Genomic DNA, 576,716 nt, shown 5'->3' on the forward strand with positions numbered 1-576,716 from the left:
GCTGATGGGCATAGTGAGTTCATAGAACTTTTTATTTTTTGTCACAAGTTAGTGGAAAATGATGATTTTTTTTTTTTCTTACAAAGTCTCATATTCCACTAACTTGTGACAAAAAATAAAAAATTCTAGTAACTCGCCATGCCCCTCATAGAATACCTTGGGGTGTCTTCTTTCCAAAATGGGGTCACTTGTGGGGTAGTTATACTGCCCTGGCATTTTAGGGGCCCAAATGTGTGGGAAGTAGTTTGAAATCAAAATCTGTAAAAAATGGCCTGTGAAATCCAAAAGGTGCTCTTTGGAATGTGGGCCACTTTGCCCACCTACGCTGCAAAAAAGTGTCACACATCTGGTATCGCTGTACTCAGAAGAAGTAGGGCAATGTGTTTTGGAGTGTATTTTTACATATACCCATGCTGGGTGAGATAAATATTTCGGCAAAAGACAACTTTTCCCATTTTTTTATACAAAGTTGGCATTTGACCAAGATATTTATCTCACCCAGCATGGGTATATGTAAAATGACACCCCAAAACACATTGCCCAACTTCTCCTGAGTACGGCGATACCAGATGTGTGACACTTTTTTGCAGCCTAGGTGGGCAAAGGGGCACACATTCCAAAGAGCACCTTTAGGATTTCACCGGCCATTTTTTACAGATTTTGATTTCAAACTACTTCGCACACATTAGGGCCCCTAAATTGCCAGGGCAGTATAACTACCCCACAAGTGACCCCATTTTGGAAAGAAGACACCCCAAGGTATTCTATGAGGGGCATGGCGAGTTACTAGAATTTTTTATTTTTTGTCACAAGTTAGTGGAATATGAGACTTTGTAAGAAAAAAAAAAAAATCATCATTTTCCGCTAACTTGTGACAAAAATAAATAAATTCTAGGAACTCGCCATGCCCCTAACGGAATACCTTGGGGTGTCTTCTTTCCAAAATGGGTCACTTGTGGGGTAGTTATACTGCCCTGGCATTCTAGGGGCCCTAATGTGTGGTAAGTAGTTTGAAATCAAAATGTGTAAAAAATGACCTTTGAAATCCTAAAGGTGCTCTTTGGAATGTGGGCCCCTTTGCCCACCTAGGCGGCAAAAAAGTGTCACACATGTGGTATCGCCGTACTCAGGAGAAGTTGGGGAATGTGTTTTGGGGTGTCATTTTACATATACCCATGCTGGGTGAGAGAAATATCTTGGCAAAATACAACTTTTCCCATTTTTTTTATACAAAGTTGGCATTTGACCAAAATTTTACGCATTTGGATTCCGTCAGGTTTTCTTTTTTGACACAAGTTAGTGGAATATGAGACTTTGTAAGAAAAATAAAATAAATGTAAAATATCTATTTCTGCTAACTTGTGCCAAAAAAATGTCTAAATGGAGCCTTACAGGGGGTGATCAATGACAGGGGGGTGATCAGGGAATCTGTATGGGGTAATCACCACCCTGTCATTGATCACCCCCCTGTAAGGCTCCATTCCGACGTCCATATGTGTTTTGCGGATCCGCGGTGTCCGTGTTTTGCGGATCCACAGATCCGCAAAACACATACGGAAGTCTGAATGGAGCCTTACAGGGGGGTGATCAATGACAGGGGGGTGATCACCCCATATAGACTCCCTGATCACCCCCCTGTCATTGATCACCCCCCTGTAAGGCTCCATTCAGACGTCCGTATGTGTTTTGCGGATCCACGCATCCATGGATCGGATCCGCAAAACACATACGGACGTCTGAATGGAGCCTTACAGGGGGGTGTTCAATTACAGGGTGGTGATCACCCCATATAGACTCACTGATCACCCCCCTGTCATTGATCACCCCCCTATAAGGCTCCATTCAGAAATTTTTTGGGCACAAGTTAGCGGAAATTGATATTTTTTTTTGTTTTTTGTTTTTTCTTACAAAGTCTCATATACCACTAACTTGTGTCAAAAAATAAAATCTCACATGAACTCACCATACCCCTCACAGAATCCAAATGCGTAAAAGTTTTTAGACATTTATATTCCAGACTTCTTCTCAAGCATTTGGGCCCCTAAAATGCCAGGGCAGTATAAATACCCAACATGTGACCCCATTTCGGAAAGAAGACACCCCAAGGTATTCCGTGAGGGGCATATTGAGTCCATGAAAGATTTAAATTTTTGTCCCAAGTTAGCGGAAAGGGAGACTTTGTGAGAAAAAAAAAAATATCTATTTCCGCTAACTTGTGCCAAAAAAAAAAAATATTCTATGAACTCGCCATGCGCCTCATTGAATACCTTGGGGTGTCTTCTTTCCAAAATGGGGTTACATGTGGGGTATTTATACTGCCCTGGCTTTTTAGGGGCCCTAAAGCGTGAGAAGAAGTCTGGGATCCAAATGTCTAAAAATGCCCTCCTAAAAGGAATTTGGGTCCCTTTGCGCATCTAGGCTGCAAAAAAGTGTCACACGTGGTATCACCGTACTCAGGAGAAGTTGGGGAATGTGTTTTAGGGTGTCATTTTACATATACCCATGCTGGGTGAGATCTTAGTCAAATGCCAACTTTGTATAAAAAAATGGGAAAAGTTGTCTTTTGCCGAGATATTTATCTCACCCAACATGGGTATATGTAAAATGACACCCCAAAACACATTCCCCAACTTCTCCTGAGTACGGAGATACCACATGTGTGATACTTTTTTGCAGCCTAGGTGGGCAAAGGGGCCCACATTCCAAAAGAGCACCTTTCGGATTTCACAGGGCATTTTTTACAGATTTTGATTTCAAACTACTTCGCACGCATTTGGGTCCCTAAAATGCCAGGGCAGTATAACTACCCCACAATTGACCCCATTTTGGAAAGAAGACACCCCAAGGTATTCCATGAGGGGCTTGGCGAGTTCCTAGAATTTTTTATTTTTTGTCACAAGTTAGCGGAAAATTATGTTTTTTTTTTTTTTCTTACAAAGTCTCATATTCCACTATCTTGTGACAAAAAATAAAAACTTCCATGAACTCACTATGCCCATCATGAAATACTTTGGGGTGTCTTCTTTCCAAAATGGGGTCACTTGTGGGGTAGTTATACTGCCCTGGCATTTTAGGGGCCCAAATGCGTGCAAAGTAGTTTGAAAACTTTTTTTTTATCAAAGACATATAGAACAATAAATTTAGTGAAAAATTTATATATGGATGTCGTTTTTTTTCCAAAATTTTACATCTGAAAGTGAAAAATTTCATTTTTTTTGCAAAAATTTAGTTAAATTTCGATTAATAACAGAAGTAAATATGGCAGCAGCAATGAAATACCACCAAATGAAAGCTCTATTAGTGAGAAGAAAAGGAGGTAAAATTCATTTGGGTGGTAAGTTGCATGACCGAGCAATAAACGGTGAAAGTAGTGTAGTGCAGAATTGTAAAAAGTGGTCTGGTCATTAAGGGTGTTTCAGCTAGGGGGGGTTGAAATGGTTAAAGAGGGATATGAGGAGGTATTGTGCCCTGATTCCCAAACTCTTGAGCATCCACAGTCACAAGAAGATGATGGTGGGGAAAGGCAATTTGTTTTTCACGAGGTGGATAATGATGATGAGACACAGTTGCCAATAGGTCAAACACAATTAGTGTCTCAAGAGGTTTATGATGAGGATGAGGCACAGTTGTCAATAACTGAGGTTGTTTGTAGGTCAACAAGTCAGGAGGATAACCAGAGTGAGGAAGTGGAAGAGGAGGTGGTGGACGATGAAGTCACTGACCTATAAACAAAAGAGTTGAACTGTGACTGTGGATCCTCTTGGAGATAGGCGGTGCTCAGTATTAAAGGACACTAACAGTAATGATAAAACCACGGCACTCTGAAGAGATTTTTTTAAAATAATTTCTTATTTATTTTATTGTATTATTTCAATGTTTTAATCCATCCGCATAATTAATTAATTACTGGTCAACGTTTCGGTCCTACACAGACCTTGTTCATGGCCTTAGTGTCTTGGGCATCATGGATGGCACTGAAGTCACTGACCCAACCTGGGAAGGTCACAAGCAGAGCGACGACAGCAGTACAGAGGGAGAGGGATCCACAGCACTGCAACATGCTGGAAGAGGCAGTGGGGTGGCAAAAGGGAGAAGGCGGGCCACACCAAACAGGCCAGCAACTGTTCCCCGGAGCACCCCCTTCGAGCAGGGGCGTAAACACTAGCAACCTCACCCCCACCAGCATTATCCGCCACATGGCATCAAAGCACCCTAATAGGTGGGCCGAACACCTGGGTCCACAATTAGTAGAGTTGAGCGAACACCTGGATGTTCGGGTTCGAGAAGTTCGGCCAAACTTCCCGGAAATGTTCGGGTTCGGGATTCGAACCCGACCCGAACTTCGTCCCGAACCCGAACCCCATTGAAGTCAATGGGGACCCGAACTTTTTGGCACTAAAAAGACTGTAAAACAGCCCAGGAAAGGGCTAGAGGGCTGCAAAAGGCAGCAACATGTAGGTAAATCCCCTGCAAACAAATGTGGATAGGGAAATGAATAAAAATAAAAATTAAAAAAATAAAAATAAAATAAATAAAAATTAACCAATATCAATTGGAGAGAAGTCCCATAGCAGAGAATCTGGCTTCACATCACCCACCACTGTAACAGTCCATTGTCATATATTTAGGCCCCGGCACCCAGGCAGAGGAGAGAGGTCCCATAAAAGAGAATCTGGCTTCATGTCAGCAGAGAATCAGTCTTCATGTCATAGCAGAGAATCATGCTTCACGTCACCCAACACTGGAACAGTCCATTGTCAGATATTTAGGCCCAGGCACCCAGGCAGAGGAGAGAGGTCCCGGAACAGAGAATCTGGCTTCATGTCAGCAGAGAATCAGTCTGCATGTCATAGCAGAGAATCAGGCTTCACGTCACCCAACACTGGAACAGTCCATTGTCAGATATTTAGGCCCAGGCACCCAGGCAGAGGAGAGAGGTCCCGGAACAGAGAATCTGGCTTTATGTCAGCAGAGAATCAGTCTGCATGTCATAGCAGAGAATGAGGCTTCACGTCAGCCACCACTGCAACAGTCCATTGGCATATATTTAGGTCCCGGCACCCAGGCAGAGGAGAGAGGTCCCATAACAGAGAATCTGGCTTCATGTCAGCAGAGAATCAGTCTGCATGTCATAGCAGAGAATCATGCTTCACGTCACCCAACACTGGAACAGTCCATTGTCAGATATTTAGGCCCAGGCACCCAGGCAGAGGAGAGTGGTCCCGTAACAGAGAATCTGGCTTCATGTCAGCAGAGAATCAGTCTGCATGTCATAGCAGAGAATCAGTGTTGAGTTTTGGAGTACCGCACACCTGTATGGTTCACTGGTGCCTGCAAGGACTTATTCAGTCGCATATAATAGTAAGGAAGTTGCAGCACACAGTTTTACTTGTTGCTATTAAGTTTTAATTTCACATTTTTTTCTTTTCACATTTTTTACACATGATTAAGGTTTCGGTGCTATATTTCACAGCAATGAGAAGAAAAACGACCAGACGTTTCGGCCTTTCACGGCCTTCCTCAGTGGTCTAAATCTATAAAGATAATGCATATTTGTATAAGTTATATAATATATGCGTTGGTACCTTCGTTACATGAAAAATAATGTTTAGGAAAAGTTTTCTAGTACACATATATAGACACCCACATATGCAATTAAACATAACAAAAATTGTAGAAAAAATTATAGAGAAAAATTATTATATACAAAGGATATAGTATAAAAACAATAGATAGCTCATTGTCCTCTGTGAGTAAATAAGATTTATTAGCGATTATAGTCAATGAGGTTTGGTATGCTAATATTGGTAAGTGGGTTATAGAATGTGGTGCCTCGCAGTGTCAAAGTTGCACTCCTGGCGGTTTTGCCCAATGTAAAACACATTTGCACTATTGAACCGGTATATCATATAGAGGATCCACTAAGAAGGCAGAGGATCTTGCGGAATATTTGTATATAACTACAGAGAGGTATACATAAGGTTAGTGCGCTGTGTCTATCACTGGGCAGCCCCATGAGTGCACATCATTTAATCCATAATCTAGAGATTATTAGCCAGTTGTGATTACTGGCGGTAGTCCCCTCATCCTACTGATTAAGCATATACAGATCTCTTGAGAATATATAGGCAGCCGGTATGTCGGCTTCTAAGTAGCATATGAGCAGGCATCAGTATATAGAGTAACACGCCAGTGGATACGCAGTAATTACCTTGTATGCTGTATGTCAGGGGTGAAGCGCCGGATGCTCTGAATGCGCGCCAGTCTAGTGTCTTTTAAACACGAGGGGAACGCTGTTGAGCTCTGAATTCTGGGGCATGTCCGGTCATGTGATTCGATAGGGGCGTGTGTGCGTTCCACTTGCGTGTCAAGCAAGTGGATTTGGCCGTTCACCGGGCTGTGCTGCGCATGCGCGAGCAGAGCGGAAATGTCCTGCGTTCCACCTGCGTGTCACTCGTGCGGCTCTATGCTGGTCAGAAGGAAGGAAATTTATGTGATGTGACATAATGATATATTATGCATTGGCGTTGCACTAGACACCATTGTGTGTCTAGATAGTGGGGCCATATATAGTTAAATGTAAATCCTAGGCAAAATTCATAATAGAGGCTGAGTTGGCACGTGGGAATAACTGGTACAGCATCACATATAATATCAAACTATATGACAGGGGATTGATTGACACACTGGAATAAACGGCACAGCACCACATATTATATCCGAGCATACTTTTGTTGAACTTGATTTAAGATAGAGAACTACTGGTATATAGTAAACTATAATGTCCCTAATGTAATGGATAGTTGACACGCAAGTGGAACGCACACACGCCCCTATCGAATCACATGACCGGACATGCCCCAGAATTCAGAGCGCAGCAGCGTTCCCCTCGTGTTTAAAAGACACTAGACTGGCGCGCATTCAGTGCATCCGGCGCTTCACCCCTGACATACAGCATACAAGGTAATTACTGCGTATCCACTGGCGTGTTACTCTATATACTGATGCCTGCTCATATGCTACTAAGAAGCCGACATACCGGCTGCCTATATATTCTCAAGAGATCTGTATATGCTTAATCAGTAGGATGAGGGGACTACCGCCAGGAATCACAACTGGCTAATAATCTCTAGATTATGGATTAAATGATGTGCACTCATGGGGCTGCCCAGTGATAGACACAGCGCACTAACCTTATGTATACCTCTCTGTAGTTATATACAAATATTCCGCAAGATCCTCTGCCTTCTTAGTGGATCCTCTATATGATATATCGGTTCAATAGTGCAAATGTGTTTTACATTGGGCAAAACCGCCAGGAGTGCAACTTTGACACTGCGAGGCACCACATTCTATAACCCACTTACCAATATTAGCATACCAAACCTCATTGACTATAATCGCTAATAAATCTTATTTACTCACAGAGGACAATGAGCTATCTATTGTTTTTATACTATATCCTTTGTATATAATAATTTTTCTCTATAATTTTTTCTACAATTTTTGTTATGTTTAATTGCATATGTGGGTGTCTATATATGTGTACTAGAAAACTTTTCCTAAACATTATTTTTCATGTAACGAAGGTACCAACGCATATATTATATAACTCATACAAATATGCATTATCTTTATAGATTTAGACCACTGAGGAAGGCCGTGAAAGGCCGAAACGTCTGGTCGTTTTTCTTCTCATTGCTGTGAAATATAGCACCGAAACCTTAATCATGTGTAAAAAATGTGAAAAGAAAAAAAATTGAAATTAAAACTTAATAGAAACAAGTAAAACTGTGTGCTGCAACTTCCTTACTATTATAGCAGAGAATCAGGCTTCACGTCACCCACCACTGTAACAGTCCATTGTCATATATTTAGGCCCCGGCACCCAGGCAGAGGAGAGAAGTCCCATAACAGAGAATCTGGAATCATGTCAGCAGAGAATCAGTCTGCATGTCATAGCAGAGAATCAGGCTTCATGTCACCCAACACTGGAACAGTCCATTGTCAGATATTTAAGCCCAGGCACCCAGGCAGAGGAGAGAGGTCCCGTAACAGAGAATCTGGCTTCATGTCAGCAGAGAATCAGTCTGCATGTCATAGCAGAGAATCATGCTTCACGTCACCCAACATTGGAACAGTTCATTGTCATATATTTAGGCCCCGGCACCCAGACAGAGGAGAGGTTCATTCAACTTTGGGTTGCCCCGCAATATAATGGTAAAATGAAAATAAAAATAGGATTGAATGAGGAAGTGCCCTGGAGTACAATAATATATAGTTAAGGGGAGGTAGTTAATGTCTAATCTGCACAAGGGATGGACAGGTCCTGTGGGATCCATGCCTGGTTCATTTTTATGAACGTCAGCTTGTCCACATTGGCTGTAGACAGGCGGCTGCGTTTGTCTGTAATGACGCCCCCTGCCGTGCTGAATACACGTTCAGACAAAATGCTGGCCGCCGGGCAGGCCAGCACCTCCAAGGCTCCTCCTCTGCCTTGGGCTTCCACTTGTTCCCCTGTGACATTTGGGAATGCTCTCAGTAGCGCGTCTACCAACGTGTGCTTGTACTCGCGCATCTTCCTATCACGCTCCAGTGCAGGAAGTAAGATGGGCACATTGTCTTTGGACCGTGGATACAGCAGGGTGGCAACCTAGTAGTCCACACACGTTAAAATGTGGGCAACTCTGCTGTCGTTGCGCAGGCACTGCAGCATGTAGTCGCTCATGTGTGCCAGGCTGCCCAGGGGTAAGGACAAGCTGTCCTCTGTGGGAGGCGTATCATCATCGTCCTGCGTTTACCCCCAGCCACGCACCAGTGATGGGCCCGAGTTGCGTTGGGTGCCACCCCGCTGTGACCATGCTTCATCCTCATCCTCCTCCACCTCCTCCTCATCCTCGTCCTCCTCGTCCTCCAGTAGTGGGCCCTGGATGGCCACATTTGTACCTGGCCTCTGCTGTTGCAAAAAACATCCCTCTGAGTCACTTTAAAGAGACTGGCCTGAAATTGCTAAAAAATGACCCCTCTTCCTCCTCCTCCTCCTCCTCCTGGGCCACCTCCTCTTCCATCATCGCCCTAAGTGTTTTCTCAAGGAGACATAGAAGTAGTATTGTAACGCTGATAACGGAGTCATCGCCACTGGACATGTTGGTGGAGTACTCGAAACAGCACAACAGGGCACACAGGTCTCGCATGGAGGCCCAGTCATTGGTGGTGAAGTGGTGCTGTTCCGCAGTGCGACTGACCCATGAGTGCTGCAGCTGAAACTCCACTATGGCCTGCTGCTGCTCGCACAGTCTGTCCAGCATGTGCAAGGTGGAGTTCCACCTGGTGGGCACGTCGCATATGAGGCGGTGAGCGGGAAGGCCCAAGTTACGCTGTAGCGCAGACAGGTGAGCAGCGGCAGGATGTGAACGCCGGAAGTGCGAACAGACTTTATGCAGCAGCTCTGACATGTCAGGGTAGTTGTGAATGAACTTCTGCACCACCAAATTCAGCACATGCGCCAGGCAAGGGATGTGCGTCAAACCAGCTAGTCCCAGAGCTGGAACGAGATTTCGCACATTATCGCACACCACCAGGCCGGGCTTGAGGCTCACCGGCAGCAACCACTCGTCGTTGTTCTATACCCCGCCACAACTCCTGTGCGGTGTGGGGCCTGTCCCCCAAACATATGAGTTTCAGAATGGCCTGCTGACGTTTACCCCGGGCTGTGCTGAAGTTGGTGGTGAAGGCCGCCACTACATTTACCCAGTGCGCAGTTAGGGAGATATAGCGTCCCTGGTCGTGCTTACTGGTCCACGTATCTGTGGTTAGGTGGACCTTGCCACAGATGGCGTTGCGCAGTGCACACTTGATTTTATCGGATACTTGGTTGTGCAGGGAAGGCACGGCTCTCTTGGAGAAGTAGTGCCGGCTGGGAACAACATACTGTGGGACAGCAAGCGACATGAGCTGTTTGAAGCTGTCTGTGTCCACCAGCCTAAATGACAGCATTTCATAGGCCAGTAGTTTAGAAATGCTGGCATTCAGGGCCAGGAATGGAGGGTGGCTAGGTGGGAATTTACGCTTTCTCTCAAATGTTTGTGAGATGGAGAGCTGAACGCTGGCGTGTGACATGGTTGAGATGCTTGGTGAAGGAGGTGGTGGTGTTGGTGGTACATCCTCTGTTTGCTGGGCGGCAGGTGCCAACGTTCCTCCAGAGGCGGAGGAAGAGGCCGAGGTGGCAGCAGCAGAAGAGGCCGAGGCGGCAGCAGCAGAAGAGGTAGCAGGGGGAGCCTGAGTGACTTCCTTGTTTTTAAGGTGTTTACTTCACTGCAGTTCATGCTTTGCATGCAGGTGCCTGGTCATGCAGGTTGTGCTAAGGTTCAGAACGTTAATGCTTCGCTTCAGGCTCTGATGGCACAGCGTGCAAACCACTCGGGTCTTGTCGTCAGCACATTGTTTGAAGAAGTGCCATGCCAGGGAACTCCTTGAAGCTGCCTTTGGGGTGCTCGGTCCCAGATGGCGGCGGTCAGTAGCAGGCGGAGTCTCTTGGCAGCGGGTGTTCTGCTTTTGCCCACTGCTCCCTCTTTTGCTACGCTGTTGGCTCGGTCTCACCACTGCCTCTTCCTCCGAACTGTGAAAGTCAGTGGCACGACCTTCATTCCATGTGGGGTCTAGGACCTCATCGTCCCCTGCATCGTCTTCCACCCAGTCTTGATCCCTGACCTCCTGTTCAGTCTGCACACTGCAGAAAGACGCAGCAGTTGGCACCTGTGTTTCATCATCATCAGAGACGTGCTGAGGTGGTATTCCCATGTCCTCATCATCAGGAAACATAAGTGGTTGTGCGTCAGTGCATTCTATATCTTCCACCGCTGGGGAAGGGCTAGGTGGATGCCCTTGGGAAACCCTGCTAGCGGAGTCTTCAAACAGCATAAGAGACTGCTGCATAACTTGAGGCTCAGACAGTTTCCCTGGTATGCATGGGGGTGATGTGACAGACTGATGGGCTTGGTTTTCAGGAGCCATCTGTGCGCTTTCTGCAGAAGACTGGGTGGGAGATAATGTGAACGTGCTGGATCCACTGTCGGCCACCCAATTTACTAATGCCTGTACCTGCTCAGGCCTTACCATCCTTAGAACGGCATTGGGCCCCACCAAATATCGCTGTAAATTATGGCGGCTACTGGGACCTGAGGTAGTTGGTACACTAGGACTTGTGGCTGTGGCAGAACGGCCACGTCCTCTCCCAGCACCAGAGGGTCCACCAACACCACCACGACCATGTCCGCGTCCCTTACTAGATGTTTTCCTCATTGTTACCGTTCACCACAATAAGAAAAATATTATTTGGCCCAATGTATTGAATTCAAATTCAGGCCTTTTTTTACAGACAGACACCTAACACTATCTGGCTATCTATTTAGGTACCGTATTACACTAATAAAGGCACAGCAGTAACGACAGATTTAGCTAAATATAAATTTGAGGCCTAGTATTTAGGCGCTGGATGACAGGTATACGTTTACGGACAGAATTAGACTTGGAAATGCACGGTAGCGTGTGAAGTTATTGTGGATGACCCTATCAGCACCTTGAATCTAATATACCCTTTTATGGATAGATTTAAAGTAGGTCTGATACAGCAGAAACCACTAATTTAGGAAATTGCTAAGTTGGGAATTGTATTTCAACCCAGAACAAAAACTGTGCTTTGACGGACACTAAATAACTTGACCAGCCATAGCAATAAACATAGATTTAGATGAATGTAAATTTGAGGCCTAGTATTTAGGCGCTGGGTGACAGGTATACGTTTACAGACAGAATTAGACTTGGAATTGCACAGTAGCGTGTGTGTGAAGTTATTGAGAATGACCCTATCAGCACCTTGAATCTAATATACCCGTTTAATGAATAGATTTAAAGTAGGTCTGATACAGCAGAAACCACTAATTTAGGAAATTGCTAAGTTGGGAATTGTATTTCAACCCAGAACAAAAACTGTGCTTTCACGGACACAAAATAACTTGACCAGCTACAGCAATAACCACAGATTTAGCTGAATATAAATTTGAGGCCTATTATTTAGGCGCTGGGTGACAGGTATACGTTTACAGACAGAATTAGACTTGGAATTGCACAGTAGCGTGTGTGTGAAGTTATTGAGAATGACCCTATCAGCACCTTGAATCTAATATACCCTTTTAATGAATAGATTTAAAGTAGCCCTGATACAGCAGAAACCACTAATTTAGGAAATTGCTAAGTTGGGAATTGTATTTCAACCCTGAATTAAAATATATCCTTTGCCAGACAGCAGACAGTATTACAATTGGCTGGCCACAGCTGAAACACCAGATTTAGGGTACTGCTATTTTGGCAATTGTATTTCACCCCTCAATAAAATAGCAAGCACAGCCAAGCCCCTGATGTAGGATATAGCCAAAAAATAACCACACTATTGATGGTTAAATGCACTTGGTGACAGCTTGCCCCTGATGTAGCATATAGCCAAAAAATAACCACACTATTGATGGTTAAATGCACTTGGTGACAGCTTGCCCCTGATGTAGGATATAGCCAAAAAATAACCACACTATTGATGGTTAAATGCACTTGGTGACAGCTTGCCCCTGATGTAGGATATAGCCAAAAAATAACCACACTATTGATGGTTAAATGCACTTGGTGACAGCTTGACCCTGATGTAGGATATAGCCAAAAAATAACCACACTATTGATGGTTAAATGCACTTGGTGACAGCTTGACCCTGATGTAGGATATAGCCAAAAAATAACCACACTATTGATGGTTAAATGCACTTGGTGACAGCTACACCCTGATGTAGGATATAGCCAAAAAATAACCACACTATTGATGGTTAAATGCACTTGGTGACAGCTTCCCCCTGATGTAGCATATAGCCCAAAAATAACCACACTATTAATGGTTAAATGTACTTGGTGGCAGCTTGTGCTGGCGCACCACAAGACACAAAATGTCCGCCGATCACCCCAGAAAAAAGTGACTGAAAAACGCTCTGGGCAGCCTAAAAACAGTGAGCAATTGAATAACAGCAGTTCAATGATCCACAGCTGTAGATCGATCACTGACTTAAGTCTTTTGGAGGAGTTAATCACTGCCTAATCTCGCCCTAACAGTCGCAGCTGCAACCTCTCCCTACACTGTTCAGAGCAGAGTGACGTGCGGCGCTACGTGACTCCAGCTTAAATAGAGGCTGGGTCACATGCTGCACTGGCCAATCACAGCCATGCCAATAGTAGGCATGGCTGTGATGGCCTCCTGGGGCAAGTAGTATGACGCTTGTTGATTGGCTGCTTTGCAGCCTTTCAAAAAGCGCCAAGAAAGCGACGAACACCGAACCCGAACCCAGACTTTTACGAAAATGTTCTGGTTCGGGTCCGTGTCACGGACACCCCAAAATTCGGTATGAACCCGAACTATACAGTTCGGGTTCGCTCATCCCTAACAATTAGTGTCTGCAGGTCACACCACTACCTCCTCTTCCTCTGTGTTAAATGCTGGCCAATCCCCTGTCTGAGACGCAGGCCCAGATGCCTCCCACCATGCACCTAAACCTTCGCAAGCACCAGCACTTAGCACATCCACTTCTTTTTCCCAGCGCAGCATACAGATGTCTATACCCCAGGCCTTTGAACGAAAGCGCAAATACCTAGCCACCCACCCACAGACCATAGCACTAAATACGGACCTTTCCAAATTGCTGGCTCTGGAAATGTTGCCATTTAGGCTTGTGGACACTAAGGCTTTCCGCAGCCTAATGGCCCTAGCCGCCAATATTTTTCACGGTGTGCAGTCCCAGCCTTACACCAGCATGTGTCCCATAACATCATCTATGCCCTGACCAACGCAGTTATTAAGAAAGTCCACTTAATGACTGACACGTGGACAAGTACTTTTGGCCAGGGACGCTACATTTCCCTGACGGCACACTGGGTGAACATTGTGGAGGCCGGGAGTGAGTTGTAGCCTGGGATGGCACAGGTTCTACCAACGCCAAGGATTCCATCAGGGTTTCCACCACCACCTATATTAGTGGCTGCAACCCCCCTTCTCCTCCTTGGTCTCCTTCCATCTCTGAATTATCATCTTGCAGCACCAGTCAGACATCAGTCAGTAGCTGGAAGCAGTGTAGCACTGCAGTGGGGAAGCAGCAACAGGCCGTGCTTAAACTGATCTGCATAGGTGACAAACAGCACACCGCCGCAGAGCTGTTGCAGGGGATAAGAGACCAGACTGAGCTGTGGCTCTTGCCACTTAACCTAGAACCAGGCATGGTTGTGTCTGATAATGGCCGTAACTTGGTGGCAGCTTTGGAGTTCGGAAAGCTCACACGCATACCATGCCTAGCCCTCGTGTTGGTTGAGCGGCTTCTCAAAACCTACCCCAATTTGCCTGAGCTACTGGTAAAGGTGTGCTGTGTGTGCCCATTTCCGCAAGTCATCAACAGCTTCCGCCGGTTTGGCAACGCTGCAGCAGCGCTTGCAATTGCCAGCTCACCGACTGTTGTGTGATGTGAGCACGCGCTGGAACTCACCGTTCCACATGTTGGCCAGACTTTGTGAGCAGCAGAGGGAAGTTGTGGAATGCCAGCTGCAACATGGTCGTCGCCTTTCCAGTCAGTTTCCGCTCTTCAGAAGTGATGAGTGGGCATGGATGTCTGACCTCTGTGAGGTTTTGTGCAACTTTGAGGAATCAACATAGATGGTGAGCGGCGATAACACTGTTATCAGCGTAACCATCCCACTTCTGTGACTACTCAAACGCTCGGTGCTCACAATGAAGGACGACGCTTTGCATGTAGAAGAGGTGGAAATGGGGGAAGACATTACACAGGGTGATAGCCAGACCATCCTCAGTTCGTTTTCTCAGCGCAAATTTAATGATGATGAGGAGCAGGAGACGGTTGCCTCCACTACAGAGGGTAGTACCCATGGAAGTTTTATTCCATCTGTTCAGCGTGGATGGGTACAAGAGGAGGAAGAGGATGAGTAGATTGAGAGTCATCCTCCTGATGAGGACAGTGATGTCTTGTCTGTTGGCACACTTGGCTGACTTTATGTTAGGCTGTCTTTCCCATGACTCTCGCGTTGTATGTATTTTGGCCATGTGTGCCACCAGTTACTGGTTGTTCACCCTTCCCTACCCCCACTACAAAGAGAACTTCTCATCTCTCATTCCTGTGGTGGAGAGGACGAGCAAAATAGTGCAATACCAGAAGGTCCTTGTGGAAAAATTGCTCCAAAAATTTCCAGTTGACAACACTGGCAGCAGAGTACGTAGTTCCTTGGCCAACTGAGGAGAGGATACGAGTGGAGCACACCACAGTTCCAACATAGGCAGGGCAACACTCTCCAAGGCCTGGGACAGTTTTATGACAACCCACCAGCACCCTAAACCTGATGCGCGGCCGAGTGTCACAAGGAGGGAAAATTTTGTAAGATGGTGAAGGAGTACGTAGCAGACTGTGCCAGGCTCCTCAGTGATCGATCTGTGCCTTACAACTTTTGGGTGTCCAAGCTGAACACGTGGCATGAACTGGTGCTTTATGCTTTGGAGGTGCTGGCCTGCCCTGCCGCCAGCATTTTTTCAGAGCGTGCATTTAGTGCTGCTGGGGGCATAATAACTGAAGCGCATCCTATTGTCAACTGAAAATGCTGACTGGTTGACTCTTATAAAAGTGAACAAGGCCTGGATTTCCCCTGACTTCTCTACTCCACCAGAGGAAACCGGCTGAACATAAAGACACTCTAAATGTGGCTTTTATGGTGTATTGAATACGCTATATTCCCATGCACCCATTCCACCACTAAAAAGGGTAAATGGTTAAATCTCCCTTTTCTCGTCCTCCTCCTCCATCATATCAACATGCTTATTAGGCTGCCCTCGCTCCTAATGTTTTAGAGGGTCAGCTTAGCAGCAGGCCCTCACCCATAATGTTTTTGAGGGTCACGAGCAGGCCCTCACCCATAATGTATTAGAGGGTCACCAGCTAGAGGGTCACCAGCAGGCCCTCGCCCATAATCTTTTTGAGGGTCACCAGCAAGCCCTCGTCCATAATGTTTTAGAGGATCACCAGCAGGCCCTCACCCATAATGTTTTAGGTGGTCACCAGCAGGCCCTCGCCCATAATGTTTATGAGGGTCACCATCAGGCTCTCGCCCATAATGTTTTAGAGGGTCACCATCAGGCCCTTGTTCATAATGTTTTTGAGGGTCACCAGCAGGTCCTCGCCCCCAATGTTTTAGATGGTCAGATTAGCAGCAGACAGTCGCCCCTAATGTTTTAGAGGGTCAACTCAGAAGCAGACCCTCACCCCTAATGTTTTAGATGGTCAGCTCAGCAGCAGACCCTCACCCCTAATGTTTTAGATAGTCCGATCAGCAGCAGGAACTCTCCCCTAATGTTTTAGAGGTTCATCTCAGCAGCAGGCCCTCGCCCCTAATGTTTTAGATAATCAGATCAGCAGCAGGGACTCGCCCATAATGTTTTAGATGGTCAGATCAGCAGGCCCTTGCTCCAATAGTTTTTGAGGGTCACCAGCAGGCCATCAATAATTATTTTTCAAGGGTGTGTAGGCTGCCCTCCTTTATGTGTAATAAAGGGTGTATTGGAGTGCCAGTTCCTTGTAATTTTTGGGAACAAGAAGAAAGGACGCTTGACTGTTTTGGTTAGACGTATGTAAAGTAGGAGGCGCACTATCACAACTGGATGATTTGTATTTTTCAGGTTTATTTGTAGACAACGCGTTTCGGGGTACTCAAGTCAGAGGTTTTTAGGTTGTTGGTCAAAAACTTTATGTCAGCGGTGCCTGCAGCACGTCTGGTGTATCGGCAGCACGAGGTGAACGCCAGCCGTGCTGCAGGCACCGCTGACATAAGGGTTTTGACCAACAACCTAAAAACCTCCGAAACTGATAAAGGGGTCAGAAGTACCCCGAAACGCGTTGTCTACCAATAAACCTGAAAAATACAAATCATCCAGTTGTGATAGTGCGCCTCCTACTTTTTTTATATACGGTACAGACCAAAAGTTTGGACACACCTTCTCATTCAAAGAGTTTTCTTTATTTTCATGACTATGTAAATTGTAGATTCACACTGAAGGCATCAAAACTATGAATTAACACATGTGGAATTATATACATAACAAAAAAGTGTGAAACAACTGAAAATATGTCATATTCTAGGTTCTTCAAAGTAGCCACATTTTGCTTTGATTACTGCTTTGCACATTCTTGGCATTCTCTTGATGAGCTTCAAGAGGTAGTCACCTGAAATGGTCTTCCAACAGTCTTGAAGAAGTTCCCAGAGATGCTTAGCACTTGTTGGCCCTTTTGCCTTCACTCTGCGGTCCAGCTCACCCCAAACCATCTCGATTGGGTTCAGGTCCGGTGACTGTGGAGGCCAGGTCATCTGGCGCAGCACCCCATCACTCTCCTTCATGGTCAAATAGCCCTTACACAGCCTGGAGGTGTGTTTGGGGTCATTGTCCTGTTGAAAAATAAATGATGGTCCAACTAAACACAAACCGGATGGAATAGCATGCCGCTGCAAGATCCTGTGGTAGCCATGCTGGTTCAGTATGCCTTCAATTTTGAATAAATCCCCAACAGTGTCACCAGCAAAGCACCCCCACACCATCACACCTCCTCCTCCATGCTTCACGGTGGGAACCAGGCATGTAGAGTCCATCCGTTCACCTTTTCTGCGTCGCACAAATACACGGTGGTTGGAACCAAAGATCTCAAATTTGGACTCATCAGACCAAAGCACAGATTTCCACTGGTCTAATGTCCATTCCTTGTGTTCTTTAGCAATGTTGCCTGTCCTTAGCAATGGTTTCCTAGCAGATATTCTACCATGAAGACCTGATTCACACAGTCTCCGCTTAACAGTTGTTCTAGAGATGTGTCTGCTGCTAGAACTCTGTGTGGCATTGACCTGGTCTCTAATCTGAGCTGCTGTTAACCTGCGATTTCTGAGGCTAGTGACTCGGATGAACTTATCCTTCGCAGCAGAGGTGACGCTTGGTCTTCCTTTCCTGGGGCGGTCCGCATGTGAGCCAGTTTCTTTGTAGCGCTTGATTGGTTTTTGTGACTGCACTTGGGGACACTTTCAAAGTTTTCCCAATTTTTCGGACTGACTGACCTTCATTTCTTAAAGTAATGATGGCCACTAGTTTTTCTTTACTTAGCTGCTTTTTTCTTGCCATAATACAAATTCTAACAGTCTATTCAGTAGGACTATCAGCTGTGTATCCACCTGACTTCTCCACAATGCAACTGATGGTCCCAACCCCATTTATAAGGCAAGAAATCCCACTTATTAAACCTGACAGGGCACACCTGTGAAGTGAAAACCATTTCAGGTGACTACCTTTTGAAGCTCATCAAGAGAATGCCAAGAGTAATCAAAGCAAAAGGTGGCTACTTTGAAGAACCTAAAAACCGGATTCCAAGAAAGTTGGGACACTATACAAATCGTGAATAAAAACTGAATGCAATGATGTGGAGGTGCCAACTTCTAATATTTTATTCAGAATAGAACATAAATCACGGAACAAAAGTTTAAACTGAGAAAATGTTCCATTTTAAGGGAAAAATATGTTGAATCAGAATTTCATGGTGTCAACAAATCCCCAAAAAGTTGGGACAAGGCCATTTTCACCACTGTGTGGCATCTCCCCTTCTTCTTACAACACTCAACAGACGTCTGGGGACCGAGGAGACCAGTTTCTCAAGTTTAGAAATAGGAATGCTCTCCCATTCTTGTCTAATACAGGCCTCTAACTGTTCAATCGTCTTGAGCCTTCTTTGTTGCACCTACCTCTTTATGATGCGCCAAATGTTCTCTATAGGTAAAAGATCTGGACTGCAGACTGGCCATTTCAGTACCCGGATCCTTCACTGTGTTCACTGACAATGGTTTCTGGAAGTATTCCTGAGCCCATTCTGTGATTTCCTTTACAGTAGCATTCCTGTTTGTGGTGCAGTGTCGTTTAATGGCCCGGAGATCATGGGCATCCAGTATGGTTTTTCGGCCTTGACCCTTACGCACAGAGATTGTTCCAGATTCTCTGAATCTTCGGATGATGTTATGCACAGTCGATGATGATAGATGCAAAGTCTTTGCAATTTTTCGCTGGGTAACACCTTTCGGATATTGCTCCACTATCTTTCTGCGCAACATTGTGGGAATTGGTGATCCTCTACCCTTCTTGGCTTCTGAGAGACTCTGCCACTCTGAGAAGCTCTTTTTGTACCCAATCGTGTTGCCAATTGACCTAATTAGTGTTAATTGGTCTTCCAGCTCTTCGTTATGCTCAAATTTACATTTTCCAGCCTCTTATTGCTACTTGTCCCAACTTTTTGGGGATTTGTTGACACCGTGAAAATTTGAATCAACGTATTTTTCCTTTAAAATGATACATTTACTCGGATTAAACATTTGATCTGTCATCTACGTTCTATTACAAATAAAATATTGACATTTGCCATCTCCACATCATTGCATTCAGTTTTTATTCACAATTTGTTTGGTGTCCCAACTTTTTGGGAATCCGGTTTGTAGAATATGACATATTTTCAGTTGTTTCACATTTTTTTGTTATGTATATAATTCTACATGTGTTAATTCATAGTTTTGATGCCTTCAGTGTGAATCTACAATTTTCATAGTCATGAAAATAAAGAAAACTCTTTGAATGAGAAGGTGTGTTCAAACTTTTGGTCTGTACTGTACGTTTGACCGAAACAGTCAAGCATCCTTTCTTCTTGTTCCCACTGTCTAACCCTTTTTTTAGTGGATTTTCCACTTATTGAACATACTCACTCTATGAGCGCCTTTCTCTACCCTTTGGCCATCATTTCCTTGTAATTTTTGGCAGCCCTTTAATTTAGTGCATAGGCTTTATGAGTGTAGGAGTCCCACTACCTGAACAATTGTACCACAATGTGAATGAGGCCCTCCTTTTTGTGATATACAGGTTGTATCGGAGTGCCTTTTCCTTGTAATTTTTGGCAGCACTTGCACTTTATATCAAAGTAAATATACAGGAAAGAGTGTTTCCTAACAATTTTTTCCTCTAAAATCGATTTTATCTTTGGTTTTGTGCATATAATTGTCAGTCTGTAAAAGTGGCGTACTACTCGGACAACATCGTTCCAAGCAATGACCTGGGAGTCCAAGATGCATCCAGTCATCCTCCCCATGCTGTTCCCGAACCATATCAGTGGTGTTTCCATGAAATTTTGACCTTTTCCTGGGAAACAGACACCCTCCCCTCTATAGAGCAGGAGGTGCCTGGTTTAATGCTCTGGTTCATTGACTTCCTGTAGAGCACCTGAGCATCCCGATGTGTTCTACTCGAGCACCTGAGCACTTTGGTGCTCGACCAACATTACTCAGTTGTCATCGCATATCATCGTGTGATGGTCTTACGAGAGTTTTCCTCTACCCTATCACAGTGTGAGGTGCGCATGAGAGGCTTTATAGATAGTGATGAGCGGCAGGGGCAATATTCGAATTTGCAATATTTCACAAATATTTTGTAGAATTCGAGATTATATTCTTGATTGTGAAAATCATCAATGTAATATTCGCTTAGTATGCACAAAATACAGGCGTGGGTCACTTATGCTAAATTTTTCAAGCTGGTATAAGTTTCCTGAGACTGGAGAAAATTGTTGGCACGGCAGAACATTAAAATAGCTTTATATGCAGATAGAGTGCTCCAATATACTTGTGCTTGCAAATTTTCTGCAAGTAATGATGCGCATAGTTTTTCGCAATACTTGTAGTGCTGTGATGTCACCATTTGCATCTGTAAGCATGTATGTACAGTATGGACAGCAGAACCTATCAGCTACACTATAGATCAATCTAACCTACACTGACTATCTCCCCCTATTTGAATGATATATATAAGTTAACACTACATACGAATATTTGATTTTACAGATATATAGTGCTATATTCTAAATATTTGCAAATTCTCCAATTGTCGATATTCGTGAATAAAATTCTCTATTTGAATATTCGCATTCAACACTATTTATAGATTGTCTTTATTTTTTGTCCAGAGAGAAAATTAGCAAATCTTGTAATGGTGCTGGGGGGATAATAGTGCTGCTCATAACACTAGCAAATAAAACTGAAGTTGCAATTTAATGCTTTAGACAGTGAAGATGTGTTAACATGTTTCTGTTACAAGGTAATAGACCAACTAAAACTATTAATGGTGATTGTCACAAGGTGCATTTTCCTACAAGAATAAACAGATGTCCTTCCTCATTCTACTTTTGTTGGGGCAGAGGAGCAAATCTTAGCTTGTTATGCAATTAGGCAGCAGGAGGGAGCAGTGACCTGTAATCACTGAAGGCTGCTTCCTCATTCACATTAATTAAATGTAGCAGATGATTAATGGTTTAGTTTCTATGAATTAATTCAATATATTTAAATGCAAATGACACATCTATGAGAATGATTTTGAGCATTTTGAGTGGCAGTACCTGAGCAAGTGAGATTGTCTGAGTATGTCAATAAATCTGCTATGGAATAAAGGACAATAACATATTTCATGCAAAGGTCAGACCATCATGAAGCTGAGATCTATGGTGTTGTAAGAAGGGTTCTTGAACCTGCTTTTACTTTCTCAATAACGGTTGTAACAAACAGGAGAAGAATCAGTTTCACAACTGCAAGCATACTTTTCAGCTTCCAAAGGTTGGCTTCCGGGAAGTGTGAGGTTGTGGTGCACACAGTGCCATCGAAATTTCTTCTTTTATTCCCACACCATTTTGCAGGGTCTTCCCCCTATTAAGCAGCACCTTTTCCCCATTTGTGCTTTGCTCCTACCTCTTTTGAGTGGTGCCTCTTCACCTCATGATACTTTTGACAGCAGGGCTGCATCTAATGTTGTTGAATCCCAACACCACATAAAGTTAAAGTAAATGGCGGGCTGCTTTCTGAGGAAAGTAGTCTTCCATATCATGCCTGGAAAATGTTGCACTCTTTTGGGAAACCACAGGTCTCTCCTACTGCTAGGAGCTTTCCAAACAATCTGGGAGGGCTGGCAAGTATGACTGTAAGTGCCTCAGTGGATACAGTTTAGACTGGGCTCCATATTTTAGTAGCCTACAGACACCTTTGCCACATCTAGCCCTGCATATCCGTGCCTGACATTGGCATGCATCAAGATGCAGTGTTCCAAAGCACTTACAAAATACAAAGCCAAAACAGTAAGAAACATCAGAACATTGTGTGTAGTGTCACATACAACATACTGAGGCTTGTTAGCTTTAGAACCTTGTATGTGCCACAGTACACAGCCTGTGGACCTCACTTTTTCTAGCATGCTTGTGTGAGCCGGTATTAAAATACGAGATTCAAGTACAGATAAGCTTTAATATCAATAGTCAAATTTATGTAAGTCAAACTTGGAAAACAGGATTTATTTTAAAATGGATAATTTCTGCTACAACATTAAATACTAATACACTATTTCATGAAAATATTGCACTAATCCACATATAAAAAGTTTCTAGAGGAAACCAAAATTCATCAGCTGAGCAGCCAAATATCAAGAAGACAAATAAAAAAGGATGAACACTGCACAGAGACAACATTTCTCAATATCTCTGGTATATGGCCAGATATCAGGCAACACAATATAAAAAAAGGTTAGAATAATAATAATGCTACTTGGCCAGGAGGAAAACAAATGCGCAGTTCTTGGTTTATAATCAATCATATCATCCTCTTGCCCATGTTGTGTATATAGCTCTGCAGATATACAGGCTGTGGGTAGCAACACTTCAATGTTAGTAAAAAAAAAATCCAGGAACTCTATTTAGGTGGATCAGTGCAACTTTTTCATTTATTCATTTATTAATAATGGCATGTTCTGCATCAGTGAAATTGGAGAAGGTGAGTAGAAAGAATTGTGGTTGTGCCTAATTTCTTAAAAGGCACACAACTCAACATATACAATACCAGTCAAAGGTTTGGACGCACCTTTTCATTCAAAGTTTTTTTGTTTTATTTTCTACATTGTAGATTCATACTGAAGACAATAGATGAAGGGACAAATAAGGAATTAAGTAGTTAAGACAAAAGGGTTAAACAAGCCAGAATATGTTTTATATTTTAAATTATTAAAAGTGGCCACTTTTGCTTTAATTTCAGCTTTGCACACTCTTGGAATTCTTTCAGTCTGCTTCATGAGGTAGTCTTGCTGTTGTGCTAAGCAATTATTGGTTGCTTCTCTTTCACTCTACTGTCTCACTTTGATTAAGGTTGAATGATTGTGGAGGCCATATCATCTGACACAGCGCTCCATCACTCTTTTTCTTGGTCAATAGGTACAAAGACTCCAGCTAAGTCGTATTTGATGCAACTTGTTTATTTTGCGTACGGTGCGTCGGTTGCTGCGGCGAGGTGACGTTTCGGCAACTCTGTGCCTTCATCAGACTAATGCTGCTGGTAGGAGAAGAAGCCACGAGGGTGTAGACGCAGTAATGAATAGAATATGCGGTAATACCGCTAGAAGATAAAGGGGTCAAATAGCTCTTATATAGCCTGGTGGTGTGTTTGGGTTCAGTTTTGAAAAACAAACGATGGTCTCACTTAGAGCAAACCAAATGGGATGGCATTTCTTGCAAAATTCTGTGGTAGCCATGCTGGTTAAGTATGCCTTGAATTTTTTATAAATCACCAAGTGTCACCTGCCAAGCATCCCCAAACCATCAAACCTCCTTTTCCATTCTTCATGGTAGGAACAAGACATGGAGAAACTATCCACTTAACTTTTCTGTATCTCACAAAGACATGGTGTTTGGAACCAAAAATCTAAAATTTTGACTCATCAGACCAAAGTACAGATTTACACCATTCTATTATCCATTCCTTGTGTTTCTTGGCCCAAGCAATTCTCTACTTGTTGTTGTTCCTCAGTAGTGGCTTCTTTGCAAAATGTTACCATAAAGGCCCGATTCTTGCATTTTCCTCTGAACTGTCGATGTTGAAATGTGTCTGGTACTTGATCGCTGTAAATCATTTATGTAGGATTTAATTTAAGGTGCTGTTAATTTTCGAGTTCTGAGGCTGGTAGCTCTAATATTTTCATGGGGCGTCCTCATGAAAGCCAGTTCCACCAAAGCGTTTGATGGTTTTCATGACTGCATTTGAGGATACCCTCAAACTTCTAGAAATTTTCTGGACTGACAACCTTCATGTGGACTATTGTTCCTCTTTATTTAGTTGAGTGGTTATTGATATGCTTTGGATTAGAACTGTAGTAGAATAGGGCTAAACACTGCATTGAACTGTGTACCAATCCTAGCCCTGCAGAACACAACTGATGGACCTAATCACAACGTTATCTTGACTGGTTTAACAGTAAATTGCAGTAAAGGGGCCATCCTGATGTGCCTGGGGTCAAGATAACACTGGCTACATCTGTATATGGCTAATTATAAGTAAACTACAATGGTTATGGATCAATATTGTATGGTGTTAAGAAAGTACCCTGACTACTTACATGCCTAGCCAACTAAAGCCTGATGAAGGACCTTTCTTTTCAAAACCTTACCACACAAGCTATAAAATTTCCCACTAAAGTCTATGATATTTGAATAAAAAATTCATAATTTTCACAGATAAATCCTGTTCTATTTTGAAGACTCATCAGCACTGCACTTGACATATGCCAAAATGTGTGACCTTCTGTTATTGGTCAGTATGCATCTGCCTTAATGTATTTGTTTATGTATTAAATAGTGTATATATATATATATATATATATATATATATATATATATATATATATATATAAAACATTTAGCAGTGGATGGTGGATCAGTGGACAATTTATAGAAATATATTGCATACCTTTGGGCTATGTGTTTGAGGTACACATCAGAATATTTTGCCAGCATGTGTACTAAATATGCTTCATACATGGAAATAGAGCCTTACCTGAATGCAAGTTGCAAAAATAAACATAGAAACACAGAAACATAGATTGTGTCGGCAGATAAGAACCATTTGGCCCATCTAGTCTGCCCAATATACTGAATACTAGGAATAGCCCCTGGCCCTGTCTTATATGAGGGATGGCCTTATGCCTATCCCATGCATGCTTAAACTCCTGCACTGTATTTGCAGCTACCACTTCTGCAGGAAAGCTATTCCATGCATCCACTACTCTCTCAGTAAAGTATTACTTCATGATATTACTTTTAAACCTTTGCCCCTCTAATTTAAAACTATGTCCTCTTGTAGCAGTTTTTCTTCTTTTAAATATTCTCTCCTCTTTTACCTGGTTGATTCCCTTTATGTCTTTAAAAGTTTCTATCATATCCCCTCTGTCTCGTCTTTCTTCCAAGCTATACATGTTAAGGTCCTTTAATCTTTCCTGGTAAGTTTTATCCTGCAATCCATGTACCAGTTTAGTAGCTCTTCTCTGAACTCTCTCCAAAGTATCAATATCCTTCTGGAGATATGGTCTCAAGTACTGCGCACAATACTCCAAATGAGGTCTCACTAGTGCTCTGTAGAACGGCATGAGCACCTCCCTCTTTCTACTGGTAATTCCTCTCCCTATACGCCCAAGCATTCTGCTTGCATTACCTGCTGCTCTATGACATTGTCTGCCTACCTTTAAGTCTTCTTAAATAATGACCCCTAAATCCCTTTCCTCAGATACTGATGTTAGGACTGTATCACTGATTTTATATTCTGCTCTTGGATTTTTACACCCCAGGTGCATTATCTTGCATTTGACAACATTACATTTTAGTTACCAGATTTTTAACCATTCCTCTAGTTTTCCTAAATCCTTTTCCATTTGGTGTATCCCTCCAGGAACATCAACCCTGTTACAAATCTTTGTGTCATCAGCAAAAAGACACACCTTACTATCGAGGCCTTCTGCAATTTTGCTGTTAATGATATTAAACAATATGGGTCCCAGAACAGATCCCTGAGGTACCCCACTGGTAACAAGACCATGGTCTGAATATACTCCATTGACTACAACCCTCTGTTGTCTGTTCCTCAGCCACTGCCTAATCCATTCAACAATATGGGAGTCCAAGCCCAAAGACTGCAATTTATTGATAAGCCTTCTATGTGGGACAGTATCAAAAGCCTTACTAAAGTCTAGATAAGCGATGTCTACTGCACCTCCGCCATCTATTATTTTAGTCACGTGACAATTGATCAAATGTGGTAGATAATGATAAAAAAAAAAAAAGAAAACACAGTATCAATCATTGGTTCATAAATGGCTTGTTATTCTCAGCTAGCTGTGCAAACACATCTTAAGGGGTTTGCAAACATAGTCAAGAGGCAAAGATGGAAATAATTGGATGGGGACATCATAGGATCATACTGTAGGTCAAAATATGCTGCTTTCTTTGTAATTTACCAAAGGCCAGGTTCACATGACAAACCATATACAGGTCATTCTCAAAAAATTTGCATATTGTGATAAAGTTCATTATTTTCTGTAATGTACTGATAAACATTAGACTTTCATATATTTTAGATTCATTACACACAACTGAAGTAGTTCAAGCCTTTTATTGTTTTAATATTGATGATTTTGGCATACAGCTCATGAAAACCCAAATTTCCTATCTCAAAAAATTAGCATATTTCATCCGACCAATAAAAGAAAAGTGTTTTTAATACAATAAAAGTCAACCTTCAAATAATTATGTTCCGTTATGCACGCAATACTTGGTCGGGAATCCTTTTGCAGAAATGACTGCTTCAATGCGGCGTGGCATGGAGGCAATCAGCCTGTGGCACTGCTGAGGTGTTATGGAGGCCCAGGATGCTTCGATAGCGGCCGTAAGCTCATCCAGAGTGTTGGGTCTTGCGTCTCTCAACTTTCTCTTCCTAATATCCCACAGATTCTCTATGGGGTTCAGGTCAGGAGAGTTGGCAGGCCAATTGAGCACAGTAATTCCATGGTCAGTAAACCATTTACCAGTGGTTTTGGCACTGTGAGCAGGTGACAGGTTGTGCTGAAAAATGAAATCTTCATCTCCATAAAGCTTTTCAGCAGATGGAAGCATGAAGTGCTCCAAAATCTCCTGATAGCTAGCTGCATTGACCCTGCCCTTGATAAAACACAGTGGACCAACACCAGCAGCTGACATGGCACCCCAGACCATAACTGACTGTGGGTACTTGACACTGGACTTCAGGCATTTTGGCATTTCCCTCTCCCCAGTCTTCCTCCAGACTCTGGCACCTTGATTTCCGAATGACATGCAAAATTTGCTTTCATCCGAAAAAAGTACTTTGGACCACTGAGCAACAGTCCAGTGCTGCTTCTCTGTAGCCCAGGTCAGCCGCTTCTGCCGCTGTTTCTGGTTCAAAAGTGGCTTGACCTGGGGAATGCGGCACCTGTAGCCCATTGCCTGCACACGCCTGTACACAGTGGCTCTGGATGTTTCTACTCCAGACTCAGTCCACTGCTTCCGCAGCTCCCCCAAGGTCTGGAATCGGTCCTTCTCCACAATCTTCCTCAGGGTCTGGTCACCTCTTCTCGTTGTGCAGCGTTTTCTGCCACACTTTTTCCTTCCCACAGACTTCCCACTGAGGTGCCTTGATACAGCACTCTGGGAACAGCCTATTCGTTCAGAAATTTCTTTCTGTGTCTTACCCTCTTGCTTGAGGGTGTCAATGATGGCCTTCTGGACAGCAGTCAGGTCGGCAGTCTTACCCATGATTGCGGTTTTGAGTAATGAACCAGGCTGGGAGTTTTTAAAAGCCTCAGGAATCTTTTGCAGGTGTTTAGAGTTAATTAGTTGATTCAGATGATTAGGTTAATAGCTCGTTTAGAGAACCTTTTCATGATATGCTAATTTTTTTAGATAGGAATTTGGGGTTTTCATGAGCTGTATGCCAAAATCATCAATATTAAAACAATAAAAGGCTTGAACTACTTCAGTTGGTGTGTAATGAATCTAAAATATATGAAAGTCTAATGTTTATCAGTACATTACAGAAAATAATGAACTTTATCACAATATGCTAATTTTTTTAGAAGGACCTGTACATGCAAGCTTATCATATTCAAACGCCATAGCCAGTATTTGGACAAACCTACCAAGGGTTACCTTTAGATAGACTGAATCTATTTTCAATTTAAAAATATAAAAAATAATAATATATATATATATAAAAAATTATACTGACAAACACTGACAATAGTACTTAAAAAAAATGGAATGTGAAAGTAATGTTCCAATGTTATGTCTCATTTTATCATTGCTGGTAAGAGCTTGATGAAAAAATATTGTCATGGCTAAATTCCCAAAAGGTTATATAATGCCAATTTGAGTTACCATTCACATTTGTTAAAATAAGAAATTGGCTGTTCTCTACATGACACTAGCCAACTACAAGTGTCCTGACTAATAATACTTTACAAAATATTGGGATAACTATTTTATACAGACTGAAAACCAAAGTGAATAAATCGACCTCAGGTTCCTAATTTATGACAACACTTTTACAGCTAGAATCACAAGTGGTAAAATGGTCTTGGCAACATTTGAGTTTTTCATCTGAAATCCACAGTAATTCCTCTCAGATTTTATGATATTATAGCATTCTTCAAAACAGCATGAAAGTAAAAAGTAAAATATTTGATATATTGTAAATATGGCGCTAATAACAAAAAACTGAAATGACTGAGCACTAATGTAGTATTTTAGTAATTCAGAATACCAGAAAAATCTGATTTTACTACTTTTATATATATATTAAGGATGGTTTAATACACAGCCTTTTTACACTTTTTGTGTAAGTCAGAAGTGGATACCAAAGGAATAAGAAATATAAAGGAAGGACTGACCAGTACTGACGTTGACACAGAAAAACAATAGTAATACAGGCATAGCTCTTGATCATAAAGGTTTTAAACTCATGTTTTTCTATTTCAAAAAGTGCTTTTTGGTGCTTTTTTTTTGTTAAACAGATGTTTCATTAAAGAGAATCTGTTACCAGTTGTATGCTGTCCTATGTGTGGTTGGCACAAATTGTAACAGAGACCACGGTGAAAGATTTCTTAAGATTTCTTAAAAATAGTGCTCAAGTCAGAGCTAATATTGGCAGCCTCAATACTCATGAGCTCCAGGCTCCTGCTGATTGGCAGTTTTCTTCCTATGCGCAGTATAGGAAGAGAGATGCCAGTCATCTGTGAGGAGCGAATGATGATCCAGGAGCTCATGAAAATGAAGATTCCTGAACTCATGAAGTGCATAGAGCAGATTCAATTGCTGCTGGAGCTGCTCAATATTGAGTTTAAGACAGTGAGTAGGTCAATCAAGGATCAAGCGATCCCATGTCTTCATCAGTGTCTCTATCACCTGTTTATGCCACCTTCAGGGCTTGAAAGAACATATAAGCATCAAATATCAACTGAAAAACTCTACCATAAACAATTAAAAATACAGTGAAAAAATGGTTGGCATTCATGGTGTTTTGTTCAAGAAAAAAATTAAATGCTGACAAAATGTTTGTGATGAAAGCCTACAAGAGATTTTTAAGGAAATTGAAAGAGTGTATCGAGCCTTACAGGGGTTGTCTAGCCTGTTAGCCTTTTGTAAATAGAACCAGCAGCATGGTGTACCTAGAAAAAATAAATCATTCTCTGCAACTCACTGCCATTTAATTCTAGCTCCAAGGCTCCATTCTGCTATCCATGTGGCCTGTAAACTTCTGGATGGGCTTGCGTGCACTTCTACAGCCACAGAGGTGACTCATTCTCAACGGCATGTCACTGCTAAGTGATGTGCCACTTGGGGACATGTCACTGCTGAGACCAGTCATTAGCTGTAGTGATACATGTAACCCCATCTAAAAGTTTATAGGCCAGGACCCAGAAGATCAAGGAACAGAGCCAGAGAGAAAATATAGAGTGGTGGGGAGCAAGTGGATATAATTTCACTAGATACAATGTGTTGCTGGGGCTATTTAAAGAGGGTCAAAAATCCAAGCAAAGTCTTTAAGTAGAAAAATAAAAAATGGGCACTTCAGCAAATTTCAACCCCTTAAGGACCCATGACATAAATGTACGTTATTTCTTAGCAGGACTTAAAGACCCATGACGTACATGTACTTCATGGGGTTTGGGCAGGTGCAGGAGCTGTGCCCACCCGATCAGTGGCAGTCACTGATAACTGGACCCCTGCTGCATGTGCCGGCATCTGTGAAATCACTGATGCCGGCGCATTAACCTTTCATGTACCGCGGTCAGCGATGACCGCAACACGTGCAATGTCGTGCGGGGATCGGAGCTGCCATTGGGTCCCCGTGCTGCTGTGACGGGGACCTGATGGCATGGAAGGCAGCCTGATGCCTTTCTTAGTCATCGGGGCTGCCTTCCGGTCGAGAGCCTGTGAGATCTAGCCCCCTGGATCTCACAGGCAGGAAGCTGTATGAGTAATACACACTGTATTACACATACAGCCAATGCATTCCAATACAGAAGTATTGGAATGCATTGTAAAGGGGATCAGACCCCCAAAAGTTGAAGTCCCAAAGTGAAAAAAAGTTTAAAAAATAAAGTTTTCCCCCCAAAAGTTTCAAATAAAAAAAACATGTCATTTTCCCCAAATAAAGTTAAAACATTTTGTAAAAAATAGGGAAAAAAAGAAAAGTAGACATATTAGGTACCGGCGCGTCCGTATCAACTGGCTATATAAAGATATCACATGACCTAACCCCTCAGATGAACACCGTAAAAAATAAAATAAAAATTTGTGCTAAATAAACCTTTTTCTGTCACCCTACATCACAAAAAGTATAATAGCAAGCAATCAAAAAGTCATACGCACCCTATAATAGTACCAATCAAACCATCATCTCATTCCGAAAAAAATTTACCCCTACACAAGATAGTCGCCCAAAAAATAAATAAAACTACGGCTTTTCAGAATGTGGAGACTAAAAAAGTAGTCATATTTAGTATTGTCGCATCCGTAACACCTGCTATATAAAACTACCACATGATCTAACCTGTCAGATGAAGTTTGTAAATAACAAAAAATAAAAACAATGCCAAAATAGCTATTTCTTGTTACCTTGCCTCACAAAATGCAAAGTAACCAAAAATCATATGTACCCTAAAATAGTACCAACAAAACTGCCACCTTATACTGTAGTTTCCAAAATTAGGTCACTTTTTGGGAGTTTATACTCTAGGGGTGCATCAAGTGAGCTTCAAATGGGACATGGTGTCAAAAAACCAGTCCAGGAAAATCTGACTTCCAAAAACCGTATGACGTTGCTTTCTGTGCAATGCCGTGTGCTCGTACAGCAGTTTACTACCACATATGGGGTGTTTCTGTAAACTATAGAATCAGGGCCATAAATATTTTGAAATTTTCCATAAATTCTTGTGGAACACCTAAAGGGTAAACAAAGTTTGTAAAAATCAGTTTTGAATACCTTGAGGGATGTAGTTTGCAAAATGTGGTTTCTATTATGTAAGCCTCACAAAGTGACTTCAGACCTGAACTGGTCCTAAAAAAAGGGTTTTTAGAAATTTTCTGAAAAATTTCAAGATTTGCTTCTAATCTTCTAGAGAAATAGAAATTTGGAAATTTGCTAGTTTTTCCGAATTTTGGGTAAATTTGGAATTTTTTTACAAATAAAAATTAATTTTTTTTACTCAATTTTACCACTGTCATGAAGTGCAATACATGACGAGAAAACAATCTCAGAATGGCCTGGATAAGTAAAAGCGTTTTAAAGTTATCACCACATAAAATGACACATATCAGATTTGCAAAAAATGGCCTGGTCCTTAAGGTGAAAAATGGCAGTGTCCTGAAGGGGTTAATGAATGTATGAAAACTTAATAAAATTATGTCTTTTATCAGTAAGTTTTGATGTTTCTGTAATTCTTTGGATATCAATATGAGACGTTTCACAGTCCTATTCCATCAATGACATCTCCCCATCGGTCACGTAGCAGCATGACAAGAGCACATAGTCGTGCCACGTCTCCTTCCTCTCCTCCCTCCTCAACGATGCACGCTCCATGCTTCCTGTGACTCACCTGCAGCCTAATGCCGTACTGAGAGAAAGCACATTATACCGGGAAAGAACAAGAGTAGGACTCCTGTCCAGTAGAGGCCGGCTTTACTGGACATCCTACCCTTGTACAAGGGGGTAAGCAAGTCAAACCTGACCGTCAGAGAGGAGTGCGGGATGCTCAGTGACTCCTGCGGATTCGACCTGTAGTACCTTCAATTGGATGTGTGTAGGTTACTTGCTGGCCTTTACCTGTTGTTCCTACAGCGCTCGGTCCAAAAAGCCCTGGAGGTGACTACCCGCCTGGTTCACTAAGGAGCCCATGACAAGACTTCTCTGAAAAGTCATGAGTAACGCGATGTAACGGTGGACAAGCACTCAGACACACAGAAAAACCAACAACCAGGCTCTGAGCGAGAAGCAGGGGAAGGGTCACCTCCTAGCTAATCCCTGACCTCTCTCCCTGCACTGCTCAGCCCACAGACAGACCTTGGTGGTAGGAATGCTGTGTCCCCGTGCCTGGGCTAATACACCCTAAATTCCCTGAGATGGTGAAAAGGGGAAATAGGAGCAGCCTGCTTGCACAGAACCTGGAAGGGAGAGATGACACCAACACAACTAAAACAGCAAACAACAAAAACAGAAACCACACTTATCTTATCAGAGCAGGGACAGAGAACCTTCCTTCCTTGCTTGCTTCCTAGGCCAGACTGATTTCTATAACCTGCTCAGAGCACTGCAATTGAGAGCCATTTAAACTAATGACCCCACCCAGTGCACCTGATGGGAGGCGGATCCAGCACGACTCCAAAACAAACACTAAACAAGTGCTGCTATTCTGGCCGACCTCCGCACATAGTCAGAGCCGGGCATGACAGTAACCTCCCTTCTATGGGTGACCTCCGGACACCCCGGACCAGGGTGGATAAAAATCTATGATTTAAAAAAAAAAAAAAAACGAAAAAATTGATTTTTTTTAATTTAAATCGGATTTTTTTTATTTAAATCGGATTTTATAATATAAAATGCTTTTTGAGGAAAATATATTACCATCCAAAGGTTATATTATTATGAATTAATATATTATATTATATATTATTATGAAATAAAGATTACTTTTTTAATTATGTAGAATAAGGCTTTATATGTTTAATTTTTTGTTAAATTCCATTAATCTATTCACAATGTCATGCTCTTCCAGAGGTTTTTGTAAGATTATTGGGTAGTTTCTCTGCCTACAAGATATTATCACAGATGCTTGGTTTAAATTTGGAGTTCTCAAAACTGAATTTATAAGATAAATTTTTATAAGAAAAAGATCTTAATCCTCACTTCTACAAGCCTATAAATACAGAATCAACCCCTTCAATGCTAAGTTTAAAGTTCAGTGAATAGAATATAAACAATATTTCTTCATCACTTTCACTTCAAAATATCACTGTCTTGTGTAGGCTGGGCTGACAGTCTAAGTTTCTTAAAATATATATTTTTTCTTTAGCCAAATTAGTTAACAAACATGGATGTTTAATCAAATAACATGCTGTAATGTTATTGTTTCAGTTGAATAAATCATATTTAAATTGTTATTATTAAGGTAATGATTATTTTTCTCCTTCCTAAGTACAACAGAATAATTGTCCAAATATGAATCTTTATGTAAAAAACTATGATTTAAATCAATATATGAATGAGTAGTAGGGCACACCTACACTTGGACACACATAGGAGATTTAGTAAATACAATTTATTCAAACAAACACTGTGTGCAATAACACATATGTATAATAACACATAAAATGTAATTAAACAAATATTTGCATGCTATAAATTCTCATAAAAATAAATAAAATCTATAAAAATGTTCACTGAATCACACACTTGAATGTAGTCCTGAAAAAAGGGAGCCTGATGTAGACAGAGAAGGATGGATCCTTCCAACTATGTTTGTCTGTGAAATGATGCTTGTATAGCAAGTCAGAAATATTCAGCTCTTTAAAATAGTTCGTAGTATTCAGGAAATACAAGGCAAAGTTCACAGGAGTAAGTGGTCTTGTCACTTATATTCCTTTTGTTTGGTTTTGGTGTCCCAAAGCTCACTTTATATATGCACTAGTTCAGCAATAGTTTTTGGCTCACGGTTGTGCCGGCTGTATTGCGGTTAGCGTGGCGTCCCACGTATGTTCTGCTTGCAGGCAGTGATGTAGCTTCCAGGGTATGGATCCAGGGATCTTCGGTCATCAATTGCAGGAGTGCTGCAGTTAGGAATTTGTAGGTGGGGATTCCTACCAGGTGCTCTAATTAAGCAGCAGACTGGTTTTTACTGCAGCCATCAGTCTTAGATTTTCTCCTGCCAATTTTGTTAGATACCGATCCCTTTCCTTATAGTTGGTATAAAGCGCTTCAATACTCCGGTTATATATTCAGTTTCATGGGATCCTCTTTTACCAAACGCGTTTCGGAGTTGGCTACGACTCCTTCCTCAGTGGCTTACTGACTAGTGATTTAAATCGTGATTTAAATCAGTTTGATTTAAATCAAATCCACCCTGCCCCGGACCAACCTTATCCGGATGGGATCTTTGAAAAGCCCTCACCAGTCGGCTGGCACTGACATCCCGTGCAGGAACCCACATCCTCTGCTCAGGGCCATATCCCCTCCAGTGTACCAGATACTAAAGGGAACCCCAAAGAACTCTAGAGTCGAGAACCATGGAGATCTCGAACTTCAAATTTCCATCGACCAGAACAGGAGGAGGAGGCAATGGCGATGGTTCCACCGGTTTCATGTATTTTTTCAGTAAAGACCTGTGGAACACATCATGAATCCTCCAAGTATGCGGAAGATCCAGCCGAAACGCTACTGGGTTGATCACTGCAGATATTTTGTACGGACCGATAAATTTTGGACCCAGTTTCCAAGATGGCACTCTCAACTTAATATTTTTAGTGGACAACCATACCAGATCACCCACACATAGGTCCGGACCAGTCACACGTCTCTTGTCAGCCATTCGCTTATACCTCTCACCCATCTTCTCCAAATTCCCTTGGATCTTCCGCCAGATGGAAGACAAGGCAGAAGAAAATCTCTCCTGCTTTGGCATTCCAGAGGAACCAGTCCCAGAAAAGGTACCAAACTGAGGATGAAAGCCGTATGCGCCGAAAAACGGTGACTTACCCGTGGACTCCTGCCTACGGTTATTCAAAGCTAATTCTGCTAGAGATAAGAATGAGGACCAGTCCTCCTGATTCTCAGCCACAAAGCACCTCAAGTAGGTCTCCAGGTTTTGATTAGTACACTCTATTTGTCCATTCGACTGCGGATGAAAAGCCGAAGAGAACGAAAGTTGAATGCCAAGCCGAGAGCAGAACGCCCTCCAAAACCTGGAGACAAACTGCGTGCCCCTATTGGAGACCACATGCGAATGAATACCATGCAATTTTTGCTATATTATCCACAAAAATCTGCACAAGGGTCTTGGCATTAGGCAGACTAGATAAAGATATAAAGTGAGCCATTTTACTGAAACGGTCAACTACCACCAAAATCACTGTTCTCCCGGAGGAACTCGGTAGATCCGTAATAAAGTCCATAGACAAGTGCGTCCAGGGACGAGACGGAATAGACAGTGGAAGAAGTGAACCAGCCGGTCGAGTATGAGCAACCTTTGACCGAGCACAGGTTTCACAAGCTGCCACGTACGCCTCAATGCTCTTACGTAACCTGGGCCACCAGAACCTCCGGGACACAAGATCAAAGGTCAACTTACCACCAGGATGCCCAGCAAGGACACTATCGTGATGTTCCTTAAATACCTTGTATCGCAGGCCCTCAGGAACAAACAACCTCCCTGGGGGACAAGAACCAGGAGCCCCCTCCTGGGTTCCCAACACCTCCATCTCCAATTCGGGGTACAGAGCGGAGACCACCACCCCATCAGCCAAAATCGGAGCTGGATCCTCTGAATCACCTCCCTCAGGAAAGCTGCGAGACAAGGCATCTGCCTTGACGTTCTTAACCCCTGCGCGAAAGGTAACCACAAAATTGAACCTGGTAAAAAACAGTGACCATCTGGCCTGTCTAGGGTTCAGACACTTGGCAGATTGCAAGTAAGCCAAATTCTTATGGTCTGTATATACCGTAACGGGGTGAGACGCCCCCTCCAACCAGTGACGCCATTCCTCAAAGGCCAACTTGATAGCCAGCAACTCTCTATCTCCAACATCATAATTCCTCTCGGCGACCGAGAGCTTCTTGGAGAAAAAAGCACACGGGACCCATTTGAAAGGAGATGAACCCTGCAACAGTACCTCTCCAACCCCTACTTCAGATGCATCAACCTCCACAATGAATGGCTGAGACACATTGGGCTGCACCAGAATGGGAGCAGACGCAAAACGCTCCTTAATAGCCGAAAAGGCCTGCAATGCCTTATCCGACCAGACAGAGACGTCAGCGCCCTTCTTAGTCATATCAGTGAGAGGTCTTACAATGGTTGAATAGTTTGAAATACATTTCCTATAATAATTAATAAACCCCAAGAACCGCATCAAAGCTTTCTGATTCTCTGGTCGGTCCCATTCCAGAACTGCCCGGACCTTTTCGGGGTCCATACGAAAACCAGAGTCAGAAAGCAGATATCCCAAGAACGGAAGCTCCTGCGCCAAAAATAAACATTTCTCCAATTTAGCATATAATTTATTCTCCCGAAGGATCGTCAAAACCTGTCTCACATGATCCTGATGGGTCTTCAGATCAGGAGAATAAATTAAAATGTCATCCAAATAAACCACCACGAACCTCCCCACCAGGTGATGAAAAATGTCATTGACGAATCGCTGAAATACTGCTGGCGCATTCGTCAACCCAAAAGGCATAACCAGATTCTCAAAATGACCCTCGTGCGTATTGAAGGCCGTTTTCCTCTCACCCCCCTCCTTGATTCAGATCAAGTTGTAGGCCCCTCTCAAATCCAACTTGGAGAACACCTTGGCTCCCACAATCTGATCAAAAAGTTCAGAACTCAAAGGCAGGGGATATGGATCCTGGACCGTAATACAGTTCAATTCCCGGAAATCCAAACACGATCTCAGCGATCCATCCTTTTTCTTTACAAAGAACAAGCCTACTGCCACCGGAGACTTAGATGGCCTAATATGACCTTTTGCCAAACTTTCGGCGATATACTTTCGCATGACCTCTCTTTCGGGTTGAGAAAGGTTGTAAAGCCGAGATTTTGGCAATTTAGCCCCAGGGATGAGATTAACTGGACAATCATAGTCTCAAAGAGGGGGTAATTCCTGAGCCCCACCCTTCGAAAAGACATCTGCAAAATCTGAGAGATACTGAGGTAAAATCGTAGTGGACACCCCAGTGATAGATGTGCCAAGACAATTACCCGAACAAAACTCACTCCAACCAATGATTTGTCTCGCTTGCCAATCTATATGTTTAGTCAACCATGGCAACCCCAAAACTATAGGAGCTGGCAAATCCTTCATGACAAAACAAGAAATAATTTCAACATGTGCATCACCCACCCTTAAGTGAATACCATGAACAATGTGAGTAAGACTCCTTTGAGAAAGAGGGGAAGAATCAATTGCAAAAACTCGAATCTCATTCTCTAAAGTGCAAGTACTTAGTCCTAGATTTTGAAGAAAAAGAGAGTCAATTAGGTTTACCCAGCACCACAATCAAGGAATACATCAACAACAAAAAATTCTTGACTCTAGCACCACTACAGCTGGAAGGAGAAAACGGGAACTGCAGGGAGCTTGCATACCTGCATGCTCCACCACACCATTCACGCTACCAAGTGACAGGGACGGTTTTTCTTTCTTTCTTTTTCACTTCCACCTGCGGTTTAACATAAGGACAAGCAAAAATAAAATGACCACTCTTTCCACAATAGTAACACAATTTGTGCAATCTCCTAAATTCTCTACTATTAGAATGGCAAGAAACCTGACCCAGCTGCATGGGTTCCTCCGCTATCCCAGAGTTACCTGCAACATCACCCAGGGAGGCAGCAGAGACTAAATCACTCACAGAAGGGATCCCTTGCGCGGAGGGAGCCCTACACCTTTCTCTGACACGTCTATCCAACCGCACTGCTAAAGACATGGCATTCTCCAATGAGTCTGGGTATTCATGAAAAGCAAGGGCATCCTTCAATCTCTCAGATAACACTTGACAAAACTGACTACGTAACGCGGGATCATTCCACCCTGATTCCGTAGCCCATCTCCTAAACTCAACACAGTAAGCCTTTGCAGTATGTTCACCCTGAAATAAATTACGTAACCTCGAATCCGCCATCGAGACCCGATCTGGGTCATCGTAGATTAATCCCAGAGCCTTAAAAAATTCCTCCACCAACCGGAGGGCCCGAGAACCAGGTGGCAGAGAAAAGGCCCAGGATTGTGCGTCCCCTTTAAGCAGAGAAATGATTAGTCCTATCCTCTGACTCTCATCACCTGACGATGATGGACGCAGCCGAAAATACAATTTCAGGATTCTCTAAAACGGATAAAGTCATCCGTACCCCCTGAAAATCGATCAGGAAGAGCCACTTTAGGCTCCACACAAATTTGACCTGCACCTGATGCCAGAGCATTCTGACACCGTGTGACCGAACCACGTAGCCCCGCAACCTCTAGGGATAGCCCCTGCATGCGGTCAACTAACGCTTCAATTGACGCCATCACAAAACCGCTGAGCAATGACAGTTAAAGTTTGGTGGGTTATAGTGTCACGGCGGACAAGCACTCAGACACACAGAAAAACCAACAACCAGGCTCTGAGCGAGAAGCAGGGGAAGGGTCACCTCCTAGCTAATCCCTGACCTCTCTCCCTGCACTGCTCAGCCCACAGACAGACCTTGGTGGTAGGAATGCTGTATCCTCGTGCCTGGGCTAATACACCCTAAATTCCCTGAGATGGTGAAAAGGGGAAATAGGAGCAGCCTGCTTGCACAGAACCTGGAAGGGAGAGATGACACCAACACAACTAAAACAGCAAACAACAAAAACAGAAACCACACTTATCTTATCAGAGCAGGGACAGAAAACCTTCCTTCCTTGCTTGCTTCCTAGGCCAGACTGATTTCTATAACCCGCTCAGAGCACTGGAATTGAGAGCCATTTAAACTAATGACCCCACCCAGTGCACCTGATGGGAGGCGGATCCAGCACGACTCCAAAACAAACACTAAACACGTGCTGCTATTCTGGCCAACCTCCGCACATAGTCAGAGCCGGGCATGACACGCGATTACTATTAACTGCATACTAACCATGTACTAATTGGATGCTGCCCACGTTGCCCCCTCTAGGCGCATTGTTTAGGTGTGGTTGCGGTGATGGGGGACCTGGCGGGCGAGTGAGCTTGAGTGCCGCGGGAGGAGGTGCACGGACTTGAATCAGTCGTCAGTCCATCTTGCTGTGTGAAATTGCCTACACACTAATTTAACAGGGCGAGAAGCTCTATATTAACTCATTGGTACTTGGTAAGCGAGAGCTTCACACCATTGTGTGGGAGCCCTCCCTGGCCGTGAATTGCAGGCATTGGAACTCCCTCTTCGTTGCCCACTTTTTATGCTTCCCTTGATGGTGCGGATCAGTGCGTCTTGATTTCTGCAGCAAAAGTCCTTGTGGAACTACATTTGTACTGCTGTTGCACAATCTCAAATGCCCTATGTGCTGGGTCAGATATTCAGAGACATTAAAATCAACAGCGGCGAATCTGGGACTGTAAACGGACAATCTTGAGTGGAATCCCCACCCCTCTAAGTACTTATAAATCAGCTCCTTCTCCATTTATTTGAAGGACTTTATTCATGATGTTGTAGACTGCTTGAGTAAACATAAAACAAATTTGGGGTAAAAGGCTTCAAATTAAGGCTGCACACTGTATAAAATTGTCATCTAGCTTGAATACCGGGAATAGCTTTCCTGTTTGCTAATAATTTTTGCAGATCAACATCAAATACAGATAACTCCTTAAAAAAAACAAAAAAAAACTTATAATGCCGGCAAAGGCGCAGAATAGGAAATCAGTAGGGACGGTTTAACCTAAAGGTGTGTGTGGGGGGGGGGGGGGGGCTAATAGCCCCTTAACAAAGCCTGATACATTTTTAAAATCTCCCCAGCCAAAGACTAGAATGGCCCAGAAGTCCCAGGAGAATACGGAAGTAAGAGAAAATGGTGGAGACCAAGAGAACTTAGGGGGCTCCCGGGAAAGGGCTGAGGTCTCAAAACATTTTAATAAATATTTTTATTATTTCAATACAAAATTTTAAATCCTTATTACATACTCCATGAGTCCACCATTTCCAATCTGTAAGCATAATTAACAATAATTTCATACAATTATCCCTAACAGTGTTAGCATTAAAAGGAAAAACAAAAAACAAAGGGAGGTCTCCTAGAGGGGAGGGTACAAGGACCGCCCAGCATCCATGGCTTAATAAAATAAATAAACTCTCAGCCCAAGTTCTATGTGGCTATAGGGATAGAGGTCCGAAGTCCAGACATCCACCAAGCAATGAGCGCCGCTCGCGCACGCCCTCACCCAGACACAGAAAAATACAAGCCCAGAGGTTGGCACCAGAATGACCAATCGCTTGATATTCCCATACTACCTGTAGGCGAACTTGCAGTGATCTTTGATCGCAGGCCTTTAATAAAGCAGAAACCAAGAAGAGAGGGTCCAGCAGGCTCACCACAGTGGTCAGAAACCCACTCACATATTTCACTGCCTCATCCCCGTATAATTAATCATATCAGAGCCATAGTTCGCCGTACCTTGCGTACATTAACATAGATTTTTCATGCAGCAGGGAACTCAACTCAAATGTCAGATACTGGCAGCTGAAAAAAGGAAATATAGACAGAGAACAGAGCCTAAAATCAGCTCTGTCTCCTTAAAAGAGCACACAATAGCGTGCTCGTCACGTATGATCCATCCCTGCCTGCGCTCGAACTCTGTATCCAACGGGAAGAGCCGTACCTTGAGCCGCGCCCGGCACCCGAGGACCCCCGGACTCCAAGCCGCGATCCCCCACTCACATATCGCTCGGTATTTTAAATAGCTGAGAGCTCCCAACATCATATAATGCCAGGAAGTCCCCCCTCCGCCATCCTGGAGACCCGTGCTCGGATATACCTTCACATTCTTCCTCAATAAAGTACATAAGGAAACACCGGACAGATAGAATTTTCCCCAACTCACCCCTCCCACCCATCCCCCACCTTGCAGGAAACAACGAAACAAACAAAACAAAAGAAAAAAAAAAAAAGGGAAAAAGTCCTAATTAGTTAGCCATGTCCCAATCTTACCATAAGCTATTCCACTTTGAATAAGATCCTCTTTGTCTGTATAGGATCCTCTCATAACTTTTCACTTTTTCCACCAGGCTCAGCCAATTATTACAGTCTGGGGCGGGAGAGCAGAACCACGATCTTGAAATCAGGAGCCTAGCCAAGAACATCACCTTAACCAACAAGTGACTTTTTATAGGTTGATGGTTAACCTCAGATAAGTCTCCCAGGACCCAGATCCTGGGGGACAGGGGAACAACAATTTTAAGTTTGCGCGCCAAATTCTTTTGGACCAAACTCCAGTACCTGCTCACCATTGGGCAGTCCCAGAACAGATGTAAATGATCTGCCTCGGGATCGCCACAGCGTGGGCAGTCAGAGGAAGCCCGGAATCCTCTTCTATATAACCATAAAGGTGTCACATACATTTTGTGCAAAATATTAAATTGTACCATGATGTGGTTAAAATTATGTGAAACCAATTTTAAACTTCCCCCTATATTCTCCCAGTTTGGAGAGCCCCCCTCTAAAGAAAGAGAGGACCTCTTTCCTGGAGAAAGAACACCAAAAAAGAAATTATGCATTAAATGTCTATAACAGTGCGATAATTTAATTCTCGTGACAATTTTCTTACGAATTAAATCCTGTAAAAAAGCAGAAGTATCTATAATAAAAGAATGACTATTCAAGGTGCTAGAGAGTGCTAACCTCAATTGAAAATATGCAAACCAAGCCACCTCACCTAAATTTGCCCTTAGTTCCATCAGAGATAAAATTTGTCCACCACTGACTACTTGGTGTAAGTACTGCACGTTTTTGGTCCTCCAATACTGGCGGCAGCTTGAGTCATTTAAATTAAGAAGTTTTGGGTTATGCCATAATGGAGTGCAAATAAGCGAAGCCTTAACTCCACACCAACTCCTTATGAGAGACCAAGTCTTCATAGCCATTCTGCAGAAAAACGTGTATCCGCTCAGTGTGTTTAGTAAATAATCTGATTCCAGTACGGTGAAAAAATCGGAGAAACTTGCATCTTTCACCACTTTACTGCAGAAGGGACTATTTTGCCAATCATTAAAAAGGCATAGTTGGGAGGCCACAAAATAGCCCCTAAAGTAAGGGAGGTTAAGACCTCCCTGACTATAGGGCATAGAAAAGTAAAGTGCCTTCAGTCTCACGCGCTTCCTTCCCCATAATAAATCATTGAGTATACGCTCTATCAGTCTAAAGTACTTGTCTGGAATCCATATAGGCGAGTTGCGTAGGACATAAAGAACCTGGGGAAGCACTACCATTTTTATCAATGAGATTCTGTCCGCTCTTGCTAGCAGAATTTTTTGCCATATCTTAATTTTCGCTCTTATCTTCATCAACAAAGGAATCAAATTAAGTTGTAAATATTCCTGAGGTTTAGCGGAGACTGTTATCCCCAGGTACTTTATTGAATCAGAGATCATTAATCGATTATTAAATTCGCCTCGCATTTCGTCTATAGGGAGGAGGACGGTCTTATCCCAGTTGATCTCAAGTCCGGATAAATCGGAGAAGTGATCAACCAGGTCCATTATACGAGGGAGAGTAGTATCTCTTTGATGAATAAAAACCAGAATATCATCTGCATAGAGGGACACTCGGTCATGCTTCCCCATTATGCCAAAACCGGCCACCTCCGGATCTTGTCTTATCATAACCGCTAGAGGTTCAATATAAATATTGAATAAAAGGGGGGAAAGGGGACAACCTTGGTGAGTGCCTCTTCCCAAAGTAAAGCTCTCTGTCATTGAATCATTGATCCTGATCCTGGCAGCTGGGGAATTGTAAAGTAACTGAACCATCGCAATAAATCTTGGGCCAAAGCCCATTTTTTTCATTATCTCCCAGAGAAAAATCCACTCCACCCTATCGAAGGCTTTCGTGGCATCCAGCGACAGGATGGAGCGGGCACCACGCTCTGGGGATTGAATATTAGTAAATAACCTATGCAAATTGTGATGGGTGCCCCTATTTGGCATAAAGCCATTTTGATCTGGGTGAATAATCGTGGGCATAACCCGCGAGAGCCTCCTAGCCAGAACTTTTGATAATAGCTTAGCGTCAGTATTTAATAAGGATATTGGTCTGTAGGAGCTCAGTTCTACCGGATCTTTATCCTTTTTTAAAATTAAAACAATAAGAGCCTCCATCATAGAATGTGGGAGTTTCCCTCCCTGAGCCGCTTGGGAGAAAACCTCCGACAGGAGAAGAGGTCTCAAAACATAAAGACGGCATGGATGGCAGTATAGAACTGATTGATAAGAAACTGGCAGATATTCTGGGTGCAGTGTCTCAATCTAATCAATCTCTGGGAGACCTGTCGGTCAAAATTGCATCTGTCCAATCGGACCTCTCTTTAATCAGAGATGAACTGAGCAAAATGCATGAAAAAGTAAAAGACCTACAGGCCTAATATAGAGAGACGAAAGAGGAGATGGCCAGGATTAGCAAAAGAGTGGAATTAATTCTGAGAGGAGATCAATGAAGGATAAGCTTACTGAGCTAATCTCTGTTTTCTCGGATTCCAAGAGGGAGTTGAGAAAGAAGACACAGTGGGTTTTATCCAAAAATGGTTGACAGAGGTTATTGGCTCTGAACATCTATCTTCATGGTTTGTAGTGGAGTGGGCTCATAGGATCCCTAGGAAAAAGCCCCCCCCCCCCCAACCACGGGAGCCCATCCAGAGCACTATTGGTTAAGATGCTATGTTCGAAAGATAGAGATCTAGTGTTAATTAGTGTTGAGCGCGAATATTCGATTCACAAATTTTAATTGCGAATATTGAGAATTTGAGAATTCGCTAAGATTTAGAATATAGTGCTATATATTCGTATTCACAAATATTCTAGATTTTATTTTCATCAGTAACCTCCCTTCTTGCTTGTGGGCCAATGAGAAGGCTGCAATGTCTTTGTCTGAGCTTAGCAACATCCCTAGCAACCAATAGAAAAGTTGCCTACCCCTTACTATATAGGAACCTCCCCAGCAGCCATTTTCTGTAGTTTTATGGAGTTCTGAGAGAGACAGTAGTGTCATTGCTATGCTCTGTGCTTTACTGTTTAATTACATTAGATAGTTAGTTAGCTTATATATATAATACAGATAGTTAGTTGGAGATGGTCAGTGTAGGTTAGATCGTCATATAGCATAGCTGATAGGTTCTGCTGTCCATTCATATATGCTACAAACATAGTGCTGTGATGTCACAAGTTCACAACAATACTTAGTGCACCAATCAGTAATATGTAGTCAGACCTGCTAAAATGTGAAGTTGCGCGTATTGTGAAAAAATCTGCGCATCATTAATTGCCAATTTGCACAATCGCGAATATATTGTAGCACTCTATCTGCATATAAAGCTATTGTAATGTTCTGCAATGCCAACCATTTTCTCTAGTCTCAGGAAATTCTAGCAGCTTGAAAAATGTTGTATAATCGTGAATTCTCAAATTCGCAAATGATGAATATTTCCCCAAATATTCACCCAAATATTTCTCAAAAGAAACGCAGAATAAGCAAAGAGAATTCTGCGATATAAAAAAAAAAACAGCTCTCCCAAACAAAGATCAAATATTCAATGTTATATCCCGCTAAGCTCAGAATAATATTTCATGATCAAGTGTTGTTTTTCCTGAGGCCTTAAGAGGCGATTAAATGGATGGATCTCAAGGGGATAGGAGCCTAATTAAACAGCATGACATACATACTATAGGGTATGCGGAGGGGCGCGGAGGGGTGGCCCAGGGGGAAGGGTAGATTGAAAGAGGTTTATGAGATTTGTTATCTTTGTGAACCAGGGTGATGGGTATGGATTGGGTGGGTTGGTTGGTTGGGTTTTCGCTCATTGCCTCGGGAGACAGTGGGCATCCAACAGTTTGGAAGTACGGGTCCACTCGGCTATGCATCATGTCACAATATAAGCAGATGGTATGCCACACCGGGTTTTAGTCTGAAATGTGCATTGGCTGGCTGATAGAATAAAAAGGAGCATAGTATTTTATTTAGTTTCTAGACATTTGCCAGCAATTGTGGCTCTTCTGGAGATTAATTTGACCCTAGAGAAACGGGATACTATGAAAAAGAAGTGGGCCCAGTATGAATACCACTCTTGTCTCTCAGCCAACTCACACAGCATAAGTGTATACGTACAAAGGAAAGTAGATTATGTACCACTTGATCATAAGATAGATGGGGAGGGTATATTTAGTTTTTCTACATGCACGGTGGAATGGGGTTACATGTGTTTTGAGCTTTTTTTACATTCCTTCTCTTTATACGTAATGTCACATCAAGCTGAATTTGTAAGCTGTAAGAACAAGTGCCGGATTCTAGTCCTGGGTGATTTTAACAATGTTATGGATGTAGAGAAGGATAGATTTTCCGCCTTGTCTGGGTGTAGGGTTAAAACAGGAGGACACACTCTATTATATAGAGTCTGCCAGGAAATGGCTTTAAATGATATTTGGCGTCACCTATATGGGGACAAGATAGTGTTCTCCTGTTATAGTCGCTCATATGAAGCAATATCACAGATTGATATCGCTTTGACATGCCAAGATTTGGTATTTCGAATGAAGTATGAACTGTGTAGTATATCTGATCATTCCCCTATCCTACTCGTGGTCAAAGACTGGGACTCAGCGCAGAAGATTAGGAGATTTAGGCTTAATCCACATTTGATAGGCCTGAATAAAGAGCAAGAAAAGATTAGCAACGAGATTAGAGAGTTCTGGAACTACAATATTAATTCAACACATATCCACTTCATATGGGATGCATTAAAAATAGTGTTGATCGAGCACCAAAGTTCTCGGGTGCTCGGGCCGTACACCTCGAGATGCTTGGGTGCTCTACCGAGCACCCGAGCACAATGGAAGTCAGTGGGAGAAACCAGAGCATTAAACCAGGCACCCCCTTCTCTGAAGAGGGGAGGGTGTCTGGTTCATAGGAAAAGGTCAGAAATTGATGGAAACACCACTGAAATGGTTCGGGAACAGCATATGGAGGATGTCTGGATGCATATTGGACTCCCGGGTCGCTGCTGGGAATGATGTAGTCCGAGTAGTACGCCACTTTTACAGACTGACAATAATACGCACAAAACCAAAGATAAAATCTATTTTAGAGGTAAAATTGTTAGGAAACATTCTTTCCTTTATATTTACTTGTATATAAAGTGCAAGTGCTGCCAAAAATTACAAGGAAGAGGCACTCCAATACAACCTGTATATCACATAAAGGAGGGCCTCATTCACATTGTGGTGCAATTGTTCAGGTTGTGGGACTCCTACACTCATAAAGCCTATGCACTAAGTGAAAGGGCTGCCAAAAATTACAAGGAACCGGCACTCCAATGCACCCTTTATTACACATAAAGCAGGGCATCATACACCCTTGAAAAATTATGATTGATGTCCTGCAGGTGAGCTGACCCTCTAAAAAATTATATGCGAGGGCCTGCAGGTGAGCTGACCCTGTAAAAGATTGTAGGTGAGGGCCTGCTGGTGAGCTGACCCTGTAAAATATATGCGAAGGCCTGTAGGTGAGCTGACCCTCTAAAAAATTATATGTGAGGGTCTGCAGGTAAGCTGACCCTGTAAAAGATTGTAGGTGAGGGCCTGCAGGTCAGCTAACCCTGTAAAAGATTGTAGGGGAGGGCGTTCAGGTGAGCTGACCCTGTAAAAGATTGTAGGTGAAGGCCTGCAGGTGAGCTGACCCTCTAAAAAATAATATGGGAGGGCCTGCAGGTTAGCTGACCCTGTAAAACATTATATGCGAGGGCCTGCAGGTGAGCTGACCCTGTAAAAGATTGTAGGTGAGGGCCTGCAGGTCAGCTAACCCTGTAAAAGATTGTAGGGGAGGGTGTTCAGGTGAGCTGACCCTGTAAAAGATTGTAGGTGAAGGCCTGCAGGTGAGCTGACCCTCTAAAAAAATAATATGGGAGGGCCTGCAGGTTGGTGACCCTGTAAAACATTATATGCAAGGGCCTGCAGGTGAGCTGACCCTGTAAAAGATTGTAGGTGAGGGCCTGCTGGCGAGCTGACCCTCTAAAAAATTATATGCGAGGGCCTGCAGGTGAGCTGACACTGTAAAACATTATATGAGAGGGCATATATGCAAGGGTATTATATGTGAAGAATAAGCATGTTGATATGATGGAGGAGGAGAATGAGAAACGGACAATTCAACAGTTTGTGGTGAAAGGGGTGCATGGGAATACAGTGTATTCAGTACATTATAAACAACACATTTAAAGTGCCTTTATGTTAATCAGCTTTCCTCTGGTGGAGTTGAGAAGTCATGGTCAATCCAGGCCTTGTTTATTTTTATAAGAGTCAACCTATAAGTAGAGATGGCCTTGCGGTTTGCCCGGCGGTCGGTTCGCGGCGAACTTTGCGATTCGCCGAACATGCGAACATATGGCGATATTTGCTCCCGCCATATTCTTTTACACTGTGAAAAACTTTGACCCATGGTGGTACAGGATAGCCAATTGAAAAGTTTCAGCACATGGACATACCCCCTACCTTATAAATAGACCTGATCTGGCTGCCATTTTACATTCTGTCTTTTGTTAGTGTAGGGAGAGGTTGCTGTGTGGAACAGGGACAGACTGTTAGGGACACAAATCGCTAGCTAATAGGTCCACAAAAGTCCTTTTAAGGGGGGCGGAGCTAGCCGCGTCAGGAGATGGCTGATTGATCTGGTGGTGCTAGACAGGATCTGGTATCACCAATTGATGTTGGGGGTCTTGTCTGACGACACCACCTACAGAATTTTGCAACATGATCCCTTATCAGAATACAAAAAAGAGCTAGGGGAGATTTCAGACAAAGGGAAAGATAGAGGTTTCATTAACCACAAATTACACACATTCCTTAATGTTGAATCACCGATCACCCCGATCATACATGCCCTCCCCAAGGTCCATAAGGGTATTAATCCCCCACCATTACGACCCATAGTTTAAGGTATTTGCTCCCTGCCAGAGAAGGTGGGTGAATGGCTGGATACAATGCTGCAACCATTAGTCAAACGAATCCCTGGATACATCAAAGACACTTCAGATGTCCTCAGGTGTATGTACAACCGAAGGTGGCTTGAAAATCATACATAGCTGACCAAGGATGTTGTATCATTGTATCCATCCATTCCCTATTCAATTGCCCTTTTAGCCCTTGAGTATCATCTACATAAATACAGCAAACATTCCGATATGTTTATTGGCTCTATTTTGGAAATAACATCATACTTACTGAAACATAATTATTTTTCGTTTGATGGGGTTTTTTATGTCCAAATTGCAGGAGTGTCTATGGGGGCCATATTCTCCCCTTCTCTAGCCAACCTCACCATGGCCTATTGGGAGGAAAGGTTTATATTCTCGGTGAACAATCCTTTTTTTGGGTGTGTGGTCTGGTATGGCAGATACATCGATGACCTGCTCATCATATGGGGCGGCGATGTATCTTCCATACCGGACTTTCTGACATATGTGAACATGAATCCTTACAATTAGAGTTGAGCGAACACCTGGATGTTCGGGTTCGAGAAGTTCGGCCGAACATCCCGGAAATGTTCGGGTTCGGGATCCGAACCCGATCCGAACTTCGTCCCGAACCCGAACCCCATTGAAGTCAATGGGGACCCGAACTTTTCGGCACTAAAAAGGCTGTAAAACAGCCCAGGAAAGAGCTAGAGGGCTGCAAAAGGCAGCAACATGTAGGTAAATCCCCTGCAAACAAATGTGGATAGGGAAATGAATTAAAATAAAAATTAAATAAATAAAAATTAACCAAAATCAATTGGAGAGAGGTTCCATAGCAGAGAATCTGGCTTCCCGTCACCCACCACTGGAACAGTCCATTCTCAGATATTTAGGCCCCGGCACCCAGGCAGAGGAGAGAGGTCCCGTAACAGAGAATCTGTCTTCATGTCAGCAGAGAATTAGTCTGCATGTCATAGCAGAGAATGAGGCTTCACGTCAGCCACCACTGCAACAGTCCATTGGCATATATTTAGGCCCAGCACCCAGGCAGAGGAGGGAGGTCCCGTAACAGAGAATCTGTCTTCATGTCAGCAGAGAATTAGTCTGCATGTCATAGCAGAGAATGAGGCTTCACGTCAGCCACCACTGCAACAGTCCATTGGCATATATTTAGGCCCAGCACACACACAGGCAGAGGAGAGAGGTCCCGTAACAGAGAATCTGGCTTCATGTCAGCAGAGAATCAGTCTGCATGTCATAGCAGAGAATGAGGCTTCACGTCAGCCACCACTGCAACAGTCCATTGGCATATATTTAGGCCCAGCACACACACAGGCAGAGGAGAGAGGTCCCGTAACAGAGAATCTGGCTTCATGTCAGCAGAGAATCAGTCTGCATGTCATAGCAGAGAATGAGGCTTCACGTCAGCCACCACTGCAACAGTCCATTGGCATATATTTAGGCCCAGCACCCAGGCAGAGGAGGGAGGTCCCGTAACAGAGAATCTGTCTTCATGTCAGCAGAGAATTAGTCTGCATGTCATAGCAGAGAATGAGGCTTCACGTCAGCCACCACTGCAACAGTCCATTGGCATATATTTAGGCCCAGCACACACACAGGCAGAGGAGAGAGGTCCCGTAACAGAGAATCTGGCTTCATGTCAGCAGAGAATCAGTCTGCATGTCATAGCAGAGAATGAGGCTTCACGTCACCCACCACTGCAACAGTCCATTGGCATATATTTAGGCCTAGCACACAGGCAGAGCAGAGAGGTCCCGTAACAGACAATCTGGCTTCATGTCAGCAGAGAATCAGTCTGCATGTCATAGCAGAGAATGAGGCTTCACGTCACCCACCACTGCAACAGTCCATTGGCATATATTTAGGCCTAGCACACAGGCAGAGCAGAGAGGTCCCGTAACAGACAATCTGGCTTCATGACAGCAGAGAATTAGTCTGCATGTCATAGCAGAGAATGAGGCTTCACGTCAGCCACCACTGCAACAGTCCATTGGCATATATTTAGGCCCAGCACCCAGGCAGAGGAGAGAGGTCCCGTAACAGACAATCTGGCTTCATGTCAGCAGAGAATTAGTCTGCATGTCATAGCAGAGAATCAGGCTTCACGTCAGCCACCACTGCAACAGTCCATTGTCATAAATTTAGGCCCAGCACCCAGGCAGAGGAGAGAGGTCCCGTAACAGACAATCTGGCTTCATGTCAGCAGAGAATTAGTCTGCATGTCATAGCAGAGAATGAGGCTTCACGTCAGCCACCACTGCAACAGTCCATTGGCATATATTTAGGCCTAGCACACAGGCAGAGCAGAGAGGTCCCGTAACAGACAATCTGGCTTCATGACAGCAGAGAATCAGTCTGCATGTCATAGCAGAGAATCAGGCTTCACGTCAGCCACCACTGCAACAGTCCATTGTCATAAATTTAGGCCCAGCACCCAGGCAGAGGAGAGAGGTCCCGTAACAGAGAATCTGGCTTCATGTCAGCAGAGAATCAGTCTTCATATCATAGCAGAGAATCAGGCTTCACGTCACCCACCACTGTAAGAGTCAATTTTCATAAATTTAGGCCCAGAACCCAGGCAGAGGAGAAAGGTCCCGTAACAGACAATCTGGCTTCATGTCAGCAGAGAATCAGTCTTCATATCATAGCCTAGAATCAGGCTTCACGTCACCCACCACTGTAAGAGTCAATTTTCATAAATTTAGGCCCAGAACCCAGGCAGAGGAGAAAGGTCCCGTAACAGACAATCTGGCTTCATGTCAGCAGAGAATCAGTCTTCATATCATAGCAGAGAATCAGGCTTCACGTCACCCACCACTGCAACAGTCAATTGTCATAAATTTAGGCCCAGCACCCAGGCAGAGGAGAGAGCTCCCGTAACAGAGGATCTGGCTTCATGTCAGCAGAGAATCAGTCTGCATGTCATAGCAGAGAATGAGGCTTCACGTCACCCACCACTGCAACAGTCCATTGGCATATATTTAGGCCTAGCACACAGGCAGAGCAGAGAGGTCCCGTAACAGACAATCTGGCTTCATGTCAGCAGAGAATCAGTCTGCATGTCATAGCAGAGAATGAGGCTTCACGTCACCCACCACTGCAACAGTCCATTGGCATATATTTAGGCCTAGCACACAGGCAGAGCAGAGAGGTCCCGTAACAGACGATCTGGCTTCATGTCAGCAGAGAATCAGTCTGCATGTCATAGCAGAGAATCAGGCTTCACGTCAGCCACCACTGCAACAGTCCATGGTCATAAATTTAGGCCCAGCACCCAGGCAGAGGAGAGAGGTCCCGTAACAGACAATCTGGCTTCATGTCAGCAGAGAATTAGTCTGCATGTCATAGCAGAGAATCAGGCTTCATGTCAGCCACCACTGCAACAGTCCATTGGCATATATTTAGGCCTAGCACACAGGCAGAGGAGAGGTTCATTCAACTTTGGGTAGCATCGCAATATAATGGTAAAATGAAAATAAAAATAGGATTGAATGAGGAAGTGCCCTGGAGTCCAATAATATATGGTTATGGGGAGGTAGTTAATGTCTAATCTGGACAAGGGACGGACAGGTCCTGTGGGATCCATGCCTGGTTCATTTTTATGAACGTCAGCTTGTCAACATTGGCTGTAGACAGGCGGCTGCGTTTGTCTGTAATGACGCCCCCTGCCGTGCTGAATACACGTTCAGACAAAACGCTGGCTGCCGGGCAGGCCAGCACCTCCAAGGCATAAAAGGCTAGCTCTGGCCACGTGGACAATTTAGAGACCCAGAAGTTGAATGGGGCCGAACCATCAGTCAGTACGTGGAGGGGTGTGCACACGTACTGTTCCACCATGTTAGTGAAATGTTGCCTCCTGCTAACACGTTGCGTATCAGGTGGTGGTGCAGTTAGCTGTGGCGTGTTGACAAAAGTTTTCCACATCTCTGCCATGCTAACCCTGCCCTCAGAGGAGCTGGCCGTGACACAGCTGCCTTGGCGACCTCTTGCTCCTCCTCTGCCTTGGCCTTGGGCTTCCACTTGTTCCCCTGTGACATTTGGGAATGCTCTCAGTAGCGCGTCTACCAACGTGCGCTTGTACTCGCGCATCTTCCTATCACGCTCCAGTGCAGGAAGTAAGGTGGGCACATTGTCTTTGTAGCGTGGATCCAGCAGGGTGGCAACCCAGTAGTCCGCACAGGTTAAAATGTGGGCAACTCTGCTGTCGTTGCGCAGGCACTGCAGCATGTAGTCGCTCATGTGTGCCAGGCTGCCCAGGGGTAAGGACAAGCTGTCCTCTGTGGGAGGCGTATCGTCATCGTCCTGCCTTTCCCCCCAGCCACGCACCAGTGATGGACCCGAGCTGCGTTGGGTGCCACCCCGCTGTGACCATGCTTCATCCTCATCCTCCTCCACCTCCTCCTCATCCTCGTCCTCCTCGTCCTCCAGTAGTGGGCCCTGGCTGGCCACATTTGTACCTGGCCTCTGCTGTTGCAAAAAACCTCCCTCTGAGTCACTTCGAAGAGACTGGCCTGAAAGTGCTAAAAATGACCCCTCTTCCTCATCCTCCTCCTCCTCCTCCTGGGCCACCTCCTGTTCCATCATCGCCCTAAGTGTTTTCTCAAGGAGACATAGAAGTGGTATTGTAACGCTGATAACGGTGTCATCGCCACTGGCCATGTTGGTGGAGTACTCGAAACAGCGCAACAGGGCACACAGGTCTCGCATGGAGGCCCAGTCATTGGTGGTGAAGTGGTGCTGTTCTGTAGTGCGACTGACCCGTGCGTGCTGCAGCTGAAACTCCACTATGGCCTGCTGCTGCTCGCACAGTCTGTCCAGCATGTGCAAGGTGGAGTTCCACCTGGTGGGCACGTCGCATATGAGGCGGTGAGCGGGAAGGCCGAAGTTACGCTGTAGCGCAGACAGGCGAGCAGCGGCAGGATGTGAACGCCGGAAGCGCGAACAGACGGCCCGCACTTTATGCAGCAGCTCTGACATGTCGGGGTAGTTGTGAATGAACTTCTGCACCACCAAATTCAGCACATGCGCCAAGCAAGGGATGTGCGTCAAATTGGCTAGTCCCAGAGCTGCAACGAGATTTCGCCCATTATCACACACCACCAGGCCGGGCTTGAGGCTCACCGGCAGCAACCACTCGTCGGTCTGTTGTTCAATACCCCGCCACAACTCCTGTGCGGTGTGGGGCCTGTCCCCCAAACATATGAGTTTCAGAATGGCCTGCTGACGTTTACCCCGGGCTGTGCTGAAGTTGGTGGTGAAGGTGTGTGGCTGACTGGATGAGCAGGTGGAAGAAGAGGAGGAGGAAGCCGAGAAGGAGGAGGTGGCAACAGGAGGCAAAGAATGTTGCCCTGCGATCCTTGGCGGCGGCAGGACGTGCGCCAAACAGCTCTCCGCCTGGGGCCCAGCTGCCACTACATTTACCCAGTGTGCAGTTAGGGAGATATAGCGTCCCTGGCCGTGCTTACTGGTCCACGTATCTGTGGTTAGGTGGACCTTGCTACAGATGGCGTTGCGCAGTGCACACTTGATTTTATGGGATACTTGGTTGTGCAGGGAAGGCACGGCTCTCTTGGAGAAGTAGTGCCGGCTGGGAACAACATACTGTGGGACAGCAAGCGACATGAGCTGTTTGAAGCTGTCTGTGTCCACCAGCCTAAATGACAGCATTTCATAGGCCAGTAGTTTAGAAATGCTGGCATTCAGGGCCAGGGATCGAGGGTGGCTAGGTGGGAATTTACGCTTTCTATCAAATGTTTGTGAGATGGAGAGCTGAACGCTGGCGTGTGACATGGTTGAGACGCTTGGTGACGGAGGTGGTGGTGGTGGTGTTGGTGGTACATCCCCTGTTTGCTGGGCGGCAGGTGCCAACGTTCCTCCAGAGGCGGAGGAAGAGGCCGAGGCGGCAGCAGCAGAATAGGCCGAGGCGGCAGCAGCAGAAGAGGTAGCAGGGGGAGCCTGAGTGACTTCCTTGGTTTTAAGGTGTTTACTCCACTGCAGTTCATGCTTTGCATGCAGGTGCCTGGTCATGCAGGTTGTGCTCAGGTTCAGAACGTTAATGCCTCGCTTCAGGCTCTGATGGCACAGCGTGCAAACCACTCGGGTCTTGTCGTCAGCACATTGTTTGAAGAAGTGCCATGCCAGGGAACTCCTTGAAGCTGCCTTTGGGGTGCTCGGTCCCAGATGGCGGCGGTCAGTAGCAGGCGGAGTCTCTTGGCGGCGGGTGTTCTGCTTTTGCCCACTGCTCCCTCTTTTGCTACGCTGTTGGCTCGGTCTCACCACTGCCTCTTCCTCCGAACTGTGAAAGTCAGTGGCACGACCTTCATTCCATGTGGGGTCTAGGACCTCATCGTCCCCTGCATCGTCTTCCACCCAGTCTTGATCCCTGACCTCCTGTTCAGTCTGCACACTGCAGAAAGACGCAGCAGTTGGCACCTGTGTTTCGTCATCATCAGAGACATGCTGAGGTGGTATTCCCATGTCCTCATCATCAGGAAACATAAGTGGTTGTGCGTCAGTGCATTCTATGTCTTTCACCGCTGGGGAAGGGCTAGGTGGATGCCCTTGGGAAACCCTGCCAGCGGAGTCTTCAAACAGCATAAGAGACTGCTGCATAACTTGAGGCTGAGACAGTTTCCCTGGTATGCATGGGGGTGATGTGACAGACTGATGGGGTTGGTTTTCAGGCGCCATCTGTGCGCTTTCTGCAGAAGACTGGGTGGGAGATAATGTGAACGTGCTGGATCCACTGTCGGCCACCCAATTGACTAATGCCTGTACCTGCTCAGGCCTTACCATCCTTAGAACGGCATTGGGCCCCACCATATATCGCTGTAAATTCTGGCGGCTACTGGGACCTGAGGTAGTTGGTACACTAGGACGTGTGGATGTGGCAGAACGGCCACGTCCTCTCCCAGCACCAGAGGGTCCACTAACACCACCACGACCATGTCCACGTCCGCGTCCCTTACTAGATGTTTTTCTCATTGTTATGGTTCACCACAACAACAAATATATTATTTGGCCCAATGTATTGTATTCAAATTCAGCGGGATATAAATTTGAGGCCTAGTATTTAGGCGCTGGGTGACCGGTATGGATTTAGTGACAGAATTAGACTTGGAAATGCACAGAAGCGTGTGTGTGAAGTTATTCTGAATGACCCTATGTGCACCTTCAATATTATATACCCTTTTAGGGATAGATTTCAAATAGCTCTGATATAGCAGAAACCACTAAATTATGAAATTGCTAAATTGGGAATTGTACTTCAACCCAGAACAAAAAATGTGCTTTGACGGACACTAAATATCTTGCCCAGCAACAACAGTACAGCGGTGGGTAACGAGAGATTTAGAGGGATTTAAATTTGAGGCCTAGTATTTAGGCGCTGGGTGACAGGTATGGGTTTAGTGACAGAATTAGACTTGAAAATACACAGTAGCGGGTGTGTGTGAAGTTATTCTGAATGACCCAATGTGCACCTTCAATATTATATACCCTTTTTGGGATAGATTTCAAATAGCTCTGATATAGCAGGAACCACTAAATTATGAAATTGCTAAATTGGGAATTGTACTTCAACCCAGAACAAAAAATGTGCTTTGACGGACACTAAATATCTTGCCCAGCAACAACAGTACAGCGGTGGGTAACGAGAGATTTAGAGGGATTTAAATTTGAGGCCTAGTATTTAGGCGCTGGGTCACCGGTATGGATTTAGTGACAGAATTAGACTTGGAAATGCACAGAAGCGTGTGTGTGAAGTTATTCTGAATGACCCTATGTGCACCTTCAATATTATATACCCTTTTAGGGATAGATTTCAAATAGCTCTGATATAGCAGAAACCACTAAATTATGAAATTGCTAAATTGGGAATTGTACTTCAACCCAGAACAAAAAATGTGCTTTGACGGACACTAAATATCTTGCCCAGCAACAACAGTACAGTGGTGGGTAACGAGAGATTTAGAGGGATTTAAATTTGAGGCCTAGTATTTAGGCGCTGGGTCACCGGTATGGATTTAGTGACAGAATTAGACTTGGAAATGCACAGAAGCGTGTGTGTGAAGTTATTCTGAATGACCCTATGTGCACCTTCAATATTATATACCCTTTTAGGGATAGATTTCAAATAGCTCTGATATAGCAGAAACCACTAAATTATGAAATTGCTAAATTGGGAATTGTACTTCAACCCAGAACAAAAAATGTGCTTTGACGGACACTAAATATCTTGCCCAGCAACAACAGTACACCGGTGGGTAACGAGAGATTTAGAGGGAATTAAATTTGAGGCCTAGTATTTAGGCGCTGGGTGACAGGTATGGGTTTAGTGACAGAATTAGACTTGGAAATACACAGTAGCGGGTGTGTGTGAAGTTATTCTGAATGACCCTATGTGCACCTTCAATATTATATACCCTTTTAGGGATAGATTTCAAATAGCTCTGATATAGCAGAAACCACTAAATTATGAAATTGCTAAATTGGGAATTGTACTTCAACCCAGAACAAAAAATGTGCTTTGACGGACACTAAATATCTTGCCCAGCAACAACAGTACACCGGTGGGTAACGAGAGATTTAGAGGGAATTAAATTTGAGGCCTAGTATTTAGGCGCTGGGTCACCGGTATGGATTTAGTGACAGAATTAGACTTGGAAATGCACAGAAGCGTGTGTGTGAAGTTATTCTGAATGACCCTATGTGCACCTTCAATATTATATACCCTTTTAGGGATAGATTTCAAATAGCTCTGATATAGCAGAAACCACTAAATTATGAAATTGCTAAATTGGGAATTGTACTTCAACCCAGAACAAAAAATGTGCTTTGACGGACACTAAATATCTTGCCCAGCAACAACAGTACAGCGGTGGGTAACGAGAGATTTAGAGGGATTTAAATTTGAGGCCTAGTATTTAGGCGCTGGGTCACCGGTATGGATTTAGTGACAGAATTAGACTTGGAAATGCACAGAAGCGTGTGTGTGAAGTTATTCTGAATGACCCTATGTGCACCTTCAATATTATATACCCTTTTAGGGATAGATTTCAAATAGCTCTGATATAGCAGAAACCACTAAATTATGAAATTGCTAAATTGGGAATTGTACTTCAACCCAGAACAAAAAATGTGCTTTGACGGACACTAAATATCTTGCCCAGCAACAACAGTACAGTGGTGGGTAACGAGAGATTTAGAGGGATTTAAATTTGAGGCCTAGTATTTAGGCGCTGGGTGACAGGTATGGGTTTAGTGACAGAATTAGACTTGGAAATACACAGTAGCGGGTGTGTGTGAAGTTATTCTGAATGACCCTATGTGCACCTTCAATATTATATACCCTTTTAGGGATAGATTTCAAATAGCTCTGATATAGCAGAAACCACTAAATTATGAAATTGCTAAATTGGGAATTGTACTTCAACCCAGAACAAAAAATGTGCTTTGACGGACACTAAATATCTTGCCCAGCAACAACAGTACACCGGTGGGTAACGAGAGATTTAGAGGGAATTAAATTTGAGGCCTAGTATTTAGGCGCTGGGTCACCGGTATGGATTTAGTGACAGAATTAGACTTGGAAATACACAGTAGCGGGTGTGTGTGAAGTTATTCTGAATGACCCTATGTGCACCTTCAATATTATATACCCTTTTTGGGATAGATTTCAAATAGCTCTGATATAGCAGGAACCACTAAATTATGAAATTGCTAAATTGGGAATTGTACTTCAACCCAGAACAAAAAATGTGCTTTGACGGGCACTAAATAACTTTCCCAGCTACAACAGGACAACGGTAACGAGAGATTTAGAGGGATTTAAATTTGAGGCCTAGTATTTAGGCGCTGGGTGACAGGTATGGGTTTAGTGACAGAATTAGACTTGGAAATACACAGTAGCGGGTGTGTGTGAAGTTATTCTGAATGACCCTATGTGCACCTTCAATATTATATACCCTTTTTGGGATAGATTTCAAATAGCTCTGATATAGCAGAAACCACTAAATTATGAAATTGCTAAATTGGGAATTGTACTTCAACCCAGAACAAAAAATGTGCTTTGACGGACACTAAATATCTTGCCCAGCAACAACAGTACAGTGGTGGGTAACGAGAGATTTAGAGGGATTTAAATTTGAGGCCTAGTATTTAGGCGCTGGGTGACAGGTATGGGTTTAGTGACAGAATTAGACTTGGAAATACACAGTAGCGGGTGTGTGTGAAGTTATTCTGAATGACCCTATGTGCACCTTCAATATTATATACCCTTTTAGGGATAGATTTCAAATAGCTCTGATATAGCAGAAACCACTAAATTATGAAATTGCTAAATTGGGAATTGTACTTCAACCCAGAACAAAAAATGTGCTTTGACGGACACTAAATATCTTGCCCAGCAACAACAGTACACCGGTGGGTAACGAGAGATTTAGAGGGAATTAAATTTGAGGCCTAGTATTTAGGCGCTGGGTCACCGGTATGGATTTAGTGACAGAATTAGACTTGGAAATACACAGTAGCGGGTGTGTGTGAAGTTATTCTGAATGACCCTATGTGCACCTTCAATATTATATACCCTTTTTGGGATAGATTTCAAATAGCTCTGATATAGCAGGAACCACTAAATTATGAAATTGCTAAATTGGGAATTGTACTTCAACCCAGAACAAAAAATGTGCTTTGACGGGCACTAAATAACTTTCCCAGCTACAACAGGACAACGGTAACGAGAGATTTAGAGGGATTTAAATTTGAGGCCTAGTATTTAGGCGCTGGGTGACAGGTATGGGTTTAGTGACAGAATTAGACTTGGAAATACACAGTAGCGGGTGTGTGTGAAGTTATTCTGAATGACCCTATGTGCACCTTCAATATTATATACCCTTTTTGGGATAGATTTCAAATAGCTCTGATATAGCAGAAACCACTAAATTATGAAATTGCTAAATTGGGAATTGTACTTCAACCCAGAACAAAAAATGTGCTTTGACGGACACTAAATAACTTTCCCAGCTACAACAGGACAACGGTAACGAGAGATTTAGAGGGATTTAAATTTGAGGCCTAGTATTTAGGCGCTGGGTGACAGGTATGGGTTTAGTGACAGAATTAGACTTGGAAATACACAGTAGCGGGTGTGTGTGAAGTTATTCTGAATGACCCTATGTGCACCTTCAATATTATATACCCTTTTTGGGATAGATTTCAAATAGCTCTGATATAGCAGAAACCACTAAATTATGAAATTGCTAAATTGGGAATTGTACTTCAACCCAGAACAAAAAATGTGCTTTGACGGACACTAAATATCTTGCCCAGCAACAACAGTACAGCGGTGGGTAACGAGAGATTTAGAGGGAATTAAATTTGAGGCCTAGTATTTAGGCGCTGGGTCACCGGTATGGATTTAGTGACAGAATTAGACTTGGAAATACACAGTAGCGGGTGTGTGTGAAGTTACTCTGAATGACCCTATGTGCACCTTCAATATTATATACCCTTTTTGGGATAGATTTCAAAGAGCTCTGATATAGCAGGAACCACTAAATTATGAAATTGCTAAATTGAGAATTGTATTTCAACCCAGAACAAGAAATGTGCTTGAACGGACACTAAATAACTCGCCCAGCTACAGCACTAGGGACAGATTTAGCTGGATATAAATTTGAGGCCTAGTATTTAGGCGCTGGGTGACCGGTATGGATTTAGTGACAGAATTAGACTGGGATATGGCCAAAAAATGAACAGACTATTGCTGGTTAAATGCACTTGGTGTGACAGCTTCACCCTGATGTAGGCTTTAGCCAAAAAACAACCACACCATTGAGGGTTAAATGCACTTGGTGACAGGCGCAGCTTGCCCCTGATTTTGTATATGGCCAAAAAATGAACAGACTATTGCTGGTTAAATGCACTTGGTGTGACAGCTTCACCCTGATGTAGGCTTTAGCCAAAAAACAACCACACCATTGAGGGTTAAATGCACTTGGTGACAGGCGCAGCTTGCCCCTGATTTTGTATATGGCCAAAAAATGAACAGACTATTGCTGGTTAAATGCACTTGGTGTGACAGCTTCACCCTGATGTAGGCTTTAGCCAAAAAACAACCACACCATTGAGGGTTAAATGCACTTGGTGACAGGCGCAGCTTGCCCCTGATTTTGTATATGGCCAAAAAATGAACAGACTATTGCTGGTTAAATGCACTTGGTGTGACAGCTTCACCCTGATGTAGGCTTTAGCCAAAAAACAACCACACCATTGAGGGTTAAATGCACTTGGTCGCAGCTTGTGCTGGCGCACCACAAGACACAAAATGGCCGCCGATCACCCCAGAAAAATGAGACTGACAAACGGTCTGTGCAGCCTAAAAACAGTGAGCAATTGAGGATCAGCAGCTCAATGATCCACAGCTGCAGATCGATCAGTTAATCAAGTCCTTTGGAGGAGTTAATCTGCCTAATCTCGCCCTACTGTCGCAGCCGCAACCTCTCCCTACGCTAATCAGAGCAGAGTGACGGGCGGCGCTATGTGACTCCAGCTTAAATAGAGGCTGGGTCACATGGTGCTCTGGCCAATCACAGCCATGCCAATAGTAGGCATGGCTGTGATGGCCTCTTGGGGCAAGTAGTATGACGCTTGTTGATTGGCTGCTTTGCAGCCTTTCAAAAAGCGCCAAGAAAGCGTCACAAAAGCGCGAAGAAAGCGACGAACACCGAACCCGAACCCGGACTTTTACGAAAATGTCCGGGTTCGGGTCCGTGTCACGGACACCCCAAAATTCGGTACGAACCCGAACTATACAGTTCGAGTTCGCTCATCCCTACTTACAATTTAAGATTTGCTCATGTCCAGCATGTTAAGAAGATTAACTTCTTGGACCTAAAACTGACAGGGATCGCGAACCATATAATCAACACAGCAACATATAGGAAAGAGATATCAGGAAACACAATCCTAAAAGCTAACAGCCACCACCCTGCCCACACAATTAAAGGAATACCGGTGGGGGAGTTTATACGCGCTCGCAGGAATTGTAGTAATGATATTACGTTCGATAAGGAATGTAAGATCATCTGGAAACGATTAGAAACAAGAGGTTATCCACAGTGGATGCTGTCCAGAGGGCTTAATATTGCAAAAAATAAAATAAGATCGACCCTATTTGGTGTAACATCGGATTATCCCACCATGCGATTTATCATGAATCCGCAAGGCAATGATATCGCATTGAAGTGGGAGTACTAATGAAGTCATGCTGGCACGGGTTAATTCCTAGAATTGTATTCTCATAATATAACTTGTGGTACACCTGTAAGAAAAGTGGCTGAACATGGTATCACACAACATGATTATGGAAACTCTTATATGCGGATATATACCAACAGTTTTTTATTAAATCCTATTTTTATTTCCATTTTATCTTATCTTATGTTGTGTCATACTATTTTCAGCCATGATGGTAACTCTCTCACACATTACCATATGAACTTATTTTAATAGAATTTTAAATTACTCACTGAACACTGGTGTAGTTTGCACTATGTTTGAACAGGTGTTTGACATGCAGTTGATGATGAGGTCTGTGCTCTCCTCCTCCCCCTTTTCCCGGGGGTGGATGGGAGCACAGCCTACATAAACTCATGGGGGAACAGACACATTGGATTATGACTAAGAACTGAAGAGTTCGAAAAGCGTAAATCTGGGGGAGTGGGTAGGAGTGCCACTGTGTTTGTACATTACCAGTTTGGTGCAATAAAGACCGGGACCAGAAAACTTTTACCACGAGTGCTGGAGCCTTCTTTTTCTACTCAATATGATGCTTGATCTGAGTGCTCCTGATCTGAGCGCTTACTAAAGCTTGAATTTGTGTTTGCACACAGCCTAGTTATGGGAAAGCCTACCAAGGATAAATCCAGGGAGACTCAGGGAACTCCCAGACACAACAGAGGGCAGTCGGACTTGGATAAATATCTAACAAAGAAGATGTCCTCTCCAGCATGCAGATCCAAGATGGCGCAGGAGTCCGCCGCTACACAGATCTATACAGGGGACTCTGACGACAAAGGTTCCTGTGCCTTGTCCGAAACACAGAGTGACCGTGACGCGATGCCTATCACTAGGGCCTTTCTCAAAGAATCACTAGCTCTTGCCTTTGAGCCAGTTATGAAAGGACTGTCTGCAATAAAATTGGACATTAAGCAAACAGGACACCGAGTTGCGGCTCTAGAAGAAGTGCAAGCCGCAATAACTAAGCCCAGCGGAGCCCTGCAAACCAATATCGAAGAGATGCAATAGCAGTTAAACACAGCTTTCTTACACCCCGAAGACCAAGAGAATAGGAGTTGGAGGATGAATATTCGCATCAGAGAGGTCCCTGAGAACATTCAGATGGAGGCGATACTCACCACGGTCAGTCAAATTTTCTCCTCTATCCTGGGTCAGGAGAGAGCCTCCAAAGTGGTTATTGAGAGGGCCCACAGAGCTCTAAGGCCCAAGCCTGCCCCAGAGGCCCCACTGCGTGATATTATATGCGGGCTACTCAGTTATATTGATACAGCTGCCATACTGTCTGCCGCCAGAGACAAAGGGGACATACTCCTAGATAATAGTAAAATACTGATCTTCCAGGACCTAGTGGCAAGCACACTAGCCAAGCGCAGAGCACTGAAACCGCTAACAGACCTACTTAGAGCGAAAAAGCACCCTCTGTGCTGGCTTTATCCATTCGGACTGTGCACTTCTGTAAACAGCAAACAAGTCATAATTCGGCACCCGTCTGATCTTACCAAGGTGTGGAACAGCCTGCAAATAGAGCCTCTGGACATATCCTCTTGGCTACCTTTAGCTGGCGGTGCGAAAATGCCGCCTATACCCACAATTGAAGATTGGCAAGTTCTCCGAAAATTCAAGTCGCCTCAAGCGAAAAAGCACCAAGCTGAGTTAAAGGACACCTGAATTTGAACATACACCTTGTTATACTACAGTATGAGCTGTTGCTAAAATTCATGATCCATTGCCTTTAAACCACATCCCTAGCTAAATTTATCCAGCCTATATGGGCTATTTATAGAGCTTATTAAGGAGTTGTGATGTGTTGCTGGCACTTTGTGGCAAGCGAACATCGAGTTGTGACCCGAGCTAAACACATCAATACCCAGAAATAAGAGACACACACACAACCCTTCTCCCACTGCAACCTTAGGCAACTGTACTCATGAGTTAAGTTGTCACCTTTAAGGGAACCAACCAGGAGGTGCTGTCTGGGAAGAGCGAGATAAAATAAATTTACAAGAGAGATGGCTACTCGCTCTCCCCGCCCAGCACGCTCACATTCAAAAAGCGCTGTGTGAATGCACATAGGCTTTGTGTACCACACAATTTCTCCTCCCTCCCCGCCTCTTTTTTCCTGCCTCTTATATACCTCTCTCACCTCCTGTCTACATTTGTCCCCCCCTTTTCTATATCCTATACCCTTCATTCCTGACTAAACCATTATTTTACTATAAGCTCTTGATCACGAGGTAATACTATTAAGTGGTACTGTCTGTTCATGTTACCATAAGTTTGATTCTTTGGCTGTTTATATTGTATATCAGTTCTTTATTTACATTGTCATATACATTGTTCCACTCGGTAGTACGAGGTATGGTTCATCCAATTCCCATTCATCCCATTATCCACAATGGGCTCTCTAAAAGTAGTTTTATTTAATGTCAATGGACTTAACGTCCCCCAAAAAAGAAGCCAGATTTTCCACTTGCTCAAAAAAGAAAAAGCAAATTTGCTGTTTCTACAAGAAACCCACTTTAGACATAATCATGTTCCCACGTTATTTCCTAAACAATATAATAAATGGTTCCATAGCACGCACCTTCTCAGCATCTAGAGGAGTTTCTATAGGAGTAGGAGCCAATGTTCCCTTTCAAGTGCAAGCTCAATTCATAAACCCTGAGGGAAGATACCTATTTTTAAAGGGAACACTATTCGACAACAAAGTGACCCTATATGTATATGCCCAAATACCTAGCAAATTTCTTGGCTTATAGGGTTGCTACAGTCTTTACAAGACTTCAGAGAGGGAATATTATTGCTGGGAGGTGACCTAAACTTTGTGTTAGACCATCCTATGGATTCCACATCTATCTCCCCTAAATACACTGTTAAACAGATTCGCAAACTAAGGAGAGCACTCTCTATCCGTCAAGTCTCGGATGTATGGAGGTTGATACACCCAAGTAAAAGGGACTTCACCTTCCATTCAGCTGTACACGGTACCTATCAACGCCTAGACTACTTGTTGATCTCCAATCATATTCTTGAGAGAGTCAAGTCCTCCACTTTAGGCCAAATCACGGTCTCTGACCTTCCTCTTGTCTCTCTAGTAATTCAGCTGAAAGGCATACCCCCCAAAGAATGGTCCTGGAGACTGAATGAAACCCTATTGGAGAATGAACAAGATAGAAGTAAATTAGAGGAGAAATTAAAAATCTTCTTTGAACTTAATGACACCCCCCACATAGATAACACTATCATATGGGAATCACACAATGCTTATATAAGAGAAGAACTTATTGCCGTGGGGGCTTAGGTACGTAAACTAAGAACAGCGAAAATAGATTCCATAATTGCCCAAATTTCCGCTCTGGAAAATTTTAACAAACACACCCCTACGGGTACTAACTACACTGACATCATCAAACTTAGAAGTCAGCTAAAAGACTTATTAACCGCCTCCGGACCGCCTAAGGCAGATTCGTGGTCCGGAGGCGGCAGCTGTAGGCAGAGTGACGCATATACGCGTCATCTCGCGAGACGCGAGATGACGCGCTTAGCCAGCCCGCACATGCGCATCGCGGGCTGGCATTTCTTCCAGGGGGGTCGCGTCATCAGCTTGCCAGCCAATGATCGTGGCTGGCAAGCTGATGATTTTTAAAAAATCCAATGAGAAGCCAGATAACACATCATATTAGTAAATATGATGTGTTAAATGGCTTCCCTGCTCCTCTGCTGGTCCTTTTGGTCGGTTGGTTCCAGCAGAGGAGCAGGCTTCACAGTGAGTACACCAAACACCACACACTTTAGCCCCAGATCACCCCCTGCACCCCAATTAACCCTTTGATCACCCCTTTGATCGCCCCTGTCAATCACTAGTGAAAGGAAAAAAGTGATCAGTGTAAACTGTCACTTTTTTTTTTTCACTGGTATTGACCGTTAGGTATTAGGATAGTTTAGGCCCCTTGGTTAGGTAGTTTAGCGATCGGTTAGCGCCCAGCCCACCGCACCGCGTATCGCTAATCAGCTTTTGTACTTTTATAGTATCTGTAAGTGATCAAAACTGATCACAGTCAGATCTATAATAGTATTAGTGTCACCTTAGTTCGCCCTCCACCCAAAACGCAGTGTTTGCCTGATCAGGCCTGATCGGTCGCCCACACGTGCGTTCACCCACGCCCGCCCCGCCGCAGTGACAAAAAATCACTGCATCATTCACTTTACACTCGCTGCGGCGATAAAAAAAATCTGTTTTGATATTTTTTATCAACCGCAGCGGCCACCGGTACTTCGCTAGCCTCCCATTTGTAAGACAGGCTTGCTTTTTTTCTTGGGTAGTTTAGGGAATACCCCAAAATTTAGTTGCCCAAATGTCAATCAGGGGGTATTCTTCTGAAGAGGCCGACAGGCTTCTGACCCAGTCGGATGAGGAATGGGAACCCTCATCTGACGAATCTAGCGGGTCAGAATATGAACCTGTAGAAAGCAGTGGCAGTCTGACTCAAAGTTCGGACGAGGAGGTTGAGGTCCCTGATAGCACCAGGCGTACCCGGCCCCGTGTCGCTAGACCACAGGTTGCGCAGGATCCGCTTCAAGGGCAGCAGAGTGGGGCTGGCGCTGTCGGATTACGTGGTGAGGCATACACCAGCAGCGCAGCCCTCCCTGGACCTAGTACCAGCACTGCCGTACAACATGGTGAAGTGGCGAGCACCAGAAGGGCAGTTGAAGGTGGTACGGTGGCACGTGCAGTAGTTACCCCGTCACAGCCACCGCACAGACAGGCCCGTAGACCCCCTAGAATCCCTGAGGTGCTGGCAAATCCTGATTGGCAGTCCCCAACTTCAGCCGCACCTGTAGTTCCCCCTTTCACCGCCCAGTCTGGAGTTCGGGTTGAGACAGCTCAGATCGGTTCGGCCCTGGGATTTTATGAGCTGTTCTTGACTGCGGAGCTCTTGGACATAGTCGTGGCAGAAACAAACCGGTATGCAACACAATTTATAACCGCCAACACGGGAAGCTATTAAGCCCAGCCTTTCCGGTGGAAACCAGTCCAAGTTTCTGAAATTAAAACTTTTCTGGGCCTTCTCCTCAACATGGGTCTAACCAAAAAGCGTGAATTGCGGTCATGTTGGTCCACAAACCCAATTCATCACATGCCCATGTTCTCTGCTGCCATGTCCAGGGCACGATTTGAGGCCATCCTGCGTTTCCTGCACTTTAGCGACAACACCACCTCCCGTCCCAGAGGCCACCCAGCTTTTGACCGGCTCCACAAAATTCGGCCCCTCATAGACCACTTCAACCTGAAATTTGCAGATTTGTATACCCCAGAGCAAAACATCTGCGTAGACAAGTCCCTAATACATTTTACCGGGCGCCTTGGCTTCAAACAATACATCCCAAGCAAGCGCGCCCGGTATGGGGTCAAATTGTATAAGCTCTGTGAAAGGGCCACAGGCTATACCCACAAATTTCGGATCTATGAGGGAAAAGATCAGACCCTGGAGCCGGTCAGTTGCCCTGACTACCTGGGGAGCAGTGGGAAGACAGTCTGGGACTTGGTGTCACCCTTATTCGGCAAGGGGTACCATCTTTATGTGGACAATTTCTGCACAAGTGTGGCCCTCTTCAGGCATTTGTTTCTAGAACAGATTGGCTGCTGCGGCACCGCGCGAACTAGTCACGCGGGCTTCCCCCAACGGCTCGTTACCACCCGTCTTGCAAGGGGGGAGAGGGCTGCCTTGTGTAATGAAGAACTGCTCGCGGTGAAATGGAGAGACAAGCGTGACGTTTACATGCTCTCCTCCATTCACGCAGACACGACAATCCAAATTGAGCTAGCAACCCGTGTCATTGAAAAGCCCCTCTCAGTCCACGACTATAACCTTCACATGGGAGGGGTGGACTTCAATGACCAGATGTTGTCTCCGTATTTAGTTTCCCGCAGAACCAGACACTGGTTTAAGAAGGTGTCTGTATATTTGATTCAATTGGCTCTGTATAATAGTTTTGTTCTCTACAGTAAGGCTGGGAGAACAGGATCCTTCCTCAAATTTCAGGAAGAGATCATCGAGAACCTCCTGTATCCAGGAGGTTCCGTGGCCCCATCCACCAGTGTAGTTAGCCGTCTACACGAGCGACATTTCCCCAATGTCGTTGCCGGTACCTCAACCCAACCGTCACCCCGATAAAAATGTCGTGTCTGTAGCAGGAGTGGAATAAGGCATGACACCCGCTATTTCTGTCCTGACTGCCCTGACCACCCTGCCCTATGCTTAGGGGAGTGTTTCCAGAAGTACCACACACAGGTACACCTAGCATAGGGATCACATCTCACCAGGACAGGCACACAGGGCTATTAGGGCCCATTCACACAGAGCTGCTGCAAACCTCTCCTTTCACCTGGGACAAAGGCCCGGTTTTTTCTTTTTTGTTTTGTTTTTTTTACCTTCCAGGTGGACCAACCGATCGACTAGCTGCAGCACTGATGTGCATTCGGACAGAAACATTGCGCTGCTGTCAGATTACACACAAGTCCGTGTATGCGGCGCTGCAAGACGAGATTTCTCCTCTGCAGTAAAAGATACGTTTGCCGAGGCATATGAGCTGAAGAGGAGGCGGTGTTCCTATGCTTTGGCAAACACTTTGTATATAAAAAAAATTAAAAAAATCCCGGCAATGATTTATTCATCCACATCGATTGATGTGAATGAAGAAATCTGAAATCTGGTTTGCCAGGGCATACGAGCTAAGTGGGTATGGATGTTGGGCGGAGCTCCTATGTCCTGGCAGACGCCTTTCCCCTCCTTCATTTTTTGGGCAGAGATTTATTCATCCACATTGATCGATGCGAATGAAGAAATCTGTGCTGTTCATTTTTTTCTTTCAGCCCAGAGGCTGAACGGAAAAAAAAAAATCTCATTACCTGTATGCTCAATATAAGGAGAATAGCAGAAACTCCTAATGCTGGCCATACATGTAATGATTGCGGAGACCCTCAAATGCCAGGGCAGTACAAACACCCCACAAATGACCCCATTTTGGAAAGAAGACACCCCAAGGTATTCGCTGAGGGGCATATTGAGTCCATGAAAGATTGAAATTTTTGTCCCAAGTTAGCGGAAAGTGAGACTTTGTGAGAAAAAACAACAAAAAAAAAATTTCTGATAACTTATGCCCCAAAAAATAAATTTCTATGAACTCGCCAGGCCCCTCATTGAATACCTTGGGGTGTCTTCTTTCCAAAGAGAGGTCACATGTGGGGTATTTATACTGCCCTGGCTTTTTAGGGGCCCTAAAGCGTGAGAAGAAGTCTGGGATCCAAATGTCTAAAAATGCTCTCCTAAAAGGAATTTGGGCACCTTTGCGCATCTAGGCTGCAAAAAAAGTGTCACACATGTGGTATCGCCGTACTCAGGAGAAGTTGGGGAATGTGTTTTGGGGTGTCATTTTACATATGCCCATGCTGGGTGAGATAAATAGTATGGTCAAATGCCAACTTTGTATAAAAAAATGGGAAAAGTTGTCTTTTGCCAAGATATTTCTCTCACCCAGCATGGGTATATGTAAAATGACACCCCAAAACACATTCCCCAACTTTTCCTGAGTACGGCGATACCAGATTTGTGACACTTTTTTGCAGCCTAGGTGGGCAAAGGGACCCACATTCCAAAGTGCACCTTTTGGATTTCACTAGTAATTTTTTACAGATTTTGATTGCAAACTACTTCTCACGCATATGGGCCCCTAAAATGCCAGGGCATTATAACTACCCCACAAGTGACCCCATTTTGGAAAGAAGACACCCCCAAGGTATTTTGTGATGGGCATAGTGAGTTCATGGAAGTTTTTTTTTTTGTCACAAGTTAGTGGAATTTGAGACTTTGTAAGAAAAAAATAAAATAAAAATAAATTATCATTTTCCGCTAACTTGTGACAAAAATTAAAAAGTTCTATGAAGTCACTATGCCCATCAGCGAATACCTTAGAGTGTCTACTTTCCGAAATGGGGTTATTTGTGGGGGTTTTCTAGTGTCTGTGCATTGTAGAACCTCAGGAAACATGACAGGTGCTCAGAAAGTCAGAGCTGCTTCAAAAAGCGGAAATTCACATTTTTGTACCATAGTTTGTAAACGCTATAACTTTTACCCAAACCATTTTTTTATCAAAGACATGTAGAACAATAAATTTAGCGAAAAATTTATATATGGATGTCGTTTTTTTTTTTGCTAAATTTTACAACTGAAAGTGAAAAATGTCATTTTTTTGCAAAAAAATCGTTAAATTTCGATTAATAACAAAAAAAGTAAAAATGTCAGCAGCAATGAAATACCACCAAATGAAAGCTCTATTAGTGAGAAGAAAAGGAGGTAAAATTCATTTGGGTGGTAAGTTGCATGACCGAGCAATAAATGGTGAAAGTAGTGTAGTGCAGAAGTGTAAAAAGTGGCCTGGTCATTATGGGGGTTTCAGCTAGGGGGGTTGAAGTGGTTAAATATTAAATCAGCTGAGGCCCTTAGAACGGTAAAATACAAGTACTATTTACATGGTGACAGAGGCTCAAAACTCCTCTTGCAAATGATAAAAAGACAAAGAGAAAAGGCATTTATCTCCAACATAAAATCAGAAAATGGAAGTAGCATTACTAATACCCGACTATAGCCCAAAAATTTGCTAGCTTCTATTCTTCTCTGTACAATATCCAACCGAGCGACCCCTCCCAAATGATTAAGAAAATAGAACTATTTTTGGCCTCGACCCAGGTCCCGAAGGTAACTGAGATAGACAAAAACACACTATTATCTCTGGTGACTGAAGAAGAAGCACAGGAGGTATTAGCAAGTGTTCCGCCAGAGAAATGCCCAGGACCAGACGGACTCCCTGTCATATACTACAAGAGATTTCAGAAAACCCTCATACCACATTTTGTAAATCTATGCAACTTTACTAAAAGGGAGCTCACTCCCTCCACAATCACTAATGTCCCACATAACCATCATCCCAAAGGATGGGAAAGACCCTACCAGGTGTAGCAGCTATAGGCCAATTGTGGACATTAAGCTTTGGGCTAAACTTTTAAGTCATCGTATTGCGAAACTCCTTCCTAGATTAATAGGTGAGGAACAAGTAGGATTTGTCAAAGGCCGTGAGGGGAAACACAATGTTAGTAGAGTTCTACATGCTATATACTATGGGAAAAAAACACAAAATCCTCCTAGCACTCCTGGGAACTGATGCAGAAAAGGCCTTTGATAGGGTCAACTGGGCCTTTATGGAGAGCACATTACGACACTTTGGCTTTCCACCCATGCTCATCTTGGCTATCTTTTCACTTTATAAACACCCCTCCGCCAGAGTACTCGTTAATGGCACCCTGTTGCCTCCATTCAGTATCACGAATGGAACGAGGCAGGGTTGCCCTCTTTTCCCGACATTATTAATTTTAACCCTGGAGATACTCTTGAGTAAAATAAGATCCTCCAGTTCAATTAGGGGTCTAAAGGTAAATGGAAAGACTCACTCGTTGGCAGCTTTTGCCAATGACCTGCTACTCTTTATAACAAATCCCCAGGAGGCAATACCAGAAATAATGAAAATAATAGCAGAATATGGAGAGATCTCCAATTTTAAGGTTAATTACAACAAATCAGAAATATTGAATATCACTGCTAATAAAAGTCATATGACAGATATTAGATCTTCAACTTCATTCTAGTGACCAACAGAAGCTATTAAACATTTTGGAATTATGATCCCAGCTGACCCCAAACATTTCTTTAGACTTAACGACACTCCTTTATTTACCAAAATAAAATGCTTCCTGACCTCAATTAAAATCCCATTTCTCTCGTGGATGGGTAGGAAAAATGTGCTAACTGCGTATGTACTCTCGCAAATACTATACACATTAAGATGTATTCCTATCCCACTTTCCAACAAATATTTATCAGACTTCCATAGCCTTTTCAATACCTTCTTATAGCGCAACAAAGCCCACGTCTGGCGTACTCTCTTATCTTAAGGAAATCTAAAAAAGGAGGCCTTTCCTTACCTGATATACGATCATATCTACATGCTATACAACTAGAGGGGTGGATAGATCTGGCTGAGTCCGACAACAACAGTTTGCATGCCGACTTAGAGAAAGATTTACTGGGTGAAGAGGCCTTACACTATCTATGGGTTAAACCGATCTCACTCAACAAAAAAAGCCTGCTCAGTGACCTTACCCGATGCATGTTGCAATATTGTGGGAAAACTAAAGACCTACATTTGTCTTCTAATAAATTATCCCCTATAGCACCCTTGTCAGTTCTCCCGTACTTCCTTAATCCAGAGGGCAGGGGTTTCCATAGATCATGGTTATACCTGTCAAACTTTAAGATCTCTGATTTAGCAAGTACCACAGATCTATTGAAATTCTTACAAAGTTCTTTTTTATGTATCCCAAAGCCCTTACTAACAAATCTGGTAGAAATGGACATTAAACTCACATGCAGAAAATATTAAAAACTATGTACAAGCCCCCTCCTAGATCCAACTTGGTTGGAAAATTACACCCTACTCCCATCTCCCCCACCCAAGATTCTCTCCCACCTATCTTCTCAACTATTGCTTGACCTCTCCAAGACCTTACTACATTAAGGTATGGGAGAGGGAACTACAAATAAACTTGACAGAGGAAGAGGCTAACTTTATACTTAAACCCTCACACGGTTTCTCCAGGTGCGTTTGCCTCCAAGAAAACTCTTTTAAAACCATTTCATTACGGTATAGAACCCCTAGCTTTTTACATGCCATACACTTATCTCCCTCAGATAAATGCTGGGATTACCTAAGAGAGACAGGTACCATATCCCACATCTGGTGGTCCTGTACTAAAGTTGCCCCCTTCTGGAAGGAGGTTGAACAAATTATTAACAGACTCTGTAAAGGTTCTGTGACACTCACACCAGAACTCATTCTGTTGTGGATGCCCCAGAAATAATTCGAACCAAACGCTAACAACCTAATTGCACACCTGATTACAGTAGCAAAGTACATCTTCCCCACTAAATGGCGAAATACAGAACCACCGACTATTAAAGAATGGTTGGACAAAGTCCAACTAATTTGCCTTATGGAGGAGATGGTGGAATGGGACAGAGGGAGAAGGGGTGCTTTTAAAAAAATCTGGCAACCTTGGTTGGACTACCGCAGGGCAGCCATTCAGACTTAATGTCAGATTCAGGGTGAGAGGGGAGCGGATCTCCCCCCACCCTCCTCTGATACCTGATACATATTTCAATTCCCTATACTACCTAGACACAAAGCCATTGACATTGCTAAGAATTGTTTGGGCATTCAGTGGCATCTACATCTCCCAAGTAAATCACTGAGAATAACTCATACACCAAATCAAGCAAATAGTCTTCGCTATTTGTTAACAACACCTAGTGGTGGCATCCGAGAGGGTGTCCCATAGAACCTAGTAAAGACCCTTGTTCTTTCCTATTATGTTACTCACCAGTTCTATTTTTAACATGTTCTTTTACGTACATGTTGTCTATTCTTGTCTCTAGACATATACCATTTACAAGTCTTAATACCTTCTGATGTACTTGTCATTTGCTCACAACTGTCAAGATATCCTAGCATTTGGATATGTATCATTTGCTATTCTACCAACATATCTCACACAAATTGCAAATATGTAATTGTCTCTTACTGGAAAAAGCTCTCATTTGTATGGTAAATGCATTTTTCAATATCCACCTATCAGACAGTTTGTAAACAGTCTTATTTGTGAATCAGTACATGTAACTGATTATGTATTCTTGTGTTGAGAAATTCTTTTAAAATAAAGAATATACAAAAAAAAAGTCCTTTTAAGGACTGGTATAGGTGTACTATTGATAAGTGTGCAGTACATAGGGGTGTAATACACTTATAATATACTTTCTAACATAGAAAGCATATTATAGTGGATTTGTATTGTGCAGCATTGTGACTGGTGAGCGGTTCTGCAGCAATACTACAACTACAAAGAGTGACAAACGCAATTAGAAAAAATTATTATAACTGGTGTGATATACCAGTCGCCCCCCAAAATGACAGATTGAAGCGGGTGTTATATACCAATATACTTTCATAATAGTGTATTTGGGTACTGCAGCATTTGTTTGCTGTTTTGCTGCGTTCCCTCTGCTACACACAGTGACAAACGGTCCATGAAAAATTAATTTAAAAGTTGTGATATATCAGTCGCCCCCCAAAACGACAGATTGAAGCGGGGTGTTATATACCAATATACGTTCATAATAGTTTATTTGTGTATTGCAGCATTTGTTTTCTGTTTTGCTGTGCTCCCTCTGCTACACACAATGACAAACGGTACTGGAAAAAAATTATTATAACTGGTGTGAACAGGTGAACGCTAATTTTTGGAGCCTGTACTGGCTAATGTACCTCCATCCACAGGATACAAAGTTCTTTGCTGTCAGGTGCATGCCTGTTGGCTAATTTTTGGGGCCTGTACTGGCCGACATTTAATTATTTATCCTGTGAATGCCTAATTTTGCTGACTGGAATTGAAAATCAATGGGTCTGTAACCATTCCACTAAATTGCAGAACGGATGCGGACCCATTTTACAGACGTGTGAACATGTATTTACCGGCTGCTGTCAGTTCTGGCTGATTTAGGCCGAGCTATTACACTAAAACAGAGCAATATTACAAAAACCAAAATACACGTTATAACTGTATAAACTATTTATATAACTTATTAGAAAAAATAATAATTTTTAAGGCAACTTTTCCAATAGCAGGAGCATCTCCTGCACCTCCTTCATGGCCTGGCAGTGCCTCTCCTCCATGGCCTTCATTCGCTCCTGAATGACCCGCATATCCTGGCGGTGCTCCTTCTGCATTTTTGCACTTCGGCCTTTAATGTCTTCAGTACTGTTGGGGAAAAAAAATGAACATTATTTGCAATTCTTACTAAACCTTTAATTTGTGGTGCATATGACTTTTTGATCCCTTGCTATTACACCTTTTTGTGATAAAAGTTGTCCAAAAAAGGCTTTTTAGAGAGTTTTTATTTTTTGTCTTGAAAGGTGTCCACCTGAGGGTTTTTTACAGCTGGTTGTTACAGATGCGGCAAGACCTAATATGTTTCCTTATTTTTTTGTTATTTGTGTTTTACACAATAAAAGCATTGTTGAACCAAAAACAATTCATGTTTTAATGTCTCCATAGTTTGAGAGCCGTATTATTATTTTTATTCGACAATTGTCTAATGGTCGGGTCTCATTTTTGGCCGATTGACAGATTGGTACTATTTTGGGGGGCATATGCCTTTTTTGATAGCTTGGTGTTGCACTTTTAGTGATGTTAGGTGACAAAATTATAATTTAATGGTTTTAATGTAGATTAAAGAGTTATTGTCCAGTGGTCTTTTTTTGTATTACTATAGTGTATGTTGTCCCCTCATTGTTGGCCCTTATAATGTTTATGTACATGTTATAGATACATAATCATATTGCTATGTGCACATATTTACTTGCCTAGCGGGGGCTGGTGATCGCCTCCTCTTCCCCTGAGTCCTTAGATGGGGCGGTGCTGGAGTGTCCAGCACTTTCCACCTCCACCTCTTTCACTTCTCCTAAATCTGGTGGGGGTGTCTCAACCGGCCTCCTCCTCCTCTTCCTCCTCTTTCTCCTCAACCTCCACCACCTCCATGGCCTCCGCCGATCGCCTTCTTCAAATGGAGGAGATAGGAACTTCTGTAATCACAGAATGTTCAGATTTTAGAGAAACAACTCAGAAATCTTAACAACATTAGATATAAAGAAATTCCAATATAGAAGGATCTATATATAATTCTAGTGGCTGCCAGCTTTATGCCGCATAACTCAATAATAAATTAACAATATGCAAACAGACATCCCCTCCACAGTGTCTTGATGAAACAATAGGGAGAAGGAGACGCATGGGATGGGATTATCTCCTAAGTGTATCATTGGATGATCTACTTCTCTACACCAGAGTCGGCTAATTCCATCACTAACACAATAGAACAAAGGGACAAATAAACTAACACATTCATTGGGAGTCTCAGAGCAGAGTTAATCCTTATTGAGTTTATGGATTCACACCATGCAACTTTAATGGAGAATAGGAAAGATGTGGCCTATAAACTCAACCAATAAATCATGGTTTATAGTTCACTCTAACCCAAATAGGTCAGAGTGGGGGTCTCCATAATCTTGGGTCCATTTCCCGTAGGAAGGAGGCTAGCCCTGACGCCTCCACTGCAGACCCAGTCAGTCACTTGTATGAAATCAGCTGGTTACATCCGAAATCTCTATCGCGCTGTGTGTTTAAATATATATCTACAATACAACCACAGCTAGGTTGAGATGTTGGATGTAATTTGGTTAATTTGGGGCATGTCCCACCAGGTACTACTTAATCAGTTGTAAAGGAATGAAATATGTATTTGCACACATTACAGCCTTCTGTTACAGGTTTTGTTAATCTGAATTTTATGTGATGGATCCGAACACAATAGTCTAAGTCGGTGAAGTGAAATGAGAAAAATATCTAAATAAAATTATTGTTTAGAAATAGAAAACCAAAAATTGACATGTGCGTATGTTTTCAACCCCTTTGTTTAGAAGCCCATAAAAAGCTCTGGTGTTACCTATTACTTTTAGAAGTCACATAATTAGTAAAATGATGTCAACCTGTGTGCAATATAAGTGTCACATGATCTGTCATTATATATACACACCTATTTTGAAAGAACCCAAAAGCTGCAAAATGTAAGCAAGAGGCATCACTAACCAAACACTGGCATGAAGACCAAGGAACTCTCCAAGCAAGTAAGGGACAATGTTGTTGAGAAGTACAACTCAGGGTTAGGTTATAAAAAATACCCAAATCTTTGATGATCCTCAGGAGCACCATCAAATCTATCATAACCAAATGGAAAGAACATGGCACAACAGCAAACCTGCCAAGAGACGGCTGCCCACCAAGACAGGGCAAGGAGGGCATTAATCAGAGAGGTAGCACAGGTAACCCTGCAGAGTTCCACAGCAGAGACTGGAGTATCTGTACATAGGACGACAATAAACCGTACGCTCCATAGAGTTGGGCTTTATGGCAGAGTGGCCAGAAGAAAGCAATTACTTTCAGCTAAAAACAAAAAGGCACGTTGTGAGTTTGTGAAAAGGCGTAAAGGGAGACTCCAAAAATGTATGGAGGAAGGTGCTCTGGTGCATGAGGCCTTATTGTTATGGTTAGAAGATGGGATTGGATTACGATTGTATGTGGGTGGGGTCTGAGCTATCAGATATTGTCCAGCTAAGCAGAGATGTACCTGTCTAGTGAAGTGACGGTACGGTATGGGGTGTACAGCTGGTTTGCCTCCCCGTGGTGCACCCTGGGTAACTCTAAATGAACCAGCAAATACTGGCGTTGACAAAGCAAGCTTCTCCTGAGTCCTGACCAACAGGATACAAACTATAATCTATAGACTATGTGAGTGTGTGTGGTATATAGTGTGCGGCATGACAATGGATGTGCAATATGCATGTGAATTATAGACCAGACTCCATTAGCCTAGTACAGTCAGTGTGGCTTACAAAATATAGTTCTCTCAGACAATAGCCAACTATTGCATATCCGCAGTTGTCAGAGTGGATTACAGAGGAGAGCTTATATCACACCCTAGTCCATAATTGTATTGGACCTTGTCCGTTTTCTCCTTGCTTGCATATCATTAGCAGCACTTTGCTAGCAAGCAATAGAACCAGTCCAGATTTAACAAGTGTAGTGGGTCATACATTATCCCCGTCTACACTCTTTAAGTCTGGTTACCTGATGGTCACAATTTGTGACATATAGGATTTGCCCTATTTTAAATGGATGACATTAAAGTTTTTTTTTTTTTATTTTAATACGTTCATCAGACTGTGATAATATATAAGTCACGAACGTTTACCAGCTTTACTTGATTAGCGTGAGATAACAAACGGTGTAACAAATAGTACATGGGTGTCAAATGTTGCCTAGCTTAGCTTAACCATTCTGACTCCTCAGCACCTGGTGAGGCGTATGCCGTTGAGGTGTAACTCCTTTATGGCCAAGCTGACTAGACCCCACTGCACAATTTGTTACCTGGCTAATTCTACTGTTGAACACATTGCAATTACTTGCACAAGGGCAATTCCTTGCAATGTGTCCTTAGATTTTCTGCGGTAGAAATTGCCTTGTGTTTGGTTCTGATTGAGAAAACTGCTTTACCTGTCTCAACTATCAGGCACTGGACGCTCAGAATCCACTGACCGCATCCCTCCCGCCTGACTAGTTCATGGTGTAGTAGCCCAGAGGGGAGAATCGTGGATGGTCAGTACGTCTCACTGAGAATGTATGCCTCAGTGATATAATTCCCAGAAATAAGTATACCAGTAACATTAGGTTGCTGGGAGGTTTTCATTAAAGTGGATTTTGGGTCCGGGGTTTAGGAGTGACCAGAGAGCTTGGGTGGGACAGGTCACTCCCATACTCCATACAGGGTTTTCCTACTGTGTGGTTAACAAGGATGTGGGAATCTCAGCTGAGGAGATCAAGTGTGCACAGGCTAACTAAAGCTGAACAAGCTAAGAGGGAGGATTTGGTCTCTGAAAGACCCCAGAGAGTGGTGAGATCATATTGTTGTTACCTAATTTGGACTGAACACAAAATGTAGGACTTTATGTTATGCAATATTTGTGGGCTAAAGAAAGCTTAAAGCTAAAGTTGGGACATGTTTACTTTTGTTTGCTGAAATAAACTCTGCCTGTGGTGAAGAGTGAACTGACACGTGTGTATGTGTGCACAGTGACGGAGTTAAACCCCCCACAATTGGTGTCGGATGCGGGCACAACACTCCTAGAAATCGCAGCCACCGGCAGTTGTAGGGGGTAAATGTCCTGGATAAAAACTGCAGTGAAATTACAGTCTGAACATCCAACCATGGAGGATTTAGTAAAGCAATTGGTGCAGGCTAACTTGCTGCAGCAACAGGCTACTGCTCAACAGCAGAAAGCCCATATGGAGGCTATGCAAGCCCAGCAAGAGACAAATCAGCTACTGATACGACAGATGTCTGTATTGACTGAGGCCGTCAAATCTCAGGAGGGGGTGAGCCTTCCCAGTCAAAATGGCAGTGTTAAAGCCCGAAAAAATGTGAGGGAAACTTTGCAAAAAATTACACCTGAGGACGACGTTGAGGCGTACCTGTCCGTATTTGAAAGGGTGGCAGAAAGGGAGAGTCTCCCACCCGAGCAGTGGGCAGAAGTGTTGGCGCCATATTTAACAGGAGAACCTCAGAAAGCCTATTATGATTTAACCTTGCAAGATACTAAAGAGTACGGCAAGCTAAAAGCAGAAATTCTTGCTCGGCAGGGAGTGACTGAAGCAGTCCGAGCGCAGCGTGTTCACAGCTGGGAGTTTTGCCAAGATAAGCCTCCCAGGTCCCAAATGTTCGATCTGTTCCACCTGGTACAAAAATGGTTAGAGCCAGAATCATCCTCCCCAGCTCAAGTGGTGGAAAAAGTGGTGATGGACCGGTTCCTCCATACGCTGCCAAAACCCATACAATGTTGGGTTGCCCAGGGAAACCCTCAGACTGCGGAAAAATTGGTGGGCCTCGTAGAAAGGTATATCAGCGTGGAGGACTCCCTGAAAAATAAGGGGAGGTTGAGACGGCCATAGCGCGGCTCTAAGAATGGGACTGGGTTCCCCAAGAAAGGACTACAACCCGGATCCAACTGGAAAACCCAGGTTAAGGAAAAGTTGGAGACTGGAACCCGAGTCCAGACCGGCCCCATTATCTGTTGGAGATGTCAGGCTCCTGGACATATAGCAGCGCACTGCCCTTTGTCTACCGAGCCCATGGAGTGCGGTGTCGGCCAACCATATTCTCTTTTTGCACATCCTGTGTGCAGTGCAATTACCCAAGCCCAGGAAGGACCCCAGGTGTGCCAAGTGACCGTGAACAGTGTTATAGTGATTTTATTGGCCAGGGTGTTATAAGGAAATAGCTGACTATTGCTAGTCATGTCCCACCTGCCAAGTATCAGCCCCTGTCCCTTATTTCAAAAGTTCTTTGGTCCTTCTGCCAATCATTAAAGTTCCATTTGAACGGATTGCAATGGACTTCGTAGGACCCCTAGTAAAGTCAGCTAGAGGTCATCAGTATATTTTGGTGGTAGTAGACTATGCCACCAGATACCCGGAAGCAGTCCCTTTAAGAAATACCTCGTCAAAAAACATAGCGAGAGAGTTGTTCCAGATGTTTGCCAGAACTGGTATACCAAAAGAGATATTAACTGATCAGGGAACACTGGTCATGTCTAAAGTCATGAAAGAGTTATGTCGGATGTTAAAAACTAAACAACCGCGAATATCAGTATATCATCCACAGACAGACGGTCTAGTAGAACGTTTCAATAAAACACTTAAGAGTATGTTAAAAAAGGTGGTAGAGAAGGATGGTCGTGATTGGGACTGTCTGCTACCGTACCTACTGTTCTCTATTAGAGAGGTTCTTCAAACCTCCACTGGGTTTTCACCTTTTGAATTATTATATACTCGGCACCCTCAGGGGTTAATAGATGTGTCAAAGGAAACCTGGGAAAATGAGACTACCCCATATAAAAGTGTAGTGGAACACATTGCACAAATGCAAGAGAGGATATCTAAGGTCATGCCCATAGTAAAAGAACATCTTCTGAGGGCTCAAGATAACCAAGCTCGAGTGTATAACAGGGCAGCCAAGGTTAGCCAGTTCAGTCCAGGGGACCGAGTGCTAGTTTTGGTATCCACGGTGGAAAGCAAATTCCTAGCTAAGTGGCAGGGGCCTTATGAGGTGGTTGAGAAAGTTGGGGAAGTTAACTACAAAGTTCACCAGCCTGGGAAAAGAAAACCTATCCAGTTGCATCATGTAAACTTGTTAAAACCGTGGAAAGATCGAAACTCTCTGGAAATGGCCTGTTTGGTGGTAGAGGCTAAAAGTAACAGTCAGGATGTCACAATTGTGGAGACCCTCTCCAAATCCCAAAAACAGCAATGCAAGGAACTGCTACAACAGAATAGAGATTTGTTCTCAGATTTGCCAGGTCTCACTAATTGTATTGAGCATGGAATTCGAACAAAACCACATGTTCGGGTAAACATAAAACCCTATAGAATCCCTGAGGCTCGTAAGGAAGTAATATCACAAGAGATCAAAAGGATTTTAGAGCTAGGAGTGATTAAGGAGTCCCGAAGTGGGTGGTCCAGTCCAATAGTTTTGGTACCAAAATCATCTGGGGAATGGCGGTTCTGTAATGATTACAGAAAACTCAATGAGGCTTCGGAGTTCGATGCCTACCTTATGCCAAGAGTAGACAAAGTCATTGAGAGGTTAGGTCCAGCGCGGTATATTACTACGTTAGACCTAACAAAAGGGTATTGGCAGACCCCTCTATCAAAGGATGCTAAAGAAAAGACTTCCTTTTCCACACCTGAAGGGTGTTACCAATATGTAAGGATGCCATTCGGTTTACAAGGTGCCCCAGCTACGTTTCAAAGGGCTATGGACAGGATCTTAGGCCCTCACAAAAAGTATGCAGCTGCATACCTGGACGATATCGTCATCTTTAGCTCAGATTGGGAGAGTCACCTGGGTAAAGTTCAAGCCATACTAGATTCCCTAAGAACAGCCGGATTCACCATAAACCCCAAAAATTGTGCCATGGGTATGGAAGAGGCCAGATATCTCGGATATGTAGTAGGGAGAGGTCTGATTAAACCCCAGATTAACAAAGTGGAAGCAATTCAAACCTGGCCACGTCCACTTACAAAAAAAAACAGATAAAAGCTTTCTTGGGAATAGTGGGCTATTACAGACGATTTGTACCGAATTTTGCTACAATAGCTGCCCCACTAACGGAGCTTACAAAAGGTACAAAGTCAGTAATGGCTAGATGGACCCCGGAAGCAGAACAGGCATTTAACGAGCTTAAGCTACAGCTGTGCCAGCAGCCAGTATTATTGGCCCGAGATTTTAGTAAGGAATTCATAGTGCAGACAGATGCCTCAGAGATAGGTCTAGGCGCTGTGATGTCCCAAGAGGTTAAGGGGGAAGAACACCCAGTGTTATACCTGAGCCGAAAACTTACCCCCTGCGAAAAAACTTATTCTATTGTGGAAAAAGAATGTTTGGTGATAAAGTGGGCACTGGACTCCCTTAGATATTATCTACTGGGTAGGAGGTTCAGATTATGCACCACTAAAGTGGATGTCTGAGAAAAAGGGGAGTAATGCCAGAGTAACGAGATGGTTTCTGACGTTACAGGATTTCAATTTTTATATAGAACACAGGCCCAGGAAGTTGCATGCTAATGCTGACGCCTTATCAAGGGTACATTGTTTGATTGTAACAGGTGCCCAGCCCCTCGGCTTTAGGCAGAGTAGTAGCCCAGAGGGGAGAATCGTGGATCGTCAGTACGTCTCACTGAGAATGTATGCCTCAGTGATATAATTCCCAGAAATAAGTATACCAGTAACATTAGGTTGCTGGGAGGTTTTCATTAAAGTGGATTTGGGGTCTGGTTTTAGGAGTGACCAGAGAGCTTGGGTGGGACAGGTCACTCCCGTACTCCATCCAGGGTTTTCCTACTGTGTGGTTAAAAAGGATGTGGGAATCTCAGCTGAGGAGATCAAGTGTGCACAGGCTAACTAAAGCTGAATAAGCTAAGAGGGAGGATTTGGTCTCTGAAAGACCCCAGACAGTGGTGAGATCATATTGTTGTTACCAGATTTGGAATGAACACAAAATGTGGGATTTTATGTTATGCAATATTTGTGGGCTGAGGAAAGCTTAAAGCTAAAGTTTGGACATGTTTACTTTTGTTTGCTGAAATAAACACTGCCTGTGGTGAAGATTGAACTCACACGCGTGTATGTGTGCACAGTGACGGAGTTAAAACCCCCACAATGCCATAAGCAATTTTCCTCACCAAAACCAAACACAGATACAAATTCCTAGCAGTGGGCCTGGCTCGCCAATGTTAAGGGAAATATTAATTATTGAAATTTAGGGTAATCTCAATAATTAATATTCATAAATAAGCGTGAGTCATCTAGTGATGACTCCGCCTATTTATACCTAAAATAGAAACTAACTATGTTAACTAGCTAATTGATTGACTAATTGACTAACTAACTCGCTACCTCTGTTGCCTATACACTCCACTGAACTAAATTACATGTGCGATTTACTACTACTATACTACGGTGGCGACTACTAAAAACACTATACGCTGTATGAACAATAAAGAATATTTATTACACAATACAATTATACAAGTCTAATAATGCGCTATATCTATATATATTTATATATCAATGGTTATAAATATATATATACATATAGACGACACACATCGCAGTAAAGTAACAGTACTACAATAAACACAATACAATCCTAACTACACTACACAGTAAACAATTCCTCCAACAATCTACCTAAAAATACAGATACACACACATATACTTTAATAGCAGCCCACCCTTCCTAGATCTATACTATCCCTACTGAAAATGAGTTAATACACTGCTGCAGGGGTACAGAAGGGGGTCAATGCAGTTGTGCAGCAGTGAAGGGGTTAATTACTTTGCCAGCAGAGGTACAGAGCAGCAGGGGTTACACTGCTGCGGCTGGTAGAAATGTGGGGAAGGAAGTGGTTAATGGTTTGGCTGGGCAGATATGGCAGGGGTATAGGTTGGTGGTTCAGGGGTGTATAATAAGAGGTTAATGCAGGGGAGGTATTGCAGGGGGTTTATAGCGTTGGTGGTATAGAGGTGTCAGGGGTTAAATATACTCAGCCAATATAATGCTCATTGTCCAGGGGTGTTCGTTGTCCTAGGGGATGATTCTCTTGATTCGGCTGCACAGCTCAACCCCTCAAGAACGCAGTGCCGCTGGACTATTTAAGTCTGGCGGCGCTTGCTCCCGAGCAGCCTCGCGCCACAGGCAAGGACACGTGGGCCGGCGCAGTGGTATGAGGTACACAGCCTCGCGCCACAGGCAAGCCCATGCGTCCCTGCATGCGCCTCTCCGGACCGCGCCGCTCGCTTCCAGGCAAAGGAATGCTTTGATCATCCGCCTGTAGTGCATCTGCATACCCTGCGGAGCGATAATTATCGTGCCGGAGGTATGCAGATAACAGAGGGAGGGACCTTTGTTTCCCTCTCTCTGTTATGTTAACTATTTCCAGCAGAGCTGGAGATAGTTAACCAAAAGGCATTGGATCTTTATTGATCCTATGCCTTTTGAAGTCACCAGAAGCTGAACATAATTGTCCAGCCATCTTGTGACATCTTCACTTCCTCCTGGAATGCAGGAAGAGGCTAGGGGGAGGGCACCCTGACAGGGGGACAAGATTTTGACCACATTTTTATAGGATATATGTGTATAGATGCTAGGGGCACATATATATATATATATATATATATATATATATATATATGTGTGAATCTTCTGGGGGACATAATTGGGCAGCAATGAGCCCATACATATATATATATATATACAGTACAGACCAAAAGTTTGGACACACCTTCTCATTCAAAGAGTTTTCTTTATTTTCATGACTATGAAAATTGTAGATTCACACTGAAGGCATCAAAACTATGAATTAACGTATGTGAAATTATATACATAACAAAAAAGTGTGAAACAACTGAAAACATGTCATATTCTAGGTTCTTCAAAGTAGCCACCTTTTGCTTTGATTACTGCTTTGCACACTCTTGGCATTCTCTTGATGAGCTTCAAGAGGTAGTCACCTGAAATGGTCTTCCAATAGTCTTGAAGGAGTTCCCAGAGATGCTTAGCACTTGTTGGCCATTTTGCCTTCACTCTGCGGTCCAGCTCACCCCAAACCATCTCGATTGGGTTCAGGTCTGGTGACTGTAGAGGCCAGGTCATCTGGCGCAGCACCCCATCACTCTCCTTCATGGTCAAATAGCCCTTACACAGCCTGGAGGTGTGTTTGGGGTCATTGTCCTGTTGAAAAATAAATGGGGACATAATTGGGCAGCAATGAGCCCATATATATATATATATACAGTACAGACCAAAAGTTTGGACACACCTTCTCATTCAAAGAGTTTTCTTTATTTTCATGCACTATGAAAATTGTAGATTCACACTGAAGGCATCAAAACTATGAATTAACGTATGTGAAATTATATACATAACAAAAAAGTGTGAAACAACTGAAAATATGTCATATTCTTGGTTCTTCAAAGTAGCCACCTTTTGCTTTGATTAATGCTTTGCACACTCTTGGCATTCTCTTGATGAGCTTCAAGAGGTAGTCACCTGAAATGGTCTTCCAATAGTCTTGAAGGAGTTCCCAGAGATGCTTAGCACTTGTTGGCCATTTTGCCTTCACTCTGCGGTCCAGCTCACCCCAAACCATCTCGATTGGGTTCAGGTCTGGTGACCTGTGGTGGCCAGGTCATCTGGCGCAGCACCCCATCACTCTCCTTCATGGTCAAATAGCCCTTACACAGCCTGGAGGTGTGTTTGGGGTCATTGTCCTGTTGAAAAATAAATGATGGTCCAACTAAACGCAAACCGGATGGAATAGCATGCCGCTGCAAGATGCTGTGGTAGCCATGCTGGTTCAGTATGCCTTCAATTTTGAATAAATCCCCAACAGTGTCACCAGCAAAGCACCCCCACATCATCACACCTCCTCCTCCATGCTTCACGGTGGGAACAAGGCATGTAGAGTCCATGCGTTCACCTTTTCTGCGTCGCACAAAGACACGGTGGTTGGAACCAAAGATCTCAAATTTGGACTCATCAGACCAAAGCACAGATTTCCACTGGTCTAATGTCCATTCCTTGTGTTCTTTAGCCCAAACAAGTCTCTTCTGCTTGTTGCCTGTCCTTAGCAGTGGTTTCCTAGCAGATATTCTACCATGAAGGCCTGATTCACACAGTCTCCTCTTAACAGTTGTTCTAGAGAAATGTCTGCTGCTAGAACTCTGTGTGGCATTGACCTGGTCTCTAATCTGAGCTGCTGTTAACCTGCGATTTCTGAGGCTGGTGACTCGGATGAACTTATCCTCCGCAGCAGAGGTGACTCTTGGTCTTCCTTTCCTGGGGCAGTCCGCATGTGAGCCAGTTTATTTGTAGCGCTTGATGGTTTTTGTGACTGCACTTGGGGACACTTTCAAAGTTTTCCCAATTTTTCGGACTGACTGACCTTCATTTCTTAAAGTAATGATGGCCACTAGTTTTTCTTTACTTAGCTGCTTTTTTCTTGCCATAATACAAATTCTAACAGTCTATTCAGTAGGACTATCAGCTGTGTATCCACCTGACTTCTCCACAACGCAACTGATGGTCCCAACCCCATTTATAAGGCAAGAAATCCCACTTAATAAACCTAACAGGGCACACCTGTGAAGTGAAAACCATTTCAGGTCACTACATCTTGAAGCTCATCAAGAGAATGCCAAGAGTGTGCAAAGCAGTAATCAAAGCAAAAGGTGGCTACTTTGAAGAACCTAGAATATGACATATTTTCAGTTGTTTCACACTTTTTTGTTAGGTATATAATTCCACATGTGTTAATTCATAGTTTTGATGCCTTCAGTGTGAATCTACAATTTTCATAGTCATGAAAATAAAGAAAACTCTTTGAATGAGAAGGTGTGTCCAAACTTTTGGTCTGTACTGTGTGTATATATATATATATATATATATATATATATATCATAGCCCAAACACATTTATGGTATATACATAGACATGTATGATGACCAGGGGCATGCATACATCTCTATGTATACACCTATCACCTGAACAGGCCCAAACACTCTGCCCACATTATGTAAAACACAGCTGAATCCAATTATGAGAAAGAGTATTTAAGGGGGTCAATTGTAAGTTTCCCTCCTCTTTTAATTTTTTCTGAAGAGTAGCAACATGGGGGTCTCAAAACAACTCTCAAATGACCTGAAGACGAAGATTGTTCACCATCATGGTTTAGGGGAAGGATACAGAAAGCTGTCTCAGACATTTCAGCTGTCTGTTTCCACAGTTAGGAACATATTGAGGAAATGGAAGACCACAGGCTCAGTTCAAGTAAAGGCTCGAAGTGGCAGACCAAGAAAAATCTCGGATAGACAGAAGCGACGAATGGTAAGAACAGAGTCAACCCACAGACCAGCACCCAAGACCTACAACATCATCTTGCTGTGCATCGTTCAACCATTCGGCGCACTTTACACAAGGAGATGCTTTATGCGAGAGTGATGCAGAGGAAGCCTTTTCTCCGCCCACAGCACAAAAAGTGCCGCTTGAGGTGGGCTAAAGCACACTTGGACAAGCCAGCTTCATTTTGGAATAAGGTGCTGTGGACTCATGAAACTAAAATTTAGTTATTTGGCATTATGCATGGAGGAAAACACCTGCTACCTACAGTAAAATATGGTGGTGGTTCCATCATGCTGTGGGGCTGTGTGGTCAGTGTAGGGACTGGGAATCTTGTCAAAGTTGAGGGACGCATGGATTCCACTCAGTATCAGCAGATTCTGGAGACCAATGTCCAGGAACTAGTGACAAAGCTTTTTTTTTTGTGGTGCCCAAATTTATGCACCTGCCTAATTTTGTTTAAACAATTATAGCACGCTTTCTGTAAATCCAATAAACTTAATCTCACTTCTCAAATATCACTGTGTGTGTCTCCTATATGATATATTTAACTGACATTTTTTATTGTAACAACCAACGATTTATACAGGAAAATCATGGCGATTAACAAGGATGCCCAAACTTTCGCATCCCACTGTATATACCAATTATATACTTTCTATATAGTACATTTGGGTATTGCAGCATTTGTTTGCGGTTTTGCTGCGTTACCTCAGCTCACAGAGTGACAAACGCTATTGGAACAAATAAAATTGTAAAACTGATATCCATTGACCATGTAATATACCTTCAGCCACATAATCACTTGATCTTTTCTGTCATGTGAATGCCTAAAGTTTGGGGCCTGTAATCCAGTGGCATACAGTAAAATCTTTATCCATTGACCGCATAATGTACCTCGAGCCACATAATCAGAATTTCTTTTATGTCAGGTAAATGCCTAATTTTTAAGGCCCGTACTCCTCTGGCCTAAAATAAAAAAATTCTAGGCTCCAACAGGGCACATTTCAGAGAATTTCCCTTTAAGACGCATAAAAATGTCCCCTGATTAAGATACATATTTTTTGTCTGAATTTTTGTCATTGATCCCCCTCTAGTATGTCACTGTCCATGTTGTGGGACTATTTGTACATTTCTTATAAATATTTGGTGGCTGCAAATATGAGCTTAAGGTTTTTCAGGTTTGCCTGCCATTAAAGTGAATGAGGTCCGCCACGAACTTGCGGTTCGCGAACATCTGATCGCGTTTGAGTGCAGTGTAGTTGGACACCTGTCGGTCTAGGCGTTCTCTGAAGCTGGATCCAGAGGGCGCCTGTCGATGGGTTGGCTGCAAGAATGAACTAAAATAATACCAATACATCTTTAAACCACCCTCTTTTTGCAGACGCGGTAGGATTGGTACCCGCACCTGTTTCACTGTGGGTGAACAGCAGAATGCAGCATCACTCACAGCAAGGCCTGGAAATGCTATATTATGCCAGCCCACTGTGATGCTGGTGACATGTCCGGCATTTTGTGTTTGTACCGGGGGTCTAAGTATGTTGCCACCCAGTACTGGTCCTTGCCTTTTAGGCTTTTTATACAGGGGTCCCTCTTCAAACACTGGAGCATGAAGGCCCCCATTTGCACTAAATTGGAAGTGGTGGAGCACCCTAGCTCCTGTTCATCGCCCAGGAGAATGTCATCCTCGGTCTCCTCCCCCCCAGCCACGGACAACACCAGGGATCGCCGAAAAGTTTAAAGTCCCCCTCAAAGCCTGCTCTTCTTGCTCCTTCTCCTCTTCCCCCCAGCCACCATCCTCCTCTGACTCCTCTTCACACTCCTGCTGACTTGTCTCAGATGGAGTAGCCCCCCTGGGAATTCAATCAGCATGGCGACTTTCTCATCTTTCACCTCCTGCTCCTCAACGGCTTGATCAATGGCATGATGCAATGCACACTCCAGAAAGAAGGCATAAGGTACGATGTCACTGATGGCGCCCTGGCTACGACTGACCAGTTTGGTGATCTCATCAAATGGTCGCAGAAGTCTGCATCCGTTGCGCATGATCAGCCACTGGCGTGGTGAAAAGAAACCAAGTTCCCCAGAACCTGTCCTGCGGCAGAGTTCGTACAGGTAGTTGTTAACAGCACATGGCTGCTGGAGCAGCCTATCAAGTATATACAAGGTGGAGTTCCAGCATGTGTGGCTGTTACAAATAAGACGTCTGACGGGCAGGTGGTGTCACCGTTGAACGTCAGCAAGGCAAGCCATGGCCGTGTAAGATCTTCTAAAATAGCCAGAGATTTTCCTGGCCTACCGCAAGACGTCCTGGACCCCGGGGTATTTGGCAACAAATCGGTGCATGACTAAGTTCAGGACATGTGCCATGTACACATGTGTAATTTTGCCCTGTTTCAGTGCGCTCAGCAGATTGGCACCGTTGTTTGCACGCCACTATACCAACTGTCAAATTGAGAGGGATCAGCCACTGATCAGCCTGTGACTGCAGAGCTGAAAGAAGTGCAGGATCGGTGTGGATCTTGGCTTCCAGGCACAACAGCCGCAGCACAGTATGGCAACATCTCACCTGGCACATCAATTAGGTTTTGGGGAGCTTGTGGGGTGCAGCGGAAAAGACGGTAGCAGTGGAAAAGGAAGAGTCAGACGAGGAGGATATGGAGGATGCAGTAGGAGGAGAAGAAGAGGCAGGCCTGCATGCAATCCGTGGCAGTAACGCCAAATCCACATGGGTGCCACAGGTTACATGCTTGACTGCCGTCAGAAGGTTCACCCAGTGGGAAGTAAAAGTTATGTACCTTCCCTGACAGTGTTTGCTAGACCACGTGTCTGTGGTCATATGTATCTTGGCACCGACACTGTGTGCCAGAGATATATTCACTTGCTGCTGAACGTGGCAATATAGCTCTGGGATGCCCTTCTGGGATAAATATTTCCTTCCGGGGACTTTCCATTGCGGTGTTCCAATGGCCACACATTTTCTAAAGACCTCCGAGTCCACTAGTTTATATGGCAGTAGTTGGCGTGCTAGCAGTTCCGACAAGCCAGCGGTCAGCCTTTAGGCAAGAGAGTTATCCGGCGTCATCAACTTTTTACGCTCGAACATTTGGGCCATGGAAGCTTGCCTTCTGCCAGATGAACGCCACTCTGCCACGGTGGAAGGTGGAGGAGAGAGATGAAGGAGAAAGAGGCAGGACGTGGAGAGCCGGGAGTGTGGCTTTGTGGGTTCTGACAGCATTGCTCCCACTGGACTCGATGACAGGAGGCCAGGTGCCATATTAAGGGGGTCGTCCCTAAGTGAGTGTTGGGCTTACCGTGACTTATGCGTTCACAGCACAGGCTGCATATGGCAACACTATTGTCAGCAGCTGACACATTAAAAAAAGCCCACACTGCAGAGCCATGTGCCAGCGTCCTGGGAGCACAAGATGTGACCGTGCATGCTGGATGGCTCGCTCCAGATACATGTGCAGTCTTCTTTTTGCCTCTGCTACACTCCGAATTCTGCCTGCTTCTCCTCCCTATCTGCTGCTCCATCTTTCCCTCTGAACTTCCCTCCTCTTCCTCTCTTGTGGGCACCCACGTGACATCCATCGACAAATCATCATCATCACCTTTACCACCACTGACATTAGAGATCTCGGAGCAGGCAGCAACAGCGGGTACCACCCTCCTTGGGCTGATCTGGGTAATGTTATCAGACTGCTGGATGACGGCTGTTGCTACCTCCTCTTCCTCATCCCATGCCAACAATGGCTGCGCATCAGTAAGGTCTGGGAATGGATGGGAAGATAATTCCTCTGACTCTAGTGGAAGGGCTATGGTGGTGGTGGTGGTGTCTTTGGGTGTGCACACAGCAGAGAGTGAGGAGGGTGCAGATACCGAGGATGAGGAGGGCGCAGAAGCGAAAAGCTGAGTGAGCCACTCAACCAACTCTGGTGCGTTTTTTTACATAATCGCACGCACCTTCTGCAACTTCTCACTTAGGCTCCGGCCTGGTGCACCTGCCCGACCCCTACCACCCCTGCAGAAGGGTCTTTCTCTTCCTCTGCCTGTCATTTTTCAAAATGACCCTGTGTCAAAGTCCCTAGAGAAGAGCAGTATTTGTGGAAGCAGGTATATCGCAGGCCTCAATCAGTATTTGGTGGAAGCCGGTATATCCAACACCTTAATCAGTATTTTGTGGAAGCAGTTGTATCGTAGGCCTCAATCAATATTTGATGGAAGCAGGTATTTCAATCCCCTTAATCAGTATTTTGTGTAAGAAGGTGTGTCACAGGCCTAAATCAATATTTGGTGGAAGCAGGTATATCAATCCCTTTAATCAGTATTGTTTGGAAGCAGGTATATAGAACCCCTTAATCAATATTTGGTGGAAGCAGGTATATCGCACCCCTCAATCTGTATTTTGTGGAAGCAGGTATATCAAACCCCTTAATCAGTATTTTGCGGAAGCAGGTATATTGAACCCCTCAATCAGCATTTTGTGGAAGCAGGTGTATCACAGACCTTAATCAGTATTTGGTGGAAGCAGGTATATTAGATAAGATAAGATGCCTTTATTGTCACTGTACAATACAATGTAATACAATGTACAATACAATGAAATGTTGTTTGGAGCAATCCTAGATGCCATGGACAGAGGAACAAGAACTGACATTAAAACTAAAGTATTACGGGGGCGGAGCCTGCGCCTGATCCGAATGGCCGCTTCTGTCTGAGCTCCGTACACAGACCTGCTGAGAACGCAGCTATCGCAAGCATCTAAGACCTCCTAACATGGTCAAGATCGGAGGACAGAGACCCCTCGACCCAGGTGCCATCCCCAAAGCGCCTAATCCCAACTCAGGTATGGCCAAATACCTTAAAAAGCAAGCTGCTGCTCCAGGGACTAAAGATTCCAAGATGGCGCCGCCGAGTGAACGCATCTCCGATGGCGTCGAGGAAGGTCAGTCAGAGGTGGAAAGTGAAGCATGGGAAATAGGATCCCCTCGGGCACTACCTGTGTCCAGAAAATTTATAAAGCAAGCGCTGGCCGAAGCTTTACTGCGTCTGCGGCAGGAAATATCTGGTCTCACACAGGAGATCCAACATGTAGGCCACAGGGTAGAAACCCTGGAAACAACACAGGCTGCTATAATTGAGCACAGTACTGCGATCGCCCAATCTCTCACCATGTGCCAATCGCATATCAATGCCCTCTATAACAACCTGGAAGACCAGGAAAATCGTGGACGCAGGAACAATCTGCGTTTTAGAGGGCTCCCAGAGTATGTCTCTAATGACGAAATCATACCAGCGATTCTGTCCATCGCAGCTTCACTTCTGGGAGGTGATGGTCCTTCATCCATATTGATTGAAAGAGCGCATAGAGCTCTTAGGCCCAAACCAAAAGGTAACGAGCCTCCAAGAGACGTAATTTGTCGCTTCCTGAATTTCGCCGACAAAGAACGAATTCTCACTGCCGCAAGACTGGCGAAAACCGTCACCTATAGCAACATTCCTATCTCAATCTTTCAGGACTTAGCCCCTGTCATACTCCAGAAGAGGAAAACTCTCAAACCCCTCACTGACTTGCTGCGTGAGAAACGGATCCTTTATAGATGGACTTTTCCATTTGGGCTATCGTTCAGCTATGCGGAGAAATTCATCAGAATCTCGTCATATGCAGACCTGTAAGATTTTCTCTCAACCTCAGATGTCCCTCCTCTTGATATAGCCTGCTGGGACTCTGTTTCTGATATTACCTCTCTTCCGGAATTACCGAAGATTGCTCCCTGGGAAAGAGCAGGCACCCCTAAACAGCAGAGAGCAAAGAGAAGAAGCAGTCCCCTGACGCCTAAGAGAATTGCATGGTCCACCTCTTAATGTCTGAAGGACAATTAATGCCATTATCTTCATGTCTCTTCTGTCCGTGACTTCTCCTGTCCTCCTCCTTTCCTTTCTCTCCTCTCTCTCTCTTTATCCTCCTGTATCACCACTTATTCTCTCCATCTCCCTCCCTTCTCCCCTTTTTCCCATCCTTTTCCCTTTCCCCCTTTTTCCCCCTTTTTCCCCCTCACTCACCCCTCCTTTTTCGCTTAACACCAATGGTCTCATCATCACACACTATGTTGTCCTTTAGCAGGTCGCTATATATGGGGTTATAACTAGGGATGAGCGAACTCGAACTGTATAGTTCGGGTTCGTACCGAATTTTGGGGTGTCCGTGACACGGACCCGAACCCGGACATTTTCGTAAAAGTCCGGGTTCGGGTTCGGTGTTCGTCGCTTTCTTCGCGCTTTTGTGACGCTTTCTTGGCGCTTTTTGAAAGGCTGCAAAGCAGCCAATCAACAAGCGTCATACTACTTGCCCCAAGAGGCCATCACAGCCATGCCTACTATTGGCATGGCTGTGATTGGCCAGAGCACCATGTGACCCAGCCTCTATTTAAGCTGGAGTCACATAGCGCCGCCCGTCACTCTGCTCTGATTAGCGTAGGGAGAGGTTGCGGCTGCGACAGTAGGGCGAGATTAGGCAGATTAACTCCTCCAAAGGACTTGATTAACTGATCGATCTGCAGCTGTGGATCATTGAGCTGCTGATCCTCAATTGCTCACTGTTTTTAGGCTGCCCAGACCGTTTGTCAGTCACATTTTTCTGGGGTGATCGGCGGCCATTTTGTGTCTTGTGGTGCGCCAGCACAAGCTGCGACCAAGTGCATTTAACCCTCAATGGTGTGGTTGTTTTTGGGCTAAAGCCTACATCAGGGTGAAGCTGTCACACCAAGTGCATTTAACCAGCAATAGTCTGTTTATTTTTTGGCCATATACTACATCAGGGGCAAGCTGCGCCTGTCACCAAGTGCATTTAACCCTCAATGGTGCGTTTGTTTTTTGGCTAAAGCCTACATCAGGGTGAAGCTGTCACACCAAGTGCATTTAACCAGCAATAGTCTGTTTATTTTTTGGCCATATACTACATCAGGGGCAAGCTGCGCCCGTCACCAAGTGCATTTAACCCTCAGTAGTGTGGTTGGTCAAGCTATCACACCAAGTGCATTTAACCAGCAATAGTCTGTTCATTTTTTGGCCATATACTAAATCAGGGGCAAGCTGCGCCCGTCACCAAGTGCATTTAACCAGCAATAGTCTGTTCATTTTTTGGCCATATACTACATCAGGGGCAAGCTGCGCCTGTCACCAAGTGCATTTAACCCTCAGTAGTGTGGTTGGTCAAGCTGTGACACCAAGTGCATTTAACCAGCAATAGTCTGTTCATTTTTTGGCCATATACTACATCAGGGGCAAGCTGCGCCCATCACCAAGTGCATTTAACCAGCAATAGTGTGGTTATTTTTTGGCCATATCCCAGTCTAATTCTGTCACTAAATCCATACCGGTCACCCAGCGCCTAAATACTAGGCCTCAAATTTATATCCCGCTAAATCTCTCGTTACCGCTGTCCTGTTGTGGCTGGGAAAGTTATTTAGTGTCCGTCAAAGCACATTTTTTGTTCTGGGTTGAAATACAATTCCCAATTTAGCAATTTAAAAATTTAGTGGTTTCTGCTGTATCAGAGCTATTTGAAATCTATCCCTAAAAGGGTATATAATATTCAAGGTGCACATAGGGTCATTCAGAATAACTTCACACACCCGCTACTGTGCATTTCCAAGTCTAATTCTGTCACTAAACCCATACCTGTCACCCAGCGCCTAAATACTAGGCCTCAAATTCATATCCAGCTAAATCTGTCGTTAGTGCTGTAGCTGGGCGAGTTATTTAGTGTCCGTTCAAGCACATTTCTTGTTCTGGGTTGAAATACAATTCCCAATTTAGCAATTTCATAATTTAGTGGTTTCTGCTATATCAGAGCTATTTGAAATCTATCCCTAAAAGGGTAGATCATATTGAAGGTGCACATAGGGACATTCAGAATAACTTCACACACCCGCTACTGTGCATTTCCAAGTCTAATTCTGTCACTAAACCCATACCTGTCACCCAGCGCCTAAATACTAGGCCTCAAATTTATATCCAGCTAAATCTGTCCTTAGTGCTGTAGCTGGGCGAGTTATTTAGTGTCCGTTCAAGCACATTTCTTGTTCTGGGTTGAAATACAATTCCCAATTTAGCAATTTCATAATTTAGTGGTTTCTGCTATATCAGAGCTATTTGAAATCTATCCCTAAAAGGGTAGATCATATTGAAGGTGCACATAGGGACATTCAGAATAACTTCACACACCCGCTACTGTGCATTTCCAAGTCTAATTCTGTCACTAAACCCATACCTGTCACCCAGCGCCTAAATACTAGGCCTCAAATTTATATCCAGCTAAATCTGTCCTTAGTGCTGTAGCTGGGCGAGTTATTTAGTGTCCGTTCAAGCACATTTCTTGTTCTGGGTTGAAATACAATTCCCAATTTAGCAATTTCATAATTTAGTGGTTTCTGCTATATCAGAGCTATTTGAAATCTATCCCTAAAAGGGTATATAATATTCAAGGTGCACATTGGGTCATTCAGAATAACTTCACACACACCCGCTACTGTGTATTTCCAAGTCTAATTCTGTCACTAAACCCATACCTGTCACCCAGCGCCTAAATACTAGGCCTCAAATTTATATCCTGCTAAATCTCTCGTTAACGCTGTCCTGTTGTGGCTGGGAAAGTTATTTAGTGTCCGTCAAAGCACATTTTTTGTTCTGGGTTGAAATACAATTCCCAATTTAGCAATTTCATAATTTAGTGGTTTCTGCTATATCAGAGCTATTTGAAATCTATCCCTAAAAGGGTATATAATATTCAAGGTGCACATTGGGTCATTCAGAATAACTTCACACACACACGCTTCTGTGCATTTCCAAGTCTAATTCTGTCACTAAATCCATACCGGTCACCCAGCGCCTAAATACTAGGCCTCAAATTTATATCCCGCTGAATTTGAATACAATACATTGGGCCAAATAATATATTTGTTGTTGTGGTGAACCATAACAATGAGAAAAACATCTAGTAAGGGACGCGGACGTTGACATGGTCGTGGTGGTGTTAGTGGACCCTCTGGTGCTGGGAGAGGACGTGGCCGTTCTGCCACATCCACACGTCCTAGTGTACCAACTACCTCAGGTCCCAGTAGCCGCCAGAATTTACAGCGATATATGGTGGGGCCCAATGCCGTTCTAAGGATGGTAAGGCCTGAGCAGGTACAGGCATTAGTCAATTGGGTGGCCGACAGTGGATCCAGCACGTTCACATTATCTCCCACCCAGTCTTCTGCAGAAAGCGCACAGATGGCGCCTGAAAACCAACCCCATCAGTCTGTCACATCACCCCCATGCATACCAGGGAAACTGTCTCAGCCTCAAGTTATGCAGCAGTCTCTTATGCTGTTTGAAGACTCCGCTGGCAGGGTTTCCCAAGGGCATCCACCTAGCCCTTCCCCAGCGGTGAAAGACATAGAATGCACTGACGCACAACCACTTATGTTTCCTGATGATGAGGACATGGGAATACCACCTCAGCATGTCTCTGATGATGACGAAACACAGGTGCCAACTGCTGCGTCTTTCTGCAGTGTGCAGACTGAACAGGAGGTCAGGGATCAAGACTGGGTGGAAGACGATGCAGGGGACGATGAGGTCCTAGACCCCACATGGAATGAAGGTCGTGCCACTGACTTTCACAGTTCGGAGGAAGAGGCAGTGGTGAGACCGAGCCAACAGCGTAGCAAAAGAGGGAGCAGTGGGCAAAAGCAGAACACCCGCCGCCAAGAGACTCCGCCTGCTACTGACCGCCGCCATCTGGGACCGAGCACCCCAAAGGCAGCTTCAAGGAGTTCCCTGGCATGGCACTTCTTCAAACAATGTGCTGACGACAAGACCCGAGTGGTTTGCACGCTGTGCCATCAGAGCCTGAAGCGAGGCATTAACGTTCTGAACCTGAGCACAACCTGCATGACCAGGCACCTGCATGCAAAGCATGAACTGCAGTGGAGTAAACACCTTAAAACCAAGGAAGTCACTCAGGCTTCCCCCTGCTACCTCTTCTGCTGCTGCCGCCTCGGCCTATTCTGCTGCTGCCGCCTCGGCCTCTTCCTCCGCCTCTGGAGGAACGTTGGCACCTGCCGCCCAGCAAACAGGGGATGTACCACCAACACCACCACCACCACCTCCGTCACCAAGCGTCTCAACCATGTCACACGCCAGCGTTCAGCTCTCCATCTCACAAACATTTGATAGAAAGCGTAAATTCCCACCTAGCCACCCTCGATCCCTGGCCCTGAATGCCAGCATTTCTAAACTACTGGCCTATGAAATGCTGTCATTTAGGCTGGTGGACACAGACAGCTTCAAACAGCTCATGTCGCTTGCTGTCCCACAGTATGTTGTTCCCAGCCGGCACTACTTCTCCAAGAGAGCCGTGCCTTCCCTGCACAACCAAGTATCCGATAAAATCAAGTGTGCACTGCGCAACGCCATCTGTAGCAAGGTCCACCTAACCACAGATACGTGGACCAGTAAGCACGGCCAGGGACGCTATATCTCCCTAACTGCACACTGGGTAAATGTAGTGGCAGCTGGGCCCCAGGCGGAGAGCTGTTTGGCGCACGTCCTTCCGCCGCCAAGGATCGCAGGGCAACATTCTTTGCCTCCTGTTGCCACCTCCTCCTTCTCGGCTTCCTCCTCCTCTTCTTCCACCTGCTCATCCAGTCAGCCACACACCTTCACCACCAACTTCAGCACAGCCCGGGGTAAACGTCAGCAGGCCATTCTGAAACTCATATGTTTGGGGGACAGGCCCCACACCGCACAGGAGTTGTGGCGGGGTATTGAACAACAGACCGACGAGTGGTTGCTGCCGGTGAGCCTCAAGCCCGGCCTGGTGGTGTGTGATAATGGGCGAAATCTCGTTGCAGCTCTGGGACTAGCCAATTTGACGCACATCCCTTGCTTGGCGCATGTGCTGAATTTGGTGGTGCAGAAGTTCATTCACAACTACCCCGACATGTCAGAGCTGCTGCATAAAGTGCGGGCCGTCTGTTCGCGCTTCCGGCGTTCACATCCTGCTGCTGCTCGCCTGTCTGCGCTACAGCGTAACTTCGGCCTTCCCGCTCACCGCCTCATATGCGACGTGCCCACCAGGTGGAACTCCACCTTGCACATGCTGGACAGACTGTGCGAGCAGCAGCAGGCCATAGTGGAGTTTCAGCTGCAGCACGCACGGGTCAGTCGCACTACAGAACAGCACCACTTCACCACCAATGACTGGGCCTCCATGCGAGACCTGTGTGCCCTGTTGCGCTGTTTCGAGTACTCCACCAACATGGCCAGTGGCGATGACACCGTTATCAGCGTTACAATACCACTTCTATGTCTCCTTGAGAAAACACTTAGGGCGATGATGGAAGAGGAGGTGGCCCAGGAGGAGGAGGAGGAGGAGGAAGAGGGGTCATTTTTAGCACTTTCAGGCCAGTCTCTTCGAAGTGACTCAGAGGGAGGTTTTTGGCAACAGCAGAGGCCAGGTACAAATGTGGCCAGCCAGGGCCCACTACTGGAGGACGAGGAGGACGAGGATGAGGAGGAGGTGGAGGAGGATGAGGATGAAGCATGGTCACAGCGGGGTGGCACCCAACGCAGCTCGGGTCCATCACTGGTGCGTGGCTGGGGGGAAAGGCAGGACGATGACGATACGCCTCCCACAGAGGACAGCTTGTCCTTACCCCTGGGCAGCCTGGCACACATGAGCGACTACATGCTGCAGTGCCTGCGCAACGACAGCAGAGTTGCCCACATTTTAACCTGTGCGGACTACTGGGTTGCCACCCTGCTGGATCCACGCTACAAAGACAATGTGCCCACCTTACTTCCTGCACTGGAGCGTGATAGGAAGATGCGCGAGTACAAGCGCACGTTGGTAGACGCGCTACTGAGAGCATTCCCAAATGTCACAGGGGAACAAGTGGAAGCCCAAGGCCAAGGCAGAGGAGGAGCAAGAGGTCGCCAAGGCAGCTGTGTCACGGCCAGCTCCTCTGAGGGCAGGGTTAGCATGGCAGAGATGTGGAAAACTTTTGTCAACACGCCACAGCTAACTGCACCACCACCTGATACGCAACGTGTTAGCAGGAGGCAACATTTCACTAACATGGTGGAACAGTACGTGTGCACACCCCTCCACGTACTGACTGATGGTTCGGCCCCATTCAACTTCTGGGTCTCTAAATTGTCCACGTGGCCAGAGCTAGCCTTTTATGCCTTGGAGGTGCTGGCCTGCCCGGCAGCCAGCGTTTTGTCTGAACGTGTATTCAGCACGGCAGGGGGCGTCATTACAGACAAACGCAGCCGCCTGTCTACAGCCAATGTGGACAAGCTGACGTTCATAAAAATGAACCAGGCATGGATCCCACAGGACCTGTCCGTCCCTTGTCCAGATTAGACATTAACTACCTCCCCATAACCATATATTATTGGACTCCAGGGCACTTCCTCATTCAATCCTATTTTTATTTTCATTTTACCATTATATTGCGAGGCTACCCAAAGTTGAATGAACCTCTCCTCTGCCTGTGTGCTAGGCCTAAATATATGCCAATGGACTGTTGCATTGGTGGCTGACATGAAGCCTGATTCTCTGCTATGACATGCAGACTAATTCTCTGCTGACATGAAGCCAGATTGTCTGTTACGGGACCTCTCTCCTCTGCCTGGGTGCTGGGCCTAAATTTATGACAATGGACTGTTGCAGTGGTGGCTGACGTGAAGCCTGATTCTCTGCTATGACATGCAGACTGATTCTCTGCTGACATGAAGCCAGATCCTCTGTTACGGGACCTCTCTCCTCTGCCTGGGTGCTGGGCCTAAATTTATGACAATGGACTGTTGCAGTGGTGGCTGACGTGAAGCCTGATTCTCTGCTATGACATGCAGACTGATTCTCTGCTGTCATGAAGCCAGATTGTCTGTTACGGGACCTCTCTGCTCTGCCTGTGTGCTAGGCCTAAATATATGCCAATGGACTGTTGCAGTGGTGGGTGACGTGAAGCCTCATTCTCTGCTATGACATGCAGACTGATTCTCTGCTGACATGAAGCCAGATTGTCTGTTACGGGACCTCTCTCCTCTGCCTGTGTGTGTGCTGGGCCTAAATATATGCCAATGGACTGTTGCAGTGGTGGCTGACGTGAAGCCTCATTCTCTGCTATGACATGCAGACTAATTCTCTGCTGACATGAAGACAGATTCTCTGTTACGGGACCTCCCTCCTCTGCCTGGGTGCTGGGCCTAAATATATGCCAATGGACTGTTGCAGTGGTGGCTAACGTGAAGCCTCATTCTCTGCTATGACATGCAGACTAATTCTCTGCTGACATGAAGACAGATTCTCTGTTACGGGACCTCCCTCCTCTGCCTGGGTGCTGGGCCTAAATATATGCCAATGGACTGTTGCAGTGGTGGCTGACGTGAAGCCTCATTCTCTGCTATGACATGCAGACTGATTCTCTGCTGACATGAAGACAGATTCTCTGTTACGGGACCTCTCTCCTCTGCCTGTGTGTGTGCTGGGCCTAAATATATGCCAATGGACTGTTGCAGTGGTGGCTGACGTGAAGCCTCATTCTCTGCTATGACATGCAGACTGATTCTCTGCTGACATGAAGCCAGATTCTCTGTTACGGGACCTCTCTCCTCTGCCTGTGTGTGTGCTGGGCCTAAATATATGCCAATGGACTGTTGCAGTGGTGGCTGACGTGAAGCCTCATTCTCTGCTATGACATGCAGACTGATTCTCTGCTGACATGAAGCCAGATTCTCTGTTACGGGACCTCTCTCCTCTGCCTGTGTGTGTGCTGGGCCTAAATATATGCCAATGGACTGTTGCAGTGGTGGCTGACGTGAAGCCTCATTCTCTGCTATGACATGCAGACTAATTCTCTGCTGACATGAAGACAGATTCTCTGTTACGGGACCTCTCTCCTCTGCCTGTGTGTGTGCTGGGCCTAAATATATGCCAATGGACTGTTGCAGTGGTGGCTGACGTGAAGCCTCATTCTCTGCTATGACATGCAGACTGATTCTCTGCTGACATGAAGCCAGATTCTCTGTTACGGGACCTCTCTCCTCTGCCTGTGTGTGTGCTGGGCCTAAATATATGCCAATGGACTGTTGCAGTGGTGGCTGACGTGAAGCCTCATTCTCTGCTATGACATGCAGACTGATTCTCTGCTGACATGAAGCCAGATTCTCTGTTACGGGACCTCTCTCCTCTGCCTGTGTGTGTGCTGGGCCTAAATATATGCCAATGGACTGTTGCAGTGGTGGCTGACGTGAAGCCTCATTCTCTGCTATGACATGCAGACTAATTCTCTGCTGACATGAAGACAGATTCTCTGTTACGGGACCTCCCTCCTCTGCCTGGGTGCTGGGCCTAAATATATGCCAATGGACTGTTGCAGTGGTGGCTGACGTGAAGCCTCATTCTCTGCTATGACATGCAGACTAATTCTCTGCTGACATGAAGACAGATTCTCTGTTACGGGACCTCTCTCCTCTGCCTGGGTGCCGGGGCCTAAATATCTGAGAATGGACTGTTCCAGTGGTGGGTGACGGGAAGCCAGATTCTCTGCTATGGAACCTCTCTCCAATTGATTTTGGTTAATTTTTATTTATTTAATTTTTATTTTAATTCATTTCCCTATCCACGTTTGTTTGCAGGGGATTTACCTACATGTTGCTGCCTTTTGCAGCCCTCTAGCTCTTTCCTGGGCTGTTTTACAGCCTTTTTAGTGCCGAAAAGTTCGGGTCCCCATTGACTTCAATGGGGTTCGGGTTCGGGACGAAGTTCGGATCGGGTTCGGATCCCGAACCCGAACATTTCCGGGATGTTCGGCCGAACTTCTCGAACCCGAACATCCAGGTGTTCGCTCAACTCTAGTTATAACCTCTCCCCCCCCCCCTCTCTTCTAATAGTTAAATATCTAATTGACAAGTGTCAATTATATTTCACATTAATGTTGGTTGCCCAAACGCGACCCTGTTTTAGTTTTAGTTTTGGTTTTTGTTTTATGTTTGAAATTCTCTTTTTACTGCTATTCCACAGTCAAGGGGTATTGATGCAATGTACAGATGTTCTTGGTGTTGTGTTGTTCTGGGTCCTGACTCCTCTTGAGGCTGCCAATCACACCTGCTTCTCCCTCTCTGATGCCAAAAATCATAGCGTAACTCCTTTTGCCTATACCTCCACACTTAATCCAATATGACGGATTTTAAACTCGCATCCTTCAATGTGAAAGGATTGAGATCACCCTCTAAACGATCACAGATCTTTTCCCTTCTCTGGAAGGAGAGGTGCTCCAATATCTTTCTCCAGGAAACCCACTATAAACAAGGAAAATACCCTGATCTCTCCTATTCTAGATTCCCTGATTGGTATCATTCCGGTTCTGATGGAGCGGCCTCCAGGGGAGTCAGCATTGGCATAAAAAAGAACTTCCCTTTCCAATACTCCTCCCATACTGCGGACACCGAGGGAAGATATATTATCTTAAAAGGTCTTATTGGACATAAAATGTTCACTTTAGTTAATGTATATACCCCAAACTATGACCAAGTCCCTTGGCTCTTAAAGGTACTTTCAATCGTAGAAAATATTAGAGAAGGAACACTTATCCTAGCTGGGGACCTGAACTTAGCCTTACACCCGATCTCAGACACTTCATCCAAGAGGTCATCTACTTCGGGTAAACTACAAAAAAAAGTAAAGAGTAGAGTTGAGCGAACACCTGGATGTTCGGGTTCGAGAAGTTCGGCCGAACTTCCCGGAAATGTTCGGGTTCGGGATCCGAACCCGATCCGAACTTCGTCCCGAACCCGAACCCCATTGAAGTCAATGGGGACCCGAACTTTTCGGCACTTAAACGGCTGTAAAACAGCCCAGGAAAGGGCTAGAGGGCTGCAAAAGGCAGCAAAATGTAGGTAAATCCCCTGCAAACAAATGTGGATAGGGAAATGAATAAAAATAAAAATTTAATAAATAAAAATTAACCAAAATCAATTGGAGAGAGGTCCCATAGCAGAGAATCTGGCTTCCCGTCACCCACCACTGGAACAGTCCATTCTCAGATGTTTAGGCCCCGGCACCCAGGCAGAGGAGAGAGGTCCCGTAACAGACAATCTGGCTTCATGTCAGCAGAGAATTAGTCTGCATGTCATAGCAGAGAATGAGGCTTCACGTCAGCCACCACTGCAACAGTCCATTGGCATATATTTAGGCCCAGCACCCAGGCAGAGGAGAGAGGTCCCGTAACAGAGACTCTGGCTTCATGTCAGCAGAGAATCAGTCTGCATGTCATAGCAGAGAATGAGGCTTCACGTCAGCCACCACTGCAACAGTCCATTGGCATATATTTAGGCCCAGCACCCAGGCAGAGGAGAGAGGTCCCGTAACAGACAATCTGGCTTCACGTCAGCAGAGAATTAGTCTGCATGTCATAGCAGAGAATGAGGCTTCACGTCAGCCACCACTGCAACAGTCCATTGGCATATATTTAGGCCCAGCACACAGGCAGAGCAGAGAGGGGTCCCGTAACAGAGGATCTGGCTTCATGTCAGCAGAGAATCAGTCTGCATGTCATAGCAGAAAATCAGGCTTCACGCCAGCCACCACTGCAACAGTCCATTGTCAGATATTTAGGCCCAGCACCCAGGCAGAGGAGAGAGGTCCCGTAACAGAGAATCTGTCTTCATGTCAGCAGAGAATTAGTCTGCATGTCATAGCAGAGAATCAGGCTTCACGTCACCCAACATTGGAACAGTCCATTGGCATATATTTAGGCCCCGGCACCCAGACAGAGGAGAGGTTCATTCAACTTTGGGTAGCCTCGCAATATAATGGTAAAATGAAAATAAAAATAGGATTGAATGAGGAAGTGCCCTGGAGTCCAATAATATATGGTTAAGGGGAGGTAGTTAATGTCTAATCTGGACAAGGGACGGACAGGTCCTGTGGGATCCATGCCTGGTTCATTTTTATGAACGTCAGCTTGTCCACATTGGCTGTAGACAGGCGGCTGCGTTTGTCTGTAATGACGCCCCCTGCCGTGCTGAATACACGTTCAGACAAAACGCTGGCCGCCGGGCAGGCCAGCACCTCCAAGGCATAAAAGGCTAGCTCTGGCCACGTGGACAATTTAGAGACCCAGAAGTTGAATGGGGCCGAACCATCAGTCAGTACGTGGAGGGGTGTGCACACGTACTGTTCCACCATGTTAGTGAAATGTTGCCTCCTGCTAACACGTTGCGTATCAGGTGGTGGTGCAGTTAGCTGTGGCGTGTTGACAAAACTTTTCCACATCTCTGCCATGCTAACCCTGCCCTCAGAGGAGCTGGCCGTGACCCAGCTGCCTTGGCGACCTCTTGCTCCTCCTCTGCCTTGGCCTTGGGCTTCCACTTGTTCCCCTGTGACATTTGGGAATGCTCTCAGTGGCGCGTCTACCAACGTGCGCTTGTACTCATCTGCGCATCTTCCTATCACGCTCCAGTGCAGGAAGTAAGGTGGGCACATTGTCTTTGTAGCGTGGATCCAGCAGGGTGGCAACCCAGTAGTCCGCACACGTTAAAATGTGGGCAACTCTGCTGTCGTTGCGCAGGCACTGCAGCATTTAGTCGCTCATGTGTGCCAGGCTGCCCAGGGGTAAGGACAAGCTGTCCTCTGTGGGAGGCGTATCGTCATTGTCCTGCCTTTCCCCCCAGCCACGCACCAGTGATGGACCCGAGCTGCGTTGGGTGCCACCCCGCTGTGACCATGCTTCATCCTCATCCTCCTCCTCCTCATCCTCGTCCTCCTCGTCCTCCAGTAGTGGGCCCTGGCTGGCCACATTTGTACCTGGCCTCTGCTGTTGCCAAAAACCTCCCTCTGAGTCACTTCGAAGAGACTGGCCTGAAAGTGCTAAAAATGACCCCTCTTCCTCCTCCTCCTCCTCCTGGGCCACCTCCTCTTCCATCATCGCCCTAAGTGTTTTCTCAAGGAGACATAGAAGTGGTATTGTAACGCTGATAACGGCGTCATCGCCACTGGCCATGTTGGTGGAGTACTCGAAACAGCGCAACAGGGCACACAGGTCTCGCATGGAGGCCCAGTCATTGGTGGTGAAGTGGTGCTGTTCTGTAGTGCGACTGACCCGTGCGTGCTGCAGCTGAAACTCCACTATGGCCTGCTGCTGCTCGCACAGTCTGTCCAGCATGTGCAAGGTGGAGTTCCACCTGGTGGGCACGTCGCATATGAGGCGGTGAGCGGGAAGGCCGAAGTTACGCTGTAGCGCAGACAGGCGAGCAGCAGCAGGATGTGAACGCCGGAAGCGCGAACAGACGGCCCGCACTTTATGCAGCAGCTCTGACATGTCGGGGTAGTTGTGAATGAACTTCTGCACCACCAAATTCAGCACATGCGCCAAGCAAGGGATGTGCGTCAAATTGGCTAGTCCCAGAGCTGCAACGAGATTTCGCCCATTATCACACACCACCAGGCCGGGCTTGAGGCTCACCGGCAGCAACCACTCGTCGGTCTGTTGTTCTATACCCCGCCACAACTCCTGTGCGGTGTGGGGCCTGTCCCCCAAACATATGAGTTTCAGAATGGCCTGCTGACGTTTACCCCGGGCTGTGCTGAAGTTGGTGGTGAAGGTGTGTGGCTGACTGGATGAGCAGGTGGAAGAAGAGGAGGAGGAAGCCGAGAAGGAGGAGGTGGCAACAGGAGGCAAAGAATGTTGCCCTGCGATCCTTGGCGGCGGAAGGACGTGCGCCTAAACAGCTCTCCGCCTGGGGCCCAGCTGCCACTACATTTACCCAGTGTGCAGTTAGGGAGATATAGCGTCCCTGGCCGTGCTTACTGGTCCACGTATCTGTGGTTAGGTGGACCTTGCTACAGATGGCGTTGCGCAGTGCACACTTGATTTTATCGGATACTTGGTTGTGCAGGGAAGGCACGGCTCTCTTGGAGAAGTAGTGACGGCTGGGAACAACATACTGTGGGACAGCAAGCGACATGAGCTGTTTGAAGCTGTCTGTGTCCACCAGCCTAAATGACAGCATTTCATAGGCCAGTAGTTTAGAAATGCTGGCATTCAGGGCCAGGGATCGAGGGTGGCTAGGTGGGAATTTACGCTTTCTCTCAAATGTTTGTGAGATGGAGAGCTGAACGCTGCCGTGTGACATGGTTGAGACGCTTGGTGACGGAGGTGGTGGTGGTGTTGGTGGTACATCCCCTGTTTGCTGGGCGGCAGGTGCCAACGTTCCTCCAGAGGCGGAGGAAGAGGCCGAGGCGGCAGCAGCAGAAGAGGCCGAGGCGGCAGCAGCAGAAGAGGTAGCAGGGGGAGCCTGAGTGACTTCCTTGGTTTTAAGGTGTTTACTCCACTGCAGTTCATGCTTTGCATGCAGGTGCCTGGTCATGCAGGTTGTGCTCAGGTTCAGAACGTTAATGCCTCGCTTCAGGCTCTGATGGCACAGCGTGCAAACCACTCGGGTCTTGTCGTCAGCACATTGTTTGAAGAAGTGCCATGCCAGGGAACTCCTTGAAGCTGCCTTTGGGGTGCTCGGTCCCAGATGGCGGCGGTCAGTAGCAGGCGGAGTCTCTTGGCGGCGGGTGTTCTGCTTTTGCCCACTGCTCCCTCTTTTGCTACGCTGTTGGCTCGGTCTCACCACTGCCTCTTCCTCCGAACTGTGAAAGTCAGTGGCACGACCTTCATTCCATGTGGGGTCTAGGACCTCATCGTCCCCTGCATCGTCTTCCACCCAGTCTTGATCCCTGACCTCCTGTTCAGTCTGCACACTGCAGAAAGACGCAGCAGTTGGCACCTGTGTTTCGTCATCATCAGAGACATGCTGAGGTGGTATTCCCATGTCCTCATCATCAGGAAACATAAGTGGTTGTGCGTCAGTGCAGTCTATGTCTTCCACCGCTGGGGAAGGGCTAGGTGGATGCCCTTGGGAAACCCTGCCAGCGGAGTCTTCAAACAGCATAAGAGACTGCTGCATAACTTGAGGCTGAGACAGTTTCCCTGGTATGCATGGGGGTGATGTGACAGACTGATGGGGTTGGTTTTCAGGCGCCATCTGTGCGCTTTCTGCAGAAGACTGGGTGGGAGATAATGTGAACGTGCTGGATCCACTGTCGGCCACCCAATTGACTAATGCCTGTACCTGCTCAGGCCTTACCATCCTTAGAACGGCATTGGGCCCCACCATATATCGCTGTAAATTCTGGCGGCTACTGGGACCTGAGGTAGTTGGTACACTAGGACGTGTGGATGTGGCAGAACGGCCACGTCCTCTCCCAGCACCAGAGGGTCCACTAACACCACCACGACCATGTCCACGTCCGCGATCCTTACTAGATGTTTTCCTCATTGTTATGGTTCACCACAACAACAAAAATATTATTTGGCCCAATGTATTGTATTCAAATTCAGCGGGATATAAATTTGAGGCCTAGTATTTAGGCGCTGGGTGACCGGTATGGATTTACTAACAGAATTAGACTTGGAAATGCACAGTAGCGTGTGTGTGAAGTTATTCTGAATGACCCTATGTGCACCTTGAATATTATATACCCTTTTAGGGATAGATTTCAAATAGCTCTGATATAGCAGGAACCACTAAATTATGAAATTGCTAAATTGGGAATTGTATTTCAACCCAGAACAAAAAATGTGCTTTGACGGACACTAAATAACTTTCCCAGCCACAACAGTACAGCGGTAACGAGAGATTTAGCAGGATATAAATTTGAGGCCTAGTATTTAGGCGCTGGGTGACCGGTATGGATTTAGTGACAGAATTAGACTTGGAAATGCACAGTAGCGTGTGTGTGAAGTTATTCTGAATGACCCTATGTGCACCTTGAATATTATATACCCTTTTAGGGATAGATTTCAAATAGCTCTGATATAGCAGTGTCATGGTCTTACCTTCGTTTGACATGTGCTAGCGGCCATCTTGGTTTCTGGGTTTCTTGTAGCCTCCCACCCTGCGGCTTCTCCTTCCCACTGGGAGGAGCTGGATGCCAAACTCATATATATAGAAGGTCTGTGGCTTCAGTTCCTTGCTTGGTCCTCCTGTGTTCACATGCTTCTAAGACTGCTGCTGCTTCTGGTTCCTGATCCTGGCCTCGTCTGACTACCCCGTTGGTTCCTGATCCTGGCTTCGTCTGACTACCCCGTTGGTTCCTGATCCTGGCTTCGTCTGACTACCCCGTTGGTTCCTGATCCTGGCTTCGTCTGACCACCCTCCTGGTTCCTGACCTCTGTCTACGCAAGACCCTGCTTCGGTTTAGCCATCCGTTTGGACTTTTGCTACGGCTTGATTTCCAATAAAGCCTTCTTATTTCCACTCATCTCTGTTGTACGTCTGGTTCATGGTTCCATGACATTAGGACCAAGCCATGAATTCTGACGGTACAGGGCCATCCTCGCTACCTACGCTGGTTGCCAGACTTGATCAGCAGGATCACCTGTTGGGTCGGTTCGCTGTGGCGTTGCAAACCCTGCTTGAACGCACGGCTCATTTCGCTTCCGTTGCCGATGGGTCGGTTGTCGCTCCTGGGCCCGCTCCTACTGCCGCCCGGTTGTTGCGCCAGAGTCTACCCCAACACTTGTTGCTGCGCCTGCGGTGTCTCGGGGTATGACTGGTTCTGCCCCCCTTCCACAGCGCTTTGGGGGAGAGCCAACTCAGTGCCGAGGTTTCCTTAACCAGGTGGGCATTTATTTCGAGTTGCTGCCACATGCCTTTCCTACTGAGAGATCAAAGGTGGGCTTCTTGATCTCGCTGCTCTCGGACAAGGCCTTGGCCTGGGCCAGCCCTTTATGGGAGAACAACAATCCGGTGGTTGCCGAGTTTTCCGGTTTTGTTGCTTCTCTTCGGAAGGTATTCGATGTGCCGGCTCGTGCTGCCTCTGCTGCGAAGCTCCTTATGTCCATCAGACAGGGTTCACGATCCGTAGCTGAATACGCCATTGAGTTTCGTACCCTGGCAGCAGAGGTGGGCTGGAATAATGAGGCTCTGGTCGCTGCTTTCTCTCATGGTCTCTCGGATGCCTTGAAGGATGAGGTTGCAGCTAAGGACCTACCAGTGGAGCTCGAGTCTCTTATTTCTTTCCTGATTTTGATTGACACCAGACTCAGGGAGAGACCTTCCTTTAAGGAGAGCCTGCGGAGGTCTCCTAACAGATTGGCGCCTACGTTTGCTGTCCCACCCGTGCCTCCCTCTCCTCCCACGCCTCCTGGGGATGACTTGTCTGGGGGTGAACCCATGCAGCGGGGGTTTGCTCGCCTGTCCGAGGGGGAGAGGGTACTCCGGAGACGCGAGGGCCGATGCATGTACTGTGGTCTCGGTGGGCATTTTCGGTTGGCATGTCCGAACCGTCCGGGAGAACGCTCGCACCTGAGGTCCTGTCGGGGGCAGATCTTGGGTGGAGTCTCCTCGTCCCCGGTTTCCCGTGTTGACAAACCACTGATCACTGTTGTCCTCTCCTGGGTCGGGGGCTCGGTGACGACCCAGGCGTTGGTGGACTCTGGTGCTGGTGGTTTGTTCATTGATAGAGTGTTCGTTGCCGCCAATTCCATTCCTCTGCAGCCTCGAGGTTCCCCACTGGCTCTTGAGGCGATAGACGGCAGACCCCTTCTGCCGCCACACGTGACTCATGAGACCCTTCCAGTGGGGATAGCCATTGGTGCCGTTCACAGAGAGTCGGTCTGTCTCCAGGTTATTTCGTCTCCACACTACTCGGTGGTCTTGGGGTACCCCTGGCTCCAGAAGCATAATCCGACTTTCGATTGGAGATCGGTCCGAGATCCTCTCGTGGTCACCGCAGTGTGGGGCTAGTTGCATCCATGGGCCTGTCAAGTTGCTGTGTACTTCCTCGGACTCTCTGTTGCCTCCTGAATACGAAGAGTACCGGGATGTATTCGATAAGGTGCGCGCGGTTGCCCTACCTCCGCACCGCCCATACGATTGTGCCATAGAGTTACAATCTGGTGCCGTTCCTCCTCGTGGCAAAGTCTATCCACTGTCGGTAGCGGAGAATGAGGCCATGGAGGAGTACGTGAGGGAGGCGCTTTCACGCGGACACATTCGCAAATCCTCGTCCCCGGCAGGGGCTGGATTTTTCTTTGTGAAAAAGAAGGGCGGTGAGTTGAGGCCTTGCATCGATTACAGGGGTCTCAATCGCATCACGATCAAGAACGCTTACCCGATACCCTTGATTTCCGAGCTGTTCGATCGCCTCAAAGGGGCCACGGTCTTTACCAAACTCGACCTGAGGGCGGCATATAACCTGGTAAGGATCAAGGCGGGCGATGAGTGGAAGACCGCGTTTAACACCAGGACCGGTCATTATGAATCCTTGGTTATGCCCTTTGGGTTGTGCAATGCGCCCGCAGTCTTCCAGGAATTCATCAACGATGTTTTCCGTGACCTGTTGCAGCAGTGTGTGGTGGTCTATTTGGATGACATCTTGGTATATTCTGAATCCATGGAGGCCCACATTATGGATGTCAGACGAGTGTTGCAACGGTTACGAGAGAACAGGCTGTTCGGTAAGCTTGAGAAATGCGAATTTCACCGATCCCAGGTAACCTTCTTAGGTTACATCATTTCCGCTGAGGGGTTCTCCATGGATCCTGAGAAGGTTTCGGCTGTCTTACAGTGGCCCCAGCCCAGTGGTCTCCGTGCCCTGCAGCGCTTTTTGGGCTTCGCCAATTATTATCGGAAGTTCATCAGGGACTTTTCCATGCTAGCCAAGCCTCTCACGGATCTGACCAGGAAGGGCAGTAATTTCCAGGTCTGGCCGCTCGAGGCCATCCGAGCTTTTGAGGCTCTAAAGTCCGCCTTTGTGTCGGCTCCGATTCTGTCGCATCCCAACCCTGGGTTGCCCTTTGTCCTCGAGGTGGACGCGTCTGAGACGGGAGTAGGCGCCCTTCTGTCTCAGCGTAGAACACCAGAGGGTCCTCTGCTTCCTTGTGGGTTTTACTCCCGGAAACTGTCTTCCGCGGAGTGCAACTATCAGATTGGTGACAGGGAGTTATTGGCCATCGTGCAGGCCCTTAAAGAATGGAGGCACTTGCTCGAGGGCTCGGTGGTTCCGGTTCTCATCCTGACGGACCACAAGAATCTGACCTACCTTTCTGAGGCCAAGAGATTGACACCACGTCAGGCCAGATGGGCTCTGTTCTTGTCACGTTTTAATTACGTGGTCTCCTACCTACCCGGTTCCAAGAACATCAGAGCGGATGCCTTATCACGGCAGTACTCCGAGCTGTCCGGGGAGGAGTCGATTCCGACTTCGGTCATACCTCCGAATCAGATCCTGGCCGCCATTCGCACCAGCCTGACCTCTCCCCTGGGTGAGCAGATTTTGGCGGCTCAATCTGGTGCTCCCTCTGGGAGACCCAACGGCAGGTGTTTTGTGCCTGAGGAGTTGCGCACTCGGTTGTTGCGAACCTACCATAACTCCAAGGCCGCGGGGCATCCTGGAAAGAATCAGCTGTCCTGGGCTGTTTCACGTCTGTTCTGGTGGCCTTCTCTACGTTCCGACATCGCCGCATATGTAGCGGCATGCTCCGTTTGTGCCCAGAGTAAGTCCCCTCGGCACCTTCCGTTGGGCCTTTTGCAACCCATAGCCACCGGGGAGCGCCCATGGTCACACCTGGGGATAGATTTCATTGTGGACCTCCCTGCATCCCGAGGCCATACGGTCATTCTCATGATTGTGGATCGGTTTTCCAAAATGTGCCACTGTGTTCCTCTCAAGAAGTTACCCTCTGCACAAGAGTTGGCCACGATTTTCGCCAGGGAGGTCTTCCGGTTGCACGGTTTGCCCAAGGAGATTGTGTCGGATCGGGGGAGTCAGTTTGTGTCCAGGTTCTGGCGCGCCTTTTGCTCCCAGTTGGGGATTCATCTCTCTTTCTCCTCGGCCTACCACCCTCAGTCCAATGGGGCCGCAGAACGATCTAATCAGGCCTTGGAGCAATTCCTTCGTTGCTATGTCTCCGATCACCAAGACAATTGGGTTGACCTCCTGCCTTGGGCTGAGTTTGCCAGGAACACGGCGGTGAACTCTTCCTCTGGGACGTCTCCCTTCATGGCCAATTATGGGTTCCAACCTGCCGTGTTACCGGAGGTATTCTCTCCCCAGGATACTCCGGCTGTGGAGGATCACCTTTCCGTCCTACGTGCTTCTTGGGTACAGATCCAGAGGTCCCTTGAGGTCTCTGCGCAGCGCCAGAGACTCCAGGCTGATCGCAGACGAGCGCCCGCTCCTTCCTACCAGGTCGGAGACCGTGTATGGTTGTCCACCCGCAACCTCAACCTTCGAGTGCCCACTCCCAAGCTGGCGCCTCGCTTTGTTGGTCCCTTCCGAGTGCTTCGCAGGGTAAACCCGGTAGCCTATGCCCTTGCGCTTCCTCCTGGCATGCGGATCTCCAACGTGTTTCATGTCTCCCTGTTGAAGCCAGTTGGTGTGTAATCGTTTCACTTCCTCGGTTCCTCGGCCCCGTCCGGTCCAAGTGGGCAATCGTGAGGAATATGAGGTGAGCAATATCCTGGACTCACGCCTGGTCCGCGGTCGGTTGCAGTTTTTGGTCCATTGGCGTGGTTATGGTCCAGAGGAGCGTTCCTGGGTTCCCTCCGCAGATGTCCATGCTCCTGCTTTGCTCCGAGCCTTCCACGCACGCTTCCCTCAGAAACCGTTCCTTACTCCGCGGAGGAGGGGCCCTTGAGGGGGAGGTACTGTCATGGTCTTACCTTCGTTTGACATGTGCTGGCGGCCATCTTGGTTTCTGGGTTTCTTGTAGCCTCCCACCCTGCGGCTTCTCCTTCCCACTGGGAGGAGCTGGATGCCTAGCTCATATATATAGAAGGTCTGTGGCTTCAGTTCCTTGCTTGGTCCTCCTGTGTTCACATGCTTCTAAGACTGCTGCTGCTTCTGGTTCCTGATCCTGGCCTCGTCTGACTACCCCATTGGTTCCTGATCCTGGCTTCGTCTGACTACCCCGTTGGTTCCTGATCCTGGCTTCGTCTGACTACCCCGTTGGTTCCTGATCCTGGCTTCGTCTGACCACCCTCCTGGTTCCTGACCTCTGTCTACGCAAGACCCTGCTTCGGTTTAGCCATCCGTTTGGACTTTTGCTACGGCTTGATTTCCAATAAAGCCTTCTTATTTCCACTCATCTCTGTTGTACGTCTGGTTCATGGTTCCATGACAAGCAGGAACCACTAAATTATGAAATTGCTAAATTGGGAATTGTATTTCAACCCAGAACAAAAAATGTGCTTTGACGGACACTAAATAACTTTCCCAGCCACAACAGGACAGCGGTAACGAGAGATTTAGCGGGATATAAATTTGAGGCCTAGTATTTAGGCGCTGGGTGACCGGTATGGATTTACTAACAGAATTAGACTTGGAAATGCACAGTAGCGTGTGTGTGAAGTTATTCTGAATGACCCTATGTGCACCTTGAATATTATATACCCTTTTAGGGATAGATTTCAAATAGCTCTGATATAGCAGAAACCACTAAATTATGAAATTGCTAAATTGGGAATTGTATTTCAACCCAGAACAAAAAATGTGCTTTGGCGGACACTAAATAACTTGCCCATCCACAACAGGACAGCGGTAACGACAGATTTAGCGGGATATAAATTTGAGGCCTAGTATTTAAGCGCTGGGTGACCGGTATGGATTTAGTGACAGAATTAGACTTGGAAATGCACAGTAGCGTGTGTGTGAAGTTATTCTGAATGACCCTATGTGCACCTTGAATATTATATACCCTTTTAGGGATAGATTTCAAATAGCTCTGATATAGCAGAAACCACTAAATTATGAAATTGCTAAATTGGGAATTGTATTTCAACCCAGAACAAAAAATGTGCTTTGACGGACACTAAATAACTTTCCCAGCCACAACAGTACAGCGGTAACGAGAGATTTAGCGGGATATAAATTTGAGGCCTAGTATTTAGGCGCTGGGTGACCGGTATGGATTTAGTGACAGAATTAGACTTGGAAATGCACAGTAGCGTGTGTGTGAAGTTATTCTGAATGACCCTATGTGCACCTTGAATATTATATACCCTTTTAGGGATAGATTTCAAATAGCTCTGATATAGCAGAAACCACTAAATTATGAAATTGCTAAATTGGGAATTGTATTTCAACCCAGAACAAAAAATGTGCTTTGACGGACACTAAATAACTTTCACAGCCACAACAGTACAGCGGTAACGAGAGATTTAGCGGGATATAAATTTGAGGCCTAGTATTTAGGCGCTGGGTGACCGGTATGGATTTAGTGACAGAATTAGACTTGGAAATGCACAGTAGCGTGTGTGTGAAGTTATTCTGAATGACCCTATGTGCACCTTGAATATTATATACCCTTTTAGGGATAGATTTCAAATAGCTCTGATATAGCAGGAACCACTAAATTATGAAATTGCTAAATTGGGAATTGTATTTCAACCCAGAACAAAAAATGTGCTTTGACGGACACTAAATAACTTTCCCAGCCACAACAGTACAGCGGTAACGAGAGATTTAGCGGGATATAAATTTGAGGCCTAGTATTTAGGCGCTGGGTGACAGGTATGGATTTAGTGACAGAAATAGACTTGTAAATGCACAGTAGCGTGTGTGTGAAGTTATTCTGAATGACCCTATGTGCACCTTGAATATTATATACCCTTTTAGGGATAGATTTCAAATAGCTCTGATATAGCAGAAACCACTAAATTATGAAATTGCTAAATTGGGAATTGTATTTCAACCCAGAACAAAAAATGTGCTTTGGCGGACACTAAATAACTTGCCCATCCACAACAGGACAGCGGTAACGAGAGATTTAGCGGGATATAAATTTGAGGCCTAGTATTTAGGCGCTGGGTGACCGGTATGGATTTAGTGACAGAATTAGACTGGGATATGGCCAAAAAATAACCACACTATTGCTGGTTAAATGCACTTGGTGACGGGCGCAGCTTGCCCCTGATGTAGTATATGGCCAAAAAATGAACAGACTATTGCTGTTTAAATGCACTTGGTGTCACAGCTTGACCAACCACACTACTGAGGGTTAAATGCACTTGGTGACGGGCGCAGCTTGCCCCTGATGTAGTATATGGCCAAAAAATGAACAGACTATTGCTGGTTAAATGCACTTGGTGTGATAGCTTGACCAACCACACTACTGAGGGTTAAATGCACTTGGTGACGGGCGCAGCTTGCCCCTGATGTAGTATATGGCCAAAAAATAAACAGACTATTGCTGGTTAAATGCACTTGGTGTGACAGCTTCACCCTGATGTAGGCTTTAGCCAAAAAACAACCACACCATTGATGGTTAAATGCACTTGGTGACAGGCGCAGCTTGCCCCTGATGTAGTATATGGCCAAAAAATAAACAGACTATTGCTGGTTAAATGCACTTGGTGTGACAGCTTCACCCTGATGTAGGCTTTAGCCAAAAAACAACCACACCATTGAGAGTTAAATGCACTTGGTCGCAGCTTGTGCTGGCGCACCACAAGACACAAAATGGCCGCCGATCACCCCAGAAAAATGTGACTGACAAACGGTCTGGGCAGCCTAAAAACAGTGAGCAATTGAGTATCAGCAGCTCAATGACCCACAGCTGCAGATCGATCAATAATCAAGTCCTTTGTAGGAGTTAATCTGCCTAATCTCGCCCTACTGTCGCAGCCGCAACCTCTCCCTACGCTAATCAGAGCAGAGTGACGGGCGGCGCTATGTGACTCCAGCTTAAATAGAGGCTGGGTCACATGGTGCTCTGGCCAATCACAGCCATGCCAATAGTAGGCATGGCTGTGATGGCCTCTTGGGGCAAGTAGTATGACGCTTGTTGATTGGCTGCTTCACAGCCTTTCAAAAAGCGCCAAGAAAGCGTCACAAAAGCGCCAAGAAAGCGACGAACACCGAACCCGAACCCGGACTTTTACAAAAATGTCCGGGTTTGGGTCCGTGTCACGGACACCCCAAAATTCGGTACGAACCCGAACTATACAGTTCGAGTTCGCTCATCCTTAGTAAAGAGTAAAATACGTGATATGGGTTTGAATGATGTATGGAGATGTATAAATCCAACAGGTATTGATTACACCTTCTATTCGGCTCCTTCCCAGTCCTACAGCAGAATCGATTACATCTTCGTGCCTAAAGACTTCTTGCATCAATCCTCTGACCCCCAGATTGGAAACATTACCATTTCAGACCACTCTCCAATCTTCTGCTCCTTCCACCCTCAACCTGGATCTGGTAAGTTCTCCAGTTGGAGACTTAATGAGTCTATATTGGGCGACCCTAGCCACGTTTCCTTTTTCACCTCCCTTTTAGAGCAATACTTCAAGTCCAATGACTCCCCTGAAATTTCCGCACAGACGCTATGGGATGCCCACAAAGCTTTTATACGCGGACAGTTCATAACCAAGTGCTCCCACTTAAAAAAATTAGCTGACAAATACTTTTTATCCCTTTTAGACCGCATCCATACCTTAGAAAACCTGCATAAACAGTCTTTAGACCCCCAACAACTCATTGAACTATCAGCTCTAATATCTTAAATAAAAAATCAGCTAAATATTACCTCTCCTCTCAACAAAAATTCTATGCCCACGGCAATAAAGCCTCAAGATTCCTTATGAACCGTATTAAAAAAAGAAAAAATGCTAGGTATGTAGCCTCTATTAAATCCCCCCAAGGAAACCAACTCTATTCACCTGAATCCATTGCGGAGCAATTCCGCCTTTTCTACAAAGACCTTTATAATCTACCCCCCCTCTGACAATATGTCAGGCATTGGATCACTTCGTCACCCTAACTCTTTCTTAGATACTCTTAAATTACCCTCTCTGACTTTGTCCCAGAGGGAAGACCTTTCAAAGCCCTTTGACCTTGCGGAGCTTTCCAAGGCCCTAAAATCCTCTCCAAAGAATAAATGTCCCGGCCCTGACGGTCTCCCGACTATTTACTATTCAGTTTTTCATAATACATTAGCCCCCTTTCTCCTTCGGGTCTGCAACCAAACTCTCCTAAACTTTCCCCTTTCCTCAGACATGACGAGAGCTGTGATCTCGATCATTCCTAAGGAGGGAAAAGATCTTACTAACTGTGCTAACTATCGCCCAATATCCCTCCTAAACACAGACTTAAAATTGTTAGCAAAAATGTTAGCAACCAGAATACAACTTATCCTTCCTGCTTTGATACATCCTGACCAAGTGGGGTTTGTCAAAGGAAGGGAAGGAAAGGACAACACTTCTAAGATTTTGAATGCCCTATATTACGCCTCCAGTAAAAAACTACCTCTAGTTCTTCTAGGTACCGACGCGGAAAAGGCATTCGACCGCATTGACTGGTCCTATATTAAGCTTACGCTACAGAAATTTGGATTTCCTGAGTCTTATATTCATGCTATCTTTGCAATGTACTCGAATGCTTCCACGTCGGTCCTGGTGAATAACCATACTTCAAATAGCTTCCAGATTAAGAATGGCACTCGCCAAGGTTGCCCCCTCTCCCCCCTTATTTTCGTTCTAGTTATGGAAACCCTTATGCAAGCACTTAAGCAAGAGAAATCCATCAAAGGGTTAAAGATCAGTTCGCAAGAATATAAATTGGCCGCTTTTGCTGATGATCTCTTGATCCTAACCACTAACCCCAATACCTCCATGACCAAAATACTCCATACACTAGATGTCGGTTAAAAAACTCCAAGCTAATTCCCCTTTTAATTGGACGACCCAACTCATAACTTATTTAGGAATTAAGATTAATGCTCATTTGCCAGACTTGTTTCATTTGAACTATACCCCCCTTTTGAAGTCTATGGCCGCTCAATTGGACTCACTAGAAAAACATTTCCTCTCTTGGTTTGGAAGAAAAAATATTGTAATGTCATTGGTCATCCCAAGACTGACTTACCTCCTCCAGGTTCTCCCTATCACGATCCCACGCTCTTTTTTCAATAAATTGAATGCACTAATACGGCAGTTCTTATGGGATAAGAAAAAGCCCAGAATCTCACTTTCCTCCCTCGTCAGACCGAAACATCTAGGGGGTATAGGCCTTCCCGATCCCGAACTATACATGAAGGCGATACACCTTTGTAGAGTGATTGACTGGTTACGTTCTCCTACACATAAAACATTGCTCCATATTGAAAATTCTAATTTTACCTCTTCCACTAGATCCCTCTTACTCTCAGACAAGCCACTATCTCCTCTTCCCCATATGACCAACCCTCTAATAAGGTCCACTATCAATGTGTGGAAGTGGTTCTCTTCCAACTACATTGACCAATTACCTTTATCTCCCCTCCTTCAAATTAAAGATATATATTCACTCGCCCCTGGAGAAGTAAAATCCTCTATCCCTTCCCAGCTTAGGTTCTCATCTACTCCCATATCTGAGCTACTGGATAGCGATGGCTGTGTTCCCCCTGAATCTACTCTAGCCTCCACAAGCGGTATACTGCCCGCCAATTTTCTTGCTCTTAATTACCTTAAAGGAGAGTTACTTAAGTACTTCAAATCTACCCCTACGAAACATACGTCTGGATGGTTTGAGAAATTGATTTCCTCTACTACTTACCCCCCCCAAACTAATCTCCTTCCTTTACAAAAAGCTCATTCAGCCTCGCATGAGAGTTAAGCCCTCATACATAGTATTATGGGAAAAAGATTTGGGTAAGCAATTTTCTGATATGGAAGTTAATTCCCTGCTGATCACCCCTCACAGGTCCTCAAGGTGCGTCCGGGTGCAGGAGAATGGTTACAAAATTTTGTCCAGATGGTACAGAACCCCTGACAAGGTGGCTCTCATGTACCCCGACGTACCAGACTCGTGCTGGAGATGTGGTTTAGACAAAGGCACTTTCATCCACATTTGGTGGAACAGTCCTCCCTTATTAAGTTGGTGGAACCAGGTATTCCGCGTCAGTAACTCAATATGTGGTTCCTCTGCCCCATGCATGCCTGAAATCGCCCTTATATCTCTAGATATATTCAAATATGATAAAAGTCATGGGCTACTTTTACACCTTTTATCTGCGGCCCGTCTCCTAATTCCCACCAAATGGCGTTCTGACGAAATCCCCTCAATTGAACAATGGACAAACAAGGTCGATCAAATTTATCGCCTTGAGGAGCTGTCTAATTGGGAGTTGGGTACCAGAAAGAAATTCCTCACGACCTGGTCGGCTTGGAGGAGACAGAAACTTCTCTTAAATCGTCCCTCTCTAAATAGAAATAGGTTGCTTTCTGTTTGTCCAATGGGTCTCATACCAGCTTGACTTCTATTAATCTACTGATTTGCAGTTATACTACCATTATCTCAAACTGAATTTCCGCACATTTTCTTTGTATAACAATGACACTGTTTGTACATGCATCTCCCCTGCTGCGTCAGGATATGACAGTTACTTCTTGTACTGTGAAGTATTCTTTTTTCATGTCTCTTTGATTTGATAACAAAAAATCAATAAAAAATGTTGATAATAAAAAAAAACTAAAGCATTACACTAGAAAAAAACAAAACATTGCACTAGAAAGCATTACTATTCACAGTTCACAGCATATATATAGCAAGAGCAAAATAGGAAGTGCTTATGAGTATATATACACACTGATTCAGACACCACTGCAGACAAGAGATCATCATGGGTTCATGAATGCAGCAGTCACTTTCAGTCTGTGGTAGTTTCTATCCTAGGAAGGGGCACTAATCTCGAGCATTTAGGAGACTGATTGTTTTTGGGTGAAAGCTGTTCTTCAGCCTAGTGGTGCGGGCATATTACAACCATTAATTAGTATTTTTATAGAACCCCTTAATCAATATTTAGCGGAAGCAAGTGTATCGCACATCTCAATCAGTATTTTGTGGAAGCAGGTGTATCGCAGGCCTCAATCAATATTTGGTGGAAGCAGGAATATCGTACCCCTCAATCTGTATTTCTGGAAGAAGTTATATAGAACCCCTTAATCAATATTTGTTGGAAGCAGGTATATTGCACCCCTTAATCAGTGTTTTGTTAGAAGCCGGTATATAAAACCCCTTAATCAATATTTGGTGAAAGCATGTATATTGCACCCCTCAATCTTTATATTGTGGAAGTGTCGGAATATTTATGCTGTCTCTATATTATTTATGTAAAAAAAATTGAATATGTAACAAAGGAGATTCTAATCTATTCTCATAAATAACAGGCTAAAATGAGCTTGTGATCTGTGCTAAGTTAGACGACAAAAAGAATGCAGTGGTATATCAAAATATATATTTATTAAATAACAATAATACGGTGGAAACTAATATATAAGAAAATGGGTGACAATTGAAATTCAATCAATAAAATGCAAAATAGTAAGAAAGTCAAAATAATCTAAAGTATATATATATTCACTACTATGCCTTAGTATAACAACACCCCTCAATTATATTTTAAGTCAATTTGATACCTGATTTCTCTCAGCCGACAAATGTCTGATTAAACGCAAATATGGATTATCCTTTATCTATACAGATATATATACACATAATCAATCATACCGGTCTAGAACTGAATTAAGTTCCTTGGAGATGATACCGCATTTTCACCAGTATATTTTCAATCTCCCTGGATTAGATTAAGTTTTAGGATGATGCTGCACGTATGCCCCAATCTTATTCCAAAACAGATACTATACACAAAGTATGGTTAATTAAATATATATAGATATATTAAATTATTAATTATCCTTTAAAATATAGGTAAGGTTATACTATACCAAAAATGTCAGCTAGCAGAAATCAGTTTCAATGGTTCTAAGATGGCTGCCTCCAATGGCTGAAAACATGGTCAGGGCTGGATCTGATGGATTAAGAAGTCGTCTTCAAGATGACATCCCAAACTGATGATCTGATAATCAACAACTAGTGACATCATTTTATAACTAATAGGACCTCCCCTAAGGATGTTACAATAAATTCCTTAATTCTATTCTACCACCAGATGGCACCAGAGGTCCACGCATAAATTTAGAAATTAATTTGGATTTTACTTATTAACTGATTTTAAAAACAGGATTTGGAATGTTCAACAGGGAAACAATGAGCTGTTGATTTTCACCCAGCACTCATATATACACTTTGTTAACTTCCAGTCTAGTTACACAATCCAAAGTCCTACCCTATTCATGGTTTATTCCTGTCTGTTTGGGAACCACCATAAGTGTTACTCGGCCATTGTCTCTGTGTAAATCCATCGTTTGTTCTTAAACATTTGTGTTTACAAACCCAAGAACAGGTTTCCTAAGACTAAAGTAATTCTTTAACTTACACATTGAAGCTATGGAAAAAAAAATCCCCTTAATTCTTACATATATTGTACATTTAAATATATATGTATATATATATATATATATATAAAAAAGTGGCAGCACCGTCTATTGGAGAAATGAGGGGGTGCAGCTAGTCCAATTGGGAATAAGCAAACCCAGTATATAAAAGTAGAAAAACAGGCAGCACTCCACAAGGTAAAATGCAAAAATTTTTATTCACCCATACAGGCCATGCAACGTTTTGGCTCAATGCTGGAGCCTTCCTCAAGCAATGTGTTCAGACCAAGTGCTCAGTGTATATAGCAAACCAAATCACTGTGCCAATTTACAATAATACAGTCCTGATAAAAAGTTTAAGACCACTTTTGGCAAAAATCATATTTTACATTGTTGGATCCTAACAAGGTTCCAAGTAGAGCTTCAACATGCAACAAGAAGAAATATTTTGAAAATAATGATTAAACTGAAACAGGCTGTTTTTCAGCTGATCCAAATTTTAGGACCACATGCCTTTAAAAGGCCAAATCTGTGCAAAGATGTGGATTCATTGTCATTTTCTGTCAGGTAGTCACACGTTGTGATGGCAAAGGCAAAAAAACTTTCCCTTTTTGAACATGGTTGGGTTGTTGAACTGCATAAGCAGGGTCTCTTACAGCGCGCCATCGCTGCTGAGGTGGGAAGCAGTAAGACAGTCATTTGGAATTTCTTAAATGATGGAACAAAAAAGTCAAGTGGAAGACCCAAAAAAATTTCATCAGCACTGAGCCGGAGGATCCAATTGGCTGTCTGTCAAGACACTGGACGAGCCTTGACCCAAATTAAGGCCCTTACTGGTGCTGACTGCAGCCCCATAACCATCAGACGGCATCTGAGACTGAAGGGCTTCAAAAACAAAAAACGTCTTCAAAGACCTCGTCTCCTTGAACGCCACAGAACTGCTCGTTTGGACTTTGCAAGAGAGCACTAAACATGGGACATTCAAAGGTGGAAGAAAGTTTTATTCTCTGATGAGAAAAAATTTACCTTGATGGTCCTGATGGTTTCCAACGTTACTGGCATGACAATGTCACAGACGGTGTACAGGAAACAAGACAATGCAACATGCATATATGACTCACTGGATCCAAAGCTAAGGAAGCAAAAGGGAGACCCCTGCTCAAGACCTGGCGCTTTCCCTGGCTGCCCAGCCTATTCAAAAATCCCAAAGGTGGATGGTTGCATATCCACGTACCTCGACTATATAACACCTGAACACCCTACAAGAGTGAGGGGACACGATCACCGGCTCCCTACACCAGACACGGAGGGAGTCAGGGTCACCTGGGATCCAGCAAACAGAAAATAACAGATAAATGTACAGCACTCAACTTAGTAGCAGACTGGGAAATAGGATCAGCATGCACACACACTCCAGGAAGAAGTATAAGCCGCCCAGTAATGCATTATGGGGAGGAATTTAAAGGGAAGCAATCAGTCCAACTACATGACAGCTGAGAGAGGCTAACGAGATGAGGAACTGAACACCACAACAAAGAAAACTCAAGGAGGAGGTTCTGAAAGGCTTTTGTCAAAGCTTCTCAGCTGTCTGGTTGTGACAGTACCCCTCCCTCTACGAGTGGACTCTGGACACTCAGAGCCCACCTTCTCAGGATGGGACCTATGGAAAGCCCTGAGGAGACGAGAGGCCTTAATGTCCGTCACTGGGACCCACATCCTCTCCTCAGAACCATAACCCTCCCAATGAACAAGGTACTGAAGAGAACCGCGGACAAGACGAGAATCCACAATCCTAGACACCTGAAATTCAAGATTCCCATCAACCATAATCGGAGGAGGAGGCAAAGGCGAGGGTACAATGGGTTGAACATAAGGTTTCAATAAGGACTTATGAAAAACATTATGGATCTTCCAAGTCTGAGGAAGATCAAGACGGTAGGCAACAGGATTGATGACAGACAGGATTTTGTAAGGCCCAATAAACCTAGGACCCAACTTCCAGGAGGGAACCTTCAATTTGATATTCTTGGTAGACAACCACACCAGATCACCAACATTCAGGTCCGAACCAAGCACACATCTCTTATCTGCCACACGCTTATATCTCTCACTCATGCTCTTTAGATTATCCTGAATCTTTTGCCAAATAGATGACAAAGACGATAAGAATCTGTCCTCATCAGGTAAACCAGAAGACCCCTCTCCCGAGAAAGTCCCAAACTGCGGATGAAACCCATATGCACCAAAAAATGGTGACTTATCAGAGGACTCCTGACGACGGTTATTTAAAGCAAACTCAGCAAGGGACAAAAAAGAACACCAATCCTCTTGATTCTCCGCCACAAAACAGCGCATATATGTCTCCAGATTCTGATTGACGCGCTCTGTCTGGCCATTCGACTGCGGGTGGAAAGCAGAAGAGAATGACAACCGAACCCCCAAGCGAGAACAGAAAGCCTTCCAGAATCTGGAAACAAACTGCGTGCCCCTATCAGAGACTATGTCTGAAGGAATACCGTGCAATTTGACAATGTGATCAATAAATGCCTGCGCCAGCGTCTTAGCATTGGGCAAACCAGGAAAAGGGATGAAATGCACCATTTTGCTAAAACGGTCCACCACCACCAGAATCACAGTCTTCCCCCAGGAACGAGGCAGGTCCGTTATGAAGTCCATGGACAGATGTGTCCAAGGACGGGAAGGAATGGGTAAGGGAAGGAGAGGACCTGATGGCCGTGAATGAGGGACTTTGGCACGAGCGCAAGTCTCGCAGGCTGCCACAAAACCCTCAACCGACTTACGAAGCGCAGGCCACCAGAATCTCCGAGCGATGAGATCCAGTGTGGCTCTTGCCCCCGGGTGCCCAGCAAGGACCGTATCGTGGTGTTCCTTAAAAATCTTGTGTCTTAAAGCGAGAGGCACAAACAACCTCACAGGAGGACAAAGATCAGGAGCCTCTGACTGGGCTGCCTGCACCTCTGCCTCCAATTCAGAAAAAAGAGCAGAGACTACCACACCTTCAGCCAAAATGGGACCCGGGTCTTCAAAATTCCCGCCTCCCGGAAAACAATGTGACAGGGCATCTGCCTTCACATTCTTAACTCCAGGGCGGAACGTGACAACAAAATTAAACCTAGAAAAGAACAAAGACCATCTGGCCTGTCTCGGGTTCAGACGCTTGGCTGACTCCAAGTAGGCCAGATTTTTATGGTCAGTAAATACGGTAATAGGGTGTCTGGCTCCCTCTAGCCAATGGCGCCATTCCTCAAAAGCCAACTTGATGGCCAACAATTCCCTATCTCCCACATCGTAATTTCTCTCTGCGGAGGAGAGTTTTTTCGAGAAAAAGGCACACGGTCGCCATTTGGCAGGAGAGGAACCCTGAGACAAGACCGCCCCCACACCCACCTCAGAAGCATCAACCTCAACTATGAAGGGTAAAGAAATATCAGGTTGCACCAAGATGGGAGCGGAAGCAAAACTCTCCTTGATATTAGAAAAAGCCTTACGCGCCTCTACTGACCAAGAAGAAAAATCTACCCCCTTTCTGGTTATATCAGTGAGTGGTTTAACAATAGAGGAATAATTCAAAATAAACTTCCTGTAATAATTGGCAAAGCCCAAAAAACGCATCAGCGCCTTCTGATTCTCAGGAAGCTCCCACTCAAGCACAGCGCGGACCTTCTCGGGGTCCATTCGAAAACCAGAATCGGAGAGAAGAAACCCCAGAAATTGAATTTCTGGAACCGCAAACACACATTTTTCCAGTTTTGCATATAATTTATTCTCCCGCAGGATGAGCAAGACCTGACGTAAATGTTCCTTATGAGTCTTGAAATCAGGAGAAAAAATCAAAATGTCAAAAATCTAAATGTCATCCAAATACACTAATACAAATTTTCCCATCAAATGATAAAAAATGCTGTTCACGAAATGCTGAAAAACGGCTGGGGCATTCATCAAACCAAAAGGCATAACCAAATTCTCAAAATGGCCCTCAGGGGTATTGAAGGCCGTCTTCCATTCGTCTCCTTCTCCGACCCTGACCAGGTTGTATGCCCCTCTTAGATCTAATTTGGAAAAGACTTTAGCCCCAACAACCTGGTTAAACAGGTCCGGGATCAGAGGAAGCGGATAAGGGTCACGAATAGTGATACTGTTCAGCTCCCTGAAATCCAGACAGAGTCTTAAAGAACCATCTTTTTTCTTAACAAAGAAAAAACCAGCGGCAACAGGTGACTTCGAGGGTCGTATGTGTCCTTTTCTCAGACTCTCAGAGATATAAGCACGCATAGCAATCCTCTCAGGTTGGGAAAGATTGTATAAACGAGATTTAGGCAGCTTGGCGCCTGGGATGAGATTAATAGGGCAATCGTACTCTCTGTGCGGGGGCAAATCCTGAACTCCACTCTCAGAGAAGACATCCGAAAATTCAGAGAGAAAAGATGGTACAGTCTTAGTAGCAACCTCAGAAACAGATGTCGTGAGGCAATTCTCTCTGCAAAAGTCACTCCAACCATTTATTTGCCTCGCTTGCCAATCAATGGTGGGGTTATGTTTAGTGAGCCAGGGTAGCCCCAACACTAGAGGAGTAGGCAAACCACTAAGGACGAAACATGACACATCCTCAACATGAGCATCGCTCACAATTAAACGGATATTGTGAACTATGCCCTTTAATGATTTCTGAGAAAGTGGAGCGGAATCAATAGCAAAAACAGGAATATCCTTTCCCAAAGTGCGCACCTGGAAACCATGAGTTATTGCAAATTGATTATCAATGAGATTGACAGCTGCTCCACTATCCACAAAAATCTCACAAAAAATTATCTTGCTCTCTAGCGCCACCCTAGCAGGACAAAACGGGAACTACAAGCAAATGGAAAACCTTCAATTTCCGCCTCAACCCTGCCAATAGTAACAGACGGAACATTTTTAAAAGATTTTTTCCTGTTTGTTTCTTTATTACTCCCAGAAAACTGCCTGAATCTCCTAGAGGGACAAACATTTGCCAAATGATTTATACCTCCACAACAAAAACAAACCCTCCCATGCGAGCTGAATCTTCTATTGTCAGAAGCAATCAACCCCAGCTGCATGGGCTCCTGCTCAGAAGGGGCTGACAGCGACCGAGACCCCTGCGCACAGAATGAGACCGCTGCAATGTCCTGGGACTAAGTATGACAGGAAGGAGATATCTCTCCTCTCTCTCTAAGACGCCTGTCAATACGAACGGCCTGAGACATAGCAGAGTCCAAGGAAATAGGCCTCTCATGAAAGGCAAATCCATCTTTCAATCCCTCTGAAAGACCATGTCAAAATTGACTTCGGAGTGCAGCATCATTCCAACCAGTATCAGCTGCCCATCTCCGAAATTCTGAGCGGTATATCTCTGCGGATTGTTTACCCTGGCATAATAGACGTAGTCTAGACTCAGCCAGAGCAATACGATCCGGATCATCATATATCTGACCCAGGGCTAAAAAGAATTCATCCACTGAACAGAGAGGCCGTGCCCCCTCCGGCAGCGAAAAGGCCCAAGACTGAGCGTTACCCCTGAGCAGCGATATAATGATCCCCACCCACCATTCCTCATCACCAGAGGAATGGGGAAGAAGGCGAAAATGGAGTTTGCGAGCCTCTCTAAAACGCACAAAATTCTCACTACCCCCGGAGAACGTATCTGGGAGCGAGATCTTAGGCTCAGAACAAACTCCATGAACGCAAGCTGAACCGATCACTTGAAGCTGAGAAAAAGTCTTACGGAGATCAGCTACCTCCAATGAAAGACCCTGGAAGCGTTCAGCCAAAAGTGAAACCGGATCCATGCTTGAGACGGTTTCGGCGGCTTATAATGTCACGGACGGTGTACAGGAAACAAGACAATGCAACATGCATATAATGTCACGGACGGTGTACAGGAAACAAGACAATGCAACATGCATATATGACTCACTGGATCCAAAGCTAAGGAACCAAAAGGGAGACCCCTGCACAAGACCTGGTGCTTTCCCTGGCTGCTCAGCCTATGCAAAAATCCCAAAGGTGGATGGTTGCATATCCACGTACCTCGACTATATAACACCTGAACACCCTACAATAGTGAGGGGTGTAAGAGAATGTCTGGAGTGGTAGTGGATGGAAGATACGTACCACCAGGGGTCGTGGCCCTGGTGGAGTAAGAGCAGGGTGGGTGTCTGTTCTCTACGGACCACCACGGGTGGACGGGTTTCAGTTGTTGGTGTCAATCTACACTGATCCTGGCAGGTTGGTTATCTCTGGCCTTAGTTGGGTAGGGAAGGAGTTAATCCTTCACTATGCTTTCTGGGTGTGGTCTGCCTGCTACACCCAGGGCTGTGAATATAGGTTTGATGCTCACTGACTGTGGGGCTGCTGATGAAGCGTGGTCTCCTGTCTCACTGCAGGAAGCTGTATGGGAGGCTGATCGCTCGGTCGGGCTGAGCGCTGTAGTCCGCTCGTCTAACAAGGACTGCCCAATTGCAGGCTCAGCGAAGGACCAAAAGAAGGGATCCTGTGGCCGGAGCCAATCCCTTGTCCAGGCCGACACGTGGCCTGTCTAACTTGCATGAACTTGGACAAACCCACCCCATGACAAGGTGTAGTACTGACCACGGATGTGAGAGACTGTGTGAACAGGCACCAAGACGCCTGCAGTGTTTGGGGATCCTTTGCGGGAGGTGGGGTTTATGGACATTGCTGTTATGTGAATTGCACAGTTTTGATGTGATGCACTGGAGTGAATAAAAGAGCACGGTTTGGACACAGAGCCTGTCTCCTGAGCCTCTATACTGCCACCGCTACCATCTGCCTACCAGAGCAAACCCCCACAATTGGTGGCTTCAGCGGGCAAACGGCAGTGAGGCTGAAAATTGTGCTGTTTGGACTGTATGTCATATATTAAGCCAGCAAGTTTTGTGGCTCCAGATAAAATGGAGGAGGCTATTAGACACGTGGTGCAAAGTAATGAGGAGGCTACTCGGAGACATGAGGAAACCCTGAGAGACCAGCGGCAGTTGAATAGTCTACTGGCCCAGCAACTGGCGACTATGCAGGAGTCCATGCGGGTGTTACAACAACAAGCCGTCCCGGGGGGGACCGCAATCCTACCTGCTGCCCGGGATAAGGTGCGCTCAGCGTTAAGAAAGATGGGCCCCGAGGATGATATCGAGGCGTTCCTGATGGTCTTCGAACGCACTGCGGAACAGGAAAGGTTACCAGCAGAACAGTGGGCCGAAGTAGTGGCGCCATTTTTAGTGGGTGACGCACAAAAGGCCTACTTCGACCTCAGTCAGGAGGAAGCCAAGAGCTATGAGAGGCTGAAGGGGGAGGTGTTGGCTCGTCTTGGGGTTAATACCTATGTGCGTGCACATCGAGTCTACCAGTGGGCTTTCTCAGAGTCCCGGCCTGCTCGGTCACAGGCCTATGACCTGTTACACCTCGTAAAAAAATGGCTGCAGCCTGAGACATTGAGCCCCTCGCAGATGGTGGAACGTGTGGTGGTGGATCGTTTGGTGCGTACCCTCCCAAGAGCAATACAGCGCTGGGTGGGACAAGGTGATCCAGGCACCCTGGATCAAGTTGTTGGCCTAGTCGAGAGATACATGGCAACCCAGGACTTGGTCCGAGAGTCTGCCTTCCTGCAAAAGCCGCGTTCACTCTCCCTGCCACAAAGGGGACCTGAGAAGGGGGCTCAACCGCTTAAGGGGGGGAGGTGATTTCCACCCCTGGGAGGCCAAACCTGGGGAGACGAGAGGCCCCGGGGATTAGATGTTGGCACTGTCAGGGCCTGGGACACATTGCTGCCAACTGCCCGAGGGCGGCAGAGCCCATGGACTGCGGGTTCGCACGCCGGTCCTCCTTTTTCGGCCAGCCAGTGTATGTTGCTGCTTCGCTGCTATCCACTGATACACCTCCGTTGTGTGCCATCTCTATTAATGGACACCCAGTTAAGGCATTGCTAGACTCGGGGAGCTTAGTGACCCTCGTGCACGAGTCCCTGGTGGCCAGTCGCGGCCCAGGCAAGCAAACCATCAGGATTGTGTGCATTCATGGGGACCAGCGAGAATATCCTACAACCTGTGTGACCTTGTCTACCCTCGGAAGGGAGATACAGCAGGTGGTTGGAGTGGGGCGACAAATCCCTTATGCTGCCATCCTAGGTAGGGATTGTCCCCTGTTTTGGTCTCTCTGGGAGGGACGGGGTGCAGAGCCGGTGCCCGTTGATCCTGAAGAGGGGCTACCAGCTATAGGGGTCACCAATAAGGAGGAAGAGTGTCAACCCGATAGCTTGTACCTAGAAGGGTTGGCTGGTGAGCCGGTGGCAGCCCCATCTGTTCCAGAACTAGAAGTATCCCGAGACACATTCGGGACCTCCCAGCTCCAGGCTCCTACATTGTCACAGGCCAGAGAAGGGGTGACTGTCATCAATGGAGTGGCTCAGCACCCGGGAGCCGACTCAGAATTTCCCCACCTGGCCTGTAACCAGGACCTACTGTACCGGGTCGACAAAGTCCGGCAAGAGGTAATAGAACAGTTGGTGGTACCCCAGCCATACCGCCGTATGGTATTAGACCTAGCGCATACTAATGTGTTAGGAGGACATCTGGGGGTCCAGAAAACTCAGGAACGTATACTGCAGCGTTTCTATTGGCCGGGGATATATGAGGAAGTCAGGAGGTTTTGCCAGTCCTGTCCAGAGTGTCAGAGGACCAGCCTCATTATCGTAGTCCCCTGGTGCCCATGCCCATTATTGAAGTACCTTTCGAAAGGGTCGCAATGGACCTGGTAGGCCCCATTAACAAGTCAGCCAGGGGCCACCAACATATCCTGGTCATAGTAGACTACGCTACTCGCTACCCTGAGGCGATACCCCTGCGCCAAACGTCAGCCAAGCTGATAGCCAAGGAGCTGATGGGGAGGTTCTCCCGGGTGGGGATCCCAAAGGAGATATTGACGGACCAAGGGACCCCTTTCATGTCCAAAGTGATGAGGGAGCTCTGCAAAATATTAAATATTAAGCACTTGCGTACTTCCGTCTATCACCCCCAAACTGACGGGCTGGTGGAACGCTTTAATAAGACCCTAAAGTCCATGCTCAAGAGAGCGTTGGCAAAAGATGGAAAGGACTGGGACCTCTTGCTGCCCTATGTGTTATTTGTGGTGCGAGAAGTGCCCCAGGCGTCCACGGGGTTCTCACCGTTTGAGCTGTTATATGGTAGGCATCCCAGAGGCCTGTTGGATATCGCTAAAGAGGCATGGGAGCAACAGCCTACCCCTCTCAAAAGCATAGTCGAGCACATCGAGAAGATGCAGGACCGGATAGGAACAGTTCTGCCCATAGGCCGTGAACATATGGAAGCGGCACAGCTGGCCCAGAGCCGCGTGTACAACCAGGCCGCCCAGGTAAGGACGTTTAACCCGGGCGACCGAGTGTTAGTACTAGTGCCCACTGTAGACAGCAAATTCCTGGCCAGGTGGCAAGGACCATATGAGATAAGAGAGAAGTTAGGCCCCGTGAATTACAGGGTATACCAGCCAGGAAGGCGGAAGCCCGAGCAGGTGTACCACGTTAATTTACTTAAAGCCTGTAAAGATAGAGAAAGTCTCCTTGGGGATGACCCGCGCTTTGTCTTGTCTGCAGAGAACATCCCCGGCCCTACAGTGGTACCAGAGGACACCCCTGCAGTAAAGATAGGTAGCGGTTTGTCGACTAAGCAGACTCAAGAAGTGAAGGCGTTCATTAGCAGGAATAAAGACGTGTTCTCTGACCTTCCGGGATGTACCAATCTCGTCCAACATGACATTGTCACCGAGCCCCAGGAAAAGGTCAGTTTACGACCGTACCGGGTACCGGAGGCTCGGCGACAAGCCATTTCAGAGGAAGTGAAGTTTATGCTGAAGTTAGGGGTCATTGAGGAGTCTAGAAGCGAGTGGGCTAGCCCGATCGTTCTTATCCCAAAGCCCGACGGATCATTACGTTTTTGTAATGATTTCCGGAAACTAAACGAGATTTCAAAGTTTGACGCCTATCCCATGCCGCGAGTAGATGAGTTAATAGAGCGAATGGGTAAAGCCAGGTATTTCTCGGTGATAGATCTCACAAAAGGGTACTGGCAGGTACCTTTAACAGAGACAGCAAAAGAGAAGACCGCCTTTGTCACGCCGGAGGGGCTGTTCCATTATAGAGTGTTGCCCTTTGGGTTGCACGGTGCTCCAGCCACGTTTCAATGGCTGATGGATATCGTCCTCAGACCACATCTCTGGTATGCCTCAGCATATTTAGATGATATAATCATATTTAGCCAGGACTGGGAAAGTCACTTGTTGAAGGTTCAAGCAGTGATAGACTCGCTCAGGAAGGCAGGATTGACCGCCAACCCAAAAAAGTGCTCAGTGGGCCTGGAGGAAGCGTGGTATTTGGGTTATGTCATTGGACGCGGAGTCGTTAAGCCCCAAATAAATAAGATCGAGGCGATCCGAAATTGGCCTACACCCCTTACGACCAGGCAACTGCGGTCATTTTTAGGGATGGTAGGGTATTATATGCGGTTCATCCCACATTTCGCCACTATAGCTGCCCCGTTGACAGGACTCCTGAAAGGTAGGAAGTCGGTAATGGTTCGCTGGGATGAGCAGGCGGAAGAGGCGTTCTCCCGTTTGAAGTCGGCCCTATGTGGGTCCCCAGTTCTGGTGACGCCCGACTTCGGACGGGAGTTTATAGTCCAGACGGACCCCTCTGGAGTAGGCCTCGGGCGGTACTCTCCCAGGAAATCAATGGTGAAGAACACCCCGTTGGTTTCCTGAGCCGCAAGCTCACCCCAGCGGAAACCCGGTACAGCGTGGTAGAAAGAGAATGCCTTGCCATCAAGTGGGCACTTGAATCTCTCAGGTATTACCTGTTGGGGAGAAGGTTCCGTCTGGTGACTGACCACTCCCCTCTCCGGTGGATGAGCCAGGCTAAGGAGGGGAGCGCACGGGTTACCAGATGGTTCTTATCCCTCCAGAATTTTAAATTCAGGGTTGAGCACAGGGCAGGTCGTCTGCAAGGGAACGCTGATGCCCTCTCCCGGGTACACTGCTATATGTGTGTTCACCCTGATAGGATTGAACAGGGTCGTCAAGCCTTCAGGGGTGAACAAAGGGGGGGATATGTAAGAGAATGTCTGGAGTGGTAGTGGATGGAAGATACGTACCACCGGGGGTCGTGGCCCTGGTGGAGTAAGAGCAGGGTGGGTGTCTGTTCCCCACGGACCACCACGGGTGGACGGGTTTCAGTTGTTGGTGTCAGTCTACACTGATCCTGGCAGGTTGGTTATCTCTGGCCTTAGTTGGGTAGGGAAGGAGTTAATCCTTCACTATGCTTTCTGGGTGTGGTCTGCCTGCTACACCCAGGGCTGTGAATATAGGTTTGATGCTCACTGACTGTGGGGCTGCTGATGAAGCGTGGTCTCCTGTCTCACTGCAGGAAGCTGTATGGGAGGCTGATCGCTCGGTCGGGCTGAGCGCTGTAGTCCGCTCGTCTAACAAGGACTGCCCAATTGCAGGCTCAGCGAAGGACCAAAAGAAGGGATCCTGTGGCCGGAGCCAATCCCTTGTCCAGGCCGACACGTGGCCTGTCTAACTTGCATGAACTTGGACAAACCCACCCCATGACAAGGTGTAGTACTGACCACGGATGTGAGAGACTGTGTGAACAGGCACCAAGACGCCTGCAGTGTTTGGGGATCCTTTGTGGGAGGTGGGGTTTATGGACATTGCTGTTGTGTGAATTGCACAGTTTTGATGTGATGCACTGGAGTGAATAAAAGAGCACGGTTTGGACACAGAGCCTGTCTCCTGAGCCTCTATACTGCCACCGCTACCATCTGCCTACCAGAGCAAACCCCCACAGGGGACACGACCACCGGCTCCCTACACCAGACACGGAGGGAGTCAAGGTCACCTGGGATCCAGCAAACAGAAAATAACAGATAAATGTACAGCACTTAACTTAGTAGCAGACTGGGAAATAGGATCAGCATGCACACACACTCCAGGAAGAAGTATAAGCCGCCCAGTAATGCATTATGGGGAGGAATTCAAAGGGAAGCAATCAGTCCAACTACATGACAGCTGAGAGAGGCTAACGAGATGAGGAACTGAACACCACAACAAAGAAAACTCAAGGAGGAGGTTCTGAAAGGCTTCTGTCAGAGCTTCTCAGCTGTCTGGTTGTGACAGACAAGCAGTTCCCACACTGAGATGTTTTCTACGCGCCACAGTGGAGGGGGCGCCATAATGGTCTGGGGTGCTTATTCCTTCAGTGGAACAATGGAGCTTCAGGAAGTGCAGGGGCGTCAAACGGCCGCCGGCTATGTCCTGATGTTGCAGAGAGCATTCCTCATGACTGAGGGCCCTCGTCTGTGTGGTAACGACTGGGTTTTTCAACAGGACAACGCTACAGTACACAATGCCCGCAGGAGAAGGGACTTCTTCCAGGAGAATAACATCACTATTTTGGCCCATCCTGCGTGTTCCCCTGATCTAAATCCAATTGAGAACCTTTGGGGATGGATGGCAAGGGAAGTGTACAAAAATGGACAACAGTTCCAGACAGTAGATGGCCTTCGTCCGGCCATCTTCACCACTTGGAGAAATGTTCCCACTCACCTCATAGAAACGCTTGCATCAAGCATGCCGAAACACATTTTTGAAGTGATAAACAATAACAGCAGAGCTACTCATTACTGAATTCATGTTTGGAAGTTGGATTTCTGTTTTGGGGTGGTTAGTTTTTTTTGGGGAGGTGTGGTCCTAAACTTTTGATCAGCTGAAAAACAGCCTGTTTCAGTTTATTCGTTGTTTTCATTAAATTGAATGCTCAAAAAATGTCTCACTCCCATTTATTCTTGTTGCATGTTGAAGCTCTACTTGGAACCTTGTTAAGATCCAGCCAATGCTAAATATGATTTTTTTACAATTTTTCAAGTGGTCTTAAACTTTTGATCAGGACTGTAATAAAATGATATTCTTTCTATTCACTGAGACTCACCAACACTCAGCACATTACTACTCCAGTGTCTTATTTGGGTAAATACATTTTATTAGACCCGTCTAAATTTCTTCTCACACTATGCAAACGCTCCTAAGTTTTATAAACAAAAGTCTAAACGGGTTGATGATTAGTTCCGTCTTGGACTGGACATCTCAGATCAACACCATCCGCACGATATCTGTATCTTTGTTGACATTATCGTTGCCAGGAATCACGTCTGGTTCCAACATCCTTTTTCTATAAAATAAAATGAAAGTATGAATACATATTCTTATCCATTTACACATACAGTTTCCTAGCTTTGCTATGTAAAATTATTTGCAAGGAAACACCAAATTGGAACGCAATCCTTATTCATTCTCTTATTCAGCATCGCCTTCTATGATTCTCAGTTGGGATCTCGGATGACATACTCGCAATTGATTTACATGGACCCATTTCTCTATGAATCCATCTTTTGTATCAATTTTCACCTTTTATACTACAGGTGATATTTTATCAATGACGTTATACAGACTTTTTCCATGATGGGAGAAATTTCCTCTCTTTTACCCGATCCCAGGCAAAGTTATAGAGATACACTCTATCTCCTACCTCATACTCCTTCTTGGTAGTTTTCAAGTCATAATAAGTCTAGTTACTTATGGCGGCTTTCTTAAGGTTCTTCTGTGCGAAAGCAAACGCATGTTGAAGACACTTGCGAATGTCCTCCACATACTGATGCATCATGGCTGCATCGATAAGGTTATGATCTGATGTGCGATACAACAGATGTTGTGGAAGTATCATTCTTCTTCCCGTCATCAGCTCGAAGGGCGACATCTTGGTAGCAGTACTTGGAGGGGCTCTAATAGCCATGAGCACTAACGGCAGCTTTATTTCCCAGTCTTTACCACAATCCTTAACATACTTAAGGATGTTGACAATTGACTGGTTATATTGCTCAACGTATCCGCTAGACGATAGGCAATGTGTAATTTTCTCTTCACACCTAAGATCTTCCACATCTTCGCCATTACCTCACTTACAAAGCGTGATCCACGGTCTGAATCAATTCTTAACGGTAACCCAAATCTGGAAAATACATGGTTAATCAAAAAAATGCACAAGTCTCGGCTGTGTTATTGCGGGCCGGTAGACAACCTACGCATTTGGTAAACACACAAGTGACTGTCAACATGTATTTATTCCCTCGAGATGACCGGGTAACAGGACCAAAAAAATCTATTTGGATATCGGACCAAGGTAATGAAAAACCCTTTTTCTGAAGTGGAGCACAATGTGTGGGACCTTGAGGTTGAAATTGAGCAAACACCAAACAACCTCGGCAGTAATTTTGTACATCTTTTAACATATGAGGACAGTAGGCATAATCATGTAATGACTCATATGTAATCTTTTCTCCACGATGACCAGCTGTAGGCGCATCATGGGCATGTTGTAACATCAAACCTCCAAATGTAGTGGGAACTACCCATTGTTGAATACCGTTTTTAGAGGTTCTCGTTAATAACCCATCTTGAATACGAAATTGGGATTTGGTGCTCATAATAAGTAATCAGAAATCTTCATTTTGGCCATAATCATCTTCCGATATCGGATTATTATTAGGATCCTCGATATGTCTATAGAAGATACCAAGTATAGGATCTTCCTTCTGGCTTTTAATCAGATCCTCATTTGTAGATTGTTGGCTCTATTGAGCTACACTATTTTCAGATTGGACTCTAGCTTGTTGTCTACAGGGAGTGCAGAATTTTTAGGCAAGTTGTATTTTTGAGGATTAATTTTATTATTGAACAACAACCATGTTCTCAATGAACCCAAAAAACTCATTAATATCAAAGCTGAATATTTTTGGAAGTAATTTTTAGTTTGTTTTTAGTTTTAGCTATTTTAGGGGGATATCTGTGTGTGCATGTGACTATTACTGTGCATAATTATTAGGCAACTTAACAAAAAACAAATATATACCCATTTCAATTATTTATTTTTACCAGTGAAACCAATATAACATCTCAACATTCACAAATATACATTTCTGACATTCAAAAACAAAACAAAAACAAATCAGTGACCAATATAGCCACCTTTCTTTGCAAGGACACTCAAAAGCCTGCCATCCATGGATTCTGTCAGTGTTTTGATCTGTTCACCATCAACATTGCGTGCAGCAGCAACCACAGCCTCCCAGACACTGTTCAGAGAGGTGTACTGTTTTCCCTCCTTGTAAATCTCACATTTGATGATGGACCACAGGTTCTCAATGGGGTTCAGATCAGGTGAACAAGGAGGCCATGTCATTAGATTTTCTTCTTTTATACCCTTTCTTGCCAGCCACGCTGTGGAGTACTTGGATGCGTGTGATGGAGCATTGTCCTGCATGAAAATCATGTTTTTCTTGAAGGATGCAGACTTCTTACTGTACCACTGCTTGAAGAAGGTGTCTTCCAGAAACTGGCAGTAGGACTGGGAGTTGAGCTTGACTCCATCCTCAACCCGAAAAGGCCCCACAAGCTCATCTTTGATGATACCAGCCCAAACCAGTACTCCACCTCCACCTTGCTGGCGTCTGAGTCGGACTGGAGCTCTCTGCCCTTTACCAATCCAGCCACGGGCCCATCCATCTGGCCCATCAAGACTCACTCTCATTTCATCAGTCCATAAAACCTTAGAAAAATCAGTCTTGAGATATTTCTTGGCCCAGTCTTGACGTTTCAGCTTGTGTGTCTTGTTCAGTGGTGGTCTTCTTTCAGCCTTTCTTACCTTGGCCATGTCTCTGAGTATTGCACACCTTGTGCTTTTGGGCACTCCAATGATGTTGCAGCTCTGAAATATGGCCAAACTGGTGGCAAGTGGCATCTTGGCAGCTGCACGCTTGACTTTTCTCAGTTCATGGGCAGTTATTTTGCGCCTTGGTTTTTCCACACGCTTCTTGCGACCCTGTTGACTATTTTGAATGAAACGCTTGATTGTTCGATGATCACGCTTCAGAAGCTTTGCAATTTTAAGAGTGCTGCATCCCTCTGCAAGATATCTCACTATTTTTGCCTTTTCTGAGCCTGTCAAGTCCTTCTTTTGACCCATTTTGCCAAAGGAAAGGAAGTTGCCTAATAATTATGCACACCTGATATAGGGTGTTGATGTCCTTAGACCACACCCCTTCTCATTACAGAGATGCACATCACCTAATATGCTTAATTGGTAGTAGGCTTTCGAGCCTATACAGCTTGGAGTAAGACAACATGCATAAAGAGGATGATGTGGTCAAAATACTAATTTGCCTAATAATTCTGCACTCCCTGTAGTGATAGCATCAATGGAAATCATCTCTAGGAAATTATCTATACCCACGTGGTCACCATTTATAGCTCCTTGTTTAGCCAGTTTATCAGCTTGGTCATTACCCTCTATCTATATTCTGGGTTTTGGAATGACCTTTAGTCTTTATCCAATAAACGGTTAAATCATTACCTTGGACCAATTCATCTATGGCACAAAACAACTTGGTGTGTTTCACCGGTTTATTGTTGGACCATAACATGTGATTCCTCTTCCATGTGGGCATATATTCTACAAACCTGTTCCGGACATAATTTGAATCAGTAACTATGACAAATTCTTAAATATTGTGCTCTATAGCAATCTTAACAGTTTGGTATACAGCAGCTAATTCTGCTACCTGGCTACTTTTAGCACCAATACTGTATCCCACTGAAATGTTAGAAAATTCATCTGTCCAAGTAATGTCAATTCCTGCCACTAGTTTTCTTTTATCTGCTATCATGGTGTGATAAGCACAACCATCTATATACACACGTGGAAGTAAAGGACAATAATGTTCATCATATACTTTGTAAGGGGAAGATTTTTGTTCCTCTAGAAAATCATCTAATATCTCATCTTTATGATAATGAGTGGCACAATCATGCAGTTCTGCGAGTCCTTGGGCTACTGAACACTTTTTATTTTGCTTATACCGAACTTCCAATGGCCATCCTTGTAAAGACAAGGTCCAAGCAGTGATTCTGCTATTAGACAAGTTGCCATCCCTAATTTCTCACTCTGTAAGTATTGTAGGGGTCGGTGTGTCGTTTCAACAATGATTTTCTCACCCCGAATAAAACTTCAAAAGTGCCTAGACTGTAGCTAATAAAGCTTTTTCACAGTCGGCAAAGTTTACTTCTACCGATGACAGGGACTTACTTGCATAAGCAATAACTTTATGCAATTTATCCTGTTTTTGGCAGAAAACAGCACTAATACTAAGATCCGTAAAACCAGTTTAAAAGGGTTTACCCCCCCTCTGGATAAGCTAGACATGGGGCTTGGGTGAGTTTTCTTTTAAGCTCACTCATGGCTTGCTCCTGATCCTCCCCCCCTGTCCAGGGTACACCTTTCTTTAACAAGGTCAGCAACGGTTTACTGATCTCTGCATCAATGAACTTTCGTGAGTAATTCATCATACCCAGAAACGACCTCAGTTCACTGATATTGGTAGGCATTTTAGATTTCATCACAGCCTCCACCTTTTTCTTCTGGGGATTCTGGCCTTTACAGGTAACCTCATGCCCAAGGAAATTTACCTTGGTTCGACACAACTGGGCTTTCTGTAAATACATTTTCACACCTGCCTCTCTTAACTGATTTAGCACATGCCTAATTTCTTGGATATGCTGGTCAAATGAGGTACTTTTCATCAAAATGTCATCTACATAAGTTAACTTTACTCTTTCCATGGCATCAGGCATAGCATAATGTAAAAACAGCACAAATTCATGACCTGAGTTTATGTATCCAAACGGTAGCCTGGTCCAGGAAAATTGTTCCTTATCAAAGGTGAATGCCAATTTATGTTGGTCTTCAGGACTCACCTTGATGGTCCAATACCCCTGAGCGCAGTCTAATGTGTTAAAGATCCTGGCGCCTTGCATTTGAACCAAGCATTGGTCTATATATGAAACGTGCCAGCCGGACATACAAGCACGTTTATTGAGCTGTTGGAGATCAGCACATAAACGCCATTGATCATTTGGTTTAAGAAATCCAAGGATAGGATTGTTATAAGAACTGTGCACCGGTCTTATAATACCTCTCTCCTTGAGATTTCAAATTATTTCCACTAGCGAGTCGCAACAAGCTAGTGGAAGATGATATTGCTTGATATAAACGGGAGGTGCCTCGGGATCAGTCTGAATCCTGGCAATACAGTGGGATGCGAAAGTTTGGGCAACCTTGTTAATCGTCACTATTTTCCTGTATAAATCGTTGGTTGTTACGATAAAAAATGTCAGTTAAATATATCCTATAGGAGACACACACAGTGATATTTGAGAAGTGAAATGAAGTTTATTGGATTTAAAGAAAGTGCTATAATTGTTTAAACAACATTAGGCAGGTGCATAAATTTGGGCACCACCAAAAAGAAATGAAATCAATATTTAGTAGATCCTCCTTTTGCAGAAATTACAGCCTCTAAACGCTTCCTGTAGGTTCCAATGAGAGTCTGGATTGGTTGAAGGTATTTTGGACCATTCCTCTTTACAAAACATCTTTAGTTTATTCAGGTTTGATGGCTTCCGAGCATGGACAGCTCTCTTTAGGTCACACCACAGATTTTCAATTATATTCAGGTCTCGGGACTGAGATGGCCATTCCATAACGATGTACTTGTTCCTCTGCATAAATGCCTTAGTGGATTTTAAGCAGTGTTTAGGGTCGTTGTCTTGTTAAAAGATCCAGCCCCGACGCAGCTTCAGCTTTGCCACTGATTCCTGGACATTGGTCTCCAGAATCTGCTGATACTGAGTGGAATCCACGCATCCCTCAACTTTGACAAGATTCCCAGTCCCTGCACTGGCCACAGTGCACTGCACTGGTTCCACAGCATGATGGAACCACCACCATATTTTACTGTAGGTAGCAGGTATTTTCTTGGAATGCTGTGTTCTTTTTCCTCCATGCATAACGCCCCTTGTTATGGCCAAATAACACAATTTTAGTTTCATCAGTCCACAGCACCTTATTCCAAAATGAAGCTGGCTTGTCCAAATGTGCTTTAGCGCACCTCAAGCGGCACTTTTTGTGCTGTGGGCGGAGAAAAGGCTTCCTCTGCATCACTCTCGCATACAGCATCTCCTTGTGTAAAGTGCGCTGAATGGTTGAACGATGCAGTGACTCCATCTGCAGCAAGATGATGTTGTAGGTCTTTGGTGCTGCTCTGTGAGTTGACTCTGACTGTTCTCACTATTCGTTGCTTCTGTCTATCCGAGATTTTTCTTGGTCTGCCACTTCGAGCCTTTACTTGAACTGAGCCTGTGGTCTTCCATTTCCTCAATATGTTCCTAACTGTGGAAACAGACAGCTCTCAGAGATAGCTTTCTGTATCCTTCCCCTAAACCATGATGGTGAACAATCTTTGTCTTCAGGTCATTTGAGAGTTGTTTTGAGACCCCCATGTTGCTACTCTTCAGAGAAAATTAAAAGATGAGGGGAAACTTACAATTGACCCCCTTAAATACTCTTTCTCATAATTGGATTCACCTGTGCATGTAGGTCAGGGGTCACAGAGCTTACCAAGCCAATTTGATTTCCAATAATGAGTTCTAAAGGTTTTGGAATCAATAAAATGACTGCAGTGCCCAAATTTATGCACCTGCCTAATTTTGTTTAAACAATTATAGCACACTTTCTGTAAATCCAATAAACTTCATTTCATTTCTCAAATATCACAGTGTGTGTCTCCTATACTATATATTTAACTGACATTTTTTATCGTAGCAACCAACGATTTATACAGGGTGGGCCATTTATATGGATACACCTTAATAAAATGGGAATGGTTGGTGATATTAACTTCCTGTTTGTGGCACATTAGTATATGTGAGGGGGGAAACTTTTCAAGATGGGTAGTGACCATGGTGGCCATTTTGAATCCAACTTTTGTTTTTTCAGCATATGCTGTGAAGATACGAGATGTGCAGCACCTGAAACTATGGATACTGGAAGCCTGTGCTAGCATTTCTCCTGCGGTGTTGCTATCAGTGTGTGAAGAGTGGGAGAAGAGGGTTGCATTGACAATCCAACACAATGGGCAGCACATTGAACACATTTTATAAGTGGTCAGAAACTTGTAAATAACTCATGAAAGAATAAAGTTACGTTAAAACCATCGTTTTTCTTGTGAAATTCCCAATAAGTTTGATGTGTCACATGACCCTCTTCCTATTGAAAAAACAAAAGTTGGATTCAAAATGGCCAACTTCAAAATGGCCGCCATGGTCACCACCCATCTTGAAAAGTTTCCCCCCTCACATATACTAATGTGCCACAAACAGGAAGTTAATATCACCAACCATTCCCATTTTATTAAGGTGTATCCATATAAATGGCCCACCCTGTACATTAAAATCATGACGATTAATGTTGCCCAAACTTTCGCATCCCACTGTATGTATATCAGTCAGACCACAATCAAAGGAATCTTTAACAAAGATATCCTTGAATTCTAAAAGAACTTCTTTTAATTGTTAGCGCTCTAGGTCATTGGAACATCCGTCAGCTAACAATATTTGCTGCTGAACAATTTCTAGGAACCATGGAAAAACTTCAGGCTGATCTATTTCATAGGCTTTCTCAAGCGTGTCAGTAAGGTCAAGATTTGACTTACCAGCCATTTTAGCCAACTCATGAGATTCCTGGGCACCCTGCTTTATTGTATGATTGAAGGTAAGGGAGGATTCCTATACCTTGCAAGTACCCTCTTCAAGATTAAAAGAATATACTGAGCTGATGGTGAACTATCCTTCAGGAGAAGAATAAAATGTTTGTTCAACCAATTGTTCTTCTGTTAGATATAATTCAGGTATTAGGCCAATAATTACATTCTGAAACCCAAAGGTATAATAATCTGAATCTAATGCCATACCAATGATTGTGTCTTTAGTAGAGTTGAGCGAACACCTGGATGTTCGGGTTCGAGAAGTTCGGCCGAACTTCCCGGAAATGTTCGGGTTCGGGATCCGAACCCGATCCGAACTTCGTCCTGAACCCGAACCCCATTGAACCCGAACTTTTCGGTACTAAAAAGGCTGTAAAACAGCCCAGGAAAGGGCTAGAGGGCTGCAAAAGGCAGCAACATGTAGGTAAATCCCCTGCAAACAAATGTGGATAGGGAAATGAATTAAAATAAAAATTAAATAAATAAAAATTAACCAAAATCAATTGGAGAGAGGTCGCATAGCAGAGAATCTGGCTTCACGTCACCCACCACTGGAACAGTCCATTCTCAGATATTCAGGCCCCGGCACCCAGGCAGAGGAGAGAGGTCCCGTAACAGAGAATCTGTCTTCATGTCAGCAGAGAATCAGTCTGCATGTCATAGCAGAGAATCAGGCTTCACGTCAGCCACCACTGCAACAGTCCATTGTCATAAATTTAGGCCAAGCACCCAGGCAGAGGAGAGAGGTCCCGTAACAGACAATATGGCTTCATGTCAGCAGAGAATCAGTCTTCATATCATAGCAGAGAATCAGGCTTCACGTCAGCCACCAATGCAACAGTCCATTGTCAGATATTTAGGCCCAGCACCCAGGTAGAGGAGAGAGGTCCCGTAACAGACAATCAGGCTTCACGTCAGCCACCAGTGCAACAGTCCATTGGCATATATTTAGGCCCAGCACCCAGGCAGAGGAGAGAGGTCCCGTAACAGAGAATCTGGCTTCATGTCAGCAGAGAATCAGTCTTCATGTCATAGCAGAGAATCAGGCTTCACGTCAGCCACCACTGCAACAGTCCATCGTCATAAATTTAGGCCCAGCACCCAGGCAGAGGAGAGAGGTCCCGTAACAGACAATCTGGCTTCATGTCAGCAGAGAATCAGTCTTCATATCATAGCAGAGAATCAGGCTTCACGTCACCCACCACTGTAAGAGTCCATTTTCATAAATTTAGGCCCAGCACCCAGGCAGAGGAGAGAGGTCCCGTAACAGACAATCTAGCTTCATGTCAGCAGAGAATCAGTCTTCATATCATAGCAGAGAATCAGGCTTCACGTCACCCAGCACTGTAAGAGTCCATTTTCATAAATTTAGGCCCAGCACCCAGGCAGAGGAGAGAGGTCCCGTAACAGACAATCTGGCTTCATGTCAGCAGAGAATCAGTCTTCATATCATAGCAGAGAATCAGGCTTCACGTCAGCCACCAATGCAACAGTCCATTGTCAGATATTTAGGCCCAGCACCCAGGCAGAGGAGAGAGGTCCCGTAACAGACAATCAGGCTTCACGTCAGCCACCAGTGCAACAGTCCATTGGCATATATTTAGGCCCAGCACCCAGGCAGAGGAGAGAGGTCCCGTAACAGAGAATCTGGCTTCATGTCAGCAGAGAATTAGTCTGCATGTCATAGCAGAGAATCAGGCTTCACGTCACCCAACATTGGAACAGTCCATTGGCATATATTTAGGCCCCAGCACCCAGACAGAGGAGAGGTTCATTCAAATTTGGGTAGCCTCGCAATATAATGGTAAAATGAAAATAAAAATAGGATTGAATGAGGAAGTGCCCTGGAGTCCAATAATATATGGTTAAGGGGAGGTAGTTAATGTCTAATCTGGACAAGGGACGGACAGGTCCTGTGGGATCCATGCCTGGTTCATTTTTATGAACGTCAGCTTGTCCACATTGGCTGTAGACAGGCGGCTGCGTTTGTCTGTAATGACACCCCCTGCCGTGCTGAATACACGTTCAGACAAAACGCTGGCCGCCGGGCAGGCCAGCACCTCCAAGGCATAAAAGGCTAGCTCTGGCCACGTGGACAATTTAGAGACCCAGTAGTTGAATGGGGCCGAACCATCAGTCAGTACGTGGAGGGGTGTGCACACGTACTGTTCCACCATGTTAGTAAAATGTTGCCTCCTGCTAACACGTTGCGTATCAGGTGGTGGTGCAGTTAGCTGTGGCGTGTTGACAAAACTTTTCCACATCTCTGCCATGCTAACCCTGCCCTCAGAGGAGCTGGCCGTGACACAGCTGCCTTGGCGACCTCTTGTTCCTCCTCTGCCTTGGCCTTGGGCTTCCACTTGTTCCCCTGTGACATTTGGGAATTCTCTCAGTAGCGCGTCTACCAACGTGTGCTTGTACTCGCGCATCTTCCTATCACGCTCCAGTGCAGGAAGTAAGGTGGGCACATTGTCTTTGTAGCGTGGATCCAGCAGGGTGGCAACCCAGTAGTCCGCACACGTTAAAATGTGGGCAACTCTGCTGTCGTTGCGCAGGCACTGCAGCATGTAGTCGCTCATGTGTGCCAGGCTGCCCAGGGGTAAGGACAAGCTGTCCTCTGTGGGAGGCGTATCGTCATCGTCCTGCCTTTCCCCCCAGCCACGCACCAGTGATGGACCCGAGCTGCATTGGGTGCCACACGGCTGTGACCATGCTTCATCCTCATCCTCCTCCACCTCCTCCTCATCCTCGTCCTCCTCGTCCTCCAGTAGTGGGCCCTGGCTGGCCACATTTGTACCTGGCCTCTGCTGTTGCCAAAAACCTCCCTCTGAGTCACTTCGAAGAGACTGGCCTGAAAGTACTAAAAATGACCCCTCTTCCTCCTCCTCCTCCTCCTCCTCCTGGGCCACCTCCTCTTCCATCATCGCCCTAAGTGTTTTCTCAAGGAGACATAGAAGTGGTATTGTAACGCTGATAACGGCGTCATCGCTACTGGCCATGTTGGTGGAGTACTCGAAACAGCGCAACAGGGCACACAGGTCTCGCATGGAGGCCCAGTCATTGGTGGGGAAGTGGTGCTGTTCTGTAGTGCGACTGACCCGTGCGTGCTGCAGCTGAAACTCCCCTATGGCCTGCTGCTGCTCGCACAGTCTGTCCAGCATGTGCAAGGTGGAGTTCCACCTGGTGGGCACGTCGCATATGAGGCGGTGAGCGGGAAGGCCGAAGTTACGCTGTAGCGCAGACAGGCGAGCAGCAGCAGGATGTGAACGCCGGAAGCGCGAACAGACGGCCCGCACTTTATGCAGCAGCTCTGACATGTCAGGGTAGTTGTGAATGAACTTCTGCACCACCAAATTCAGCACATGCGCCAAGCAAGGGATGTGCGTCAAACTGGCTAGTCCCAGAGCTGCAACGAGATTTCGCCCATTATCACACACCACCAGGCCGGGCTTGAGGCTCACCGGCAGCAACCACTCGTCGGTCTGTTGTTCTATACCCTGCCACAACTCCTGTGCGGTGTGGGGCCTGTCCCCCAAACATATGAGTTTCAGAATGGCCTGCTGACGTTTACCCCGGGCTGTGCTGAAGTTGGTGGTGAAGGTGTGTGGCTGACTAGATGAGCAGGTGGAAGAAGAGGAGGAGGAAGTCGAGTAGGAGGAGGTGGCAACAGGAGGCAAAGAATGTTGCCCTGCGATCCTTGGCGGCGGAAGGACGTGCGCCAAACAGCTCTCCGCCTGGGGCCCAGCTGCCACTACATTTACCCAGTGTGCAGTTAGGGAGATATAGCGTCCCTGGCCGTGCTTACTGGTCCACGTATCTGTGGTTAGGTGGACCTTGCCACAGATGGCGTTGCGCAGTGCACACTTGATTTTATCGGATACTTGGTTGTGCAGGGAAGGCACGGCTCTCCTGGAGAAGTAGTGCCGGCTGGGAACAACATACTGTGGGACAGCAAGCGACATGAGCTGTTTGAAGCTGTCTGTGTCCACCAGCCTAAATGACAGCATTTCATAGGCCAGTAGTTTAGAAATGCTGGCATTCAGGGCCAGGGATCGAGGGTGGCTAGGTGGGAATTTACGCTTTCTCTCAAATGTTTGTGAGATGGAGAGCTGAACGCTGCCGTGTGACATGGTTGAGATGCTTGGTGACGGAGGTGGTGGTGGTGTTGGTGGTACATCCCCTGTTTGCTGGGCGGCAGGTGCCAACGTTCCTCCAGAGGCGGAGGAAGAGGCAGAGGCGGCAGCAGCAGAAGAGGCCGAGGCGGCAGCAGCAGAAGAGGCCGAGGCGGCAGCAGCAGAAGAGGTAGCAGGGGGAGCCTGAGTGACTTCCTTGGTTTTAAGGTGTTTACTCCACTGCAGTTCATGCTTTGCATGCAGGTGCCTGGTCATGCAGGTTGTGCTAAGGTTCAGAACGTTAATGCCTCGCTTCAGGCTCTGATGGCACAGCGAGCAAACCACTCGGGTCTTGTCGTCAGCACATTGTTTGAAGAAGTGCCATGCCAGGGAACTCCTTGAAGCTGCCTTTGGGGTGCTCGGTCCAAGATGGCGGCGGTCAGTAGCAGGCGGAGTCTCTTGGCGGCGGGTGTTCTGCTTTTGCCCACTGCTCCCTCTTTTGCTACGCTGTTGGCTCGGTCTCACCACTGCCTCTTCCTCCGAACTGTGAAAGTCAGTGGCACGACCTTCATTCCATGTGGGGTCTAGGACCTCATCGTCCCCTGCATCGTCTTCCACCCAGTCTTGATCCCTGACCTCCTGTTCAGTCTGCACACTGCAGAAAGACGCAGCAGTTGGCACCTGTGTTTCGTCATCATCAGAGACATGCTGAGGTGGTATTCCCATGTCCTCATCATCAGGAAACATAAGTGGTTGTGCGTCAGTGCATTCTATGTCTTTCACCGCTAGGGAAGGGCTAGGTGGATGCCCTTGGGAAACCCTGCCAGCGGAGTCTTCAAACAGCATAAGAGACTGCTGCATAACTTGAGGCTGAGACAGTTTCCCTGGTATGCATGGGGGTGATGTGACAGACTGATGGGGTTGGTTTTCAGGCGCCATCTGTGCGCTTTCTGCAGAAGACTGGGTGGGAGATAATGTGAACGTGCTGGATCCACTGTCGGCCACCCAATTGACTAATGCCTGTACCTGCTCAGGCCTTACCATCCTTAGAACGGCATTGGGCCCCACCATATATCGCTGTAAATTCTGGCGGCTACTGGGACCTGAGGTAGTTGGTACACTAGGACGTGTGGATGTGGCAGAACGGCCACGTCCTCTCCCAGCACCAGAGGGTCCACTAACACCACCACGACCATGTCCACGTCCGCGTCCCTTACTAGATGTTTTCCTCATTGTTATCGTTCACCACAACAACAAAAATATTATTTGGCCCAATGTATTGTATTCAAATTCAGCGGGATATAAATTTGAGGCCTAGTATTTAGGCGCTGGGTGACCGGTATGGATTTACTGACAGAATTAGACTTGGAAATGCACAGTAGCGTGTGTGTGAAGTTATTCTGAATGACCCTATGTGCACCTTGAATATTATATACCCTTTTAGGGATAGATTTCAAATAGCTCTGATACAGCAGAAACCACTAAATTATGAAATTGCTAAATTGTGAATTGTATTTCAACCCAGAACAAAAAATGTGCTTTGACGGACACTAAATAACTTGCCCAGCCAGAACAGTACAGAGGTAACAACAGATTTAGCGGGATATAAATTTGAGGCCTAGTATTTAGGCGCTGGGTGACCGGTATGGATTTACTGACAGAATTAAAATTGGAAATGCACAGTAGCGTGTGTGTGAAGTTATTCTGAATGACCCTATGTGCACCTTGAATATTATATACCCTTTTAGGGATAGATTTCAAATAGCTCTGATATAGCAGAAACCACTAAATTATGAAATTGCTAAATTGTGAATTGTATTTCAACCCAGAACAAAAAATGTGCTTTGACGGACACTAAATAACTTGCCCAGCCAGAACATTACAGCGGTAACAAAAGATTTAGCGGGATATAAATTTGAGGCCTAGTATTTAGGTACTGGGTGACCGGTATGGATTTACTGACAGAATTAAAATTGGAAATGCACAGTAGCGTGTGTGTGAAGTTATTCTGAATGACCCTATGTGCACCTTGAATATTATATACCCTTTTAGGGATAGATTTCAAATAGCTCTGATATAGCAGAAACCACTAAATTATGAAATTGCTAAATTGTGAATTGTATTTCAACCCAGAACAAAAAATGTGCTTTGACGGACACTAAATAACTTGCCCAGCCACAACAGTACAGCGGTAACGACAGATTTAGCGGGATATAAATTTGAGGCCTAGTATTTAGGCGCTGGGTGACCGGTATGGATTTACTGACAGAATTAGACTGGGATATGGCCAAAAAATAACCACACTATTGCTGGTTAAATGCACTTGGTGTGACAGCTTGACCAACCACACTACTGAGGGTTAAATGCACTTGGTGACAGGCGCAGCTTGCCCCTGATGTAGTATATGGCCAAAAAATGAACAGACTATTGCTGGTTAAATGCACTTGGTGTGACAGCTTGACCAACCACACTACTGAGGGTTAAATGCACTTGGTGACGGGCGCAGCTTGCCCCTGATGTAGTATATGGCCAAAAAATGAACAGACTATTGCTGGTTAAATGCACTTGGTGTGACAGCTTGACCAACCACACTACTGAGGGTTAAATACTCTTGGTGACGGGCGCAGCTTGCCCCTGATGTAATATATGGCCAAAAAATGAACAGACTATTGCTGGTTAAATGCACTTGGTGTGACAGCTTGACCAACCACACTACTGAGGGTTAAATGCACTTGGTGACGGGCGCAGCTTGCCCCTGATGTAGTATATGGCCAAAAAATGAACAGACTATTGCTGGTTAAATGCACTTGGTGTGACAGCTACCACACTACTGAGGGTTAAATGCACTTGGTGACGGGCGCAGCTTGCCCCTGATGTAGTATATGGCCAAAAAATGAACAGACTATTGCTGGTTAAATGCACTTGGTGTGACAGCTTGACCAACCACACTACTGAGGGTTAAATGCACTTGGTGACGGGCGCAGCTTGCCCCTGATGTAGTATATGGCCAAAAAATGAACAGACTACTGCTGGTTAAATGCACTTGGTGTGACAGCTTGACCAACCACACTACTGAGGGTTAAATGCACTTGGTGACGGGCGCAGCTTGCCCCTGATGTAGTATATGGCCAAAAAATGAACAGACTATTGCTGGTTAAATGCACTTGGTGTGACAGCTTGATCAACCACACTACTGAGGGTTAAATGCACTTGGTGACGGGCGCAGCTTGCCCCTGATGTAGTATATGGCCAAAAAATAAACAGACTATTGCTGGTTAAATGCACTTGGTGTGACAGCTTCACCCTGATGTAGGCTTTAGCCAAAAAACAACCACACCATTGAGGGTTAAATGCACTTGGTGACAGGCGCAGCTTGCCCCTGATGTAGTATATGGCCAAAAAATAAAAAGACTATTGCTGGTTAAATGCACTTGGTGTGACAGCTTCACCCTGATGTAGGCTATAGCCAAAAAACAACCACACCATTGAGGGTTAAATGCACTTGGTCGCAGCTTGTGCTGGCGCACCACAAGACACAAAATGGCCGCCGATCACCCCAGAAAAAAGTGACTGACAAACGGTCTGGGCAGCCTAAAAACAGTGAGCAATTGAGTATCAGCAGCTCAATGACCCACAGCTGCAGATCGATCAATAATCAAGTCCTTTGGAGGAGTTAATCTGCCTAATCTCGCCCTACTGTCGCAGCCGCAACCTCTCCCTACGCTAATCAGAGCAGAGTGACGGGCGGCGCTATGTGACTCCAGCTTAAATAGAGGCTGGGTCACATGGTGCTCTGGCCAATCACAGCCATGCCAATAGTAGGCATGGCTGTGATGGCCTCTTGGGGCAAGTAGTATGACGCTTGTTGATTGGCTGCTTTGCAGCCTTTCAAAAAGCGCCAAGAAAGCGTCACAAAAGCGCCAAGAAAGCGACGAACACCGAACCCGAACCCAGACTTTTACGAAAATGTCCGGGTTCGGGTCCGTGTCACGGACACCCCAAAATTCGGTACGAACCCGAACTATACAGTTCGAGTTCACTCATCCCTAGACAAATGGACTTCATTTGGCATACCATTATTCACAATTATTTGGCTTTTAAAGGTTTTTAAATTCACCATAGGGGTATGATTTACTGAAATACCTAATTGTTGCATTCCGTTTGATAGGCATATCAATGCATCAGAATTCTTTAATTTTTGGCCTTTTGATACCTGAATGGGTAACAAGAAATTATTAGTACCTGGAGGTATGATTATATCTCGTGGCAATAATACACTGACTGCATAAGGCAGTATCTGGGATGACTTGAGTGCTTCATGTTCATCCATAAAACCATCAGGATTCCCTTTTAATCTTGTCCTTAATGTAGAATTCACTATATCCACATGAAAGCAATGTATTATATTGTTGCCTATGTACATTTGCTACCATGGTTCATTTAGCACCAGGAATAAAGGAGTAGCTGATTTACCTGCAATGGAAATGGTTAATATACATTTTGCAATTATAGGGAACAGGGAAACAATGAACTGTTGATTTTCACCCAGCACTTATATATACACTTTGTTAACTTCCAGTTTAGTTACACAATCCAAAGTCCTACCCTATTCATGGTTTATCCCTGTCTGTTTGGGAACCACCATAAGTGTTACTCAGCCATTGTCTCTGTGTAAATCCATAGTTTGTTCTTGAACACTTGTGTCTACAAACCCAAGAACAGGTTTCCTAAAAATGAAGTAATTTATTAACTTCCACCTTGAAGCTATGAAAAAAAATTCCCCTTAATTCTTACATATATTGTACATATATATATATATATATATATATACACACACACACAGTGTGTGTATATATATATATATATATATATACATATATATATATATATACACACATATATATATATATATATATATATATATATATACAGTACAGACCAAAAGTTTGGACACAACTTCTTGAAGCTCATCAAGAGAATGCTAAGAGTGTGCAAAGCAGTAATCAAAGCAAAAGGTGGCTACTTTGAAGAACCTAGAATATGACATATTTTCAGTTGTTTCACACTTTTATGTTATGTATATAATTCCACATGTGTTAATTCATAGTTTTGATGCCTTCAGTGTGAATCTACATTTTCCATAGTCATGAAAATAAAGAAAACTCTTTGAATGAGAAGGTGTGTCCAAATTTTTGGTCTGTACTGTATATATATATATATATATATATATATATATATATGTCACACATCAAATTATTAAAACCCTACAATTTTAAGACATATATGTAACCTAAAATCCATACATATGAGGATTACTATACCTTACAATGAATAATACAATTATATTCTTTCTATTCACTGAGAATCACCAACACTCAGCACATTACTACTCCAGTGTCTTATCTGGGTAAATACATTTTATTAGACCCATCTAAATTTCTTTTCAGACTATGCAAGCCCTCCTAAGTTTTATAAACAAAAGTCTTTACACATATCTAATCTCCAGTTAATGATCTTAAGTTCACTAGGCTTTGAACTTATATTAACCTCTTGAATAAGACAAAATCACATCAAAATAGCTTTTCATAACGTTTATATTCATATACCTGTATAGGCTTTATATGATGGACTCTTTTTTTATACTCAAAAGTTCTTACAGAAGCAGTAATATTAAACCCCTTAATCATTATTTTGCGGAAGCAGGTCTATCGCACCCCTTAATTAGAATTTTGTGGAAGCGGGTGTATCACAGGCCTCAATCAGTATTTTGTGGAAGCAGGTATATCGCAACTCTTAATCAGTATTTTGTGGAAACAGGTATATAGAACCCCTTAATCAATATTTTGTGGAAGCAGGTGTATCGCACCCCTCAATCAGTATTTTGTGGAAGCAGGTGTATCGCAGGCCTCAATCAATATTTGGTGGAAGCAGGTATATCGCACCCCTCAATCAGCTTTTTGGGGGGCAACAGGTATACCACACCCGTTGCAAATAGTTATTCCAATAGCGTTTGTCCCTTTATATACCTGCGGTATCGCAGCAGAACCTCACACAACTGCTGCACAATACAAATGCACTATGTATTTTCTATGTTAGAAAGTATATTATAGGTATATCACACCCCTCAGTATATCACACCTATAGATAGCACACCTACTGTATATTAGTCCTTAACCCCTTAAGGACATAGCCCTATTTCACCTTAAGGACCAGGCCATTTTTTGCAAATCTGACCAGAGTCACTTTAAGTGCTGATAACTTTAAAACGCTTTGACTTATCCAGGCCATTCTGAGATTGTTTTTTCGTCACATATTGTACTTCATGACACTGGTAAAATGAAGTCAAAAAAATTATTTTTTTTGGACCAAAAAATACCAAATTTAACAAAAATTTGGAAAAATTTGCAAATTTCAAAGTTCCAGTTTTTCTACTTCTGTAATACATAGTAATACCCCCAAAAATTTGGATGACTTTACATTCCCCATATGTCTACTTCATGTTTGAATTATTTTGGGAATGATATTTTATTTTTTGGGGATGTTATAAGGCTTAGAAGTTTAGAAGCAAATCTTGAAATTTTTCAGAAATTTACAAAAACTAAATTTTTAGGGACCAGTTCAGGTCTCAAGTCACTTTGCGAGGCTTACATAATAGAAACCACCCAAAAATGACCCCATCTAAGAAACTACACCCCTCAAGGTATTCAAAACTGATTTTGAATACGTTGTTAACCCTTTAGGTGTTGCACAAGAGTTATTGGCAAATGGGGAGGAAATTTGAGAATTTTATTTTTTTGTCTAATTTTTCATTTTAACCCATTTTTTCCACTAACAAAGCAAGGGTTAACAGCCAAACAAGACAGTATCTTTATTGCCCTGACTCTGCCGTTTACAGAAACACCCAATATGTGGCCGTAAACTACTGTACGGCCACACAGCGGGGCGTAGAGTGAAAGGTGCGCCGTTTGGTTTTTGGAAGGCTGATTTTTATGGACTGGTTTATTTACACCATGTCCCATTTGAAGCCCCCTGATGCACCCCTAGAGGAGAAACTCCCTAAAAGTGACCCCATCTAAGAAACTACACCCCTCAAGGTATTCAAAACTGATTTTACATACGTCGTTAACCCTTTAGGTGTTGCACAAGAGTTATTGGCAAATGGCGATGAAATTTGAGAATTTCATTTTTTTGCCTAATTTTCCATTTTAACCCATTTTTTCCACTAACAAAGCAAGGGTTAACAGCCAAACAAGACTGTATCTTTATTGCCCTGACTCTGCTGTTTACAGAAACACCCCATATGTGGCCGTAAACTACTGTACGGCCACACAGCGGGGCGTAGAGGGAAAGGTGCGCCGTTTGTTTTTTGGAGGGCTGATTTTTATGGACCGGTTTTTTGACACCAAGTCCCATTTGAAGCCCCCCTGATGCACCCCCAGATTATAAACTCCATAAAAGTGACCCCATATAAGAAACTACACCCCTCAAGGTATTCAAAACGGATTTTACAAACTTTGTTAACCCTTTAGGTGTTGCACAAGATTTAATGGAAAATAGAGATACAATTTCAAAATTTCACTTTTTTGGCAGATTTTCCATTTTAATTTTTTTTTCCAGTTACAAAGCAAGGGTTAACAGCCAAACAAAACTCATTATTTATGGCTCTGATTCTGTAGTTTACAGAAACACCCCATATGTGGTCGTAAACCGCTGTACGGGCACACGGCAGGGCGCAGAAGAAAAGGAATGCCATACGGTTTTTGGAAGGCAGGTTTTGCTGGACTGTTTTTTTTTACACCATGTCCCATTTGAAGCCCCCCTGATGCACCCCTAGAGTAGAAACTCCAAAAAAGTGACCCCATTTTAGAAACTACGGGATAGGGTGGCAGTTTTGTTGGTACTAGTTTAGGGTACATATGATTTTTGGTTGCTCTATATTACACTTTTTGTGCGGCAAGGTAACAAGAAATAGCTTTTTTGGCAGCGTTTTTTATTTTTTTATTTACAACATTCATCTGACAGGTTAGATCATGTAGTAATTTTATAGAGCAGGTTGTCACGGACGCGGCGATACCTAATATGTATACAATTTTTTTTATTTATGTACGTTTTACACAATGATTTCATTTTTAAAACAAAAAAAATGTTTTAGTGTCTCCATAGTCTAAGAGCCATTGTTTTTTCAGTTTTTAGGTGATTATCTTAAGTAGGGTCTCATTTTTTGCAGGATGAGATGACGGTTTGATTGGCACTATTTTGGGGTGCATATGACTTTTTGATCGCTTGCTATTACACTTTTTGTGACGTAAGATGACAAAAAATGGCTTTTTTTACACCGTTTTTATTTTTATTTTTTTACGGTGGTCATCTGAGGGGTTAGGTCATGTGATATTTTTATAGAGCCGGTCGATACAGACGCGGCGATACCTAATATGTATACTTTTTTTTTATTTATGTAAGTTTTACACAATGATTTCATTTTTGAAACAAAAAAAATGATGTTTTAGTGTTTCCATAGTCTAAGAGCCATAGTTTTTTCAGTTTTTGGGAGATTATCTTAAGTAGGGTCTCATTTTTTGCGGGATGAGATGACGGTTTGATTGTTACAATTTTGGCGTACATGCGACTTTTTTTATCACTTTTATTACCTTTTTTTGGGAAGTAAGGTGGACAAAATTTCAATTTCATCATAGTTTTTTATTTTTTATTTTTATGGCGTTCACCGTTCGGGTAAAGTAACATGACAGTTTTATAGATCAGGTCGTTACGGACGCGGCGATACCAAACATGTGTAGGGAATTTTATTTTTTTAATTTTTAATCAGTGATAAATGTGTTTTTTGATTTTTACCTTTTTTTCACTTTTTTTTTGACCCAGACCCACTTGGTTCTTGAAGATCCAGTGGGTCTGATGTCTGTATAATACAGTACTGTACTCTATATAGGGCTCTGTACTGTATTTTACTTACACTGAACAGATCTATGCTTTCAGCACAGATCTGTTCAGCACCATGGACAGCAGGACGCCTGAGCAGGCGTCCTGTTGCCATGGGAACCTTCCCCGTCTGCTCAGTTATGGTCAGAACTGCGCAGACGGGGAAGGGTAAGGACGGGGCTCTGGGGGGCTGTCTGGGGGCTCTCTCCCTCTCCATCAGGGGGCTGCAAAGGCACTCATCACCGATGTCAGCCGTTTATACCAGGGTGCCAGCAATGTGCTGGCACCCTGGTATACCCACTGTACACCAACGATTACGCAATAGGAGGCGGGCAGGGGATCGCTATCCCGCCTGCCGCACCGCCCGCCTCCCGCACCGCCCCCACCGCCCGCAACACCCCCCCTGCACCTCCCACCGGGCTAAAATCATTCAGAGGTGCAGGGGGGGTGATAAATATATATTTTCGCCACACTAAAGTTTCTGATCGCCGCGGTCAGGGACCGCAGCGATCAGAAACTGCAGAAAGCGCAACAAACCGCAGGTCTGAATTGACCTGCGGTTTGTTGCGATCGTGGACATGGGGGGGTCACGGGACCCCCCCGCGCATTTAGCCGAGGTGCCTGCTCAATGATTTGAGCAGGCACCTTGTTCCGATCACAGCCGGCCGCACGGCAGTGATCGGAACAACACATGACGTACCGGTACGTCATGTGTCCTTAAGGACTCGGGAAACATGCCGTACCGATACGTCATGTGTCCTTAAGGGGTTAAAGGGACTTTTGTGGCCCTATTAGCTAGCGTTTGGTGTCCCTAACAGTCTATCCCTGCTCCACAAAGCAACCTCTCTCTACACTGGCAAAGCACAGAATGTAAAATGGCTGCCAGATCGGGTTCTGTTATAGGATAGGGGGTGTGTCCATGTGCTGAAACATCTCAGTTGGCTGTCCTGTCCCACCTGATGGATGTGTCATGGGTCAAAGTTCGGCGCAATGCAAAAGAATATGGCACATGCAAACATCGCTATATGTTCGCATGTTCAGCGAACCGCTAACGAGCAAAGTTCGCCACGAAACAACCGCCGAGCGAACCAAAAGGCCATCTATATTCTTATATTTTTAAAAGTTGGATGGGCAGCCATACCGCATATCATGAATTTAATTAATGAATTTGGCTTCATTTCGGGATTTGAAATTAACTGGGCTAAATCGGTATTTCTTCCCTTAAAGCGACAGGCAGCTAGCGAGGTTGGAAATATTAGGGTACTGAACTACACATACCAGTTAGAGTATCTCAGGGTAAATGTTAGTGGCGTTCTACAGGACTTTAATAAATCAAACGTAACCCCATTGCTCGATAACCTTAAAGGTAAAATCAGGGTATGGCAGAAGCTCACACTTAGTCAAATAGAGAGAATTGCATTTATAAAAATGGCCTTACTCCCGAAAATCTTATATGCTATTACTGCATGTCCGATTCGGATTGAGGACTCCTTCTTTAACCAGTTGGAAAGCCTAATCAACGATCTGATATGGGGAAGAAAGAGAGTCCGTATCAAGCAAAGATATTTCTGTCTTGTAGAAGAGGTGGGGGGAGTCTCCCTACCCTATATTCAGGGCTATTTTATGGCCGCCCAAATCCAATGGTGTCTTGGGCGGGGACAGGACAACCCTGTGCAATACTTCATAAAGGGGTTTAGGGGTTCCCAACTAGATATAATTAGCATATTAGAAATGGGATACTTGGGTAACCGGGGGAAACAATGTCCTATAAGCAGAACACTACAGTTGGTATGGAATAAAATAGAAAAAGTTATTTGTATTTTACACGCTTTACAATTTACCCCACTATTGCTGAATTCTTATTTAAGAGAGTTCATGGCACTAAGTGATTATATATTTTGGGAAAAGATCGGATTAGTTTGGCTTTTACAGTTGGTCACTTCAGGAAGCATTAGACCTCTCGAATAACTATGCCCTGACACAAAGATAGATACTTTGGTTAGGTATAGGTATATACAAATAAAACATGCTTTTGTAAGCACCAATAATAGGAACTACTTCAAGATTGAAAAACATGATTTCACAGATTTTTGTTACAACTGTAAAGAAACGAGCGTTACTATGTCAAAAATATATAAAATAATTAAAGGGAACCTGTCACCTGCATATTAAACTGAACACAGCACCTTACAGTATCCCCCAGTGTGTTGCTAATCATGTTTTTCTTTCCTCTTTGTGAACGCTGTTTTAATGTCAGTTGGCACTGTCTCCGAGTCAAGCTTGAAGTCAAGGGGGCAGCGACCTCCTTGCTTCAAGTAAAGCTAAGCCTGCCCCTTACCCCTCCTCTCTACAATTAGATGGACATGCTGTCGTGATGCCGGGATCTCGCTCTTTCAGCGCAAGAGCGGTACACTGCCTGTTACAGCGTGATCCTCACTCACCCGCTTGCATTTTGCTGACTGCGGATGTGCCGAACAGTTTGATCGTGCGCGCGCCCGGCCGTCATGCTTTAACAGACAGCGTACCGCACATGCGCTAGAAGAGCGCGATCCCGGCATCACAGCAGTATGACTATCTAATTGTAGAGAGGAGGGGTAAGGGGCGGGCTTAGCTTTACTTGAAGCAAGGAGGCCGCTGCCCCCTTGACTTCAAGCCTGACTTGGAGACAGCGCCAACCGACATTAAAACAGCCTTTTCAACAAGTATGAAGAAACACAAAGAGGAAAGAAAAACATGATTAGCAACACACTGAGGGATACTGTAAGGTACTGTGGTCGGTTTAATGAGTTTTGCAGGTGACAGGTTCCCTTTAAGAAAGGATTATGCAAGGCGATAAGATTTAAGAGTGAGATTAAATGGGAATTAGAGATTGGGAGTGATTGTGCTCTTTACTGGGGGGTTGTTTATAAAATTAGTAATTGGGCAATAATATCCAGCAATTTTAGGCTTATCCAATTTAAAATAGTTCACCGTTTATACTATACCCCACTTCAGCTCTCTAGGATATATAAGGACTCGGATTCCAGGTGCCCCAAGTGTCAAAGCGAACAAACTGACTTTATCCATATGATGTGGAGCTGCCTGATTATCCAGAAGTACTGGGGTATGATCTATGCGGAAATGGTCAGGAAGTTTACATTTAAACCCGCACTGGGAATAGAATCAGCTGTACTGGGATTCCTTCCTATAGATACTGCAGGCAAGAAGGACTGCATAATCTGGTTGAAAGGATTATTATTAGCCAGAGTCATACAGTAATTACCAGAAATTGGGGTTCTAATAAGTATTCTGTACTCACAGAGTGGAAAAATCTAATGAACAAGATAAGAAATTATGAAAGGGTTTCCTGTCAGTCAAAAAAACTGATAGCACAGTGGGAACAGGTCTGGGCAAACTGGACTTAGCCTTATGCTGAGATGGATCTGGATTTAAGTGGTCTATTGGCTGCACTAGAATGTTCCATCAGTGAATCCGTGCGTGCCTTTGCTGGCTCCAGAGGCAATGAAGGGAATCGGTTGGGAGGGTGGGTGGAGGGCTTTGATGTTAACAATAATATATAATGCGCAAGATCGACTTTTATATTTTTTCTTCAATCTAAGATATTGGAATTGTGAAGGTCTTTGCGGGAAAGATGTTTGTATGTTTTCTTTTCTGAAATAAAAAATAAAATAATGATATCTCACCATGGGGTTAAAGGGGTTGTCCAGGCTTTTAATATTGATGACTTCTCAGGATAGGTCATCAATATCAAATTGGCGGGGGTCCAAAACCCAGCAACCCCGCTGATCAGCTGTATGAGGAGACAGCGCGCCCAGTGTGCACATACCGTCTCCATTCTCTCTTCCTGCTCTCCGCTTTATGTCTATGGGACAGCAGCAGTGGACAGGATGAGAGAAGGGAAATGGCATGTGCGCACTGCTGGCACCATCTCTTCATACAGCTTATTGGCAGCAGTGCCAGGTGTCGGACCCCCACCAATCTGATATTGATGACCTATCCTAGGTCATAAAAATTTAAAGTCCAGACAACCCCATTAATAAACATACAGATAGCTCTCCATGAGGATCATAAAGGCAGGGATATTGCAATCTGGCAATCTGCGACTTTGCCTCGCTCAAGGCAAGTCTAAAATTGTGGGTGCAGCGTGGTCGGGCACGGCCCAGCAGGCCCGGCTCATTTACCATTTTTTACACCTGTTTTAGGCGTAGAAAATTGTCTAAATGTAAGACAGCTCAGAAGTGGTGTTACATATAGAACTGACGCTGGATGCGCCGAAGTTTTGGAGAGGCCGGTGCCTCTTCATGACTTCTGCGGATCCACTGCCAGTGTAGGGCTTTATTAAGACCTGCGTCTAAAACACTGGTCTTAATAAATGTGACCCATAGTCATTTCTTAGAAAAGTAATCATGATAAAATTGTACAGGGATAATGAACGAAGGGAACTTCACAGTACAGAAATAATACATATAGTGATACAACACAGTGATAGAAAATAGTCATGTTCACTCCAAAGTTATAGGAAAGAGTTATTGCACTGTGATACCACAGCAAGGGAATAATGTGAAATGTATAATAATTCCATAGAACAGCATAATGTCATAGAGCAAAAATATGAGTATTAAAGTGGTTGTGCAGTCTAATGATTTTAATGACCTATTCTTAAGATAGATTATTAATGTCAGATATCTCAGACTTCCGGTACCCCACTGATTAGGCTGCCGCCCCTCCTCTTCCCACCCATGCCATGCCCACCTTTTTTAGATCTGGCATGAGCAGGGAAAAGTAGCAGATTGTGGCACGACTAGCCGTTGCGCCGCAATCTGCACCAGAAATACACCTAAAATAGGCATATTTCTGGATAATAAATGACCCCGCATGTAGTCATTTTTCTAATATCACACTAGAAGGAATACAGTGGTCTCTTGCAATTCTTTCATTAATGCTATTCTTATCATGTTTATGCAGTGGAGAGAAGAGAATTAGTAGCGGCACTCACCAGTGTGTTGTTGCAAACAGGTAACTTTATTCTAATTGTTACACACACATGTTGAGAAGAACGACGGATGTTTTGCGCTAGTAAGCTCTTCCTCAGGCTCTGAGGACGCAAAGTCTGAGTAAGCGCTTAGTAGCGCGAAACGGACGTCGTTCCTCTCAACATGTGTATGTAAGAATTGTCTGCCCACTGCTGCATCTCAATTGGAATAAAGTTACCTGTTTGCAACAACACACTGGTGAGTGCCACTACTGATTCTCTTCTCTCCATTGCTAATTTGATTACTACCTCACTACATGTAGCTGTGCACCACAGCTAGTGTGTATACCCGCATCAACCTACCACGAGTGTCAAGCTGTACCACGCTATTTTAGGTGATATACCTATGTAACTGTGCCGCCCCGGTTTTCTTTTAATTTCACACTTATCATGTTTAATGCATATGCTGGGATTTATAATGGATGCCACATACACCAACCAGATGGAGGACAAAAGGGCACTGTTTTATCCTCTTTTGGGCTAATATAATTCTGCCTGTGAAGATAGAGGTGACTGCTGAAAACTAATCTCTACAGAATAGGAAGTGTTTTATAAGGCTCAGTTTCTAGAGTGAAAACTGAAGTATTTCAGAATTATTATTAATATAGTAATATTTAAAAAAATGCCGTAAATTGTTAAAAATATGGTTAGAATAAAAAAAAATTAAACAATAGATAATCTTTTGATTAAATGTTCCCTTTAATTTCCCACGTTTCTGGATGATAGATCACATCCTGAAGTAGTCAAATAAATAATTTGCTTCAAATAAAATAATTATGTAAAAGTTTGTTAGAGAAACTCAATTCTGAATCGCTGTCAAAGCAACAAATCTTTTCTTTTTATTGTTTTCAAGTATTAGTTATATTATCTAGAGATCTGAAGATAAATGTCAAAACAAGTCAGTAATTATATGTTTAAATGTCTCTGAAGAGAAAAATATAATTACAATAATAATTGAAACATAGCTCACAAAACTATTCTCTTCCAGGATTCTATGCAGCATTTTTGGGCAATTTGTAGTTGTCTTTTTTTGTGATAATAACTTATAATCATTTTAAAGAGAATCTGGCATAAAGGAAAGCTCCAGAGGATTGAGAACTGTGGACAACTTTGTCTCAAAAAGCTATTTATTCTAGTGCCAATCTAAAGATATAATTCCAGATCTTTGACACCTTTTAAAGAGAATCTGTCACCACATGCAATCTGCGCGTAGCATGTTACAGAACAGAAACATTTGAGCAAATTGATATATAGTTTGTTGGAAAAGATTGAGCAAAACATGTAATTTATACATTTGAAGGAGTTGTGTGGCCTTGTAGCCGACAACACCAATCGTCCGGACCTGTGCTCCTGAACATTAAAAACAAACTCACATTTCTGTGGTCCCTCTGCTGCTTCATTTCCAGTCACTTCCAGTCCCCGCAGGACCATGAATCCGCTGAGTCCTGTGGCCACTGCGCCCAATCACAATCCTCAGTGGTCAAATTAGCTTGCATGTTACATCACAGCTGTAAGGTACCATTCAGGCAAATGTGACTGCAGAAGCCTTTGATTGGCTGCAGCAGTCACGGACCTATCCAATTCCTAGTCCCGCAGGGACTGGAAGAGGCTGAGGATGGAGCAACAGTGACACCACGTGCAGGTGAGCCTGCTTCTTTATTTTTAGGGCCACACACAGAGAATTCTATCAATCACAATACATTCTATCAATGACAATAGTTGAATGGGCTGTCCTGAGCTCAGAAAGAGCTCAGAAAGAGCAGCAAGTTTTACTGAATCTTTTCAAACTTTTGCTCTATAACATGCTGCCTTCACATTGCACTACATTTGTGTTGACAGGTCCTCTTTAAATCCTTGTTCTGGTGTTTATTTTTTTTACAAAGTGCAAGGGAACACCTAAATAGTATACAAAGACAAAAAGGACAAGAGGTTGTCCAGCCTAGATATTGATGACATATCCTCGGGATATCTCATCAATATCATATCACTGGGGGTCTGACACCTGACACCTCCACCAACCAGTGGCTTTGGACAGCTGTGGCATCGTACAGAGATGGAGTGGCTGAGCCGGTTTACTGCAGAGCAGCTCCCATTCAAGTAAATCGGAGATCAGCAGCAGTATGCCAGTGCTGGAAAGTAAAAATTGTCTAAATCAGCTGATTGGTGAGGATGCCAAATGTGGAACCTCCACCATTCTGATATTGATGACTATAGTTGCCACTTGTCCCAAAAAAAAAACCCGCCAAGTATACAGGTGGGAAAGGGAGTGGGATTTTGAGGGGTGTGGCTTACACAGGGTTTTATTTGACACCAACAGTTTGATCATAACCATTTTTTTTAAAAGAATAAAACACATTTTTTCATGCTACTTTTAACCACTAAACCACCTTGAAGTACCAATACATCATGTATGAAGCAGGCTACTGCAGTGAGCAAAAACAAAAAACAAAACAAAAAAAACTATACAGGTTTGTTATCGCTGTATTGGTATTGAGTCTCAAATAAGAAAGGCATGTAATTTTTAGCACACAGTAAGCACCATGTTGTCAAAACCCCATAAACCTTGGTGAAATTTAGTTGCTTTTCTTTCAATTAAACCCCACATAGAATATTTTGCCATTTTCCCATAACATGGCAAATTAAAAAATACAACTTATCCTGCAAAAAATAAGTCCTCATATGGCTATAAGAACAAAAAAATAATGGGTATTGAAATGCAGAAAGGAAAAAATGAAAATGCAAAACCATAAGGTCCCTTTCACAAGAGCAACTTTTCCGCTTGGGTTTAATGCATGACGTGAATGCATAGCACCTGCACTGAATCCTGACCCATTCATTTCAATGGGTCTGTGTACATGAGCATCAGTTCTGTGTTGTGTGAAAAACGCATCATGTTCTATATTCTGCATTTTTCAAGCAGCCCTGGTGCCGTAGAAGTGAATGGAGCTTTAGTGAAAAATGCATTGCAAATGGCAGCAAGTCCGGATGCAATGTGTTTTTCACTGATGCTTGCAAAGAGATGTTTTTTGTAAACCTTCAGTTTTTTATCACGTGTGTGAAAAACTCATCAAAACGCATTGCACCTGCACGTAAAAAACTGAACGCAGACGCAAACAAAACTGACTGGACTTGCTTGCAAAATGGTGCGAGATTCACTGAATGCACCCTGAATGAATCTGGAGACAATCCATATCATTCGTGTGAAAGAGGCCTGTTAAGGTTGCTCTCAATGAGAGCCAAATGTATTTGCTCTACTGCTCCAAATTGTCAAAATCCTAGGATTTTACATGCATGGAAGAAACAACACTGACACCAGGCAAGGGTCAAAGCAGTTCTCGTTTTATTACAGGAAATTAAGCAGTATATAAGTACATCAGAGGGGGCATCCTCCCTAAGGCTCGTGGCATTGTTCCATAAGCTAGAATACAAAAATAAGAAAAGAGATAACACTTGGCATCTGCGCATTGTGCATTGTTTTACTAATTTTGGTATTCAAACTATGTATGACACATCAGGGAGGAGGGTCCTCTTGGATAAGGTGAAGTCTTTGTGCTTTTAGTCCCAACTTGAGTGAATAAGGCATTGTCTAAAAGCTGGAGGATATGGAGGCCACCTTAGTTGATCAAGAATGATATCCACATCTCTATCAGTCCCCCCTTGAGTCTCATTATTTCCCTAACAATGCTTAGAACATCTGTCCTCTATGGCTCGACTCTCTTCTTCACCAGCTTCCATGACAACCTATTCCTTATGAATAGCCTCCCATGACACTGGGTTTAGACATAGGGAAGTCAGATGTCTGTCCTTACCTTTGATTATCTCTCCAGATGGCATTGTAGATGAGGGGGGGGGGGGGGGCAACAGAATGAAGTGGACATTTGTCTCTTATCCTCAATATCCTCACACAGTTCTCCCATTATCATCTCCTGAGTGACTTCAGTTACGACTTTGAACAGAAGCTTCCTAATGCAAGGGAGGACACAACAAACGATTATTGCAAGTATCAATAATACAATAAGTATGATCATTCCGATTTGTAACAAAGTTTGTTTCCAATTTCTCATCCAGCTTTCGAACCAATTCTCCCTTGGATTGTCTATCCCAGAATTTATTTTTAATTCTTCTAAGAGGGAAGTAAGCCCCTTCAGAGCTTTCATAACCTGGCCATTTGGTCCCAATTTATTGGAGATTACAATGCAACAAGTCTTGCCAATCATTTTGCACACACCTCCTTTATCTACAAATAGCATGTCCAGGGCTATTCTATTTTGGAATGCCATAACACTAGTGGGCCCCGGCTGTTTTACTATACCCTTTAATGCATCCTTGGTATAGTTCACAAACCCCTTTGCTGATTTTAATAGATGTAGTTGATCCAATCCACATTTTTGTTTATAGTAACTATAGGGATTAGAGATTCAAACCCTGCTGCCACTTGACCTTTGGATTTGAATTAATCTGGGACCCCCCTGGGCACTCCTATGGCATCTATGTATACATGGAAATAGAGGCTGCCTCCTGGGTTGGTATGCTGCTTCCTCCTTACTACTGCCTCCCCTTGGGTGTAATCATATTCTAACTCAGGATTTCTTAGAGTTTCTATAGTTTTTTCCAGTTCAAGGGATTGAATACATGGAAAGGCATCAAAACTAAGGCTAAGGCACATTGTCCATGCCAAACAATTTCCAACTTTGTCATCAATTTAATATCTGCACACAAACATATCAAATCTCCTAGTGCTTGAGTATGATTCATCTAATGACTTTGGTAGGTCTCCCTGGTGGTATTCACGGTTTCACAATATTATTCTGGGAACTTTACCATGTTCTTTCCCTTCTATGGTTTCCATTTCAAAACATGTGTAATTTCCTTTGTATATGGTTATCCCCCTCCAGGCTCAGGTTCTCTTATTGGCAGTCTGATTCACATATTTGCTTGTAAAACATGAATATTGACTAGGATTTGGGTGGAGAGGCACAGTTCCTAAATGTGGTCTAGCTGTGGAACAGGTGATACATCCAGATTAGAGTTGAGCGGACACCTGGATGTTCAGGTTTGACGGGTTCAGCCCAACTTCACAAAAAAGTTTGAGTTTGGGACCCGAACTTGATCCCGAACCCCATTGAAGTCAATGGGGACCCGAACTTTTGAGCACTAAAATCGCTGTTAAAATGTCATGGAAAGGGCTAGAAGGCTGTAAATGGCATCAAAATGTGGTTAAGAGCATGGCAAGTGCTCTGCAAACAAATGTGGATAGGGAAATGACTCTAAATAACATAAAATACATAAAAAATAATAATCTTGATCTAGGAGGACGAGGTCCATATGGAGTAGGAGGTTAAGGAGGCGGTGGATGTGGTGGTGTAGGTGGAAGCGGCGGTGGAGGAGGAGGTAGCCTATACTGCTTTTTCTGGTTTTAAATGTATTTTTATTTTTTTTAAATTAGGGTACACCCAAAGCATTGGTAAATATAACTTGTGATAACCCCCTCCAGTCGTGCTAAACACATATTCAGACAATACGCTAGCTGCAGGGCAGGCCAGCACCTCCAATTAAAGAAGAATTTTTGAAATGTAATTCCCTGTCACCTATGCAGAGCAGGGGTTTAATCACGGCAAAAATGGTCAAATGTCACCCAAGAATGTAACAGACAAATTAGTGACATTTTTTTACCTGTCTACTAGGTATAGCAGTAATATATCACACCCAAAAATTGGTGAATTTGACCCAAAAATGTAACAGAAAAATGAATGAAATTTGTTTACCTGTCTACTAGGTATAGCAGTGGTATATCACACCCAAAAATTGGTGAATTTCACCCGAAAATGTAACAGACAAATTACTGTAATACGTACAAATAAAAAATTACTAAAATTACTAAATACGTACAAATAAAAAAATATAAACTTGATTTATGAGGTTGAGGTCCATATGTAGTAGGAGTTAGAGGAGCCGGTGGATGTAGCGGTGTAAGTGAAAGCGGCGGCGGTGGAGGAGGACGAGGTAGCCAAAACTGTTTTTTGGTTTTAATTTATTTTATTTTATTTTTTATTAGGGTACACTCCAAAAGAGTGTGAAATATCCAAAATACAACAATGAGCAATTGCGCTTTAGTATAACAATGGCTGGCTAAGGCCGGTATACATGTCTATTCTGCACAAGGTACGGACAAGTCCTGTGGGATCCATGCCTGGTTAATTTTAATGAACGTGAGCTTGTCCACATTGGCTATGGACAGGTGGCTGTGCTTGCCTGTGATAACACCCCCTGCCGTGCTAAACACACGTTCAGACAATACACTGGCTACAGGGCAGGCCAGCACCTCCAAGGCCTAAAGGGCAAGCTCAGGCCATGTGCCCAATTTGGAGACCCAGAAGTTGAAGGGAGCAGACCTGTCATTCAGTACGTGTAGGCATGTGCACACATACTGCTCCACCATGTTGCTGAAATGCTGCCCCCTGCTAAGACGCTCCATATCAGCTGGTGGTGTTGGTTGTTGTGGCGTGCTGACAAAGCTTTTCCACATTTTGGCCATGCTAACCCTTCCTCCTGAGGTACTGGTGGTGCCCCAGCTGCGTTGGCGACCTCTTCCTTCTCCCCTGCCTTTGCCTTGTGCTTCCACTGTGCCCCCGCTGTTAGGTGGGAATGCCACCAGCAGCGTGTCTACCAGCGTGCGCTTGTACTCATGCATCTTACAATCACGCTCCAGTGACGGTATTAAGGACGGTACGTTGTCCTTGTAACGGGGATCCAGCAGCGTGGCCACCAAGTAATCAGCAAAAGTTAGACTGTGGGCAACTCAGCTGTCGTTGCGGAGACACTGCAGCATGTAATCGCTCATGTGTGCCAGGCTGCCCAGAAGCAAAGAAAAGCCGTCATCTGTGGGAGGTGTATCGTCTGTATCCCCCCAGTCACGCACCAGTGTGGGCTATTAGCTGGTGTGGGTGCCACCCTGCGTTATCGGCACTGGCCATGTTGGTGGAGTACTCGAAACAGCGCAACAAGGAACACAATTCTCGCATGAAGGCCCAGTCATTGGTGGTGAAGTGGTGCTGTTCCACAGAGCAACTCACCCGTGCGTGCTGCAGCTGAAACTAGACGATCACCTGCTGCTGCTCGGACAGTCTGGCCAGCACGTGCAAGGTGGAGTTCCACCTTGTGGGCACGTCGCATATGAGGCGGTGAGCTGGAAGGTCTGAAGTTACGCTGCAACGCTGACAGGTGAGCAGCAGCAGGGTGAGAACGCCAAAAACGCGTACAGACGGCCCACACTTTCTGCAGCAGCTCTGACATATCAGGGTAAATTTTAAGGAACCTCTGCACCACCAAATTCAGCACATGCGCCAGGCAAGGGATGTGCGTCAAACCAGCTAGTCCCAGAGCTGCTACGAGATTTCACCAATTATCGCACAGCACTAGGCCCGGCTTGAGGCTCACTGGCACCAACCACTCATCGGTCTGTTTTTCAAGGCCCGTCCACAGCTCCTGCGCGATGTGGGGTTTGTCCCCCAAACAGATAGGTTTTAAAACTGCCTGGTGTCGTTTACCCCTGGCTGTGCTGAAGTTGGTGGTGAAGGTGTAACGCAGACCGGATGAGGAGCCGGTAGAGGATGAGGAAGCGGAGTAGGAGGAGGGAGCAACAGGAGGTGGAAGGACATGCGCCAAACTGCTATCCGCCTTAGGCCCAGCCACCACTGCATTTACCCAGTGTGCTATTATGAAGATATAACGTCCCTGACCGTGCTTACTGGTCTATGTATCCGTAGCTAGGTGAACCTTGTCACAGATGGCGTTGCACAGTGCACACCTGATTTTGTCCCCACTTGGTTGTGCAGGGAAGGGATGGCTCACCTTGAAAAGTAGTGGCGACTGGGCACGATGTACTGTGGGTCAGACACCGCCATAAGGCCTTTAAAACTCTCCGTCTCCAGCAGACGGAATGACAGCATTTCAAAGGACAGTAATTTTGAAATGCTGGCATTCAGGGCCAGGGATCATGGGTGGGTAGGGGGGGTAGTTCCTCTTCCGCTTCAGTGTTTGGGAGATGGAGAGCTGATCGCTTCCGTGTGACATTGTGGAGATGCTTGGTGACCCATGAGGTGGTGTTGCTGGAAGATCCTCTGTTTGCGGGGTGGCAGGTGGCACTGTCACTCCAGAGGTGGATGAAGAGGCTGAGACTGCAGCAGAAGAGGAAGCAGGAGGAGCCAGAGACCCTTCTTGGTTTCTGAGGTGTCTACTCCACTGCAACTCGTGCTTTGCACTTAGATGCCTGGTCATGTAGGTTGTGCTCAGGTTGAGAATGTTTATGCCTCGCTTCAGGCTCTGATTGCACAGTGTGCAAACCACTTGTGTCTTGTCGTCAGAACATTGAAGAACTGCCACGGCAGGGAATTCCTTGGAGCTGGCTTTGGTTTGCTGCGGTGGGCAGTAGCAGGCGTACTGTCTAAAGGACGGCCGCTCCACTTTTGCACCCTGCTCCCTCTTCTGCTGTGCTGGTGGCTCTGTGCGACCACTGCCTTTTCCTGGGTGCTTTTTTAATAACAGAATTAAACAACAGTATCTAACATGTGTATCTCACAATGACAGATGCAGCAAAGGCTGCAAAATTTGGATTTTTGCCCTGAATGGGTGTTTTTTTTAATAGCAGAATAGCGCAGCATTTTCAAAAGCGTGTATCTCACACGTACAGATTCAGACAAGGCGGCAAATTAAGATTTTTGCCAAAAATTGGTGTTTTTTTTTAATACCAGAATAGCACAGCAGTATCAAAAGCATGTATCTCACACTTTTTGGGACAAATATCGGCTTTATTGATTTTCCAAATGAAAATGTAAGTATTATTTGCGTTATCTGATAATATATACGTTTTTACATAAATACAGATATTAAAACAAGTATATCTAACAAATACCCGTCAAAGTATGCATAGTCAGGGCGTGTATACAGACAAAGGTAACATCTTCTTTTTCTCATGTCCGAGTAGGACATAGGATTAACTTCATCGGTGAGCCCAGCTTCACTCAACTGAGACTTCTATGATGGGGTATAACAATCACAACATAAACATACGTAATAAGTTGGAGGAGTTGAATATCCTCCTAAGGATAAAGATGTCACAGGTCGTTCCCAAGAGAGCTCTTTAAAACCAGTAAGGTATATTGTGTGGTTAATGAAAGATATTGTATACTTCAATGCAAAAATACAAAAGTACAAATCTAGTAATATATACAAATACATACACATTCAGGTCGCAGCTTTTACCTCTATAATTTTGCATTCTCATAGGGCGATAATAGACAGATTAGTAATTGGACAGAGGAGTAATTGATTACTATGGTGGTACAATTAGTAGTGTAGTGTATAGGTGTACATGTGTAAGTGGGTAGGAGCGTAGGACCTTGAAACATACATCAAGTACAGGCTTTTTCTATAGTCACTCCATGGGCTCCATAATTGCAAAAATTTGAAATGAGATCTGCTGGCCCAACTACTAAGTTCTTCCATAAGGTATAATTGATCGACTTTCATCTGCCATTGAGTAAGGGAAGGAGGATTTGGATCAAGCCAATGCAGCGGAATGAGAGACCTGGCTGCTTGGACAAGCCATGTAGAGAGGTCAAACGATTGAGGGGTCCATCCTTTAGAGGGTAGCCACAGTAATACTGAGACAGATGAAAGCTGGAGGGAGGTACCACATATTTGGTTTATTTTTGTTTCTATATGGGACCAAAAATTGGTAATTAACGGACATGACCAAAATATATGGCCAAGTGTGCCTTCTCCCTGAGCGCATCGCTAGCATGTATTTGACATTGTTATACCCTGTTTGTGGAGTTTGCTGGGGTCATTATACCATCTGATCATCGTTTTATACGAGTGCTCCTGTATTTTTACGCACCTAGAAAATCCATGGGATCTCAGATGTATTTGGTCAATATCCGCTACACTAAAAGATACTCCCAAATCCCTCTCCCATTGAGTGATGCAAGCTGGTTTGTTCTTTTTTAGTGAACATTGTATATTTTTATATATAGTAGAGATTGCATGTTTAGGTGTTGTTTGCCCTTGTGCCATTTTCTCAAACAAGGTAGCCTCCTTCACTAGTGCATTTTTGATGTGTAGTTTAGAGCATGTATCTTTGAAGACTTTCAGGTAAAAAAAATTGGCCTGTTTTAGGCGATGGGAACAAATTGCATTTATATCAGTAGTTGTTTTGGTATGTGACAGTAGTTCCTCAATATTTAAATCATTGAAAAGATTCCAAAAATCTGGAGGGTTGGTGACATTTGGGTAAATTAAAAATGGACTTGGTGCAGAAGGCATGAGTCTTGGGGGTTCAGAAAGTAGGTGTGTATAGTTAGATAAGGCATTAAAGACGGAGTAAACCCCTTTGGACAATACTTCTATTGGGGGGTGATGTCTTTTGACGCCCCATAGTCCTGCTAACTGACAGTTGGTTAGGTTAGATAGTTCTATATCTGAGCCTAAAATCCTTAAGTGGGGAATGCATAACTGCAGCCATCTTTTTAGTTGAATCGCCCTGTAGTAAGTCTTGTTATCCGGGAGGCCCATACCTCCTTGCGAGCGAACTCGGATCAGTTTATCGTATGCTAGGTGTGACCTTTTGCCCTTCCATAGGAAGGTTGTAAATAGAGAGTGAGTGGATGCGAAAAAGGAGTGGGGTAAATGGATAGGGACAATTTGGAGGAGGTAGAGGAGCTTAGGCATAATGTAAGTTTATAAAAGTTTTTTTCTGCCTAGCCATGAGACAAAGGGAAGAGCTAAGGAGTTTAACTGATCTAAGTTTTTTATAGTAGAGGTAAATAGTTTAAGGAGTATAAATTTGAAGGTGAATTGGTTAGGAAAATTCCTAGATATTAGATTTTTTCCTGCTGCCATGTAAAAGGATAGGAAGTACGTAGTTTGGGGATTTGGGATGTTGGGACAGTGATATTAAGTGCTTCTGACTTAGAGTAGTTAATTTTAAAGTTTGATAGTGTTCCAAATTGCTCAAACAGTTCCATTAGTGGAGGGAATGCCTGGATGGGATTTGTGATCAGGAGTAGAAGGTCGTCCGTGAAGGCGGCACATTTATGTTCTGTTTGGTTAGTTTTCAGGCCTTTTATCAGTGGATTGTCTCTGATTGCTTGCATAATGGGTGTTTTTTTTTATACCAAAATAGCACAGCAGTATCTAAAGCGTGTATCTGACACTGACAGATGCAGACAAGGCCGCAAAGTAAGTATTTTGCCCAAAATGGGTGTATATTTTATACCAGAATAGCAAAGCAGTATGTAAAGCATGTATCTTATAATGACAGATGCAGAATTAAGATTTTTGCCCTAAATGGGTGTTTTTTTTATTTAATAGCAGAATAGAACAACAATATCTAAAGTGTGTATCTCACACGTACAGATTCAGACAAGGCCGCAAATAAGATTTTTGCCCACAATGGGTGTTTATTTTATACCAGAATAGCACAGCAGTATGTAAAGGGTATATCTCACAATGACAGATGCAGTATATGCTGCAAAATAAAAAAAATTGCTCTAAATGGGTGTTAGCAGAATAGAACAACAGTATCGAAAGCATGTATCTCACACGTACAAATGCAGACAAGGCCCTAAATTAGTGGGGGGGTTTTAATAGCAGTATAGAACAACAATATCTAAAGCATGTATCTCACACGTACAAATGCAGACAAGGCTGCAAATTAAGATTTTTGCCCAAAATGTTATTTTTTATTTAAATAACAGAATAGCACAGCACTATCTAACACGTGTATCTCACAATGACAGATGCAGCAAAGGCAGAAAAATGAAGATGGGTGTTTTTTTAATAGCAGAATAGAACAACAGTATCTAAAGCGTGTATCTCACACGTACAGTATGTAAAGGGTGTATCTCACAATAACATATGCAGCAAAGGCAGCAAAATTTATATTTTTGCCCTAAATGGGTGTTTTGTTTTTTAAGTTTTAAAATGCTTTATTGAATATAAATGTGCAGACATTTAAAAGGAAAAAGAATCTTGCCGTGTCAAAAATCGTACAAAGATAGGTACATACAGTAATATAGGTATGCAGTAATACATCAAGATGAATATGTCAGGTGAGTAAACACTTATATTGCAGCTTATGATATCTTAACTAATAGTCAACCCTTGGTAATCGGTAGTATATAATATATAGTATGACATGGTACACAGCCTTCTAAATAGGAATCAATCACTAAAATCAATATTTCTATGAATTACCCAGCTTTTCCATTTGGACCTGAAGACGTGTAGTTTACGTGATTCTGCTGCAGCGATCTCTTCAAATCTATAGATAGCATCTATTTTCCCCGTCCAATGGTCTAAAGTAGGGAGTTCAGCTGACAGACAGAAATGTGGAATGAGGAGGCAGGCAGCCATGATAAGAATGTGGAATCGGGGAGGGATGTTAGAAGCTATATCTGAAGGTGGTAAGTTTAGTAGAGCTAGATGTGGAGAAGAAGGGATAGAGGTTTTGCAAATTTTGCTGCACTTTTTAAATAGTTCTTCCCACCATGGAGATATTGAGGAGCATGACCACCATATATGGAAAAAAGTACCGCTCTCTTCCCCATATCTCCAACACTTATCCAAATTAGTGCTATCATATCTGGATGTAATATCGGGTGTTTCATACCACCTTGTAAGGATTTTATATCCATTCTCTTGAATAAGTACACACCGTGATGATTTGTGTAGAGAGATAAAACGCTTAGATAGGTCTTGAGCTGAGAAGGATGTATTTAAGTCCCTCTCTCAAAGGCCTACAAAGGCAGGTTTCGGCATCTTGACAGGTATAATGAGTTTTTTGTATATATGTGAGATAGTAGTTTTTTTTTGGGTACTGGTTGCAAATTCAGCCTTCAAACCATGAGATAGGCCTGAGAAGGGCCTGGATAGGGATATTCTTAGCTATATAGGAATGAAGGTAGGAAGTTGGGGAGGGAAAAGCTTCCAAAAGAGAGCTAGGTGGCAATTTCTCTTTTATTTTTCAGTCTACCTTCTTTGTCAAAGAATGATACGATGGGAATTTGGGATGTTTTAAGCAGATGTGGCAGAATTTGTTTCAGCTCCATTGGGGCTAGGTCTGTCAAGTCCCTCACTTGAATTAAAAGAGATGGGAGTGGGAAACCCCAGTTTGAATTTTGGAACCATTTCCAAACTTCAAGAGTAGATTTTATCACAGGTTTGGATTTGGAGAGGAGGTTGATATGACTTGAATCTCCAATCAAAAGTGACTTAAATGAAAAGTGGAAGGTCGAGGACTCCATTTCGACCCAAGATTTGTGTGCCGGTTTACGAAACCAGACTAGTGCTCTGGCCAGGTGAATGGCGTTGTTATAAAGCAGTGGGTTGGGTAGACCTATACCCCCATATCTCTAGGTCTCTGGAGGGCTGATGTCGCTAATCTAGGGCTTTTCTGCTTCCATATGAATCTGCGGATTTGTTTTATTAAGGTAGTGAAGAAGTTTTTAGGTATAGGAATGGGAAGTACTTGTTGTAGATAGTTCAGTCTGGGAATGACCAGAGAGGTGACTAAATTTTTCTGACCACACCAAGACAGAGTCTGAAGGTTAATTTGGGTCAATTGACCTGTTATGGCTTGGAGTAAAGGGGTGTAATTGAGTTTGAATAGGTCATTTGGGTCTGGACCTATTTTAATCCCCAAATATGTGATGTGTGGGGCTACCCAATTGAAGTGTGATATGGCTTTTAGGAAATTTGTGAAGGCCCACACTCATGACCTGGGATTTATTCATATTTATTTTGAATTTGCATAGAGGGCTGAATTTTTCTAGTAAGCTGTAAATGACATCCAAATAAGTTTGCGGGTTTGTAGTTAGTATCAGCAGGTCATAGGCAAAAGCAGCTGCCTTATGTTCTTGTTTGCCCAATTTAATCCCTTTTATTTTAGGTTCTTGCCTAATGGCTTGGAGGAGTGGTTCCATAGTCATGACAAACAGTAGGGAGGATAGCGGACACCCCTGTCTAGTACCATTGCGGATGCCAAATGTAGGGGAGATAATGTCATTTACCAGCACTGATGCAGAGGCATTCTTATACATGGCAAATGTAGCATTTATGAATGGCATTGGGAGGTCAAATTTAATCATAGCATGGCACATGAAATCCCATTTGACCCTATCAAATGCGTTTTCTGCATCAGTGCTCAGCAATGCAAGGGTGATGGAGTTTTTTTTAGCATGGTAGAGCGCATTACTGATTCTCGCAGAGTTGTCTTTTTCCTCCCGACCTTTGATAAAAACCCGTCTGGTCTCTGTGTATCAGAACGGGAAGGAAAGGTGAGAGGCGGTTGGCGAACATTTTTGCCAATAATTTTAAATCCAAGTTCAACAGAGAAATGGGGCGGCAGCTTGCACATTGGGCTTCTTCTTTGGTCAGGATGGTGATATGTGCTCTGGTCATATCTGATGACAAAGGGGAATCTTGAAGGGATTGGTTGCATAGAGGTAGTAGGTGAGGGATTAGGGATTTACTGGAGGTAATAAAGAGCAGGGAGGCCGTCAGGGCCTGGAGCTTTGCATTTGGAAGTTTGTGTATGTTTTTTTTAAGTTCATCAGGGCTGAAGGGGGCGCTAAGGGCCAATTTTTGGGTGGCGTCTAATTTTGGGAGCGATATGGAGCTAAGGAATGAATAAATAGACTCAGAAATGGTAAGGTTGGTGTTCCCTAGAGGAGGTTGAGGGATATTGTAGAGTGTCTGGTAATATTTTTGAAATTGGAGAGCAATCTCTGAATGTTATGGCTGAGCCTCCTACCTGTTTGTTTATTCTAGTAATATATTTTTGAGCTTTCCTCTTTTTTTATAAAGCTCATCATCAGTTTAGAGGCTTTATTGCCATGGACAAAGTACTTGAATTGAGAATGTAGGCAGTATTTGGCTGATTTGGTGTTAAGAAGATTTTTTTGTTCTGATTTAAGATCATTAAGTTGGGAAAGACTAGATTCCAGTAAGGTTTTTTTTATGAAGGCCTTCAACTGAATAGCATTCAGATGGAAATACTCGTCCAGAAGATTTTGTACCTGGGCTTTAAGATCTGGTATAGTGATTAATTGTTCATTTAATCTCCATTTGAATGCTTTGGGGGCATGCTGGGGAAAGATAAGAGCTAAATGAATTGGGGCATGGTCTGATAGGTGGGTGGAGCCTATTTCAGCTTTAGTGCAGTATTGAAGGTGTTCTCTAGACATAAGCAGATAATCGATTCTATGATAGGATTTATGTAAATTAGAGTAGAAAGTATTATCCCTACAAAGTGGATTTAAGAGTCTCCATGCATCCACCAATTGGGAGTTATGAAATTGTTTTCGAATGGCCCTAAGTTTTTTTGGAGAAAGGGAGGATTTTTGAGAGGAGGAGTCTAACATAAGTTCCAATGAGATATTGAAGTCTCCACCCATAAGGACTATGCCTTCTTTGAATTTCTCTATTAATGGGGAAAGTGTTTTAAACCATTGATATTGATGGGAATTAGGGGCATATATGTTAATGAGCGTATATATCAGATTTGCTTAGGTTCCTTTCAACATAAGTAACGAGCTTCAGGATCTTGTACATGTGAGCAGTATTGGAATGAACTACCCCTTTTGAAGCCAAAACTAACGCCCTTGGAGGCTGAGGAGTCGGACCTACAATGATATCATGTTGGAAAGTTAGATTATGATAGGTTAGGGTATTGATTAGAGTTGAGTGAACCCAAACTGTAAAGTTCGGGTTCGTACCAAACGTTAGGGTTTTCGGCACCTGGACCCGAACATTTACGTAAAAGTTCAGTTTCGGGGTTAAGCGATTTCTATGGCGCTTTTTGAAAGGCTGCAAAGCAGCCAATCAACAAGCGTCATACTATTTGCCCCAAAATGCCATCACAGCCATGCCTACTATTGGCATGGCTGTGATTGGCCAACTGCAGCATGTGACCCAGCCTCTATTTAAGCTGGAGTCACATAGCGCCACCCGTCACTCTGCTCGGATTAGTGTAGGGAGAGGCTGCAGCTGCTGTGAGGGAGAGATCATGGAGAAATCTTTTCAAGAACTGGTTTATGTACTCAGCGATCTACAGAAAAATTGTTTTGTGGGTGCAGTGCACAGTTTTTTTTAAGCCTGCCCTGAGCCAACTACTGCTGAAAAAACCCTTTTTTTTCTTTAGTTAGTCAATATCAATACATGATCGGCAGCAATTTTATGCAACGATAGTGCACCAGCATAGGCTATCTGAAAGTCCAGAAATACAGCTTTGGCATACTGGGGTGAAAAAACCCTCTAATATACTGAACATCTGGTATTACACGTGCATAAGTCACTGTCACATTTAGGACAGAAATAAAGCTTATTGGTTACTGGGGTGAAAAAAAGCCTCTAATATACTGCATATCTGTGATTAGAGTTGAGCGGATACCTGGATGTTCGGGTTCGAAAAGTTCGGCCGAACTTCCCGGAAATGTTCGGGTTCGGAATCCGAACCCGATCCGAACTTCATCCCGAACCCGAACCCCATTGAAGTCAATGGGGACCAGAACTTTTCGGCAGTACAAAGGCTGTAAAACAGCCCAGAAAAGAGCTAGAAGGCTGCAAAAGGCAGCAACATGTAGGTAAATCCCCTGCAAACAAATGTGGATAGGGAAATGAATAAAAATAAAAATAAAATAAAAATTAACCAATATCAATTGGAGAGAGGTCCCATAGCAGAGAATCTGGCTTCACATCACCCACCACTGTAACAGTCCATTGTCAAATATTTAGGCCCAGGCACCCAGGCAGAGGAGAGAGGTCCCGTAACAGAGAATCTGGCTTCATGTCAGCAGAGAATCAGTCTGCATGTCATAGCAGAGAATCAAGCTTCATGTCACCCACCACTGTAACAGTCCATTGTCATATATTTAGGCCCAGGCACCCAGGCAGAGGAGAGAGGTCCCGTAACAGAGAATCTGGCTTCATGTCAGCAGAGAATCAGTCTGCATGTCATAGAAGAGAATCAGGCTTCACGTCACCCACCACTGTAACAGTCCATTGTCAGATATTTAGGCCCAGGCACCCAGGCAGAGGAGAGAGGTCCCGTAACAGAGAACCTGGCTTCATGTCAGCAGAGAATCAGTCTGCATGTCATAGCAGAGAATCAGGCTTCACGTCAGCCACCACTGCAACAGTCCATTGTCATATATTTAGGCCCAGGCACCCAGGCAGAGGAGAGAGGTCCCGTAACAGAGAATCTGGCTTAATGTCAGCAGAGAATCAGTTTGCATGTCATAGCAGAGAATCAGGTTTCACGTCACCCAACATTGGAACAGTCCATTGTCATATATTTAGGCCCAGGCACCCAGGCAGAGGAGAGAGGTCCCGTAACAGAGAATCTGGCTTCATGTCAGCAGAGAATCAGTCTGCATGTCATAGAAGAGAATCAGGCTTCACGTCAGCCCCAACTGCAACAGTCCATTGTCATATATTTAGGCCCAGGCACCCAGGCAGAGGAGAGAGGTCACGTAACAGAGAATCTGGCTTCATGTCAGCAGAGAATCAGTTTGCATGTCATAGCAGAGAATCAGGTTTCACGTCACCCAACATTGGAACAGTCCATTGTCATATATTTAGGCCCAGGCACCCAGGCAGAGGAGAGAGGTCCCGTAACAGAGAATCTGGCTTCATGTCAGCAGAGAATCAGTCTGCATGTCATAGAAGAGAATCAGGCTTCACGTCAGCCACCACTGCAACAGTCCATTGTCATATATTTAGGCCCAGGCACCCAGGCAGAGGAGAGAGGTCCCGTAACAGAGAATCTGGCTTCATGTCAGCAGAGAATCAGTCTGCATGTCATAGAAGAGAATCAGGCTTCACGTCAGCCACCACTGCAACAGTCCATTGTCATATATTTAGGCCCAGGCACCCAGGCAGAGGAGAGAGGTCCCGTAACAGAGAATCTGGCTTCATGTCAGCAGAGAATCAGTCTGCATGTCATAGCAGAGAATCAGGCTTCACGTCACCCAACATTGGAACAGTCCATTGTCATATATTTAGGCCCAGGCACCCAGGCAGAGGAGAGAGGTCCCGTAACAGAGAATCTGGTTTCATGTCAGCAGAGAATCAGTCTGCATGTCATAGAAGAGAATCAGGCTTCACGTCAGCCACCACTGCAACAGTCCATTGTCATATATTTAGGCCCAGGCACCCAGGCAGAGGAGAGAGGTCCCGTAACAGAGAATCTGGATTCATGTCAGCAGAGAATCAGTCTGCATGTCATAGCAGAGAATCAGGCTTCACGTCACCCAACATTGGAACAGTCCATTGGCATATATTTAGGCCCCGGCACCCAGACAGAGGAGAGGTTCATTCAACTTTGGGTAGACTCGCAATATAATGGTAAAATGAAAATAAAAATAGGATTGAATGAGGAAGTGCCCTGGAGTACAATAATATATGGTTAAGGGGAGGTAGTTAATGTCTAATCTGCACAAGGGATGGACAGGTCCTATGGGATCCATGCCTGGTTCATTTTTATGAACGTCAGCTTGTCCACATTGGCTGTAGACAGGCGTCTGCGTTTGTCTGTAATGACGCCCCCTGCCGTGCTGAATACACGTTCAGACAAAATGCTGGCCGCCGGGCAGGCCAGCACCTCCAAGGCATAAAAGGCTAGCTCTGGCCACGTGGACAATTTAGAGTCCTGTGCGGTGTGGGGCCTGTCCCCCAAACATATGAGTTTCAGAATGGCCTGCTGACGTTCACCCCGGGCTGTGCTGAAGTTGGTGGTGAAGGTGTGTGGCTGACTGGATGAGCAGGTGGAAGAAGAGGAGGCGGAAGCCGAGTAGGAGGAGGTGGCAACAGGAGGCAAAGAATGTTGCCCTGCAATCCTTGGCGGCGGAAGGACGTGTGCCAAACAGCTCTCCGCCTGGGGCCCAGCTGCCACTACATTTACCCAGTGTGCAGTTAGGGAGATATAGCGTCCCTGGCCGTGCTTACTGGTCCACGTATTTGTGGTTAGGTGGACCTTGCCACAGATGGCGTTGCGCAGTGCACACTTGATTTTATCGGATACTTGGTTCTGCAGGGAAGGCACGGCTCTCTTGGAGAAGTAGTGCCGGCTAGGAACAACATACTGTGGGACAGCAAGCGACATGAGCTGTTTGAACCTGTCTGTGTCCACCAGCCTAAATGACAGCATTTCATAGGCCAGTAGTTTAGAAATGTTGGCATTCAGGGCCAGGGATCGAGGGTGGCTAGGTGGGAATTTACGCTTTCTCTCAAATGTTTGTGAGATGGAGAGCTGAACGCTGCCGTGTGACATGGTTGAGATGCTTGGTGACGGAGGTGGTGGTGTTGGTGGTACATCCCCTGTTTGCTGGGCGGCAGGTGCCAACGTTCCTCCAGAGGCGGAGGAAGAGGCCGAGGCGGCAGCAGCAGAAGAGGCCGAGGCGGCAGCAGCAGAAGAGGCCGAGGCGGCAGCAGCAGAAAAGGTAGCAGGGGGAGCCTGAGTGACTTCCTTGGTTTTAAGGTGTTTACTCCACTGCAGTTCATGCTTTGCATGCAGGTGCCTGGTCATGCAGTTGTGCTAAGGTTCAGAACGTTAATGCCTCGCTTCAGGCTCTGATGGCACAGCGTGCAAACCACTCGGGTCTTGTCGTTAGCACATTGTTTGAAGAAGTGCCATGCCAGGGAACTCCTTGAAGCTGCCTTTGGGGTGCTCGGTCCCAGATGGCGGCGGTCAGTAGCAGGCGGAGTCTCTTGGCGGCGGGTGTTCTGCTTTTGCCCACTGCTCCCTCTTTTGCTACGCTGTTGGCTCGGTCTCACCACTACCTTTTCCACCGAACTGTGAAAGTCAGTGGCACGACCTTCATTCCATGTGGGGTCTAGGACCTCATCGTCCCCTGCATCGTCTTCCACCCAGTCTTGATCCCTGACCTCCTGTTCAGTCTGCACACAGCAGAAAAACGCAGCAGTTGGCACCTGTGTTTCGTCATCATCAGAGACATGCTGAGGTGGTATTCCCATGTCCTCATCATCAGGAAACATAAGTGGTTGTGCGTCAGTGCATTCTATGTCTTCCACCGCTGGGGAAGGGCTGGGTGGATGCCCTTGGGAAACCCTGCCAGTGGAGTCTTCAAACAGCATAAGAGACTGCTGCATAACTTCAGGCTCAGACAGCTTCCCTGGTATGCATGGGGGTGATGTGACAGACTGATGGGCTTGGTTTTCAGGCGCCATCTGTGCGCTTTCTGCAGAAGACTGGGTGGGAGATAATGTGAACGTGCTGGATCCACTGTCGGCCACCCAATTGACTAATGCCTGTACCTGCTCAGGCCTTACCATCCTTAGAACGGCATTCGGCCCCACCAAATATCGCTGTAAATTATGGCGGCTACTGGGAGCTGAGGAAGTTGGTACACTAGGACGTGTGGCTGTGGCAGAACAGCCACGTCCTCTCCCAGCACCAGAGGGTCCACTAACACCACCACGACCATGTCCGCGTCCCTTACTAGATGTTTTCCTCATTGTTATCGTTCACCACAATAAGAGAAATATTATTTGGCCCAATGTATTGAATTCAAATTCAGGCCTTTTTTTACAGACACCTAACACTATCTGGCTATCTATTTAGGTACCGTATTACACTAATACAGGCACAGCAGTAACGACAGATTTAGCTGAATATAAATTTGAGGCCTATTATTTAGGCGCTGGGTGACAGGTATAGGTTTACTGACAGAATTAGACTTGGAAATGCACAGTAGCGTGTGTGTGAAGTTATTCAGAATGACCCTATGTGCACCTTGAATCTTATATACCCTTTTAGGGATAGATTTAAAATAGCTCTGATACAGCAGAAACCACTAAATTAGGAAATTGCTAAATTGGGAATTGTATTTCAACCCAGAACAAAAACTGTGCTTTGACGGACACTAAATAACTTGACCAGCCACAGCAGTAACGACAGATTTAGCTGGATATAAATTTGAGGCCTATTATTTAGGCGCTGAGTGACAGGTATAGGTTTACTGACAGAATTAGACTTGGAAATGCACAGTAGCGTGTGTGTGAAGTTATTCTGAATGACCCTATGTGCACCTTGAATCTTATATACCCTTTTAGGGATAGATTTAAATAGCTCTGATACAGCAGAAACCATTAAATTAGGAAATTGCTAAATTGGGAATTGTATTTCAACCCAGAACAAAAACTGTGCTTTGACGGACACTAAATAACTTGACCAGCCACAGCAGTAACGACAGATTTAGCTGAATATAAATTTGAGGCCTAGTATTTAGGCGCTGGGTGACAGGTATAGGTTTACTGACAGAATTAGACTTGGAAATGCACAGTAGCGTGTGTGTGAAGTTATTCAGAATGACCCTATGTGCACCTTGAATCTTATATACCCTTTTAGGGATAGATTTAAAATAGCTCTGATACAGCAGAAACCACTAAATTAGGAAATTGCTAAATTGGGAATTGTATTTCAACCCAGAACAAAAACTGTGCTTTGACGAACACTAAGTAACTTGACCAGCCACAGCAGTAACGACAGATTTAGCTGGATATAAATTTGAGGCCTATTATTTAGGCGCTGGGTGACAGGTATACGTTTACTGACAGAATTAGACTGGGATATGGCCAAAAAATAACCACACTATTGATGGTTAAATGCACTTGGTGTGACAGCTTGACCAACCACACTATTGAGGGTTAAATGCACTTGGTGACAGGCTCAGCTTGCCCCTGATGTAGTATATGGCCAAAAAATAACCAGACTATTGATGGTTAAATGCACTTGGTGTGACAGCTTGACCCTGATGTAGGATTTAGCTAAAAAACAACCACACCATTGTGGGTTAAATGCACTTGGTGACAGCTTGCCCCTGATGTAGTATATGGCCAAAAAATAACCACACTATTGCTGGTTAAATGCACTTGGTGTGACAGCTTGACCCTGATGTAGGATTTAGCCAAAAAACAACCACACCATTGAGGGTTAAATGCACTTGGTGACAGCTTTCCCCTGATGTAGTATATGGCCAAAAAATAACCAGACTATTGATGGTTAAATGCACTTGGTGTGACAGCTTGACCCTGATGTAGGATTTAGCCAAAAAACAACCACACCATTGAGGGTTAAATGCATTTGGTGACAGCTTGCCCCTGATGTAGTATATGGCCAAAAAGTAACCACACTATTGCTGGTTAAATGCACTTGGTGTGACAGCTTGACCCTGATGTAGGATTTAGCCAAAAAACAACCACACTATTGAGGGTTAAATGCACTTGGTGGCAGCTTGTGCTGGCGCACCACAAGACACAATATGGCCGCTGATCACCCCAGAAAAAAGTGACTGAAAAACGCTCTGGGCAGCCTAAAAACAGTGAGCAATTCAATAGCAGCAGTTCAATCATCCACAGCTGCAGATCGATCTCTGAATGAAGTCTTTTGGAGGAGTTAATCACTGCTTAATCTCGCCCTAACGTCGCAGCTGCAACCTCTCCCTATGCTGATCAGAGCAGAGTGACGGGCGGCGCTATGTGACTCCAGCTTAAATAGAGGCTGGGTCACATGCTGCACTGACCAATCACAGCCATGCCAATAGTAGGCATGGCTGTGACGGCCTCTTGGGGCAAGTAGGTTGACGCTTGTTGATTGGCTGCTTTGCAGCCTTTCAAAAAGCGCCAAGAAAGCAACGAACACCGAACCCGGACTTTTACGAAAATGTCCGGGTTCGGGTCCGTGTCACGGACACCCCAAAATTCGGTACGAACCCGAACTATACAGTTTGGGTTCGCTCATCCCTATCTGTGATTACACGTGCATAAGTGACTGTCACATTTAGGACAGAAATACAGCTTTTTGGTTATTGGGGTGAAAAAACCCTCTAATATACTGCACATCTGGGATTACATGTGCATAAGTCACTGTCATTTAGGACAGAAATACAGCTTTTTGGTTATTGGGGTGAAAAAACCTTCTAATATACTGCACATCTGGGATTACACGTGCATAAGTCACTGTCACATTAAGACAGAAATACAGATTTTTGGTTAGGGTGAAAATACCCTCTAATATACCGCACATCTGTGATTAAACGTGCATAAGTCACTGTCACATTTAGGCCATAACTACGGCTTTGGCATACTGGGGTGAAAAAACCCTCTAATATACTGCACATCTGTGAATACACGTGCATAAGTCACTGTCACATTTAGGCCAGAAATATGGCTTTTTGTTTAATGGGGTGAAAAAAACCTCTGATATACTGCACATCTGGGATAAGACAAGCATAAGTGAGTGTCACATTTAGGCCACAAATTCCGTTCTCATATAGAGTAAAAATAAATAAATTAATAGAGTGCAATACCCTACATCAGGGTTTATATTGGCAGTTAATTATTTTTAACGTACTTAACCACTTTTTACTTTGCTTTGTGAACGCTAACTATGAGGCAAACATCTAATAAGGGACGCGGTCATGGTCGTGGTGGTGGTGGAGCCTCTGGTGCAGGGAGAGGACGTGGCCGTTCTGCCACAGCTACACATCCTACTGAACCTACTACCTCAGGTCCCAGTAGCCGCCAGAATCTACAGCGTTATTTGGTCGGGCCTAATGCCGTTCTAAGGATGGTAAGGCAAGTACAGGTGCTAGTCAATTGGGTGGCCGACAGTGGATCCAGCACGTTCACATTATATCCCACCCAGTGTTCTGCAGAAAGCGCACTGGTGGCGCCTGAAACCCATGCCCATCAGTCTGTCACATCACCCCCCCCCCCCCGTGCATATCGGGGAACCTGTCTGAGCCTCAAGTCATGCAGCCTTTTTTTATGCTGTTTGGAGACTCTACTGGCAGGGTTTCCCAAGGGCATCCACCTAGCCCTTCCCCAGCGGTGAAAGACATAGAATGCACTGACGCACAACCACTTATGTTTCCTGATGAGGACATGGAAATACCACCTCAGCACGTCTCTGATGATGACGAAACACAGGTAACAACTGCTGCGTCTTTCTGCAGTGTGCAGACCGAAAAGGAGGTCAGGGAGGAAGACTGGGTGGAAGACGATGCAGGGGATGATGAGGTCCTAGACCCCACATGAAATGAAGGTCGTGCCACTGACTTTCAGAGTTCGGAGGAAGAGGCAGTGGTGAGACTGAGCCAACATCGTAGCAAAAGCGGGAGCAGGCTGCAAAAGCAGAGCAGCCGTCGCCAAAACAGTTTGCCTGCTACTGGCCACCATCAACAGGGACCGAGCACACCAAAGGAAGCTTCAAGAAGTTCCCTGGCATGGCACTTCTTCACACAATGTGCTGATGACAAGACGCGAGTGGTTTACACACTGTGCCATCAGAGCCTGAAGCGAGGCATTAACGTTCTGAATCTTAGCACAACCTGCATGACCAGGCATCTACATGTGAGACACGGGCTGCAGTGGAGTAAGCACCTTTAATCCAAGAAAGGGCTCAGGCCCTTCCTGCTCCATCTTCTGCTGCTGCCTTGGCCTCTTCCTCCGCCTCTGGCAAACAGAGGATGTGCCACCAACAACACCACCTCCGTCACCAAGCATCTCCACCATGGATATACAACCTTGGTTCACAATCGCCAGGGGGGCTCAATGAGGAACTTACTTTCACTGGTTTTTATATGTAGACCCATCCTTCTATTTCATGGTTCTATATATTACTTTGTTTGTTTTTCCTCCCTTTTTCTTTTCACTTTATTGATTAGTTTCTATTTCTTCATATCTAGGATCACAGGATTAAAGCTTACTGCAACACAGGACTCACCGTAACACGAATACTCTTCTCCTCTGGATTTTTTCGTCTAACTGACCCTACAACAGAGGGATGACCTATCAAAAGAACACTTCTAATATTTTCACTGACCCCGGATCTTTGGACTTGCTAGGTCTTCGTGCGACTCCAATGACCCTGGGTCACATTTCTTTGTTGTATACACAATATCCTCATTTTTAACCTGTTCCTGGTGACTAACCGGGTTCTTATTTGTATCATATATCTTTATCTATATGCTGTATGGACTGCTGATAATTTGGTTTTTGATATAAAAATTGTGGGACCTATAATTATTAATTCAGACATGTATTATTCGTCTTTTTATGAGTGCTCCAGGTTTTGCCCTTTTTTTGTTCATATATGCGCTTGCGCTCGTCTGGCCCGCTTTGTCCCGGTGCATGGTCCACAATCCCCTTGGATTTGCGAAGTGTGCATGTGATTACTGTTTCAGTATTGATTTGGTATTTCAGTGGATTGTAATATGCCAATGGATATTATGGATATGGATTGTGATTTTCTTTTTTCATGTATGAAATGTTTTTATATTTTTAACTTATGAATTAGTTTTTATGTACTACATTGTGGTTGGATAGGGACTGGATGTTCGGATATTATGGATATGAATGATGGTTCTTTCCTCTAATCATATATGTTATGTGATGTATATATTTTTATGTGTTCGGACATTATGATTATGAATTGTGATTTTCTCTTCCAATCATGCATGATATGTGATAATCTAAAAACTTATGAATTTGGCTTTATAAATTATATTATTATTGGTTAGGGTTTTTGAGGCTTTGGGGGTCACATAACACATTCTTAATGTACTTTTGCACTACTGTATATCTATTGTGGCATATAGCAATCATATAATTAGGAGGCAAATCCGCAAAAGTATTTTTTCCTATATATTGTTTTATTACTATGTATATTAAGGATTTAATTATGATTAAGAATATTACATATGTTTTTTGTATCAATATTTTTGCTGTGGCTGCTTTCGCTGGCGCTTTGCGTCTCATGGGGATTAACTTGCGATGTGGCTCGCGGATGTGACGTCGGGCTCCTCGCTGTGCTTCCGCTGTTTGGAGCGCATCGTGGGGCTGAGGTCTCTTCCGGGAGCCATTTTGCGCATGCGCACCCGCGATGTCAACACGCCGGCTTAGCTGGCGTCCGCGGGTGCACGTGGACCATGCACCGGGACACATTCAGGCGATACCTGTCGGCCCCCCCACCTAACATTAGCTTCTTTTTAACAGGTATGATTACAACTTATATAATACTTATTCAATTAACGACATTCACTATATAAGATGAGATTTTAGGATTACAATGCACATGGACCTCTGAGGAAGCTGGTCTGGGAACCAGCGATACGCGTTAGGCTTCAGTGCACTCCTCTTGGATGGGTTTTGCATACCTTGTGTGTTACCACTGATCATGTTTCCACTATAGGATTGAGGGATATAATTTTGATAGTGACTTTATGGCTTTCCCGCTTGTTTATTGTCTTTCCTGTGGGACATTATCATATGCTGATATAATCATTGTCATACTTCTTACTGAACCATCCTTGGGGTTTGCCCCATGTACTTGTTGTTTTTAACTTTGATATTTCAATAAAATATTTTCTATTTTCTTCTTGATGTGCGGCCATTATATGGTATTTCTTTGTCTGGTTGTCTTTATGTCTTATGTATATACCAGGCCAGCACTCTGTTAAAATGATTATTGGTGTGCCCCCCGTGTTTTAGTATTAAATAGGGATGAGCGAACTCGAACTGTATAGTTCGGGTTCGTACCGAATTTTGGGGTGTCCGTGACACGGACCCGAACCCGGACATTTTCGTAAAAGTCCGGGTTCGGGTTCGGTGTTCGTCGCTTTCTTGGCGCTTTTGTGACGCTTTCTTGGCGCTTTTTGAAAGGCTGCAAAGCAGCCAATCAACAAGCGTCATACTACTTGCCCCAAGAGGCCATCACAGCCATGCCTACTATTGGCATGGCTGTGATTGGCCAGAGCACCATGTGACCCAGCCTCTATTTAAGCTGGAGTCACATAGCGCCGCCCGTCACTCTGCTCTGATTAGCGTAGGGAGAGGTTGCGGCTGCGACAGTAGGGCGAGATTAGGCAGATTAACTCCTCCAAAGGACTTGATTAACTGATCGATCTGCAGCTGTGGATCATTGAGCTGCTGATCCTCAATTGCTCACTGTTTTTAGGCTGCACAGACCGTTTGTCAGTCTCATTTTTCTGGGGTGATCGGCGGCCATTTTGTGTCTTGTGGTGCGCCAGCACAAGCTGCGACCAAGTGCATTTAACCCTCAATGGTGTGGTTGTTTTTTGGCTAAAGCCTACATCAGGGTGAAGCTGTCACACCAAGTGCATTTAACCAGCAATAGTCTGTTCATTTTTTGGCCATATACAAAATCAGGGGCAAGCTGCGCCTGTCACCAAGTGCATTTAACCCTCAATGGTGTGGTTGTTTTTTGGCTAAAGCCTACATCAGGGTGAAGCTGTGACACCAAGTGCATTTAACCAGCAATAGTCTGTTCATTTTTTGGCCATATACAAAATCAGGGGCAAGCTGCGCCTGTCACCAAGTGCATTTAACCCTCAATGGTGTGGTTGTTTTTTGGCTAAAGCCTACATCAGGGTGAAGCTGTCACACCAAGTGCATTTAACCAGCAATAGTCTGTTCATTTTTTGGCCATATACAAAATCAGGGGCAAGCTGCGCCTGTCACCAAGTGCATTTAACCCTCAATGGTGTGGTTGTTTTTTGGCTAAAGCCTACATCAGGGTGAAGCTGTCACACCAAGTGCATTTAACCAGCAATAGTCTGTTTATTTTTTGGCCATATCCCAGTCTAATTCTGTCACTAAATCCATACCGGTCACCCAGCGCCTAAATACTAGGCCTCAAATTTATATCCAGCTAAATCTGTCCCTAGTGCTGTAGCTGGGCGAGTTATTTAGTGTCCGTTCAAGCACATTTCTTGTTCTGGGTTGAAATACAATTCCCAATTTAGCAATTTCATAATTTAGTGGTTCCTGCTATATCAGAGCTATTTGAAATCTATCCCAAAAAGGGTATATAATATTGAAGGTGCACATTGGGTCATTCAGAATAACTTCACACACACCCGCTACTGTGTATTTCCAAGTCTAATTCTGTCACTAAACCCATACCTGTCACCCAGCGCCTAAATACTAGGCCTCAAATTTAAATCCCTCTAAATCTCTCGTTACCGCTGTACTGTTGTTGCTGGGCAAGATATTTAGTGTCCGTCAAAGCACATTTTTTGTTCTGGGTTGAAGTACAATTCCCAATTTAGCAATTTCATAATTTAGTGGTTCCTGCTATATCAGAGCTATTTGGAATCTATCCCTAAAAGGGTATATAATATTGAAGGTGCACATTGGGTCATTCAGAATAACTTCACACACACCCGCTACTGTGTATTTCCAAGTCTAATTCTGTCACTAAACCCATACCTGTCACCCAGCGCCTAAATACTAGGCCTCAAATTTAAATCCCTCTAAATCTCTCGTTACCGCTGTACTGTTGTTGCTGGGCAAGATATTTAGTGTCCGTCAAAGCACATTTTTTGTTCTGGGTTGAAGTACAATTCCCAATTTAGCAATTTCATAATTTAGTGGTTTCTGCTATATCAGAGCTATTTGAAATCTATCCCTAAAAGGGTATATAATATTGAAGGTGCACATAGGGTCATTCAGAATAACTTCACACACACGCTTCTGTGCATTTCCAAGTCTAATTCTGTCACTAAATCCATACCGGTGACCCAGCGCCTAAATACTAGGCCTCAAATTTAAATCCCTCTACATCTCTCGTTACCCACCGCTGTACTGTTGTTGCTGGGCAAGATATTTAGTGTCCGTCAAAGCACATTTTTTGTTCTGGGTTGAAGTACAATTCCCAATTTAGCAATTTCATAATTTAGTGGTTTCTGCTATATCAGAGCTATTTGAAATCTATCCCTAAAAGGGTATATAATATTGAAGGTGCACATAGGGTCATTCAGAATAACTTCACACACACGCTTCTGTGCATTTCCAAGTCTAATTCTGTCACTAAATCCATACCGGTGACCCAGCGCCTAAATACTAGGCCTCAAATTTAAATCCCTCTAAATCTCTCGTTACCCACCGCTGTACTGTTGTTGCTGGGCAAGATATTTAGTGTCCGTCAAAGCACATTTTTTGTTCTGGGTTGAAGTACAATTCCCAATTTAGCAATTTCATAATTTAGTGGTTTCTGCTATATCAGAGCTATTTGAAATCTATCCCTAAAAGGGTATATAATATTGAAGGTGCACATAGGGTCATTCAGAATAACTTCACACACACGCTTCTGTGCATTTCCAAGTCTAATTCTGTCACTAAATCCATACCGGTGACCCAGCGCCTAAATACTAGGCCTCAAATTTATATCCCGCTAAATCTCTCGTTACCGCTGTACTGTTGTTGCTGGGCAAGATATTTAGTGTCCGTCAAAGCACATTTTTTGTTCTGGGTTGAAGTACAATTCCCAATTTAGCAATTTCATAATTTAGTGGTTCCTGCTATATCAGAGCTATTTGAAATCTATCCCAAAAAGGGTATATAATATTGAAGGTGCACATTGGGTCATTCAGAATAACTTCACACACACCCGCTACTGTGTATTTCCAAGTCTAATTCTGTCACTAAACCCATACCTGTCACCCAGCGCCTAAATACTAGGCCTCAAATTTAAATCCCTCTAAATCTCTCGTTACCGCTGTACTGTTGTTGCTGGGCAAGATATTTAGTGTCCGTCAAAGCACATTTTTTGTTCTGGGTTGAAGTACAATTCCCAATTTAGCAATTTCATAATTTAGTGGTTTCTGCTATATCAGAGCTATTTGAAATCTATCCCTAAAAGGGTATATAATATTGAAGGTGCACATTGGGTCATTCAGAATAACTTCACACACACGCTTCTGTGCATTTCCAAGTCTAATTCTGTCACTAAACCCATACCTGTCACCCAGCGCCTAAATACTAGGCCTCAAATTTAAATCCCTCTAAATCTCTCGTTACCGCTGTACTGTTGTTGCTGGGCAAGATATTTAGTGTCCGTCAAAGCACATTTTTTGTTCTGGGTTGAAGTACAATTCCCAATTTAGCAATTTCATAATTTAGTGGTTTCTGCTATATCAGAGCTATTTGAAATCTATCCCTAAAAGGGTATATAATATTGAAGGTGCACATTGGGTCATTCAGAATAACTTCACACACACGCTTCTGTGCATTTCCAAGTCTAATTCTGTCACTAAATCCATACCAGTGACCCAGCGCCTAAATACTAGGCCTCAAATTTAAATCCCTCTAAATCTCTCGTTACCCACCGCTGTACTGTTGTTGCTGGGCAAGATATTTAGTGTCCGTCAAAGCACATTTTTTGTTCTGGGTTGAAGTACAATTCCCAATTTAGCAATTTCATAATTTAGTGGTTTCTGCTATATCAGAGCTATTTGAAATCTATCCCTAAAAGGGTATATAATATTGAAGGTGCACATAGGGTCATTCAGAATAACTTCACACACACGCTTCTGTGCATTTCCAAGTCTAATTCTGTCACTAAATCCATACCGGTGACCCAGCGCCTAAATACTAGGCCTCAAATTTAAATCCCTCTAAATCTCTCGTTACCGCTGTCCTGTTGTAGCTGGGAAAGTTATTTAGTGCCCGTCAAAGCACATTTTTTGTTCTGGGTTGAAGTACAATTCCCAATTTAGCAATTTCATAATTTAGTGGTTCCTGCTATATCAGAGCTATTTGAAATCTATCCCAAAAAGGGTATATAATATTCAAGGTGCACATTGGGTCATTCAGAATAACTTCACACACACGCTTCTGTGCATTTCCAAGTCTAATTCTGTCACTAAATCCATACCGGTCACCCAGCGCCTAAATACTAGGCCTCAAATTTAAATCCCTCTAAATCTCTCGTTACCCACCGCTGTACTGTTGTTGCTGGGCAAGATATTTAGTGTCCGTCAAAGCACATTTTTTGTTCTGGGTTGAAGTACAATTCCCAATTTAGCAATTTCATAATTTAGTGGTTTCTGCTATATCAGAGCTATTTGAAATCTATCCCTAAAAGGGTATATAATATTGAAGGTGCACATAGGGTCATTCAGAATAACTTCACACACACGCTTCTGTGCATTTCCAAGTCTAATTCTGTCACTAAATCCATACCGGTGACCCAGCGCCTAAATACTAGGCCTCAAATTTAAATCCCTCTAAATCTCTCGTTACCGCTGTCCTGTTGTAGCTGGGAAAGTTATTTAGTGCCCGTCAAAGCACATTTTTTGTTCTGGGTTGAAGTACAATTCCCAATTTAGCAATTTCATAATTTAGTGGTTCCTGCTATATCAGAGCTATTTGAAATCTATCCCAAAAAGGGTATATAATATTCAAGGTGCACATTGGGTCATTCAGAATAACTTCACACACACGCTTCTGTGCATTTCCAAGTCTAATTCTGTCACTAAATCCATACCGGTCACCCAGCGCCTAAATACTAGGCCTCAAATTTATATCCCGCTGAATTTGAATACAATACATTGGGCCAAATAATATATTTGTTGTTGTGGTGAACCATAACAATGAGAAAAACATCTAGTAAGGGACGCGGACGTGGACATGGTCGTGGTGGTGTTAGTGGACCCTCTGGTGCTGGGAGAGGACGTGGCCGTTCTGCCACATCCACACGTCCTAGTGTACCAACTACCTCAGGTCCCAGTAGCCGCCAGAATTTACAGCGATATATGGTGGGGCCCAATGCCGTTCTAAGGATGGTAAGGCCTGAGCAGGTACAGGCATTAGTCAATTGGGTGGCCGACAGTGGATCCAGCACGTTCACATTATCTCCCACCCAGTCTTCTGCAGAAAGCGCACAGATGGCGCCTGAAAACCAACCCCATCAGTCTGTCACATCACCCCCATGCATACCAGGGAAACTGTCTCAGCCTCAAGTTATGCAGCAGTCTCTTATGCTGTTTGAAGACTCCGCTGGCAGGGTTTCCCAAGGGCATCCACCTAGCCCTTCCCCAGCGGTGAAAGACATAGAATGCACTGACGCACAACCACTTATGTTTCCTGATGATGAGGACATGGGAATACCACCTCAGCATGTCTCTGATGATGACGAAACACAGGTGCCAACTGCTGCGTCTTTCTGCAGTGTGCAGACTGAACAGGAGGTCAGGGATCAAGACTGGGTGGAAGACGATGCAGGGGACGATGAGGTCCTAGACCCCACATGGAATGAAGGTCGTGCCACTGACTTTCACAGTTCGGAGGAAGAGGCAGTGGTGAGACCGAGCCAACAGCGTAGCAAAAGAGGGAGCAGTGGGCAAAAGCAGAACACCCGCCGCCAAGAGACTCCGCCTGCTACTGACCGCCGCCATCTGGGACCGAGCACCCCAAAGGCAGCTTCAAGGAGTTCCCTGGCATGGCACTTCTTCAAACAATGTGCTGACGACAAGACCCGAGTGGTTTGCACGCTGTGCCATCAGAGCCTGAAGCGAGGCATTAACGTTCTGAACCTGAGCACAACCTGCATGACCAGGCACCTGCATGCAAAGCATGAACTGCAGTGGAGTAAACACCTTAAAACCAAGGAAGTCACTCAGGCTCCCCCTGCTACCTCTTCTGCTGCTGCCGCCTCGGCCTATTCTGCTGCTGCCGCCTCGGCCTCTTCCTCCGCCTCTGGAGGAACGTTGGCACCTGCCGCCCAGCAAACAGGGGATGTACCACCAACACCACCACCACCACCTCCGTCACCAAGCGTCTCAACCATGTCACACGCCAGCGTTCAGCTCTCCATCTCACAAACATTTGATAGAAAGCGTAAATTCCCACCTAGCCACCCTCGATCCCTGGCCCTGAATGCCAGCATTTCTAAACTACTGGCCTATGAAATGCTGTCATTTAGGCTGGTGGACACAGACAGCTTCAAACAGCTCATGTCGCTTGCTGTCCCACAGTATGTTGTTCCCAGCCGGCACTACTTCTCCAAGAGAGCCGTGCCTTCCCTGCACAACCAAGTATCCGATAAAATCAAGTGTGCACTGCGCAACGCCATCTGTAGCAAGGTCCACCTAACCACAGATACGTGGACCAGTAAGCACGGCCAGGGACGCTATATCTCCCTAACTGCACACTGGGTAAATGTAGTGGCAGCTGGGCCCCAGGCGGAGAGCTGTTTGGCGCACGTCCTGCCGCCGCCAAGGATCGCAGGGCAACATTCTTTGCCTCCTGTTGCCACCTCCTCCTTCTCGGCTTCCTCCTCCTCTTCTTCCACCTGCTCATCCAGTCAGCCACACACCTTCACCACCAACTTCAGCACAGCCCGGGGTAAACGTCAGCAGGCCATTCTGAAACTCATATGTTTGGGGGACAGGCCCCACACCGCACAGGAGTTGTGGCGGGGTATTGAACAACAGACCGACGAGTGGTTGCTGCCGGTGAGCCTCAAGCCCGGCCTGGTGGTGTGTGATAATGGGCGAAATCTCGTTGCAGCTCTGGGACTAGCCAATTTGACGCACATCCCTTGCTTGGCGCATGTGCTGAATTTGGTGGTGCAGAAGTTCATTCACAACTACCCCGACATGTCAGAGCTGCTGCATAAAGTGCGGGCCGTCTGTTCGCGCTTCCGGCGTTCACATCCTGCCGCTGCTCGCCTGTCTGCGCTACAGCGTAACTTCGGCCTTCCCGCTCACCGCCTCATATGCGACGTGCCCACCAGGTGGAACTCCACCTTGCACATGCTGGACAGACTGTGCGAGCAGCAGCAGGCCATAGTGGAGTTTCAGCTGCAGCACGCACGGGTCAGTCGCACTACAGAACAGCACCACTTCACCACCAATGACTGGGCCTCCATGCGAGACCTGTGTGCCCTGTTGCGCTGTTTCGAGTACTCCACCAACATGGCCAGTGGCGATGACACCGTTATCAGCGTTACAATACCACTTCTATGTCTCCTTGAGAAAACACTTAGGGCGATGATGGAACAGGAGGTGGCCCAGGAGGAGGAGGAGGAGGATGAGGAAGAGGGGTCATTTTTAGCACTTTCAGGCCAGTCTCTTCGAAGTGACTCAGAGGGAGGTTTTTTGCAACAGCAGAGGCCAGGTACAAATGTGGCCAGCCAGGGCCCACTACTGGAGGACGAGGAGGACGAGGATGAGGAGGAGGTGGAGGAGGATGAGGATGAAGCATGGTCACAGCGGGGTGGCACCCAACGCAGCTCGGGTCCATCACTGGTGCGTGGCTGGGGGGAAAGGCAGGACGATGACGATACGCCTCCCACAGAGGACAGCTTGTCCTTACCCCTGGGCAGCCTGGCACACATGAGCGACTACATGCTGCAGTGCCTGCGCAACGACAGCAGAGTTGCCCACATTTTAACCTGTGCGGACTACTGGGTTGCCACCCTGCTGGATCCACGCTACAAAGACAATGTGCCCACCTTACTTCCTGCACTGGAGCGTGATAGGAAGATGCGCGAGTACAAGCGCACGTTGGTAGACGCGCTACTGAGAGCATTCCCAAATGTCACAGGGGAACAAGTGGAAGCCCAAGGCCAAGGCAGAGGAGGAGCAAGAGGTCGCCAAGGCAGCTGTGTCACGGCCAGCTCCTCTGAGGGCAGGGTTAGCATGGCAGAGATGTGGAAAACTTTTGTCAACACGCCACAGCTAACTGCACCACCACCTGATACGCAACGTGTTAGCAGGAGGCAACATTTCACTAACATGGTGGAACAGTACGTGTGCACACCCCTCCACGTACTGACTGATGGTTCGGCCCCATTCAACTTCTGGGTCTCTAAATTGTCCACGTGGCCAGAGCTAGCCTTTTATGCCTTGGAGGTGCTGGCCTGCCCGGCAGCCAGCGTTTTGTCTGAACGTGTATTCAGCACGGCAGGGGGCGTCATTACAGACAAACGCAGCCGCCTGTCTACAGCCAATGTGGACAAGCTGACGTTCATAAAAATGAACCAGGCATGGATCCCACAGGACCTGTCCGTCCCTTGTCCAGATTAGACATTAACTACCTCCCCATAACCATATATTATTGGACTCCAGGGCACTTCCTCATTCAATCCTATTTTTATTTTCATTTTACCATTATATTGCGATGCTACCCAAAGTTGAATGAACCTCTCCTCTGCCTGTGTGCTAGGCCTAAATATATGCCAATGGACTGTTGCAGTGGTGGCTGACATGAAGCCTGATTCTCTGCTATGACATGCAGACTAATTCTCTGCTGACATGAAGCCAGATTGTCTGTTACGGGACCTCTCTCCTCTGCCTGGGTGCTGGGCCTAAATTTATGACAATGGACTGTTGCAGTGGTGGCTGACGTGAAGCCTGATTCTCTGCTATGACATGCAGACTGATTCTCTGCTGACATGAAGCCAGATCCTCTGTTACGGGACCTCTCTCCTCTGCCTGGGTGCTGGGCCTAAATTTATGACAATGGACTGTTGCAGTGGTGGCTGACGTGAAGCCTGATTCTCTGCTATGACATGCAGACTGATTCTCTGCTGACATGAAGCCAGATCCTCTGTTACGGGACCTCTCTCCTCTGCCTGGGTGCTGGGCCTAAATTTATGACAATGGACTGTTGCAGTGGTGGCTGACGTGAAGCCTCATTCTCTGCTATGACATGCAGACTGATTCTCTGCTGACATGAAGCCAGATCCTCTGTTACGGGACCTCTCTCCTCTGCCTGGGTGCTGGGCCTGAATATATGCCAATGGACTGTTGCAGTGGTGGGTGACGTGAAGCCTCATTCTCTGCTATGACATGCAGACTAATTCTCTGCTGACATGAAGCCAGATTGTCTGTTACGGGACCTCTCTCCTCTGCCTGTGTGTGTGCTGGGCCTAAATATATGCCAATGGACTGTTGCAGTGGTGGCTGACGTGAAGCCTCATTCTCTGCTATGACATGCAGACTGATTCTCTGCTGACATGAAGCCAGATCCTCTGTTACGGGACCTCTCTCCTCTGCCTGGGTGCTGGGCCTAAATTTATGACAATGGACTGTTGCAGTGGTGGCTGACGTGAAGCCTGATTCTCTGCTATGACATGCAGACTGATTCTCTGCTGTCATGAAGCCAGATTGTCTGTTACGGGACCTTTCTCCTCTACCTGGGTTCTGGGCCTAAATTTATGAAAATTGACTCTTACAGTGGTGGGTGACGTGAAGCCTGATTCTCTGCTATGATATGAAGACTGATTCTCTGCTGACATGAAGCCAGATTGTCTGTTACGGGACCTTTCTCCTCTGCCTGGGTTCTGGGCCTAAATTTATGAAAATTGACTCTTACAGTGGTGGGTGACGTGAAGCCTGATTCTCTGCTATGATATGAAGACTGATTCTCTGCTGACATGAAGCCAGATTGTCTGTTACGGGACCTTTCTCCTCTGCCTGGGTTCTGGGCCTAAATTTATGAAAATTGACTCTTACAGTGGTGGGTGACGTGAAGCCTGATTCTCTGCTATGATATGAAGACTGATTCTCTGCTGACATGAAGCCAGATTGTCTGTTACGGGACCTTTCTCCTCTGCCTGGGTTCTGGGCCTAAATTTATGAAAATTGACTCTTACAGTGGTGGGTGACGTGAAGCCTGATTCTCTGCTATGATATGAAGACTGATTCTCTGCTGACATGAAGCCAGATTGTCTGTTACGGGACCTTTCTCCTCTGCCTGGGTTCTGGGCCTAAATTTATGAAAATTGACTCTTACAGTGGTGGGTGACGTGAAGCCTGATTCTCTGCTATGATATGAAGACTGATTCTCTGCTGACATGAAGCCAGATTGTCTGTTACGGGACCTTTCTCCTCTGCCTGGGTTCTGGGCCTAAATTTATGAAAATTGACTCTTACAGTGGTGGGTGACGTGAAGCCTGATTCTCTGCTATGATATGAAGACTGATTCTCTGCTGACATGAAGCCAGATTGTCTGTTACGGGACCTTTCTCCTCTGCCTGGGTTCTGGGCCTAAATTTATGAAAATTGACTCTTACAGTGGTGGGTGACGTGAAGCCTGATTCTCTGCTATGATATGAAGACTGATTCTCTGCTGACATGAAGCCAGATTGTCTGTTACGGGACCTTTCTCCTCTGCCTGGGTTCTGGGCCTAAATTTATGAAAATTGACTCTTACAGTGGTGGGTGACGTGAAGCCTGATTCTCTGCTATGATATGAAGACTGATTCTCTGCTGACATGAAGCCAGATTGTCTGTTACGGGACCTTTCTCCTCTGCCTGGGTTCTGGGCCTAAATTTATGAAAATTGACTCTTACAGTGGTGGGTGACGTGAAGCCTGATTCTCTGCTATGATATGAAGACTGATTCTCTGCTGACATGAAGCCAGATTCTCTGTTACGGGACCTCTCTCCTCTGCCTGGGTGCTGGGCCTAAATTTATGACAATGGACTGTTGCAGTGGTGGCTGACGTGAAGCCTGATTCTCTGCTATGACATGCAGACTGATTCTCTGCTGACATGAAGCCAGATTCTCTGTTACGGGACCTCTCTCCTCTGCCTGTGTGTGTGCTGGGCCTAAATATATGCCAATGGACTGTTGCAGTGGTGGCTGACGTGAAGCCTCATTCTCTGCTATGACATGCAGACTAATTCTCTGCTGACATGAAGACAGATTCTCTGTTACGGGACCTCTCTCCTCTGCCTGGGTGCCGGGGCCTAAATATCTGAGAATGGACTGTTCCAGTGGTGGGTGACGGGAAGCCAGATTCTCTGCTATGGAACCTCTCTCCAATTGATTTTGGTTAATTTTTATTTATTTAATTTTTATTTTAATTCATTTCCCTATCCACATTTGTTTGCAGGGGATTTACCTACATCTTGCTGCCTTTTGCAGCCCTCTAGCTCTTTCCTGGGCTGTTTTACAGCCTTTTTAGTGCCGAAAAGTTCGGGTCCCCATTGACTTCAATGGGGTTCGGGTTCGGGACGAAGTTCGGATCGGGTTCGGATCCCGAACCCGAACATTTCCGGGATGTTCGGCCGAACTTCTCGAACCCGAACATCCAGGTGTTCGCTCAACTCTAGTATTAAAGCATCTCCACCATGTCACACGTAAACGTTCAGCTCTCTATCTCACAAACCTTTGAGAGAAAGCGTAAATTCCCACCTAGCCACCCTCGATCCCTGGCCCTGAATGCCATCATTTCTAAACTGCTGGCCTTTGAAATGCTGTCATTCAGGCTGGTGGAGACGGACAGTTTCAAACAGCTCATGTCGCTTGCTGTCCCACAGTATGTCATTCAGAGCCGCCACCAGTGGCGTAACTATAGGGGTCGCAGCGGTCGCAGTTGCGACCGGGCCCCTAAGCCAGGGGGGCCCAGAGGGCCCCCCTTGCAAGTCCTAATGATCGCGCTCTCCACAGCCCCGCACGCAAGTGATTAACATTTTTTAATCTTACTTTAATAATGGCCAGTCAGGTCATGCCTGACCGGCGGCACAGCGATGCGCTCTGACAGTGAATTACATCCGGCCCCGGCCCCGCCTCCACCAATCCGGCGCTGCCTCCACCAATCGCTGCTTTCTTGCTGTAATCTCGCGGGATCCCTTGGGCCCGCGGCGCACGCCGGATGACGGGAGTGGAGAAGTCTCCTCAGAGAAGGTGTGTAAATGTGCACACACCGCTGGCTTCATAACTCACAGAGGGGCACCTGGCAGCATGGCACAGTGGTAATACACAGGGGACTGGCATGGCAGCAAATCCTTCATAGGGGCCCAGCCTGGGGGACAAAATAATGACATATATAGGGGCAAAGTGAAAAAAATTGAAATATATACAGAGCGGGCAAAAAATGTAATATATACACAGGGGACAAATGTAATATATACAGAGGGGGCAAAATGGATTTATATAAAGGCAGGGGCGTAACGATCGCAGGCGCAGAGGGTATATATATACATTTTGCCCCCTCTGTATATATTACATTTGTCTCCTGTGTATATATTACATTTTTTGCCCGCTCTGTATATATTTCATGATTTTGCCCCCGAGGCCGGGCCTCTATGAAGGATTTGATGCCATGCCAGTCCCCTGTGTATGACTGGAGGGGGGGGGGGGGGGCCCAATTCAAAGTTTGCCCCGGGGCCCATAGAACTCTAGCTACGCCTCTGGCCGCCACTACTTCTCCAGGAGAGCCGTGCCCTCCCTGCACAACCAATTATCGGATAAAATCAAGTGTGCACTGCGCAACGCCATCTGTGGCAAGGTCCACCTAACCACAGATACTTGGACCAGTAAGCACAGCCAGGGACGCTATATCTCTCTAACTGCACACTGGGTAAATGTAGTGGTGACTGGGCCCCAGGCGGAGAGCTGTTTGGCGCATGTCCTTCTGCCGCCAAGGATCGCAGGGCATCATTCTTTGCCTCCTGTTGCCTCCTCTTCCTACTCGGCTTCCTCCTTCTCTTCTACCACCTCCTCTTCCATTCATCGACAGACCTTCACCACCAACTTCAGCACAGTCAGGGGTAAACGTCAGCAGGCCATTCTGAAACTGATGTGTTTGGGGGACAGGCCCCACACCGCGCAGGAGTTGTGGCGGGGTAAAGAACAACAGACCGACGAGTGGTTGCTGCCAGTGGGCCTCAAGCCAGGCCTGGTGGTGTGTGATAATGGGTGAAATCTCGTTGGAGCTCTGGGAATAGCCGGTTTGACGCACATCCCTTTGCCTGGCGCATGTGCTGGATTTGGTGGTGCAGACATTCATATACAACTACCCCGACATGTCTGAGCTGCTGCATAAAGTGCGGGCCGTCTGTGGGCGCTTCTGGCGTTCTCATCCTGACGCCGCTCAGCTGTCTGCTCTACTGCATAACTTCGGCCTACCCGCTCACCGCCTCATATGAGACGTGCCCACCAGATGGAACTCCACCTTGCACATGCTGGAGAGACTGTACGAGCAGCAGCAGGCCATAGTGGAGTTTCAGCTGCAGCACGCACGGGTGAGTCGCACTGTGGAAGAGCACCATTTAACCACCAATGACTGGGCCTCTATGCGAGACCTGTGTGCCCTGTTGCTCTGTTTCGAGTACTCCACCAACATGGCCAGTGGCGGTGACGCCGTTAGCAGTGTTACAATACCACTTCTATGTCTCCTTGAGAAAACGCTTAGGGCGATGACGGAAGAGGATGTGGCCCAGGACGAGGAGGAGGAAGAGGGTTCATCTCTAACACTTTCAGGCCAGTCTTTTAGAAGTGGCTCAGAAAGAGGATTTTTGCAACAGCAGAGGCCAGGTACAAACTTGGCCAGCCAGGGCCCACTACTGGAGGACGAGGAGGAGGAGGATAAGGAGGAGGAGGATGGGGATGAAGCATGTTCACAGCGGGGTGGTATCCAACGCAGCTCAGGCCCATCACTGGTGCTTGGCTAGGGGGATACGGAGGATGCAGACGATACACCTCCCACAGAGGACAGCTTGTCCTTACTTCTGGGCAGCCTGGCACACATGAGCGACTAAATTCTGCAGTACCTGCGCAACGACTGCAGAGTTGCCCACATTTTAATGTGTGCTGACTACTGGGTGGCCACCCTGCTGGATACCCGTTACAAAGACAATGTGCCGTCCATAATTCCCTCACTGGAGCGTGATCGGAAGATGCGCGACTATAGGCGCAAGCTGGTAGACGCGCTCCTGAGAGCATTCCCGACTGACGCCAGGGGACAAGTGGATGCACAAGGGCGAAGGCAGGGGAGGAGGAAGAGGTCGCTAACACAGCTGTGTCAGCACCAGCACTTCAGAAGGCAGGGTTAGCATGGCCGACATGTGGAAAAGCTTTATCACCTCGCTGCAACAACCGGCCCCAACTGCTGATATGGAGCGTGTTAGCAGGAGGCAGCATTTGAACAACATGGTGGAACAGTACCTGTGCACAGGCCTACACGTACTGATTGATGGTTCTGCCCCATTCAACTTCTGGGTCTCCAAATTCTCCAAATGGCCAGAGCTTGCCCTGTATGCCTTGGAGGTGCTGGCATGCCCTGCAGCCAGTGTACTCTCTGAACGTGTATTTAGCACTGCAGGAGTCGTCATTACAGACAGACGCAGCCGCCTGTCCACAGCCAACGTGGACAAGCTGACGTTCATTAAAATGAACCAGGCTTGGATCCCACAAGACTTGTCTGTACCTTGTGCAGAATAGACATTTATACCACCATCAAACATATATTCTTGTACTCAAGTCAAGTGCAATGATTCTTTGTTTTTTTGCTTTTTAATTTGTCCCAATATATTGGGGGCTACCTACCGAAATAATAAAAAATAAACAAAACATTGTTGGCTACCTGTTCCTCCTCCATTCCTGCCTCCACCTACAACACCACATTCACTGCCTCCTCAACCTCCCACTCCATATCCACCTTCTTCTGTGAGTTGCAGGTTAATAATTTGTAATTTTTAATTATTTTATTCCATTTTAAGTTATTTCCCTATCCACATTTTTTTGCAAAACATTTGCCATGCTCTTAAGCACATTTTACTGCCTTTTACATCCCTCTAGCCTTTTCAAGGACTATTTTAGAGCCATTTTAATTTAAAAAAGTGCAAATTTTAGTGCCCTAAATTGAAAGAAATCTTATTTTCAATTGTCGGGTGACATTTTACCATTTTTGGCGTATACAAACCCCTGCTGTGCCTGGGTGACAGGGGCCTAAATCTCTCTAAATCCTCTGTTGCATTGCTGGGTGACATGAACCCCCTTTTGCCGTGAATGAACCCCTGCTGTGCGTTGCTGAAAGGGGCCTAAATTTCTCAAAATCCTCTATTGTATTGCTGGGTGACATAAACCCCCTTTTGCCACGAATGAACCCCTGCTCTGCATTGCTGACAGGGGCCTAAATCTCTCAAAATCCTCTGTTGTATTGCTGGGTGACATGAACCCCTTTTCCCATGAATGAACCCCTGCTCTGCATTGCTGACAAGGGCCTAAATCTCTATAAAATCCTTTGTTGTATTGCTGGGTGACATTCCCACCTGACAGCGGGGGCACAGTGGAAGCACAAGGCGAAGGCAGAGGAGGAGGAAGAAGTCTCCAACGCAGCCGGGGCACAGCCAGCACCTGAGAAGGCAGGGTTAGCATGGCCAAAATGTGGAAAAGCTTTGTCAGCCTTGGAGGTGCTGACCTGCCCTGCAGCCAGTGTATAGTGTAAACGTGTGTTTAATACGGCAGAGAGCATTATCACAGGCCGCAGCCAATGTGAACAAGCTTACGTTTATTAAAATGAACCAGGCATGGATCCCACAGGATTTTATCTGTACCTTGTGCTGAATAGACATTTATACCAGCCTCAACCATCCATTCTTGTACTCAAGTGCACTTATTCTTAGTTTTATTTTGTTATATGTCCCAATATTTAAAAATAAAAAATAACACAAATCAGTGTTGGCTACCTATTCCTCCTTCACCGCCACTTCCACCTACACTGCCACGTCAACCTACACCGCCACATACACCCATCACCCGCCGCCTCAACCTCCTACTCCTAGATCCAGATTGTTATTTTTTATGTTTCAGTATTTTATGTTATTTTAAGTCATTTCCCTATCCACATTTGTTTGCAGAACAGTTGTCATGCTCTTAAGCACATTTTCATGCCTTTTGCAGCCTTCTAGCCCTTTCCAGGACTATTTAAGAGCCATTTTAGTGTCTAAAAGTTCGGGTCCCCATTGACTTCAATGGGTTTCAGGTTCGGGGTCAAGTTCGGATCCCAAACCCAAACTTTTTTTTGAAGTTCGGCCAAACCTGCCGAACCCGAACATCCGGGTGTCCGCTCAACTCTAGTATTGATCAAATTTAAAATGTGTTTCTTGAAGTAAAATTACCGAGCTACCATTTCTCTTTAATTGGGAGAAAATTTGAGATCTTTTGGAGGGTGACTTAAAGTCCTTAACATTATATGAAGAAATATGGAGGTCAGTCATGACTCATATATTGAAGGATTTAAATATGCTGTGGGGATAAGGGTGAGGTGAGGATTCCAAGTACCCAGCCTCCAGGAGCACCCCATACCCCCCACAAGGAGAGACCAATTACTGTGTTCAGAGACCTGTTTACAATAGTACCCTTTTGAACCATTAACACAGTGAACAATTAGCCCAGATTATTATCTCAGCCATTGCCAAACAGTGAACAGTAACCTTTCAGAAAAGGAACTTGTAGAAGAACTCCAATTCCGGAAAAACCAGATGGGATATGTAAGGGGGGAGAAATAACTATTTTTTGTTATATAACCCTTGGTTAAATTTGGTAGGGATCAAAGGAAGGTATTATAGTAGTGAGATGCATGTGAAGTTAATTGACAGGGAAAAGTGTTGAAGTAGAGAAATGCAGAGAAAAATATTACATTTAAATACTTCTGTTAATATATATCAGGAAATGACTTTCAGGATCATCACTTCTCTACTGGAAGACATCTTGGAGTCGGTCCAGGGGTGTTTCTTCAGTTTTTTCTGAGACTTTGGTGTGCGTTGTTTTTCCCATGGCTCCACATGAGTTAGGACCAGGAGGTCAGATATATCTTGGATAGGGTCCCAATTTTGGATGTCCAAAGGGCTACATCTTAGGAGGTCGTAAGCTGATTTCAAGTCCTGGAAAGTGGTTATGGAAAGGCTGCGGCCTTCAAACATAAAGGAGATGCCAAAAAGGAATGCCCATCAGTAAATTATTTTGTTGGCTCTAAGGCAATTGGTTAGTGGCTTGATAGCTCTTTTTATTTATAGATTGGGCAAGACCTTGAAATATTTAAATGTTATTGCCATCCCACTGGATTGAATCGCTGGAAAGCGCTTTAAACATAATCGCTTCCTTAACTGGGAATGCCAGAAATGAGCAAATTACATCTCTGGGCGGCTCAGAGGGAACAGGCTTTGGTTTTAAGGCTCTGTGGCCCCTTTCCAGGATAACTTTATGGGCCGTATCAGGGCCTAGGAGGGATAGGCAGATCTGCACTACCGTGTTAGAGAGGTCGCCTGCAGCTACAGTTTCGGGTACACTGCGAAAACGTAAGTTATTGCGCCTACCTCTATTCTCCTGGTCCTCAATAGTGCTGTACAAGGTATTCAGATTCTTTTGAATTGAGGAGATGCTTTGTAATATCGCATGTTGATGTTGAATAACGTTTGCCTGGGCGTCTTCCAGGGTTTCGACTCTATTGCCTATCTGCCTCACGTCTTGTTTGAGCTGATCGGTTCTAATGCTGAGGCTAGTGAGGAAGCTAAGGCGTCTTTCAGGTATGAGCGGAAGATAAGCAGACTATATGTCATCTCCGCTATCCCAGTTTTGTGCTGGTTGTTCCACTTGCCTGCGGTTTGGAGCACATGGAGTTTCTGGCGCCATCTTGCTTTCTCGGGCAACGGCTGCAGCGGCTGTTTTTTTTATAAATTTATCCATATCGCAGCCACTTGCAGATGATCTGTGTTGACCAGCGGCTTCTCCAGCCTTTGAGCCACCTATTTTAACCATTCCAACTCCACGCTGTGATTACAGGCTAGCAGGGTGATGTGTATAACGGAGCAGTTGAGTTAGGCAGCCATCTCGTTCAGGTGCAGGCTCCGCCCCCCCAAATGGTATTTTTTTATAGCAGAATAGAACAACAGTATCTAAAGCGTGTATCTCACATGTACAGATGCAGAAAAGGCTATCAAATTAGATTTTTGCTCTAAATGGGCGGGGGTTTTTTATATCCGAATATGACTGCAGCATATAATGCTTGAATTTCACACGTACAGATGCAGCATGGGCTGTAAAATTTTGTATTTTGCCCCAAAATTGTGTTTTTTCAACCCAGAAAATTATTGCTGTATTTCTAGCTTAAATTACACACTGACTAATGCGGCAAAGGCCCCAGATGGAGGGTATTGCCTAAAATTGGTGCTTTTTAAAACCCTGAAAATTATTGAAGTATTTCAAGCTTGTTTTAATAATAACAGATGCAGCAAAAGCTGCAATATTGAGTAGTTTGCCCAAAATGGGTGTTTTTTTAATAACAGATTATGACAGCAGTACATGACGCTTGAATTTGACACGTACAGATGCAGCAAGGGCTGTAAAATTAACTATTTTGCCCAAAATTAATTTTTTTTTTTTTAAATACCAGAATAGCACAGCAGTATCCAAAACAAGTATCTCACACTGACAGATGCAGGCAAGGCTGCAAATTAAGTATTTTGCCCAAAATTTGTGTTTTTTAAAACCGAGAAAATTATAGAAGTAATTCAAGCTTGTTTTTAACAATCACAGATACAGCAAAGGCTGCAAGTATTTTGCCCAAAATAAGTGTTTTTTTTTTTAATAACAGAATATAACAGCAGTATATAATGCTTGAATTTTGCACGTACAGATGCAGCAAGGGCTGTAAAATTTAGTATTTTGCCTAAAAAGGGTGTTTTTTAAAACACAGAAAATTATTGAAGTATTTCAAGCTTGTTTTAACAATAATAGATGCAGCAAAGGCTGCAATATTAAGTACTTTGCCCAAAATGGGTGTTTTTTTTAATAACAGAATATGACAGCAGTATATAACGCTTGAATTTCACATGTACAGATGCAGCAAGGGCTGTAAAATTGAGTGTTTTGCCCAAAAAGGGTGTTTTTTAAAACCCAGAAAATTATTTAAGTATTTCAAGCTTAAATTGCACACTGAATAAAGCGGCAGAGGCCTCAGTTATTGCCAAAATGGGTGTTTTTAAAAGCCTAAAAATTATTGAAGTATTCAAAGCTTGTTTTAACAATAAAAGATGCAGCAAAGACTGCAATATTAATTACTTTGCCCAAAAAGGGTGTTTTTTAATAACAGAATATGACAGCAGTATATAGCGCTTGAATTTCACACGTAAAGATGCAGACAAGGCCGCAAATTAAGTATTTTGCCAAAAATGGGTGTTTTTTTAATACCAGAATAGCACAGCATTATCTAAAGCGTGCATCTCACACTGACAGATGCAGACAAGGGCGCAAATTAAGTATTTTGCCCAAAATTGGTGTTTTTTAAAACCCAGAAAGTTATAGCTGTATTTCTAGCTTAAAATTGCACACTGACTAAGGCTACTTTCACACTTGCGTTCGGGGCTCCGCTTGTGAGTTCCGTTTGAAGGCTCTCACAAGCGTCTCCGAACGGATCCGTCCAGCCCTAATGCATTCTGAGTGGATACGGATCCGCTCAGAATGCATCAGTCTGGCACCGTTTGTCCTCCGCTCCGCTCAGCAGGCGGACACCTGAACGCTGCTTGCAGCGTTCGGGTGTCCGCCTGGCCGTGCGGAGGCAAACTGATCCGTCCAGACTTACAATGTAAGTCAATGGGGACGGATCCGTTTGAAGTTGACACAGTATGGCTCAATTTTCAAACGGATCCGTCCCCCATTGACTTTCAATGTAAAGTCAAAACGGATCCGTTTGCACTATCATGAACAAAAAAAAAAAAAAATTTTTTTTTTTATTTTTTTTTTTGTTCATGGTAATGCAAACGGATCCGTTCTGAACGGAGCCACCGTCTGCATTAATATGAGCGGATCCGTTCAGAATGGATCCGATCGAACGCTAGTGTGAAAGTAGCCTAATGCGGCAGAGGCCCCAGATGGAGGGTATTGCCAAAAATGGGTGTTTTTTTAAACCCAGATTATTATTGCAGTATTTCAAGCTCGGATTTGAATGTCACAAATGCACATATGCTGTGCTGGTGCACTGAGCTTGCATAAAATGGCCACCGCCATCCACCTAACTAAAAGGCGGATAACATTTTTTTTTCTCTGTCACAGGGCTCAGAGCAGGGTCAAAAGATTGTGCACTGCACCCACAAAACTAAATCTATGTAGATCGCCGAGTTAACAAGCACTTCAGATTAAAGATTACTTCCTATTCTCTCCCTCACAGCAGCAGCATCCTCTCCCTACACTAACCACAGCAGAGTGACGTGCAGCGCTACATGACTCCCGCTTATATAGAGGCTGGGTCACATGCTGTACTGGCCAATCACAGACATGCCATTAGTAGGCATGGCTATGATGGCTTCTAAGGGCACAGAGTTAAACGCTTGTTGATTCTCTGTTTCACGGGTAGCGCCACGGGTATAAAGATAGAGCCGAGGTGCACTCCCTGAGCTGCCACCCGGTCCCCTGTCCCTGCCTACTTGAACCACCTGCCCTAGGTGATGGGGCACAACTGGGCGACAGTCCCTGACCTGAGTAAGTGCAAGCAGAGAGATAGACACAGCAGGGAAGAGGACAGCCAATGAGAGGTAGCACTCGAGCGGACAGAGGTGGAACAAGCAAGGTACCACCAAAAATGGAAGGGCAAGGCAGGTCAACTAGCCTGGGTCAATCCAGGAGGTCACGTCAGTACGAGGGAGGAGACAGATCCGAGAGTGGGCCGAGGTCAAAATCCGAGAGATAGCGTCAAGGTTCAGGGAGCAGGCAGAAGAGGTGTCAGGAAGCAGATCAAGGGTCAAATCCAAAGGTAAGCTTAATAACAATAATAATACACAGCCTTAGGGACCAAAATCACAGGCAACCTGTATTTATAATAGGGAGTGAGGGTCATGTGACATGGCCAGCATCACATGACCGACAGACAGACAAGTCGAGCACCGAGTGATCAGCTTGGCTCTCAAGGCAGACCTAGGAGCAGGAAGCCTCCCAGCTAGCAAAAGCCGCCCTGGGAACAAGGCCAAACACAGATCCTCACTCTCAAAGCTAAGCAGCAGTTCTGCGGCTGATGGGAGACCGAGTGCGCCTTTTGCACCCAGTTACAGTACCCCCCTTTTACGAGGGGTCACCGGACCCAAGCCATTGGGTACAAATCTCCCAGGATGCTCATCATGAAATTTCTTGATGAGCCTTGGGGCGTGGATCTCAGTAGCTGGGACCCAAGACCTCTCCTCGGGTCCATAGCCCTTCCAGTGGAACAGTTATTGAAAGGAGTTCCTAACCTTTCTAACATCAATAATTCTAGAGATGATGAATTCCTCCTGACCTTCAACCTCCACAGGTGGAGGAGGTTTTTTAACCGGAACCACTGGTGACACATATCTCTTAAGCAACGACTTATGAAACACATTATGTATACGAAAGGAGTCGGGTACCTTAGGTCAAAAGGACACTGGGTTAGCAACCTCAATTATATTGTATGGTCCAATGAAACGCAGAGAGAATTTCCCAGAACACTGTTTCAAAGCAAGATTCTTAGTTGACAACCACACCTTATCGCCGAGTATAAAATTTACCCCCTTGAAACGTCTCTTATTGGCATGTTTACACTGGGTTTCCTGGGTCTTTTCCAGGTTCTGTGCCCAGACTGTGAACAGTCTAGAGGTAAAATAATCTGCCTGCGCGTTGTGTGAGGATACAGAGGGACTAGAACAAAAGCGAGGATGCAAACCACTGTTACAAAAAAAAGGAGACACCCCCGTGGAAGAATTAACTCGATTGTTAATAGCGAATTCTGCCAACGGGAGATATCTCACCCATAAGAGTTGATTATGTGATACAAAGCACCTTAGAAAAAGCTCCACTGCCTGATTTAACCATTCCGTCTGCCCCTTGGTCTGTGGATGGAAAGCAGACGAAAAGGATAAAGAGATGTAGCATCTTCGACAAAAAGCCCTCCAGAAACCAGAAACAAACTGAACGCCTCTATCAGAGACGATATTCTCAGGGACACCATGCAGATGTACCACATGTTCAATGAACAAGGAAGCTAAGGTCTTTGCATCAGGGATCTTACTTAAAGGAACAAAGTGCACCATCTTGCTAAAACAGTCAACCACTACCCACACCACTGATTTCCCCTCAGAAGGGGGCAGATCAGAAAAATAATCCATAGAAATGTGAGACCATGGCTTGCAAGGAATGGGTAGTGGTTGTAGTTCACCAGCGTGAAGTGTTCTCGGGGTCTTAGACCTGGCACAAACATCGCAAGCCAAAACATAAGACCATACATCCTTAGACAAAGTGGGCCACCAGAAAGACCTCAGCAGCAATTCCTTAGTGGCAGCAATACCAGGATGACCAGAGAGCACGGAGTCATGACATTCACCCAATTATTGAAAATGAAAGCACTCAGGAACAAATAATTGATCTGCCGGTGTTTGTAAAGGAGCAAGTTGCTGAGCCCGTTGAATCTCAGAGGAAAGATCCGCAGAAACTGCTGCCACAAAGATGCTTGCCGGCAAGATGGGTTCCGGGGGGTTTTCGGAGGTTGGACGGCATTAAAACTCTGGGACAAGGCATCTGCCTTAAAGGGAGTCTTTCACCAAATATGACCATTATAAACCACTCAGATCAGGTTCTCCATTCATTTCCCCAGATTACTATGGTTCCTTTCATATTGCAGTCCATCGCCGATTTGCTCCAAAAAACACTTTTATACCATATGATAATTAGGGTCTGAAGAATGCCCAGAGGCAGCGTTTATGCGGCCGGTGCCCAGGCCCCTCGGCGCTTTGCTTACCAAACCCCTCCTCTTTTACCCCTCTGGCCCTCCCTTGTTTAATCTGATTACCTCCTCCTCTCTGTCTGAAATCCCGTGTTCTCGCTGCTCCACACATTCCCAGCACGTGCGCACTGCATTGCCCATTATGGGCAGAGGAACAGGGACTTTCAATGGGCATGTGCCAGCCTGCGCAACCCGATCCAGCTGGCAGAGGCACGGGATTTCAGACGGAGAGGAGGAGGTAATCAGATTAAACAAGGGCGGGCCAGAGGGGTGAAAGAGGAGGGGTTTGGTAAGCAAAGTACAGAGGGGCCTAGGCACCGACCGCATTAACGCCGCCCCTGGGCACCTTCATAACCTAATTACCATATGGTATAAAAGTGTTTTTTGGAGCAAATCAGCGATGGACGGCATTATGAAAGGTACCATAGTAATCTGGGGAAAGTAATGGAGAACCTGATCTGAGTGGTCTGTAATGGTCCTATTTAGTGAAAGACTCCCTTTAATATTTTTACATCCTGGTCTGAAAGTAACAGAAAAATTAAAACGAGTAAAAAACAGGGCCCATCTGGCTTGTCTAGGATTAAGGCATTTGGCCGCCTCAAGAAACACTAAGTTCTTATGATCGGTGAGGACAGTAATACGGTGTCTAGCCCCTTCTAAAAAATGCCTCCATTCCTCAGATGCCCATTTTATGGCCAGTAATTCGCAGTTTCAAATATTGTAATTTTTCTCCGAAGGAGAGAACTTACGAGAGAAGAAGGCGCATGGCCTTAAATTAGTGAGGTTAGAAGACCCCTGAGAAAGGATGGCCCCCACACCATCCTCCGTGGCATCAACCTCCACCACAAAAGGTTCCTTGGTATTGGGCTTAACCAAGACTGGAGCTATCTGAAAACAATTTTTAAGGGTATCAAAGGCCCAACAGGCCTCCAACGACCAGTTAACCAGATCAGATTCTTTTTTAGTTAAGTCAGTAAGGGGCTTGGCAATAACAGAAAAATTCTTTATGAATTTACGGTAAAAATTGGCAAATCCTAAAAAGCATTGGAGTGCCTTTAAGGAGGATGGTCTTACCCAGTCTTGGATAGCCTTAACCTTACTGGGATCCATTTTAAATGAATGAGGAGTAAGAATATAGCCGAGATAAGGAATCTTTTGAACTCCAAACACACATTTCTCTAATTTAACAGACAGATGATTCTCCCTGAGGATTTTAAGAACCTATCTGATGTGAGACACTTGAGAATCCCAGTCAGGTGAAAAGACAAGAATATCTTCGAGATAAACAATCATAACTTTGCCGATGAGTTCTCTAAAAATGTCATTCATGAAATTCTGAAACACAGCTGGGGCATTTCAAAGACTGAATGGCATAACAAGATACTCAAAGTGTCCCTCTGGAGTATTAAAAGCAGTTTTCCACTCATCTCCCTCCTTAATACGAACTAGGTTATACGCTCCTCTCAAATCAAATTTAGAAAAGCACCCAAAATCTGGTTAAACAAATCAGGAATCAATGGGGTGGAATACTGATTCCTAATAGTGATTTTATTCAAATTTCTATAGTCAATGCAGGGCCTGAGACCACCGTCCTTCTTTTTAATGAAAAAGAATCTTGCTCCCAGGGGAGAGGTGGAGGACCTAATATGTCCCTTCTTGAGACTCTCCTGGATATAGTCTTATATGGCCCTGCGCTCAGGACCGGAAAGATTATAAATCCATCCTTTAGGAAATTTGGACTCGGGTACCAAGTCGATAACACAGTCATAAGACCTATGGGGAGGGAGAGTATCTGTCTCAGTGGTGGAAAAAATATCGGAATAATCAGAAATAAAGTGAGGAATAATATCTGATGAAACCCCAGCTTTAACTACAGTTAAGCAATAACTACAGTTAGGCCCCCATCTCTCTAACTTGCCCGAACTCCAGTTAATGACCGGATTGTGTTGCTGAAGCTAGGGCATACCAAGGACTACCTGAACAGGAAGATTCTCAAACAAATAAAGAGCATTTCTCTGAGTGGCAGACCCCCACAGACAGGGTAACCTCCGGAGTATGGAGTTTTACAGTGCCCCCTAGCAAGGGGGTTGAATCAATGGTGATAACCTGGATTGGGGTGGACAATTCTAGTATAGGAATTACCATTTGTTCAACAAATTTGCAATCAATAAAACTAAAAGCTAACCCTGAATCCACAAAGGCATTTCCTGACCGCTTTAAGACTCCAAAGGCAATAGAAACCGGCAACAATAATTTACTTCTTACCACCTCCGGGTGTACCTTGTCCTTGGATCCTTCTGACTTGGATGACTTTCCAGAAGGCGGAGCTTTAGGACACTGACGGATCCAGTGGTCGGGATCCTTACAATAAAAACAAGAGCCCCGACGACGGCGTAGCTCTCTTCAAGTCATCCCGAGTTGCATGGGCTCGTCCGAGTTGGCCTCCATCTTGGGTTCAATGGGGAAAACCTCAGGTTGAAGAAGGGTATGAGGAGAAAACAAATGCTCTCGCTGTCTCTCTCTGATCCGTTTATCTAGTCTGATGGCTAGCATCATGGTCTCCTCTAAAAAGTCAGGACAGGGATAACAAACCAACATGTCTTTTAACTTCTCAGTCAAGCCTGCCCTAAATTGACATTTGAGCGCTGGTTCTTTCCAACCTGAGGGAACACACCCCTTGCGGAACTGCGTACAATAATCCTCCATGGGACGATTACCCTGAGTGAGGGCCTTAAGATTGGATTCTGCCACAGAGGCTCGGTCTGGTTCATCATAAAGAACCCCTAACGCTTGGAAAAAGAGGTCCACAGAATTAAGACAAGGGGAATCCAGAGGCAAAGAAAAGGCCCATTCCTGGAGGTCCCCTTGAAGCAGGGAGATGATAATACCAACACTCTGTGGATCAGGACCAGAGGAGTGAGGATGTAGTCGAAAATAAAGTTTACAGCTTTCCTTGAAAGCTAAAAAACTTCAGCGGTCACCCGAAAACCGATCGGGTAATTTAATGTGTGGTTCCATCTGAACGGTGGCGGGAGCAAGAATGGGGGGAGTTAGGACAGTGTCCTGAACCTGTAGTCTCTCCCCAAGTTCCTGTACTATTTGAGAAAGAACCTGCACATGTTTGGTGAGGCTCTGTAGAGGGTCCATGCTAAATTAAGGCCTGTGATTCTGTCACGGGGTAGCGTTACGGGTATAAAGATAGAGAGGAGGTGCACCCCCTGAGCTGCCACCCGGTCCCCTGTCCCTGCCTACTTGCACCACCAGCCCTAGGTGACGGGGCACAACTGGGCGACAGTCCCTGATCTGAGTAAGTGCAAGCAGAGAGATAGAGACAGCAGGGAAGCAGACAGCCAATGAGAAGTAGCACTCAAGCGGACAGAGAGGTGGAACAAGCAAGGTACCACCAAAAATGGAAGGGCGAGGCGGGTCAACTAGCCAGAATCAGTCCAGGAGGTCACGTCAGTACGAGGGAGGAGACAGACAGATCCAAGAGCGGGCCGAGGTCAAAATCCGAGAGGTAGCGTCAAGGTTCAGGGAGCAGGCAGAAGAGGTGGTTCAGGAAGCAGATCAAGGGTCAAATCCAAAGGTAAGGTTAATAACGATAATAATACACAGGCTAAGGGACCAAAATCACAGGCAACCTGTAGCCAGCAGGTTGCCTGTATTTATAGTGGGGAGTGAGGGTCATGTGACGTGTCCAGCGTCACATGACCGACTGACAGACAAGTCGAGCACCGAGTTATCAACTCGGTGCTCAAGGCAGACCTAGGAGCAGGGAGCCTCCCAGCTAGCAAAAGCCGCCCTGGGAACGAGGCCGAACACAGATCCTCGCTCCTGAAGCTAAGCAGCAGGTGTGCGGCTGACGGGAGACCGAGTGCGCCTTCGGCGCCCCCTTACACTCTGCAGCCTTTCAAAAAGTGGCAATAAATCGCCGAACACCTAAATGTTTGGGTCCGGGGTCCAAAAATCCAAACATTCATTACGAACCCTAACTTTACAGTTCGGGTTTGCTCAACCCTATTCCAGATCTGTTTACCTGAGATGCTGTGTATTTCTTCCATTCAACCAAAAGTTGCAGTCATAGAATCCTGTTTCCACTGCTAGTGTCTCCTCTACTGTGAAAAGGGATCTAGCTACTTTTCCCGGTAACAAGGGATTGAGCTCTTGTGCTGGGAGTGAACTAGGGGTAGGATTTGGGACAGACTTGTTTGTGTTGTCCTAAAAGTAGAACTGTCCCCATGGCCCATATTTATCAGATGGATACTTTCTCAAGACATACATTCCTAAGTCAGTTGTTTGGCGTATTCTATTGTCAATATTAAGGGATGACAAATAGAGTTGAGCGGACACCTGGATGTGCGGGTTCAAAGGGTTCGGCCGAACTTCACAAAAAAGTTTGAGTTCGGGACCTGTACTTGACCCCGAACCCCGTTGAAGTCAATGGGGACCCGAACTTTTGAGCACTAAAATGGCTGTAAAAATGTCATGGAAAGGGCTAGAGGGCTGCAAATGGTATCAAAATGTGGTTAAGAGCATGGCAAGTGCTCTGCAAACAAATGTGGATAGGGAAATGACTTTAAATAACATAAAATATGTAAAAATAAATAAATTATCTTGATCTCGGAGGACGAGGTCCATATGGAGTAGAAGGTTGAGGAGGCGGTGGATGTGGCGGTGTAGCTGGAAGCGGCGGTGGAGGAGGTAGACTACACTGCTTTTTGGTTTTAAATTTATTTTTATTTTTTTAAATTAGGGTAGACCCCGAAACATTGGGAAATATAACCTGTGATAACCCCCCTCCAGTCGTGCTAAACACACGTTCAGATAATACACTGGCTGCAGGGCAGGCCAGCACCTCCAAGGTGTAAAGGGGAAGCTCAGGCCATGTGCCCAATTTGGAGACCCAGAAGTTGAAGGGGGCAGTCCCGTCATTCAGAACGTGTAGGCGTGTGCACACATACTGCTCCACCATGTTGGTGAAATGCTGCCTCCTGCTAAGACATTCCATATCAGCTGGTGGTGCTAGATTTTGTGGCGTGCTGACAAAGCTTTTCCACATTTCGGCCATGCTAACCCTGCCTTCTGAGGTGCTAGCGGTGCCCCAGCTGCGTTGGTGACCTCTTCCTTCTCCTGTGCCTTCGCCTTGTGCTTCCACTGTGCCCTCGCTGTCAGGTGGAAATGCTACCAGCAGCGCGTCTACCAGCTTGCGCTTGTACTTGCGCATCTTATGATCACGCTCCAGTGAGGGAATTAAGGACGGTACGTTGTCCGTGTAACGGGGATCCAGCAGCGTGGCCACCCAGTAATCAGCAGAAGTTAGAATGTGGGCAACTTGGTGGTCATTGCGGAGACACTGCAGCATGTAATCGTTCATGTGTGCCAGGATGCCCAGAGGCAACGAAAAGCTGTCCTCTATGTATCGTCTGTGTCCTCTGTATCCCCCCAGCCACACACCAGTGATGGCCATGAGTTGGTCTAGGTGTCACCCTGCTGCGAACATGGTTCCTCCGCCTCCATCTCCTCATCCTCCACCTCGTCATCCTCCAGAACTGTGCCCTGGCTGGACAACTGTGTACCTGGCCTTTGTGGGTGCAGGAACCCACCCTCGGAGCCACTTGTGAATAACTGGCCAGAAACCCTACGAAATGATCCCTCTTCGTCCTCCTGTGCCACATCATCTTCCATCATTGCTAGCAGTGTTTTTAAAGGAGGCATAGAAGTGGAATAGTTACGCTGAGAACGGCATTATCAGCACTGGCCATATTGGTGGAGTACTCAAAACAGCGCAATAAGGAACACAGGTCTCGCATGGAGGCCTAGTCATTGGTGGTGATGTGGTGCTGGCCAGCATGTGCAAGGTGGAGTTCCACCTTGTGGGCACGTCGCATGTGAGGCAGTGAGCGGGAAGGCCGAAGTTACGCTGCAGCGCTGACAGGTGAGCAGCAGCAGGGTGAGAACGCTGAAATCGCGCACAGACAGCCCGCACTTTATGCAGCAGCTCTGACATATCGGGGTAATTTTTAAGGAATCTCTGCACCACCAAATTCAGCACATGTGCCAGGCAAGGGATGTGCGTCAAACCGGCTAGTCCCAGAGCTGCTACGAGATTTCGCCCATTATTGCACACCACCAGGCCGGGCTTGAGGCTCACTGGCACCAACCACTCATAGGTCTGTTGTTCAAGGCCCGTCCACAGCTCCTGCGCGGTTTTGGGATTGTCCCCCAAACAGATACGTTTTAAAACTGCCTGCTGTCGTTTTCCCCTAGCTGTGCTGAAGTTGGTGGAGAAGGTGTTACGCTGAATGGATGAGGAGCCGGTAGAAGATTAGGAAGTGGAGTAGGAGGAGGAAGCAACAGGAGGCAAACTGAAGCACCCTGCAATCATTGGTGGTGGAAGGACATGCGCCAAACTGCTATCCGCCTCAGGCCCAGCTGCCACTGCATTTACCCAGTGTGCTGTTATGGAGATATAATGTCCCTGACCGTGCTTACTGGTCCACGTATCCGTAGTGAGGTGCAGCTTGGCACAGATGGCGTTGCACAGTGCACACCTGATTTTGTCCCCTACTTGGTCGTGCAGGGAAGGGATAGCTCGCCTGGAAAAGTAGTGGCGGCTGGGCACAACGTACTGTGGGACAGCCACCGCCATAAGGCCTTTAAAACTATCCGTCTCCACCAGACGAAATGACAGCATTTCAAAGGACAGTAATTTAGAAATGCTGGCATTCAGGACTAGGGAACGTGGGTGGGTAAGGGGGTACTTCCTCCTCCTCTCCAGTGTTTGGGAGATGGAGAGCTGAACGCTTCTGTAGGACATTGTGGAGATGCTTGGTGACCCAGGTGGTGGTGTTGCTGGAAGATCCTCTGTTTGTGGGGTAGCAGGTGGCACTGTCACTCCAGAGGTGGATGAAAAGGCCGAGACTGCAGCAGAAGAGGAAGGAGAAGGAGCCAGAGAGCTTTATTGGTTTTTGAGGTGTCTACACCACTGCAGCTTGTGCTTTGCACTTAAATGCCTGGTCATGCAGGTTGTGCTCAGGTCAGTGGTGTATCTTGATTTTGTGCTGCCCTGGGCGAGACTAAACTCGAGCACCCCCTAATATAAATTAGACCCACCCCTTCCTGTCAAGGCCAAACCCCTTTCTCTGTAAACCCCACCCCTTCCTCTTTAGTCTGATTATAGTGTACCTTGAATATAGAGAAGAAAAAGAATCATCATAAATGTATAAAAAAAATGTCTATCATCTAAAAGTTATAAACTATGCACATTCCTAGTTTGACACAAATATGTTGTATTTTGCAGTTGTATAAAAAATATATAAAAATCTGTAAAGTACAAAGTATGTGTGTCAGAAGTTGCGCTTTTTTAATTTTTAGAATAAGGATACAGGCAGCCATTTTATTTAATACATTTGTGCTAATTTCTGTGTTGGTTGGAGGGGGTGAGGGGCAGTATTACACAATCTGTATATGTATAAAAAAATATATAAAGATTGTGTAATACTGCCCCCCTCCAACAGCACAGAAATTAGCACAAATACATTAAATAAAATGGCTGTATCATTTTTCTAAAAATTAAAAAAGCACAACTTCTAACACAAATGTATTTTACAGATTACTTTTTTTAAAACAATGTCCAGCTAAAGATAGTACAGTATTAACCCCTCCCTAATTCCCCCCCCCCCTCTAACCACCCAACCCCCTTACCCCATAAAACAACTAAGTAATAGAATTTTTGTGAATTACTGTAATTTAAGTACTTACAATTTTTAAAGACAGCAGGCTCAGGGATCAGTGCATTGGTGGCCGGAGCCTGGCCTCAGTGTTCACGGTGACCGTGTGCAGGATCCGTTCTGCACTTGGAGGAGATAAGGTTCACCCTAGCGTTGCCAGCCTGTGACTCCACCTCCGTGTGACGTCACGACGGCAATGCGCGAAAGCAAAAGGCAGGGGAGGTCGGGAGGAAGTCAGCAGGAGGAGGAAGTAAGTCTTCCATAGTCTTCGCATAGTGAAGGATCGGATCGGACATATAGGGCAGCAAGCAGGGGTGTATCCATCACTAAGCAAACAAGGCATTTTGCCGCCCCATTGGCAAGTGCCGCCCTAGGCAAATGCCTTCTTTGCCTCGTGATAGATACACCCCTGGCTCAGGTTGAGAACGTTTATGCCTCGCTTCAGGCTCTGATTGCACAGCGTGCAAACCACTCGTGTCTTGTCATCAGCACATTGTCTGAAGAACTGCCACGCCAGGGAATTCCTTGGAGCTTGCTTTGGTGTACTCGGTCCCTTGCTGCGGTGGGCAGTAGCAGGCGTCCTGTCTAGAGGACGGCCGCTCCGCTTTTGCACCCTGCTCACTCTTCTGCTGTGCTGGTGGCTCTGTGCGACCACCGCCTCTTCCTCCAAACTACATAGGTCACTTCGCATGATCTTGATTCCATGTGGGATCCAGGACCTCATCGTCCTCCACATCATCTTCCACCCAGTCTTCAACCCTGCCCGCCTTGTCGGTCTGCACACTTTCGAAAGCCCCAGCAGTTTGCATCTGTGTTTTGTCATCATCCGAGACGTGCAGCTATGGTCCTCCCATGTACTCATCTTGAAAGATAACTGGTTGGGCATCGGTGCACTCAATCTTTTCCACTTCTGGAGCAGGGCTAGGTGGATGGCCCTGGGAAACCCTGCTAACAGAATCATCAAAAAGCAGAAGAGTCTGCTGCATGACTTGGGGCTCAGACTGCTTGGCTGATTTGCAATGGGGTGAGGTGAAAGACTGATGGACATGGGCTGCAGGTGCCAACTCTGATCTTTAAGCAGGAGACTGGGTAGGTGACAATGTGAAGGAACTGGAGGCACTGTCAGCAACCCAATCTACTATCGCCTGTACTTGTTCAGGCTTCATCATTCGTAGAGCCACATTAGGCCCGACCAAATACCGCTGCAGGTTCTGTCGCCTACTCGCACCTGAGGAAGGGGTTTCCACTTGTCCGTGTAGCTGGCACAGATTGACCACGTCCTCTCCCTGCAACAGGAGCTCCACCAGCAGCACCACAATCTGGGCCACGTCCCTTATTTGATGTTCTCCTCATATTTCTCGAATTTAGGATCTTGCCCTAAATGGGTGTTTAATAGTAGAATAGAACGACAGTATGTACATGGTGTATCTCACATGCCCTGAACCAGACTAGGCCTCAATTAAATTTGTTTTCCCAAAATGGCTGTATTTCAAATACCTGAATAGAACTCCTGTATATAAAGGGTGTATCTGACATGCCCTGATGTAGACTAGGCCGCAATTAAAGATTTATGCCCAAAATGGCTATATTTCAAATAACTGAATATAACCCCTGTATATAAAGGGTGTTTCTCACACGCCCTGACCCACACTAGGCCGCCATTAAAGATTTGTGCACAAAATGTCTGTATTTCAAATAACTGAATAGAACCCCTGTATATAAAGGGTGTATCTCACAATGACATCTGCAGCAAAGGCTGCCAAATAACTTTTTTTTGCCCAAAAGGGTTTTGTTTAAAAACTTAATATATGACAGCAGTATATAACCCTGGAATTTCAAACGTCTTGATGCTGCAAGGGCGGAAAAATTGTGTATTTTGCCCAAAAAAGGGTGTTTTATTAGTAGAAGAATATAACCCCTGTATATAAAGGGTGTATCTCACACACCCTGAACCAGACTAGGCCTCAGTTAAATTTGTTTGCCCAAAATGGCTGTAGATTTAACTATAGGGATGATTTTGCGTATTATATTGTTAGTAGTTTTACTGCCTGAATAAACGCTTAAAAAGAAACTTTATTATTATATTTATTAAAATAATGGCAACCTACCACATGATGAACTCATCAGGCTTAAGTCTGGAGGAATGGCTCACACCACAATTGTATGGGTACAGCCTCTACCTCCACACTTTTTGAAACAGTGTGTTTATCTGGATATATCAGGATCTCTTAATAATGTCCTGTCCACTTATCCAAACTCACTGTAGATAATTGCTAGGAACGCTGGGTATACTTCGATTGTGTACCAGCTATACACCAAGTAGCAATTGTTGAAATTGTTGCAACCGTGTATATGTTGCTAGCAGACTTATACAAATATTGATTTAGGATGGGTATCTTGCAGGTGAGAGCTATTATGTTACAGCTCTACCCTGTAAGGCTACTTTCACACTAGCGTTCTGCTGTCCGCTCGTGAGCTCCGTTTGAAGGAGCTCACGAGCGGAGCAGAACGCTTCCGTCCAGCCCTGATGCAGTCTAAATGGATGCGGATCCGCTCAGACTGCATCAGTCTGGCGGCGTTCAGCCTCCGCTCCGCTCGCCTCCGCACGGCCAGGCGGACAGCTGAACGCTGCTTGCAGCGTTCAGCTGTCCGCCTGGCCGTGCGGAGGCGTGCGGATCCGTCCAGACTTACAATGTAAGTCAATGGGAACGGATCCGCTTGAAGATGACACCATATGGCTCAATCTTCAAGCGGATCCGTCCCCCATTGACTTTACATTGAAAGTCTGAACGGATCCGCTCAGGCTACTTTCGCACTTAGAAATTTTTCTAAGTTATTAATGCAGACGGATCCGTTCTGAACGGAGCCTCCGTCTGCATTAATATGATCGGATCCGTTCAGAACGGATCCGATCAAACGCAAGTGTGAAAGTAGCCTAACCTGCTTCTTCTACCCTCTTAAATCACATCACCATTTGCATAATAATTTGACTGTCCCTGCTTATTATCTATATCACTGTTTGTAACAGTGAAATGTCTTCAGGAGCAGAAACCTGTACTGGCATAAGTGCAGTTCCCTTAGACTGTTTTTAAAACTGACACTCTGCCTGCAGGTGAAGAACGCTGCACGCTTCTGTTGGCGTGCGTGAAGCACACAAAGACACAGCCTCCGGCTCTTGTTTACAGCCGGGGGCTGCCTCTTGAACGCCGCTCTCATATTAAGATAACCACTCCCAATAGGCGGAGCTTATGTGGCATGCGGATACGTCACTTGAAGGGGTGAGACATCTTTCTCCGCTCTGCCTATTCTACTTATGCTTACCGCTGTCGTGGATATATTTTCATGGGCAGAAAGAATTGCCTACCATATCAGGGGATGTGCTGAATGGTGTATCATAACCCTAGAGGTACATTAAAACAAGCAAGCACTAAAACTAATATTATTAGTGACCACTACCTCGGTCCCATATATAGTCACTGGTGACATATGATCACCCGGGGATGTAGTAAATTAAGAGGGTAGGAGAAGCAGGTTACAGGGTAGAGCTGTAACATAATAGCTCTCACCTGCAAGATACTCATCCTAAATCAATATTTGTATAAGTCTGCTAGCAACATATACACGGTTGAAACAATTTCAACAGTTGCTTCTTGGTGTATAGCTGGTGTTATGCATTACCAACACAATCGAAGTATACCCAGCGTTCCTAGCAATTATCTACAGTGAGTTTGGATAAGTGGACAGGACATTATTAAGAGATCCTGATATACCCAGATAAACACACTGTTTCAAAAAGTGTGGAGGTAGAGGCTGTACCCATACAATTGTGGTGTGAGCCATTCCTCCAGACTTAAGCCTGATGAGTTCATCATGTGGTAGGTTGCCACTATTTTAATAAATACCAAAATGGCTGTATTTTAAATACCTGAATAGAACCCCTGTATATAAAGGGTGTATCTCACACGCCCTGAACCAGACTAGGCCTCAATTAAATTTGTTTTCCTAAAATGCCTGTATTTTAAATAACTGAATATAACCCCTGTATATAAAGGGTGTATCTCACAATGACATCTGCAGCAAAGGCTACCAAATAACTTTTTTTTTGCCCAAACGGGTTTTTGTTTAATAACTGAATATGACAGCAGTATATAACCCTGGAATTTCAAATGTCTTGATGCTGCAAGGGCGGAAAAATTTTGTATTTTGGCAAAAAAAAGTGAGTTTTAAAAAACCCAGAAAATTATGGCTGTATTTCGAGCTTAAATTGCACACTGACTAATCTAGATGTTGTATATTGCCAATAAAGTGTGTTTTTTTACTAACAGAATATGAAAGCTGTATATATTGAACTTGAATTTCACACTTGCAGATCTGTAAAATAGTGGATTTTGGAGAAAAAAAAAGGGTGTTTTTAAAAACCCAGAAAGTTATGGCTGTATTTCTAGCTTAAATTGCACACTGACTAATCCAGATGTTGTATATTGCCAAAAAAGTGTGCTTTTTTACTAACAGAATATGAAAGCTGTATATAACATTTGAATTTCGCACGTCCAGATGCAGCTAGGGATGTAAAATAGTGTATTTTGCACAAAACGGGTGTTTTAAAAAACCCAGACAATTATGTCTGTATTTCTAGCTTAAATTGCACACTGACTAATCCCGCAAATGCACCAGATGTTGGATATTGCCAAAAAAAGGTGATTTTTTTACAACCAGATTATTAGTGCAGTTTTCCAAGATAGGATTTCAATGTCACAAAAGCTCAGAGTAACAGCAGAGTGATGTGCAGCGCTACGTGACTCCAGCTTATATAGAGGCTGCGTCACATGCTGCACTGGCCAATCACAGCCATGCCATTAGTAGGCATGGCTGTGATGGCTTCTAAGCGCCGAAACACCGAACCCGAACTTTTACAAAAATGTTCGGGTTCGGGTCTGGGGTCCAAAAATCTTAACGTTTGGTACGAATCCAAACTTTACAGTTCGGGTTTGCCCATCCCATGACAACCCAGGGGACCCTCACTGTTGTGGGGATACTTTTGACATGTTGTGAGTTTTTTCCATATTCTTGATACTCAAATGCATTCTGGTTAGAAGAGTTTTTCCACTTTTATCTTTCCTTTGCATCCCCTCAACTGGTCTGTATCCCCAGTCGACTCCTGTATTAGTGAGTAAGTCTGACCAGGATGCACAATACTCATTATTGATCCTGGTTAGGGATGAGCGAACCCGAACTGTATAGTTCGGGTTCGTACCGAATTTTGGGGTGTCCGTGACACGGACCCGAACCCGGACATTTTCGTAAAAGTCCGGGTTCAGTGTTCGTCGCTTTCTTGGCGCTTTTTGAAAGGCTGCAAAGCAGCCATCAACAAGCGTCATACTACTTGCCCCAAGAGGCCGTCACAGCCATGCCTACTATTGGCATGGCTGTGATTGGCCAGAGCACCATGTGACCCAGCCTCTATTTAAGCTAGAGTCACATAGCGCCGCCCGTCACTCTGCTCTGATTAGCGTAGGGAGAGGTTGCAGCTGCGACAGTAGGGCGAGATTAGGCTGATTAACTCCACCAAAAGACTCCATCCAGTGATCGATCTGCAGCTGTGGATGATTGAACTGCTGCTATTGAATTGCTCACTGTTTTTAGGCTGCCCAGAGTGTTTTTCAGTCACTTTTTTCTGGGGTGATCGGCGGCCATTTTGTGTCTTGTGTTGCGCCAGCACAAGCTGCCACCAAGTGCATTTAACCCTCAATGGTGTGGTTGTTTTTTGGCTAAAGCCTACATCAGGGTCAAGCTGTCCCACCAAGTGCATTTAACCAGCAATAGTTTGTTTATTTTTTGGCCATAAACTACATCAGGGGCAAGCTGCGCCTGTCACCAAGTGCATTTAACCCTCAATGGTGTGGTTGTTTTTTGGCTAAATCCTACATCAGGGTGAAGCTGTCACACCAAGTGCATTTAACCAGCAATAGTCTGTTTATTTTTTGGCCATATACTACATCAGGGGCAAGCTGTCACCAAGTGCATTTAACCCTCAATGGTGTGGTTGTTTTTTGGCTAAATCCTACATCAGGGTGAAGCTGTCACACCAAGTGCATTTAACCAGCAATAGTCTGTTTATTTTTTGGCCATATACTACATCAGGGGCAAGCTTCGCCTGTCACCAAGTGCATTTAACCCTCAGTAGTGTGGTTGGTCAAGCTGTCACACCAAGTGCATTTAACCAGCAATAGTCTGTTTATTTTTTGGCCATATACTACATCAGGGGCAAGCTGCGCCTGTCACCAAGTGCATTTAACCCTCAGTAGTGTGGTTGGTCAAGCTGTCACACCAAGTGCATTTAACCAGCAATAGTCTGTTTATTTTTTGGCCATATACTACATCAGGGGCAAGCTTCGCCTGTCACCAAGTGCATTTAACCCTCAGTAGTGTGGTTGGTCAAGCTGTCACACCAAGTGCATTTAACCAGCAATAGTCTGTTTATTTTTTGGCCATATACTACATCAGGGGCAAGCTGCGCCTGTCACCAAGTGCATTTAACCCTCAGTAGTGTGGTTGGTCAAGCTGTCACACCAAGTGCATTTAACCATCAATAGTGTGGTTATTTTTTGGCCATATCCCAGTCTAATTCTGTCAGTAAACGTATATCTGTCACCCAGCGCCTAAATACTAGGCCTCAAGTTTATATCCAGCTAAATCTGTCGTTACTGGTGTGGCTGGTCAAGTTATTTAGTGTCCATCAAAGCACAGTTTTTGTTCTGGGTTGAAATACAATTCCCAATTTAGCAATTCCTAATTTAGTGGTTTCTGCTGTATCAGAGCTATTTTAAATCTATCCCTAAAAGGGTATATAATATTCAAGGTGCACATAGGGTCATTCTGAATAACTTCACACACACGCTACTGTGAATTTCCAAGTCTAATTCTGTCAATAAACCTACACCTGACACCCAGCGCCTAAATGCTAGGCCTCAAATTTATATCCAGCTAAATCTGTTGTTACTGCTGTACTGCTATGGCTGGTCAAGTTATTTAGTGTCCGTCAAAGCACATTTTTTGTTCTGGGTTGAAATACAATTCCCAATTTAGCAATTTCCTAATTTAGTGGTTTCTGCTGTATCAGAGCTATTTGAAATCTATCCCTAAAAGGGTATATAATATTCAAGGTGCACATAGGGTCATTCTGAATAACTTCACACACACGCTACTGTGCATTTCCAAGTCTAATTCTGTCAGTAAATCTATACCTGTCACCCAGCGCCTAAATACTAGGCCTCAAATTTATATCCAGCTAAATCTGTCGTTACTGCTGTACTGTTGTGGCTGGGCAAGTTATTTAGTGTCCGTCAAAGCACATTTTTTGTTCTGGGTTGAAAAACAATTCCCAATTTAGCAATTTCCTAATTTAGTGGTTTCTGCTGTATCAGGCCTACTTTAAATTTATCCCTAAAAGGGTATATCAGATTCAAGGTGCACATAGGGTCATTCTGAATAACTTCACACACACGCTACTGTGCATTTCCAAGTCTAATTCTGTCAATAAACCTATACCTGTCACCCAGCGCCTAAATACTAGGCCTCAAATTTATATCCAGCTAAATGTGTCGTTACTGCTGTACTGTTGTGGCTGGGCAAATTATTTAGTGTCCGTCAAAGCACATTTTTTGTTCTGGGTTGAAATGCAATTCCCAATTTAGCAATTTCCAAATTTAGTGGTTTGTGCTGTATCAGGCCTACTTTAAATAAATCCCTAAAAGGGTATATCAGATTCAAGGTGCACATAGGGTCATTCTGAATAACTTCACACACACGCTACTGTGCATTTCCAAGTCTAATTCTGTCAGTAAATCTATACCTGTCACCCAGCGCCTAAATACTAGGCCTCAAATTTATATCCAGCTAAATCTGTCGTTACTGCTGTACTGTTGTGGCTGGGCAAGTTATTTAGTGTCCGTCAAAGCACATTTTTTGTTCTGGGTTGAAATACAATTCCCAATTTAGCAATTTCCTAATTTAGTGATTTCTGCTGTATCAGAGCTATTTGAAATCTATCCCTAAAAGGGTATATCAGATTCAAGGTGCACATAGGGTCATTCTGAATAACTTCACACACACGCTACTGTGCATTTCCAAGTCTAATTCTGTCAGTAAACCTATACCTGTCACCCAGCGCCTAAATACTAGGCCTCAAATTTATATCCAGCTAAATCTGTCGTTACTGCTGTACTGTTGTGGCTGGGCAAATTATTTAGTGTCTGTCAAAGCACATTTTTTGTTCTGGGTTGAAATGCAATTCCCAATTTAGCAATTTCCAAATTTAGTGGTTTCTGCTGTATCAGGCCTACTTTAAATAAATCCCTAAAAGGGTATATCAGATTCAAGGTGCACATAGGGTCTGTCATGGTCTTACCTTCTTACTGTTCTCCTTCGTTTGACATGTGCTGGCGGCCATCTTGGTTTTTGGGTTTCTTGTAGCCTCCCACCCTGCGGCTTCTCCTTCCCACTGGGAGGAGCTGGATGCCTAGCTCATATATATAGGAGGTCTGTGGCTTCAGTTCCTTGCTTGGTCCTCCTGTGTTCACATGCTTCTAAGACTGCTGCTGCCTCTGGTTCCTGATCCTGGCCTCGTCTGACTACCCCGTTGGTTCCTGATCCCGGCTTCGTCTGACTACCCTGCTGGTTCCTGATCCAGGCTTCGTCTGACTACCCTTCTGGTTCCTGACCTCTGTCTACGCAAGACCCTGCTTCGGTTTAGCCATCCGTTTGGACTTTTGCTTACAGCTTGATTTTCAATAAAGCCTTCTTATTTCCACTTATCTCTTGTTGTACGTCTGGTTCATGGTTCCATGACATTAGGACCAAGCCATGAATTTTGACGGTACAGGGCCATCCTCGCTACCTACGCTGGTTGCCAGACTTGATCAGCAGGATCACCTGTTGGGTCGGTTCGCTGTGGCGTTGCAAACCCTGCTTGAACGCACGGCTCATTTCGCTTCCGTTGCCGATGGGTCGGTTGTCGCTCCTGGGCCCGCTCCTACTGCCGCTCCGGTTGTTGCGCCAGAGTCTACCCCGACACCTGTTGCTGCGCCTGCGGTGTCTCGGGGTATGACCGGTTCTGCCCCCCTTCCACAGCGCTTTGGGGGAGAGCCAACTCGGTGCCGAGGTTTCCTTAACCAGGTGGGCATTTATTTCGAGTTGCTGCCACATGCCTTTCCTACTGAGAGATCAAAGGTGGGCTTCTTGATCTCGCTGCTCTCGGACAAGGTCTTGGCCTGGGCCAGCCCTTTATGGGAGAACAACAATCCGGTGGTTGCCGAGTTTTCCGGTTTTGTTGCTTCTCTTCGGAAGGTATTCGATGTGCCGGCTCGTGCTGCCTCTGCTGCGAAGCTCCTTATGTCCATCAGACAGGGTTCACGATCCGTAGCTGAATACGCCATTGAGTTTCGTACCCTGGCAGCAGAGGTGGGCTGGAATAATGAGGCTCTGGTCGCTGCTTTCTCTCATGGTCTCTCGGATGCCTTGAAGGATGAGGTTGCAGCTAAGGACCTACCAGTGGAGCTCGAGTCTCTTATTTCTTTCCTGATTTTGATTGACACCAGACTCAGGGAGAGACCTTCCTTTAAGGAGATCCTGCGGAGGTCTCCTAACAGATTGGCGCCTACGTTTGCTGTCCCACCCGTGCCTCCCTCTCCTCCCACGCCTCCTGGGGATGACTCGTCTGGGGGTGAACCCATGCAGCTGGGGTTTGCTCGCCTGTCCGAGGGGGAGAGGGTACTCCGGAGACGCGAGGGCCGATGCATGTACTGTGGTCTCGGTGGGCATTTTCAGTTGGCATGTCCGAACCGTCCGGGAAACGCTCGCACCTGAGATCCTGTCGGGGGCAGATCTTGGGTGGAGTCTCCTCGTCCCCGGTTTCCCGTGTTGACAAACCACTGATCACTGTTGTACTCTCCTGGGTCGGGGGCTCGGTGACGACCCAGGCGTTGGTGGACTCTGGTGCTGGTGGTTTGTTCATTGATAGTGTGTTCGCTGCCGCCAATTCCATTCCTCTGCAGCCTCGAGGTTCCCCACTGGCTCTTGAGGCGATAGACGGCAGACCCCTTCTGCCGCCACACGTGACTCATGAGACCCTTCCAGTGGGGATAGCCATTGGTGCCGTTCACAGAGAGTCGGTCTGTCTCCAGGTGATTTCGTCTCCACACTACTCGGTGGTCTTGGGGTACCCCTGGCTCCAGAAGCATAATCCGACTTTCGATTGGAGATCGGCCGAGATCCTCTCGTGGTCACCGCAGTGTGGGGCTAGTTGCATCCATGGGCCTGTCAAGTTGCTGTGTACTTCCTCGGACTCTCTGTTGCCTCCTGAATACGAAGAGTACCGGGATGTATTCGATAAGGTGCGCGCGGTTGCCCTACCTCCGCACCGCCCATACGATTGTGCCATAGAGTTACAATCTGGTGCCGTTCCTCCTCGTGGCAAAGTCTATCCACTGTCGGTAGCGGAGAATGAGGCCATGGAGGAGTACGTGAGGGAGGCGCTTTCACGCGGACACATTCGCAAATCCTCGTCCCCGGCAGGGGCTGGATTTTTCTTTGTGAAAAAGAAGGGCGGTGAGTTGAGGCCTTGCATCGATTACAGGGGTCTCAATCGCATCATGATCAAGAACGCTTACCTGATACCCTTGATTTCCGAGCTGTTCGATCGCCTCAAAGGGGCCACGGTCTTTACCAAACTCGACCTGAGGGCGGCATATAACCTGGTAAGGATCAAGGCGGGCGATGAGTGGAAGACCGCGTTTAACACCAGGACCGGTCATTATGAATCCTTGGTTATGCCCTTTGGGTTGTGCAATGCGCCCGCAGTCTTCCAGGAATTCATCAACGATGTTTTCCGTGACCTGTTGCAGCAGTGTGTGGTGGTCTATTTGGATGACATCTTGGTATATTCTGAATCCATGGAGGCCCACATTATGGATGTCAGACGAGTGTTGCAACGGTTACGAGAGAACAGGCTGTTCGGTAAGCTTGAGAAATGCGAATTTCACCGATCCCAGGTAACCTTCCTAGGTTACATCATTTCCGCTGAGGGGTTCTCCATGGATCCTGAGAAGGTTTCGGCTGTCTTACAGTGGCCCCAGCCCAGTGGTCTCCGTGCCCTGCAGCGCTTTTTGGGCTTCGCCAATTATTATCGGAAGTTCATCAGGGACTTTTCTATGCTAGCCAAGCCTCTCACGGATCTGACCAGGAAGGGCAGTAATTTCCAGGTCTGGCCGCTCGAGGCCATCCGAGCTTTTGAGCCTCTAAAGTCCGCCTTTATGTCGGCTCCGATTCTGTCGCATCCCAACCCTGGGTTGCCCTTTGTCCTCGAGGTGGACGTGTCTGAGACGGGAGTAGGCGCCCTTCTGTCTCAGCGTAGAACACCAGAGGGTCCTCTGCTTCCTTGTGGGTTTTACTCCCGGAAACTGTCTTCCGCGGAGTGCAACTATCAGATTGGTGACAGGGAGTTATTGGCCATCGTGCAGGCCCTTAAAGAATGGAGGCACTTGCTCGAGGGTTCAGTGGTTCCGGTTCTCATCCTGACGGACCACAAGAATCTGACCTACCTTTCTGAGGCCAAGAGATTGACACCACGTCAGGCCAGATGGGCTCTGTTCTTGTCACGTTTTAATTACGTGGTCTCCTACCTACCGGGTTCCAAGAACATCAGAGCGGATGCCTTATCACGGCAGTACTCCGAGCTGTCCGGGGAGGAGTCGATTCCGACTTCGGTCATACCTCCGAATCAGATCCTGGCCGCCATTCGCACCAGCCTGACCTCTCCCCTGGGTGAGCAGATTTTGGCGGCTCAATCTGGTGCTCCCTCTGGGAGACCCAACGGCAGGTGTTTTGTGCCTGAGGAGTTGCGCACTCGGTTGTTGCGAACCTACCATAACTCCAAGGCCGCGGGGCATCCTGGAAAGAATCAGCTGTCCTGGGCTGTTTCACGTCTGTTCTGGTGGCCTTCTCTACGTTCCGACATCGCCGCATATGTAGCGGCATGCTCCGTTTGTGCCCAGAGTAAGTCCCCTCGGCACCTTCCGTTGGGCCTTTTGCAACCCATAGCCACCGGGGAGCGCCCATGGTCACACCTGGGGATGGATTTCATTGTGGACCTCTCTGCATCCCGAGGCCATACGGTCATTCTCATGATTGTGGATCGGTTTTCCAAAATGTGCCACTGTGTTCCTCTCAAGAAGTTACCCTCTGCACAAGAGTTGGCCATGATTTTCGCCAGGGAGGTCTTCCGGTTGCACGGTTTGCCCAAGGAGATTGTGTCGGATCGGGGGAGTCAGTTTGTGTCCAGGTTCTGGCGCGCCTTTTGCTCCCAGTTGGGGATTCATCTCTCTTTCTCCTCGGCCTACCACCCTCAGTCCAATGGGGTCGCAGAACGATCCAATCAGGCCTTGGAGCAATTCCTTCGTTGCTATGTCTCCGATCACCAAGACAATTGGGTTGACCTCTTGCCTTGGGCTGAGTTTGCCAGGAACACGGCGGTGAACTCTTCCTCTGGGACGTCTCCCTTCATGGCCAATTATGGGTTCCAACCTGCCGTGTTACCGGAGGTATTCTCTCCCCAGGATATTCCGGCTGTGGAGGATCACCTTTCCATCCTACGTGCTTCTTGGGTACAGATCCAGAGGTCCCTTGAGGTCTCTGCGCAGCGCCAGAGACTCCAGGCTGATCGCAGACGAGCGCCCGCTCCTTCCTACCAGGTCGGAGACCGTGTATGGTTGTCCACCCGCAACCTCAACCTTCGAGTGCCCACTCCCAAGCTGGCGCCTCGCTTTGTTGGTCCCTTCCGAGTGCTTCGCAGGGTAAACCCGGTAGCCTATGCCCTTGCGCTTCCTCCTGGCATGCGGATCTCCAACGTGTTTCATGTCTCCCTGTTGAAGCCATTGGTGTGTAATCGTTTCACTTCCTCGGTTCCTCGGCCCCGTCCGGTCCAAGTGGGCAATCGTGAGGAATATGAGGTGAGCAATATCCTGGACTCACGCCTGGTCCGCGGTCGGTTGCAGTTTTTGGTCCATTGGCGTGGTTATGGTCCAGAGGAGCGTTCCTGGGTTCCCTCCGCAGATGTCCATGCTCCTGCTTTGCTCCGAGCCTTCCACGCACGCTTCCCTCAGAAACCGTTCCTTACTCCGCGGAGGAGGGGCCCTTGAGGGGGAGGTACTGTCATGGTCTTACCTTCTTACTGTTCTCCTTCGTTTGACATGTGCTGGCGGCCATCTTGGTTTCTGGGTTTCTTGTAGCCTCCCACCCTGCGGCTTCTCCTTCCCACTGGGAGGAGCTGGATGCCTAGCTCATATATATAGGAGGTCTGTGGCTTCAGTTCCTTGCTTGGTCCTCCTGTGTTCACATGCTTCTAAGACTGCTGCTGCTTCTGGTTCCTGATCCTGGCCTCGTCTGACTACCCCGTTGGTTCCTGATCCCGGCTTCGTCTGACTACCCTGCTGGTTCCTGATCCAGGGTTCGTCTGACTACCCTTCTGGTTCCTGACCTCTGTCTACGCAAGACCCTGCTTCGGTTTAGCCATCCGTTTGGACTTTTGCTTACAGCTTGATTTTCAATAAAGCCTTCTTATTTCCACTTATCTCTTGTTGTACGTCTGGTTCATGGTTCCATGACATTAGGACCAAGCCATGAATTTTGACGGTACAGGGCCATCCTCGCTACCTACGCTGGTTGCCAGACTTGATCAGCAGGATCACCTGTTGGGTCGGTTCGCTGTGGCGTTGCAAACCCTGCTTGAACGCACGGCTCATTTCGCTTCCGTTGCCGATGGGTCGGTTGTCGCTCCTGGGCCCGCTCCTACTGCCGCTCCGGTTGTTGCGCCAGAGTCTACCCCGACACCTGTTGCTGCGCCTGCGGTGTCTCGGGGTATGACCGGTTCTGCCCCCCTTCCACAGCGCTTTGGGGGAGAGCCAACTCAGGTGCCGAGGTTTCCTTAACCAGGTGGGCATTTATTTCGAGTTGCTGCCACATGCCTTTCCTACTGAGAGATCAAAGGTGGGCTTCTTGATCTCGCTGCTCTCGGACAAGGTCTTGGCCTGGGCCAGCCCTTTATGGGAGAACAACAATCCGGTGGTTGCCGAGTTTTCCGGTTTTGTTGCTTCTCTTCGGAAGGTATTCGATGTGCCGGCTCGTGCTGCCTCTGCTGCGAAGCTCCTTATGTCCATCAGACAGGGTTCACGATCCGTAGCTGAATACGCCATTGAGTTTCGTACCCTGGCAGCAGAGGTGGGCTGGAATAATGAGGCTCTGGTCGCTGCTTTCTCTCATGGTCTCTCGGATGCCTTGAAGGATGAGGTTGCAGCTAAGGACCTACCAGTGGAGCTCGAGTCTCTTATTTCTTTCCTGATTTTGATTGACACCAGACTCAGGGAGAGACCTTCCTTTAAGGAGAGCCTGCGGAGGTCTTCCTAACAGATTGGCGCCTACGTTTGCTGTCCCACCCGTGCCTCCCTCTCCTCCCACGCCTCCTGGGGATGACTCGTCTGGGGGTGAACCCATGCAGCTGGGGTTTGCTCGCCTGTCCGAGGGGGAGAGGGTACTCCGGAGACGCGAGGGCCGATGCATGTACTGTGGTCTCGGTGGGCATTTTCAGGTTGGCATGTCCGAACCGTCCGGGAAACGCTCGCACCTGAGATCCTGTCGGGGGCAGATCTTGGGTGGAGTCTCCTCGTCCCCGGTTTCCCGTGTTGACAAACCACTGATCACTGTTGTACTCTCCTGGGTCGGGGGCTCGGTGACGACCCAGGCGTTGGTGGACTCTGGTGCTGGTGGTTTGTTCATTGATAGTGTGTTCGCTGCCGCCAATTCCATTCCTCTGCAGCCTCGAGGTTCCCCACTGGCTCTTGAGGCGATAGACGGCAGACCCCTTCTGCCGCCACACGTGACTCATGAGACCCTTCCAGTGGGGATAGCCATTGGTGCCGTTCACAGAGAGTCGGTCTGTCTCCAGGTGATTTCGTCTCCACACTACTCGGTGGTCTTGGGGTACCCCTGGCTCCAGAAGCATAATCCGACTTTCGATTGGAGATCGGCCGAGATCCTCTCGTGGTCACCGCAGTGTGGGGCTAGTTGCATCCATGGGCCTGTCAAGTTGCTGTGTACTTCCTCGGACTCTCTGTTGCCTCCTGAATACGAAGAGTACCGGGATGTATTCGATAAGGTGCGCGCGGTTGCCCTACCTCCGCACCGCCCATACGATTGTGCCATAGAGTTACAATCTGGTGCCGTTCCTCCTCGTGGCAAAGTCTATCCACTGTCGGTAGCGGAGAATGAGGCCATGGAGGAGTACGTGAGGGAGGCGCTTTCACGCGGACACATTCGCAAATCCTCGTCCCCGGCAGGGGCTGGATTTTTCTTTGTGAAAAAGAAGGGCGGTGAGTTGAGGCCTTGCATCGATTACAGGGGTCTCAATCGCATCACTGATCAAGAACGCTTACCCTGATACCCTTGATTTCCGAGCTGTTCGATCGCCTCAAAGGGGCCACGGTCTTTACCAAACTCGACCTGAGGGCGGCATATAACCTGGTAAGGATCAAGGCGGGCGATGAGTGGAAGACCGCGTTTAACACCAGGACCGGTCATTATGAATCCTTGGTTATGCCCTTTGGGTTGTGCAATGCGCCCGCAGTCTTCCAGGAATTCATCAACGATGTTTTCCGTGACCTGTTGCAGCAGTGTGTGGTGGTCTATTTGGATGACATCTTGGTATATTCTGAATCCATGGAGGCCCACATTATGGATGTCAGACGAGTGTTGCAACGGTTACGAGAGAACAGGCTGTTCGGTAAGCTTGAGAAATGCGAATTTCACCGATCCCAGGTAACCTTCCTAGGTTACATCATTTCCGCTGAGGGGTTCTCCATGGATCCTGAGAAGGTTTCGGCTGTCTTACAGTGGCCCCAGCCCAGTGGTCTCCGTGCCCTGCAGCGCTTTTTGGGCTTCGCCAATTATTATCGGAAGTTCATCAGGGACTTTTCTATGCTAGCCAAGCCTCTCACGGATCTGACCAGGAAGGGCAGTAATTTCCAGGTCTGGCCGCTCGAGGCCATCCGAGCTTTTGAGGCCTCTAAAGTCCGCCTTTATGTCGGCTCCGATTCTGTCGCATCCCAACCCTGGGTTGCCCTTTGTCCTCGAGGTGGACGTGTCTGAGACGGGAGTAGGCGCCCTTCTGTCTCAGCGTAGAACACCAGAGGGTCCTCTGCTTCCTTGTGGGTTTTACTCCCGGAAACTGTCTTCCGCGGAGTGCAACTATCAGATTGGTGACAGGGAGTTATTGGCCATCGTGCAGGCCCTTAAAGAATGGAGGCACTTGCTCGAGGGTTCAGTGGTTCCGGTTCTCATCCTGACGGACCACAAGAATCTGACCTACCTTTCTGAGGCCAAGAGATTGACACCACGTCAGGCCAGATGGGCTCTGTTCTTGTCACGTTTTAATTACGTGGTCTCCTACCTACCGGGTTCCAAGAACATCAGAGCGGATGCCTTATCACGGCAGTACTCCGAGCTGTCCGGGGAGGAGTCGATTCCGACTTCGGTCATACCTCCGAATCAGATCCTGGCCGCCATTCGCACCAGCCTGACCTCTCCCCTGGGTGAGCAGATTTTGGCGGCTCAATCTGGTGCTCCCTCTGGGAGACCCAACGGCAGGTGTTTTGTGCCTGAGGAGTTGCGCACTCGGTTGTTGCGAACCTACCATAACTCCAAGGCCGCGGGGCATCCTGGAAAGAATCAGCTGTCCTGGGCTGTTTCACGTCTGTTCTGGTGGCCTTCTCTACGTTCCGACATCGCCGCATATGTAGCGGCATGCTCCGTTTGTGCCCAGAGTAAGTCCCCTCGGCACCTTCCGTTGGGCCTTTTGCAACCCATAGCCACCGGGGAGCGCCCATGGTCACACCTGGGGATGGATTTCATTGTGGACCTCTCTGCATCCCGAGGCCATACGGTCATTCTCATGATTGTGGATCGGTTTTCCAAAATGTGCCACTGCGTTCCTCTCAAGAAGTTACCCTCTGCACAAGAGTTGGCCATGATTTTCGCCAGGGAGGTCTTCCGGTTGCACGGTTTGCCCAAGGAGATTGTGTCGGATCGGGGGAGTCAGTTTGTGTCCAGGTTCTGGCGCGCCTTTTGCTCCCAGTTGGGGATTCATCTCTCTTTCTCCTCGGCCTACCACCCTCAGTCCAATGGGGTCGCAGAACGATCCAATCAGGCCTTGGAGCAATTCCTTCGTTGCTATGTCTCCGATCACCAAGACAATTGGGTTGACCTCTTGCCTTGGGCTGAGTTTGCCAGGAACACGGCGGTGAACTCTTCCTCTGGGACGTCTCCCTTCATGGCCAATTATGGGTTCCAACCTGCCGTGTTACCGGAGGTATTCTCTCCCCAGGATATTCCGGCTGTGGAGGATCACCTTTCCGTCCTACGTGCTTCTTGGGTACAGATCCAGAGGTCCCTTGAGGTCTCTGCGCAGCGCCAGAGACTCCAGGCTGATCGCAGACGAGCGCCCGCTCCTTCCTACCAGGTCGGAGACCGTGTATGGTTGTCAACCCGCAACCTCAACCTTCGAGTGCCCACTCCCAAGCTGGCGCCTCGCTTTGTTGGTCCCTTCCGAGTGCTTCGCAGGGTAAACCCGGTAGCCTATGCCCTTGCGCTTCCTCCTGGCATGCGGATCTCCAACGTGTTTCATGTCTCCCTGTTGAAGCCATTGGTGTGTAATCGTTTCACTTCCTCGGTTCCTCGGCCCCGTCCGGTCCAAGTGGGCAATCGTGAGGAATATGAGGTGAGCAATATCCTGGACTCACGCCTGGTCCGCGGGGGTTGCAGTTTTTGGTCCATTGGCGTGGTTATGGTCCAGAGGAACGTTCCTGGGTTCCCTCCGCAGATGTCCATGCTCCTGCTTTGCTCCGAGCCTTCCACGCACGCTTCCCTCAGAAACCGTTCCTTACTCCGCGGAGGAGGGGCCCTTGAGGGGGAGGTACTGTCATGGTCTTACCTTCTTACTGTTCTCCTTCGTTTGACATGTGCTGGCGGCCATCTTGGTTTCTGGGTTTCTTGTAGCCTCCCACCCTGCGGCTTCTCCTTCCCACTGGGAGGAGCTGGATGCCTAGCTCATATATATAGGAGGTCTGTGGCTTCAGTTCCTTGCTTGGTCCTCCTGTGTTCACATGCTTCTAAGACTGCTGCTTCTGGTTCCTGATCCTGGCCTCGTCTGACTACCCCGTTGGTTCCTGATCCCGGCTTCGTCTGACTACCCTGCTGGTTCCTGATCCAGGGTTCGTCTGACTACCCTTCTGGTTCCTGACCTCTGTCTACGCAAGACCCTGCTTCGGTTTAGCCATCCGTTTGGACTTTTGCTTACAGCTTGATTTTCAATAAAGCCTTCTTATTTCCACTTATCTCTTGTTGTACGTCTGGTTCATGGTTCCATGACAGGGTCATTCTGAATAACTTCACACAAACGCTACTGTGCATTTCCAAGTCTAATTCTGTCAGTAAATCTATACCTGTCACCCAGCGCCTAAATACTAGGCCTCAAATTTATATCCAGCTAAATCTGTCGTTACTGCTGTACTGTTGTGGCTGGTCAAGTTATTTAGTGTCCGTCAAAGCACATTTTTTGTTCTGGGTTGAAATGCAATTCCCAATTTAGCAATTTCCAAATTTAGTGGTTTCTGCTGTATCAGGCCTACTTTAAATAAATCCCTAAAAGGGTATATCAGATTCAAGGTGCACATAGGGTCATTCTGAATAACTTCACACACACGCTACTGTGCATTTCCAAGTCTAATTCTGTCAGTAAATCTATACCTGTCACCCAGCGCCTAAATACTAGGCCTCAAATTTATATCCAGCTAAATCTGTCGTTACTGCTGTACTGTTGTGGCTGGGCACGTTATTTAGTGTCTGTCAAAGCACATTTTTTGTTCTGGGTTGAAATACAATTCCCAATTTAGCAATTTCCTAATTTAGTGGTTTCTGCTGTATCAGGCCTACTTTAACCCCTTAGGGACACAGCCTTTTTACACCTTAGGACCAGGCCATTTTTTGAAAATCTGACCAGTGTCACTTTAAGTGCTGATAACTTTAAAACGCTTTGACTTATCCAGGCCATTCTGAGATTGTTTTTTCGTCACATATTGTACTTCATGACACTGGTAAAATAAAGTTAAAAAAATATTTTTTTTTGCATAAAAAAAAGTCAAATTTACCAAAAATTGGGAAAAATTTGCAAATTTCAAAGTTTCAGTTTCTCTACTTCTGTAATACATAGTAATACCCCCAAAAATTGTGATGACTTAACATTCCCCATATGTCTACTTCATGTTTGAATTATTTTGGGAATGATATTTTATTTTTTGGGGATGTTACAAGGCTTAGAAGTTTAGAAGCAAATCTTGAAATTTTTCAGAAATTTACAAAAACCCAATTTTTAGGGACGAGTTCAGGTCTGAAGTCACTTTGCGAGGCTTACATAATAGAAACCACCCAAAAATGACCCCATTCTATAAACTACACCCCTCAAGGTATTCAAAACTGATTTTACAAACTTTGTTAACCCTTTAGGTGTTGCACAAGAGTTATTGGCAAATGGGGATGAAATTTGAGAATTTCCTTTTATTGCCTAATTTTCCATTTTAACCCATTTTTTCCACTAACAAAGCAAGGGTTAACAGTCAAACAAGACTGTATCTTTATTGCCCTGACTCTGCCGTTTACAGAAACACCCCATATGTGGCCGTAAACTACTGTACGGCCACACAGCGGGGCGTAGAGTGAAAGGTGCGCCGTATGGTTTTTGGAAGCCAGATTTTGCTGGACTGGTTTTTTGACACCATGTCCCATTTGAAGCCCCCTGATGCACCCCTAGAGTAGAAACTCCATAAAAGTGACCCCATCTAAGAAACTACACCCCTCAAGGTATTCAAAACTGATTTTACAAACTTTGTTAACCCTTTAGGTGTTGCACAAGAGTTATTGGCAAATGGGGATGAAATTTGAGAATTTCATTTTTTTGCCTAATTTTCCATTTTAACCCATTTTTTCCACTAACAAAGCAAGGGTTAACAGCCAAACAAGACTGTATCTTTATTGCCCTGACTCTGCCGTTTACAGAAACACGCCATATGTGGCCGTAAACTACTGTACGGCCACACAGCGGGGCGTAGAGTGAAAGGTGCGCCGTTTGGTTTTTGGAAGGCATGTTTTGCTGGACAGTTTCTTTGACACCATGTCCCATTTGAAGCCCCCTGATGCACCCCTAGAGTAGAAACTCCATAAAAGTGACCCCATCTAAGAAACTACACCCCTCAAGGTATTCAAAACTGATTTTACAAACTTTGTTAACCCTTTAGGTGTTGCACAAGATTTAATAGAAAATAGAGATACAATTTCAAAATTTCGCTTTTTTGGCAGATTTTCCATTTTAATATTTTTTTTCCAGTTACAAAGCAAGGGTTAACAGCCAAACAAAACTCATTATTTCTGGCCCTGATTCTGTAGTTTACAGAAACACCTCATATGTGGTTGTAAACTGCTGTACGGGCACACGGCAGGGCGCAGAAGGAAAGGAATGCCATACGGTTTTTGGAAGGCAGATTTTGCTGGACTGGTTTTTTTGACACCATGTCCCATTTGAAGCCCCCCTGATGCACCCCTAGAGTAGACACTCCATAAAAGTGACCCCATCTAAGAAACTACACCCCTCAAGGTATTCAAAACTGATTTTACAAACTTTGTTAACCCTTTAGGTGTTGCACAAGATTTAATAGAAAATAGAGATACAATTTCAAAATTTCACTTTTTTGGCAGATTTTCCATTTTAATATTTTTTTTCCAGTTACAAAGCAAGGGTTAACAGCCAAACAAAACTCATTATTTCTGGCCCTGATTCTGTAGTTTACAGAAACACCTCATATGTGGTTGTAAACTGCTGTACGGGCACACGGCAGGGCGCAGAAGGAAAGGAATGCCATACGGTTTTTGGAAGGCAGATTTTGCTGGACTGGTTTTTTTGACACCATGTCCCATTTGAAGCCCCCCTGATGCACCCCTAGAGTAGAAACTCCATAAAAGTGACCCCATCTAAGAAACTACACCCCTCAAGGTATTCAAAACTGATTTTACAAACTTTGTTAACCCTTTAGGTGTTGCACAAGATTTAATAGAAAATAGAGATACAATTTCAAAATTTCACTTTTTTGGCAGATTTTCCATTTTAATATTTTTTTTCCAGTTACAAAGCAAGGGTTAACAGCCAAACAAAACTCATTATTTATGGCCCTGATTCTGTAGTTTACAGAAACACCCCATATGTGGTCGTAAACTGCTGTACGGGCACACGGCAGGGCGCAGAAGGAAAGGAATGCCATACGGTTTTTGGAAGGCAGATTTTGCTGGACTGGTTTTTTTTGACACCATGTCCCATTTGAAGCCCCCCTGATGCACCCCTAGAGTAGAAACTCCAAAAAAGTGACCCCATTTTAGAAACTACGGGATAGGGTGGCAGTTTTGTTGGTACAAGTTTAGGGTACATATGATTTTTGGTTGCTCTATATTACACTTTGTGCGGCAAGGTAACAAGAAATAGCTTTTTTGGCACCGTTTTTTTTTTTTTTTGTTATTTACACCATTCATCTGACAGGTTAGATCATGTGGTAATTTTATAGAGCAGGTTGTCACGGACGCGGTGATACCCAATATGTATACAATTTTTTTTATTTATGTACGTTTTACACAATAATTTCATTTTTAAAACAAAAAAAAGTTTTAGTGTCTCCATAGTCTAAGAGCCATAGTTTTTTAAATTTTTGGGCGATTATCTTAAGTAGGGTCTCAATTTTTGTGGGATGAGATGACGGTTTGATTGGCACTATTTTGGGGTGCACATGACTTTTTGATTGCTTGCTATTACACTTTTTGTGACGGAAGATGACAAAAAATGGCTTTTTTTACACCGTTTTTATTTTTATTTTTTTACGGTGGTCATCTGAGGGGTTAGGTCATGTGATATTTTTATAGAGCCGGTGAATACGGACGCGGCGATACCTAATATGTATACTTTTTTTTTATTTATGTAAGTTTTACACAATGATTTCATTTTTGAAACAAAAGAAATCATGTTTTAGTGTTTCCATAGTGTAAGAGCCATAACTTTTTCAGTTTTTGGGCGATTATCTTGGGTAGGGTATGATTTTTGCGGGATGAGATAATGGTTTGATTGTTACAATTTTGGCATAGATGCGACTTTTTTGATCACTTTTATTACCTTTTTTGGGAAGTAAGGTGGGCAAAATTCCAATTTCATCATAGTTTTTAATTTTTTATTTTTATGGCGTTCACCGTTCGGGTAAAGTAACATTACCGTTTTATAGATCAGGTCGTTACGGACGCGGCGATACCAAACATGTGTAGGGAATTTTATTTCTTTCATTTTTAATCAGTGATAAATGTGTTTTTTGATTTTTACTTTATTTTTCACTTTTTTCACTTTTTTTTTGACCCAGACCCACTTGGTTCTTGAAGATCCAGTGGGTCTGATGTCTACATAATACAGTACAGTACAATATATAGTACTATACTGTATTTTACACTTTGTCTGAACAGATCTATGCCTTTCAGCACAGATCTGTTCAGAACCATGGACAGCAGGACGCCTGAGAAGGCGTCCTGTTGTCATGGGAACCTTCCCCGTCTGCTCAGTTATGGTCAGAACTGCGCAGACGGGGAAGGGTAAGGACGGGGCTTGGGGGGGCTGCCTGGGAGCTCTCTCCCTCTCCATTCGGGGGACTGCAAAGGCACAGCAGCCCCCCGATGGGAGAGGGAGGGAGCTCCCTCTTACTGTTAACCTTTTCCATACAGCGGTCCGTACGGACCGCTGTATGGAAAGGGTTAAACGGCTGACATCGCATCACCGATGTCAGCCGTTTATACCAGGGTGCCAGCAATGTGCTGGCACCCTGGTATACCCACTAGACGCCAACGATTACGCAATGGGAGGCGGGCGGGGGATCGCGATCCCGCCTACCGCACCGCCCGCCTCCCGCACCGCCCGCACCGCCCGCAACCCTCCCCCTGCACCTCCCACCGTGCCCAAATAACTCAGGGGTGCAGGGGGAGGAATACTGGACAAAGTTTTGAATCCTAAAGTTTCTGATCCCCGCGGTCAGGGACCGCGGGGATCATAAACTGCAGATATCGCAGCAAACCGCAGGTCTGAATTGACCTGCGGTTTGCCGCGATCGCCGACATGGGGGGGTCACGGGACCCCCCCGCGCATTTAGCCTAGGTGCCTGCTCAATGATTTGAGCAGGCACCGGGTTCCGATCACTGCCAGCCGCACGGCAGTGATCGAAAATGCACAGGGCGTACATGTACGCCCTGTGTCCTTAAGTACCAGGGCACAAGGGCGTACCTGTACGCCCTGTGTCCTTAAGGGGTTAAATACAACCCTAAAAGGGTATATCAGAATCAAGGTGCTGATAGGGTCATTCTCAATAACTTCACACACACGCTACTGTGCATATCCCAATCTAATTCTGTCCGTAAAACGTATACCTGTCACCCAGCGCCTAAATACTAGGCCTCAAATTCATAGTCAGCTAAATCTGTGGTTACTGCTGTGCCTGTATTAGTGTAATACGGTACCTAAATAGATAGCCAGATAGTGTTAGGTGTCTGTAAAAAAAGGCCTGAATTTGAATTCAATACATTGGGCCAAATAATATTTTTTCTGTTGTGGTGAATGATAACAATGAGGAAAACATCTAGTAAGGGACGCGGATGTGGACATGGTCGTGGTGGTGTTAGTGGACCCTCTGGTGCTGGGAGAGGACGTGGCCATTCTGCCACATCCACACGTCCTAGTGTACCAACTACCTCAGGTCCCAGTAGCCGCCAGAATTTACAGCGATATATGGTGGGGCCCAATGCCGTTCTAAGGATGGTAAGGCCTGAGCAGGTATAGTCATTAGTCAATTGGGTGGCCGACAGTGGATCCAGCATGTTCACATTATCTCCCACCCAGTCTTCTGCAGAAAGCGCACAGATGGCGCCTGAAAATCAACCCCATGAGTCTGTCACATCACCCCCATGCATATCAGGGAAACTGTCTGAGCCTCAAGTTATGCAGCAGTCTCTTATGCTGTTTGAAGACTCTGCTGGCAGGGTTTCCCAAGGGCATCCACCTAGCCCTTCCCCAGTGGTGGAAGACATAGAATGCACTGACGCACAACCACTTATGTTTCCTGATGATGAGGACATGGGAATACCACCTCAGCAAGTCTCTGATGATGACGAAACACAGGTGCCAACTGCTGCGTCTTTCTGCAGTGTGCAGACTGAACAGGAGGCCAGGGATCAAGACTGGGTGGAAGACGATGCAGGGGACGATGAGGTCCTAGACCCCACATAGAAGGAAGGTCGTGCCACTGACTTTCACAGTTCGGAGGAAGAGGCAGTGGTGAGACCCAGCCAACAGCGTAGCAAAAGAGGGAGCAGTGGGCAAAAGCAGAACACCCGCCGCCAAGAGACTCCGCCTGCTACTGACCGCCGCCATCTGGGACCGAGCACCCCAAAGGCAGCTTCAAGGAGTTCCCTGGCATGGCACTTCTTCAAACAATGTGCTGACGACAAGACCCGAGTGGTTTGCACGCTGTGCCATCAGAGCCTGAAGCGAGGCATTAACGTTCTGAACCTTAGCACAACCTGCATGACCAGGCACCTGCATGCAAAGCATGAACTGCAGTGGAGTAAACACCTTAAAAACAAGGAAGTCACTCAGGCTCCCCCTGCTACCTCTTCTGCTGCTGCCGCCTCGACCTCTTCTGCTGCTGCCGCCTCGGCCACTTCTGCTGCTGCCGCCTCGGCCTCTTCCTCCGCCTCTGGAGGAACGTTGGCACTTGCCGCCCAGCAAACAGGGGATGTACCACCAACACCACCACCACCTCCGTCACCAAGCATCTCAACCATGTCACACGGCAGCGTTCAGCTCTCCATGTCACAAACATTTGAGGGAAAGCGTAAATTCCCACCTAGCCACACTCGATCCCTGGCCCTGAATGCCAGCATTTCTAAACTACTGGCCTATGAAATGCTGTAATTTAGGCTGGTGGACACAGACAGCTTCAAACAGCTCATGTCGCTTGCTGTCCCACAGTATGTTGTTCCCAGCCGCCACTACTTCTCCAAGAGAGCCGTGCCTTCCTTGCACAACCAAGTATCCGATAAAATCAAGTGTGCACTTCGCAACGCCATCTGTAGCAAGGTCCACCTAACCACAGATACGTGGACCAGTAAGCACGGCCAGGGACGCTATATCTCCCTAACTGCACACTGGGTAAATGTAGTGGCAGCTGGGCCCCAGGCGGAGAGCTGTTTGGTGCACGTCCTTCCGCCGCCAAGGATCGCAGGGCAACATTCTTTGCCTCCTGTTGCCACCATCTCCTTCTCGGCTTCCTCCTCCTCTTCTTCCACCTGCTCATCCAGTCAGCCACACACCTTCACCACCAACTTTAGCACAGCCCGGGGTAAACGTCAGCAGGCCATTCTGAAACTCATATGTTTGGGGGACAGGCCCCACACCGCACAGGAGTTGTGGCGTGGTATAGAACAACAGACCGACGAGTGGTTGCTGCCGGTGAGTCTCAAGCCCGGCCTGGTGGTGTGCGATAATGGGCGAAATCTCGTTGCAGCTCTGGGACTAGCCGGTTTGTTGCACATCCCTTGCCTGGCGCATGTGCTGAATTTGGTGGTGCAGAAGTTCATTCACAACTACCCTGACATGTCATAGCTGCTGCATAAAGTGCGGGCCTTCTGTTCGCGCTTCCGGCGTTCACATCCTGCCACTGCTCGCCTGTCTGCGCTACAGCGTAACTTCGGCCTTCCCGCTCACCGCCTCATATGCGACGTGCCCACCAGGTGGAACTCCACCTTGCACATGCTGGACAGACTGTGCGAGCAGCAGCAGGCCATAGTGGAGTTTCAGCTGCAACACGCACGGGTCAGTCGAACTGCGGAACAGCACCACTTCACCACCAATGACTGGGCCTCCATGCGAGACCTGTGTGCCCTGTTGCGCTGTTTCGAGTACTCCACCAACATGGCCAGTGGCGATGACGCCGTTATCAGCGTTACAATACCACTTCTATGTCTCCTTGAGAAAACACTTAGGGCGATGATGGAAGAGGAAGTGCTCCAGGAGGAGGAGGAGGAGGAGGAGGAGGAGGAGGAGGAGGGGTAATTTTTAGCACTTTCAGGCCAGTCTCTTCGAAGTGACTAAGAGGGAGGTTTTTTGCAACAGCAGAGGCCAGATACAAATGTGGCCAGCCAGGGCCCACTACTGGAGGACGAGGATGACGAGGATGAGGAGGAGGTGGAGGAGGATGAGGATGAAGCATGGTCACAGCGGGGTGGCACCCAATGCAGCTCGGGCCCATCACTGGTGCGTGGCTGGGGGGAAAGGCAGGACGATGACGATACGCCACCCACAGAGGACAGCTTGTCCTTACCCCTGGGCAGCCTGGCACACATGAGCGACTACATGCTGCAGTGCCTGCGCAACGACAGCAGAGTTGCCCACATTTTAACGTGTGCGGACTACTGGGTTGCCACCCTGCTGGATCCACGGTACAAAGACAATGTGCCCACCTTACTTCCTGCACTGGAGCGTGATAGGAAGATGCGCGAGTACAAGCGCACGTTGGTAGACGCGCTACTGAGAGCATTCCCAAATGTCACAGGGGAACAAGTGGAAGCCCAAGGCCAAGGCAGAGGAGGAGCAAGAGGTCGCCAAGGCAGCTGTGTCACGGCCAGCTCCTCTGAGGGCAGGGTTAGCATGGCAGAGATGTGGAAAAGTTTTGTCAACACGCCACAGCTAACTGCACCACCACCTGATACGCAATGTGTTAGCAGGAGGCAACATTTCACTAACATGGTGGAACAGTAAGTGTGCACACCCCTCCACGTACTGACTGATGGTTTGGCCCCATTCAACTTCTGGGTCTCTAAATTGTCCACGTGGCCAGAGCTAGCCTTTTATGCCTTGGATGTGCTGGCCTGCCCGGCGGCCAGCGTTTTGTCTGAACGTGTATTCAGCACGGCAGGGGGCGTCATTACAGACAAACGCAGCCGCCTGTCTACAGCCAATGTGGACAAGCTGACGTTCATAAAAATGAACCAGGCATGGATCCCACAGGACCTGTCCATCCCTTGTGCAGATTAGACATTAACTACCTCCCCTTAACCATATATTATTGTACTCCAGGGCACTTCCTCATTCAATCCTATTTTTATTTTCATTTTACCATTACATTGCGAGGCTACCCAAAGTTGAATGAACCTCTCCTCTGTCTGGGTGCCGGGGCCTAAATATATGCCAATGGACTGTTCCAATGGTGGGTGACGTGAAGCCTGATTCTCTACTATGACATGCAGACTGATTCTCTGCTGACATGAAGCCAGATCCTCTGTTACGGGACCTCTCTCCTCTGCCTGGGTGCTGGGCCTAAATATCTGACAATGGACTGTTGCACTGGTGGCTGACGTGAAGCCTGATTCTCTGCTATGACATTCAGACTAATTCTCTGCTGACATGAAGCCAGATTCTCTGTTACGGGACCTCTCTCCTCTGCCTGGGTGCCTGGGCTTAAATATATACCAATGGACTGTTGCAGTGGTGGCTGACGTGAAGCCTGATTCTCTGCTATGACATGCAGACTAATTCTCTGCTGACATGAAGACAGATTCTCTGTTACGGGACCTCTCTCCTCTGCCTGTGTGCTGGGCCTAAATATATGCCAATGGACTGTTGCAGTGGTGGCTGACGTGAAGCCTGATTCTCTGCTATGACATGCAGACTGATTCTCTGCTGACATGAAGCCAGATCCTCTGTTACGGGACCTCTCTCCTCTGCCTGGGTGCTGGGCCTAAATATATGACAATGGACTGTTGCAGTGGTGGCTGACGTGAAGCCTGATTCTATGCTATGACATGCAGACTGATTCTCTGCTGACATGAAGCCAGATCCTCTGTTACGGGACCTCTCTCCTTTGCCTGGGTGCTGGGCCTAAATATATGCCAATGGACTGTTGCAGTGGTGGCTGACGTGAAGCCTGATTCTCTGCTATGACATGCAGACTGATTCTCTGCTGACATGAAGCCAGTGTCTCTGTTACGGGACCTCTCTCCTCTGCCTGGGTGCTGGGCCTAAATATCTGACAATGGACTGTTGCAGTGGTGTCTGATGTGAAGCCTGATTCTCTGCTATGACATGCAGACTGATTCTCTGCTGACATGAAGCCAGATCCTCTGTTACGGGACCTCTCTCCTCTGCCTGGGTGCTGGGCCTAAATATATGCCAATGGACTGTTGCAGTGGTGGCTGACGTGAAGCCTGATTCTCTGCTATGACATGCAGACTGATTCTCTGCTGACATGAAGCCAGAGTCTCTGTTACGGGACCTCTCTCCTCTGCCTGGGTGCTGGGCCTAAATATATGACAATGGACTGTTGCACTGGTGGCTGACGTGAAGCCTGATTCTCTGCTATGACATGCAGACTGATTCTCTGCTGACATGAAGACAGATTTTCTGTTACGGGACCTCTCTCCTCTGCCTGGGTGCTGGGCCTAAATATATGCCAATGGACTGTTGCAGTGGTGGCTGATGTGAAGCCTGATTCTCTGCTATGACATGCAGACTGATTCTCTGCTGACATGAAGCCAGATCCTCTGTTACGGGACCTCTCTCCTCTGCCTGGGTGCTGGGCCTAAATATATGCCAATGGACTGTTGCACTGGTGGCTGACGTGAAGCCTGATTCTCTGCTATGACATGCAGACTGATTCTCTGCTGACATGAAGACAGATTCTCTGTTACGGGACCTCTCTCCTCTGCCTGGGTGCTGGGCCTAAATATCTGACAATGGACTGTTGCAGTGGTGGCTGACGTGAAGCCTGATTCTCTGCTATGACATGCAGACTGATTCTCTGCTGACATGAAGCCAGATTCTCTGTTACGGGACCTCTCTCCTCTACCTGGCTGCCGGGGCCTAAATATCTGAGAATGGACTGTTCCAGTGGTGGGTGACGTGAAGCCAGATTCTCTGCTATGGGACCTCTCTCCAATTGATATTGGTTAATTTTTATTTATTTTATTTTTATTTTAATTCATTTCCCTATCCACATTTGTTTGCATGGGATTTACCTACATGTTGCTGCCTTTTGCAGCCCTCTAGCCCTTTCCTGGGCTGTTTTACAGCCTTTTTAGTGCCGAAAAGTTCGGGTCCCCATTGACTTCAATGGGCTTCGGGTTCGGGACGAAGTTCGGATCGGGTTCGGACCCCGAACCCGAACATTTCCGGGAAGTTCGGCCGAACTTCTCGAACCCGAACATCCAGGTGTCCGCTCAACTCTAATCCTGGTAACACATACATAGTACTGCAATGAAGCTAAATTAAACATCCAATTGTCATAACATCTGCAATCAGTGACATCTCAGAAGTTAAATTCAAATACCTGTATTGGTTCTGTAATATCTACCCAGAAGACCCATGTACCTCTAGAGGAGTCTAAGGCCCAGTATGAGCATTAGGCCGTATGTGCTCCCACAAGATCCACACCTCCTCCCAACGGGAAGACCAAAAAGGAAATAATTTTCAACAGGTCTCCGTATGGGGGGCTGGAACCTTCTTGCAATGTAAATCGTGTGTCCAGGTCTTCTTGCCCTCGAGTTTCACTGACGTGGTAGTGGTTAGCAGGACCTGGAATGGGCTCTAGAGTCTTTCTGACGTGCCTCTTTACTAGAACCCAATCTAATGGTTGAAGGGTATGGCTTCCAGAGATCTGTCTGGGATCTGGAAGTGAAGAAAATACTTGGAAATGTAGGTCAGTTAGATGTTTACACAGAGCAGATACATAGGCAGATAAGCAATCATATTGCAAAGCAAGTTCTTGGGGAAAATACTGTCCTAACTTGGGGGCACTACCAAACAAAATCTCAAAAGGGGACAGCTTTTCCTTCCCCCTAGAGGTATGTCTGACACTGAATAGGACAAAAGGAAGAGTCTCTGGCCATGGCCTTCCAGTCTCCTGGGCCATTTTCAACATTTTACGTTTCAATGTGCCATTCATTCTTTCCACTGTACCGCTGCTTTGAGGGCTTTATGGGGTATGGAAAGTAAGATGAGTCCCTAGTGCAGCCCATATCTCCTGAACCACGTCTGCTGCTAAGGCAGTTCCTTGATCACTATCACTTCAGGTACTCCAAATCTACAGACAATTTCATTTAACAGCTTTTTCACTGTTTGCTTCACTGTCTGATTCTTCACGGGGTAGGATTCAGGCTATCCAGAGAACATGTCTAAGACCACCAGAGCATACTGACATCCCTGTGCAGGGGGATTTTGTATGTGGTCAATCTGCATCCTTTGAAGCGGGTAAAGAGGTTTTGGTAGGCACTTGACAGAGTCTTTTTCCATTTTTTCTGGATTGCATTTGGCACAGACCATGCAGCTATTAACATGCCGGGCGGTGAATGTAGAGATGGCCAGGGCAAGCCATATAGGAGGGATGAGGTTGTTCATTGCAGTTTTCCCTAAGTGTGTAGGCCCATGAGCCTAGGAGACTTCCACAGGGTAGAAACAGAGGAGATGCTCTTTCCTCCAAATCCTGTCTTCATCAGGGCCTCCTCCTTTATCAAACCACACTTCTTTCTCCTCTTCTGATGCTGCTTCTTGTATATCTTATATACAGAAATTATCTCAATGCACCAGGTGCGTATGTGCAGAGATATGTTACACCTCTTATAAACTTATTTACTACATGTGGACTGAGTATATATAAAATGTAACTTTTACTATAATTTCACTTAAAAACTTTGGTGGTAGCAGTGAGACAAAGACGAAAAACATACATACATGTAAACACTTATTTTACCACCATAGAAGATCGCGGTAAGGTAATACTGGATGGGTCTTACCCCGTCCTGTAGGTATACGGCCAGGGTCGGTGGTTGGCGTCAATGCTCCAGTGTGGTCACAGACACTGGTGTCCAATTGTTAAGTTGGTATGGCAATCTGGATACTCCAATAATGCCCTGGTCTAGAGCCCTCCCTATATGGATGGTCGGGGGCTATCCTCATAGACCTGCCTCAACGACATGGAGCACACGCCCCGACAGGGGCGACCCCATACGGAACCTGTCCCTAAATGAGGCCTCTTCCCTGTAAGTCCCTTACTATGTGTCCCTACATGCCATGTTTCGTTCCATGAAAAATGGAGCTCATCAGGGGCTCATTGGAATCAGAAGGTTTCTATATAAAAAATGCACAGAAAAAGATGTGCAAAGCGTGGTCACTACAATGTGCCTATTTGGATATACATTTAGACAGCATTAGGTATGTAGTCTCAACTTACTTTTTCAGTAGAGAGTTTCTTGTAAATACAAAGTGGTGTGGACGGTCAGTGGTTCGCGTCCCTGCCGGGGTATGGAGAAGTGTCCCCAACAATACCCTCGCCTCACCTCACTGCTGAATGCCGGCAGTGTGGGAACACAGCCCATTCAGCCACCTAACCTTTTAAAATCAGAGCCTCCAGCTGTTTCCGCCCTCCTGCTCCGCCCTCCTATGGTGGAACGCACATGGAACGCACTCCATTTCCATGCGCTCCGTTCCACCGGAAGTCGGTGTCACGTGATCTCTCGGGCTGCCGGAAGTTACATGCAAATGTGTCTGAGCGTCATCCGTCGCCCAGCAACCGGATGACGCGCAGGCACTGCACGCTGATCAGCCGTCTCAGATGTCGGACGGCAACTTTAAAGAATACAATCATTTAAAGATGGATTTCTTTGGCAGGTTCTCCTCCATACTTATTCCCACATGCAATTGACCATGCGGTACAGATGGGGAGAATATAATAGACATAAAGATCTGTTCCTACACCGAAACAAGGATTATCAATTTATGTCATATTTCTATCGTCAGATATATGGGGCTAGAAACAATATTTTTACGCTATTCTGATCTTTAATATACGTAGCTAAGGGGAGTATTTTGATTTTAAAACAATTCTATCGTCCAATATAAGGTCCAAAGGGACAGATTCCCGCACATATTAGATCTTAATCAGTTAGATCATACAGTCAGGTGAACAACGGCTCATTCTAATGTTATGGCCTTCATAATAGCTGGCCATTTAAATGAAACATGTGTAACTCTGTTGTTCATTAAGGCCGTTGGGATATAGTGTCTTCAAATAAAAGATCCACCTTGCTTCACATTGGAGGATTCTCTTATGCCACCTGATCCCTGGGTATTATCAATGTACGGCTGTGATTTGACAGGTGGAACGCATAAGCGCTCCACCTGCTGACTGTGTGGACTTCCGGTTTCCGGTCATCCTTCGTCCTGCATGGTTTTACATGGCGTTTAATTGATTCTCTGCTGTGCAGGTGAATGTGATTTCAACTTTATTCATTACCCCATATAAGGTGATGCCCCAGCATTTTGGCTCTTTACCCCTGAGGAAGCCGGATTGCTCCGGCGATACGCGTTGGGCGCTTTCTCATTCTCCCAGGTCCACTGTACCAGCTGCTCATGTAGGTTTGGCTCTCTCACTTTGACCTTATTTTGGTCTGTCTGCATTTTTAGTGGTCTTACCTTATGTCATATTTGCTCTATGCTCTATACTGTATTTTTATATGCTGGTTTATAATATTTATGCCTATGGTTTGGCAACTCAGTGGACCTGTATGTGTTGGTTACATATTATCTATTGCATACCGCACTTTGTTCTAATTGTATACAATTTTTTTATGTGTCTGTTGGTGTGTCTAATAAACTTGATATATAGTTTTTATATTGATTCATTGTCGGATGTGCATTTATGGGGTGGTTCTGGTGACTCTCTCTTGGGTCAGGGGGTATTGTTTCATGCTCTTTTCACCGTATATTATTTGGTGTGCCCCCTGATTCCGTTACTTCATAGGATTCTCTTATCCCAGTCACGACCTCTTAAAGGTGGCCTCACTTTTTCGATTCCCATCGAAAACAGGAGCACTTTACATTAGAGAGTGCAAACAAGAAGTTGAAGGATCAGATTGAGGTCACTCAGACATTTGCACAAGAAACAGATTTTGGAATAAAAGAAAAACAGCTCCAGACAGCCCTGGAAAAATTCCAATATCATTTAAAAGAGAGAAAGCAAAAGCAATTTACACGTGATTTATCAGATTTTAAAGAAAATAAAGCTTATATCCTTTTAAATGAGAAAGGGAGAACAGAAAGAGACACCGATCAGTCCTTAACGGAAACTGACCTATCTGAGTCTGATAGGAAACAGCCCGGCAGCAGAAGGAATGTGGCTAAAGGGAGGGGGCGTGGGAGAAGAAATTATAAAGGTAATTCCTATAATAAAAATAGTCAAGATTTTTTAGATCAGAACCTGTCCTACCCCCTAAGAAACCGGTCACAACCACAACCGATGGCAACACAGGCCCAAAAATAATTAATTTGTCTTCCTACCGTTTGACTGCACCCGAAAATAGTATCCTGGAAAAGGGGCTCTCGTTTGTACCAACACTTAAGTTCAACCTCTTTAGGACAATAGTTGATCTTAACTTATTTGTTAGAAAACTAAGGTGGTTTAAATATTTTCGCAACATTGAAAAGAAACAGAGTCTGGAACTAGGAGTCCCAACCAATATGGTGGCGGATGTACAACTCTTACAGAGTCTAGCGACTCCATTAGAAACATCACTGGGGGAGGGGCCGTTCACACCATTAAAAAACAAGAGTACTAGAACGGCACCCACCACTGACACAAACTGTATTGATGTTTTCTTAAATTTAGTGAGCACCGAACTAGAGTCCACACACTTACATTTAGCCCCTCAAAACTGTACACAGGAAGAATCACGGGTATTAGAGAGCCTAGCACAAAATAATAACATAACTGTTAAGCCCTCTGATAAGGGAGGAAATATTGTCATTATGGACACGGACAGCTATAAAATAATGTGTGAAAAACTTCTGGCCTCACGTGACTGTTATGAGATTTTAGAGGGAGACCCCACGACCAAATATAAACATGAACTTAAGAGCATATTGGATACAGCAAAAAATAACAAATTAATTAGTCCAACTAAATACGAGTTCCTTTTCCAACAGCACCCGCAGATAGTGACATTCTATTGTCTGCCGAAAGTGCATAAAGGGTTTGACCCACCCCACGGTCGCCCAATAGTTTCAGGAATAAATAGTCTGAGTCAAAATGTAGGAATTTACATAGAATTTTTTTATCACCTTTCGTGCAATCACTTCCCTCATACGTTAGGGACACAGGAGACCTTTTGAAACAATTTGAAGAGATACACCTAGAGGATGGGTGTATGTTGGGGAGCATTGACGTGGAGGCCCTATATTCATCCATCCCGCATAAATGGGGCCTACACGCAGTGGCACATTTCTTGGCCACACGTGGATGTCAATTCATAACACACAACAGTATTGTTCTTCAATTATTGGAGTTTATATTATGTAGAAACTATTTCCTTTTCAATGGCAGGTTCTACCACCAGCTCAGGGGCACCGCGATGGGGTGTTCATGTGCCCCATCATACACAAATCTGCTCCTGGGCTGGTGGGAGGACACTTTGGTCTTCTGTGACGAGACCATCTGTGAGGTCCAAAATGTTCAGATATGGGCACGTTATATAGATGACGTGCTGGTTGTCTGGAAAGGTGGCCGTAAGTCTTTTTCAGATTGGGCATCAAGCCTAAATAAGAACCAAATTGGCCTACGTTTCACATCAGAGTGTGACTAGAAGCGGTTGCCATTCTTAAATATCCTTATCACCAAAAATCAGGATGGCTGTCTTGAAACCACAATCTTTCATAAACCAACCACGACGAATTCCCTCCTGAGGTGGGACATTTGCCACCCTTTCCCCCTCAGGAGGGGAATTCCTCGGGGCCAATATCTGAGAATTAGGAGAAATTGCTCCAAGGAGGCGGAATTCCAGAGACAGGCAACAGATCTGAAAAAACATTTTATGGATCGGGGCTATCCCATTGGCACATTAACACCAGCTTACAAGGCCGCAAAAGCCCGCTCCCTTCTTACCCCTAACAAGACGAGCAGTATCGATAATGTGCCCCCAATAGGGATTCAAGAGACACGCTTAATTAGCACATTTAATGAGGCCTCCGCAGGCATAAGAGAAATAATTGCCAAACACTGGCATGTACTCAGGATGGACCCGGACCTCTGTACCACCATAAAAGAACACCCAAGTATAACATATAGGAGGGGAAAGAGTGTACGAGACTGGACGGTGAATAGTCATTTCTCTCCTAAACCGGCACAAAAAACCTGGCTGGAAAAAGGTGTTCATGGTAACTACAGGTGTGGGGGGTGCATAGCCTGTAAGTACATGCAGTGCAGAAAATCATTTAGGAGCTGCAATACAGGAAAAACATATATTATCAGGGATCTGATAAACTGTAAAACTACGGGAGTTGTCTATAAAATCACATGCACCTGTAACAAGGAATATGTCGGCAAAACAAAAAGAGAGCTGAGAAGAAGAGTTGGCGAGCATATAAATGATGTCCATAACAGCAGGGACACCGCGGTCTCACGCCATGTACATGCTGAGCACGGCGGGGACCCAAGGTGCCTCTCTTTTATGGGAATCGAAAAAGTGAGGCCACCTTTAAGAGGTGGCGACTGGGATAAGAGAATCCTCCAATGTTAGGCAAGGTGGATCTTTTATTTGAAGACACTATATCCCAACGGCCTTAATGAACAACAGAGTTACACGTGTTTCATTTAAATGGCCAGCTATTATGAAGGCCATAACATTAGAATGAGCCGTTGTTCACCTGACTGTATGATCTAACTGATTAAGATCTAATATGTGCGGGAATCTGTCCCTTTGGACCTTATATTGGACGATAGAATTGTTTTAAAATCAAAATACTCCCCTTAGCTATATTAAAGATCAGAATAGCGTAAAAATATTGTTTCTAGCCCCATATATCTGACGATAGAAAATGACATAAATTGATAATCCTTGTTTCGGTGTAGGAACAGATCTTTATGTCTATTATATTCTCCCCATCTGTACCGCATGGTCAATTGCATGTGGGAATAAGTATGGATGAGAACCTGCCAAAGAAATCCATCTTTAAATGATTGTATTCTTTAAAGTTGCCGTCCGACATCTGAGACGGCTGATCAGCGTGCAGTGCCTGCGCGTCATCCGGTTGCTGGGCGACGGGTGACGCTCAGACACATTTGCATGTAACTTCCGGCAGCCCGAGAGATCACGTGACACCGACTTCCGGTGGAATGGAGCGCATGGAGATGGCGTGCGTTCCATGTGCGTTCCACCATAGGAGGGCGGAGCAGGAGAGCAGAAACAGCTGGAGGCGCTGATTTTAAAAGGTTAGGTGGCTGAATTCAGCAGTGAGGTGAGGCGAGGGTATTGTTGGGGACACTTCTCCATACCCCGGCAGGGACGCGTACCACTGACCGTCCACACCACTTTGTATTTACAAGAAACTCTCTACTGAAAAAGTAAGTTGAGACTACATACCTAATGCTGTCTAAATGTATATCCAAATAGGCACATTGTAGTGACCACGCTTTGCATATCTTTTTCTGTGCATTTTTTATATAGAAACCTTCTGATTCCAATGAGCCCCTGATGAGCTCCATTTTTCATGGAACGAAACATGGCATGTAGGGACACATAGTAAGGGACTTACAGGGAAGAGGCCCCATTTAGGGACAGGTTCCGTATGGGGTCGCCCCTGTCGGGGCGGGTGCTCCGTGTCGTTGAGGCAGGTCTATGAGGATAGCCCCCGACCATCCATATAGGGAGGGCTCTAGACCAGGGCATTATAGGAGTATCCAGATTGCCATACCAACTTAACAATTGGACACCAGTGCCTGTGACAACACTGGAGCATTGACGCCAACCACCAACCATGGCCGTATACCTACAGGACGGGGTAAGACCCATCCAGTATTACCTTACCGCGGTCTTATATAGTGGTAAAATAAGTGTTTACATGTATGTATGTTTTTCGTCTTTGTCTCACTGCTACCACCAACGTTTTTAAGTGAAATTATAGTAAAAGTTACATTTTATATATACTCAGTCCACATGTGGTAAATAAGTTCTTGTATATCTTCCAGTGTTTCCTTGGTGAGAAGGAGTCCACGTGGTATACCTGCCTCGTTCCTTGCGACCTTAGATCATGTCTGGGCTATCATCATCTTCACCTCCTCCCTTTTCCTCATTGCAGCCTCCTTTGCTGTTCTGTTGGCTCTGGCACTTTCTTGGGTCACTGGAGTATCCACTTTTGAATATGCCTTGACTTTGAGTATAGCTACCTGCTTGGGAAGTGTCCGGGCCTCCATTAACACTTGCACAGCTTCAGCATTTTTTACAGGAGTTCCATTTGCTGTGATGAAACTGCAGCACTTCCATCTGGGACCAAAGTCATGAGCTACTCCAAGGGCGTATCTAGAGTCTGTGTATATATTGGCAGTCTTTCCTTCAACCATCCTGCAGACTTCGGTAAGGGCTATCAGTTCAGCCTTTTGGGCAGACTTGTCAGGAGAGAGAGGGTAGGCTTGTAGCACATCACGTGAGGAGGTGACCACATATCCAGTATGATATCTGCCTTGATTATCTGCTTATCAATATCCATCTACAAACAGATTGAGATCAGGTTTGTCCAACATTGTTTCAGTCACACTCGAGAGAGGCTCAGTCTTATGTTCAATCAATTCTAGGCAATCATGGCAATCTCCAGAGTAAAAATCATCATCAGAATAAAAATCCCCCTCCTCAGCAATCCCCCGTTGAGGAAAAGAAAGGAGGGAAGCGGGGTTGAGATTATGACACCAAGATTTAGTAACAGTGTCCGGGAGGAGAAGTGAACACTGCATGTGAAGGAGTCTAGCAGCTGAGAGATGTTTTGGCTGAGTTTGCTGGGGGATTGCAGAAATGTCATGGGGGGGGGCAAAATCTGCAGAGGGTGACCAAGGACAATATCAGAAGTTTTGTCCAGAAGAAGATGACAGGCGTTAATGGCCCGTATACAGGAAGGGGTCCCTCGAGCAACTGGATCCAAATAGGATGAGTAGTAGCCCAGAGCCATGATCCTGTCCCCGTGGCTTTGGGTAAGGACACAAGTGGCATGTCCCTGACGTTCCATGACATACAGTCTAAAAGGTAGGTTATAGTTAGGTAGTCCTAGGGCATGAGAGGATGAGGCTGCTGCCTTCAACTGTTTACAACAGAGCTTAGCATTCTCTGTCAGATAGAATGAAGTGTGTGGTATTCAGTCATGTATGGGCTGCATGAGGACGGAAGCATCCAGGATCCAAGGGTGGCAGTATGAGATGAGGCCCAGGAAGGCCTATAATTGTTTTCACGTAGTAATTTCTTGGATCTGCAAGATAGCTTTTTTCCTCTCCTCAGTAAGGTGTTTAGCACCAGGGCTAAGGCAATGTCCGAGGATTACTACCTTTGGTTGACACCACTGGATTTTGTCTTTAGAAACCTTGCTTCCCTGATCTGACAGGAAAAGGAGCAAAGAGAGTGAGGCATCTGAGCACATATGGGTGTCCAGGGCGCACACTAAGAGATTATCCACATACTGGAGCAGCACAACATCATCATGAATTTAATCTCAAGACAAAGAGGCTCCTATTGCTTAACCCTTTCTTTACTGACACACAACAGCAGCAAAGAATTCAACAACAAAATCAACCAATGGGCACACAGCCCTCCCCCTTAGTCACAGTATAAAGGGAACACCCCTCCAGTTCTTCCTCCTCTTTCTTTGCTGCTGCACACAAGTTAAGTATTCCACCCTTGCAGGTGCTGGTGGTATTGTGTTTTATATATATATATTGTTCCCCTTTTCCCCCCTTGTATTGAGGGTTATATAGTATCCCTGGTTATTATAGGCCGTTTGTGCGGTCCGGACTAGTGTTTGTACAACTATCTTGCCTTTTTCCCCTTATAGCTTCGTTTTGTCCTTTTTCCCCTTATACTTACTCCGTTCATACTGAACGGGGGGTTTTTGGTATTGATTTCTCCTGGTTATCTGTGCGGCGCTCTTACCCTCTTCGCCGCTGTATCGTGCGTCCGAGATCTCGCGGGTAGTCGCGGGATCTCGGGCGTCTTCTCTTCCTGCTTCTGCTGCTGCTTCCCGCCGCCTCTGCTGTTGCGCCCGGGATCTCGTGTGACTTCGCGGGATTTCGGACGCCACCTTAGGAGAGAAGCACCGCTGTGATCATTTGTGTGCGGTCTCTCCAGCGGCAGCATCAGAACGGCGGCTCCTTCTTCTGCAGGGTGACTAACTCTGCATAGGTCATTAGTCAGCTCTAGATTTTAGGGACATTTCTCTATTAGTTGTCCCTTATTTGCTTAGGTCCTATTATATTCGCCTTGTACTTTCTCGGCCTAACTAGTTCTGAATATTACTATGTCTTCCCAGAAGGCTCCACCTTCAGCCCAGGGGACCCCTTCTCATAGGGATTCCCCCTTCCCTCTCAGAATATGGGGATTATACCATCTACAGGGGGCACTGCTCCTATACCAACTGACACTCAGGCCCTGTCCCTGCAGAGATCTATTTCTGAGGCCATTGTTTCGGCCATGGGGTCCATGTCCTCAGTTTTGACGCACTCTATCTCCCAAGTGCTCATCGCCAATACTTCAGCTACGGTGACCCCTAACCCCATTCCTATGCCAGCCCCTAATGCCTCCAGAAATAATATGAACGATGGCCTTGTCCCATCCAATGACAGCGCGCTTTGGTCGCGCAAAAGAGCCTGTCCGCACCAGGCAGAAAGAGCACGGCATTGGATGTCTGCCCGGTCCCAACCCGAGCTAGATTCTGATTCTAATGGAGAATCTGAGGAGGAGGCTTTGATGGAATCCTATACTGGTTCCGAGGATTTAGACAATGATGGGTCACCTGTCCAAGGGACATCTGTCTCTTTTTCATCATTACCCCGGAGACTGGTAGAGGTCGACCCGGCAGACCTTGGTCAATCCGTCTCCCTTATGGATCCAGCGGGGGTCCCGCTATTTGACCCGGACTCCCTACATCACCCCAGATCCGCAGAGTGGCTTCCGGCACCTCACGTTGCCAATTATCTGGAGTCCATGGTCCGTAAACCCCTTAGCAAAGAGGCACGGAACAAACTCCGGGCTGAATGCCCTCGTCCGGCGATACCTAATAAGGTATGCGAGACGCCGGTCGTGGACCCAAAGATGGTCCATTTCCTATCCAAAATGGGATTTAGTCCCAAGAGAGGCCTAGACTCGGCTCTCAAAGCTTGTCAGGACAAGTTATTGGATATTATGGGGCCCCTTACAAAAATCTTTGATTTGGCGGAATCTGCCAAGGCAGAAGGTCAACTGGTCGACCCGGAGGAACTCCATGGTTGGGCCCAAAGAGCCATTTGCATGGCAGGTAATGCAAACACCTCACTAAGTATTGAAAGGCGCAAAGCCATTTTGTTGAAAATCGAGCCTAAACTGACTAATATGGCTCTGTCAGAATTGGGTAAAGATGCCCAAGGTTTCCTCTTTAGGGATCCCTTTGTTAAAGAACTGGGGAAGTTCGTAGAGACCTTTACCGCCCTGGATAAAGCCCAAACGTCGATGCATAGGGTATTTAGTGGTAGGGTTTCCACTAGGGCCGGCAGTACCAGGGGCCGTCTGTCCGGCCGTTCCTCTTTTCAGACCCGAGGTGCGGGTCGAGGCTCCTTCACCTCCTACCGCCCGCCTACCCATGACCAAAGACACCAACCGTCCTTCTTCCCTTTCCGTGGTGCTTCCGGATGGGGAAGACCATACAGAGGAAACCCAAACCTCAGTCTACCTCCGCTTCTCCCTTTTTCGGAAAGTTATGTAGGGGGCAGACTCCAACATTTTATTCATGCTTGGGCGTTCATTACCAACGACCCCTGGGTGTTGTCCACGGTTCGGGGCTTCCACATAGAGCTGGTCCCCTGTGGTTCCATCCCCGCTCCCCCCCTTGTTTCGGTCCCAGGTATCTCAGAGCCTCGTAGACGTAGAATTACGGGCCTTGTACCTCAAGGGAGCTGTAGAGCCGGCCCCTCTCGATCACGACGGGGTGATCAGCAGTATTTTCCTGGTGGAGAAAAAGGGAGGCCAGTTCCGTCCCGTCATCAATCTCAGGGCCCTCAATGCATTCGTCAGGTACAGGCATTTCAAGATGGAGGGCATCCACCTTCTAAGGGACATGCTGCTGTCCGGGGACTGGATGGCCAAGTTAGACCTCAAGGATGCATACTTGACGGTTCCAATAGCACCTCCCTCCAGGGATCTTCTACGTTTCCACTGGCAGGGGACGGTATGGCGCTTCGCGTTTCTCCCCTTTGGGCTCTCGTCCGCCCCCTGGTGCTTTACCAAACTGATGCGTCCGGTAGTGGCGTGGCTCCGCTATCGGGGGGTGAGACTCATAATCTATCTGGACGATATTCTGATTATGGCTGCGGACCGTGCCTCTCTCCTGTCCCACCTTCAGATGTCAGTTCATCTTCTCTCCGCTCTGGGCTTCATAGTCAACCGCGAGAAGTCTTGTCTAGATCCTTCTCAGTCCATGGAGTTTCTCGGATTCCAGGTGGACTCTCTGTCCTTGACTCTCAGTCTTCCCCCTACGAAGGTGCGGTTGATCCGCAAGGAACTACGTCGCACCCTATCCCTTCCACAGATTTCCCTGCGTCATTTGGCCAGAGTGATAGGTCTCTTGTCATCGTCCATTCAAGCTATCTTTCCGGCTCCCCTACATTATCGGGCCCTTCAGCGTCTCAAAATCGCACACCTGCATGCCGGTGCTTCTTATGCAGATCTGATCTCCTTGAATCTGGAAACGAGGGACGAATTGGAATGGTGGATTGCCAACCTCTCTGCCTGGAATGGCAGGGCTCCGTTTGGCCCACACCCGGATATAGTGATAGAGTCGGACGCCAGCCTTCACGGTTGGGGCGCCCATTGCGAGGGTGTTTCCACGGGAGGCCCTTGGTCCACAGTAGAGTCCCACTTACACATCAATGCTCTGGAGCTTCTGGCGGGTTCCTTTGCAATTCGCAGCTTCACCAGTGGGAGGGCCAAGACATGTATTCGCCTTCGGATGGACAATGTCTCGGCCGTCCGTTACATCAATTCCATGGGAGGTACCCGTTCGACGATGTTGACACACCTGGCCAAGGATTTCTGGGATTATTGCCTGTCCAATGACGTATCGGTAGTGGCGGAATACCTACCGGGATTACACAACACGTTGGCCAATTGGAACTCACGCTACATCTCAGACGCCAGCGACTGGAGGTTAGATGTGTAGATCTTTTCTACCATCGAATCTCGTTGGGGCCGTTTTCGATCGACCTTTTCGCATCACGCTGGAACCCCCAACTTCCCAGGTACTTCAGTTGGAGACCGGACCCGGCCGCGGAAGCAGTGGATGCTTTTCTTCAGCAATGGTCGGAGGACGTGATGTATGCATTCCCACCATTTTCGCTGATTCCTCGGATTTTGGCCAAGATACGCCTGCAAGCTTCGGAGCTGGTGCTGATACTTCCTTTTTGGAGCACTCAGTCGTGGTTCCCTCAACTTTTGGAACTTCTGGTGGAGATCCCCCTATTACTTCCTCTCCGGACATCGCTACTTCTGGACCCACTGAACCAACCTCATCCGCTGGTGTTGGAAGGGTCCCTACGTCTACTGGCCTGCAGAGTGTCGGGTTATCCTGGCAGACCGAGGGACTTTCGGAGATGGCTATATTCCTATTGGAGAGTGCATGGGCCCCGGGTACCAGAAGAGCCTATAGGACAGCTTGGCGATCTTGGGCTGGTTGGTGCCTCCTTCGGGACCTGGATCCCACTACGGCCGCTATAGGCCATGTGGTTCAGTTTCTCAGTTCTCTTTATGAAGAAGGTAAAGCCTATCGTACAATAAATGTATTTCGATCAGCCATTTCCTCCGGACATAGGGGATTTGACGGTTGTCCTGCTGGACGTCATCCTCTGGTGTGCCGTTTACTTAAAGGCTCACGTTTTGCACGGTCCCCCAGACCTCGTTTTTCTAGCTCTTGGGACGTTTCATCCATTTTATCTTTCCTTTCAGCCTGGCACGCCAATGAAGAATTATCCCTTCGCCAGTTATCAGCCAAATTGGTTACACTATTTTGCCTGATTTCTTGTAAGAGGGTTTCCGATGTCCGGGCATTAGATCATGACGCCCGGTCTTTCACTCCGGAGGGTGTAACATTTAGCATTTCCCGGCGTACCAAGACTAATATCACGTCGGTATCTTACCCCATTTTTCCTTCGTCAGTGGCGATCTGTCCGGTCACTTGTCTGAGGGAGTACGAGTCTAGAACTCGGTCCCTAAGGTCCTCTTCTGCTTCTCAGTTGTTTATATCTTTCCGTAGGCACTTTTATTGTAAATCGACTTTAAACTAGCAATAGGAGCCTCCGTGTCTTGAGCTAAAATTGTATAATTTTCCTAAAATATGACGTAAAGTCATGATTTTATTAAAGACACGGAGGCGAGTATTGCCCCGCCCATTATTTATCCCTCCCTGGGGTTATGTAATATGTTTATGGCGTTATTTATGTTTTTTTCATGATTATTATTTATGTTTATTTTGACTATTGTTAAATTATTGATGTTTTCTTGCTATGTCTGGTGCTACCTGACGTAAGTGGGATATACGCGTCTTTGACGTTTCTTGCTATTATCTGTTTGTTTCTTTTTGAAACATAACAGATTTTGGAAAGTTACCTAATGTTGTATTATATAATGACTGCAGTCTGCAATTAGAGATGTCACGAACATAAAATTTTCCGTTCGCAAACGGCGAACGCGAATTTTTGCAAATGTTTGCGAACGGGTGAACCGCCATTGACTTCAATGGGCAGGCAATTTTAAAACCCACAGGCCACAATAGTGATGGAAAAGTTGTTTCAAGGGGACTAACACCTGGACTGTGGCATGCCGGAGGGGGATCCATGGCAAAACTCCCATGGAAAATTACGTAGTTGACGCAGAGTCTGGTTTTAATCCATAAAGGGCACAAATCACCTAACATTCCTAAATTGTTTGGAATAACGTGCTTTAAAACATCAGGTATGATGTTGTATCGATCAGGTAGTGTAACGGTTACGCCCGCTTCACAGTGACAGACCAAACTCCCTGTTTAACGCACCGCAAACAACCGCAAACAGTCCATTTGCAGAACCGCAAACTCCCCATTTGCACAAGGTTGGATACCAAGCTAGCCATGTCCCGTTCCTTGTCCTCACTGATGTCATTGAAGGTCTCTTCCTCCACCCAGCCAGGTACAACACCAAGGGTCCCCGAAAGGTGACAACAAGCCCCCTGGGACGCCTGCTGTGTTTGGTCTTCCACTTCCTCAAAGCCACCTTCCTCCTCTGACTCCTCTTCTTCAGACCCCTCTCTCTGCGTTGCCTCTCTCTGCGTTATTATAAAGGTGTGTTAAGTAGTACTATTCCTATCAGGGGACGTGTATATGGCATCGATTTTAGGAACCGGGAGATGAAAAAAGATGCTTAGTCGGTCCTCTTAAAGGGTTTCTACCACTTGCATATCACATATTTGGTGATCAGACACTAGCGATCCGCTAGTGTCTGATGTAGCTTACAAGCTAATTATTACCTTAATCCGTTCGGCTCATACCTCAAAAAAAGCACTTATATCTTTATGCAAATGAGCCTCTAGGTGCTATGCAGGCGTTTTTCCAGCACCTAGAGGCTCCGTCTACCTTGCAGTTTGCCGCCCAGCGCCTCGCTCCAGCACGCCCATCTTCAACTCTATTCGATCCTCCCCCTGCTTCTGCCTTCCGAAATCTCGCGCCTGCGCCGTTCGTCGCGGCATTCGGCGCAGGCGCAGTCAATGTCTGACCGCTCCGTGCTCAGACATTTCCACTGCGCCTGCGCCGATGACATCGGCGCAGGCGCAGTGGAAATGTCTGAGCACGGAGCGGTCAGACATTGACTGCGCCTGCGCCGAATGCCTCCGAATGCCGCGACGAACGGCGCAGGCGCGGGATTTCTGAAGGCTGAAGCAGGGGGAGGATCGAATACGGTAAGAGATGGGCGTGCTGGAGCGAGGTGATGGGCGGCAAACTGCAAGGTAGACGGAGCCTCTAGGTGCTGGAAAAACGCCTGCATAGCACCTAGAGGCTCATTTGCATAAAGATATAAGTGCTTTTTTTGAGGTATGGGCCGAACGGATTAAGGTAATAATTAGCTTGTATGCTACATCAGACACTAGCGGATCGCTAGTGTCTGATCACCAAATATGTGATATGCAAGTGGTAGAAACCCTTTAATTCCAATTTGGGGCACTGCGCGTGCGCTGTGTAATGTACTGTGCAATCCCAATATGTGTGGTGTGTTAAGTAGTACTATTCCTATCAGTTTAATCCCTGTTACGTTCCCTATCAGGGGACTTGTATGGAATAGATTTTAGACAACCACAAAGAGTTGTCAATTGTTGACACACTCATGACATAAATTGTATTCCTCTATGCGTAAATCTTGGTGTAGTGATGACTGTGCTCGTGCGCACGTTTGGGAGATTGTAGGCGATGGGGGTTTTCAAAGCCTATGGTAGTGCTGAGGTAGTTCAGTGACAGTTAAGTGACCCAGAAAATAATGATTCTGCAATGTGGGCCCATTGTTGGCCTAGTAGGCTTTAATGATCACCTTAGATGATCACAAAGAAAATTAATGTTTTTTCTATGCAAAATTATCCAGCCGATCGCTTTTGGTCTGTTCACAATGAAGCAACGACCTTATCATCTGGGGTGCGCCAACATTGCCATTGCCAACACACTCATAGAGGTGGTCGCTTCATTGTGATACACAAGCCCCTTCACCACAACAAGGTAACGATCACGAAGAGGAATTGACACATGTAGATGCCATTTTTTTTTGTTTGGTTTTTGAAGCCACAGTGCAGCACCAGAGACCAGAAAAAATTAGGCATGTACACATGCCTGAAAAACTAGGTATTGTTGCAGCGGCCAGAAAAATAAATGTTTCCCAGACAGAAAGTGCCCTAAAACATTGCGGCTTGAACCCTAGTTGATGGCGTATAAGTCACGCCAGTCATCCGGCATTCAGAGATAAAATACAGCAGCGTGTGGACCATTTTTAGCCCAAGGCAGCTCATCTCAGTCAAAAGTCCTTTTTTAGTCGAATGTATCGCCCACTGTCAGTCCCTTCGAGATCCATCCCTCATTCAGCTTAATAAAGGTGAGGTAATCTAGACATTTTTGACCTAGGCGACTTCTCTTCTCAATGACAATACCTCCTGCTGCACTGAAGGTCCTTTCTGACAGGACACTTGAAGCGGGGCAGGCCAGAAGTTCTATCGCAAATTGGGATAGCTCAGGCCACAGGTCAAGCCTGCACACCCAGTAGTCAAGGGGTTCATCGCTCCTCAGAGTGTCGATATCTGCAGTTAAGGCGAGGTAGTCTGCTACCTGTCGGTCAAGTCGTTCTGAGGGTGGACCCTGAAGGGCTGTGGCGATGCGTAGGACTTAAAAAGCTCTGCATGTCCTCCATCAACAACACGTCTGTAAAGCGTCCTGTCCTTGCCCGCGTGGTCGTGGTAGGAGGAGGATTACCTTCACCTCTTCCCCTGTTAGATTCCCATTGTGCTGTGACATCACCCTTATACGCTGTGTAAAGCATACTTTTTAATTTATTTCAGAACTGCTGCATCCTTTCCGACTTCCGGTAATTCAGTAACATTTCAGGCACTTTCTGCTTATACCGGGGGTCTAGTAGCGTGGCCACCCAGTACAGATCGTTCTCCTTCAGCCTTTTTATACGAGGGTCCCTCAACAGGCACGACAGCATGAAAGACCCCATTTGCACAAGGTTGGATGCCGAGCTCCTCATGTCCCGTTCCTCATCCTCACTGATCTCACTGAAGGTCTGTTCTTCCCCCCAGCCACGTACAACACCATGGGTACCAGATAGGTGACAACCTCTTGAAGCTCATCAAGAGAATGCCAAGAGTGTGCAAAGCAGTAATCAAAGCAAAAGGTGGCTACTTTGAAGAACCTAGAATATGACATATTTTCAGTTGTTTCACACTTTTTTGCTATGAATATATTATTCAACATGTGTTAATTCATAGTTTTGAAGCCTTCAGTGTGAATCTACAATTTTCATAGTCATGAAAATAAAGAAAACTCTTTGAATGAGAAGGTGTGTCCAAACTTTTGGTCTGTACTGTACCTGCCCTGACCGCTTTGCAGACCAGGTATCAGTGGTCAGATGGACCCTTGCCCCAACACTGTGTGCCAGACATGCCATGACTTCCTTTTGCACAATCGAGTACAGATTGGGGATTGCCTTTTGTGCAAAGAAATTTCGTCCGGGTACCTTCCACTGCGGTGTCCCAATAGCTACAAATTTTTTGAAGGCCTCAGACTCCACCAACTTGTATGGTAAAAGCTGGCGGGCTTAGAGTTCAGACAAGCCAGCTGTCAGACGCCGGGCAAGGGGGTGACTTTCTGACATTGGCTTCTTACGCTCAATCATGTCCTTGACAGACATCTGACTGTGGGCAGATGAGCAGGAACTGCTCAAGGCGAGAGGCGGAGTGGCGGGTGGTTGAGAGGGGGCAAGGAGGACAGCAGTGGTTGACGTGGCTGAAGATCCTGGACCAGGAGGAGGATGGTGGCTTTGAGTTTGTGTGCTGCTTTTACTCAGGTGTTGATCCCATAGGAGTTTGTGATGTAAGATCATGTGCCTTCGCAAAGCAGTTGTACCTAGATGGGTGTTGGACTTCCCATGACTCAGTTTCTTTTGGCACAGGTTGCAAATGGCATCGCTGTTATCAGAGGCAGACACACAAAACAAATGCCACACTGCTGAGCTTTGCAATGACGGCATTCTGGTGGTGGCAACAGCATGCGTTGATTGGCGTGCTGTCTGGCTGACCACGGGTGCCGATACATGCTGTCTGACTGTGCCACTAGCTCCTTGCGACGACCTCCCCCTGCTTCCAACTCATCTCCTACTCCTCTCTGTCTCCCCATCTGAACTTTCCCCCTGTTCTTCTTCTCTTTGAGCGGGCACCCACGTGACATCCACGGACACATCGTCCTCATCAACCGCTTCACTTGTATCTGACAACTCAGCAAAGGAAGCAGCAGCGGGTACAACATCATCATCATCACACCGTACGTCCATGTGTGTAATGCTGCCTGACAGACATATCCCTGTTATCTACATCCTCTGGCAATAATGGTTGCGCATCACTCATTTCTTCCAACTGATGTGTAAATAACTCCTCTGACAGATCAAGTGAAACGGCTGTGGTGCTAGTGTTGGTGGTGGCAGCAGGCGGGCGAGTGGTAACTTGAGAGGTGCCCGAAGCTGAGCTGGAGGAGGATGGTGCGTCAAGGTTCCGAGCGGAAGCTGTAGAAGATTGGGTGTCCTGTGTTAGCCAGTCAACTATGTCCTCAGAACTTTTCGAGTTCAGGGTCCGTGGCCTCTGAACACTGGGCATTAGTCTAGGGCCAAAGGGAATCACAGCACCACGACAGCCCCTGCGGGGTGGCCTGCCTCTGCCTGTCATTTTTTTTAGATTAGTTAAGTTGTACTATGCGTGCAAGCTACTGTGACACAAGATATGAGTTGCGCTGAAGTGACACTATGCACTGCACTGGGCCTTAAACACACAAACACGTGTGCAACTGACTGCTATTTATTCAGTCAAATTAGTTTTTTTTCTTTAAATGGAATCGAATGTGACACCAGATATCAATGGCGCTGAAGTGACACTATGCACTGCACTGGACCTTAAACACACAAACACGTGTGTGCAACTGACTGTTAGTTATTTACAGTCAAAATTGTTGTTTTTCTTTAAATGTAATCGAATGTGACACCAGATATGAGTTGCGCTGGTGACACTATGCACTTGCAGGGCTGTGAGCCTGACACACACGCTGGCAGGCAGGCAGGCAACTGCAATTTGATTACACAGGAAAAAAAAAAGCAGACTGATGTTCTGGCCCTAAAAAGGGCTTTTTGGGGTGCTGTCCTTACAGCAGAGATCAGATGAGTCCTTCAGGACTGCAGTGGACACTGAATACACTTGCCTAGCTATCGATTTCCCTATTAAATCAGCAGCAGCTACACTGTCCCTCCTCTCACTAAGAATGCAGCTTCCGAATGAATCTAAATGGATGCTGTCCAGGAGGTGGGAGGGTCTGGGAGGGAGGGTCTGCTGCTGATTGGCTGGAATGTGTCTGCTGACTGTGAGGTATAGGGTCAAAGTTTATTCAATGATGATGTATAGGGGGCGGACCGAACATCGCATATGTTCGCCCGCTGCGGCGAACGCGAACAAGCTAAGTTCGTCGGGAACTGTTCGCCGGCGAATAGTTTGGGATATCTCTATCTGCAATACTGCACTTCATTTGCGTAAACCAGAGCACCCCTTTAAGCATGCCTTTAAACTGCAATTTCAACACAGCAACGCCCCTGGTTCACACACATGAAAAGTTCATATACAAAACAGTCACCTTTTCTCCTGGATGTTACTTCACACCCTGTTGGAAGTACTGCTTTCTCAAGTCCACAGGCAGGCGTTAGGCGGCCTGTTTGTCCTCACAGGGGTCTGAGCCCTCCAGCCCGGCTCAAGCCGCGGATCCCAACACAATCCTCAGATCACAGCACACAGACCTCCTGAGCTCCACTGTCAGACGGAGGTAATTCTACTCACCTGGCAGTGCTGGCTGGTTTTTATGCCTGGAAAATCCCAACCTCGAACATGGGGAGTAGTCACCCACCCAGCACTTTGACTACTCCAAGTAAGAGCCACCCCGGATCAGCTATTGCAGCCATACTAAGTATCAAGGTGTCAAACAGCAACTGCTGCTGACACATAAAAATCTGCTCTTACTCCACCAAGGCCAGGAACCTCAGTGACACGTACCTATTATCTGTTGAAATCCCCATTTAGTATGTGTTGCACAATTGACAACGCAGTCCAGTGCACATCTTGCATGATGTATACAGTCCTGGAACTGCCGTTCAAGGGTGTATATCTTTGTTCAAGATGTGAGCAAATTACCCATTTGGAATCGCAAATAGAGACTCTAAACGGGCAAATTGCAACACTGAGAGGCATTGACAATTTGCAAAAGAGTTTGCTTCTCACTGAGCAAGCACTCTTTGGGGTAGATGAGGGGGAGGGTGACAGAAAGGAGGCTGAGGAAAGTGAGGTAGCTAGCTGGGTAACAGTTAGAAAGCGGGGTAGAGGGGGGGAGGGGCTATCCTTGTTGGCTTCCTCATTCCCAGGAGTCACGGTTGGTGACTTGCAACGGCGACACCTGGAGGCCCTCAAAAAGGAGGAGAGCTCTATAACAGTAGAGGGAGAGAAGGTGGACCTATCCTTATGGATAAACAGGCATGGCCTGCGAGCTTTCCGAGAGGAAAGGGGGGGGCCAGACCACCTGGTCCCTGCCTACAACCGGCCCTGGGACCAGGCGGAATGTAGTTTGTCTCAAGTGGAGAAACAATGATGCCTGCCCTACGAGAAAGAGGGTGGTGTGGCTCCTGCTAGAGATGGGCTTCAGGGTGGCTGACATCTTCGCCCTGATACATCCGTATGGTTCCAAGGAGTTTAACGTCAGCTTTGCCCGGCCGAAGGGCCTAGAGCTTTTCTGGTCTGGGTATGAGCTGGTAAAGAACTTACCGGATTCGAAGGGTTTTTTCGCTCAGGCGATAACCCGGCAGAACAACGTCAAGAAGGTGACCGTTTTAACCCGTAACAAATGAATTTCTTACGTGGCTAAGCAGGTATGGGGACATCCAGGGTGTACCATCCAAAAACCTGGACGAATTTGGCATTTGGTCGGGAGCCTGGACTTTCAATGTGAAGTTGAAATGTCTTGGAAGCACGGTTTCCCCCATTCCATCCTCTGCCTTCATTGGCCGGGAAGGGATCCTGGTTTTCTACAGGGGGCAGCCTAAGCTCTGTCACAAGTGTGGCAGCCCTTCACACTTCAGCGCCAGCTGCCAAGTGCAGAAGTGTGCGTTGTGTGGAGGGACAGGTCACCTTGCCGCAACTTGTGGGGAGATTAGGTGCAACTTGTGTGGTGTGCTCGGACACCCATTTAGTCGCTGTCCCCTCTCTGAGGTCAATGCGGCCTGAGCTCATGCAGGAGTGGGCCGGGAGGTCTCTTCGGCTGAGTGCTGGCGGAGACAGTCAAGTTAAGGGGTCAGAGAAGACCAAGAGCGGTCCGTCCCGGCAGAGGCGGAGGGAGAGACGCCAGGCGGAGAGGGAACAGAAGGAACCCCACCACAATGGGGTGATGTCTGCCCCTCCCCAAGTGGCTGACTCCCGTAGTTCAGAGACCCTAGGGGACAGGGAGCTAAGGGCGGAGATCAGGAGACTAGAACGAGCCGATGAGACCCAGTCTTCACACTACGAAAGTGCAGCAGAGGGTAGTGAGACTGGGTCTAACATCAATAGAAGGAAACGGTACTCAAAAAAAAAAAAAAGAGCCTGACCAAAGTAGCCAGGGAAGGCTAAACCGGCTCCCCTCTAGAGCTCTCCAACCGGTATCTCACTTTGGATGAGACCGCCGCCTCCTCTTCATCTGAGGGGGAGGTAAGAAGTGGGGTACCGGGGGCGAAGGAGGGAGGGCTTTCAGGAGGCCCCGTGCCCCTCTCTCTGGTGAGGATGTAAGGTCCCCAGAAGAGGAGGCAAATCCGATTCCTGGAACTGAGAAAGCCAGTGGCGGTATGCAAGAGGGAGCGGTGGTGACAGATGGAATGGACACCACCATCTCCCTCAAAAGAGGGCATGCCGCTTTAGAGGATAGCCCCGGGAGGGGTAAGAAGGTTGGGAAGGAAGGAGGACATCTAGCTTAAACACCAAGTATGGTGGTACCCACTCAGCTGACACTGGCGACCATTAATGTCGCCAGCATTAAATCTGATGCGGCTCGTTACACAGCCTTTGATTTTTTCAGCCAAGTTGAAGCTGATGTTTTATTTTTGTAAGAGACCAGACTGTCAAACTTGGCAGAAGTCCATAAAGCGAAGAGAGAGTGGAGATCTGAGCCCTCCTTCTGGTCTCTTGCGGCTGAGCCGTATAGCGGAGTGGCGGTTCTTTTCACCGTACCGGTAGAATGCCGACGGGTGGTTGAACTAAAAATGGGGAGGTGTTTGATCTTGGATAGCCTCATGAAGGGACAGGAACTGTGCCTGATCAATATCTATGGGCCCCAGTCCAGGTGGGACAGGAAATGTCTCTTTAGGAGGATCAAGCCTTTCCTTTTTACGAGCCGGCAAGTGGTCTTTGGTGGGGACTTTAATAATGTCATAAGGTCCCAGGATAGGGGAGGCACCAGAGACCGGCTGACTTATGATAGTGTAGCTCTAAATAGTATAGCTAGTGAGGCTCGTCTGGTGGATGTCCACATTAGGCACACCCCAGACCACGGTGGTTTCACTTACTACAGAGGTAATAGGATTAGGTCTAGAATAGATAGTTTTTTTTGAAGGAGGAGGCTACCTTCTCGCCCTTAAGGGTTGTAGAGGTAGAATTCTCCGACCACTGTCTGATTATGTTTTCTCTGAATATTTTAGAATCCCCCCAAATGGGAAGAGGTTACTGGAAGCTGAATGCGGGAGTCCTGGAGGAAGCAGAGGTGAGACAATCCTTTGAGGACTTTCTTCAGAGTCAGGTAGCTTTGCTGGATCTCTGTGACACTAAGTCAGAGCGGTGGGAGGTATTCAAAGACCGGGCCGCAAAGTTCTTCCGCCAGCTCTCGAGCCTCAGGTCTCTGGACAGGTACCGCCTGTATCAGAGTCTGAGGAGGAAACTCGAAGGTCTGATCTCGACTGGAGGTAGCCGTGAGGATATCTCCAGAGTGAAATCTTTGCTCAAGAGGTGCCAGTATGATAGGCACACATCTTTAGTTTTTGAGAGGGACTTCAGGAGGTACCGCTCGCCCGACCCCTACAGAAACTGTAAGATGTCAGTGAAGAGTAAGTTAATAACAGGAATGGTTGATAGTACGGGATCTCTGAACAGGTCCAGATCAGGGATCCTGGAAGTCGTCAGATCCTTTTACTCGTGTCTCTTGGGAAAGAGGGATCTGGATCGGTACAAGATGCCGGCTTTCCTGGCTGAAATCACCCCTAAGTCAGAAGCTCACCTCTCTTTTGACGTTTTGGTAGAGGAGATCAGGAAGGAGGAAGTTATCCTGGCGGTGGAAGGGTTAGCTCTGAAGAAGTCGCCAGGCCCGGATGGTTTAACATCTGAGTTTTATAAGACCTTTAAGGACTCTTTATGTCCCCTCTTGACTGAGGTATTCAATGAGTGTCTATCCTCGGGCACTCTGCCTCGGTCAATGAGGAGGTCAGCCCTGATCCTTCTATTAAAGGGTAAAGATCCGAGCCGTATTGAGAACTGGCGTCCCATAGCACTTCTCAATATGGACAGAAAGATTCTGGCCAAGATACTGTTTAACAGGCTGGTGAAATTTGCGCCTCAGCTCCTTTCGGTGGCTCAGCATTGCTCGGTTCCAGGCCACAACACTTTTAGTTCTGTACTCGGTGTCCGAGAGGCAGTGGAACAGAGTAGAGCGGGCCACTGGAGGGGGTACATGCTGTCCTTAGATCAAGCAAAGGCTTTTGATCGGGTGAACCACGAGTACCTCTGGTTGGTCCTTTTGAAGTATGGCCTGCCGGGGGGGTTTGTCGATTGGTTAAAGATCTTGTATGCGGGGGCAGAGTTTCCCACTTGTGAATGGTTGGTCTGGCTGCCCTTTTGAGGTTGGGTCCGGCGTTCGCCAGGGTTGTCCTTTGAGCCCGCTTTTATACGTGTTCGCAGCGGCGCCGGAAGCTACTCTGAGGACAGTAGCGTACGCTGATGATGTCACCATTTTCATGTCCTCGAAAGGGGAGGCGGAATACGTGATGTCTGAGGTGGATCGCTACTCGGAGGCATTCGGGTCCATGATCAACCGGGATAAGTGTGAGAGTCTCTGGCTGGGAGGGGGTGATCCAACTTTTGATCTCCCGGACACCCTCCCAGGGCCCCAGTCTTCAGCCAAAGTCCTAGGCATCCATTTCGGTCATGAGGATTATCCCACTCAAAATTGGGACGACAGGCTTAAGATCGCGCTCAGAAGGTAGACCAGTGGAAGGGCTGGTCTTTGACCCTCAGGAAAAGGGTGCACCTGATCAAGGCTTTCCTGCTCCCTTTGCTTATCTATTTGGGCAGTGTGTGTATCTTGCCAGAGCCTCTCTGGACTCGGGTTTACAGTCTGTTCTTTCAGCTCTTATGGGGGAATAGACTGTACCTGATCAAGACGGAGGTGACTTACCGCACGAGGAGACTAGGAGGGTTATCTATGGTCAACCCCATGGTGTTTCTTGTAAACACATTTGTTAAAGTAAATCTGGTGAACCTCTGGATGGAGAGGGCTTCTCCGTGAGTAGTCTCCTGCCGGGGGTGGTTTCGGCCTTTCTTCCAGGAATGGGAGACAGGAGGGCAAGTGAAGGACTTACGTATGCCTCACGGATATCTTCCAGGTTACGTCACCCCGATTCTGAAGGTAATCCGCCGGTGGGGTTTGGAGGTAGAGGAAATCAGGACTCTATCAAGGAGATCCCTGGAAGAGAGGGTCTTGTTGTCCCACTTCCAGAATCCCCTGGCCCTCAAGGATTGCCCAAGCCGGGATCTAGACAAGGGGTTACAGCTGCTAAATTCTGCAAGGATCCCCTTGAGGTTTTGGGACTTGGCTTGGCGTTGCTTTCACGGGAGGCTGTATGTAAGGGACAATCTGAAGTACAGGAACTCTGATGAACGGGGTTGTCCCCGGGAGGAGTGCGGCTCCATACTGGAAAGTATGGAGCACTTCCTGTTCAGTGTCCCTTTAATACAGAGGTGTACAAATGGGTGGGAGCTTCCATTGGCTGGCCTAGGCTAGTCAGCCTCTCCTATGCGGAGTGGGCCTATGGAGTGCTCAGAGACCTGGGCAGAAGGGACCTGTGCACATGTTTTTTAGTTAGCATAGTGGTTAGGTACTACACGTGGAACGCACGGTGTTTAGTTTCAACACGGCAAAAAGTCCTCCCAGTGGATGAGGTGTGTAGGAACATTCTGGGGGACCTGGTGAAGGTACGTTCTCTCGAGTACGAAAGACTGGGTACCAGCAGGGCCTCTCTCCTCTGGAGAGGTTTTGCTTTTAGTGTACCATAGCCTAGTAGTACTCTTCCTGGTGGTGGGCTGATACTCTCACCCTAGATTTTTGTTTTGGATAAAGTGCATGGTTTTGAAAGGCTTGCAAAGGCTGAACTTGGTCCTTCGGGAGTGGTTATGTATGTTTATTGTATGGTATATTGTATATATTGTGTATATTATGTTGAAGGATAGGGTAAGCGGGGGTTAGTTAGTTAGGTTGGGTGGGTTAGGGTGAGGGGGGGGGACACTTACAAAATGTGGGGAGGCCTACATCCAGTCCTGGACTACGCGGACATGAGAGGACATGGAGGTAGGGCTGGCCTCGGACTATGCGGACATGCAGAGGACATGAGGCGGATGTCAGTCCTGGGGTTTTAGTTTAGGATAGGGAATGGTTAGGGACAGGTTAGGTTAGCGTAAGTTTGTAGTGTTGTTTATATATAAAAAATATATTTTTTTTTATGTATATAGAAAATTGTTTGTTTTTTTTTGCTATGGGGCAAGTTGCCTGGAGTTAAGTTACGGCGACGTAGCCATATTTTTGTCTGAGTTTGTTTTTTATTCTGTGTTTTATTTTAATTTCTTTGGGTTAGGTTATTTCGGCCGAACCGGCTGGGTAAGTTTTATTCTAGATTGTAGGTTTGTAGTTTTATATGTAGGTATGAATGTGTGTGTGAATGTGGCTGGGGCAGCTGGAATGCTGTCTATGTTTAAGTTTTGTTTGTCTGTACTTGTAATTGTTTATGTAACGTTTTGTAATTTTATTATAAAAAAAGTGTTCCCATTGCAGAGAATCAGGCTTCATGTCATAGCAGAGAAACAGGCTTCACGTCACCCACCACTGGAACAGGCCATTGTCAGATATTTAGGCCCCAGCACACAAACAGAGAAGAGAGGCCCCATACCAGAGAATCAAGCTTCATGTCATAGCAGAGAATCAGGCTTCACGTCACCCACCACTGGAACAGGCCATTGTCAGATATTTAGGCCCCGGCACCCAGACAGAGGAGAGAGGTCCCATTGCAGAGAATCAGGCTTCATGTCACCCAACACTGGAACAGGCCACTGTCAGATATTTAGGCCCCGGCACCCAGACAGAGGAGAGAGGTCCCATTGCAGAGAATCAGGCTTCATGTCACCCACCTGTCACGGATGGTGTTACAGAAAACTAGAAGACACAAATGAAGATCTGACTGACTTGATCCAAAACTAAGGAACAATAGGGTAAGCCCTGTAAGAGCCCTAGCTCTCTCCCTTACTGCTCAGCCTATGCAAAAATTTCAATGGTAGAAAATTGCATACCCTCGTTCCTCGACTGTATGACACCTGTACACCCTATAATAGTGAGGGGACACGACCACCGGCTCCCTACACTAAATACGGAGGGAGTCAGGGTCACCTATGATCAAGCCCACAGGCAAACAGAAATAAAGAAAAAAGACTTATCTTGTGGATGCAGTAGTAACAGCTTCTAGCATCAGCACACTCCAGGAAGTTGTATAAACCGCAAAGTGATGGAGTATGGGAGGGGATTTAAAGGGATGCAATCAGTGCAACCAGATTACAGCTGAGAGAGGGAAACGAGATGACAAAACAAAAAGAACCTCAGGCAGGAGGTTCTGAAGAACGTCTGTCAGAGCTTCTCAGGTGTCTGGCGGTGACACCACCACTGGAACAGGCCACTGTCAGATATTTAGGCCCCGGCACCCAGACAGAGGAGAGAGGTCCCATAGCAGAGAATCAGGCTTCATGTCATAGCAGAGAATCAGGCTTCAAGTCATAGCAGAGAATCAGGCTTCACTTCACCCACACTTGGAACAGTCCATTGTCAGATATTTAGGCCCCGGCCCCCAGACAGAGGAGAGGATCATTCAACTTTGGGTTGCCCCGTAATATAATGGTAAAATAAAAAAAAGAGGATTGATTGAAGTGCCCTGGAATACAAGAATATATTGTTATGGGGAGGTAGTTATAAATGTCAAATCTGCTCAAGGGATGGACAGGTCCTGTGGGATCCATGCCTGGTTCATTTTTATGAACGTCAGCTTGTCCACATTGGCTGTGGATAGGCGGCTGCGTTTGTCTGTAATGACGCCCCCTGCCGTGCTGAATAAACGTTCGGACAAAACGCTGGCCGCCGGGCAGGCCAGCACCTCCAAGGCATAAAAGGCTAGCTCTGGCCACGTGGACAATTTGGAGACCCAGAAGTTGAATGGGGCTGAACCATCAGTCAGTATGTGGAGGGGTGTGCACACTTACTGTTCCACCATGTTAGTGAAATGCTGCCTCCTGTTAACACGTTCCTTATCAGGTGGTGGTGCAGTTAGCTGTGGCATGGTGAAAAAACTTTTCCACATCTCTGCCATGCTAACTCTGCCCTCAGAGGAGCTGGCCGTGACACAGCTGCGTTGGCGACCTCTTGCTCCTCCTCTGCCTTCGCCTTGGGCTTCCACTTGTTCCCCTGTGACATTTGGGAATGGTCTCAGTAGCGCGTCTACCAACGTGCGCTTGTACTCGTGCATCTTCCCATCACGCTGAAGTGCAGGAAGTAAGGTGGGCACATTGTCTTTGTACCGGGGATCCAGCAGGGTGGCAACCCAGTAGTCCGCACACGTTAAAATGTGGGCAATCTGCTGTCGTTGCGCAGGCACTGCAGCATGTAGTCGCTCATGTGTGCCAGGCTGCCCAGAGGTAAGAACAAGCTGTCCTCTGTGGGAGGCGTATCGTCATCGTCCTCCGTTTCCCCCCAGCCACGCACCAGTGATGGTCCCGAGCTGCGTTGGGTGCCACCCCACTGTGAACATGCTTCATCCTCATCCTCCTCCACCTCCTCGTCCTCCAGTAGTGGGCCCTGGCTGGCCACATTTGTACCTGGCCTCTGCTGTTGCAAAAAACGTCCCTCTGAGTCACTTCGAAGAGACTGGCCTGAAAGTGCTAAAAATGACCCCTCTTCCTCCTCCTCCTCCTGGGCCACCTCCTCTTCCATCATCGTCCTAAGTGTTTTCTCAAGGAAACATAGAAGTGGTATTGTAACGCTGATAACGGCGTCATCGCCACTGGCCATGTTGGTGGAGTACTCGAAACAGCGCAACAGGGCACACAGGTCTCGCATGGAGGCCCAGTCATTGGTGGTGAAGTGGTGCTGTTCCGCAGTGCGACTGACCCGTGCGTGCTGCAGCTGAAACTCCACTATGGCCTGCTGCTGCTCGCACAGTCTGTCCAGCATATGCAAGGTGGAGTTCCACCTGGTGGGCACGTCACATATGAGGCGGTGAGCGGGAAGGCCGAAGTTACGCTGTAGCGCAGACAGGCGAGCAGCGGCAGGATGTGAACGCCGGAAGCGCGCACAGACGGCCCGCACTTTTTGCAGCAGCTCTGACATGTCGGGGTAGTTGTAAATGAACTTCTGCACCACCAAATTCAGCACATGCGCCAGGCAAGGGATGTGCGTCAAACCGGCTAGTCCCAGAGCTGCAACGAGATTTCGCCAATTATCGCAGACCACCAGGCCGGGCTTGAGGCTCACCGGCAGCAACCACTCATCGATCTGTTGTTCAATACCCCGCCACAACTCCTGCTCGGTGTGGGGCCTGTCCCCCAAACATATGAGTTTCAGAATGGCCTGCTGACGTTTACCCCGGGCTGTGCTGAAGTTGGTGGTGAAGGTGTGTGGCTAACTGGATGAGCAGGTGGAAGAATAGGAGGAGGAAGCCGAGTAGGAGGAGGAGGCTACAGGAGGCAAAGAATGTTGCCCTGCGATCCTTGGCGGCGGAAGGACGTGCGCCAAACAGCTCTCCGCCTGGGGCTTAGCCGCCACTACATTAACCCAGTGTGCAGTTAGGGAGATATAGCGTCCCTGGCCGTGCTTACTGGTCCACGTATCTGTGGTTAGGTGGACCTTGCCACAGATGGCATTGCGCAGTGCGCACTTGATTTTATCGGATACTTGGTTGTGCAGGGAAGGCACAGCTCTCTTGGAGAAGTAGTGGCGGCTGGGAACAACATACTGTGGGACAGCAAGGGACATGAGCTGTTTCAAGCTATCTGTGTCCACCAGCCTGAATGACAGCATTTTATAGGCCAGTAGTTTAGAAATGCTGGCATTCAGGGCCAGGGTTCGAGGGTGGCTAGGTGGGAATTTACGCTTTTTCTCAAATGTTTGAGAGATGGAGGGCTGAACACTGCTGTGTGACATGGTGGAGATGCTTGGTGACGGAGGTGGTGGTGTTGGTGGTACATCCTCTGTTTGCTGGGCGGCAGGTGCCAACGTTCCTCCAGAGGCGGAGGAAGAGGCTGAGGCAGCAGCAGAAGAGGTAGCAGGGGGAGCCTGAGTGAGTTTCTTGTTTTTAAGGTGTTTACTTCACTACAGTTCATGCTTTGCATGCAGGTGCCTGGTCATGCAGGTTGTGCTAAGGTTCAGAACGTTAATGCCTCGCTTCAGGCTCTGATGGCACAGCGTGCAAACCACTCGGGTCTTGTCGTCAGCACATTGTGTGAAGAACTGCCACGCCAGGAAACTCCTTGAAGCTGCCTTTGGGGTGCTCGGTCCCAGATGGCAGTGGCCAGTAGCAGGCAGACTCTCTTGGCGGCGGGTGTTCTGCTTTTGCCCACTGCTCCCTCTTTTGCTACGCTGTTGGTTCGGTCTCACCACTGCCTCTTCCTCCGAACTCTGAAAGTCAGTGGCACAACCTTCATTCCATGTGGGGTCTAGGACCTCATCGTCCCCTGCATAGTCTTCCACACCAGTCTTCCACCCAGTCTTCCTCCCTGACCTCTTGTTCAGTCTGCACACTGCAGAAAGACGCAGCAGTTGGCACCTGTGTTTCATCATCAGAGACGTGCTGAGGTGATATTCCCATGTCCTCATTATCAGGAAACATTAGTGGTTGTGCATCAGTGCATTCTATGTCTTCCACCGAAGGGGAAGGGCTAGGTGGATGCCCTTGGGAAACCCTGCCAGCAGAGTCTTCAAACAGCATAAGAGACTGCTGCATAAGTTGAGGCTCAGACAGTTTCCCTGATATGCATGAGGGTGATGTGACAGACTGATGGGCTTGGTTTTCAGGCGCTATCTGTACGCTTTCTGCAGAAGGCTGGGTGGGAGATAATGTGAACGTGCTGGATCCACTGTGGGCCACCCAATTGACTAATGCCTGTACCTGTTCAGGCCTTACCATCCTTAGTATTAACCTACAACAAGGCAGCTCTGTCAATTGAGACAGCTATGGTGACCACTTGTACCACATCCAGAGTAAACCAAAAAACAAAACAAGTGGAATATTGTATCAAAAAATATCATTTATTATAAAATATAAAAATAAAAAAAAATGTAAAAAAAAAAAAATGGGGAACAACGGAATGTTGTAATACAGTACACGGAGAAGCACAGGGTGAGTCAATACAAAAAGACACCATGAAGATACGCAAAATAATGCGCAATTAGGTACGGTCAAGTGTAGGGCAAAGCTAGGGCTCTGGGAAACCAGTAAGATATTACGTATGCTGTTCACCCAATTAAGGGTATGGTACACCCAGTACCACAAACAGAAAATAAACCCAGAGTCGTAGCTGCATACACTAATGATGTTAGCATCACCATCAACCCCATATAATCATGAATAGTGACTGGGCTGGGGTGGAGGTGGATGTGAATAATACAGTAGGTATACATAAATAGTACCATAGGTATGCGCCTAAGTGCATGGGGCCCAACAAGGACACGTACAGGGGAACCATACACACAATCTGAGTCAAGCTAAATGCAGACCGTACCTGAAGACATGGTGAAAGTTGAATGACAGACCCTGGGCGCGGGACCTCGACGCGCGTTTCACCTCACGGCTTCGTCAGGAGGTACTAGACAATGTGTAAGCAGGGTATATATAGGGCATGATGGGGAAAAGGGCAATGAACTGCAATTACCTACATTCGGCGCATCTGAGAACCACACAAACGGGCGCGGGAGGCTCCATGGTAGGCGGCGTCATCACTCTGCGCATCCACATCTACACACCGCGCATGCGCGGCGAAAATAGCGGACGTATCGGAGCGCATCGTGATGGCGTCACCCAGCGCATGCGTGCCCCGCGACCCCCGTGGAACGCAGATGGACCGCAATCTGTGTCTCCCACAGAGGTAAGAGGATGAAGCTTGATCGCGCGATTGCCATAATATGGTTGGAAGTACGCCTGTCGTGTCGTCACCAGGCCCCATGCACGAAAGGACTTATATATGAGTAACAAAGAATACAAAACATAATACATTAACAAAAAGCATAAAATAGATCGAGGAATAGTAACTAATAGCGTTATCATTAGTGTAACTATACGTGTATACTAGTATACACTAAAATAGTGTATCGGTGAAAAAACATATAAGGATCCATATAAATAGGACCATAATAGTGTGGGCTGTAGATTGCCCTTATAATTCATACATCATAGTGATGTTAACAACCATATTGTGTACTAGAAATTCGTGACAATAAGACCACATAGGTGACCAATATCGTGGTCATACAATTAATCTATAATACTGTGTATCAAAAAGGAGAAGAATCTTATCGGATAAAACTATTTTGGTTACTGAGATACATACAGCCATTAGTGTACATAGTCAGAAAGTGGTGATGTACACTAACAGCACCAATGGAGCCGTAGTGCACCCAATGTACACAATGGTGTGATCTCTCAATTAACATAAAAGTAGACCACAAATAAACATATAAATCTGCACAGTAGGTGCAATAGGACAATTATTACAATAAAAGGCAGTCGTCCACTGATATTCCTAAAATGAGACTATATAGTGTGAACCCGCTGTGATGGTGGTGGGGGCGCGCGGGGCGACACCCCGGGCAACAACCGGCAGCCCGCCGGGTCGCCACGGGCGCACCCAACCAACCACCCAGCAAAAATAATAACAAGAGGTGCATAAAAAAGTCCTAAGTCGGGAAGGGGTGACCGGGGTGGCACCGCCGGCGGCAAAAGGCCGCCGGCGGGGTCGACCGAGGCACCCCCCCTCCGCCAAGGCAAAGGGCAACGACCGGAACAATATAGACAATGGCAATAGAGGAACAAGGCAGCCAAGACGGCACCGCAGGTATCATTAAGGCCGTATACGGGGCCTGACGAAACCCCCACGACCCCACAAGAGAAGAACGGAGCCCTACTCGTATGTCAACGACAATTCCAATGTCGGACAGGGCCTCCCCAAAGATTAGAACATATCGCAGCAAGGATCTCATGCTTGGGGTACTGTATAGTGCCCCACAGAAATGGTAATAGGTGTCGTATAAGTATGTTGCTAGGAGATCTTGACAGACGTCCTCTCCTGTGGTGGTCATGTCATCCTAATAGGTAGTTCTATCCATCGTCATCAGTGCCACACAGGAATGAATAACATGATCTCGAAAAGAAAAATAACAATGTTATAGACAATACAATATAATAGAAAAACAAAACAATAATATATACCCTGCAATAAAATTCGCGCAATATTCATAGAAAGGAAGAAAAACTGATGGATTCATTGAGGCCGTATGGGGTGACGGTATCGAGGTTGACAATCCACCGGGTCTCTCTACGAAGTAGAGCCATTTTATTGTTACCACCTCTAGACCCTAGGTGGATTCTGTCAATACCCCTCACCGTCAACCCCCCAGGATCGGACCCGTGAAACCTGCGGAAATGTCGTGGAACCGCCTGCAGTGACTCCCAATCCTTCTCAGGAATTTCTGCCGCTGCTCGGATCTTACAGACATGTTCCAAGATCCGTATCTTCAGAGCTCTCTTTGTCATACCGACATAAGAGAGGTTACACGGACATGTGAGGAGGTATATCACAGCCACAGTGTTACAATTAATGTAGTGTACGATCTTAAAATCTTTTCGACCAGAAGAGTCACTGAAGGCGGTAGAACGAATCATAAACCTACAGGCAGCACATGCTCCACAAGAAAAAGACCCCCATTTGGGACCTTTACTGCCAAAAATACTCCCCTTAGATGAGGGGACGTAATGGCTCTTAGTGAGGATGTCACGTAAATTACGTGACCGCCTCCACGTAATCTGAGCATATGTAGGGAGACATACCGCCAGGTCACCGTCAGTGTGGAGAACCGGCCAGTGTCTCCTCAAGGTATTCTGAATGAACCTCCATTTCGAATTGAAGGGGGTAATGAATCTCACACATGTATCCCGGTTATTCCTTTTCTGAACTCTACTTACCAACAGGGAGTCTCTAGATGTTTTTTTAGCTCTTTCGTAGCCCCGCTGTATGGTGTTATACTGGTACCCTCTTTCGAGGAATCGTTGTGTCAACACACCGGCTTGTTGTTCAAACTGCTTATCATTTGAGCAGATCCTGCGAGTTCTAAGAAACTGCCCTGTCGGTATTGCCCGGATCGTATTAGGATGGTGAGCAGAGGAGGCGTGGAGAAGGGCATTGACGGCAGTGGACTTTCTGAAAAGATCGGTGGACAAGTAACCGTCAGACCCCTTAATAATCATTATATCCAGAAATTCGACATTGCTGAGACTATATTTCCAGGTAAGTCTGATGTTCCGTGTATTCTGGTTAAGACGAGCCAGGAAGTTTTCTAAGGCCGGAATAGTGTCCTGCCACAGAAAGAACACGTCGTCTATATACCTAGACCATAGGAGTGCGGCATCGTATCCAGGTGTTTCTTGGACAATTTCTCTCTCCCACAGCCCCAGGAACAGGTTGGCATATGAGGGGACACACGATGCCCCCATAGCTGTTCCCTGGAGCTGTAGGAAGAGGCGGTCCTTAAATAAAAAGTAGTTATGCGTGAGCATAAACTCTAACAATGTCAAGATGAACTCGATCATGCCATTGTCGTAATCAGACATGGTAAGAAAGGATCTAGATGCTCGCACTCCCTGGTCATGGTATATAGACGTGTATAACGACTCGATGTCGCATGTAACAAGGACCACGTCAGAATCGACATGAATCCCGTTAAGTCGTCTCAGCATGTCGGTAGTATCCTTGATAAAGGAGGGGAGGGTTTCGACACTTTTCTGGAGGAAGAAGTCGATAAACTTACCTACATTGGTGCACAAGCTGCCGATTCCCGATATAATAGGACGCCCAGGAGGGTGGGTACGGCTCTTGTGCACCTTAGGAAGCAAGTATAGGGTGGATTTGACCGGAAAGTCAACTCTTAACCCCTCCATCATTTTGGTCGAAATAATACATTGATTGCAGGCTTCTGCAAGAATGTCATCCAACTCGTTCTTATAAGATGTAGTGGGGTCCTTCTCAATTCTGCGGTAGCATTCCTTGTTGTTAAGTTGCCTGAAGGCCTCTCTTTCGTACATCTGCACAGGCCATATCACGACATTGCCCCCCTTATCGGCAGGTTTAATTACCACATCTTTCAGTTCCTGAAGCTCCCGGAGTGCCTGTCTCTGTGGACGGGTCAAGTTGTCTTTGCCAATATATGCATGGTCTATGTTTAAATCTTGTTTAACTAATTTTACAAAGACATCTACCGCGGGGCACAATGTTTTGGGGGGAAATGTACGTGAGCGCCTGTGCAGATGCACGGGAGATCCACTAGGCACAGTGGCCAGCTGGTCCTCTAAGAGAGATTCCAGGTCACGAATCGCCTGCCTCTCAGCCGGCGACATCGAGGCAGTCGCATCGTGACCCCGACTGAAATGCTTCTTAAATAGAAGCTTCCGAGTAGGGATGAGCGAACTCGAACTGTATAGTTCGGGTTCGTACCGAATTTTGGGGTGTCCGTGACACGGACCCGAACCCGGACATTTTCGTAAAAGTCCGGGTTCGGGTTCGGTGTTCGTCGCTTTCTTCGCGCTTTTGTGACGCTTTCTTGGCGCTTTTTGAAAGGCTGCAAAGCAGCCAATCAACAAGCGTCATACTACTTGCCCCAAGAGGCCATCACAGCCATGCCTACTATTGGCATGGCTGTGATTGGCCAGAGCACCATGTGACCCAGCCTCTATTTAAGCTGGAGTCACATAGCGCCGCCCGTCACTCTGCTCTGATTAGCGTAGGGAGAGGTTGCGGCTGCGACAGTAGGGCGAGATTAGGCAGATTAACTCCTCCAAAGGACTTGATTAACTGATCGATCTGCAGCTGTGGATCATTGAGCTGCTGATCCTCAATTGCTCACTGTTTTTAGGCTGCCCAGACCGTTTGTCAGTCACATTTTTCTGGGGTGATCGGCGGCCATTTTGTGTCTTGTGGTGCGCCAGCACAAGCTGCGACCAAGTGCATTTAACCCTCAATGGTGTGGTTGTTTTTTGGCTAAAGCCTACATCAGGGTGAAGCTGTCACACCAAGTGCATTTAACCAGCAATAGTCTGTTTATTTTTTGGCCATATACTACATCAGGGGCAAGCTGCGCCTGTCACCAAGTGCATTTAACCCTCAATGGTGCGTTTGTTTTTTGGCTAAAGCCTACATCAGGGTGAAGCTGTCACACCAAGTGCATTTAACCAGCAATAGTCTGTTTATTTTTTGGCCATATACTACATCAGGGGCAAGCTGCGCCCGTCACCAAGTGCATTTAACCCTCAGTAGTGTGGTTGGTCAAGCTATCACACCAAGTGCATTTAACCAGCAATAGTCTGTTCATTTTTTGGCCATATACTAAATCAGGGGCAAGCTGCGCCCATCACCAAGTGCATTTAACCAGCAATAGTCTGTTCATTTTTTGGCCATATACTACATCAGGGGCAAGCTGCGCCCGTCACCAAGTGCATTTAACCCTCAGTAGTGTGGTTGGTCAAGCTGTGACACCAAGTGCATTTAACCAGCAATAGTCTGTTCATTTTTTGGCCATATACTACATCAGGGGCAAGCTGCGCCCATCACCAAGTGCATTTAACCAGCAATAGTGTGGTTATTTTTTGGCCATATCCCAGTCTAATTCTGTCACTAAATCCATACCGGTCACCCAGCGCCTAAATACTAGGCCTCAAATTTATATCCCGCTAAATCTCTCGTTACCGCTGTCCTGTTGTGGCTGGGAAAGTTATTTAGTGTCCGTCAAAGCACATTTTTTGTTCTGGGTTGAAATACAATTCCCAATTTAGCAATTTAAAAATTTAGTGGTTTCTGCTGTATCAGAGCTATTTGAAATCTATCCCTAAAAGGGTATATAATATTCAAGGTGCACATAGGGTCATTCAGAATAACTTCACACACCCGCTACTGTGCATTTCCAAGTCTAATTCTGTCACTAAACCCATACCTGTCACCCAGCGCCTAAATACTAGGCCTCAAATTCATATCCAGCTAAATCTGTCGTTAGTGCTGTAGCTGGGCGAGTTATTTAGTGTCCGTTCAAGCACATTTCTTGTTCTGGGTTGAAATACAATTCCCAATTTAGCAATTTCATAATTTAGTGGTTTCTGCTATATCAGAGCTATTTGAAATCTATCCCTAAAAGGGTATATAATATTCAAGGTGCACATTGGGTCATTCAGAATAACTTCACACACACCCGCTACTGTGTATTTCCAAGTCTAATTCTGTCACTAAACCCATACCTGTCACCCAGCGCCTAAATACTAGGCCTCAAATTCATATCCAGCTAAATCTGTCGTTAGTGCTGTAGCTGGGCGAGTTATTTAGTGTCCGTTCAAGCACATTTCTTGTTCTGGGTTGAAATACAATTCCCAATTTAGCAATTTCATAATTTAGTGGTTTCTGCTATATCAGAGCTATTTGAAATCTATCCCTAAAAGGGTAGATCATATTGAAGGTGCACATAGGGACATTCAGAATAACTTCACACACCCGCTACTGTGCATTTCCAAGTCTAATTCTGTCACTAAACCCATACCTGTCACCCAGCGCCTAAATACTAGGCCTCAAATTTATATCCAGCTAAATCTGTCCTTAGTGCTGTAGCTGGGCGAGTTATTTAGTGTCCGTTCAAGCACATTTCTTGTTCTGGGTTGAAATACAATTCCCAATTTAGCAATTTCATAATTTAGTGGTTTCTGCTATATCAGAGCTATTTGAAATCTATCCCTAAAAGGGTATATAATATTCAAGGTGCACATTGGGTCATTCAGAATAACTTCACACACACCCGCTACTGTGTATTTCCAAGTCTAATTCTGTCACTAAACCCATACCTGTCACCCAGCGCCTAAATACTAGGCCTCAAATTTATATCCTGCTAAATCTCTCGTTAACGCTGTCCTGTTGTGGCTGGGAAAGTTATTTAGTGTCCGTCAAAGCACATTTTTTGTTCTGGGTTGAAATACAATTCCCAATTTAGCAATTTCATAATTTAGTGGTTTCTGCTATATCAGAGCTATTTGAAATCTATCCCTAAAAGGGTATATAATATTCAAGGTGCACATTGGGTCATTCAGAATAACTTCACACACACCCGCTACTGTGTATTTCTAAGTCTAATTCTGTCACTAAACCCATACCTGTCACCCAGCGCCTAAATACTAGGCCTCAAATTTATATCCTGCTAAATCTCTCGTTAACGCTGTCCTGTTGTGGCTGGGAAAGTTATTTAGTGTCCGTCAAAGCACATTTTTTGTTCTGGGTTGAAATACAATTCCCAATTTAGCAATTTCATAATTTAGTGGTTTCTGCTATATCAGAGCTATTTGAAATCTATCCCTAAAAGGGTATATAATATTCAAGGTGCACATTGGGTCATTCAGAATAACTTCACACACACCCGCTACTGTGTATTTCTAAGTCTAATTCTGTCACTAAACCCATACCTGTCACCCAGCGCCTAAATACTAGGCCTCAAATTTATATCCTGCTAAATCTCTCGTTAACGCTGTCCTGTTGTGGCTGGGAAAGTTATTTAGTGTCCGTCAAAGCACATTTTTTGTTCTGGGTTGAAATACAATTCCCAATTTAGCAATTTCATAATTTAGTGGTTTCTGCTATATCAGAGCTATTTGAAATCTATCCCTAAAAGGGTATATAATATTCAAGGTGCACTTTGGGTCATTCAGAATAACTTCACACACACACGCTTCTGTGCATTTCCAAGTCTAATTCTGTCACTAAATCCATACCGGTCACCCAGCGCCTAAATACTAGGCCTCAAATTTATATCCCGCTGAATTTGAATACAATACATTGGGCCAAATAATATATTTGTTGTTGTGGTGAACCATAACAATGAGAAAAACATCTAGTAAGGGACGCGGACGTGGACATGGTCGTGGTGGTGTTAGTGGACCCTCTGGTGCTGGGAGAGGACGTGGCCGTTCTGCCACATCCACACGTCCTAGTGTACCAACTACCTCAGGTCCCAGTAGCCGCCAGAATTTACAGCGATATATGGTGGGGCCCAATGCCGTTCTAAGGATGGTAAGGCCTGAGCAGGTACAGGCATTAGTCAATTGGGTGGCCGACAGTGGATCCAGCACGTTCACATTATCTCCCACCCAGTCTTCTGCAGAAAGCGCACAGATGGCGCCTGAAAACCAACCCCATCAGTCTGTCACATCACCCCCATGCATACCAGGGAAACTGTCTCAGCCTCAAGTTATGCAGCAGTCTCTTATGCTGTTTGAAGACTCCGCTGGCAGGGTTTCCCAAGGGCATCCACCTAGCCCTTCCCCAGCGGTGAAAGACATAGAATGCACTGACGCACAACCACTTATGTTTCCTGATGATGAGGACATGGGAATACCACCTCAGCATGTCTCTGATGATGACGAAACACAGGTGCCAACTGCTGCGTCTTTCTGCAGTGTGCAGACTGAACAGGAGGTCAGGGATCAAGACTGGGTGGAAGACGATGCAGGGGACGATGAGGTCCTAGACCCCACATGGAATGAAGGTCGTGCCACTGACTTTCACAGTTCGGAGGAAGAGGCAGTGGTGAGACCGAGCCAACAGCGTAGCAAAAGAGGGAGCAGTGGGCAAAAGCAGAACACCCGCCGCCAAGAGACTCCGCCTGCTACTGACCGCCGCCATCTGGGACCGAGCACCCCAAAGGCAGCTTCAAGGAGTTCCCTGGCATGGCACTTCTTCAAACAATGTGCTGACGACAAGACCCGAGTGGTTTGCACGCTGTGCCATCAGAGCCTGAAGCGAGGCATTAACGTTCTGAACCTGAGCACAACCTGCATGACCAGGCATCTGCATGCAAAGCATGAACTGCAGTGGAGTAAACACCTTAAAACCAAGGAAGTCACTCAGGCTCCCCCTGCTACCTCTTCTGCTGCTGCCGCCTCGGCCTATTCTGCTGCTGCCGCCTCGGCCTCTTCCTCCGCCTCTGGAGGAACGTTGGCACCTGCCGCCCAGCAAACAGGGGATGTACCACCAACACCACCACCACCACCTCCGTCACCAAGCGTCTCAACCATGTCACACGCCAGCGTTCAGCTCTCCATCTCACAAACATTTGATAGAAAGCGTAAATTCCCACCTAGCCACCCTCGATCCCTGGCCCTGAATGCCAGCATTTCTAAACTACTGGCCTATGAAATGCTGTCATTTAGGCTGGTGGACACAGACAGCTTCAAACAGCTCATGTCGCTTGCTGTCCCACAGTATGTTGTTCCCAGCCGGCACTACTTCTCCAAGAGAGCCGTGCCTTCCCTGCACAACCAAGTATCCGATAAAATCAAGTGTGCACTGCGCAACGCCATCTGTAGCAAGGTCCACCTAACCACAGATACGTGGACCAGTAAGCACGGCCAGGGACGCTATATCTCCCTAACTGCACACTGGGTAAATGTAGTGGCAGCTGGGCCCCAGGCGGAGAGCTGTTTGGCGCACGTCCTTCCGCCGCCAAGGATCGCAGGGCAACATTCTTTGCCTCCTGTTGCCACCTCCTCCTTCTCGGCTTCCTCCTCCTCTTCTTCCACCTGCTCATCCAGTCAGCCACACACCTTCACCACCAACTTCAGCACAGCCCGGGGTAAACGTCAGCAGGCCATTCTGAAACTCATATGTTTGGGGGACAGGCCCCACACCGCACAGGAGTTGTGGCGGGGTATTGAACAACAGACCGACGAGTGGTTGCTGCCGGTGAGCCTCAAGCCCGGCCTGGTGGTGTGTGATAATGGGCGAAATCTCGTTGCAGCTCTGGGACTAGCCAATTTGACGCACATCCCTTGCTTGGCGCATGTGCTGAATTTGGTGGTGCAGAAGTTCATTCACAACTACCCCGACATGTCAGAGCTGCTGCATAAAGTGCGGGCCGTCTGTTCGCGCTTCCGGCGTTCACATCCTGCTGCTGCTCGCCTGTCTGCGCTACAGCGTAACTTCGGCCTTCCCGCTCACCGCCTCATATGCGACGTGCCCACCAGGTGGAACTCCACCTTGCACATGCTGGACAGACTGTGCGAGCAGCAGCAGGCCATAGTGGAGTTTCAGCTGCAGCACGCACGGGTCAGTCGCACTACAGAACAGCACCACTTCACCACCAATGACTGGGCCTCCATGCGAGACCTGTGTGCCCTGTTGCGCTGTTTCGAGTACTCCACCAACATGGCCAGTGGCGATGACACCGTTATCAGCGTTACAATACCACTTCTATGTCTCCTTGAGAAAACACTTAGGGCGATGATGGAAGAGGAGGTGGCCCAGGAGGAGGAGGAGGAGGAGGAAGAGGGGTCATTTTTAGCACTTTCAGGCCAGTCTCTTCGAAGTGACTCAGAGGGAGGTTTTTGGCAACAGCAGAGGCCAGGTACAAATGTGGCCAGCCAGGGCCCACTACTGGAGGACGAGGAGGACGAGGATGAGGAGGAGGTGGAGGAGGATGAGGATGAAGCATGGTCACAGCGGGGTGGCACCCAACGCAGCTCGGGTCCATCACTGGTGCGTGGCTGGGGGGAAAGGCAGGACGATGACGATACGCCTCCCACAGAGGACAGCTTGTCCTTACCCCTGGGCAGCCTGGCACACATGAGCGACTACATGCTGCAGTGCCTGCGCAACGACAGCAGAGTTGCCCACATTTTAACCTGTGCGGACTACTGGGTTGCCACCCTGCTGGATCCACGCTACAAAGACAATGTGCCCACCTTACTTCCTGCACTGGAGCGTGATAGGAAGATGCGCGAGTACAAGCGCACGTTGGTAGACGCGCTACTGAGAGCATTCCCAAATGTCACAGGGGAACAAGTGGAAGCCCAAGGCCAAGGCAGAGGAGGAGCAAGAGGTCGCCAAGGCAGCTGTGTCACGGCCAGCTCCTCTGAGGGCAGGGTTAGCATGGCAGAGATGTGGAAAACTTTTGTCAACACGCCACAGCTAACTGCACCACCACCTGATACGCAACGTGTTAGCAGGAGGCAACATTTCACTAACATGGTGGAACAGTACGTGTGCACACCCCTCCACGTACTGACTGATGGTTCGGCCCCATTCAACTTCTGGGTCTCTAAATTGTCCACGTGGCCAGAGCTAGCCTTTTATGCCTTGGAGGTGCTGGCCTGCCCGGCAGCCAGCGTTTTGTCTGAACGTGTATTCAGCACGGCAGGGGGCGTCATTACAGACAAACGCAGCCGCCTGTCTACAGCCAATGTGGACAAGCTGACGTTCATAAAAATGAACCAGGCATGGATCCCACAGGACCTGTCCGTCCCTTGTCCAGATTAGACATTAACTACCTCCCCATAACCATATATTATTGGACTCCAGGGCACTTCCTCATTCAATCCTATTTTTATTTTCATTTTACCATTATATTGCGAGGCTACCCAAAGTTGAATGAACCTCTCCTCTGCCTGTGTGCTAGGCCTAAATATATGCCAATGGACTGTTGCAGTGGTGGCTGACATGAAGCCTGATTCTCTGCTATGACATGCAGACTAATTCTCTGCTGACATGAAGCCAGATTGTCTGTTACGGGACCTCTCTCCTCTGCCTGGGTGCTGGGCCTAAATTTATGACAATGGACTGTTGCAGTGGTGGCTGACGTGAAGCCTGATTCTCTGCTATGACATGCAGACTGATTCTCTGCTGACATGAAGCCAGATTGTCTGTTACGGGACCTCTCTGCTCTGCCTGTGTGCTAGGCCTAAATATATGCCAATGGACTGTTGCAGTGGTGGGTGACGTGAAGCCTCATTCTCTGCTATGACATGCAGACTGATTCTCTGCTGTCATGAAGCCAGATTGTCTGTTACGGGACCTCTCTGCTCTGCCTGTGTGCTAGGCCTAAATATATGCCAATGGACTGTTGCAGTGGTGGGTGACGTGAAGCCTCATTCTCTGCTATGACATGCAGACTGATTCTCTGCTGACATGAAGCCAGATTGTCTGTTACGGGACCTCTCTCCTCTGCCTGTGTGCTAGGCCTAAATATATGCCAATGGACTGTTGCAGTGGTGGCTGACGTGAAGCCTCATTCTCTGCTATGACATGCAGACTGATTCTCTGCTGACATGAAGCCAGATCGTCTGTTACGGGACCTCTCTGCTCTGCCTGTGTGCTAGGCCTAAATATATGCCAATGGACTGTTGCAGTGGTGGGTGACGTGAAGCCTCATTCTCTGCTATGACATGCAGACTGATTCTCTGCTGACATGAAGCCAGATTCTCTGTTACGGGACCTCTCTCCTCTGCCTGTGTGTGTGCTGGGCCTAAATATATGCCAATGGACTGTTGCAGTGGTGGCTGACGTGAAGCCTCATTCTCTGCTATGACATGCAGACTGATTCTCTGCTGACATGAAGCCAGATTCTCTGTTACGGGACCTCCCTCCTCTGCCTGGGTGCTGGGCCTAAATATATGCCAATGGACTGTTGCAGTGGTGGCTGACGTGAAGCCTCATTCTCTGCTATGACATGCAGACTAATTCTCTGCTGACATGAAGACAGATTCTCTGTTACGGGACCTCTCTCCTCTGCCTGGGTGCCGGGGCCTAAATATCTGAGAATGGACTGTTCCAGTGGTGGGTGACGGGAAGCCAGATTCTCTGCTATGGAACCTCTCTCCAATTGATTTTGGTTAATTTTTATTTATTTAATTTTTATTTTAATTCATTTCCCTATCCACATTTGTTTGCAGGGGATTTACCTACATGTTGCTGCCTTTTGCAGCCCTCTAGCTCTTTCCTGGGCTGTTTTACAGCCTTTTTAGTGCCGAAAAGTTCGGGTCCCCATTGACTTCAATGGGGTTCGGGTTCGGGACGAAGTTCGGATCGGGTTCGGATCCCGAACCCGAACATTTCCGGGATGTTCGGCCGAACTTCTCGAACCCGAACATCCAGGTGTTCGCTCAACTCTACTTCCGAGCAAACAGTTCTAGATCTTTGACCACCTCAAAAAAATCGAATCTACCCGCAGGAGAGAAGGATAGCCCCTTCTGCAAGACCTGTTGTTGTGTTGGAGTAAGACTAATGGTGGAGAGGTTAATTACCTTCAATTCTGTGCTTTCTTCCCTCGGCCGTTCCCATTCCAATGTTTTCGTTTGTGTACTGGGGTACGTAGATTGTATCCTCCCCTTTCGGGATCTGGGCCATGCGCCACGGCCGGGCGTCCTTCTAAAAAAGGCACGCCACATTCTTCTTCAGATGTTGAAGACACCAGAGATTGAGACCGTGAGCGGGATTCAAGTCTGGGGTTGGTGCGTTGCCACTTGAATACTTTATTTTGTTGGTAATCCCCCAGATCTCTCTGGAATTTTTTGGTTTTTATAGACTGGATCTCACGCTCCCACTTGGCCAGATCTTCTTCCAAATTTTTATCAAATGATTCCAGTTCTTCCTTGGTCAGGAGTAGCTGGATACCGTCCTTGTGGCCGTCAATGTCCTTCTCCACAGCCTCCAAGGCTCTACGATCTGCCCCAATGAGCAGCTCAATAAGAGTTTGGGAGCATTTGGTGAGAGTTTCCTCCCATTTGGCAGTGAAGGTGGGGTCCTCCCCCTCCAAGGTAGGAAAGATTTGGACCCTTAGACCTCGTGGTATAATGTTCTTGTTTAAATAATTTTCGACGTGCCCACCAGGTGGAACTCCACCTTGCACATGCTGGACAGACTGTGCGAGCAGCAGCAGGCCATAGTGGAGTTTCAGCTGCAGCACGCACGGGTCAGTCGCACTACAGAACAGCACCACTTCACCACCAATGACTGGGCCTCCATGCGAGACCTGTGTGCCCTGTTGCGCTGTTTCGAGTACTCCACCAACATGGCCAGTGGCGATGACACCGTTATCAGCGTTACAATACCACTTCTATGTCTCCTTGAGAAAACACTTAGGGCGATGATGGAAGAGGAGGTGGCCCAGGAGGAGGAGGAGGAGGAGGAAGAGGGGTCATTTTTAGCACTTTCAGGCCAGTCTCTTCGAAGTGACTCAGAGGGAGGTTTTTGGCAACAGCAGAGGCCAGGTACAAATGTGGCCAGCCAGGGCCCACTACTGGAGGACGAGGAGGACGAGGATGAGGAGGAGGTGGAGGAGGATGAGGATGAAGCATGGTCACAGCGGGGTGGCACCCAACGCAGCTCGGGTCCATCACTGGTGCGTGGCTGGGGGGAAAGGCAGGACGATGACGATACGCCTCCCACAGAGGACAGCTTGTCCTTACCCCTGGGCAGCCTGGCACACATGAGCGACTACATGCTGCAGTGCCTGCGCAACGACAGCAGAGTTGCCCACATTTTAACCTGTGCGGACTACTGGGTTGCCACCCTGCTGGATCCACGCTACAAAGACAATGTGCCCACCTTACTTCCTGCACTGGAGCGTGATAGGAAGATGCGCGAGTACAAGCGCACGTTGGTAGACGCGCTACTGAGAGCATTCCCAAATGTCACAGGGGAACAAGTGGAAGCCCAAGGCCAAGGCAGAGGAGGAGCAAGAGGTCGCCAAGGCAGCTGTGTCACGGCCAGCTCCTCTGAGGGCAGGGTTAGCATGGCAGAGATGTGGAAAACTTTTGTCAACACGCCACAGCTAACTGCACCACCACCTGATACGCAACGTGTTAGCAGGAGGCAACATTTCACTAACATGGTGGAACAGTACGTGTGCACACCCCTCCACGTACTGACTGATGGTTCGGCCCCATTCAACTTCTGGGTCTCTAAATTGTCCACGTGGCCAGAGCTAGCCTTTTATGCCTTGGAGGTGCTGGCCTGCCCGGCAGCCAGCGTTTTGTCTGAACGTGTATTCAGCACGGCAGGGGGCGTCATTACAGACAAACGCAGCCGCCTGTCTACAGCCAATGTGGACAAGCTGACGTTCATAAAAATGAACCAGGCATGGATCCCACAGGACCTGTCCGTCCCTTGTCCAGATTAGACATTAACTACCTCCCCATAACCATATATTATTGGACTCCAGGGCACTTCCTCATTCAATCCTATTTTTATTTTCATTTTACCATTATATTGCGAGGCTACCCAAAGTTGAATGAACCTCTCCTCTGCCTGTGTGCTAGGCCTAAATATATGCCAATGGACTGTTGCAGTGGTGGCTGACATGAAGCCTGATTCTCTGCTATGACATGCAGACTAATTCTCTGCTGACATGAAGCCAGATTGTCTGTTACGGGACCTCTCTCCTCTGCCTGGGTGCTGGGCCTAAATTTATGACAATGGACTGTTGCAGTGGTGGCTGACGTGAAGCCTGATTCTCTGCTATGACATGCAGACTGATTCTCTGCTGACATGAAGCCAGATTGTCTGTTACGGGACCTCTCTGCTCTGCCTGTGTGCTAGGCCTAAATATATGCCAATGGACTGTTGCAGTGGTGGGTGACGTGAAGCCTCATTCTCTGCTATGACATGCAGACTGATTCTCTGCTGTCATGAAGCCAGATTGTCTGTTACGGGACCTCTCTGCTCTGCCTGTGTGCTAGGCCTAAATATATGCCAATGGACTGTTGCAGTGGTGGGTGACGTGAAGCCTCATTCTCTGCTATGACATGCAGACTGATTCTCTGCTGACATGAAGCCAGATTGTCTGTTACGGGACCTCTCTCCTCTGCCTGTGTGCTAGGCCTAAATATATGCCAATGGACTGTTGCAGTGGTGGCTGACGTGAAGCCTCATTCTCTGCTATGACATGCAGACTGATTCTCTGCTGACATGAAGCCAGATCGTCTGTTACGGGACCTCTCTGCTCTGCCTGTGTGCTAGGCCTAAATATATGCCAATGGACTGTTGCAGTGGTGGGTGACGTGAAGCCTCATTCTCTGCTATGACATGCAGACTGATTCTCTGCTGACATGAAGCCAGATTCTCTGTTACGGGACCTCTCTCCTCTGCCTGTGTGTGTGCTGGGCCTAAATATATGCCAATGGACTGTTGCAGTGGTGGCTGACGTGAAGCCTCATTCTCTGCTATGACATGCAGACTGATTCTCTGCTGACATGAAGCCAGATTCTCTGTTACGGGACCTCCCTCCTCTGCCTGGGTGCTGGGCCTAAATATATGCCAATGGACTGTTGCAGTGGTGGCTGACGTGAAGCCTCATTCTCTGCTATGACATGCAGACTAATTCTCTGCTGACATGAAGACAGATTCTCTGTTACGGGACCTCTCTCCTCTGCCTGGGTGCCGGGGCCTAAATATCTGAGAATGGACTGTTCCAGTGGTGGGTGACGGGAAGCCAGATTCTCTGCTATGGAACCTCTCTCCAATTGATTTTGGTTAATTTTTATTTATTTAATTTTTATTTTAATTCATTTCCCTATCCACATTTGTTTGCAGGGGATTTACCTACATGTTGCTGCCTTTTGCAGCCCTCTAGCTCTTTCCTGGGCTGTTTTACAGCCTTTTTAGTGCCGAAAAGTTCGGGTCCCCATTGACTTCAATGGGGTTCGGGTTCGGGACGAAGTTCGGATCGGGTTCGGATCCCGAACCCGAACATTTCCGGGATGTTCGGCCGAACTTCTCGAACCCGAACATCCAGGTGTTCGCTCAACTCTACTTCCGAGCAAACAGTTCTAGATCTTTGACCACCTCAAAAAAATCGAATCTACCCGCAGGAGAGAAGGATAGCCCCTTCTGCAAGACCTGTTGTTGTGTTGGAGTAAGACTAATGGTGGAGAGGTTAATTACCTTCAATTCTGTGCTTTCTTCCCTCGGCCGTTCCCATTCCAATGTTTTCGTTTGTGTACTGGGGTACGTAGATTGTATCCTCCCCTTTCGGGATCTGGGCCATGCGCCACGGCCGGGCGTCCTTCTAAAAAAGGCACGCCACATTCTTCTTCAGATGTTGAAGACACCAGAGATTGAGACCGTGAGCGGGATTCAAGTCTGGGGTTGGTGCGTTGCCACTTGAATACTTTATTTTGTTGGTAATCCCCCAGATCTCTCTGGAATTTTTTGGTTTTTATAGACTGGATCTCACGCTCCCACTTGGCCAGATCTTCTTCCAAATTTTTATCAAATGATTCCAGTTCTTCCTTGGTCAGGAGTAGCTGGATACCGTCCTTGTGGCCGTCAATGTCCTTCTCCACAGCCTCCAAGGCTCTACGATCTGCCCCAATGAGCAGCTCAATAAGAGTTTGGGAGCATTTGGTGAGAGTTTCCTCCCATTTGGCAGTGAAGGTGGGGTCCTCCCCCTCCAAGGTAGGAAAGATTTGGACCCTTAGACCTCGTGGTATGATGTTCTTGTTTAAATAATTTTCTAATGCGGCCTTATTCCACCACAACTTGGTCCGTTTTTTCAAGGCCTCGCTGATCTTAAGTTTAAGTTCCTTACTATCTTGTTTCTCCGTGTCCTGTACCGTTGTATCCCCAAATACTGTTCCTAACTGTGACAGCCAATTTTTGTCACGTGCTCGAAAATCCATGTATGAGGAATTGCCTGAAAATATATATGAATATTATTAACCTACAACAAGGCAGCTCTGTCAATTGAGACAGCTATGGTGACCACTTGTACCACATCCAGAGTAAACCAAAAAACAAAACAAGTGGAATATTGTATCAAAAAATATCATTTATTATAAAATATAAAAAAATAATAATAATAAATGTAAAAAAAAAAAAATGGGGAACAACGGAATGTTGTAATACAGTACACGGAGAAGCACAGGGTGAGTCAATACAAAAAGACACCATGAAGATACGCAAAATAATGCGCAATTAGGTACGGTCAAGTGTAGGGCAAAGCTAGGGCTCTGGGAAACCAGTAAGATATTACGTATGCTGTTCACCCAATTAAGGGTATGGTACACCCAGTACCACAAACAGAAAATAAACCCAGAGTCGTAGCTGCATACACTAATGATGTTAGCATCACCATCAACCCCATATAATCATGAATAGTGACTGGGCTGGGGTGGAGGTGGATGTGAATAATACAGTAGGTATACATAAATAGTACCATAGGTATGCGCCTAAGTGCATGGGGCCCAACAAGGACACGTACAGGGGAACCATACACACAATCTGAGTCAAGCTAAATGCAGACCGTACCTGAAGACATGGTGAAAGTTGAATGACAGACCCTGGGCGCGGGACCTCGACGCGCGTTTCACCTCACGGCTTCGTCAGGAGGTACTAGACAATGTGTAAGCAGGGTATATATAGGGCATGATGGGGAAAAGGGCAATGAACCGCAATTACCTACATTCGGCGCATCTGAGAACCACACAAACGGGCGCGGGAGGCTCCATGGTAGGCGGCGTCATCACTCTGCGCATCCACATCTACACACCGCACATGCGCGGCGAAAATAGCGGACGTATCGGAGCGCATCGTGATGGCGTCACCCAGCGCATGCGCGCCCCGCGACCCCCGTGGAACGCAGATGGACCGCAATCTGTGTCTCCCACAGAGGTAAGAGGATGAAGCTTGATCGCGCGATTGCCATAATATGGTTGGAAGTACGCCTGTCGTGTCGTCACCAGGCGTACTAGACTAGTATACACTAAAATAGTGTATCGGTGAAAAAACATATAAGGATCCATATAAATAGGACCATAATAGTGTGGGCTGTAGATTGCCCTTATAATTCACACTATATAGTCTCATTTTAGGAATATCAGTGGACGACTGCCTTTTATTGTAATAATTGTCCTATTGCACCTACTGTGCAGATTTATATGTTTATTTGTGGTCTACTTTTATGTTAATTGAGAGATCACACCATTGTGTACATTGGGTGCACTACGGCTCCATTGGTGCTGTTAGTGTACATCACCACTTTCTGACTATGTACACTAATGGCTGTATGTATCTCAGTAACCAAAATAGTTTTATCCGATAAGATTCTTCTCCTTTTTGATACACAGTATTATAGATTAATTGTATGACCACGATATTGGTCACCTATGTGGTCTTATTGTCACGAATTTCTAGTACACAATATGGTTGTTAACATCACTATGATGTATGAATTATAAGGGCAATCTACAGCCCACACTATTATGGTCCTATTTATATGGATCCTTATATGTTTTTTCACCGATACACTATTTTAGTGTATACTAGTATACACGTATAGTTACACTAATGATAACGCTATTAGTTACTATTCCTCGATCTATTTTATGCTTTTTGTTAATGTATTATGTTTTGTATTCTTTGTTACTCATATATAAGTCCTTTCGTGCATGGGGCCTGGTGACGACACGACAGGCGTACTTCCAACCATATTATGGCAATCGCGCAATCAAGCTTCATCCTCTTACCTCTGTGGGAGACACAGATTGCGGTCCATCTGCGTTCCACGGGGGTCGCGGGGCACGCATGCGCTGGGTGACGCCATCACGATGCGCTCCGATACGTCCGCTATTTTCGCCGCGCATGCGCGGTGTGTAGATGTGGATGCGCAGAGTGATGACGCCGCCTACCATGGAGCCTCCCGCGCCCGTTTGTGTGGTTCTCAGATGCGCCGAATGTAGGTAATTGCGGTTCATTGCCCTTTTCCCCATCATGCCCTATATATACCCTGCTTACACATTGTCTAGTACCTCCTGACGAAGCCGTGAGGTGAAACGCGCGTCGAGGTCCCGCGCCCAGGGTCTGTCATTCAACTTTCACCATGTCTTCAGGTACGGTCTGCATTTAGCTTGACTCAGATTGTGTGTATGGTTCCCCTGTACGTGTCCTTGTTGGGCCCCATGCACTTAGGCGCATACCTATGGTACTATTTATGTATACCTACTGTATTATTCACATCCACCTCCACCCCAGCCCAGTCACTATTCATGATTATATGGGGTTGATGGTGATGCTAACATCATTAGTGTATGCAGCTACGACTCTGGGTTTATTTTCTGTTTGTGGTACTGGGTGTACCATACCCTTAATTGGGTGAACAGCATACGTAATATCTTACTGGTTTCCCAGAGCCCTAGCTTTGCCCTACACTTGACCGTACCTAATTGCGCATTATTTTGCGTATCTTCATGGTGTCTTTTTGTATTGACTCACCCTGTGCTTCTCCGTGTACTGTATTACAACATTCCGTTGTTCCCCATTTTTTTTTATATTTTATAATAAATGATATTTTTTGATACAATATTCCACTTGTTTTGTTTTTTGGCTTACCATCCTTAGAACAGCATTGGGCCCCACCAAATATCGCTGTAAATTCTGGCGTCTACTGGGACCTGAGGTAGTTGGTACACTAGGACGTGTGGCTGTGGCAGAACGGCCACGTCCTCTCCCAGCACCAGAGGGTCCACTAACACCACCACGACCATGTCCACGTCCCTTACTAGATGTTTTCCTCATTGTTACCGTTCACCACAATAAGAAAAAAAATATTTGGCCTAATGTATTGAATTCAAATTCAGGCCTTTTTTTTTTTTTTTTTTTTTTTTTTACAGGTACCTAACACTATCTGGCTATCTATTTAGGTACCGTATTACACTAATATAGGCTCAGCAGTAACCACAGATTTAGCTGAATATAAATTGTAGGCCTAGTATTTAGGCCCTGAATGACAGGTATCCCTTTTACGGACAGAATTAGACTTGGAAATGCACGGTAGCGTGTGAAGTTATTGAGGATGACCCTATCAGCACCTTCAATGTAATATACCCTTTTATGGACAGATTTAAACGTGGCATGATACAGCAGAAACCACTGATTTAGGGAATTGCTAATTTGGGAATTGTATTTCAATCCAGAAAAAAATATATACTTTGCCAGACAGCAGACAGTATTACAATTGGCTAGCCACAGCTGAAACACCAGATTTAGGGTACTGCTATTTTGGCAATTGTATTCACCCCTGATGTAGGATATAGCAAAAACAAAACAAAAAAAAAACACTATTGATGGTTAAATGTACTTGGTGGCAGCTTGTGCTGGTGCACCAAAAGACCGATCACCCCAGAAAAAAGTGACAGAAAAACGCCCTGGGCAGCCTAAAAACAGTGAGCAATTAAATAGCAGAGGTTGAATGATTCACAGCTGTAGATCGATCACTTCATTAAGTGTTTTTGAAGAGTAAATCACTGCCTAATCTGGCCCTAACAGCAGCTGCTGCATCCTATCCCTACACTGATCAGAGCAGTGTGACATGCGGCGCTACGTGACTCCAGCTTAAATAGAGGCTGGGTCACATGCTGCACTGGCCAATCACAGCCATGCCAATAGTAGGCATGGCTGTGATGGCCTCTTGGGGCAAGTAGTATGACGCTTGTTGATTGGCTGCTTTGCAGCCTTTCAAAAAGCACCAATAAAGCGCCGAACACCAAACCCGAACCTTTACGAAAATGTTCAGGTTCCTGTCACGAACACCCCAAAATTCGGTACGAATCCGAACTATACAGTTCGGGTTCGCTCATCCCTACAAATAATGCCATATCAGCATGGCTTCGTGAGGGATCGGTCATGCCAAACTAATTTAATCAGTTTCTATGAGGAGGTAAGTTCTAGACTTGACAGCAGCAAATCAATAGATGTCATATATCTGGACTTCTCCAAAGCATTTGACACTATACCACATAAAAGGTTAGTATATAAAATGAGAATGCTCGGACTGGGAGAAAACGTCTGTATGTGGGTAAGTAACTGGCTCAATGATAGAAAACAGAGGGTGGTTATTAACTGTACACACTCAGATTGGGTCACTGTCACTAGTGGGGTACCTCAGTGGTCAGTATTGGGCCGTATTATCTTCAATATATTTATTAATGATCTTGTAGAAGGCTTGCATAGTAAAATATAAATTTTTCGCAGATGACACTAAACTGTGTAAAGTAATTTACATTGAAGAGGACAGTATATTACTACAGAGGGATCTGGATAGATTTGAGGCTTGGGCAGATAAGTGGCAGATGAGGTTTAACACTGACAAATGTAAAGTTATGCACATGGGAAGGAATAATGCAAGTCACCCGTACATACTAAATGGTAAAACACTCACTAACACTGACATGGAAAAGGATCTAGGAATTTTAATAAACAGCAAACTAAGCTGCAAAAACAAGTGTCAGGCAGCTGCTGCCAAGGCCAATAAGATAATGGTTTGCATCAGAAGGGGCATAGATGCCCGTGATAAGAACATCGTCCTACCACTTTACAAATCGCTAGTCAGACCACACATGGAGTACTGTGTAGAGTTCTGAGCTCCTGTAAACAAGGCAGACATAGCAGAGCTGGAGAAGGTCAACTAAAGTAATAACTGGAATGGGGCAACTACAGTACTCTGAAAGATTATCAAAATTAGGGTTATTCACTTTAGAAAAAAGATGACTGAGGGGAGATCTAATTAATATGTATAAATATATCAGGGGTCAGTACAGAGATCTATTCCATCATTTATTTATCCCCAGGACTGTGACTGACGAGGGCATCCTCTGCGTCTGGAGGAAAGAAGGTTTGTACACAAACATAGAAAAGGGTTCTTTACGGTAAGAGCAGTGAGACTATGGAACTCTCTGCCTGAGGAGGTGGTGATGGTGAGTACAATAAAGGAATTCAAGAGGGGCCTGGATGTATTTCTGGAGCGTAATAATATTACAGGCTATAGCTACTAGACAGGGGTCGTTGATACAGGGAGTTATTCTGATTGCCTGATTGGAGTCGGGAAGGAGTGGGGGAAATTGGCTTCTACCTCATATATTTTTTTTTTGCCTTCCTCTGGATCAACTTGCAGGATAACAGGCCGAACTGGATGGACAAATGTCTTTTTTCGGCCTTATGTACTATGTTATGTTTCAATAACCCCTTGTGAAGTTATGTAGAGGCTGACACCTGCACCTGCATCCACTGCCAGTCTAAATGTAAGCCATTGAAATAAATGGGGGTGTAATTACACCTGCTCACCACTGCAGATGCAACGGCGAAAAGGTAAACAGTGAAGAGGAGGCAGCGCTGGCACAGCGCGCGCCTCCTCTTCAAACAGTTGATCGGCGGGGGTGTCGGGTGTCGGACTGAAGATAGGTCATTAATAAATATAACTTGGACAACCCTTTTAAATTTTGACCATTTTGTAATCCTAAAACAAGTGTAGAAAATGATAATGTCCATTTTTATAGACCTGGCATGGCAACCTGCGACAGAAATACACTAATAAACTGGCATAAATCATTTAGTAAATGACCCCCAATATGTTAGAGAGTCAGAGTCTCTCAGAAGCAAAGCTAGGCAGAGATTGACCAATCTTTGAAAAACTGCATCTAAAAATTGTGGAGCAATTTCAGAAAAATGTTTTCCAAAGTAAAATTACGAAAACTTTGAATATCCCACCATCTACGGTACATAATATCATCAAAAGATTCAGGGAATCTGCAGAAATCCATGGGAGAAAGGGTCAATGTAGGATGCTTGTTATCTATAGGTTCTTAGGCTTATTTAAAATGGACTGAAACTAAATGGAAAACTGTTCTGTGGGTCAGATGAATTGAAAATTAAAATTGTTTTTGAAAAACACGGACACTGAGGAGAAGGGCCTTCCAGCTAGTTATCAGTGCACAGTTCAAACCCCTGCATCTCTGATAGTATGGGGTTGCATTAGGGCATATAGCATGAGCAGATTGCACATCTGGGAAAGCACTATCAATACTGAACAGTATTTAGAGGTTTTAGAACAGCATATGATCCGATCCAGACAACGTCTCTTCAGGTAAGAGCTTGCATATTTCAGCAAGACAATGCCAAATCAAAGAGATTTGCAAATCATTGCATTCTGTAATTTATATGTATTTCCATTTTACAGTGCTCCAACTTTTTGGAAAAGGATTTGTAGATTTAGAAGGCATATATTACCTATATGTTGTCTGTACATGTCTGTCTATACATACAATTTTGGGGCAGTCATCTTGCCTGACTGTTGCTCTTCTTTACTCTATTAACAGCATTTAAAGATATGCTTTACGGCAGTCACATGGCCCATGTGAACCTGTACAATGGAGATGTTCATTGGATGTTCTAGACATGCTCTGTGGCAGAGGTCACTGTGTAGGTAGGGGGAGAAGGTAAGCTGTGACTATCGCATATTGTGAATACTGAATCGCGTGTTATTTACACAGAGGTGTTATCTGTCATAACACACATATTAATATTGTAACTGCTGAAAGTGATCTTCACAGTTCAAGAAGTGTCAGCATACTTTGATGCTCAATAGTTATAGAGGAAATTAATTCCCAAAATATTTAAAATAGGGTCACTTTTTGGGAGTTTCTACTCTAGGGGTGCATCAGGGGGACTTCAAATGTGACATAGCAGCTTCAAATTATCCCAGTGAAATCTGTCTTCCAAAAACCATATGGCGTTCCTTTCTTTCTTCACCTTGCCGTGTGCCTATATAGAAGATTACGACTATATATGGGGTGTTTTTATAAACTACAGACTCAGGGCAATAAATGTTGAGTTTTGTTTGGCTGTTAACCCTTGCTTTGTTACTTAGTGCAAAGCGTTTTAATTTATTTTGCATGCGTGTGATAAAAATCGGCATGTTTAGTACCCAGACCCGAACTTCACAGAAGTTCGGGTTTGGGATAGGTGTTGTGTAGATTTTGATCGGGTCCCCATCCCGATCATCTCCTAGCAACCATGCGTGAAAATCGCACAGTATCTGCACTTCACTTCTATAGGGCCTGCATTGCGTGAAAAACACACAATATAGAGCATGTTGCGATTTTCACACAATGCACAAGGGATGCGTGAAAATCACTGCTCATGTGCACAGCCCCATAGAAATGAATAGGTCCGGATTTAGTGCGGGTGCAATGCGTTCACCTCACGCATTGCACCCGCCCAGAAAACTCGCCCGTGTGAAAGAGGCCTAAAGGTGCACCAAATTTATCATTCACTGCTGGCTTTTCCTGAACAAACATTTAACCCCTTCCCAACATATGACATAATAGTAAGTCATGGCGGGAAGTGACTTGCCGCATTTTGACGTACTATTACGTCATGGTGATCGGGCGGGCACCGGAGCGGTGCACGCCCGATCACTGCAGGGGCCCGGCAGTCCCTGTCAGCGCTAACTGCGGGGACCTGATGGGTGACAAGGCAGCCCTATGCCATAGATAGGATGCCCAATGCCTTGCACGGCATCGGGACCTGCCTTCTACGGGGCCTGAGGAGATCCAGCTGGGTCTCTTAGGCAACCTGTTAGTGTATTACTCAGTGTAATACACTAACAAGTAATGCATTACAATACAGATGTATTGTAATGAATAGTGATGAGCGGCAGGGGCTATATTCGAATTTGCGGTATTTCACAAATATTTGGGCGAATATTCGTCATATATTCGGGAATTCGAGATTATTTTCTTGATTGCGAAAAATCGGCAATGTAATATCCGTGTAATGTTTGCAAAATACAGGTGTGGGTCACTTTTGCTACATTTTCCAAGCTGCTAGAAGTTTCCTGAGGCTGGAGAAAATGGTTGGCATGGCAGAGCATTAAAAATGGCTTTATATATGCAGTTCGAGTGCTCCAATATATTCACGATTGCGCTAATCAGCACTAATGATGCGAATATTTTGGTGCAATATGTGACACCACATTTTAGCAGGTCTGCATGAATGTATAAATTGGACAGCAGAACCCATCACACTACCTAACACAATGCACTGCAAATTGCGGAAGGCACACGGGTGGCTTCCGTGTTTTGCAGATCCGCAATTTCCGGACCGCAAAAAACGGAGCGATCGTGTGAATGAGGCCTATCTAATGTAGTGTGGAAAGCACAGAACACAGCAATGACACTGCTGTCTCTCTCAGAACTTTAAAAAACTGTGAAAAATGGCTGCTGGGGAGCTTCTTATATAGTAAGGGGTAGGCAACTTTCCTATTGGTTGCTAGGGATGTTGCTAAGCTCAGACAAAGACATTGTAGCCTTCTCATTGGCCCACGAGCAATAAGGGAGGTTACGGATGAAAAAAAAAAAATCTAGAATATATATCACTATATTCTAAATACTTGCGAATTCTCAAAGTGCCAATATTCGCGATTAATATTCTCGATTCGAATATTCGCGACAAACACTAGTAATGGATTGCAAAGTGGATCAGACCCTCAAAAGTTGAAGTCCTAGAGTAGGACAGAAATAAAGTTTTAAAAAAAGCAAAAAATAAGAATTTTTTATAAAAAAAAATAAAGTTTCAAGTAAAAAAAGAAAAAAACGCCCCTTTCCCCTGATTTTATAATAAAAAACCCCACACATATTAGGTATCACTGCATCCGTAACGACTGGCTCTATAAATCACATAAAGTGTAACACCAAGCGATAAAAAAGGCATATGCCCCCCAAAATAGTACCAATAAAGCCGTCACCTAATCTCACAAAAAATGAGACCCTACCTCAGAAAATCGGTCAAAAAATAAAAAGCTATGGCTCTCAGACTATGGAGACACTGAAACATTATTTTTTTGTTTCAAAAATGCTATTATTGTGTAAAACTTAAATAAATAAGAAAAAGTATACATATTAGGTATCGCCACGTCTGTAACGATCTGCTATATAAAAATGTCACATGACCTAACCCCTCAGATGAACGCTGTAAAAATAAATAAAAACTGTGCCAAAACAACCAATTTTTGGTCACTTTGCCAAATAAAGTGTAATAATGACTGATCAAAAAAATCATATGTACCCAAATATGGTACCAGTAAAAACGTCAACGTCAACGTCGAAAACGAGCCCCTGCACAAGGCGATTTTTTCAAAAATGCTTTACTATGTAAAACTGAAACAAACAAACACAGAAAGTAGACATATTTGATATCATTGCATCCGTAGAAACCTGCTCTATAACAAATAGCACATGATCTACCCTGTCAGAAGAATGTTGTAAAAAATAAAAAAAAAGGTGCAATATTTTTTTTTTATATAGAGCAATTAAAATTCACACAGTATATACCCAAAATAGTACTAATAAAACTCGTAGTTTCCAAAATGGGTAATTTTTTGGGGGAGTTTCTACTATAAGGGTGCATCGGGGGGCTTAAAATGGGATATGGCATCTAAAACCCAGTCCAGCAAAATCTGCCTTCCAAAAACCATATGGCACTTCTTTTCTTCTGCGCCCTGCCGTGTGCCCTTACATCAGTTTACGGCGTTTAAACTGCAGAATCAGTTATAAGTATCGATGTGTTAAAGAAAAAAATGGATTAACATGGAAAATCTGCCGAAAAAGTGAAATTTAGAAATGTAATCTCCATTTTCCTTTAATTCTTGTGGAACACCTAAAGGGTTAAAGTTTGTAAAATCAGTTTTGAGTAACTTGAGGGGTGTAGATTCTACAATGGGGTCATTTATGGGGGGTTTCCACTATGAAAGGGCTCGTTCACGTCACGCATTGCACCCCAGCGGAAAACTCGCTCGTGTGAAAGGGGGCTAATTGTGTAATGCATTTCTTTTAACGTTATTACTCCTATCTTCCATTCTGGTATGCATTCCATGTAGCTTGTTCTTATTTCCTGTGATGTTATGTCCATAGGCATGTCAAAACAGCAATAGGGGCAGTGATAGGGGAGTCTCTATGTAACTAGCTGGGTGGGAGGAGCTATAAACTAGCTGGGCATTTTAGGGGCAGTGATAGGGGAGTGTCTATATAACTAGCTGGCTGGGAGGAGCTTTAACCTATATGGCCATTGTTAAAGGCAGTGCTGGAGAGATAGGAGCAATGCATCATGGGTTTGATTGGATACATCAATAGAAAGTGCTACATATGGGATATAAATGAGCCAGAATGATTTGTTAACATTGTGAAAATGAATCAAGATTGAAAAAATTGTACAGATTGAAAAAAATAAAATAAACATGGGGGCACTGTAAGCAACTCCATGAGCAAATCTGTAAAAAATAGTAATCTTGGAAAACCCCTTTAAGCTTTCCCTAAGCCAAACCTTTACACTGTAATGTATAGATGTGAAATTTACATTTTAAATCCAGAGCTAAACACTTCTCTCCAATGTAATCCTTAATAAACTAATCCAATGTCATGTCAGGCCAGCTACCCTGCGCAAAATGGATTAACTGAGGCAACTGATGAAACTAACAGCTCACTATATCAGTCTAAGGGTGGGTTCACACTAGCGTTAGGGATCCCGTTATGGCTTTCTGTTATAACATGTTTATAATGGAAAATAACGGAATCCATAAGACAGAAGGACAGATCTGATCTTCTGCCCATAGACTTGCATTATGACGGAATGCAAAACGGAATCCCTTAAAAGGCATTCCGTTTGCTTTCCATCCTAATAGAAGGCTATGGGAATCAAAACTGATCCGTCTGGGTCCCTTTATGCAAGACGGAAAACAAAGTCCTGTCGACAGGACTTTGTTTTCAGTCTTGCATAACGGGACCCAGACAGATCCGTTATGCTTCACCATTGACTTCTATTAGGACGAAAAGCAAACGGAATGCCTTTTAAGGGCTTCCGTTTTGCATTCTGTCTGGACATTCCGTTATTTTCCGTTATAACCATGTTATATCGGAAAGCCATAACTGAATCCCTAACGCTAGTGTGAACCCACCCTTACTGTAATGTGTGTGATATGATTACTTAAATTGACAGTAATTCACCTTCAGAACAACTGTTTCCAGTGTCTCAGAATACAAGAGCATGTCAGTGCAAATCATTAATGGCTTTTATTTTTAAGATTAGACAAGCCTATTTCCACAAAGATGATTTCTAACAAGCAGGAACACTGTTCACTTGCCTTTGTTATATGATCCATCCACATGAAAGCAAGCTATATCCACTTGCTTTTATTAAACCTCTTTCAGTGGAATGTGTAGCATTCAAAGACAACACACCTATACAGCAGCATTACCTTGCATGACCCCTTGCTTCAAGTTGCTACAGTATCACAGAGATCGAAGCACAGATATAATTAAAGTTGCCATACGAAAATGTCTGACGAAAGTGTAGACAGTCAGTTATTGTGTTCACAATGAGCTCCTTGACCTTCTGAAACAGAATACAGCAGACAAATTCAACTATGTAGTTTATAAAAGCAAAATGTAATGACAGTTTTTTCAGTCACTGTACGACATGAAAAAAATCTGAGCACGATTTTTATTAGATTTTATTCCTATTGACCAATTACATGACTAAGGCTAGTTTTACACCTGCATCTGGGTGTTTCGGCAGGCTGTTCTGCCAGAGAATGCTGGGAATCGGCACAACAAAAAACGGCTGCGATCAGCGGCTCTTGCCTGGCCGATTATTGGACAAAAACCCCTGCATGCGGGTTTTTGCGTAGCTGAGTTACGGCATATTTTCCGGGTAGCACCCCCGGATCTCTGCTGGACCACATTATAGTCAATGGGATCCGATGGGCTGGCAGCTGTATCTGGCAATACTGAATCTGGAGAACTCCAGAAACTAGCCTTACTGTATTTTTTTTCCATTTTGCAGGCGATTTTTTGCATTCCGTATACGGAACCAATATTTCAATGGGTCCGCCCCAAAAAAAAAAAACTGAATGTACTCCGTATGCATTCCGTTTCCGTGTTTCCGTTCCGTGCAAAAATAGAAAATGTCCTATATTTGACTGCAAATCGTGTTCCGTGGCTCCATTAAAGTCAATGGGTCCGCAAAAAAAAAGGAATGCATATGGAAATCCATCCGTATGTCTTCCGTATCCGTTCCTTTTTTTGCGGAACAATCTATTGAAAATGTTATGCATAGCCCAATTTGTTCTATGTAATTACTGTATATGCCATACAGAAAAACGGAACAGAAAAACGGAACCGAAATGGAAACACAACGGAAACAAAAAACGGAACTACGGATCTGTGAAAAACGGACCGCAAAACACTGAAATAGCCATACGGTAGTGTGAAAGAGGTCTAAAAAGCATACTTTGAGTTAGAAACATCATGTCTTATTTAACCCCTTAGTGACCACTAATATGCCATGTTATGGCAGTCACTAAGGCCCCTTTCACACGGGCGACTATTCCGTGCGGGTGCGATGCGTGAGCTGAACGTATTGCACCCGCACTGAATCCTGACCCATTCATTTCTATGGGGCTGTGCACATGAGCGGTGATTTTCACGCATCACTTGTGCGTTGAGTGAAAATCGCAGCATGCTCTATATTGTCCGATTTTCACGCGACACAGGCCCCATAGAAGTGAATGGGGTGCGTGAAAATCGCATAGCATCCGCAAGCAAGTACGGATGCGGTGCGATTTTCACGCACGGTTGCTAGGAGACGATCGGGATGGAGACCCGATCATTATTATTTTCCCTTATAACATGGTTATAAGGGAAAATAATAGCATTCTGAATACAGAATGCATAGTAAACTAGCGCTGGAAGGGTTAAAAAAAAATATATATATGATTTAACTCACCTTAGTCCACTTGATCACGGCCCGGCATCTCTCCTTTGTTGAATAGGACCTGTGGTGAGCATTAATTACAGGACCTTTGATAACGTCACTCCGGTCATCACATGGTACGTCACATGATCTTTTACCATGGTGACGTACCATGTGATGACCGGAGTGACGTCATTAAAGGTCCTGTAATTAATGCTCACCACAGGTCCTTTTCAACAAAGGAGAGATGCCAGGCCACGATCAAGTGGACTAAGGTGAGTTAAATAATTTTTTTATTTTTTTTAACCCTTCCAGCGCTAGTTTACTATGCATTCTGTATTCAGAATGCTATTATTTTCCCTTATAACCATGTTATAAGGGAAAATAATACAATCTACAGAACACCGATCCCAGACCCGAACTTCTGTGAAGAACTCTGTGAAGAAGTTCGGGTTTGGGTACCAAACATGCGCGATTTTTCTCACGTGAGTGCAAAACGCATGACAATGTTTTGCACTCGCGCAGAAAAATCACGCATTTTCCCGCAATGCACACGCCTCTTATCCGGGCCAAAAATATGACGCCCGTGTGAAAGAGGCCTAAGGGCTCTTCTATAGCATCCTAGTCTAAGCATTGCATGGGTCTCAATTATCACATAATTTACCCTGCACAGTGAGCGCCATATAGAAATAAAATAATGCCAGAATGGCTGTATTTTGTTTATTTGCAACCATAAAAACATAATTAAAAGCAATCAAAAAGTGCTATATACCCAAAATGGTAACAATAAAAACTAAATGTCATCCTACAAAAATCAATCCATCACAAAGCTCTGTAGAAAGAAAAATAAAAAAGTTATGGCTCTTTGGATGGGATGTTACAGAATCCCTGACTCACCTATAGAGTGCTGTTCAGACACGGTGATTACATGCAGCTTTCTCAGCTAGCCCAGCAGCCCCCAGGCTGTAGCAAATGCAAGTCCTTTTGGGGGATTGTGGTCCAGCAGTCCTCCCGACTTTGACCTTGTGGCCCTTGTATCGCAGGCATCACTGCGTCCCCCAAATTCCAGGCTGTCACTTAGCCTCGTGGTCTCTCGGCCTAGCCCAGCCCAGCTGAGGCCACACAGACAGCGCCTCCATGCCTCTGTATACAGGTGACACACTCCCCGCCCCCCCCCCCCACACTTTTCACACGCTGGGAGGTGCTTTATGCCAGGCTGATTACATCCAGCTTGTCTCACCTGTGGTGGAACAGGGATGTGGACCGCACTATCCACCCCTTTCTTGCCTCCAACCTGCATGAGACCCGTCACTGTCTCACATACCCCCCCCCCTTTGTTCAAGTCCGTGAGTGTGAATACCTGCATAACCACGGGAGGCTGGTGAGAGGGTATCCACCTGGCCTGGACGTGGGGAACAGCCACCCACCCTGCTCTTTGGCTGCTCCCAATAAGAACCGGCCCAAATTTGGCTTTACAGCCACACTAAGTAACCCAGTGTCAGCGAGCATTTTCCCAGAAAGAATTAATAAAAGTTAACCAATTAGTTATGTACCGTAAAATAGTGCCATTAAAAACTATGTGTCTCATATGGCTACATGGATGGAAAAATTAAATAGTTATAGCTCTTGGAATGTGACAATGAAAAAATTGCTTGGTTACTAAAGGCTCAAAACAGGCTGGTCCCTAAGCATTAGGTTCAAAATTCAGTTCTTATTATTTCATGATATATTTTTGTAAGGGTTAAAGCTATGTACTGACACAAACCTATATATTCTTCATATACAGTGCCTTGCAAAAATATTCACCCCTTTGACTTTTTTCGTATTTTGGTGCCTGACAACCTGGAATTAACATGGATTGTTTGAGGATTTGCATCATTTAATTTACAGAACATGTCCACCAAGTTGAAGATGTTTTTTTTTAGTTTTTTTTTTACTATTGTGAAGCAAACAACAAATAGGACAACATAACAGAAAAAGTCAATGTGCATAACTATTCACCCCCCTAGAGTCAATACTTTGTAGAGCCACCTTTTGTGGCAATCACAGCTCCAAGTCGCTTTGGATAAGTCTCTATGAGCTTGCCACATCTTACCACTGAGATTTTTGCCCATTCCTCCTTGCAAAACTGCTCCGGCTCCTTCAAGTTGGATGGTTTGCGCTTGCGAACAGCAATCTTTAAGTCTGACCACAGATTTTCTATTGGATACAGATATGGGCTTTGACTAGGCCATTCCAACACATTTACATGTTTCCCCTTAAACTACTCAAGTGTTGCTTTAGCAGTGTGTTTGGGGTCATTGTCCTGCTGGAAGGTGAACCTCCGTCCTAGCTTCAAATCACGCACAGAGTGGGACAGGTTTTGCTCAAGAATATCCCTGTATTTAGCACAATCCATCTTTGCCTATACTCTGACCAATTTCCCAGTCCTGGCTGCTGAAAAACATCCCCACAGCATATGCTGCCACCACCATGTTTGACTGTGGGGATGGTGTTCTTTGGGTGATGTGATGTGTTGGGTTTGCGCCAGACATAGGGCCAGATTTATCATTAGCTCAAGTCAGAATAATGGAGTGAAAAAGTAGCAAATTTTTGCGCAATCGCTAAAACTGCGCACAAATTTGTGACTTTTTTCTGCTCTGCACTATGCTCGCCAGTTTTCTGAAAGTGAGCGTGTTTTCTTATGTAAATGAATCTCTAGACAGATTTACTATTGCGACTATTTGAAAAGTCGCAAAAACGTCTCAAAAAAATGCGCAATTTCACTCCAGTGAGGACCATGCTTATCTTATGAGACTTTTTAATAGAACATGCAACTTTTTCGTAAAGATGTGCGACTTTTGTAAAGCTGCTTACTGACGGATAAACTGCTACCATTAAACCACATTTATTACAGTCTTAAAGGGCCGATCATAAATCTGACTTAGCTAAAACTGGCTTTAGCCATATGTGAAAGTGGAGTGAGCTGTCAGAGTAATGATAAATCTGGACCATAGCGTTTTCTTTGATGGCCAAAAAGTTCAATTTTCAGTCTCATCAGACCAGAGTACCTTCCTCCTTACATTTTGGGAGTCTCCCACATGCCTTTTCGCAAACTCACAACGTGTCTTTTTGTTTTTAGCTGAAAGTAATGGCTTTCTTTTGGCCACTGTGCCATAAAGCCTAACTCTATGGAGTGTACGCCTTACAGTCGTCCTATGTACAGATACTACAGATATATTTGATGGTGCTCCTGGGGATTCTCAAAGATTTGGATTTTTTTTTATAACCTAACCCTGACTTGTACTTCTCAACAACATTGTCCCTTACTTGATTGGAGAGTTCCTTGGTCTTCATGACAGTGTTTTGTTAGTGATGCCTCTTGCTTAGGTTTTGCAGCCTCTGTGGCCTTTCAAAAAAGGTGGGTATATGTAATGACAGATCATGTGACACTTAGATTGCACACAAGTAGACATCCTTTCACTAATTATGTGACTTCTGAAAGTAATTGGTTGCACCAGAGCTTTTAATGTGCTTCCTAACATACGCACATGTCAAAGTTTTCTATTTCTAAACAATAGTTTTATTTATTTTTTCTCATTTCACTTCACCAACTCAGACTATTGTGTTCTGATCCATCACATAAAATTCAGATTAACAAAACATTGAATTTAAGGCTATAATGTAACAAAATATGAAAAAAGTCCAGGGGGTGAATACTTTTGCAAGGCACTGTAGGTTTACAGTTAAATGACAATATGTTGGCTGTCTGTACATGGATGTATATGGCTCCAATTGAGCTCAATAATATATCTAAAGTACTATATCTTTATATGTAGCAGCAACCTCTTCTTAGAAGTGGCTACATTCTTTCAGAAATGTATAATTTACATCATAGTTACTGAATTATTATGGGATATGAACTTCGGGGTACTTTGATGTTTGGACATTTGTGGACATTTTCCTATTTCCACGATGCAAATTAGGCTACTTTCACACCAGCGTTTTTTGCTGGATCCATCATGGATCAGCAAAAACGCTTCCGTCATTATAATATAACTGTCTGCATCCGTTCTGAACCAATCCAGTTGTATTTTCTTTAAAATAGCCAAGACGTATCCGTCATGAACACCATTAAAAGTCAATGGGGGACGGATCCATTTTCTATTGTGTCAGAGTCTTGCTCAGTCTTGCTCCACACAACATAGCGAACAGAAAAACACTTATTCTGTCCGTGATGGGGACGCAACCAAACGGAACAGAATGCATTTTAGTGCATTCTGTTTTGTTTAGTTCAGTTTTGTCCCCATTGACAATGAATAGAGACATAACGGAAGTGTTTCCCCCCTGCTTTTGAGACCCTATGATGGATCTCAGTAGAGGAAAGGGAAAGCTCAAGTGTGAAAATAGCCTTAATCTTTATTTAATTTTAAAGGATTAACTTGGACTTTTTAATACTGTGTATCTGCATTTTATATGCATGTTATGATATATATACTGTTCATTTGCACTCTATTTGCAAAGCTCTATGGAAAGGGTTAATGAATACTGAGAGACTTTGGGGACATTGAAAAGCTGTTAATTTTCCACAACTGCCATAGGGTTTAAAGAAGTATGCTTAAAAAAGCATGTTTTGGAGGGAAAAAGCTAGACTTGTTTACCACAAAAACCAGACAGGCTGACCTTTTGAATGTCTGGTTTTAGCTCTGATGTTATTTCTGGAAATTTGTTTTTGTCTGGAAAAACTGTTGTATCATTGCCATTGAGTATCATTGAAGCTCTAATGTAAGTATATGCCAGACGGGAGTGGTAACTTTGTAATTGTTTGTGCTCAGTTTCTCCACTCCACCCTTCCCACTAGAACAGGGATCAGTAACCTTCTGGACTCCAGCTGTTCAGAAATTACAACTCCCAGATTCTTCCTTTCACCTCTATGGGAGTTACAAGAACAGCTGAATGAATGTGCATGCTGGGAGCTGTAGTTTCACAGCAGCTTAAGTGCCGGAGGTTGCTGATCCCTGCACTGGAAGGTGCCAGTCTAGCTAGAAACTGTATATAAGGAGAGCAGTCAGAGCCCCTAGTGTTCTGCAGTTAGCAACCAGTGTTTGGATGGGAGAATCTGCATGAGTGACCAGAAGAAGACGCTGAGATGGGGAGGTTGAGCCACAGACCATGGGTCACTAGCCCTGTGACCAAGGAGCCATCCGGACTACTGAGCGACAGACCGCGGCTCCTGTCTTTGGCCGGGGTATCAACCTTCTGAGACAGAGAGCGAGAGAGAGAGAGAGAAAGGTAGCTCAGGCCTATCCTCAGCATTAAACCCTTCTTCTGCCAGGAGGGACAGTGAAAAAGCCAGCCCTAAGACTCCCCTGTACTGTTTTGTACCTGAATTCCTCCAGTAAAGAAGCACGCTTGTTTACTGCAGACCCTAACTCTCTTAACTTATTTCCCATTGGGGTGCCGAACTTTAGGTTTTTCAGCACCCAGGACCCAAACCCGAACATTTACGTAAAATTATAGGTTCGGGTTTGGTGATTTTTATGCAAAGCAGCCAATCAACAAGCGTCATACTACTTGCCCCAAGAGGCCATCACAGCCACGCCCACTATTGGCATGACTGTGATTGGCCAACTGCAGCATGTGACCCAGCCTCTATTTAAGCTGGAGTCACGTAGTGCCGCCCGTCACTCACCACGAGAGATGCTATATATCATCAATTGGAGGCGATATAAGGGATCGCTCACTCCAATGATAAGGAGAACAGCAGAATCATTACCCATATACCCACAAGGGGTAATGTTAGTAATTGCCGGCAAGACTTAATTGGTATTGACAAATGTCAATGGTGGGAGACTGATGTCATCATACCACTTATATATTTATGGGCTATTTGCCAGTCTATTATTTGCCAGCACACAGGGCTCTTGTCATATATGCCCTGGACTAAAAAGGTAAATGGTCCTGTTGGTGCCAAGGAAATTCCTTGGTTCTGGCAAATAATAGACTGGCAAATAGCCCATAAATATATAAGTGGTATGATGACATCAGTCTCCCACCATTGACATTTGTCAATACCAATTAAGTCTTGCCGGCAATTACTAACATCACCCCTTGTGGGTATATGGTAATGATTCTGCTGTTCCCCTTATCATTGGAGTGAGCGATCCCTTATATCGCCTCCAATTGATGACATATAGCATCTCTCGTGGTGGGCCATAACTGTGTTTTTAATACCTCAGCAGTTTATTTTGTGTTTTGTCTGTGTCTCTTCAAATGTGAATCACAATCAATAGTGACACTTTTTAACGATTTGTCTAATAAAAGTGAAGTATTAATTTAACCCGGGCCAAGATAGGTTTCTATTGCCTGCATAGGCATTTGTAAATATGTGTATAATTAACCTTGCCCTGGTTGGTCCTGTATTTATGGATTAAACTGTTTCATATAGTGCACATCTAGGATTATAGGTGCATAAGGGACTGTGAAATTTTGGCCACAAATACGGCTTTTGCTTACTGGGGTTAAAAAAAAAAACTCTAATATACTGCACATCTGGGATTAGAGGTGCATAGGTTACTGTGAAATTTAGGCCACAAAAACGGCTTTCTCATACTGGGGCATACTGGGGTGAAAAAAAAACATCTGTTTCATATAGTGCACATCTAGGATTATAGGTGCATAAGTGAGTGTCACATTTAGGCCAGAAATACGGCTTTGGCATACTGGGGTGAAAAAAAACATCTGTTTCATTTAGTGCACATCTAGGATTATAGGTGCATAAGGGACTGTTAATTATAGACCAGAAATACGGCTTTTGGTTACTGGCATAAAAAAAAAACTCTGATATACTGCACATCTGTGATTATAGGTGCATAAGTGTCATGCCTGGCTCTGACTATGTGCAGAGGTCGGCCAGAATAGCAGCACGTGTTTAGTGTTTGTTTTGGAGTCGTGCTGGATCCGCCTCCCATCAGGTGCACTGGGTGGGGTCATTAGTTTAAGTGGCTCTCAATTCCAGTGCTCTGAGCGAGTTATAGAAATCAGTCTGGCCTAAGAAGCAAGCAAGCAAGCAAGCAAGGAAGGAAGGAAGGTTTCTGTTTTTGTTGTTTGCTGTTTTAGGCTACTTTCACACTAGCGTTCGGGGCTCCGCTTGTGAGTTCCGTTTGAAGGCTCTCACAAGCGGCCCCGAACGGATCCGTACAGCCCCAATGCATTCTGAGTGGATGCGGATCCGCTCAGAATGCATCAGTCTGGCACCGTTTGTCCTCCGCTCCGCTCAGCAGGCGGACACCCGAACGCTGCTTGCAGCGTTCGGATGTCCGCCTGGCCGTGCGGAGGAAAACAAATCCGTCCAGACTTACAATGTAAGTCAATGGGGATGGATCCGTTTGAAGTTGACACAGTATGGCTCAATTTTCAAACGGATCCGCCCCCCATTGACTTTCAATGTAAAGTCAAAACGGATCCGTTTGCACTATCATGAACAAAAAAAAAAATTTAAAATTTTTTTTTGTTTGTTCATGGTAATGCAAACGGATCTGTTCTGAACGGATCTAAGCGTTTGCATTATAGGTGCGGATCCGTCTGTGCAGATACCAGACGGATCCGCTCCGAACGCAAGTGTGAAAGTAGCCTTAGTTGTGTTTGTGTCATCTCTCTCATCCAGGTTCTGTGCGAGCAGGCTGCTCCTATTTCCCCTTTTCACCATCTCAGGGAATTTAGGTTGTATTAGTCCAGGCACAAGGACACAGCATTCCTACCACCAAGGTCTGCATGTGGGCTGAGCTGTGCAGGGAGAGAGGTCAGGTATTAGCTAGGAGGTGACCCTTCCCCTGCTTCTCGCCCAGAGCCTGGTTGTTGGTTTTTCTGTGTGTCTGAATGCTTGTCCGCCGTGACAATAAGTTACTGTGAAATTTAGGCCAGAAATGCGGCTTTCTCATACTGGGGTGGAAAAAAAACATCTGTTTCATATAGTGCACAACTAGGATTTTAGGTGCATAAGTGAGTGTCACATTTAGGCCAAAAATACGGCTTTGGCATACTGGGGTGAAAAAAAAAACATATGTTTCATATGGTGCACATCTAGGATTATAGGTGCATAAGGGACTGTTCATTTTAGGCCAGAAATACGGCTTTTGCTTACTGGGGTGAAAAAAAACCTCTGATATACTGCACATCTGGGATTAGAGGTGCATAAGTTACTGTAAAATTTAGGCCACAAATACCGCTGTCATATACAGTTAAATATATTTTTTTTATGCAATACCCTACATTTTTAACAGACTCAACCACTTTTTACTTTGCTTGGTGAACGCTAACTATGAGGCAAACATATAATAAGGGACGCGGTCACGGTCGTGGTGGTGGTGATGGTGGAGCCTCTGGTGCAGGGAGAGGACGTGGCCGTTCTGCCACAGCTACACGTCCTACTGAACCTATTACCTCAGGACCCAGTAGCCGCCAGAATCTACAGCGATATTTGGTCGGGCCTAATGCCGTTCTAAGGATGGTTAGGCCTGAGCAAGTACAGGCGCTAGTCGATTGGGTGGCCGACAGTGGATCCAGCAGGTTCACATTATCTCCCACCCAGTCTTCTGCAGAAAGCGCACAGGTGGCACCTGAAACCCATGCCCATCAGTCTGTCACATATCGGGGAACCTGTCTGAGCCTCAAGTCATGCAGCAGTCTCTTATGCTGTTTGAAGACTCTGCTGGCAGGGTTTCCCAAGGGCATCCACCTAGCCCTTCCCCAGGTGTGGAAGACATAGAATGCACTGACGCACAACCACTTATGTTTCCTGATGATGAGGATATGGTAATACCACCTCAGCACGTCTCTGATGATGAAACACAGGTGCCAACTGCTGCGTCTTTCTGCAGTGTGCAGACCGAAAAGGAGGTCAGGGAGGAAGACTAGGTGGAAGACGATACAGGGGACGATGACGTCCTAGACCCCATATGGAATGAAGGTCGTGCCACTGACTTTCAGAGTTAGGAGGAAGAGGCAGTGGTGAGACCGAGCCAACAGCATAGCAAAAGAGGGAGCAGGGTGCAAAAGCAGAGCAGCCGTCACCAAAACAGTTCGCCTGCGACTGGCCACCGCCACCAGGGACCGAGCACACCAAAGGCAGCTTCAAGGAGTTCCCTGGCATGGCACTTCTTCACACAATGTGCTGACAACAAGACCCGATTGGTTTGCAAGCTGTACCATCAGAGCCTGAAGCGAGGCATTAACGTTCTGAACCTTAGCACAACCTGCATGACCAGGCATGCGAGACACGGGCTGCAGTGGAGTAGGCACCTTCAAAACCAAGAAAGGTCTCTGGCTCCTACTGCTTCTTCTTGTGCTGCTGCCTCGGCCTCTTCCTCTGCCTATGGAGGAATGTTGACACCTGCCACCCAGCAAACAGACGATGTGCCACCAACACCACCACCTCCGTCACCAAGCATCTCTACCATGTCACACGGAAGCGTTCAGCTTTCCATCTCACAAACTTTGGAGAAAAAGCGTAAATTCCCACCTAGCCACCCTCGATCCATGGCCCTGAATGCCAGCATTTCTAAATTAGTGGCCCTTGAAATGCTGTCATGTCAGCTTCAAACAGCTCATGTCGCTTGCTGTCCTACAGTACGTCGTTCTCAGCCGCCACTACTTCTCCAGGAGAGCCATGCCCTCCCTGCACAACCAAGTATCGGATAAAATCAAGTGTGCACTGCGCAACGCCATCTGTGGCAAGGTCCACCTAACCACAGATACGTGAACCAGTAAGCACGGCCAGGGACGCTATATCTCCCTAACTGCACACTGAGTGAATGTAGTGGCGGCTGGGCCCCAGGCGGAGAGCTGTTTGGCGCACGTCCTTCCGCCGCCAAGGATCGCAGGGCATCATTCTTTGCCTCCTGTTGCCTCCTCTTCCTACTCGGCTTCCTCTTCTTCTTCTAGCACCTCCTTATTCAGTCAGCGACAGACCTTCACCACCAACTTCAGCACAGCCAGGGGTAAACTTCAGCAGGCCAGTCTGAAACTGATGTGTTTGGGGAACAGGCCCCACACCGCGCAGGAGTTGTGGCGGGGTATAGAACAACAGCTCTGGGACTAGCCGGTTTGATGCACATCTCTTGCTTGGCGCATGTGCTGAATTTGGTGGTGCAGAAATTCATTCACAACTACCCCGACATGTCAGAGCTGCTGCGTAAAGTGCGGGCCGTCTGTGCGCGCTTCTGGCGTCCTCATCCTGACGCCGCTCGACTGTCTGCTTTACAGCATAACTTCAGCCTTTCCGCTCACCGCCTCATATGCAACGTGCCCACCAGGTGGAACTCCACCTTGCACATGATGAAGAGACTGTGCAATCAGCAGCAGGCCATAGAGGAGTTTCAGCTGCAGCACGCACGGGTGAGTCACACAGCAGAACAGCACCACTTCACAACTTCACCACCAATGACTGGGCCTCCATGCGAGACCTGTGTGCCCTGTTGCGCTGTTTCGAGTACTCCACCAACATGGCCAGTGGCGATGACGCCGTTATCAGCGTTACAATATCACTTCTATGTCTCCTTGAGAAAACACTTAGGGCGATGATGGAAGGGGATGTGGCCCAGGACGAGGAGGAGAAAGAGGGGTAATTTCTAACACTTTCAGCACAGTCTTTTAGAAGTGGCTCAGAGGGAGGTTTTTTACAACAGCAGAGGCCAGGTACAAATTTGGCCAGCCAGGGCCCACTACTGGAGGACGAGGAGGAGTAGGATGAGGAGGAGGAGGAAGATGAGGATAAAGCATGTCCACAGCGGGGTGGCACCCAACGCAGCTAAGGCCCATCACTGGGATTACGGAGGACACAGACGATACGCCTCCCACAGAGGACAGCTTGTCCTTACCTCTGGGCAGCCTGGCACACATGAACGACTACATGCTGCAGTGCCTGCGCAATGACAGCAGAGTTGCCCACATTTTAACGTGTGCTGACTACTGGGTGGCCACCCGGCTAGATCCCCATTGCAAAGACAATGTGACGTCCTTAATTCCCTCACTGGAGCGTGATCGGAAGATGCGCGACTACAGGCGCACGCTGGTAGACTCGCTCCTGAGAGCATTCCCGACTGACGCCGGGGGACAAGTGGAAGCACAAAGCGAAGGCAGGAGAGGAGGAAGAGGTAGCCAACGCAGCTGTGTCAGCGCCAGCACCTCAGAAGGCAGGGTTAGCATGGCCGACATGTCGAAAAGCTCGCTGCAACAACCGGACCCAACTGCTGATAGCAGGCAGCAGCATTTGAACAGTGTATTATACTGTGCCCTCTATTTCCCAGTAGAAAACTATCCTTGGGAAACACAGTCCTCATCGCTGACCACCCGGACCAGGTAGCGCTCTGTCAGTTCATGGCGGCCTCGCCTCTCCGCCACGCTGCTCCGCTGTGTACTGGTGCTTATTCTGACACTAGGGCTGGGTTCACATCCTATTTTTGCCATCCATTTATTGCATACAAAAAATGGAAGCGTTAACAGATGCCTCCGACTGATGCCGTAGAGTGGCGTGTCCGTTCACCATACAGTTCCATGGTAGAAAAAAAAATTACATTAACGTATGCATTTTTTTATGGACTCTGCAGGAAACTAAAACTAAAAATGTGCTGCACATTTGTATACATAAAACCGATAGGAAATACAATTTTTCTAGGCTCCAGCAGGGCACATTTTTGAGAGTTTTCCTTTAAGACGCATAAAAATGGCACCTGATTAAAATACATATTTTTTGTGTGAATTTTTGCCAATAATCCCCCTCTGTTATGTGACTGTCCATGTTGTGGGACTATTTGTGCACTCATAGTTTGTATTTGGTGGCTGCAAATATTCACCTGCTATTTAAGTCAATGGGTGCAATGCGAACGCGCGGTTCGCGAACACTTGATCGCGAAGCGCATTCACGTTTGCGAGCCACCCCGGCTGATGTTCGTCCATCACTACCCTCTATTACCAAACCTACCTGGACCTCTTGGCGTTCTCATCCTAACTATACCTCCTGATTAGGGTTGAGAGAACACCTGGAAGTTCGGGTTCGCCGGGTTTTGCAGAACTTTGCCGCAAAGTTTGGGTTCGTGACCCGAACTTGACCCCGAACCCGAACTCCTTTGAAGTCAATGGGGACCCGCACTTTGGGGCACTAAAATGGCTCTAAAAAAGTCATAGAAAGGGCTAAAGGGCTGCAAAAGGAATCAAAATAGGGGTAAGAGCAGGACAATTGCCCTGCAAACAAATGTGGAGAGGGAAATGAATTAAAATAACATAAAAATGTTTAAAGTAAAAAATAATTATCTTGAACTAGGAGGCAGAGGTCAAAGTGGAGTAGGAGGTTGAGGAGGCAGTGGACATGGCTCTGTAGGTTGAATCGATTGTGGAGGAGGAGAAGGTAGCCAAAACTATTTTTGTATTTTTGTTTTATTTTTATAAATTTAGGAAGACCACAAATCATTGGGAAATATAAAAAAGAACACAATCACAGGGTGTCATATTAGTATGTCAAACAAAACAAGGAATGCAACAGCTCACTGCAAACCAAATAAAGTACAAAATTGCATCATAATATCCAATGCTGAACTAATAAGTTAGAGATACTTGGCAAATCGTTTTGTACAAAATTATTTGAGCCCGTCTGCCGAACGTCAAGGCAATCTCTAGTTAGACGGGTTCCTAACACTAAATATATCTGTTATGTGCCATGGCGGCTATCATACAATTCAGAAAGTGTAGGTTCCACTTACATGCTGGATCCGCCTGAATTTCCGTCATTTTCGGTGCCAAAATGGCCTCCACTATATCCAGGGAAAGCAGTCACCAGCATGCACGCCGGGCCCACTCCACACCACCCCCTTTCTGAATTGTATGATAGCCGCCATGGCACATAACAGATATATTTAGTGTTAGGAACCCGTCTAACTAGAGATTGCCTTGACGTTCGGCAGACGGGCTCAAATAATTTTGTACAAAACGATTTGCCAAGTATCTCTAACTTATTAGTTCAGCATTGGATATTATGATGCAATTTTGTACTTTATTTGGTTTGCAGTGAGCTGTTGCATTCCTTGTTTTGTTTAACAGTCTTGTTCTCAGCCATAGCAACGTGCCCCTGCGCTTTGGGATGTGCTGACTGACCCCCTTTTTTCTCTGCTGTCATATTAGTAGTGTGAAAAGCTGTCATCAAAATGTATCACAGAAATATTAGCTATTCAATGAAAATTTAACTTTTACTAGATAATAATTAAGAGAGGTATTAATTCCAAATATTTCTTGATGTATTATCAAATGCCAGACTGAAGGTAGAATCAAGACCCACCGTGGACATCAAGGCAGTAGGTCATTAAATATTGAAGGTAAGAGATATAGCACTTACAGTTGGATGATTCATATATAGCTGGATCAGGTCTGGTGAGGTCAGGAGGAATAGTTATCCCTAATGATGCCCTGAGGTGTCTACCCCTGCCTACAGGCAGAGCACCCGCCCCGAAAGGGGCGACCCCACCTCTCGGTGGCTAAACCCTTTCCTTACCCTCACGTGACCCTAAGGTGTTACCTCACGGTGGGTTTCATTGGTTCTCCCTCTGTTTTGAAGGACAAAGATATCAGTCCTAGATGATATAAGTTTTTGTTGTCCTGACGCGTTTCCCCAAGTAATAAATCCTTGGTTCCTCAGGGGACCTTGCTGGTTACATTCCCATAGCCGAAGGATGGTGGCTATATGCTGGCGATGATAGTGGCTGATGATACGCAACCTCTATGTATTAGTGCAGGGTTTAAATAGCAGAGTTTTGGCGCCAAATGGATAGTACCGCCCCTTCTGACTCAGGAGTGATTGATATCTAAGATGGCCAATCGCTAGTAATGCCCCACTATACCGGTCATATCATTGGTCTTGGGTCTGGGTAGCAGGATAATGAAATACCTGTCAGCCAGTCCCGCTGCTGGTTTCCTCAGAGAGCGCCGGTAAAACTATGCGTCACGTCCGATCATGTGATCGGGAGCTCAGACCTCACATGATCACTACTTCCTCTCTGTGGATTGCAAGCCTAGCCGGCTGTGGAACACATCGTATATCACTTGTATTAGTTACTACGATCGGTCTGATTGTACCAATATTACATGTTCCAAATCCCTGCGATTATGTACAGAAACTAGATTGGAATACATATTATAATAAATCGATATCTCAATTCGATAGGTAATGTAGAAAGATGTATAAGACTTATGAACCTATTCCGGTTCGAATATACTCTGGAAACCCGGTCTTATTAGTAAATTTACAGATCCCATGTTTTATGGTTAGTTAGCTGGAGACATAGTTGGAAAGAAGGGAGGGGGGGGGGGGGGAGGAGTTACATTAGATGAAGCATGTATAGGCAATTTGTTCATTGAGTCCCTGGGGGTAAACAGTTTTCAGTCTATGGATCCACTGGGCCTCCTTTCTCAGTATTTTGTTATCCCAGTCACCACCCCTGGGTGACTGTCTCACCACCTCAACCACCTGAAACTTAAGTATTTTAGCATCCCCACCATGATATTCATTAATGTGGCGTGCTATCGGTCTAACCCTTTTGTTCCTAATATCGCCTAGGTGTTCGCATACCCTTCGCCTAAATTCACGTTTGGCTTTACCAACATAGTTTAATGGACAGTCACATGAACACATATATAGTACTCCTTGAGTTCGACAGTTGGCGAAGGCATAATTTTGATATGTGATACCTGTGCTACTGCTACTGAAGGAGTTGGATTTTAGTATGTGTGGGCAACAGACACAGTTATTTCCACATTTATATGTTCCTGGAGGTCTATTCCCAAGCCAGGTGGGGTCACTTCGTGGTCTTTGGTAATGACTGTCTTTTAATCTATCCCGTAGTGATCTGCCACGTCTGTACGTGATGGCGGGGGTAGTTGGTAAAAATTCTGCTATGTCGGGATCGGAAAGTAAGATACCCCAGTTATTACTCAGGATATCCCTCACTTTCTGACTTTGTTTGTCAAAGGTGCCAACCGTATCAGTTTGACTGGAGGGGGCATTTGTCGCAAGAAGAGAATGACGATCTCTCTGATTAGCGTGTTGGAGCGGATACCCCCGCTGTAGAAACCTATCCCGTAGGTCTGCAGATTGTTTATAAAATGCGAAGTGGGATGAACAATTTCTCTTCATGCGTAAGTATTGGCCCCTAGGGATGCCTCGTTTGAGGCTTACTGGATGGTGGCTGTCCCACTGAAGCAAACTATTGGTGGAGGTGGGTTTCCTGTAAGTTTCAGTATATAGTTGACCCAGATGTTTAGATATACGAACATCAAGAAATGCCAAGGTTTTCTGATTAATTTCAGATGTAAACTTAAGGCCTATCTCATTGATGTTTAGATGTTTCACAAAATTAGAGAATTCCTCTCTCTTACCATCCCATAAAATGAACACGTCATCGATGTAGCGACCCCAGTATATAATATTGGGGGTCCATCGATGACATGATTCATTGAATACCAGCGTGTCTTCCCACCAGCCCAGGAACAAATTAGCGTAACTGGGTGCACATAGGCTACCCATCGCTGTGCCCCTGAGCTGGTGGTAGAACCGTGTTTCAAACAAGAAATAGTTGTGCGCTAGTCTAAATTCTAAGATTTTAATGACAAAATCAGAATGACATTGGTATTGAGTACCACGGGTGCTTAGATAGTACCTAATCGCAGAAATGCCCCAAGAGTGGGGTATGCTGGTATATAGTGCCTCGACATCTATAGAGGCTAGATAGATGGTATGTACGACTTCAATGTTTTCAATTTTAAGCAGTAGATCTCTAATGTGGGATGGTAGAGAGAGAACAAAAGGTCTCAAAACTTTATCAATATATGAGCTGACGCCATATGTGAGGGAATCCACACCAGAGACAATTGGGCGTCCCTTTAGTGGTGGATATCCCTTGTGGATCTTAGGGAGCGCATAGAAGGTCGGGATTTGCGGGTGACAGGATAACATAAAACCCATTTCTTCCTTGGATATTAATCTGTCGTCAAGTGCCTGGATCAGTATGGTCTCTAGTTCATCATTAAATTTGACCGTAGGATTTGAGGGTAAGATAGTATAACACGTGGTCTCATTTGGTAGGCACAAACACATATCCCTATACATATCATGATTCATAATAACAACATTGCCCCCTTTGTCAGATGGCTTAAATATGATTGTAGGGTCTTTTTCAAGTTTAATTAGGGCCTACATTTCATCCTTACTCAGGTTACTATCCTGGATCTTGTGTGATCTCTCTAATTTGCTCAGTTGGTCTGTTACCAATTTAACAAATAGATCTATGACTAACGTATCCTGAGGGGGTGGGGTTCTCCTACTTTTAATTTTCAGGTCAGTAAAGGGACCTAGGCCACGTGTTTTTTCGTCCTCATCTAGTAGGGAGCTCAAAATCCGTACCCCCTCTAAATCGGATCTGGAGATACCTAGTTTATTGCATTCATCCTCATCATGATTTTTAAAGAACCGATCGTAGTAACTAATACCAGTGATATACGATGCGTTCCACAGCCAGCTAGGCTTGCGTTCAACAGAGAGGAAGTAGTGATCATGTGAGGTCTGAGCTCCCGATCACATGATCAGACGTGACGCATTTCATTATCGTGACAGGTATTTCATTATCCTGCTACCCAGACCTAAGACCAATGATATGACCGGTATAGTGGGGCATTACTAGCGATTGGCCATCTTAGATATCAATCACTCCTGAGTCAGAAGGGGCGGTACTATCCATTTGGCGCCAAAACTCTGCTATTTAAACCCTGCACTAATACATAGAGGTTGCGTATCATCAGCCACTATCATCGCCAGCATATAGCCACCATCCTTCGGCTATGGGAATGTAACCAGCAAGGTCCCCTGAGGAACCAAGGATTTATTACTTGGGGAAACGCGTCAGGACAACAAAAACTTATATCATCTAGAACTGATATCTTTTTCTTTCAAAACAGAGGGAGAACCAATGAAACCCACCGTGAGGTAACACCTTAGGGTCACGTGAGGGTAAGGAGAGGGTTTAGCCACCGAGAGGTGGGGTCACCCCTTTCAGGGCGGGTGCTCTGCCTGTAGGCAGGGGTAGACACCTCAGGGCATCATTAGGGATAACTATTCCTCCTGACCTCACCAGACCTGATCCAGCTATATATGAATCATCCAACTGTAAGTGCTATATCTCTTACCTTCAATATTTAATGACCTACTGCCTTGATGTCCACGGTGGGTCTTGATTCTACCTTCAGTCTGGCATTTGATAATACATCAAGAAATATTTGGAATTAATACCTCTCTTAATTATTATCTAGTAAAAGTAAAATGTTAATTGAATAGCTAATATTTCTGTGATACAATATAAAAAAGAAAACAAAGAGAAAGTGTGCTGGAGTATAAAAATGGCTGGGTGCGGCTGGTATACTTGTCTATTCTGAATAAGGTACGGACAAGTCCTGTGGGATCCATGCCTAGTTAATTTTAATGAACATGAGCTTGTCCACATTGGCAGTAGACAGGCGGCTGCACTTGTCTGTGATCACCCCCCTGCCATGCTGAACACTTGTTCGGACAATACATTGACCACAGGGCAGGCCGGCACCGCCAAGGCATAAAAGGCAAGCTCAGGCCATGTGCCCAATTTGGAGACCGAGAAGTTGAATGGGGCAGACCCATTAGTCAGTACGTGTAGACGTGTGCCCACGTACTGTTCCACCATGTTGCTGAAATGCTGCTTCCTGCTAAGACGTTCCATATCAGCTGGTGGTGCTGGTTGTTGTGGCGTGCTGACAAAGCTTTTTCACATTTCATCCATGCTAACCCTCCTTTCTGAGGTGCTGGCGGTGCCCCAGCTGCGTTGGCGACTTCTTTTTCCTCCTCTGCCTTTGCCTTGTGCTTCCACTGAGCCCCCGGTGTCAGGTGGAAATGCCATCAGCAGCATGGCAACCAGCGTGCGCTTGTACTCGCGCATCCTCCGATCACGCTCCAGTGATGGAATTAAGGACAGCACTTTGTCCTTGTAGTGGAGATCCAGTAATGTGTCCACCCAGTAATAAGCACTGGTTAGAATGTGGGCAACTCGGCAGTCGTTGCGCAGGCACTGCAGCATATAGTTGCTCATGTTTGCCAGGCTGCTCAGAAGGAACGACAAGCTGTCTTCTGTGGGAGGTGTATCGTCTGTGTCCTCTGTATCCCCCCAGCCCTGCTCCAGTGATGCCCATGAGCTGCTTTAGGTGCCATCCTGCTGTGAACACATTTCCTCTTTCTCATCATACTCATCCTCCAGAACTGTGCTGTGGCTGGACAATTGTGTACCTGGCTTCTGTTGGTGCAGGAACCCACCCTCCGAGCCACTTGTGAATGACTGGCCTGATAACCGTGGAAATTATCCCTCTTCCTCCTCCTCTTCCTCCTGTGCCACATCCTCTTCCTTCATAGCCCGAAACGTTTTTTCAAGGAGATATAGAAGTGGGATAGTATTGCTGAGGACTGCGTCATCGGCACTGGCCATGTTGGTGGAGTACTCGAAACAGCGCAACACGGAACACACGTCCTGCATAGAGGCCCTCTTGTTGGCGTCCTTCTCCGCTGTGGAGTCTCTGGGCTCCGGTGTCTCTGGTTACGTCCCACGTGGTATGGATGATGGCATCCCACGTGACCGGAGAGATGTCTGCGTCACTGCGGTCAGCTGAGCAGTTACGTCAGCTGTTGCGGCCAGCTCCATTGAATAGATATGTTGCGGTCTTTCTTTGTAAAAATCCTTGGCAGTTTAAACCATTATGGGTCAAAATACTGTCTATAATGTAACCAAACGCATTTCGGTGCACTCTTGCACCTTCATCAAATGCTGGAGCCCAGAGACGCCGCAGCGGAGAAGGACGCCAAGCAAACATCGGGACACGCGCGCACCAATGCTTCTCAGGATCAGACCATCTCCCCTACCCACCAAGGGACCACCAGCACAGAACACTGACAGCCGCCACTTGGGACCTACTTCTAATGGGGTAAGACCGCTCCAGAATTTATACGGCTGCCATAACTGTATCCAGGACACAAAAGAAGGGCTACCAATATCCATAATAAGAACAGCTATTGTATATATTTTACTCATGGCTTTTATCTCCTTTTAAACTGGATATTTGAGACATCATTATTAATTGTATACTGTGCACATTGATATATACATTAGAAGACCTACTATACAGACTGATCACCTGTATGAGTAGGCAACCTATATTATACAGTGATATATATATTTTACTTGAGTACATATTTTATTCTATCTCAATACCACACTACTTTGTGGTAATTGCTATCTGAGTACTACGTACTTGAATATATCAGGACCTACCTACGGTTTTATTCACCACTCATGGTGTACATTTTATATTCTATACTCAATCATTAAATAATCTTTTATATATTAATTTGCATCGACCTATATCACTTCATATATCTATATACCCAGTCATCTGAGTGCCCTCCACCCCACCAATTTTTAGTATTTAACCCATTATTTTGGCAGTAGGTGCTGCAATTTGGAGAGAGCACCTATCTGTAAATTGCTGACAGTAGAGCCTCTGTATTCCTTTATCTACTATTTGGTAAAGCTTGTTGAAAGGATGCAGGGCAGACAATCAACAAGCTTTTAAGCTGTGTGCTCTTAGAAGCCATCACAGCCATGTCTACTAATGGCATGGCTGTGATTGGCCGGTGCATAATGTGACCCAGCCTCTATATAAGCTGGAGTGCTGTCCGCATCTTTTGCGGTCCATTGAAGTGAATGGGTCCGCATCCAAGCCACAAATACTGCGTCTCAGATGCGGACCAAAACAACAGTTGTGTGCATGAGGCCTTAGGTGCACGTCATATACCCATTTATTGCGTGAAGTACACCTGCCCTGCATACGTGACAGGAAAAATAATATAGCTAATCTATCTGTTAGTTAGGTGCGCGTCATATACCCATTTATTGCGTGAAGTACACCTGCACTGCATACGTGACAGCGAAAATAATTTAGTTAGTCTGTCTGTTATTTCAGTCGGTGACCTCAAAGAATGAGGAGAGCATCTAATAAGGGACGTGGCCCTGGTCGTGGTGCTGCTGGGGCTGGTGGAGCTCCTGTTGAAGGGAGAGGACGTGGTCGATCTGTGCCAGCTACACGCCAAAATGAAACACCCTCCTCAGGTGCATGTAGGCAACAGAACATTCTGCGTTATTTTGTAGGCCCGAATACCGGTGTACAAATGGTGAGGCCAGAACAAGTAGAGGCGGTAGTAGATTGGGTGGCTGACAGTGCCTCCAGTTCCTTCACATTGTCTCCCACCAGTCCCCTGCTGAAAGCGCAGAATTGGAACCTGCATCCCATAGGCATCTGTCCTTGACCTCACCCCCTTGCAAATCAGCCAAGCAGTCTGAGCCCCAAGTCATGCAGCAGTTTCTTATGCTTTTTGATGACTCTGCTGGCAGGGTTATCCAGGGCCATCCACATAGCCCTGCCCGAGAAGTGGAAGAGATTGAGTGCACTGATGCTCAACCACTTATGTTTCAGGATGTGGACATTGGAGAACCACTGCAGCAAATCTCTGATGACAAAACACAGTTGCCAACTGCTGCGGCTTTCTGCAGTATGCAGATCGGCAAGGAGGGCAGGGGTGAAGAATAAGTGGAAGATGATGTGGAGGATAATATGGTTCTAGAACCCACATGGAATCAAGGTCATGCGAGTGACGTGTGCAGTTCGGAGGAAGAGGGGCTGGTCAGCACCAGCCGCACAGCAAACGAGGGAGCAATGTGCAAAAGCAGAGTGGCCGTCCCCTAGCCAGTACGCCTGCTTCTGTCCACCGCACCTAGGGACCGAGCACACCAAAGCCAGCTCCAAGGAGTTCCCTGGCGTGTCAGTTATTCAGACAATGTGCTGATGACAAAACACGATTGGTTTGCATGCTGTGCAATCAGAGCCTGAAGCGAGGCATAAATATTCTAAACCTGAGCACCACCTGCATGACCAGGCATCGAAATGCAAAGCACGAGCTGCAGTGGAGTAAAGACCTTAAAAACCACAAAAGATCTCAGGCTTCTCCTGGTCCCTCTTCGGCTGCAGTCTCGGCCTCTCCCCCCCCCCTCTGGAGTGACAGTGGCACCTGCCACCCCGCAAACAGAGGATGTGGCAGCAACGCCACCACGTCCATCACCAAGCATCTCCACAATGTCCCATGGAAGCGTTCAGCTGTCCATCCCAAACACTGGAGAGAAAGAGGAAGTATGTACCCCCCCTATCCACCCACGATCCCTGGCCCTGAATGCCAGCATTTCAAAATTGCTGTCATTCCATCTGGTGGAGGCGTAAACATTTAAAAACTTATGGAGGTGGCTGTCCCGCAGTACGTGGTTTCCAGCCGCCACTACTTTTGCAGGCGAGGCATCCCCACCCTGCACAACCAAGTGGCGGACAAAATTAGGTGTGTACTGCGCAATGCCATCTGTGGCAAGGTCCACATAACCACCGATACGTGGACCAGTAAGCACGGGCAGGGATGTTATATCTCCCTAACTTCACACTGGGTAAATGCAGTGGCGGCTGGACCTGAGGCGGATAGCAGTTTGGCGCATGTCCTTCTGCCACTGAGGATTGCATGCTGTTTCTCTTTGCCTCCTGTTGCCTCCTACTCCACTTTCTCCTCTACCGCCTTCTCATCTGGTCACAATAACACCTTCACCACAAACTTCAGCACAGCCAGGGCTATTTTGAAACTCATCTGTTTGGGGGGAAAAACCCACACCGTGCAGAAGCTATGGACGGGCATGGAACAACAGACTGATGAGTGGTTGGTGCCACTGAGTCTCAAGCCCGGCCTGGTGGTGTGCGATAATGGGTTAAATCTCATAGCAGCTCTGGGCCTAGCCAGTTTGACACACATCCCTTGCCTGGCGCATGAGCTAAATTTGGTGCTGCAGAGGTTCCTGAAAAATTACCCAGATATGTCAGAGCTGCTGCAGAAAGTGCAGTCCATCTGTACACGCTTTCGACGTTCTCACCCTGCTGCTGCTCGCCCTTATGCGCTGCAGCGTAACTTCGGCCTTCCCACTCTTCGCTTCATATGCGACGTGCCCAAAAGGTAGAACCCCACCTTGCCCATGCTGCAGAGCCTGTGTGAGCAGCAGCAGGCGATAATGGAGTTTCAGCTGCAGCACATTGGTGAGTCGCTCTGTGGAACAGCATCACTTCACCACTAACGAGTGGAATCCATGCGAGACTTGTGTGCCATGTTTCAAGTACTCCACCAAAATGGCCAGTGCCGATTACGCAGTCCTCAGTTACTATCCCACTTCTATGTCTCCTTGAAAAAACGCTTTGGCCGATGATGGAAGAGAATGTGGCACAGGAGAAAGAGGAGGAGAAATCAGGCCAGTCATTCACAAGTGGCTCAGAGGGTGGGTTCCTGCACCAACAGAGGCCAGGTACACCATTGTCCAGCCACTGCACAGTTCTGAAGGATGAGGAGGAGGATGATGAGGAGGAAGGACCGTGTTCACAGCAGGGTGGCACCCAAAGCAGCTCATAGGCATCACTGGAGCGTGGCTGGGGGGATACATAGGACACAGACGATACGCCTCCCACAGAGGACAGCTTGTCATTGCATCTGGGCAGCCTGCCACACATGAGAGACTACATGCTGCAGTGGCTGCGCAACGACCACCGAGTTGCCCACATTCTAACCAGTGCTGATTACTGGGTGGCCACACTGCTGGAACCCCGCTACAAGGACAACGTGTTATCTTTAATTCTGTCACTGGAGAGTGATAGGAACATGTGTGATTATGGTAGACATGCTGCTGATGGCATTCCCAACTGACACCGGGGGCTCAGTGGAAGCACAAGGCGAAAGCAGAGGAGGAGGAAAAAGTCTCCAACGCAACTCAGTCACTGCCAGCACTTCAGAAGGAAGGGTTAGCTTGGCTGAAATGTGGAAAAGCTTTGTCGGCACGCCACAACAACCAGCACAACCAGCTGATACGGAGCATCTTAGCAGGAGGCAGCATTTCAGCAACATGGTGGAACAGTGCGTGTGCATATGTCTACACGTACTGACTGATGGGTCTGCCCCATTCAACTTCTGGGTCTCCAAATTGGGCACATGGCCTGAGCTTGCCCTTTACGCCTTGGACGTGCTGGCCTGCCCTGCGGTCAATGTATTGTCCAAATGTGTGTCCAGCACTCCAGGGGGGGTGATCACAGACATTGTCCAAAGCGCAGCCGTCTGTCCACAGCCCCCAAAAAAAAAAAAGACTAAAATAGTGTTGACTACCTACTCCGTTTCCACTATCGCTTCCACCTACACCTCCATGTCCACTGCCTTCTCAACCTCCTACTCCACTTTGACCTCCACCTCCTAATTCAAGATCATTATTTTTTTACTTTTTTTTTATTCTATGTTATTTTAATTCATTTCCCTATCCACATTTGTTTGCAGGGAAATTGTCATGCTCTTAAAGGGATTCTGTCACCTTGCTTTACCTTATAGAGATGCAGACTTGCACGGCTAGATCGCCGCTAGCATGTCCGCAATATACCTGTCCTATAGGACTGTGTGCTTTTATTGTGTTTAAAAAATGATTTTATAGATATGTAAATGAGCCTTGTAAGGAGCCCAAGGGGCTGTACTAACCTTCTTGGAACCCAGCCACACCCCCTGTGAAGGAGCCCAGCACCGTCCTCCGAATCTCCTCCTTGCTCACAAAGTTAGATTGCCGTAATCTTGCGATGCGCAAGCTCGCGCATGCGCAGTTCCTTCCCTGAGGCTGATGCCAGCACAGGGAAGGAACACTATGCCGACACTTCACATGCACGAGCTTGTGCATCGCGAGATTACGGCAATCTAACTTTGTGAGCAAGGAGGAGATTCGGAGGACGGTGCTGGGCTCCTTCAAAGGGGGCGTGGCTGGGCACCAGGAAGGTTCGTACAGCCCTTTGGGCACCTTACAAGGCTCATTTATATATCTATAAAATCATTTTTTAAACACAATAAAAGCACACAGCCCTATAGGACAGTTATATTGCGGACATGCTAGCGACGATCTAGCCGTGCATGTCCGCAGCTCTATAGGCTAAAACGAGGTGACAGAATCCGTTTAACCACATTTTGCTACCTTTTGCAGTCCTTTAGCCCTTTCTATGACTTTTAAGAGCAATTTTTGTGCCCCAAAGTTCGGGTCCCCATTGACTTCAATGGGGGTCGGGGTCAAGTTTGGGTGAAGTTCGGGTCCCACACCTGAACTTTGCGGTAAAGTTCCAGGTGTTCGCTCAACCCGACTCCTGATCATACTTAGACTAGAGTATACTTTGGTCACCCTTGAGCGGACTGAGAGAGATATGCAAAGTTCAATTGAATGTTGTTACACACAGGTGTTCACTTTATTATTTATATATGCTTTATTTTTCTTTACTTTATTCAATTGATTTCAAATAACCTTTTAACATATACCCTTTCAGAAGACGTGATATGAGACTTACATCTGTGTTTTAATTTAATACTGTATGGTGCTACTTGTTTATTTGAAAAAAAAATCTGACTACATACCTGTAAACAATGTCCATATTGTGTTGTCTTTCATGCCTATTTAATGATAAAACCTAATAATAAACCATTGTTGAGAAAACCTTTCTTTAAATTCCACTCCTGTTTCTTCCACCTTAATTCATTTCAATCCGTCTCAAAAAAAGAAAAAGAATATATTTATAAATGAATGAAGCAGAGGCTGACATACCACCTCTGCAGCTGCACAGGAGCCCAGCAAGGGAGAAAGCACATCTCAGTGCCAGCAGTGGTGCTTATTTTTTTTATCTTATCATATGTTTCATTCCCTACCTCCGCCAACAGGGTAACCTTGGCACCTTGGTGTGGAGGTCGGGGGGGGGGGGGCCTGATTTGCACAGGGCTGGCAGACCGATGCGAGTGCTGCCTGGCACTGTCAATCAGGACTTGGAGGGAGGCGACAAAGGTGAGAGAAATGATCCTCTAGGAGCAGGAACAATGCCCCCACTGCTCCTCACTCACCCGCCTGCATTTTGCTGACTGCGGATGCGCCGGACAGTTTGATCGTGCTGTAACAGGCAGCGTATGAAAAAACACAAAATGGAAAGAAAAACATGATTAGCAACACACTGGGGATACTGTACTGTGGTCGGTTTAATATGTGTTTTGCAGGTGACAGGTTCCCTTTCAATCTGGTGACAGAATCCCTTTAATCAAATCCAAAGTCCAAATTTCATCTCCAAAAAATCTGAATACATGATTAAGAAAGCATATTGTGAAAGAACATGATCCAATAATTGTGTTGTTAAAAGTCTAACTCAAATATGTGCGATAAAGTGCCATTATAGTACAAATAGTTAAAAATATTCATTATGCAAATCCTGTCCAGGGTGGGGAAAAGAGAGTTGCTCACCAATCAGCGGCATAAAAGAATTCTCAATCATATCACTTCGGCGCGCTTCAGCTGTTTTCATATTCCTTGGGAACCGGAAATGAGTTCCGCTCTAAATCCAGTGCACATCTAATTACATTGTTGTCACGTCAGCACAGTAGAATTGTCACATGAGTGGCATCATAACCGTATTTGAAAATACCAACTAATCATTTGGCACATGCAAGAGATCAATAAAGGTATAATATCCACCATCTTGAAAACTAGCAACTGTCAAACTATTGCAATAATAAAGCCGAAAAAAGATTATACAGGTTTCGGGTAGGGATGAGCGAACTCGAACTGTATAGTTCGGGTTCGTACCGAATTTTGGGGTGTCCGTGACACGGACCCGAACCCGGACATTTTCGTAAAAGTCCGGGTTCGGGTTCGGTGTTCGTCGCTTTCTTCGCGCTTTTGTGACGCTTTCTTGGCGCTTTTTGAAAGGCTGCAAAGCAGCCAATCAACAAGCGTCATACTACTTGCCCCAAGAGGCCATCACAGCCATGCCTACTATTGGCATGGCTGTGATTGGCCAGAGCACCATGTGACCCAGCCTCTATTTAAGCTGGAGTCACATAGCGCCGCCCGTCACTCTGCTCTGATTAGCGTAGGGAGAGGTTGCGGCTGCGACAGTAGGGCGAGATTAGGCAGATTAACTCCTCCAAAGGACTTGATTAACTGATCAATCTGCAGCTGTGGATCATTGAGCTGCTGATCCTCAATTGCTCACTGTTTTTAGGCTGCCCAGACCGTTTGTCAGTCACATTTTTCTGGGGTGATCGGCGGCCATTTTGTGTCTTGTGGTGCGCCAGCACACAAGCTGCGACCAAGTGCATTTAACCCTCAATGGTGTGGTTGTTTTTTGGCTAAAGCCTACATCAGGGTGAAGCTGTCACACCAAGTGCATTTAACCAGCAATAGTCTGTTCATTTTTTGGCCATATACAAAATCAGGGGCAAGCTGCGCCTGTCACCAAGTGCATTTAACCCTCAATGGTGCGTTTGTTTTTTGGCTAAAGCCTACATCAGGGTGAAGCTGTCACACCAAGTGCATTTAACCAGCAATAGTCTGTTTATTTTTTGGCCATATACTACATCAGGGGCAAGCTGCGCCCGTCACCAAGTGCATTTAACCCTCAGTAGTGTGGTTGGTCAAGCTATCACACCAAGTGCATTTAACCAGCAATAGTCTGTTCATTTTTTGGCCATATACTAAATCAGGGGCAAGCTGCGCCCGTCACCAAGTGCATTTAACCAGCAATAGTCTGTTCATTTTTTGGCCATATACTACATCAGGGGCAAGCTGCGCCCGTCACCAAGTGCATTTAACCCTCAGTAGTGTGGTTGGTCAAGCTGTGACACCAAGTGCATTTAACCAGCAATAGTCTGTTCATTTTTTGGCCATATACTACATCAGGGGCAAGCTGCGCCCATCACCAAGTGCATTTAACCAGCAATAGTGTGGTTATTTTTTGGCCATATCCCAGTCTAATTCTGTCACTAAATCCATACCGGTCACCCAGCGCCTAAATACTAGGCCTCAAATTTATATCCCGCTAAATCTCTCGTTACCGCTGTCCTGTTGTGGCTGGGAAAGTTATTTAGTGTCCGTCAAAGCACATTTTTTGTTCTGGGTTGAAATACAATTCCCAATTTAGCAATTTAAAAATTTAGTGGTTTCTGCTGTATCAGAGCTATTTGAAATCTATCCCTAAAAGGGTATATAATATTCAAGGTGCACATAGGGTCATTCAGAATAACTTCACACACCCGCTACTGTGCATTTCCAAGTCTAATTCTGTCACTAAACCCATACCTGTCACCCAGCGCCTAAATACTAGGCCTCAAATTCATATCCAGCTAAATCTGTCGTTAGTGCTGTAGCTGGGCGAGTTATTTAGTGTCCGTTCAAGCACATTTCTTGTTCTGGGTTGAAATACAATTCCCAATTTAGCAATTTCATAATTTAGTGGTTTCTGCTATATCAGAGCTATTTGAAATCTATCCCTAAAAGGGTAGATCATATTGAAGGTGCACATAGGGACATTCAGAATAACTTCACACACCCGCTACTGTGCATTTCCAAGTCTAATTCTGTCACTAAACCCATACCTGTCACCCAGCGCCTAAATACTAGGCCTCAAATTTATATCCAGCTAAATCTGTCCTTAGTGCTGTAGCTGGGCGAGTTATTTAGTGTCCGTTCAAGCACATTTCTTGTTCTGGGTTGAAATACAATTCCCAATTTAGCAATTTCATAATTTAGTGGTTTCTGCTATATCAGAGCTATTTGAAATCTATCCCTAAAAGGGTATATAATATTCAAGGTGCACATTGGGTCATTCAGAATAACTTCACACACACCCGCTACTGTGTATTTCCAAGTCTAATTCTGTCACTAAACCCATACCTGTCACCCAGCGCCTAAATACTAGGCCTCAAATTTATATCCAGCTAAATCTGTCCTTAGTGCTGTAGCTGGGCGAGTTATTTAGTGTCCGTTCAAGCACATTTCTTGTTCTGGGTTGAAATACAATTCCCAATTTAGCAATTTCATAATTTAGTGGTTTCTGCTATATCAGAGCTATTTGAAATCTATCCCTAAAAGGGTAGATCATATTGAAGGTGCACATAGGGACATTCAGAATAACTTCACACACCCGCTACTGTGCATTTCCAAGTCTAATTCTGTCACTAAACCCATACCTGTCACCCAGCGCCTAAATACTAGGCCTCAAATTTATATCCAGCTAAATCTGTCCTTAGTGCTGTAGCTGGGCGAGTTATTTAGTGTCCGTTCAAGCACATTTCTTGTTCTGGGTTGAAATACAATTCCCAATTTAGCAATTTCATAATTTAGTGGTTTCTGCTATATCAGAGCTATTTGAAATCTATCCCTAAAAGGGTATATAATATTCAAGGTGCACATTGGGTCATTCAGAATAACTTCACACACACCCGCTACTGTGTATTTCTAAGTCTAATTCTGTCACTAAACCCATACCTGTCACCCAGCGCCTAAATACTAGGCCTCAAATTTATATCCTGCTAAATCTCTCGTTAACGCTGTCCTGTTGTGGCTGGGAAAGTTATTTAGTGTCCGTCAAAGCACATTTTTTGTTCTGGGTTGAAATACAATTCCCAATTTAGCAATTTCATAATTTAGTGGTTTCTGCTATATCAGAGCTATTTGAAATCTATCCCTAAAAGGGTATATAATATTCAAGGTGCACATTGGGTCATTCAGAATAACTTCACACACACCCGCTACTGTGTATTTCCAAGTCTAATTCTGTCACTAAACCCATACCTGTCACCCAGCGCCTAAATACTAGGCCTCAAATTTATATCCTGCTAAATCTCTCTTTAACGCTGTCCTGTTGTGGCTGGGAAAGTTATTTAGTGCCCGTCAAAGCACATTTTTTGTTCTGGGTTGAAATACAATTCCCAATTTATCAATTTCATAATTTAGTGGTTTCTGCTATATCAGAGCTATTTGAAATCTATCCCTAAAAGGGTATATAATATTCAAGGTGCACATTGGGTCATTCAGAATAACTTCACACACACCCGCTACTGTGTATTTCTAAGTCTAATTCTGTCACTAAACCCATACCTGTCACCCAGCGCCTAAATACTAGGCCTCAAATTTATATCCTGCTAAATCTCTCGTTAACGCTGTCCTGTTGTGGCTGGGAAAGTTATTTAGTGTCCGTCAAAGCACATTTTTTGTTCTGGGTTGAAATACAATTCCCAATTTAGCAATTTCATAATTTAGTGGTTTCTGCTATATCAGAGCTATTTGAAATCTATCCCTAAAAGGGTATATAATATTCAAGGTGCACATTGGGTCATTCAGAATAACTTCACACACACCCGCTACTGTGTATTTCTAAGTCTAATTCTGTCACTAAACCCATACCTGTCACCCAGCGCCTAAATACTAGGCCTCAAATTTATATCCTGCTAAATCTCTCGTTAACGCTGTCCTGTTGTGGCTGGGAAAGTTATTTAGTGTCCGTCAAAGCACATTTTTTGTTCTGGGTTGAAATACAATTCCCAATTTAGCAATTTCATAATTTAGTGGTTTCTGCTATATCAGAGCTATTTGAAATCTATCCCTAAAAGGGTATATAATATTCAAGGTGCACATTGGGTCATTCAGAATAACTTCACACACACCCGCTACTGTGTATTTCTAAGTCTAATTCTGTCACTAAACCCATACCTGTCACCCAGCGCCTAAATACTAGGCCTCAAATTTATATCCTGCTAAATCTCTCGTTAACGCTGTCCTGTTGTGGCTGGGAAAGTTATTTAGTGTCCGTCAAAGCACATTTTTTGTTCTGGGTTGAAATACAATTCCCAATTTAGCAATTTCATAATTTAGTGGTTTCTGCTATATCAGAGCTATTTGAAATCTATCCCTAAAAGGGTATATAATATTCAAGGTGCACATTGGGTCATTCAGAATAACTTCACACACACACGCTTCTGTGCATTTCCAAGTCTAATTCTGTCACTAAATCCATACCGGTCACCCAGCGCCTAAATACTAGGCCTCAAATTTATATCCCGCTGAATTTGAAAACAATACATTGGGCCAAATAATATATTTGTTGTTGTGGTGAACCATAACAATGAGAAAAACATCTAGTAAGGGACGCGGACGTGGACATGGTCGTGGTGGTGTTAGTGGACCCTCTGGTGCTGGGAGAGGACGTGGCCGTTCTGCCACATCCACACGTCCTAGTGTACCAACTACCTCAGGTCCCAGTAGCCGCCAGAATTTACAGCGATATATGGTGGGGCCCAATGCCGTTCTAAGGATGGTAAGGCCTGAGCAGGTACAGGCATTAGTCAATTGGGTGGCCGACAGTGGATCCAGCACGTTCACATTATCTCCCACCCAGTCTTCTGCAGAAAGCGCACAGATGGCGCCTGAAAACCAACCCCATCAGTCTGTCACATCACCCCCATGCATACCAGGGAAACTGTCTCAGCCTCAAGTTATGCAGCAGTCTCTTATGCTGTTTGAAGACTCCGCTGGCAGGGTTTCCCAAGGGCATCCACCTAGCCCTTCCCCAGCGGTGAAAGACATAGAATGCACTGACGCACAACCACTTATGTTTCCTGATGATGAGGACATGGGAATACCACCTCAGCATGTCTCTGATGATGACGAAACACAGGTGCCAACTGCTGCGTCTTTCTGCAGTGTGCAGACTGAACAGGAGGTCAGGGATCAAGACTGGGTGGAAGACGATGCAGGGGACGATGAGGTCCTAGACCCCACATGGAATGAAGGTCGTGCCACTGACTTTCACAGTTCGGAGGAAGAGGCAGTGGTGAGACCGAGCCAACAGCGTAGCAAAAGAGGGAGCAGTGGGCAAAAGCAGAACACCCGCCGCCAAGAGACTCCGCCTGCTACTGACCGCCGCCATCTGGGACCGAGCACCCCAAAGGCAGCTTCAAGGAGTTCCCTGGCATGGCACTTCTTCAAACAATGTGCTGACGACAAGACCCGAGTGGTTTGCACGCTGTGCCATCAGAGCCTGAAGCGAGGCATTAACGTTCTGAACCTGAGCACAACCTGCATGACCAGGCATCTGCATGCAAAGCATGAACTGCAGTGGAGTAAACACCTTAAAACCAAGGAAGTCACTCAGGCTCCCCCTGCTACCTCTTCTGCTGCTGCCGCCTCGGCCTATTCTGCTGCTGCCGCCTCGGCCTCTTCCTCCGCCTCTGGAGGAACGTTGGCACCTGCCGCCCAGCAAACAGGGGATGTACCACCAACACCACCACCACCACCTCCGTCACCAAGCGTCTCAACCATGTCACACGCCAGCGTTCAGCTCTCCATCTCACAAACATTTGATAGAAAGCGTAAATTCCCACCTAGCCACCCTCGATCCCTGGCCCTGAATGCCAGCATTTCTAAACTACTGGCCTATGAAATGCTGTCATTTAGGCTGGTGGACACAGACAGCTTCAAACAGCTCATGTCGCTTGCTGTCCCACAGTATGTTGTTCCCAGCCGGCACTACTTCTCCAAGAGAGCCGTGCCTTCCCTGCACAACCAAGTATCCGATAAAATCAAGTGTGCACTGCGCAACGCCATCTGTAGCAAGGTCCACCTAACCACAGATACGTGGACCAGTAAGCACGGCCAGGGACGCTATATCTCCCTAACTGCACACTGGGTAAATGTAGTGGCAGCTGGGCCCCAGGCGGAGAGCTGTTTGGCGCACGTCCTTCCGCCGCCAAGGATCGCAGGGCAACATTCTTTGCCTCCTGTTGCCACCTCCTCCTTCTCGGCTTCCTCCTCCTCTTCTTCCACCTGCTCATCCAGTCAGCCACACACCTTCACCACCAACTTCAGCACAGCCCGGGGTAAACGTCAGCAGGCCATTCTGAAACTCATATGTTTGGGGGACAGGCCCCACACCGCACAGGAGTTGTGGCGGGGTATTGAACAACAGACCGACGAGTGGTTGCTGCCGGTGAGCCTCAAGCCCGGCCTGGTGGTGTGTGATAATGGGCGAAATCTCGTTGCAGCTCTGGGACTAGCCAATTTGACGCACATCCCTTGCTTGGCGCATGTGCTGAATTTGGTGGTGCAGAAGTTCATTCACAACTACCCCGACATGTCAGAGCTGCTGCATAAAGTGCGGGCCGTCTGTTCGCGCTTCCGGCGTTCACATCCTGCTGCTGCTCGCCTGTCTGCGCTACAGCGTAACTTCGGCCTTCCCGCTCACCGCCTCATATGCGACGTGCCCACCAGGTGGAACTCCACCTTGCACATGCTGGACAGACTGTGCGAGCAGCAGCAGGCCATAGTGGAGTTTCAGCTGCAGCACGCACGGGTCAGTCGCACTACAGAACAGCACCACTTCACCACCAATGACTGGGCCTCCATGCGAGACCTGTGTGCCCTGTTGCGCTGTTTCGAGTACTCCACCAACATGGCCAGTGGCGATGACACCGTTATCAGCGTTACAATACCACTTCTATGTCTCCTTGAGAAAACACTTAGGGCGATGATGGAAGAGGAGGTGGCCCAGGAGGAGGAGGAGGAGGAGGAAGAGGGGTCATTTTTAGCACTTTCAGGCCAGTCTCTTCGAAGTGACTCAGAGGGAGGTTTTTGGCAACAGCAGAGGCCAGGTACAAATGTGGCCAGCCAGGGCCCACTACTGGAGGACGAGGAGGACGAGGATGAGGAGGAGGTGGAGGAGGATGAGGATGAAGCATGGTCACAGCGGGGTGGCACCCAACGCAGCTCGGGTCCATCACTGGTGCGTGGCTGGGGGGAAAGGCAGGACGATGACGATACGCCTCCCACAGAGGACAGCTTGTCCTTACCCCTGGGCAGCCTGGCACACATGAGCGACTACATGCTGCAGTGCCTGCGCAACGACAGCAGAGTTGCCCACATTTTAACCTGTGCGGACTACTGGGTTGCCACCCTGCTGGATCCACGCTACAAAGACAATGTGCCCACCTTACTTCCTGCACTGGAGCGTGATAGGAAGATGCGCGAGTACAAGCGCACGTTGGTAGACGCGCTACTGAGAGCATTCCCAAATGTCACAGGGGAACAAGTGGAAGCCCAAGGCCAAGGCAGAGGAGGAGCAAGAGGTCGCCAAGGCAGCTGTGTCACGGCCAGCTCCTCTGAGGGCAGGGTTAGCATGGCAGAGATGTGGAAAACTTTTGTCAACACGCCACAGCTAACTGCACCACCACCTGATACGCAACGTGTTAGCAGGAGGCAACATTTCACTAACATGGTGGAACAGTACGTGTGCACACCCCTCCACGTACTGACTGATGGTTCGGCCCCATTCAACTTCTGGGTCTCTAAATTGTCCACGTGGCCAGAGCTAGCCTTTTATGCCTTGGAGGTGCTGGCCTGCCCGGCAGCCAGCGTTTTGTCTGAACGTGTATTCAGCACGGCAGGGGGCGTCATTACAGACAAACGCAGCCGCCTGTCTACAGCCAATGTGGACAAGCTGACGTTCATAAAAATGAACCAGGCATGGATCCCACAGGACCTGTCCGTCCCTTGTCCAGATTAGACATTAACTACCTCCCCATAACCATATATTATTGGACTCCAGGGCACTTCCTCATTCAATCCTATTTTTATTTTCATTTTACCATTATATTGCGAGGCTACCCAAAGTTGAATGAACCTCTCCTCTGCCTGTGTGCTAGGCCTAAATATATGCCAATGGACTGTTGCAGTGGTGGCTGACATGAAGCCTGATTCTCTGCTATGACATGCAGACTTATTCTCTGCTGACATGAAGCCAGATTGTCTGTTACGGGACCTCTCTCCTCTGCCTGGGTGCTGGGCCTAAATTTATGACAATGGACTGTTGCAGTGGTGGCTGACGTGAAGCCTGATTCTCTGCTATGACATGCAGACTGATTCTCTGCTGACATGAAGCCAGATTGTCTGTTACGGGACCTCTCTGCTCTGCCTGTGTGCTAGGCCTAAATATATGCCAATGGACTGTTGCAGTGGTGGGTGACGTGAAGCCTCATTCTCTGCTATGACATGCAGACTGATTCTCTGCTGACATGAAGCCAGATCGTCTGTTACGGGACCTCTCTGCTCTGCCTGTGTGCTAGGCCTAAATATATGCCAAAGGACTGTTGCAGTGGTGGGTGACGTGAAGCCTCATTCTCTGCTATGACATGCAGACTGATTCTCTGCTGTCATGAAGCCAGATTGTCTGTTACGGGACCTCTCTGCTCTGCCTGTGTGCTAGGCCTAAATATATGCCAATGGACTGTTGCAGTGGTGGGTGACGTGAAGCCTCATTCTCTGCTATGACATGCAGACTGATTCTCTGCTGACATGAAGCCAGATTGTCTGTTACGGGACCTCTCTCCTCTGCCTGTGTGCTAGGCCTAAATATATGCCAATGGACTGTTGCAGTGGTGGCTGACGTGAAGCCTCATTCTCTGCTATGACATGCAGACTGATTCTCTGCTGACATGAAGCCAGATCGTCTGTTACGGGACCTCTCTGCTCTGCCTGTGTGCTAGGCCTAAATATATGCCAATGGACTGTTGCAGTGGTGGGTGACGTGAAGCCTCATTCTCTGCTATGACATGCAGACTGATTCTCTGCTGTCATGAAGCCAGATTGTCTGTTACGGGACCTCTCTGCTCTGCCTGTGTGCTAGGCCTAAATATATGCCAATGGACTGTTGCAGTGGTGGGTGACGTGAAGCCTCATTCTCTGCTATGACATGCAGACTGATTCTCTGCTGACATGAAGCCAGATTGTCTGTTACGGGACCTCTCTCCTCTGCCTGTGTGCTAGGCCTAAATATATGCCAATGGACTGTTGCAGTGGTGGCTGACGTGAAGCCTCATTCTCTGCTATGACATGCAGACTAATTCTCTGCTGACATGAAGCCAGATTGTCTGTTACGGGACCTCTCTCCTCTGCCTGGGTGCTGGGCCTAAATTTATGACAATGGACTGTTGCAGTGGTGGCTGACGTGAAGCCTGATTCTCTGCTATGACATGCAGACTGATTCTCTGCTGACATGAAGCCAGATTGTCTGTTACGGGACCTCTCTGCTCTGCCTGTGTGATAGGCCTAAATATATGCCAATGGACTGTTGCAGTGGTGGGTGACGTGAAGCCTCATTCTCTGCTATGACATGCAGACTGATTCTCTGCTGACATGAAGCCAGATTGTCTGTTACGGGACCTCTCTCCTCTGCCTGTGTGTGTGCTGGGCCTAAATATATGCCAATGGACTGTTGCAGTGGTGGCTGACGTGAAGCCTCATTCTCTGCTATGACATGCAGACTGATTCTCTGCTGACATGAAGCCAGATCGTCTGTTACGGGACCTCTCTGCTCTGCCTGTGTGCTGGGCCTAAATATATGCCAATGGACTGTTGCAGTGGTGGCTGACGTGAAGCCTCATTCTCTGCTATGACATGCAGACTAATTCTCTGCTGACATGAAGACAGATTCTCTGTTACGGGACCTCCCTCCTCTGCCTGGGTGCTGGGCCTAAATATATGCCAATGGACTGTTGCAGTGGTGGCTGACGTGAAGCCTCATTCTCTGCTATGACATGCAGACTAATTCTCTGCTGACATGAAGACAGATTCTCTGTTACGGGACCTCTCTCCTCTGCCTGGGTGCCGGGGCCTAAATATCTGAGAATGGACTGTTCCAGTGGTGGGTGACGGGAAGCCAGATTCTCTGCTATGGAACCTCTCTCCAATTGATTTTGGTTAATTTTTATTTATTTAATTTTTATTTTAATTCATTTCCCTATCCACATTTGTTTGCAGGGGATTTACCTACATGTTGCTGCCTTTTGCAGCCCTCTAGCTCTTTCCTTGGCTGTTTTACAGCCTTTTTAGTGCCGAAAAGTTCGGGTCCCCATTGACTTCAATGGGGTTCGGGTTCGGGACGAAGTTCGGATCGGGTTCGGATCCCGAACCCGAACATTTCCGGGATGTTCGGCCGAACTTCTCGAACCCGAACATCCAGGTGTTCGCTCAACTCTAGTTTCGGGGCATAGGTTTGTATTCAGAATAGTGCAAACACTTATAGGATGCAGTGGATCGGCATGCCAGAACATGAAACGTGCCCTGGCTGCCTGATCCAGTACATCTCCATAACATCCTTCAGAGCCATCCAGAGTGTGCATAGAGGTGGACGCGGGGCCCCCTTCCAGTGTAAACAGCACACAAAATCATATACAAGCAAAACAAAAAAAAATTATAATCTTGAAATATACTTGTCCATGCATGTGCTTCCTGTTTTTGTTGGTGTAGCAACTCTCCTTCCCCTATTCTAGGGGGAAAAATTGATCAAGAAACAAAGATCAGCATATTTAATATATGAAAATATGAAAAAAAAAAATGTACATTATAATCCTATCAATACTGGGAGCAGGATCCAGGAAGGTACAGGGCAAACCAACTTTCTAAACATGACCAATATCACTGAAAACCAATAATGTCCAAACTCTTGCAAGAACAAATAGAAATATCACTGAAGGCAAGAATCTAAAACGTAACTTTTATTACATACAATAAAATCATATAACTTGGATCCATAAAGGTCCTGTACACCGCAATAAGCTATCACCAAAACAATATGGGCTCAAGCAGTGGGATTAGTACTCGGGGAGACTGTGTGAAAAAATATATAAGACTGTCCCTGACCTCCAAACTGCTCAGCCCGGGGACGCACCTTAGTGGTAGATGCTCCTTGTCCTCGTGCCTAGGACTGCACTTTCCTTATTATGTCCTTGGCCTATCCTTCGGACACTGTTTATTATACCTAAGTACAGCCAGTTCCAGAATGCACACCTAAATAGTCAGACCCGACGCGTTTCCTCCTCCAGGTGGACAGAGGATTCCTCAGGGGATTGAAGAGAAAAACGGTCCAGCTTGAGGCTTTATTAAATCCCGTGCAGATAAAACCCAACGTACAGCAATGCAAGAAATCGACCGGTTTCGGATCACTATAGGTGCGGATCCTTAGTCATGATGTGCATCAGTAGGAGGTGAAGTCGAGACTAAATAGCAGACCACCAAAGACAGGTGATCGCAATCAGGTACAGGACACACCTCCTGATGACATCCTCCACAAGTAAAGTACATAGCAGTTACAACATGCCAAAAGACATAGAAAAATTAAAATAAAATCAACAAATTACAATAATAGAAAAAAGTTAAAATATTAGTAATGTAGAATAGTATCATGACGCCGGTTCAACCCTGATGGTATCCGTGAACCTAATTTGAAAATCCAGAAGCACTCACGATTGAGCAACTTTTTCTTGTGATCACCGCCTCTGCTTGGTCTGTTAACCCTTTCTACTCCTTGTACTGACATGCTGTCTGTATTACCATTGAGAACCGCAGCAAAGTGCAGACTTGCGGCAGAAACATTTTTTATTTTAGCATGGGGTACATCAGAAATGTGACGGCATATTCGAACTTTTAAACAGTTTGATGTGCACCCCACGTATTGTAAATTACACAAGGAACATGTTATGCAATATACCACATATGTGGTGTTGCAATTGATATATTGCTGGACAGTATGAGTGGTATGATTGCTTGTAGACACAATATGCGAGCCCATCCTCATATATGAACAACATGTGCATTTTTTATGCCCACATTTAAAATTACCTATGTGTCTCAGCCAGGTGGGCTGGGATCCAGGTTTATCCAGATATAGAGAGGGGCTCACCATATTTGCCAAAGTGACAGCACGTCGGGCAACGCATTTGACACCGCTTTTTACAACATCACCCCAAGTTTGATCATATTTGAGAAGATGAAAATGTTTTTTGACAATATTGCATATTTGTGAAAATTCACAGCTATAACTGGTAGAAAAAATAAGTTGCTTCTCTTTATGATCAAGCTTGGGCGTTTTGTTAGGGAAAGCTAGATTATCCCCGAGACATAGTGGAAACCTTATTCTTTGATCGGTTTAAAAGTCTGCTAGGGTAATTCCTGGCCAGGAGACGAGTGGTAACAGTCTTCATTTCTTCAATACAGGTTTCACTAGAGGAGCAGTTACGCAGGGCGCGGATATATTCACCCCTAGGGATGTTATTGACAGTGTGTGCGGGATGACAGGATCCCGCATGCAGGATGGTATTTCCTGCGGTTTCTTTTCTATACGTGCGACTCTGCACCCAGCCATCCTCCACGTCCCCCACCAAACACAAATCCAAAAATGATATTAAGGTCTTGTGAAAATTTAGAGAAAAACGTAAATTGCAGTTGTTAGCATTAAGGAAGGATCCGAATGATGGTACGGCCTACAGTGCATTTTGACATATATCGCACTTTACTTGATGTCAACCGTTTTGCACGTAATCTTACTATTAAGAAACCTTTTTCTGATATAGATAATGTCGATATAGATTCTGTAGAGGTTGATACAACTCAGTCAAATTCTCCTGTTGCTCAGATTTCTTCCCTTTCCTTCCAGGAATTATCACATATTGCCTCTATGCAGACTATGCGTTTTTTCTCTGGGATTGATTCAGAGCGGCAGGTGCACAGTGACTTTGCAAATAATTTCCGCACTTACAACAGAGACTTTTATCCCATTCAGTCACGCACCCCCGCTCTCGATCAATTCCAGGATAATGTAGAACGTTATCTGGTCTTGTTGTGCGCCAAGGTTCAGGGCGAGGTCCGGGCTCCTGGCTTCCTGTGGATGAGCGCAACATTTTCCAGTGTTATTCCTCAGGGGAGTTAAACGGCAAAAAACAATCTAAACATGCCCTGTTTAGGGACTAGCGAATTTCATATTTTGAAAGTTGTTTTCGGTTCATGTTGTGGTTTATTGTGAATTGAGTTATAGATTTAGTTACAGGCATTCCGTTATTCATTCTGTCATAATAGAGAGGACTCCAGCATAACGGAAACCGTATTGACCGTTATGCAGACCATAGACTTCTATTATGACAGAATGAATAACGGAATGCCTCTAAAGGCATTACGTTATGCATTCCATCATGGAATTGCGTTATGGTCCATGGTAAGGAATCCATAACGCAATTCACATTATACCACAACTAGAGATGAGTGAATCTTGAAAAAATTCTGTTCGCCAGTTCGCCAAATTTTTGGGGAGAAAATTAATTTGATCCGAATTTATTCGCAGCAAATTACTTTAAAAAACTGCTATTTCCTGGTTGCAGAGAGCCTTTATAGTGGTGTAGAACACTGTGCCTTGCGGTAACACGCACGGGGAGTTTGCTGTGGTAGTGAAATAATACTGTGAGTCCGTATGACATGCAGATGACAGGCGTCGCTCTTAAAATCACTGCACACTTATTTGGGAAGTCATGGGACCAAAACTGACCAAATTATTCAAGTGTGAACTCAGCCTTAAGGGTCAATGTTAGCGTGAACAAGAAGCACAGTCCTTTTACACCGTTGGCAGCTGATTCCACATAAATGTTTACAGAATGTGTTCTATTAAACGCTTATACAAGGAGAGCCCCCCAACAGAGTGGAGAGGGTGTCAACAGTAAGTTTGTGTTGACGTCACGGATTATTTTGTCCTTCCTCTAATCCATCAGAACAATAACCCCCAAAAAACGGATCCTGTCTGTGAAGCAAACAAGGTGCATAACAGCGTGACACTGCCGTGCCCTGCACATGTGGTATGCTAGAGGGGCACTGTTAATTGTCCCTGCAGTGGAGGCCGAGGACATGGTGGAGGATGAGAAGGCAGAGGCGGACATTGTCGCAGGACAACAGCATCACAACGTGGAGGCGAAAGCGGCGTCACCTGGCCAAGTTTATTGTGTGGCTGTGCAGGAACCACATTCACCCAGTGGGCCGTAAAGGACATGTATTGTCCCTGACCGTAGTTACAGCTCCACACGTCAGCGCTGCCGTGCACTTTGGCAGACACCGCCAGGCTCAAGGACTGGCCCACCTTCTGTTCTACATAGGTGTGCAGCACTGCTTTTTTGGCAAAGAAATTACTGCTTGGGACTCTCCACCTCAGCTCGGCACAAGCCATCAGTTCTCTCTGAGGTGCAGAGTCCACCACTTGGAAAGGGAGGGACTGCAGCACCAGCAACTTGGCCAGGAGCACGCTCAGCTTCTGCACCGTTGGATGAGTGCACGCATACTGTGTCTATTGGCAATCACTCCGGTGACCGATTGCTGATGGAATGAGTGACGAGGAGTAGAAGGACGAGGAGCAGGAGCATCAGGACCGGTAGATGATGGGAAGGACAGAAAGCTCCCTTCGGCTGAGGTGGTGGAGCCTTGACTGCCTGAAATCGGCTGCGTGCCACTGGGTGATGCAGCGGTTGCTGTGGCAGGCTGGACCACCAAATGGAGCCACGGTTCTCCCAGGCCACTTTATGGTGACACTGCATATGTTGACGCAGGGCCGTGTTGCCAGCATTGGCACCCTGGCCATGCTTCACCTTCTGCCCACACATTCTACATTTTGCCATGTTCACCTCCTTAGGCGGCTTAACAAAAAACTGCCACACCACCGACTAGGTGATTTTACCGCCAACACTACTGCTACCGCCATTGCCTCCGTGAAACCGTGCACCACTACTTCCTGGGCAGGTAGGCTCCTGCGAAGTGGGTGGTCTACCCCGGGCACATTTGGCTACTGACCTCCCACTGCTGCCATCCTCCTGACTCCTGGCCACGCTAGCGACTTGCTGGCTCCACCGCTGCCTCACGGGCAAGCTGCCTCCCTCTTCTTCCGATGAAGAAGCCCCTTCATCAGAGGTGGTGAAGACGTGATGACGTAGGTTTGTTATGATACTCCTCCCTCCTACCGTTCTATCCCACCGCACTATGCAAGACACAAGCCTCTCTATCTGAACCGCGGGACGCCCCCACCTCTGGGCCCTTTGCGTTCTGCTGGACCGGACTCTCGGCGGATCCCCTGCATTTTTCCGCCTTGTCTGACGGTATCTGCTTGCTGCCTCGCTTGCAGATGGGGCTGTCGCCCTCCTTGTGATGTTTTGGTCTCTGCTGCTTCCTGCCGCCTCCCTCCTTGGATCTTTGGCATCGGCTGGGACCTGGATATAGGTTTAAAGTTTGAAGTATATATGTTGCTTCGTGTCCTCCTCTGCCTCCATGTTTGACCCCTCCTCCCCCATGCCCCGTGTAATCGTTTTCTAGATCTCCCCGCTTCGTCTATTCATTTATACGGAATATGGGACAGAAGGTTAAAATTTCTCAACTTTATAAAGTGTTACTTAAAACACGATTTAATAATACACTTTCTCCGGGAAAAAAGGCTTGGCAAATTGATTGTCCGGGAATTTCCCTCGAAGAGTGGGATAATATATTGGCGAATTTAAGTTTAGTTTCTTATAATTTTAATCAAGTTTTGGTTAAATTTAATATTTTTTATTCAATTTACCAGATTGAAGAATGGGGACAATTCGATCTGATAATTGATAAAAATTTGTGGTTAACCTGCACCAGAAAGGCCTTTATGGGGGCAGTGGACAACTGTTTTTTTACTTTTTTAGATTACTCAATAAAGTGTTTCCTAAAACGGGAGAGAATCGGCGAGTCTTCTGGTTATTCGAGAACATGGTTGCGATGGAGAAAGCATTCAAAAAAACTATTTCTCTCCACCTGGAGACAAATACTGTCAAGAATGATGCAAGTGAGGTATCGGCTGCTCATCGAGCCAGATACTTCTGGGGGAACCTGCCTGGCATGAGCAGGCCTCTAGTAGCTACAGACAATGAGAAGACAAAGCTTCAAGATTGCTTGGAACCCTGAAGAATCGCGAAGTTCATCAAGATTCAAACCATAACTACCAGCCCCTGGTCTCTTCATCAGGGAAAAAAAAACAAGAGTTCCCAGTCATCAGGGATGGGAAGGAGGATATCCTGTGGTGCACGGAGATGGAGAGGGTCTTTCGAATTCCCCACACACTATACGGACGTCTCAGAAGTGAACCGCTGCTCCCTACAGAAGCTCCTCGGAAGGTCATGGAGCATCCCGGTCTGCTGAAGGATTATTTTGAAAGTGTGTATGCCACACAGGGCCCACGCGCTGCATATTTATCATGGAGACACCAGATTTTGTAATATTACATTATTATATAAAGGAAAAAAAAGAAGCCCCTTCGTCACCCGGCTCCCAAGTGCGATCAGCTACATCATCATCATCATCATCGAGTACTGTCTGCATGTCACTGATGTCCTCCTTAACCGTCTCTGGGTCAGGAGTCTGACCGCTCGCAACACCAGCTCCCACGTCATTCTCCTCATCACTACTTGCCCACCTAGTGGAGGAAGCAGCGGATGTCTCTTCCACATCTTGGCTGGAAAGTAGCTGCTAACTGTCTTCTAGTAGCTCTTCCTCACTGTATAGTGGAGCTGAGCCCACAGCATGCAATACTTCTCTGGCTGAGGGAACAGAAAAGGACAGAGGCAGGTTTAGGACAGGTGAGGGCACAGGACCTGCTCCCGAGCCATGCCAACTAAGGGTTGTGTATAACAAACCCACTTACTCTTGGCTGGAGGTGTCTGATGTCACGTGCGACGAAGTCGAAGATCGAGTCAACCACTCAAGAACCGCTGGGCTGCTGATCACGACACGACCGCTAGCTGATACTGGGAGCTCAGTCCTCTCGAAGTGACCCCTGCTACCACGGCCACTTACTCTGCTGCGACCTCTGCCTGCGCCAGAAACATTTATGCCTCTGCCACTCCCCTGTGATTGCCTGGCACTTCTCTGACATACTGTTAGATCAAATTAAAAAAAATTTAAGTAAATTTAAACAACCCAAAAAAGTCTGTAATTTTCTCACTTCACGACACAACAGCTAATAAGCCCTTTTTTCCCACTAATACACGCTACAAAAGACTTTAGAACAGATAACTGCACCGTTGAGCGGCAAATATTTATTTTCTTTTTCCGCTAATACACGCCACAAAAGGATTTACAACAGATAACTGCATTGCTGAGCAGCAAATATATTTTTCTTTTTCCACTAATACACGACAAAAAGGGCTGTAATTTTAGCACTTCACCACACAACAGCTAATAAGCCATTTTTCCCACTAATACAAGCCAAAAGATGCTTTAGAACATACGGTATAACTGCACTGCACAAGGGCAAAAATTACATAGAAATATTTCCTTGTAATAAACCCTGTTAATACTTGTATCAAACAGCACTTGCACCCTAATAGGAACGGTTTGCTGGAATTACAGAACTGTATAATGGCAATTTGGATCCCAGTCAGTGCAGAAAGGTGTAATAAGATTGTTCCTATTACCAAGGCTGTAACCTCCCCTACTGAAACCCTGTTCAACATAAATGTTGTGGAATGATTCCTCTCTATCCTTTCCTTACACCTTGAATAATCTTTCCCTGCACTTGTAAATCATTTTTTTTTAGCACAATGACGTTTTTTCTAATACTGTCCCTAGTACCTGCAGATGTCTCTCCCTGCACTAAGTACACTGGTAAATGGCAGAATCTAAGATGGCTGCAGCTATTTATAGGGCTGTGACATAACAGGGCTGGCTGGCTGATGATTGGCTGCATGTATGGCATTATGGGTGATCCCGCCTTCCCAGAGATCCCGCCTTCCCACAACTTGACACAAAAGGGTTACAATGGCTATCTATTAAATTAACCATCTTGACTTTCTTGACTCCTGACAGACCCTTGCATCTTTCATCCAGTGCTGCACTGATGTTTGGATTCTAAGTCATGGGGAAAGCAAAAGAATTGTCAACGGATCTGTGGGAAAAGGTATTTGAACTCTATAAAACAGGAAAGGGATTTAAGAAAATATCAAAGGACTTGAGAATGCCAATCAGCATGGTTCAAACTTTAATTAAGAAGTGGAAAAGTAGGGGTTCTGTTGAAACCAAACCACAGTCAGGTAAACCAACTAAACTTTCAGCCACAACTGCCAGAAAAATAGTTCTGCATGCAAGGAAAAACCCATAAATAACTTCAGGTAAAATACAGGATTCTCTGAAAGAATGTGGTGTGGCTGTTTCAAGATGCACAATAAGGAGGCACTTGAAGAAAGATGGACTGCATGGTCGAGATGCCAGAAGAAAGCCATTACTACGCAAATGCCACAAAGTATCCTGCTTACAATATGCCAAACAGCACAGAGAAATAAGCCTCAAACCTTCTGGCAAAAAGTCATTTGGAGTGATGAGACTAAAATTTAACTGTTTGGACACAACCATAAACGCTACATTTGGAGAGGAGTCAACAAGGCCTATGATGAAAGGTATACCATTCCTACTGTGAAACATGGTGGTGGATCGCTGATGTTTTGGGGATGTGTGAGCTACAAAGGCACAGGAAATTTGGTCAGAATTGATGGTAATATGAAGGCAGTAATGTATCAACAAATACTGGAGGGTCCAGTTGATCGATAGGGATGGGAGATTCATCTTTCTTTACGCTCAATGGAATGGCAGAAAGTGTGTCCTGGCTTTTTTGTACATCCCGCCACCATTTGCAATGACTGTTTTAAAGCAACTCACGCTCTTCCTGCATAGTAGGGAGCGGTCTCCGGTATTAATATGTGGCGACTTTAACTGCGTACTGGACCCGGGGCTAGATAGATTTTCATCTGCCCGGAAAAGTACGCAGGGAAAGCATGCCCTACTTCGAGGGTTTTGTGAGGAGATGGGATTAACAGATGTTTGGAGATGGCTCTATGGTAATAGACAGGCGTTTTCTTGCTTTAGCAAAGCGTATAGTGCTATGTCCAGGATTGATATTGCCTTGGCCAATGGTGAGATGCTTGAATCTATCCTAAAAATGACATATGAGATACACGGCATCTCTGACCATTCACCAATTTTATTGGTGATGAAGACCGGACAACAAGCCGGTATTAGCAGGTCGTTCAGATTGAATGAACACTGGCTAACTATATTAAATGATTCTGCTGGGATTGATAAAGAACTTACACAATTTTGGCAGGAAAACATCGACACCGCACATGTTCATTATGTCTGGGACGCTATGAAGGCATTTATACGCGGGATATACTTCTCCCGAATAAAAAAGAAAAAAAATGTTTTCTTTGAGGAACAAAGAAAGCTGGAGGTAAATATTGCATACCTGGAGGGCTGTATTCGAACACAAAATGATGCTAGTATACGCACCAAGCTAAAATCTGCCAAAGATCAATACACCTACTTTATGAGGGAGAAAGCTCAGAACCAACTATTCTTCATGGGATATAAAGACTTTTGTGAGGGTGGCACTCCGGGTAGGCTATTGACCTCTATTATTGCGAATCAAAGACCCCCCCAAAAGATCCAACAACTACTGACAGGTGATGGGCGTAGACTGGAAGGAGGAGTGGAGATGGAGGGAGAGTTCTTTAAATACTTCGATAATTTGTATCGCTCTGGTGTGGCGGATGCAGGACCTCAGATAGACGATTTCCTAAAACAGGTTAAGTTCCCGGTACTGTCGGACTCGGACTCGGCCGCCCTGGGCTCCCCCATTTCTTTGGGGGAGCTACAGGCGGCCTTGCAAGAGACCCGGGGTTCCTCGGTGCCCGGATCGGATGGGCTCCCGTTTGGCATATATAAATGCCACGCGGGGGTACTCCTCCCTGGATTATTACAGGTCCTGAATAGATCTAGTGAATGTGGAAAGCTGCCCCCGTCCATGACTGAGGCAACAGTCACACTGATCCTTAAGAAAGGAAAAAATGGCAATAAGGTTGAGGACTATCGCCCTATATCACTGCTTAACGCGGACTATAAAGTGATCGCAAAAGTTCTTTCCAATAGGCTAAAAAAAGTAATAGCCCGGTTGGTCCATGTTGACCAGACTGGATTTATACCTGGGCGACAGATACAGACTAATATACGTCGGACCATTCTCAATATCCAGATTGGGGGGGGGGGGGGAGGACCACTCCATCCTGTCATTAGACGCCGCTAAGGCGTTTGATCGGGTGGAGTGGCCCTTCCTCTGGCGCGTTATGCATAGGATGAACTTGGGTCAGAAATTTATAGGATGGGTTAAATTGCTATACAGTGATGCTACCGCCAGAATTAAGGTTAATGGGGTACTCACCCCTGCCGTTTCCCTAAAGCGGGGGACGCGCCAGGGGTGCCCACTCTCTCCGCTCCTCTTTTTCGATCTTTATGGAACCATTCGCCTGCAGGATACTTGCAGAACCTAGCATAGTGGGCTTTGGGGGGAAGGGCACGGATGATAAGATCTGCTTATATGCAGACGACGTGTTACTCTACCTGAATGATGGATGGAGAAATGTCCCCGATGTTATACGGATAACAGAGGAATTCGGTAGAGTTGCCGGTTATGCGATAAATTGGGCAAAGTCTGTACTCTTCCCCCTCAATCGGATGCCTCCCCCGAATGACCTACGGGTCAGAATCATTGCTCCAACAGATCATTTAGATTATCTTGGGATAAAAATTAGCAACACCATTAGGGATTACAACAAGTTAAATATTATCCCTTTAGTTGGGAAGATAAAAGAAAAAATAAGGATCTGGCAGAAACTCCCACTGTCGCAGATAAATAGGATCGCGCTGATTAAAATGATTTTACTGCCATGGATACTGTATACGGTAAGCTCTTGCCCAGCTTGGATTGAGGACAGTGTTTTCAATCTGATTGATCGCTTGATAAATGACCTGATATGGGGCAGGAAAAGGGTCCACATTAAATTACAATACCTGCGAATGCCAGCTAGCAATGGAGGCCTAGGTCTGCCTCATTTTCAAATATACTACTTGTGTGCACAACTACAATGGTGCGTTAGCACCGGAGATGGAGCATTACTATCCCATATTCTAGGGCAATGACAACAACACACATACAATATATTTAATATACTTGAAACCGGAACTCTCCAGCGCGTAAATCAGTCTTGCCCCATCGGGGCCGCGCTACAGAAAGTTTGGAATAAGATCAAGAAATTGACTCTGGCCCCGCAAATTCTGGACTTCTCCCCGATATGGGATAATCCCGTGCTAACAGAATTCTTGACACTTAATGCAAATGAATATTGGACTCGAAAAGGTATCACATTAGTTTCACACATATATACGAAAGGGAAAATTAAATCAATAAGGGAACTGATTCAACAGACACCAATAACTGCATTAGAGCACTATAGATACTTCCAACTACAACACGCATTAGCATGCACGCTTAAAAAAATACCTTCTATAAAAGACACTCCGGGGTTTTTAGTATTTTGTTACAATTTAGTTGGGAATAAAGTTAAGATTTCACTAATCTATAGGAGATTTATCGAGGAACTAAGTACAACCACTAAATTTAAAAGTGTAGATAAGTGGAATGCGGATATAGGGGAATGTAATCCCTCACAATGGCGGGAAATATATCAAAACATCAAGAAGGCTTCCTCTTCACGACAATATCGATTGCTACAATTTAAAATAATACACCGTTTATATGTCACTCCGAGCCTTTTATCCAAAGTGTATAGCAATAAGGGTTTAGAATTTAGTTGCTTGAAATGCTCCCTTGTAGCCGCCGGGCTTGTACACATGCTGTGGGATTGCCCCGTGATTAGGATCTTTTGGGATAGTATATTTCAGATAATGACGGCACAAAATAGAGATAGCCCCCCCCTTAACCATTCAAGTAGTTGTGCTCGGTCTTTTCCCCCCCGAATACAAAAAAAAAAAACCCAAAGATGAACAGGCCTATTGGTTGAAGGGCTTTCTATTGGCCAAGGTAATAATCCTGAGACAGTGGGTGAAAGATAGACCTCCGACAACTAATGAATGGCAAACCTTAATGACAAGAATAACAAACTTTGAGAGTATGAAACGACGCGGGGTGAATTATGCTACTGAAATGGGCGCATAGAGAGAGCGGATATGGTGAGAAGAAATTTTCAGACTGGAACTGATGACCCCCTAGTGCTATCATTGTGGTTACACTCCAGCATTAATAAATATGCCCCACATCTTTGGATAATAAATATTACCAGCACGGCCCATATTAATTGGACTTGACATTACAAAACTTTGAGAGATACCTCAGACGGGGGCAAGAGTGCTCCATCGCCCCGCGGGGCTGCCACACCAGACCAGATGTGATGGGTGGGTGGGGGATAAGGGAGGGGGGAAGTGGGTTCTTTTTTTTAGTGTTTTTGGGGGTAGAGTTGATGAGCCTTGATATGTGTCAAAGAAATGATATTAATGTCAGGATAACCTCGGATATAGATGTTCTTATATACATGTATGTCGTTATAATATGGAAGTGACATATTGTTTTAAATGTATTGACATATGTATTGTTATATGTGCTCATCTCTCTATGACTTGGTATTTAAAAGAAAAAGAATAAAAGATAAATGTATTGAAAAAAAAAAAAAATACTGGAGGGAAATTTGCACTCATCATCCCTGAAGCTGCGCATGGGACGTACTTGGACATTCCATCATGACAATGATACAAAACACAAGGCCAAGTCGATCTGTCATTGGCTACAGCAAAATAAAGTGAAGGTTCTGGAGTGGCCATGTCAATCTCCAGACCTCAATATCATTGAGCAACTCTGGGGAGACCTTAAACATGCAGTTCATGCAAGACAGGCCAAGAATTTAGGGGAAATGGAGGCTTTTTGCCAGGAAGAATGGATAGCTTTACCATCTGAGAAGATAAAGAGCCTCATCCACAACTACCACAAAAGATTTCAAGCTGTCATTGATGTTAAAGGGGGCAATACACGGTATTAAGAACTGGGGTATGTAAACTTTTGATCAGGTCATTTGGGTAGTTGGCATTGTGATTATGATTTAAAAAGAGTAAACACAGTTGTTTGACAATAAATGGCTTCAGCCAACCACTAAGGTGAAAGAAAAGTTTGTTTGTTATCATTCATATTCTCTGAACAATGGTTAAGAAATCATAAATTCTGCAAGGGTACGTAAACTTATGAGCACAACTTGTACATTACTTTCTGAATAGGAATATAATAGTTTCTATGATAAACAAAAGGATTTTTATGCAAATATAGGATGGAGATTGAAGATAATAAAAGAAGAAAATGTAATTAGGACTTACAGGATTATTCTACTGGCAACATCTGCACATGGAAGGAACATGGCGATAAAAAAGCAGGAAATCAAAAAAAGATATGCAAATCAAGATGACGTACAGCAAGACAAGTTGAGAAAGCCTTTTTTAGAGAAAAGGATACAGGAGGATACAAGCCACAACAGCCAATCAGATGGGGTGGAAAGACCCATTATTGAGGAAAGTAAAACAAGAAGTCAGAAGTCAGACACCTCGAGTTATGAACCAGAAGAAAAAGTGACTCCATCTACAGTGGTAAAAATATCATCATATTCTTTGACAGAATCTCAGACTAAACTATTGGAATACGGTCTTACTTTTGGCCCTAGTACTAGGATCCAACTTGAATTGATTTGCAACAATTCTTTAGAAATGGTTCAACATATCTAACACTGACAAAACCGAGATATAATCAACGGGAGGTTTGCAGTAATTCCATGCTCTGGCTTTCTCTTGGTCTAAGGTGGGCATGGGTAGTGACTTTAACCCTCCAAAAGTGAATCATCCTATTGAAACCTTTGTGGAGTTGGTCTCCAAGAACATCCACTTGTTAAAGGGTTTGGACGGCTATTGAATATCCGAATCTCACCACAGCAGAAATCTGAGCTCTGGAGGAGTTTGCAGTCATTCCATGCTCTGGCTTTCACCTAGTCTAAGGTGGGCCTGAGCATGGGTAGTGACTTTAACCCTCCAAAAGTGAATCATCCTAGCATAAATTTGAGCTCTGGAGGAGTTGTCCAATAACTACAGCATCACCATCAAACCGACAGATAAGGGTGGTGGGGTTGTGATTAAGCATTTTCTGACATGTGAGTTGGAGTGGGTAATTTACATCCTGTGGTGCCCCTGCAGTCTTCTATATGTGGGAGAAACCACATATGATGTAAAAACTCAGCCTAACAACCATTGCTTCTCTATTCAACAAAAACATTTGTATCTGCCTGTGTCTAAACACTTTAACCCGTTCATTTTTCATATCTGATGTGTCAGTTTATCTGGTAATAACTTTGGAATGCTTTTACTTATCCAAGCCATTCTGAGATTGTTTTCTCATGACACATCATACTTCATGTTACTGGTGAATTTGAGTTGATACGTTTTTACCTTTACGCTTAAAAAAAAAATTGCAGAAAATTTGGAAACATTTGCTATTTTTGGAAAATTAGAATTTCTCCGCTTTCAAGACAGATAGTTATACTTCATAAAATAGTTATTACTTTACATTCCCCATATGTATACTTTATGTTTGCATCATTTTGTAAATGTCATTTTATTTTTTCAGGAAGTTTAAGAGCAAATGTTAAAATTTTTAAGAAAATTCCAAACCCCACTTTTTTAAGGACCAGTTCAGTTATGGAGTCGCTTTGTGGGACATAGTAGAAACCACCCCTAAATGACCCAATTTTATAAACTACACCCCTCAAGTTATTCAAAACCGATTTTGCAAACTTTGTTAACCCTTTAGGTGTTCCACAAGAATCAAAGAAAAATGGAGGGGACATTTTTAAATTTATTTTTTGTGTGCAGATTTTACATTTTAATAATTTTTTCCTGTTATACAGTAAGGGTTAACAGCCAAACAAACCTCAATATTTATTACCCTGATTCTGCAGTTTATAGAAACACCCCATATGTGGTCATAACTTGCTGTATGGGCACATAGCAGGGCACAGAAGGAAAGGAGAGCCATATTGTTAACGGAGGGAAGATTTTGCTGAAATGGTTTTCAGGTGCCATGTCACATTTGAAGAGACCCCGAGGTAGCCCTAGAAAGAAACATTTTTTTTACCCCATTGTGGAAACTACCCCCCTCAAGGAATAAATCTAGTGGTGAAGTGAATACTTTGACCCAGCAAACATTTCATAGAATTTAAAAACACATGGCAGTGAAAATGAAAAATGTACTTTTATTTCCAATATCATGTTGCTTTAGCCCTAAATTTAGCCCTAAAGGGCTAACGCGAGAAAATTCACTCTGCAATTTGTTATGCATTTTTTTTCCTAAATAGGACAACACCATATATGTGGTCGTAAATCACTGTTTGGGGACACGGCAGCATTCAGAAGGGTAGGAGCGGCATCTGGATTTTCTAACACAATTTGCTGAAATAATTTTTAGGGGTCATAACATTTATATTTTTTCCAATTGCCAATGTAGCTGCGTGGGGCCTAGTTTTTTGCAGGATGGACTATAGTTTTTGTTGCCATAATTTTGGGATACATTAATCTTTTTGATCACTTTTTATAACCTTTTTTGTGGAGGTGAATTGGATAAAAATGACAATTGTGTTAGTGTTTTCTATTTTTATCTTTTTCTGGGGTTCCGCTTGTGGTAAATATTAGAAATAAGCAAATTTTTCAAAAATTCTAATCGCCGGTTCGTGGATTTTTTGGGGAGAAATTTGCTTCGATCCAAATTAATTTGCGTCAATTTACGTTAAAAAACTGCTATTTCCGGGCTGCAGAGAGCCTTTACAGTGGTGTAGAACACTGTGCCTTGCAGTAACATGCATAGTGAGTCTGCTGTGGTAGGAAATAATACTGTGAGTCAGTATGACATGCAGATGACAGGGTTCGCTCTTAGAATCACTGCATGCTTCACTTATTTGGGCTGTCACAGGGCCAAAACTGACCAAATATCTGAAGAATCAACTCAGCCTTACGGTCGATGTTAGCGTCAAGACGAAGCACAGGCCTTTTACAGCCTCATCAGCTCATTCCACATAGATGTCTACCAAACCTGCTCTATTAAACGCTTATACAAGTAGAGCCCCCCATGACAGAGTGAAGAGGGTGTCAGCAGTAAGTTTGTGTTGACGTCACCGATTAATTTGCCTTTCCTCTGATCCATCAGAACAATAACCCACAAAAAACGGATCCATCTGTGGAGCATATGCCTTCACTCAGTCAGCATTTGCTCAATAATCCATCAGTATTGCTAATGCCCAAAAAAACAGGAGTGGATCTAAAACACAGATTGGCAAGGTGACATAGTGTGGAGATGGCAGCAGCAGGAGTATACCACACAGTGGCAAGGTGACATACTGTTGAGGTGGCAGCAGCAGGAGGATACGACAGAGTGGCAAGGTGACATAGTGTGGAGATGGCAGCATCAGGAGACCACAGAGTGGCAAGGTGACATAGTGTGGAGATGGCAGCAGCAGCACCAAGAGACCACAGAGTGGCAAGGTGACATAGTCACGTAGTAGTGAAATACACTTCTATACGCTTTCACCAGAAATAACTGCAACAGTGCAGTGCGTATATATTTTTCTTTTTTTACTGAAATACGCCCCTATACACTTTCAACAGAAATAACTGCAGAAGTGACCTGAGAATATATTTTTCTTGTAGTACTGAAATACGCCCCTATACACTTTCACCAGAAATAACTGCAAAAGTGCAGTGCGTATATTTTTTTCTTTTCCTACTGAAATACCCCCTTATATGCTTTCACCAGAAATAAATGCAGAAGTGAAATGCGTATATATTTTTCTTGTAAGACTGATATAAGATACTAAAGATACTAAGATATAAGCCACTAAAAGCTTTTCTACATAGCACTTGCAACCCAATTTCAAATAGCTGGAATGACAGAGCTGTCTAATGGCTATTTAGATCCCCAAATAATCTTTCCCTGCACTTGTAAATCGCTTTCCTATCAATGTCCCTAGCAACTTCTGACGTCTTTCCCTGCACTAAGATGCTGTGAAATGATTCCTCCCTATCCTTTCCCTGCACTTATAAATCATTTTTTCTGTATTTTTTTTCCACAATCAGGTTTTTCCAGTTGCTGTCCCTAGCGCCTTCACATGTCCCACCTTCCCAGAGTTCCTTGCCCCATGTCCTTAGTCCTCACATGTGTAGCCACCATTTTAGGAAAAATGTGATTCGTTACCACGAAGCGCGAGGAAATTTGCATTCGTTGTGAATCAAATGTTTCCTGAAATTTTAAACAAATTCCACTTCATCAGCTTTGATTCACTCATCTCTAGTAAATATGATATGATAATTTTATTCTGTGGGTTGATACGGTTATTGCGATACCAAATTTATATAGTTTTTTTATGTTTTACAACTTTTTTAGCATAAAATTATTTTTGTGTTTTAAAACAAAAGATATTTGGCATCACCATATACTAACATTAATAACATTTTTATTTTGTCACCAATGTAGCTTGTTTTTTGCAGTATGGGCTATAGTTTTTATTGGTATCATTTTGGGGTACATATGACATTTTGATCACTTTTGATCACTTTTAGGGATGAGCGAACTCGAACTGTATAGTTCGGGTTCGTACCGAATTTTGGGGTGTCCGTGACACGGAGCCGAACCCGGACATTTTTGTAAAAGTCCGGGTTCGGGTTCGGTGTTCGTCGCTTTCTTGGCGCTTTTGTGACGCTTTCTTGGCGCTTTTTGAAAGGCTGCAAAGCAGCCAATCAACAAGCGTCATACTACTTGCCCCAAGAGGCCGTCACAGCCATGCCTACTATTGGCATGGCTGTGATTGGCCAGAGCACCATGTGACCCAGCCTCTATTTAAGCTGGAGTCACATAGCGCCGCCCGTCACTCTGCTCTGATTAGCATAGGGAGAGGTTGCGGCTGCGACAGTAGGGCGAGATTAGGCAGATTAACTCCTCCAAAGGACTTGATTAATCGATCGATCTGCAGCTGTGCATCATTGAGCTGTTGAAATTCAATTGCTCACTGTTTTTAGGCTGCCCAGACCGTTTGTCAGTCACTTTTTTCTGGGGTGATCGGCGGCCATTTTGTGTCTTGTGGTGCGCCAGCACAAGCTGCGACCAAGTGCATTTAACCCTCAATGGTGTGGTTGTTTTTTGGCTAAAGCCTACATCAGGATGAAGCTGTCACACCAAGTGCATTTAACCAGCAATAGTCTGTTTATTTTTTGGCCATATACTACATCAGGGGCAAGCTGCGCCTGTCACCAAGTGCATTTAACCCTCAATGGTGTGGTTGTTTTTTGGCTAAAGCCTACATCAGGGTGAAGCTGTCACACCAAGTGCATTTAACCAGCAATAGTCTGTTAATTTTTTGGCCATATACTACATCAGGGGCAAGCTGCGCCCGTCACCAAGTGCATTTAACCCTCAGTAGTGTGGTTGGTCAAGCTGTCACACCAAGTGCATTTAACCAGCAATAGTCTGTTCATTTTTTGGCCATATACTACATCAGGGGCAAGTTGCGCTCGTCATCAAGTGCATTTAACCCTCAGTAGTGTGGTTGGTCAAGCTGTCACACCAAGTGCATTTAACCAGCAATAGTCTGTTAATTTTTTGGCCATATACTACATCAGGGGCAAGCTGCCCCTGTCACCAAGTGCATTTAACCCTCAATGGTGTGGTTGTTTTTTGGCTAAAGCCTACATCAGGGTGAAGCTGTCAAACCAAGTGCATTTAACCAGCAATAGTCTGTTAATTTTTTGGCCATATACTACATCAGGGGCAAGCTGCGCCCGTCACCAAGTGCATTTAACCCTCAGTAGTGTGGTTGGTCAAGCTGTCACACCAAGTGCATTTAACCAGCAATAGTCTGTTCATTTTTTGGCCATATACTACATCAGGGGCAAGCTGCGCCTGTCACCAAGTGCATTTAACCCTCAATGGTGTGGTTGTTTTTTGGCTAAAGCCTACATCAGGGTGAAGCTGTCACACCAAGTGCATTTAACCAGCAATAGTCTGTTAATTTTTTGGCCATATACTACATCAGGGGCAAGCTGCGCCCGTCACCAAGTGCATTTAACCCTCAGTAGTGTGGTTGGTCAAGCTGTCACACCAAGTGCATTTAACCAGCAATAGTCTGTTCATTTTTTGGCCATATACTACAACAGGGGCAAGTTGCGCCCGTCACCAAGTGCATTTAACCCTCAGTAGTGTGGTTGGTCAAGCTGTCACACCAAGTGCATTTAACCAGCAATAGTCTGTTCATTTTTTGGTCATATACTACATCAGGGGCAAGCTGCGCCCGTCACCAAGTGCATTTAACCCTCAGTAGTGTGGTTGGTCAAGCTGTCACACCAAGTGCATTTAACCAGCAATAGTGTGTTTATTTTTTGGCCATATCCCAGTCTAATTCTGTCAGTAAATCCATACCGGTCACCCAGCACCTAAATACTAGGCCTCAAATTTATATCCCGCTAAATCTGTCGTTACCGCTGTACTGTTGTGGCTGGGCAAGTTATTTAGTGTCCGTCAAAGCACATTTTTTGTTCAGGGTTGAAATACAATTCCCAATTTAGCAATTTCATAATTTAGTGGTTTCTGCTATATCAGAGCTATTTGAAATCTATCCCTAAAAGGGTATATAATATTCAAGGTGCACATAGGGTCATTCAGAATAACTTCACACACACACGCTACTGTGCATTTCCAAGTCTAATTCTGTCACTAAATCCATACCGGTCACCCAGCGCCTAAATACTAGGCCTCAAATTTATATCCCGCTAAATCTGTCGTTACCGCTGTAATGTTGTGGCTGGGCAAGTTATTTAGTGTCCGTCAAAGCACATTTTTTGTTCTGGGTTGAAATACAATTCCCAATTTAGCAATTTCCTAATTTGGTGGTTTCTGCTGTATCAGAGCTATTTGAAATCTATCCCTAAAAGGGCATATAATATTCAAGGTGCACATAGGGTCATTCAGAATAACTTCACACACACGCTACTGTGCATTTCAAAGTCTAATTCTGTCAGTAAATCTATACCGGTCACCCAGCGCCTAAATACTAGGCCTCAAATTTATATTCAGCTGAATTTGAATACAATACATTGGGCCAAATAATATTTTTGTTGTTGTGGTGAACGATAACAATGAGGAAAACATCTATTAAGGGACGCGGATGTGGACATTGTCGTGGTGGTGTTAGTGGACCCTCTGGTGCTGGGAGAGGACGTGGCCGTTCTGCCACATCCACACGTCCTAGTGTACCAACTACCTCAGGTCCCAGTAGCCGCCAGAATTTACAGCGATATATGGTGGGGCCCAATGCCGTTCTAAGGATGGTAAGGCCTGAGCAGGTACAGGCATTAGTCAATTGGGTGGCCGACAGTGGATCCAGCACGTTCACATTATCTCCCACCCAGTCTTTTGCAGAAAACGCACAGATGGCGCCTGAAAACCAACCCCATCAGTCTGTCACATCACCCCCATGCATATCAGGGAAACTGTCTGAGCCTCAAGTTATGCAGCAGTCTCTTATGCTGTTTGAAGACTCTGCTGGCAGGGTTTCCCAAGGGCATCCACCTAGCCCTTCCCCAGCGGTGGAAGACATAGACTGCACTGACGCACAACCACTTATGTTTCCTGATGATGAGGACATGGGAATACCACCTCAGCATGTCTCTGATGATGACGAAACACAGGTGCCAACTGCTGCATCTTTCTGCAGTGTGCAGACTGAACAGGAGGTCAGGGATCAAGACTGGGTGGAAGACGATGCAGGGGACGATGAGGTCCTAGACCCCACATGGAATGAAGGTCGTGCCACTGACTTTCACAGTTCGGAGGAAGAGGCAGTGGTGAGACCAAGCCAACAGCGTAGCAAAAGAGGGAGCAGTGGGCAAAAGCAGAACACCCGCCGCCAAGAGACTCCGCCTGCTACTGACCGCCGCCATCATGACCGAGCACCCCAAAGGCAGCTTCAAGGAGTTCCCTGGCATGGCACTTCTTCAAACAATGTGCTGACGACAAGACCCGAGTGGTTTGCACGCTGTGCCATCAGAGCCTGAAGCTAAGCATTAACGTTCTGAACCTTAGCACAACCTGCATGACCAGGCACCTGCATGCAAAGCATGAACTGCAGTGGAGTAAACACCTTAAAAACAAGAAAGTCGCTCAGGCTCCCCCTGCTACCTCTTCTGCTGCCTCGGCCTCTTCTGCTGCTGCCGCCTCGGCCTCTTCCTCCGCCTCTGGAGGAACGTTGGCACCTGCCGCCCAGCAAACAGGGGATGTACCACCAACACCACCACCACCTCCGTCACCAAGCGTCTCAACCATGTCACACGGCAGCGTTCAGCTCTCCATCTCACAAACATTTGAGAGAAAGCGTAAATTCCCACCTAGCCACCCTCGATCCCTGGCCCTGAATGCCAGCATTTCTAAACTACTGGCCTATGAAATGCTGTCATTTAGGCTGGTGGACACAGACAGCTTCAAACAGCTCATGTCGCTTGCTGTCCCACAGTATGTTGTTCCCAGCCGCCACTACTTCTCCAAGAGAGCCGTGCCTTCCCTGCACAACCAAGTATCCGATAAAATCAAGTGTGCACTGCACAACGCCATCTGTAGCAAGGTCCACCTAACCACAGATACGTGGACCAGTAAGCACGGCCAGGGACGCTATATCTCCCTAACTGCACACTGGGTAAATGTAGTGGCAGCTGGTCCCCAGGCGGAGAGCTGTTTGGCGCACATCCTTCCGCCGCCAAGGATCGCAGGGCAACATTCTTTGCCTCCTGTTGCCACCTCCTCCTTCTCGGCTTCCTCCTCCTCTTCTTCCACCTGCTCATCCAGTCAGCCACACACCTTCACCACCAACTTCAGCACAGCCCGGGGTAAACGTCAGCAGGCCATTCTGAAACTCATATGTTTGGGGGACAGGCCCCACACCGCACAGGAGTTGTGGCGGGGTATAGAACAACAGACCGACGAGTGGTTGCTGCCGGTGAGCCTCAAGCCCGGCCTGGTGGTGTGCGATAATGGGCGAAATCTCGTTGCAGCTCTGGGACTAGCCAGTTTGACGCACATCCCTTGCCTGGCGCATGTGCTGAATTTGGTGGTGCAGAAGTTCATTCCCAACTACCCCGACATGTCAGAGCTGCTGCATAAAGTGCGGGCTGTCTGTTCGCGCTTCCGGCGTTCACATCCTGCCGCTGCTCACCTGTCTGCGCTACAGCGTAACTTCGGCCTTCCCGCTCACCGCCTCATATGCGACGTGCCCACCAGGTGGAACTCCACCTTGCACATGCTGGACAGACTGTGCGAGCAGCAGCAGGCCATAGTGGAGTTTCAGCTGCAGCACGCACGGGTCAGTCGCACTGCGGAACAGCACCACTTCACCACCAATGACTGGGCCTCCATGCGAGACCTGTGTGCCCTGTTGCACTGTTTCGAGTACTCCACCAACATGGCCAGTGGCGATGACGCCGTTATCAGCGTTACAATACCACTTCTATGTCTCCTTGAGAAAACACTTAGGGCGATGATGGAAGAGGAGGTGGCCCAGGAGGAGGAGGAGGAAGAGGGGACATTTTTAGCACTTTCAGGCCAGTCTCTTCGAAGTGACTCAGAGGGAGGTTTTTTGCAACAGCAGAGGCCAGGTACAAATGTGGCCAGCCAGGGCCCACTACTGGAGGACGAGGAGGACGAGGATGAGGAGGAGGATGAGGATGAAGCATGGTCACAGCGGGGTGGCACCCAACGCAGCTCGGGCCCATCACTGGTGCGTGGCTGGGGAGAAAGGCAGGACGATGACGATACGCCTCCCACAGAGGACAGCTTATCCTTACCCCTGGGCAGCCTAGCACACATGAGCGACTACATGCTGCAGTGCCTGCGCAACGACAGCAGAGTTGCCCACATTTTGACGTGTGCGGACTACTGGGTTGCCACCCTGCTGGATCCACGCTACAAAGACAATGTGCCCACCTTACTTCCTGCACTGGAGCATGATAGGAAGATGCACGAGTACAAGCGCACGTTGGTAGACGCGCTACTGAGAGCATTCCCAAATGTCACAGGGGAACAAGTGGAAGCCCAAGGCCAAGGCAGAGGAGGAGCAAGAGGTCGCCAAGGCAGCTGTGTCACGGCCAGCTCCTCTGAGGGCAGGGTTAGCATGGCAGAGATGTGGAAAAGTTTTGTCAACATGCCACAGCTAACTGCACCACCACCTGATACGCAACGTGTTAGCAGGAGGCAACATTTCACTAACATGGTGGAACAGTACATGTGCACACCCCTCCACGTACTGACTGATGGTTCGGCCCCATTCAACTTCTGGGTCTCTAAATTGTCCACGTGGCCAGAGCTAGCCTTTTATGCCTTGGAGGTGCTGGCCTGCCCGGCGGCCAGCGTTTTGTCTGAACGTGTATTCAGCACGGCAGGGGGCGTCATTACAGACAAACGCAGCCGCCTGTCTACAGCCAATGTTGACAAGCTGCCGTTCATAAAAATGAACCAGGCATGGATCCCACAGGACCTGTCCGTCCCTTGTCCAGATTAGACATTAACTACCTCCCCTTAACCATATATTATCGTACTCCAGGGCACTTCCTCATTCAATCCTATTTTTATTTTCATTTTACCATTATATTGCGAGGCTACCCAAAGTTGAATGAACCTCTCCTCTGTCTGGGTGCCGGGGCCTAAATATATGCCAATGGACTGTTCCAATGTTGGGTGACGTGAAGCCTGATTCTCTGCTATGACATGCAGACTAATTCTCTGCTGACATGAAGACAGATTCTCTGTTACGGGACCTCTCTCCTCTGCCTGGGTGCTGGGCCGAAATATCTGACAATGGACTGTTGCAGTGGTGGCTGACGTGAAGCCTGATTTTCTGCTATGACATGCAGACTGATTCTCTGCTGACATGAAGCCAGATCCTCTGTTACGGGACCTCTCTCCTCTGCCTGGGTGCTGGGCCTAAATATATGCCAATGGACTGTTGCACTGGTGGCTGACGTGAAGCCTGATTCTCTGCTATGACATGAAGACTGATTCTCTGCTGACATGAAGCCAGATTGTCTGTTACGGGACCTCTCTCCTCTGCCTGGGTGCTGGGCCTAAATATATGCCAATGGACTGTTGCACTGGTGGCTGACGTGAAGCCTGATTCTCTGCTATGACATGAAGACTGATTCTCTGCTGACATGAAGCCAGATTGTCTGTTACGGGACCTCTCTCCTCTGCCTGGGTGCTGGGCCTAAGTTTATGAAAATTGACTTTTACAGTGGTGGGTGACGTGAAGCCTGATTCTCTGCTATGATATGAAGACTGATTCTCTGCTGACATGAAGCCAGATTGTCTGTTACGGGACCTCTCTCCTCTGCCTGGGTGCTGGGCCTAAATATATGCCAATGGACTGTTGCACTGGTGGCTGACGTGAAGCCCGATTCTCTGCTATGACATGAAGACTGATTCTCTGCTGACATGAAGCCAGATTGTCTGTTACGGGACCTCTCTCTGCCTGGGTGCTGGGCCTAAATATCTGACAATGGACTGTTGCATTGGTGGCTGACGTGAAGCCTGATTCTCTGCTATGACATGCAGACTAATTCTCTGCTGACATGAAGCCAGATTGTCTGTTACGGGACCTCTCTCCTCTGCCTGGGTGCTGGGCCTAAATATATGCCAATGGACTGTTGCACTGGTGGCTGACGTGAAGCCTGATTCTCTGCTATGACATGAAGACTGATTCTCTGCTGACATGAAGCCAGATTGTCTGTTACGGGACCTCTCTCCTCTGCCTGGGTGCTGGGCCTAAATATATGCCAATGGACTGTTGCACTGGTGGCTGACGTGAAGCCTGATTCTCTGCTATGACATGAAGACTGATTCTCTGCTGACATGAAGCCAGATTGTCTGTTACGGGACCTCTCTCCTCTGCCTGGGTGCTGGGCCTAAATATATGCCAATGGACTGTTGCACTGGTGGCTGACGTGAAGCCTGATTCTCTGCTATGACATGAAGACTGATTCTCTGCTGACATGAAGCCAGATTGTCTGTTACGGGACCTCTCTCCTCTGCCTGGGTGCTGGGCCTAAGTTTATGAAAATTGACTTTTACAGTGGTGGGTGACGTGAAGCCTGATTCTCTGCTATGATATGAAGACTGATTCTCTGCTGACATGAAGCCAGATTGTCTGTTACGGGACCTCTCTCCTCTGCCTGAGTGCTGGGCCTAAATATCTGACAATGGACTGTTGCATTGGTGGCTGACGTGAAGCCTGATTCTCTGCTATGACATGCAGACTAATTCTCTGCTGACATGAAGCCAGATTGTCTGTTACGGGACCTCTCTCCTCTGCCTGGGTGCTGGGCCTAAATATATGCCAATGGACTGTTGCACTGGTGGCTGACGTGAAGCCTGATTCTCTGCTATGACATGCAGACTGATTCTCTGCTGACATGAAGACAGATTCTCTGTTACGGGACCTCTCTTCTCTGCCTGGGTGCCGGAGCCTAAATATCTGAGAATGGACTGTTCCAGTGGTGGGTGACGTGAAGCCAGATTCTCTGCTATGGGACCTCTCTCCAATTGATTTTGGTTAATTTTTATTTATTTAATTTTCATTTTAATTCATTTCCCTATCCACATTTGTTTGCAGGGGATTTACCTACATGTTGCTGCCTTTTGCAGCCCTCTAGCCCTTTCCTGGGCTGTTTTACAGCCTTTTTAGTACCGAAAAGTTCGGGTCCCCATTGACTTCAATGGGGTTCGGGTTCGGGACGAAGTTCGGATCGGGTTCGGATCCCGAACCCGAACATTTCCGGGAAGTTCGGCCGAACTTCTCGAACCCGAACATACAGGTGTTCGCTCAACTCTACCCAGCAGCACTAAATACACGCTCTGACAAAAGCGGAAGGATTTGTAAGCAGAGATGGATCACTGAGGATGCCGACACAGTCTGCTACGTATTTCTTCACCATCTTCCAAAAATTTTCCCTCCTTGTGACACTAGGCCGTGCATCAGGTTGAGGGTGCTTGTGGGGTGTCATAAAACTGTCCCAGGCCTTGGAGAGTGTTTCCCTGCCTCTGTTGGAACTGCTGTGTGTTTCCCTCGTATCCCCTCCTTGGTTGGCCAAGGAACTACGTACTCTGCAGCCAGAGTTGTCAGCTGGAAATTTTTGGAGCAATTTTTCTACAAGGACCTTCTGGTATTGCACCATTTTGCTCCTCCTCTCCACCACAGGAATGAGAGATGAGAAGTTCTCTTTGTAGCGGGGGTCCAGAAGGGTAAACAACCAGTAATCAGTGTTGGCCAAAATGCGTACAACGTGAGGGTCATGGGAAAAGCAGCCTAACATATAGTCAGCCATGTGTGCCAGAGTCCCAACAGACAAGACTTCGCTGTCCTCATCAGGAGGATGACTCTCAATCTCCTCATCCTCTACCTCCTCTTCTACCCATCCACGCTGAACAGATGGAATAAAACTTCCATGGGTACTACCCTCTGTAGCAGAGGCAACCGTCTCCTGCTCCTCCTCATCATCATCCAATTCGCGCTGAGAAGACAAACTGAGGGTTGTCTGGCTATCACTTTGTGTACTGTCTACCCCTATTTCCACCTCTTCCACATGCAAAGCGTCCGCCTTAATTGTGAGCAGCGAGCGTTTGAGTAGACACAGAAGTGGGATAGTTATGCCGATATTAGCGTTATCGCCGCTCACCATCTGTGTTGATTCCTCAAAGTTGAGTAAAACCTCACAGAGGTCAGACATCAATGCCCACTCGTCGCTTGTGAAGAGTGGAAGCTGACTGGAAAGGCTACGACCATGTTGCAGCTGGTATTCTACTACTGCCCTCTGCTGCTCACAAAGCCTGGCCAACATGTGGAACGTCGAGTTCCAGGTCGTGCTCACGTCACACAGCAGTCGATGAGCTGGGAATTGCAAGCACTGCTGCAGCGTTGCCAGGCCAGGCTCTTGAATTTGGGAAAATGAGCATAAAATTCCCCCTTGATACACATCTCGCAGTACAATGATCCCATATGTTTCCCAGGTTTGTGTTCCCTCTATACCTTGTAAGTGGGGGAACAATGGGTTATCCAACAAAGGTATGGTGTCGACCCAGTCTTGATATTGTCGTAATTTGGTTTCTCTCCAAACCTGCTGCGCCAATCTGTAGATCTGCAACATTTGCCCCGATAGGGATCTGACTTTTTCTAGCACTGGCCACAAATTGGATAGACCTAGGTATTGTTGCAAGTAGTACTCCATATTCTGAAGGGGTTCCCCATTGACCCAATTAGCTATGAACCTCAGCTGTCCTGCAAGAAAATACAAATGAAAGTTTGGTAGCGCCGCACCTCCCTGTATTTTAGATCATTGCAGTGTGTTTAAAGCAAGTTTGTGTCTGGCCTCTTTAACGCGGGGAAAAGGGACAGCTTCCCCGGGCCCAGTTGCTCCTGGGGGACCTCTTGAGCCCTGCTGTCACTGGTGACGTGGAGGGGCGGCGACAGCGCACAGGGAGATGAGCGCTTCCATTGAGCGCAGCCTATCAGAGGCCGATGCTGGCCCTGCATGAGCCATACAGCGAGGGACACAGGCTGGAAGAGGCCTGCATTGCATCGCTGCCAGCCTGATGGAGGTAAGTATAAGTGTTTATTTTTTTATATGGTACTACTACTGGCACATGATTTGGGGGCAGTCATGGGGGCACCTATTACTGGTACATTATGGGGGGCATCTATGGGGGCACCTGTTACTGGCACATGATTGGGGGGCAACTATGGGGGCACTTGTTACTGGCACATGATTGAGGGGCATCTATGGGGGCATTTGTTGCCTGCACATGATTGGGGGGCATCTATGGGGGCACTTGTTACTGGCACACATGTTTGGGGGCATCTATGGGGCACATGTTACTGTCAAATTATTGGGTGGCATCTATGGGGGCACATCTTACTGGCATATTAATGGGAGGCACTGTGGGGGCATCTATGGGTCACTTCTTACTGTCACATTATTGGTGGCACTTTTTACTGGCACATTATTGGGTGGCACTATGGGGGCATCTATGGGGGCACTTTTTTGTGTGTTGTGGTGAAAGGCGCGATTGCATGCTAGGGTGTGGGAAGGCGGGATCCAGTGGGTCCAAGTAAATTCTTGCCCAGGGTCCAATCAATATTAAAGACGGCCCTTCCTGTGCCATCCCAGGGCATGACTCGCTCCCGGCCTCCACAACGTTCACCCAGTGTGCCGTTAGGGAAATGTAGCATCCCTGGCCAAAAGCACTCGTCCATGTGTCAGTCGTTAAGTGGACCTTCCCAATAACTGCGTTGGTCAGGGCACGGGTGATGTTACGGACACATGCTGGTGTAAGGCAGGGGCTGCACACCGTGAAAAATAGTGGTGGCTGGGGACAGAGTAACACGAGACGGCCACCACCATCAGGCTGTGGAAAGCCTCAGTGTCCACAAGCTTAAATAGCAACATTTCCGGGGCCAGCAATTTGGAAAGGTGCGCATTTAGTGCTATGGCCTGTGGGTGGGTGTCTGGGTATTTGCGCTTTCATTCAAAGGCCTGACATCTGTACTCTGCGCTAGGAAACAGAAGTGGATGTGCTAGCTGATGGTGCTTGCAAAGATCCAGGTGCATGGCGGGAGCCATCCGGGCCTGCGTCTTGGACAGGGGATTGGCCAGCACATAACACAGGGGAAGTGGAGTTAGTGGTGTGACCCGTAGACACTGATTGTGGACCCAGACGTTCAGCCCACCTATTAGGGTGCTTTGATGCCATGTGGCATCATGCTGCTCGTGGTGAGGTTGTTAGTGTTCACGCCCCTTCTCATTTTGGTATGACACAGGTTGCAAATGACAATTCTTTTATCGTCCGCACTTTCCCCCAAAAAGCGCCAGACTGTGGAACACCTACTCCTTGGTAAGGGAGATTGCCGCAAGGGGGTGCTCCGGGAAACATTGCAGACCTGTTTGGCGTGGCCCGCCTTCTCCCTTTTGCTACCCCACTGCCTTTTTCAGCCTGTTGCGGTGCTGCGGATCCCTCCCCCTCTGTACTGCTGTCCTCGCTCGGCTTGCCACCTTCCCAGGTTGGGTCAGTGACTTCATCGTCCACCACCTCCTCTTCCACTTCCTCACTCTGGTTATCCTCCTGACTTGTTGACCTAACAACAACCTCAGTTATTGACAACTGTGTCTCATCCTCATCATGAACCTCTTGAGACACTAATTGCGGTTGACTTATTGGCAACTGTGTCTCATCATCATCATCCATCTCGTGAAACACTAATTGCCGTTCCCCACCGTCATCTTCTTGTGTCTGTGGATGCTCAAGAGTTTGGGAATTAGGGCACAATATCTCATGTCCCTCTTCAAGTGGGCTTGGTGAGAGGCCCAAATCAAGGAATGGCGATGAAAAGAGCTCCTCGGAATATGCGAGTGTGGGATCGCTTGTTTGCCATGGTGGGAGGAAAGAGTATCAGGATTAGGATTCTGTTGACCAGACTATTGGTTACTGACACTGGATTTTGTGGTGCTCAACTGACTGGAAGCATTATCTGCTGCAATCCAACCGACCACCTGATCGCACTGGTCTGACTTCGAGAGTGGTGTCCTGCGTCGGCTTGCAAACTGGGACATGAAGCTAGGTATCGTGGATGAGTGTGTTTTCTGTCCTCTGGCAGCAATCACAGTTTAACCACGCCCAGGGCTACGGCCTCTGCGTGCACCATCAGCAGCACGGCCACTTCCACGTCCCTTACTGCTCGCCTTGCGCATATTAAATAGTATATATGCTTGAAAGTATATCACACGTACAGTAGCGCAGGTTTTGTAAGTTTATGCGCAAATAAAGTGCACAGAAAGTCACAGATATTTTTAGGATGCACACGTTGCACAGGAGATGTAGCACAGATAATGTCGCTGTCCACAGCTTCTATGAAAAAAGTACACTGAATTTCACAGCTAATTTTAGGATGTGCAAACGTTATACAGGAGGTATAGTGCAAATAATGTCGCTGTCACCAGCGGCTAATAAAAAATTACACTGAATTAATGTCACTGATATTTAGGATGCGTAAACGCTATACCGGAGTTATAGCGCAAGTAATGTCGCTGTCACCAGCGGCTAATAAAAAATGACACTGAAGGAATGTCACAGATTTTTAGGATGCGCAAACGTTATACAGAAGATGTAACGCTGATAATGTCGCTGTCACCAGCGGCAAAAAAATTGCGCTGAATGTCACAGATGTTTAGGCTGCGCAAATGTAAAATAAAAGATGTAGCAGAGGTTGTGTCACTATCAGAAGCGGCACTAACTATTGCACGCAATTTAGCGCAGGTTGCGCTAATAATATATATTGCAGCCAGATACAACTATAGTCCTTAAAAGGACTTTTGGGTCTCTAACAATACCACACTATTTAGCGCAGGTTGTGCTAATAATTATATTGCTGCCAGATACAACAATAGTCCTTAAAAGGACTTTTGGGTCTCTAACAAGTTTTTTTTACTAAAATATTACTGTTTCACTCCCTACACTATCTGTCCATTCTTCAGCACAGCTCTCCCTGACTAAGACTGAGCCAAACACGTGTCATCGGGTGCTATATAGCTTCCGATGACACGTATCAAAGGACCTATAAAGGACCTTAACATGTATAGCTTGGAAGAAAGACGAGACAGAGGGGATATGATAGAAACTTTTAAATACATAAAGGGAATCAACAAGGTAAAAGAGGAGAGAATATTTAAAAGAAGAAAAACTGCTACAAGAGGACATCGTTTTAAATTAGCGGGGCAAAGGTTTAAAAGTAATATCAGGAAGTATTACTTTACTGAGAGAGTAGTGGATGCATGGAATAGCCTTCCTGCAGAAGTGGTATCTGCAAATACAGTGAAGGAGTTTAAGCATGCATGGGATAGGCATAAGGCCATCCTTTATATAAGATAGGGCCAGGGGCTATCCATAGTACTTAGTATATTGGGCAGACTAGATGGGCCAAATGGTTCTTATCTGCCGACACATTCTATGTTTCTATGTATCGGCCACCCAATCAATGTAATTCCAGTAGCCAACATGGCTACGGCATTACAGTAAGTGCCAGTACCTCCGCGCACACTTATTGGCTGCGTAGCAGCCAACAAACGTGTGGGGAGGAGAATGGAGCATCGCGCTCGAGCACACGCGGTGTTCGGCTGAACACCGCAATGTGCTAAGCATCACGATGCTCGAGTAAAATTTGTGTTCAGCAGAGCATGCTCGCCCAACACTAGCTCTAAGAAAATGGCAACACAAAAACATGATTTTTTTCCTAAAAATGTTTTATTGTGTAAAACGTAAAAAAAAAAAAAAATAGACATATTTGGTATCTTTGCGTCCATAATGACCGAATTTATAAAAATATCACATGATCTACCCCATCAAGTGAACGGTGTAAAAAAAAATTGAAAAATGACACCTCCCAAAAATTTGATAAAAAGCAACCAGGAACCACAAATCAGACTTTTTGGGGATTTGCCCTAAATGAATTGATCAAAATGGCAATTTCATTCTAAAAATTTAGAAAAGATGAGAAGATAAAGATGGAGGATTACATGAACCCATCCCAGTGGGCATGCCCATAGTGCCTTGCAGCCCTCCTCAGCCAACACAAGTGACTAAAGCTGTCATAGGCACTGAATAAGTCCCAGCCAGGATATGCTATATTTTTCTTGGCTTTTCCACATGAACCCATCCCAGTGGGCATGCCCATAGTGCCTTGCAGCCATCCTCAGCCAACTCGAGTGACTAGAGCTTTCATAGGCACTGAATAGGTCCCAGCCAGGATATGCTATATTTTTATTGGCTTTTCCACATGAACCCATCCCAGTGGGCATGCCCATGATGCCTTGCAGCCATCCTCAGCCAACACGAGTGACTAGAGCTTTCATAGGCACTGAATAGGTCCCAGTCAGGATATGCTATATTTTTCTTGGCTTGTCCATTGCTGGGATATCTGTTAGAGGAAATAGATCTTAAAACAGAATACAGCAAGTTTAGGATCATAGTGGTTATTTCACAGTGATGAGAAGACATCAGCTAGTAAGATTTAATAATTAATTGACAGGACAGGAATCAGTGTTTCATTTGTTGGAGATACTACAACTTACAGCTTAGTCTATTGCCAGATTTACTGCAGTAAACAGTTATAACACTAGATGTTGCTGTTACTAATGCATGACTTGTAGTCTCTCTATGCATTTCTATGATGTGTTGTATTTCCTCTACATTGAGGTGAACTCACTGATTTATTTTTCCTGTCTGTGCCAGACCAGTCACCATGTCAGGGTGACCTTCTGTTATTGCACGCATGTTCCAATAAAGCCACTTCCTGTTACTCCACAACGTCTGATCTGAATTGACTCCGCTGCACCCAGCAATCCTACTCCGAAACAGGTTATGGGCCCAGTGACCAGATAAAGCCCAGTGATCAGGCGGAGCCCATGCAGAACAAAGCCCCGAATGGGAGACAGTGTGGCTGATGTGAAGATCGACATAAGGAAGCTTTCAAGTTGCATCTCCTGTAGACAAGTTAGACTGTTCATATATAAAGGAGGGAAAATGGCCAGAAACTCAGAGGTTAAACTCTCAGTGGCCAAGCTGAACAATGACAATTATCAGCAATAGAAGTTTAATGTGGAAATGCTATTATCCAGAGATGACTTATGGGATGTTACCACCACAGAGAGGCCACAGGACAATGATCAGGACTGGGACAAGAAAAACAGACAGGCACGGGCCACCATAAGCTTACTAGTGGAGGATGCTCAGCTCATTCGCATACGCCATGAGGGCACAGCGAAAGGCATGTGGGATGTACTGAAAAGACTGCATGAAAGATCCAGTTTAATCAGCAAGTTGTTTCTGCTGCGCAAACTTTACAAAATGAGGCTTAGCAGAGAACAGGACATGCAGGAGCATATTAACGCTATGCTGGAAGTGATTGCACAACTCAGATCAATCGGGGAGAATATAACAGTCACGCTGCAGCCATGTTGTTGTGCAGTTTACCCGATACATATACTGCACTGATCAATGTGCTGGAGACACGGCCTGACACAGATCTGACACTAGCATTTGTAAAAATCAGGCTCATAGATGAGTATTAGAGTAGAAAGGAATTAGTGCATGACTCCACAGAAACCAACACCAGAACCGCTCTTAAAGCTACAGACGCAAGGTTACACAGGAAGGAGACCAGGCTGTATTTTAGATGTCACAAACAGGGACACATAAAGAAAGACTGTACAATATGGAAAGCAGAGCAAATGAGACAGCGTCCCTCTTATACTAAACAAAAGGTCATAGCTACAATCTCTGATCCATGGAAAGGAAACTGGAATGCCACATTTAAAGTGACAGGCAACCATAAATGTCAAGGCTGGTGCATCGACTCGGTGGCAACCAGTCACATGATGAGTGATAGAAGTTTTTTTACAGAACTTGATCTGAATAACAAAGAAACGATTTACCTTGCAGATAGAAGTAAAAGACATGCAGAAGGATATGGGCATGGAACCCTTGTATGCCCTGATGATGCGGGCACAATTTAGGTATACCAGTGAAAGATGTGCTTTATGTTCCTGATCTAGAAGGAGGACTCTTATCTGTGAAGCGTCTAACAACCAGAGGCCTTATTGTAAAATTCCAAGGTGACAAGTGTTTTATCCTGGACAGCAAGCAGACAATAGCAAGTGCCAGGCTGGATGATCATCTGTATCACCTCAACCCTGTGAAGGAAAAGGTGAGACAATGTACAAATAAGCACAATGACTGTATACATATATGGCACAGGCGTCTAGGTCACAGACACCCAGAATTCATACAGGAACTACAAAAGAGGAATCTGACAAAGGATCTAACAGTATCCCCTTATCCAGTTACTGCAAAAATGCCCATACATTTAAAATATAACAATATTAATGGCATACAGCAACTGGCGTAATGAAAAAAAAAAATGAAAACAGCCAATTTGCCATTTTTTGTCACTTCAACTGCCCAATATTTTTTTTTTATAAAAAGTGATCAAAAAGTCGCACACACTTAAAATTGGTATCTCTGGAAAGAACAGATCGTCCAGCAAAAAATTAGCCCTCACACAGCCCTGTGCACATAACTTCCAAAAAGTTATAGGGGTCAGAATATGGTTATAATTTTTTTTTTTTCCTCAAAGGTTAAATTCCCCCCCCCCCCCCCCCCCAGTATTAAAACGTAAGAAAAATTATAAAAGTATGGTATCATTGTAACCATACTGACCTGGAGAATGAAGATAACAGGTCAATTTTACTGCATAGTTGTACAGTGTAAAAAATTAATAAATAAAAACCTTTATAAGTATTGAGTTTTTTCTAAATTCTACCCCATTTGGAATTTTTTCCCAGCTTCCTACTACATGGTATGCAACCGTAAATACAGGGAGTGCAGAATTATTAGGCAAATGAGTATTTTGACCACATCATCCTCTTTATGCATGTTGTCTTACTCCAAGCTGTATAGGCTCGAAAGCCTACTACCAATTAAGCATATTAGGTGATGTGCATCTCTGTAATGAGAAGGGGTGTGGTCTAATGACATCAACACCCTATATCAGGTGTGCATAATTATTAGGCAACTTCCTTTCCTTTGGCAAAATGGGTCAAAAGAAGGACTTGACAGGCTCAGAAAAGTCAAAAATAGTGAGATATCTTGCAGAGGGATGCAGCACTCGTAAAATTGCAAAGCATCTGAAGCGTGATCATTGAACAATCAAGCGTTTCATTCAAAATAGTCAACAGGGTCGCAAGAAGCGTGTGGAAAAACCAAGGCGCAAAATAACTGCCCATGAACTGAGAAAAGTCAAGCGTGCAGCTGCCAAGATGCCACTTGCCACCAGTTTGGCCATATTTCAGAGCTGCAACATCACTGGAGTGCCCAAAAGCACAAGGTGTGCAATACTCAGAGACATGGCCAAGGTAAGAAAGGCTGAAAGACGACCACCACTGAACAAGACACACAAACTGAAACGTCAAGACTGGGCCAAGAAATATCTCAAGACTGATTTTTCTAAGGTTTTATGGACTGATGAAATGAGAGTGAGTCTTGATGGGCCAGATGGATGGGCCCGTGGCTGGATTGGTAAAGGGCAGAGAGCTCCAGTCCGACTCAGACGCCAGCAAGGTGGAGGTAGAGTACTGGTTTGGGCTGGTATCATCAAAGATGAGCTTGTGGGGCCTTTTCGGGTTGAGGATGGAGTCAAGCTCAACTCCCAGTCTTACTGCCAGTTTCTGGAAGACACCTTCTTCAAGCAGTGGTACAGGAAGAAGTCTGCATCCTTCAAGAAAAACATGATTTTCATGCAGGACAATGCTCCATCACACGCGTCCAAGTACTCCACAGCGTGGCTGGCAAGAAAGGGTATAAAAGAAGAAAATCTAATGACATGGCCTCCTTGTTCACCTGATCTGAACCCCATTGAGAACCTGTGGTCCATCATCAAATGTGAGATTTACAAGGAGGGAAAACAGTACACCTCTCTGAACAGTGTCTGGGAGGCTGTGGTTGCTGCTGCACGCAATGTTGATGGTGAACAGATCAAAACACTGACAGAATCCATGGATGGCAGGCTTTTGAGTGTCCTTGCAAAGAAAGGTGGCTATATTGGTCACTGATTTGTTTTTGTTTTGTTTTTGAATGTCAGAAATGTATATTTGTGAATGTTGAGATGTTATATTGGTTTCACTGGTAAAAATAAATAATTGAAATGGGTATATATTTGTTTTTTGTTAAGTTGCCTAATAATTATGCACAGTAATAGTCACCTGCACACACAGATATCCCCCTAAAATAGCTAAAACTAAAAGCAAACTAAAAACTACTTCCAAAAATATTCAGCTTTGATATTAATGAGTTGTTTGGGTTCATTGAGAACATGGTTGTTGTTCAATAATAAAATTAATCCTCAAAAATACAACTTGCCTAATAATTCTGCACTCCCTGTAGTGGCATTAGAAAGTAAAACTTGTCCCGCTAAAAATAAGCCCACATAAGGCTTTGTGAACGGAAAAATAAAAAAATTATGACTATGGGAATGCGGGGAGTAAAAAACGAAAATGCACAAATGGAAAATCCCAGGGTCCTTAAGGGGTTAAAGTGAAGTAAAACGCAAATGGAACAATTGAACGATACAAAGCAAGACTCATAGCCAAGGGATATTCTCAAAAATATGGAAAGGACTATGATGAGATATTTGGGCCAGGTGTCAATCACGCTACAATAAGGACTTTGCTGACAGTAGCCGTCACAAGGAAAATGCAAGTTAAACATTTTGATGTGAAAACTGCGTTTCTACATGGTGAGTTAACAGAAGAAATCTACATGGAACAACCACCAGGGTTCAAAGAAGAACAAAGGCCAGACCTAGTATGCAAACCTCACAGGAGTATATATGGTCTAAAGCAAGCAGCCAGAGTGTGGAATATAAAAATAAATGAAGTGCTTACACATGAGGACTTTCAAAGGAGTAAAGCAGACCCCTGCTTATAAACAAAGAAATTGGCAAACAGATGGATCTATATGCTTATTTATGTGGACGATATCCTGATTTGTTTTGAGCAAGAAGCGGATGAAGCAGAAATACTGAAAAAAACCAAATCAGCACTTTGAGACCAAAGATCTTGGCGACATAAAGAATTATCTCGGCATCCAGATTGATAAGGAAGATGGCAGCTTTCTTCTGAACCAAAGACCAAAGAACCAAAAATATTTGAAACATTTGGAATGGAAGATGCCAAACCAGTAAAATCTCCCATGGAAACCAACTACCTGAAGGAGATGAACAGCCAAGATACCCTGTTACCAACTAATACTCAGTACAGGAAAGCAATAGTGAAATTGATGTACTTTACCATTGCTACAAGGCCCGACATTGCAGCAACTATTGGAATCCTATGCAGAAAGGTGTCAATGCCAAGTCAGACGGACTGGAATGCTGTACAGCGAATCATTCACTACCTTTAAGGGACTTTGCACTATAAGCTAAAGTTACCAGTGAGTGATGAAAGCACCATAACAGGATATGTGGATACTGACTGGGGAAGAGACACCAGTGACAGAAAATCTACCAGTGGCTACTTATTTCTTCTGTCAGGAAGTGCTATCGGTTGGACTAGCACAGGGATGCTCAATCTGCGGCCCTCCAGCTGTTGTAAAACTACAACTCCCGCCATGCCCTTCTGTAGGCTGATAGCTGTGTAGGCTGTCCGGGAATGGTGGGAGTTGTAGTTTTGCAACAGCTGGAGGGCCGCAGGTTGAGCATGCCTGGACTAGCAGAAAGCATCTCTCTGTTACACTATCTTCTACTGAAGGAGAGTAACGTTGCAGCAGCGCAGGCAAGCCAACAAGTTATATGGCTAAGACAACTGTTAACAGACTTGGGTCAACCACAGTTGGAACCAACAAAAATCTTTGAGGACATTTAAGGATGCCTTGCACTTGCGCAGATGGAAAGAGTTAACTCGAGAACCAAGCACATTGATGTGAAGTTCCACTTTCTTAGGGATCTTCAATAACAGAGACTTCTTGAGTTACTTTATTGCTCGACAGAGGATATGACAGCAGATATCTTTACAAAGCCCCTGACCACCGAAAGACACTTAAGGCTTACAAAGAAGATGGGTTTAACAGATTAAAGCCTTAGCTGTTGAGAAGTAGTGTTGGAGATACAACAACTTACAGCTTAGTCTATTGCTGGATTGACTGCAGTTCACAGTTATAACACTAGATGTTGTTGTCGCTGTTACTAATGCATCACTTGTAGTCTCTCTATGCATTTCTATAATGTGTTGTATTTCCTGTACATTAGGTGAACTCACTGATTTGTTTTTCCTGTCTGTGCCAGTCACCATTGTACGGTGACCTTCTGCTATTGCACGCATGTTCCAATAAAGCCAGTTCCTGTTACTCCACAACATCTTATCTGAATTAACTCCACTGCACCCAGCAATCCTACTCTGCAACATCATTGTGTAACTAAGGCTGCCTCAGGCAGGCTGCCCTCCATTTTATTGAGGGCTGCCGGTCAGTACAGTATTCAGTTTACTCAGTACTCAAGTACTCAATATAACACCCAGTTCATTATTATTATTATTATTATTATTGTAATAATAAATCACTCCAGCAACCCAAACTTCATCACATAAATTACAATCACAGACAGTCAGGCTACCTTAGGGAGTCTGTCAGCCATTTTACTGGGTGCTGCTTCATAATTATATGTATCAAAATAACAGTGGACTCCAATTGCCCATTTTCTGCTAGGAACATCTTTTTATGGTTAATTAAAAAATGATAATTTCATCAGCACATGCCTGCAGCCCAACATATTGCTTTTCTGCATCATAGTGATCTTTGTTCAACTGGGCATATTTATGTTAAAAACTTTAAAAGGGGGTTGTATCATCTCAGACGCTGGGGGGATAGGATATGCCCCAATATCCAATATCTTTAGAACGGAGCCTTCAGAGTAAAGGAGGGCGTAGAGAGCATGCACGACTGCCCTCCATTAGCTTCTATGGGACTGATGGAAATAGCCAAGCCAGACTATTTTCGGCAGTCCCATAGAAGTGAATGGAGGATGGCCAAGCATGCGTGGTGTGCCTTCCTTTACTTTGCGGGCTAGATTCTAAAGATTGGTTTGGGTCCCAGAGGTTATACTCACATCTATAAGACATTGGGGGCATATCCTAGCAATATGCCCCTAATGTCTGAGATAATAAAGCCCCTTTAAGCAAAGTTAATTTAAAAAAAACAATCTTTCAGCAAAAATGATTTTAAAAAGTCATAATTTCATCAGACGTGCTGGCATCCTGACATTGTTTTGTTCATCTTAGTGGATTCTTTCAAGTTGACCATGTTCCACAATATAATACCAGTACTATTACCCCTACATAGGCACACATCTCCTGTCTGGTCCATCATTGTGCTGCTGCTGCTGCTACTACTACCCTTACACAGCCACATATCTCCCGTCTTGTCCATCATGCTCCGTACTGTACTGCTGCTGCTGGAAACCCTATCCTGCACAATATAACACACCTGAAATTTGTCCCAAAAAAGCCATAATTTTTTTTGACAGCTTTTCTAAAATGCCTTTGCTTCTTCACTTTCTTGGATGACCATTGATTATTTAAAATAAGACCAAAACTGATGCTACTCCTCAAAAAGGGATAATTTGTGGACTACTTGTTCTTAGCTTCTTCTGATACCACTGTGTATATAAACACACAGCAGGTATTGCCCCAAAAAGGGATCATTTTGGGACATTTTTTTTTTTTTATCTGATAGTGTAGCTGGGTAATGTGGGGCCACAAAAAAATAGAACATATCCTATTCTAGGCATTTCTATTATGGGCAGCCTGTTCCATTACGCAAATTGCGGAACGCTCATGGGCAGCATCCGTGTTTTGCGGACTGCAAAACACGACACATCTGTGTGCATGAGCCCTAAACCATTGTGTAAATCTGAAATCTGAAAGTCTGGAATCTGATCAGAGCAGCTGCCAACATACAGTCCATCAATGTAATGTGTAATGTATATCCATCTGGTTACGTTTATTCTAAAAACCTGACACATGAATTCACTGATTGTGTTTGGTATTGCAGATCAGCTCCTCTTCATTGGAAATAATATGTAATGCCAGACACTATCCCTGGAAGAAGCCAATGATCCCAACCTCAGATATTGCTTATGTATGTTAAACTATATATTTATTTTTTGTAATCTAAATAGCTTTGAAATTATGTGCACATTTATTTCATAAGATATGATTTTGTAGGTCAGGATTCCATTTATCTACTATTGCAGACTGTCACCACCAGACATCTGAGAAGCTCTGACAGACGTCCTTCAGAACCTCCTCCTTGAGGTTCCTTTTGTTTTGCTTTCATTTTCTCATCACGTTAGCCTCTCTCAGCTGTCATGTAGTTGCACTGATTGCATGCCTTTAAATCCCTCCCCATACTGCATCACTTTGCGGTTTATATTACTTCCTGGAGTGTGTGCATGCTGATGCTACTACTGATTCTTCTACAGATAAGTTTTGTTCGTTCATTTGTGTTTTCCTGTTTGCTGGATCCCAGGTGACCCTGACTCCCTCCGTATCAAGTGTAGGGAGCCGGTGGTCGTGTCCCCTCACTATTATAGGGTGTTCAGGTGTTATACAGTCGAGGTACGAGGATATGCGATCATTTACCATTGGGATTTTCGCATAGGCTGAGCAGGGCTCTCCCTTTTGTTCCTTAGTTTTGGATCCAGTCAGTCGGATCTTCATTTTGTGTCTTCTAGTTTTCTGTACACCTTCCGTGACACAGACAGATTTATACAAGTCCCAATGAACTCCATAATAAGTGAGCTCCTTCTCTGAAAGCAATGAAATTGAAATGCTATATCTAAAACACTGGGCTCAAACTCCTATAAAATGCATTATGAAATTCAAAGGATAAGCAAACTTCTGGAAAAAAATGTATAATATACTAATTAGAGATTTTCCGAAAAGATTTGATTTGATCCAAATTTATTTGTGGTGAATTGCGTTAAAAAACAGCTATAGAACGTAGATGACAGGCGTCGCTCTTAGAATCATTGCACACTTTACTTATTTGGGCAGTTGCGAGTCTAAAACTGAACAACTAACTCAATGTCATGGAACCATGAACCAGACGTACAACAAGAGATAAGTGGAAAATAAGAAGGTTTTATTGAAGAGCAAGCCGTAAGCAAAGTCCGAACGGATGGCTAAACCGAAGCAGGGTCTTGCGGAGACAGAGGTCAGGAACCAGAAGGGTAGTCAGACGAAGCCAGGAACAGGAACCAACGGGGTAGTCAGACGAAGCCGGAATCAGGAACCAACGGGGTAGTCAGACGAAGCCGGAATCAGGAACCAACGGGGTAGTCAGACGAGGCCAGGATCAGGAACCAACGGGGTAGTCAGACGAAGCCGGAATCAGGAACCAACGGGGTAGTCAGACGAGGCCAGGATCAGGAACCAGAAGCAGCAGCAGTCTTGGAAGCATGTGAACACAGGAGGACCAAGCAAGGAACTGAAGCCACAGACCTCCTATATATATGAGCTGGGCATCCAGCTCCTCCCAGTGGGAAGGAGGAGCCGCAGGGTGGGAGGCTACAAGAAAACCCAGAAACCAAGATGGCCGCCAGCACATGTCAAACGAAGGGAACAGCAAGGAGGTAAGACCATGACAGTACCTCCCCCTCAAGGGCCCCTCCTCCGCGGAGTAAGGAACTGTTTCTGAGGGAAGCGTGCGTGGAAGGCTCGGAGCAAGACAGGAGCATGGACATCTGCGGAGGGAACCCAGGAACGCTCCTCTGGACCATAACCACGCCAATGGACCAAAAACTGCACCCGGCCGCGGACCAGGCGTGAGTCCAGGATATTGCTCACCTCATACTCCTCACGATTGCCCACTTGGACCGGACGAGGCCGAGGAATCGAGGAAGTGAAACGATTACACACCAGTGGCTTCAACAGGGAGACATGAAACACGTTGGAGATCCGCATGCCAGGAGGAAGCGCAAGGGCATAGGCTACCGGGTTTACCCTGCGAAGCACTCGGAAGGGACCAACAAAGCGAGGCGCCAGCTTGGGAGTGGGCACTCGAAGGTTGAGGTTGCGGGTGGACAACCATACGCGGTCTCCGACCTGGTAGGAAGGAGCGGGCGCTCGTCTGCGATCAGCCTGGAGTTTCTGGCGCTGCGCAGAGACCTCAAGGGACCTCTGGATCTGTACCCAAGAAGCACGTAGGACGGAAAGGTGATCCTCCACAGCCGGAATATCCTGGGGAGAGAATACCTCCGGTAACACGGCAGGTTGGAACCCATAATTGGCCATGAAGGGAGACGTCCCAGAGGAAGAGTTCACCGCCGTGTTCCTGGCAAACTCAGCCCAAGGCAGGAGGTCAACCCAATTGTCTTGGTGATCGGAGACATAGCAACGAAGGAATTGCTCCAAGGCCTGATTGGATCGTTCTGCGGCCCCATTGGACTGAGGGTGGTAGGCCGAGGAGAAAGAGAGATGAATCCCCAACTGGGAGCAAAAGGCGCGCCAGAACCTGGACACAAACTGACTCCCCCGATCCGACACAATCTCCTTGGGCAAACCGTGCAACCGGAAGACCTCCCTGGCAAAAATCAAGGCCAACTCTTGTGCAGAGGGTAACTTCTTGAGAGGAACACAGTGGCACATTTTGGAAAACCGATCCACAATCATGAGAATGACCGTATGGCCTCGGGATGCAGGGAGGTCCACAATGAAATCCATCCCCAGGTGTGACCATGGACGCTCCCCGGTGGCTATGGGTTGCAAAAGGCCCAACGGAAGGTGCCGAGGGGACTTACTCTGGGCACAAACGGAGCATGCCGCTACATATGCGGCGATGTCGGAACGTAGAGAAGGCCACCAGAACAGACGTGAAACCGCCCAGGACAGCTGATTCTTTCCAGGGTGCCCCGCGGCCTTGGAGTTATGGTAGGTTCGCAACAACCGAGTGCGCAACTCCTCAGGCACAAAACATCTGCCGTTGGGTCTCCCAGAGGGAGCACCAGATTGAGCCGCCAAAATCTGCTCACCCAGAGGAGAAGTCAGGCTGGTGCGAATAGCGGCCAGGATCTGATTCGGGGGTATGACCGTAGTCGGAATCGACTCCTCCCCGGACAGCTCGGAGTACTGCCGTGATAAGGCATCCGCTCTGATGTTCTTGGAGCCGGGTAGGTAGGAGACCACGTAATTAAAACGTGACAAGAACAGAGCCCATCTGGCCTGACGTGGTGTCAATCTCTTGGCCTCAGAGAGGTAGGTCAGATTCTTGTGGTCCGTCAGGATGAGAACCGGAACCACCGAGCCCTCGAGCAAGTGCCTCCATTCTTTAAGGGCCTGCACGATGGCCAATAACTCCCTGTCACCAATCTGATAGTTGCACTCCGCGGAAGACAGTTTCCGGGAGTAAAACCCACAAGGAAGCAGAGGACCCTCTGGTGTTCTACGCTGAGACAGGAGGGCGCCTACTCCCGTCTCAGACGCGTCCACCTCGAGGACAAAAGGCAACCCAGGGTTGGGATGCGACAGAATCGGAGCCGACACAAAGGCGGACTTTAGAGCCTCAAAAGCTCGGATGGCCTCGAGCGGCCAGACCTGAGGATTACTGCCCTTCCTGGTCAGATCCGTGAGAGGCTTGGCTAGCATGGAAAAGTCCCTGATGAACTTCCGATAATAATTGGCGAAGCCCAAAAAGCGCTGCAGGGCACGAAGCCCACTGGGCTGGGGCCACTGTAAGACAGCCGAAACCTTCTCAGGATCCATGGAGAACCCCTCAGCGGAAATGATGTAACCTAAGAAGGTTACCTGGGATCGGTGAAATTCGCATTTCTCAAGCTTACCGAACAGCTTGTTCTCTCGTAAGCGTTGCAACACTCGTCTGACATCCAGAATGTGGGCCTCCATGGATGCAGAATATACCAAGATGTCATCCAAATAGACCACCACACACTGCTGCAACAGGTCACGGAAAACATCGTTGATGAATTCCTGGAAGACTGCGGGCGCATTGCACAACCCAAAGGGCATAACCAAGGATTCATAATGACCGGTCCTGGTGTTAAACGCGGTCTTCCACTCATCGCCCGCCTTGATCCTTACCAGGTTATATGCCGCCCTCAGGTCGAGTTTGGTAAAGACCGTGGCCCCTTTGAGGCGATCGAACAGCTCGGAAATCAAGGGTATCGGGTAAGCGTTCTTGATCGTGATGCGATTGAGACCCCTGTAATCGATGCAAGGCCTCAACTCGCCGCCCTTCTTTTTCACAAAGAAAAATCCAGCCCCTGCCGGGGACGAGGATTTGCGAATGTGTCCGCGTGAAAGCGCCTCCCTCACGTACTCCTCCATGGCCTCATTCTCCGCTACCGACAGTGGATAGACTTTGCCACGAGGAGGAACGGCACCGGATTGTAACTCTATGGCACAATCGTATGGGCGGTGCGGAGGTAGGGCAACCGCGCGCACCTTATCGAATACATCCCGGTACTCCTCGTATTCAGGAGGCAACAGAGAGTCCGAGGAAGTACACAGCAACTTGACAGGCCCATGGATGCAACTAGCCCCACACTGCGGTGACCACGAGAGGATCTCGACCGATCTCCAATCGAAAGTCGGATTATGCTTCTGGAGCCAGGGGTACCCCAAGACCACCGAGTAGTGTGGAGACGAAATAACCTGGAGACAGACCGACTCTCTGTGAACGGCACCAATGGCTATCCCCACTGGAAGGGTCTCATGAGTCACGTGTGGCGGCAGAAGGGGTCTGCCGTCTATCGCCTCAAGAGCCAGTGGGGAACCTCGAGGCTGCAGAGGAATGGAATTGGCGGCAACGAACCCTCTATCAATGAACAAACCACCAGCACCAGAGTCCACCAACGCCTGGGTCGTCACCGAGCCCCCGACCCAGGAGAGGACAACCGTGATCAGTGGTTTGTCAACACGGGAAACCGGGGACGAGGAGACTCCGCCCAAGATCTGCCCCCGACAGGACCTCAGGTGCGAGCGTTCTCCCGGACGGTTCGGACATGCCAACCGAAAATGCCCACCGAGACCACAGTACATGCATCGGCCCTCGCGTCTCCGGAGTACCCTCTCCCCCTCAGACAGGCGAGCAAACCCCCGCTGCATGGGTTCACCCCCAGACAAGTCATCCCCAGGAGGCGTGGGAGGAGAGGGAGGCACGGGTGGGACAGCAAACGTAGGCGCCAATCTGTTAGGAGACCTCCGCAGGCTCTCCTTAAAGGAAGGTCTCTCCCTGAGTCTGGTGTCAATCAAAATCAGGAAAGAAATAAGAGACTCGAGCTCCACTGGTAGGTCCTTAGCTGCAACCTCATCCTTCAAGGCATCCGAGAGACCATGAGAGAAAGCAGCGACCAGAGCCTCATTATTCCAGCCCACCTCTGCTGCCAGGGTACGAAACTCAATGGCGTATTCAGCTACGGATCGTAAACCCTGTCTGATGGACATAAGGAGCTTCGCAGCAGAGGCAGCACGAGCCGGCACATCGAATACCTTCCGAAGAGAAGCAACAAAACCGGAAAACTCGGCAACCACCGGATTGTTGTTCTCCCATAAAGGGCTGGCCCAGGCCAAGGCCTTGTCCGAGAGCAGCGAGATCAAGAAGCCCACCCTTGATCTTTCAGTAGGAAAGGCATGTGGCAGCAACTCGAAGTAAATGCCCACCTGGTTAAGGAAACCTCGGCACTGAGTTGGCTCTCCCCCAAAGCGCTGTGGAAGGGGGGCAGAACCGGTCATACCCTGAAACCCCACAGGCGCAGCAACAGGTGTCAGGGTAGACTCTGGCGCAACAACCGGAGCGGCAGTAGGAGCGGGCCCAGGAGCGACAACCGACCCATCGGCAACGGAAGCTAAATGAGCCGTGCGTTCAAGCAGGGTTTGCAACGCCACAGCGAACCGACCCAACAGGTGATCCTGCTGATCAAGTCTGGCAACCAGCGTAGGTAGCGAGGGTGGCCCTGTACCGTCAGAATTCATGGCTTGGTCCTAATGTCATGGAACCATGAACCAGACGTACAACAAGAGATAAGTGGAAAATAAGAAGGTTTTATTGAAGAGCAAGCCGTAAGCAAAGTCCGAACGGATGGCTAAACCGAAGCAGGGTCTTGCGGAGACAGAGGTCAGGAACCAGAAGGGTAGTCAGACGAAGCCAGGAACAGGAACCAACGGGGTAGTCAGACGAAGCCGGAATCAGGAACCAACGGGGTAGTCAGACGAAGCCGGAATCAGGAACCAACGGGGTAGTCAGACGAGGCCAGGATCAGGAACCAACGGGGTAGTCAGACGAAGCCGGAATCAGGAACCAACGGGGTAGTCAGACGAGGCCAGGATCAGGAACCAGAAGCAGCAGCAGTCTTGGAAGCATGTGAACACAGGAGGACCAAGCAAGGAACTGAAGCCACAGACCTCCTATATATATGAGCTGGGCATCCAGCTCCTCCCAGTGGGAAGGAGGAGCCGCAGGGTGGGAGGCTACAAGAAAACCCAGAAACCAAGATGGCCGCCAGCACATGTCAAACGAAGGGAACAGCAAGGAGGTAAGACCATGACACTCAAGTGTGAACTGAGCCTTACAGGTCAATCTTAGCGTCAAGAAGAAGTGCACTCCTTTTACAGCGTTGTCAGCTGATTCCACATAGATGTCTACAGAACCTGTTCTATTAAACCCTTATACAAGTAAAGCCCCCCTGAAAGAGTGGAGAGGGTGTCAGCAGTAAGTTTGTGTTGACATCACTGATTATTTTGCCCTTCCTCTGATCCGTCAGAACAATAACCCCCCAAAAAACGAATCCTGTCTGTTGAGCACCCGCCTTCACTCGGTCAGCATATGGTCAGTAATCCATCAGTATTGCTAAAGTAAAAAAGAAAAAAAACAGGAGTGGATCCAAAACAGAGATGACACATGAAACAATATTTGCATGTCTTCTGTGTTTTGTGCCCACTCCCGCTTTTGGCTACCAAATCATAAGCAAATTCTGATGCAAAATAGGGATCATGTCCTACAGGCTTTACAGCTGCTACATAGACAGGATCCGTTGTGCATCTCATTTTTTCCTTCCTTCTGACAGATCAGAAGAAGGGTCAAATAAATGATGATGTCAAAAAGGCCAAATACTGGCCCTTTCATGAAGTGGTGAGGGTGGAAATAGCATGAGAAGTCCACAGAGTGGCCCAATAACATAGTGGTGAGGTTGCAGCAGCATTAGGAGACCACAGAGTGGCCCAGTGACATAGTGGTGAGGTGGCAACAGCATAAGGAGACCACAGAGTAGTGATGTGGCAGCAGCATGAGGAGACCAAAGTGTGGCCCAGTGAAATAGTGTTGAGGTGGCAGTAGCATGAGGAGAACACAGAGTGGCCCATTGACATAGTGTTGAGGTAGCAACAGCATGAGGAGACCAAAGAGTGGTGAGGTGGCTGCAGCATGAGGAGACCACAGAGTGGCCCAGAGACATAGTGTTGATGTAGCAGCAGCATGAGGACACCACAGAGTGGCCCAGTGACAGAGTAGGGAGGAGGGGGGCAATACCAGTACCAGCTAAAAATGGTGGCTGGCAGTAGGAGCACCTGGCATCAGGCGTGGCATCAGGTTTGTGGCATCATCAGATTAGTAGCTGAATAAGGTATCCAGAAGAAGGTACCCAGAATAAACAAGCCTCTTTTGTCAAAGTGTTGGTGTGGAACCATGGATGATCTAGTCTGATGCATCAGGCTGGTGTTTCTGGCTGATCCATGCCTGATTCATATTAACAAAGGTTAGTTTTTCCACATTTTGGGTGGACAGGTGAGTTCTCCTTGGGGTAACCATGGCTCCTGCTGCTCTAAATACCCACTCTGATGCCACACTGTTAGCCAGGCAGGAAAGCTTGTCCAGGGCAAACTCTGCCAGTTGCAGCCACAAATCCAGTTTTGCAGCCCAGTAGTCCAGGGGATCTTCGAAGTGGGGTGGCAAGGTGCACTCCAAGTATGCCAAAACCTGCTGGTTCAGGTTCTGCTCTATGTCTACCTGCTGCTGCTGGTGAGTAGTTTCTTCAGTAGGCAGGTGAAGAAAACTGCTCATCAGCAACTCTAGACTTAAGTTGCTGCTGATGGAGCTGATACTTCTCCTGCTCCCCCACCCTACCCCCAGCAGCCATGGCAGTGGAACATGAATGTATAGGGCCCCTCCAGGCAGACCTGCGTGAGGATGGGTGATGGCGCACATAGGGAGCGGCCAACTGACTACATAGGACGCCTCAATAGTAGTTCAGTTTGTCCTCCCTCTCAGCGGGTGTAAAAAAGGCCCCCATTTTGGATCTGTAGTGAGACTCTAACATGATAAAGGTCCAGTAGTCATCCCTCTGGCGAATGGTGACAATTCACCTGTCACTATGCAAGCAAGTGAGAATGCATCAGGCCATTTGCACAAGTGACTCGGAGTGACTCCCTGCCTCTATTACCACTGCATACTTCCATGGTGTATCTGGGTCTTCTGCCTCCTCTTCCTCATTGCTCTGTAGCTCCTCTGGCTGCTCCTCCTGAGCCTCCTCTCCTGTCACCTGTGTATAAAAACCACCCATTTCTCTACACATTTGTCACGGCCTTTGGTGTGCGCTGTGACACTTATGCCATGCTTTCTGTTGCCTGTGGAAACGTTTTGCTGTTTCAGCATGCTTGGGAAGTGTCACAGCCTTTGTTGTGTGTTCCGTGACATGGTTGCCTTGCATGTTGTTGCCTGCGGCAACGTGTAGCTTTTTATGCTGGTGTGTGTACTTCCCCTTTCAGTTGTTTCCTCCTCTGTTCGGTGATGGAGGGGTTAACCACCTTGTTGGGCGTGGTCACTAGGTGCTTCATCTTACCTGTGGCTAGAGGCCAGGAGTCAGTGGTACTCCAGCCATGGTGTGTGTTGGAGTTATGCTCCTGGTCTTCATGTTTCCATCTCCCAGAGTGAGGTACCTCCTAGTGGGACATCGAGGTCTCCAGCGATGCCTTCTCTCCCTTACATGTGTTGTATGTTTGGTGTGGGGTTATGATTTGGTGTGTTGTAATCTCTAGCCTGGTGTTTCTTGTCTGGTTTGTTTGGTGATATCTTCCAGCATGGTTGCTAGACTTCCTAGCCTGTATGCAGTGCCACCTGGGGCTGCCATGCACCTTGAGGCATGGGGGTCCTGGCGGAGTCTGGTGTGCTGGATACCTGTGTGAGTTGCTGGTACGGTGTCCTGTTTGATGTTAGGGCTCCGGTACGTATTCACGGGTTCCTGTCGTGGTGGCAGCGGCAGGTAAGTGTGTCGTCTTGTTTTCTTATCTGCCGATTCTCTTGCTGCATATTATCTTTTCCTTTCCCTGCTTCTAGGCCTTTAGAGACTCCTGTTCCTCCATGTTGTGGATGAACAGGTCGTCTCTCCCCTGCTCCTAAGTGAGGGATTTCCAGGGCGACTCAGGATATTAGGTATCCAGGGTATGAGACGTCCTACCATCCAGGTCCGCTCATACGGTGAGAAGTTAGGGCTAGGTATAGGGATGCATTAGGAGGTGACCTTCTCCTTTATCCTTGTGTTCAGGTCTAGTTGCTTTCCTTATCCCTCAGTCATCGTACGGTGGGGGCTTTCCCCACTCCCCACTGTGACAGTCTGTCCCACTAGGAGGGCCTCACTCTGGGAGATGGAAACATGAAGACCAGGAGCATAACTCAAACACACACCATGGCTCGAGTACCACTGACTCCTGGCCTCTAGCCACAGGTAAGATGAAGCACCTAGTGACCACGCCCAACAAGGTGGTTAACCCCTCCAGCACTGAACAGAGGAGGAAACAACTGAAAGGGGAAGTGCACACACCAGCATAAAAAGCTACACATTGCCGCAGGCAGCCACATGCAAGGCAACCATGTCACGGCACACACAACAAAGGCCGCGACACTGCCCCCGCATGCTGAAACAGCAAAACGTTGCCACAGGCAACAGAAAGCATGGCATAAGTGTCACTGTGCACACAAAAGTCTGTGACAACATTGCTTGTGCTCGAATGTCCTCCTCCTCCTCTAGTTCAGCCCTCAAAGGACTCATGTGGCCATGAGATGTAGTCACCACATCTCCTGTCCCCTGGCCAGCCAGATTTACCAGCATCTATTCCAGGATATGAATCAGTGGAATGACGTTGTTCATCCCATAGTCCTGGTGACTGACAAATAAAGTGGCCTCCTCCAAGGGCCCGAGCAAACGGCAGGTGTCACGCATGAGATGCCACTGGAAAACATCGAAGTTACATAGGGGAGTACCTCTGTCCGCCTATATCATCTAGAAATCATTTATGGCCTTTCTCTGTTCATATAATTGGTCCAACATATATAGGGTGGAATTCCAACGGGGGGAAATGTCACATATCAGCCTATGTTGGGGATGCCGTTCTGCAGTTGCAGCTCAAGGAGGGTGTGCTTTGCGGTGTATGAGTGGCTGATGTGCATGCAAAGTTTCCTTGCCATTTTTAGGATGTCTTGCAGATGGGTGGAAGACTTCAGGAACCGCTTGACAACCAGATTGAACACGTGTGGCATGCAGGGTGCATGGCTTAGCCCTCCTTGACGCAGCGCTGACACCATGTTCTTCCCGTTTCAGTCACCATGGTTCCGATTTTGAGTTGTCGCGGAGAAAACCAGGATTCTAGAAGGTTGGAGAAGTGTTTAAACTAGGGACTGGGGGAGGGTAATTACGTTATAGGAGGGGAAGATAGTGAAGATAGAGACCTGGGGCAGGGTAATGGGATTGAGGGAGGAATGGATGGAGGGACTAGAATAGTTCAGAAGGAAAGGTGTAGCGTAAAAAATATGCATAAACCTCTTAAATGTATGTATATAAATGCCAGAAGCCTCACTAATAAAACTGGGAAACTGGAATTAGTGATGTGTCAGGAGGACTATGACATAGTGGGAATAACTGAGACATTGCTGAATGATAGCTATGACTGGGCAGTTAATGTACAGGGTTACAGTCTGTTTAGAAAGGATCGCCAAAACCAGAGAGGTGGGGTCTGCCTTTATGTAAAGTCCTGTCTGAAGCCCATAGTCCAAGAACATATAAGTGAGGGAAATGAAGATGTGGAGTCACTGTGGGTAGAAATACGTGGAGGCAAAAAAAAAAAAAAAAAAATATTAATAGGAGTTTGTGACCGGGGCTATGTGTGAAAGAACCTACTGCCCTGAAATACCCCCCAAACAGAACTGGCGGCTTGAGTTGTGGCATAACCGCTTCCGTCGAGAGTACACCTGAAAGAGGCCAAAAACCCAGCATGAAAATACACACGTGTTTATTGACATATTTACAACGCCAAACTCTGAAAGGCACAATGAATCTCACTGACAGGGTTCGGAACATACCGACTGTAACAAGATGACCGCCATCGGCCCAACTTACGGATAATGTGAGCTGGCACCTGATTCCTGGAGGCGGCAGAGGCTGCTCCTATCCTGAACGAATGCCCTGACACCGTGAGGGGGTCTAAACCCAAATTGGCCGCTAGCATGCGTGCGTGCGCTATGAATTGGGATGTGGACAATGCAGCTGTCCCGAAGGGTAACAATGGGGTGTCAGTGCCGCGACTGGCTAGTGCCTCTGACAACTCCTGTAGAACGTGGACCGGACACCATTTGTGTGAGGTGGGGAAGAATTTGATTAGGGTAGGGGGACCTGACTGGGAAGTCTTGGTTACAGGTAAAGACAAGACAAAGCCCTCTGGGCTGGGAACCAACTGTCGGCGGGATAGGAAGGGGCCTCTAAGTGACAGTGATGTGAACTCTCCCGGCCTCATGAAGCCGTAAAAGGCCAAGTAAATGGCGGCTTTGAGCACTAAGCTTTGCAAAGCCCCGAAGGGCCTGAGGTCCAACAAATCGGACATGCCTCTGAATGTAGGGCCAGACACGGGCTGTCTACAGGGGGTGACACCTGGGGTACAGTTCTGTAGACCTTTCAAGGTGGCCTTGACCACATGACTGGAAAACAATGATGTTCTTTCTGGCTGAGAGTGAGACAAATGATGTTGGACCCCGGCCAGATAAGTTTTGACGGTGCCGGGAGAAAGGTGCATGTGCTTGTGGCAGTACCCGATGAACGCCAATATGAAGTCTATGTGGCCCAGGCCGCCTCGGGGGTGTTTCTGCTGGAATTTGCAGTACAACCGCCAGCCAGTGTTGTACGGTCTGGTGGTATTGGCTGAGAGCGACCTGGCAAACAGCCCATGGGCCGTGTTCAGGTATTGGTTTAGCTGACAAAGAGTGTGGCCGAACGAGGAGACGGGGTTCTCGATGTGTCGGCTTCGGGGCAAACCTGGGAAAATAAAGAGTAATTCATCTCAGCTAAAGCGTTAACTGTTACTACTTGCGCATCACATATGAGGGAACCACAGAATAAGAAGTTGTGTAGGAGCGACAACTGTACCAGACGTCTCATCAAAGACATGACTAGCTGAGATCTGGATTTGCCACTGTCAAGGATGGCCAGGGAGGAGGGACTAGCAGAAGCAAAGACCACGGTGCGGCCTGTCCACTGGTTACCCCAAACGCGAGCCGCCGCCACTACGGGATACAAGTCCCTAGCCTCCGTCGTCTGGGAAATTCCTGTGGTCTCGCACACCTCCTCCGGCCATGCCCCGTTCAGCCAATGGGGGCCAAAAATAGCAGCGAAACCAGTGCTGATCCCGCTGCTGGAGAATACGACGGGGGAGCTATGCGAGACCGCCGGGACAAACATGGACACGCCATTCCAGTGACACAAGAAGTGGTCCCACATGCTCAAGTCTGCTTGCGCTTGACTGTCCAGGAATACTGGGCTATCGTGACAGGGAGCTGCTGAGAGGAGTGGTAACAATCTGGCTACAAACGACCTACCCTGGGGAATGACGCGCATGGCAAAATTTAACATGCCTAACAATGATTGTAATTCCACCTTGGTGGTGACCCTCCCAGTGACGAAACTGCGAATGACTGCCCGGACCCTAGCCAACTTGTTTTCTGGCAACTTGGCTGACATGCTCTCTGTGTCCAGCACGACGCCCAGGAAGGTGATGGTGGTCGCAGGACCATCCACCTTCTTGGAGGAAACGGGAACCCTTAGCTGGGTGAAACATGCTAACAAGCTCTGAAGATCATGAGGCGAGCCCTGTGGAGATTCGATCAGCAAAAAATCGTCCAGGTAATGTATCACGTGTTCGCAACAAAACCTGTTCTCGAGTATCCAGTGCAAGGCTTTCGCCAGCTGATCGAAAATCCAAGGGCTGCTACGGGATCCGAAAGTCAATTTAGTTGCAAAATAGTAAAGGGAATTCCACTTGATCCCGTGCCACCGCCAAAGTTCTGGCCTGATTGGCATCAACTTGAAGGCGTCTGATATGTCCGCTTTGGACAAGATCGCCCCAGGGCCTGTGGCAAGGATGAGTGCAACGGCTTGATCGATGGAGGCGTACACCATGCTGACCTCCTCCGCTGGAATGAGTGAATTCATACTGGGAGTGGATAACCCGTGAGGCGCTGATAGATCGAATATCAATCTCTCTTTGCGGCTGAACTTTCCCGTGACCACCCCTATGGGGCTGACCCTCCAGCGTTCGAATGGGGATGACGAGAAGGGGCCGATGATGTATCCCTTGTCTAGCTCCAACTGGAGAAGTCTATCTATGGACCCGGGGTTGAGGGAAGCGGACTGCAAGTTCCTACACTCATGGGTGTGGTCCGGTTTTTAATGAGCAGGCAACTTTCGGATGGGCTCGGAAACAGTTGGCGCAAATGTGCAACAGACGGCACTGACTATAATTGCAAGTGGCAAAATTGCAGTTGTTGCAGATTTGCGACCTGCCCAGATACTTGATCGGCCGGCCGAGTTTATTGACCGCAGAATTCTGCTGGATGCCAGCCGATGGACCAGGAATAGGAGGAGAAGGATTGGACCTCGGGGCACTCGCTGCATTATGACACCATTCTCCAGTATGATAGATAGACTGGCATGAAGAGCATGCCGGTGCTTTAAGCCCAGCGAAATGCCTGCAGAATATTTCTGTGTCAATGTTGGCCCAGTTAGTAGTAAACTGGAACTGACTGAGCGCAGCTGCGGCTTTAGCGGAAAAAGAGCAATGGTAGTCATAGAACCCGAAGCCTCCGTATTTGTAGCCCAACTCCGTGACCCTGAAGAGATACAGGTCCAACTCTTCTCTCCTATCTGGTCATACCGAACAGATGATATCTCGGTAAAGACTAAAGGCAAGCACAAACTCCGGAATCGTCAACTTTCTGCTAAGCCTAAGATCACGTCCCTTCAGGACAACAGAAACATCGCCGCACGCAATGACCCTATTGTCCGACAAGTCACGAGTGGCAATCAGGAGGGAGGCCAGGTTCACATCTCTGCCATCGAGAATGTCCTTCTTGATGTTAGCCGGAATGAAATGAGCTGGAGTGACGTTGGGCACCATAACAAAGTTACCTGAAGTACTGGCAACAGGTGCCACTACGACTGGCAACAGAGTGGCGGGTGAGGATAATCCAGCGACCCTGGCCTCCACCGACTCCAATCTGGATTGTACCCCGGACACGGAGGAGGTAAGGCTGTTCAGTATGACGTGGAGCTGAGTTAACGAGGTCTGAACGGTAGCCATAGAGACCTCTTGCTGGGCGGGTTCTGTGGGGTTGGACACCAGTAGCCTATATAACTCTGCCTTCCGGGCACCGGCCGGGAAAAGGAATGCCTCTTTTGGCTAACTCAGACATGAGTTTGGGCACAGTCCAATTACACAGAGATGGAATACTGCCGGATTCCGATGCCCTAGAACCCAGGTCTTCGCCAGAGGCATCCATGATATCTGACCCGTGAGACATGACTGGACTGTTGAAACAAGCAAAATGACGGACCGTCACTAACACTATTAAGTGCCAAGATAGACTAACACCCGTGCTTTGACCACCACCGCCACTGCAGCAATCAACATGCAAGAAATTGACCCTGGTGACCACCTGAGGTAAGAAAAAAGAGAAGAAGTGTGACAGTGGATGAATTTGGAGCAAAGACCTTACCGAAACAGGACAAGATGCTGTTATGAGAAGAACGCAAGGGATCGACCGTGGAAGTATACCTGTACGCATGAATGAACAAAATATTTTTATTTATTTTTTTGCGCCAGCGTACAGATCACCCAAACTGGGTGGCGAGGCATGACTGCCTGCTTGCTGGGATAAATCGCGGAGCTGGCTGAATGGCTGACGAGCCTGCGCCAGAAACGTGCGGCTATCTGGATGTAGGCAAAGGTGAATACAAGCAGCTGAATCCGCCCAACTATGACGGAACCATGAATTAAATGCCATGCAATGTGCTGGGGCTGGCGTGCCCTGCTTGTCAAACTTTTTTTTTTTTTTTTTTATTATGAGCGCTTGTAACTGGGGGTACGTCCCCCCAACAACTCACCACCACCACACTGCATGGCATAGAAACCCCCTCCTCCTCCTACCTAACTGACAGCACGGCGGCCCGTGCCAGACTTTACCCCCCACAAAACAATGTCTGCCCCCCCCTTTTTTTTTCTCAAGGTAAACCTTTACACAAGCCAGGCCCAAGACAACACAATGACAGCCCTGTATAATCTAACGCCGGCTGTTGGTGCACAGCAGCCTGTTGCCACAGCATCACTGAATGCACATGACCAGGCTAAAAAATGTTTCCCATGCTGCCTGCGCACAGCTGTGATCAACCTCCCCCCACCCCCCCTCCCCTCTCCCGTGTCACCAGTAACATTTACCCTGAGAAAACAAATATGACCTGAACGGAGGAAACCATTGAAAGAAATCGGAGTCTCGCTGACTCCTGCTACCTGCGTGCAAGTCATGTGGGAGCGGGGCGTGCTGCCAGACTGCCGCTCCGGTGTGGGGATGTCCCTCTCTTACCTTAGAGGGACCGACCCCACCGACCGGACTAGACGAGTCGACGCTGCGCTGAGGCAGCAGCTACTTACCCGCCGCACGAGGAGGACCAGGACGCAGGACCGCCGGAGGGAGCGCGAACCGGAAGTGACGTTGTGCTACCTGGGAAACGCTGACGCCGCCTGCTGTACCAGGAACACCGCTGCCGTCCGTCGCCACATGAGGAGGTGTGAGTCAGATATAGGCCAGGACGCCCCTCCCACAAATACAGACCCAATGAATCGGCCTTGCTACTTATTATAAACCACCTAATATGCTAGAGTCCACAGAAAATCTGCTACTAAATGAGATAGACGACGTGGCAAATCATAATGAGGTTGTTGATATGGGGGACTTCAACTACCCAGATATAGACTGGGAAACTGAAACCTGTACATCTCATAAAGGAAACAGGTTCTTGGAAATAACCAAAGACAATTACCTTCCCCAACTGGTTCAGGACCCGACTAGAGGGACGGCCATAATAGAATTAGTACTAACCAATAGACCTGACAGAACAACAGATGTGCAGGTTGGAGGACACCTGGGAAAAGCTGACTATAAAGTAATAACCTTCCAATTATCATTCAAAAGAGTGTCTCTTAAGGGAGGAACAAAAATACCAAACTTCAAAAAGCTACATTTTGCCAACTAAGAGTGGCCATAGGCCTAACTAACTGGGACAAAGCATCCTTAAATCTAATTGTGAGAGGTAAATACCTTATGGGAATAAAAGGTTGAGGAACAAGAAGAAACCAATGTGGATAAATAGAACTGAAAAGAAGGCAATAAATGACAAAAAAAAGCATTTAAATCACTAAAACAGGAGGGTAGTAAGGAAGCACTAAAAAACTATAAGAAAAAAAATGAATATGTAAAAAACAAATAAAAACGGGCAAACTAGAGACCGAGAGATTAATTGCCAAAGAGAGTAAAACTAACCCTAAAATGGTTTTCAATTATATAAATGGTAAAAAGTGTAAATCTAAAGGGGTCGGCCCTTTACAGAGTGATGTGGGGGGCGTTGCAGAGAGCGATGAGAAGAAAGCAAAGCTATTAAATATTTTTTTTCTCCACTGTATTCACTGAAGAAAAGAAACTGTTATATGACATGCAGAATGTAAAAGTAAATTCCCCATTAAAAGTGCCCTGTCTGACCCAGGAAGAAGTACAGCGGCATCTTAAAATGATTAAAATAGATAAACCACCAGGACCAGATGGAAACACCCCCCCCCCCCCGTATCCTAAGAGAATTAAGTAATGTCATAGCCAGACCCTTATTTCTGATATTTAAGGACTCTATACTGACAGGGAATGTTCCACAGGATCGGCGCATAGCAAATGTGCCAATATTCAAAAAGGGTCCAAAAACAGAGCCTGGAAACTATAGGCCGGTAAGTTTAACATCTGTCGTGGGTAAACAGTTTGAAGGTTTTCTAAGAGATGCTATTTTGGAGCACCTCAATGAAAATAAGCAAATTATATAAAACTAATTTAATCAGTTTCTATGAGGATGTAAGTTCTAGACTTGATTGCGGCAAATCAATGGATGTAGTATATCTGGACTTCTCCAAAGCATTTGACACAGTACCGCATAAAAGGTTAGTATATAAAATGAGAATGCTTGGACTGGGAGAAAATGTCTGTATGTGGGTAAATAACTGGCTCGGTAATAGAAAACAGAGGGTGGTTATTGATGGTACACACTTAGATTGGGTCACTGTCACGAATGGAGTACCTCAGGGGTCAGTACTGGGCCCTATCCTATTCAATATATTTATTAATGATCTTGTAGAAGACTTGCACAGTAAAATATCAATTTTTGCAGATGACACTAAACTGTGTAAAGTGATTGACACGGAAGAGGACAGTATACTGCTACAAATGGATCTGGATAGATTAGAGGCTTGGGCAGAGAAGTGGCAGATGAGGTTTAACACTGACAAATGTAAGGTTATGCACATGGGTAGGAATAATAAAAGTCACCCGTACATATTAAATGGTAAAACACTGGGTAACACTGATATGGAAAAGGACCTAGGAATTTTAGTGAACAGCAAACTAAGCCATAAAAACCAGTGTCAGGCAGCTGCTGCCAAAGCCATTAGGATAATGGGTTGGATCAAAAGGGGCATAGATGCCCCTGATAAGAACATAGTCCTACCACTTTACAAATCATTAGTCAGACCAGTCATGGAGTACTGTGTACAGTTCTGGGCTCCTGTGAACAAGGCAGACATAGCAGAGCTGCAGAGTTTTCTGAGGAGGGCAACTAAAGTAATAACTGGAATGGGGCAACTACAGTACCCTGAAAGATTATCAAAATTAGGGTTATTCACTTTAGAAAAAAGACGACTGAGAGGAGATCTAATTACTATGTATAAATATATCAGGGGGCAGTACAGAGATCTCTCCCATCATCTATTTATCCCCAGGACTGTGACTGTGACAAGGGGACATCCTCAACGCCTCGAGGAAAGAAGGTGAGACTATGGAACTCTCTGCCTGAGGAGGTGGTAATAATAAGTTCGCTAAAAGAGTTCAAGCTGGGCCTGGATGTATTTCTGGAGTGTAGTAATATTACAGGCTATAGCTAGTAGAGAGGGGTCGTTAATCCAGGGAGTTATCTGATTGCCTGAATGGAGCCGGGAAGGAATTTCTTTCCCCTTAAGTGGGGATAATTGGCTTCAACCTCACAGTTTTTTATTTTTTTTGCCTTCTGCTGGATCAACTTGCAGGATAACAGGCCGAACTGGATGGACAAATGTATTTTTTTGGCCTTACATACTATGTTACTATGATTTGATTTCTTGATGAATCATAGTAACTCCGTTCGCCCAGGCAAATAAGGTGCAGAACAGCATGACACCGCTGTACCCTGCACATGTGGTATGCTGGAGGGGCACTGTGAATTGTCACTTACACCCCAATAACAACCCCAATAGTGCAAACCTAAAAGCAGCAGTATAATAGCAATTTCAATCCCAAATAAGTGCAGCAAGGTATAATAGAATAGCTCCTATTACCCAGGCTGTACACTCTCCTATTGCACCCTGTTCTCCTTTTATAGCGTGGATGATGCCTCCCTATGCTTTCTCTACACCTTGAATAATCTTTCCCTGAACTTGTAAATTGTTTTCTCACCACAATAAAGTCTTTTCTAACACTGTCCCTAACGTCTCTCCCTGCACTAAGCACACTGGAAAATGGCAGAATCCAAAATGGCTGAGGGTATTTATAGGGCTGTAACATCACAGGGGCTGGCTGGCTGCTGATTGGCTGCATGCATGGCATTGTGGGTGATCCCTCATTCCCAGAGTTCTTTGCTGCATGTCCTAACATGTGCAGCAGCCATTTTACGAAGCGTGAGGATTCAGCGTGAATCAAATTTTTCCTGAAATTCAGATCAAATTCCACTTTGTCAACTTCGATGCGCTCATCTCTAATATGAATCACCATTTTATCATTTTATTTTTCTAGCCAAACACATATTATACATATTTTACAATGCAGCACTAAGCATGATATTAAACTACTTATACAATTTAGTAATTATTTTACCACTGTGTTTATTTGAATGGATCAAATAAACTAACAATATTCTATATTTAGGGGAGAATTTATCATGAGGTTAACTTTTGATGTCAGTTTCCACTTGAGTCTGAGTTGGCATACTTTGCGCCATATTTCTTAAATGGCCTCAAGTGGTTTGATACATATGGCACATTTTAAACGTTTGAACTTTTGTCTAGAAAAGGTGCTCCGGTTTTTCTTTTCTTTTCCTACTGAAGAGATCTTATGACTCTTTTGCAATTTTTAAAAAAGTTGCATTGATAAACCCGGAGTGAAACTAGTGTAGCTACCACGCCCGCTTTACCACCCACATTTCAAAAGTGGCAAGGGTCGCATAAAATTTAAAAAAGTCACAAATATTTGATACAAAATGTAAAACTTTTAAGTTAAGAAAACTGGTGTACCCTAACGATCCATTCCTTAATTAGACTTGTATTCAAAGCACATGAAAGGAGGGAAGAAATAAGAAATGTAGCATTGCATTTGCTTCCCTAGGTATATCATAAAGAAGCTTCAGCTCTACACACATATGGCCTCTTCTTCATGAAATGTCTTACTCGTCATAATCTGCCAACAGTCAGGCATTTATTTACTAACAACAAAAGTTAGATGTCAGCCGATTACGTTCTAGAATTGTATTTATTATAGGTGTCGTGTTAGTAAAGATGTATAGAGTTAATTTCATTAAGTTGACATTTTGCTTGTCTCTTCATTATTGGCATAAAACAGTGAGACAACATCTTTAAACACCTCCGCATGAAATAGGGCATTGTCTGAAAATGCTGCCAAAATACTCTCAATAATATCCTTGCTTCCTTTATCAGAAATCTGTTCTACTAATAAGTGTCTGTTCATTATTTTTTATTTTTTTTGTTTTAAGGAAGTGAAATGCCTACACACATATGTACAAGCATCATGAATATATTCAACTTACTGAGCCATTAAATAAACACATTGGAAGAGTTGCCTTGAAACAATATAATGAGTGGAAAAACTTTTCAAGTTGACAATTTAGATTGTTGTGTGAAGAAAAATTGAACACTTTAGCAGAGATTAGAAAATATCCCAATTTAGTTTTGATTCCGATTTAGGGCTCCTTCACACAAGCGGATGCCTTGCGGGTAATTTGCTGCGTGATATAGAGCCAAGCTCCTTTCCGGACAGCAGAGACACGGAGCATTAACATGATTGATAATACTCTTTGCCTCTCTGTGACCTTTTTACTACAAAATCACGGTGACAACGCGCTTGGATTAAAGCTTCTGCCCCTGCACTGCTGCTGTCACGGACAGCATACAGTGCAGTAATGCCGGCAAGGGACCAATCAGAGTGGCCCCTTGCCGGCAATCGATCCGATTGGTTAGTCTATGCAGACTAACCAATCGGCTCGCGGTAGTGAAAAAATGCCGGTTTCAGGCTCTGATCTGCGCTTGGCAGATCAGAGCCTGAAATCAGATAGTGTCCTCGTGCCCACCCAATCTGTGCCCCCATCTGTGCCCCTCCAAGCCCCCCTTGTGTCTGCCTGCAGCTCATCTCCTGCTCCTGCGCTCATCTGCCTCCTGCCCTGATGCGGTCCTCCGCCCCCTCCCCACCCCATGCATTCTCCCCGCCCCTCCTGCCCCAGCCTCCCTCAATGTTGGCGGCCGTACATCCTCCCGCTTCCCCTCCTTTCCAGCGCTGCCCCCAGTTCCCCTGCTGTGTGTGATGGCGGCGGCTCCATTCCTGAGCCGCCGCCATCAGCAGTGAGTGTCAGCTCTATGCTGACACTCTGCTGTAACCCCATAGATGCCGCGGTTGTGGCATCCATGGGGTTAATAGAGGGAGGGAGCTCCCTCTCTCAACCATCGGGGCTGCCGCGCTGCGATATTGACACCTACAGGGCATCTAATAGTATTATACTTTGCAATGCAAGAGCATTGCAAAGTGTAGTACAGCCATTAGCTCCACTGGATCTTTATGATCCAAGAGGGACTTGATAAAAAAAGAAAGTGAAAATGATAAAATTGAAAAATAAATAAATAAATAAAAATGTAAATTTAAAAAATAAATTGCCTTTTCCTATAAAAAAATAAAAAAATAAAATACACATATTATGTGTCACCACGTCCGTAACGACCGTCTCTATAAATATATCACATGATAGAACCCATCCGATAAACACCATAATAAATAAAAAATAAAAAACAGTGCCAAAAAAGCTATTTTTGTCACCTTACATCCCAAAAAGTGCAACAGCAAGCAATCAAAAAGGCTTATGACCCCCAAAATAGTACCAATCAAACCGTCACCTCATCCCGCAAAAAATGATACCCTATTTAAGACAATCGCTCAAAAAATAAAAAAGCTATGGCTCTCAGACTATGGAAACACTAAAACATTTTTTGGGTTTCAGAAATGCTATTATTGTGTAAAACTTAAATAAATAAGAAAAAGTATACATATTAGGTATTTCCACGTCCGTAACGATCTGCTCTATAAAACTATCACATGACCTAACTCCTCAGATGAACGCTGTAAAAATAAATAAATGAAAACTGTTTCAAAACAGCCATATTTTGGGCCACCTTCAGAAAACCAATCCAGCAAAATCTGCCTTCCAAAAACCGTATGGCATTCCTTTCCTTCTGCGCCCGGCCGTGTGCCCGTACAGCAGTTTATGACCAAATGTCGGGTGTTTCTGTAAACCGTGGAATCAGGGTAATAAATATTGAGTTTTGTTTGGCTGTTAACCCTCAATGTATTAAAGAAAAAAAAATTATAAAATGGAAAATCTGCCCAAAAAGTTTCCTTTAATTCTTGTGGAACACCTAATGGGCTAACTTGTAAAATCAGTTTTGAGTAACTTGAGGGGTTTAGTTTCTACAATGGGGTCATTTATGGAGGTATCCACTATGTAGGCCCCACAAAGTCACTTCAGACCTGAACTGGTCCTTAAAAAGTGGGTTTTGGAAATTTTCTTAAAAATTTTAAGATTTCCTCCTAAACTTCTAAGCCTTCTAACGTCCAAAAAAATTAAATTACATTTCCAAAATGATGCCAACATAACGTAGACATATGGGGAATGTTAAGTAATAAATATTTTATTAGGTATCACTTTCTGTTTTAGAAGCAGAGAAATTTAAATTTTTAAAATTGTGAATTTTTCTAAATTTTGGGTACATTTAGGATTTTTTCAGAAATAACAGTGAAACATATTGACTCAAATATTTGACTATCATGAAGTACAATGTGTCACGAGAAAACAATCTCAGAATGGCTTGGATAAGTAAAAGTGTTCCAAAGCTATTACCACATAAAGTGACGCATGTCAGATTTGTAAATTTTGACCTGGACACTAGGGCATCATTGACCCTTGGTCATGAAAGGGTTAATCATAATGATGCTTCGTGTCTCTTCTGTCCGTAATGGAGCTTGGCTCTCTTTCACGCAGCAGATTACCCACACAGCATCCGCTTGTGTGAAAGACCCCTTCATTAAATTGACTGTCAAATTTGAGTCAGTCTAAAAAATTCGGTCCAAATAGAAAAGTCATCTATTGAAAAGTCATCTATGACATTCTGAGGTCTCCTAGATGTTTACCACCAAGACAGCATTAGTAATGTCAGTGATAGCAACATAGGTATGGCTATGGGTAAATCAATGGTAGCCAGTGGTAAAAAAAAAAGCTGTTTTAATTTAACCACCTCCGGGCCGCCTAACGCACGGATGCGTTCGGAAGGTGGTTGATTCAGTCCTCCTGGACGCATCCGTGCGTCATCTCGCGATAGCCGTGATTTCCTGTGAACGCGCGCACACAGGCGCGCGTGCTCACAGGAACGGAAGGTAAGCGAGTGGATCTCCAGCCTGCCAGAGGCGATCGTTCGCTGGCAGGCTGGAAATGTGATTTTTTTTAACCCCTAACAGGTATATTAGATGCTGTTTTGATAACAGCGTCTAATATACCTGCTACCTGGTCCTCTGGTGGTCCCTTTTGTTTGGATCGACCACCAGAGGACACAGGCAGCTCAGTAAAGTAGCACCAAACACCACTACACTACACTAGACCCCCCCCCTGTCACTTATTTACCCTTTATGAACCACTGATCACCCCTGATCACCCCATATAGAATCCCTGATCACCCCCCTGTCATTGATCACCCTCCTGTAAGGCTCCATTCAGAGGTCCGTATGATTTTTACGGATCCACGGATACATGGATCGGATCCGCAAAACGCATACGGACGTCTGAATGGAGCCTTACAGGGGGGGTGATCAATGACAGAGGGGTGATCACCTATATAGACTCCCTGATAATCCCCGTCATTGATAACCCCCCTGTAAGGCTCCATTCAGACGTCCGTATGATTTTTACGGATCCACGGATACATGGATCGGATCCGCAAAACGCATACGGACGTCTGAATGGAGCCTTGCAGGGGGGTGATCAATGACAGAGGGGTGATCACCCATATAGACTCCCTGATCACCCCCGTCATTGATCACCCCCCTGTAAGGCTCCATTCAGACGTCCATATGATTTTTACGGATCCACGGATACATGGATCGGATCCGCAAAACGCATACGAACGTCTGAATGGAGCCTTACAGGGGGGTGATCAATGACTGAGGTGTGATCACCCATATAGACTCCCTGATCACCCCCGTCATTGATCACCCCCCTGTAAGGCTCCATTCAGACGTCCGTATGATTTTTACGGATCCACAGATACATGGATCGGATCCGCAAAACACATACGGACGTCTGAATGGAGCCTTACAGGGGGGTGATCAATGACAGGGGGGTGATCACCTCATATACACTCCCTGATCACCCCCTGTCATTGATCACCCCCCTGTAAGGCTCCATTCAGACGTCCGTATGTGTTTTGCGGATCCAATCCATGTATCCGTGGATCCGTAAAAATCATACGAACGTCTGAATGGAGCCTTACAGGGGGGTGATCAATGACGGGGTGATCAGGGAGTCTATATGGGTGATCACCCCTCTGTCATTGATCACCCCCCTGTAAGGCTCCATTCAGACGTCCGTATGTGTTTTGCGGATCCGATCCATGTATCCGTGGATCCGTAAAAATCATACGGACGTCTGAATGGAGCCTTACAGGGGAGTGATCAATGACAGGGGGGTGATCAATGACAGGGGGGTGATCAGGGAGTCTATATGGGTGATCACCCCCCTGTCATTGATCACCCCCCCCTGTAAGGCTCCATTCAGACATTTTTTTCGCCCAAGTTAGCGGAAATTGTTTGTTTTTTTTTCTTACAAAGTCTCATATTCCACTAACTTGTGTCAAAAAATAAAATCTCACATGAACTCACCTAACCCCTCACGGAATCCAAATGCGTAAATTTTTTTAGACATTTCTATTCCAGACTTCTTCTCACGCTTTAGGGCCCCTAAAATGCCAGGGCAGTATAAATACCCCACATGTGACCCCATTTCGGAAAGAAGACACCCCAAGGTATTCCGTGAGGGGCATATTGAGTCCATGAAAGATTTACATTTTTGTCCCAAATTAGCAGAAAGGGAGACTTCGTGAGAAAAAAAAATAAAAAATCAATTTCCGCTAACTTGTGCCCAAAAAAAAAAATTCTATGAACTCGCCATGCCCCTCATTGAATACCTTGGGGTGTCTTCTTTCCAAAATAGGGTCACATGTGGGGTATTTATACTGCCCTGGCTTTTTAGGGGCCCTAAAGCGTGAGAAGAAGTCTGGGATCCAAATGTCTAAAAATGCCCTCCTAAAAGGAATTTGGGCCGCTTTGTGCATCTAGGCTGCAAAAAAGTGTCACACATGTGGTATCGCCGTACTCAGAAGAAGTTGGGGAATGTGTTTTGGAGTGTCATCTTACATATACCCATGCTGGGTGAGATAAATATCTTGGTCAAATGCCAACTTTGTATAAAAAAATAGGAAAAGTTGTCTTTTGCCAAGATATTTCTCTCACCCAGCATGGGTATATGTAAAATGACACCCCAAAACACATTCCCCAACTTCTCCTGAGTACGGCGATACCAGATGTGTGACACTTTTTTTGCAGCCTAGGTGGGCAAAGGGGCACACATTCCAAAGAGCACCTTTCGGATTTCACCGGTCATTTTTTACAGATTTTGATTGCAAACTACTTCTCACGCATATGGGCCCCTAAAATGCCAGGGCAGTATAACTACCCCACAAGTGACCCCATTTTGGAAAGAAGACACCTCAGGGTATTCCATGAGGGGCATGGCGAGTTCCTAGAATTTTTTATTTTTTGTCACAAGTTAGTGGAATATGAGACTTTGTAAGAAAAAAATAAAATAAAAAATAAATCATCATTTTCCGCTATCTTGTGACAAAAAATAAAAAGTTCTATGAACTCACTATGCCCCTCAGTGAATACCTTAGGGTGTCTACTTTCCGAAATGGGGTCATTTGTGGGGTGTTTGACCTGTTTGGGCATTGTAGAACCTCAGGAAACATGACAGGTGCTCAGAAAGTCAGAGCTGTTTAAAAAAGCCATAGTTTGTAAACGCTATAACTTTTACCCAAACCATTTTTTTTTACCCAAACCATTTTTTTTATCAAAGACATGTAGAACAATAAATTTAGCGAAAATTTATATATGCATGTCGTTTTTTTTTTGCAAAATTTAACTGAAAGTGAAAAATGTTATTTTTTTGCAAAGAAATCGTTAAATTTCGATTAATAACAAAAAAAGTAAAAATGTCAGCAGCAATGAAATACCACCAAATGAAAGCTCTATTAGTGAGAAGAAAAGGAGGCAAAATTCATTTGGGTGGTAAGTTGCATGACCGAGCAATAAACTGTGAAATTAGTGTAGTGCAGAAGTGTAAAAAGTGGCCTGGTCATTAAGGGGGTTTCAGCTAGCGGGGTTGAAGTGGTTAAAACACACTGCACTTAAAATTTTAAAATGGTCCAAAAGTATTTATTTTTGGTGACAGAAGCTTGTTGGTGTTTATACACACACACTAGTATCGAAAGAAGCAATGGTCTTTTAACAAGCTGTTTTTCTGATTAGAGAAAGACATCAGGTTCGGATTCTCTTTAACCACCTCCCGACCGCCGTACGCGTATATGCGTCCGGGAGGTGGTTGCTTTATTCCTCCTGGACGCATATACGCGTCTTCTCGCGAGACGCGAGATTTCCTGTGAACGCGCGCGCACAGGCGCGCGCGCTCACAGGAACAGAAGGTAAGCGAGTGGATCTCCAGCCTGCCAGCGGCGATCGCTCGCTGGCAGGCTGGAGATCCGAATTTTTTAACCCCTAACAGGTATATTAGACGCTGTTTTCATAACAGCGTCTAATATACCTCCTACCTGGTCCTCTGGTGGTCCCTTTTGTTAGGATCGACCACCAGAGGACTCAGGTAGGTCAGTACAGTCCCACCAAACACCACACTACACTACACTACACCCCCCCCCGTCACTTATTAACCCCTTATAAACCCCTGATCACCCCATATAAACTCCCTGATCACCCCCCTGTCATTGATCACCGCCCTGTCATTGATCACCCCCCTGTCAGGCTCCGTTCAGACGTCCGCATGATTTTTACGGATCCGATCCATGTATCCATGGATCCGTAAAAATCATGCGGACGTCTGAATGGAGCCTTACAGGGGGGTGATCAATGACAGGCGGGTGATCACCCATATACACTCCCTGATCACCCCCTGTCATTGATCACCGCCCTGTCAGGCTCCATTCAGACGTCCGCATGATTTTTACGGATCCGATCCATGTATCCATGGATCCGTAAAAATCATGCGGACGTCTGAATGGAGCCTTACAGGGGGGTGATCAATGACAGGCGGGTGATCACCCATATACACTCCCTGATCACCCCCCTGTCATTGATCACCCCCCTGTCATTGATCACCCCCCTGTCAGGCTCCATTCAGACGTCCGCATGATTTTTACGGATCCGATCCATGTATCCATGGATCCGTAAAAATCATGCGGACGTCTGAATGGAGCCTTACAGGGGGGGTAATCAGTGACAGGGGGGTGATCACCCTGATTACCCTGATCACCCCCTGTCATTGATAACCCCCCTGTAAGGCTCCATTCAGACGTCCGCATGCGTTCTGTGGATCCGATCCATGTATCCATGGATCCGTAAAAAATCATGCGGATGTCTGAATGGAGCCTTACAGGGGGGGTGATCAGTGACAGGGGGGTGATCACCCTGATTACCCTGATCACCCCCTGTCATTGATAACCCCCCTGTAAGGCTCCATTCAGACGTCCGCATGCGTTCTGTGGATCCTATCCATGTATCCATGGATCCGTAAAAAATCATGCGGATGTCTGAATGGAGCCTTACAGGGGGGGTGATCAGTGACAGGGGGGGTGATCACCCTGATTACCCTGATCACCCCCTGTCATTGATAACCCCCCTGTAAGGCTCCATTCAGACGTCCGCATGCGTTCTGTGGATCCGATCCATGTATCCATGGATCTGTAAAAAATCATGCGGATGTCTGAATGGAGCCTTACAGGGGGGGTGATCAGTGACAGGGGGGTGATCACCCTGATTACCCTGATCACCCCCTGTCATTGATAACCCCCCTGTAAGGCTCCATTCAGACGTCCGCATGCGTTCTGTGGATCCGATCCATGTATCCATGGATCCGTAAAAAATCATGCGGATGTCTGAATGGAGCCTTACAGGGGGGGTGATCAGTGACAGGGGGGTGATCACCCTGATTACCCTGATCACCCCCTGTCATTGATAACCCCCCTGTAAGGCTCCATTCAGACGTCCGCATGCGTTTTGTGGATCCGATCCATGTATCCATGGATCCGTAAAAAATCATGCGGATGTCTGAATGGAGCCTTACAGGGGGGGTGATCAGTGACAGGGGGGTGATCACCCTGATTACCCTGATCACCCCCTGTCATTGATAACCCCCCTGTAAGGCTCCATTCAGACGTCCGCATGCGTTCTGTGGATCCGATCCATGTATCCATGGATCCGTAAAAATCATGCGGACGTCTGAATGGAGCCTTACAGGGGGGGTGATCAGTGACAGGGGGGTGATCACCCTGATCACCCCCTGTCATTGATAACCCCCCTGTAAGGCTCCATTCAGACGTCCGCATGCGTTCTGTGGATCCGATTAATGTATCCATGGATCCGTAAAAATCATGCGGATGTCTGAATGGAGCCTTACAGGGGGGGTGATCAATGACAGGGGGGTGATCAGGGAGTCTATATGGGTGATCACCCCCCTGTCATTGATCACTCCCCCCCTGGTAAGGCTCCATTCAGCCATTTTTTTTGGCACAAGTTAGCGGACATTTTTTGTTTGTTTTTGTTTTTTCTTACAAAGTCTCATATTCCACTAACTTGTGTCAAAAAATAAAATCTCACATGAACTCACCATACCCCTCACGGAATCCAAATGCGTAAACATTTTTAGACATTTATATTCCAGACTTCTCACGCTTTAGGGCCCCTAAAAAGCCAGGGCAGTATAAATACTCCACATGTGACCCCATTTCGGAAAGAAGACACCCCAAGGTATTCCGTGAGGGGCATATTGAGTCCATGAAAGATTGAAATTTTTGTCCTAAGTTAGCGGAAAGTGAGACTTTGTGAGAAAAAAAACAAAAAAAATCAATATCCGCTAACTTATGCAAAAGAAAAAAAAATTCTAGGAACTCGCCATGCCCCTCATTGAATACCTCGGGGTGTCTTCTTTCCAAAGTGGGGTCACATGTGGGGTATTTATACTGCCCTGGCTTTTTAGGGGCCCGAAAGTGTGAGAAGAAGTCTGGGATCCAAATGTCTAAAAATGCCCTCCTAAAAGGAATTTGGGCCCCTTTGCGCATCTAGGCTGCAATAACTTTGCAATCAAAATGTGTAAGAAATGACCGGTGAAATCCGAAAGGTGCACTTTGGAATATGCGCCCCTTTGCCCACCTTGGCAGTAAAAAAGTGTCACACATGTGGTATCGCCGTACTCAGGAGAAGTTGGGGAATGTGTTTTGGGGTGTCATTTTACATATACCCATGCTGGGTGAGAAAAATATCTTGGTCAAATGCCAACTTTGTATAAAAAAATGGGAAAAGTTGTCTTTTGCCAAGATATTTCTCTCACCCAGCATGGGTATATGTAAAATGACCCCCCAAAACACATTGCCCAACTTCTCCTGAGTACGGCGATACCAGATGTGTGACACTTTTTTGCAGCCAAGGTGGGCAAAGGGGCACCTTTCGGATTTCGCAGGCCATTTTTTACACATTTTGATTTCAAGGTACTTCTTACACATTTGGGCCCCTAAATTGCCAGGGCAGTATAACTACGCCACAAGTGACCCCATTTTGGAAAGAAGACACCCCAAGGTATTCCGTGAGGGGCACGGCGAGTTCCTAGAATTTTTTATTTTTTGTCACAATTTAGCGGAAAATGATGATTTTTCTTTTTTTTCCGTTTTTCCTTACAAAGTCTCATATTCCACTAACTTGCGACAAAAAAAAAAAATTCTAGGAACTCGCCATGCCCCTCACGGAATACCTTGGGGTGTCTTCTTTCCAAAATGGGGTCACTTGTGGGGTAGTTATACTGCCCTGGCAATTTAGGGGCCCAAATGTGTGAGAAGAACTTTGCAATCAAAATGTGTAAAAAATGCCCTGCAAAATCCGAAAGGTGCACTTTGGAATATGTGCCCCTTTGCCCACCTTGGCAGCAAAAAAGTGTGACACATCTGGTATCGCCGTACTCAGGAGAAGTTGGGCAATGTGTTTTGGGGTGTCATTTTACATATACCCATGCTGGGTGAGAAAAATATCTTGGTCAAATGCCAACTTTGTATAAAAAAATTGGAAAAGTTGTCTTTTGCCAAGATATTTCTCTCACCCAGCATGGGTATATGTAAAATGACAGCCCAAAACACATTCCCCAACTTCTCCTGAGTACGGCGATACCAGATGTGTGACACTTTTTTGATGCCAAGGTGGGCAAAGGGGCACATATTCCAAAGTGCACCTTTCGGATTTCACCGGTCATTTTTTACAGATTTTGATTGCAAAGTACTTCTCACACATTTGGGCGCCTAAATTGCCAGGGCAGTATAACTACGCCACAAGTGACCCCATTTTGGAAAGAAGACACCCCAAGGTATTCCGTGAGGGGCATGGCGAGTTCCTAGAATTTTTTATTTTTTGTCGCAAGTTAGTGGAATATGAGACTTTGTAAGGAAAAAAGAGAAAAAAAAAATCATCATTTTCCGCTAACTTGTGACAAAAAATAAAACATTCTAGGAACTCGCAGTGCCCCTCACGGAATACCTTGGGGTGTCTTCTTTCCAAAATGGGGTCACTTGTGGCGTAGTTATACTGCCCTGGCAATTTAGGGGCCCAAATGTGTGAGAAGAACTTTGCAATCAAAATGTGTAAAAAATGCCCTGCAAAATCCGAAAGGTGCACTTTGGAATATGTGCCCCTTTGCCCACCTTGGCAGCAAAAAAGTGTGACACATCTGGTATCGCCGTACTCAGGAGAAGTTGGGGAATGTGTTTTGGGGTGTCATTTTACATATACCCATGCTGGGTGAGAAAAATATCTTGGTCAAATGCCAACTTTGTATAAAAAAATGGGAAAAGTTGTCTTTTGCCAAGATATTTCTCTCACCCAGCATGGGTATATGTAAAATGACACCCCAAAACACATTCCCCAACTTCTCCTGAGTACGGCGATACCACATGTGTGACACTTTTTTGCTGCCAAGGTGGGCAAAGGGGCGCATATTCCAAAGTGCACCTTTCGGATTTCACCGGTCATTTCTTACACATTTTGATTGCAAAGTTCTTCTCACACATTTGGGCCCCTAAATTGCCAGGGCAGTATAACTACCCCACAAGTGACCCCATTTTGGAAAGAAGACACCCCAAGGTATTCTGTGAGGGGCATGGTGAGTTCCTAGAATTTTTTATTTTTTGTCGCAAGTTAGTGGAATATGAGACTTTGTAAGAAAAAAAAAAAAAAAAAAAATCATCATCATTTTCCGCTAACTTGTGACAAAAAATAAAAAGTTCTATGAACTCACTATGCCCATCAGCGAATACCTTAGGGTGTCTACTTTCCGAAATGGGGTCATTTGTGGGGTTTTTCTACTGTTTGGGCATTGTAGAACCTCAGGAAACATGACAGGTGCTCAGAAAATCAGAGCCGTTTCAAAAAGCGGAAATTCACATTTTTGTACCATAGTTTGTAAATGCTATAACTTTTACCCAAACCATTTTTTTTTTTTGCCCAAACATTTTTTTTTTATCAAAGACATGTAGAACTATAAATTTAGCGAAAAATTTATATATGGATGTCGTTTTTTTTTGCAAAATTTCACAGCTGAAAGTGAAAAATGTCATTTTTTTGCAAAAAAATCGTTACATTTTGATTAATAACAAAAAAAGTAAAAATGTCAGCAGCAATAAAATACCACCAAATGAAAGCTCCATTAGTGAGAAGAAAAGGAGGTAAAATTCATTTGGGTGGTAAGTTGCATGACCGAGCGATAAACGGTGAAAGTAGTGTAGTGCCGAAGTGTAAAAAGTGGCCTGGTCATGAAGGGGGTTTCACCTAGCGGGGCTGAAGTGGTTAAAAGGAGAGTCTAAACTACAGCTATACTTTAAAGGAAGGTTAATAATATTATTTTATTAAATATAATAAGTAGTATATGCATTTATCTACATACAAAGGATAAAGAACATAATACACACTTCAACTGAAGTCCTGACTACAGGTGAAACTTAAAAAATAAGAATATTGTGCAAAAGTACATTTATTTCAGTAATGCAAATGAAAAGGAATTGCATTAATGCAGCTTAAAATTAGAATTTTGTGAAAAGGTTCAATATTCTAGGCTCAAAGTGTCACACTCTAAGTCAGCTAATTAATCCATATCCCCTGAGCAAAGGGTACCTCAAAATTGTGACTTTAGGGCTTCATAAGCTGTAAGCCATAATCATCCAAATTATTACAAACAAAGGCTTGGAATATCTCACTTTGCATGTAATGAGTCTATCTCATATGTTAGTTTCACCTTTTAAGTTGCATTACTGAAATAAATGAACTTTGCACGATATTCAAATTTTTCGAGTTTCACCTGTACATACAGAATTAAGGTACTTACATCATCAATTCAGTTGAGGCCTGGAAAACCTTGTTGCAAATAACGCAAGATTTGCTTACTTAGCTACTCAGCTTCGTTAATGAGATTTTGAAACAGTAATTTAAATAATTTATATGTGCATAAACAAAATGTAACGTTATAGACGAAGCACGTCTTGCATTATTTGCAGCAAGATTTCCCATATATTGTAAATGAAGTTATCAAACGTATCGGGTTCGGATAGAGCAATCTGAACCCTATTCACTCAAGTATAACAATGACAATGCAAATCATTTACCGTATTTTTCCCTTTATAAGACGCAACTTCCCCTCCCCCCCCCAAAAAAGTGGGGGAATGGCAGTGCGTCTTATAAAGTGAATAGTGCACTTTTTAAATGTCTGACACTGATACATTTCTGGCTGCTATGCTACACAGCGCAGCCTGCGATGTATCAGCTGTTTCTTTGCGGCAGGGCCCGGTGCAGTCACTGTACTCAATTACATCGGGCCCCGCTCACAGCAGTTTTAATATGTAAAGTCCATTCATGTAATCTTCAAGCAGTGGCTCTGCTTTAAACAAATCCTCTGTAGGCTTACTCACTATCAAAGCGGCAGGCAGGCCGGCAACGTAACCTCATTCAATCATTCAAGCTCCTGCTTCATTAAAGGGGTTTTCCCATCTCAGACAATGGGGCATATTGCTAGGATATGCCCCGATTGTCTGATAGGTGTCCTACCGCTGGGACCCGCACCTACAATGAGAACAGAGCCGTGAAATTAACAGAGGGCGTACTGCGCATGTGCAGCCGCCCTCCATTCATTTCTATGGGGCCGCCGAAAATAGCCTGGCTTGGTTATTGCCGTCTGCCCCATAAAAATGAATGAGAGCATGGGCCGCGCATGCGCAGTGCGCTCCCATTCACTTCTATAGGAGCAGCGCTTGGTGGTGGACGGACCCCGGGAAATCCGGGGTCCTCCAGCCACAGCGCTCCCCACTTCGTTCTCGTTGTACGTGTGGGTCCCACTAGTGGGACCCACACCTATCAGACAATGGGGGCATATCCTAGTGATATTCCCCCATTGTCTGAGATGGGAATACCCCTTTAATGAAGTGGGAGAAGCATGAATGAGTGAGTGACGTTACACTGACGGCCTTCCTGCCACTTTGATAGTGAGTACTACTACAGAGGATTGAACTAGTTTAAAGCAGAGTCACTGCTTGAAGATTACATGAATGGACTTTACATATGAAAACTGCTGTGAGCGGGGCCTGGTGCAGTCACTGTACTCCATTACATCCGGCCCCGCTCACAGCAGTCTTTATATGTAAAATCTTTTTATGTAATGCTCCAGCAATGGCGCTGCTTTCTTCTGTAACAGTACTCAATATCAAAGCAGCGGTCCGACACTACTTACTCGGTCATGTTCCTCCCACTTCATTAATGAAGCTGGCAGGAGCGTGACTGACTGAGTTACGTTACGCTCCTGGCCTTACCGCTGCTTTGATAGGGAGTACTGTTACAGAAGAAAGCAGAGCCATTGCTGGAGCATTACATAAAAAGATTTTAAATATGAAGACTGCTGTGATCGGGGTCCGGTGGTGTAATGGGGGTCAATATTCACACAGGGACAATATACTGTGACACATGTGATACTGTGACCAGCATAAGATCATCTTATGCTGGTCACAGTATCATATGTGTCACAGTATATTGTCTCTGTGTGAATAGTGACCCCCATTACATAAAATGCTATATGTGTGTGATTCACACATCCCCCATACCAGTGTATCATTTACACATCCCCAATAGCAGTGTATCATCCACACATCCCCCATAGCAGTGTATCATCCACACATCCCCCATAACAGTGTCCTCCACAGATCTTCCCATAACTGTGTATCATCTACAGATCCCCCATAACAGTGTAATCCACAGATCCCCATAACAGTGCGTCATCCACAGATCCCCAAATAACAGTGTCATTCACAGATCCCCCCATAACAGTGTGTCATCCACAGATCCCCCCATAACAGTGTCATCCACAGACCACCATTAGTTCAAAACCCACCAAAAGCACACCTTGGTTCAAAATATTATTTTCCTCCTCAAAAATCTAGCTGTGTCTTATCATCAGGTGTGTCTTATAAAGCGAAAAATACAGTATATGCAATGGTTACTATATTGTTTCAAAGCAAATTCCAAAAAGCTATCAACAAAAAACTAACCTAGTCTACATAACCTATCAATAACCTATCAATCTATTTATTAAAGAATACCACCTGCCTAACAAGAAACCACTCTGGCACCACTGAGCTTCTAAAAAAAAAAAAAAAAAAAAAAAAACATAAAACAAAACAAAATCGCTATGTATGTTGAACTAACAAAAGTTTATCTCATAAAAGTCTTCTTTGCTTCTGAGCTTCTAAACCCCTTCAGGACATAGCTAGTTTTTCACCTTCAGGACACAGCCTATTTTTGCAAATCTGACATGTGTCACTTTATGTGGTAATAACTTTAAAACACTTTTTTTTATCCAGGCCATTCTGAGACTATTTTCTCATCACATATTGTACTTCATGACAGTGGTAAAATTTAGTCCAAATATTAAATTTTTACTTACTAAAAATAAAAAAATTACCAAAAATTAGGAAACATTTTCACATTTCAATTTCTCTACTTCCATAATAGATAGTAATACCTCCAAAAAATAGTTATTTCTTTACATTCTCGATATGTCTTCTTCATGTTTGGATCATTTTGAAAATGACGTGTTTTTTTGGGGGGAACGTTAGAAGGCGTAGAATTTTAGAAGCAAATTAAACAAACCCAGTTCAGGACTGAAGTCACTTTGTGGGGCTCACATATTAGAAACAACCCATAAATTACCCAATTTTAGAAACTACACCCCTCAATGTATTAAAAATTTATTTTACAAACTTGTTTACCCCTTTAGGTGTTCCACAAGAACTAAAGGAAAATGTAGATGAAATTTCAGAATTTAACTTTTTGGGCAGATTTTCCAATTTAATCCATTTTTTTCAGTAACAAAGCAGGGGTTAACAGCCAAACAAAACTCCACATTTATTTCCCTGATTCTGTAGTTTACAGAAACACCCCATTTGTGGTCGTAAATTGCTGTATGGGCACACAGCATTGTGCAGAACGAAAGGAACGCCATATGGTTTTTGGAAGGCAGATTTCACTGGGATAATTTTAAGCTGCAATGTCACATTTGAGGACCCCCTGGTGCACCCCTAGAGTAGAAACTCCCCCCCCCCAAAAAAAAAATTAAAACACAATTTGGAAACTACTGGATAAGGTGGCAGTTTTGTTGGTACTATTTTAGGGTACATATGATTTTTGGTTGCTCTATATTGCACTTTTTATGAGGCAAGGTAACAAAAAATAGCTGTTTTGGCACAGTTTTTATTTTTTGTTATTTATAATGTTCATCAGACAGGTTATATAATGTGGTATTTTTATAGAGCAGGTTGTTACGGACGCGACAATACCAAATATGACTTTTTTGGGTTGTTTGTTTCAGTTTTGCATAATAAAGCATTTTTGAAAAACACATTTTTTTTTTGTGTTTGCATATTCTGAAAGCCATAGTTTTTTATTTTTGGGGCAACTGTGTAGGGGCTCATTTTTTTCGGTATGAGATGACGGTTTGATTGGTACTATTTTAGGGGGCATATGACTTTTTGATCGCTTGGTATTACACTTTTTGTGATGTAAGGCATTTTTGACACTTTTTATTAATTTTTTTAACAGTGTTTAACGGAGGGGTTAGGTCATGTGATATTTTTATAGAGTCAGTCGATACAGACGCAGCGATACCTAATATGTATACTTTTTTTATTCATTTAAGTTTTACACAATAATATTATTTTTGAAACAAAAAAAATCATGTTTTAGTGTCTCCATATTCTGAGAGCCATAGTTTTTTATTTATTTTTTTAGGCGATTGTCCTAGGTAGAGGATCATTTTTTGCAAGATGAGATGACTGTTTAATTGGTATGATTTTGGGGTGCATATGACTTTTTGATTACGTGGTATTCCACTTTTTGTGATGTAAGGTGACAAAATATACCTTTTTTTTTGCAACTTTTTTTTTTTTTTTTTTTACTGTGTTCACCTGAAGGGTTAGATCATGTGATATTTTTATAAAGCAGGTTCTTACAGACGTGGAAATACCTAATATGTATACTTTATTTATTTATTTAAGTTTTACACAATAATATCATTTTTTAAACAAAAAAAAAATCATGTTTTAGTGTCTCCATAGTCTGAGAGCTTGTCCTAGGTGCGGGCTCATTTTTTGAGGGATGAGGTGACAGTTAGATTGGTACTATTCTGGGGGGCATATGTCTTTTTGATCGCTTGGTGTTGCACTTTTAGTGATGCAAGGTGACAAAAAATGTGTTTTTAGCACAGTTTTTTTTTTGGTAATGTGATATTTTTATAGAGTTTGACAATACCTAATATGTATACTTGTTTTTATTTATTCAAGTACACAATAGTATCATTTTTGAAACCAAAAATAAATCATGTTTTTGTCACGGTGGAGAGTGGGGGAAACTCCACACCATACAATGTAATTTGGCGGGATATACCACTTGGCCTCGAAACAGGAATAAAGAGATAAAGAGAGCAGGTCCCCTTCTAACACATCCCTAAATCCTAGCCCTGACCTTCTAACTGTATGAGCGAACCCTAATGGTGAGAGGGCTTATATCCGGAACCTCGGGCCCTACTAACCCTAGAGATCCCTGGAAATAATGTCAGGTCTAGGAGACAACCTGATCATCCACAACACGGATAAACCGGAGTCTCCAGCAGGCCTAGCAACAAGAAAGAAGCACCCAGTGCAACCAACACACACTGGGACAACAGCACTTACCTGCCACAACAACTGGAAGAAACAAAAACTGCTACTGACTAGTGGTTCCCCCTCTGGGAAACCCTGGAGCCCACTTCCGCAGACAGGTGGTCAACATGGTTCCCCCGCCGAGGAATCCAGGAGCCCCCTCACTGGAGGCACAACACACAGGGAAACGCCTTGCATACATGCTAGACGAACAACACCAAAAGACCAGACATGAAACTACAACAAGACGTACACCGCACCCTGAACATAAACCCACACCAAACATCAACACAGGTAAGGTAGGGAACATGGAGGATACATAAGGGATGACAATCTATGTCCAACAAGTTGGCCCTCAAACTGGACAGATGATAAGGTCCAGGTCGGCAGCATAACTCCAGCTCCACAAGAAGCTGAAGTCCCACTAATCTCAGGCTCAAAGCCCAAGTACTATAAGAGCCCACACCCTGCTCCACCTTGCTAACGCTTTAATACCATACCCACCAGAATGGGAGGGACAACAACCTTAAAGGGGAAATATGAAAACATGCTAAAAACTACACGTTGCCACTGGCAAATAGCATGCACGGCTAAAGTGTCCAAGTCCACTACCACCAGACCATGACACAGCCGTGACAGTTTTAGTGTGTCTATAGTCTGAGAGCCATAGTTTTTTTTTTTTTTTTTGGGCAATTGTCTTAGGTAGGGTATCATATTTGTGCAATGAGATAACGGTTTGATTGGCACTATTTTGGGGCGCATATGACTTTTTGATTGTTTGCTATTACACTTTTTGTGATGTAAGGTAACAAAAAATGGCTTTTTTAACACAGTTTTTATTTTATCTTTTTTATGGTGTTCACCTGATGGGTTATGTCATATGTCTCTTTTTTTTTCTTTTTAAATTTAACACAATAAAAGCATTTTTGAAACAAAAAAATCATGTTTTAGTGTCTCCATATTTTAAAAGCCATAGTGTTTTTATTTTTTGGGCGATTGTCTTAGGAAGGGGCTCATTTTTTGCGGGATGAGGTGACAGTTAGATTGGTACTATTCTGGGGGGCATACGCATTTTTGATCGTTTGGTGTTGCACTTTTAGTGATGTATGGTGACAAAAAAGTTTTTTTTTAAGCACAGTTTTTATTATATTTTTTGGACGGTGTTCAACTGAAGGGTTAGGTCATGTGATATTTTTATAGAGCCAGTCGATACGGATGAGGCAATACCTAATATGTCTACTTTTCTTATTTTCCCTATTTTTGACAATTTTTTTTAACTTTATTGTGGGAAAAAGATGCATTTTTTTTACTTGAAACTTTATTTTTTTATTATAAAAAAAAACACTTTCACTTTTGTTAACTTTTTATATTTGTCCAACTGTGGGACTTCACGTTTTCAGGGTTTGATCCCAGTTTCTATTCAGTACAATACATTATTTTGTATTGTACTGAATTGAACTGTCAGCGTCATACACAGTAAGACACTGACAGTTGCCTAGGAGACCCAGACCTCAGGCTGGATCTCCTGGACTTCCGTAGCTGGCAGGCTCTGATGCCTGTGTAAGGCATCGGGGCTGCTATGGCAACCATCAGCCCCCTGCCAGCGCATGCCAATGGAGTCAGAGGAAGCTTTCTCCCTTTGTAAACCCCGCGCTTGCTGTGATCAGCGCTGACCGCGGCATGTGAAAGGGTTAATCCCATGCACGTGGGAATGCGGTAAGGCACCACATTTTCCCACGTACATGTAAGTGACAATGCATGAAGATGTTAAAGGAGCAGTTTCTTACCCCTCGTTTCTCTGTGTTGATGTATGAGTGGATTGCAGGTGTAATCACAATCCTAAGTGCAGGTTCCAGATCCTCTTTTCAGTAGGACAGTTCATAACCTTGTCTATGGAAGGAGTTTTGACACTGGCACCTCCTCACCTCACTGGTCTACAGGTCGTTGTGCAAAGTAATTAGCCCTGCTGGTTGGTTGGTGTATTGCAGGAAGTGTTGGGCAGACAATTACCATTGTAGTGCGAGCAGCAAGGCCTTTTTTAGGATTAAACATTAAACATCTTTATCGCTTGATATCATTTGTTTCACAAGACTTTTTTCACTGGTGAATCACTAAGGTGGTGTAATTTTATTAGTGTAATTAAGTAAAAGTTATGTTTTAAAGGGTCAACTCTGCTGGAACACTTTAGACTCTATGACCCCTCTATAAATTGTTTATTAATTCAGCTGGACATTTAACCTTTTTCAGGATTGCAGACCAGTGTCAGACAAGTAATTTCTTTTTGAGTGGCAGGCAGGCCACCAAAGGCTTTGTCTTACCACACCAGGGTGTCATTAACGTGAGCATCACCTGGGCACTGCTGAAGTTCTCAGTCCTGGCTCTGCTGAACAGCTTATACAGCCTGTACTTGGGGAAGATGGTATTGAAAACAAACTTTAACAGTTCCACACATTCTAAAAGAAATAACTTGGTGTGAAAATAAATTTTGTTCAGTATAGCTCAATCCAAAGGTTTTTAGATAGGTCCAGCCAGTGATGGGGTGTGGTAAGTTTTAAAAGCTGCTTGTGTCCTTTACTTTCTATCACTCCTGCATCAAATGGATTAAACAAAACAAATGTCCCATTGTGACTTCTGTTGGTTTTCTATAACTTCTATAAGCTTTTTTCTAAAGCTTATATCTTATCTAGTTGTCTGTATATTATGCTCAACTCAATAATACTGAGACTCAACTCAACATACTGTATACTTAATTGGTAATACTGTATTTTTTAGACTATAAGAAAGTGGCAGTGCGTCATATAGTCCGAATTCTAATGACTGCTTCCATTATTAGCATGCGGGAGGCACAGGGAGGTGAGGGCAGTGTTGCCCTAGCTGTACTTACCTTACTTGGTTTTCTGTGTCCTGATCACGCACATCATCAGGATGTCAGCACGGAGGCGCATACTATGACCTAACACTGTGTGACGTCAGGTCACATTAGTAACAGGAGTCGTCCCGGAAGATTGGAAATTGGCAAATGTCGTGCCCATTCACAAGAAAGGTAGTAAGGAGGAATCGAGCAACTATAGACCAGTGAGTCTGACATCAATAGTAGGCAAATTAATGGAAACCCTATTAAAGGATAGGATTGTGGAACATCTAAAATCCCATGGATTGCAAGATGAAAAACAGCATGGGTTTACTTCAGGGAGATCATGTCAAACAAATCTTATAGATTTTTTTGACTGGGTGACTAAAATAATAGACGGTGGAGGTGCAGTAGACATCGCATATCTAGATTTTAGTAAGGCTTTTGACACTGTCCCACATAGAAGACTTATCAATAAACTGCAGTCATTGAGCATGGACTCCCATATTGTTGAGTGGATTAGGCAGTGGCTGAGTGACAGACAACAGAGGGTTGTAGTCAATGGAGAACATTCAAAACAAGGTCATGTTACCAGTGGGATTCCACAGGGATCTGTACTGGGACCAATTTTGTTTAATATCTTCATAAGTGATATTGCAAAAGGCCTCGATGGTAAGGTTTGTCTTTTTGCTGATGACACAAAGATATGTAACAGGGTTGATGTTCCTGGAGGGAAACGCCAAATGGAAAAGGATTTAGGAAAACTAGAAGAATGGTCAGAACTCTGGCAACTGAAATTTAATGTGGATAAGTGCAAGATAATGCACCTGGGGCGTAAAAACCCAAGGGCAGAATATAGAATATTTGACACAGTCCTGACCTCAGTATCTGAGGAAAGGGATTTAGGAGTAATTATTTCAGAAGACTTAAAGGTGGGAAGACAATGTAATAAAGCAGCACGAAATGCCAGCAGAATGCTTGGATGTATAGGGAGAGGTATAAGCAGTAGAAAGAGTGAAGTGCTTATGCCGCTGAATAGAACACTGGTGAGACCTCACTTGGAGTATTGTGCGCAGTACTGGAGGCCATATCTCCAGAAGGATATAGATACTCTAGAGAGAGTTCAGAGAAGAGCTACTAAACTGGTCCATGGATTGCAGGATAAAACTTACCAGGAAAGGTTAAAAGACCTTAATATGTATAGCTTGGAAGAAAGAAGAGACCGAGGGGATATGATAGAAACTTTTAAATACATAAAGGGAATCAACTCGGTAAAGGAGGAGAGCATATTTAAAAGAAGAAAAACTACCACAAGAGGACACAGTTTTAAATTAGAGGGGCAAAGGTTTAAAAGTAATATAAGGAAGTATTACTTTACTGAGAGAGTAGTGGATGCATGGAATAGCCTTCCTGCAGAAGTGGTAGCGGCAAATACAGTGAAGGAGTTTAAGCATGCATGGGATAGGCATAAGGCTATCCTTCATATAAGATAGGGCCAGGGACTATTCATAGGATTCAGATATATTGGGCAGACTAGATGGGCCAAATGGTTCTTATCTGCCGACACATTCTATGTTTCTATGTTTCTATCCGGAAGAAGTGATGGAATGGTGTGTCCTGGATCTGCAGCGCCGTCCAGAGCAAGCGAGGCAAGTTTATATTTTTTTGTAATATCTGAGGTCTGATGGGGGTCCGATCTGAGTCTGATGGGAGCTGGGGTGTTAAATCTCAGGCTGAGTGGGGCTAGGAGGTTCGATCTGAGGCTGATAAAGTCTGATTAGGGGTCTGATATGAGTCTGATAGGGGCTGATCTGAGCCTTCAAGGTTCTTGGGGGTCCTATCTGAAGCTGATTGAGACTGAAGGGTCTGATCTGAGGCTGAGTGGGCCTGTGCGATGCAATCAGAGGCTGATAGGGTCTGATTGGGGGTCTGATATGAGTCAGATGGGAGCTGATCTGAGACTGGTGAGGGCTGAGGGTCTGATATGAGTCTAATTGGGGCTGGGGGTCCAATCTAAGTCTGATGGGGGCTGATTTGGGGGTCTAGTGAGAATTGGGGGTCTGATGACGGTTTGATCTGAGGTCTGATGAAGAATGAGGATCTAATTTGGGGGTCTGCACTGAGGTCTGATATTTCTTTCTTATTTTCCTCCTCCAAATCCTAGGTGAGTCTTATAGTCCAGAATATGGTAATTCTTCAAACAAAAAAAATATATTTTGCAATTTACACTTCATCGTGATCTTTATCTTCATTCTTGACACATTAAAGGGAATATGTCATCAGAAAATGACCGGCTGTTTAAATAACTTTTTTATGTTTAACATATTTTTCAAGAACTTTCCAGATAAAATCCTGTAGTTTTTGCACTGGCCACTATGTCTAATAATTGGCACCACGTTACAGATTACTTTACTGCAGTTATATATTATTCTAAACCTGCTTGTAATGAATAATAATGAATAAAGAGATATAACCTCTATAAGAAACAATCCATTCACAATAGATGATAGTCAAATCTTATCACTTCTTTCCTTGTACAATGACCTCTGCACAGGTCACAGAGCATGCCTATAAAAAAAAATCTTCCATAGAAGTAAATAGGGTCCCCTCCTGACTATTTTGTCTATGGCCCATGGGGCTGCCATAAAATAATTTTCTTAATGCTTTCTAAATTCTGCTCAGCAAGCTCAGGCAAGATGGTAGCCCCCATAATAATGTTGAATAGAATAAAAAAATCTACAATTAGAAAATAAAAACAGATTAGAAAAAATTATATGTACTACTGTCTGATTTTAACTGGCAGATAAAAATTTTGGTGAGATATTTACTTTAAATAAACAATGGCAATCAATATTTTTCAGTGGTGTGAATGGCCTTTATCTCATGATAACAATGTAACATATATCACTTTCTCTTAGTTCTAATATATCTGTATAATCATAACTAGAGATGAGCGAATCAAATCCCATGAAGTGGAATTCGATCCGAATTTCAGGTTAAATTCAATTCGCCTAGAAGCCAAATTTCGTCGTGCTTCGTGTCAGTGAATCGATTTAATCTACAATAGTATAAAAAACAAAAAAATTCAAACTTACCTCCACCATTTGCTCGCGACAGGTCGCCAGCCTCCATCTTGCTTGAAGATCTTGGCCGGCGTCATGACGTAATCTCACGCCGCACAGGATTTCGGCCAAGATCTTCAAGCAAGATGGCGGCGGCCGGCCCGTCACAAGCAAATGTTATTTTTACACTCAGATGCCACAATCATGTATGAACGCAGCATCTGAGGGGTACAATGACGGGGGGTGCTATCGCAGCTCCCTGTCATTGCACCCGCTACTTACAAAAAAATGCGTTTCATGACGAAGTAATTCTCCACAAAGCAAAAAAAAAATATTGAAATTCGCCGAATCAGCCGAATTGAACTTGTAAGAAATTCGCTCATTCACAGTGTTATATATTGCGGTGTAAAAGATAACACATCTGTTTTTAAATCTTTTCATTTGTTGATACCTTCTTCAATATAAACCTTTTAACCAATATCAATCTAATCTTATGCCTTTTGAATGTTGTTAATAAAACTGAACACCACTACTATCACATTTATTCAGAAATCTATAAAACATTGATACCCAATGTTGCATTTCACTTTACCCTGCACTTCAAAACATTTGATATGTTGTTTGCAAATGTAATGTAAGCTTTCCCTATGTTATATCAATAATTTAAAGCTTTGTTTTTTTTCCATAAGAACGCATATAATACAAAATGTAGTCCAAATAATCAGAAACTACATATTCACACTTTAGCTGTCACTGGCCCAGAAGTATATATCGAGAAGAGAAGCGGTCCTCATTCAAAGCCTTGAGGGACATCAGCAGAGAGAGGACTAGGTGTGGAAGTGGCAAGTTAGTGTGGTGATACTGAATGTTCAATTTGTGAAGTATGAAAAGATCCAAGAGGGAGTCAAGCCCGTAAGCCAAGTTACCTTATCGGAAGATTTACACTGACAAGCAAAAGGGTAACAATGTTTAGAATTTTTGACTTTCAGGCTCCATATCTCACCATCCACTACAGCTTCGAACATAAGACTACCATAATTTTATAGACAATTATCTTGGCTATCTCATACATAAATTGGACTTGCAACTATTTAGCATATAATTAGTTAAATTAGTTATGCAGATCCTTGTCTTCTAACTGCATTGCTACTGTTTTGCTCCTAAAATTCAAAATTTAAATTTTTATAGTTTTTTTTGTAATTTGTAAATCCGCCTTTGGCTTTCAACACTGCCTAAATCAGATTTGACCATGTCTTGACTGAAATGTGTTCCCATGTTTCTTCTACACATTCCCAATGTTGGTACATACTGGTCAACTCACTTGGGTACAGCTTTTTCTTAAACTCTATCCACAAGTGGTCAATGGGGTGGATGTCTGTGGAAAGTGGGTGCCAATCCAGCACCTTTACTTTATTGTCATTGAACCATTTCTTGACATATGCTTTGGGTACTTGTTCTGCTAGAACAATATGTCGTCCTTTTCTTACCCATAGTACTCGAGTGTACAAAGTAAATCATTTTGTAAGATGCTTACATATAGCTCAGAATTGAGACCACCATCAATCCTGGCCAAGTATCCAATGACTTTGGCTATGAAACAATCCCATATCATCAGGCTTTCTTCACCGAACTTGGAAACCGGGCGGAAACATGTTTCTTCACCGAACTTGACAGTTCCCCCAATTTCTCGATCCATTAGCCCCCTTTTACTTTGTTTCTTCCAGACCCATTTTCAAACTCGAGCCAACGCTTCTTATGATGACATTGAAATGGAAGCTTCCTATTTATCTTTTTTTAGGGGCCACCATTACAGAATTGTGTATTGCGTGTCACACGGTACTTGCATGGACATCTGTGATCTCACTATTAATGAAGCATATGAGGAACCTCCACTGCCGTGTTTGTCACACCAGAACTGATAGACATTGTGATCAGCCGACTTGTTTATTCTGATATTTTGCCTGGACATCCACCTCTTGGTTTTGGAATGCTTGGATGGACTTTTTTTTTATTCTTCCAACTGCCACAGCAATCACACGATGCAGTTTGGCAATTTTCTTGGCCGATGAGCTGGATGATGCTGTTTCTCTTTTTTTTGTTATCTTGCCAAGTTGATCCAGAGGAAGGCAAAAACCCCATGAGGTGGAAATTGTTTTATCATCATTTTAGGGGAATAAAATTCCTTCCCGACTCCAATCAAGCAATCAGAGTACTGTAACTCCCTGGATCAACGACCCTTTTCCATAAATCTTACTATCTATAACCTGTAATGTTATTACACTCCAGAAATACATTCAGGCACTTCTTGAACTCTTTTAGTGAGTTCACCATCACAACCTGTTCCGGCAAAGAGTTTTATAGTTGCACTGCTCTTACAGTAAAGAATCCTTTTCTATGCTTGTGCAGAAACCTTCTTTCTTCTAGACGCAGAGGGTGTTCCCTTGCTATATCAACATGTATGACATATTGATATAGCAAGAGCCATTAACAGAAAAACAAAAGGGAAGGAAATGGAATACAATAAATATAGCATGTTGAATCTGGAAAAGGAGGATCAGGTAATTATTTGATTTTCCCAAAACATTTCATAAATATTTAAATAGAAATTACTGTACATTTCTAAACAGGGAGCAATAATAGTTTATATGACTAATAAAAAGGTGGATAAACTTACTTTAATACTTAGTTTAATATCAGTTTTGTGTTTTGAATAAAATCAAGAAGATGCAGTGTTTTCAAAACAATAAACTTGGCATATTTGTTAGATTGAAATGGATTCCAGTTAAAATGTAGCTCAGAAATACATAATGTAAAAACAAGCTAAAATGTTCTTAAAGGGAATAATTATCTGAAATGTGCTGGAGTGGTAATATACTCTGTTTGTGTTTGTAAGCCGCTTGCACTATAGCCATTATCAAAGCATATTTTGAGAGCAAAATTACATAAAACATTTAGAAAAGTATTTAACAGTAATTGTTGCATGCTGGGTACAAATAATAACTCTGTGAATTTAGTTTGACAGTTTTGCGACAACTTCAGAATGTAGAGGAAAAAATATATTATTGGCAAATGTGAATTTTATGTTTTTCAGCTTCATATGTTTATACATTCTAGTCATTACTTTGCACTTTAGGTCAGACCCCATTATTTAGACTAAAGGTCGCTTTACACAAATCGATTTAGCAGTAAATTTTCTGGAATGAACAATACATTCCTGATAATTTCCTGATCTTCATGGAGATAAGAGCTGCATTTACATGCAGCAATGGGCTCCTCTGCATGGAGATGAGTGATCACTACAGCAATATTTTGTCCCAATACAGTTAATTGTTTCTGGGCAGCAGGTTCCAGCTTATACAGGTTGACTACTGCAGAGAAACGATTTTAGGTGCCAGGTACGGACAATATCACCCTATGAATTAGCGTTTTCCTGCTCATTGGGTCATTGCTGGCACTTTAAACAGGGCAGTTATTGGGACTAAGTATTTCTACAAATGCTAATTCCAAATACAGTAATTGGCCATATTGTCGTTCCGTGTAAAATTACCATTAGACCCTTTTATAGAGGCTGATGAAGTAAATATGCTGCCGATCACCCATAAAATGAGTAAACACTTATTTGTTGGAGGATCGAGGAATCAAGGAATGTGCTGCCAACAAAACTGTATGAAGATTAGGGTTGTAATACTTATTGCCCAACACTATATTAAAGGCAACTGTCATATATAAATGCAGGTAAGGAGTGCTGTTATCGATGCCTGTTCGCAAGCAGAATGTCTGCTGTGTTAAAAGACCCATGATGTACTATACTCAATGAAGTGTAGATAAATGAGTTTTTTTCCTCTAGATAACTGCTTTCATAAGTCCTTACCCACTAATCAACTGTGAACCTCTTAACCACATGGCCTAGTTTGGTATTTAAGTACACAGCAATATTTCAAAAGCCATTTACCGTATTTATTTTTCTGTTGGCGTAGTTTTATAAGTGTTTGTTTTTTGTGGGATCATTTTGGGACACATCTAATATATTCTATAACTTTGTTGCATAATTTTTTTGGGGGGGGTTTGAGTTTTGTTTTTATGTCATTCATCATGCTATATAAGTGATATAACAAATAGGCATCCATACGATGCAGGCCTGGGGACCATTGTTAGGTCCTTGATTTGTCAAAGCAACACCATGGTGCCTCATGATAGCATAATGGGGTTTGAGAGGATGAGTCAGGGAATTGGAGCCCGAGTCATCACAGCATAGTACATGTCACTGAGCATTTACTATTTACTTGCAGCAATGTATTGAGCTGGAAGGTGTAAAAGGGTTATACAACAGGGAATGATTTTAAAGAAATGGCTTAAAGTGGGTTAAAAACTGCAATGATTGGCTGAGCAGGCATCTTCTGACCTGTGTATTGAGATGAGACAAGGAAAAAGAAACCAGCTGGGACAAAATGAGCACTGAACCGGAAGAGGCGAGGAACCACTGAATAATACTTCTTTAATTTTTAACCTACTCTGAATTGTTTCCCAAACTTTATTCCCAACTGTACAACCGTTTTAATGTTAGGGAAAGCACAATGTAAGACATTACATGAATTTAAATAGTAAGGCTGGTTACAGCCTGGATTTGTGGGTGGGGCTGCCCTCTATATAATCCCGAGAGGCCTCACCCTGGGGGCGGTCGCTTCGTGCTCGTGTGTGTGTTTTCAGGTGCACAGCTGCCGCTGGGTGTCATTAGCAGACTAGCTTCTCTGGTGGTAGGAGTCTTTCTTTGCAGCATGGAGCTTGTTATTTTGCTCTCTGCTACCGTAGCATGCACGCGCCATAGTACGTAAGTAGGTTGGGTCGGGGCCATCTCTCCTGGCCGGTCGACTTTGCTAGCGAATGGGAGGCTTCGCCTCAGAATCTGCTACCTCAGGTTTGCTCGTTGGACCTAAATACTTCTATTTCTTTTCAACTTTGTTTGTTGGTAATAGGAGTTAGTTCCTATAAATCTTACAAGTTTTACTTCGCTTTGTTCATCTCGTATGAGAAGTTACTTCAGCCGGTTGCTGTAAAGGAAGAGTTACCCGGGCTGCACATGACGTCATGTTTGGAGATCGGACGCAGTTGTTCTTGTTCAGGCCTCTTGCTGTAGCTGTTCCTTGCCATGTGTCTCCCCCTCCCCCGCTACTACCATCTTTAGTCTTCATGTATTTCACTGCTACATGTACTTAAAAACCCTGCCGCACTTTCATGCTCTGCTGTTATCCTGAGCGGCATTTACACTTTCGGCTTTTATTTCATGTCTTTATACTGCATCCGCACGTCTTTACTGTCCAGCACTTTCCTAATCTTGGTTCGTATTCACTCAGATTGGTCTCTCATTCAAGCTGCGTTCACCTGTTGGCTGTTACATCTCATTCCGTACCCAGCCGACAGCTGGATCCGTATCACACGCCTGTTATTACATGTTGTGTACTCGGCTTACAGCTGCTACTGTTTCTCCATTTTATTCTCGGGACGCACCACCCTGGTGTTCACACCTTGCTCCACTCGCAACCAGAGCTGCGTTCATGCGTTGACTGTTACACCATGTTTGCTCTGCTCACCGTGAGAGCCGTGTTTACTAGTGATGAGCGGCAGGTGCCATATTCGATTTCGACGAAATTCGCGAATATTCGATAGAATATTCGTTTTATATTCGTCGAAATCGAATATTCGTCATTATTCTTGTTATCGCGATTAATATGCGATTTAAATAATCGAATTTCGATTTTAACTTAAAGGCTACTCTCCTATTGAAATTGCAATTCGATTTTTTCAAGTTATAATAATCGAATTTCGATTTTAACTTAGCACTGCTATATGCCATATTAGGCTAACTAATATGGCATATAGCAGTGCTAAGTTAAAATCGAAATTCGATTATTATAACTTGAAAAAATCGAATTGCGATTTCAACGTAATTCTCAAATCCGACAGTACATAGTATATGGAGTCGTTCCCATGGTGATGGGGACGCTCCATAAGCATGGAATATGGCTTCAATGGCTTGGTAGAATTAGCGAATTGACGAATATATTCGTTATATTCCACAAAACGAATATAACGAATGTATTCGTCATATTCCACAAAACGAAGATAACGAATGTATTCGTCATATATCACAAAACGAAGATAACGAAGTATTCTGCATCTTCATTTTAGCTACATATTCATCAATTTCGCTAATTCTAGCAATGATATAGGAAAGTTGACTATAGAGACAGCTAAGTATAATTCGCTATGCGATTATATTACTGCTTTTTTTATAAATAGTATAATTATAATAATTATCAGGTATTATAATTATTCTATTTATTTAAAAAAAAAGCAGTAATATAATCGCATAGCGAATTAAACTTAGCTGTCCAGTCAGTGCCCGTTGCCGCTTCTGCCGACTTCCATGCTCATGGAGCGTCCCCATCACCATGGGAACATCTCCATATACTAGAATGTACTGTCGGATTTGAGAATTACGTTGAAATCGCAATTCGATTTTTTCAAGTTATAATAATCGAATTTCGATTTTTAACTTAGCACTGCTATATGCCATATTAGTTAGCCTAATATGGCATATAGCAGTGCTAAGTTAAAATCGAAATTCGATTATTATAACTTGACATAATCGAATTGCGATTCCAACTTGGACCTGGTTTACTATATGGTTGGCTTCAATGGCTTGGTAGAATTAGCGAATTGACGAATATATTCGTTATATTCCACAAAACGAATATAACAAAGTATTCTGCATCTTCGTTTTAGCTACCTATTCATCAACTTCGCTAATTCTAGCAATGATATAGGAAAGTTGACTATAGAGACAGCTAAGTTTAATTCGCTATTACTGCTTTTTTTTAAAATAAATAGAATAATTATAATACCTGATAATTATTATAATTATACTATTTATAAAAAAAAGCAGTCATATAATCGCATAGCGAATTAAACTTAGCTGTCTCTATAGTCAACTTTCCTATATCATTGCTAGAATTAGCGAAATTGATGAATAGGTAGCTAAAATGAAGATGCAGAATACTTCGTTATCTTCGTTTTGTGATATATGACGAATACATTCGTTATCTTCGTTTTGTGGAATATGACGAATACATTCGTTATATTCGTTTTGTGGAATATAACGAATATATTCGTCAATTCGCTAATTCTACCAAGCCATTGAAGCCATATTCCATGCTTATGGAGCGTCCCCATCACCATGGGAACGACTCCATATACTAGAATGTACTGTCGGATTTGAGAATTACGTTGAAATCGCAATTCGATTTTTTCAAGTAATAATAATCGAATTTCGATTTTAACTTAGCACTGCTATATGCCATATTAGTTAGCCTAATATGGCATATAGCAGTGCTAAGTTAAAATCGAAATTCGATTATTATAACTTGAAAAAATCGAATTGCGATTTCAACGTAATTCTCAAATCCGACAGTACATTCTAGTATATGGAGATGTTCCCATGGTGATGGGGACGCTCCATGAGCATGGAAGTCGGCAGAAGCGGCAACGGGCACTGACTGGAGCAGCCAGGAAGCCAGGAATCCAAAGGACAGGTAAGAACAACTTTAGGGAAGTGGGAAAGAAAAAAATATAACACTAAAAAAAAAAAAAAAAAAACGAATATTCGAAATATCGAATTTATATCACTATATTCGAAATATTCGCGAATTAGCGAAGTGCCGATATTCGCAAAAAAAATTCGATATTCGAATATTCGCGCTCAACACTAGTGTTTACACGTCCACTGTGACAACATGTTCATACTAGGCTTGTTTCAGAGCTGCATTCACTTTCACTGTTACATCATGTGTATGCTCCACTCACAGTTAAAGCTTTTGTTCTATCAATTTCATTCTCGGCCACACCCAGAGGTGCATTCACACTACGCTGTCAAATCATTTTTTGCACTCCACCCTCGACTAGAGTTTCATTCAACCGTCTATCGATATTTCAGGTTTACTCTACTCGCACCCAGAGCTGCGTTCACACGTCCTATGCTACTTCAGGTTCTTTCCATGTCTGCTGTCACATCAAGTTAATATTCCGTTCACATCCAAAGCTGTTTTTTAGGTACCACTCACATCCAAAGCCCCATTTGTGTTACATCATGTGTTGTACTCTGCTTCCACTCAAAGCTGCATTCTCCTGTTTATTGCTACATCATGGTTTTATCTCACCGGGGCAGTCTGCACCCACCGCTCTAGTACCTCTCTCCCAACAAACATAACTGCGTTCTTTTCAGGCTTACGTTCCTTTCCTCAGTGGTCTGTTACATTCCATAGGCCTACTTTCTGTTCACTTCAGGGAGATCCTGGTTCATATTCACTCAGACTGGTCTCCTTTGAAAAAAAAAAAAAAAAGCTCTTTTATTACTGCAGTTCGAGTCATCCGCTGCTTGTACGCGTCTCCAGGATGGGTAAGCTCCTTCCCTCAGTCCTTCCCCTCCACAGGGCTCCTCCGATCAGCGCTCACGTGTTTTCCCTGCTTCCGGTCGCGGGTCGGCATGCGTTCCAGCGTGGAACGCATGTTGAGAACCACCGCCAAACTTGTGTGTTTTGAATTACAGGTGGTGTCCTGGTTAGTACTGTCTCATTGCTTCCCAAACTTACCGGTGATCGCTCCTCCCGGTTCCTCTATGCTTCCTACAGCGGCATTTTGCAGATCAAGTTCACACATGCTGACATCACTCTTGATAGTGGCTTGCAGCTAAACCAGCTCCTCTATTCCTTGTTGTGGTTGCTAGGAGCTGGTCATACAGTGCAAAATCCTCACTTTGGAGCGCATGCTGGACTGTGTTTTACATGAATACGACTCACCTGGGTTGGAAATTACACAGCTAGAGCCTAAAACTCTAGCGCGGTCACTGGACGCTGACCATTTGCCTGCCGTCATCTGTACTGATATGTAGTGGTAGCAGGGCCGTTCTGTATGTGTATGTTCATTTATTCATATGCTATGTTTCACTGTTTCCCACTGGATAGCCCAGGCTCGTACCTACCTCTGTCTCCTGGATCGCCCAGGCTCGTACCTACCTCTGTCTCCTGGATCGCCCAGGCTCGTACCTACCTCTGTCTCCTGGATCGCCTAGGCTCGTACCTACCTCTGTCTCCTGGATCGCCCAGGAACCGTACCTACCTCTGTCTCCTGAATCGCCCAGGCTCGTACCTACCTCTGTCTCCTGGATCGCCCAGGCTCGTACCTACCTCTGTCTCCTGGATCGCCCAGGCTCGTACCTACCTCTGTCTCCTGGATCGCCCAGGCTCGTACCTACCTCTGTCTCCTGGATCGCCCAGGCTCATAACTACTGTCTCCTGGATTGCCCAGGCTCATACCTACCTCTGTCTCCTGGATCGCCCAGGCTCGTACCTACTTCTGTTCTCCTGGATCGCCCAGGCTGTCATCTCCTCAGTTATTCCTCCTTCTGACCCGACTAGATTTTGTTCTCCTGGGAACGAAAAAACAGGGAGTTCTCCAGTCATCTGGAGATCGGCAGTCTCTGCTTGGCTGACACACTTGATGGGGGGCAGGATTTCCCTTAACTGGGTTTCCCTTCCCATGTTAGGTGGAGGTGCTATTTTCCAGTTTCCTAATGTACCATTTTGGGCAAATTTTTCTAAAACAAACAGGGCTGCAGTACCGTCTGATATCCAGTCCTCCCGATCAGCCAAGTAGCTGCTCAACAGCTTCCTGAATTCTTCAGGTATCACGCATACGTCTTTTGTCTGTCTTCCCTGCTTCTTGTCTCGCTCTCACACATCATCTGATGTCTCCCTGGATCGCCCAGGCCTACGCTGCCTATGTCATCCTGGATCGCCCAGGCTCGCTCTGCCTCTGTCATCCTGGATCGCCCAGGCTCGCTCTGCCTCTGTCATCCTGGATCGCCCAGGCTCGCTCTGCCTCTGTCATCCTGGATCGCCCAGGCTCGCTCTGCCTCTGTCATCCTGGATCGCCCAGGCTCGCTCTGCCTTTGTCATCCTGGATGGCCCAGGCTCGCTCTGTCTCTGTCATCCTGGATGGCCCAGGCTTGCTCTGTCTCTGTCATCCTGGATGGCCCAGGCTCGCTCTGCCACTGTCATCCTGGATGGCCCAGGCTCGCTCTGCCGCTGTTATCCTGGATGGCCCAGGCTCGCTCTGCCGCTGTCATCCTGGATGGCCCAGGCTCGCTCTGCCGCTGTCATCCTGGATGGCCCAGGCTCGCTCTGCCGCTGTCATCCTGGATGGCCCAGGCTCGCTCTGCCGCTGTCATCCTGGATGGCCCAGGCTCGCTCTGCCGCTGTCATCCTGGATGGCCCAGGCTCGCTCTGCCGCTGTCATCCTGGATGGCCCAGGCTCGCTCTGCCGCTGTCATCCTGGATGGCCCAGGCTCGCTCTGCCGCTGTCATCCTGGATGGCCCAGGCTCGCTCTGCCGCTGTCATCCTGGATGGCCCAGGCTCGCTCTGCCGCTGTCATCTTGGATGGCCCATGCTCGCTCTGCAGCTGTCATCCTGGATGGCCCAGGCTCGCTCTGCCGCTGTCATCCTGGATGGTCACGTTTTGCCACCAATGTCCGTCGCCGACTCACTTTTATTAGCTAGTGGCCGTCGCCTGTTCCATCTGTTTTATAGCTGTCTAGGCCTTCCTGAACACGACAGGTCCACTTAGCCGGATACTTTTACCAGACTGTCTTCTACCCGCGCCTCCAGGGTTAACTTTTCTGCCTGATTCACTCGGGTTTTCTTGTCGGCCAGTGTCCACCTGAATCGCTCAGGTCCGTGTACTGGCTGTCTCTTTCCTAAAATACTCAGACGCCAGCCACTATTAGGGTCCATCTTAGTTTCACCTCATAACTATCCGGTGCCTTCCTGAATCGCTCAGGACATTTAACAGCCCGGCTCCTGCCTGAATCGCTCAGGCCCAACTTACCTCTCGTGTCGCTCGGGTCATCTTTGTTGCGGCCACGTACAACCACTTGAATCGCGCAGGGTTAGGTTCTTCGTCCTGAATCATTTACAACGTCACTCGATTCACTCAGGTCCATTCGGCTTTGTCACCGGAATCGTTCAAGTTCCTCTAGTCGCCAAATCGCCCGACCCCGTCCTCGGCACACTCCGGCCCCCCTATTTCCCGGCACTCCGCTTCTTTCGGGTCTGGTCCTCCCTTTCATTCATTTTTCCGCCACTCTCGTCCTTCCTCGCTCCCCATCCATGGTCCTCTGTTCCCTCTTCTTCCGTCAGTTCCGTGGGATTTCACGAAGGCATCTTCTCGTGATCTAGTCCCCTTTGCTTCCTGGCTCCACCCTCCTTAAACGCCATCTCGTTCGGCAGGGTGGCCAATTTTCTTTATTTCTCCCATCTTCCAAAACTAGTCAGGTAGGTCCTCCCGTCGAGATCAAGTTCTTCCCCACGTCAAACAGTTTGTGTCCTGTCAAGTTTCTCCTTCCTCTTTCTCCAGAGGACCCGCTTCTTCCCCTCCAGGGCAGGCCCCTCACCGCGGCTCAGTTCATTTCCCACATCTGCACGTCAGCAGCAGCAGCAGGTTTGGGGTATAACCCAGATACAATTTCAGGGCACTAGTTCCGCATAGGAGCCGCCTCCTCGGCCTCCAAGCTCCAGGTGCCCGTGCATGTTATCCGCAAGATGGGGAAGTCCTCATGCTTTGCTAGGTATATTCCCAATCCATAGGTCGAGATTTCCAGGGCTTTTGTTCGTTGGCATTGTGACTTGTCCTGTTCGGTTTCAAATATATATTTCACACCTTTCATTTCAGCCAGATAGATCATGGAGGGCTGGTAGGCATCCCTCCCAACTCCACGTTCTTGCACACCTCAGCCCAGACCACAAATAGTAAGGCTGGTTACAGCCTGGATTTGTGGGTGGGGCTGCCCTCTATATAATCCCGAGCGGCCTGACCCTGGGGGCGGTCGCTTCGTGCCCCCACCCTCCCGACCCTTCTTTCTTTCATTTCACTCTCCTGGGTGGCCCACATATTCAGGCCTACCCCGCACTGGCTCCGGGCACAGTTCAGCCAGATAGATCATGGAGGGCTGGTAGGCATCCCTCCCAACTCCATGTTCTTGCACACCTCAGCCCAGACCACAAATTTACTATTTCTAAATTCTAGCTAATACAAATCTCAGAAAAGAAGCACAACCAAATACATTTGTGCAACTTGCCTTTACCAAGCAACTTTATAGCTGTGATAGTGCTACAAAGACACAGCCAAATCACAGAGAAAATAAAAATTGGAGGCAAGTAACAGTTGCACGTAACTTCCAAAGTCATGTGAGATTTCAACTGAACTTTTTCTCCCACAACATCATCTGTCGGGGGACAGTAAGGAGGTCTCCATACACATTACATAACTAACATGTATGGGGATTTTTAGTTACGTTATGTCTCATGATGCATGTCTTAGGGTACAACCACACGGTCAGAATTCTCCATGCAGTTTCTCCATGCAGTTTCTCCTTTCAATGGGCATTAATTCCGGATCCGGCCTTGCGGCAAGTCTTCAGGATTTTTGGCCGGAGCAAAAAGCGCAGCATGCTGCGGTATTTTCTCCGGCCAAAAAATGTTCCGGTCCGGAACTGAAGACATCCTGATGCATCCTGAACGGATTTCTCTCCATTCAGAATGCATTAGGATAAAACTGATCAGGATTCTTCCGGCATAGAGCCCCGACGACGGAACTCTATGCCGGAAGAATAGAACGCAGGTGTGAAAGAGCCCTAAGATAATCGCCCAAAAACTGAAAAAAGCTATGCCTCTCACACTATGGAGACACTAAAACATGATTTCTTTTTTGTTTTTGTTTCAAAAATGATATTATTGTGTAAAACGAACATAAATAAAAAAATGTATACATATTAGGTATCGCCGCTTCCGTAATAACCGTGACAACATGCTCTATAAAAATACCACATGATCTAACCTGTCAGATGAATGTTGTAAATAACAAAAAAAACGGTGCCAAAACAGCTATTTCTTGTTACCTTGCCTCACAAAAAGTGTAATATAGAGCAAACAAAAATCATATGTACCCTAAACTAGTGCCACCCTATCCCGTAGTTTCTAAAATGTGGCCACTTTTTTGGAGTTTCTACTCTAGGGGTGCATCAGGGAGGCTTCAAATGTGACATGGTGTCAAAAAAACTATCCAGCTAAATCTGCCTTCTAAAAACCGTATGGCATTCCTTTCCTTCTGCTCCTTGCCGTGTGCCTGTACAGCAGTTTAGGACCACATATGGGGTGTTTCTGTAAACTACAGAATCAGGACCATAAATATTGAGTTTTGTTTGGCTGTTAACCCTTGCTTTGTAACTGAAAAAAAATATTAAAATGGAAAATCTGCCAAAAAAGTGAAATTTTGAAACTGTATCTCTATTTTCTATTAATTCTTGTGGAACAACTGAAGGGTTAACGACATTTGTAAAATCAGTTTTGAATACCTTTGAGGGGTAAAGTTTCTAGAATGGGGTCATTTTTAGGTGGTTTCTGTAAGACACACCAGGCATAAAAGGGGTTAAAACCGTTTAGGTGATCTTCCCCTTCCAGAGCTACAGGCACAGCTACTTACAGAACACCAAACTCCCGAACGGCATACAAGTGAATGCTCCAAACTCCCGAACGGAATACAGCATAGTACCCCAAACTCCTGAACGGAACCTCACAAATAGCTGCTAGCAGACGAATAGGAAACATACCTAAGCGGCTTACACTCCTAGCAATCAGTCTCTAACAGCATACAGCGAATCCCCCCAAGAACGAAACCAAGCTCTGTGTTGACGGTCAAGCATGGGCTGTCAGAGCTGTGTGTTTATTGTTCTTATATCCACATTCTTACACATTAGTACCACCCACAGGGTTTTGTAAAACAACCAGTAACCACGTACAATACATTCAGACACTCCCACACAAAATCCTCCCCTCTGCCTGTGATACAATTACCTTACACAATGGGTTAATGTAATTATTACAGGCAGGAGAATATAAAGTTTTACACAATGTCTTCTGTCATGGAGACAATTGGGAAGTAATCCAATTTATCTCCAAGGGCAGAGGCAAAACTCCATTAGCCACATGGTAGCAAAAGACAATCAAAGACATAAGAATATTTAACTGTGCAGCTATTGCATAAAACATACACATTTAACATATCCCCAGATAGCTCAGGTCTGAGTGCATATTATTAGGTGAATGGCACTCAGACTAAACAAATACAGTTCAATTGCCATGCAGCCAAATCCTTTCACATAGTCTTTGCAGGGGACTATCAAGCATTTCAACATGGGGTCATAGTCTAAAGGAAGCTGGCGGGCAACCAGGCTTCTCTAATGCAATGTGGCGAGATTGGTCTCGTCACAGTTTCTATTATGTAAGCCTCACAAAGTGACTTCAGACCTGAACTGGTCCTTAAAAAGTGGGTTTTTGAAAATTTCAGAAAAAGTTCAAGATTTGATTCTAAACTTCTAAGCCTTGTAACATCCCCAAAAAATAAAATATAATTCCCCAAATGATCCAAACATGAAGTAGACATATGGGGAATGTAAAGTAATAACTATTTTGGGAGGTATTACTATGTATTATAGAAGTAGAGAAATTGAAACTTAAAAATTTGCTAATTATTCAATATTTTTAGTAAATTTTATTTTTATTTTTAAATAAAAATGATATTTTTTTTTACTCCATTTTACCAGTGTCATGAAGTACAATATGAGATGAAAAAATAATCTCAGAATGGCCTGGATAAGTCAAAGCATCACCACATAAAGTGACACTGGTAAGATTTGCAAAAAATTACCTGGTCCTTAACCGCTCCCCATCCGAGCCATTTGCCCCCTTCCTGACCAGGCCTAATTTTGCAAATCTGACATAACTCACTTTATGTGGTAATAAATTTGGAACGCTTTTACTTATCCATATCATTCAGAGATTGTTTTCTCGTGACACATTGTACGTCATGCTAGTCATAAATTTGAGTCAATATATTTCACCTTTATTTATGAAAAATCTCAAATTTACTGAAAAATTTTAAAATTTGCTATTTTCTAGATTTCAATTTCTCTGCTTTTAAAACAGAAAGTGATACCTCATAAAATATTGATTACTTAACATTCCCCATATGTCTACTTTATGTTGGCATCATTTTAAAAATTTCATTAGATTTTTTGGGGACGCTAGAAGGCTTAGAAGTTTAGAAGCAAATCTTAAAATTTTTAAGAAAATTTCCAAAAACCTTTTTTTAAGGACTAGTTCGGGTCTGAAGTCAATTTGTGGGGCCTTCATAGTGGATAACCCCATAAAGGACCCTATTGTAGAAACTACACCCTTTAAGTTACTTAAAACCGATTTTACAAACTTTGTTAACCCTTTAGGCGTTCCACAAGAATTAAAGGAACATGGAGATCAAATTTTTAAATTTCACTTTTTTGGCAGATTTTCCATTTAAATCCCATTTTTTCTTTAATACATCGATGGTTAACAGCTAAACAAAACGCAATATTTATTACCCAGATTCTGCAGTTTACAGAAACACCCTACTTGTGGTCATAAACTGCTGTATGGGCACACGACAGGGCGCAGAAGAAAAGGAGCGCCACATGGTTTTTAGATGTCATGTCCCATTTGAAGCCCCCCTGATGCACCCTTACAGTAGAAACTCCGAAGAAGTGATCCTATTTTGGAAACTAGGGGATAAGGTGCCAGTTTTATTGGTACTATTTTGGGGTACATATGATTTTTTGATAATTCATTATAACACTTTATGGGGCAAGGTACCAAAAATTGGTTGTTTTAGCACAGTTTTTATTTATTTATTTTTACAGCGTTCACCTGAGGGTTTCAGTCAAGTGACATTTTTATAGAGCAGATCGTTAAAGAAATGTCGATACCTAATATGTATACTTTTTCTTATTTATTTAAGTTTTACACAATAATAGCATTTTTTAAACAAAGAAATTATGTTTTAATGTGTCCATGTTCTGAGAGCTATAGTTTTTACATTTTTTGGCTGATTTTCTTATGTAGCAGCTCATTTTTTACAGTATGAGGTGACAGTTTTATTGGTATCATTTTGTGGGACATACACCTTTTTGATCGCTAGGTGTTGCACTTTTTGTGATGTAAGGTGACAAAAATGGCTTTTTTTGACACAGTAATTTTTTTTTATTATGGTGTTTATTGGACTGGGTTGATCATGTGATATATTTATAGAGCCGACCGTCACGGACGCGGCAATACCAAATATGTCTATTTCATTAAAAAAATTCTATTTTTAACATTTTTTTATTTATTCCTTACATGGGAATTCTTGTTTTTTACATGTGAAACCTTTTTTTAATATATTTTTTTAACACTCTATTTTTTATTTTTCTATTTTACACTTTGCGTCCCCCATAAGGTTATACAAGACCTCTGGGGGACATTTACTTCATTTTTTTTTTTTTTACAGTTGATTTCTCCTGTAACTGGGGCTGACATAGTAGCCCCAGTTACAGGAGAAATGCACCCCCCCAGAGAGGCTGTACAGCGCAATACCGCGATGTACAGCCTCAGTGCAGGGCTGAGCGAGGTCTCTGAAAGACCTCACAGCTCCAGCACTCACCCAGCTCCAGCGGTCACATGACCACCGGGCCGGGACAGGAAGCGCATAGAGCTTCCTGCTCTGTATACACAGCGCTCGGTGAGCGCTGTGTATACAGCGATCTAGAAGGCAGGGACACCTGGGCACTGTCCCTGCCTTCTCTAAGGGTTGCCCTGCTGTCACTAACAGCGGGCAACCCGATCAGCAGCTACACGATTAGCGTGCAGCTGCGATCTCTGAATGAACATTTTAAAACGTCCATTCAGAGATAGAGAACCACCTCCCGGACGTTTATATTCAATGGGCGGACGGGTGGTGGTTTAGGTGAAAATTAGATCGGTCCCTAAGGGGTTAAGGACCAGGCCATTTTTTGCAAATCTGACGTGTCACTTTATGTGGTGATAACTTTAAAACGCTTTTACTTATCTAAGCCATTCTGAGAGAGTGTTATCATCACATATTGTACTTCATGACAGTGGTAAACTTTAGTCAAAATATTTTATTTTTATTTATAAAAAAAGAAATTACCCAAAATTTGGAAAAATTAGCAATTTCTCTGCTTTTAAAACAGATAGTGATACCTCCTAAAATAGTTATTACTTTACATTTCCCATAATACTACTTCATGTTTGCATCATTTTCTAAATTACATTTTCTTTTTTTTTGGACATTAGAAGGCTTAGAAGTTAAGAAGCAAATTTTGAAATTTTACCATAAATGGCCCCATTTTAGAAACTACACCCCTCAAGGTATTCAAAACTGATTTTTACAAACGTTGTTAACCCTTTAGGTGTTCCACAAGAATTAAAATAACATGTAGATGACATTTCAGAATTTCACTTTTTTGGCAGATTTTCCATTTAAATCCATTTTTTTCCAGTAACAAAGCAAGGGTTAACAGCCAAACAAAGCTCAATATTTATGGCCCTGATTCTGTAGTTTACAGAAACACCCCATATTTCAGTTTTCCATAATAAAGCATTTTTGAAAAAAAAAAATTATTTTAGTGTCTCCATATTCTAAAAGCCATATTAAAAAAAAAAATTAGGCAACTGTCTTTTGTAGGGGCTCATTCATTTTTGTACTATTTTAGGGTGCATATGACTTTTTGATCGCTTGATATTACACTTTTGGTGATGTAAGGTTACAAAAAATTGCTTTTTTTACACCGTTTTTATAAATTACAAATACAGTGTTCCCCTGAGGGGTCATGTGATATTCTTATACAGCAGGTTCTTACGGACGGGGCGATACCTTATATGTATACTTTTTTATTTATTTAAGTTTTACACAATAACATATTTTTTTTTTAAACATGTTTTAGTGTCTCCATATTCTGAGAGCCATATTTTTTTTTCTTTTTGGGCGATTGTCCTACGTAGCATCTCATTTTTTGTGGGATGAGATGATGGTTTTATTGGTATGATTTTGGGGTGCGTATGACTTTTTGATCGCTTGATATTACACTTTTTGTTATGTAAGGTGACAAAAAAAGACTTTTGTATGCCAATTTTATTTTTTTATGGTGTTCATCTGAGGGGATAGATCATATGATATTTTTATACAGAAGGTTCTTACGGATGCGGCGATACCAAATATGTGTACTTTTTTATTTATTAAAGTTTTATACAATAACAGCATTTTTGAAATAATCATGTTTTAGTGTCTCCATATTCTGAGAGCCATGTTTTTGTTTTTTTTTGGGGCGATTGTCTTAGGTATAGTCTCAGTTTTTGCAGGATAAGATGCCGGTTAGATTGGTATGATTTTGAGGTGCGTAAGACTTTTTGATCGCTTGGTATTACTCTTTTTTAATACGGTGTTCACCTAAGGGCTTAGATCATGTGATATTTTTATAGAGAAGGTTGTGGTAATACCTAATATGTATACTTTTTTTATTTGTTTAAGTTTTACATTTTTTCAGCGCTTGTCTTAGGTAGGGAATCATTTTTGCGGGATGAGATGACGTTTTGATTGGCATTATTTTGGGGATGCATATGACATTTTGATCGCTTGCTATTACACTTTTTGTAATGTAAAGTGACAAAAAAATAGCTTTTTTTAAACCGTTTTATTTTATCTATTTTAAGGTGTTCATCTGAGGGGTTAGGTCATGTAGTATTTTTATAGAGCAGGTTCTTATGGATATGGCAGCCATAGTTTTTTATTTTTTTCTGCGATTGTCTTAGGTAGGGGCTCATTTTTTTGTGGAATGAGGTGACAATTAGATTGGTACTATTTTTGGGGGCATACGCCTTTTTGATTGCTTGGTGTTGCACTTTTAGTGATGTAAGGTGACAAAAATTTTTTTTTTTTTTTAGCACAGTTTTTATTGAATTTTTGACGGTATTCACCTGAGGAGTTAGGTCGTGTGATATTTTTATAGACCCAGTCAATACGGACGCACCGATACCTAATATGTTTACTTTTCTTTTTTACCTATTTTTTTCAATTTTTTTTTACTTTAATTTTGAAAAAATTTTTTTTTACTCCGATCAGCCCGCGATACATGCACAGCGTCGGTTCTTAAGTCACGTCCACCGGGTCCTTAAGGGGTTAAAATTGCAACACCACAAGAAAATTTGTGGAATTATAGAAATAACAGGATAGATGGACATCAAACATCTTGATTTCAGGATCTTCAGTATAGAGTTTGAGCGCCATGCACAGAAACACATGCACTTTCACGCCTTGGCATGCTATCAGTAAAGTTATTAATGCTTGTCTGAGGAATCTTCTGCCACACTGATTGTACTTGGGCATTCAAATCATTAAGATCGGCTGCTGGCAGCTCATTTTGCAATTGCCAACAAATGACATCCCAGATGTGCTAAATAGAAAACATTGTGACATAGCAAGGGGTTTCGTTTGGGATGCCAGGTATTTTACTCCCAACATAGGTGGCTGGGCTGATTTCCAGACAGGTGAAATCAAATACCGGACCGGAGTTTATGTGCCAGTCTGGGTTTTGGCAGCACCTGGCTGTCCTTTAAATAGGCAGCTGGGCTCAGAATCTGAGTTTCTGTTTTTGGATCTACAGCATGGTGCTGTGCTGGAAGGCTGAGAGCCGCATTACCCTGCCTACCAGAGCAAATCCTCACACATATTTAGGCCAAACAGGCTGCTCACAGTAGCATGAGCAACATGTGGCCTGGGATTGTCCAGTTGAAAATCAGCTCCTGGGACACTTTGAAGAAATGACGGTACCTTTCGAGGGGTCCCGCTACCTTACATTATGATACCTGTCACCACAATCCTGGGAGTAGATCCAGTGTGATTTTCCCTTGTAAAGGCCTCTTCATGGTTATTGCCTAAATGGCCTACAGACCAATCTCTGTCTATCATTGAATCTGAGACAAAAGCATAGACCTCCATTTCCGCCTCCATTGTCTACTGACTCGCCAACAAAAAATTGCTCTCATGTATGTAGGGATCCTTTGACCTCAGCTGTGCACTTCAAAGTGGCAGAAACCTTGCAACTAGTCTCCACAAACTTTGCTGAGTTCCTGGAAACTTGTCACTAAATCTCATGCTCATCATAGCTTTCTTACAGTTCAGCTCCCACTTTGGGAACGAATGACCATTACCTAAGTCTAAAAAAAAAGCAGTATATAGGAATGATAAAAAAAGTTTCTAAACACGATAATATTTGTGGGAATTTGTGATATACATCACTAAGTGAAATCTGTTTAACCCCTTAAGGACACAGCCCTATTTCACCTTAAGGACCAGGCCATTTTTTGCAATTCTGACCAGTGTCACTTTAAGTGCTAATAACTTTAAAACACTTTGACTTACCCAGGCCGTTCTGAGATTGTTTTTTCGTCACATATAGTACTTCATGACACTGCTAAAATTGAGTCAAAAAAGAAAATTTTTTTGCATAAAAAAATACCATATTTACCAAAAATTTGAAAAAATTTGCAAATATCAAAGTTTCAGTTTCTCTACTTCTGTAATACATAGTAATACCCCCAAAAATTGTGATGACTTTACATTCCCCATATGTCTACTTCATGTTTATAGCATTTTGGGAATGATATTTTATTTTTTGGGGATGTTACAAGGCTTAGAAGTTTAGAAGCAAATTTTGAAATTTTTCAGAAATCTTCAAAATCCCACTTTTTATGGTCCAGTTCAGGTTTGAAGTCACTTTGTGAGGCTTAGATAATAGAAACCTCCCAAAAATGACCCCATTCTAGAAACTACACCCCTCAAGGTATTCAAAACTGTTTTTACAAACTTTTTTAACCCTTTAGGTCTTCCACAAGACTTCATGGCAAAAAGACATACATTTTAAGAATTTTGATTTTTGGAAAATTTTCCAATATAATCAATTTTTTCCTGGAAAAAAAAAGGGTTAACTGCCAAACAAAACTCAAAATGGGTTGCCCTGCTTCTGTAGTTTGCAGAAACACCCCATATGTGGTCGTAAACTACTGTTTGGCCAAACGGGAGGACATAGAAGGAGGGGAACACCATATGGGTTTTGCAAGGCAGATTTTGCAGGACTGGTTTTGTTTATACCATGTTCCATTTCAAGCCCCCCCCCCCCCTTGTACCCCTAGAATAGAAATTGCAAAAAAGTGACTCCATCTAAGAAAGTACACCCCTCAAGGTATTCAAAACTGGGTTTACAAACTTTTTTAACCCTGTAGGTGTTCCACAAGAGTTAATGGCAGATGGAGAAACAATTTAGAAATTTCTATTTTTTGGAAAATTTTCAATTTTAACCCATTTTTTCCAGCAATAAAGTAAGGGTTAACAGCCAAACAAAACTCAATATGGGTTGCCCTGATTCTGTAGTTTGCAGAAACACCCCACATGTGGCCGTAAACTACTGTACGGACACACGGTAGGGCGTAGAAGGAAAGGTGTGCCGTGTGGTTTTTGGAAAGCAGATTTTGCTGGACTAATTTATTTACACCATGTCCCATTTGAAGCCCCCCTGATGCACCCCTAGAGTAGAAACTCCATAAAAGTGACCCCATCTAAGAAACTACACCCCTCAAGGCATTCAAAACTTGTTTTACAAACTTTGTTAACCCTTTAGGTGTTCCACAAGAGTTATTGGCAAATGGAGATGAAATTTGAGAATTTACATTTTTTGCCAAATTTATTATTTGCTCCATTTTTTCCAGTAACAAAGCAAGGGTTAACAGCCAAACAAAAGTCTATATTTATTGCCCAGATTCTGTAGTTTGCAGAAACACCCCATATGTGGCCGTAAACTACTGTACGGGCACACGGTAGGGTGTAGAGGGAAAGGTGCGGCGTGTGGCTTTTAGAAGGCAGATTTTGCTGGACTGGTTTATTTACACCATGTCCCATTTGAAGCCCCCCCTAGAGTAGAAACTCCATAAAAGTGACCCCATCTAAGAAACTACACCCCTCAAGGTATTCAAAACTGGTTTTCCAAACTTTGTTAACCCTTTAGGTGTTCCACAAGAGTTATTGGCAAATGGAGATGAAATTCGAGAATTTAAATTTTTTGCAAATTTTTTTATTTACTCAATTTTTTCCAGTAACAAAGCAAGGGTTAACAGCCAAACAAAAGTCTATATTTATTGCCCAGATTCTGTAGTTTGCAGAAACACCCCATATATGGCCGTAAACTACTGTACGGGCACACGGTAGGGCGTAGAGGGAAAGGTGCGGCGTGTGGCTTTTAGAAGGCAGATTTTGATGGACTGGTTTATTTACACCATGTCCCATTTGAAGCCCCCCTAGAGTAGAAACTCCATAAAAGTGACCCCATCTAAGAAACTAAACCCCTCAAGGTATTCAAAACTGGTTTTACAAACTTTGTTAACCCTTTAGGTGTTCCACAAGAGTTATTGGCAAATGGAGATGAAATTCGAGAATTTAAATTTTTTTCTAAATTTTTTATTTACTCCATTTTTTCCAGTAACAAAGCAAGGGTTAACAGCCAAACAAAAGTCTATATTTATTGCCCAGATTCTGTCGGTTGCAGAAACACCCCATATGTGGCCGTAAACTACTGTACGGGCACACGGTAGGGCGTAGAGGGAAAGGTGCGGCGTGTGGCTTTTAGAAGGCAGATTTTGCTGGACTGGTTTATTTACACTATGTCCCATTTGAAGCCCCCCTGATGCACCCCTAGAGTAGAAACTCCCAAAAAGTGACCCCATTTTAGAAACTACGGGATAGGGTGGCAGTTTTGTTAGTACTATTTTAGGGTACATATGATTTTTGGTTGCTCTATATTACACTTTTTGTGAGGCAAAGTAACAAAAAATTGCTGTGTTGGCACCATTTTTATTTTTTGTTATTTACAACATTCATCTGACAAGTTAGATCATGTGGTACTTTTATAGAGCAGGTTGTCACGGACGCGACAATACCAAATATGACAACTTTTTTGGGTTGTTTGTTTCAGTTTTACATAACAAAGCATTTGAAAAAAAAAAAATGATTCTTTAGTGTCTCCACATTCTGAAAGCCATAGTTTTATTTATTTTTTGGGCGACTGTCTTGTGTAGGAGCTCATTTTTTTCGGGATGAGATGACTGTTTGATTGGCACTATTTTGGGGTGCGTATGACTTTTTGATCGCTTGCTATTACACTTTTTGTGATCTAAGGTGACAAAAAAATGGCTATTTTTACACCGTTTTTATTTTTTATATTTTACGGTATTCACCTGAGGTGTTAGATCATGTGATATTTTTATAGAGCAGGTTATTACGGACGCAGTGATACCTAATATATATACTTTTTTTTTTATTTATGTCAGTTTTACACAATGATTTCATTTTTGAAACAAAAAAAATCATGTTTTAGTGTCTCCATAGTCTGAGAGCCATAGTTTTTTCAGTTTTTGGGCGATTATCTTGGGTAGGGTATGATTTTTGCGGGATGAGATGGCGGTTTGATTGGCACTATGTTGGGGTGCGTATGACTTTTTGATCGCTTGCTATTACACTTTTTGTGATGTAAGATGACAAAAAATTGCTTTTTTTACACCGTTTTTTATTTTTTATTTTTACGGTATTCACCTGAGGGATTAGGTCATGTGATATTTTTATAGAGAAGGTTAATATGGACGCGTCAATACCCAATATATAAATATTTTATTTATTTATTTAAGTTTTACACAATGATTTCATTTTTGAAACAAAAAAATAATGTTTTAGTGTCTTCATAGTCTGAGAGCCATAGTTTTTTCAGTTTTTGGGCGATTGTACTATGTAGGGGCTCATTTTTTGTGGGATGAGGTGACGGTTAGATTGGTACTATTTTGGGGGGCATACACCGTTTTGATCGCTTGGTGTTGCACTTTTAGTGATGTAAGTTGACAAAAATGGCTTTTTTATACACAGTTTTTATTTTTTATTTTTTATGGTGCCTATCGGATGGGGTGGATCATGTAATATATTTATAGAGTCGTTCGTTACGGACGCAGCGATACCTAATATGTGTGTTTTTTCTTTTTTTTTCAATTTTGTATTAGAAAATCAGGGGAATGGGGCGTTTTTTTTTTTTTTTTACTTGAAACTTTATTTTTTTATTCCAAACACTTTTTTTTTAAACTTTATTTCTATCCCACTCTGATCCCCTCTGCAATGCATTACAATACATCTGTATTGTAATGCATTGCCTGTTAGTGTATGAAACTGAGTCATACACTAACTGGTTGCCTAGGAGACCCAGCCTGAGGCTGGATCTCCTCGGCTCCCGTAGAAGGCAGTTCCCGATGCCGTGCAGGGCATTGGGCAGCCTCTGCTCGGCATCGGGCTGCCTTGTCACGCATCGGGTCCCTGCCACAGCAGCGCGGGGACTCGATGCGATCACTCACCTGCCGCAAACAACTTCTATGTCGTGGTCAGCGCGGACCGCGGCATAGAAAGGGTTAATCCGCCGGCATCGCTGTAAACAGCGATGCCGGCGGATACAGCAGGGGCCTGGCTACCAGGGACTATAGCAGGGGCCCGACTATCGTGCCCGCCCGATCATCCTGCCGTACATGTAAGGCGGAATGCATTCTGGCAATGCATCCCCCGCCGTACATGTACGGCGTTCTGCGCTAAGGGGTTAATGAGTGCTATTTGTTGGTGGTGTTGCAGGAGTTCTCATTTGTTCTTATAAATCTTGTGAGTTGAGATGACACCTTGATGTTCGAGTTCGACGGATTCGGCCGAACTTCACAAAAAAGTTCGAGTTCGGGACCCGAACTTGACCCGAAATTGACCCCGAACCCAAACCCTATTGAAGTCAATAGGGACCCAAGCTTTGCAGCACTAAAATGGCTCTAAAAAAGTCATGTAAACGGCTAGAGGGCTGCAAAAGGCAGCAAAATGTGGTTAAGGGCATGGCAAATGCTCTGCAAACAAATGTGGATAGGGAAATGACTTCAAATAACATAAAATACGTAAAAATATAAAATAATAATCTTGATCTAGGAGGAGGAGGTCCATATGGAGTAGGAGGTTGAGAAGGCGGTGGATGTGGCGGTGTAGGTGGCAGCGGTGGTGGAGGAGGAGGAGGTAGCCAATACTGTTTTTTTTTTTTTTGTTTAAATTTGGGTAGACCCTAAAACATTGGGAAGTATAAAAAATTAAATAAAGAGAAAGTGCGCTGGAGTACAACAATGGCTGGGTGAGGCCGGTATACATGTCTATTCTGCACAAGGTACGGACAAGTCCTGTGAGATCTCTGCCTGGTTCATTTTAATGAACGTGAGCTTGTCCACATTGGCTGTGGACAGGCGGCTACACTTGTCTGTGATAAGCCCCTCCTGCCGTGCTAAACAAACGTTCAGACAATACAGTGGCTGCAGGGCAGGCCGGCACCTCCAAGGCGTAAAGGGCAAGCTCAGGCCATGTGCCCAATTTGTAAACCCAGAAGTTGAAGGGGGCAGACCCATCAGTCAGTACGTGAACTGTAGGCGTGTGCACAAATACTGCTCTGCCATGTCGCACGTCCCCGTGACGTCCACGATCCAATTGGATATCTTCTCTATCAACTTTCGATGTTCTTTTATGCGCCTACCATGGTTATCACGGGTAACGGGGAATCAGGGTTCCATGCCAGAGAGGGAGCGTGAGAAAGGGATACCACATCCAAGGGAGGTCAATGGCTGAAATGTGATCGGGCAGAAATGTGGGAAAAGTTATTAAAGCGGAAGGATCAAATGAAAGGAGGGGACGAGCGTCAATTAAAGACGAATTTTAGAAATTTAAGTCCCTGTCACCTAGGCAGAGCAGGGGATCTCAATGGCAAAAATTGGTAATGTCACCCACCAATGTAACAGACGATTTTTAAAAATATCAGTCCCTGTCAACTATGCAGAGCAGGGGTTTATTCACGGCAAAACTGGGTTCATGTCACCCACCAATTGAACTGACGATTTTACAAAAATTAGGTCCCTGTCAGCTATGCAGAGCAGGGGTTTGTATACGGCAAAAATGGTAAAATGTCACCTGAGAATGTAACAGATGATTTTTAGAAATTTAGGTCCCTGTCACCTATGCAGACCAGGGGTTTATTCACAGCCAAAATATTTAAATTTCACCCAAAAATGTATCAGACGCATTTGCACCCTGAACCCTCTTTTGTTGTGCTGGTGCCTCTGTGCGACGACTGCCTCTTCCTCCAAACTACACACGTCACTCGCATGACCTTGATTCCATGTGCGGTCTAGTACTTCATCATCTTCCACCTAATCTATACCCCTGCCCTCCTTGTTGGTCTGCAGACTGCAGAAAGCCGCAGCAGTTGACACCTATGTTTTCGTCATCATCAGAGACGTGCTGCAGTGGTCTTCCCATGTCCTCATCCTGAAACATAAGTGGTTGGGCATCAATGAACTCAATCTCTTCCACTTCTGGGGCAGGGCTATGTGGATGGCCCTGGGAAACCCTGCTAGCAGTCATCAAATAGCATAAGATACTGCTGCATGACTTGGGGCTCAGACTGCTTGCATGATTTGCAAGGGGGTGAGTTGAAAGACAGATGGCCATGGGCTGTAGGTGCCAACTCTGATATTTCAGCAGGGGACTGGGTGGGAGACAATGCGAAGGAACTGGAGGCACTGTCAACCACCCAATCTACTATCGCCTGTACTTGCTCTGGCCTCACCATTCGTAGTGCCGCATTCGGCCCTACCAAATAACGCTGAAGGTTCTGTCGCCTACTCGTACCTGAGGAAGGTGTTTCAATTGTGCATGTAGCTGGCACAGATCCACCACATACTCTCCCTGCAACAGGAGCTCCACCAACACCAGCAGCACCACGACCAGGGCCACATCCCTTATTTGACGCTCCACTCATTCTTTGCATTCGCCTACCAAACTAACAGATAGTTTATGTCAGGCGACAATGTAACCGCCAATTGTCAACAATTAAGTTCACTGACAGTAAGGCTGTGCAGGTGTCATAAAGAGAAAGAATTTCTTGAGGTCACACAATAGCAAATTTTATACAATTACTTCACGGTCACAAAAAATTTTCAACCAACAATGTAACAGCAGTATTTAACGCTTGTATTGGACTGTCAGAAATGCAGCAAAGGCGGCAAATGTAGTATCTAGCACAAAATGGGTGTTTTAAAAAAAACAAAAATATAACAGCAGTATTTAACGGTTGTATTGGACTGTCATAAATGCAGCAAAGGTCGCAAAGGTACTTTATGGCCAAAATAAAAGTTTTTTTTTTTTTACGCACAATATCCCAGTTGTATTCACTGATTAAATCAGATTGGCAGTGCAGGCTGCGAAGGTACTTTATGGAAAAACTAATATTTGATTTTTTCACCCACAATCAAACAGATGGATTTAACTGCAGGGCACAAATTTACTTTTTAGCAAAAAAAATTATAATTTGTCCCCCCAGAATCTAACAGATGGATTTACTGTATTTTTGCCCCATAAGATGCACTTTTTGTCCCCCAAAAGTGCTTCCATTTTACATCGCAGTCTGCGATGCTGCAGCATCGCAGACTGCAATGTATGAGCCGGGAGAGAGGAGGTGCTGGAGTCCGGAACTAGGGTCGGGGCCCAGTGCAGTCACTGTACTCTTACACTGGGCCCCGCCGCTCACCTAAGTATTTATAAACATTAATCCTTATCCTGTTAATAAGTTTAACTAAAGCTGCAGTCTCCCCTGTTCCCCTGTATCAGTACAGCACTTACAAACAAGCTTCCATAGCAGGCAGAGGGGACGGCAGCAGTAACGTCACTCACTGACGTTGCGCGCCTGCTCCTCCCACTTTATGAATGAAGCAGGCGGAGCAGGCATGCAATGTCAGTGAGTGACGTTACTGCTGCCATCCGCTCTGCCTGCTATGGAAGCTTGTTTGTAAGTGCTGTACTGATACAGGGGATATAAGGGAACAGGGGAGAGCGCAGCTTTAGTTAAACTTATTAACAGGATAAGGATTAATGTTTATAAATACTGCGGTGAGCAGAGGGCTGGTGTATTGGGGGACACTCTTATGAGGGGGATCTGTGGATGACATATAGCAGTGTCATCCACAGATCCCCCCATACCAGTGCCATCCACAGATCGACCACCCCATAACAATGCCATCCACAGATCCCCCACCCCATAACAATGCCATCCACAGATCCCCCACCCCATAACAATGACATCCACAGATCCCCCACCCCATAGCAGTACCATCCACAGATGCCCCATAACAGTGCCATCCACAGATCCCCCATAAACAGTGCCATCCACAGATCCCCCATAACAGTGCGATACACAGATCCCCATAACAATGCCATCCACATATCCCCCATAACAGTGCCATCCACAGATCTCCCATAACCATGCCATCCACAGATCCCCATAAACAGTGCCATCCACAGATCCCCCATAGCCATGCCATCCACAGGTCCCCCATAACAGTGCCATCCACAGATCCCCCACATGACAGTGTGTCATCCACAGATCCCCATAACAGTGCCATCCACAGGTCCCCCATAACAGTGCCATCCACAGATCCCCCACATGACAGTGGGTTTTTCCAGATCCCCTATAATAGTGTCATGCACAGACCACCAATAATTCAAAACCCACCAAAAGCACACCTTTTGGTTAAAAAAAATTGTTTTCTTATTTTCCTCCTCAAAAACCTAGGTGCGTCTTATAGGCTGGTCTAATAGGGCAAAAAATACGGTACTTGGATCGTACTTTTCAGAAAAAAAATAGAATATGTCACCCCCTGGGTCCCTGAACTCACAGACGGATTACCTATATTATTTTGGCTTCCCCTGGCACATATGCAGTGCAGGTGCACTTAAAAAATGTGTATATGTTGCCCACTGAACCAAAAGAACAGGATTATATTATTGTCCCTGGCACATATGCAGTGCTGGTGCACTGAACTTGCACAAAATGTCCGCCGAAGCACACCTAATTTACCCGTTGGATAAAACTTATTTTCTGTGTCACTAGGCTCAGGGTAGGGTACAAAAATGTTGCATTCCACCCACACAAAAAAATCGCTGTAGATAGCAGAGTTAACAACAAGTTCTGATATTAGATAGATTCTTTCCTATTCTCTCCATCACAGCAGCAGAATCCTATTCCTACACTAGTAAGAGCAGAGTGACTTGCGGCGCTACGTGACTCCAGCTTATATACAGGGAGTGCAGAATTATTAGGCAAGTTGTATTTTTGAGGATTAATTTTATTATTGAACAACAACCATGTTCTCAATGAACCCAAAAAACTCATTAATATCAAAGCTGAATATTTTTGGAAGTAGTTTTTAGTTTTAGCTATTTTAGGGGGATATCTGTGTGTGCAGGTGACTATTACTGTGCATAATTATTAGGCAACTTAACAAAAAACAAATATATACCCATTACAATTATTTATTTTTACCAGTGAAACCAATATAATATCTCAACATTCACAAATATACATTTCTGACATTCAAAAACAAAACAAAAACAAATCAGTGACCAATATAGCCACCTTTCTTTGCAAGGACACTCAAAAGCCTGCCATCCATGGATTCTGTCAGTGTTTTGATCTGTTCACCATCAACATTGCGTGCAGCAGTAACCACAGCCTCCCAGACACTGTTCAGAGAGGTGTACTGTTTTCCCTCCTTGTAAATCTCACATTTGATGATGGACCACAGGTTCTCAATGGGGTTCAGATCAGGTGAACAAGGAGGCCATGTCATTAGATTTTCTTCTTTTATACCCTTTCTTGCCAGCCACGCTGTGGAGTACTTGGACGCGTGTGATGGAGCATTGTCCTGCATGAAAATCATGTTTTTCTTGAAGGATGCAGACTTCTTCCTGTACCACTGCTTGAAGAAGGTGTCTTCCAGAAACTGTCAGTAGGACTAGGAGTTGAGCTTGACTCCATCCTCAACCCGAAAAGGCCCCACAAGCTCATCTTTGATGATACCAGCCCAAACCAGTACTCCACCTCCACCTTGCTGGCGTCTGAGTCGGACTGGAGCTCTCTGCCCATTACCAATCCAGCCACGGGCCCATCCTTTTGGCCCATCAAGACTCACTCTCATTTCATCAGTCCATAAAACCTTAGAAATATCAGTCTTGAGATATTTCTTGGCCCAGTCTTGACGTTTCAGCTTGTGTGTCTTGTTCAGTGGTGGTTGTCTTTCAGCCTTTCTTACCTTGGCCATGTCTCTGAGTATTGCACACCTTGTGCTTTTGGGCACTCCAGTGATGTTGCAGCTCTGAAATATGGCCAAACTTGTGGCAAGTGGCATCTTGGCAGCTGCACGTTTGACTTTTCTCAGTTCATGGGCAGTTATTTTGCGCCTTGGTTTTTCCACACGCTTCTTGCGACCCTGTTGACTATTTTGAATGAAACGCTTGATTGTTCGATGATCACGCTTCAGAAGCTTTGCAATTTTAAGAGTGCCGCATCCCTCTGCAAGATATCTCACTATTTTTGACTTTTCTGAGCCTGTCAAGTCCTTCTTTTGACCCATTTTGCCAAAGGAAAGGAAGTTGCCTAATAATTATGCACACCTGATATAGGGTGTTGATGTCATTAGACCACACCCCTTCTCATTACAGAGATGCACATCACCTAATATGCTTAATTGGTAGTAGGCTTTCGAGCCTATACAGCTTGGAGTAAGACAACATGCATAAAGAGGATGATGTGGTCAAAATACTCATTTGCCTAATAATTCTGCACTCCCTGTAGAGGCTGGGCCATTAATACGCATGGCTGTGATGGCTTCTAAGGGCACACGAGTTAAACGCTGGTTGATCGGCTGCCCTGTAGCCTTTCAAAAAGTGCCATTAAATCGCCGAACACCGAACTCGAACCCAAACTTTTACTGAAGGGTTCGGGTCCGGGGTCAAAAAATCCTAAAGTTCGGTACGGACCTGAACTTTACAGTTCTGGTTCGCGCAAACCTACTGGTGGTATTTGGGATAATATTTTTGTTTTTTGAGGCGAACGGGAGATTGGGGTTTTAGCTTTTTTTTTTTTTTACAATTGTTTTGTAGAACAGCAAAGTATTTAATAAGATATATGATCCATATGTTTGATATAACTTTGCTATTTGATTCCTTTTTTGTTCTGTGACTGGATAAACCAGCACCTGCTCATTTTCACTAGTTGCATTATTAGAATGTCCATTCACACCTTCCACTTCAGCATATTTTTATTACATTCTTCTGGATTTCTCTAAAAAAATTAACATTTTGTTCATAAATGCTATTTACTATACTCTCTTTCTCTCTATTCTCCCAAATTTATAACCTCTAATCAAGACCTAACGTTAGTGTGAGGACCTTTTTATGGACCAGGTTGGGTAAGCGGTCTGGGACCCATGTGTGACAGAACTCAATCAGAATTTAAAGGGTGAAACAAGGTGCACCAGTGTGAGTACTAGAAGTGTAGGAAATTGAGATTCTCATAGGGAACATGGTGAGATGAGCTCACACAATTTGATCAAATTATGTTTTAAGAACCTCAGTTTTAAAGTATAATAAATATAGCAGTAATGCATTTAAAATACTGTATTTTTCGCCCTATAAGATGCATCTGCCCATAGGACGCACCTAGGTTTTAGAGGAGGGAAAAGTTTATATTTTTAACCAAAGGTGTGTTAAAATAATGTTGACACATTATGGGGGGGATCTGCTGCTGACACAATATTATGGGGGAACTGCTGATGACACCCTGTTATGGAGGATCTGCTGTGATACACTTATGGGGGATCTGCTGTGATGTACTGTTATGGGGAGAATCTGTTATGATGCACTGTTATGGGGGAAATCTGCTGTGGTGCACTGTTGTGATGGGATCTGCTGTGAGGCACTGTTATGGGGGAGATCTGCTGCTGACAAACTTGTGGAAGGGGGATGTCCAGTGATAGGCTTTTTGGGGGACACTTTATTAGAGGGACACTGTAGGTACCTTTTGTCAAAAGTTTAGGAGCACTCCAGAGAATTTTTCACAGCAGGCATCAGGGGAAACATCGGGGGAAACAGGTACACAGGAGCAGGCATTTGGGAAGACGTAAGGGCAGAGCAGCCATGTGTGACAGGAAAGTCTGGTCCTGCCCATTGTCTGCCTGTTCCAGCGCACCAGCCCCTTGTCTCCCTGATACTGTGCATCTGCCGGCCAGACATGCGCTCACTTACCTCCAACCTCAGCACATTCCTTCAGCCTCCCCCTGCCCCCGCCGCGCTCACTCTGCAGACAGAGTAAGACGGATGTCCAGTACATCGCAGGCTGCTATCCCTATGCTGCACAGCCTGCAATGTGCTGGCAACATGCAATGCGCTGCCCATTTTTCCCCCCCTGCACTGTATTCGCCCCATAAGACGATTGGGGCGAAAAATACGGTAATAAAAATGTTGCATGTTTGCCTACATCTGGTTGTTCACAGTGCTGCCGAATCTTTGTCTTTGTTTGCCTTTGCATTGCAGTCTCAGTAGATTTATACCTATTTTGTTTTTGACAGGCAAAGGAAAGGGAGAAATAAGCAGAAATCTTACCAAATAAGATTAACATGATTGCAGATGATGCTTCCTTTTCATTCAAATATAGTCCTATATATGTCAAATGGTATCATAGATGTGTCATTGAACTTGTAGTATTGTGTCCAAACAAACACAAATTCAGATAGGAGAGAACCTGTCAGGAAGCCTCTACTTTTTAGGCCAGAAGCAGTGGTAAAAGATGGCAACCAGTCCAGGACTAAGTTAGGATGGTACATGCTTGAAGTAAGCAATGGGAATCAAAGGAAAAGGTGTTAATGTGCACAGAGCCAGGAATTTGTTAAATTGACAAAGAGGATGTTTGTGGTGATGGAATTAGACTTTAAAGTGAAGTAACCTTTGAACACCACTGTGCTTTTTAACTGGATAGGTTCAGAATTGTGTGCTGATTTTTTTCATATACTAATTATACACATTGTCTTAGTGGTTAGCACTGGTGCCTTGCATCGCTGAGGTCCTAGGTTCAAATCCCATGTACGGACATACTGTAGAGTTAAAGGGAAAAGTTTTGTTTTCTTGTGGCTACAACTAGAGGGGGGTTAGGGACGCTTCTATTTATACTGTATATTAAATTTATGAATGGAATAGTATGCACTAAATGCCTAAACTCCCCTAAGCCATTACTTCTGGCATACAGAGCTGTACCACATTGTATTGAAGCCTTGTTTTAGTAGAAAAGAATACATATAAGTAAAGGTGCCCAAAGACGGAGTTTGGCTTAAGAACAGAGTTATACATTTGGAACAGGGAATGATATGACAAGAAGTATTTTGTTTTCAATATATATTACCCAGAAGAAAAGCACTTCCCTATATACACTATGGTAATGACAGAGGATGTTAGGTTCTCCCTCAAAATGTTTGGCATCTCTGACATTGCTTCAAGCTTTCCAACACCAGAGCCACTGTTTAATCAACTTAAATACACAGCAAATTAAATCAAAATACAAAATCTGCCTTTTAATTTTTACGTTTATTTTTTGTTTCCAATTATTAATAATACCTTAGAGGTCATATCTATTTTCACTGGCTCTGACATGTAGACAGTAAATAATAGGAGTGATTTATGTTCCTGTTTTGCATTTTATGACTAAAGAGAAAACACTTGGGCTTGATACCAACAGTAAATTTGTGTAAAAATATAGTAGTTTCGCCTAATAAACACTTATTTGGAAGTCCTTCTGACACACTAGTAAATGTTTTTCACTAACACTGTGTACTAAGCAGTAACATTGCTATGTTTGTTCTACTGATGAGCAATAGAAAACACAGATTTGACTAGCTGCATTAAGACATGGTATACACCAGCAGCCCATAGAAAAAGATCATCCAACTGGTAACACCAGAGAATGCCTGGCATGCATTTATTTTAGCTAACTATACAGATGAGTATCAGTGATGAATTCCATCAGTTTGTTACAAGAGGAAAAGTTTTAAAGAAATGCTTTAAGTCATCCTACGTGATCCTGGCAACATTTCATTTACATGAAATACGAAATAAAACCACAAAACACTATACATGCTTTTGCTTAGTATCTGCTTCATGCTTTGCTGCCCTCAGAGTAGACAGCAGAACTAAAGTGTCTTCAATAAATTGCCCAAAATATCAATTCTCCCAGTGCATCTTAAAGGGGGTTTTCCACGCTTCTGATATTGATGACCTATCCTCAGGATAGGTCATTAATATCAGACCTGTGATGATCCAACACCTTACATCCATACTGATTAGCTGTTCCTTGCAGCCACTAGTTCCTGAACCAGCTCTTGACTGGAGCAGGAAGTATAGCTCCATTCAAAGTGAAGTGGCCTTGCTGGGTTACTGCAGCTCAGCTCCCAGTGAAGTGAATAGGAACTGAGCTATACTGACATGGCTGTAAGAAACGGTCATGTAATGTCTCTAAGTTTCATTATCCTGGTAAACTGTGTTAAAATTGAATGTATAATGCTATTTCAGTAATACAGATAAATGTAAAATGCCTGCAGTATTTGTTTAGCCAGTAGATGGCAGCATAGGGCCAATTTGCATTGAAATTTACCATAGAGAAAGTGTATTAATGTGATACTGGCTCTTTAAGGCAGCAGTTAAGTGTTGAAGTGACACGCCCCTTATGATGTCAGCCTGCCTCAGTGTGAGCAGAAAGAAAGAGGAAGAAAGACTGGAACTATAACGGCTACCATATTGGCAAGATAGAAAACAAGTTCTGTGCTGTGTAAGACGTGTGTGGAGATACTAAAGGACTTTCCTGTGCAGCCAAGCTGTGTGAACTTCAGTCTAGAGACGGATGGAGTATAAAGAAACCGTGCATTTAGTGAAGCAAAGTTAAAAAGGACTGTGCAGCAACTAACCTGTGGAGCCGACATTGGGCTGAGTGGATTGCCCCAAACAGTAAAGAGACTCACAGTGCTGTCGAGGTACCGGACAGTAACTGCAAAATTCTGGATTATATTCATCTGGTTTTCCGGCCTGCTGAGGAGGACTTCTTTGTTGCGGATCCTGCGCTGGTTAAAGGAAAAGGACGACATCGGGCCCCACCGTGCACTTCCACAAACTGTAAGAGGTCCACTTGGACCACTGGGATAAGGGGGTGCGCACCCGCTTGAAAGTTAGGGTCAGTTAGGGACAGTTTCTGGGACTGTTATTTCTTAGTGTCCGCACTGCGAATACGGACACAGTAAAGGTGAAAATTGTTGCAGTATTTGACTTGTATTGTTTATACTGTTTTGAATATTTTGCTTGTCTTTATCTCTGTAACTTCACTGTTAACCTGCCTTTATTAATTTATAGTAAATGCAATTTTCTTAATCTTGACTTCTGCGTACTCACTCTTTTCTGGTTGCGGAGTCAAACCACCTGCCTTGCTCTCGGTTCACATGGCCACTACAGTTTGAACAGAACTTTGCATCCTGTTCCATTCACAGTGCTAGTTTAAATGCCATAGGCTGCAAGGAACAAGTGATCAAGGAGGTGCAGGGTGTTGTGCCTCTAAGGATTAGACATTGATGACCTATCCTGATGGTAGGTCATCAATATCAGGAGCCTGGAAGACTCCTTTAATCTTCATCAAAATGCAAACTGATTAGCAAATTTGTGATACCTATGTTGGGTCCAACAATGTTCTTAAGCCTGTATTTGCTCTCCATGCATATTCGTTAAAAATGTGTATACAACTGACATTGCAGTCCTGGGACTACTTAATTTTTATAACCACAGCAATGCTCAGAGAGATTAGTAACAAGGTATAGCTTAGAGAAAAAAAGTAATAAAAAGCTGGATAAGGAAAAATAACATGGCATACTATTTATTAATCAGTATATTTACATGGCGACCAGCATGCTCCATTAATAACCGTATCATAGCAATTATACTGTAAGCTGCAACCTAGAAAATTGGCAAGGCTCAGTCCAGATCTATTTCGCTATTTAACTGTTCATTAGTATGCGCTAATCTTATTCATCAAAGTAACAGAAAAATTCAATATAAAACATATGTTGATTTACTTACCAAATTGCATTTTGTTTAATGTAAATGTGAAAAATGCTTGTTGCCTTTCAATCTATAATAACAACTTAAACCACATCTCACATCCAAGACTGCATTTTGTATAATTCAGTATTTTCCACACTTGTCATGCTTAGAGTATTTATATAAGCTTGTATAGCTAAATTGATTCTTTATTCTAATTAAATTTCAAGCTAGAGATTTTTACACTTTTGGTGCATGCATAAAATACAATATTTAAAGGAAATAAATAAGTGAGGCATGACAGCAGGTTGCAAAGTTTTAATGATTGCTCCCTTATCTCCTCCTACTCAATGTGGTTTCTGTCTCCAAAAACTCCTACTTCCATTTTCCAAGCTTTCTGCACTGTGGTACATTTGCACTCAGCTCCAGTCTTAGGGGCCTTAGAGACAAAGAGTGCCGTCTGTTCTATAGTGCTTGACAAGTAGCTTGGCAAAGAAACTATCATTTTGATGCAGTCTTCAGCTTTAAGTGCACTGGCAAGCCTGCTGCCAGTATAGGCCAACTGTAGGCTTTAATAATTAGACTTAAATAAATATCAAGTAATTTCTCCTTAAAGTTCAAAATCTGTGTACACTAATGGAAATTATGAGAATATAAAGAGTATGCTAATGCTCAACACAAATAAATATACACCTTGTTTATTGTGTAGTATATGTTAAATGACATATAAGCTACTTACATTATTCTGTATGGAACTATAATATTGGCCTATCCATACCTTAATTTATAATAGATTCTAAGGGTTACTATTCAGGGGCAAATGCAGAATTTTCTCAAGGAATGGGATTTCTTATGTCAAAACTTTGTTCAAACACTTAGTTTTAATGCTGTACAGAGACCTGTCTAAATACAGCATTAAAATGTATTGCCTATGTGGAGGTAACATTTGTTTCAGTCAAAGTCATGCAAGACTGAATGAATTGACTGGTGAATTAATTCTGTATTAATTTCTGCATGTTTAAAAACATTTAAAATTCGGAATCCGATGTCGGATTTGGTTCTGGCTGGTACCTCGGTACCAAACCCGATTTTGGATTGCGATTTTAAAATATTTTAATGATGCAGAATTGATTACTGAATTCATTCACCAAAGTCTCACTTGACTTCAGCTGAAATTAATTTTGCCTCCACTGAGGCAATACATTTTAATACACTTGTCTCCCAGTCTGATCACAATGGTGCTAGGAGGCCTGGAAAAGGGGCTAGCTGCTCTATCCTGTACAGCTGTCTTGATTCTCGACAATGCTTGGTGGCTCTGCTGCTTGACAAAGTCCCCTCATAGCCACTGCAGTTGGTGAGTATGCTGGTGAGTGTGGCATTTAGGCACCTGGGCATTGTTCATTCTAAGCATGGCATGTTAACTAAATATTAATGTACAGCGCACTTGCAATTAGCTATATGAGAGCCAGATATGCAGGGCCACACTGTATGAATAAAATAGTGTTAAACATCACCCAGGTCTAGCACAGAGAAGGTTACTGTATGCATCCCTGGTGGTCTATAGCAGTGAAGGAGTTAATATATGTATGTACTCCTGGTGGTCTATGACAATATAGGTGTTACTGTCAGCAGACTCAGCATCCCAGGTGATCTTTGGCAGTGAAAGGGTTAATGTAAATATTCCTGTTCGTCTAGAGTGATGAAGGGGTTAATGTCATGATCCCTGGTGGTCTTGGGCAGTGTAGGGGTCCATTTAAGGATACTTGGTAGCAGTGGCGTCTCTAGCCTTCAAATTTTTGGGGGGCAAACTGGGGGCCAGGACAAAAGTAGGGGGGCAGCTATAACAACTATACATTTACACAACAAAAACAAGAAATTGACCCAGTGTGTCCCTGTATAGGGAAAAGGGAGAACAGTGTCTGAACCAATGTAAACCGAAAAAACAGGGACACACAAAAGTGAGACTCGGCGAAAGCTCCGATTTAAATAGCGAAAACAAAGAGATAGGAGCTCATAATACCAAAAAAGATATACTTTATTAAGACATGATTAAAAAATAACATGAATAGAAGTAATGAATAAATAGATACGATGCCATAAACATGATGAAATGGGGGCGGAGGACAAAAAAGAACGCCACCCTGGGAAGAAAAACACACGGATAAAAAGAGCATGGTACATAGTATATGCATGACATGGGAATCAGATGCTGAGTAAATATTTTAACCCATGTACAAAATGCAAAAGCAGTGGGGTACCAGGTGAGATACCTGTCAGCGCATGTCCCCTCAGTGGATGAAAAACGGGTATGCAGACAGAAAATAAAGATGAAAATATACTGCAGACCAAAAATCTGTATAGGATAAATAAACAGAGGAGAGCAGCAGGAGACAGGGGCTCACCACAACAAGAACCGTGTGCAGGAAAGACCCAGGGTTACGCTACCCCAACGCGCTTTTCGCGTGCCATTGAGGGGCAGAGGGGTCACAGAGCAGGGAGAGGCTGGTGCTGCTACTAGGGGGTCATACCATGGGGGAGTAATAAAGACCACCATAATGCCCCCCCAGTAGAAATAATTCTCCTTACAATGTGACAGTGCAAAAAATACCCCCTTGTAATGCCCCAAGTTGAGCTAATGTCCCCCATAATGTGCCAGTATAAAATACCCCTATATAGTGCCCCCAGTAAATGCCCCCATAGTGCTCCTCTCCCCCTTCCTCCTAGTGCCCCCATAATGTACCAGTATAAAATGCACCATATATAGTGCCTCAGTAGATGCCCTCAGTGTCATCCATAATTTGCAAGTATAAAATACCCCTTCTTAGTGCCCCCCGTAGATGACTCCATAGTACTCCTCTCCCCCCTTCCTCATAGTACCCACCATAATGTGTCCCAGTATAAAATGCTACTGTACAGAGCCCCCCATATAAAATACCCCTTCTTTGTGGCCTCAGTAGATGCCCCTATAGTGCCCACCAATAATGTGCCAGTAACAACAGCCCCCCATCACGTGCCAGTAACAACAGCCCCCCATCACGTGCCAGTAACAACAGCCCCCATCACGTGCCAGTAACAACAGCCCCCATCATGTGCTAATAAGCCCCCCAATGTGCCAGTAATAAGACGCCCCCTCAATGTGCCAGTAATAAGCCGCCCCCCCAATGTGCCAGTAATAAGCCGCCCCCTTAATGTGCCAGTAATAAGCCGCTATCCCCAATGTGCCAGTAATAAGCCACCCCCCCCAATTTGCCAGTAACACTGTTGTAAAAAAATAACAAAAAAACTCATACTTACCTTCATGTCAGCGATGCGATGCAGGCTTCTTCCGGCCTGTGTCCCGCGCTGTATGACTCAGGCGGCGCGATGGCGTCATCGCGCCGCCTGCACCGGCCGGCGGCCTCTAATAGGCTGCCGGCCTAGTGCCTGCAGCCTATCAGAGGAAGGGGAAGGGACACGCCTCTCCCTCCCCTGCACCACCGCAGCACAGGCCGGCAGATGACTATGGAGATGAGTGCAATAGAAACGCTCATCTCCCTGTGCTGTGCCCGACTGTGGCGGCTCACTTGTGGGGGGCATTTTAGTTGGGGGGGCACAGCATGATGTAGGGGGGGCTGTGGCCCCCTCTGCCCCCCCCCCTCCCCCGGCGACGCCACTGCTTGGTAGTTTAGGGCAGAGAAGAGCTTAATGTCAGTATAACTGTGGTCTAGGCAGTAAGGGGGTAAATTCCATCATTCCAGGTGCAAGACCAGCCTGCCTCACTCAGCACCACAGAAAGCTGATGGCTCACAGAACTGGATAGATCACAACAAAGTTATGCCCAAAGACCATCATTCTGCAGGATCTTAAAGGTAATTTTGTCATCAGGAAATTAACTATTGTTTAAACTTTTCAAGACCATGGGATTCTCTATTTTATGTTTGTTTTTTACGCCCGGCCTTCCTGCAGACATACGTTTTTTATTTTTCCATTAACATTGTGTCACAAGTTCTACTTTCTAACGGCACAATTTAATATTTCATATGATGTAGTGGAAGGCTGAAAAAAAATTCTACTGCGTAGAACTTTTTGATCACTTTTTATTCAATTTTTAGGGAGAGGTTAAATAACAAAAAAGGCAAATCAGCCATTAAAATTTTTTTTTTCAGTTATAGCATAATTCACCAAATGGGATAAATATTAATATGTTAATATTTTAATAGTTTCCCTTTAGTCCCTTTAGGGAACTTGAACATGCAATCAAAAGACTATTATTGCAGCCTATCGGACACTCAATACATTCCATAGGAACTGTTGTGGTAGCTTTGGATCATTTACAGGGACCAAGGCTACCACGTTGAATAGACAATTTCTTGGATCTCAGTGTGGTGAAGTCATTTTGGACCCCGGGAGCGCAGACCTCCCTGGGAAGAGCCTCTCAGATGCAGTGGTCACTATTACCAGTGGCATCTGAGGGGTTAAATGTCCATGATCAGAGTTTATATACTTACAAGGCTTTCCAAAACTATTTAAAATGCACTATTGAGGGAAATGAGTGGAAATATTCAGGATGTCCTGTGTCACATGTACTTAGTAAGGCTGAATTCACACGTCCGTGGAACACGGTCCGTGAGATACCGGACTGGCATCCTGCTTAGTGCTTTATACGAGTGTATTACTGTACAGCAGGAGCGGAACAAAGCGCACAGCATCATAGCAACCAATGACGCCGTGCGCTCCTGCACTAAGCAGGATGCAAGTCTGGTATCTTACGGACTGTGTTCCACGGATGTGTGAATTCAGCCTAATCAGTGGCAAGATGCTGGCTAGGGATGAGCGAACTCGAACTGTATAGTTCGGGTTCGTACCGAATTTTGGGGTGTCCGTGACACGGACCCGAACCCGGACATTTTCGTAAAAGTCCGGGTTCGGGTTCGGTGTTCGTCGCTTTCTTCGCGCTTTTGTGACGCTTTCTTGGCGCTTTTTGAAAGGCTGCAAAGCAGCCAATCAACAAGCGTCATACTACTTGCCCCAAGAGGCCATCACAGCCATGCCTACTATTGGCATGGCTGTGATTGGCCAGAGCACCATGTGACCCAGCCTCTATTTAAGCTGGAGTCACATAGCGCCGCCCGTCACTCTGCTCTGATTAGCGTAGGGAGAGGTTGCGGCTGCGACAGTAGGGCGAGATTAGGCAGATTAACTCCTCCAAAGGACTTGATTAACTGATCGATCTGCAGCTGTGGATCATTGAGCTGCTGATCCTCAATTGCTCACTGTTTTTAGGCTGCACAGACCGTTTGTCAGTCTCATTTTTCTGGGGTGATCGGCGGCCATTTTGTGTCTTGTGGTGCGCCAGCACAAGCTGCGACCAAGTGCATTTAACCCTCAATGGTGTGGTTGTTTTTTGGCTAAAGCCTACATCAGGGTGAAGCTGTGACACCAAGTGCATTTAACCAGCAATAGTCTGTTCATTTTTTGGCCATATCCCAGTCTAATTCTGTCACTAAATCCATACCGGTCACCCAGCGCCTAAATACTAGGCCTCAAATTTATATCCAGCTAAATCTGTCCCTAGTGCTGTAGCTGGGCGAGTTATTTAGTGTCCGTTCAAGCACATTTCTTGTTCTGGGTTGAAATACAATTCCCAATTTAGCAATTTCATAATTTAGTGGTTCCTGCTATATCAGAGCTCTTTGAAATCTATCCCAAAAAGGGTATATAATATTGAAGGTGCACATAGGGTCATTCAGAGTAACTTCACACACACCCGCTACTGTGTATTTCCAAGTCTAATTCTGTCACTAAATCCATACCGGTGACCCAGCGCCTAAATACTAGGCCTCAAATTTAATTCCCTCTAAATCTCTCGTTACCCACCGCTGTACTGTTGTTGCTGGGCAAGATATTTAGTGTCCGTCAAAGCACATTTTTTGTTCTGGGTTGAAGTACAATTCCCAATTTAGCAATTTCATAATTTAGTGGTTTCTGCTATATCAGAGCTATTTGAAATCTATCCCAAAAAGGGTATATAATATTGAAGGTGCACATAGGGTCATTCAGAATAACTTCACACACACCCGCTACTGTGTATTTCCAAGTCTAATTCTGTCACTAAACCCATACCTGTCACCCAGCGCCTAAATACTAGGCCTCAAATTTAAATCCCTCTAAATCTCTCGTTACCGTTGTCCTGTTGTAGCTGGGAAAGTTATTTAGTGCCCGTCAAAGCACATTTTTTGTTCTGGGTTGAAGTACAATTCCCAATTTAGCAATTTCATAATTTAGTGGTTCCTGCTATATCAGAGCTATTTGAAATCTATCCCAAAAAGGGTATATAATATTGAAGGTGCACATAGGGTCATTCAGAATAACTTCACACACACCCGCTACTGTGTATTTCCAAGTCTAATTCTGTCACTAAATCCATACCGGTGACCCAGCGCCTAAATACTAGGCCTCAAATTTAATTCCCTCTAAATCTCTCGTTACCCACCGGTGTACTGTTGTTGCTGGGCAAGATATTTAGTGTCCGTCAAAGCACATTTTTTGTTCTGGGTTGAAGTACAATTCCCAATTTAGCAATTTCATAATTTAGTGGTTTCTGCTATATCAGAGCTATTTGAAATCTATCCCAAAAAGGGTATATAATATTGAAGGTGCACATAGGGTCATTCAGAATAACTTCACACACACCCGCTACTGTGTATTTCCAAGTCTAATTCTGTCACTAAACCCATACCTGTCACCCAGCGCCTAAATACTAGGCCTCAAATTTAAATCCCTCTAAATCTCTCGTTACCGTTGTCCTGTTGTAGCTGGGAAAGTTATTTAGTGCCCGTCAAAGCACATTTTTTGTTCTGGGTTGAAGTACAATTCCCAATTTAGCAATTTCATAATTTAGTGGTTCCTGCTATATCAGAGCTATTTGAAATCTATCCCAAAAAGGGTATATAATATTGAAGGTGCACATAGGGTCATTCAGAATAACTTCACACACACCCGCTACTGTGTATTTCCAAGTCTAATTCTGTCACTAAATCCATACCGGTGACCCAGCGCCTAAATACTAGGCCTCAAATTTAATTCCCTCTAAATCTCTCGTTACCCACCGCTGTACTGTTGTTGCTGGGCAAGATATTTAGTGTCCGTCAAAGCACATTTTTTGTTCTGGGTTGAAGTACAATTCCCAATTTAGCAATTTCATAATTTAGTGGTTTCTGCTATATCAGAGCTATTTGAAATCTATCCCTAAAAGGGTATATAATATTGAAGGTGCACATAGGGTCATTCAGAATAACTTCACACACACCCGCTACTGTGTATTTCCAAGTCTAATTCTGTCACTAAACCCATACCTGTCACCCAGCGCCTAAATACTAGGCCTCAAATTTATATCCAGCTAAATCTGTCCCTAGTGCTGTAGCTGGGCGAGTTATTTAGTGTCCGTTCAAGCACATTTCTTGTTCTGGGTTGAAATACAATTCCCAATTTAGCAATTTCATAATTTAGTGGTTCCTGCTATATCAGAGCTCTTTGAAATCTATCCCAAAAAGGGTATATAATATTGAAGGTGCACATAGGGTCATTCAGAGTAACTTCACACACACCCGCTACTGTGTATTTCCAAGTCTAATTCTGTCACTAAATCCATACCGGTGACCCAGCGCCTAAATACTAGGCCTCAAATTTAATTCCCTCTAAATCTCTCGTTACCCACCGCTGTACTGTTGTTGCTGGGCAAGATATTTAGTGTCCGTCAAAGCACATTTTTTGTTCTGGGTTGAAGTACAATTCCCAATTTAGCAATTTCATAATTTAGTGGTTTCTGCTATATCAGAGCTATTTGAAATCTATCCCAAAAAGGGTATATAATATTGAAGGTGCACATAGGGTCATTCAGAATAACTTCACACACACCCGCTACTGTGTATTTCCAAGTCTAATTCTGTCACTAAACCCATACCTGTCACCCAGCGCCTAAATACTAGGCCTCAAATTTAAATCCCTCTAAATCTCTCGTTACCGTTGTCCTGTTGTAGCTGGGAAAGTTATTTAGTGCCCGTCAAAGCACATTTTTTGTTCTGGGTTGAAGTACAATTCCCAATTTAGCAATTTCATAATTTAGTGGTTCCTGCTATATCAGAGCTATTTGAAATCTATCCCAAAAAGGGTATATAATATTGAAGGTGCACATAGGGTCATTCAGAATAACTTCACACACACCCGCTACTGTGTATTTCCAAGTCTAATTCTGTCACTAAATCCATACCGGTGACCCAGCGCCTAAATACTAGGCCTCAAATTTAATTCCCTCTAAATCTCTCGTTACCCACCGGTGTACTGTTGTTGCTGGGCAAGATATTTAGTGTCCGTCAAAGCACATTTTTTGTTCTGGGTTGAAGTACAATTCCCAATTTAGCAATTTCATAATTTAGTGGTTTCTGCTATATCAGAGCTATTTGAAATCTATCCCTAAAAGGGTATATAATATTGAAGGTGCACATAGGGTCATTCAGAATAACTTCACACACACCCGCTACTGTGTATTTCCAAGTCTAATTCTGTCACTAAACCCATACCTGTCACCCAGCGCCTAAATACTAGGCCTCAAATTTAAATCCCTCTAAATCTCTCGTTACCGTTGTCCTGTTGTAGCTGGGAAAGTTATTTAGTGCCCGTCAAAGCACATTTTTTGTTCTGGGTTGAAGTACAATTCCCAATTTAGCAATTTCATAATTTAGTGGTTCCTGCTATATCAGAGCTATTTGAAATCTATCCCAAAAAGGGTATATAATATTGAAGGTGCACATTGGGTCATTCAGAATAACTTCACACACACGCTTCTGTGCATTTCCAAGTCTAATTCTGTCACTAAATCCATACCGGTGACCCAGCGCCTAAATACTAGGCCTCAAATTTAATTCCCTCTAAATCTCTCGTTACCCACCGCTGTACTGTTGTTGCTGGGCAAGATATTTAGTGTCCGTCAAAGCACATTTTTTGTTCTGGGTTGAAGTACAATTCCCAATTTAGCAATTTCATAATTTAGTGGTTTCTGCTATATCAGAGCTATTTGAAATCTATCCCTAAAAGGGTATATAATATTGAAGGTGCACATAGGGTCATTCAGAATAACTTCACACACACCCGCTACTGTGTATTTCCAAGTCTAATTCTGTCACTAAATCCATACCGGTGACCCAGCGCCTAAATACTAGGCCTCAAATTTAATTCCCTCTAAATCTCTCGTTACCCACCGTTGTACTGTTGTTGCTGGGCAAGATATTTAGTGTCCGTCAAAGCACATTTTTTGTTCTGGGTTGAAGTACAATTCCCAATTTAGCAATTTCATAATTTAGTGGTTTCTGCTATATCAGAGCTATTTGAAATCTATCCCTAAAAGGGTATATAATATTCAAGGTGCACATTGGGTCATTCAGAATAACTTCACACACACACGCTTCTGTGCATTTCCAAGTCTAATTCTGTCACTAAATCCATACCGGTCACCCAGCGCCTAAATACTAGGCCTCAAATTTATATCCCGCTGAATTTGAATACAATACATTGGGCCAAATAATATATTTGTTGTTGTGGTGAACCATAACAATGAGAAAAACATCTAGTAAGGGACGCGGACGTGGACATGGTCGTGGTGGTGTTAGTGGACCCTCTGGTGCTGGGAGAGGACGTGGCCGTTCTGCCACATCCACACGTCCTAGTGTACCAACTACTTCAGGTCCCAGTAGCCGCCAGAATTTACAGCGATATATGGTGGGGCCCAATGCCGTTCTAAGGATGGTAAGGCCTGAGCAGGTACAGGCATTAGTCAATTGGGTGGCCGACAGTGGATCCAGCACGTTCACATTATCTCCCACCCAGTCTTCTGCAGAAAGCGCACAGATGGCGCCTGAAAACCAACCCCATCAGTCTGTCACATCACCCCCATGCATACCAGGGAAACTGTCTCAGCCTCAAGTTATGCAGCAGTCTCTTATGCTGTTTGAAGACTCCGCTGGCAGGGTTTCCCAAGGGCATCCACCTAGCCCTTCCCCAGCGGTGAAAGACATAGAATGCACTGACGCACAACCACTTATGTTTCCTGATGATGAGGACATGGGAATACCACCTCAGCATGTCTCTGATGATGACGAAACACAGGTGCCAACTGCTGCGTCTTTCTGCAGTGTGCAGACTGAACAGGAGGTCAGGGATCAAGACTGGGTGGAAGACGATGCAGGGGACGATGAGGTCCTAGACCCCACATGGAATGAAGGTCGTGCCACTGACTTTCACAGTTCGGAGGAAGAGGCAGTGGTGAGACCGAGCCAACAGCGTAGCAAAAGAGGGAGCAGTGGGCAAAAGCAGAACACCCGCCGCCAAGAGACTCCGCCTGCTACTGACCGCCGCCATCTGGGACCGAGCACCCCAAAGGCAGCTTCAAGGAGTTCCCTGGCATGGCACTTCTTCAAACAATGTGCTGACGACAAGACCCGAGTGGTTTGCACGCTGTGCCATCAGAGCCTGAAGCGAGGCATTAACGTTCTGAACCTGAGCACAACCTGCATGACCAGGCACCTGCATGCAAAGCATGAACTGCAGTGGAGTAAACACCTTAAAACCAAGGAAGTCACTCAGGCTCCCCCTGCTACCTCTTCTGCTGCTGCCGCCTCGGCCTATTCTGCTGCTGCCGCCTCGGCCTCTTCCTCCGCCTCTGGAGGAACGTTGGCACCTGCCGCCCAGCAAACAGGGGATGTACCACCAACACCACCACCACCACCTCCGTCACCAAGCGTCTCAACCATGTCACACGCCAGCGTTCAGCTCTCCATCTCACAAACATTTGATAGAAAGCGTAAATTCCCACCTAGCCACCCTCGATCCCTGGCCCTGAATGCCAGCATTTCTAAACTACTGGCCTATGAAATGCTGTCATTTAGGCTGGTGGACACAGACAGCTTCAAACAGCTCATGTCGCTTGCTGTCCCACAGTATGTTGTTCCCAGCCGGCACTACTTCTCCAAGAGAGCCGTGCCTTCCCTGCACAACCAAGTATCCGATAAAATCAAGTGTGCACTGCGCAACGCCATCTGTAGCAAGGTCCACCTAACCACAGATACGTGGACCAGTAAGCACGGCCAGGGACGCTATATCTCCCTAACTGCACACTGGGTAAATGTAGTGGCAGCTGGGCCCCAGGCGGAGAGCTGTTTGGCGCACGTCCTTCCGCCGCCAAGGATCGCAGGGCAACATTCTTTGCCTCCTGTTGCCACCTCCTCCTTCTCGGCTTCCTCCTCCTCTTCTTCCACCTGCTCATCCAGTCAGCCACACACCTTCACCACCAACTTCAGCACAGCCCGGGGTAAACGTCAGCAGGCCATTCTGAAACTCATATGTTTGGGGGACAGGCCCCACACCGCACAGGAGTTGTGGCGGGGTATAGAACAACAGACCGACGAGTGGTTGCTGCCGGTGAGCCTCAAGCCCGGCCTGGTGGTGTGTGATAATGGGCGAAATCTCGTTGCAGCTCTGGGACTAGCCAATTTGACGCACATCCCTTGCTTGGCGCATGTGCTGAATTTGGTGGTGCAGAAGTTCATTCACAACTACCCCGACATGTCAGAGCTGCTGCATAAAGTGCGGGCCGTCTGTTCGCGCTTCCGGCGTTCACATCCTGCTGCTGCTCGCCTGTCTGCGCTACAGCGTAACTTCGGCCTTCCCGCTCACCGCCTCATATGCGACGTGCCCACCAGGTGGAACTCCACCTTGCACATGCTGGACAGACTGTGCGAGCAGCAGCAGGCCATAGTGGAGTTTCAGCTGCAGCACGCACGGGTCAGTCGCACTACAGAACAGCACCACTTCACCACCAATGACTGGGCCTCCATGCGAGACCTGTGTGCCCTGTTGCGCTGTTTCGAGTACTCCACCAACATGGCCAGTGGCGATGACACCGTTATCAGCGTTACAATACCACTTCTATGTCTCCTTGAGAAAACACTTAGGGCGATGATGGAACAGGAGGTGGCCCAGGAGGAGGAGGAGGAGGATGAGGAAGAGGGGTCATTTTTAGCACTTTCAGGCCAGTCTCTTCGAAGTGACTCAGAGGGAGGTTTTTTGCAACAGCAGAGGCCAGGTACAAATGTGGCCAGCCAGGGCCCACTACTGGAGGACGAGGAGGACGAGGATGAGGAGGAGGTGGAGGAGGATGAGGATGAAGCATGGTCACAGCGGGGTGGCACCCAACGCAGCTCGGGTCCATCACTGGTGCGTGGCTGGGGGGAAAGGCAGGACGATGACGATACGCCTCCCACAGAGGACAGCTTGTCCTTACCCCTGGGCAGCCTGGCACACATGAGCGACTACATGCTGCAGTGCCTGCGCAACGACAGCAGAGTTGCCCACATTTTAACCTGTGCGGACTACTGGGTTGCCACCCTGCTGGATCCACGCTACAAAGACAATGTGCCCACCTTACTTCCTGCACTGGAGCGTGATAGGAAGATGCGCGAGTACAAGCGCACGTTGGTAGACGCGCTACTGAGAGCATTCCCAAATGTCACAGGGGAACAAGTGGAAGCCCAAGGCCAAGGCAGAGGAGGAGCAAGAGGTCGCCAAGGCAGCTGTGTCACGGCCAGCTCCTCTGAGGGCAGGGTTAGCATGGCAGAGATGTGGAAAACTTTTGTCAACACGCCACAGCTAACTGCACCACCACCTGATACGCAACGTGTTAGCAGGAGGCAACATTTTACTAACATGGTGGAACAGTACGTGTGCACACCCCTCCACGTACTGACTGATGGTTCGGCCCCATTCAACTTCTGGGTCTCTAAATTGTCCACGTGGCCAGAGCTAGCCTTTTATGCCTTGGAGGTGCTGGCCTGCCCGGCAGCCAGCGTTTTGTCTGAACGTGTATTCAGCACGGCAGGGGGCGTCATTACAGACAAACGCAGCCGCCTGTCTACAGCCAATGTGGACAAGCTGACGTTCATAAAAATGAACCAGGCATGGATCCCACAGGACCTGTCCGTCCCTTGTCCAGATTAGACATTAACTACCTCCCCATAACCATATATTATTGGACTCCAGGGCACTTCCTCATTCAATCCTATTTTTATTTTCATTTTACCATTATATTGCGATGCTACCCAAAGTTGAATGAACCTCTCCTCTGCCTGTGTGCTAGGCCTAAATATATGCCAATGGACTGTTGCAGTGGTGGCTGACATGAAGCCTGATTCTCTGCTATGACATGCAGACTAATTCTCTGCTGACATGAAGCCAGATTGTCTGTTACGGGACCTCTCTCCTCTGCCTGGGTGCTGGGCCTAAATTTATGACAATGGACTGTTGCAGTGGTGGCTGACGTGAAGCCTGATTCTCTGCTATGACATGCAGACTGATTCTCTGCTGTCATGAAGCCAGATTGTCTGTTACGGGACCTTTCTCCTCTACCTGGGTTCTGGGCCTAAATTTATGAAAATTGACTCTTACAGTGGTGGGTGACGTGAAGCCTGATTCTCTGCTATGATATGAAGACTGATTCTCTGCTGACATGAAGCCAGATTGTCTGTTACGGGACCTTTCTCCTCTGCCTGGGTTCTGGGCCTAAATTTATGAAAATTGACTCTTACAGTGGTGGGTGACGTGAAGCCTGATTCTCTGCTATGATATGAAGACTGATTCTCTGCTGACATGAAGCCAGATTGTCTGTTACGGGACCTTTCTCCTCTGCCTGGGTTCTGGGCCTAAATTTATGAAAATTGACTCTTACAGTGGTGGGTGACGTGAAGCCTGATTCTCTGCTATGATATGAAGACTGATTCTCTGCTGACATGAAGCCAGATTGTCTGTTACGGGACCTTTCTCCTCTGCCTGGGTTCTGGGCCTAAATTTATGAAAATTGACTCTTACAGTGGTGGGTGACGTGAAGCCTGATTCTCTGCTATGATATGAAGACTGATTCTCTGCTGACATGAAGCCAGATTGTCTGTTACGGGACCTTTCTCCTCTGCCTGGGTTCTGGGCCTAAATTTATGAAAATTGACTCTTACAGTGGTGGGTGACGTGAAGCCTGATTCTCTGCTATGATATGAAGACTGATTCTCTGCTGACATGAAGCCAGATTGTCTGTTACGGGACCTTTCTCCTCTGCCTGGGTTCTGGGCCTAAATTTATGAAAATTGACTCTTACAGTGGTGGGTGACGTGAAGCCTGATTCTCTGCTATGATATGAAGACTGATTCTCTGCTGACATGAAGCCAGATTGTCTGTTACGGGACCTCTCTCCTCTGCCTGGGTGCTGGGCCTAAATATATGCCAATGGACTGTTGCAGTGGTGGCTGACGTGAAGCCTCATTCTCTGCTATGACATGCAGACTAATTCTCTGCTGACATGAAGACAGATTCTCTGTTACGGGACCTCTCTCCTCTGCCTGGGTGCCGGGGCCTAAATATCTGAGAATGGACTGTTCCAGTGGTGGCTGACGTGAAGCCTCATTCTCTGCTATGACATGCAGACTAATTCTCTGCTGACATGAAGACAGATTCTCTGTTACGGGACCTCCCTCCTCTGCCTGGGTGCTGGGCCTAAATATATGCCAATGGACTGTTGCAGTGGTGGCTGACGTGAAGCCTCATTCTCTGCTATGACATGCAGACTAATTCTCTGCTGACATGAAGACAGATTCTCTGTTACGGGACCTCCCTCCTCTGCCTGGGTGCTGGGCCTAAATATATGCCAATGGACTGTTGCAGTGGTGGCTGACGTGAAGCCTCATTCTCTGCTATGACATGCAGACTGATTCTCTGCTGACATGAAGCCAGATTCTCTGTTACGGGACCTCTCTCCTCTGCCTGTGTGTGTGCTGGGCCTAAATATATGCCAATGGACTGTTGCAGTGGTGGCTGACGTGAAGCCTCATTCTCTGCTATGACATGCAGACTGATTCTCTGCTGACATGAAGCCAGATTCTCTGTTACGGGACCTCTCTCCTCTGCCTGTGTGTGTGCTGGGCCTAAATATATGCCAATGGACTGTTGCAGTGGTGGCTGACGTGAAGCCTCATTCTCTGCTATGACATGCAGACTAATTCTCTGCTGACATGAAGACAGATTCTCTGTTACGGGACCTCCCTCCTCTGCCTGGGTGCTGGGCCTAAATATATGCCAATGGACTGTTGCAGTGGTGGCTGACGTGAAGCCTCATTCTCTGCTATGACATGCAGACTGATTCTCTGCTGACATGAAGCCAGATTCTCTGTTACGGGACCTCTCTCCTCTGCCTGTGTGTGTGCTGGGCCTAAATATATGCCAATGGACTGTTGCAGTGGTGGCTGACGTGAAGCCTCATTCTCTGCTATGACATGCAGACTAATTCTCTGCTGACATGAAGACAGATTCTCTGTTACGGGACCTCTCTCCTCTGCCTGGGTGCCGGGGCCTAAATATCTGAGAATGGACTGTTCCAGTGGTGGCTGACGTGAAGCCTCATTCTCTGCTATGACATGCAGACTAATTCTCTGCTGACATGAAGACAGATTCTCTGTTACGGGACCTCCCTCCTCTGCCTGGGTGCTGGGCCTAAATATATGCCAATGGACTGTTGCAGTGGTGGCTGACGTGAAGCCTCATTCTCTGCTATGACATGCAGACTAATTCTCTGCTGACATGAAGACAGATTCTCTGTTACGGGACCTCCCTCCTCTGCCTGGGTGCTGGGCCTAAATATATGCCAATGGACTGTTGCAGTGGTGGCTGACGTGAAGCCTCATTCTCTGCTATGACATGCAGACTAATTCTCTGCTGACATGAAGACAGATTCTCTGTTACGGGACCTCCCTCCTCTGCCTGGGTGCTGGGCCTAAATATATGCCAATGGACTGTTGCAGTGGTGGCTGACGTGAAGCCTCATTCTCTGCTATGACATGCAGACTGATTCTCTGCTGACATGAAGCCAGATTCTCTGTTACGGGACCTCTCTCCTCTGCCTGTGTGTGTGCTGGGCCTAAATATATGCCAATGGACTGTTGCAGTGGTGGCTGACGTGAAGCCTCATTCTCTGCTATGACATGCAGACTGATTCTCTGCTGACATGAAGCCAGATTCTCTGTTACGGGACCTCTCTCCTCTGCCTGTGTGTGTGCTGGGCCTAAATATATGCCAATGGACTGTTGCAGTGGTGGCTGACGTGAAGCCTCATTCTCTGCTATGACATGCAGACTAATTCTCTGCTGACATGAAGACAGATTCTCTGTTACGGGACCTCTCTCCTCTGCCTGGGTGCTGGGCCTAAATATATGCCAATGGACTGTTGCAGTGGTGGCTGACGTGAAGCCTCATTCTCTGCTATGACATGCAGACTGATTCTCTGCTGACATGAAGCCAGATTCTCTGTTACGGGACCTCTCTCCTCTGCCTGTGTGTGCTGGGCCTAAATATATGCCAATGGACTGTTGCAGTGGTGGCTGACGTGAAGCCTCATTCTCTGCTATGACATGCAGACTAATTCTCTGCTGACATGAAGACAGATTCTCTGTTACGGGACCTCTCTCCTCTGCCTGGGTGCCTGGGCCTAAATATATGAGAATGGACTGTTGCAGTGGTGGCTGACGTGAAGCCTCATTCTCTGCTATGACATGCAGACTAATTCTCTGCTGACATGAAGACAGATTCTCTGTTACGGGACCTCCCTCCTCTGCCTGGGTGCTGGGCCTAAATATATGCCAATGGACTGTTGCAGTGGTGGCTGACGTGAAGCCTCATTCTCTGCTATGACATGCAGACTAATTCTCTGCTGACATGAAGACAGATTCTCTGTTACGGGACCTCCCTCCTCTGCCTGGGTGCTGGGCCTAAATATATGCCAATGGACTGTTGCAGTGGTGGCTGACGTGAAGCCTCATTCTCTGCTATGACATGCAGACTGATTCTCTGCTGACATGAAGCCAGATTCTCTGTTACGGGACCTCTCTCCTCTGCCTGTGTGTGCTGGGCCTAAATATATGCCAATGGACTGTTGCAGTGGTGGCTGACGTGAAGCCTCATTCTCTGCTATGACATGCAGACTAATTCTCTGCTGACATGAAGACAGATTCTCTGTTACGGGACCTCTCTCCTCTGCCTGGGTGCCGGGGCCTAAATATCTGAGAATGGACTGTTCCAGTGGTGGCTGACGTGAAGCCTCATTCTCTGCTATGACATGCAGACTAATTCTCTGCTGACATGAAGACAGATTCTCTGTTACGGGACCTCCCTCCTCTGCCTGGGTGCTGGGCCTAAATATATGCCAATGGACTGTTGCAGTGGTGGCTGACGTGAAGCCTCATTCTCTGCTATGACATGCAGACTAATTCTCTGCTGACATGAAGACAGATTCTCTGTTACGGGACCTCCCTCCTCTGCCTGGGTGCTGGGCCTAAATATATGCCAATGGACTGTTGCAGTGGTGGCTGACGTGAAGCCTCATTCTCTGCTATGACATGCAGACTAATTCTCTGCTGACATGAAGACAGATTCTCTGTTACGGGACCTCCCTCCTCTGCCTGGGTGCTGGGCCTAAATATATGCCAATGGACTGTTGCAGTGGTGGCTGACGTGAAGCCTCATTCTCTGCTATGACATGCAGACTGATTCTCTGCTGACATGAAGCCAGATTCTCTGTTACGGGACCTCTCTCCTCTGCCTGTGTGTGTGCTGGGCCTAAATATATGCCAATGGACTGTTGCAGTGGTGGCTGACGTGAAGCCTCATTCTCTGCTATGACATGCAGACTGATTCTCTGCTGACATGAAGCCAGATTCTCTGTTACGGGACCTCTCTCCTCTGCCTGTGTGTGTGCTGGGCCTAAATATATGCCAATGGACTGTTGCAGTGGTGGCTGACGTGAAGCCTCATTCTCTGCTATGACATGCAGACTAATTCTCTGCTGACATGAAGACAGATTCTCTGTTACGGGACCTCCCTCCTCTGCCTGGGTGCTGGGCCTAAATATATGCCAATGGACTGTTGCAGTGGTGGCTGACGTGAAGCCTCATTCTCTGCTATGACATGCAGACTAATTCTCTGCTGACATGAAGACAGATTCTCTGTTACGGGACCTCTCTCCTCTGCCTGGGTGCCGGGGCCTAAATATCTGAGAATGGACTGTTCCAGTGGTGGGTGACGGGAAGCCAGATTCTCTGCTATGGAACCTCTCTCCAATTGATTTTGGTTAATTTTTATTTATTTAATTTTTATTTTAATTCATTTCCCTATCCACATTTGTTTGCAGGGGATTTACCTACATGTTGCTGCCTTTTGCAGCCCTCTAGCTCTTTCCTGGGCTGTTTTACAGCCTTTTTAGTGCCGAAAAGTTCGGGTCCCCATTGACTTCAATGGGGTTCGGGTTCGGGACGAAGTTCGGATCGGGTTCGGATCCCGAACCCGAACATTTCCGGGATGTTCGGCCGAACTTCTCGAACCCGAACATCCAGGTGTTCGCTCAACTCTAATGCTGGCAATCTTGTCATTGTTGTTTTGGATAAAACAGGCAAAAAGTATATTCCAGGTTTCAGGAAATTTTACAATAAATCTAAAGTTTTGTCTCATCAGAAAAAAGTTTCAACATTAGATTAGCATTTTGGCCAAGGACCTTGTCTACTATATTTTATTTCTCTTGTTGACCCAGTCTTCTTTCTGGTGTATGTTGTGCAGAAGTGCGATGCAGATCGCGGACCCCATTCAAGTACATGCAGCGGCCCCACGGTCTCTGCCCGTGCATTGAGGACTGCAGCCCAGGCCCGGCCATCACACGGTCGTGTGCATGAGCCCTTACCATGGTCAATCTGTAAGGGAAAATCCAGTTTAATTTTAATAATTTTTCTTTATTGGAATAACATTAAGCAGCTCTGTAATAAAAAATCTTACTGACCCTTGAATAAATTAAACAATAATCACAGTGACTCTTAGGATAAGCTCAATGGAGACCACATCACTTGCTGAAGTCGTTTAGATCAGTCCACCACAGAATAAGAAGGGAAAAAACATAAGAGAGTTATACCTCAAAGTGGAAGGAAATTAATTCCTGAACCAAAATGTGGTGATCAGATATCTCCATGAATCACATCTCTCTCGCTGTGTAAACATGATCTGCTGTCGGCAAACAACGAGTCAGTATGGGAAGAGCGATGTCATTAGAGATTACTCCTCCACCACCAAGCAGCAGACTGTCGGGAAGGAAGATGATTGCTAATGAGCATTCGTATGACATTATTGTTTTCAGGCGGAACCACTATACAGCATGGGGAAGAGCTATGGCATAGCAATCTCTCCTCCCCATGCTGTGGAGGAGATCACTGCATGCAATAGCAGTAGACTCCGCTAACGAGCATTGAGTGTTTCGCTCGTTCATTGGGTAATCGGCAGCAACTTTGCACTATGAATACTCATTAGCGAATATCTGTTGGATTTTCGACCCTTGTAAAGGGCCCTTAAAGGGGTTGTCCGGGTTCAGAGCTGAACCCGGACATACCCTTATTTTCACCCAGACAGCCCCCCTGAGGCTAGCATCAGAGCATCTCATGCTCTGATGCGCTCCCTTGCCCTGCGCTAAATCGCGCAGGGCACAGGCGCTTTTGTTTTCAATAACACCGCCCGGCAGTGTGTTCGGAGACGTCACCGGTTCTGAGGGGCGTGCTTTAGCTCTGCCCTAGCCATTTTACTGGCTAGTGCACAGCTAAATCCCACCCATCAGTGCCAGTGACATCGCCGGGGTTCCTGGCAGCCCCATGGAGAGCCCCGGTACGTCACCGGATCTCCAAAAAATGCCTTTGCCCTGCACAATTTAGCGCAGGGCCAAGAAGAGAATCGGAGCATGAACTGCTCCGATGCTCATGTCAGGGGGGCTTCCGGGTGAAAATGGAGGGATGTCCGGGTTCAGACAACCCCTTTAAGGCACCACATGATGTCTGCCTTAGCATTATGTCAAGAATTGTATACATAGACGTGTCCTCTTCAAGCTGTCAAGCTCAAGCGAAACACAATGGTTCTGGTTTAGAGCTTTGGACATTCTACACAAATTATTAACATAATTTTATATTTATGATTAGAGTTGAGCGGACACCTGGATGTTCGGGTTCGAGAAGTTCGGCCGAACTTCCCGGAAATGTTCGGGATCCGAACTTCGTCTCGAACCCCATTGAAGTCAATGGGGACCCGAACTTTTCGGCACTAAAAAGGCTGTAAAACAGCCCAGGAAAGGGCTAGAGGGCTGCAAAAGGCAGCAACATGTAGGTAAATCCCCTGCAAACAAATGTGGATAGGGAAATGAATAAAAATAAAAATAAAATAAATAAAAATTAACCAATATCAATTGGAGAGAGGTCCCATAGCAGAGAATCTGGCTTCACGTCACCCACCACTGGAACAGTCCATCCTCAGATATTTAGGCCCCGGCACCCAGGCAGAGGAGAGAGGTCCCGTAACAGAGAATCTGGCTTCATGTCACCCAACATTGGAACAGTCCATTGGCATATATTTAGGCCCAAGCAGAGGTGAGAGGTCCCGTAACAGAGAATCTGTCTTCATGTCAGCAGAGAATCAGTCTGCATGTCATAGCAGAGAATCAGGCTTCACGTCAGCCACCAGTGCAACAGTCCATTGTCATATATTTAGGCCCAGCACACAGGCAGAGGAGAGAGGTCCCGTAACAGAGGATCTGGCTTCATGTCAGCAGAGAATCAGTCTGCATGTCATAGCAGAGAATCAGGCTTCACGTCAGCCACCACTGCAACAGTCCATTGTCATATATTTAGGCCCAGCACCCAGGCAGAGGAGAGAGGTCCCGTAACAGAGGATCTGACTTCATGTCAGCAGAAAATCAGTCTGCATGTCATAGCAGAGAATCAGGCTTCACGTCAGCCACCACTGCAACAGTCCATTGTCATATATTTAGGCCCAGCACACAGGCAGAGGAGAGAGGTCCCATAACAGAGGATCTGGCTTCATGTCAGCAGAGAATTAGTCTGCATGTCATAGCAGAGAATCAGGCTTCACGTCAGCCACCACTGCAACAGTCCATTGTCATATATTTAGGCCCAGCACCCAGGCAGAGGAGAGAGGTCCCATAACAGAGGATCTGGCTTCATGTCAGCAGAGAATCAGTCTGCATGTCATAGCAGAGAATCAGGCTTCACATCAGCCACCAGTGCAACAGTCCATTGTCATATATTTAGGCCCAGCACCCAGGCAGAGGTGAGAGGTCCCGTAACAGAGAATCTGTCTTCATGTCAGCAGAGAATTAGTCTGCATGTCATAGCAGAGAATCAGGCTTCACGTCAGCCACCACTGCAACAGTCCATTGTCATATATTTAGGCCCAGCACCCAGGCAGAGGAGAGAGGTCCCGTAACAGAGGATCTGGCTTCATGTCAGCAGAGAATCAGTCTGCATGTCATAGCAGAGAATCAGGTTTTACGTCAGCCACCACTGCAACAGTCCATTGTCATAAATTTAGGCCCAGCACACAGGCAGAGGAGAGAGGTCCCGTAACAGAGAATCTGGCTTCATGTCAGCAGAGAATCAGTCTGCATGTCATAGCAGAGAATCAGGCTTCACGTCACCCAACATTGGAACAGTCCATTGGCATATATTTAGGCCCAGGCACCCAGGCAGAGATGAGAGGACCCGTAACAGAGAATCTGGCTTCATGTCAGCAGAGAATCAGTCTGCATGTCATAGCAGAGAATCAGGCTTCACGTCACCCAACATTGGAACAGTCCATTGGCATATATTTAGGCCCAGGCACCCAGGCAGAGGAGAGAGGTCCCGTAACAGAGAATCTTTTTTCATGTCAGCAGAGAATCAGTCTGCATGTCATAGCAGAGAATCAGGCTTCACGTCAGCCACCAGTGCAACAGTCCATTGTCATATATTTAGGCCCAGCACCCAGGCAGAGGAGAGAGGTCCCGTAACAGAGACTCTGGCTTCATGTCAGCAGAGAATCAGTCTGCATGTCATAGCAGAGATTCAGGCTTCACGTCACCCAACATTGGAACAGTCCATTGGCATATATTTAAGCCCAGGCACCCAGGCAGAGGAGAGAGGTCCCGTAACAGAGAATCTGGCTTCATGTCAGCAGAGAATCAGTCTGCATGTCATAGCAGAGAATCAGGCTTCACGTCACCCAACATTGGAACAGTCCATTGGCATATATTTAGGCCCAGGCACCCAGGCAGAGATGAGAGGACCCGTAACAGAGAATCTGGCTTCATGTCAGCAGAGAATCAGTCTGCATGTCATAGCAGAGAATCAGGCTTCACGTCACCCAACATTGGAACAGTCCATTGGCATATATTTAGGCCCAGGCACCCAGGCAGAGGAGAGAGGTCCCGTAACAGAGAATCTTTTTTCATGTCAGCAGAGAATCAGTCTGCATGTCATAGCAGAGAATCAGGCTTCACGTCAGCCACCAGTGCAACAGTCCATTGTCATATATTTAGGCCCAGCACCCAGGCAGAGGAGAGAGGTCCCGTAACAGAGACTCTGGCTTCATGTCAGCAGAGAATCAGTCTGCATGTCATAGCAGAGATTCAGGCTTCACGTCACCCAACATTGGAACAGTCCATTGGCATATATTTAAGCCCAGGCACCCAGGCAGAGGAGAGAGGTCCCGTAACAGAGAATCTGGCTTCATGTCAGCAGAGAATCAGTCTGCATGTCATAGCAGAGAATCAGGCTTCACGTCAGCCACCACTGCAACAGTCCATTGGCATATATTTAGGCCCAGCACCCAGGCAGAGGAGAGAGTTCCAGTAACAGAGAATCTGTCTTCATGTCAGCAGAGAATCAGTCTGCATGTCATAGCAGAGAATCAGGCTTCACGTCACCCAACATTGGAACAGTCCATTGGCATATATTCAGGCCCAGGCACCCAGGCAGAGGAGAGAGGTCCCGTAACAGAGAATTTGGCTTCATGTCAGCAGAGAATCAGTCTGCATGTTATAGCAGAGAATCAGGCTTCACGTCAGCCACCAGTGCAGCAGTCCATTGTCATATATTTAGGCCTAGCACCCAGGCAGAGGAGAGAGGTCCCGTAACAGAGAATCTGGCTTCATGTCAGCAGAGAATCAGTCTGCATGTCATAGCAGAGAATCAGGCTTCACGTCACCCAACATTGGAACAGTCCATTGGCATATATTTAGGCCCCGGCACCCAGTCAGAGGAGAGGTTCATTCAACTTTGGGTAGCCTCGCAATATAATGATAAAATGAAAATAAAAATAGGATTGAATGAGGAAGTGCCCTGGAGTACAATAATATATGTTTAAGGGGAGGTAGTTAATGTCTAATCTGCACAAGGGATGGACAGGTCCTGTGGGATCCATGCCTGGTTCATTTTTATGAACGTCAGCTTGTCCACATTGGCTGTAGACAGGCGGCTGCGTTTGTCTGTAATGACGCCCCCTGCCGTGCTGAATACACGTTCAGACAAAACGCTGGCCGCTGGGTAGGCCAGCACCTCCAAGGCATAAAAGGCTAGCTCTGGCCACGTGGACAATTTAGAGACCCAGAAGTTGAATGGGGCCGAACCATCAGTCAGTACGTGGAGGGGTGTGCACACGTACTGTTCCACCATGTTAGTGAAATGTTGCCTCCTGCTAACACGTTGCGTATCAGGTGGTGGTGCAGTTAGCTGTGGCGTGTTGACAAAACTTTTCCACATCTCTGCCATGCTAACCCTGCCCTCAGAGGAGCTGGCCGTGACACAGCTGCCTTGGCGACCTCTTGCTCCTCCTTTGCCTTTGCCTTGGGCTTCCACTTGTTCCCCTGTGACATTTGGGAATGCTCTCAGTAGCGCGTTTACCAACGTGCGCTTGTACTCGCGCATCTTCCTATCACGCTCCAGTGCAGGAAGTAAGGTGGGCACATTGTCTTTGTACCGTGGATCCAGCAGGGTGGCAACCCAGTAGTCCGCACACGTTAAAATGTGGGCAACTCTGCTGTCGTTGCGCAGGCACTGCAGCATGTAGTCGCTCATGTGTGCCAGGCTGCCCAGGGGTAAGGACAAGCTGTCCTCTGTGGGAGGCGTATCGTCATCGTCCTGCCTTTCCCCCCAGCCACGCACCAGTGATGGGCCCGAGCTGCGTTGGGTGCCACCCCGCTGTGACCATGCTTCATCCTCATCCTCCTCCACCTCCTATTTATCCTCATCCTCCTCGTCCTCCAGTAGTGGTCCCTGGCTGGCCACATTTGTACCTGGCCTCTGCTGTTGCAAAAAACCTCCCTCTGAGTCACTTCGAAGAGACTGGCCTGAAAGTGCTAAAAATGACCCCTCTTCCTCCTCCTCCTCCTTCTGGGCCACCTCCTCTTCCATCATTGCCCTAAGTGTTTTCTCAAGGAGACATAGAAGTGGTATTGTAACGCTGATAACGGCGTCATCGCCACTGGCCATGTTGGTGGAGTACTCGAAACAGCGCAACAGGGAACACAGGTCTCGCATGGAGGCCCAGTCATTGGTGGTGAAGTGGTGCTGTTCCGTAGTGCGACAAACCCGTGCGTGCTGCAGCTGAAACTCCACTATGACCTGCTGCTGCTCGCACAGTCTGTCCAGCATGTGCAAGGTGGAGTTCCACCTGGTGGGCACGTCGCATATGAGTCGGTGAGCGGGAAGGCCGAAGTTACGCTGTAGCGCAGATAGACGAGCAGCAGCAGGATGTGAACGCCGGAAGCGCGAACAGACGGCCCGCACTTTATTCAGCAGCTCTGACATGTCGGGGTAGTTGTGAATGAACTTCTGCACCAAGCAAGGGATGTGCGTCAAACCGGCTAGTCCCAGAGCTGCAACGAGATTTCGCCCATTATCGCACACCACTGGGCTTGAGGCTCACCGGCAGCAACCACTCGTCGGTCTGTTGTTCTATACCCCGCCACAACTCCTGTGCGGTGTGGGGCCTGTCCCCCAAACATATGAGGAAGGAAGGAGGAAGAGGCCGAGGCGGCAGCAGCAGAAGAGGCCGAGGCGGCAGCAGCAGAAGAGGCCGAGGCGGCAGCAGCAGAAGAGGTAGCAGGGGGAGCCTGAGTGACTTCCTTGGTTTTAAGGTGTTTACACCACTGCAGTTCATGCTTTGCATGCAGGTGCCTGGTCATGCAGGTTGTGCTAAGGTTCAGAACGTTAATGCCTCGCTTCAGGCTCTGATGGCATAGCGTGCAAACCACTCGGGTCTTGTCGTCAGCACATTGAAGAAGTGCCATGCCAGGGAACTCCTTGAAGCTGCCTTTGGGGTGCTCGGTCCCAGATGGCGGCGATCAGTAGCAGGCGGAGTCTCTTGGCGGCGGGTGTTCTGCTTTTGCCCACTGCTCCCTCTTTTGCTACGCTGTTGGCTCGGTCTCACCACTGCCTCTTCCTCCGAACTGTGAAAGTCAGTGGCACGACCTTCATTCCATGTGGGGTCTAGGACCTCATCGTCCCCTGGATCGTCTTCCACCCAGTCTTGATCCCTGACCTCCTGTTCAGTCTGCACACTGCAGAAAAACACAGCAGTTGGCACCTGTGTTTCGTCATCATCAGAGACATGCTGAGGTGGTATTCCCATGTCCTCATCATCTGGAAACATAAGTGGTTGTGCGTCAGTGCATTCTATGTCTTCCACCGCTGGGGAAGGGCTGGGTGGATGCCCTTGGGAAACCCTGCCAGCGGAGTCTTCAAACAGCATAAGAGACTGCTGCATAACTTGAGGCTCAGACAGTTTCCCTGGTATGCATAGGGGTGATGTGACAGACTGATGGGCTTGGTTTTCAGGCGCCATCTGTGCGCTTTCTGCAGAAGACTGGGTGTGAGATAATGTGAACGTGCTGGATCCACTGTCGGCCACCCAATTGACTAATGCCTGTACCTGCTCAGGCCTTACTGTCCTTAGAACGGCATTGGGCCCCACCAAATATCGCTGTAAATTATGGCGGCTACTGGGACCTGAGGTAGTTGGTACACTAGGACGTGTGACTGTGGCAGAACGGCCACGTCCTCTCCCAGCACCAGAGGGTCCACTAACACCACCACGACCATGTTCGCATCCGCGTCCCTTACTAGATGTTTTCCTCATTGTTATCGTTCACCACAACAACAAAAATATTATTTGGCCCAATGTATTGAACTCAAATTCAGGCCTTTTTTTACAGACACCTAACACTATCTGGCTATCTAGTTAGGTACCGTATTACAGTAATACAGGCACAGCAGTAACCACAGATTTAGCTGAATATAAATTTGAGGCCTAGTATTTAGGCGCTGGGTGACAGGTATAGGTTTACTGACAGAATTAGACTTGGAAATGCACAGTAGCGTGTGTGTGAAGTTATTCAGAATGACCCTATGTGCACCTTGAATCTGATATACCCTTTTAGGGATAGATTTAAAATAGCTCTGATACAGCAGAAACCACTAAATTAGGAAATTGCTAAATTGGGAATTGTATTTCAACCCAGAACAAAAACTGTGCTTTGAAGGACACTAAATAACTTGACCAGCCACACCCGTAACGACAGATTTAGCTGGATATAAACCTGAGGCCTAGTATTTAGGCGCTGGGTGACAGGTATACGTTTACTGACAGAATTAGACTGGGATATGGCCAAAAAATAACCACACTATTGATGGTTAAATGCACTTGGTGTGACAGCTTGACCAACCACACTACTGAGGGTTAAATGCACTTGGTGACAGGCGCAGCTTGCCCCTGATGTAGTATATGGCCAAAAAATAAACAGACTATTGCTGGTTAAATGCACTTGGTGTGACAGCTTGACCAACCACACTACTGAGGGTTAAATGCACTTGGTGACAGGCGCAGCTTGCCCCTGATGTAGTATATGGCCAAAAAATAAACAGACTATTGCTGGTTAAATGCACTTGGTGTGACAGCTTGACCAACCACACTACTGAGGGTTAAATTCACTTGGTGACAGGCCCAGCTTGCCCCTGATGTAGTATATGGCCAAAAAATAAACAGACTATTGCTGGTTAAATGCACTTGGTGTGACAGCTTCACCCTGATGTAGGATTTAGCCAAAAAACAACCACACCATTGAGGGTTAAATGCACTTGGTGACAGCTTGCCCCTGATGTAGTATATGGCCAAAAAATAAACAGACTATTGCTGGTTAAATGCACTTGGTGTGACAGCTTCACCCTGATGTAGGATTTAGCCAAAAAACAACCACACCATTGAGGGTTAAATGCACTTGGTGGCAGCTTGTGCTGGCACACCACAAGACACAAAATGGCCGCCGATCACCCCAGAAAAAAGTGACTGAAAAACGCTCTGGGCAGCCTAAAAACAGTGAGCAATTCAATAGCAGCAGTTCAATCATCCACAGCTGCAGATCGATCTCTGAATGAAGTCCTTTGGAGTTAATCACTGCCTAATCTTGCCCTAACATCGCGGCTGCAACCTCTCCCTATGCTGATCAGAGCAGAGTGACGTGCGGCGCTACTTGACTCCAGCTTAAATAGAGGCTGGGTCACATGGTGCTCTGGCCAATCACAGCCATGCCAATAGTAGGCATGGCTGTGACGGCCTCTTGGGGCAAGTAGTATGACGCTTGTTGATTGGCTGCTTTGCAGCCTTTCAAAAAGCGCCAAGAAAGCGATGAACACCGAACCCGAACCCGGACTTTTACGAAAATATCCGGGTTCGGATCCGTGTCACGGACACCCCAAAATTCGGTACGAACCCGAACTATACAGTTCGGGTTCGCTCATCCCTATTTATGATGTCATGTACCCGGTGATGGTCAATAATGTGATGTGTCTTGTGATGTCATCATAACAGCCACAGTTTTTTTTTGGGTTCAGGTTGCAATAGTTGAATTGACTATAACATGGTGGATGCCTTTGATTGACTGTTTAAATTTTATGGTAATTAGCAATGATTTTATAAATGTTCATTTCTGCATACAGTGCAGTCATTGATTCTGTGGGAAGTATACACTCCCAACATAAGTTTGATGGAGACCTGTTATGGATGCTATATGGTGGCATCCTTCACCCATAAAGTCGTGTTGTGAAAAAATAAAAATGTTACTTGCACTATCCAGCACGACCTAGCAAAAAAAAATATCAATTCACTTCGGGACAGCTACCCAATCTATAGACAGTCCTGCTTACATCATTAGAGTTGATGACAGGAACACATAGAATCAAAGAGATACAAATAAGAATCAAATCCAACTGGAGAAAAAGCTGAGCGCAGCAAAGGGTATTATTGTACAGAACTGGAGTATACTATTTAATCCAGCAAAAAATTCTCAACTTGTTTTGCGAACAACTGTAAAGCTAATATGAATCACGGAGGGGCAGCAAGTAGAACCAGTCTTGCATCAAGATGTTTTCAAAGGTGCTCCAGGCATATGGGTAATTCAATCGTACTGTACAACAAATGCAAAATCACCAAGTACTTGCACTCTCTAAGATTAAATAAAATATTATTTGTCCACAAATTATTTGTTTCGGGGGTAACCCATTTATCTGCTTGTCAGGACATACATAATGAGAGTCATTTACACCAGATGCGATGTGGGCATGGCCATTGTTCCCAGCACTTTCACCATCATTCATGCCAGTTTAATGGCATAAATGATGATTGCAATCTACACCAGCTATAAACTGGTGGAGATTTCAATATAGATGCACGGACTGCCAGAGGATATGCTTAAATTATGCTGAGGCCAACGGCTCAGGCAGCACAGGGGGATATTAAGACCAGTGAAAAAATATTAGTCTTTATAAATGTCCCCCATTGTGGGTACAATTTACCATCAATATTAAAGCTGAAAATCTGTGTCTATTGTGGCTAACAGCATTTGATGCTGTAAATCTGGATCATTAGAGCCTTGGTCAGGACAGGATTTATGGATGTTATATGAATACCAAAACAAGCCTACTGTACAGTACATTATGGCCATCTGAATGAGGTCTAAATTGGGTTTGGCACTGGAATTAACAGTATAATTAAAGTAATAGGTTTGTAGGTGAGACATCAGGAATCAATAGAGCCCTTTTATATGGGCTGATTTAATTAAATTCTGCTGCATACAATATACAAACAATGAGGTGTGAATCATTACAGTATTGACCATTGGTCCCCCATTAAGTTTTCATTGGTCCATGTAATGACCTTTTACATAAGCACTGATTGATTTGTGTATTGCTGATTAGTGATTGTTTTATCAATGGTCTATTCCACAATAACATATGAACAGCTCCATCTCCTGTCAAGTCCAGTGCTCTAAGTATCCATATAGGTAATTTATGTGAATAGCCCTTAAATGAGCAACATTAAAATTTGGGCTGGAAGAGGTAATCTTTTGCCACTTGCATCGTGGTAGGAGTTTCCGGCAAATGCGCTAGAGCGGCTTCCGGCCAAAGCGCTGGAAGACTTCCGGTCACATGACCCACAAAGTGTTCCGTTTCTACCCAACCACACACACATATGCAATAATGTATTGGCAAACGGGAGATAATATAGCAGCTGGCCTGAAGTCATAATTTTACTTGTGCATTCCATGATACTAACACCCCACTTATCGAAAAGGATATCATTAATCCAATCATGGGAAATGTAATACAAGACTCTATCATTAATGATGAACTGGTTGATACAACAAGGGAGTCATGTAGGCATACCACTATATAAAAGTAATGACAGTATTTTGAGAGGAACATATTGAAAAACAATTAGCGTGACTATACGAGGGTAGGTCAGGAAACTGCCGAAGGGCATTGGATATACCGTCGCAAATATTTAAAGTAGTAACTCGCCCAAACATTCATACTAAGGGACCGTACATATATGCCCCATCATACAGTGACCTCTGTCCAGGATGGTGGGGCTATCAGTCCATAAATTACCATTTACTCTAGGGTAGTGTGAGTCGGGGTATCCTCTATCCCCATCCCTAGAGAGAGGATAGGTCCGTATTTCGGTCCTTAGTTGGTTCATAGGTGTTTCCAAATATATCTTGATATAACCATGTCAAATGGTGCCTTAAATACTATTTCAGCAGAATCCGACACCATACCCTATTAGGCCAAAACATGGCCATTAATCTAAAGAGTATCAAAATACCAGTTCCAGCATGTCGTATTGGTAGCTAAAAACAATTATGTCCAACCTTATCTTGTATTCATCCGGTTTTCATTGGTGTGGGTATCCAGATCCTTGAGGAAGCAGGTCCTTGTATGTATTTCCCTCAGCCCATGTGCTCCCCTTTGAGTGAACTGTGAACATTTTTTTAAATAAAAGCATGGTTAAAATCACGACAATTGTCGGGCAACTACATCTTAGGTTACAATATGTCAAAGCATATTCTGTATGGGGCAAAGATGATCAGAAGAGGGAACCCACTTTAAATTCTCGATTCAGTCCCTTGGGTTAGTCTCCCCCACATACAGTAGCCCACAGGGGCACTGCAATGTATAAATGACATATTCAGATGAGCATGTGTAGACGTTTTTTATCTTGTATTGTTTCTGTCCTTGGGTGCGAAAAAATGTTACCTTTTATGTGGGCATTGCAATTACAACAATTGAGACAAGGGTAGCATCCAGTCCTATTGTGCATGAGTGGAGGGGACTGAAACTCCTCTATGTCTGGGAAAGAGTGTATCAGAATGGTGTAAGTTAACACAAACGGAATTCTATTTCCTGTCTTTTTCTTTTTATGTGCTGTCAGTAGTTCCATTGGTTCTAGTCGCCTGACCCTTTACAGATGTCTACTGACCAAATTCCTGGGATATTTTCTATCAATGAACTTCTGTCCCATTGTTTGCAGTCTTTTGTCAACCCGCCCCTCATCTGACAAATTCGCTTGGTTCTAAGACTAAAAACTGATTGAATGATGCGGAGGTGCCAACTTCTAATATTTTATTCAGAATAGAACATAAATCACGGAACAAAAGTTTAAACTGAGAAAATGTACCATTTTAAGGGAAAAATATGTTGAATCAGAATTTCATGGTGTCAACAAATCCCCAAAAAGTTGGGACAAGGCCATTTTCACTACTGTGTGGCATCTCCCCTTCTTCTTACAACACTCAACAGACGTCTGGGGACCGAGGAGACCAGTTTCTCAAGTTTAGAAATAGGAATGCTCTCCCATTGTTGTTTAATACAGGCCTCTAACTGTTCAATCATCTTGGGCCTTCTTTGTTGCACCTTCCTCTTTATGATGCGCCAAATGTTCTCTATAGGTGAAAGATCTGGACTGCAGACTGGCCATTTCAGTACCCGGATCCTTCTCCTACGCAGCCATGATGTTGTGATTGATGCAGAATGTGGTCTGGCATTATCTTGTTGAAAAATGCAGGGTCTTCCCTGAAAGAGACGACGTCTGGATGGGAGCATATGTTGTTCTAGAACCTGAATATATTTTTCTGCATTGATGGTGCCTTTCCAGACATGCAAGCTGCCCATGCCACACGCACTCATGCAACCCCATACCATCAGAGATGCAGGCTTCTGAACTGAGCGTTGATAGCAACTTGGGTTGTCCTTGTCCTCTTTGGTCCGGATGACATGGCGTCCCAGATTTCCAAAAAGAACTTTGAATCGTGACTCGTCTGACCACAGAACAGTCTTCCATTTTGCCACACTCAATTTTAAATGATTCCTGGCCAAGTGAAAACGCCTGAGCTTGTGGATCTTGCTTAGAAATGGCTTCTTCTTTGCACTGTAGAGTTTCAGCTGGCAGCGGCGGATGGCACGGTGGATTGTGTTCACTGACAATGGTTTCTGGAAGTATTCCTGAGCCCATTCTGTGATTTCCTTTACAGTAGCATTCCTGTTTGTGGTGCAGTGTTGTTTAAGGGCCCGGAGATCACGGGCATCCAGTATGGTTTTACGGCCTTGACCCTTACGCACAAAGATTGTTCCAGATTATCTGAATCTTCGGATGATGTTATGCACAGTTGATGATGATAGATGCAAAGTCTTTGCAATTTTTCACTGGGTAACACCTTTCTGATATTGCTCCACTATCTTTCTGCGCAACATTGTGGGAATTGGTGATCATCTACCCATCTTGGCTTCTGAGAGCCACTGCCACTCTAAGAAGCTCTTTTTATACCCAATCATGTTGCCAATTGACCTAATTAGTGTCAATTGGTCTTCCAGCTCTTCGTTATGCTGAAATTTACTTTTTCCAGCCTCTTATTGCTACTTGTCCCAACTTTTTGGGGATTTGTTGACACCGTGAAAATTTTAATCAACGTATTTTTCCTTTAAAATTATACACTTACTCGGATTAAACGTTTGATCTGTCATATACGTTCTATTACAAATAAAATATTGACATTTGCCATCTCCACATCATTGCATTCAGTTTTTATTCACAATTTGTTTAGTGTCCCAACTTTTTTGGAATCCGGTTTGTATGTTTTTTGATGTGATACATAGACCCTGTATATTTACCCCCCGAGGAACCCATACTGCTGGGGGAAACACGTTATGTTTTCTTTTTTCTTTTGGGGGTCTTTTCCTCTTTTATTTTTAGGACTACTGAGGAAATAACAGCTGAGGTATGAGGACAGAGAGTCTCTACCACTGGGATTCATCTCTGGGCTTAGGGGCACAATAGGGTGATACCTAGGGTATGTTTTCTTCCTTCCCCAGTGACCCCGAGCTCGTTCCTCACTATATCTTGTAATTTACTCTGTATCTTTAAATGATTGATTGGCATTTTATCCTAATCATAGTTTGGTCATTAGGTTTTAAGAATTATCATTAAATTTGTAGTTTTAAGCATCTTTTCAATGTTGTGGATTAAAATTTTGATTTATTAAGACTTATGTATCCTTTTGAATACTCTCTATATATGTAAATCTTTCTCTTCTCACACCGGAAACACAGGAGTTGTCTGGACTGTGCTGTAATGTCTGCACAGATGCAGGGATACTTCTGTTTGTGGAGATCTCTCAGTATCTCTAAGATGGCTGCTGTTCCTCTTCCTTCCTTAGCCTTTCCCCCTGATCCCCCTGCATTTCACCTCTTCTAACTTTCACTGCTATGTCTGTCCTCAGAGACAAGACTGATTGTTAGCTCACTGAAGGATCAGATTGCATACAAACCAGATTCCCAAAAAGTTGGGACACTAAACAAATTATAAATAAAAACTGAATGCAATGATGTGGAGATGGCAAATGTCAATATTTTATTTGTAATAGAACGTAGATGACAGATCAAACATTTAATCCGAGTAAATGTATCATTTTAAAGGAAAAATACATTGATTCAAATTTTCACGGTGTCAACAAATCCCCAAAAAGTTGGGACAAGTAGCAATAAGAGGCTGGAAAAAGTAAATTTCAGCATAACGAAGAGCTGGAAGACCAATTGACACTAATTAGGTCAATTGGCAACATGATTGGGTATAAGAAGAGCTTCTCAGAGTGGCAGTGTCTCTCAGAAGCCAAGATGGGTAGGATCACCAATTCCCACAATGTTGCGCAGAAAGATAGTGGAGCAATATCAGAAAGGTGTTACCCAGCAAAAAATTGCAAAGACTTTGCATCTATCATCATCAACTGTGCATAACATCATCCGAAGATTCAGAGAATCTGGAACAATCTTTGTGCGTAAGGGTCAAGGCCGTAAAACCATACTGGATGCCCGTGATCTCCGGGCCCTTAAACGACACTGCACCACAAACAGGAATGCTACTGTAAAGGACATCACAGAATGGGCTCAGGAATACTTCCAGAAACCATTGTCAGTGAACACAATCCAACGTGCCATCCGCCACTGCCAGCTGAAACTCTACAGTGCAAAGAAGAAGCCATTTCTAAGCAAGATCCACAAGCTCAGGCGTTTTCACTGGGCCAGGGATCATTTAAAATTGAGTGTGGCAAAATGGAAGACTGTTCTGTGGTCAGACGAGTCACGATTCAAAGTTCTTTTTGGAAATCTGGGACGCCATGTCATCCGGACCAAAGAGGACAAGGACAACCCAAGTTGTTATCAACGCTCAGTTCAGAAGCCTGCATCTCTGATGGTATGGGGTTGCATGAGTGTGTGTGGCATGGGCAGCTTGCATGTCTGGAAAGGCACCATCAATGCAGAAAAATATATTCAGGTTCTAGAACAACATATGCTCCCATCCAGACGTCATCTCTTTCAGGGAAGACCCTGCATTTTTCAACAAGATAATGCCAGACCACATTCTGCATCAATCACAACATCATGGCTGCGTAGGAGAAGGATCCGGGTACTGAAATGGCCAGTCTGCAGTCCAGATCTTTCACCTATAGAGAACATTTGGCGCATCATAAAGAGGAAGGTGCAACAAAGAAGGCCCAAGACGATTGAACAGTTAGAGGCCTGTATTAAACAACAATGGGAGAGCATTCCTATTTCTAAACTTGAGAAACTGGTCTCCTCGGTCCCCAGACGTCTGTTGAGTGTTGTAAGAAGAAGGGGAGATGCCACACAGTAGTGAAAATGGCCTTGTCCCAACTTTTTTGGGATTTGTTGACACCATGAAATTCTGATTCAACATATTTTTTCCCTTAAAATGGTACATTTTCTCAGTTTAAACTTTTGTTCCGTGATTTATGTTCTATTCTGAATAAAATATTAGAAGTTGGCACCGCCACATCATTGCATTCAGTTTTTATTCACGATTTGTATAGTGTCCCAACTTTTTGGGAATCCGGTTTGTACTTCCTATATAGGTCTATGGAGAGAGGATGGGGAGGAAGAGTGAGCTTTTTGAGGCAAAATGGGAATTATTCTCAGATATATTACAAAGGTAGCATGACAATAAAAAAATGAGTATGACCCCATTAGAAAATTGCTAAATGTAAAGCCACAATTTAAGCTCAAAATTGGTTTATGTCTTACCAGAAATGGAGGCCAGGGGCCAACATTACGAAAGCACTCCATATCTGCATCAAGAAATGCATGTTTTTCTGATTAAGATATATTGCAAATGGTAGAAAAAGTATACCACCCAAACAGGATGCTTAGGTACCCCCTTTGTATAAAGTGGGTTGGCACATTTATAAAGTCCATTTTCCCCAGTGACCTTTATGGGGAAAATGGCAGACTTGAATCATTCTTGCAATAGGTAAAAATGAAAGCACCAGATACACTACTAACAAACAGGGATTTTTGCCTTACTTGTTTTTTATGGAAAAAGTTCACGCTACAGTGATATTATATCATGAAAGTAGGGCATTTAAGTAAAAGCATGCAGTGGCGATTTTCTCATCTCAAACAATTTTTTGAAGCAAAGGCCAAAAGAGTGGTGGGTATACCCCCACAAAAAATGTCAGCGTCTCAAAAACTTGTCATGTAGCCTTGAGCATTAATTATAGCTTGACAACGATGTCTCATGCTGTTTGCAAGTCAACTAATTGTCTGCTGAGGCATGGCATTCAACTCTTCTTGAAGGGGGACCTCAGGGCATTGAGGTTCTGGGGTAAAGAGTTACAAGCCTCTACACAGTAACTCAGTTGATCCTATAGGTTTTCAATAGGATTCAGGTCTGGGCACTCCATTTGAGGTTCCCTAGTCTCCAGCAGCCTAATGATGCAAACTCAATGAGCTGGCACATTGTTGTCCATGAGATGAAATTAGGCCTGTGTTGTTAATACAGAAGCACAATGACTGGATTAATGATGTTATTCAAGTAGTATGGGCTTGTCACTGTATCATTCAAAAAAATTAGGACAGTTCTTTAGTCACTAAACACACCTACCCACAATGTAAGCACCACCACCAAACTCAAACAGTCGCTGATGCATAGCATTCTCCTTGACGGCCATTATTTCTGCTCAGAGTGAATCGACTTTCATCAATGAACAGCACTGAGGCCGACTGGTCGCCCGTCCAGTGAAGATGCTCCCAGGCCCATGCAAGAGGATGACACCTGTGGTCAGGTACCCTTGAAGGTCATCTAGCACACAGACCACGCTGATGTAAACAGTTTTGAATGTCCTGACGTGACATCAGTGGTAGGCCACAGTTCTTCCTGGCTTCCGAATGGCGCAACATTATTACTGAGGACAAATAGGAGGAGATTGTGGACTGGATGGCTCACTTCTCCTCTCAGTCACAGTAGGATGACATGGAGGTCACTTCTGAGTCTGACACTGTGTTGTGGAGTCAGAGGTCATAACAATCCTCCTGCTCCTCTGCCTTGCAGCCTCAGAGAATCCTTTTGGTTTCATCCTGTCTGCCTTCACTGCCCTCTCCTAGTGGGGCACCTTTATTTTTTCTTATGAAGAGGCAACAAAACCTCACCATACACTACAGCGGATATTCTAGAGTCTCCCTGTTGATGACTTGTGTGAGAGTAGTCAATATTTGGACTGTCATAAGGAGGAGGTTCAGGGAGTCAGGGAGAGGCAGGTGATCACATGCATAGCTGTGTTGGTGGTAGTGGTGATGGCACTTGTAGTCACTGTGGTGGTGGTAGGGGCTGTGGTAGTGCCAGTGGCAGTGGGGGAAATGCAGAGCGTTGAATCGGGAGGGGGGGGAAAGAGCTCACCATGAGATATCGCAGTCTGGGGGGTGTTAACCCAGCGGTCCATGCCAGCGCTGCTGCCCCTACCTGCAGGCATGGGCTGTGTCTTTCCCTCCTGCTGCCATGTGCCGTGCTGACAAGTGTGGGCAGTCGGTAGCTTAGCTCTTGTATCTGTACTCCATGCCAGCGCTGCTGCCCCTACCTGCAGGCATGGGCTGCCTCTTTCCCTCCTGCTGCCATGTGCCATACTGACAAGTGTGGGCAGTCGGTAGCTTAGCTCTTGTATCTGTACTCCATGCCAGAGCTTACTTCCTGGTTGAGTACTGTACTGGTTGTTAGGGCTTGCATGGGTGTGTCTCTCCTCCCTTGTGAGGAAGCACGTACACGCCCTCTGTCTCCCTAGCCTATGGTTGGATTGCAGGAAGCATTTAAAGGCACTTTCTTCCTCAGCAAGATGCCTGAGCAACTCATTGTGACTATCTTGTCTAGTTCCTAGTGTGAACGTGTTTTTGGAGTTCTGCTTTTCTGTGTCCGGGCCCTGCTTTTGGATTTATCAGATTTTGCTTGTTTGCTGCCTGTGTCTGACCTTGGACTTCAGTTACGGATTTTGTTTGATCGCTGCCTGCACTGACTTTAGACTTCCTGACCACGTACTTCCCTTCAGTGCTTGCATACTCTGACAATAAGTTTGTATTGGACAGGATCTGGGAGCCGGACCAGGGTGCTGAGAAGGAGACAATATAGGAGAAGGGTGGTGACTGCTGGAGCAAAAAACAATGGCCAGCTCTAAGTAATTGATAAAGCATTTATTTTAAGATACAGTTATAAAAAAAAAAAATTACATTTCATAAAAGACAAGGATAAAAATGATAAAATATATATAGTGATATACCGTGTTAGTATTTATCGTTAATTGTAGCCACGGTCCCTGTTTTAGTTCCAATTGCGGAGCTCACGCAGTTTTGGAACCAAGTTCATGTGCTTCAATATATAAAGTTAGATACTCCTCTATATTATATATTCATATGTAGCATATCTCTATTATCATTTCGGATTAATATATAAAATTCTGTCTCATTGAAGTTTCACACTGCGTTTTCCTATTGATGCAAATGTGGAGCGTAATTCATATATAGTTAAGCGGGGTATATTGCGCTCTTGCATTTCTTACCAGTAACCCGGTGTACCTGCCTTATTGTACAGTCGGCCACTACAAATAGATAAATTGATACATTCGTGGCTTTATCAATGCAGACTGTTTGACTCCAGGATTGCTGAACCTTGCGGTCCGTCCCCGCGCTTGTGCCGACACCTTGAATAGCGCATGCGTATTGAAGATATTGGAACGCCAAGCTCGGCCATTCATCCACTTAGGAGTATGTACATTGTGCTTTTGATTAAAAAATCTCTCTTTTAGGTACTGCAATTTGTTTTTTATGGATCTTTTCCAGACGCGTTTCGAAACTCAAATAGTTTCTTCCTCAGTGATCAAGATATAATGTGAGATGAGGGACAAGTTGCTTGTCTTGCTAATGTGATCAGTAAAACTAGGACCGGACTATGAGTTACCGCTTGCCTCCTATGTTCATGTTGCGGTATATCTACCATTTCTATACCACCATTATGCATTATTTCCTTGTTCCTAAATGATTTGTAACATAATATGCTAACTTAACCTTAATATACAATAATATAAATACACAAGAAATACACAAAAAATGAAAAATAAAGATAAATATATAAAAAAATATATAAAATAAGTGAAATAAAATAATACAAATACATACAGTACAGGCCAAAAGTTTGGACACATCTTCTCATTCAAAGAGTTTTCTTTATTTTCATGACTATGAAAATTGTAGATTCACACCGAAGGCATCAAAACTATGAATTAACGTATGTGGAATTATATACATAACAAAAAAGTGTGAAACAACTAAAAATATGTCATATTCTAGGTTCTTCAAAGTAGCCACCTTTTGCTTTGATTACTGCTTTGCCAAGAGTGCATTCTCTTGATGAGCTTCAAGAGGTAGTCACCTGAAATGGTCTTCCAACAGTCTTGAAGGAGTTCCCAGAGATGCTTAGCACTTGTTGGCCCTTTTGCCTTCACTCTGCAGTCCAGCTCACCCCAAACCATCTCGATTGGGTTCAGGTCCGGTGACCTATGGAGGCCAGGTCATCTGGCACAGCACCCCATCACTCTCCTTCATGGTCAAATAGCCCTTACACAGCCTAGAGGTGTGTTTGGGGTCATTGTCCTGTTGAAAAATAAATGATGGTCCAACTAAACGCAAACCGGATGGAATAGCATGCCACTGCAAGATGCTGTGGTAGCCATGCTGGTTCAGTATGCCTTCAATTTTGAATAAATCCCCAACAGTGTCACCAGCAAAGCACCCCCACACCATCACACCTCCTCCTCCATGCTTCACGGTGGGAACCAGGCATGTAGAGTCCATCCGTTCACATTTTCTGCATCGCACAAAGACACGGTGGTTGGAACCAAAGATCTCAAATTTGGACTCATCAGACCAAAGCACAGATTTCCACTGGTCTAATGTCCATTCCTTGTGTTCTTTATCCCAAACAAGTCTCTTCTGCTTGTTGCCTGTCCTTAGCAGTGGTTTCCTAGCAGATATTCTACCATGAAGGCCTGATTCACACAGTCTCCTCTTAACAGTTGTTCTAGAGATGTGTCTGCTGCTAGAACTCTGTGTGGCATTGGCCTGGTCTCTAATCTGAGCTGCTGTTAACCTGCGATTTCTGAGGCTGGTGACTCGGATGAACTTATCCTCCGCAGCAGAGGTGACTCTTGGTCTTCCTTTCCTGGGGCGGTCCGCATGTGAGCCAGTTTCTTTGTAGCGCTTGATGGTTTTTGTGACTGCACTTGGGGACATTTTCAAAGTTTTCCCAATTTTTCGGACTGACTGACCTTCATTTCTTAAAGTAATGATGGCCACTCGTTTTTCTTTACTTAGCTGCTTTTTTCTTGCCATAATACAAATTCTAACAGTCTATTCAGTAGGACTATCAGCTGTGTATCCACCTGACTTCTCCACAACGCAACTGATGGTCCCAACCCCATTTATAAGACAAGAAATCCCACTTATTAAACCTGACAGGGCACACCTGTGAAGTGAAAAACATTTCAGGTGACTACTTTGAAGAACCTAGAATATGCCATATTTTCAGTTGTTTCACACTTTTTTGTGATGTATATAGTTCCAAATGTGTTAATTCACAGTTTTGATGCCTTCAGTGTGAATCTACAATTTTCATAGTCATGAAAATAAAGAAAACTCTTTGAATGAGAAGGTGTGTCCAAACTTTTGGTCTGTACTGTACATATATAAATATGTATATATATATCTATAGACGTTATAGGCCCAATGGGAGAATGCAGGCCATGTCGATGCGCTGGAAAACACCCTGGTGTCAACATGTTGTGTAAACTAGAGATGAGAAAATCGAAGCTGACAAAGTGGAATTCGTACAGAATTTCAGGAAAAATTTGATTTGCACCGAATGTGAATCTCCTCGCTCTTCGTGGTAACAAATCAATTTTTTTCCTAAAATGGCTGCTGCACGTGTGAGGACATGGGGCAAGGAACTCTGGGAAGGTGAGATCACCAACAATGCCATGCATGCAGCCAATCAGCAGCCAGCCAGCCCTGTGATGCCACAGCTCTACAAAGAGCAACAGAAATCTTAGATTCTGTCATTTACCAGTGTACTTACTGCAGAGAGAGATGTCTGCAGGTGTTAGGGACAGTGATATAAAAAACATCAACGTGTTAAAAAAACGATTTACAAGTGTAGAGAAAGGATAGGAAACAATAAATCCACAGCATTTCTGTTGAACAGGGTTCATTCGGGGAGGTGACAGCCTGAGTAATAGGACCATTCCTATTACACCTTGCAGCACTCACTGGGGATCCAAATGACAAAAAACAAGATGGCTGCACACCATTATGCATACAAACAATAGAGCTAAGAAATGGGGGTTATTCTAGATAAAAGTGGTGCAATACCGACTATAAATGAGTTAATGGAAGCTCTTAGCGCACATATTTGCTCAAACATGTGTTGGGCCCATCTACCAGGCGTCAAAGTGGCTTCTGCAGATGGGCCTCTAACACTAAATATACTGCCTCTCTTTGGACTTACTTAAGCCTACAATATTCAGGGCAGTGTAGAGACCAGCTACATACGTACTCTGCTTAGAAGTCCCAGGTAGATGGGCGTGTTCAGTCTAAAAGAGGTGCTAACCTCAATATATACTACAAGAAAATTTAGACTAGAACCTTCAGAATCACAGGTGCATATCCATGAAGCAAACATAATTACAAAAAACAAGATGGCTGCACACCATTATACATACAAACAATAGAGCTAAGAAATGGGGGTCATTCTAGATAAAAGTGGCACAATACCACAATATATTCGCCGTCCTGCGTTGCACTTATGTTTTGAAAAGCCTGTTATGTTCTGTAAAAGTGTAAAAAAAAACTAGGGCCTAATTGCCCTTGTGCGGTGCAGTGCTATACTTTAAAGCCCAGTTTGCCGTGTATTACTGGTAAAATAAAAATATATTCACCGTTCATCGTTGCACTTTTTTGTTGAAAAGCCTTTGGTGTAAAAATAGAAAAAAATTAGGGCCTAATAGCCGATCAGCGGTGCAGTGATATATTCTAAAGCACAGATTGCTGTGTATTAATGGCGAAATAATGTATTCCTTATGTGACACTGCCTGGGCAAAGGGAGTCACACAGGGGAGGAACTGCTCCGTGTCCTTCATCAAGAAATCAAATCCTGGCTTTCTCCCCGGCAACTCAAAATCGAAACCATGGTGATTGACAAAGGGAAGAACATGATGTTGGCACTGCATCAAGGAGGGCTGAGCCATATGCCCTGCATGGCACACGTGATCAATCTGGTTGTCAAGCGTTCCACCCATCTGCAAGACATCCTAAAAATGGCCATGAAACTTTGCATAAACTTCAGCCACTCATACACTGCAAAACACACCCTCCTTGAGCTGCAGTGGCAGAACGGCATCCCCCAACATAGGCTGATATGCGACGTTTCCAACCATTGGAATTCCACTCTCCCTATGTTGGACCGACTGTACGAGCATAAAAAAAGGCCATCAACGATTATTTGTGAATCCCAGCGGACAGGAGTAGTCCCCTGTGTAACTTCAATGTCAGCCAGTGACATGCGTGACACCTGCCGTTTGCTCAGGCCCTTTCAAACCTGTCGGATCACTAGCATGGTGTATCTTAAAGTGGTGCGATAGAGTATGTTTTTCATATCCTTTTTGATGTTATTAATATGTTCTGATACTCTGATTTTGAACATCCTTCCTGTGTGGCCTATGCACTGTTTGGCACATGGGCAATCCAGGACATATATGACCACCTCACTGCTACATGATAGTGTTCCTTCTATCTCCCATTCAAATGTGTTGTTACTCTGGTTGTCTTTCTATCAAATTTAGTGGTTTTACAGTTGCTGCATCTGTAAAACCCTCTCAGATTTGTCCACGGTGTTATTTTATAGATTTCCTCTTCTTCTTTCTTATGGTTGGGGCTACCCGCATTCCCAAGTTTGGGGCGCTTTCGTGTACACACTGCAGGTGGTTTTTTTTGGGAGAATTGTTGCTAAAATCTTATCTTCTTGTAATAGATGCTGATATTTATTAATAATGGCTGATATTTTTGTTATATTCTACATTAAAGGGTAATATTAGTTTAGATGTCTCCTCTATTTCACCACTTGCTTTTTCTTTTTTGGGGGAAAAAAAGTTTGTCTGTCTAGTCTTACTTTATTTAATTAATCATCTAATAAAGATGGTGAATATTGTTTTTCGAAGAATTGGGTTCTCTTGGATTCTGCTTCAATTTCAAATTGGTCATCTCGTGTACAGTTTCTCTTAAGATTACGAAACTGACTAAATGGTACATTCAGCAGCCATCGAGATAGATGGCAGCTGGTGTTTAATATAAAAATATTTTTTGCTATGGATTTCTGATAGGTACAACATAGAAAGCTTGACTCCTTTACTTCTATGTTGAGGTCAAGGAATACTGATGTTTGGTGTGAATCTTAGATTTAACTGATTGTCATTTAGGCCTTCTAAAAATTCCATAAGTTCCTCATATGACTTATTCCACACCAAAATAATATCACCGATGTACCAGACCCGACCCCAGCTTTGGTGTTACTACATCCTGGTAACCGGTCATCTGTAGAAAATATTTAGAATTGAAATAAAAATAATTGTGTGTCAGGACATAGTTAATACTGTCCAATATGAATTGCAACTGGTCTGTTTTTAAATCTTTTCTTGGAGTTATTATTTTTTTATACCGCTTGTACACCTTGTTTAGGAATTAATACAGGTGTATAATAAGCTTACATCTAATGTTGCCATGATCCAACCAGGTTGGTATGTTAAGTTTTGTAACATTTTTACCACCATTTTGGTGTCTTTTAAATAAGATGGAATATTTCTTACATATGGTTGCAAGAGATGATCCAGGTACTGCGATAAGTTCAACGTTAATGAGCCTATCCCGGAGACTATCGGTCTACCTGGCGGATTTATTGGATCTTTATGTACCTTCAGGATACAATCGAATATTGGCAATCTTTTCAGAGTATTTAATATAAAATCACATTTGAATTTGTTTATAATACCCTTTTCTCTAGCTTTCTCACACATATTGTGCTTCCTATCCAATATTTGATACGAATTTGAATCAGACAATTGTTTATTACATTCTTCCTCCTACTTTTCCGTATCCAAAATCACTATTGCTCCACTTTTATCGGCAGGGCAAATTGTGATTTGTTGGTTTTGTTGGAGGATTTTAATGCTTGTATTTCATCATTAGATAAATTCTGTTTACTGTTCCTTTTAATTGTCAACTTCCTAATATCTACTTCTACTGTTCCCTTGAATGCTAATAATTATTTCCTCATTTCTTGTTTAGCATACATCCTGGATTTCGACTTTAAATCCACATGTTTGTATATAGAAGGTATTGGGATTCTGGTGTATTCTAGGGTTTTTCATAAAATACATTTTACAACAAAGTTTTTTAAATATATTTTTCTATGCCTATATATACACATTTAATATTTCCAGTGGTGCACTTGGTGCAAATTTTAACTCTTTGTTTAACAGTTTGAGTTGACCTTTATTTAGATTAGTGGAACTAAAGTTTATGATTTGACTTCCCCCATTTTCCATAGCTTTACTTTTGGGCCTTCGTTTATGTCTACCCCTTCGTGTTCTCTTTTTTTGCCTGGTGTTTTTCCTATCTGTTTATGAACTTGTGCTACTATTGTGATGTTGTTCTTTCCCATTGGTTGTGTGGGTTGTGCTACGTACGCACCCACGTCTCGTGACCAGGGATGGGTCTGCCACGGGCCAAACTACCTCCAAGCTCTCACTCCAAGTACACCACACACTCAGTTTGCAAAGTAAGTGTTGATCACCCCTAAACACGCACAGACCGGACACCCCAAACACCAGCTGCCATCATCCACTTTGAAGTAAGCCGGAAACATTGTAAAATCCACATATATACCTTCTGCTCATGAGCAATCACACAATCACACGTTCAGGCTATGGATTCTTTAGAGCAACAAGGTAGACTTATAAAGGGAATATTTTATACACAAAAAGTAGTGCAGAGCTTTCAAAACGGTTGAAAATCAAGTCAAAATAAAAATAACGTACAAAACAGTAAAAATAAAATAAATTGGAGAAAATACAATAATAAGAACTTACTGCCCCAGGAGAAGGGGAATAAATAAATACCTGTCAGCTTGGCTGTGACTCCCACACTGTGCAACATTTTCCATGGTTTCCAGTTTCTGGTCAGCCCAGTCATTGACTAACCAAATCCCAGTTCCTCCAGAATCCAGTTTATCATGGGGGAACAGATGCCTTTTTGAAGTTTTCACTTGGAGCCAGAGGTGTTAGACAGAATGGGAAGATGAGGAGAACTGTCCATTTGCACCTCTTGTAGCTGGCAGGGGCCCAGCCTGCCTGAATCCACCATGCTGGGATAGAATGGAGGCATCAAAGCAGTCAACCATTTGGTGAATAACCCTTCTCTTCTGCAGAAATCACACCTTATACAATAGATACACAGCACATATAATTCTAAAATGGTTACTACAAGTATGTACCCCCACATTATATTTCTGACTCCCCCTCCCTTTTATGATCTGCCACAGGAACTGAGATATAGGTCAGTTCCCAATCACATCTCCAAGACAGGTTCTCCGTGGTCTACCCACCCATCTGCAGGTCAAGCTCCTGGTTTGAACTTGGAAGAGTCACTATTTCCTGTCTTGGCTTTATTTCTGGTTCTGCACACAGGGTCTGATGGATCTCCATCACTTCTGGAACTCCAGCTATGGTGACAGAGGGTAATGGGAGTGACGTCAGATGACCGACATAATACGAATAGATTAGCTGAACGTTTTTCATCCAGTAAGTCCATATTAAGAAAAGGTCTGGCTGTTTCAGTTGGTCCCTTGGTTTCCTTACCATCCTGACCAGAAGCTTTAGTTGTCAGATGGAGGTCTTCATCTGCAATTGTTGCTTCCTCTGTTAAATGCTGGTACGCCTCAGTAACTAGATCATTGTTATAATTTACAGTTGCAAGAAAAAGTATGTGAACCCTTTGGAATTATATGGATTTCTGCACAAATTCTGATCTGATCTTCATCTAAGTCACAACAATAGACAATCAGTCAGCTTAAACTAATAACACACAAATAATTAAATGTTACCATGTTTTTATTGAACACACCATGTAAACATTCACAGTGCGGGTGGAAAAAGTATGTGAACCCCTAGACTAATGACATCTCCAAGAGCTAATTGGAGTGAGGTGTCAGCCAACTGGAGTCCAATCAAAGAGATGAGATTGGAGGTGTTGGTTACAGATGCCCTGCCCTATAAAAAACACACACCAGTTCTGGGTTTGCTTTTCACCAGATGCATTGCCTGATGTGAATGATGCCTCGCACAGAAGAGCTCTCAGAAGACCTACGATTAAGAATTGTTTACTTGCATAAAGCTGGAAATGGTTATAAAAGTATATCCAAAAGCGGTGCTGTTCATCAGTCCATGGTAAGACAAATTGTCTATAAATGGAGAAAGTTCAGCACTGCTGCTACTCTCCCTAGGAGTGGCCATCCTATAAAGATGACTGCAAGAGAACAGTGCAGACTGCTCAATGAGGTGAAGAAGAATCCTAGAGTGTCAGCTAAAGACATACAAAAAAAAATTGCTGCACGTTTACAGTTTGCACAAGAGAACCTGGATGTTCCACAGCAGTACTGGTCCGTATTCTGTGGACAGATGAAAACAAAGTTGAGTTGTTTGGAAGAAGCACACAACACTATGTGGGGAGAAAAAGAGGCACACCAACATCAAAACCTCATTCCAACTGTGAAGTATGGTGGTGGGGGCATCATGGTTTAGGGCTGCTTTGCTTTGCTGCGTCAGAGCCTGGACAGATTGCTATAATCGAAGGAAAAATGAATTCCCTAGTTTATCTAGATATTTTGCAGGAGAACTTAAGGGCATATGTCCACCAGCTGAAGCTCAACGGAAGACGGGTGTTGCAACAGGTCAACGACCCAAAGAATAGAAGTAAATCAATAACAGAATGGCTTAAACAGAAAAAAAAAACTGGCCCAGTCAGAGTCCTGAATTGGCCCAGTCAGAGTCCTGACCTCAACTCGATTGAGATGCTGTGGCATGACCTCAAGAAAGCTATTCACACCAGACATCACAAGAATATTTCTGAACTGAAACAGTTCTGTAAAGAGGAATGGTCAAGAATTACTCCTGACCGTTGTGCACGTCTGATCTGCAAGTACAGGAAACGTTTGGTTGAAGTTATTGCTGCCAAAGGAGGTTCAACCAGTTATTAAATCCAAGGGTTCACATACTTTTTCCACCTACACTGTGAATGTTTACATGGTGTGTTCAATAAAAACATGGTAACATTTAATTATTTGTGTTATTAGTTGAAGCAGACTGTGATTGTCTATTGTTGTGAATTTAGATGAAGATCAGATCACATTTTATGACCAATTTGTGCAGAAATCCATATCATTCCAATGGGTTCACATACTTTTTCTTGCAACTGTATGTTTGTAAGTCCAGAGTGTTGATGCTATAAATCTGTAGTCGGTATTTGTTCTGCAATGGCTGCTGGACAAATTGAATAGGTTTCACTAAGTAGCTCCTCCTTGCTAGGCACCATGTTTTGCTTCTCTACAAGGAGATTGTCCTTTTCCACATTAACATAATTTACAGTCTCTGCATCAAGGGGTTCTTTTGCAGTTTTGTTGTCTTCAGTTTTGTCTGCTGATTTGTCAATAACATCCTTGGAAATAATTTAGTGATGATTGAGCATCAAAGTATTCGGGTGTTCGGCCTGAACACATTGCTATATTCGTGTGCTCGGCCGAGCACCCGAGTATAATGGAAGTCAATGGGAGACAACCAGGCACCCCCTGCTCTGAAGAGGGGAGGGTGCCTGGTCCATTGGAAAAGGTCAGAAAGTGACAGAAACACCACCGAAATGGATCGGGAACAGCATGGGGACGATGTCTGGATGCATCTTGGACTCCCAGGTCGCTGCTGTGAACCATGTTGTCCGAGTTGTACGCCACTTTTACAGACTGACAGAAAAAGGCACAAAACGCCCCCCAAAAAAAAATTGTTAGGAAAAATTGTTAGGAAACATTCTGTCCTGTATATTCAATTGTATATAAAGTGCAAGTGCTGCAAAAAATTACAAGCAGGAAGTACTCCGAAACAGCCTGTATATCACATAAAGGAGGGTCTCATTCACATTGTGGTTAGGGTTGAGCAAACCCGAACTGTAAAGTTCAGGTTCGTACTGAACTTTAGGATTTTTGGACCCTGGACCTGAACTTTTCAGTAAGTTAATGGCAAGTTAATGGTGCTTTTTGAAAGGCAGCAGAACAGCCAATAAACAAGCGTTTAACTTGTGTGCCCTTAGAAGCCATCACAGCCATGCCTACTAATGGCATGGCTGTGATTGGCCAGTGCAGCATGTTACCCAGCCTCTATATAAGCTGAAGTCACGTAGCGCTGCACGCTACTCTGCTCTGATTAGTGTAGGGATAGGATGCTGCTGCTGTGAGGGAGAGAATAGGAAAGAATCTTTAATCTGAAGTGCTTGTTAACTCAGCGATCTACCTAGATTTTGTTTTGTGGGTGCAGTGCACAATCTTTTTACCCTGCTCTGAGCCCAGTGACACAGAAAAATAACTTGTATCCGTCTGTTAGTTAGGTGGACGGTGGCAGACATTTTATGCAAGTTCAGTGCACCAGCACAGTATATGTGCATTTGTGACAGTCAAATACACGCTTGAAATACTGCAATTATATTCTAGGTTTAAAAAAGTCACCCATTTTTTGCAAGACCCTACATCTGTGGCCTTTGCAGCATTTGTCAGTGTGAAATACAATCTTGAAATACTGCAATAATATTCTGGGTTTAAAAAAGCACCCATTTTTGGCAATATCCTACATCTGGTGCCTTTGCAGCATTTGTCAGTGTGAAATAGAAACTTGAAATACTGCAATAATTTTCTGGGTTTTAAAAAAAAACCTTTTTGGGCAAAATACTAAATTTGCAGCCTTTGCTGCATCTGTCAGTGTGAAATACACGCGTTAGTAACTGCTGTTATATTCTGCTATTTAAAAAAAAACATCCATTTTGGGAAAAATACTAAATTTGCTGCGTTTGCTACATCTGTCATTGTTAAAAACAAGCTTGAAATACTGCAATAATTTTCTGGGTTTAAAAAAGCACCCATTTTTGGCAATACGTACATCTGGGGCCTATGCTGCATTTCCCAGTGTGAAATATAAGCTTGAAATACTGCAATAGTTTTCTGGGTTTAAAAAAACACGCTTTTTGGCAAAATATTAAATTTGCAGCCTTTGCTGCATCTGACAGTGTGAAATCCAAGCGTTAGGTACTGTTATTATATTCTGTTATTTAAAAAAAACACCCATTTTGGGCAAATACTAAATTTGCAGCCTTTGCTGCATCTGTCAGTGTGAAAAACACCCGTTAGATACTGCTGTTATATTCTGTTAATAAATAAAAAACAATTTTGGGCAAGATCCTAAATTTGCGGAGAGATGGGACGTGGCCCCGGTCGTGGTGCTGCTGGTGGAGCTCCTGTTGCAGGGAGAGGATGTGGTCGATCTGTGCCAGCTACATGAACAAGTGAAACAACCTTCTCAGGTGCGAGTAGGTGACAGAACCTTCAGCAATATTTGGTCGGGCCTAATGTGGCTCTACAAATAGTGAGGCCAGAACAAGTACAGGCGATAGTAGATTGGGTTGCTGACAGTACCTCCAGTTCCTTCACATTGTCTCCCACCCAGTCTCCTGCTGAAAGATCAGAGTTAGCACCGGCAGCCGATGTCCATTAGTCTTTCACCTCACTCCCTTGCAAATCAGCTAAGAGTCCCAAGTCATGCAACAGTCTCTTCGGCTTTTTGATGACTCTGCTAGCAGGGTTTCCCAGGGCCATCCACATAGCTCTGCCCCAGAAGTAGAAGAGATTGAGTGCACTAATGCCCAACCACTTATGTTTCAAGATGAGTACATGGGAGGACAATAGCAGCACGTCTCGGATGCTGACGAAACACAGGTACCAACTGCTGTGGCTTTGTGCAGACAGACAAGAAGGGCAGAGGTGAAGACTGGGTGCAAGATGATGTGGAGGATGATGAGGTCCTCGACCCCACATGGAATCAAGGTCATGCGTGTGACCTGTGTAGTTCAGAGGAAGAGGAGGTGGTCGCACAAAGCCACCAGCACAGCAGAAGAGGGGGCAGGGTGCAAAAGCGGATCGGCCATCCCCTAGACAGTACGCCTGATATTGCCCAACGTACCAAGACACTGAGCACACCAAAGCCAGCTCCAAGGAGTTCCCTGGGGTGGCAGTTCTTCAGATAATGTGCTGATGACAAGACACAAGTGGTTTTCATGCTGTGCAATTAGAGCCTGAAGCGAGGCATAAACATTCTAAACCTGAGCAGAACCTGTATGACCAGGCATCTAAGTGCAAAGCACAAGCTGCTGTGGAGTAGACACCTCAAAAACCAAGAAAGGTCTCTGGCTCCTCCTGCTTCCTCTTCTGCTGCAGTCTCGGCCTCTTCATCCACCTCTGGAGTGACAGTGTCACCTGCCACCCCGCAAACAGAGGATCTGCCAGCAACACCACCACCTGGGTAACCAAGCATCTCCACAATGTCCCACAGGAGTGTTCAGGTCTCCATCTCCCAAACACTAGAGTGGAAGAGGAAGTACCCCCATACCCCCCGCGATCCCTGGCCCCGAATGCCAGCATTTCCAAATTCCTGGCCTTTGAAATTCTGTCATTCCATTTGGTGGAGATGGAGAGTTTTAAAAGCCTTATGGCGGTGGCTGTCCAACAGTACGTCGTGCCCAGCCGCCACTACTTTTCCAGATGAGCCATCCCTTCCCTGCACAACCAAGTGGGGCACAAAATTAGATGTGCACTACGCAACGCCATCTGTGGCAAGGTGTCACGGCTGTTTGAGAGTAACAAGAGCATACACAGTAAAAAAGAGCTACTGACCGGACCCAAACTAGGGAAGATAAAGGGTGACCCCTGTCAGACCCTCAAAGCTCTCCCTATGCTGCTAAAGCACATGCCCGGATCCAAATGGTGGAACGAGGCATGCCCGTGTACCTAAGACTGATGACCACTGTAACCCCTACAATAGTGGAAGGGGCACGGCCACCGGTGCCCTGCTCAGTATATGGAGGGAACCGTGGCCACCTCAGATCCAGTCAGAAAATAACCAGGTACACAACAATGTCTGCACACTTAGCTGAAGGAGCTGCAGCCGCAGAGAAGACGGATCCAAGGACAGCTGGCAATATCCGGAGTGCTTGCTGCAGCAGAACACAGGTCCAGTGAACTGATAGCTTACAAGTGAAGATAATCAAGCCAGAGCTACAACTGAAATGAGAAATATAATCCACGCCCTACAATAGGAGGAGGGGTGATTTAAAGGCAGGGAAATCAAACGCAGGAGGAACAGCTGGGAGTAAAGACCTCATCACAGGGGCGGAGAAACAGAGCAGTGAGAACTCCTCCAAGCTCTAAGTGACATCTTCACAGGGGTGGAGAGACAGAGCAGTGAGAACTCCTCCAAGGAGGAGGCAAAGAGGAGGGTACCGTGGGCTGGACATATGGTTTTTAGAGAGATCTGTGAAATACATTATGTATCTTCCAAACCCGTGGAAGATCAAGACGGAAGGCAACAGGATTGATGACTGACATTTTATAAGGCCCAATAAACTTGGGACCCAATTTCCAGGAGGGAACCTTCAGTTTAATATTTCTTGTAGACAACCACACCAGATCACCCACATTCAGGTCCGGACCAGGCACACGTCTCTTATCAGCCACACGCTTATACTTCTCACTCATCTTTCTAAGATTACTCTGAATCTTTTGCCAAATGGTAGACAAAGACGAGGAAAATCTCTCCTCCTCAGGTAAACCAGAAAGAGCCCCTCCCGAGAATGTCCCAAACTGCGGATGGAACCCATATGCACCAAAGAATGGTGACTTATCAGAAGATTCCTGACGACGGTTGTTCAAAGCAAACTCAGCAAGAGGGAGAAATGAACACCAATCCTCCTGGTTCTCTGCCACAAAACAGCGCAAATATGTCTCCAGATTCTGATTGAGGCGCTCAGTCTGACCATTCGACTGCGGGTGAAAAGCAGAAGAGAAGGACAGCCGAACCCCCAGGCGAGAACAGAAAGCCTTCCAGAACCTGGACACAAACTGCGTGCCTCTATCGGAAACAATATCAGAGGGAATGCCGTGCAATTTAACAATATGGTCGACAAAAGCTTGCGCCAACGTTTTAACATTGGGTAAACCAGGGAAAGGAACGAAATGAGCCATCTTGCTAAAACGGTCCACGACCACCAGGATCACCGACTACCCCGAGGAACGAGGAAGATCTGTGATAAAGTCCATGGACAGGTGTGTCCAAGGACGGGAAGGTATGGGTAACGGGAGAAGGGAACCTGAAGGTCGTGAACGAGGGATCTTAGCGCGAGCGCACGTCTCACAAGCAGCCACAAAACCCTCCACCGACTTACGAAGAGCCGGCCACCAAAATCTCCGAGCAATGAGATCTACCGTGGCTCTACTCCCGGGGTGACCAGCAAGAACCGTATCATGATGCTCCTTGAAGAGTTTGTGACGTAGCTCAGGAGGCACGAACAACTTCCCGGAAGGACAACGGGCAGGTGCCTCAGTCTGGGCAGCCTGGACCTCGGCCTCCAAATCGGAATATAGAGCAGAAACAACTACCCCCTCCGCCAAAATGGGACCCGGGTCCTCGGAGTTTCCTCCTCCCGGAAAACAGCGAGAGATAGCATCAGCCTTCACATTTTTGATCCCAGGGCGGAATGTAACGACAAAATTGAATCTGGAGAAGAACAGAGACCATCTGGCTTGTCTCGGATTCATACGCCTGGCCGACTCCAAGTATCTCTGATTCTTATGGTCGGTAAAAACGGTGAAAAGGTTGCCTGGCCCCCTCCAACCAATGGCGCCATTCCTCGAAAGCCAACTTGATGGCCAACAACTCCCTATCTCCCACATCATAGTTTCTCTCTGCCGGGGAGAGTTTTTTAGAGAAAAAGGCACAGGGTCGCCATTTGGCAGGAGAAGGGCCCTGGGACAAAACTGCACCCACACCCACCTCGGAAGCATCCACCTCAACAATAAAAGGTAAGGAAACATCGGGATGCACCAAGACGGGAGCAGACGCAAAACTCTCTTTAATCTTAGAAAAGGCTGCAAGCGCCTCCTCCGACCAAGAGGAAAAATCCGCCCCCTTTTTTGTCATGTCTGTCAGTAACGGGTTTGACAACAGAGGAATAATTCAAAATGAACTTTCTGTAGTAGTTAGCAAAACCCAGAAAGCGCATCAATGCCTTCTGATTCTCAGGAAGCTCCCACTCAAGTACAGCACGGACCTTCTCCGGATCCATGCGAAAACCAGAAGCAGAGAGGAGAAAACCTAGAAATTGAATCTCCGATACCATAACAAGACATTTCTCCAGCTTGGCATACAATTTATTTTCCCGCAGTATCTGCAGAACCTGAAAAAGATGATCCTGATGGGTCTGAACATCAGGGGAAAAAATCAAAATATCATCAAGATACACCAATACAAATTTCCCCATTAAATGGTAGAAAATACTATTAACAAAATGCTGAAAGACGGCCGGAGCATTCATCAGGCCGAAAGGCATAACGAGATTCTCGAAATGCCCGTTAGGGGTATTAAAGGCCGTTTTCCATTCATCCCCCTCTCTGACCCTGACCAGGTTGTACGCGCCTCTCAAATCCAATTTGGAAAACACCTTGGCCCCAACAATTTGGTTGAAGAGGTCCGGGATCAGAGGAAGGGGATAGGGATCGCGAATCGTGATACGGTTCGGCTCCCTAAAATCTAAGCAAGGTCTCAGAGAGACATCTTTTTTTTTTAACAAAATTTAACAAAAAAAAACCCCGCGGCAACAGGTGACTTTGAGGGACGAATATGCCCCTTATCGAGACTCTCGGAGATATAGGTTCGCATTGCGATTCTTTCCGGTTGTGAGAGATTGTAGAGGCGTGCTTTTGGCAGCTTGGCACCGGGAATGAGGTTAATGGGACAGTAAAAACTCCCGGTGAGGAGGTAGCTCCTGAACACCGCTCTCGGAAAACACGTCCGAGAAATCAGAGAGAAATGATGGCACAGTTTTAGTAGATACCTCTGCAAAAGTCGCTGTGAGACAATTCTCTCTACAAAAGTCACTCCACTCATTTATTTGCCTTCCTTGCCAATCAATAGTGGGGTTATGTCTAGTGAGCCAGGGTAACCCCAAAACTAGAGGAGAAGGCAATCCGTTAAGGACAAAACAAGATATATCCTCCACATGAGTGTCATCTACAGCTAGCCGGATATTGTGAACAATGCCCTTCAGAGATCTCTGCGAGAGTGGAGCAGAGTTAATAGCAAAAACAGGTATATCCTTTTCTAATGTGCAAACCTGAAAACCATGCATGGCTACAAATTGAGTGTCAATAAGATTGACGGCCGCTCCACTATCGACAAAAATCTCACAAGAAATGACTTTGCTCTCTAGCGCCACCCTGGCAGACAGGAGAAAACGGGAACTGCAGGTCAGAGGAAAAGCATCAATTCCTACATCAACTTTGCCCAAAGTAGCAGATGAAGCAGAATTTGATGATTTACCTTTTGAGGTTTTTCTCTTATTATCGCTCTTAGTACAGTTTAGGAATCTCCTAGACGGACAAACATTTGCCAAATGACCTATGCCCCCACAACAAAAACACACCATATTCTGAGGACTAAATCCTCTTTTATCAGGGGCAAGTCGACCTAGCTGCATGGGCTCCTCCTCAGAGGGGAGCGAGACAGGATGAGGCCCCTGCACACTGAATGAGTCCGCACCATTGCCCCTAGACTGACAATGGCTGGACAGAGAGGTCTCGTTTCTTTCTCTTAGACGCCTGTCAAGGCGTACCGCCAATGACATGGCAGACTCTAAGGACGTTGGTCTCTCATGGAAAGCAAACGCATCTTTCAATCTCTCTGAGAGACCATGACAGAACTGACTCCGGAGTGCAGCATCATTCCAACCTGAATCAGCTGCCCATCTCCGGAATTCAGAACAATAAAGCTTTGCAGACAGTTTGTTCTGGCATAAAACACGTAAGTTCGATTCGGCCAGAGCAACACGATCCGGGTCATCATATATCTGCCCCAGAGCCACAAAAAATCTTTCCACGGATCGAAGGGAGGGATCCCCTGATGGCAGCGAAAAAGCCCAAGTCTGAGCATTACCCCTGAGCAGGGAGATGACAATCCTCACCCTCTGCTCCTCCTTACCAGAGGAGTGGGGACACAAGCAAAAATGGAGTTTGCATGCCTCTCTGAAGCGAACAAAATTCTCACTGCCCCCGGAGAACGTTTCCGGAAGTGAGACCTTTGGCTCGCAACAGACTCCATGAGCCGGAGCAGAGCCCAATGCTTGTAGCTGAGTCATAGATTGACGGAGATCCGCTACTTACAAAGAAAGACCCTGCATGCGGTCAACCAGGCCAGAAAGCGGATCCATGTCAAAAAGGACGGTTTTGGTGGATTATAATGTCATGGCTGTTTGAGAGTAACAAGAGCATACACAGTAAAAAAGAGCTACTGACCGGACCCAAACTAGGGAAGAAAAAGGGTGACCCCTGTCAGACCCTCAAAGCTCTCCCTATGGTGCTAAAGCACATGCCCGGATCCAAATAGTGGAACGAGGCATGCCCGCGTACCTAAGACTGATGACCACTGTAACCCCTACAATAGTGGAAGGGGCACGGCCACCGGTGCCCTGCTCAGTATATGGAGGGAACCGTGGCCACCTCAGATCCAGTCAGAAAATAACCAGGTACACAACAATGTCTGCACACTTAGCTGAAGGAGCTGCAGCCGCAGAGAAGACGGATCCAAGGACAGCTGGCAATATCCGGAGTGCTTGCTGCAGCAGAACACAGGTCCAGTGAACTGATAGCTTACAAGTGAAGATACTCAAGCCAGAGCTACAACTGAAATGAGAAATATAATCCACGCCCTACAATAGGAGGAGGGGTGATTTAAAGGCAGGGAAATCAAACGCAGGAGGAACAGCTGGGAGTAAAGACCTCATCACAGGGGCGGAGAAACAGAGCAGTGAGAACTCCTCCAAGCTCTAAGTGACATCATCACGGGGTGGAGAGACAGAGCAGTGAGAACTCCTCCAAGCTCTAAGTGACATCATCACAGGGGTGGAGAAACAGAGCTGTGAGAACGTCTCGAAGCTCTGGTAGTGACACAAGGTCCACCTAACTGCGGATACGTGGACCAGTAAGCACGGTCAGGGATGTTATATCCCCCTAACAGCACACTGGGTAAATGCAGTGGCAGTTGGGCTTGAGGCGGATAGAAGTTTGGCGCATGTCCTTCCACCACCAAGGATTACAGGGCACTTCAGTTTGCCTCCTGTTGCTTCCTCCTCCTACTCCGCTTCCTCATCCTCTACCGGCTCCTCATCCGGTCTGTGTAACACCTTAACCACCATACTCAGAACAGCCAGGGTTAAACGACAGCAGGCAGTTTTAAAACATATCTGTTTGGGGGACAAACCCCACACCGTGCAGCAGCTTTGGACGGGCATGGAACAACAGACCGATGAGTGGTTGGTGCCAGTGAGCCTCAAGTCCGGCCTGGTGGTGTGCGATAATGGGCGAAATCTCGTAGCAGCCATGGGACTAGCCGGTTTGATGCACATCCCTTGCCTGGAGCATGTGCTGAATTTGGTGGTGCAGAGGTTCCTTAAAAATGACCCGATATGTCAGAGCTGCTGCAGAAAGTGCAGGCCATCTGTGGACGCTTTCGGCGTTCTCACCCTGCTGCTCACCTGCAGCGTAACTTCGGCCTTCCCACTCACCGCCTCATATGCGACGTGCCCACAAAGTGCAACTCCACCTTGCACATGCTGGCCAGACTGTGCGAGCAGCAGCAGGCAATAGTGGAGTTTCAGCTGCAGCACACACGGGTGAGTCGCTCTGCGGAACAGCACGACTTCACCACCAATGATTGGGCCTCCAATGCGAGACCTGTGTTTTTTATGTTGCTCTGTTTCGAGTACTCCACCAACATGGCCAGTGCCGATAACGCCGTTCTCAGCGTTACTATACCACTTCTATGCCTCCTTGAAAAAACACTGCTGGCGAGGATGGAAGAGGATGTGGCACAGGAGGAGGAGGAGGAGGAGGAAGAGGGATCATTTCATTGGGTTTCCGGCCAGTTATTCACAAGTGGGTCCGAGGGTGGGTTCCTGCTCCAACAGCTGGTAGACCCGCTGCTAGTGGCATTCCCACCTGACAGTGGGGGCAAAGTGGAAGCAAAAAACGAAGGCAGAGGAGGAGGAAGAGGTCGCCAATGCAGCTGGGGCACCACCAGCACCTCAGAAGGCAGGGTTAGCATGGCCGAAATGTGGAAAAGCTTTGTCAGCACCCCACAACAACCAGCATCACCAGCTGATATGGAACGTCTTAGCAGGAGGCAGCATTTCAGCCACATGATGGAGCAGTACGTGTGCACACGCCTACACATACTGAATGATGGGTCTGCCCCCTCAAATTCTGGGTCTCCAAATTTGGCATATGGCCTCAGCTTGCCCTTTATGCCTTAGAAGTGCTGGCCTGCCCTGCAGCCAGTGTATTATCTGAACGTGTGTTAAGTACGGCAGGGGATGTTATCACAGACAAGCCCAGCCGTCTGTCCAAAGCCAATTTGGACAAGCTCACATTCATTAAAATAAACCAGGCATGAATCCCACAGGACTTGCCCGTACCTTGTGCAGAATAGACATGTATACGGGCCTTAACTAGCCATTGTTATACTACAGCTTAATTGCTCATTGTTGTATTTTTTATCTCCCACTCTTTTGGGGTGTACCCTAATAAAAAAAAAAAATAATAATATATATATATATATATATATATATAATTTAAATCAAAAACCAGTGTTGACTACCTCATTCTCCTCCACCACCACTTTCACCTACACCGCTACGTCCACCACCTCCTCAACCTCCTACTTCATATGGACTTCCACCTCATACATCAAGATTATTTTTTTAATTTGTACGTATTTTATTTTATGTCATTTAACTAATTTGGCTGTGATATACCCCTTCTCTACCTAGTAGACAGGAAAACAAATTTCACTAATTTGTCTGTTACATTTTTGGGTGAAATTCACCAATTTTTGGCTGTGATATACCCCTGTTCTACCTGGTAGACAGATAAACAAATTTCACTGATTTGTCTGTTACATTTTCGGGGGAAATTCACCAATTTTTGGCTGTGATATACCCCTGTTCTACCTAGTTGACAGGTTAATAAATTTCAAACATTTTTCTGTTACATTGTCAGGTGACATTCACCAATTTTTGCCTGTGATATAACCCTGCTCTACCTAGTAGACAGGTTAATAAATTTCACAAATTTTTCTGTTACATAGTCGGGTGACATTCACCAGTTTTTGGCTGTGATATACCCCTGCTCTACCTAGTGGACTGGTTAATAAATTTTAATTTTTTTTCACTAATTCAACTTTCGATGTTCTTTTCTGCGCTTACTATGGTGATCACGGGTAACAGGGAATCAGAGTTCGATGTCGGAGAGGGAGCTTGAGCAAGGGATACCACATCCAAGGGAGGTCAATCCCTGAAATCTGATCGGCTGTTGTTGCCTTGACACTTTTTTCCTAATTGTGAACCACCCAGAGAGGTTGGGTCAAGTTATTAAAGCACAAGCATCCAAGGAAGGCAGCAGACGTGCAGCAATTACCCACTCCCAACTCGGGGAGCTAGTGACGATAAATAACAATACAGCACTCCTAAGCGGCCCTGTTATTGGAATGAGGACACTTTCCGTTAACAAGGATCTATTGGAGGGCAAGTCTGGTGCCAGCAGCCAACTTGCTCCCGGCCTCCACAACATTCACCCAGTGTGCCATCATGGTGAGGATTGTGTTGACCAGACTCTTGGCTACTGAGACTGGACTTGTAGGTGAGGGCCTGCTGCCGCTTTGTTGACTCTAGATAACTTCTAGGCGATCGCACGTCCCCGTGACAGCGAGGCTCCATTTGGATGTCTTCCCTATCAACTTTGGAGCGATTTTTCAACAAGGACCTTCTGGTATAGCACCGTTTTGCTTGTCCTCTCCACCAGAGGAATGAGAGATGAAAAGTTATTTTTGTAGCGGGGTCAAGAAGGGTGAACAGCCAGTAATCCGTGTTGTCTAAAATGCATATAACGCGCAGCTCATGGGAAAGACAGCCTAACATGAAATCAGCCATATGTGCCAGAGTACCAACATGCAATACTTCACTGTCATCATCAGAAGGTGAGCTGACCCTGTAAAAGATTGTAGGTGAGGGCCTGCAGGTGAGCTGACCCTTTAAAACACTATATGCAAGGGCCTGCAGTTGAGCTGACCCTGTAAAACATTATATGCGAGGGCTTGCAGTTGAGCTGGCCCTGTAAAACATCATATGCGAGGGCCTGCAGGTGAGCTGACCCTGTAAAACATTTTATGCGAGGCCCTGCTGCTGAGCTAACCATCTAAAACATTAGGGGCGAGGGCCTGCTGGTGAGCTGACGCTCTAAAACATTATATGCAAGGGCCTGCAGGTGATCTGATCCTGTAAAACATTATATGCGAGGGCCTGCAGTTGATCTGACCTTGTAAGACATTATAAGCGAGGGCCTGCTGCTGAGCTGACCCTCTAAAACATTAGGGGCTAGGGCCTGCTGGTGAGCTGATGCTTTAAAACATTATATGCGAGTGCCTGCTGGTGAGTTGATGCTCTAAAACATTATATGCGAGTGCCTGCTAATGAGCTGACGCTCTAAAACATTATATGCTAGTGCCTGCAGGTGAGCAGATGCTGTAAAACATTATATGTGAGTGCCTTCAGGTGAGCTGAAGCTCTAAAACATTATATGCGCATGCATGCTGTTCAGCTGACCCTATAAAAAAATGTGAGTTGAGGGCCTGCACTTGAGCTGGTATACAGGTGGCTCACTGTGGATAACTGTGACTGGTGCTCAAGGTTAAAAGAAACACCCCTTGTTCTTAATTTTATGTAGTTAGGAAATTGACCTGGCAATCAAAACATTTCGGCAGAACATTTAATTACATCCTCTATAGACGGGTGAACCTATTGACTCTGAAAGTTTAGGACCACGTAGGAACTGTGTCCCCCATACAAAGATCAGAAGCTCTATATGTATGGACTGATTACATGGCAATAGCAATCGGGATTTCTGCCGATGCAAACATGTCTCTACACAAATAGAGAACTGAAATAATATCCCAATTACAGTGCGAACAATCGATTAATTTGTGATTTTTAACATTTTATAGTGATAAAGTTTTATTATTGATGTATATGAAAAAGATGTATATCGCCTAGGCATATTGCGGTTTTACTGTATAATAAATTTGTATGTTTGCACATAACCTCAAAATGTTTTGACTGCCAGGTCAATTTCCTAACCTATTAAAAGGATGAGGAGGAGGAATAGGAGAAAACAAGAATCAACCATATTCTCTTTTTTTGTGATGGAAAAGGTGTATGGAAATGCACTACAGTAGATTGAGTACATTATAAATGATAGATTGAAATTGCCTTTATGTTCATCATCAGCTCAGCTCTCCTCTGTTGGAGTGGAGAAGTCAGGTGCAATCCAGGCCTTGTTCATTTTTATCAACCTGTCAACCTGTCAGCATTGCCAGTAGACAAGCGGATACGCTTATCTGTTATAAAGCCACCAGCAGCACTAAATACGCGCTCAGACAAAACGCTGGCGGCAGGGTAAGCCAGCACATCCAAGTCGTAGAGCGCAAGTTCGTGCCACGTGTCCAGCTTGGACACCCAGTAGTTGTAAGGCACTGAGGGATCATTTAGGCTCCATTCACACATCCGCAACCTGTTTTGCGGATACACGGAGCCACGGATCCGCAAAACACGGAAAGCGGCAATGTGCTTTCTGCATTTTGCGGACCGCACATTGCCGGCACTAATAGAATATGCCTGTTCTTGTCCACAATTGCGGACAAGGATAGGACATGTTCTATTTTTTTGCGGAAACGGAAGCACGGATGCGGAAGTGCGGATCCGCAATGTGGATGCGGACAGCACATTCCGGCCCCATTGAAAATGAATGGGTCTGCACCCGTTCTGCAAAATTGCGGAACGGATGCAGATCCATTTTGCGGACGTGTGAATGGACCCTTAGGACGCTGACACGGTCTGCTATGTATTCCTTCACCCTCTTCCAAAACTTTTCTCTCCTTGTACCACTAGGTCGCACTTCAGGGTGAGGTTGCTGGCGGGGTGTCATAAAAGTGTCCCATGCCTTGGAGAGTGTTGCCCTACCTTTGTTAGAACTGTTGTGTGTTCTCCTTGTCTCCCTTCTTCGGTTGCCTAAAGAAAGTACGGACTCTGGCGGCCGCGTTGTCAGATGGAAAATTTTGGAGCAATCTCTCAACAAGGACCTTCTGGTATTGCACCATTTTGCTCGTCCTCTCCACCACAGGAATGAGAGATGAGAAGTTCTCTTTGTAGCGGGGGTTGAGAAGGGTGAACACTCAGTAATCCGTGTTATCTAAAATGCGGATAACGCGAGGGTCGCGGGAAAGGCAGCCTAATATGAAGTCAGCCATGTGTGCTAGAGTACCAACAGGAAAGACGTCGATGTCGACATCAGGATGACTCTCCATCTCCTCATCTTCCTCCTCCTCTTCTGCCCATCCACGCTGAACAGATGCAATTAAAGTTCCATGGGTACTACCCTCTGTAGCAGAGGCAACTGTCTCCAGCTCCTCATCCTGCTCCTCTTCATGGTCCAATTCGCGCAGAGAAGACAAACTGAGGGTGGGCTGGCTATCACCCTGTGTAATGTCGTAGCCCATTTCCTTGTCTGCCACATTCAGAGCATCATCCTGAATTGTGAGCAGCGATCGTTTGAGTAGACACAGCAGTGGGATGGTTACGCTGATAGTAGCGTTATCGCCGCTAACCATCTGTGTGGATTCATTAACGTTTTTTGAAACCTCACAGAGGTCTGACATCAATGCCCACTCCTCGCTTGTGTATAGTGGCAGTTGACTCGAAAGGCGATGACCATGTTTCAGTTGGTATTCCACAACTGCCCTCTGCTGCTCACAAAGCCTGGCCAACATGTGGAACGTAGAGTTCTAGCGCATGCCCACGTCGCACAACAGTCATGAGCTGGAAGCCTTAAGCGCTGATGCAGCATTGACAGACCAGCTGAAGCTATGGATGATTTGCGGAAATAGGCAATTCACTAGTAGCTCTGGCAAATTGGGGTAGGTTTTGATAAACCGCTGAACCACTAAGTGCTCCAAAGCCGCCACCAAGTTACGGCCATTGTGAGACACAACCATGCCTGGTTGTAGGCTGAGTGCTCAGCTCGGTCTGGTCCCTTATACCCTGGTGTGCTGTTTGTCCCCTAAGCAGATCAACTTCAGCACAGCCTGTTGACGCTTACCCACAGCAGAGCTACACTGCTTCCAGCTAGTGACTGATGGCTGACTGCTGCTGGAGGTGGAAGTTAAGGAGGAGAAGTGGGGGTTGGAGCCAGTAACATAGCTGCTGGCGGACACCCTGATGGATGTAGAGCCTGTGCCATCCCAGGGTGCGACTCACTCCTGGCCTCCACAACATTCACCCAGTGTGCGTTCTGGGAAATGTAGCGTCCCTGGCCACCAGCACTTGTCCATGTGTCCGTGGTTGAGTGGACCTTTCCAGTAACTGCGTTTGTCAGGGCACGGGTTATGTTCTGGGACACATGCTGGTGTAAGGCGGGCATGGCACACCGTGAAAAATAGTGGCGGCTGGGGACTGCGTACCGAGGGACAGCCGCCAACATCAGGCTGCGGAAGGCCTCCGTGTCCACAAGCCTAAATGGCAACATTTCAAGGGCCAGTAATTTTGAAAGTTGCGCATTTAGTGCTATGGCCTGTGGGTGGGTATTTGCGCTTGTGTTCAAATGACTGTGTTATGGACATTTGAACGCTGCGCTGCGACAGGGAAGTGGATGTTGAGGGTGGTGCTTAACCGACTGAAAGCATTATCTTCAGCAATCCAACCGACCAACTGTTACCACTGGTCCGACTTGGACAGTGTTGTCCAATGCCCAGCTAAGTTGGACATGAAGCTGGGTACGGTGGATGTTTTTTCTTTTTTTCTGGTGCACTGGCAGCAGGCACAGTCTCATTGCGCTCAGGGCCATGGCCTCTGCGTGCACCATCAGCATCAAGCCCACTTCTCCGTCCCTTAGTGCTCGCCTTCTTCATAATAATGGTTTTGTCACTAGATGTGGTGCAGATTGTTTTAGGATGCAGGACAGCATATGTCACAGAAACCCACAGAATATTGACACTATATTAGGCCCAGATTAGTTAAATTTGCACTAAAGAAACAGTTTTTGAATGGCGTACTGTATATGTCACGGAAACAACACACTATGGACACAAGATTAGGCCCAAATTATTGGAATTTGCCCTAAAGAAACAGTTTTCGGATGGCGTACTATATATGTCACGGATGTGTATTACACACACACACTACAGAGACAGTAGATGAGGACTGGCCCCTGATTATTAAAATTTACGCTAAAGAAACAGTTTTCAGATGGAGCACTGTATATGTCACGGATGTGTATTAAACGCACACTATAGACAATAAATCTGGCGCGGATTATTTCAATTTACAAAAAAAGACAGTCTGTGGATGATGTACACTGTATCACTAATAGTTATTAAAGAAAAATATCTTGCTGCTATCAAACACACACAGTAGTCCTTATAAGGACTTTGGGGTCTTTGAAAAGCTTTTGGTAGTAAAAAGAGCAAATTTCTCTCCCCCTGTCCCTTCCTCAGCACGGATGTCCCTGAGACTGATCAATTTAGCTCAGGTAAAAATATATTGCTGCTCTAAAACACACACACAGTAGTCCTTAAAAGGACTTTTGGGTCTTTGAAAAGCTTTCTTTCATTAATAACTGAGAATTTCTCTCCCTACACTGCCTTTTTCTTCCTACCCTCTGCTCTCCCTGACTATGACTGATCCGAGCACGTGTCATTGGGTGCTATATAGCACCCGATGATGCGTTCTGGCCAGCCAATCACTGTAATGCCAGCAACCAACATGGCTACGGCATTACAGTGATGGCAGTACTTACCTGCACGTTTATTGACTGCTTAGCAGCTGCAAAACGTGCGGGGAGGAGACTCGAGCATCGCGCTCGAGCACATGCACTACTCAGCCGAGTACCGCCATGTGCCGAGAATAGCGATGGTATTTGGCCGAGCATGCTCGCTCATCACTAGAAATAATGTCCATACCCTCATCTCTTGGTCCTTGGACAATGGAATCCTCCACAGAATTTAAATGTTTTCCTGCAACATCAGAAGAATCATCTGCTTCGGCGTAAAGGGGCCTTTTGATAGGATTACTGACTCCAATAGAGTCCTTGACAGGACTTTCATCTTGCAACTCACATGACTCTTTTATAACGTGGTCACTTCCAACCTTGTGGGTAAGGTTTGACAAGGTTTGTCCTTATGGAACTTCAGGTTCACTAATACGATTTGTCAGAAATAGTCCATGTAGACTTAGTGTGTCCTTCTTAGTTGGTGTGGACACATACTGGGATAAGTCCGTTCCCAGCAATGCGTCAATAGGGATGGCATTGGTTACTCCTACGGACCAATCTCCATTACCTGCATCCCAATCCAGAAATATTTGTGCCATGGGGATTGCAAGGTTTATCCCTCCAACTCCCTTCACAGCCAAGGTTGCTCCAGGAACTATATTTTCAGGGTTCACTAGTTTCTGAGGAACAAGGGTGACTTTTGCTCCAGTATCTCACAGAGCAATAGTGACCTGGTTGCCGACAGTGATGGGTTGCAGGTGATCAGCATTTCTGCCGTCTGTTCTAGTGACAAATAGGACAGTCAAAGATGATCCACTAAATTCCATCGGGGTATTGGGTTTTGTATTCTGAGGGCAATTACGGCTTAATTGTCCCATTTGTTTTCAGGTAAAACATCTGCCGGGATCTGTAAAAACAATCTTGGTCCCTGGAGCCCCAGATATAGAAGTAGGATGCCCTGGGTATTGGCTGGGGAAGGGAGTGGCAGCTCCCACTGGCTTACCTCCCTTCCAGCTGGTCACAGATGGCTTCCGGGTGTCGTGCATCCTGTTGGCTGTGTAAGAGTCCGCAATTTGTGCTGCATGGTCTGTTGTATTAGGCTCTCTGTCACATATAAACTGCGTCACATCCTCGGAGCAGATATGGAGAAATTGATCATGAGGCCCTTCAACTCATCAAATGTGGAAAGAGATAGTCCTCTTATCCACTGCTGAACGGTAGTCCTTAAGCTGGGGTGAGGCTGTACTTTTTGATCAGTGCCTCTTTTAGTGCATCATAGTCCCCATCTTGCTCTTCTCTAAGAGCCTAAAATGCATCCAGGGCTTTGCCTTTCAACCCTGGTGTCAGGTGCTGGGCCCATTGCTCACGGGGCAGTTGGTACTGCCTGCACGTTTTCTCAAAACTCCACAGAAAAATGTCCAAGTCACCATCTTCTTCCAACTTAGGGAAGTTCTCCACCCAGAGTCTTTTTAGGTGTGCATCCTGAGATGGAGCTTGTGGATAATTGCTGCTCTGTTGAATCCTCACCAATTCTAGCTGATAAGCCCTTTCCCGCTTTGCAGCCTCCCTCTTGGCTTTGCGTTTTGCAGCCTCCCTCTTGGCTTCGCATTCTTCAGCAACCCTCTCAGCATTACGTTCAGCCGCCTGGTGATGTTGCGTAATGAGCTGCAGGCGCATGTTAAGGTCACATCCACCCATCTGTTTTAAAATCCCCTCCTGAAGATTGGTGCTATGGATGTCCTCAGGAGGAACAGTAATAGCAGTGCCGTCCATTGCTTGGCTCCCCTGAGCCATACGGTAACTTTGCCCAGGTTCCGCCTGTTGCAGCTCAATTCAAAAATCATCCTGAACCTGTTTTTGCCTGTGGCATTGATGCCTCTCTGTTTGCAGAGTTGGTCCAGAGCCTCTTTGCTCTGCTTTTCATAACAGGCCGCCATTTCAGAAAGCAGGCTTCACCAAAATAAAAATAGGAAAGAAAAACTGGGGAGGGAAACTGTATATGTCTCACAGTAAGCACTGAGTCCGTCCTTGTAGAACTGCCATATATTCTCGCAAGGTTACAGAAAGTCCTTTAGTGCAGGGATTAATCAAGTAAACAAAGCACTAATGCTCTAGTAGAATAAAAACATCCCACTGCTCGCCACCAATTTGTCACGTACACACCCATGTGTCGCGACCAGGGATGGGTCTGCCACGGGACAGACTACTTCCAAGCTCTCACTCCACGCACACCACACACTCAGGCCGCAAAGCAAGTGTAGATCACCCCCAAACAAGCACAGACCGAACACCACAAACACCAGCTGCCACCACCCACTTTGACGTAAGCCGGAAAAGTTGTAAAATCAACATATATACCTTCTGCTCACGAGCACACGTTCAGGCTATGGATTCTTTAGAGCAACATGGTGGGCTTATGAAGGTAATATCTTATACACAAAAAATAGTGCATAACTTACAAAACAGATGTACAGTAAAATTATCCAAAATAAAAAATAACATGCAAAACAGTAAAAATAAAATAAATGGGAGAAAATACAGTAAAAAGAACTTACTGCAGCGGGAGAAGGGGAAGAAATGGATACCTGTCAGCTTGGCTGTGACTCTCGCACGGTGTATCAACTGAAATGTGTCCATGCAACCTTTTTATAGAACCAGGATTGGTTTCTAGTTACTGGTCAGCCCAGTCATTGACTAACCAAGTCCCAGTTCTTCCATGGGGGGGGGGGGGTTAATGAGGAGAGTGGGGAGCATTAAATATTGAAATGTCTTTGTTTAAAACTTTTTAAATCTCCCTCAAAAATGATCTGCCTCAAACTCTGTCTAACAAACAGTGGTGTGCCTAGGGTATTTTGCACCCAGGGCGGGTCCTTTGTCTGGCACTCACTCACAGTAGCATCCTGCGATTTTCACGCAACGCACAAGTGATGCGTGAAAATCACCTCTCATGTGCACAGCCCCATTGAAGTGAATGGGTCCAGATTCAGTGCGGGTGCAATGCGTTCACCTCACGCATTGCAGCCGCGCGGAAATCTCGCCTGTGTGAAAGGGGCCTAACACTTATTGCCAGGATATTGAGTTAGAACAGAACGGAAAGGAAAGCATCTTAATTGTCTGCATTTGCTACCCATAGAGATTTAACCACAGGCTCTAATAATTATTAACCAAACCCCTGGAATTGTTTGATACGGCTTAGCTTTTTTCTGCATACATTAAATTATCCATGTTTAAAAAGTTAGTTAATTTAGAGCGTACATTCATTCTATCTCTCATATCTGTAACATGTTCTCTCTCCTTCTTAAATATGCATATTCATGAACAGAAGTGGGGCTTTTTGTCCTTCCAAAAACAGCAAAACACTTTAGTATAGCAGCCTAACTATAACTTAATTCAGTAACAATAGTCATGGGGTCCGACCACAGGGAGCCCCACTGTTCATGAGAATGGGGGTTTCATTCTCCAGAAAAAATGGAGCAGCAGGTTTAGCATGCATGCTGCCTTTTCATTGAATCACTTTGCATTGAATCACAGCTATCTCCAACAATCTGATAGAAAATAAATGGAGTTGCAGCATACCTGCTTGCCTTGATGCTTACTTCATTTGGGGGTATGGTAACCCTGTTCTTATAATTGGTGGGGGTCCCATTGGTCAGACACCCATTAATCAGATACTCATTCCCTATCTTGTGGATAGAGATTAACTTTGTATTGTGAGAAAACTCACTTAAGCAGTAAACATTGTAATAAAAAAAAAATTAACCCATGAAACTAGCATAGGGAAACATCTAATTCTGACCTAGACTGAGCTAGATAATTAAATAATGTAGATGCCACACTATATACACTAAACCTTTTTTATGTTTTTTCTATTGGATGCTTTTTTGCCTGTAGATATGGGATCAGCTAATCATTTTATATGATCATAGAAAAAAATGGTGACGAAAGATGGCAATGAATGAATACAGATATAACTGCTATTTCTGAGGTTCATTTTTGCACATATTATAAAGTTTATGCTCGGATGTAATGAACTTTAGAGCCTCTAACCTATAATTTGTTATTAAAGTGAAAAGTAGCCCAAACCATCTCATGTGTTATCTGAATAAATCTAGTAAATGTTTACAGGCAGTAGAATCCATTGCGCGGCACTGCAGGCCATAATTTAACAAAACCGTTTAAAACATTTTAATAGTTTGACTTTTTTATGACTTTTTACGTTCCGTTCTTCAGCTGGACACATTTCCTCTTTCAGAGGATCCCAGTGATAATTTCCCTAGGCAACAAGCCAGCACAATGAGATGTAACCTACAGCACATACAAGGACATGGGCACTGCTCCAGTGTTTTCTGCCAGTATTTTATAATGAATGAAAACATTTGAAAATGTGTTAATCTTATACAAGATCACCTTATTTTTTTCTCTTGGGACTAACGTGTACTGTTTTGGCTGAAAGTCATCAGTGACTCATTTGTTATACAGCATCTTTTTTTTATAAGTTGTAAGTTTATGTACTTCGTTAACAGCAATCTAACTATACACCTCTCTGTTGATGCTGCTCCCACTTGTCATGTACAGTCTGGCTCGTTACTTGCAGACACATGGCAATAAGTAGCAGTTATGGCCAATGCAAAATCTACCGAGCTGCTAATTTCTCAGCACCTCTAAGATGTCACATAAAACATGATTTCTTCACAATATACATAATCACTTGACCAAGAACGCATGTGAGGAACGTGTTCTAACACTTTGGGTACCTGCACATGTTGTGGCATTGCTGCATATATTTTCTTTAAGAGAGCTTATTTTTTGTGGGATGAGTTTTACTTTACTCTAGTGGCACCAGTTAATATTCCATGTGATTTAATGGAAAGCTGAAAAAAAATCTAAATGGGGTGGAATTGCACTATTGCTTTATGAATTTCATTTTTATGGCATTCTCTGTGAAGTCAAATTACATATTTTGTGGGTCAGTAGTATTATTGGGAAACCAAATTTATATACAATATTTTTTTGATAGATTTTTTATGTAGCCATTAGCCAACTCTTTTAAAATGTATATGGACCCATAGAGAAAAACATTAGGGGTCATTTATCAAACACCGGCGTTTTACTCTGGTCTCTGATATCCGCGTACTGCAAGCCTTCTCATAACTTAGGCACATCCTCTTAGCAGCCGAAGGCGCCTAGTTTGAAATGTACTTCAGACCCTAGATGGAGTAGATTTCAATCATCATTTATGCCAGGGATGATGCTCCTACCTCAACTATACCCCCAACCCGTGCCACTCTCCAGTGGCAAGGGTAGCATAAAATAGTGGCATTTGCTTAAATTTAGGCACAAGGGCATTTGAAAAGTCGCAAATAATAAATGACTGCCATTGTTATTTAATGTTCTTAAAGAGGACCTTTGTAGATAAAGTTCATGATTTATTCACACAATAAATAATCAAAGTGCATAAAGCATAATTTGAAAATGTGAATGTGTTTAGTTGAAATATAGGAATTGCTTATGAGGCAACACAAAAATCTTGATACAAAAGAAAGAACTGGGCACTCTCGGATATTGGAACCAACACTTAATATTAAAACCAATGAATGGGTGTACCCCATTCATAGAATAAATACATAAAACCACAATAAGCAGTCGAGGATAAAATCAAAACATAAAAATAATAATGAAAATATCAGAGCTCCTACTAGACGCCAGTTGGAGTGTGTATAGTAGCATAAAAAGGCGCAATTCGGAGTCCCAGCAGATAAAGGTAAGGTGCACCTAGTGTGTGGTAGCCTAAATTGGCTTAGTGTGACCAATAGAAACAATGTCTATTTCTTCAATGAATGAGTCACTCGCTCTTATTCCATTGCTTAGTCCCTTGTAATGCAGTCATTCAAATTAGAGTTAATAGTAAAGTCTGTTCACTCCGAACAGAAGCACATTCGAAAAATCGTGCTTATCACTTCTCCACCATGAATAGCATCGACAGCAGGCATCCCGCTGTGGGGAAGTGTCAGCGGCGTCCCGCTGAAGCAAAGTCACCTGCGTGCTTTAACAGTAGGTTTTCTCTTACATGCATATAAGAACGTTCTTACCATATGTAGTTGTCTGTGTCCGGATGTCGCTCTAGACGTTTGTCATATACTGGAAAAGAACGATGTCTTGCGAGCTGTTCCCGTCTGACCTCCCACGCTGGCGGCTTATGTGCATGTGGACCTTAGGTCTAGATAGCGGTCTTTGTTGCAGCTTCGTTTAGGCCACCTTTCGCACGGCAGACGGTACTCTTTTTATTCCTCTAACCCTCAAAATATGTAAAGAGCTTTACTAGAATGTGGATGGTAAAAGTGGTCTCATTTAATAATGTTCATACAACAGGCACAACAAAGGCAAGGGAAGATACCACTTCTTCTTGAGCAAATAAATTGCTGCTTAGGTAGTTTAGTGAAACTGCCAATAAAGAAATAAGGGTTAGTCAGCACATGCCAGTGCTCAGGTGCACGTTTTCATGGCTGAAAGCACAAAAATAAACACAATGCAACAGCACTCTGCAAACACAAATAATAAAGTAAATACAATCGTGCCACATTCACTATAGAAAATGTACTAATGCTAAAGCTATGTTATACATGTGAGGTTCTTGAGAAATACATTATGTACAAAAATTTTTGTGCCTGTCTGCCACAGGCAAAGCGATCTCTTTTAGGACAGGAACCTACTCTAACTACTACCTCTGCTGGTGCCATACTGGCCTCCATTAAATTTAGGGAAGGCAGGTTCCACATGCCTGCTGAGCAAAAACACACCATGCAGCAGTACTCTGCAAACACAAATAATAAAGTAAATACAATCATGCCATACCCAGCATAGAAACTGTACTAATGCTATGTTATAAATGTGAGATTCCATTTGGCACCAGGAGAGGTAAAATACAGAGTGGGCTCAGCATGCCTGTGGAGACTGCATTCCCTGAATTTAATCGAGGCCATTGTGGCACTAAAAGAGTTATAATATAGTGTGGGCTCAGCATGCAAGTGGGACCAGCATTGCCTGAATTTAATGGAGGCCATTCTGGCACTAAAAGAGGTATAATATAGTGTGGGCTCAGTATGCACGTGGAACCTGCATTCCCTGAATTTAATGGAGGCCAGTATGGCACCAGCAGAGGTAGTATTTAGTGAAGGTTCCTGTCCTAAAGAGATCCCCTTGTTGGACATGGACAGGCACAAATCATTTTGTTCAAAATGTATTAGCCACGAATCTCACATTTATAACGTAGTATTAGCATTAGTACACTTTTTATAGTGAGTATGGCATGATTGTATTTACTTTATTATTTGTGTTTGCAGAATGCAGTTGCATTGTTTAGTGAAAGTACCTATGTCTGTCCTAACCAAATGGTCATAGAGGTTGCATGGTCTCTTTAAACACACCAAAACAGTATTCGAAAATTCTGTGATTTCTGGATAGGCTCTATTGAGTAAGGCCCAATGTTTCCCGATAGACTCAGCTTGGGCCTTAAGGGTCTAAAAAAATGACGAAGGTCTCTATACCTTATGCTGTTAGCTGCTGCCAGACTTCTGGTAGCATCCTCCTGGCTTTCCCCTGAGGTCCCAGATGTAGCTAAATGGATCCAAAAAGTAGACCAGATTTACAGGTTAGAAGAACTCTCTCATTGGGAGCTTCGTTCCCGGTCTTCTTTCCTGGCTATTTCGTCCCCTTGGAACCAATATAGATGATTCCACTGACCCTTCCTCAGTACCCTTATGCACTATCATGTCTTTAAATGTTACTTACTTTAATAGGCCCTATCTGTGGCTAAGTGGTGTACTTCACATCAATCATGCCCTTGTGACCTTTCTTAGTTTTTTGTATTGTTTTGAAATATTGCATTATGACATGTTTATTCCATTTCTGGGCCTCTCAACTGGCTCAATTTACCAATGCAGTCTTTTATGTAATTCAATGTTTCACTGTAGTTGACCTATCACTGTCATCTCATTGAACATAAGCATTGTTTTCATAATTGATGTAATGTGCCTTTTCTCCTTTTGGCGATTAACCTCAAAAACAATAAAAAACTGTTAAAAAAAGAAAAAAAAGAACAGCAGTGAGGCAATTTCTTGTCCAGCAGAGGAAGGGGCTGCCCCTATCCCTAAACTTGGTAGACCTGTTAGATAAATGTTCTTATCTAAGAAGTTTGAGTTCGGATCCCGAACTTGACCCCAAGTTGACCCCGAACCTGAACCCCATTGAAGTCAATGGGAACCCAAACTTTTGAGCACAAAAATGGCTCTAAAAATGTAATAGAAAGGGCCAGATGGCTGCAAATGGCATCAAAATGTGGTTAAGAGTATGACAAGTGCTCTGCAAACAAATGTGGATAGGGAAATGACTTTAAATAACATAAAATACGTAAAAATATAAAATAATAATCTTGATCTGACGAGGTCCATATGGAGTAGGAGGTTGAGGAGGCAGTGGATTTGGCGGTGTAGGTGGAAGCGGCAGTGGAGGAGAAGGAGGTAGCCTACACAGCTTTTTGGTTTTAATTATTAATTAATATTTTTATTTTTGTAAATTAGGGTACACCCCAAAACATTAGGAAATATAACCTGTGATAACTATGATAAACCCCTCCAGTCGTGCTAAACACACGCTCAGAGAATACACTGGCTGCAGGGCAGGCCAGCACCTCCAATGGTTAAAGGGCAAGCTCAGGCCATGTGCCGAATTTGGAGACCCAGAAGTTGCAGGGGGCAGACCCATCGGTCAGTTCGTGTAGGCATGTGCACACATACTGCCTCACCATGTCGTGATGTATACGATCCAATTGGATATGTGCTCTATCAACTTTTGATGTTCTTTTCTGCACCTAACATGTTGATCACGGTTAGCGGCGAATTAGGGTTCCACGCTGGAGAAGGAGCATAAGAACGAGAGACCACATCGAAGGGAGATCAATGGATGAAATTTAATTGTGATTGAGCGGAAATGTGGGAGAAGCTATTAAAACGGAAGAATTGAAGGAAAGGAGGGGGCGCGCAGCAATTACCCACTCTCGACTTTGGGAGGTAGTGACGATAAATAAGATCACAGGACTTTTAAGATGCCCGGTTATTGGAATGATTAATAAAAAAATTATAGGGAATGTCACTGGGGTATTTTGGATTTGGAAACGTGACAGGAGAGGCCTTGCTGCCGCTTTGTTGACTCTAGATAACTTCTGCCTGATCGCACATCCCCATGACAACCACGATTCATTTGGATATCTGCTCTATCAAATTTCGATGTTCTTTTATGAGCCTACCATGTTGATCACGGTTATCGGCGAATCAGGGTTCCAGGCCGGAGAGGGAGCGTGAGAAAGGGATACCACATCCAAGGGCGTTCAATGGCTGCAATGTGATCGAGCTGAAATGTAGGACAGTTATTAAAGCAGAGGGATAGAATTAAAGGGCCAATTAAAGACAAATTTTACAAATTTATTTGCTGTCACCTATGCAGAGCAGGGGTTTTTCATCGCCAGAAATGGGTTAATGTCACCCACCAATAGAACAGATGATTTTTAAAAATTTCGGTCCCTGTCACCTATGCAGAGCAGGGGTTTATTCACAGCAAAAATGGTAAACTGTCACCCAAGAATGTAACAGAAAAATTTGTGAAATTTATTAACCTGTCTACTAGCTAGAGCAGGGGTATATCACAGCCCAAAATTGGTAAATTTCACCTGAAAATGTAACAGACAATCTAGTGAAATGTTACCTGTCTACTAGGTACAGCCAGGGTATATCACACCCAAAAATGTGTGAATTTCACCCGAATATGTAATAGCCAAATTTGTGAAATTTTACCTGTCTACTACGTAGAGCTGTGGTATATCACACCCAAAAATTTGTGAATTTCAACAGAAAATGCAACAGAGAAATTAGTGAAATGTTTTTACCTCTCTACTAGGTACAGCCGGGGTATATCACACCCAAAAAGTGGTGCATTTCGCACAAATATGTAACAGACAAATTAGTGAAATGTTATCTGTCTACTAGGTAAAGCAGGTGTATATCACATCCAAAAATTGGTGAATTTCACCCGAATATGTAACAGTTAAATTAGTGAAATTACATAAAATAAAATATGTACAAAAAAATAAAAAACTTGATTTATGAGGTGGATATCCATATGGTACGTTGTCCTTGTAACAGGTATCCAGCAGCATGGCCACCCAGTAATCAGCACAAGTTAGAATGTGGGCAACTCGGTGGTCATTGTGGAGACACTGCAGCATGTAGTCGCTTATGTGTGCTAGGCTGCCCAGAGGCAATGAAAAGCTGTCCTCTGTGGGAGGTGTGTCGTCTGTGTCCTCTGTATCCCCCCAGCCACCCACCAGTGATGGCCATGAGCTGTTTTGGGTGCCACCCTGCTGTGAACACTGTTCCTCCTTCTCCATCTCCTCCTCCTCATCATCCTCCAGAACTGTGTCCTAGCTGGACAATTGTGTACCTGGCGTATGTGGGTGCAGGAACCCACCCTTGGAGCCACTTGTGAATGACTGGCCGAAAACCCTATGAAATCATCCCTCTTCCTCCTCCTCCTGTACCACATCCTCTTCTATCATCGCCAGCAGCGTTTTTTCAGGGAGGCATAAAAGTGGGATAGTAACGCTGAGAACAGCGCTATCGGCACTGGCCATGTTGGTGGAGTACACAAAACAGTGCAAGGAACACAGGTCAGTCATTGGTGGTGAAGTGGTGTTGTTCCACAGAGCGACTCACCCATGTGTGCTGCAGCTAAAACTCCACTATCGCCTGCTGCTGCTCGCACAGTCTGGCCAGCAGGTACAAGGTGGAGTTCCACCTTGTGGGCACGTCGCATATGAGGCGGTGAGCGGGAAGGCAGAAGTTACGCTGCAGCGCTGACAGGCGAACAGCAGCAGGGTGAGAACACCGAAAGCGCGCACAGACGGCTGCACTTTATGCAGCAGCTCTGACATATCGGGGTAATTCTTAAGGAACCTCTGCACCACCAAATTCAGCACATGCACCAGGCAAGTGATGTGCGTCCAACCGGTTAGTCCCAGAGCTGCTACAAGATTTTGACCATTATCGCACACCACCAGGCCGGACTTGAGGCTCACTGGCACCAACCACTCATCGGTCTGTTGTTCAAGGCCCGTCCACAGCTCCTGCGCAGTGTGGGGTTTGTCCCCCAAAAAGATAAGTTTTAAAAATGCCTACTGTCATTTACCCCTGGTTGTGCTGAAGTTGGCGGTGAAGGTGTTACACTGACCGGATGAGGAGCCGGTAGAGGATGAGGAAGCGGAATAGGAGGAGGAAGCAACAGGAGGCAAACTGAAGCGCCCTGCAATCCTCGATGGTGGAAGGACATGCGCCAAACTGCTATCCGCCCCAGTGTGCTGTTATGGAGAGATAACGTCCCTGACCATGCTTACTGGTCCACGTATCCGTAGTTAGGTGGACCTTGCCACAGATGGCGTTGCGCAGTGCACACCTGATTTTGTCCCCCACTTGGTTGTGCAGGGAAGAGATGGCACACCTGGAAAAGTAGTGGCGGCTGTGCACGACATCGCCTGTACTTGTTCTGGCCTCACCATTTGTAGAGCCGCATTAGGCCCGACCAAATACCACTGATGATTCTGTTGCCTTATCGCACCTGAGGAAGGTGTTTCACTTGTGCGTGTAGTTGGCACAGATCGACCACGTCCTCTTCCTGCAACAGGATATCCACCAGCAGCACCACGACCGGGGCCATGTCCCTTATTTGACGCTCTTCTCATATTTCTCAAATTTAGGATTTCTCAATAGAATAACAGTATCTAAAGGGTGTATCTCAGAATGACAGATACAGACAAGGCCGAAAATTAAGTATTATGCCCAAAAAGTTTTTTTTTAAATACCAGAATAGCAGAGCAGTGTCTAAAGTGTCTCACACTGACAGGTGCAGACAAGGCCGCAAATTAAGTATTTTGCCCAAAATGGGTGTTTTTTGAATATCAGAATATGACAGCAGTATATTACGCTTAAATTTCACACGTACAGATGCAGCAAGGGCTGTAAATTTGAGTATTTTGCCCAAAAAGGGTGTTTTTTCAAACCCAGAAAATTATAGCTATATTTCCAGCTTAACTTGCACACTGACTAATGCGGCAGAGGCCCAAGATGGAGGGTATTACCAAAAATGGGTGTTTTTTAAAACCCTGAAAATTATAGAAGTATTTCAAGCTTGTTTTTTTAATACCGGAATAGCACATCAGTATCTAAAGCGTGTATCTCACACTGACAGACGCAGACAAGGCCTCAAATTAAGTATTTTGCCCAAAAAGGTTGTTTTTTTTAATAACAGAATAGCACAGCAGTATCTAAAGCGTGTATCTCACACTGACAGATGCAGACAAGGCTGCAAATTAAGTATTTTGCCCAAAATTTGTGTTTTGGGAATATCAGAATATGACAGCAGTATATTACGCTTAAATTTCAAACGTACAGATGCAGCAAGGGCTGTAAATTTGAGTATTTTGCCCAAAAAGGGTGTTTTTTAAAACCCAGAAAATTATAGCTATATTTCTAGCTTAACTTGCACACTGACTAATGCGGCAGAGGAGGGTATTGCCAAAAATGGGTGTTTTTTTAAAACCCAGAAAATTATAGAAGTATTTCAAGCTTGTTTTTTTACAATCACAGATGAAGCACAGGCTGCAATATTAAGTATGAAACACAGAGAAAGAATGCACCAAACAGATATAACACTGACTATACTGGCAAGACACAAATGAAGGTATTAAAAGCTGAGACTTTCGCCAATATATACCAGTGATGGATATATCGGAGCCCATCATGCACCACGTCACGGCTCTCAGCATGGCAAGGGGTCCTAACCGCTGCTCTAACTATGGTGTGAACACGGTCTGGGGGTGATATAGTTCAGCTCGCAGCAAAGCTTCCCACAAACGACCAGCATGAATGCTGCGGTTGTGCGATGTGAATGAAGCCAGGCTGCAAGCCACACCCACACCAGACCATGTGATGGAGGTTACCAGGTGCAAAGGAGTGTTTAAATGCCAGGTAAAGGCAGACACACTCAAATCTAGCAAAGCAGAAAACAAAAAACAAAAAAATTTATTAGTGGCAATTTTGGAGGAGCTGCTCAACCCCTGACACAGTGGCGTGTCCTCAATTAGGGGGAGCAACCCGACCGCATGTGGACCGCGGTAATCGACTAGCCCCAGCAAAATATGCATACAATGGAGGACGTCGACGCGGTCCACATGCACCACAAGAGCAAACTACACAGAATGTAGCAATCATATGAAACACAGAGAAAGAATGCACCAAACAGATATAACACTGACTATACTGGCAAGACACAAATGAAGGTATTAAAAGCTGAGACTTTCGCCAATATATACCAGTGATGGATATATCGGAGCCCATCATGCACCACGTCACGGCTCTCAGCATGGCAAGGGGTCCTAACCGCTGCTCTAACTATGGTGTGAACACGGTCTGGGGGTGATATAGTTCAGCTCGCAGCAAAGCTTCCAACAAACGCCCAGCATGAATGCTGCGGTTGTGCGATGTGAATGAAGCCAGGCTGCAAGCCACACCCACACCAGACCATGTGATGGAGGTTACCAGGTGCAAAGGAGTGTTTAAATGCCAGGTAAAGGCAGACACACTCAAATCTAGCAAAGCATGTGGACCGCGTCGACGTCCTCCATTGTATGCATATTTTGCTGGGGCTAGTCGATTACCGCGGTCCACATGCGGTCGGGTTGCTCCCCCTAATTGAGGACACGCCACTGTGTCAGGGGTTGAGCAGCTCCTCCAAAATTGCCACTAATAAATTTTTTTGTTTTTTGTTTTCTGCTTTGCTAGATTTGAGTGTGTCTGCCTTTACCTGGCATTTAAACACTCCTTTGCACCTGGTAACCTCCATCACATGGTCTGGTGTGGGTGTGGCTTGCAGCCTGGCTTCATTCACATCGCACAACCGCAGCATTCATGCTGGGCGTTTGTGGGAAGCTTTGCTGCGAGCTGAACTATATCACCCCCAGACCGTGTTCACACCATAGTTAGAGCAGCGGTTAGGACCCCTTGCCATGCTGAGAGCCGTGACGTGGTGCATGATGGGCTCCGATATATCCATCACTGGTATATATTGGCGAAAGTCTCAGCTTTTAATACCTTCATTTGTGTCTTGCCAGTATAGTCAGTGTTATATCTGTTTGGTGCATTCTTTCTCTGTGTTTCATATGATTGCTACATTCTGTGTAGTTTGCTCTTGTGGTGCATGTGGACCGCGTCGACGTCCTCCATTGTATGCATATTTTGCTGGGGCTAGTCGATTACCGCGGTCCACATGCGGTCGGGTTGCTCCCCCTAATTGAGGACACGCCACTGTGTCAGGGGTTGAGCAGCTCCTCCAAAATTGCCACTAATAAATTTTTTGTTTTTTGTTTTCTGCTTTGCTAGATTTGAGTGTGTCTGCCTTTACCTGGCATTTAAACACTCCTTTGCACCTGGTAACCTCCATCACATGGTCTGGTGTGGGTGTGGCTTGCAGCCTGGCTTCATTCACATCGCACAACCGCAGCATTCATGCTGGGCGTTTGTGGGAAGCTTTGCTGCGAGCTGAACTATATCACCCCCAGACCGTGTTCACACCATAGTTAGAGCAGCGGTTAGGACCCCTTGCCATGCTGAGAGCCGTGACGTGGTGCATGATGGGCTCCGATATATCCATCACTGGTATATATTGGCGAAAGTCTCAGCTTTTAATACCTTCATTTGTGTCTTGCCAGTATAGTCAGTGTTATATCTGTTTGGTGCATTCTTTCTCTGTGTTTCATATGATTGCTACATTCTGTGTAGTTTGCTCTTGTGGTGCATGTGGACCGCGTCGACGTCCTCCATTGTATGCATATTTTGCTGGGGCTAGTCGATTACCGCGGTCCACATGCGGTCGGGTTGCTCCCCCTAATTGAGGACACGCCACTGTGTCAGGGGTTGAGCAGCTCCTCCAAAATTGCCACTAATAAATTTTTTTGTTTTTTGTTTTCTGCTTTGCAATATTAAGTACTTTGCCCCAAAATGTTTTTTTTTTTTAATTACAGAATATGACAGCAGTATATAACGCTTGAATTTCACAGTGACCGATGCAGCAAGGGCTGTAAAATTGAGTATTTTGCCCAAAAAGTGTGTTTTTTACAACCCAGAAAATTATAGCTGTATTTATAGCTTGAATTGCACACTGACTAATGCGACAGAGGCCCAAGATGGAGGGTATTGCCAAAAAAGGGGTGTTTTTTAAAACCCAGAAAATTATAGAAGTATTTCAGGCTTGTTTTTAACAATCACAGATGTTTTGCCCAAAAAGGCAGTTTTTTTTTAATAACAGAATATGACAGCATAGAAACATAGAAACATAGAATGTGTCGGCAGATAAGAACCATTTGGCCCATCTAGTCTGCCCAATATACTGAATACTATGATAGCCCCTGGCCCTATCTTATATGAAGGATGGCCTTATGCATATCCCATGCATGCTTAAACTCCTTCACTGTATTTGCAGCTCCCACTTCTGCAGGAAGGCTATTCCATGCATCCACTACTCTCTCAGTAAAGTAATACTTCCTGATATTACTTTTAAACCTTTGCCCCTCTAATTTAAAACTATGTCCTCTTGAATTTCACACGTACAGATGTAGCAAGGGCTGTAAAATTGAGTATTTTGCCCAAAAAGGGTGTTTTTTAAACCCCAGAAAATTATAGAAGTATTTCAAGCTTGTTTTTAACAATCACAGATGCAGCAAAGGCTGCCATATTAAGTACATTGCCCAAAAAGGGTGTCTTTTTAATAACAGTATATGACAGCAGTATATAACACTTGAATTTCACACTGACAGATGCAGACAAGACCGCAAATTAAGTATTTTGCCCAAAATGTATGTTTTTTTAATACCAGAATAGCACAGCAGTATCTAAAGCATGTATCTCACACTGACAGATGCAGACAAGGCCGCAAATTAAGTATTTTGCCCAAAATGGGTGTTTTTTGACTATCATAATATGACAGCAGTATATAACGCTTGAATTTCACACGTACAGATGCAGCAAGGGCTGTAAAATTTAGTATTTTGCCCAAAAGGGGTGTTTTTTAAAACGTTACAGATAGTCTTTGTCATCCATGACTACGATTGCCCACCTTTATCTGCAGGGTCAATAATAATGTTCTTATTGTTCTTAAGAGATTTTTAACATGTCTTGTTCCCTTTAGTCAGGTTACTATGAATGGAGAGAAAGCCCCTGTAATATTGTGTAAGGGTTTGTTTGGTGTCCCAGTCAATCACAGTCTCCACAACATGGTATGTGTGTGGTGGGCTAAAATTACTGGGAATTTTCAAGCCAAAATTACCTATTGATAATTCTGGAGTATAAAAAGGAGTTTTGGAAGATTCAGAGGAGTTGTGTGAGGCAAATCTTAAGGTCTGTAGAACCTCAATTTTTTTAAAGAGAATCCATCAACCCAATCTTTGATTATTATCCGCAGTAAAACATGATTAGTGCTGCAGATATGGAGTTTAGATCACTATTTTTTATTTTCCTACTGTCCCTCATTCCCCCACTGTCAGTATTTAAAGCTGCACTGTAAAAGTCACGACAGCTGTGCATGAGCACATGAGTCCTTTACATTATGTTAGCACAGCAGCCTGGACTGTGTTTTTCAACGCATCTTTGGGCGCTGACAATGGAGGAACAGGGGCAGTAGGAAATAGTTATCTGCACTCCTTATCTGCAGTACTGTGCATTTATTACTGTAGATAACAGCCCAACATTGAGGTGACAGATTCATTATAGCTGGAACATGTCACAGTGAGAGGTGGGCTGAAAGGAGAGTCCTTTCTGTAACAATGACAGTTCCGCTGGGAAAAGAGCATAGGAGGAAATGTTCACTACTAGGTCTGGTGTCTTGCTTGCAATCTTGGGATCTTGTCCACATTCTGGACTATCGACTTTCTGTTGGTATGCCTCATCCTCTGCAATAGCTTCTTCCCCTTAGGCATGGTCCTACAAGAGGTGGTTGGTGATGAACATACAAGGTGTTTCTACCTAAGTAATCCAGCCATCAATACTCCTGCATAGTTGTCTGTTTATCTAAAAATTGTATTGTTTTCTTTGTTCAAGAACCTTGTGGTAGTGTATTTTTAATCTTGGTCTTTAGACTCTTAAGCACCTAAGGACTGACGGTGGAAGTCAGTTGTTCAATTTTAGTTATACTCTATTTGCATACGATAATCGATTTCTGGAGGAACTGTGTCCAGTAAACATTTATTATTGTACCACTTGGAACCGAACCTGAGTTCGAGAAATGTTTTTTACAGTAGAAATTAATTTATGGCATTATTACGCCGTCTCATGAGACTTTGCGAAGTAATAAATTCGGCTCATTGGAGCCAATACATTCTAATACTGTACAGAGCGCTCGCTCCGTACAGTATTGAAACGAAATTTTATGTGAATCGACTTCGGATGTTTAATCCAAAGTCTATTTGCTCATCCCTAGTGATAACCTTAAAGAGGACCTGTCAGAGGGGTCAATCCTATTAAACCAGACATATTCCCTGATATTGTTGAAATTCTATGCATTGTTCAAGGAAAAAAAAAAAATTTTCAACATGCAAATAAGAGCTTCTCTGCAGTGAGGGGTGGGCCCTAGCCCTTTGATTTATTTCAGCTACTCTGCTTTCCAGCATTTGTTACACCCCTTCTCTTTTATTTATTGATAGGGCCAGACACCATCATTGTCCTCTCTCCTGGCCATGCAATACCATGTATACGCAATAAACACTATAACTGTGCATTTTTCAGGTTTCCGACTGCAGAGATTTATGATGCATACATGCGATTACAGGATGAGGCAAGAGGACAATGATTATGTCTTGTGGTCTCAGTCAAGAATAGGGGGACGTAGCAAACAGGGCTGTAGATAAAAAAAAATTCCTGGGGGGGTTCAGCTTTCTTAAATTATAAGACTTTATCTAGCAGACACACCAGGGTTTGAAAAAAATATACCAGCCATATCATTCCTAAACCAATCCTTTACCTTGAGCAATACCGATTCAGTTGTTTGACACCATATGGAAAAAACATGTTTTAAAAAGACTCGCAATTGGTACCTACCCACTCCAGTCTGGAGTGACTGTCTATGGCACGCATGACACATCACATGCTAGCTTACTCTTGTAATTTCCATAATAAATTGTGTTTCTTTATTGTTGAGGAGACTAGAGTGTGAGAGACTAGAAAAAATACATCAAGTCATAAGAGTCTGGGGGCTGGACTAAATATATGAATTGACACTGTCTGTAGCCTGGTGTGGGGGGTGGGGGTGGTGTGCCCGGGTGGGCTTTGAATCTTCTTGATTTTCTTTTTTAACTATTACTTTTACTTACACTAGTGCTCCAGAGTCTCTGTCTGTCTCTCTCTCTCTCAAACTACTTCTTTTTCTTTCTTCTCTCTCTCTTCTAATCTTCTGAGATCTCCAGGCTCTGTGCTCTGTCAGCCGCCACCCAGGAGTAGCAGGCACGCACAGGCAGGAAGCTGGCCGGGGTCCAGACGTACGACAGGCGGAGGCGGAGCCTGAAGGCAGCGTGCATGTCATGTGATCATCAGACAGACACTATCCCCCCCCCCCCTTTTCTATGCCCCTGGTAGCAAACACTGGAAAGTGAAGGAGCTGAAATGTACCAATGGGCTAGGGGTCACCCCTCAGTGCAGGGATGCCCTAATTTGCACATAGAAGAAAACTTTTTTTCTGTGGAACAACGCAACAGGAATTGTGATTATTCAGGCATCATTTTAATTAGCAAGATCAACCTTAGCAGTCAGTTACAGACAAGTGACAGGTACTCTATAGTTCCCTATAATATTGAATTATTAGTAGAAGGGAAATGGTCAGTTTTGACAATGTCATTGCCCAAAGGAAAGGAAATTGTTATAGATCTTATCAGCAGGGATTCCCTATTTAGTAACAGTGTGGTGAGTAATTGATAAAAACTCCAGCTAAAACTTAATTTTCAACTTTGGCTACACTTTTTCAATAATAGAAGGTACACCAGTGCCACTGTAAAAATAATATAGTCTCTAATTGTTACACAGAACAAAATGTATTAGTCTTATATCCAAGTAGACAGAGCAAGCATATTAAATCATGGAGTGTTAGGAGGAGGATTATTATCCGTATTATTTGAAATAATAATTAAATTGCAACATCTACCCAATGATTAGGATTCCAATCTTAAGGTACACATACATGTATTAATGATATCTATCTATCTATCTATCTATCTATACACACACACATAAGTGTATCATAGTATAATTATGCCTTCAATTCTAATTAGTAAAAATTTTTTTACAAACATACAGTATAGTGCTCATACAACGATATCAGTTATTACAGCTCTAACAATTTAGTAATTAGCATGCCTTATCTAACACAAATTATTAATGAACTGGTGAACATTTGACTGTTGCTGTTAATATTTACTTTAAATGTTTTGTATAAGTTTGCTTACATTTTGGATTTGCATATTGACCAGGTGTTTTATAAAAAAAAAAAATGTTCAGCTATTCATCTCTGGGAGGAATATCCGCAAGATGCTTCCTGGTAACATAGCAAACCTCATTTGAATTTTCATTTAAATTTAGACAGCATATGTGGTTCACCCAGTGGGAATATGAAGTAAAATAATCTTAAAGGAAATTAAACTTATTCATTCTTCTCTGACGAAAAAAAAAAAGAAAAAAAGATATTGATGTGGTTATATAGGTGCTGTAGCTTATCATGTTTTATGAAATTTCTACTAGCTAGAATAGAAACTCATGTAGCCTACTTTGGTTGGACAATTTGATCAAGTATAAATGAACACATACAATGTACCTACAATATATAATAATAATGCCGCTTGTATGGAGCAGTGATGGCAATTTTAGGGCTCATTTACATCCCCGGTTCTCCTCTATTACTCATTTTTATAGTTCTGAACCCTCAAAGGAAGTAGGCTGGAAGTGCTGGATCCATCAGATGAGGGACAGAAACATCACCAACACTACCATCTACAATGGAGACTCCATGTCCTCGTTGCTTAACTGCAACTGGCGCGACGACTACTTGCTCTATAAGAGGGACATATTTCGTAGAAACCTCCGAAGGAGCAAGGGATCCTCCAGATGCTGGTAATAGCCCGCTGCAATATTGCCCGATATAGGGACAGGTAACCCCTTCCCCCATTTTCGGGTGTCAGTAGAGATAGAAGTCTCCCCATACCTGTCTACATCGCTATTGAACAGACATCAGGACCCCTACAGAGCCAAGAGGTCCCCCTTCTCAATATTGGACCCATCACAAAGGTGTGCTACAGGATCTGGTAAGTGACCATCACTTTCACCTGCCAATTTTAATGAATGAGACCTCATCGATATGGGGGTGCCTTTTAGAAAATAGCTTTTTTTTGTGCTTTTTGTTGTTGTCTTGTTTTTGTTATTATTTTGGTGTATTGTGCGTTTTATCGTATACCTAGTAATAGTTAAGTATTACACATCCCCCCTCACTCTAGAGGATTTTATTTTTCTTTTTTTCCAAATCTTTTAAGACTTATTTTTCCTGCTCTTTAGTATAGTTGCATTAGAACAGTAAGGCTCAACCTGCGGCCCTCCAGCTGTTGTAAAACTACAACTCCCAAGATGCCCTTCTGTAGGATTATAGCTGTAGGCTGTCAGAGAATGATGGGAGTTGTAGTTTTGCAACAGCTGGAGGGCCGCAGGTTGAGCATGCCTGCATTAGAACATCACATTGACACGCTGCTCTGTCATAGTTATATCAGAGATTGATTCAGAGTTTTAAGGCGTCATTACAGACATATTGTTTTGTCGTGTGATTACAGTATTTTCTGAGCAATCAATTTAAAATAAGGTATAGTCCAGTAAATCACAACCTGTGTCAGAGAATATTTTAGCATCACAGTATTTTTCTGAATGAGTCACAAGAATTTAGGTGTGATAAGCAGAGATGAGCGAATAATTCAAGTTTACAAAATTACGAGATTACGTCATCACGCCGGGGATTTCGGCCGAGATCTTCAATCAAGATGAAATCTGATAGCCCGTCACGAGCAAATGGAGGCGGTAAGTTAGATTTTTTTTTTGTTTTTTGCACTATTTCAGGCTAAATCGATTCGCTTGACACGAAGCACGCGGAAATTCGGCTTCGATTTGCTCATCTCTAGTGATAAGTGAAAAGCCTTAGAAGCAACAACACAGCTAATTTTGTGCACAAAGACTCATAGTTTTGCTTTTAGAGATGCCTATACATTTCAGTGTTTTGCAAAAGTGAACCACAATTGATGTGAAGTTTGAGTCCCCATTGACTTTGACCTAAAGTTCGGCCGAACCCGGCGAACACGAACTTCCACAGGTTCGCTCATCCCTACTTGCTAGTGCATTTAAGGTATCTAAGGTATCTGAGTAGTAGGTTCTAGTAATCTAGTTTTCTGTAAATGTGTGCTAATTGTCTTGTTTTTCTCTACCATATACTGACTTTTGCCTGACTCCAGATTTAACCCTTTGTTACCTGACCTGGCCTCCTCCTGATTTACATATAATCCCTGCAGGGGCAGACACAGACCACACATACAGATATAAACATAGACGTGCAAATATAAAACATCTTGTTAAAAATTATATTTTATTATATGCGAACGGGGGCATTACCATTACACCTAGAGGCTGAATGTTTATCCAGCTACTACCCCCAGTATTGTGCCCATTGTGATCCCCAATGCTCACATACATACTATGATAGTGCCATACAGATTGTCTCCCACATGGTAATAGTCCTACCAGATTGCTGTCAATAGTAATAATGGTCCTCAAAGTCCCACCAATAGTAATTCCCTTCTATTGTGGCCTTATTAGTAATAGAGCCCCCTACAGTGCCCCCAATAGTGATAATGCTCTCCAAAAGTGCTTCCTTTAGTACAGGCATGCTCAACCTGCGGCCATCCAGCTGTTGCAAAACTACAACTCCCATCATTCCCTGAAAGCCTACAGCTATAATCCTACAGAAGGGCATCTTGGGAGTTGTAGTTTTACAACAGCTAGAGGGCCGCAGGTTGAGCATTACTGCTTTAGTACTAATGCTCTCCATATGATGCTTGATAATAATAATAATGCCCCCATAGAGCCTTCAGTAAAAATAAGCCCCCCATAGTACCCCATTGGTCATACGGCTCCCTATAGTGCCCTCATTAATAATAAGGCTGAATGTTTATCCAGCTACTATTACTACATTTAATAATAAGGCTGAATTTATCCAGCTACTATTACTACATTTAATAATAAGGCTGAATGTTTATCCAGCTACTATTACTACATTTACTACTATTACTACTATTACTGCCCTATTACTACATCAAGTAATAGGGCACAACTTATAGATATAAGGCCAATCTTTAAAGGGGTATTCCCATCTTAATGATCACTGTTAAATCTGTTAATGATTTAACAGTGATCATTTTTCTAAATATATTTAATTAACTAATTCCCACCCCTTAGAAGAAAATGAACATATACTTACCTGACTGCTGTCTTCCGTCTCCCCTGGTTTCGGCCACCGCTCTTCTCAGGAATCGCGGTGGTCGCGCTTGCGCAGACGACTTTTTCTCTTCTCCCAGTCGGCTGCGCGCAGTCCCGAAAGCGCACGCCGAGGCCGCGCATGAGTTATGGTGATTTCTTCCTGGCCAGTATAGTATACTTGCCAGGAAGAAGTTACCAGGGCGCATGCGCGGCGGCGTGAGCGTTCAGTCCAGCGAGCAGCCCGGCTGGTAGATAACTTCAATCCAGATGGAGCCCGCCCCCTGCCGAAACGTATTTCCATGTAAATAACATCACTCCTTACCCTCCAGTCTTCTGTAAAAACTAGTCCCATATAAATAACACCAGACATCTCCCTCCAATCTTCTATAACATACAGTTTCATGTAAAAAAACATTTTTATTAGTCTTCTATAACATACAGTCTTTGGCTACCAGAATCAGGATGGGGGAGTGGATTCTTCCCAGAGGGAGGGAGAGAGGTAGCCGACTACAGGTGAAAAGGTCCATGCAGGCCAGAGGCCAGGCTCTTTCTCTGAAGGGGGTCACATCAAGTAATGTGTTTGGAGGGACCGTGGACAAACTGCTGACATCACTGCCCCCATATGACTACAGCCAAGCATTACAGCAACCCAGAACTCATCATAACCCAAATGACTACTCATCCACCTGGTAACTGACCCTTGCTCTGTTTAACTCTGTTGTATCATATCACCTGTACTGTATTTGCACATCCGACCACTATACACTGACCTAAAGAATTATTAGGAACACCATACTAATATGGTGTTGGACCCCCTTTTGCCTTCAGAACTGCCTTAATTCTATGTGGCATTGATTCAACAAGGTGCTGATAGCATTCTTTAGAAATGTTGGCCCATATTGATAGGATATTGCAGTTGATGGAGATTTGAGGGATGCACATCCAGGGCACGAAGCTCCCGTTCCACCACATCCCAAAGATGCTCTATTGGGTTGAGATCTGGTGACTGTGGGGGCCATTTTAGTACAGTGAACTCATTGTCATGTTCAAGAAACCAATTTGAAATGATTTGAGCTTTGTGACATGGTGCATTATCCTGCTGGAAGTAGCCATTAGAGGATGGGCACATGGTGGTCATGAAGGGATGGACATGGTCAGAAACAATGCTCAGGTAGCCCGTGGCATTTAAACAATTGCCAATTGGCACTAAGGGGCCTAAAGTGTGCCCATAAAACATCCCCCACACCATTACACCACCACCACCACCAGCCTGCACAGTGGTAACAAGGCATGATGGATACATGTTCTAATTCTGTTTTACGCCAAATTCTGACTCTACTATTTGAATGTCTCAACAGAAATCGAGACTCATCAGACCAGGCAACATTTTTCCAGTCTTCAACAGTCCAATTTTGGTGAGCTCGCGCAAATTGTAGCCTCTTTTTCCTATTTGTAGTGGAGATGAGTGGTACCCAGTGGGGTCTTCTGCTGTTGTAAGCCATCCGCCTCAAGGTTGTGCGTGTTGTGGCTTCACAAATGCTTTGCTGCATACCTCGGTTGTAACGAGTGGTTATTTCAGTCAACGTTGCTCTTCTATCAGCTTGAATCAGTCGGCCCATTCTCCTCTGACCTCTAGCATCAACAAGCCATTTTTTGCCCACAGGACTGCCGCATACTGGATGTTTTTCCCTTTTCGCACCATTCTTTGTAAACACTAGAAATGGTTGTGTGCGTGAAAATCCCAGTAAATGAGCAGATTGTGAAATACTCAGACCGGCCCGTCTGGCACCAACAACCATGCCACGCTTAAAATTGCTTAAATCACCTTTCTTTCCCATTCTGACATTCAGTTTGGAGTTCAGGAGATTGTCTTGACCAGGACCACAACCCTACATGCATTGAAGCAACTGCCATGTGATTGGTTGACTAGATAATCGCATTAATGAGAAATAGAACAGGTGTTCCTAAAAATTATTTAGGTGAGTGTATATATCCTCTGTGTGTGTCTAGTGCACCCTTAAAGCAATTAAATATATAATTTAATCTTGTGCTATTCTTGTATCTCGGTCCACTAATTCCCATGTCCGTGTTTCGACATAGTTATACGCTACTGCAGGTTGGTTTCTCACCCTATATAATCCTGTTAATGGACCGGGCTTATATCAAACGAGGTACTGGTGGCAGTCTAACGGGCTGAGAAAGCTCTGTTTCACTGGGGCAGTTAAAAGGCTCTCTCAGCTTGTCAGGGTTGTGAGCAAGTGTGGCTTTACGCCGGAGGCCGCGTGGACCACCATCTCTCACCCCCTGCCTCCTTGTGCCCGTGTGGATATGAGGGTCTGTGTAAACTGTACCAAGCTGACCTTATGTGCTCCCAGGAAGGGCGTAACGTGAAGTGTTGGAAACCAGTGATAAAACCGTATCTCATGAGCTCAACATAGTTGACGTCAGGCGGGGCCATTAGGTGCGTATTCATCACACCTTGGTGTTCTACATCAGTATCTTGACCCCTGTGAGTCATCAGTCTACTGACAGAGAATACTCTAAACGATAGTATCCCGGGGTTTGCCTCCAAGTGCAAATCCATATATAGGGGTTAAAGGATGAAGACCAGAGGTACCACTTAGATAATGTTGTTAGGGGTCATGCACACAACCGTACTGGCTCAGTGCACATGCTGCAGACCGCAAATAGCGGACCCACAATGCACAGGCAATGGCCGTATGCACTCCGTGTTGTGGTGCTGAACCATTGACTTGAATAAGTCCGCTATCTGCAAGATACAGCCAAACATAGAATATGTTCTATCTTTTTGTGGTGCGAAGGCACGGACCCGAAAGCCTGCGGAAGTGCTTTGCAGTGCTTCCATGGGCTTCCAACTCGTGCCTCTACTTTTCAAAAGATAGGTGAAGTCCTATGTTTGGTTGTATCTTGCAGATCATGGACCCATTCAAGTCCACATCCGCAGCATGAAGTACACATGGCTGGTGCCAGTGTACTGCGGGTCCGCTGTTTGGGGTACCAAATACAGGTACCGCGGCCATATGGTCATATGGATGAGCCTTGAGTCAAATCTGTTCAGTAGACACAGTGGATTCACATCCACTTGGCTAAATGCACAGTGCTTGGAATTTGTATTGTGATGCATTTACATGTATGCACTTCAGCCACATATATCAAATGCAAGTCCACACCAGGAGTTCTGCTTCACCCAGTACTGACAGTCTTTCAAACATGCAAACTTGTGTGTTCTTTTTACCTCATTGTGCCAATATTGTACTCACAAGTTCTGGTACAAAACCTTTTGCTTCTTTTATTTCTTCCCAGTATAAAATGTTAGATCATGAGGGAAATGGAGACAGACATCATTCACACCTCCTCCCCTCCAGGCTCGGACTGAACAATCCAACTTTGTACAGCAGGTAGTAGTACAGTCTTTCAATCACAGTTCCACAAGTAGGCTTAATCACACAATGGCAGGTAATATTCATGCAAGATACGCAGAGGGTAAATTCACAAGCACTCAGCAGCAGGTTGTACCTTTCCTCAGAATCAATGTACACTGTCCTTTCTAGAACTCCTGCTCTGGCTTCATATTCCAAGGCCCGGATGCCTAAAGGGTGGCTTAAATCCTTGGTTACTTTCCTCCTCAGGTATTAGATTCTTGCTGCACTTTCTAGTTTCATCTGCCCATCAGGGTCACTTAGCTTACCCTGGATCGCCCTCTCTTGTAAAGTGGATAACTGGGGTGTCTCTACTGAGCTAATCCTAGCCTCAGGAGCTTCAGGTGGACGAAGTGACTCCTCTAGTCCCCTGGAATGAACTAACTCTTCCCAGTCTGGGCCTTCCTATATATAACTAGGGCTCTCCAGCTCCCTCTAAAGTCTGGGAGGCTAAACTACACCCTGACAGGCCTGACACCCAGATAATACAGGGAAAACAAGCACATGACATTTAATGCAATGCAACACATTAACCTGTGCAGTGCCCACCTTTACCTAGTGGGACACTACATACCCCCACGCTATAACGTTGCCCGTCCTCGGCGCAACATGGAGGGTCCGCCCATCTGGAAGCGGCAACCTGAAAGACAGCAGAGAACATGCATATACAATATTCACCACATTAACAATATAATAGTTAATAAATGCACTGAAAGGAGTGATGACAAGGGGCGTTGTTCTCTTCTCTCAGGATAATGTGAGGGAACAGGGGCGCTGACCTGGCACAGCGTATCAATAAACCAGGATAGTCCGTATAAAAGTAAATAAACATAAGTCCTTGGAGGCTCAAAGAACAACATGAGTCCGTACCCAGGCTTGTAATGGTTAAACAGGGGTTTCCCGTGAGGGGCTACCTGGGCCCATAATGTAGTCCACAAACCTCACAGGTCGATGCCCCCTGGTAGAACGGGTAGACCTCCTTACTGGCAGGGATTCTTCCTGCCTGGCTTCAGGAATGTCAGAGGAGCCCATTGCCTCTGGAGCTTCTTCAGGAGGCTGAGGGCTAACAGGAACAAGAGCAGGAACCAATAAATTCAACCAAGGCGTGAGGGCCCAGTGGAGCGGCTCTTTATCATGGATTAAGTTCTCCACAGCCTGCATAGGGTCCATAGGTGGAGCCGGCAACTCTTCCTCAGTAGGCTCAGGTTCCATCTCATCCGCCGCTGGTTCTCCTTCTATACAGGGCTTGAGGCGGTTCCTGTGAACAACTTGGGGACCTTTTCCTTCGCTGGATACCTGGTAAATGTGGGCCGCAGCATTGGGTATGGCAGTAATAAGGTAGGGAATCCTTTCCCATTTGCTGTCCAACTTGCTGGTCCGGTGGTTGTTTTTCAACCATACCTTGTCTCCCAGAGCCAGGGGTCCCGCATGGGCAGTCTGGTCAAAGTCTTTCTGCTGCCTTTCTCGAACAATCTCCATCCGTTCCTGGAAAATCTCCTTAGCATTAAGAAGACGCCTTTGGTGCTCCACTACCCAATCAGTCTTGGGCAGTGGGTTGATCTCATCCGGCACCTGTACCCCTAGGGAGTGGTCCGCAGGCAATCTCCCTTGTCGGCCGAACATCAAATAGAACGGGGTGTAGCCGGTGGAACAATGGATGGTGTTGTTGTACGTGTACATAAGCTGTGGCAACAGAGTAGGCCAATCTCCCCTCGTCTCAGGGGGTACTGCTCTCAGCATTTCAATGAGAGTCTTATTCATTTTCTCACAGAGTCCGTTACCTTGCGGATGATAAGCGGTGGTCCGGACCTTCTGGCAGTTGTGTAGCAGGCACATCTCATGGAACAGCTGTGACTCAAACGCAGACCCTTGATCGGTGAGGATCCTTTCTGGGCCTCCGCTGTGGTCTTGGCTGTCAGGTCTTTCACAGGCACTGCTACGACAAACTTAGTGAAGTGATCAATTATAGTCATGGCATATGTATACCCTGAGCGACTCGGCTCTAACTTTACATGATCAATGGCAACAAGTTCTAAAGGAGCCTTACTTACGATGGGATGGAGAGGCGCCCTCTGGTCATGGCGTTCAGTCCGCCCCACAGCACAGGCAGTGCATTCTCGGCACCATTTCTCAATATCTTCTCTCATCCCGATCCAATAGAATCTTCTGCGAATGGTGGCCTCAGTCTTTTGCACACCGAAGTGTCCGGACTGATTGTGATACATATCCAGCACCAGGCTGGCATCCCGACGTGGCAGGAGGATTTGATACACTCTATCATAGGACACTGGATCCAGATTCCTTCTGAGCAACAGGCCCTTTTGAAGGAATAGTTGATGGCGATGTCTCCACAGTCTCACTAGCTCTGGGTCTGCACTCTTCCTGCGGATCCTCTCAGGGACTTTTCCACTGGTAAGGAAGTCGAGCAGTTCACCGAGGACTCTACTTTCGGACTGGAGCTTAATCCATCTTTCTTGATCGCCTCTGGACTCAGGACCATCTGATGAGGAAGGATCAGCAGCAGGGGAATCTTCAGTACGTATATTATCCTGCTGGGTAAATTTATTATAAAATGCTGGCATCTCCACCTCTTCCCAGGCATCTTTCGGTTCATCTGGGGCTTCGGTAGTGGGGAGTCGTGACAGAGCATCAGCGTTATCATTGGAGCGGCCTGCACGGTACTTCACAGTAAAATCATAGTTGGCCAGGCGGGAGGCCCATCTCTGCTCCAGTGCCCCTAATTTGGCTGTATTCAGATGCGCCAGGGGATTATTATCTGTGAAGGCAACAAACGGTGTGGCAGCGAGATAGTCCTTAAACTTTTCGGTCACAGCCCACACTAAGGCAAGAAACTCCAGCTTAAAAGAACTGTAATTCTGGTCGTTCTTCTCAGCTCCCTTCAGGGATCTGCTGGCGTAGGCAATCACCCTTTCTTTGTTATCTTGCACTTGAGCCAACACGGCCCCCAGGCCTCTTTTACTGGCATCTGTGTAGAGGTGGAATGGCTTTTGATAATCTGGGTAACCCAGAACAGGGGGTTCAGTCAACTTCTTCTTTAGGAGTTGGAAGGCAATTTCCCGCTCTTCACTCCACTCAACAGGAATAGGAGTCTTTGGGCTTTTTTTTGGATGCCCCCTCAAGAGTTCCTGGATGGGATCCGCAATTTGTGCGAAATGCGGGATGAATCGCCTATAATACCCTGCAAAACTGAGAAAGCTTCTCACCTCTTTCACGGTCGTGGGAGTAGGCCAGTTACGGACAGCGGCAAGTTTGTTAGGATCAGGTTGTACTCCTTCGGCACTGACAATGTGCCCGAGATATCTGACGGCTGGTTTCAGAAGGTGGCACTTGGATGGCTTGATTTTGAGGCCATATTTAGTAATAACTTGAAACACCTCACCCAGGTGCTTCAGATGGTCCTCATACATCTTGGAGTATATAATGACGTCATCCAGATATAATAGCACCGTCTCAAAATTCCTATGGCCTAAACAACGTTCCATCAGCCTCTGGAACGTTCCTGGAGCGTTACACAGTCCAAACGGCATATAATTGAATTCAAACAGGCCCATAGGTGTAGTGAAAGCAGTCTTTTCTCGATCTTCCGGGGCCATGGGTACCTGCCAGTACCCACTGGTTAAGTCCAAGGTGGAGAAATAGGCTGATAACCCCAGGGCAGTCAAGGACTCCTCAATGCGTGGCAATGGATATGCATCTTTGTGGGTGATTTGATTAATTTTCCTGTAATCCACGCAGAACCTTATGCTGCCATCTTTTTTTCGAACAAGTACTAGCGGCGCAGCCCAGGGACTATGGCTGTCCCGGATTATATTAGAGTCTTTCATCTCTTGTATCATCTCTTTCACAGACTGATAGGTAGTAGGTGGTATGGGTCTGTGCCTCTCCTTAATAGGAGGGTGAGAGCCAGTGGGTATGGTGTGTTTGATCACACTGACCTCTCCATAGTCTGTGGAGTGTTTGCTGAAAGCCTGGTGGTGCTCCTTCACCAGCTTCAGGACTCCCTCTATTTGCTCCTTTGGGGTGGATTCGTTCCCCACATGTAGTTCTTCCCACCAGGATGCCGTTGGGGTGCTGCTGCTCTGTGTGCTCTGGAACGCCTCCGTGGCAGGCAGACGGATCACATCCTGGAAAGACACTTGGAAAAGCTGAGCAACGGGGCAATGCTTAAGGAGAGTAACGGGATGATCACCAAAGTTAATTAAACGAACAGGCACTTTACCTTGAGACACGGTCACCATGCTCTTGGCTGTCCGTACGAAAGGATGATCCTTAATAGGAATAGGTTCCACTAGGGCTTGATAGTCCTGGCCCTGGATCCCTAATACAGCACGGCACCACAGGATGATCTGGGAATTTGGAGGCAAAATCACCGGCCGGTTATCCCGGATCCGGACAGTGCAAATTTCTCCTTTCTTGTTGGCAAACCTTTGTTGAGTGCACAGCACACTAATAGTTTTCTGAATAACTCTTCTGGAAGCAGGTGAGGCGGATGATATGGTTTGATTCAAGGCTTCAAGCACTTCGGAGTAACAATTTTTAAGAACATTAGTCCCTAAGATCACAGGGTGTCCTCCTTTACCTCCGGCTTGTACCACAATCACGCCTTGCTGTGGCAGGGTGGCTTCTCCCACCTGAAGGGTAGGTTCCCAATACCCATGCACTTTCACTGGCTTACCGTTGCTGGCAATGATATCTAGCCAGGACTCTGGTGGCTGGGTGAGGAGACTTGGATCCCAGAACTTGTCAAAGGCAGGCCGTTGAATGGTGGTGACCTGTGACCCAGTGTCCAACAGGGCTTCAAAGGGTATCCCGTTGATACATATATTAACTTTTGGACGGGATCCTACATACTTAGGCATCCAGCTTGGATCCTTTGGACCTACCGTTCTACCTCCCGAGGGGCGGTCCTCTGCCTCAGGGGTTGCCCGTTGTAACTGCCAGCACATTGATTTAGTATGTCCATATTTCTTGCAGTGATGGCAGACAGGCTGTTTTCTACTTCTGGGCCGGTACTTCGGTCGCCCATCAGGCTCTTTTGGATACACATCTCCATATGCAGGTGGGAGCCTTGGAGGAAGAGGACCTTCATCTTCTAGTAACAATGGTCTCTCCCTCTCCTCTATCTTTTTGCACACCTTCTCTAGACTTAGAGTAAGATAGTTCACTTGCTCCATTAGTGCTGCCACTACATCCGTGACTGGAGCTTGGGTGGCTTGACCGACTCCTGCAGACCCCACATTAACAGTCTTTGGCTGACAAGCCTGGGGTTCAGGGAAGGTTGCTGGCCCTGGAGCAGGGTTCTGGCCTAGTATGCTGATGGCCAATTCTTTAAAATCCAAGAATGTACAGTGAGGGTGTTGAGCTGACAACATCCGTAGCTGGCCCTTTAAATGTTCAGTACTTATGCCTGCAATGAATTGCTCTCTAAGAGTCCGGTCCTGGTCCTCAGCTTCTTTAGGATCCACTTGGACTACAGCTCTCAGCGTCTCCTGTAAGGACAGGGCAAAATCACAGAGCGACTCTCCAGGCTGCTGCTTTCTGCTGAAGAAACGCATTTTAACTTCTGACACCGTTCTGGCTTCAAACGTGGTGCCCAAACGTTCAAAGATCTGTTCCAGGCTATTTTTCTCAGAACGGGGCCATGACATTACTTCCCTGCGGGCGGCCCCTTCTAACTGAGCTAAGAGGATCTCCATTTGCTGCTCAGCATTGATGGGATAAAGCCGGAACAGAGCCAGTATCTGTTCCCTAAAGTCTTTTAACTTGTGGGCTTCCCCTGAATAACGTGGGAACCAGGGGGCCCCGAAATAGTACGGCATGGTTAGCGGCATCAGGCTTGGCGGTGCCGCGGCGGCAGGGGCCCCAGAGTCGGCTGCGGGTACTTCAGCAGGCACGACTGGGGCTGCCTGTGCGATTTCCTCGACCGTGGACATGGCGTTGCTAGGTGGGTATGGCCCTTTAAATGTAGCGGAGCGTACCAGAGCGGCTATGGCAGTAACTTTAACTTTTTTTTTCAGACAAGTCGTTGGTGACTAGCGGGGGTCCCTCCGGTGCCCTGGCAGGGGTCGGGAAGCTCTCGGTAAGGTAAGCGGAGAAGCCGGCAAAAGTTTTTGAAGTCGGTACTTACTCCGGTGGTGCTCGCTCCCAGTCTCGCGAGATGCGCAGCTACGGGTGTTGGACGTCCTGCGTACCGCGTCAGCAGGTAGGCGCGGCCTCTCGTAGCTCCGGGACTCAGGTAGGCGGGGTTCTTCTTCCTGGTTGGCTGGGCGATGGCTCTGCCTGATTCTTTTCGCGCCAAAGTCCTCTTTTTCGCGCCAAACAGCTCCACGAGGCGCACTTGTAATCCGATCAGGTTAAATGGGCAATATGGCTGTCTATTCACTGACAGCAAGCGGTGACTCAAATCGGCAGAAAATAGTCCATACAATGCAATCTTCACACCACAATTATTACAGTTCACTTTGGCCCAGCAATTTTCAATAAAACAATTGGGGCATGTCACTTTAAGACAATTTTCAGCACACAGTTTTTAAATCCGCAATGGCGCAGGAATATTCGGATCCTGTTCGTGACGCCAATTTATGCAACACGCCAGACCTGCAGGGCATAGACGAAGTGAGGTCACGGTTATGGGCAATCGAGGGTACACACTGTATTGGAGAACCCTGGGCAGGCGCGTGGCAGTGAAGGAGAGGTAGACACGGTTCCTCTGGGGCACACTCTGTATATAGGGACCAGGCTTGATGGTGGATGTTATGGGTATTTTGAGTGCCTGGGGCAAGGTCCCTGTTGTATTCGTGACGCCAGTGCCTTTGGACGGTGGCACGCCGGTGGGTAGTTGGAATGATGGAGGTACACAAGTAGAATAGTGAACCAAACGTAACTTTACTGAACAATCCAACTTTGTACAGCAGGTAGTAGTACAGTCTTTCAATCACAGTTCCACAAGTAGGCTTAATCACACAATGGCAGGTAATATTCATGCAAGATACGCAGAGGGTAAATTCACAAGCACTCAGCAGCAGGTTGTACCTTTCCTCAGAATCAATGTACACTGTCCTTTCTAGAACTCCTGCTCTGGCTTCATATTCCAAGGCCCGGATGCCTAAAGGGTGGCTAAAAAAATTGGTTACTTTCCTCCTCAGGTATTAGATTCTTGCTGCACTTTCTAGTTTCATCTGCCCATCAGGGTCACTTAGCTTACCCTGGATCGCCCTCTCTTGTAAAGTGGATAACTGTGGGTTTCTCCCAGGAGGTTGGGTCCTGCAACTGGGGTGTCTCTACTGAGCTAATCCTAGCCTAAGGAGCTTCAGGTGGACGAAGTGACTCCTCTAGTCCCCTGGAATGAACTAACTCTTCCCTGTCTGGGCCTTCCTATATATAACTAAGGCTCTCCAGCTCCCTCTAACGTCTGGGAGGCTAAACTACACCCTGACAGGCCTGACACCCAGATAATACAGGGAAAACAAGCACATGACATTTAATGCAATGCAACACATTAACCTGTGCAGTGCCCCCCTTTACCTAGTGGGACACTACATACCCCCACGCTATAACGTTGCCCGTCCTCGGCGCAACATGGAGGGTCCGCCCATCTGGAAGCGGCAACCTGAAAGACAGCAGAGAACATGCATATACAATATTCACCACATTAACAATATAACAGTTAATAAATGCACTGAAAGGAGTGATGACAAGGGGCGTTGTTCTCTTCTCTCAGGATAATGTGAGGGAACAGGGGCGCTGACCTGGCACAGCGTATCAATAAACCAGGATAGTCCGTATAAAAGTAAATAAACATAAGTCCTTGGAGGCTCAAAGAACAACATGAGTCCGTACCCAGGCTTGTAATGGTTAAACAGGGGTTTCCCGTGAGGGGCTACCTGGGCCCATAATGTAGTCCACAAACCTCACAGGTCGATGCCCCCTGGTAGAACGGGTAGACCTCCTTACTGGCAGGGATTCTTCCTGCCTGGCTTCAGGAATGTCAGAGGAGCCCATTGCCTCTGGAGCTTCTTCAGGAGGCTGAGGGCTAACAGGAACAGGAGCAGGAACCAATAAATTCAACCAAGGCGTGAGGGCCCAGTGGAGCGGCTCTTTATCATGGATTAAGTTCTCCACAGCCTGCATAGGGTCCATAGGTGGAGCCGGCAACTCTTCTTCAGTAGGCTCAGGTTCCATCTCCTCCGCCGCTGGTTCTCCTTCTATACAGGGCTTGAGGCGGTTCCTGTGAACAACTTGGGGACCTTTTCCTTCCCTGGATACCTGGTAAATGTGGGCCGCAGCATTGGGTATGGCAGTAATAAGGTAGGGAATCCTTTCCCATTTGCTGTCCAACTTGCTGGTCCGGTGGTTGTTTTTCAACCATACCTTGTCTCCCAGAGCCAGGGGTCCCGCATGGGCAGTCTGGTCAAAGTCTTTCTGCTGCCTTTCTCGAACAATCTCCATCCGTTCCTGGACAATCTCCTTAGCATTAAGAAGACGCCTTTGGTGCTCCACTACCCAATCAGTCTTGGGAAGTGGGTTGATCTCATCCGGCACCTGTACCCCTAGGGAGTGGTCCACAGGCAATCTCCCTTGTCGGCCGAACATCAAATAGAACGGGGTGTAGCCGGTGGAACAATGGATGGTGTTGTTGTACGTGTACATAAGCTGCGGCAACAGAGTAGGCCAATCTCCCCTCGTCTCAGGGGGTACTGCTCTCAGCATTTCAATGAGAGTCTTATTCGTTTTCTCACAGTGTCCGTTACCTTGCGGATGATAAGCGGTGGTCCGGACCTTCTGGCAGTTGTGTAGCAGGCACATCTCATGGAACAGCTGTGACTCAAACGCAGACCCTTGATCGGTGAGGATCCTTTCTGGGCAACCGTAGGGCAGCAGGAAATGCTTCCAGAACGCCTCCGCTGTGGTCTTGGCTGTCAGGTCTTTCACAGGCACTGCTACGACAAACTTAGTGAAGTGATCAATTATAGTCATGGCATATGTATACCCTGAGCGACTCGGCTCTAACTTTACATGATCAATGGCAACAAGTTCTAAAGGAGCCTTACTTACGATGGGATGGAGAGGCGCCCTCTGGTCATGGCGTTCAGTCCACCCCACAGCACAGGCAGTGCATTCTCGGCACCATTTCTCAATATCTTCTCTCATCCCGATCCAATAGAATCTTCTGCGAATGGTGGCCTCAGTCTTTTGCACACCGAAGTGTCCGGACTGATTGTGATACATATCCAGCACCAGGCTGGCATCCCGACGTGGCAGGAGGATTTGATACACTCTATCATAGGACACTGGATCCAGATTCCTTCTGAGCAACAGGCCCTTTTGAAGGAATAGTTGATGGCGATGTCTCCACAGTCTCACTAGCTCTGGGTCTGCACTCTTCCTGCGGATCCTCTCAGGGACTTTTCCACTGGTAAGGAAGTCGAGCAGTTCACCGAGGACTCTACTTTCGGACTGGAGCTTAATCCATCTTTCTTGATCGCCTCTGGACTCAGGACCATCTGATGAGGAAGGATCAGCAGCAGGGGAATCTTCAGTACGTATATTATCCTGCTGGGTAAATTTATTATAAAATGCTGGCATCTCCACCTCTTCCCAGGCATCTTTCGGTTCATCTGGGGCTTCGGTAGTGGGGAGTCGTGACAGAGCATCAGCGTTATCATTGGAGCGGCCTGCACGGTACTTCACAGTAAAATCATAGTTGGCCAGGCGGGAGGCCCATCTCTGCTCCAGTGCCCCTAATTTGGCTGTATTCAGATGCGCCAGGGGATTATTATCTGTGAAGGCAACAAACGGTGTGGCAGCGAGATAGTCCTTAAACTTTTCGGTCACAGCCCACACTAAGGCAAGAAACTCCAGCTTAAAAGAACTGTAATTCTGGTCGTTCTTCTCAGCTCCCTTCAGGGATCTGCTGGCGTAGGCAATCACCCTTTTTTTGTTATCTTGCACTTGAGCCAACACGGCCCCCAGGCCTCTTTTACTGGCATCTGTGTAGAGGTGGAATGGCTTTTGATAATCTGGGTAACCCAGAACAGGGGGTTCAGTCAACTTCTTCTTTAGGAGTTGGAAGGCAATTTCCCGCTCTTCACTCCACTCAACAGGAATAGGAGTCTTTGGGCTTTTTTTTTGGATGCCCCCTCAAGAGTTCCTGGATGGAATCCGCAATTTGTGCGAAATGCGGGATGAATCGCCTATAATACCCTGCAAAACTGAGAAAGCTTCTCACCTCTTTCACGGTCGTGGGAGTAGGCCAGTTACGGACAGCGGCAAGTTTGTCAGGATCAGGTTGTACTCCTTCGGCACTGACAATGTGCCCGAGATATCTGACGGCTGGTTTCAGCAGGTGGCACTTGGATGGCTTGATTTTGAGGCCATATTTAGTAAGAACTTGAAACACCTCACCCAGGTGCTTCAGATGGTCCTCATACATCTTGGAGTATATAATGACGTCATCCAGATATAATAGCACCGTCTCAAAATTCCTATGGCCTAAACAACGTTCCATCAGCCTCTGGAACGTTCCTGGAGCGTTACACAGTCCAAACGGCATATAATTGAATTCAAACAGGCCCATAGGTGTAGTGAAAGCAGTCTTTTCTCGATCTTCCGGGGCCATGGGTACCTGCCAGTACCCACTGGTTAAGTCCAAGGTGGAGAAATAGGCTGATGACCCCAGGGCAGTCAAGGACTCCTCAATGTGTGGCAATGGATATGCATCTTTGTGGGTGATTTGATTAATTTTCCTGTAATCCACGCAGAACCTTATGCTGCCATCTTTTTTTCGAACAAGTACTAGCGGCGCAGCCCAGGGACTATGGCTGTCCCGGATTATATTAGAGTCTTTCATCTCTTGTATCATCTCTTTCACAGACTGATAGGTAGTAGGTGGTATGGGTCTGTGCCTCTCCTTAATAGGAGGGTGAGAGCCAGTGGGTATGGTGTGTTTGATCACACTGACCTCTCCATAGTCTGTGGAGTGTTTGCTGAAAGCCTGGTGGTGCTCCTTCACCAGCTTCAGGACTCCCTCTATTTGCTCCTTTGGGGTGGATTCGTTCCCCACATGTAGTTCTTCCCACCAGGATGCCGTTGGGGTGCTGCTGCTCTGTGTGCTCTGGAACGCCTCCGTGGCAGGCAGACGGATCACATCCTGGAAAGACACTTGGAAAAGCTGAGCAACGGGGCAATGCTTAAGGAGAGTAACGGGATGATCACCAAAGTTAATTAAACGAACAGGCACTTTACCTTGAGACACGGTCACCATGCTCTTGGCTGTCCGTACGAAAGGATGATCCTTAATAGGAATAGGTTCCACTAGGGCTTGATAGTCCTGGCCCTGGATCCCTAATACAGCACGGCACCACAGGATGATCTGGGAATTTGGAGGCAAAATCACCGGCCGGTTATCCCGGATCCGGACAGTGCAAATTTCTCCTTTCTTGTTGGCGAACCTTTGTTGAGCGCACAGCACACTAATAGTTTTCTGAATAACTCTTCTGGAAGCAGGTGAGGCGGATGATATGGTTTGATTCAAGGCTTCAAGCACTTCGGAGTAACAATTTTTAAGAACATTAGTCCCTAAGATCACAGGGTGTCCTCCTTTACCTCCGGCTTGTACCACAATCACGCCTTGCTGTGGCAGGGTGGCTTCTCCCACCTGAAGGGTAGGTTCCCAATACCCATGCACTTTCACTGGCTTACCGTTGCTGGCAATGATATCTAGCCAGGACTCTGGTGGCTGGGTGAGGAGACTTGGATCCCAGAACTTGTCAAAGGCAGGCCGTTGAATGGTGGTGACCTGTGACCCAGTGTCCAACAGGGCTTCAAAGGGTATCCCGTTGATACATATATTAACTTTTGGACGGGATCCTACATACTTAGGCATCCAGCTTGGATCCTTTGGACCTACCGTTCTACCTCCCGAGGGGCGGTCCTCTGCCTCAGGGGTTGCCCGTTGTAACTGCCAGCACATTGATTTAGTATGTCCATATTTCTTGCAGTGATGGCAGACAGGCTGTTTTCTACTTCTGGGCCGGTACTTCGGTCGCCCATCAGGCTCTTTTGGATACACATCTCCATATGCAGGTGGGAGCCTTGGAGGAAGAGGACCTTCATCTTCTAGTAACAATGGTCTCTCCCACTCCTCTATCTTTTTGCACACCTTCTCTAGACTTAGAGTAAGATAGTTCACTTGCTCCATTAGTGCTGCCACTACATCCGTGACTGGAGCTTGGGTGGCTTGACCGACTCCTGCAGACCCCACATTAACAGTCTTTGGCTGACAAGCCTGGGGTTCAGGGAAGGTTGCTGGCCCTGGAGCAGGGTTCTGGCCTAGTATGCTGATGGCCAATTCTTTAAAATCCAAGAATGTACAGTGAGGGTGTTGAGCTGACAACATCCGTAGCTGGCCCTTTAAATGTTCAGTACTTATGCCTGCAATGAATTGCTCTCTAAGAGTCCGGTCCTGGTCCTCAGCTTCTTTAGGATCCACTTGGACTACAGCTCTCAGCGTCTCCTGTAAGGACAGGGCAAAATCACAGAGCGACTCTCCAGGCTGCTGCTTTCTGCTGAAGAAACGCATTTTAACTTCTGACACCGTTCTGGCTTCAAACGTGGTGCCCAAACGTTCAAAGATCTGTTCCAGGCTATTTTTCTCAGAACGGGGCCATGACATTACTTCCCTGTGGGCGGCCCCTTCTGACTGAGCTAAGAGGATCTCCATTTGCTGCTCAGCATTGATGGGATAAAGCCGGAACAGAGCCAGTATCTGTTCCCTAAAGTCTTTTAACTTGTGGGCTTCCCCTGAATAACGTGGGAACCAGGGGGCCCCGAAATAGTACGGCATGGTTAGCGGCATCAGGCTTGGCGGTGCCGCGGCAGCAGGGGCCCCAGAGTCGGCTGCGGGTACTTCAGCAGGCACGACTGGGGCTGCCTGTGCGATTTCCTCGACCGTGGACATGGCGTTGCTAGGTGGGTATGGCCCTTTAAATGTAGCGGAGCGTACCAGAGCGGCTATGGCAGTAACTTTAACTTTTTTTTTCAGACAAGTCGTTGGTGACTAGCGGGGGTCCCTCCGGTGTCCTGGCAGGGGTCGGGAAGCTCTCGGTAAGGTAAGCGGAGAAGCCGGCAAAAGTTTTTGAAGTCGGTACTTACTCCGGTGGTGCTCGCTCCCAGTCTCGCGAGATGCGCAGCTACGGGTGTCGGACGTCCTGCGTACCGCGTCAGCAGGTAGGCGCGGCCTCTCGTAGCTCCGGGACTCAGGTAGGCGGGGTTCTTCTTCCTGGTTGGCTGGGCGATGGCTCCGCCTGATTCTTTTCGCGCCAAAGTCCTCTTTTTCGCGCCAAACAGCTCCACGAGGCGCACTTGTAATCCGATCAGGTTAAATGGGCAATATGGCTGTCTATTCACTGACAGCAAGCGGTGACTCAAATCGGCAGAAAATAGTCCATACAATGCAATCTTCACACCGCAATTATTACAGTTCACTTTGGCCCAGCAATTTTCAATAAAACAATTGGGGCATGTCACTTTAAGACAATTTTCAGCACACAGTTTTTAAATCCGCAATGGCGCAGGAATATTCGGATCCTGTTCGTGACGCCAATTTATGCAACACGCCAGACCTGCAGGGCATAGACGAAGTGAGGTCACGGTTATGGGCAATCGAGGGTACACACTGTATTGGAGAACCCTGGGCAGGAGCGTGGCAGTGAAGGAGAGGTAGACACGGTTCCTCTGGGGCACACTCTGTATATAGGGACCAGGCTTGATGGTGGATGAGGTGCCCTGGATGTTATGGGTATTTTGAGTGCCTGGGGCAAGGTCCCTGTTGTATTCGTGACGCCAGTGCCTTTGGACGGTGGCACGCCGGTGGGTAGTTGGAATGATGGAGGTACACAAGTAGAATAGTGAACCAAACGTAACTTTACTGAACAATCCAACTTTGTACAGCAGGTAGTAGTACAGTCTTTCAATCACAGTTCCACAAGTAGGCTTAATCACACAATGGCAGGTAATATTCATGCAAGATACGCAGAGGGTAAATTCACAAGCACTCAGCAGCAGGTTGTACCTTTCCTCAGAATCAATGTACACTGTCCTTTCTAGAACTCCTGCTCTGGCTTCATATTCCAAGGCCCGGATGCCTAAAGGGTGGCTTAAATCCTTGGTTACTTTCCTCCTCAGGTATTAGATTCTTGCTGCACTTTCTAGTTTCATCTGCCCATCAGGGTCACTTAGCTTACCCTGGATCGCCCTCTCTTGTAAAGTGGATAACTGTGGGTTTCTCCCAGGAGGTTGGGTCCTGCAACTGGGGTGTCTCTACTGAGCTAATCCTAGCCTCAGGAGCTTCAGGTGGACGAAGTGACTCCTCTAGTCCCCTGGAATGAACTAACTCTTCCCTGTCTGGGCCTTCCTATATATAACTAGGGCTCTCCAGCTCCCTCTAATGTCTGGGAGGCTAAACTACACCCTGACAGGCCTGACACCCAGATAATACAGGGAAAACAAGCACATGACATTTAATGCCATGCAACACATTAACCTGTGCAGTGCCTACCTTTACCTAGTGGGACACTACACTACTACTCCACACAGAAGCACTGGGGTAAGTTACTGTGGGAGGGAAATTAGAAGAGCCCTGAACCTGTTGCCCCTGCACATCTTGTGTCCCCCTGTTGTTCCAGCACCTCACAGACCTTTGCCCACCAACTATCTCACCTATACTTTATACAGAGCTCCTAAGAAGTTATGTCTCCCAGACCCCCCCCCCCCCCTACATTCCCTTTCATCAGTTGCATTTAAAATTTTCCCAACTCCTCACCCCGCCCCCGCCACATATGATGTAAATGTCTCTGGAGCTTATATCAGTACTGGAGCATTATAAGAGGAGCGGCTGATAGCAGTCACAAATGATGTAAATGTCTCTGGAGGTTATATCAGCGCTGGAGCATTATAAGAGGAGTGGCTGATATCAGTCACATATGATGTAAATGTCTCTGGAGGTTATATCAGTACTGGAGTGTTATAAGAGGAGAGGCTGGTATCGGTCACATATGATGTAATGTCTCTGAGGTTATATCAGCGCTGGAGCGTTATAAGAGGAGCTGCTGATATCAGTCACATATGATGTAAATGTCTCTGGAGGTTATATCAGCGATGGAGCATTATAAGAGGAGTGGCTGATATCAGTCACATATGATCTAATGCATCTGGAGGTTAAATAAACACTGGATCGTTATAACAGGAGCGGCTGATATCAGTCACATATGATGTAATGAATCTGGAGGTTATATAAGCGCTGGATCGTTATAAGAGGAGCAACTGATATCAGTCAGATATGATGTAAATGTCTCTGGAGGTTATATCAGCGCTGGAGCGTTATAAAAGGAGCGACTGATATCAGTCACATATAATGTAAATGTCTCTGGAGGTTATATCAGCGATGGAGCATTATAAGAGGAGTGGATGATATCAGTCACATATGATGTAATGTCTCTGGAGGTTATATCAGCGCTGGAAAGTTATAAGAAGAGTGGCTAATATCAGTCACATATAATGTAAATTTCTCTGGAGGTTATATAAGCGCTGCTGCATTATAAGAGGAGTGGCTGATATCAGTCACATATGATGTAAATGTCTCTGGAGGTTATATCAGTGCTGGAGCCTTATAAGAGGAGTGGCTGATATCAGTCACATATGATCTAATGCATCTGGAGGTTATATAAACACTGGATCGTTATAAGAGGAGCGGCTGATATCAGTCACATATGATGTAATGAATCTGGAGGTTATATAAGCGCTGGATCGTTATAAGAGGAGCAACTGATATCAGTCAGATATGATGTAAATGTCTCTGGAGGTTATATCAGCGCTGGAGCGTTATAAAAGGAGCGACTGATATCAGTCACATATAATGTAAATGTCTCTGGAGGTTATATCAGCACTGGAGTGTTATAAGAGGAGCGGCTGATATCAGTTACATGTGATGTAATGTCTCTTGAGGGTATATCAGCGCTGGAGTGTTATAAGAGGAGCTGATATCAGTCACAGATGATGTTATGTCTCTGGAGATTATATCCAGGCTTGGAGTCACTGGCCCACCGGGGAGCCAGTGAAATCCCCGGTTGGCCCCTTGCCTGTCTGCTTATACTACTACAGTACAAGTCCATCCCTGACCTCTGCCACCATCGCACGCTGAGCCCGGAGGAGGGCTCTGCGCAGGGCACACATGTTAGAGGCGGGCGTCTGTCCAGGATGAGGCAGAGTGAGCAGGAAGACGAAAGTGAAGAGAATCTGCAGGTGCTGGAAACGAAACTGACAGGGAGTGGTTGTGTGAATCCAGCCGCTCTCAGCCGGGCATGTCAGGTGACCGCCGTTACTGAGGCAGATCGGAGCTGTTACAGCATCACTGACTACCTGTGAGTGACGTCCGTACACATACACGGTGGTATCTTCTAGAGGGCGCCATGGACCGCCATGTACAGCCTGCCGATTGCTAGGACTGGCAGGGTTGTAGTGCCCTGTGTGAAGCTCCAGGCCTCCTCTGCTGGACTCATCCCTAATCCGCCAGGTGTATCAGTACAGCACCTCTTATCCGGTATCCTGTAATCCAGATGGTGAAGGGGGGCTGTCTGTGATATACTACACATTGAGGTTACAGAATAGTCTTATTGTACATAACTGCCAGTGTCTTCCTTCATAAGACTGTGTTCACGTGTGTGCTATGATTTCCGTTTTTATGCTGCGCTGGAGGAAAAGAAATGCAGAATTGGATGTGACACTGCACACAGTGCGGGCTTTTCCCATAGAGTATTTGATGGCGTCTCCAGCCTAAAATGGCATCACTGAACAAACTGGTGATAATGCCGCTGCTAATGATTGGTTTGTATCAGACCGTATGGATGCCGGCTCATTAAAGGGGCTGTCTCACTTCAGTAAATGGCATTTATCATGTAGAGAAAGTTAATACAAGGCACTTACTAATGTATTATGATTGTCCATATTGCCTCCTTTGCTGGCTAGATTCATTTTTCCATCACATTATACACTGCTCGTTTCCATGGTCACGACCACCCTGCAATCCAGCAGAGGTGGCCCTGCTTGCACACTATAGGAAAAAGCACCAGCACCGCCGGATGATACATTTGGGGCAGGGTTAGTCACTTTTCTCTGTACCAGCGATTGGCTTACTTTCAGACAGATTGTTGCCCCAGAATTGTGCTGAAATGTTAGCACAAATGGCACATCTCAGGCCCTGCCCCCTTGTCAAGCTTTTAAGAAGAAGGTGTACAACCCCTATGTGCACCAGTTTGTGCCCTTTTTTTTGACACAGATGTTTGGCGCAGACGCATTAGTAAAAGTGGGCCAGTGTTTGCTATGTGCGGCAGGAGGATTTATTGGAACAGGGGGCTTTTTGCGGTACCAGGAGATACTATACAGTGCTCTGATCTATGCCCAGCTTTTCTTTGATGTGCTGGTATACATCTACCCCCTGATCAGTGCTGGGTTAAAGGGGTTGTGCAGTGTAAAGATACCGATGACCAGGCTGAGCGGAGCGTGAGAGTTCAGTGTGGGAGAATGTGAGGACAGGGCAGGAGAAGAGAAGCAGGAGGCTGTGTGTCCAGCCAGGCCAGTCCCCAAATCCCTGAAGTAATGGAAGTAAAGGTATTTACTGATAAAAAAAAAATGCTCAAGTTTTTCCTGTTCTGAAAATTACAACTCCCAGCATGAACCTGTCAGATGCGGACCTTCAGGACCTGCTGAGAGTTGTAGTTTTCCTCACTGCAAAATGCCATACTCCTAGGCCTATTCACACCATGTATACCATGATGGAAACTGCTGTGGCTTCTGCTGCTATATGCGCTGCATTGAATGGAGCTAAGCCATGAAAGGACACTGCATCAAAAGTGGACATGTCTGTTCTTGGGACAGTTAGGGGTTTAACCCCTTCAGGACAGAGCCATATTCAGTTTTTTATTGTTTTATTTATTTTTTTACTTCCAGCCCTCCCAGAGCCATAACTTTAAATTTTTCCATTCACATAGCTATATGACAGCTTGTTTTTTGCAGGATAAGTTGAAATTTTTAACGGCACCATTTACAGTTGTATACAATGTAATTCGAAATGGGAAAATATTTTTTAAATGCCGTAGAATTATAAAAATAAAAAAAAGTTCCACGTTTTATCAATTTTCTTTTCACAGCATTTTCTATGTGGTAAAACTGACTTGTTACTTTCATTCTCTGGGTCAGTATGATTACATCTATACCACATATGCTTAGATCTAATATGAAAAAAAAAAACGTTGAAAAAACTATTTTTTTCTTTGCATTGCCATGTTGGCACTAATAACCTTTTTTGTGTTTAGGGCAAATTTTTTGCCAGACAATCTAGCTTTTATTGATGCCATGTTGGAGTATGTACCTCTGTTTGCTTACTTTTTATTCAACTTTCTTTAAACTTTTTTTTTTTTTACTCATTTTTATAATTCTCCTAGGAAACTTGAACAAGAAATTATTAGATTGCTTCTTCTGACATAGACTCCAATTCATTAGCATTGGAGTCTATCAGAGTTTCAGGCAGAGTCTTCTTGGGAACATAGCTGCTGCATCCTCGGATCATTCAGAAGAACCGAGCACCATTTGGGTACCCCGATCCTCACTAGGTTTTTGAGCTCCCAGATGTTGTAGTCACATTTGACCATGGCATCTGAGGAGTTAATGTTATTTTATCTGAGGAGTTAAGGTTATTATCCCTCGGTGTCTGCTGTTTAAAACAGCAAGCACTTAGCGGCTATAGCACCTGCTGCGCTTGCGAGTGGGCACCATCTTTAAATATCCAACTCACAATGCACCGTATATTTAAAGGGTTTTACTGAGATATTATAACTGATGACCTATCCTGTGGATAGGTCATCAGTATCTGATCTGTGGGGGCCTAACACCCGGGAACATCTGCCGATCAGCTGTTTGAGAAGGCACCGGTGCTCCTGTGAGCGCTGTCTCCTTCTCTGTGCTTTTCCTAGGCCATATGACATCACGTTCATTGATCGAGTGGCCTAGGTGCAGCTCAGCCCCATAGAAGTGAATGGGGCTGAGCATGATATCAAGCACAGCCGCTATACAATGTACAGCGCTGTGCCTGGTGATCTGTGAGGAGGCCGTGGCACTACTGCGATCACTTCAATAAATTTATTCTTTTGAATTTGCCAGGAAACATTTCCTTCACTTTGGATATTGTTTGGGCTGGCTGGGGGACTGGGTGGTTCATCTAGGACATGGAATGTCCACGTGTGACTGCTGTCCAAACTACTGACTGTAAATAACAGACACAGTTATCAACTAAATAAGTTGCTTAATGAGAAACAATTTGATATAGTTTAGCATACTGTATTGTGTGCTAAAATGCATACATTCATGTGCGTGAGACTGAAAAATGAACAAGTAATATCCCCAGCTCTAGGTTGGGCCCCCAAAATCAATCCCACTGGTGGGCCCTACGCCCCCCCAGTCTGACACTGCTCCCCTCCACACGTTTCGGGAGAGCACACACCCCTTACATGTATATCAGCCACTCTGCTGTAATCTGATGTACCTATACCAATGAAAAATTGCAACTCAACTAAGATGTTTTTCCAGGAAGATTTTTTTTTAAGAATGCAGATCAGAAGTGGTTAAAACAAAGTCATTACTCACCTCCATTAATCCCCAGATGGTCCAATGCTGCTTGATTCCCAGTGTTCTTCTGGTGTTGTGATGACATTCCAAAAATGCAAAAAAGGTTCACTCAGCCCATCAGTCTGAATCCGGTCACTGCTATAGCGAGTGGTTGGAATGGCATGTCTTTCCTTGTATTTCTGGCATGTTGGGACCAGAGTGTAGACCAGCTGGGACTGGATCAGAATCGAAACACCATCAGCATGGATCAGTGCAGGAGAGAAATGATTGATTTGTATTTTTAACCCCTTTCGACCCATATCTTTAAAATGTGTTCTCCCTATAGTATAGGGAGCAGTGTAGATTATTAGGGTAAATTTGACTAACAGTGTAGATTAAGTGCAATTTATACTCTGGGCGGTTCACACAACTTGCCCTCTTCCTGGTATATCTATTAAGATACAGAGCCCAGACCTAGACAGGGAACTAACCAACTTTACAATGCACCAAGGAGTGACCAGATACTGCTTGGTGATGATGGCTGATCTGGGACTGTAGTTCTTGGCTGGCAAGTCTGCTGTGTACAAAAAGCTATTTGGAGTCTGAAGAGACAAGAAGAAACTGCCTTCTGCTGCCTTGTCACAAACTGTTGTTCCTCTTCTGAACTGAAGCACTCTGCCTCTAGCATAATGTGAGGGATAAGACTGAACAGCCTTAGAGGAAGAAGAGATCTTATAGAGGTAGAGGTGGCTCAAGTTATGTGCAGCGTCTGATAGGGTGTTGAAAGAGTGGAGCTGTAATGATTAGCGGGTGACCACATGACCAACCTCCTCACAGGTCGATGTTTAAGTGCACCCCTCATTCTTTATGAGACCTCTGATGGTGAGGATAGACTTTTCCAAGGGGTACACCATGTGCTACCTCTGAGGAGGGCTAGAATACAATGGAATGGAACCTGGGTGTGGACCTACTGGACAGACCTCCAGATAGTACAGTACACCCAGAGCATGCTGGGAGGCCAAAGGCTGATCAGGTGGTGGCAAGACAAAGTAGGCAAATAAAGTTCAAGGTCAGGATTTGTGGCAGTATGGCATAGTCTGTAAACGAGGACCGAGGCCAGGACAGTCGGCAATATAGAGGTCTATAAACAAGGGGCAAGCGGCAGGCAGGCAGAGTCTGTTAAACAAGGTGCAGAGTCTGTTTCACAGTAATAGTAAGAAACACCTTTGCTAAACAGTAGCAGAAGGCATCTATTTATACATGTTGAAGACCAACCATAGGCTGGGGGAGAATAAGGAAGAGAGGCACAGTGTGCACCCTAACACAGACTAAAGATCTCTGAGCACGGAGGGCAATCGAACAGGAGACCAGACTAAAAGTAAAGATCTGTGAAAAATAAATTAAGAAATCTAAAGTCAGGTCCATAAATATTGGGGCATCGACACAATTCTAACATTTTTGGCTCTATACACCACCACAACGGATTTGAAATTAAACAAACAAGATTTGCTTAAACTGCAGACTGTCAGCTTTAATTTGAGGGTATTTACATCCAAATCAGGTGAACAGTGTAGGAATTACAACAGTTTGCATATGTGCCTTCCACTTGTTAAGGGACCAAAAGTAATGGGACAATTGACTTCTCAGCTGTTCCATGGCCAGGTGTGTGTTATTCCCTCATTATCCCAATTACAATGAGCAGATAAAAGGTCCAGAATTTATTTCAAGTGTGCTATTTGCATTTGGAATCTGTTGCTGTCAACTCTCAAGATGAGATCCAAAGAGCTGTCACTATCAGTGAAGCAAGCCATCATTAGGCCGAAAAAACAAAACAAACCCATCAGAGAGATAGCAAAAACATTAGGCGTGGCCAAAATAACTGTTTGGAACATCCTTAAAAAGAAGGAACGCACCGGTGAGCTCAGCAACACCAAAAGACCCGGAAGACCACAGAAAACAACTGTGGTGGATGACCAAATAAATATTTCCCTGGTGAAGAAAACACCCTTCACAACAGTTGGCCAGATCAAGAACACTTTACAGGAGGTAGGTGTATGTGTGTCAAAGTCAACAATCAAGAGAAGACTTCACCAGAGTGAATACAGAGGGTTCACCACAGGATGTAAACCATCAGTAAGCCTCAAAAACAGGAAGGCCAGATTAGAGTTTGCCAAACAACATCTAAAAAGGCCTTCACAGTTCTGGAACAACATCCTATGGACAGATGAGACCAAGATCAACTTGTACCAGAGTGATGGGAAGAAAAGAGTATGTAGACGGAAAGGAACTGCTCATGATCCTAAGCATACCATCAGTGAAGCATGGCGGTGGTAGTGTCATGGCATGGGCATGTATGGCTGCCAATGGAACTGGTTCCCTTGTATTTATTAATGATGTGACTGCTGACAAAAGCAGTAAGATTAATTTTGAAGTGTTTTTGGCAATATTATCTGCTCATATTCAGCCAAATGTTTCAGAACTCATTGGACGGTGCTTCACAGTGCAGATGGACAATCACCCAAAGCATACTGCAAAAGCAACCAAAGAGTTTTTTATCGGAAAGAAGTGGAATGTTATGCAATGGCCAAGTCAATCAACTGACCTAAATCCGATTGAGCATGCATTTCACTTGCTGAAGACAAAACTGAAGTAAAAATGCCCCAAGAACAAGCAGGAACTGAAGACAGTTGCAGTAGAGACCTGGCAGATTTGGATGTAAATACCCTTAAATTAAAGCTGACAGTCTGCAGTTATAGCACATCTTGTTCATTTCATTTCAAATCCATTGTGGTGGTGGTGTATAGAGCCAAAAATGTTAGAATTGTGTCGATGTCCCAATATTTATGGACCTGACTGTATTTACAAAGTTAATCAGATTTTATGTAGAATACATTATATCTGTAAATTGTAAACTTATGCTCAGAGGTGAACTTATTACACCAACATTTTTTGAACCAGTGATACGTACAGCCGTGATACCTACATATCGATAGAATAAGCCATAAAAGTCATATCAGTGCAGCTACCACCCCTGGTACCTACTCCAGAATGGGACCTCAAAGTGAACTGAGAGCGAGACGCTCATGTGCAGCCACATTCCACTGACAGCTATGGGACTTCTGAAAACAGCCATAAGCTGGGTCAGTTATTTTTCAAAGTCTCATACTGGGGAAATGGATGAGGTTGCTGCACTTGCACAGACTGCTCACCATCCAGATCTAGGGACTTCCAAAAAATAGTCATTTGCACTCGCTCGGCTATTTTCAGAATTCCTATAGCAATGAATTGAGAGCATGCCATGTTTGTGCTGTATAATCCCGGTTCACTTGTTCTTGAGACAGGAGTGGGTTTCTGACGTGGTAAATCTCAACAGCTAGTTGTGCCGCAATCTGTGACTTTTCCCACGCCAGTTCTAAATTGGTGGGTGCGGCGTGGGCGGGGAGGGGGACAGGCTGCCAGGCCCGTCTCATTTACTATTTTCTATGCCTGTTTAAGATGTAGAAAAAGGTCTAAATGTAAGACAGCTAGGAAGTTGTAATTTAGAACTGGCGGAGAATCTGCAAAAATTATTTAGAGGCTGGCGCCTCTTCATAACTTCAGCAGAACCACAGCTAGCTTAGGGGTTTATCCAGGGAGGATAGCAACATTCATATGACATCTAAGCTCTATATGCAGCCATACAGGTTGTGTGAAAAGAGCTCTGCCATGGTCATGAGGGTTTAGGCTGCTCTTTTTCAATTGTGTTTAGTCTCCTCACTTCATACTACCGATGCTATAAATCAGATTTATTTCAGACATACAGTATTAAGCATCAAATTGCCAGCAGTTATTGCTAAACAGTAAACTCTCCAAATTCAATAATCTCCCGTCCATGTAATGTAATTGAGTCATCATTAGGGATGAGCGAACTCGTAAAAGTCCGGGTTCGGGTTCGGGTTCGGTGTTCGTCGCTTTCTTGGCGCTTTTGTGACGCTTTCTTGGCGCTTTTTGAAAGGCTGCAAAGCAGCCAATCAACAAGCGTCATACTACTTGCCCCAAGAGGCCATCACAGCCATGCCTACTATTGGCATGGCTGTGATTGGCCAGAGCACCATGTGACCCAGCCTCTATTTAAGCTGGAGTCACATAGCGCCGCCCGTCACTCTGCTCTGATTAGCGTAGGGAGAGGTTGCGGCTGCGACAGTAGGGCGAGATTAGGCAGATTAACTCCTCCAAAGGACTTGATTATTGATCGATCTGCAGCTGTGGGTCATTGAGCTGCTGATCCTCAATTGCTCACTGTTTTTAGGCTGCCCAGACCGTTTGTCAGTCACATTTTACTGGGGTGATCGGCGGCCATTTTGTGTCTTGTGGTGCGCCAGCACAAGCTGCGACCAAGTGCATTTAACCCTCAATGGTGTGGTTGTTTTTTGGCTAAAGCCT

This window comes from Bufo gargarizans, chromosome 1 (assembly GCF_014858855.1).
Source record: "Bufo gargarizans isolate SCDJY-AF-19 chromosome 1, ASM1485885v1, whole genome shotgun sequence".
NCBI classification, from domain to species: domain Eukaryota; kingdom Metazoa; phylum Chordata; class Amphibia; order Anura; family Bufonidae; genus Bufo; species Bufo gargarizans.